Raw genomic sequence first — 576,716 nt, forward strand, 5'->3', positions numbered from 1 at the left:
TCGAGGAATTCCTTGGCTAGGACAGAAGCTGAAGGTAATCCTTTCAACGGAATAAAGTGGGCCATCTTGGAAAATAAATCCACCACAACCAGAATAGTATTGTATCCATTACAAGGGGGCAGGTCCGTGATAAAATCTAGTGACAAGGTGTGCCAAGGTGCTGGTGGAATGTCTAAAGGCTGAAGAAGACCGGCGGGTTTTGTCTTTTGGCCTTTGTTTTGGGCGCAAACTCCACAGGACATCACAAAAGATTTAATATCCTTTCGCCAGGAAGGCCACCAGAATTGTCGTTTAATTTTTTCCTCAGTTTTGGCAATGCCAGGATGTCCTTCCATCAGGGTATCATGATGACAGGAAATAACCAGTTCTTGCAATTCCTTTTCTGGCAGAAATAAGCGTCCTTGGAAGTAAGGTAGGCCATCGTTGACCGAAAAGTAAGACCCCCTTTGGATCCAATCCTGCAAGGCTGTAGAGTCCAGGAGTTGTTTTACCCGTGCTTGAATGTCTTAAAGGGTTTGTAAAGAGGTTATCCCCAAAATTCTTTGTTCGGGAATTATCGGCACAGGTTCTGAGTTTGTGTCTATTTCTCCCATTCCTATTCGAGATAGCGCGTCCGCTTTGCCATTCTTATAGCCGAGGCGGTGAGTGATTACAAAATCGAACTCAGAAAAGAACAAAGCCCATCGGAGCTGACGTGACGATTGAGCCTTGGCAGTTTTTAAATATTGTAAGTTTCGGTGATCAGTGATCACGGTGATGGTATGCCTGGCGCCAAGAAGATAATGCCGCCAAGCCTTAAAGGCGGACTTAATGGCTAATAATTCCTTGTCGGTGATTGCATAATTTACCTCAGGCGGCGAGAACTTTCTGGACCAAAATGCTACGGGGTGCAGTTGGTTGGTTTCAGGGTCTCTCTGAGACAGGACAGCTCCCATGGCTAAGGTGGACGCGTCGGTTTCGACTACATAAGGGAGATCGGGACGAGGGTGCTTCAAAATAGGTGCGGACGTGAATTTAGCTTTCAATTCCTGAAAGGCCTGTTCGGCTTCCTCGGTCCATTCGAAGTGTTTATTTTTTTGCAAGAGTGCAGTGATGGGTTGTACCCCACGTGAAAATTCCGGGATAAATCTGCGATAAAAATTAGCAAAACCAAGCATGCTTTGGACACCTTTCACCGAACTAGGTGATGGCCATTTGAGGATGGCATCCACTTTTCGTGAGTCCATTCGGACCCCTTTAGGTGTCAGGATGAATCCAAGAAACTCAACCTCGGTGGTATGGAAAACGCACTTTTCCAGCTTTGCAAACAGTTTGTGCTGGCGCAATTTCTCAAGGATGGCTCTGACATGCTTTCTGTGATCAGATTCTGAAGAGGAGTACACAAGAATGTCATCGATATATACGACAACACAAACATCGATGAGTTCCCGAAGGACATCGTTCATGAAGAATTGGAAGGCAGCAGGCGCATTGCACAACCCGAAAGGCATCACCTGGTATTCGAATAATCCATATTTTGTACGGAAGGCCGTTTTCCATTCGTCGCCTTCTTTTACTCGCACCAGATGATAAGCCCCCCGGAGATCTAACTTGGTGTATACGCAAGCGTCCTTCACCTGGTCAAGGAGTTCAGGGATCAGAGGCAGAGGGTAACGGTTTTTAACAGTTATCTGGTTCAATGCGCGGTAGTCGATACAAGTTCTAAGGTCGCCTTCTTTTTTGGGCACGAAGAACAAAGCCGAGGATGCCGGAGACTTTGACGGGCGAATGAAACCATTGGCTAGGTATTGATCTAAATATTGTCTCAAATGCAGATTCTCAGGTTCAGTAAGGGCATAAATCCTGCTACAAGGGGGTTGTGCACCGGGCACCAGATCGATTTGGCAATCGTACGATCTGTGGGGAGGTAACGTGTTGGCCTGTTCCTTTTGGAAGACGTCCTGAAAGTCTTGGTATTCCGGAGGTAGTTGCATGGAGACAGAGGTTACAGACGCTAGACTAATCTTCAGATTTTCTGGGTAGCAGGTTTGTGCACAATCCGGGAAGGTTATTCTCTTCGCTCGCCAATCAATTCAAGGATTATGTGTCTCTAACCAAGGGATTCTGAGAATAACCTGAAACTGTGGAGCCTTGATTACATCAAACACAACTGCCTCTCGATGGCCGTCCGGACCTATAAGTGTCACCTCAGCAGTGGAATGTGTTACCGGTCCAGAGGCAATTTCGGTTCCATCGACTGTGGTGATGACATCGTTGCTGGTTTTAGGATGCAGAGGGAGGTTAATCCTAGAGACCAATTCACGATCCACATAATTTCCTATAGCCCCACTATCGATGTATGCCTTTATTGCATGCAACCGCTTAGGCTGTTCCGGATCTACGAGGACCATTGGCACAATGAAATGCGAGGTCTGAGAGTTAGTTTTCAAGCTCGGCAAGCGGACCTCTATGCTTGGCGGGCGTGGTCGTTTCCCGAAACAGAGTCTTCATGGTTTTTATCAGCGGCTCCTACCACCTTCTTGGGCGGTTTTGCCGGGCAATCTCGTAGAAAGTGTCCAGAGGACCCACAATAAAGACATAATTGCATCTGCCGTCTTCTTTCACATTCTTTTTCAATTTGCATAGGCTCAGAGACATCAGCACCCTTGGGGTTAGCGTGGGTCTTGACCAACACCCGGGTCTCAAACTTGGACCAATCTGCTTTTCTGTTTTGAAGTCTGTGATCCAATTGGACCACTAAGTCTATATATTCTGTGCATTCTTGGGGCGGATTTACAACTTGGGCCAGGACATCTTTAAGTTCTCCGCGTAGACCTCGATAAAATAACGTGATTCTTTTATCCTCTGGCCACCCAGTTTCCACAATTAGTCTATTAAAGGTTGCAATATAGGATAGGAGGTCCTGATTGCCCTGTCGCAGGGATAGGAGTTCGTCATCCAGAGCCTGCCCCTGAGAGTGTCGAGCAAATAACCTTTCCATGCTTGCTTGAAATCCTTGGAAATCACGGAGAATCGGTTCATCTTGAGTAACCAGTGGAACTGACCAATCGGCAGCACAGCCGCTGAGATATGACAATACAAAGGCTACCTTGGTCTGGTCATTAGGGAAGGCCCCAGGTCTGCACAGGAAGTGCAAACGACACTGATTCATGAATACGGCGAATCGTTTGGGGTCCCCAGCAAAGCGTTCGGCTGGGGCCAGCGGCATGTCTCCAGGTAGATTAATCTGCACAGGGTTACTGGGAACCACAGGAGCGGGGTTCCCCCCGGAACCGGGTAGAGGAGTGTGTCCAGCTTGACCTTGCAAAAACTGTCTAGCCAGGTCATCAGTTCTTTCCTTTGATACAATCACTTCCCTCCTGAGAGCATTAGTCTCTTGACGAGCGGCGTGTACTTCGGCTCGTAATTCCCCCAGTAGTTGGGCCAACCGATCAGTCTCAGAAGTTTCCATAGCGCCTGGGTGGGAATTTGTAGGAAGGCTTCACGTTCTGTAATGCTCACCTGACTCCCACGGAGGCGCTGGTCTAGTCTGGGTTGCTGTGACCTCTTCGAGCGTGATGCGCCGAACTCGGAACACCAACTGAACAGGACCCTCAAATCTTGCTTGTCTGGCCCGTAGGAATATCCTTCTGCAGATGAGAAAGGGGATTAACAGTCTGCAGAATAGTGTGCTTGCTCCCCCCTTACCCCCTTCGTTCTTCTCTAACTTCCTCCGAAATCCCCAGTTGAAGCTCACCTTATGGTTTGAAAGGATGAACTCTCCATCCTGCTTCTGGTGCAGGGGCGCGTGTTTGTCCAGTTACTTCACTGGTTTTCAGAATGGCGCTGGCAAAATCCACTTGACTTTTCCGAGCGGAACGCCGTAAGTATGAAGATTACAAAAGTTCAAGTGTTGAGCCTCCTTTTCTGTTGCCTTCCTAACCTGTGATCTGTCCTTTATTTCAGGTGCAGAATGAAGGCGATGCGTTGAGGGATTGAATTGCCGATGGTAAACTCAGGTGAGTTAGCGATGGGAGTGAACCCTCTTAATGTCTTTATATTCCTCCAGTAATGTCTTTTGTCCTTTCCCCATAGGGGCCGGGGTGCGGCACCTGCCAACGAAGCGACGCCGACCCGAAATGAGGAATGGTCCACCAACAGAAGACCGGTAAGTGTTATGGCGGAAAATTAGGCTTTCCTCATATGTTCCTTCTGCTCACCTTTTGTCTCTTCTTCTCTCCCCTAGGCGCAGAGATGTGGCGACCGGAGCAGACAGTTGCGGTGGAGCCAGAAGAACTCCCGAGGACAGGTGAGTGAAGCGCGGCGCTGCAGCGAGCAATGCGGTGCTTTTAAATGAAAGTCTTTTCTCAGGAACGCTGACGTGAAGGTTCCGGATGCAGGTAAGAAGTTTGATAAAATTCTTGGTTTTCACCTTTCTCTTCTCTTCTTTCCTTACAGGTGTTCCAGGATCTAGGCGGGCGTGGCTGGAGACCAGATGCAGGAGCAGACACGGTGAGCGTTCAGCTGCTTGGATGCAGAACAACGCGAAGCGTGAGCTACTGTCTGGGTGTGGCTTAAATAGAAAAGTAGTTCAAGGTAAGTATCCTTCCCTGGCCACGCCCGAGTGGCAAAATAGTCCCAATGAAAAAATAGTCCCTTTCAGGTTTCAGGGAGGCCTGAATCTTGCAGCATGGTCTGCATCAGGTAAGTGCACCAAACACTTTCCTTTATGAGCCTGGCGCCTATGGCGCCAGGACTGATGTCCAACATAAGCCTGGTGCCAAAGGCGCCTGGACAGAGTCCAAAGAGCCCCTGTAAGGGGCCGCTGGGCTTTTACCCGGGGGCGTGATGCCTGCTCCCAGGGGTGCTGGGCCTGGCCTGGTGCTCCGGGGGTAGGCATCATGACAATGATGACATAGACGCGTTAGACAGGAAGCACACGTGCAATAGGCACAATGGGGACACTCACACACCAATCCACACGAAGAACATACGCATACAGTTCTATGAGCTAGAGGACAGTGACACACATCCTGTCTGCACGTTTATTATTTTTCATATAGGCCGCTATTGCACCGCAGAAACGCAAGATGCCAGAAGAGCTTGTGTATATGCTTGCAGATGCTACTCGCTATTTTACTCCATGGGTGGACAGGAGTACTCAAGGGACCTGATCACTCCTTACATGCTTTAAACTAGAGCAATCATATTGGAAGAATAACCAGAATTTAGGTAGGCCTCGGATCAATCCAGCACACTAAACTCCTTTTGCAGAGATCTCGACGCTGCAAGCTTCTGAGTGAGCAGAATCGCTCTGGTAGGGACCGCCAAGGCCACAATGTTGCAAGTGACATTCCTCACTCACTATGCCACAATGAGCCCGGCTATAGGGTAGGATACCGCAAGCTAAAATACAAATCAAATCAAAGTAATTCAACTTCCCTGGCTGTCTCCTCGCATGTGATACGGCAGACCTGACATGATGCCAAGACCTGGAAGCTGGGAAGATGCAGCAGTCTCACGTCGGAGCCTGAACCTTGCCACATAATTGCAACAATCCACCTACAATATGCGCTGGGAGTGGACTGCTCTCATGGCCCTAGCTAAGACCCCATTGTTACACACTGTCACACCTTGTTGATACACATCATACGAAAGCAGGTGTCTCGCGGGCTGGGAACAATGATGATCCCAGGCTTGGGGGCCCGCAGCCTGACCAATGAGGACCCTGGGGGACAGGTGCTGGCGGCCGGAATCTCCAGCCAATCATCAGGGGTTCCAATGTAACATTTCTCAGGTAGCAATTTTTAGGGATGAACCAAGTGTTCGACCTGACAGCGTGCCCACCAATAACAAGGCACCCTATACGCCTCCATACTGGACCTACCACTCTGGGAGACAACCTAGCATGGCATTAGGTTTGGGGAAGGATTTTGGTAAGTGACGATGATTGTGACGTCACAAGTGTACAAAAGGGGCCTACGAGCCTGAAATTGTTGAGATGTACTAGGATGGAACTTGATGCCTTGTATGTTGTCCCTGCTCGTTTGACATAATAAAACGGCAGTAATTCTTTGCTCCTTGTGTGGACCTTGACTTCTTTGGGACATTGGAAGGAGTTAGGGCCTTCCGTGAACTGGAGATCCGCAGACCCTAGGTACGGCTCTGCCGACCTCAGAATTTATGCCGACCTCATGAGTTAGAGAAAATGACGGGAGGAAACACATTGGCTATAGGGGACATTAAGGGTCTCCTGATCGCCATACTTGGTGAAAGAGCTGATGACGTTTGGTCAAGGGCAGGATATGCTGGTGTTACTACAGTTAACACTGCTCACGATGGAGCACTGTTTAATAACTGTAGAGCACCGGTCTAGACAGTACTTAGAGTACTGTATCCAAACACGTCCGATATGGGAGCTATAATGACGAAAAAGATGCAAGAAGGGGATGATCCACTTGTTTACATTAAAAATTTCAAAGAGCAGTGGAGCTTGGAGACACGCAAAGCTTGGGGAAAATCTATACCTGTGTTCTATCATATATTGTGCCAGGGGCTGCCAGACCCTGTACAGAAGCAGCTCAAGAAGTTAGTGGGTATGGAAGCCAAACCATGGTCGGAGATTCAACTGACCATCGCGTATTATTGTAGACTCTTGTTATGTTATGTTCTGTTAGCTGAACTTGTTAAACGCATGTTCGGCATTGGCATCATGGTGCTGGAGGCAAGAAGCAGAATGAATCAAACTGCAGAGTTTTAAAACAGTAACGTTTTCAGTTTTCGCTGGAGGCCAAGATGATCAGCAGTACTCCTCAGCAAAAGTGGAAGTTTGCTCCAGGCAATAGCTGCCACAATGGAGAAGGCACAATCCCCTGACTGGGTCAGCCTAAACTACGGAACAACTATAAGGAGGGCTGATTGGGAACGTAGAGTCCGAGTGGGGGAGTAGTGCACAAATATGGGTTGCAGGTACTCTGCTCCAATACCGTAGAAGGCCCGATGAACCATGCACATAGATTTGAACATAACACGGGCCTCAACGGGGAGCCAATGCAATTGCCTCAGTAGAGGGGACATGTGAGTACCAAAAGAAGGGCATAGAATGGATCTTGCCGCTGCATTTTGGAGAAATTGTAACCACTTAATTAGGTAAAGAGGCTGCCCCAAATAAAGCGAGTTACAATAATCCAAACCGCTCAATGCTAGGGCAGCCACCACCGGGCCTTAGCAAGCCATCGGGATAAAAGGAAGAACCTTCCGTAGGACCCAGAGTTTAAAGTGGCCAGTTTTACATACTGCCGCCACCTGCTCCTCCATGGCCAAGGAGGCAGAAAGTTTAACCCCCAGATTTCTGAACGACAACACGGGCGTAGGAAGGGGCCCAAGTGAGGGAGGCCAAAAGTCAGCAGTCCGAAACAACTTAGGGGAGGTGGTCCCAACAACCAAAACCTCTGTTTTACTAGCATTGAGCTTTAGCCAGTTAGATGACATCCAAACTACCCAGTTCCTTCAGACATTTCCTCAGTCGAGCAGCCGTCTCAAACTGAGTCAGGTCCAACCGGACTAGAATCTGGGTGTCGTCCGCATAGGAGTAATAGCAGAAACCATGCGATTGAAGAAGAAGGAGAAGGAGTCGGATATAGAGATTAAACAAAATCGGGGAGAGTGCCAATCCTTGAGGGTCCCGGAGACAAGGGAGACAGGAGGAGAGCGGAAAGGGGGGAGAGAGACCGACTGAGACCGGTCAGCAAGAAAGGCTGTGAACCAGTTAAGGACTCGGCTGGACAGATCAGCGGCGGACAGACAGGAGACCAGGGTGAGGTGATCGACTGTGTCAAAAGCCGCCGACAAATCAAGAAGCAAGACAGCTCCGACACCACCCTGGTCCACCAGGCGTACCAGGTCATCAAGCACCGAATTCAGGACAGATTCAGTGCCCCGCCCCGGCCAGAAACCAGATTGGAATATGTCAAAGTACCGAGAGGACTCTAGAAAATTGGACAGCAGAGGGGAGACCAGATCTTCCATTACTTTCATCTTGCATGGCAGAAGAAAAATAGACCGATAATTGTAGGGCTGTCACAACCTGTGGTGAGGCCCGGGGCAAAACGTTTGGTGAGGCCCCCTTATACTTTTTTGTACTGGGCCAGCGTTGCCGCCGCAAACAGGAGATGCAAGAAATCTCCCATTGCGTTTGTGTGGAGCAACCCAAATATGGTTCATTATTATGACAACAAATCAACTACAGCAAAGTTATGTTTCTGTACTGAAGACAAGTTCCCTCCAGAATAACAATTTTGCCATATGCATAAATATATATAGGATGGCATGACGGTGGGTGGTGCGTGACGCCAGCTTTAGGGAGGGGTGCCATGCCCCTTTGTGTGCATTAAAACACACATCATACACAGTAACAGGTAGATGATGTTCAGTGGCAGCTGATGAATTTTTGAACTGGAGAAGCTTAAATGTGTGCACCAATTATGTGGGACTGACAGAGCACAGTGAGGGAGCCCAAACAAGGGGTGCTTGAGAAGGTTTCCAGCCCTCAAAATGTTTTCAAGCAAATTAAAATTGTTTATAAATTAGGGTGAAAAGCCATTGGTTTTGTATGGTAGTCCACGGACAAACCCAGTAGATGTAAGTCATGAAACATGAACAGGAGCATTTTCGATTGCATTTAATGCTGCTTTTGCCCACATCATGTGCCAGTATGAAAACATGTATATGTTGGCTGTTCGCATACATGTCCATGCAGGCTGAATCAATATGGTTTATTTATTTATTTGCCATTTGCAAAGCGCGCCGAACCCAAAGGCATCTGGGCCAGCATTCCCATATAAGGACTCACAGCCAGTAAAAAAAAAACATGCCATGGAACGTATATACAGACCAGCTGTGCACCATGAGTGTTATTGCTGGCTAGACTGGCCAATATTCAATGTAGGCCAGTGTATCCACCTGATAACACTTATGTTTTCTTTACCTAGGCTTGGCTGAAGATGAGTTGGGGCACATTTCAAGATGTCGGTTGGGGGGCCCCATTGCTTAGAGCGGAAAACAGTCTCAGGCCACCGTTGGGTGCATACATTATAATGGAGACAAAGAAAAACAACAAGGAGTTAATAGCCACTAATTATCACAAGACGGCCAGCCAGCAGGGAGCTGAAACACTATATGCCCACTGAAAATCTTAAAATGCCCCTTTGTCAGATGTTGGCTGATGTGGGGGAACCAGTGTTAAAAGGCAATGTGGAGATAACAATTCTGTGTACCTCAGGGAAGTGACCTCTGAAAGGGCTCCAGCAAACGCAGCTGTAAACGAGCATTTGAAAGTGCTAGTTTAAAGCCCCAGAACGAAAGGAATATAGAAAGGAATATATTGCCATGTTAGAAGACTGCTGACTGGCAACATGGGGGCATTTGCTGGGGTCCCCCGGAGCAACTTTCAACTGAAAGAGCTGAAAGGCCTGGCGAGACAGCCAGCTAGCAGGGAGCTGAAACACTAAATGCCCACTGAAAATCTTTAAGTCCTACTTTGTCAGCAAGTGGGTGATGAGGAGGAACTGGTGTCAAATGGCAACAAGGTGATAACACTTCTATGTACCCAAGGGAAGTGAAGGCCGGAAGGGCTCCATCAATTGCAGCTTGATGGAGCACACGTAGATATGCTGTTTGTTTCGTTTTCCACCATAGGAATGCCTAAAGTGAGACTTCTAGGCTCTGAGTATGTGGCTGATGCACATAATTGTACATATTATGAGAAAAGTGAATCTAATGATCTTACAGTCGATAAACTGAAAGAGGTGTTAAACGTGAGCAAAATCGAATAGATACCAACCCAATGTATTCGAAAAACAGAAGGCCACATTAGCGTTATTATAGCTCTCAACTCGCTTTTGCAGGGTGTCGCCCTCCTTACAGTCATCTGCCTCACTAGCCAAGCCCTCTATACGCCCATTCACTTCATTGGGCTCTCACCCCGTCCAACAAAAAGAAATCTGGTGTTTTCACCCACCTTGGGAAGGTTGAGTGCTATGTAACTATCAGCTGGAAGTTTGGGACAACGAATATGCATATCTATCTTTGTGTTGCATTCTGGGACTTATAGTTTACACGCTGATGATGCTGACCACACACACACACACGGGTTGCCATTGATTCACCCAGGGCTCAAGTTGTGGGTACACAGGGGTGGACGGAGTCCACCCACTTTTTTAAGAGGGTGGACTCAGCCCCCCCCATCTAAAATGAGAAACATTGAATGTCCTCTTCGAATTTAAGTTACCAGGTTTGCAGGCCGGACTCTTCACTACTGCATTGTATAACCTGATGAAAAATAACTAACAACTAAAGGAGAAATGTCCTATTTCAGTACTGCAAACTCCAGGGAAAACATTTGTATTGGTTTTGGAGTTTAAAACGTGCACCTTTTAACATTTTCAAAAACACTATTAGATGAAAATATCCTCTCTTTTTTGTTGTTGTGTGTGTTGATTTTGCAAAAGGCAAATTCATTCGTCCTGTGCAATTTGAGTGGTTGTGCAAAGCCAATTTAATGAAATGTGCCTATTTCACCTTCATACGTTAATTTATGGTGACACATCCCATTCCGTTTGTTGATGAGTCTCCGCTCTTTAATTTTTAGCACTTGACCCTCATTCACAAAATTCCGATACCTTACCTGCTGCTGCAGCCTATAGGCCCCTGCAGGCGCTGCTGTGATCATCCAAGGACCCCTGGACCAGGCCACAACGAAATCCAACACAAGTGCTGCGCAAGCGCTGGAGTCCAGGCACTGAAGTAATTTCACGTAACTACTATCTCTGACTCCAACGCCTGCGTCGTCTACAAAATGCAAGGTTTGCAAACCACGTGGAATGATGCTGGGACCGGGCGCCGGAAAACTGTTACATTGTACAGTGCCGCCGGCGCCACCTTCCCAGTGCCCACTATATCCCCCGTGGGCCATGGCCTTCCCCACCCCACCCCCCCATGCTGTGTGCATGTGTAACTTTTTTTTAAATCCTTTTTTTTTCAATCCTAATGACACCTTGCAGCTCCCAAGATGAAATCTCATCCAGGCGGCTGCGAGGCCCCCCCTGAAAGCGAGGCCTGGGGCAGTTTGCCCCCCCCCCCGCACTTCCCTCGTGATGGCCCTGGATAATTGGCTAACACTTCAGGGTCCAGGGAGGGTTTTTTTTAACAGGGGGATAACAAGGGCATGTTTAAGGGAGGGCGGGATAACACCTGTGGCAAAGGAATGATTAACGGCAGAGGAGATATGAGCAATCATATCACCAGACAATTCCTTTAAAAGTGCCAGAGGTATGGCGTCCGCTGGGGAGGATGATCTAAGGTGCTGAATAGCTAATAGAATGTCAGCATCTGAAAAATGAGGGAAAGTGGACCACGTCCCTAAAGCAGGAAGAGGTTGAATGTGTGCCTTTCCAATAGGTGACGCCTTGGCCTCAGCTTTTATATTATCTCTGAGGGTAGATATGTTTTCCACAAAAAAAGAGAGAGAGCATCACATAGGTCCTGTGAAGGTGGCACCTAAGGGCGACCTGCCTCTGGGACAGAGAGTGAGTGGACCAAATCAAATAGGGCCTTAGGTTTGTTCATGGCCACCTCCACCGTGTGGCTGAAATAGACTTTGTTAGAATAGAAGATAATTTTGGCTTTGGCAGAGTAGGAGGTGCGCCATTTCCTTTCAGCCTGTCTACACTGTAATTTGCAAGATCTAAGCTTCTTAGTGAACCAGGGTTCAGGGGGGCACCTTTTTTGTTTGCATATTTTTTCAGGAGCTAGCAAGTTAGCCGTTCCTATAAAGGAGGCTTCCAGGGTGGCCTGGGAGCAATTAGCCCCCTGCCCACAGTGTGCTTGCAACGAAGAAACTACTTCATGATTAGCCACCTCACGCCAGTTGCGTTTGGAGATTGCGGGCTTAGGCAGGAAGGAGGAGGGTGTCTTCAAGGGGATCAAAAAGGGGACAAGGAGGTGGTCAGACCAGGCCACCGGGATAGGAGGGGCCATGTCAATAGCTGGCTCCCAAGCAAAGATAAGATCCAAAATGTAGCCTTGGTAGTGGGTAGGTTCAGTTACCCTCTGGAGGAGCCCATGGTCAGACATAAGGGCCATGAAATGTACAACTTGCCTAGCAGTAGCCAAATTAATGGGCAGGTTGAAGTCACCGATGACCATCAAATTAGGGTGGGTATTTTGTAACTCCAGCACCAATGCAGGAAATAGAGTGCAAAAAGCACTGTCAGTTCCTGGAGGATGATATACCAACATAATAGAAAAAGTATCATTAGGGGATGCTAGATTATGAATCAAAATGCATTACATTTTAAGGGAGTGCTTCAGGACCGTGCTAGATACTTTGTATTTAGTTTCATGGATCAGAGCCACTCCCCCAACATGGTGGGTGGCTACACGATCCAGATGGACCAGGCCGTAGTTAGCTGAAAGTGCCTGAACAATAGAAGGGCCTGACGTCTCTCGTAACCAAGTCTCTGTAAGAAAGAGAAACTCAAAGTTGTTACTGGATAAGAGATCGTAGCAGTCCATAGAATGGGCAATTAACGAGCGGGTATTAAGAAGGCTACATTGCAGTGCTGTTAGTTGTTTGGTCTTAGAAGTAGCAGAGGGTTGTAGAAAAGCACTAGGCCATTTTGTGTCAGGAGGTGCCAGTAATATCAATGTATCACGTTCCAACTTGCTTGCTACCTTGGTAATGCCGCTTACATGCAGTGTATCCTGCACATCCCGTGCACAGACGGGCACAGACGGGCTTGCCTTAAGTGTGCCTTAGACGCGCTGACAGTGTGCACACTGCGTGGGCAAATATAACGGCACATAAATGCTGGGATCGCTCTGAGAGGGAAGCTAGTAACGCCCCCTCAGAAATAATAGAAAGTGGACTGTTCCGCCCAAGCACCTACAGAGAATATCAACTTCAGTAAACCAAAAAAGGGAATACAGTCAGTAAACAGTGTAAAAGATAAGTATTAAGTGACAACAATAATAGGTTAAAACAATCAGGATTACAATGTTAGAAACCGCATAAATGTCAGGCAGAAGGCTTTATAGTGGCAATCCCTAAGGAAAACCTCACCTCTGCTGCCGGTGCAGCCGAGTGTGACGGCACGTAAATGCCGGGATCGCCCTGAGAGTGAGGCTAGTAACACCCCCTCAGAAATAATAGAAAGCAGACTGTTACGCCCGAGCACCTACAGCGAATATCAACTTCAGTAACCCAAAAAAGGGAATACGATCACTAAACAGTGTAAAAAATAAGCATTAAGTGACAACAATAGTAGGTTAAAACAATCAGGATTAAAATGTTAGAAACCACATAAATGCCAGGCAGAAGGCTTTATAGTGGCAGTCCCTAAGGAAAACCTCACCATTGCTGCCGGTGCGGCCGAGTGTTCTGGCACGTAAATGGCGAGCTCGCCCTGAAAGTGAGGTTAGTAATGCCCCCTCAGAAATAATAGAAAGCAGACTGTCCGGCCGAGCACCTACACAGAATATCAACTTCAGTAAAGCAAGAACTTCCTCTTGCAGGAAAAGAATCGCAAGAAAGATGATGCTAGGAAAGGCAAAGAGGCAAAGTTAGTACAGAAGAAATTGTCCAAATATGCCATTGAAGGGAAAATGTTGACTAATGTAGACGGATCGAATTCACACCGGACCGCGAATATGCCGCAGGTGAATAACCAAAGGCAGTTTGATCAGGACCGTAATGGATTGGCTCCGTGAGGAAGGGGAGGATTTTGAGGAAGAGGTTTTCAGAATAATCAAGGGAATTGGCAGAATAATCAGGGAAGCTTCCAGACAAATCAAGGTGGGTTCTAAAATACGCAGAATGACAGTCAAAATATGCAGGATGGGCCGATTAGGAGACCTCCTACATGTTGTATATGTGGTTTGACAGGGCACTTTGCTGATATGTGTAGAAGTCAAGGGTTCATGCAAAACGGCCAATTTTTAAGAGTGGAGACTTCAAACCCACCTGCGTATTCACAGCAGAGTGGAGACAGGTTGCAGCGTCAACGTTGCAGCAGCAACAAGCCCTGAGAGTGCAGCAAGGCTTGCAAACACAGCAGGGAGCAGTCAATCCCCCACAAGGGCAGTCGCAGCATTCGCCGATGCAGATTCAGCAGAGTACAAGCACATGACAGCTAATGACTCCTAGAGTAGGGGGTGTCACTGTCGATGGGGGGAATTGTTTTACAGGTAATGGAATGAGGCTGTACCCGCAGTCGGACAGCTCACTGGGAGACCTGATGTGTTCAATGCTATCCGTGACACCAAATCCTCATGAGGAATCAAGGGTAGATGTCAGTATAGGAGGCAAATCTTTTTCTCTTTTAATAGACACGGGTGCAATGCGCTAATTTATACAAGAGGGAAAATTTTCGATGTGTGAAAATGCCATGTATACTCAAGGTTTTACAGGTGCTACAAGTAGAGTTCCTTTCACTGAAGAGTTTCTATAGGAGAATGTGACTTGTCGGTGCCATTGCTATATTCAAGGCAGACACCTGTCAACATATTGGGTCGAGATCTAATGACCAAGTTGAATATGACAATTTCGTTTACTGATGAAGGCATAGTGTGTTCAACACCAGGAATGCATTATTTAAACGTGAGCAAATTTATTATAGCATTTGCAGGACAAATGGCCATACGGACAACACCTTTAGAACCAGAGGTTTTCCATTATGGAGTACGCATTCTGTTGACATGGCTACCAGGCCTAGTAGACAGAACTATGAGAATACTTGATGAATTTTTGTTTAGACCAAAAATACCTATGCTTGAAGAAGAGGGACAAGTTTTTCCCTTAGAGCTACAAGCTACACATAGTGCGAGGTGAAATGGCTTTGCTTGATGGGAATGATGATACGGGCAGAGGATGGTGTGCAGTAATTGCCATCGGGAAAGGTTACAGAATAACTGATGTCACTGATGAGGATCTATTTGGAGATCATCCATCTGATGACGAAGTAATATTTGACATGAGCATTACTTATTGGGTGAGAGCAATCAAACGAGAAGTTTCTCAGAAAATGATGTTGGCACAAAAACGTCCTGAGTATTTTGATGAAGATATGGCAAAAGTGCCAGTTTCATTGTGGACCACATGCCCCTATGACGTAGGCATGTTGAAGGGGGTTGGAGAAGTAAAGATAAAATTGAAACCAGGAGCAATTTTACCTCATCCGTGCGAGTATCCCATGTCTCTAGATGCAGAAGAAGGTATTATTAAGACAATTTCCACCTTGATGGATCAGGGTATCTTAGTGATGTCAGAGTCACCATGTAATACTGCAGTGTACCCTATCAAGAAATCTAAGGGTGGGGGTCATGGAGACTAATTCAAGATTTAAGGCAGATAAGCCAGATTGTAGAGGCCGGGTTCCCTCTAGTTCCTAATCCTGCTACAATCATATGCAATATACCTGTTGAAGCATGATATTTCACTATGATTGATTTGAAAAATGTGTTTTTCTCAATCCCAATGGACAAAGTCTCGCAGGATCTGACGTCATTTGCATTCAGACAGGCTAAGTTAAAACGCAAGAGATTACCTCAAGGGTATTGTGAGTCTCCATCGATTTTCAATAGAGTCCTCCAGATGGACTTAAGCAATATTGATTTAGAAAGTGTTGTGTTGCAATACATTTATTTATTTATTTAAGATTTGTATAGCGCAGAACCACTGACCTTGGGGTTTGAGGGCGCTAACATACAACAAAAGACGGAAACTAACAGGCCACAAGGGCGAAAATCCGAAGGTGGAGTGCTAATGCTAGGGCCATAACAGTGTTTAATTAAACAGGCAGGTCTTCAGGCCTTTTCTGAAAACTCTAACAGAGCTTTCATCTCTCAACTGACTGAGAAGATTATTCCAAGCCGTAGGTGCCACAGAGTAGAAGGCACCAACCTTAGCCTGCGACAATCTACAGGCCGGGACAATAAACTGGGGGTGACTATTTGATCTAAGACTGTATTTACTTGTCTTAAGCCTCAATTCCTCATTAAGGTAGATAGGTCCAGAGTTTTTCATACAATTGAATGAAATGGACTCGAGCCGAAAGAGAAATCTTTCCTTAATAGGGAGCCAGTGTAGCTCCATTCTCGCCTTAGATATATGGTCTGATCGCTTCATGTACAGAACAACCCTAACAGCGTTGTACTGCACCACTTGCAATCGCTTCAGTTCGCAATTAGGAAGGCCAATCAGGAGACTACAGCAGTAATCTATCCTTGAACTAATCAAAGCTCTCACTAGGGTTTCCCTACTTGTCTGTGAGAGAAAGGGACGGGCATGGGAGAGCAGTTTAATATAGTAGGCAGATGAAGCCACCAGACTGCTGACCTGCACCTTCATGTTAAGATCGTAGTCAAGATAAACCCCTAGTGTCTTAACCTTTCTCTTGATTGTTATGGCACAGTCATCAAACACAAGTTGGGAGTACTGGTCTTCCAGTTTTTGGATTTTAGGGTCAGTACCCACAAGCACAAGCTCAGTTTTACTTGTGTTGAGGGCCAGTCCATTGGAGCACATCCAACTTTGGATGAGAAGATAAATCCTGTTAAAGTTTATTTCATCATCCAAAAAGACACCCGTGATAGGGATGATACATTGGTTGTCATCAGCATAGTTTGTAAATTCTATGTCATTGATATCCAGGAGGTCCAGAAAAGGCACCATAAAGATGTTATAAAAATAGGAGAAAGACGAGCTCCTTGTGGGACTCCCTGAGTCAACTCCTTGGTGTTAGCTTCTGCCAAATTGCTATTCACTATTCATTGGCGATCTTTTAGAAAGGCGGCTACCCACTCAGGTGCTGACGCTGAGAAACCCGCTACCTCCCTCAACCTGGAGACCAACACTGTATGGTCTACCAGGTAGAAGGCGGCAGATAGGTCCAACAGCATCAGCATGCTGGTGCTGCCTTGGTCCATATGGCGGAGGAGCCTGGTGTCATGATCTCTGCTTCCAAAAGGTCAGGGTTTTCCCAACTCCCTTGGAAGCAGATCCATAACCCAGGTTCCGAGTGCCAACCAGTCCCAATTGGGACCTTTTGGACCCAGTCCTGGCGCCAGTGGCACCAGGCTCATAAATATGCCCAGTCCCAGCGCTGGAAGCGCCGGGCTCATAATGCTTGGGTGGACTTACCTGCAGCAGACCATGCTGCTTACTTGCCTGCCAGTTGAGCCTCTGATTCTCTTCTGTTTGGAACTACTTTTCCTGTTGGGTGGGGCAGGAGCCACTCCCTAGGTTCAGAACACTGGAACTCTTCTGGAAAGCAGGAACTCTTTTCTTACCTGGGCGTGGCTGTGGAAGGAGACACCTAAGCACTACAGGAGGCTATTTAAACCACACCCGATGGATGAATCTTGCTTTGCGTTATTCTGCATCCTCTGCAGCAGAACGCTCATCGTGTCTTCTGCATCTGATCCTGGGCCTAAGGAAAAAGGCTTACCATCCTGAATCCAGTCTTCAGCAACACCTATAAAGACAAGAAAGAACAGGTTAGCATTACAGTCTTCAGTGACAGCGCTTCACTTACCTGGTCCATCGGCTGTCACCAACGCCTCGCGCTGCATTGCGGCATCTGAAAGACAAAAGCTTACCAACTCTTCGCACGCTCCGGAGGCCTTCGGCGCTGCATCCCGCATCTGAAAGACAAAACAAGGTGCGTTTAAAGACATTGGGGAACTTTAATACTCACGTGCCATTACTCCTTTCCACATCTAACCCAGTGGGTATTCCGGCACCCTGCAGCCGCTCCGAACTTGTACCTGCAAAATAAAAAGACAGTTAGAGCGCATCGTGAAGCAGGCAACAAGCGCTTACTTACGTGCTTTCAGGCGCTTCTATTCATCACACGGGCTCCATCTTCAACTCACTTCAGCCCGTCATCCGCCATCGCCGGAACCCTGCAAAACAAGAGACATCATTACTAAAGACTTTTAAAGACATTAGAATTACTCGAAACTTACCGTTCGTGCAGTAAACGACGGACAGCAGTCCTCTGAAGTCAAGAGGCCTGCTCCCCTTATCCAGTGAAGAAACTGGTTACAGCACCCTGCCCCGAGGCAGATGGAGAGCACGGCGTTCACTTACCTAAGGTGAGAGCGTTAACCTTTGGGGTTCTACAGGAGAAGAGAAAGGGAAGAAGAGAGAGACATTCAATAACCCAGTTCATTAATCCCATATTTTCTATCTGCAGACATCTTACCCTTCGAGTCAGACATACAGTGCACAGAGGTCCAGCCCAAAGAGCCAGCCGTGTGTTACACATCACCTTTGAAGATACGGTATACGCCCAGTCAAGACCGGCGCCTCTACGGGAATCAGTTGAGCGTTACAGAACGCAAAGCCTACCGCAAAACTCCCGTCCAGGCGCTATGGAAACCTCGGATACCGACCAGCTAGCCCAGTTACTTGGGGAACTAAGGGCAGAAGTGCATGCAGCCCGTCAGGAAACGAACACTCTAAGAAGGGAACTGATTATTTCCAAGGAGCGAACAGATGGTCTCGCTAGACAATTGCTACAGTCACAAGCCGGACAGACCCCGTTACCCGCATCTGGGGGAAATCTTCCTTCTACATCCTCTATGAATCCAGTGCAGATCAACCTACCTGGGAATGTACCTCTGGCTCCGCCCGAACGATTTTCTGGTGACCCAAAGAGGTTTGCAGTATTTATCAATCAGTGCCGGTTGCATTTCTTATGCCGGCCAGCAGCCTTTCCAACTGATCAAGCTAAAGTAGCTTTCGTGCTTTCGTACCTTAGTGGCAGACTGGTCGATCCCTCTAGTAAATCAAGATGATCCGGTCCTCATTGATTTTCAAGCTTTTCAGCTCAGTATGGAAAAACTGTTCGCAAGACATTCACAGGGGCAGGCCTTGGACAATGAGCTTCTTTCGTTGCGACAAGGTAATCAAGACCTTTTGGCTTATATTGCGTCTTTCAACAGACTGATAGTGGAAACTCAATGGCCTGAGGACAAAAGGATTACACTGTTTTATAGAGGTCTACGTGAAGAGCTCAAAGATGTGTTAGCCCAAGTAGTGAATCCCCCACAAGATTGTTCGGACTATATAGACTTAGTCGTTCAAATAGATCACAGACTGCAGAACAGGAAGGCCGATCGTTCCAAGTGTGATGCTTGAGTATTTTCCAAACCGCCAACTCTTCCAAAGGAGTAGACTCCGGGGAACCCATGCAAATAGGGGGCCTGAAAGGTCCTCTAACACAAAAGGAGCGGGAAAGGAGAAAACAGTTGCAATTATGCCTCTATTGTGGAAACTCAGGGCACTTTCTTCGAGACTGTCCGGTGAAACCTGCCAAGAAGGCAGTAGGAGCTGCAGTTACCAAAGTTACAAACTCTGAGCAGGGAAACGACCTCGCCCGACAAGAATAGAGGTCCTCTTGCAGAGCGTGAAAACCAGTTCCGTGACCTCGCATTTCGTGATACCTATGGTCCTCATTAGCCCTGATAATCCGGATCGATTACATGCAATTGAAGCTTACGTCGACAGCGGTGCCATCGGCAATTATGTGGATCATGAAATGGTTTTGAGCACGAATCTAACTCTTTGTCCCAAGGCTGTAAAGGACGTCATTACTACGGTGGATGGAACGGAGATAGCCTCCGGACCAGTAACGCATACCACTCAAGAAGTGACGCTAGTAAGTCAAGATGGACACCATGAGAAGATTGTGTTCGATGTGATCAAGGCTCCTCAGTTTCAGATTATTCTAGGAATACCTTGGTTAGAGAAACACAATCCTCTGATCGATTGGCGAGCAAGAACGGTCCAGTTTCCAGAATGTGTCTCTACTTGTCACCCTCCACCTGGTGTTGCACTGGCAGCAATTTCTTCAGAGACTCCCCAGTTACCTCCCGAATACCTAGAATACCAAGATGTTTTCCGGAAGGATCAGGCTAACTCTCTACCTCCTCATAGGTCTTATGACTGCCAGATAGACCTGATACCTGGATCTACTCCTCCTTGTAGTATAATGTTTGCCCTCACCGAGCCTGAGAACCTTCACCTTCGACAATACCTGGATCAATACCTGGCAAATGGGTTTATTCGTCCTTCCAAGTCCCCTGCTTCTTCAGCTTTGTTCTTCGTTCCAAAAAAGGAAGGAGACCTTAGAACTTGTATAGATTATCGCTCCCTGAACCAGATCACCGTCAAGAATAGATATCCGTTACCTTTGATCCCTGAACTCCTGGACCAAGTCAGAAAAGCATGCATATATACAAAGCTGGATCTTAGAGGAGCCTACCACTTGGTACGAGTAAAAGAGGGCGATGAATGGAAGACGGCCTTCCGCACCAAATATGGGCTATTTGAATATCAGGTCATGCCCTTCGGACTTTGCAATGCCCCGGGCGCCTTTCAATATTTTATGAACGATGTCCTCAGAGAGCTCATAGATGTGTGTTTTGTTGTTTACATTGACGACATCCTCGTTTATTCTTCATCGGAATCTGAACATCGGAAACACGTGAAAATGGTCCTCGAAAGATTGCGTCAACACAAACTTTTCGCTAAGTTGGAAAAATGTGTTTTCAACGTGACTGAAGTTGAATTCTTGGGATTTATATTATCACCTAATGGAGTGCGTATGGATTCAAAGAAGGTCGATGCAGTTCTCAAATGGCCATCACCATCCTCCGTAAAAGGTGTGCAAAGCATGTTAGGCTTTGCTAACTTTTACCGCAGGTTTATCCCCGAATTTTCTCGAATAGTCCAGCCCATCACTGCCTTGTTAAAGAAAAACAAACGTTTTGAATGGTCTACCGAGGCGGAACAAGCTTTCCAGGATTTGAAGACTAAATTTATCTCTGCACCAATCTTAAAACACCCTCGCCCCGAACTCCCCTACATCGTGGAAACTGATGCTTCAAGCCTTGCCATGGGGCAGTTCTATCACAAAAGGACCCGGTAACCAATCAGTTGCATCCCGTGGCATTTTGGTCCCGCAAATTCTCGCCTCCTGAAATCAATTACACGATTACTGACAAGGAACTTCTGGCTATCAAGTCTGCCTTTAAGGCTTGGCGGCATTATCTGCTGGGGGCCCGACACACCGTTACTGTGATTACGGATCACCGAAACCTGCAATATTTGAAAACCGCAAAAGCCCAATCCTCTAGACAACTCCGTTGGGCATTATTCTTTGCCGAGTTTGACTTCATAATTACCTATCGACCTGGTACAAAAAACGGTAAAGCTGATGCCCTTTCTCGGATGGGAGTGGAAGAACACTTGATCAACCCTAAACCTGTACCAATCATTCCCGAACAAAGATTTCTGGGTGTAATCGCCACACAATCCATAGAGGAAGTTAAGGATAAAGCCAGGCAACTTGTAACTCCAGCAGACATACAGAATTGGCATCTGCAGGGAAAGGACTTTGCAGTAAAGGACAACTTATTGCATTTCCAAGAACGATTATACCTGCCCAGCACAGATTTACAGAAAAAAGTAATCTCTTGTTATCACGATTCTTTAATGGAAGGACATCCCGGTATGGCCAAGACCTCAGAAAAGATCAAGCGCTACTTCTGGTGGCCGTCTTGGAAAAAAGATATCAGAGACTTTATAATGTCCTGTGGAGTATGCGCCCAAAACAAGAGTCAAAAGGAAAGACCAGCAGGCCTCTTACGCCCTATTGACATCCCACCTCGCCCTTGACATACGCTTTCTATGGACTTCATCACCGATCTACCTCCATGCTCCGGATACAATACGATTCTAGTAATCGTGGACTTATTCTCCAAGATGGCGCATTTCATTCCGCTCAAAGGCTTGCCAACAGCAGCAACTCTGGCCCGAGAATTTCTCGAAAACATCGTCCGACTGCACGGTTTTCCTTCGGTTCTAATTTCGGATCGAGGTAGTCAATTTATTTCTCATTTTTGGCGAAGTTGCTGTCGGTCGGCTCAAATTGATGTGAGACTATCGACCAGTCACCACCCTCAGACCGACGGACAAACCGAGAGGACCAATCAAACTCTGGAACAGTATTTACGCTGCATGCTGCAACAAACTGAAAAAACTTGGAAAGACATCCTTTGGATAGCCGAATATGCCTACAATAACTCTGTCCATTCGGGAACTGGGAAAACCCCGTTTTTTCTTTTATACGGCAGTCACCCTCGAACCTCGGAGTTGGATCCCCTCCAAGATCTTGAAACACCAGCAGTAGACTACCTGCATTCTACAATCACCCAAGCCTTTAAGGAAGCTGTTTCTCACCTTCAAAGGGCTAAAGAACAATACAAGAAAGGAGCAGATCAACATCGGAAGGAAGCCCCTCAATATCAAGTAGGGGATCAAGTCTGGTTATCCACCAAATATCTACCTCTAAAAGGGCCACGCACATTCAACCCAAGATACCTTGGTCCCTATTCCATCACTACCATAGTAAACCCAGTAGCGGTCAAGTTGGACTTGCCCCCGCACATGAAGATACATCCGGTCTTCCACGTCTCTCTATTAAAACCCGTGCAACCTCAAACCCGACTAACTAAATCTCCAAAACCCATCCAATTGATGGAAAACTCGAGTTTGAAGTCAAAAGCATTCTGGACTCCAAGATCTCCAAATCTAAACTATTTTACCTAATTGACTGGAAAGGCTACGGCCCCCAAGAGAGATCCTGGGAACCTGCTGAATATGTCCACGCTCCTCGCCTAATCAAAAGATTTCACCGAACATTTCCTGACAAGCCAAAACCCCCGGAGAAGCCCGGTTTGGGAGGGGCCTTGAGGGGGGGTACTGTCATGATCTCTGCTTCCAAAAGGTCAGGGATTTCCCAACTCCCTTGGAAGCAGATCCATAACCCAGGTTCTGAGTGCCAACCAGTCCCAATTGGGACCTTTTGGACCCAGTCCTGGCGCCAGTGGCACCAGGCTCATAAATATGCCCAGTCCCAGCGCTGGAAGCGCCGGGCTCATAATGGTTGGGTGGACTTACCTGCAGCAGACCATGCTGCTTACTTGCCTGCCAGTTGAGCCTCTGATCCTCTTCTGTTTGGAACTACTTTTCCTGTTGGGTGGGGCAGGAGCCACTCCCTAGGTTCAGAACACTGGAACTCTTCTGGAAAGCAGGAACTCTTTTCTTACCTAGGCGTGGCTGTGGAAGGAGACACCTAAGCACTACAGGAGGCTATTTAAACCACACCCGATGGATGAATCTTGCTTTGCGTTATTCTGCATCCTCTGCAGCAGAACGCTCATCGTGTCTTCTGCATCTGATCCTGGGCCTAAGGAAAAAGGCTTACCATCCTGAATCCAGTCTTCAGCAACACCTATAAAGACAAGAAAGAACAGGTTAGCATTACGGTCTTCAGTGACAGCGCTTCACTTACCTGGTCCATCGGCTGTCACCAACGCCTCGCGCTGCATTCCGGCATCTGAAAGACAAAAGCTTACCAACTCTTCGCACGCTCCGGAGGCCTTCGGCGCTGCATCCCGCATCTGAAAGACAAAACAAGGTGCGTTTAAAGACATTGGGGAACTTTAATACTCACGTGCCATTACTCCTTTCCACATCTAACCCAGTGGGTATTCCGGCACCCTGCAGCCGCTCCGAACTTGTACCTGCAAAATAAAAAGACAGTTAGAGCGCATCGTGAAGCAGGCAACAAGCGCTTACTTACGTGCTTCCAGGCGCTTCTATTCATCACACTGGCTCCATCTTCAACTCACTTCAGCCCGTCATCCGCCATCGCCGGAACCTTGCAAAACAAGAGACATCATTACTAAAGACTTTTAAAGACATTAGAATTACTCGAAACTTACCGTTCGTGCAGTAAACGACGGACAGCAGTCCTCTGAAGTCAAGAGGCCTGCTCCCCTTATCCAGTGAAGAAACTGGTTACAGCACCCTGCCCCAAGGCAGATGGAGAGCACGGCGTTCACTTACCTAAGGTGAGAGCGTTAACCTTTGGGGTTCTACAGGAGAAGAGAAAGGGAAGAAGAGAGAGACATTCAATAACCCAGTTCATTAATCCCATATTTTCTATCTGCAGACATCTTACCCTTCGAGTCAGACATACAGTGCACAGAGGTCCAGCCCAAAGAGCCAGCCGTGTGTTACACATCACCTTTGAAGATACGGTATACGCCCAGTCAAGACCGGTGCCTCTACGGGAATCAGGTGAGCATTACACCTGGGTTTTAAATCCAGCAGAGCGGACTCAGTACTGTGCTTTTCACGAAAGCCGGATTGTCTCTTATTCAGAATATTAGCATTTCTCAGATGAGCCAATAATTGTGTGTATGCGACTCTATCAAGAATCTTCAATAGAAATGGGAAATTAGAGATTGGTTGATAATTAAGTGGGTCATCGGGAGGAAGGTCTTTTTTTTCACTAAGGGAGTCACGCATGATTGTTTGATGCAAGTAGGCACAGTGCATTCTCTTAATGAGGCATTAACAAACCTACAGAGAATAGGAATAAACGAAGTGGCGCAAGCTTTAATCCTTAAGGCGGGGCAGACATCTCCCTTACAGTTGGATGGTTTAAGGTTTTGTTTTATCGCTGTAAGTTCTGCCTCCGTAATAGGTTTAAAGGAGAAGAGTTCTTCTTCTTTCCAACATTTAGATGGTATAATAATGTCCTTATGACCTTTGTGCGATGGGGTTGCTCTCGTGCTTAAAATATCTCTGTTAATTTTGTTAAGCTTCCCATCCATAGCCTCCTGTACCTGATTACACCATTTGGTATCTTTCATCATGGTGTCCTGCATGGTGTTCTTTTTTGTTTCCAGTTCTTTAAACACTTTAAATAGCTCCTTAGGTTTTGATTGGGCTTTAGCAATTCGGTCATCAAGGTAAACTCTTTTTGCTGTGATCACAGCTTTTTTGTACACACTCACATGTCTATTATAGGTTTCCTTATCAGCGCTGCATAAAGACTTTTTCCAAGTATAGAGAGCTTTGGTTTTAGTGCTTTTTAGTTCTTGCAAGTCGCAAGTAAACCACCAGTTGGTTTCCCTTTGCACTATTTTTTGTTTGAAATAGGAGCCAGGGTGTTGACTGCCTCCTGGAGGGTATCCTGGTAAGCAACAGTAATATCCTCGACAGAGGATTCATCCCTAATCAAACCATTCAAAAGAGATCCATGGATCACGAGCTGCTGGAGTCAGCTTTTTAAAGTTTCTACAAGGCTTATTGCTATGGGGAAGTTTCTTATTATGGATACATTTTTCAGATATCATCTTAACATGAATAATAAAGTGGTACCACCATGGACAGGGACTCACATCTATACTAGCTGAAATGTTGTTATGACAGCTCAGCCAGTCAAGAGAGGGACCCTTCTCATGTGTAGGCACGTCAATAAATTGGTAGAAACCTACGTTTGACAGAGCTCTGTCTAATACCTTGGCTTGAGGGTCAGCATTATCACCTAGCCAGTACATAGATGAAATTTTAGTTTGCAGCCCATCAGAGGAAGAGTGCAGACGTGATTCTGTCCAGCTGATGATTATACTTGCTAACAAAGGATATAAGGTTGACGAAGACAAGCTACAGTATTGTCAACAGGAGGTGTTGTACATAGGCCAATTGATTTCACATGGAGGAAAGAAGGTTACTCCTGAGAGAGCTGAGGCTATTTTGAAGACTGCGAAGCCGCACACGATAAAACACATGCAAAGATTTCTGGGCCTATGTAATTATGTCAGAGCATTGGTCTTGGACTACAGTTCATATATAAGGCCTTTATTACAGGCTTTAAAGAAAGCACAGGCAACGGAAGAGAAAATTGTGTGGACTGAGGAAATGGAAGAAGGGTTTGATGAGTTGGAAAAAGCAATTTGCACAGCTCCAGTTTTAAGGATTCTTAATTATGCTGAGGAATTCTTTTTGTTTTCGCATATGGATGGCACTGTTATGACAGCAGTCCTTACATAGAGAACTACATTGGGATACAAGCCCCTTGCATATTACAGTGGTATTTTAGACCCAGTGATGAGAGGTCATTTTCGGTGCGAACAATCTTTGGCAGCCACCACGTCTGCCATAGAAAAAACTATAAGCACAGTAATGGGTTGTTCCATGACGTTATTTGTTGAACATGCACTGTTTGCCATTTTAGAGAAACCAAAAAGCATGTTGACTTCTCAAAGGGCTTCTGCCTATGAAGTAGTCATATCGAATCCAGTGATCAAAATAGTTTGATGCAGAATAGTGAACCCTGCCATGTTTGAAGTTGAACCACCGGCAGAGGACGAGCATGCACATGACTGTTCAAACTATGAAGAGTTCCATGACGAAATACCTAGGATAAAAGAAAATGCTTTAGCAGGAGGAGAAATTGTTTTTATTGACGGTTCTTCAAGGATCGATAAGAATGATGGACAGAGATACACTGGTGCCACTGTAGTAAAGCACACGGCCAATGGGGAGTTTCAGAAGATAGTAAGTGCTCAACTACCATCTCATTATTTAGCACATGCTGCAGAGTTAGTGGCGCTGATTGTCATGCTCCAGAGTCATGCAGACCAGGAAGCAACAGTGTATAGTGACTCCGCCTATGTGACGTCAAAGGTGCATGCAGGGTTAGCACATTGGAAAAGGAGGAGCTACCTCCAAGCGGATGGCACGCCAGTCCAGCATGCCACCTTATTGGATAGGCTTATTAAGGCACTGCAACCCCCAGTAGCCATCGCACTTGTTAAATGTGCAGCAAAAAATAAAAGGGCAGACTTTATCTCACGCGGAAACCAAGCAGCAGATGATGAAGCAAAATTTGCTGCATGTTCAGAAAATGTTATGTCATTTGATACGCCTGATGTAAATGAGAAAATGGTTCTAATGATGAACGTGTCTGAGGGATATAGTAATTTGTCAAAGACACAATTAATAGAGGTCCAGGGGGAAGTACCTCAAGATGAGAAGGATTTGTGGACGCGGAGAGGGTGTTCTTTAAACCCCTCTGAAGCACTGTGGCAACAAGACAGCACTGGTAAACCAGTGATGCCTGTAGCCTTATTAGGGGTGGTGCTGGAACAGCTACACTACCCTGCTCACACAACTAGAGGGAACCTCGCTGCAACTATTGCAGAGGATTGGTTTGTACCAAATATGTTAGAACATGTTGCGTTCTATGTAGTGAACTGCATCGTTTGTCAAAAATTCATAGCTGGGCATACTCTGCACACAGTTAGGGGAGTGATTCCAAGACCCACTGGTCGCTTTCAGCATTTGCATATTGACTATGTCGACATGCCACAGGTATACAATGGATATAGATATATGATTGTAGTAGTTTGTCCGTTTTCACGATGGATTGAGGCTGGTCCGTGTACACACCCAGACTCTACCTGTGCAGCTAAATTCTTAGTCCGAGAAATGTTTCCTAGATGGGGAGTATGTGAAGTAATGAGGTCAGACAATGGTCCACATTTTGTGAATCAGACATTTGAGCAGATCAGTTTGTTGCTTGGTATGAAGCACAAGTTTTCTTTGGCCAATCATCCACAAGGAAATGGGATCTGTGAACGGTTCAATGGCTTGCTTAAAGAAAGGATAGCAAAGTTGAAGCTTACCTTGAAGAAAGGGTGGTTGCATTGCCTACCACTGCCATTACATGTATTGAGGAACCAATTAGGTTCGGACCACCATCATAAGCCCCCATAAGATAGTGACAGAGAAACGGATGAGGACACCCCACATGCCTCCATCCAGAGTTAGAAGTAATGCTCAGCCTACATATGAACTGTTAGGAATGGAGCTACATGATTATCTTGTGTGTATGACTTTAAGTAACTTTGTCATTTAAGGTCAGCTACGGTGAAAAGGGTGTGGGGCAGTAAAGAAAACAGAAGGAGATGCTTCAACAAGTAGCATTCAAGAATTACGTCTTCCCAAACTAGTCCCCAGGGATGCGGTCCTAATCAGCAATTTCACAAGAAAGTGGCACGAGCCCAGATTTGAACGCCCCTTTCATTGTGGAAGACATCACGCTGTCTGCAGTCAGAGTGCAAGGCAGACATGCTTGGACTTTTCTAGGTGGCATAAAAATCTAGGCTGGAGAGACCCCTGGGACAGATCGAGAGGTTGCTGGTCACACAGAACTTTTGTTTCAAGCTGAAAGAAATTCATCATGTCATCTGGTCTAAGACAGACTTGAGGAATCGACTGAGAACTGGTGTATGTCATTGAACTTATCTAGACTTACTGAAGTCGATTTATTCTTGCTGGAGAGGCATCCACATTTCGTCTGGTTGAAGACTGGTTCAAGGGATACATTGAGAGTTTTTTTTTGGTATCCAGTAAGCAGACAGCTGTTCGAGGATAAGTTGCCGAGCCAGGATAGCAGCTTCAAGAAGCAGTACATAATGCTGCTGTAGTAAAGTTACTTTTTTCCTTCTTTATGCAGTAAAGATGGGAAGTGTTAGTAGCAACATCATTATGCTGGATGCAGAGAGACATCGACGTTGTCCGCAAAGTCTATGCTGCACAATATCCTATCTGTGTATTATTTATGCTTGCATTTTGTTCATAATTATACTGCTTTTACTCACAGTATGTATATATCGTACTACATTGATGTACATGGAGCTAAGACTCCTGTGAATCTTCCTGAGCAGAAGGAAGGTGCAATCCTGGCATCTAGTAGGCAGCCAAGACCCTATGTAGTTATTCCTGTCCCAAAGAAAGATGAGAAATTGCCTGAAATTGAGATAAATGTCACTAACAATCATTCACTTGCAAGAAGTGTGTTAGAGACTCTTTTTGTACGCAAGCGACAGGCTTGGCAAGACAGGCAAGAGAAATGGTTGATAGAAGGTGAACCTAGACAGGTAATGCATGCAATTACACCTGGTCCTGTGATAAATGACCCACAGGTGATTCCTAAAAGAAAGTCACACATGGAGATTCTGCAAGACATTTTCATGCCTAAAAAGTATGCTGAGAGGATGAAACTTTCTGAACTTTCTCCTACTCAGATAACACATGTAGATGTACCAATTCCACTGATAAATGTACCTATGATTAACCCAAATATAAGGAGTTATGCTTCATGAAATGATTATGGAAGGTCACATGAGAAGAATGAGGCCTAAAAGAAGCACCAAGAAGGATGATTTCAAACTAAATGATTACCTGGATAGTACGGCTCACCTAAGAAATAACATATGGTATCAACATATGATGAAAGTGGGAAGAAGGGTTCAAAGGCGGAATCCTTTGTGTGTGCACTCCTGCCTTACAGTATGGGAAAATCCAAGATCTTCATATCAATCGAATAGATGTCCAGACAGCTCATTGTCTTTCACACATAGCACTTTGCAAAACAGGAGGCCAGTTCATGGGCCGAGATGCTTACCTCAAATGGGCAACTGAATGGACAGATGCAGACGAAGATGACTACATCCAGGATACAAAGACAAGAAACAGAGCCCATACTAAGAATCATGTGATCAGGTACGAGAAACCTGGAGTGAAAGGAGCGGAATTAGATGGGAGGTAAACCAAAAACTGGAGAGTCCAGGACAATCTACAGAAGAAATTCTTAGATGGAAGAACAGAGGCCAAATGCAGTTCTGGGGATCAGTCTTATCACCAGACAGATGGGAAGAAGGAGTGGTAATTTGCAGAGCCTGGGTGGTCATTGGTTGTTACAAACCTGCCATTGACATTGTACAGAATGGCTGTAAGCCATTATGGCCAGAACTTGCTAAGCTACTGACTTGGGTCGAAGACAGAGGAGGGCCCTTGCATATAGTGTCTCTGGAATGATCAAAGCTGTGCTTCAGAAATAATGGCACAAGAAAAGTTGGAAAGGATCAGAACTGTGGTTGAATCTTTGATGTACCAGGAATGGTACATGGAACAGCAGTAATCATGGATCACTATTGGGCTTGTGGATCCAGGGCATACATAAGGCTACCCAAGGATTGGGGAAGACGATGCTCATTAGTGAATGTCCATGTTCCAGCGTTAGTGATTCCAAAAAGTGATCTGAATCTTGACAGTTTTCCAAAAGCAGATGCTCACCTGAGGAAGAAGAGATCTGTGGAGCTGATGAAGAGGATGAAGAGAGAGAACTATTTTTCAGCAAAATCTATCAAAGCTTTTGATGCTTTTTCTTATGAGCACAGGCTGTTCAGCCAGACCTCATCAGTATTTACCTTAATTTTCATGCCGAGAATCCAGGTTGGAGCAAATATCAAGTGGCTGGAGATCACAAGATGGGAATTGCTACAGACAATCAACACTACCATAAAGGGATTCAATGCTATCAGAGAAGAGTTGAGAGCCATACGACATAATGACTCTTCAGAACAGATTTGTCTTGGATATGATTACAGCTATGGATGGAGGTGTTTGTGCAAAAATTGGAGAATCATGTTGCACATGTATACCTTCTCATGATGACGAGAACGGAACCTTGACAGAGGCCATAGACATTCTGACAAAGCTCCATGGTCAGATGATAGACGAAGTTGAAGACGTTGCTGATGACAGCTGGTTTGGATCACTCTTTTCTTGGGTTCCACAATTGATGGCAGACATTTTCTAATTTCTTGGAGCCCTAATAGTAATGATATTACTTGGATTCTGTGTGATTAAGATAATAAACTCGCAATTAAAGAAGACAACAAAGAAAGCAATAGGGATGAAAAACATGATTGATGTCGAACCAGGATGGAAAGCCAAAGACCTGACTGATGAGGAAATCAGAGATTTTGTAGAGGCTAGTATTCATGCACATGAGGGGATGAAGTTCCTGTTTCCAAAGAATCATAAGAAGTATGTGGGAAGATGATATATTGCAGTCCAAGTGGACAATGCATGCTCATGACGTTGAACAAGGATGAGCATGTGAAAACAGCAGCATGCCAGAAGGGTGGTATAAAGATATGGATCCCAAAGGAGCTTTTGTTCAAACATGAATGCCTGGATGTGAAGGATGAAGCGAGAGTGGTCAATAAATCACCCAGAGGGGGGAATGTAGAGGAGGAGCTAAGTACCCCCACCTCAACCATTCCGCCCCTATTGCCTGTATGTTGGAAACCAGAGTATGTGACATACACATAGCAGTTGAAATGTCAAAGGCCAAAAAGAATCCTAGAGGCAAGATCCCCATGGAGGAAACCATACCTCCATATGAGCAAAAGTGATAGTTTAAATGAGATTCCTGAAGAAGCAGAGCAAATAAACGGTAAAGAAGAGTGGTGACGTCACCAACCATCACCAAGTAAACCTCACACAGAGCTGAACTGACGTACCTAGAAGAGATGCAGAGCCCAGAGAATGAAGATATTCTATTAGGCATTAAGAAAGTATCAAGGATAAGTGACATCTTGGGAACAAGGTGAAGAAGCTTATGCCACAGAACAATGAAGACAACAAGCTATGTTACAGGTGTACAGATGCAAAAGAAACACAAGTAGATGAAATAATCTTGAGGCTAGCTTTATAGTGAATAGATTGCAGCAAGCACCAATATATATATATAGATATATATATATACATATATATATATATATATATATATATATATATATATATATATATATATATATATATGGACAAGTAAAGGATGGATGTTTCCACTATGCATTATAGCAGTGCTGGTCTTTAGCAAAACGTCAGAGAAAGCCTCATTTCAAAGTGTCGCAGTTGAAAAGCAAATTGACTTACAAAGTAAAACTCAGCAGACAAGGATGGATGAGACAAAGAAGCCAAGGTCTCATTAAAAATGGAGTAAACTGACATTGGATACAAATTGTGTGAAAGAACAGAACTCCTGTTCAGAAGGCATGAACAAAACAAGGAAGACGTCAGAGGTCTATTAAAAAATAGTATTTTAAAATGCTCTAGAAGCTTGATTCCATGGTCTCCAGTTACATGGAAGGATGAAGTTGAACGAACAAGATGTTCACAGCTACGCACAAGGGCACAGCATGCTTTCACTCCCTGAATTTCTCAGCAAGCTCACCAGCACCTGGATGGCCAGCCAGCATGCTGCTAAACATAGGTGGAAAAGTACTGACGGGGGTTCAAGTGCCAAACAATTGTAGAGGACTGCCTAATTAAGGGTCCTTTAGTTGTGTAAACCAATGGGACGTTGTGCATTTAGTGATGTTCCTAGTGGTCACTGCCCCACCTGATGTTAAGTAACCAATCACATATTCACCCTTTTTTAGACTAGAATTGATTGTATACTTAGATGTTCACTCACAGCCAATCACCCATACTCATAGGTTTTTGTAGTTTGCCACGTAGGATGACGTTAGTGAACATGCAGGTTAACGTCATTGATGACGAGTTTTGTGTATAAAATCTCAATTTTTTCTAGAATGTATTGAGTAAGAGGATCGAGCAAATTTGTTGATGTTCGTGGTGTTCTGTTTTAGATAATTGATATTAAAACAGTTTTCCTTTTGCCAACTACCTGAGATATCTTGATTATTGATGTATGAATAAAAATCTGCATCCCCGTCCATCTCCAGGGTAATTGCTACTCATCTTGAAGGGCTGGGTTATCAGCTCAATAGCATGTAAGTTCTGTTATTAAACTTGAAACTTGTAGCAAAGAAACAAGTAGAGGAGCTGCTCAGATATTTCAAATCCAGAACTGGGCATGTGGGCCTTATGCTTTGGATCTTCCTTTCACCACTTATAACTGCCATATTTAGAAAAAGGGTGATGCCTTCTTTGCATGGGCATGGCTCGTAAACTAGTGCTGGATGACAGAGCAGTTCAATAGTCTCAATTTACACCCAAATTATAGTTATCAAGCTGTGCTTCCTTCACACAGATAGGGCCTCATGCCGAGTTTGCCGGTCTGTAAATAAGGGTGCCGATAAGCTCACCGGCACCCTTGCTTCCGGACCGGCAAACTACGATTTTGCCTGCTGGAGCTGTTATGCCTGACAGGTCTGACCCTGCCGGTCACAGCGGTCACGGTAGGCAAAGCTATCACGGAAGCACCGACACCGGTGCTTCCGTGTCCCTACTCCGATAGAGTCCTATGGGAATGGGAATTTAAAAAAATTCCCGGCACCTGAGTTCCCGGGCGCCGGACTTGTAATAGCCCAGTGCACCCGGGAAGTCAGGCGCTCGTAATTTTGTACAGGTCCGGCAGCAACCCGCCGGTAGCACCAGCAGGGTTACCGTCGGACTCGTATTAAGGCCCATAGTATAATTTATCGTGTATGTCGATAGTCTTTTTCGGAGCACCATAGTCATACTTTTTGGCCCTTTGGTAAATGGATTGCAAGGGTTACACAGTTCTATTGGACATTGTTCCGGTCCAGGGTGACAGGGTCTTGAATATGTGTTTTAACATTATTATATCAGAATAGATGGTACAGAGAGCAAGCACATTGCATGGGTCTTCGTGAGCTGCAGGCTGTGTGAGCTTCAGACGTTGTGCCTAGGCTGCTGATTTTAGACGCTGGAAGTATTTAGATGAGGCAAAAAGCTCACCTCACAATAGCCACGTGATGACCGGCCCACCGGCAGTTTTTTGTCTGGGGCATTCTTTATGGGGCCAAAACAAATTCCTACCCATACACGTAAAATGCATTGAACAACTGCAAAGGGCAAATTGGCTTGCCCGTGTCTGTTATAGTGAATTAACGAAATTGTAGTGTGTTTCGGTTCATAAAATCTAGTCACCATATCTTTGTTGCTCAACAGTGCCGTGAAACCATTTAGTGGTGTTTGGGCACTTGCTAAACATCAACACATGATGGTGTTGTTCCATTGAAATAGCTGATGCACCGAGGTGTCAGCTGGTGTGTTTTATATTGCTGCTGTATAGTGTAAGAATTATGCTCAGTGCTCTTGGGACAGTTCCACAAAGCCAGCTACCACCCAATGGGAAAATTCCCCACTGACATACACACTCTGGTGTTGGTGAATGCTACAAGTCCGGGTTCCCCTCTCAGACCCTCAAGGTTGCCAAACTAGGCAGTTCGTAAATTCGGTTACCCTGACAGCCGCACAAAAAAAAACATTCAAATTGCGATTTCGGCGCTGTAGAAATAACTCGTAAGATGAAATAGCGCAGCCTCGCATCACTGACGGGCGTTACTCCACTCCTCTGCTCTGCGTGCGGCTCGCGACCGCCGCCTCGAAACCCGGCGCCTTTCCAAAGTCAGCCTGAATCCGCGAGCCCGGAAGAAAGAGCCGCGCGAGCAACTGTCAACTGCCGCGCGAGAAGAAAGACCCGGGGAACAATCGCCTCGCGACGCCGCCCGCCTCCCCTCAAAATAAACAAACCGCCGGGGCGGGTGGGTGTGTGTGTGGAAAACATGGGTTAGAAACGCGCGCCTCCTGCCGAGGCAGCCGCTCAGAGTCCCGGCGACGATCACTCGCCGCCTCCAGGTGACGGACACCCCCCACCCGGAGTCCGGAGATGGGTCAGCCCGACACTCGCCTCGTCCCGCCACATAGTCCTGTCTCTGATACGTGTTTTTTTTTTAAGCGCGAGCTCAGCTGCCATGGGTTTTCTTTTGGTCTTTCCTTTATGGGAGGGGAGTAAGAAGGAAGGCGGGGAGTTGCTGTGGCGTTGAGAGGAAGGGGAGGAAGATGGATACACGGATAAGATCGTCCGGGGAGATGAGAGCGGGAGATGGGTTGAGGGACTGGAAGGAGGAAGCAGAGAGAGAGAGAGAGATCCTTGCAGCCTGCTCGGTGCTGTGTGTGTGTGTGTGAGTGCGTGTGTGCACTGCCTGCTTAGTACCATGTGCCTCAGCTGGGGGGCACAGGACGCGAAGCTATATAAGGGCAATATTCAAGTATGCCCAGCCCATAACTAGGAGTTTTGGGTTTCTAGAAACACTTCCAGGAGGCAGCCTGTGCTGATGCTTTTTAGATAAAGCTATATATTAAGCACATATCTATATACATACATATACATACATTTATATTATACACATACACACACATATTTAATCAGAACTCTACAAGGGGGTGGATACCCCCTCCCACCCAACAGGCACCATTCCGCCATCAGGGAGGCAGCGACCCCAGCCTCTCTCCAGGCTCAGCCTCGGACGGAAGACACTCATTGCGGCTGCCGTGGGGGTCGTGATGATCCTGGTCCTGGTCATTCTGATCCCTGTATTGGTCAACTCGGTGGGCACTGATGGGCACTACGAGATGCTGGGCACCTGCCGGATGGTCTGTGACCCCTACCTGGCCAAGACCACCTCGGCCACCAGTGCCAGTCTGCGGGAGGATGCAGAGACACCTGGAGACAACAGTGGGGCAGCGCCACCACCACCTTCAACCTTGGTGCAGGGGCCTCAAGGGAAGCCTGGCCGGCCGGGGAAGCCGGGGCCCCCTGGACCACCAGGTGAACCGGGACCCCCAGGACCGATGGGCCCACCAGGCGAGAGGGGCGAGCTAGGCAAAGTGGGACCCCCAGGTCTCCCAGGAGCCGGCAGCAACGGCGCCATCAGCACTGCCACCTACACAACTGTGCCCAGGGTGGCTTTCTACGCCGGCTTGAAGAACCCACACGAAGGCTACGAGATTCTCAAGTTTGATGATATAGTCACGAACTTAGGCAACAACTACGACGCGGCCACCGGGAAGTTCACCTGCAACGTCCCCGGGACTTACTTCTTCACCTACCACATCCTGATGCGAGGGGGTGATGGCACAAGCATGTGGGCGGACCTCTGCAAGAATGGGCAGGTAAGGCACGGCAGTGGGCACCTGTTATGCCATCCATAATGCACACTTCTGTAAAGTATCCTATGTCGGAAGAGTTGGACTCAAATTCCAACATTAAAGACAATGTAATTGATCCGATACAGATGGTAAAGAATTGACCTGCCCAAAGATTGGCAAAAGGTTATTAAAGAGGTGGGTCCGGACCAAGTTAATCATTCATTTAATATGATGTCTTTAAGAATGTGGTTAGTTACTGGGGTGAAATCCTTGTTTCTTAGCCTGCTCCCTGCAGCTAAAACGGTTATTTTATAAATGTTAATTCTTGGGAAAATAGTACTTGAAATTGGTGCTGCGAGTGGGTGCGCGTTCTCCTATGGTATAAGTACCCGATAGCTGAAACAAGATTTGATTCAGTGATTTCAGCAACGCCACTAAATCTCAGTCCGATTGCCACTGTCTAAGCGCGGGATCGGGATTCGAAGCTGTGTTGCATAGCGTTGTCTTGCTTGCAAGACAAACTCGTTGCCCCTGAGGTACCCTTTCTCCCATTTCCCTTACATGACATCCATATAAAGTATGCAAAAAGCAAACCATGTTGGGTTGGAAACGTTTAAAATCCGAATGCAGGGGTCTCAGATGGAGGGGCCGGGTCTACTGCCAAGCGCCGCTCTTTGCCACATGTGGTAAACAGGGTCTGAACTAGCGCCTCTATTGGGAGTCTGCTCAGAAAACCATCCCCGAATCAGGAGTTTCTAATATTGGTGAGAAAGAAGAATTTAAGGGCATATCATGTAGCAGGATTACTAATGTTTCTGCGCCATAGGTGGAATGTCTTGTGGAGTAAAAGTGGGAGATTCTGCTGGGGCCGAATCAGACATTTCCCCCTTTTCTCAGCATTTGCATAACTGGGTTTGCAGGACTGTCAGTAAGGACTGCCGAATGAGTTTCAGATTGTCTGGATAATAACACCTGCGGAAGTGTTGATAATGAGCTGAAACATGCAGCAAATTGGCTTATGATAATAATAATATCCTGTTTTTCAATAGCACTTCATATCATGCTGGAGTTGTCATGCCTCTAAAGGCTGTAATAATAGCTATTATTACCCAACTTAATTCTACTCCTGGTCAGTATTGTCTTTATAAACATATTATGAAATATGTACAAGAATGGAGATTTTGGAATTAAAAACCACATATTAAATGAACTAATAGCTAGCTAATATAGATAATGGAAACAGCCATAGCAAAATATCATTAGGAATGTGAAAGGGGTTAAATATTGTTTATTTATGTAGAAAAAAGGACACATTAAATCTTGTGTGAGAGCTTTGAGGCTTTCACTTGGGTGCATTGTATCCAAAGGTGGCTGGACGAGCACACAGAGTGAGGCGCTTGCTTGGCTCTGCATCCTTTCAGGGGCACTCGTCTACCTGGCAGATCACTTAATTTCCCGTTGGCCAGCTTGCATCTATCACTCTCAATATTTTACTGAGCCCCAGCCTCTCTTGGAGCACACCCCAAAAAGAAGTCTCTTGGTGCTTGATAGTATCCAGCTGGAAGCTACACATCAACCTCAGAATAAGAAAGGCTGAGGCAGTCCTCCAAAGACCCAAACAAGTTACCTGTGGCCATCTCACGGGACTCAATCCACTGAACTATCCCAGCGCTGAGTATTGTAGCAGTGCCAGTGAAGGATGAATGAATGACTGCATCTGTATAGTGCAGCCCTTCGAGCTGAATCGTCTCAAGGCTCTCTCTGGGGGATGAGTGGGTGTGATGAAGGGATCAGAAAAGATGGGTGTCTGTTTTTTTCTCAAGGCAAGATGGCTTCATTGTGGATTGTTTTAGGGGGCGCTTCTCCCTCACCCTGTTTTCCACATCGTTTATAAGCTGCTCTACACTGTCACTCAAGGTGTCATGGTATAGTGAGGACCAGCAAGGACAAGGCTGCACAGGATCCTGGAGGTTGTGAACGAGATTTCAGAAGTACTCTCCCGGACATGAGCTTTAATAAATGTGTTTATAACGGCAAAAGAAATTTTAAAAGGGAACATGTTCTTACCATAACGTGCTCCGAACAGGCCCTGTGCCCTCAAGGTCACTACAGGGGTAGGTGGCGCAATAGAGATGAGTATTGACTTACAAGATTCAAGAGAAAGATATTTGGGGGGATCATCTTCCCCGTCGTTGCCGCCAAGAATTGGAACACCCTACCTCTGACACTGAGATCTGAACAATCCAACTGAACTTTCAGGAAACATCTTAAAACTGTACTCTTCTCCCCGAAGATGCCAATTGTATGAACTGTTTTCATGCACTTGTCTAGCTATATGTCATCGCATTTGCTACTACTGTCTGTAACCCGTGCCCTGATGCCCCTGGGTTTAGAGTGCTTAATAAATGCAAAGATAAATAAATAAACCTGGGTAGATTCAGCATAGGATGGCAACCCATCTGCCCTATATGTAGGGGTCAGCATACTCTTTCTACTTCCCTTTGAGGTCTTCATTTGCATTTTGCTATTTCAAAGCATGAACCACATACTCCACGAAGCTGCCAAAGAACTTTGCAAAGTTTCGCTAGATGCATTGTCGAGATCCGCAGGGGAACTTTTTCATAAAGTTATGGTGCTGATATGTCCCAACCACAAAAAGAGTCGTATGGCTGGAGAACATTAGTGCCATGGCTTATGGCACTAGATCACTTCTCAGTGCTGAGCAGATGCGTTGCAATTGAAGTGTTAGGTGCCGCTGAGTTGAACAAGAGCTCAGGGAGACTCACATGAAGGATTGTGAAAGAAAACAAATAGAAATTGCCATTGGCTTCTCTGATTGAGTGTTCACAGTGTTTTTCTGAGGTTGGTGAAAAGTTCAGCGAAGCTCACAGGTTCCCATGGGTCTAGACCAATGAAAGCATTGCTTTGTAGGAGATAGCCAAAAGTACTCCCAAATAAAAACGTTACCATGGGTCTAGACCAGGCATCGGGGACCTTTGGCTTGCTAGGTGTTTTGTACAAAGACTCCTATCAGCCCTAGCCAACATATCTAATGGTGGGGGATCATGGGAGTTGTAGTCCAAAACATCTGGAGAGCCACAGATTGCGGGCCCCTGGTCTACATCAGTAAAAGCAGTACTTCATAGAAATATGGTAAACTTAGAGCCAAGTATACTAGTTAACATGGGGCTAGTAAAAAAGTATGCATATTAAGGTGGGTCTAGAGTCTAGACCAACGGAAGCGTCACTTCATAGAGATTAGGTAAAAGCACACCCAAGAATATAGTTTAACATGAGTCTAGACCAATCTAAGCCCCGCTTCATAGGAGTTAGTCGAAAGTACACCCAAGTACAGAAGTTACTGTGGGTCCAGACCAAGGAAAGCAGCATTTCTTTAGAGATTAGGTAAACATACACCCAGTTATAGAGGTTAAGGTGGGATTAGCAAAATGTACACCCAAGTACACACATTAACATGGGACTAGACCAAGGAAAGCAACACATAATACAGGTTAGCTAAAAGCACACCCAAGCAGAGAGGTTAACGTGGGGCTAGCAACAAGTGCCCCAAGGTGCACATGGGAATAGACGGGTGAAGGCGGTGCTTTATAGAGCTTAGCTGAAAGTGTGGACAAGTCTACATGTTATCATGGGTCTAGACCACTGGCATTCAAACTGCGGGGCTGGACCCCGGGGCGGCATTGGTGTCCAAGGGGCGCCAGAGACTCTTCCAATAGAGAGTACGGTTACTGCTTTTAAAGAACATATAAACAGAAATGGCATCTGGGGCGACCCAGCAACAACATTTTTACTCAAGGAGGAGCTCAACAGAAAAAAAGTTTGAATGCCCCTGGTCTAGACCAATGTAAGCAGTGCTTAATAGAAATTAGCCTAAAGTACACCCAAGTATATCGGTTAGCATGGGTCTAGACGCTAGACCAATGTCAGCAGCGCTATCTAGATGTTGGCAAAAGACCATCAAGTACACGTTAATGCAAGTATAGACTGACGACAAGCCTAGGCGCTCAGAGGCTTCTATGGCTGTGATTTGGCGCAGTATATAAAAAAGAACTTAACATAACCTGCAGCACTTTGTAGAGTTTAGCTAAAACTACGACCAAGTAGCTAGGTTAACGTGATTCTAGATCGATGAATCACTGACATTTCTAGCAGTTTACCTAAAATGACGACCAAGTATAGAGGTTCATGTGGTTCTGGAGCGATGACCTGTAGTTCTTTGCAGCCATTGGCTAGAAGTAAGACCTATAATACAGGGTAAAATGGATCTAGTCCTTTTAGCTTTAGTGCAGTCCCATTTCTACATCCATTGCGTGCTGTCATGGATCATGGGTCTAGGCGGCGGTAATTCAGTTACCTCCATTTTTCCCACACCACCAAATTACGAGTTTTAGCGGAATTACCACCGGTGGAATAATGAGTGGTAATGCTGCCGATTTCTGGAGGAAAAGTGGAGGATGTGTCTGCAGTATGATGCTGGAGATGAATGCTCCACTTTTCCTCCAGAAATCGGCAGAATTACCACTCATTATTCTACCAGTGGTAATTTGACGTAATTAAGGCGGGGACGCCGCTATGGTGTAAGTAAACACTTTTAGCTTTATTGTCTTCAGTTCAGCACCTCCAGGGGAAGACAGATGGCATAGATAGGACGCTGGACACCACACTCCCACACCCCTTCCAGTCACCTCAATCACTAACTGCCAACCGTCAACTCAGCACCAACATTCCACCAAGAACCACGATCACCTCACACAGATAGGCGCAAGCGCGCCATTACGACACATCCTCCTCCCTTACACACGCCAACACAACAAATGCATGGAACATTGACCTGCAATGAACCACACACCATGACAACATTAACACTCCAGCACTATCACTATGTGGCCAACTAAGCAATAGACCTGAAGCACACGGGAAGAGAAGACAACCTTCCCTGAACTAACCCCGGACCTCACCCAACCGACCAGAACATGGCATCACAATATAACAACTGCAACACTGTATGAATTGGCTGTGGTGGTGGTAGTGTGCAGCAGGGTTCCCGGTTTTGACGTGGTAGGACGTGCTAGGTGTGCTCGTGGTGAGCTGGTTTGTGCTTAGGCGTGACAGGCCTAAGGCCCTGGGGGGCAGACTATTTGTAATCCTGTGGTAAATCAACAGGACCAAGTGGTGGTAACTGTAAATCCGTTTGGTGGTATTTCAGAGGATTTACATCTGAAATACCTGCAAAGTGGTAATGATGCCCAAGGTCCTTTGGCTGTAGGTACCCAGTAATTTGTAATCGAGGGGGGGCAACAAGCATTGTGGGTATAGTGCGTGCGACTGCTAAATAGCCGAGCACATTATGCTGCGGGATCCGGTATTAGGAGATGACATGCGCCATCCATTGGCTATGTTGGGCAGTAGTCCACACAGCTGATGTATAGTCGTGCACATCACGGGATCCGCGTATTACGGAGATGGCACGCACCATGGACCGGTTATGATGGCAAGTAGTATACGCGGCGGCTCTATAGCCGAGCACATTGCGTTACGGAATCCGCGTATTACGGAGATGACACGCGCCACTCATTGGTTACGATGGCAAGAGTTTTGCGGGAGGCTGGAGCCCAGAGTGGCACGTGAAAGATCACTTGCCTCGGTGCTGGCGCGCTCATTGAAAAGGTGCACAAACAGCAGATGGCACCGAATGCCCGTGGGCTGGGGAAGGAAAAACACGAGGGGAAACAGCTGCGTGCATGCGCGCACTCTGCGGAAACTGCTGAAAAAGCGGCGCTTTGCAGTCACAGTTCTGTTTTTATTCTCAACCTCGTGCGGCTGCCGTCTTTTATTTTCAAGTTACCATCCTCGCCAGGAGAGAATTAGGAGTGCTGCCAACAAGCTCCATTAAAAAATAAAAAGTTCTCAGTTGTATGTGTTTTGTGCATAGCGCTCACACTGCTTTCCGACTGCTTCGCAGAGCTGGAGCAAGAGGAGGCTGGCGTGCATCGAGCTGGCAATGGGTGACGTTAAGTCAGCATTGGACCAACTGCTTGGTGAACAAGGGAATGTGCAGCCTCTTTCAATATTTTACAAATGTGTATATCATGGTGCAGGTTCAATAAAGTGAGTTCCACAGAGTGGACAGTGCAACCGTCTCCTCCGAAAATATGTGTTCCCCATCCTGCAGAAAGACGATGAAAAGTCACTCGTTGACTTCAAGCGTTTCTATTTTCAACACGTTTCTCATATTCCTGTGCTTTGGCTACTAAATTGAATGCTATGAAATCAGGGTTAGTAGCCGCACACCCGCCTTCACGAATGTGCACCACAGCTGTGGGATGCTCGACAAATCACATTATCGTGATGGACCGCTTTGCATACCTGCCAAATGTAGTAGCGTTTAGAAATAGGTTGGACGGCAGTTGTAGGCGCTATTTTAAACGCGTCCTTGTTCAGGACTGTGGAGTCCCTTTGGTGCGACCTGTTTTTCAGTGTGCTGTGTTCTACAGCTCGCCTCACGCTCTACCCCGTCTCCCGTGTCTTTCTTCCTTTCTCTAATAAGGGCACTCGTGTCCTCGATTGTTCTCACGTGCCCCTCTTGCACCGTCCCTCACTTCATGTAGCCCAGTAGGGCCCCCACTTCCCGGGCGCTCTTCCGACCCCCTCTCACTGCATAGAGTACAGTCTGTAATGCCCTGTTGTCGTCAGCTGTAATATACGCCTCTCCGCTACTATCTCCCTCCCCCCTCATCTTTTTCCGATGTGCATCTCGCTTGTTTTGCCCTACTACTCCCACACACCCTCGCATCTTCCACTTGCATTTCCGTCTATCCCTTTTTTCACACCCCACCGCACCTCACACCTTTACTTGTTCCTCAGACATGCTTACTGCACCCAAAGCACCCGCAGCACCTTCACCCAAAGCTGTCTTTGTTGTTCTTTGCATGCTGGGACATGTCGTTTTGATAGGGCGGTGGTAAAGGTGGGACTCCTTTCACCTCGCTTTCGCCCATTGCATTTTCCTATCGCGATTTCTTTCTCACTCTCGTGAATTCTTGCTGCGCGCCTCTCGGTTTGTTCTTTTCTCCCCCTACTCTTCGGCTCCCATCCCCGTACCCCTTACTCCTCTACTTCCTCGCACCCCCAACCACTCGGTCTTCTCTGCCCTTCCTCCTTCTCCACTTCTGTCCCTCCCTCGCACACTTCCCCACCCTGTTTAATAAATGGCGTCTCTCTCTGCCCACCTCGCTCTAATCCCTCGGGTCCTTCCTTCTCTTGTATTCTTCGCCGCCGGGGACCCCCTCCGTCGAGCCCTTCTATGCTCGGCTGTAGTTAGTAACTTTATAACAAGAGGCTGGCACAGGAGGGGGCACTGGCACGCGGACGCTGGGCCCTTGATAACCCCGGCCGTCCCTCTTGCAGACCGTCCGCCTTCTTATGTGGAACAAGCACTGCAATTGCCCGCTCCCAGCCTCATTAGAAGCTTCCAGACCCCTGCCGAGCGTCGGGCGCAGAGACACCCTCTAAAGTGTCGCTCCCCAACTGTGGCTGCGGCCTGCTCCAGGCACCACAAGACAACAGACACGTTAGTAACACTAACAGTATCAGGGGGTTATCTATCTAGCGCTAAGTGCAATCATTCCTCATACGAGTCCACTCACTTTAGCGACCTCCCAAGGATTGGCGGAGTCCTCTCTGGCGGATTTAGGCTTGTGCACTATCCACGTGTCCTAACAATGTTCTTAGTATCTCTACTTCTCCCTGCATCCCCACTTCTCCATACGACACCCATGTGCGTAAGAGACACTAACATTAGGGGTTTGGGGGGTGATTTGTGGGGTGGCACACATATTTTTTCTAGTGGAGGAACACTACAATTTCTGGAATTCTGGAATTGTTCTTTGTGAAGTCAATGCACACTCCCCCACTTTACCACCCAATAGCAGTTACAGCTAAACTGAAATCTGATTAAACTCAATTGTCTGTCAACCTACTCTGTTCCCTGCCAGGGTCACAGTTCCACACATTTTTTGGTACACTTCTAACACTGCGAACATGCCCGAACCCGTTAGACATACTTGGGGGGAGGCGGGAATTTTCCTTAAAGTAATTCAACAATATGCCAGCACGGAAATTCAAGTCCAACTCCATTGCTTCTAACCGCGACCAAGTGAGGGCCGCCTGCCAAATCGTTCTCTGTGCTACTGCATGACCTTTGTAAAATTATCAGCTGCTTTGGCGATGATATGTACTATCCAGCCAGCCCTTTCACTCCCTATTACCTCACCCATAGATATGGAGCTCCCCAATGTGACGCCCACGTCTTCCTGAAGACTTGGGCGTCAAACATGGCACATCAATGAGATTTGTGATGGCATATTTGATGTCATGGGTGTTAGTCCTTGCAGTGCACACTGGTGGCGCGAGTTATGATTGCTTAGCTTACCATAACTGGTGAATTTCTGGGGTTTTCTGTTTTACCTGTAACCTTAATGTCCCTGTAACAACGTTTTGCCATTGAATTTAATAGGGTTTTGCTAGTGAAACTTAACCATAACGTCCTTTTAACAATGTTTCTGTTAGAGAATTTCATAGGTTTTTAGTAGGGCGCTGTAACCAGAACATTGCTTTTGCATAGTGTTTTCTGTAAAGATGATACCTGTTTGGCACTGCAACGGAACCTTAATGTCCCAGTAACAACGGTGTGTTACTGATTCCTTGACTGCCCTCATGATAAACGTGTGGAAGGGCCAAATTGTGTGGTGTAGGTATCCAGTTGTGCTACCCCTTCCTTTTCCGCATAGTGTTGGTCTATCTTAGCAATTACAGATGTACATGGTAAATGTTGGTGAGTGTTTCAGTAGTTTCGCTTTTTGTGTTAACATTGCTTGGTGAATCTGTGCCGCACAGTACTGGCAGAGATGACTACAGATGAGCAATATGGACGTTTCCTAGGGTGACTGCACCTGGTCGGCGTATGTGCAATCACACTGCAAGTATCCGTAGGTCTCCATTAGTGTCTGCATGTCTGTATCTTCTAATGCACTTTTAAGTAGTTGAGGAAGCGCATGTGTTTCCATTCCACACCTAGACCCATGCATAGGCCATCCATTGTGTGCTGGTAACACCATCCCTGTCGCCAGCCCTACGTATTCATACAGTAGGCTACAGCATTCCAAGTACTACTGCCGACTACGTGGGTGGCTCTGCAAACCTACCAATGCGTGGCTAAAGCACGCCTGACTGCATGATGCCCACTGGTAAACAAGGAACAGCAACCTGCAGTGTAACGTGGGCGTGTTAAATGTCGCATTTATTTGATCGATGTGCTGCTTGCCTTTCCAAGACCCGTGAAGCAGATACATCGTGTCTGCACTGAGCAGTGTGACGGAAAGTGTCAAGAGGTCACCTGCTGGTCGTACAGTTGAAGAAAACATGTAACTGCAGGTGGGACAGTTTGTAGTCACTCTGCAAAATGGCAAAGGTGGTGCAGCTTGGTCACGCACATACTAGTGCATGTAAAGGCAAGTAAGCAAACAGTGCAATATGCAAAGCGCAAACAATCTTAGTGGTGCTTAGAAAAGTATTGTACCTGCATGGGTCACAAAGAATAAATGCCTTCCTCCTCCACCTAATGAAGCAGTTTTCCACGTTGTTGTAAACATTCTTGTATTACAGAATGTGTGCATCTCCGTGAATGCTACTCCTAAAACTAATGGTGTAGCATGAAGTGTTTGTACGGCATGTAACGACAACTGAAGTGAAAGCACAAGTAAACCAGTGGGCAGTCTACCACCCTTTCAACAGTTACGTAGGGTAATTTCATGTACAACATTTGCCACATCTGCTGTGGGCAACAAAAGGGGCACTCCTGTAGGGCAGCAGAGCATGAAAACATCCTTGCAGACCATATGCCGTGCTACAGACCCTTACCCGACAAAGGGCATTTTATTATGCATGTACTGCAATGCGCTACTCTACAGAGAAAAGGTACTTGTAAGTACGTTGGAAGGGTGCGACCGGGAGCATAACAATGACTGGTTCCTATGTAGATGAGCGTCACCCAATAATTCCTTCTCTCGGCACGTCCCCTATGGTATCCATGCAGGTACTGCCCTTTCTGTACCGGGCCTTTCCTGCCGTTCCTTCTGTGGCGTGTGTCAGAACACCATAATAAATGGAAATGAACTTGGAAAGGAAAAAAGGGAAATAAAAAAAGTACCTTTCAGAGATGAACAATAGAATTGCCAATGAACAGATGCAGGGCAGGAGGCGTGGCACTGTGCAAAACACTGTAGTTCAATCGGTTGGAAAGGGAGTCGCTGTAGAAAGGGTCTAGGCCAATTTTACCGAAAATAAATGGTCGCAATGACCAAAAGTTCTAAAAATGCTACCACCAAAGGTTCGAACACCAAAAGTTTGAACCTTTGGTAGTAGCATTGTAAAAAAAAAACGAGGGCTGCGGGGTTGTCCCCCGCATCGCCCCGCTCACTATACTTCATGGTATAGTGAGCGGGGGATGCGAAGGACACCCCCCGCAGCCTTCTGTTTAAAAAAAAAAAACAGGGGCAGCGGGGGTGTCCCCCGCAACCCCCCGCTCACTATACTTTATGGTATTGTGAGCGGGAGCTGTGGGGGATACCCCCGCAGCCTTTCGTTACAAAACAAAGAAAAAGAAAAGAAAAGGATCCTGGAGCGCCGGTTCCCGATCACGAAAGTGAAAGGGAACTGGCGCTGCAAGAACCCAGCGTGAAGATGAAGCTAAGAGGGGTTTGTTTATGTTGGGGGTGTGGGTGTGCTGAGGGTGTGCTGGGGGTGTGGGTGGGAGGTGTTATGGGTGTGTTGTGTGTGTATGTGAGTTTGTATGTGTGTTCGCATGAGAAAGGTGCAAACTTTTGGTAGTTCGCACCTTTCTCATGCAAATGTTTTGCCCGCTGTACTTTCAGCTGCGGGAAAATCACTGCAAATCGTAGAAAGTGGTTTCTTTGCCTGTTGCACAGCATTTTGAAGAGTGGGAGTGCGCAACACTTACTACAAAAATGTTTCCACTACTTTCAAGAAGGTCACCAAGGCAATTTTGATGGGCTGTGCAGATATCGGGATGGCAGGCATAGCAAGATGAACATTATAGCTGGGGAAAACTGTTCGTGCTGTGAAACGCTATTTTCCCATGTGTGAAGTACGCCATTGGCACATGTCGTACAAATGCACAAATATACTTCTTCGCAATGTACCACGCTATCTTCATTTGCGTACCAAATAAAACATGACGCAGCCACAACGGTGTCTGAATAATGCGATAGAAAGTTATGCAAAAGATCGAAATCAAACGCATGACCAGGGCAAGTGCCACCTTCATCGCAAACGGCAGTGAAACGCGTGTAACGTGCTGTGCAATTTTCCCTCCACAATGAACAACAATAATGTCGGCATGATTGCGTGCCATCAAAGTGTCACAAAGACAAACCAAAATCAGTCACTTCATTGTAGGTACTCCATAGCACTACACATCCACATGATAGATTCCAAAATGAGCAGCCACTGCAGTGTTTTACATTCACTTTAATCAATGTATTTCAAACTCCCATACAACCTGCATGCTGTGGCTCCTCAAACACACAGCCATAACCGTACCCTTGGCATTTCTGTCCACAAATACACAGTGTACCACAGTCTGTGAGTACGCACCACACCCAAAATCCTTATTGACCAATCCCGTTGCCTCTATAGGCCCATTTCTATACCCGTCATCTGCAAAAGGGGCGTATCTAACAATTGCCACCCTGCAACTATCATATATTCACAGACTTTTCATGCTGTGCACGCGCTGGAGTGGGGGAATAACTTTCAACCAGGGTAGGGGACGTCGTTAGTTGTGGTTGCTCTTACAAGAACCTTTTTTTAAAAAAGTTGATTCCATAGAAACACCTTTTGGTACGGTTTTTATTAGTAGTTCTGTGTTTTCTACATCAGCTCACATTCTTACAATAGGGTCTTCACTGCAGGATGTAAATTGTGAAAGAAAATGTCATTGCCACTGGTCGACAAAGACATGCCATTTCCTTTGAAAAGGTGTGTATAGGGAGAACAAATGTTGTCATTCTCACAGGAGAACATCCCAGCAGCACTCAGGAAGTCACACTTGCTTCTGTTAATGGTACCCTGTCCGACCTCTGGCTGGCGACAGGAATCATTGCAATAGTTCCACACTATTCTCGGGGGTATACATGAGAAAAGCACCTTGGCAGTGGGAAAAATGCACTGCACTGCTTTCATCATGTTCTTCAGTTGACGGTACACACGGGAACAAGGCATGGAACCCAAAAAGAAGGCTCAAAAGTGCATGACAACAACATGTACAGGTCCAGAAGTGGCCATGCGTGGACATTCTACAAGCACTCCGCTGAAACAGCATGCTTCTACACTGCGCCACAAAGCCTCCACTCCCTCCAAATGGAAATTTCCAAAAAAGCCTTCTTGGATGGCATGCACAACCAGATCTTCTACAAAGGCATCACCTACGAGGAAGACTGTGCGTCCTGCCATGTTTGGCAGCCGCACTACACAAAGTAATGGAAGAAATGATTATCGCCCTTTCCTGTGACGTACACCCTGAGCACCTGATTGGCCAAAGGCCATATTCCCATTTCCATTGGCCACCATGGTGAGAAGTGCAGAATGTGGCATGTGCCTTTCCCTAATTACTGCGAGGGCTGCACCCCGGTGAATCAGGAGGAGTCCTTCACCCTATTGGTGCTCTTTCCTGTGACATACACCCTCAGCACCTGATTGGCCAAAGGCCATAGTCCCATTTCCAATGGCCAGCATGGTGAGAAGCGCAGAATGTGGAACGTGCCTTTCTCCAAGTACTGCCAGGGCCGCACCCCAGTAAAGTAGGAGGAGTCTTTCTTCCTATTGGCGGGCTTTCCTGTGACCCACACCATGAGCACCACCGTATAGGACAATCGCTACAGTCCCATTTCCATAGGCCTGCATGGTGAGAAGCACCAAATGTGGCACGTGTGGGTCCCCAAGTATGGCGAGGGCTGGGCCTGAGTGAAGCAGGAGTCCCTCATCCTATTGCCGCGCACCCTAAGCATCTGATTTGACAATCCCCACAGTCCCATTTCCATGGCCGCCACCCGCAAAATTCCTGGATGTGGCTTTCGTGCTGCGTGCGGGCGTGGGGATATAACTTGCAACCAGGGTAGGGGGAGTTCGTGGTAAGGGGCAGCTCTTAAAAGAGCCTTTTTTTTAGATGCTTCTGCAGAAACACCTTTTTTCTGTTTTTCTTAGCTTTTGTGTTTTTGTGTGATCACATTAGTACAGTGAACTCTTCACCGCATCCTGTAGACAGGTAGATAAAACTGCATTGCCAATGGGTGACAACATAATGCCATTTTTTTGGAAAAACTCAGCATTTCCACAACTAATGAGGTAATTGTTGCAGAAGAACATTCCACGAGTGGACAAAAACGTGTACATGCTTCTGTTGATAATACACCTTCCTGCATCTGGCTCGGAACAACATCCATGAGCAGTGGCCCATACTCTTCGTGGTATTATGGATCAGAAAAGCACCATGGCGGTGGGAAAAAGCGTCTTTACGACATCCAGCAATCTCCTCAGTCTACGGAACAAATCTAAGCAAGCCAGGTAACCCATATGCATGCCGCCGTAGTGGATGACGATAACATCTACTGCTGCAAAAGTGACCAGGTCTTTGCAAAGTGCATGCATATCGGCGAAATTGCACTCATACAGAGCGTTCAACAATGCATCCACTCCTTCCAAACCAAAATTTCTGTCAAAGTGTCTTTCCAGGGCACAGTTGTGCAGATCTATGACAAAGAGATCACCTGCAGTCAACAAAATGTGTTTCGCCATGACAATATCAAGCTGGGTAGGGGATTCGGTCTTCCATCGTAGATGTATAAAGGTTTTTTTTTAATGCGCGTGCAAGCAACTTTTCTTGTTTTTTCTCGTTATATGCATTTCTGTTTGCCTCTCCTCACAATTTTACCACACTCTGGTCAATGATTCTTGCACAGTGTAAAAGAAAACGGCATTGCCAATGGTACTCAAATAAATGCCATTTCTATGGAACCACTGCATATTTTGTGACCTTATGCTCTCATAGTGGGTGGAGAACATGCCAGCAATCTGCATACATTCATGCATAATTCTGTTTATAGCACACCTTCTGACCTCTGGCTGGGGACACATTACACCATCCTGGACCCATACTCATCTTGGTGTTATGCATGAGAAAATGACCTTGGCAGTAGGAAAAATCTGCATCACTGCGGTCAGCAACCTCTTCAGGTGGCGGATTAAAACATCCACACGACATGCAACCCAAATGTAGACTTCCATAGTGCACCACGACAAAGTCAACGTTTATGACGGACGCCACATATCTGCAAAGGCGAACCATCCCGCAGAAACTGCAGTCACCCTGACAGGCCCAGACAGCGTCCACTCCTTCCAACCCGAAATTACCAGCAACGCCTCTTTAGACACAACACCTGTGCAGATGGTGCACAAAGGTATCACTGACGATAAGCACTCTGCATCTCTCCATCTTGACCACCCTCACAAAACAGTATTGGGATGAAATGGTACCGCCCCTTTCTGTGAACAACACCCTAAACACCTAATTGCCTATTTCTCACAATTCCATTTCCACCCTGCTCATAATGGCAGGATGTGGCACATGTGCGTTCCCATCTACAATGAGGGCCATGGCCCAGAAAAGCACACACAATACTTCTTCCCTTTGCACAGGCATTTTTGCAGCACTCCCCCATTGGGTGCTGTCAAATTTACAAACATGCATGCAGCAATCACATACAAAACCTCTGCATTGCACACTGTCATTTCTATACACCACTCCATATTAACCGTTAAACACTCTCAGTACACGTTCCGTTTCATTGCAAAACCCCTCCACCAGAAACGTCTGCTAAAGAATGCCCAATTGCAGCATCCGCAAAGATCCTAAGACGCACCAGCACACCTTTGGCCATGCACACAACAGTGCAGCCCTTTCCACACCCACCAGAACACTATGGATCCAAGGAAGCAACCATGTGGGCACCTAACAATATGCTCAAAAGTGACTTAAGTAGCAGCACTTCTACCCAACTCCCCCACATCATAAAACACCCCATCACAAAAATGTGTCACACTTAGCAGAATCCACAAACCTACCACAGCGTGCACCACCCCTACCCACTGCCATTCACAAAGTATTATGTCACAGGCAACCTATGCACAACAGCTTCACAACATTGGGCCTACTTCAATAAATCTGCACACAGCAGAGTAACCAAACACATATAAACTGCACTTCAACCATACCCTCTTCCATACTCAAATTACATAAACACTACAACCTGTGGCCACACTACACAACTTCACACTGAACCATCTGCTTCTGTACACCAAATACTGTAGCATGTTGCAACTATCACCACAACCATGGAACGCGCAATACACGCCTTGCAGCTCACTTGTGCTGCTGTAGCACGTCTACAATGTGTTCCACACCCATTCTCCAAAGATAACCACCTTGTGCCTGATGCACTGTCAAACCTGCATTGCTGCAGTGGGTGTGCTCCTTGCACAAATTCCCCGCACCGTAATGCAACCATGCATGTCAGCATGTCACCAACTACCACTATGCACATATGCACCACTGGCACCAGCACTCCTAACCAACCTCCACACCACAATGGATATGCACAGCTTTACAATCAACAGTTACCATAATGTATAAACATTACACTGTCTCCGGCACCCCTATGCCCTTTCATTCACATACTATTGTCTTATCCACTTCCACTCAGAAAGTATTGTGTCACTGCCAACCTAACCACAAACTGATTACAACATTGCCCATACTTCAAGCCTTCTGCACAGAGCACACTATCCAAACACATATAAGCTGACCTTCAACCATACACTCTACCATAATGACAGTATGCAAACACTGCACCCAGTGCCCACACTGCAGCATCTCCAACCACACATGAAAAACTTTACCATGTGCTAACAGTCACATGACCTGCGAAACAAAACATACACATGGCAGCTCACTTCTGCTGCTCTATTGCATCTGAAATATGCTCCACACCCATTCTGTACAAGTCACCACCCTCTAACTGATGCAGAGTCAAAAATGAATTACTGCCATGGGTGTGCTCAAGCCTACTGCCTTCGGCCATGCACCCAATAGTCTAGGCCTTGCACACACACACCGCAATGTAATGCCACCATATATGTCACCATGTCACCAAGTACGACAATCCACATACACAGCACTGCCACCAGCACTCCTACCCACCCTGTGCACCGCCATGGAGCTGTTCAACAAAAAAGTGCAACCGTTACCGTAATGTAGAAAGAAACCACCTGTGTCATGTACCCCTGTGCTCTTTCATTCACATACTACAGCCGTAACCAATTCCATTCACAAAGTACTCTGTCACTGCCAACCTACCCACATATTGTTCGCAACATTGGCCCTACTCCAACCTTTCTCCACACACCACACTATGGAAGCACCACCCTCTACCGAATGCAGAGTAAGACATGCATTGCTGCAGTGGGTGTGATGAAGGCCTAGGCTCTTGAGTGCATGCCCTACGGCCTACTGCCATGCACCCAATAGTCTAATCCTTCAACAGACCCACCAAAACTTCATGCACCCATGCATGCCACCATGTGCCCATCTACCGCTATCCACCCGCAGAACACAGCCAACCGCGCTCCCACCCAACCTATGTCATGTGCAATTCCCTCCCCTTCTGAAAATCACCTGCCACCACTCACCACGGAAAAAGGTCACTTCAAACAGGTCACGTCAGAAGCTATCAGGGCATCATGACAGCTGCCTCCAATCACCACACAAAGTAGTCGCCTGTCTACGTACCCGCAAATTGGCGCAATACGAGTACTGCAGCCACTCCTCTGTCTTCTTCCACCGATTTACCTATGTCACATGAACCACTTCTCACACCACCACTCTTCCCCTCCCTTCTTGCCACCAACACATGGCGTACGGTATATTTTACAGACCCTTCCGCTGTCGCACTGTCCACCATGGCGGCATTTGCCAAAAAATGTTGATGCAGAGCACGCTTCCCTCTAGCCAACCACCGGCCGCATCCAAAGTTCTCTGACAGCAAGCTGTACCGCAAGCCAATGAGTCTTCGGTCCACGGAGCAAACAGGGAAATGGGTCTGCAGGACGGACCCAGATATCACACATTTTTGCCTTTAATGGTTTAAACAAAGGTGAAGAAAATGCCCATTCCCAAGCCCATTCTCCTCTGTCAATCTCTACTCTTCACCTTCAGCACTTGGAGAATGAGTGATGACAATTTAAAGTGCTATACAAGCAACCAACATAATATAACATAACAAGGCAGATGTGGTTTGGAAGGTTTCTGCAGCAGGGCATCAGAGGATGTTCTCGCACTGGGACAGATAGCAAATGGCAAGACGGCAAGGGGCTGGCTGTCTAGTACTGCCAAGAGGCCGCCAGACTCTACAACATCCAAGACCACTTTACATAACATAGCTCTTTTTTCATAAAGCGCTCACACAAAACGGAATGGCGTCTTGGCGCCTGGATAATAGGTGCAACTACTACCTAGCTGGTGCTCATTGTGGTGATCCAAGAAGTAGAAAACCCAACGAAAAAATGTCTGCTGAGATTTGAATGTACAAACAGGCACACACACACACAAACACACCCACTCTCACACTCGCCCTCACACTCACCCACCCACTCTGGGTGAGTCTTATCACAGCACACATCCGGAACTGGCTTGTGCGTTACAAGGTTGATCTCTGCAGAAGGTACTCTAACCAAAGCGCTAATCTGTCTTCCTGTAAAAAATGTGTTGGAGAGCAAGTATGGCTTAAATACACGGAGAGTTCTCTTTGCTGGCTCCAGTGCCATGTATGTTTTTCATTCCAGTGGTGCTGCTTTTATGTTTTTGACACATTTGGCAGCTCAGAGCTTGCATTATACTTGAGCTAAGTGAGTTGTGTCACACACAAAAAAACAGAAACATGCTGTACAAGCAGGGTTGTGTTATGGATGTATGCAGTGCTTTAAGTGGGATGAGAAATTGAGGGTGACCTGTAACCAGGGGGCTCAGCTTAAATGATGGGCATAGCCTGAAGTGTCCCCAGCACAGGACAATAAAAAAAGTATTTCTTCGCTGTCGGGTTTCATTTTTTTTATTGTCCTGTGTGTCGCATTGCTCTGTGCATTTTCATAGGTGCTCAATTTCTTTTGTTTCATTCAATAGATTGCTTGACAAATAAAGCCTGTCAGGCAGTCTATTGAATGAAACAAAAAAAATCCAACATCTCTGAAATAGCACAGTGCAATGTGATACTGGCTTGTCACCTGCAGGGCCCGTGTTAGAATCCACAACATGGGACAATTTAAAAAAACATGTGGCTGGCCTCACAATAAAAAATGTGTATTTCAGTGCTGTTGGGTTGCTCGTGGGGTGGTGGGAGATGAGGCAACCCCGTTAGTTCCCTGGCTCTATTAACATTTTGGGAGACTGCTGGGGCACAGTCCTGGCTCACTTAAAGCCATGGAGGTAAGTTTGTTTTCTCAGCAATTTGTATAGTACGCTGCCCCATATTTGCTGAACCGATAAATAAAAATAGCTTGAGAAGCAGGATGCACAGAACACATGAAAATAAGAAGTCGTTTTGGGCTGAGTTTTCAGGTGATCGTGGCCAACACGCCTCCTAACATGATTGATAATCCCCAATACTATCAGAACATCTGACAGGTGTTTGCTGAGTTTGGTGCTCGGCGGTGGACGGGGGACTCAAATACTGTAGTTTAATTACTAACCTAGTCACTGTTCATGGGGTGGTGAGCTGCTGTGCCTGCAGCAGATGGAGACACTCGTGATTCGGTGGCACTCACCGGTTACTTCGGGCTGCCTATAGTAGGGGCGCAACTATTCTAGAATTCGTTGGGGGTGGGCTACCCCGTCATATGTTGGGAGAGCGGCTAATTTCAGAAACTATGGGGGAGGGGCAACATTACCTGTGTGGGCCATTCTCCCCAAAGCATGTTTCTGGGACCAAGTCAAGTTAGTAGGAAATTGTGCAATTACAGGCACACCAGGCCATTTACACTGGCTTTAAACATGATAAGATTGTAGGACAAAAATGCACATTTCTATTAGTACTTACACAGTAATGCCATGACTTGCGATGGATCAAAGTATTTGCCCAGGAACACACACTTTAGTTAGACAGTGAAGCTAGCCATTGAACTCAGCAATTTAGGAAGCTTAAAACACACTTTGCAAGCTCTAGTTAGTATAACTATTTGTTTTGGCTTTCAAGAACCACAATAACACAATCTCATAGAGTTTACTTGCAAAGTACTCAAATCACCCGAACAAAGCAACCTTACAATATGTTAAGCCTAGCATGAACGTGTTAAGCCAAAATATTATCTCTGTAGCTGTATTTGCCCCACCCTGAATGGAGGGACTACAAGTCCTCGAATTATATGATATGCCATTTATAACGCTCCTGTACACAAGTGTTTCTAAACATCCTACTAGGCCTTGTGTCATTTGGATTGTGCAAGTGCGACAAAAGAAGTGCAATTGGAAGGAGAGGATGAAGTGCAAGGAGAGGAAAGGGGGGAGTGCAATTCGGGCAGCATGTCTCTGAATAAGTGCAGCCAGGGCAGCGTGGCTCTGGGCAAATTGAAGGAGGCAGAGGGGCTATATTTGTTACAGTTACAGCCCCTAAGTGCGCAGGAGGCCAAGAGGCAGTGCAAATGAAGATTGGTCACGGAGCAGCCTGGTACCAAGAGAGATTCTGAGGGAACCAAGCAACCAGTCGGTGCAGCAGACAGGTAAATTAGCAAGGGAGGGAGAGAGAAAAGGCAGAGGAGAAAAGGAGGGTCTTGAGCTGCTTCTGGAACTTCAGGTGGTCGGGCTGAAGTCTGAGCGGGCAGGGAGGCCGTTCCAGAGAGTGGCGCCTGCAGAGGAGAGAGATCTACCCCCCACTCTCTGCCTGGAGAAGCATCTGACCCTCAGAGAGTTGGAGGTAACTGAGCGAAGGGCTCTAGAAGTAAGGTATTTTGGAAGAGAGAGTTGGATGTAGCGCGGGCCAAGCCCCAGAAATCCTTGTGGATGATGCAGAGGGTCTTGAACTTGATCCGTTTAGCCACCGGGAACCAGTCGAGAGATTTCCGGGCTGGAGAGATACAGTCCCTGGGCTTGAGGCCAAGGATACGCCTTGCTGTCTTGTTCTGGATTAGTTTCGGGGGCGAAGAGTTGAGGTAGGCAGATTGAGAAAGAGGCTGTTGAAGTAGGACAACCTGGTGAGAGACAGGACACTCGAGACAGTGAGCTTCTTGGGGAAGGTGAGGAAAGGTAGAATACCTCTGAAGAGGTGCAGCTGGAAGTGGGCCTTTTTGACAAAGTCTGTGATGAAAGGAGAGAAGGACAGAGTGGAGTTGAAGGTGACAGCAACATTTTTTGTCTCACAGGAAGCGAAGGTAGAGGGCCCAAGGAGAAGGCCAAAGTGAGAGAGGGAAAGCGGGAGCAGCGGTCCCAATGAGAAGGATCTCCGTCTTACTGGCATTAAGGCAAAGATCATTGGAGGCGCACCAATCCTGAATCACGGATAGACAGGAATGCGCGAGGGAGGAGAGGAGGCTGAGGGAAGCCTGAAAAAGGCCGGTTAGAGAGCAGGTCTTCATGGGTGTTCAGTAGAGCAGTTTTCCATGCCTTTGGCTGCTCTGAAGCCAGACTGATGGTCATGGAGGCAGCCAACAGATTCAGTGTGGAGGGTAAGCTGGGTTATGGCCAGATTTTCCAGGAGTTTGCCCAGAACAGGAGTGATAGAAATCAGGCGATAGTTTGCCAGACATGAAGGATCGGCAGAGGGCTTTTTTAGGAGAGGGTGCACAAGGGAGTGCTTGAGGAGAGAGGGGAAGAATCCAGTGGCGAAAGAGTGATTGCAGAAATCAGCCAAGGCTACAGCGAGGGTGACAATGTGGTCCTTGATGGGTCTGGAGGAGCAGGAGAGCACCTGTTTGGATGACACTTTCATAGATCAGACTTGTCTAGAGACATCCTCAGGTGTTGTCAGAGTGAAGGAGGAAAAATAAAGAGGCGGCCAAAGAGGCCCTGAGAGAGGAAGAAAAGGAGAGGAAGAGAAAAGCGAGGACAGGGTGTCGCGAGTTTTAGTGGTGAAGTGTGAGGCCAGAGCCGTACAGAGGGCCTGGGAGGGAACAGCAGAGGTGGAGACTGCAGTAGGATTGGCCAGCTCCTTGTATACTTTTAAGAGTTTTGCCATGTTGCTAGAGGCCGCAGAGACGCAGACTTGGATATGACCCTCTTCTTGGAGAAGACAGAGAGTCTGTATTACCTTTGGAGCAGGCGGCAGGCAAGTTTGTCAGAGGATGCGCCCAAAGCCCTCCACTTCCTCTCATCCACCCTGCACTTGTGTTTCAGGGCGGCAAGGTCAGAGACATACCTAGAGCTGCACTTGGTGGTAAGCCTCAGACGGATTCTCATGACAGGGGCAAGGATGTCCAGGGTGTTGGAGATGGAAAAGATGCAGGTTAGTGAGTTCTGTGTTAGAGGGTGCGTCAGGAGAAGGAGGAGCAGAGAAAGTAGAGGTAAAGGCATCCACTGACACACGCTTCATGTGTCGAATGGCCGAGAAGGAAGGTCGCAGTGCTGTGGTAGGGTTTGCGTGAGGGGGAAGACATTTCAAGTGAGAGGAGAGCAGAAAGTGGTCAGTCCAAGAGAGAAGAGTGGGGATAGTGCTAGAGAGGGGGATGTCTGAGAAGATGAGAACATCTTAGGTGTAGCAGAGTGTTAAAAGTAACCATAACCCTCCGCTTCACGTTGGAAACCAGCCACTTAAGACTGCTGTGAAGAGGAGTGGTCTTCTGTCCCCTTTTGCCCTTCCAAGCACTTCCCTGGCATGCAAGTGTTGACACCCATCAGAGAGCACAGTTGCTGCTAACAATGAAATGTTTCACAAAAGTAATGCCCAGGCGTTAGTTAACAACGCAGCCCCCCATGCACCACTTATCATCTGTGTCCTCTCCTGCCTGCCAGAAGCTCTGTAGGCGAGCGAGGCCTGTCTGGCATGTGGGGGGATATATCGCCCTCTTCCCTGCCTCCCAGTTCCTACGCCCCTGGCTACATACCACTCACTTCCTTCTCAAATCTTTGAGCATAGTGTACATTTCCTTGTTCCTGCCTTGCCCAACCCCCTGACAAATCGAGCTTATTCTGCCCAATGATTGCCCTTGTTCGGAGATAGATTGGTGCCTGCTTTGCCAGTCGCTAATATACAGGCAGGCATGTGGAATTTCCTACATCGCACAATTGGTACGGGTTAAAAAAGACTTTCAGAATTGGGCAGCGCCTGGTGCATGGGCTCTTCTTTGTTGTATAGCGTGCTTGCCACTTTTCAGGCACTTCTAAGTGCATTCAGTAGGCTGGTGTTGGGGAATGCACTCCCCTCACATCAGCCCCAATGTGAAATATACTGGGTATCAGAGCAATACTCAACCTGTTTCCCAGTACTCCAAATTTCAACAGATAAGGGAACCGAGGTGCAGGAATATTACATGCTTTACCCAGAATCTCACAGTCCCGCCAAATGGTGCTCATAGGGTTATAAATCCGGGCTATGCGGCCAATAATGGAGCCCCCACATCGCATTGTCTCTGTGTCCCTTTTCATATCCGCACTGTTGGAGACGGGGACAACGCCCTCTAGCTCCCCACCATCAGTGTAGGTGTGGTGTGAACAGGGTGGGCGAAAAGGGGCTAATGAGAGGCATGGGTGGCTGTCAACTTCTTTAAGCGTGTTAAGCCGATTATGACTTCAGTTTTATTAACCTCATCAATAATGGACGACTACAAGTACCATAATACAACGTGATTTGAGCCTAAGAAGCTTCTATAGAGTTTACACGTTCTATACAATAGCATCACGTGTTCTTAGTCATTGCTTGCTACAGACACGCTACAGGAAAACAAGCAGGCTGTGTCATCGCATCAACAAAGCAGACATCATTATTCAAGTCTATGCAGCTAGGGCGAGCATATTTGTTCTTAGTATTTAAGGGGTTAATAGCCAGTGTAAAAATTGATTATTTTGCAAATCAGTTTGTATAATTTCTAGAAAGAGTTCACAGGTTGTGTTGCTAACAGGAGTTGTGTGGGGGGTTTCATATGAACTAGCGCCTGTCACAGTTGTGATCACATTGAAGGCATTTTGAAGCACTTGTTACAGACAGGACTCACACCTGGGTGCGTTCCAGACCTGTGACAAAGTATATGCCAGGGCAGTGCGAGGCTCTGCTTAAGCCTGCAGAGGTGTTGGGTCTTTGGGATGTCAAAACTCCCAGCAGCAACGAGCATTAGACAGATAGTGTAGTACTCCTTCTCGCAACTAGAGGGCACGTCTGTGCAGCATACACAATACATGCCATTTAATGCAAAAGAAAAGCTCCCAAAGTGCCGCCGCACTGGGCTCAGAACAGCTTCCCTAAGCCTTGACAAAAACGGTGTGGTCCAGGGGCGCAATGAAACAGGTGGGGTGGGTTTGTGGGGGGGGAGGGCAGGGCTAACCCTTCAAATCAAATGTTGACAGAGGCGCCAACTTCAGAGATGGTGGGGGAGGTGGTCGAAGTGTATGAGAAAAAGTAGTGGAACTATGTATCCTGTCCTGCTAAGTGATATCTCTCAAGATGGGCCTCTGGCCCCTGCTTGTACTGGAAGTGTGGGATACAGAGCCTCTGATAACAGTTTATCTCTGATCATTATTTCTCCTTACACTGCCGCGAAAACGCAGTTCATTTGTTCCTCCCGGTGTGACGAGCCTCCGCTTCACACCGACTTAACTGTCTGCATGCGGGACACAACATCACCCTCTCTCAGGCAAACAGAAAACCCTTTACTCACAGGTGGCTTCACATCACTTCTATGAGTCTTACAGGTCTTGTGATGCCTCGCTTGGGCCCCATTGACACCTCCACAAGCTGCCCCGTCTCTATCAAGGCCACATTTCCCTTCATCGATCCCCCCCTTGGGCACCTTCCACAGTGTTCTCCTTATCCTCGCACTCTTACTCCCTCTTTCGGTAGAGCCTGAATTGTGCCACGTTTCGTGTAATCACTCGTATCGGGGACGGGCAGTCACCATTGACCCTTTGATCTGCATGATGACGCAGGGATCAGGATCAAACCTGGACTCAGACTTCCGTTCTTGCTTCCGATGCATGAGAACCTTGTCTCCCGTGTGCAGTGTCGACCACTTTGCTCCCCTTTTCTCGTCTGCGTACCTTTTCATCTCCTGTTTCTTTGCTGCATCCTCATTCTGGAGTGTCTTCAGGTCTGGTTCTCGGAAATCCCCAGTGTGGGGTAATCTCGTCTTCACCTTCCTCGGAAAATCCAGCTCCGACGGGCATTTTCTCGTTGTTCAATGTGGTGAGTTGCGATAATCTCGGAGCATGCTAAACAGTGCCTGGTTCAGCGACCTTCGACTCAATGAATTTCGTTGCAGCACCTTTCTCAAACTTCACATAAACTGTTCTATCATCGCGTTGGCTTGTGGCCACAGGGTTGTCATCTTTCTGTCACGTATGCCCATGTGACTCATGAATCGGGAAACTCCCCACCGCTGAACATAGACCTGTTGTCTGACTTGAGCACCTCAGGAATGCCCCACGCTGAGAATATGACGTCTAGCTCAGGCATGACGGTGCTGGCTGCTGTGGATGAGATCAATTGTACCGTGGGAATCGAGTGAATTCACTCTTGACCATCATCCAGTATTTCCCTCCACCGAATGGCCCAAAGAAGTCAGGCAGCTCAGGCATCCTGAGTGACTCTAGATTACTGGGCTTCGACATGCACTGGTACAGTTGGCATCCTTTCACGGTGTCACATTGTGTCTCTTATTTGACGCTTGGTTGCCACTATGCCACGATGCCCTTCATGGGCCAGGTGCACTACTTGCTTTCAGAGGTCTGTGGGTACAATGATCTGCCTTCCATGCATCACAAGACCCTGCGCAGTGACCGATAACTCATCTTTCACTTGCTTAAAGGCCAGCATTTCTTGACACAGACCCTCTTGGTCTCTTTGTGTGTGTTCTAAATCACAGTCGCTCCATCTTCATGACATAATGGGTTCTTTCACTTTCTGCACCATCCAGTCACTCATGGTTTGGTCTTTCCTGAGTGGCTCCAGTGGTCCCCGCTGAGCGAGGAAGTTTATGTATTCCTCCATCATGAACGACTCACGATCATGTTTCAGAAGCGGATGCCTTGACATGAAATCCGCTGGATTGTATTACTTGCCCGGTTTGTGCATGATGGTGAAATGTAAGTCTTGCAATCTTATTCCCCATCTTTCAATCTTCAGGGGCATTTTGCACTGCAGGATTCTGTAGATTGTGACCAGTGCCTGATGGTTGGTCACCACAGTGAATGGTTTTCCCAGGGGGAACATTTGGAAGTGCTTAAAGGCCCAGACGACTGCCAGCCCCTCCTTTTCTGGATGAGAATATTTCTTTTCGGCGTCCGTCAGACTCTTGGATGCATAGGCGACGATGGCCCTTGGACTGTCTCTGCAAGGCCTATGCTGTGCTAGGTTGACACCCAAGCCGACCAGGCTTGCATCTACCGTCAGCTCAGTGCACTGCCGGGTCAAAGTAGGCCATGCACTCAGCTGACCCAATGCCTTTCTTGATTTGGCTAAAGGCCCTCACACAGGCTTGGTCCCACTGGAAAATGTTCCCTTGCTTGGTGAATTCTCTCAGCAGTGCTCTAGTGGTGACAAAGTCTCTGAAATACCTGCTGCAGTAGCTCGCCATCCCCAGAAAGGATCTTATGCCACTCACACCTTGTGGGGGCGAAATGTTTTCGATTGCTGCAACTTTTCACTAGTCAGGGCTCATTCCCTTTTACGAGAACATGTGTCCAAAGAACTTGAGGTTTCTTTTGTGGAATGCACACTTCTCGATATTCAGCATCAGCCCTGCCTAGTAGAGACCTAGGCATACCTGGTGTAGTGCCTCGTCATGTTGTTTGCGGTCTGCTCCGAAAACCAGGATGTCGTTGCTATAGTTGAATCAGTTGTTTATGTGCTGAATGACCTTCTCGATGCTCTCCTCTTTGAACAGGCCTTTGTGTGTTGCAAACGTGGTTATCTACCATGGCTGCTCATCTAGCTGGATCTGATGATACCTCTTGTAGAAGTAGAGTTTCTTGAATATCTTGGCTCTGTTTAGCATGCCAATCATGTCGTCCAGATGCATGCAGGGGAGCCTTTTTCATTGAATTTCCTTGTTAGCCTGGTGCATGTCCACACAGAGCCTGATCTTTTCAAAAGATCCTTGCTTGGGTACCGCCACCACATGCGAGACCCATGGGGTGGGGCCCCCAGCTTGTACTATGATGTCTTCCTTCAGCAGACTCTGGATCTCTTTCTCTACTTGCAGATGCAGGTAGATAGGTATCCACAGGGAGTGTTGCGCCATGGGAGTTATCGACTCGTCTATGTGTAGGGTGACAGGGTCTTCTTTCAAACACCCAAGTCCTTTGAATAACTCTTTTAATTGTTGCACCACGGACACTTTGTACTGCATGGAGTATGTCACGGCTCCAATCTTCATTTCAAGGGCCGTTGGTCGACCTAGTAGATTATTTCCCAGCACTTCCCCTTGAGGAACGTGCAATTCTGCCATGGCTCTTCTGCCTTTGTAGTTCAGGAGCGTCGAGAACTTCACATGATTCTGAATTGGACCTCGAGTGGCCCACTGGAATATCTACTGCTCGGATGGTTCTAACTCTGGTGGGTGTGCCATCTTGCAAATCTCAGATATACACGTGATGTTTAGCGTGGCCCCCGCAATGACAAACGTGCCAGGTGCTAACCCACTTGGATGTCGACATCTCTGTCTGGGGCAGTCACTATGTCACTCATGTTTGCATATTCATGTGGGTCTCTCTCTCGCTCTGGCGGAGGGGATGGCGACTGTCCAGTAATTTGTCGAACATGACTGACCTGGTCTCTTCTCGCATTGGTGTCTCTTCTGGGGCCCGGGGTGCGCAAATGATACTCCTATCTCGCCCCACCGATACCACTTCCTTGCACCCTATTAGGCGGCGCATTGCAAACCCTCGGCGCGTGGTTTTCACGTCCACAATTGGTGCACCTCTGTCCAAACGCAGGGCACTGTGTTCCTTTTTCATGGGGAAAAGGCAGACCACACCTGCAACACTTTCTAGCAGTGCCATACCTTCTTATCAGGGCGTAACTTCTACTGCCACTTCTCCCGCCTTGACTGACGTAGTATGCTTGCTCTTTCACCTGTCCTTTTCCTGTCTCTTTCTGGTGACTTGTGAGTCTGCTCTTGCTGGAGAATGGTGGCCAGAGGGAGCGGTTCCTGAAGTAGTTTCTTTCTGAATGCAGACGACAAACACCCTCTGATGATCCTTAGCCGAAAGGCCTCCACATTCGAGAATTTTTGAAAGTCACAGTGGGCCACCAACTTGTGCAGTCGAGTTGCGAAGGCATCCATGGACTCACGGGTCACTTGACAGGCTGTGTTGAAAGTGTGTCTCTCGAGGTCAATGTTGTGCTGGAGGTCGAAGTACATGCACAATGCCTCTTTAAGTCATTCATATGTCTTGACCTCTATCATGCGGGAATGTGGGTATGAGATCTTCGACTTGGTTCCCAACAAGATTGATAAGTAGTGTTCTGGCAAACTTGTCGGGGGCCTTTTCATCATACGCAGTCATGTAGTTCTCAAACCTTCCTAGCTATCTCTCCCATCTTTGTCCTAGGGTTTGTTGAACGCCCATGCCAAATGAGCCTGGTCACCGGAAGGCAGCAGCACTGGGCCCTTCAACCTCAGATGTGTCACTTGCCTGCCTCTGACTGTCTCTCTCCATCCCCAGGCATCGTCCTGCAGGCAGGTGCTTCTCTGCTGCTCACTATTGCTGAAGTGGGCAAGGTGTTCACTAGGGTTTAGGCCTTCTTGTATCTTGACGCCTGATTTCTCTCTCGTCTCTTTTTTTTTTTATCACCAGTTATTCTGTCCTGCTATGTGATATCTCTCAAGATGGGCCCCAGGCCCCTGCGTGAGCTGTGTTGTAAATGAGGGACAGGAAGGAGCCTTTGATAACAGCAAGATTTGTATTTATATGTGCCAAGCTGGGTGGATAGGCTGGTGGGATTTGAGCGTTTGCTGCCAGCACACTTTCAATTAATCAACCTGCGTTAGAATTTAAGGGTGATCATTAGCGCACAGAGTTCTAGCTTCGAATCCACCAGTTAACCCGATCTGCCTTTGATAACAGGTTATCTCTGATCTTTATTTCTTTTCACACTGCCATGAAAACACTGCAAATTGCCTATGTGCATGCACACGTCTCATTGGTTCCTCCGGGTGTGACGAGCCTCCACGTCACCCCTAGTTAACTGTCTGCATGCGGGACATGCGGGACACAACACTATGTTTCCTGCTGACCTGCCCCCCACAAACCCATCGCCGCGCCCCCTCCTGCACTCAATCCAACCCCCCAAACAAGCACAGCTGCTGTTTAAGGGAATGTTCAGTGCACTGCACTGAAGTGCAAGTTCAAACTTCCTACACTTTTATTTTAAAAGTAAACCATTCTTTCTAAAATAAAAGTATAGGAAGAGTAACACTTTAAAAAAAAGGAAAGGTGCACTGCTCCCAACCACTCCCGCCACTGCGACCACTGGGAGGGGAACACCTATTTGTTTGGGGGCATATAACTTCTTTACGCATTCTAATGAGACTATTCTAGTGTCTGCAATGTTACAAGCAGTTAACTCTCTCCTTTAAGTCTGAAATCATCCACTTAAGGACTTCTGTGAGAATGAGTGGTCTCCTGTACCACATCAAGATTTCAATTGCCTAAAAATGTATGCATATGAATGCAGGTGCTGACAGTGAAATGCTTTACCATAGTAATTGCAGGGCCTTTGTTGACAGTGTCCTGTTCTGTCCGGCTACGTCTCTGTAGGTCAGCCAGATAGGATTAACACAGTTTCAGGGAGGCAGAGGGGCTGAAGCCCGATCAGCTTGATGGTGTTGTGCCAATGGAGTCGGCCACATGTGGCTGCTCATTTTACGAAATGAACATATTCTGGATTTCCGGACAAGACCAACGGTCTCCCATGATGGATTTGGGTGCAGTTTATGAAAATACTACTGTTGCACTTTTTAAGTGTCTGCATTTTTGCACCTGTTTGCACATGCACGTCATAACTCTCTGATGGGGCTCTGATCATAGCTATTCTGTGCAAGCAGATCGCTCTCTGCAGACAGAGAGATGTCTTTTAATCTCTGCCACGACTCTTCGTGAACCAGACAACGAATTGCCGTGCAGTGCCCATCCACCACGCGTTCACCCGATGTCATGGTCTGCATCCCGTGGCACGCCAGATGTTTTGGACTACGAAACCCATGATCCCTTACAATTGGCATTCAGGGTAGGCGGTGATGGGAGTTGCTGTCCACAACATCTGCAAAGCTAAAGTGTGCAGACCACACTGCCTATGTTCACAATCTGAGAAAAAAGTTCTTGTGGCCAGATTACGATGGTAGTTTGTGATAGGGAGGGGCAGCAGTTCCCACGCCGTGAGCCCAGACTATTGGTAGGCCCCCAACCCCTTCAGTCTGTTTTCACAGGTACGTCTCTAACTACATTCACAGGACCGTTTTTTTGTTAAAACAGTACTGTAGCATTTAGGTATCTCTCAGCAAGTGTTCATGGCCCTGCTTCAAAGGCAGAAGTAGAGAAAACAAGGAAGCCCTTAGAGTAAAAAGGCCAGCGGAGGTAGAGTCCAGTGCAGGTAGAGGCCAGCCAGGGGCACAACAAAGCCTACATTTCGGGATGGGGGCTAAGTCTTGATGGGAGGGACCACTTCAGAAAATAGGCGGGGCAACCTCGGAGGCTCCGCCCCCACTGTTCTACCCCCCCATGGTCTAGTGTGGGGACCAAATAGTATAAATAGTACTTATTAGAGCGCAATATGCAGAGAGGTGATGGAAGTCTTTCTTGAAAGTAGCAGCTTTAAAGTTTCACTGCATTTGTTCAAGTACATTTTTCTGTTCTGAACAAACACAGTTAAACTTTAACGCCGCCAATTTCAGGGAAAGGCTTCCTTCACCTCTCTGCCTAACAAAATGCAAGTGTGAACATTCATGGGTGCACCTAGGTTAAAATTTAGGCAGGGACTAACACTTTAAATGTTGGGAGAGGCACTAACTTCAGAGGCAGTGGAGGAGTGACAAACGTACTTGTGTAGGGCATCTAACTCCATTACACATTGTAATGAGAATATTCTAGTGAAGCTTCAATATTACAATCAGTTAACTCTCTCTTTTAAGCCTGAAAACACCCACTTCTTGCAGATCCTGAAGGTCCTAAAAAATGTGAAAATGGCAGATGGCGTGCAATGAAAGACTCAATATCATAGCATAACAGGACATTGCAGAGTGTGGGGCAGTACTCTGGATGGCCCAAGCAACTTCAGTGGCTGGGAGCAACAGGGAAGAACATGTAATGTTGGTTCTACCACAGTTAGTCTGCTATTCTTTTTTTTTCTCAACTTTATTTAATAATTTTTCCAAAAGTCACAATTGAAAAACATACCAGTGAGAACAAGGTATAAGCAATTCCATACATATCACTTCCCTAAAATACATACAACAATCAATTCATCATCGCCATAAAATTTCCACCCCATATTCTACACTAAACAAAGCACAACACCAAACAGGACAAGACAAACACCCCCCACCTAACTCCTCATCAATGTTACACTCAAAGAATAAATCCTACACCTTATCCAAACAAATTATTAAACGATCCCCACATTGCCTCATAAGCAGTCTCCCGAAAACACCTAGAAGCCTGAGTCTTCTCATACCATGAAAGTGTACACATGTCTGATAACCAGTTCTCATACCCACACCTTCATTATATGTCTTACCGCCATTAGTAAAGCTCTGTCAATCCAGTCCGATGAATCCCATATTTCCCCACTCCTATTATCAATTGAGAGGAAGATGACCAACACAAAAGTTCGAGGAAATTATATACCCGCCACCAAATCAATCCGATCCAAGACGTCCTTCCAAAAATCTAACACTCTATTACACTCCCAAAGCATATGCAGATAAGTCCCTCTTGAGTGATTACATCCCCAACACAAGTCTGTATCCATTAATCCCCTCCCATTCATCCTCACAGGCGTCACAGGCGTCCAATAAATACGTCCTAAAATTTGTTGATGAATATATCTCAGGTTCAGATCTACCTTGGCTCTCACCGTCACCTTCCATAGGTTCTCCCACAATTCCTCAGACAGCTCAGTTCCCAATTCTGACACCCACTCCATTCGTAATCTATCCCAAGAATTCTGCATACATTTCTGTAGAGGTATCAATTTTATATATGTAGAGACCGAACCTGGAGGAGTAGTAAATAATTCACAAATTCGAGGTCTACAACTCAGTGATCCACACAACATCTGTAGTCTCTCTGCCAATAATTGTTCCAAAAGCCTATATCTCTCCATCTCCCTATAACTCAATCCATAGCGATTAGCTAAATCCTCAAATGAAACCATCCTACCCTCCCTCCACACATCTTCTATCTTCAATATGCCCCTATTGGCCCAAGCCCTCCAATTAAGCATTTTATTCTCAATCTGTAAACCTGGATTCAGCCAAATAGATGCCAAATCATAAAAGAACAATGACTGTCCACACCCTTGAATCCAAAAAACCAAAGCAGATTTCGAGGCCACCAATGTTTCCAATCTTGACCCAGAATTAGGTAGCCTCCCATACGAATAAAGACATTCTAAGGAAAAGGGATGCAATTTCTCCCTCTCCATCAAAAGCCAATAAGGATCCGAGCACCTTCTATCCCTAAAATAATAAGCCTTTTTTTAGTAAGAATACCTTATAATAATTCTCCAACACTGGATAGCCAAAACCCCCATCTTTGACTCCACGTATCATGATAAAACGAGGAATTCTCGGCCTATTGCCCTTTCCCCACAAAAAATCCATAAAAAGCCTATCAATACTCTTAAGTACCTTCTTAGTAAACTTAAGAGGAAGAGATTGAATATAATATAAGACCTTTGTCAGTAACATCATTTTTATGGCATTAACCTTAGCCCATAAACTCAAAGTCAATTTATCCCACCTCTGTATATCCTTTATCAGTACTTCCTTCAGCTTGTCCACATTGTATTCCACCATTCTCCTAATGTCACGCACTAGATAAATACCTAAATATTTCACCGGAAAATCAGCCCACTGACAATTCCAATCCAATAATCTCCTATTTAGTGGGTTCAATTTAAGCGGGAAAACCACTGTTTTTCCCCAGTTTACCTTGTAACCAGACAATTCCCCGACTTCCTGTATCATATTTCTTAGCAGAGCCCCTCCCCCATCCGGATTTGTTAAAACCACTGTCAGGTCATCCACATACGCCAATACTTTCACCTCTCCATCCTTCATCTTCCAGCCACAAATATTCTGTTCCTGTCTAAGATATGCCAACAACGGTTCAAGAACTAAGTTGAATAAGAAGGGTGAAAGCGGACAACCCTGTCTGGTACCCTTAAACAACCGAAAAGCCTGAGATAAAAAGTCATTAAACCTTTTTTAGCCGAAATATTGTGCTGCAGAGCACCTATGGCATTCAAGAATTGCGGACCAAAGCCCTTCCGAAGTAATGTATAATTTAGAAACGACCAATTCACACAGTCAAATGCTTTCTCAGCATCAAAAAAAATAAATAGTATTTCTTCCGTCTTTGTGCGAGATAAACCTATTATATTCAATAGTGTCCTAATATTGTCATATCCGTACCTATTATCCATACACCCCACTTGTGAACAACCTATCAATTCTCCTTTGTATTTTTGTAACCTGGTAGCCATGACCTTTGCAAATATTTTTACATCTACGTTCAACAAAGAAATAGGCCGGTAATTAGCACATTTGGAAGAATCTGTCCCTTGCTTAGGAATTAGAGTAATAATTGCCTCCTGCATTGAAGGACATAATACCCCATCCGAAAGGAATTGGTTAAATAACACACACAGTTTGGGCACCAAAACCGAACTAAAAGATTTATAAAACTCAACAGGTAACCTGTCTGAACCCGGAGACTTACCCATATTGAGTTGACGGAAAGTTTCCCCTACTTCCATTTCAGAGATCTGAGCATCAAGTGCCTCCCTACCTTCCTCTGATAAGTAGGGAATATCTATCTTGGCAAAAAACTCAGCAAGTTTATCTTCCTCAACTTATGACGCGTCCAAATAAAGGGAAACATAAAAAAACCTGAAACACTCACAGATATCAACACTTTTGACCTTCACCCCCCTACCACATCCTCAATCTTCTGTATAAACAATCTCTCCGACAGACTCTTCAGTTTTCTAGCTAGTAGCCGTCCTCCCCTGTCACCCTCCGCCCAAAACCTCTGCTTCATAAAATATAAACCTTTCTCAGCCTGTTCATCCATTGTTTTACCCAGCTTATCCTTTATACATTCCATCTTCAATCTATCCGCCCTTTTACCAGATAAAGCATACTTCTGCTGTAATACCTTAAATTCTAATTCCAGACCTTTAACCCTCATCTCACCATCCATCCTAACTCTAGCCGTCCAATTAATCAACTCTCCTCGAATAGTTGCTTTGAAAGCATCCCACACCACCAGACAGTCCGCTGAATCCATATTGTTCTCAAAAAATCTATAATGGAGACATGAATAGCCTCACATATTTTCTCCTCTTGCAGTATGAATGTTTTAAGCCTCCATTTGACACCAGTAGGTCTGAGCAAACTCCAACTCATATTCAGTTTTACAAACGAATGGTCAGAAAGACACCTCTCCCCAATTTCCACATCAAAGATTTCACCTACCAATCTATCTGAAACCAATAAATAGTCCAAACTTGAATAGGAATTATGGACCTAAGAATAGAAGGAGAATCCCTTTTCTGCAGGATGTAGTGACCTCCAACTGTCCACTAAAACGAAGGTGTCAATAAAATCACGAAAGGCACAACTCAGCCTATGGCCAGTAAATCTTCATGCCGATAATCTATCCAGAGTGGCATCTAGAACACAGTTAAAATCACCTCCAATGATAATGCAGTCACCATTCATATTTTTCAGCGAATCCGTCAATTCCCTAAAAAAACGAACACCACAAGAGCATGGACTATACACCGAACCCAACGTTATTACTCTCCCTTCATATTTAACATCAGCTAAAATATACCGACCATCATTATCCATAAGTGGATTCTCTACCACCATACCCAATCTTTTCCTAATTAGTGAACCTACTCCTCTCGAACTCCCTGAATAACAATTTAATAGAACTTTCATGGATTTAGAGGCACCATAAAAATTATCTGGAAGCATTGTCAAGTGTGTTTCCTGTAAAAAAATTACATCAGCTTTTTCACGTCGCAACCTAATCATTATATTTTTCCCCTTCTTGGGGCAATTCAACCCTTTAACATTCCATGTCACAAACCTCAAGGACCCCATCTAGATCAATAAAAGAAAGAACTAAACTGAGTGTGGACCATCCAAATCATCCATCAGAATGCCAAGACTTGCATATGTAACCTCCCGACAGCTTGAAGTTAGAGATTCAAAGTAGTAACTGTGTAGAACATTAAAGACACCCACCCACATATAAGACACACTAAATACAGACACACAACATATAACAGCAACAAAACATTTTAATTGAAAATTGTCCATTAACCAGGACCAAACAATAATGTCCAAAAGTACTAAACTCTACCTCTAAACTGTAACCCTAGAGTCCTATGCCCAGTCATATATACATTAACATCAATACAATCCTTCTTATAATTTTCAAAACCCAAAAAAACCCAAAAAATCTATGTATATTCTCTAACACTACCGACGTTATCTCCTTATATCATCTATTAATCTGACACATATATCCTAAAATATCTTACACTCATTATCCCAAAGGCCACTATACATATCCCTGCCTTATCCTTCCCCCGTCCACAACACAATCTTATCACACCCAAATCAATTTGTTAACACATGCGACTATATAAATAGAAGATTCTTGACCATTGCAGTAAAGTAAATAATTATAATGTTCCCTCACTCCAGCACAATGAGCGACATTTTCCATAACCCAATGTCTGCCTGACAAATCAAGTGTTACAGGACTGGGGGAGGGTCAGTGAGGCAATAATGCAACTCCATGTGACAGTATTGGAGCCACCAGCAGAGGAGCACCAGGGTACACCAGTTTGTGCCCACGCTTATTAAAACTGTCCTATCGTAAGGGTGTGAACATAATCAGTTATAAGCACTCCAATTTTTGCAGTTGAAGTCAGGGTGTGATTACATTATTTGCCCGAGATCACACACTTACGCTAAACAGCGAAGCAGGGATTTTAACCCACTCTGCAATTTGGAAATGGCCACCTTCTTCCACACTTTACTTGGAACAAATATTTAAGTTTTGGATGTCAAGAACTACAATAATACTGTCCTATAGAGTTTACTTGCAAAATAAACAAATTGCATAGTAAATCATCATGACAACATGTAAATATTTATAGCAGCATGTTGGGCCAAAATAATATCAGTGTACCTTTATCAAAATATATATTTACCCACTACATTGTCAGTGCTCTAAGACACACAATAAAATAAGTTGTGTCATAAACTCACTTAGGGTTGGAGATTCGTCACAAACCTCCAGCATGTTGTTATGTATGGTCTTAAGAACATTCAACTAAGGACATCAAAGCAAAAGTTACTTCTTAGCATATCAAGCTATTAGATGTTATGGGTTTGAACACATTTTCAAAGGGTGCATTTTGTTGCTCACTTTAACTGTCACAGATTTGCAAGGTGACTGGTGGTCTTTCAGTTGGAAATTCACCATCATGCATAAGTAAGGCTATGCTGCTGATGACAAAAGAAACGTGTTGTCGAGTTCATCAGGGACGCAGCCTGCGTGTCTCAGGGGGGCTGTGACTTTGGGAAACGGGCAGTGCTTGATCATCCGACCTGAGCAGATAGTAGATTTGCCTTGGAAGAAACAAAATACACCCAGAAGCATGTTCCTTTGAACTGTTAAAGGGCATGGAAGCACTGCCCCTCAGCTAACATTTCAGGAAGGCGGGCTTCAGCCCGGTCCGCTCAATGATGATGCGCGTCTGAGTCCAGCACAGTTAGTGGCCGGCTCAGGTAGAGGCCAGTGCGGTTAGAGGCCAGTGCAGGCAGAGGCCAGTGCAGGCACAGGCCAGTACAGGCAGAGGCCAGTCTGATCAGAGGCCATCGCGTGCAGAGACCACACTAGGTAGAGGCCAGCGCAGGTAGAGGCCAGCGCAGGAAGAGTCCAGTGCATGTAGAGGCCAGTGCAGGCAGAGGCCAGTTAGTATGGATGAGCTGCAGTCCTTGAATCAGGATGTCCAATTACAGGTATGCCTTCATTGAACAGTTCATGTGCTTCTGTATCGGTCTTGGCGATCATACGAGCTAGGGGCAAGCGGATATCAATTTTACGAACATCAGCATACCCAGAGCCCTTTGTAAACTGTACTAGCTCTGTGACAGAGCCATCTTTGTGCTGTATAGGGCGAGCCAGTGCTATTTCTAAGAAATCTTCTGAGAATGAATGGCTTAATTGCAGCTTAACTGCAACTATGAATGAACTCCCTGTGTAATAAAAATGTCTTGCCCTCACATCTGTTATTTGCAGTTAAGGCATGTTATAAATAGGCATTGGCAAATCTGAAGGTTTTGGGCTGTGCATAGGCTTAAGACAGGCTCGGACAGGCCTATAAGGTAATAGGGCAATGCCCGCACCAAAAGCACAAAATGCTAGTGTTGGCCAGTTTTTGTAGTCCATGTGGGCCAGTTTGATAAGTTACTCACCATGCGGCTAGTAGTTTTGACCAGTGTTACTGAATATATACTCTTTATGCAAAATTTGCATCACATTTAATCAAAAACCACCCCCTTGGGTACTACTCAAACAGTCTGTCGCAAAAGAAATTAATCGGCATTTGCAACTGAGGTCCACTTTTCCATTGGTGCCCGAGGCATTTTTATGCCCCAGTCCGATCCAGGCATTTACCAGGTACTGACCCAGGTGCTTACACCATCTTCCAGCTGTTGCCATCTATGGACAGGTGGTACAATAATGGCAGTGCCTGACAAATGCCTACCCTGTGCCAACATAAAAGCCACAACTGTTGACTTTGCTAATACTTGTCTGAATTCGCCTGTAGTGACACACAGTTCTCCCCGCCCACATCTGTGTCCACTCGCTTTCCCCTATGCACAGTCAGCAACACAAAAGGAGTGGGGTGAGTGGGGTATATTGCCCTGCAACATTAGATACCGCTCTCAGGGGGTTGTTATTGGTGGGGGAGTGGCATTTTTGAACTATATACCAGCATTTACTATGTGAGTCTAGTAGAGAAGGAAAGGAGAGCACAGAGGGTAAAAGGGGCAATGAGAAGTAAGGAAAAGGGCAGAGGGAGGGAAGGAGCCATGGCCACTCAGAGTGTCCAGGCAGTGAGAGGGAGGGAGGTGCAGTCCAAAGGGGGACACACAAATTAACACTTAAGATGTGTACAAAAAAGTCATAGATCATTAATGGATCCAGCAGGAACCACCTGTAAATGGTTTCTACTGCATCCAATCAAAGACAAATGAGTTTATTATTTGGCAATCAGATAACCTATACAAGTGCTAGAAAATAAAACAGGCACCCTTTTTATGCAACATTATAATGAATCAGATATTTTATTTTTTATTTTTGCATTTATTTCAGTGCACAAAACCCTGAGGCATCTAGGTGCTAGTTACAGAAAGTGCATGGTACATTTTAATGAAGTGCAAGAACACGCATATGGATTACAGATAATTGGTGTGTGTATACAAATGGGAAAGCCTCACCTCATGGTACTGGGGGTTACATCAAGCGTGCAGACAAGCATGCAAGACAAAATAGGTATGTGTACACAGACTGGGAAAGCCTCACCTCATGCTACGGGGGGCTACATCAGGCATGCAGACAAGCATGCGAGACAAAATAGGTATGTGTACACAGACTGGGAAAGCCTCACCTCATGCTACGGGGGGCTACATCAGGTATGCAGACAAGCATGTGAGACAAAATAGGTATGTGTACACACACTGGGAAAGCCTCACCTCATGCTACGGGGGGCTACATCAGGCATGCAGACAAGCATGTGAGACAAAATAGGTATGTGTACACATACTGGGAAAGCCTCACCTCGTGGAACGGGTGGGTACATCAGGTGTGCAGACAAATATACTCTCTCCCTCTCCCCTGACAACCCCTCTATCCCCTGTTTCACTCCCCACGTTCCACCGCTGCCCCCTCCACCATCCCCCCTTGCTCCTGGCCCAACCCTCCCACCTAGGCACTCAACCTTTGCTTCATTAAGCACAGCCCACACAATCCTGGCCTCATTTTCCCCCAGAAGCTGTCTCCAGAGCTATGGTGCTTTCTAGGCTGGACTACTGCAACAACCTCTTTCTAAATCTGCCTGCCTCTACTCTCTGACAACTACAACATATCCAGGACAGGACTGCAATACTTGTCCTTGGCTTCAAGCCCAGGGATCGTATCTCTCCAGCTCTGAAATCTCTTCACTGGCTCCCTGTGGCGGCAAGGATCAAGTTCAAGACCCTTTACATCGTCCACAAGGCTTTCAGGGGCTTAGGACCATACTACCTCCAACTCTCTCTTCCTAAACATCTCCCTTCTCAAGCTCTCTGCTCATCCACTTCCGACTCTCTGAAGGTCAGATGCATTTCCAAGCAGAGAGTTGGGGAAGATCTCTCTCTTCGGGTGGGTCCTCCCTCTGGAACAGCCTCCCTGCCTCGCTCAAACTTGAGCAGAATCACCTCCGGTTCCGCTAGCAACTCAAGACCTTCCTTTTCACATCTGCTTTCTCGCTTCCTCTCCCCAGCTGATGTCCTGACTGCTCCACGCACTTGTCACCTTGCTACCCTCTGAACTTGGGCCAGCTCCTGCATATCCAGTTGCTCTCGCACTGCCTCTGGGCTCCCCAGCACTTAAGGTCTGTTTCTGCAACCCTACAGTTCTTTCTCTCTGCACTTATGAGCCATTCGCTGGCTGCACTTATTGAGTTACCAGCACTTCTCTCCCAGTCCATTGGCACTTCTCCCCTTCCACTTCCCTGCACTTGCAAGGACTGAATGACACAAGGCCTAGTAACATTGTTGTTTTGTCCTCCCTTTGTTTGCCCCTCCTTGTCTTATCACACTGAAAAACACTTGTGTACAGGCATGTTATAAATGCCATATTATATCATATCATATAAAAACTCCACACTATGCAGACACACCCCACCGCACCCACATTCCTTTGGCAGCCCCTGGCTCGGCTCGGGCACAGAAGACTTTCTTCTCACAGCCACCACCAGCTGGACACCTCCCTCCTCTGCCCCTCCTCTGCCCCTGCGAACCCCTTCGTCCCCATTCTGCTACGCTCTGACCCCATCCCCCATGCCCAACCCTGTCCATCAACACAACCACTCCCTCATTCTCCCTCCCCGTCTTCTTACCCCAACCATTCCCCTCTAGTCCCACCCACATCATCTCCTTCCTTAACACCCCCTTTCAAGACATTGCCCCCCTCACTCCCTCTATTGCGTCTTCCTCCCAGGCTACTCCCTGATAATCCACAACAGAGACAGCAGAGCAGTTAGTATAGCCATTGTCCACAAACCTCACCTCACACCCCTACAGGTCAAGAAACTACCCTGCAATGATGACTTTGAATCCTTGCTAGTTAAATTCTAATCCTCTCCTGCTTCCTCCTCCTTTACAGAACCTTCACAGGCTCACTGAGTGTCATACTGCTCTCTCACCAGACCCTCACTGTTCTTGGTGATCTAAACCTCTGGTTTGATGCCCCCTCCAGCCAAATGACTCGTCCTCTCATTGACAACATGGAAGCCCTCAATCTGACCAAATTCATATTACGACCCACACACATTGCAGGTCACACCTTAGATGTAGTTTTTACCTCATCCAATCTGATCTCTCCCCCCATTCCCTCATCTGGGCTGATCACTCTGCTATCTTCTTTGCAGCCCTGAATCCCACGCCCCCTTTCCCTCCTTGCCCGCCGCCCTCTGCCACCTCCACAAGGAGCCTTCTCTGGAACAAGGTAACCATCTGCCCTGATCTTTCCTCCACCCTACTCTCCTCCTTTCCCAATCTCTGTCTCCAGGGAGCAAACCCCTCCCCCAGAACCTTTCGACCAATGGCTCTCAGACTCTAGGTCCCTTTTAACCCTCACAAAACCCCTGTCCCACCACACAGGTCCTACCCCCAGGTGGTTCAGCCCATGCCTCAAATTCCTCAAAATTCTCAACTATTGCCTCGAATGACACTAGCAGACCAACACTTCCACCAATACCTACAGATTCGAAATAAAAAAAGCCAAACATGCCTTCTACACCTCCTGCATCACCAATGTAAACAACCATTGTAAAGAACTCATCAAGATCATCTCTGAGTTGAAGACCCCCCTGTGCTGTTCTTCTCTGCCCCCGTCTCCCAGGCACTGTGTGATACCATTTCCAACCATTACTTCAACATAGCCCTTGAAAGGAACCTTGCCATCCATGCTAAACTACCAACCCCTTCTGTCCCTATACTGAAAGCCCCCTGTAGAGGAGGAACCAAGTACCCCTACTCCAACTGCCCCACCTCTATTACCTATAGAGTGGAAACCACAGTATGAGACGTACACGGAACAGTTGAACAGACAAAGAGCAGAGCGGGGACTCTGTGCAGTACTAGTGAGAGTACCTATAGCTAAGAAGATCTTGGAGGCAAGGTACCCATTGAGAAAACCGTACCAATATACAAGACAATATGATGGCCATTTAAATGGGATTCCTGAAGAAGCAGAGAAGATGAATGGCAAAGATGAATGGTGACGTCACAACTGAGCTGAACTGACACACGTAGAAGAGATGCAGAGACCAGAGAATGCAGGTATTCTGTAAGGTATCAAGAAAGTATCAAGGACAAGTGACACCTTGGGATTAAGGTGACGAAGCTTATGCCACAGAAAATGATGAAGATATTAAGCTAGTTTAAATGTGTACAGATGCAACAGAAACGCAAGCAGCAAAGTAATCTTTAAAGCTAGCTTCAAGCTTTATAGTAAATAAATTGCGGCAAGCGCCAATATATATAGATGCATATGGATGAGTAAAAGATGGATGTTTCCACTACACATTATAAGCAGTGCTGAACATTAAACAAGAAGGCCTCATTTCAGGGTGGCGGAGTTAAAAAGCTAATTGAATTTACAAGTGAATTTCAGCAGAAGGAATTGGATGAGCCAAGAAGTCAAGGTCTTATCAGAACTGACATTGGGTACAAATTGTGTGAAAGAACAGAGACTCCTTTTCAGAAGGCTTGAGCAAAACAAACAACATCAGAGGACTATTAGAAAATAATATTAAATACACGAAAAGGCTCAATTTCATGGTGTTCAGTCACGTGGAAGAAGGAAGTTGGCCGATCGAGGTGATCTCACCTACGCAGGAGGACAGGATGTGCCTGAACTCCTTAAAATTCTCAGAGCACAGTACAAACTCAAGGCCAAACTTCAAAGCACTAATTGACACAGGACCATCAAGGTGATGATGGATTGATAGATTAATTGGTGGGAAGCTAGTGTTAAGACAAACCCACCAGCACCTGGACGTTCTGTCTGCATGCTGCTAGATGTAGATGGAAAAGTACTGACGGGGGTTAGAAGCCAACCAATTTTAGAGGACCGTGTAATCGAGGGTTCTGTAGTTTGTGTAGGCAATGAAACATTGTGTATTTAGTGATGTTCATAGTGGCCGTTTTAAGGAGATGGCTTAGTTGCCCCACCTAATGTTAAGTACCCTATCACTCTCCTTCACGGTTCTATATTGATATGGAACTTATACTTAAATATTCACTTAGAGCCAATCACTCCCTCCGATAGGTTTTGTAGTTTACCACGTAGGATGATGTTGGTAATGACGCAGGTCAGCATGTCACTGATGACGATTTTGCATAATAAAACCACAGTTTTTACCAAAGATAAGTTGAGTAAAAGGATCGAGCGAATGCTGATGTTCGTTGTACTCCCTGTTTTAGATACTTGATATTAAAATAGACTTCCTTTTGCCAAATTACCCGAGTCGTCTTGAAAATCTGTATCCCCATACATCTCCAGGGTATTGCTACTCATCTTAAAGGGCTGGGCAACCCAGTCCACCCCGCCCCAACTCGCACACTCTTCAGCTCCTTCTCTGCAATCTCCCATCCCGAGTTCTCATAGCTTCTCTCCAATAGCCGGCCCTCAGGTTCCCCGGGAGGCCCCTGCCCTCCTCAAAAGCATCCTCTCCTCCACCTGCGCAATCGCCCAGATCTATCATCCACCACTCACTAACAGCAGGGATCTTCCCAACAGCATACAAAACCTCTCACGTCAATCCACTACTGATCCTCCTTTACTTCGCAGCAGCCTTCGACACAATTAATCACTCCACCCTCATGAACAGACTCTTTGGCCTAGACATAAAGGACTCCTCCCTCAGATGGGTCTCCTCTTTCCTCTTACACCACTCCCAAATTGTCTCTCTCCATCCTTTCTCCTCTGCCCTGTCCCCCACAGAGCCCCCAGGGAGCCTCACTCTCCCGTTTCTTTCAACCTCTACCTTTTGCCCCTCCCCAAGCTCACCCTTTCCCAAAATCTCACTTGTCACAACTATGCTGACCACACTCAGATCATCCTCAAGATTCCCAACTACCCCGCCTCACCCCACCCAGACCTGGCATCCTGCCTCTCAGACATTGACCTCTGGATTTTGAATAATCGCCCGTTCCTCAAAATCCTCATCTTTGGCAAAACAGCTCTTTCCCTAACCTGTCCCTTGGTCACATTCATTAGGAGCTGTGCCCACTGCATCACCCTCTGTCAAAAACCTAGGATGCCCTTTTAGCTCCGACCCAACCTTCTCCTGTCATATCAACACAGTCTCCAGATCGTGTACCTTCCACCTCTGTATCCTCAAGCAGATTTGTCATTATCTCTCCTACCCCTGTAGAGTTTACTGAATCATGGCCATCATCCTCTTGTGCCTAGACTACTGTAACTCCCTCTACCTAGGTGTGCCTACATACCAAATCAGGAAGCTCCAACAGATTCAAAACTCAGCAGCAAGGCTCCTCCTTACACTTTCCCCCCACACTCAGGACACTCCACTGGCTGCCCATCAGCCGAGCGGCATCCTTCAAAGCTATGTGCATTAACCACTGTGCAATTCACAAGAAAGTCCCAGAATTCCTCCCAAACAAGCTCACTACCGCCCCCACCAGAATCCTCAGATCAGCCTCCCCACACCTCCTGGTAGTACCTCCCTTCAAGTTCCCCAGATTAGGAGGTGCCTGTTTCTCTGTCCTCACCCCCACTTTCTGGAACCCACCCCCCCCCCCCACGCTCCACCTCATAGAGGATCACCTGGCCTTCAGGAAAGCCCTCAAAACATGGCTGTTCCCCCCGACTTCGTGATCCCACGCCTCCCTGCACCCACTCCCACTCCCCACCTCTCGCACTCATGTTTCATCCTGCAATCCCCCCCACACCCACCGCACACTCCCCCACCTGCCCTTCTGTCCGCTACTGGCTTTTTCTTTCCTTTCAACTTCTTTGCTCTGCCAGCCAACCTTCCTGTGGGATGCCAAGCACACATGGAGGACTCATGTAGTCACTCCGGCAACTTGCACCTGGAAAGAATCCTGACAGTGGGCCAGGTGTTGAGCTCATGAGATTGGAGGGTGGATAATGCATTGCATTTAAAATGCCCCTCATGAAAACCATGCTGATCATCCCATAGGAGGACAATCAGGCACCTCGAAACCCTTGCTCATAGTTGGCACTGCATGCAACTCTAAAGCACAGGATGGCGGGCCAGGCCACCACTTGTAATCATGAAATGTGAACCCTGGTTTCGCACTAGAAGGAACTAGGGATGGCAATCGCTCACTCTACGAAACTTTCAGAGGGTGGCAAGTATACATTCATCTAGCACATAGACAGCTTGGGAAACGTCGCACTGCCCCATGTACATAGCTGAAGAAAGCTATGTCTGTCCTATAGCACTGCCAATGCCAATACTCTCAGCATTTGCAAGGCATTCACCATTTGCCAGCTATCAACATTAAATGCCAAAGTACGACCATCATTTGCTGTTATTGTATCAAAAGCCCAGATCCTCACACCATTGTTTTGTTTTTCCATCATTATACCATTGCCAGATATTGTCCTAAACTGCCCAAGCAATCACATACGCACATCCTTGCCCATGTATTGTGAAGCTGAGGTTGGTTATTTAAAAAATGCCTATCGCAGCTACAGCACACCTTCATGCTCTATAGTCTATACTGTAGAACATGCCCTCCCCTGACCTCTCCTGGAGAGCATTTACTCCGGAGCGTTTTCTGCTGTTTGCATATATTTTCAATGCACTACGTTGCATGCAGAAGGACACAAAACCCAGCATGCTTGGGATGCAGTGTTCAGTCCAGTTGCTCTCCTCTGTTGCTTCCATTTGCATGCCAACAGTTGGCAACTGGTGCTGTGGTGCCAATCATCCAAAACAAAACAAAGTTTTACTGACACCGCTAGGCTCAACGTAATCAACTGACAGTCATATCAGACCCAATCCAAGTTTTTAAGCTTTTGCAAAACTCCAAGAGATTCTTGGTGGCCTATTGCTAGGCTGCAACAACATCTAAGAGAGGGGTTGTTAAACTGAAAGATGAATGACCCCATGCTTTTAATTTGGGAAGCAACAAATACTGTCTGAAAATGCCCCCTGGGAAAATGTCATCAGGTAGGCGATTTGTTTCCCTGCACTCCTACAAGCCTTCCCCACATATTCTAGGATGGGGATTCATGGCACATCTAACTCCAGCCCTAGAATATGTGGAGAAAGCGCATGATTTTCGTGGGAGTGCAAATTTGGGGAAATGTCACTGCCTGGCAAAACTTTCCCATGCAACTTTATCACTGGATACCCTTAGAAGGGTATGGTGGGCTGGACTCAATGGCCATGATGGTAAAAGGTGGTTCCAGTTTATCGAGCAGGTCCTGTGCCATGAAAGCCTTTATACATCGGCACAGTGCTTTAAACTGAACCCTCACCAGAAATATGAGCCAATGCAATGCAGGCAAAAATGGAGAGACCCAGTCCCACCTTCATATTCAAAGATAAATCAGTGAATTAAACAATTGCGTCTTCTTCAGCCAGGCTGCCGTTTGTAAGTTAGAATCCCAGCTTGGCCAACTCAGCCTTTTGTCCTCCTGAGGTTGGCAAATTGGCGTGTTCCAAAGAGCCTGGGGATGTAGCTCAGTACACTGTTCCAAAGAGCCTGGGCTATAAGTAAAAATGTTCTGTCGTCTCTCGCGGATGTAGCTCGTTAGAGTCTTCCAAAGAACAGAGGCTGTTAGTCTTAATCTTCTGTCACTTCACGTGGATGTAGGTTGGGAGATTGTTCCAAAGAACCAGGGCCGCTACTCATAATCTTCTGTTACCTCTCATGGATGTAGCTCGGGAGAGTGTTCCAAAGAGCCTGGCCTGCTAGTGAAAATCTTCTGTCTCTTGCAGATGTAGCTCAGGAGAGTGTTCCAAAGAGGCTACAACTCATAATCTTCTGTCGCTTCACATGGAGGTAGCTCGGTAGAGTCTTTCAAAGAACAGAGGCTGTCAGTCATAATCTACTGTCACTTTACATGGATGTAGGTTGGGAGAGTGTTCCAAAGAGGCTAGGCCGCTACTCATAATCTTTTTTCACCTCTCATGGATGTAGCTCGGTAGAGTGTTCCAAAGAGCCTGGGCTGCTGGTGGACATCTTCTGTCTCTTGCGGATGTAGCTCAGGAGAGTGTTCCAAAGAGGCTGCAACTCATAATCCTCTGTCGCCTCTAGTGGGCGTACCTCGGTAGAGTGTTCCAAAGAGCCTGGGCTGCTAGTGAAAATATTCTGTCGCCTCTTGCGGATGTAGTTCAGGAGAGTGTTCCAAAGACCCGGGGCGGCTACTCATAATCGTCTATCGCCTCTAGAGGATGTAGCTCGGTAGAGTGTTCCAAAGAGCCTGGGCTGCTAGTGAAAATCTTCTGTCGCCTCTTGCAGATGTAGTTCAGGAGAGTGTTCCAAAGAGCTGGAGCTGCTACTCATAATCGGCTGTCGCCTCTAGTGGATGTAGCTCGGTAGAGTGTTCCAAAGAGCCTGGCTGCTAGTGAAAATCTTCTGTCGCCTCTTGCGGATGTAGTTCAGGAGAGTGTTCCAAAGAGCTGGAGCTGCTACTCATAATCGGCTGTCGCCTCTAGTGGATGTAGCTCGGTAGAGTGTTCCAAAGAGCCTGGCTGCTAGTGAAAATATTCTGTCGCCTCTAGTAGATGTAGCTTGTTAGAGTATTCCAAAGAGCCTGGGCCGGTAATGAAAATCTTCTGTCCCCTCTTGTGGATGTAGCTCAGGAGAATGTGCCTAAGAGCCAGGGCTGCAACTCGTAATCTTCTTTCGCTTCACGTGGATTTAGCTCATTAGAGTATTCTGTCACTTCACATGGATGTAGCTCGGTAGAGTGTTCCAAAGAGCCTGGGCTGTTGGTGAAAATCTTCTGTCACCTCTTGCAGATGTAGCTCGGGAGAGTGTTCCAAAGAGCCAGAACCACTACTCATAATCTTCTGTCACTTCATGTGGATGTAGCTCAGGAGAGTGTTCCAAAGAGCCGGAGCTGCTACTCATAATGTTCTGTCACCTCGTGTGGATGTAGCACGGTAGAGTGTTGCAAACATCCTGAGCTGCTGGTGAACATCTTCTGTTGCCTCTTGCAAATGTAGCTTTGTCAAGTGTTCCAAAGAACACTGCTTGTTAAAATCTTCTGTCGCCTTTTGTGGATGTAGCTCAGTAGAGTGTTCCAAAGACCAGAGCTGCTCGTGGATGTAGCTCAGGAGAGTGCTCCAAAGAACACTGCTAGTGAAAATCGTCTGTCGCCTTTTGTGGATGTAGCTCGGTAGAGTGTTCCAAAGAGCCTGGGCTGCGGGAGAACATCGTATGTCTCCTTTCGCGGATGTAGCTTGGTCGATTGTTCCATAGAGCCATAGACGCTTGTGGAAGTAGCTCAGGAGAGTGCTCCAAAGAACACTGCCAGTGAAAATCTTCTGTCACCTCTCATGGATGTATCTCGGTCGAGTGTAGCAAAGAGCCTGGGCTGCTGGTGGACATCTTCTGTCTCCTCTTGCGGATGTAGCTCGGTACAGTGTTCCAAAGAACCGGGACTGCTATTGAACCTATTCTGTCGCACCTTATGCAGTATCTGGATGTGAGAACATTTAGCAGTTGGTCAGCAGAATAAGGGTCTCTGGTAGGATGGTAATGTTGGAGGGTTGACCCGGGTTTCCTTATTCAACGTCCTTGACAAACAAGCACTGGTTTCTCGCAAGGTGGCCGCTTTGGACATGTAAATTAGCATGCTTTAATATTACTTTAGAGTACAAAGATCAGTATTGATGTAGGATGTGGAGTGGGAGAAACAGTTTGCAGTGATAGTCCAGGTGTATTCATATGTATAATAACCAGCATTAATCTGGAGCCAGGGATATTGAGTGTGCGGTGTGCAATGCCCAGCTAACAGTTTACGGCACAACACCAAACAGTCCTTTGGAAACAGATTTTAAGTGTGCAGTACAGACAGTCTGCATAGCAGAGAGCCATGGTGTATCCATTTGCAAAATAACCTAGTCCAGAAGTTCACGTGTAGAATGACAGCACGTGAAATACAGGATCTTGAGGTTAAAACATAGCTATACACTGCCCTCGGGTATCCTGTGTGAAACAGTAGTGTTTATGAACTATTGACCTCAAAGCACCGAGAGATGGTTCAGTCCGTGGTTGACACTTCACAAGTGATCTCATTCAATCCCCTGCTAAAGGATACCCAGCAATTCGTGTACCCTTCTGCAATCTAATCCTGCTCAGCCAGGGCCATCATGTGTAGATATGACAGCAGTAGAGATGTCTAGTGTCTAGTTAATGCAAAAACAAAGAGGTTATGGCTGCAAGGTTTAGAATGAATCTTAACCTCTGGTATTGCTCTGGGAAACCCTTCAGACCATTGTTCTTCGCCTGCCAAGCCGTTACAGAAGGGGAAAGACCATATGCAAATCAGGTTTGGTCCCACCCCAAAAGGGGCAGTCCAGCCCGAACTGCTAGGTCACATCCCTTCTGCACGAGACCACAAGCTTCCCCAGACATGTTTCGGAGGAGTAGCTTGGGTCTCTAGGCCCAGCAGGCACCAGACCCGCGCCTGGGCATACCTGTCCCACTCAGGGTGACAGAACAAAAACAAAGAGGTGATGGCTGGAAGGTTTAGAATGAATCTTAACCTCTGGCATTGCTCTGGGCAACCCCCAGACCCTTGCTCTCCGCCTGCCAAGCCATTACAGAAAGGGAAAGACCATATGCAAATCAGGTTTGGTCCCACCCCAAAAGGGGCAGTCCAGCCCAAACTGCTAAATCATATCCCTTCTGCACGAGACCACAAGCATCCCCAGACATGTTTTGGCCTTTTTGGGCCTCATCAGTGAGGAGTAGCTTGGGTCTCTAGGCCCAGCAAGCCAGGACCCCCGTTTGGGCATAGTGTCCAGTTAACACAGGCTGGTGCTTCTACGCTCAATTAACACTGTACAGGGGCATCATGTGTAAAATCTATAACATACAAGACAGTGCCTATAGATGTAGCACAGCGGCCGGAGTATCCATCCGTAGAGTAACCTTGGATAGGGGCATAATATGGGAAGCAGAGTGCATGTGAAATATCAACTGTCCAGGTAACATATAGAGTAACATTGCTGATGGCATCACATGTAAACTCTGGAGTATGAAAGATAGGGATTTCCTCAATAGCACCGTTATAGGTGTACCCATCCATGGAGTAACATTATGATAATAATAATAATTTGGCATTCATATAGCGCTATGAACCCTCAGGTATCTGAGCGCTGCTTATTACTACCCACGTGTATGGTGCTCATTTATCGACCTTGGAAGGATGAAAGGCTGAGTTTGGCCCCGCTGGGATTCGAACCGTTAGCAAGCTCTGCACGGATGTCAAAGCAAGCGCTCTACTCACTGTGCCTTTTGACTGGCTAGCATCATGTGTGCATGCTTACAGACAATATGTGATATAGTAACTTTCCAGGTAACACATAGACATGCTTATCCATTCACAGAGTAACATTGCTCAGTGATATCATTTCTTTACATAGAGTGTGTGATATATTGACAGCCCAGCTAGTATACAGCGTCAGGTGTGTCCATCCATAAAGTGACATTGGCCAGGGGGGTTATGTGTGAAGCCGAGAATAAGAGATATATTGACTGTCCAGGAAGCATAAAGAGTAACATTGCCAGCGGCACCATCTGTATGCTTACAGAGAGTATGTGATATAGTAACTGTCTAGGTAACACATAGACATGCTTATCCATTCATATAATAACATTGTTCAGTGGGATCAGGTGTTTACGTAGTGTATGTGATATATCTACTGTGCAGGTTGCACAGCAATAGTTGCAACCATCTACAAGGTAGCATTGCCTAAGGGAGTTATGCACGAAGCAGGGAGTATGTGATATATTGACTTTCCAGGTACCATATAGAGTAACATTGATGGGGCATCACATGTAAAATCTGGAGTATGTAATATGGATTTCCTAATTAGCGCAACGGCCGGTGTAGCCATCCGTAGAGTAACATTGCCCAGGGGCATAATGCACAAACCAGAGTGTATGTGATATATCAGCTGTCCAGGTAGCATATAGAGTAACATTGTTGAGGGTGTCACTTGCAAAATCTGGAGTATGTAAGACAGGGATTTTGCCAATAGCACAATGATAGCTGTATCCACCCAGAGAGTAACATTGCCCACAGGCATCAGATGTGCATTCACAGAAGGTATGTGATATAGTAACTATTCAGGTAACACGTAAACATGTTTACATATCCACAGAGTAACATTACTGAAGGCATCACATGTAAAATGTACATCTGAGACAGTGATTACCCACATAATAGAGCAACTGCTGCATCCATCCGTAAAAGTAACATTGCCCAGGGTCATAACCGCAAAACACAGAGCATATAGGTAATATGTAGAGTAACATTGCTGGAGGCATCACATTTAACATCTAGTATATGTAAGATATGTGTTTGTCTTGTTACGCAGTAGTAGTAGGTGTATCCATCCATTGAGTATCATTGCCCGTGAGCATAGTGTGTGTGTTTACTGGAGAGTGTGTAATATAGTAACTGTCTACGTAAACACATAGACATTCTTATCCATTCGTAGAGAGACATTGCTCAGTGACATCATGTGTGTACATAGAGTTTTAGATGTATGACTGCCCAGATAGCACTGCGGCAGGTGTGTCCATCTACATAGTAACATTGCCAAGGGGCGTTTTGCATGAAGCAGAGTATGTGCTAAATTGACTGTCAAAGTACCACATAGACAGGTGTATCCATCCATAGAGTAGCATTGCCCAGGGACATTTTGTGTGTGTGTGAGCGCGCACAGAGGTTATACAATTTAATAGACATGTATACTGCCTGACCCCATTACAGTTGTTGCTGTCTTGCATTTCTAGGTAAAAGACAGACAGATTTATCCACGCAGAGAGTAACATTGCCGAAGGATGTCATGTGTGAAGCAGATACTTTGTGATATATTGATTGACCAGGTGACTCAGGGACAGGTTTATCCAGCCGTAGAGTAACACCCTCTGCCACTATTCAGTTCTTCAGCAATCAAGCAGGACCCTCCTCTGTGCTGTAAGGGATGCTCTTTGTAACCTCCACAAAGAGAAACATAATATTTACCTACCGCCCCTGGACACAGAGACTCTAGAGGGTCTCCGGCTTTACTATCACATTCTCATTAATATGGCTCCTCTGTGGTTGCTTTTAGAATACATGTAGAATTTGACACAACCATAACTGACAAACATCAATGTTGCTGTTTTCCACAACTGTCCTTGATGGCATTGCTCTCAGCTGGTCTCCAACTTTGCCTTTGCTCCCTTAATACTGTGGCTCCAATGTATCCACCTACGGTCTTTTTCAAATGTCAAGTTTTTACTTTGCACCTTGGCTTTAAGATGATGGGAGAGATGTTTCTGTTGGGGCAAGGGAGATCACATCGCTCTGGTTATGTTATGTGATGCTGGGAGAGATAACTCTGGCTGTGTAAGTGGAATGATCCCACTCTGGTTACTGTGTCTGCCATTACGCCAAGAGGCCCGAATGCTGTAACATAATATGAAACAACCTGGTGGGCCCTCCTTTTTTCCAGCATCTTAAGAATTGGAGGCCTTAGAGAAGGAATTCGGTTCAGCACCCCTCTAATCCACAGGGTGACGCACCCACTGCATCCTGCATGGTAGGCCAACCGTTGTTTCACATGGACAGTACCTCTCTATTCTTCAGTAAAGGTACCCCAATATTCCCCGCCGTCATCACTGTTTCACTCGCCACTGACAGTCCTCTATTCTTCAGGATTCGCATCCCTCCATTCCCCAACGTCAGCAAGACTTCATTCCCCAGGTTCAGCACCCCCCTGTTTCCCATTGTGAACATCCCTGTAATCCCTACCTTCAGCAACACCGTGTTTCCCAGGCTCAATATCCTTCTCTTCCCCAATGTCCCCAATCCTGTAATCACCAGCATCAGCAACCCCCTATTCCCCAGCGTCAACGCCCTTCTATTCCCCAATATCCACCATTCTGTTATCCCCTGAATCAGCAACACTCCATTCCCCCGGGTCAACACCCCTCTATTCCACAATATCACCAATCATGTAATCCCCAGCATTAGCAACACTCTATTCCCCAGGGTAAACGCACTTCTATTACCCAATGTCTGCCATTCAGTAATCCCCAGAGTCAGCTACACTCCATTCTCCAGGGTCATTGCCCGTCTATTCCCCAATGTCTGTAATTCCGTAATCCATAGTATCAGCAACACTCTATTCCCGAGGGTCCGCACTCTTCTATTTCCAAAATAGCACCAATCCTGTAATCAGCAACACTCTATTCTCCAGGATCGATGTCCTTCTATTCCCATTGTCTGCCATTTTGTAATCCCCAGCATCAGCAACACTCTATTCCCCAAGGCCAATGCCCATCTATTCCCCAATGTCCGCAATTTTGTAATCCACAGCATCAGCAACAATCTATTCTCGAGGGACTACACCTCTCTATTTGCAATGTCACCAATCCTGTAATCACCAGCATCATCAACAGTCTATTCCCTAGTCCGCAGGGCCAACACCCTTCTATTCCCCCAATGTCAGCAATTCTGCAATCCCCAACATCAGGAACACTTTATTCCTGAGGGTCAACACCCCTCTATTTCCCAATGTCAGCAATCCTGCAATCCTCAACATCATCAACACTCTATTCCCCAGAGTCAACACCCTGGGGAATACCCAATGTCAGCAATTCCGTAATCCTCAGCACCAGCAGCACTTTATTCCCGAGTGTCAACACCCCCCCCATTCCCCAATGTCATGTATCTGAAATCCCCAGCATCAGCAACATTCCATTCCCGCATGTCAACACCCCTCTAACCCCAATGTCAGCAATCCGAAATCCCCAGCATCAGTAACATTCCATTCCCGCAGGTCAACACCCCTCTATTCCCACAATGTCTGCAATGCTACAATCCCCAGCATCAGCAACACTTATTCCATAGGATCAACACACTTCTATTCCCCAATGTTAGCAATCCTGCAATCCCCAGCATCAGCAACATTCTATTCCCCAGGATCAACATCCTTCTATTCCCCAATGTCAGCAATTCCATAATCCCCAGCATCAGCAGCACTCTATTCCCCAGTGTCAGCAACTCTGCAATCCCTAACATCAGCAACATTCTATTTCACAGGGTCTACACCATTCTATTCCCTAATGTCACTAATTATGTAATCCCAGCATCAGCAGCACTCTATTCTCCAATGTCAGCAATCCTGCAATCCCTAGAATCAGCAACACTTTATTCCCAAGGGTTAACACGCCTCTATTCCCCAATGTCAGCAATCCTGCAATCCCCAGTATCAGCCACACTTTATTCCTGAGGGTTAACACCCCTTTTCCCCCCAATTTCAGCAATCAGAAATCCCCAGCATCAGCAACACTCTATTCCGGAGGGTCAACTCCCTTCTATTCCCCAATGTTAGCAATTCCATAATCCCCAGCATCAACACCCTTCAATTCCCTAATGCCAGCAACTCTGCAATCCTTAGCATCAGCAACATTCTATTTCACAGGTTCAACACCATCATATTCCCTAATGTCAGCAATTCTGTAATCCCCAGCATCAACAGCGCTCTATTCCCCAATGTAAGCAATCCTGCAATCCCTACAATCAGCAACACTTTATTCCCGAGGTTTAACACACCTACCTCTATTCCCCAATGTTAGCAATCCAATAATCCCCAGCATCAGCAACACTCTATTGCCCAGTAACAGCACCAATCCTTTAAACGGTGTCAGTACTCCACGACCTTAACCTGGCACTCTCAATTCTGTGTTAATCTCTCAAGTCACACCCTCTCAGGCATATTTATTATTTTATCATAACAATGCCACACATTTCAGTAATAAGACCGTCCACCGTGTAACCTCAATGACCTGTTGGCCCCAGGGGTGGACTGGGAACCAAAATAGGCCCTGGAAATAATGTTCTAAGTGGCCCCATATTACACATTTCCCGCAAGTCCAACCGGTTTCCTATGGAAAATGTGGAAATACCACAGAAAAGAGGTCCAGGGTGCCGAGGCCTACCGGGAAATCTCCAGAGCTCCCTATAGATCAGTCCACCCCTGGTTGGCCCCCTCATGCCCCTTCAAACCCCCACTTGTAGTTCTCTGTTTTTCTTCATCCATTGTTCTGCCACCTTCTCCCAGGAACTGAATTCCATGCCATCAAGTTTGATTATCGTGGAGCTGCATTAACCATAGAAAGGGCCTGCGGAAGTGTGTGTGTGCTGTGTGAAAGTCATCGCATGCACAGTAATCCAAGCGCTTCTACTCTTCGCAACTCCAGTCGGTTGCCCAAGTCCTGCAAGCTCTCTGTTGACCTTCAACTCATGCACACAAGTCATTTCAAGGCCAAGCCCTGGGGTCATGTGGTTTTCGGCTACCTCCTGTTTGAGACGCTGGGGTAGATTTCTGGGATAAATATCCAGCGGTTTTGACCCCAGAAGGGATCCCCTTTTGAATGCCTGACAAGTGCCTTTCTTTGCCTGGATGACCTGTCTAGGGGAGGCTGAGGCCTGAGTCTGTGCTTAGCCTGTCACCCGAACACTTAGAAAGGTGAAAGGGGACCTGAATTCTTTATGTCCTAGAGAGTGCGTTCACTCAACCAAAAGTTCATGCCTCCTAGAACCCTTAGGGCCTCACTTAGGGAAATGGGGGAAGTTTGCCGGCAGCTCCCACCTTTCCTGACCTTTTGCGAGCCGTGACGCACACTATGTACAGTGTATGTATTAGAGAGCGAGAGCTGACTGCACAGGGTTATAGGTCAAATGCTCGAATGCATTTGATCGAATGACAATAAACTCGAGTCAATTTGACCGAAAAAAAGGGTTGAACGTTTTTTTTTATTTTTTTGTGGGGGGTGCCCCCCCAAAGTCCCCTTTGATCAAATGCATTCGAACATTTGAGTGGACACCACTGCACAGGCTAGTGAAAGGAATGTATGGGGGTTGAGTGCAATGGGGTGAAAGGTGACAGCAAAAAAGACGAAAAGGCAAAAGGGAACTCAGTACCTTCTGTTCCCGAGGGCACATTTAAAATGTCTCTGTTTTTTTATTTGATTTCATTTGCTACGGTTCCTCTTTTTGCTGGTCACCAACTCGGTTAAACAACAGTTTAGTGTTTCCCATCAGAAATCCTGTTATGTTGGCACACCAGCCTGCACATAACTGGCAAGCCTGTGCACAGGATAAGGACTGGCCACCTCACAAATACCAGAGATTTGGACTACATCATGCCCTCCACATGCCAGGCTAACAGTGCCCACCACAGAGCACTCCTCTGAAAGAAGCACACACAAAGCACCAACCAGGAAAGCACCAATCAGGACGAGCATACGCTCCTATTTAAACCCCACGAACAAACCTACACAGGTGAGAGGGTACGACGTTCATTTATCGCCTGTTTTTCTTTTCGCTGCACTTTTTGCCGATATTGTTTTGTCGACACAAAATATCGAAAAATATGGGGGGATATAAGGGGTAGGCTGGGGTGGTGTATAGAGAATAAATAATAGGGGAAGAGGGATTGGGGGCGGGAACCCCCCATAAAAAAGATTAATCGATGATTTCTTTCTGCAAAAGATTTTCAGCCAAAAAAGCAGCGAAAAAATAACGGGATGAATGGACATAGAACCGGTGAGATAAGGAAGGCTGATAGGACTCCGACCCCAGCCAGGGCCCAGGCTATTCCCTTCCCCAATCCGACAGCCTATGCTTTGACATCCTTGCCTCCGCCCAGTTTATCATCAATCACTGGAGACAAGCCTCTTTTCCATGAGGTAATGTAAATGTCAGGTGGACTTTATGAATCCCACACATCAAAGCTAAACACAGTGGCGGCTGGTGCATTTTTTTACTTGAGGGGCATAAATATTTGTCCCTGATATGGCCGAGCGACCGAGCATAGCAAGGGAGTCCACACCTCTCAAAGGAGGTTTAGGGGATTCTCCCCCCAAGACTTCTTTTTTAAATGATAGGTGAAAATTAGTGCATTTTAGAGCACACTTTTTAGAAAAATTGGGTAAATAACCAAACAGTTTGCAATTGGGTTGTGTAGGGTAACTCATGAAAAAAATGCAATAGATGCAAGCCACCAACAGTGCACAGGAGCATTTCTACAACACATTTTCATGCCTTGTTCCACAATATGTGCCAGTATAAAAAATGTTACAAGGGCTGTACCCATACATTTCAATGCTGACTGCAGCATTTTACCATATTATTCCCATATAAGAACATACTCATGTTTGCTTTGTGCATAATGCCAGTAATGATACTATATGGAAACATGTCCACTTGTTCTTCCAATATATGGCAGTATCCCCACATAAGAATATACTCCAGTTGGCTTTACCATTAAAATGCATGCCAAAGTATGAAACCATGTCCAAATGTTATCAAGTAATATTATCCCCACCAATAATATCGCCATATATATGGTCGTCCGGAACGGCCATAGGTGATATTATAAGTGGGGATCATTTTTGGGGTAAATGGGAGCCGGGGGCTGCAGGGGTGTCCCCCGCTACATTTGAAATAATATGGGGGCTGCAGGGGTTTACCCCGCAGACTTACTGGGTTAATATTTCCACAGAAATATGGTGCCATTCTTGTATGACAATATTTTTGCTGGGATATTAACACATGGAACTGTCCAAACTGGCTGTACTAAAATGTCGGTCAAGGTACATAATAATAATTATCATGCTTGCTTTATCAAAGATACCAATACAAAATGTCATACCGCAATAAGAAATGGCTAGACTAAGTGCATAAAAGTGACGGTCTTGCTTCATAGTAACACTTATCATGCTTACTTTACCAAAGATGTCCAATACAAAATGCCATACCGCAGTACACAATGACTGAACTTGCTGCATTGAAATGCCAGTCTAGCTACATAATACCACTTATGCTTGTTTTACCAAAGGTGCCTAATACAAAATGTCATGCCACAGTAAGCATAATACAACTGATCCTTCTTGCTTTATCAAAGATACCCAATAAAAAATGTCATGACTCAGTAAGAAATGGCTAGACAGACTGCCTAAAATGCAAGTCTAGCTACATAATAACACTTGTCATGCTTGCTTTATGAACCATGCACAGTAAAGCATGCCATGCCTGCTCCATAGTGTGCCAGCGACTTGCAGTCAGACATAATCACAATAATGATACATTTGATTATGTGTGATTGCGAGGTGCTTGAGGGGGCACTGGGGTAAGGCATGCTTTTTTTTACTGGCCATCTATCATAGATGCCCAGTAAAACAATGACATGCCTGTCCCCTGGGTCCCGAGCTCCTCACACATGCACACAATCAACGTGGTTATGTGTGTACAGACACTGGGAGACCAGGGGGCAGGGGTGTTTTTTTACTGGACATCTATCATAGATGTCCATAAAAAAATACCATGCATGTCCCTTGGGCCTCATAGCGCCAAACACACACACACACACACACACACACACACACAATCAAGGTGATTATGTGTGTATGCAAGGTCCTGGGGGGTCAGGAGGGCAGGTATGGTATTTTTAACTAGACAGCTACACACACACTCACACACACACACAACATCAAAGTGATTATGTGTGTATGCAAGGTGCAGGGGGTCAGGGGGACAGGTATGGTAAAATAATACCATCCCTGTCCCCTGGGCCCCACAGCACCTCTGACAGAGAGCTGATTTTGGCTGGTGGGCAGGGGATTTGTGGAACAAAGGCATTTTTAAAATGCCTTTGTTGTACAAACCTCCTACCCCCACTCGCCAAAATCATCTCGGACCAGCACAAACACACACTTTCACAACATGCACACAGCAAGCACTTGCTGTCTCATTCACAATCACAAGCACAAGCACCCACTCATAATACAAGCATACATGCATCCATACCCATATTTAAATAATAAACATACACACATTTGCACAACATACACACTCAACCTACATACAGCAAGCACTCTTTCATTCACACGAACAGCCATCATGCACTCACTCAAAACACAGGCATACACATATCCATACCCATATTTAAATAACAAACATACAAATACACACTTTTACAGAACATAAACACAGCAAGCACTCTCTGTTTCATTCACAAGAACATCCATCATGCACTCACTCAAAACACAAGTATACATGCATCAATACACATATTAAAATAAATAAATCAACTTACAAATGCACACATTTAGACAACATATGCACTACAAGCACCCTTTCATTCACACGAGCACCCATCATGCACTCACTCATAACACAAGCATACACACATCCATAATATCTAAATACTAAATAAACATACAAACATACACATTTACACACTGAAAGTACTTACACCAGCATCCATCATCATATATTCACCTAACAACACGCATCTATACACAGAATTTAAAAACATGAACATAAACAAACTTACCTTCTACCGCAGGTCTGGAGGTTCCAGTACTCCAGCCCCCTGCAAGCATGAATAGGAATCAGGAAGTTTCCTAGTCCCTGCACATGCATGCAAGGGGCATGAGTGTGGGTCCGGAGAGGCCCCCCACTAGCCTGCTCTGTCTGAATGTGCGAGGCAGCATGGGAGCGCCCCCCTGCACATACAGACGTTCAGTTCCCCAGCCAGCATTTCAAATGAGCAATGCAAGGCTGAGGTAGTAAACACCCCGAGCCTTGCATGGTATTACCCAATTTGATCAATTTTCATTGATCGAATGGTAAATCTGGTGGCCGAATTTGGGCAGTACCATTTGATCGATTAAAATCAATCAGATTGAATAATCAATACCGCACCTGGGGAACCAGGGTTGCAAGGGTGTATTGAGTATTGGAGGCAGGGGACCGGGGAAAAAAAGAGAAAAAGGGACCTGGTAGCATCGGATTTGACCCGCCTAAGAGAGACGGAACTGACACCGCAGGGTCACAACCAAGCAGACTTACAAAATTTAAGTGGGAGGAGTGGAGGGATGCATTGGTGGGGCATATATTTGCCGGGTTTAGCCGCAGCAAAATAGGTTTTGCTGTGAAATTGACTACCGTCAATTCCCCTGTGAACAATTCTGCCACAGCCAAATCACGTACATCCCCTTGCATGGCTCATTGAGCTGCGCGGCTGGGGAAATGTAACTGTGAAAGGGAAACACTGCTTCCCTTTCACAGTTAAGAGCACTCCCTCAGCTGAAAAAAACAGCTGCGGGTGTGCTCGTATTTTACTAGGCTAGCTCCTCCATAATGAATGAGAGGGGGCTGAGAGCTGGTGGGTCAACGCCCCCTTGCCATTATGGACGAGCCACCTCTGGCTAAACATTGCCCAGCAGCGTCATGTGTAAAGTCGAGAGAATGTGATATATTGACTGCTCAGGTAACACAGCAACAGGGCTATCAGTAGATCAATACTGCCCTGGGGTATCACATGTGTGCTAGAGATTATGAGGTATCAGCTATCAGGTAACACATAGACCGGTTTTTCGAGCCATATGGTAAGCATACACGGGGCATCATGTATAAAATCAACAGTATGTGGTATATTGACTGCCATGGAAACACATAAGAGCTTATTGTCGTGGGAGCGTAACGGAAGAAAAATGCGTAATAGCTTTTCCGCATGTTCCTTACTTTACTCACCATTTTCAAACATTTGTATGGCGGCAAGGAGGGGCAGAGCACAACTTGGGTTTCCACCGCCTCTCTTCCTCTCCACTATACAAATGCTGCAGCATTTGCGTCGCCATGGATTTTCATTCCAACGAAAAAGCTGGCGATACTTATGGGGTCCACCAGCTTTATGCACCAGCATAAAGCAGGCAGTCCACATATGGTTCGATTTTAAACAATGCTTGCATGTCAGACAGCGTTTATTTTTAATTGTGAACACTGCTTACCATGCGTGCATGTTAAGAAATGTTCACAATGATAATTAAACGTTGTCATACATGTGAGCTTGTTGCACAGCATTTAATTGTAACTGTAAACACTGCCTGGCATGCAAATATGGCAAGCAGCTCTCACAATCAAAAGTAAATGGTAGCATGCCAGGCAGCATTTACTCACTTTACACTGCCGAGTGAAAGTGTGAAGGGCAAAAGGCAGTGAACACACTTGTACGCCACCTTTTGCCCTTTGCATTTGCACCCAGCAGTGCAAATGACCAACATTTGGTGGCAGGGCCTTGCTTACGTTAAAGTGTAAAAGTAACCATTCCTTGCCACCAAATCACTAATTTTATCAAAATGGGCTCCATAGACAGGCATTGCACTGCAAAGAGTACAACTGGACAGGGATGTCACGTGTATACCAGAGATAATGCCATAAACGGACGGTCCGTGTTAACACACACAGATTTATCCATCCAAATAGTACCCAAGCCCAGGGCATAATCGAGAGTTCAAGAAACACAACCGTTTAATCCATCCTTACAGCAGCATTGACCATCATTCGTGAATCTGTCAGTTTATGAAATAGCATTTGTTAAATAGTGACGGGGCTTTTATACTGCACCGAATCACCAACGAAGTGGTCTCAAAGAGCCTATCCTTGTCGTTCAGAATATACGGAGACAGGGTTGTCCACCAATAGCCTAACACTGCCTGGTGGACATCATGTGTAAAATAAAATATGCTATACATGGACTGTCTCCCTCATGAATGCCATCGGGAGTTGTGACAATCTATAGTACATATATTCAGACCTGAGGCCGAACAAAACCCATGTTTTTATCCCTAGCTGAAAATGCTATGCTGAGATGGAAGATGCATTTGCTTTCGAAGCCCCAGAGCCTTCTTCGTCAGACAGTGGTCACATGATAAATGAGCAACAAAGAAAATCACACGCAGAGATGAACATATCGTTTACCTCGAAGCAAAAGTGATTCCCCCACTTTAGAGGCAAGGATGCACGCAGGTGTAAGAGAACCGTCCAGCTCACACACTCACAGATCTATCAATCTACCAACTACTAGTACTCAGAAAACGACTTCCCCCAGGGGGGCAGGAACGCAGTCCGCACTCACTTGAGTAGGTTTGCATCTCTCGAGGAGCCGTCGGATGGATAATGAAGTTGTTTTCTTTTGGCTGCGAGGTGAGCCATCTGTTGGATGATTGCTTGTGTTAGGGAAGCGCAGTGTTCTAATAGTGTGCCTAGCTGTTGCAGACAAGATTGGAGGCCCGCTCTTATGTCCTAGCCAGGCTGTCGCTTGGCACCATCTTCGCCTGTGGTCAGGGGGGCACCTTGGCCACTAAGCGTTTCCGCCACACCCATCGCTTTCCCGCCCTTTCTCCCTCCCCGCTGGGGATGGGCCCCGTCACTCGAGGCATCATCGCTCTTCACGCCCTGCAAGTACCAGGGGACAGTTCACCTCCACAGATGCAGAACCCGCTATACAAACACATAAACTTGTCCACGGCGCAGTAGCCAAGTGTTCATTTGAGAAAAGGGGGAGGGGAGAAGGGTGGTGGTTTGGGGCTATTTATTATGAGGTGATTTATTATTTATACTGTGCTTTTACCCAAAGCACTTTTCTGGTGGATAACACACAGCGCAATTAAAATGGCTCATTATGCAGGACTGTAAGCAAAGAGAAACGGTAAGTCTTAGGTTGGAATTCAGCTTGAGGTGGGGGGGGGGGGCACAGTAAGCATATTTTAGAATAGTAAGCCCTGGGAGTCATTTAGAGTTATTGAGCCAATCCCTTTCTCAAACGAACATGAAGCAACTGGCCACCCATCCTAATGATTTTCCCTTGGCTATCTGGAATACCCTTGTACAGTCGATGCTTCCTGTTGATTCTGTGCGTTTATCTGCCTATATCTGTATTGCTTTTCGGTTCTTCATTATTTAGCTTTTGCACAAAGCTTTCCAATGAGCTCAGGCAGAGATCAGTTCCTACTAAGGTGCTGAAGATTAGGGCCGGCCTTAGCGGTGGCAGCGTCCTGAACAGCAAAACAAACATTCCGTGCCCATCCCTCTCCCCGTGCACCCTGGCAGTGTGGGGGGCATTTTTCAATAGACACAGATGCAAAGGCATCAGCACCCTATTGTTATTAAATGGGCCCCCGCTCCAGAGAGTCTCCCCTGAGCTGGTGTGGCGGGCGCTAATGGGCCCTGGGCGGTCACCCAGTCGGCCCTGCGCTAAGGCTGGGCCTGCTGAAGACAGTGCAGATTTGATATTGCACTGTTGCTGTACAGCCCATCCTATCCGCTCCAACCCCCTCTCATTCACCATCAGCATGCTTCTTTTCACCTTACTGCATCCATGGCATCCCTTATATGCCAAGTGATTGTGTGCGCTCAGCTTTATGGGGCATTTTGAGACATCTAAACTTGCTGCAATTTCAGGTGAGTGGGGGAGGGGTCATTTCATTTTGTCTTTGGCCTTGGGTTGTGCACAATGTTTGAGAGGAGTCTGAGGCTTTTGGGAGATACTGGTGTAGACTTCTGGGCAAAAAGACCCAGACCTCTGACCCCTACCTAGATCCCCTGAAGATCATCTCAGCACCTGAGAAAGTTAGAGTGAGGTTTGAGATGATGCTCAGCCGGCCAGCCAACAGATTATGGACAGTGAAAGGGGTGGGGCGCCTGTGACCTTGATAGCGCAAGCAGACATTTGTCTGACCCAAACGTTCCTTCATCCCATAACCCTTAGCACTAAGCGTGTGGTAGCACGTGGAGTTTCCAGACTGTCATCTTCTCTTACCTGCTCCAATTCCAAGGTCCTTGTTGCACACAGGTTACAATGCATCTATGTGTGTTTGTGTGTGAGCAAATACGTGTGGGCTTGTATGTTTGTGTGTGTTTGAGAGAGAGAGAGAGAAACACAGCATCTGGCATTTGCAATGTGAGAAATCGAAAGTTACACAACACCAGGATGTTTAGCCTTTTATAGCCTTTTCATGTGTTGCTGTGAATTTTACTGTTTGGTCAGTGCTCAAGTGGAAGTATTTTACTCCTTATTTTTTAAAGTTGAGAGTACACTGATTTTTTCAGGAGTACAAAAAGTCCATCGCAAATGGGAATATTTTTATAAACGAGTAAAAATAGGTTTTAACTGTAAAACAGAAATGTTTTTGCAATACATATTTTGATGCACCTAGTTATTCATACACATTAAGATACATTTGAGCTCATCTGATCAGGCAGTAATAACAATAGTTTCTTCCTGTGGCACTGCGTGTACCATCAGTGCAAACATATCCATGGAACCGTGTGGCTGAAAGTAGGGGGACAAACTTCTATGTGTTGGTTCCTTATTTCCTTGGGAGTATTTTATTCTCACTATTTTCCTTTTTTGGGAGTATTTGACTATTTTTAGGGAGTACAAGCAGCTGATACACCCCTTATCTGTAGGGCTGTGTCTGGTGAATTGTATGCCTTTTCAATGGCTTGCCATGCCGTGTTACTATTTGCTATATGACGTTTCAAATTTCACTGCTCCCCCAAAAACTTGCCAATCGATTCTATGACTCTTCCATGCACTGACATGCTCGATTGGATGTTCCAACACACAGTATGCATACCAACTAAGCCACCCAAAAATGGCAATTGACCACCCAAGCCAACAGAAATCCAACATCAGAACTCGACTCCTCTACAAAATGTTACATATCACACCCAAAGCCAATGCATCGTCACACTGTGGGCATGTGAATCTCCCCTTTCGGACACCAAAGCCTTTATGCTCCTGACAAAAAACACCTAGAAACTGGGCCTCATGCAGAATTCATGGCACTTCTAGTCCACACACATGAAAACAACAGCAATGCTATCTTGTGTTTTCCTCTCATTCCCCACTAACGGAACCCACCCCTCTCTTTCAGATCCATGAGAGTTCCGGGAGACTATGCAAATGGCAGGCAGCAGAACATGGTATACATCCTAATAACATGAAACACACATATAGTTTAATAATCATTTTTTTTAATTGTGAATTAGTCCAAAATCTGAACTTTACACAAAAAATATAAATCAGTCATTCAATCTACTAAGTATTTATAGTCATTACTACTTCAGATACACAAAATAATCATACATAGAATAATAAGAGATGTAGTAACCATAATACAAACAGTGCTAATAATGCTAAAAATATACCAAAGGATACTAAAAGGTACACGATACATCCATCCCCAGTAATGATGATAATAACAATGACAGAGAACAGAGAATGATACAGAGAATGATACTAATAATCTTCTTTTTCTTAATTTTGAACCCCTCCAAGCTCTTTTGCATAGGTCAGCTTAGGTAACATACTTTTGACATGAAGCCATACCCTATATAGCGCCAGCTGAATTCAAAAGGAATCTGAGTTTAAACAATAATCCCAAAAGGATTCTCCCATGATAGATTCATAATTATGCACCAGTCCACCCAGCATACACATGTACGTTGGGCCCAAACGAGGACACTGGGGGGGTAATTCATGGATTATTTGTGCCGAAAAAAACGGGATTTGTGCGCCATTCTGCCCGCAAATCCCTGTTTAACAAATGGGGATTTGTGTGCAGAATGGCGCACAAATCCCTTTTTATTCGGCGCAAATAATTCATGAATTACCCCCTGGGTCAGGACATGTCTAGTTGTTTCCAAGTTAACCACTATCGCACAGATTGGACAACACCTATCTTTAGGCAAAATTCCCAAACGAGGGCCCATTACCATGAGTACCTGTAGTTGGTTGGTGCGCAACCTTAACATAAATTGGGGCACCTCAGGATCAGGGAAGAGCATCAGATAGTGTTGGGTCTTCCTATATCTGTGGTTAACATGCGAAACAGCCTCATACCCTTTCAGGGAGGCCAAATGTACATAATTCTGATTCCAGTGCCATCTACTCATTTTGTGCATAAAAGATGTTTTCAAATGTACAAAGGGCAACATTCTCTTACTAGCATAAGACCAGTCTATATCCAGGAATAAGGTCTCATTTAATTGCTTATAATTGAGACCACAAGGAACCTTTTCAGCTTCAAAATTGTTACCCACCAATGTGAGCAGTTTACAAGCCGGTGCAGTGAGAGCATTCAAATAGAAAACTCCTCGGGCACGCAGCGCCATACCTCTGAGAGAGGTTAAGCCCAGTTCCAATCGAAAGAATTGAATAGAACAAGACAGGCCCATGCCTAGCACTTCTTGCCAATATTGACCATCTAGGATATTTAACCAATTCAGGTCCTGCATTGCCAGCGCCTCTAGGCCGTACAGGATGGCTGGGACAAAGCATTGTTGATAAAGATTTATAATACCAGCCATACTGTACCCTGCTGTCCTCTTGGCAAATTTACAGGCCTGTAGCGTGAGGAGTTTGGCTCTCCTCTTTTATAGTTTATGAATTCTCTAAAAATCCCTACAGAATGATATGTTTAATGTTCCAATGTACACAATCCTTACTCCTTATAATTATTTGTGTAGTCATGTGTATAGTTTAACAAACATTATGAAGACGAATGGAGGGTCCATTTGGAAGACTCTTATTCAAGTGCTGCTCTGAAAGCGCATCCTCCCACCACTGGCAACATGAGATAGCATTTCACCAAATTGGAGAGCAGGGAAGGCTCTATTCCCTCTCACACCCACCACCTGTTGCAACCCTAACTGCAACAACCACCCAAGCAAGAATGATCTGCACCTTGTTGCTACCCATAAAACACAAAACCACAATCCTAATTGGCTGATGCATCCTCATCCCAGACAGAATTATTCTCCCTCTCTTGTTCTTCTCATGCCTGGCCTCAGAGGGCACTCTCATGTTCCTTTCTCCATCCCAAATACTCCTCGCTCATCACTCTTTGGCCCTTTGTCAACAGACTCAGTAGAGCCTCGTTCCTGTTAATTAAAGACACAGGGCTTCATTACGAGGCTTGCGCTGATGGAATGAAGGGGGCCGGTACGGGACCAGCCCCCTTCATCCCGTCAGGGCTAATTACAAGCTTCCCATCGCGGACCCGGATCGGATGCCTGGTAAAACCAGGCGTCCTTTCCGGGTCCTGCGAGGGGAAGAGGGAAGTAACAACAGGACACTTATAATGTGCCTGTTGTTACCTCCATCCCCATTCCCATTGAGCCCTATGGGGGTTCAAATGGGAATGGGGAATGGTTCCTGCAAGGAGGACTTACCGGGTCCTCCTATGTCGGAATGACCCGGTAAATCCCCATTGCAGGAACCCGGAAAAGGAGCCCGGTTTGGAGGCAGCCATGGAGCCAATAGCTCCATGGCTACCTCCAAACTCGTAATGAGGCCCACTGTCCCTTCTTTGCAGGGCGTCTTATTGTACTCCAGTAGTAACTAGGTTACTACTGCTTCCCTATTTCCAGTTTTGCACGTTTGCCTGTGTTTCCGGAGCTGCTCTGAGCCAGCCCTTGCTCTTTCGCTCCTTGTTCCAGCCTTATTGCCTTTTGTCTTGCCCTGTGGTGCCTGCTCCCCCTGCCTTGCCCTCCTCCTGGTTTCCTATTTGGTCTGCCTTCTGCCCTCTCTGCCTCATTGCCAGCAGTCCCCTTCTGGATTCTGAGACGAGTGCCTTCCTCTGCCATTTCTCCTGCCTCCTGGAATTGAGGACATTTGGGTAAATTGCTTCCTTGGATTTCCTGCTGCCATTGTGCCTTGCCTGTCATTGTGCACACTGTCCCAGCACCACTGGTGGAAAATACAGGGAAGGCATTCACGTGGTATGGGAAGTGGGGTTGACAACACTAGGTATCACTTCCCTGGGGTTTGTCGGGCTGATTACACGCGCAACAAGACCGTCCCGCCAAAAAGACATCAGCACTATGGATCATCACGCAAGAACAGTTACCTGACGTCTGCGAGAAGCTCTGCTTCACCGGCAGGGTTTAAGGAAAAAACAAACCTTGATACCTTTCAACTTATATCTCAACAACCTGACCTGACATGTTTCTTGACCAAACATGTATTTGTAGTCCAGTCAGGCTCCTAACACCCCTTCCTCCCCACCTATTTTCTGCACATGGCACATAGAACATCGACTTGCATAGGCAGACAGTACTTGGCTTTCACATAACCCCCTTTGGAGTAATGAACAAGCATACATTCCAAAAGTAGCATGATGAGACCAGCAACGGAAAAGTAGTCCACTTAATACACAAACTCTTCATTAACACATGGTAATGAAATGACACAAACAGAACATGGGCATGGCAGCACGATGAAACACACAGGTCCCACATGATATACGAAAACTGAAGGCCTGGTAGGCAAAGTATGGAATGGAAAAACAAGCGAACTCAGAGTATTTCCCACAGACTGGCCCTTTTCTCTAACCCTACCCATTTGGGTTTTGAAATGTGTTTAGCTTCACACGTGTACCCTGCAACCTACTAGATGCTTAGTTCAAATAAGCGTTTTATAGTTTACTGTTTTCAAGGTTTGAATGTCAGCAAACCAATATGCACAGCCCTTTTGATATAATTACCACATGTGTCTTTCGCAATGCTAACAATGGCCGAAATGCAGTGAGGTTACTTAGCTGAGGCCCTGGAGCCCCGTGAGGCAACCTGGCGATGAGTAGAGCTGCGTTAAATCGGTTTGGGGGTGTTTGATCGTGTGAGAATTGATCACGGTAAACTGTTAGAACATAACAGCCCTAATGCGATCCATTCTCAAATGATCAAACTCCACCACCCAACTCCCCCCCTTCCCTACTTACCTGTTTGCTCGCCGCCTCCTCCACTTTAACCCTGCGGCGTCAGATCCGTCCCTCCAACGCGGGTCAGATCCGATGCCACAGGGTCACTTTTTCTTTCTTTTTTTTTCTCCCGGTGCCCGACCTCCAATATTGAGGAAGCGGGGGACACCCTTGCAACCCCCCAAGGCTAATACATACTGATCATAGGGAGCGAGGGACACCCCTGGAACCCCTGCTCCACATGTTCCGTATGTATTAGCCAAATTGTTTTTATTCGGTCGAATAGTACAGGCCAAATTCCGTCAAATGTACCATTCGGCCAAATAAAAACCAACAAATATGCTAATACCATTAAATCAGGAAAGTCCAGACTTCACCGCCATCCAGCCCGGATCTTTGGCGCCACTGTGATTTCCTATGCGATGAGCAGGTAATGAAACCCTTGTGCTTCCTGCCATGTCTGCTCGTGCCGTGAACTGCAATAATCCGATCCTGGAATGGGCGGATGGTGGCTTTATGAGTGTAGCGGCTGTGCTGCGCGCATATTCATGAGCATCCCGCAGGGGTTCCTGCGAAGTGTAGTTTGCGGCCCAAGGGAGCCGCAACGCCAAGTCTTGTTGGCCTTACCCTGATGGCTGTGGCCACAGGCTGGATCACCTCCCCCCATCTGGCATGCATATCTTTGACAGTGCAACCTACAAGACAGAAATACTCACCCTCCAAAGAATATGCCTAGAATGTCTCATTCTGCCTATGATATGATATATGATATGATAAGGCATTTATAATGCGCCTATACACAAGTGTTTCAAGACGCGAAAGAAGAACTAGATCCAAATGGAACAAGAGGAAATGCATCACTTCTCATGAGAGAGGTTTCCAGAAAATCGTGACAGTGCAAGCCTACACTATATGCACCATGTCCTGAGTCAGTGGTCCCTATATACGGTTCTCGGCCTCCAAAATGGGAGATTGGGCACTGAAGAAAAGACGATGGACCTTTCTCCTGATGCCACATCCAATCCCTGTCACTCCAATCACGTGAAACGGCAGTCTCCGCCTTGAGTAAAACCTGTATCCGACCAAATGACACCACCCCTCCAGCGGGACTTCACACTGACCACATGATGTTCATCCACTGCACTGTTCCAAAATAATTGTTATTTGGAGGGGTCGAGCAGACCCTAACCAAAGGCCTCTCTACCACCAATTCTCCACCTCCAAAGTTCTCTTCTCCTCATTCAAGCATACAATAGTATCCCTACACACCAGAATCTTGTCTTAATCATCTGCCCTCCTTGGACTGGTTTGCATATTCCTGAAAGAGTTTTAGCCTAGCTTCTTCAATGTCCATATCACACTCTTCAGATCATCACCAGACCGCAAACGTCAGCACCGAATGGCTAAAGCATGCTGCACTGTTCTCCACTGGCAATGAACCCACAGAACTCTTCCTAGGCACTCACAGGCAAGCCCACATCTTCATTATTCTTTCTAATGCCCAATATTTCCCCCAAGCTAAATTCCCCAGACCACTCTCTCGTCAGAAGCGAGGTAGGAAGCAAGAGGTCTGGTTTAGGGGAAATCCCTAGACCAAGAAACCGAGAAGTGCAGAAATCTAACAAAACCACTGCTTTGTTCATGAGATCTCATAAAACAGGGATAACAAGGACATCACAGGATTTCCAATGCTCTCAACTGGTTACAGTTTTGTCCACAGGTTTTATGTAACCGAGATGTCCCAAATAAAGGATACATTTCTAAAACCTCCGATGAGATGGGAGTGAGTGAATAGTATGGATAGATATGTATTCTATATGGGATGGATGATCTAATTTATCCGGCCATATCGGGTAGCTTCGCCTCAAACCACCTACAACATGTTGGAAGTGAAATTATGTCATGCTAATGTGTTGTGAATGGCTGCTGCAACAAGGTGTGAGTGAGCATTAAGGGGGCTAGGGATTGGCCAGTGTGGGCTTTCTCAGCCTTGGTGCCTTGGAAGGTTACCAGCACATGAGCACAATAGGGGTGGTGGTGAAAAGGGCCCCAGGCTGCCGCCTGTTCCAATAGGGTTACCACTTTCAGACTCCCCTGGCCGTGAGCAAGGACATTCTAGCTTTTGACTTCATACTGTGTTGTATATTTTGTCCCAATAAACTGGATGGGACATTCTCTGAATAGGCATTCTCTGCCACTGCAGATCACGTGTGTAGGGACTGCATTTCGGATTATCCTGCTGAGTCATGTGGGAGGATTTTAGCTGGTTTTACTATATATGTTACTACCTCCCTAGGCCTCTGGAGGCTTGTTCAGGCTGTTTTCTCCTCTGTGTCAGGTGTTCGCTGATGTGAACCCGACAGTTGCAACATTTGTTTCTTTTTTTAATTCAGATAGAGTTATGTCTCTCTCCTGAGATTTGCTTGTTGTCTGTACTTTTCCAATGCTGGCTCAAACCTGCCTTTTCATGATGGCCTTGGCATTGTGCACATGATGTCTGAGTTGTCCTGGCCTGATTATTTTCGCTGGCTAAGCAAGACTGGATCTTTCTCCGCACAGTGTTAAGGCTTCTTAATGACTCCCATTCATCTAACATGTCTGCGTCCTCCATCTTGGTTTACATGGCCACTCAGTTTAGTTGTGTTTTCCATCAAGCAAGCAGTTATAAGTATTCTTGTGTGATTGGCATTTCCACATAAGAGAGATAGCTTGTATGTGATCTCTATGTTAGTGATTGTAAGCATGTTTTTCGTGTCTAAAGCAGTTTGGCCTAAGTGTCTGCGTAGCTTTGTGCAGGAATGCATGTGTGCTTAATGTTTTACGCATCTGCGTGTGTTTGAGTTCAGCCATGTCGCCCCATCACCTGCAGGTTCATTGCTTCAGTGATGTCAACCAGTTATCGTCTGTGTTGATGTTGAAATGATTGGCTATTAGAAGTTCTCAATGGAAGAGCTGATTAGACTCAATTTTGAGAGAGGTGGGCAAAGTACTCAACTATTTCATGCTTTTGACCCAGAAGTGGTCCTCTGACATCTTCAAGTCACAGGTTGCTGAGAAGCAACCTAATGTTGACTTTGAACCATTACCACCTGACACGCCATCTTTTATCCTTAAAAAGGTTTACACAGATGCAGGAAATGTGCATTGCAAAAAGCATTACCCACAAAGCCTGATATCTTTCCAGACTGTTCAAACAAGGTCCCCTTTCACTGTTACCTGAACATTATGTGCAATGAAGAAAGCTTGGGTATGTTAGGTTGCTTGCGCATAGCACTTTAGTTAAAGCAAGAGTTCCTGCAAGTGAGATTTATAAATAGTATTTTATTGGTTTTAAACCAAAGTAAATTTCAATTGTTTAGAGGGTGCCAACATACTCCATTTGGAGGCATGTGCAATTGTTTCACCCATACCGTGGCTTTCTCAAGGCACAGTTACAGTAATAATGTGTGCGATACAATATTGTGTGTGTGACTCAATTAGTGAGCTTCTGCACACATATTACACATAATACATACATCCAGTACTTTGAACTGTCTGTCTCATAGTAAACATGCATACATTCTTTCACATAAATGTACATTCTAGTCTGAGCAACTGATATTCAATGGCTAAGCTTAATAGCTCTACAGAATTCATGTTGGAATCTGTACTTTGTTCCACTATTAAGACTTTATAGTTTTCATATCTTATGGTGCTGCTTAGTGCTACTTTCACAATGATCCCCATATTGCATCTTTTGCTTCAAATTCTTGAGTTCTTCAGAGTTAGGGATTCTCATGGGCTATTTATTTTATCTTCTCAGTACTAATTCAAAATGTTCCTTTGCATAGTACATCTTGAATTCAACAGTAAGGTGCGTGCTGGGGTCATCCTCTTAGTATAGCTTTGAAGTATTCCTCATTTGGATATGTCGTCTGTAAACTTCATATTCCATGTTAGGGCTGGCTTCTTTCAGGATGCCGGTGCTCCGCTTGTTGCTTGATAAAGCTCTGCTGCGCCCTAAAATATGGAGCCGCCGGTCCTGCACAGCAAAAGATTTGCCTTTGCTGTGTAGGAACGGTGGCGCCACATTACCAGTGCAGCAGAGCGTTATTAAGCGCTTCATGATGTTGAAAGCGAGTCCATGCTTATGAGCATGCCGACTGCACGGGAACTTATGCAAGATATACATGAAGCATAAGTTAATATAGCACCTGGAACAGCAATAATAATTGTAATTACAAACCGCAATACTACAGTAATGTGAAGATTATTTCATTCGTTAAGAGCCTTGATGAAGAGCATAAGGCTAGAAACATGTGTTGCGCGGATTGAATCTCAGTCATCCAAGTTGTTTATTTCAGTTTTGGATCATTTGGGGGACAACCTCATTGTCTTGGTTTCTCTGCGACACCATATACCGGGAAATACTAGCGACTAATGCGTTCCCCATTGCGTGTGCTTCCACTAAAGATGACTTTCTTCATATGCCTCTTTGGCATTGCACCAAACCCCTGACAAAGAAAATTCTGGCAGCTGGGTTGGAAATATTTCTTCCCAGAACTTCTTTACCCTGCTCCTATGTATCACCAGGACTTAAATGTTGTAATGAGGTCTTATAGTACTCAATTGTTCTTATGCACTTTTCAATGCTCATTCCTAAAACACTAAATTGTCCTCAGGAGTTCTACTTGTTTTTACCACATATTGTATTCACCAAATGTTTTTATTGCACGTTGTTTACTGTATTTTTGCTACAAAGTGTGGGCAGGAGGTGAGGGGGCCCCCAGCCTTCTCACCATCCGACATTGCCTTACCCCAAATCTCCCTCCCCCCTGCACTTTGTGGAAAAACAGTCGGTGAAACAACTACAGTTAAAACATCTGCTGTGAAATGTCTGCAGTAAAAAAGCACTGGATGCTGTTCCCAAACATTGTTTCACGCACTTTCTTACGCACTTCTCTTTATTCCTTTCCACACACTTTAGTAATCTAAATGTTTCCCCAAACCCGTGAACGATGGATGGAATTTCCTTTTCCACTTCCATTTGGGGGCACTTGGAAAGCCTTATAAAAGCACAATAAACCAAAGCATACATAAATAACCCCGCCGCTCCATCAACCACTATTCGGCTCTTCGACAACCCTGGCCTTGCGACCCCCACGGTATGTCAGTCACTGACCGGTCTGATGCTTCAGTGAAAAGCTACCGGTGACCCCCCCACCCCCCCGCTGAATGCAAGAAACTCTTGGCCTTCTGTCCTTTCCCATCTCCGAGTACTTCTACCCACGCCTGTGTTCCTATTGTTCTTACTAACAATTCTTACACTGATTCTTACCTTTGTCAGTTTTCTCTGCTTCCACTTTTTGCTCTTTGCCTCTATTTTACAGCCAGTTTGCCTCTGTGCCATGTCTTTCCATGAAAAGGTGCAATTCAATTCTACTTTTTCACCCGTGCTCCAGTGTCTCTTAACTGCTAGGTCTCTTCCTGTCGACCTTGCTCACTTTTCTGTGTCTTTTTTTCTTTGATTTGTTCAATTGTTTGTACACTATTCACGCAGTTGTTTTGAGACTAACCTCCAGTTGTTTCGGGACACATGTTTTGCTTTTGGCCAATCAGTGAAGTTACTTTTCCATTTTTCATTTTTTGTGTTATTTTAAATTGTTGCACTGTGCTTTGGGGGGGGTGTGAAGGGGGGTGGCGGAAAACACTTGCAAAACATTATACCCTTAATCGTGGACACCAGACCAAACCAACCACATATTTGTTGAAATTTAAGGATGACAGCATTTATGCACTATAGGTCATAACTGTTGTGGGTGAAATGTGTTGCAAAGCGATATACCACACAGTCATTTTTTAGATGCGTTATTTGCCAGAACTGTCAGTAATTGTTCTCATTAATAAGACCATCTGTTTAACACCAGTCCACATTACCCACCAATATTGCTTGTAAACAAGACTTCCCAATCCTGTGGTGAGTCTTAAGGTTTGTGCCAGTCAATTACACTTTACACACCTCTCTCCTGTCAACACCGCTTGGTATGGTTTTGTGGCAGTGATTGTACAGGATATCAGTCATTTTGGTTTGCTCAACTTTGCCCCATTTAACATGGCCGCCAGTATTTGCCCGTTATTAAGATGTTGACATAATTCCATGTCTATGCCTGCACTGTTGTGCGGGTTTCCAGTTTTCCCTTCTCTTCCGCTCTCTGCCATTCCTGCTCCACTTCTCTTCTCATTGTTTTGTTAGCAGAGCGCATGCCTTCAGGAGCCCCCGCACTATATCTATACTGCCCCATGTCTCTACGTCAGTGCTTTCGCACCATTATGCATTTGCATCAGTGCACGTGCATATTTCTTTCTATATACTGGGTCATTATCCCATACCTCCCTTATTTTTACTATACACCTTACCCTTCTTTTATTTCCCCTTTTTAATATCCCTCTTCCACTTTTTTACTTAGTATGTTTGTTCCCTGAAACACAAGCAAAACCGGTGTAAATATGCATATGCACCTTTTTTTTTAAAAGGAGGAGGAGCCCTCTGTAGTACCCTCCTTTTTTTGTACTATGCCCCTAGCCCTTTTCTACACCTGTTTTGCATGTTCCCTGAAAACTGAGCAACACTGGTGTCAATATACCAATGCAAATATGCAAATGCATAACAATGCACATGCACCGAAATAAAGACATGTTACTATGTGTACATTCTAGCACAGGTGCTAATGGCGATAATTGCCTGCATGGTGGGCAGTCCCAACAGCTGACAAGATTGCACTTCTCATGCTAAGCCCCATTGCTGGACCCATGCCCTTAACTCTGGCTGTCAGCTCGTGCTGGGCATGAACGGTTTCCATGCCATTGCTTACCCAAAGTCTCAGCAGCACCAATGTCTCAGGTACAGTTGAGAGAGGAAAGGGGCCAGTGCTTGTCAGCTAAGCATATCATGGTGTAATCACCTTTTTGGAAAATGCCCAGTGTTACTAGAAGATTATGCATTTTCTGCCAACCGAACCCCATCACTAGCCTCTTCCTACATGTTTCAGCTTATCCAGCCCTGCCCTAAGGTTGGCCGTCCATGTATTCTTACCAGTCCACACTTGTATCCCTCTTCTGTTCTCCATGGATCTTCCTCACCATTGGAAAAATTGAACCCACAAAAACATTCTCCTTGTGTCGCAAAACAGCACACCCCCCATACTGGTCTGCCTTCTTATCACAACTTTCTGAAACCCTTCTGGCTCCATACATTAATCTCTACGCATTGAACATTCGCGCTAAAACTCTCCAGGATATACCTTCTCTCCCATCCACCAAACCCAATGATCAGGAACAATTTGCACAAAAATAATCCAAAGCATTGGACCTCAATACCCTACCTCTTGCTCCCCAGGCTGGTGTATCACCCCATCAGTACCTTCATAGCATCTCTTCAGCTGGATTTGCAAGTTGCGCCACTTGGCCAGACTTTCCTCTGTCCATTCAAACCTCATACCCCCACAAATCACCCAAACTCATTCAAGCAATCGATGCTCAATGCCACCTATCATGGCTGCTCCATAACTGCGCTTGTCATTTCAATAGTGAAAAAAGCTACCCGTAGAGCTCTCATCCCCTCTCATCGCCTAGTCTCCCTCCTTCAATTCCTTTTCAAAACAGGAGCGCGGTCAACCGCTGCCTCACCCGTAATAAACTTTGCAACCTTTTGCAGCCAGGCCTCCCAATGGAGCACTCCACTGAGACAGCTCACACAATCCTGTAACTCCAAAACCATTCACCACAAGTCCCTAATCTCATCATTCTGGACCTCCATACTCATTTAGATACATATGTCTCCAAAACCACTCACCAGAAGTACCTAGTCTCCTTCTTCACCTCCAAGCTCCCTTAGATACATACGTCTCCAAAACCAGTCACCACAATTACCTAGTCTCATCCTTCTTGACCTCCAAGCTCCCTTAGATACAGACGACTCCAAAACCACTCCCCACAAGTACCTAGTTTCCCCCAGCTTGACATCTAAACTCTGGTACATAGAGATGTCTCCAAAACCACTCACCAGAAGTACCTAGTCTCATTCTTGACCTCCAAGTTGCCTTAGACATGGATGTCTCCAAAGCCACTCACCACAATTACCTAGTCACCTCCTTCTTGACCTCCAAGCTCCCTTAGATACAGATGTCTCCAAAACCACTCACCACAAGTAGCTAGTCTCCTCCAGCTTGACCTCCAAACTCTGTTCGATACATATGACTCCAGAACCACTCACCAGAATGACCTAATCTCATCCTTTTTTTACCTTCATGCTCCCAGATCGGGGTGCTGTTGCGCATGACGCGGATGGCTGCCTGAAGTAGAGAGCTCCGACCCTAAAAATATCCGTGCCGCTATAAATCCTTCCAGGGGACACCCTATCACCAGGAATATCGAGGAGTTGACGGAAGGGTTACAGATAAGGAATATACAAGTTTGGTCAAAATCCGTATCCGAGTATTTGCTGAAATATCCAGCTCGACCTCCTAAGTGGGAATACAAAGGGGAAGGAGCTGAGCGGGAGCTCTACAGGAAAAATACGTTGGCGCGGAGGCGGCGTCTGCCGGAAGGCCATGTGGGGTCGCTGTGTCCACCAGATCACGGCGGTATCTGCTAAGAGTATATAACCACTTATCCGGTGAGGGGGCGGGTGAACACCTACCTGCAGGGTGTGACTGATTTATCCAACATAGTACCGCCGGATAACACAGACGAAGGTGACGCTCTTCACAAGTATCCGGTGACCTGATGAGCCTTCCCATTCACACACAAGACTCCTGCTTTTTTCTTTCTTTTCTCCTTTTTTTTACCATTCGGAGAGGAACTGGTCCCAAGGTAGGCGGGAGCACGTTGCCTCTAATGGGACAGTGAAAACAGACGCAATCGGGGAGCGGGCGGAGAGCGAACTGCTGTGGGGTGGACCACGACAGCGCCGCCTCGCACCGCACCGGTGAGAGGAGCAGCTGCTACGGCTCCCCGCAGTACAGCAGGAACGGTTCACAATATACGATGCCAGAGCTGAACGGTTCTTCTGCCCGGGGGACTGCTGGGCGGAGATGCAAGGCAACCCCAGATCGGTAAATAAACTTTGTAAGCAAGGGGGAGAGTGCTCCGAATGAATAAACAGGTCGAGATTTGAATATACATGTTAATCCTGTTGTCAGTGGCTGACGGCGCTCTGTCATTTTGCGGGGATATCCCTGAGGGCCTCCTACGCCATGATTGCTGGCCCCACTTGTGGAGGGAAGGTCCCAACATGCACAGAAGGGAGGCTGAAGATGGCAGGTACTCGCTCCCTCCCTCATTAATCGTTACCCCCAAGGGTAAGGGAAAGGGAAAACCAGCCAAGTCGGGTACGCCGGGCTAGCGTGATTACACTGAACCCTACAGACTATTAACCTGGGAATGCTCCTTTAGAAAAACGAATCCTCATCCCACAAGTTGGGGCCTATAGAATCTAAGACTATATGCGATGAGCAGATACTGGGCAAAGCAGATGACGTAACCTGGAAAATAAGTTGTGTGCAAACAGTGTCACTCATACTAAGACATACTTATTCAATCTGTATAAAGACAGTACCAGACTGTGCTCTGCAGCATTGGAACCTTGACAGTATATGCGGCAGCAGAACTTCCGACCCTACCACCACCCTGCGTGATCCATCTCGCTAGGAGGGAAGGAACCTCCCAAAAAACAAAGAACTCCATCCCCAGTTTTGAACATATGGAGCTTGAACGACGGCCCATGACATTGCTGATCCTCTCTGTTGCGTTTGGGGGACCTTATTGCTCAGCTGACAGAGAGCCTGTAGGGTAGCTCTGGCCATAACCCTACAGAGCTACATTAGACGTAACGCCACCAAAGTTAACGGTAGCTGGCCCGAACTGGGGATCAAACAGTGAGTAAAGCACTCCAATCAATCACTGTAGTTAAAGACACTGGTCTTGTTGTGTGGATACCGGAACGGCATAGGCCCAAACTATTACGGAAACGTGGAAGGACACAGTCCACTCGTCAGTGGGCAGTCTCACCATATGGGCCGCCACGAGTAGAAGGGTGCAGGTGCCAAAAACACAGGCCCAATGGACTCTTTTGCCAGTTCCCAGCCCCATATATACGCCATAATGCCACCACTGATCAATGATAGTCAGGCAAAAAACCATTCTGATGCAAGAGAAGATCGTTTGATGACCACTGTTCAAACCGGCTTTTTAGCAGTAAATGTCAAACTGGATGATATAGTGGCCACAATTGGTGCCCTCAAAGCAAGAGTTGACAAGGAGAGTGCCCGCATCACGGACGCCGAGAACAGAATTAGTACAAATGAAGAAACGATAACTCAGCACAGCTGAGACATTGCACTACTCAAGAACGACCTACACAGAACCCAGAACAAACATGAGGATCTAGAATTGAGGTCCAGAAGAAATAACATCCGGATTGTTGGAATTCTGTAAAGGCCCAATGGAGGGCAAGGAGGAAACGCTCCTGAAAACCCTCTTGGGTGCAGAATCCTTCTCTGAACACTTTCTTGTTGAAAGAGCCCACCAGACTTTGGCACCGCTTCCCAAACCGGGCGCACCACCCTGCACGATCATTGCCCACCTCCTCAACTATAGGAATAGAGACAGGATCTTGAGGCTGTCCAGAGAGAAAGGCACCTTGTTCTACGAGGAGAACAGGGTACACATTTACCCAGATTTGTCAGCGAACATTCAGACACAGAGAAGATCATACGAACCAGTCAAGAGGCTACTCAGACTGCGCCACATCCCATACGCCCTCATCTTCCCGGCAAAGATGAGAATTCAACATGGAGGAAGGGCACATTCCTTTGAAAATCCAGCCAATGCCATGGCCTACATGGAGGCATCCATTCGCCAGCCCCCCAGAGACCGAGCAGTGGACCAAAATGTACGACCATGACCGGCCGAGGAAAGACAAGACCCCGCTGATTGAGAGATGTCCACAGACATATCCTTTGCAATGATTATAACCCTCAGTAATGAAGGGTGGCTCCGAACGATGACTGAATGTTGAGGGTCGTGAGCCTCTGTTGAAGGCGGCCATGTAGCTGCAACAGGTGACCCTCACGAGAATTCCACGAGTTTTAAGGGGATGCCCTTTGGGATGTTTTTGAAGCTCAGGGGGCGGCGTTGTCAAGTTGGGGTCGATGACGCGGTGTGGGCGGAGGAACAGATGGGGGGCTGAGTTCTATTATGTTATTGTATGAGGCGGGTGGAGGGCAGTTGGGATGTTGGTACCAAGTTGAAACAGTACACTTTGGAAAAATCTGTGATCAAACAGTTGCATGCATCACTTATGTTGGAAAAGTAGAGATAACCACAAATGACCGCAGATCACATACATGGCACAGAGTAAGGCAACTCCATAAGGGCTGAGAGTCAAACTCCTTACATGGAATGTCAGAGGGCTTAACAACCCTGCTAAGTCAAGGAGGGTTGGAGCGTATGTGGCCAGGCATCATCCACACATTATTATGCTACAAGAAACGCACGCACTCCAGAAAGTTAACTCTGCCCTCCTGTGGGACTGGGGCAAACAGAGATATTATACAGAATATTCTACCGAGGCAAGAGGGGTTCTCACACTAATACATCTCTCTGTTTCCAATTCATTAAGAGCAAAATTGACACACAAGGCCGATATGTTATTGTGTGGGGCAGCATCGCCGGCAAGGAAATGGTATTGATAAATACATATGGCCCAAATATTGATGAACCTGAATTTTATACTACTGTTTCGAATGAGATAGGCACGTTGGACAGTGAATATGTACTGTGGGTGGGGGATTTTAAAACCATTCTAGATATCTCCTTAGACCAGTCTAAAAGTAAACATAGACCACCCACCAGAACAGCCACTACAGTACATCAGATTTTGACACAGATGTCCCTGCTGGATGCGTGAGGACACTGCACCCGCTGGAAAGTCAATATACATTTTACTCCTCTGTACACGATACGTCACGCATGGATGACTGGCTTGTTTCCAGGCACCTTTCCAGTATGATTGACAATTGCGAGATACACCCTCGCACACTGTCGGACCATTCTCTACTATCCCTAGATAGTAGATCTAGAGCTACGATATAGTGTCACCCACGAAAAAAAAGACTTTTTTTTTTTGATGGAGATCAATAGTCTACTACAGGAATACAATAAATGAATGTGAGGAGCAATATGTAATGACTCTACCGAGCACGAATCATCCCAAAGATATATGGACTCCGTGTAGGTTATATCTATGTGCTCTGGTGTCGGATGAAGATAGCCCATCAAGGCCCTGATGTAAGTCTGATGCTGTATAATGTGTGTTGTATTATATGATTAAGATACTCATCTCTGCTGAACCTGATTGCAAATTTGTTCTTAAGTGTTGCTGCAATGTCGTGAAGCACAATCAATAAATAAAGTGTTTTTTAAAAAAAACAAGCATTGGCAAAGCCAACCGTTTTGGATTTTGCCTAGGTACTCGCACCAATTTGCACCTGCTACCATCAATGGACAGTCAATACCACTATGGCTCGGCCTCGCAAGTGCCTTTCCCATGCCTACACAAAAGCCCAAACTGTTGGCTTTGCCAATGGTTGTTTAAATGACATTTGATCTATCAACTTGAGAGGGATGAAAGGTTTAGTTGGCCTTGCTGCTGGGCTTCAACTTGAGAATAGCAGGCTTCTCCCATATCAGAAACCAATGTTTTACCAATGTAGTGAAGCTTGTGCGCATACAGCTCATCGGCCAATCACAGTGCCACAAAGTTAACATATGTCACAGACTTATCTTACTAAATATAATAATAACTGTAATAATATATGAGTGCAGGCTGTGCACATATCTACGAAAGCAAGCGCGTAGCTCACAGAACGAGCTTCCCGAGAGATGGGAGGAGCTAAACTGCTTCCCCAAAGCATTGTTTTGAAAGTATCCTGTGATATTGTAGCCTCATAAAATATTCTTCTTTTCTGGAACCTTCACAGTTTCTAAAATTATATTGAAAATGACAAAATGCTAGATCTCTCTAGTTACCCCGTGTCACGTATTAATAGCTCATAAAAGCCTTTTAATAAACAATGCCCACCATTAAGTTAAAACATAAACAATGCTTTGGCTAAAATTCACATTTCTAGAAACCTAGACAGTTCTGCAGTTTCAGAATATGAATTTCCTTAAAAATCGCATAGATTTTAAACAAATCAGCATGTTATAATATAGAATTGAGCGTTTCATGCAATGCATGTGTTGTTTTTGATCATGCCGTTTCCTCTCTACATTGAACTGGGTGCCTCCAAGTGGCACGGATGTTTTTAATTGTCAAAGACAGCGCCTCTTTTACCAAGGGCTGCAGAGGCACTGTCAGAGATAGCACAGAGCAGTTGCTATCTCTATCTACCCCAAATGACATCCCTTGTGCCAAGTAAACCTAGAAAAGATGTGTCAGTGCTTCCAGAATCAGAAGTTTTTTTTCAAGATCAAAACAAGGTGCCAGTTTATTGTTGGAAAAGGTTTCCGAAGTAAATATTTGGGGAAGATCAACCAAGGCAGGCTTCTTGCCAGGTACAACTAAAAGTGGCTTAACAAAAGCTCGTGGTGTGAGATTCTTCACCTGCTTTGGAGGTATTAATCCTTTGGTGAATTACTAATAAAGAAATATAAACAGTCCAGAGATCAAGAGGGCTTTCCTGCTCTCCCTCTCTCTCGGACTACCCACTTCCCTTCCAGAGACTGATCAAGTCAATAGCCAAAAAGGCAAGACAAGTCTTTTGCAAGTTTTGGTGAGGTACCCCAGATATGCCAGAGGGACACTGGTAGTCTTCGGACTTGGAGGGCCCAACTCCCCCCACCCTAGGATACACAGAGGACTCAGTCAACGGCAAGTTCTAACTGCGGTTTATTACAGGCAAAACCAACAGGGATCAGCACAGGAGCAGAGAATATACATGCACATCTCGCTCTTCCTCGGCTCGCAGGCCGGTTTTACTTCCAAATGTCATCAGCATTACGTCACAACCTGGGCCCCTCTCCAGAAAACCTAAGTGATTGGGTGTTAAGTATTATACTACCTATATAGGACATTATAGATGTTACTCTACTGGTCCTCCCATGTCAAGTATCTAGCCTGTTCCAACCCCAAGTCACTAACTATAACATTGTTGCAGTGTTGTGGACATACCATTGGTTCTTGCCCATTGCTACCCACCCCTATGGTACTAAACTGTGATTGGTTAGAGCTGACGTCCCCAGAACTGGGATCCGCAAAGGTTCTCAACTCACTGTGTACCTCTTCAAGGTAATACGAATGACTGTGTCTGCATTGTAACTTGTGTGTATCACCTTTGCTTATGAGAGTGTTCTTCTGATCAGCGCAACACGTGTTACATATTGTTGCATATTTGTTACGGTCCATGTCTGGCTGCCTGGGACCAGCTCTCCTTTCCCACATCTGATCGCTGTCCATTGTCTGTTTCGGCCGCATCACGTGTTCAGAGACAACGAATTTGAACTTTGCAGCTCTGAATTAATGAGGATTTATTAGTATTTTCTGCAGCTAGTTCTTTTGTCGTCTGGGGCTGTGGGTTTTGACTCATACGTCGTGTTCTCACACGTTGTGTTCTCTGTCCAGCCTGAATCCATTCGGCTTGTCTCTTGCTGAGAGGCCTGAGGCCTACTGTAAATTTCCTGAACCTTATAATGCCGTTCCTACAGTGTCCATGCTATGCTACATTTCCATAGGTTAGTCACACTTGGCTCTGTCAGGTCCCATAGATGCTCCTGCAGTTCTGTAGGGTTATTCGCACTTAAGCATCTGTAAGCTCTGCTCAGGATCTCTTGTTTTGTGGTTTCTGTGTTGCTGCATTTGGCTAATGGCAAAAATAATAAATCAGTGACAGTATGTATATGCATCTGTCCTCTAACTATAGAACTGTATGCTTGTGTTCTTTATGTATTCGAGTGCGTGTTTGGGGCCCGAAGTGCGGATGGCACGTGTGCCTCATGTCTAACACTACTATGTCGTGGTATCTCTAATGACGTCAGCAACATGGCTTCTTGGGGTTTCATCCAAGCTGTCCATTCAGGTGTCTCTGATCATAGCCTGTTGCTCCTCATTCACGCATTGGTAGGTCTGTATGTCCCTTGGTCGGTATGGCTGGCTGAGAGGATACCTTTCAACCTACTTGTCAATCATGGGTCTGTTGGGAATTGGTCCAAAATAAAATGGGCGGTTGCAGTTTTCTGGCCTTCTTCTGTGTCATGGATTTAGTAGTAGGGGGAGGGGTGTCAGGCTACCCCATCCCTCTTCAGTCCCCCCTCTGGTTGACCTGTCAACCACATCCTTATATGACAGTCCTTTTGCTCTTGGCAACCATATCTTCATTAGAGATACAGAGCATGTCCTTTCTGGCGTGCCACCAACCTTATGGCTCTGAGCTCTTCTTTTATTGCATTGAACCCATTCACAGTGAAATTGATTGTCACCATCAGCTCCCAGCGGGTGATCTGTAACCACTTTGCATTTGTATACATCCTTACATATGGTAGTATCGATGCAAAGAACATTTGTGTCCTGCTGAACAGCCTGTGTTCTGCTGGAACTGGAACTTCATCTAGTGCTTTTCCTGATGCTCCTGAGAATTAATGTCCTCCTCTCTTTACTCTGATCAATTCTGCTGGCTTCTCTGCCTTCTCTGCCTTGGCTGTTGATGCCACTTCGATTGACCTCATCTTTCTTTTGCTGTTGTCTATTTCCGAGAACTCATTGAGCTTCACATCCTTCTTTGACACGACCAACAAATGCATGTTGATGTTTAACAATTAGCAAACTCCTCTGCAGTTGGGTGGCAGCTTCTCGATCTGCAAGCCCAGTAGTAGTTCATCAGTGCTGCCATTTCTGCTTTCATAGCTGCATGTTGTTCAATACTCTTGCATCCAAAATTTTCGCCAACTTCAACTTCGCCATTGTTCTGGTAGCACTGTGCTGGTGGATTCAGAGGTATTATCAGCATCGGACCTGCTTCATTTTCCAAGCCTGTCTGTAGCTAGCCACTTGCATCCCGTTCTTTCAGGCACTTGTCATTTTCTTCATGTACCTCGTTCTCTTGAGGCTGTCCTAGTATCAGTGCTTTTCTTCCCACCACTCCATCTGTCCATCCATCCTTTGTGTACACTTGGCCATACACTATTATCTGCAGTCTTTCCCAGCAACCTGGCTCTCCTCCTATCTCCTTCATGCTTGTCCATGGGCCTGGTAGTTCCTTCAAGGTGATAGTCTTTGTTTCTCCTTTGTCAGGTCCATCAGTTATGTACTGTATACCTTCATCTAGCTGCCAATAATTGTTCATCGTGTCTAAAGTCTTAATGTAATTGTCTTCCTACGGGAACGTTGCTTTAGACATCCATCTCAGCGTTGCTGTCTTCCCTTAAAACCTCCCTCAAGTTGTCACCATCGAGAGATACATTAGGCGGATGTATACAAATTGACCTTTTCACAATTGATTGTGGGAGAATTGTCCTTTTCACACTTGATGGTGAAATGAAGGTCAATTAGGATATATATGGGGGAGGCAACCCCCCACGACCACCCACTCAATCCAAAAACCCCTGCAACCCCTTACCCAATCACATTATATTATTTATTACCCCAAACCCACCCACACATATATATAAAAGTAAAATAAAGGTAAAGGTCAATTGTGCAGAAGGTCAATTAGGACCACTTTTATTAGGTCAATTAGGACAAAAGATCAATTGTAAAAGTTCAATTTGGGTAATACCACATTAGGCATTGTGCTCTTGCTGCTGGTATTTCTGTTGCTATGAATGTTCTGGAGGAAGTCATTGTATAGGGGATTAAGAAGCAGACATAACAGATCTCCCCGGTGGTTTCCTTACCTACTTTTGTTATGTGTTGGTACCACATGCTATTAGACACTCGAGCAGAGTCAGTGAGATACATGTCACCCCCTTTCATGTCTGTGTCAATATTGCGCTTACCTCTCCTTACCTTATTAACAGTGTTCTCCTGTCCAACTGACATGGTCGTTCCACCTGCTCAGGTTAGGGGAATGCTAATAGAGGGTACAGTGGTAGCACTAGCAACGCAGGTAATTTTCCAAAATACAAATATGATAACACTGCTAGGAATAAGTAAGAGCAACAGAACCATCACATTTTTTAATATGTCATTCATTTTCACTTACGCTGCTTGATCCTTGCAGCTTGAAGATACAGTTGCTGCCTGAAATGCGTGAAGAAATGCAATACTGTGTTAGTGGTGTAAGTACTTCTTAAGCCCTGTGGACCAGATAATCACTGATAGCAAAGGCAAACACTTCTTCCCACAATTTTCTCACAGATGGGTCTCTCAGTGTGGCAAGTACTAGGGGTTCACCGTGCTCAAGCTGAGGGTATGTTTGGGCCAAATACTCTATAAAGGTAAGATATTATACTCTGGAGGATTGTGCTTGGAATCTTCTGTGCCGCCTCACAGTATGGACAAATTCGTTTGAGAAAGTATCTGGGTGATGGGCAGAGGGCAACATGGATACGAATAAACAGCAACAGTTACATCGGCTTTCACGTCGATTGTGTGCGGTAAGGGAAAATAACAAACAGACAGTGTTCCCTAATCTATGTCCGCAAGGAGTATGGTCTCCACTTCTGTTGCACATGAGCGTGTGACCATTGGATGCCCTACTATCTGTCGTGTAAATGCCTAATGCACTTGTAGCTGCTGAACGTTGGCCCTGTCGGTCACGGTGACCTAGTTGCCAGGCGAGGCTGCTGCTTTGTAGGGCTTAACGTCTGCCAAGTGGTTCCAGACCGGCTTCCCTTCAAGTTTGACAGCACGGTCAGCCACTTTCTCCATGTCATGCGGACCCATGAACCTTGGCGCATTCCAGCGCTGTACAAAGTTCCTGAGGTGGACAATGTCCCCCACTATCACAGGGATTTTAAATCCAGAGTCTTGTGGTGCGCTGTTGCTCTCCTCGCTGTCTTCTGGGCCTGCCCGGTGTTGTTGTATCTGGCGAGAGATAAAAGAAGCGCTAGCCACCAAAGAAGTAACATAATCATTAATATCCTGCCCTAACACTTCTGCACTATTTTCACAATCCTTCAATGCTCTTGTAGGAGGAGCCAGGGGGAGATGCATGCGCTGTCCAGTGACCGCCTCATGATGTATTAAATGGTGGTCGGACTCCGGCTCATTGTGCAATGCAAATAGTACGAGTGGTAAGCAGTGCAATCAATTTCATTTTGTGCTCTGCTGCATCTTGGCTATACACTCCTTCAAGAGGCCATTCAGGTGTTCACACATCTCATTTGCTTGCGGGTGGTACATACAGGAAAAGTTGTGTTGTATGCCCAACAATGCTGTGATGTGTTGAAACATTTCATTGACGAAGTGAGGCCCATTGTCAGACTGCAGGACCTTACAAACGCCCCATCTTGGGAACACTTCCCTGACCAGAAACCTAGCCACTCTAAGGGCGTCAGCATGCAAATAGGGTCCTGCCTCAATCCACCTGGGGAAAGGGCATACAACCACTATCATGTAGTGATATCCTTGGCAGACTTGGATCATGTCTACATATTCCACATGTAAATGCTGGAATGGGCCTACTGGCCTCGTTATGGCTCCTCTCACAACTATGTATGCCCTGCTGTAAACTGCTGTCAAATGAAACACTTGCTCAAAAATTCAGCCACGTGTTCTGCCAAATTAGGACAGAACCATGTTTCTCCAATGTGTGTAGCAATTACCTCCTTCCCTGTGTATGTTGAAAGTGCAATTGTGTCAGTGCAGTGTTCAATAATGCTAGTGGCATCACCACTTTCCTAGGGTTTTCCTGCTGCCATAGGGCATCTGTTGGAGACATTGAGCATTCCCTCCTTGTCCTCAGCTCCTTCTCTTCGTTGGGTGCAGTTCCCTGCAACTCCATGATCTGTGCTTCTGGCAATACATAGTACCCCTCCTTCAGTAAATACAGGCGGAGGCTGAATAGATTGTCACTTCCTTCTCTAAGCTGTGTTCCAGTGCTAGTATTAGGGCCACTAATTCTGCTGCTCGTGCTGAGTAACTGGATGGTAGTCGTACACTGGCTACTACTTCACTTGTCCCATCCTCCTTCAGTCTTGCTACTGCAGTTGGAGTATGCCTGGCCCCATCTGTCTGGTTAATTGTTGATGACCCATCAGTGTAGAGCACTTCTCCCCCTCAAGTGCATCCTCCTCTACCTTGCTAGTGTCACTCAACATCTCTATGTTCGCTGTACATTCGTGTGCATAGTCTCCTACATGTAGAACATCTGCTGGGTTGACAATCCTGCATCTCACTCTCTTCAGTCCTACATTTGATAGTATCACCTCGTACCCTGATGCCCTTTGTGTAGAAAGAGTGCTCTTTGGTTCCTGCAGTATTGCAAAGAGGGGATGCTCCACGTAAAGAGTGATGGTGCACCCCATGGTTATTACTGCTGATTTCTCCACTGCAAATGCGGCAGCGTCAAAGCTTTTTCACACTGATAGTGTCCTCTCATTACTGGGTCGAGTTGCCCACTGTAGTAAGCTAGTGGCTTGTGTCCCATGCTTGTCTTTTGTGTCAGTACTGCCTTCATCACTACAACGTCAGTGTGAGAGAATAGGAACAATTCCTTTTTTTAGTCTGGGCTCCCTAGCACTGGTGCTGGGCTTATTGCTTCTTTCAGTTCCTCGAATTCCTCAGTCATCTGTGCAGTTCATGTCAGTGTCTTGGTTCCTTTCTGTGCTTCCTTCAATGCGACCAGCAGTGGCCTTGTGTATGTGTCGCCGCCCCTATGTGAGGTTCATCTGCAGGGTTGGGTGTGATCAACAGGATGGGGCACATCAAATACATCTGTGGGCTGTCCTATTGAGCATACAGGGACATCCCATTCCTTGTAAAGGGGAGGTTCCCCACCATGGCAACTCCTCCAAGTTGTCTGATGGGAACTATCACCATTGAGTCTGCATAATTGTTCTGAATCTGTGCTAACTGCTGTGTATTACCTCGGATCTGTGATGCTTGTACATACTGTGGCACCAGTGCTGGCATTTGTGGTACCTGCATTTGTGCTTGTGGGGCTTGTACATGTGCTTGTGGCATCTTTTGATATGTGCCCTGCATCTGTCCCTGTTGTTGTTTTTCCTGTGCATAGTAAGCGCCCTGTTCCCCTTGATAGGGCCTCTGGCCGTGCGCCCCCCAGTTTTGTTGCATCCCCCTATACCTGCACACTCTTGAAATGTGTCCTACCTGCCCACAGGCCCAACAATGTGGTGGCTCTCTCCCTTGCCTTTGGAAACCCTGGAGTCATCCCCTGTGCTCTGCTGCACCTGTTGCCCATGTCCTTGAAACCCCCTGGAAAGCCCCCATTGGTTGTGATGCATCTGTGGTCCAAAGCCATGCCCTCTCTGTTGGCCCCCTTCCTCTGAACCCTTGCTGGGGACCGACCCGCCTCATGAACCCTCCCCCCCATGGGCAGTGCAAACTGCTGTGGCTGTGGCTGCTTCAGATGCTGTGCCTGTGGGGTGAGACTGGTTATGACCGCCCCTTGAATCGCATACCTGGATAGTTTTCTCAGTACTATTTTCACTTCATCTATATTCCTGTCCTCTGACTTCTTCTTAATCTTCTCCTGCCATAGCCTACAATGATGAACTATCGTGAGCTGTATTTCTGGCCACCCTTTCGCCTCCATCCCCACCAATTTCTTTAAACTCTTGTGAACAGGTTCTGGTAGCCCCTGTACTAGTACGTGATAAAATATTGTTACTGTTTTGTCCCAAGGCTTTCGAGTTTCAAGGCATCAGAACTCTTGAATCTCCTGAATGTACTGCACAGGATCTTCATCTTCCCTCATCTTCTGTGATGTAATCACCCCAATGTCTGACATGTCTGGGTATTGTGTCTTCAGTGCTTGCCATAGGGCTGCCTTGCAGTTTTCACACAGCGAACCATTGTGTGCTGTGTTTTGTGTCATCACCCCCAGGAACCCCACCCTTTTCCATACGTCATCAGCAGCATCTCGTAAGATCGACACTAATAGTCCCTTTGCATCTCTCACAGCTAACCTATGTTTTGCTGTCATTTTCTCCATCTCATAGATCCATTTCCCAGCCCCTGCACTCAACGATGGTAAACTACACTTCACATTCTCCTTGTCTGTATGCTTCCATGGTACATACTGGGGTTCTCCCCCTCTTTCTCTAATAAGGGCATCTGTGTGAACCCTGCCTCCTCCTCATGCTTCCTTCTAGTCAGCCTGACTTGTCGGTCCCCTCGCTCGCTCTCAATGCCTGCGCATACATCTATTGGCTCTAGTATGGGTTTTCTGGTGCTGTTGTCACATCTCCTTGTTAACAGTCCCCTTGAACAAGCCATTTCTGTTTCCCCTTTCTTTCGTTCTGAGTGGTCTCTAAGCCTATCAATATATGTACTGGTGCCCTGTTGGGTGTGCAAGTTGGGTGCCAGTCGTGGCTGCTCATTGGAGCCACCCCTCCTCCCGCTGTGTGCGTCCTAAACTCCCATGATACTCGCTTGTCTGTCCCCTTCCCCGTTGACTGAGATGGGAACTGCTCCCCCCTCTCGTCTCCACTGTACCTGTCCTCATTCTCAGACCCTGTGTCCATGTTACTCAAAAATAGTCTGCGATACTCAGCCTCCTCAATGTCGAATCTCTGTTAGGCCTTGTGCTGAGGCAGATGTTCCTCAAGTTGTACCTGCTTCCTCCCCCCCAGTCCTGCTCCTTCCCTGCCTATTGTACTCCTGTCTCATGAGCTTGTGCTGTCTGGTTCTGTCTGTCTGTCCTCCTCTCCCCTCAAGTCTGCCACCTCCCCTGTCTAGGGCTCCTTGTGTCTTCAATGCTCTTATTGCTCGCTCGTCCTCCTCCCTGCCGCTCGCTCCCTTACCAATCTATCCAACTGTAACTTCCTCTGTTCCCACTCAGCTAACTTGCATTTTTCCCGCTCTGCTACTGCTCTTCACCTTTCGATCTCTTCCACTTCCCTTGTCCTTCTATCCCGCTGCTCTTGCTCCGCTCTCTTCCTTTCCTTGAGGTCTCTTTCAATCCTCTACTCCCGTTCCCTTTCCATGTGTTCCTTCTCCTCCTCCTTCCTTTGTTCCCTATCCTCCCTCCCCAGATTTTCTTCTCTCCTTTCTCTGTCCTCTCAATCTAATCTTTCCTCCTGGTCCTTCTCCTATCCTCCTCATTCATGATCTCTAACCAGTCTGATGCTTTGCTGCTTCTCTTCAGACCCTCCATTACCTTAGTCGCCCCTTCTGCCTCCCCATCTGTTTTCCCTTCCAACTTCAGGAGTATCTGTCATCCTATCTACTCATTTGTGTCCTTGCTCCCGAGCCCCTCCTTCGCACCCTTCTGTGCCTCGCTGGTTGTCTCTCGCTCGAAAGCCTGCTGCCCTTAATTCTCGCATTGGGTACATTGCTTGCTCATCGTCTGTGTCATCGAATGCTACACTTGGAGGAACATGGAGAGGCGCAGAGGGATTAGTCCCTGGCTCCTTTACCTCCTGCTGGCTCAGCATCCACTGACACCTCGCTGCATCCCCCTGACCCACCTGAAACATGCGCCACAACCCGAATATGGCCATGCCCTTTGTTAACTGCTTCCCCCTATAGGTACTCTGTATGTGTGCCAGTAGTGATTGCTGCACGTCTTCGGAGAAACTTCCACAAGGTGGCCATGGTTTAGTTAACTTCCCCTCGGTACTTTTGGACCATTCTATGCTATACTTGCAAGTCTTCTACCGATAAGGTGGGAGTGTCTTACACAGGTACTGAATGGGCGTATCCCGTCCGCACTTCCCCTGATACATTTTCAGTACCTTTACCTGACCTCAAGTTGAGGGTTTCGATAGTCAGCTGTTTAGGGAAAAAGGCTTAATATACTGGTAATACTTTCCAGTTTCTACTAGCCTCTCTGGCTCCACAACTTATTAGGCGTGCTCCACGCACCACACCTCCTTCACAATCACTGCCCCGCCAGACACACCCACAACAATCCTGCATATGTGCCTTCCATGCACTGCGACTGGTTCACCTCGTCTGCCAATTCCAACTTTCCAATACTAGCTCCTCACTGTCTCATGCTCTTCGTGTCCTATGTGCAAACCAACGTGTGATGTCACCAATCTTATCAAGATAGTTGCAGAAAATCAAATACTTCACGCAAATCATAGTACCCTGTTACTCCCAAACCACCCCAAAACCCCACAGCTGTCTTCCCGCCTCCAGGCAGAGTGTACCAAACCAATATTGTCTTGTGATCGAACTGCACCCGCTGTGTCGCCTGGCGTGCAAAACATCTCACTCCAGGAGACTTAACCAGTCGACTCACCTTCTGCAATCTAGGCCAACTCCCTTGCTAACCCTTACAGGGATACCGTCATCTATGACACGAGCTAAAATGCCCAACCCACAGGAATACCACTATTTACTTATCTTCTGTCATCCGTGCCCTCAAGTCAATTTTCTATGTTATTCACCAGAACCTTTTACCTCTAAACCCGAATGTGCCCCAAACATAGAGGTAGGACTTCTGCCTCCGCTCCTGTCACTACTAACTTTGCCAATACTAAACAATACTTTAAAACAATACTCAACGATACTAAACCATACTTCACAATACTCAATACCCTCCCTCACACTCACATTTGCCATTCGACTCCTTGGTCTGCTGGCGCTGCTCAGCTGCCGACTCCTCCTCAAGGTGCCCACTTCACCATCCTGGTCTGCTTGCACTACTCACTGATTTTGGACAGGATGATTTCCAAAGGGCTCCTGGCGGCCTTTTCACAGGCATGCTTTTTCTCGTCTTCTCGAAATATGCAAGGGTCCTGCAGCCTCTCAGGTTCGGTGGCAGAGGAGACGACCTGGTGCTGGGCTGGCGCAGCCAACCATCGCCTCTGCTACCAACTTGTTGGGGAGGACCCCCAGGTATGCCAGAGGGACACTGAAAGTCTGCAGACTTGGAGGGCCCAACTCCCTCCCCCAGGATACACAGAGGACTCAGTCAACGGTAAGCTCCAACTGCGGTTTATTACAGGCAAAACCAACAGGGATCAGCACAGGAGCAAAGAATATCCATGCACATCTCGCTTTTCCTCAGCTCGCAGGCAGGTTTTACTTCAAAATCTCATCAGAATTATGTCACAACCTGGTCCCCACTCCAGAAAACCTATTGGGCCAAGTGATTGGGTATTCAGTATTCTACCACCTATATAGGACATTTTAGATGTTACTCTACTGGCCCTCCCATGTCAGGTGGCTGGCCTATTCTATCCCCAAGTCACTAACTACAACATTGTTGCAGTTTTGTGGACTTACCATTGGTTCGTGCTCGTTGCTACCCACCCCTAGGGTACTAAACTGTGATTGGCTAGAGCTGACATCCCCAGATCTGGCATCCGCTCACTGTGTACCTCTTCAAGGTAATATGAATGATTATGTGTCTGCATTGTAACTTGTGTGTGCCACATTTGCTTATGAGAGTGCTCTCCTGATCAGCGCAACACGTGTTACATATTTTGCATATTTGTTGCAGTCTGTGTCTGGCTGCCTGGGACCAGCTCTCCTTTTCCACCGCTGATCGCTGTCCATTGTCAGCTTCGGCTGCGTCAGATGTTCAGAGGGTACTCATTTGAGCTGTGCCGCTCTGAATTATGAGGATTTATTAGTATTTTCTGCAGCTGGTCCTTTTGTCGTCCGGGGATTGGAATGTCACCTGTATCTCTTGACCTTGGCTGTGGGTTCTATCTCACACATCTTGCTCTCTGTCCAGCCTGAATCTGCTCAGCTTGTCTCTTGCTCAGAGGCCTGAAGCCTACTGTACATTTCCTAAACCTTATAATGTGGTTCCTACAGTGTCCCTGCTATACTACATTTCCATAGGTTAGTCACACTTGGCTCTGTCAGGTCCCATAGGTGCTCCTGCAGCTCTATAGGGTTATTCGGGTGTAAGCATCTGCAAGCTCTGCTCAGGATCTCTTGTCTTGTGGTTTCTGCGTTGCTGCGTTTGGCTAATGGCAAAAATAATAAAGCAGTGACGGTATAGACTTGTATCTGTCCTCTAACTATAGAACTGTTCGCTTGTGTAGTTCATGTATTCGAGTGCGATTTTGCACCCCGAAGTGCGGATGGCATGCGTGCTTCATGTGTAACGCTACTATGTCGTGGTGTCTCTAATGACGTCAGCAACATGGCTTCTTGGGGTTTAGTCCAAGCTGTCCATACTGGTGTCTTTTGATCATAGCCTGTGACTCCTCGTTCATGCATGGGTAGGTCTGTATGTCCCTTGGTCGGTATGGCTGGCTGAGAGGATACCTTTCAATATACTTGTCAATAATGGGTCTGTTGGGAATTCATCCGAAATAGAATGGGTGAGTGCTGTGTTTTCTGGCCTTCTTCCTTGTCATGAATTTAGTAGGAGGGGTAGGGGGTGGAAGGCTTCCCCATCCCTCTTCACAAATGTCTCTGTTTGACTCTGGTCCACCATCCACTGAAGAACCCTGACCTTTTTCTTTGGGTTGTGGGTGTCCAGGGATTGCCTGGTTGCTCTGGGGCCCTCTTTTTCTGGCTGTGTGGCACCTAACACAGCCATAGAGCTCATTTGAACTGGTCCAGGCAGCTGGCACATTTCTTTAGCAGCAAATACAGCTCCCAGGGCTTCTAGGTCAGTGGGCCCATTGGTCAGGCCTCTGGCCTCCTCTCTACTCTCAGGGCTTTGTCCCAGCCATCACCGCCAACCTGGAGGATCTGACATAGGTTGCCTGCCGCGCAATGATGTTGCACCAACTGGTTGCTTCGCCTTCTATTTGTCTGCCCAGGGCCTGTCTGGCCCACTCAAACCTGTCCTATTCATCAGGGATAAGGGAGTCACCTCGTCTCCACCCTCTCCCTCGTGTTTAATGTAAGTATCCCTCCCTCTAGCTGTAATGTGCTTCTCCAGCTGCCTCCTAGGGCTTGACCGTGGCCAGCAATGTCAACCTTCCCTCTAGGTCTAGGTCCCTTCACAGATGGCAACTGTCGTCCACCATCAACTTGCTCTTAGGTGGAAAACCTCCATCTCCAGCTCCGAATTGCAGAAAATTTCGAAAGAAATGCTGAATTCGAGTTTGAGGCGCATTCAGCATTGTAAAAAATAAGGCATTGCTAAAATGTCAAATAAGGGGATTGTGGGCTGCAGGGGTGTCCCCCACTCCCCTTGATCGACATTATGGGAATTCATGAGTTGCCGGAGTGTCCTCTGCTGCCATAAAAAGGAAAGTGGGGGAAAATTAAAGCTTAACAAAAACAGGCCCTGCGTCAGAAGTTCTTCACAACGGGGAGGAGGAAATCACGTTGCCGGGAAATTGCTATGGGAGTGGCATGAGGCTGTAAATTTCGAATTCAACATTTTCGGAGCCTAAATAATCACATAGATCCGCCCCAGCACTACATCCTCCACCTTCCTCCTTCTTTAGAGGGCTGTCTTTATACCCCGATAAACCGATAAACCCTCCACTGAGGTGGAGTCTAGGGAAATGTGTCACCTGGATGCTGTGGGCTGCCTTTGTTTTGGATTGGCTAATGTGCTAAGGGTCTGTGAGGGTCTGTGAGGGTCTGGCCCTAAGGTTATTTGAAGGCTAGCCACCATTTCAGATTGTCAACTGCGTCTGACTATGTGAAAGCCGCCCTCCTCTTGGAGGCTGCGGTGAGAGGCTCTGAATCCTTTGTTGCAGCCACTGGTTTGTTCGCCTGCACAACCTAAGACATAAGACAGTAAGTTCTCAGGAAAAACTTTCTGCTCCGGAAAGCTTTTGTTGCAGGAGAAATGACACTTTGTGTCTCCCACAGCATTTGTTGTAATAGTCAGACAATGGGAGGGAGAGAATGTATCTGTGCACGCCGCGGACGCCACGTCTTCCTTCATTGTTCGTGTAGCAACAGCAGCGTCAGTCTCTCGGAGCGTGCTGGTATGAGGAAATTAAAACACAGCTTGTGACTGCATATTTCTCCGCAGCACTGCCAGAGGAAACAATGTATGAGAATGACAATCAGGAATCGTACTTTGACTGCGCACGACAGCTGAAGGCAACCTTGAATCCTTACAATGTCTTTATTTCTGAGCCCCGCAGTTTGGGTCCCTTAAAGGGGCAGGCCCGCTGTTTGATCCCAAGTGACTGACTTTGGGTTGCTGGAAGGGACAACCTCTCTGGAATCAGGGGAAGGATAGATAGTGATTTCAGTTGATCCTTGGAGAAGGGGAGGTTTCTCCCCATAGACATCAATGTGGTCCCCTGTAAACTTGGGAAAATGTATAGCTCACTACGGGAATGTAGCATGGGTGCTCTGGGGAGCCCCCAGTTATTTCCTCCGGGTCAACATCCACTAGCTCGGAGTGGCACCCTGCTACCCGTTCCCAGTCCCAGGGTCAAACAGGGTACCCCAGCACCGTATTTTCACATATAGCTTTTTATTGCAAGGTAACTTAAAGTAGATTTAAAAACAGAACTACCACATAAACGAACAGGTGAGAAAGTGGAAGGAGAAGTAAAAATGGGCCAAGGGAAGAACAAAGAGAGACAAAGGAAGGATTAAAAAACAAAGTAAAGACTCCAAAAACTAGAAAGTCCACTGATGAAAAAGACACGAATCCCATTCCTCCCTTTCCAGGAATTGAACACCCCCACCTCCTGTGTTGGAACACTCTCTTACCCTGTGATGCCATTGGATCAGAAACTCTCTCCACCACCCCCTAGGGCTTTTGGAGACGACCAATGTTGAACAATGGGAGTGATGAGCCGAGACTTTCACACCATTCCAGCTGAAGACCCATATGATGCTGGAAAGCCTGGCAATGGGATCATAGTATGGTAGGCCCTGTTCAATACCTGAATATATGAACCCAGGCACTTCCCCATAGTATTCACAATGAATGTATGACACAAATGTACATGGATTTTCTTTTTTTAAATTGTGTATCCTATCCAGTTAAATGTTCTTGTTATTGTTTGTAATTCATTTAATGTTATAATGCAAAGAAAGGCTGTAACATTTTTCGGACTGTCTCCTGGTTTGTGCCATTTTGTCGCTCTGAAGGCCATCTATGCTATGTTTCCAGACTACCCACCGGAAACCCAGTCAGGCACAGTAATGCATTACCAGATGGTCACAAAGTGGTACAAGAACACACCTTTCCATTACAGAACATAACCTTTGCATGGTTAAAAGGTCTTTACAAAAAAAAAAATGTTTCTGTCATCCTGCAGTACACAATACTTAAAGCAACGTAAAAGTCGGTTTCACATCAAAACAAATTGGAAATAAATAAAATTCAAACAGATCATATAATTCAGGGACGGGCAATGTTGAGGGCGCTCCAGTACACACAATCAGGCATTGCATATCATCCCAGCTTTGTTACCTTGTAAGATTAGAGCCAGAAGAGACATTGAAGAAATGGAATGATGAAATATTTATCACTTTAGTTTTCCCAATCCCAAACAATATATGGGATAAAGTGCCCCATGGTACCAATTTAACCCTCACATAGATAATTGCAGGAGGTGATAAGGACCAACACATCAAAGTATTTTTATTTTTTATTTTTTTATTTTATTGTGAGTTAGTTTAATACAATTAAACTTTTTACACATTTCCCTTTGTCAACTCTCGTCTTTGTACTTATCACTGTCCAGTTTTCTCATTCGCTCTCTGTAGCAAGCTCATCTACTGTTCTTTTAGTTGCACGTTCATTGTTTTTTCTAGCAGGTTTACTCCTGCACAAGTTAATCTTGTGTTTTTCCCATGTAAAAATTCCCCCCACCAGTCTTCCGTTGATCTTGTCATGTACTGTCTTAGATACTTGCTCAGAACTTCATCTCGGTCCTTGTTTATTGCCTTACACTCCAACAGTATATGTTTCACTGTTTCTGATGTGTCTCTGATGTTACAAAATCTACATTGCCCGTTGTTGACTCCATGACGTCCTCTGGTGTGTAAGAAGCCATTTGTCGGATACACGTCCATCCTTATTTGTAGGAGCTTCTCTCGATGAAACTTGCTAGGAAATCGCATCAGATAATCAGGCATCATATCTCTTTTTCCAGGGGAGTTTTCTACATTCGCTAATGATTGGTAGGATAGTTTCATTTCTCTAGTCTTTATACAGTCAATATTTTTTAATGTACCTTTTACTTTCTCAGAGTTCGCAGTTAGCTCTGCTAGGTTCGAGTCAATCTGTACAAGGTAGTTACACCATTTCTCTTTCCAATGATTTAGAATGTTTCCACTTTTTCCTTTCCCAGTCGTTGCAAGATTTTTGTAGCCTATTACTGGGTCATCTATTATTATTTTTCTTAGCAGAGCCCTGATTTGCAACGTATTACTGAGTATAGGGATTGCAAGTCTAACTCATCTCTTATGGCAGATACTGGAAGGCATTTTGGCAACTTTAGGGTAGGTTTCCGAACCTGCCTTCTAATTTGTCCCACGTCCTCCATGATAAGTTGAGGCCCGCTTCTCCTCCATATGTTAATATAGGGAGGACTTTCTGTACATAGAACGCTCTCAGCAGTATCAATGAGAATTTGCCACATCGTTTGTTCATAATTATTCCTGGTGAGTATAACATCTTTACTTTTATCATAAGATCTTTTTCCCAGTTGTCTTCTGCAATCGATTTGTTGAATAGTATGCCCAGGTATTTCAGTCCGATCTTCCATTTCAATTCTTTCGCACTTGATCTTCTACATTAAAGTATTATTTCAAGATAATTATGCACTTTATTTTTTTTTTAAACTTAACTTCAGAAAGTCTTAATAAACGTCTATGTCAGTCCATTAGTACTGTCTTGTCATAGGATCAACATCTCAAAGTGGCAAGTGAATTATACAAATTTCAAATTCACAAAAAATGAACACATAAAGAGAGAGAATAACACAATCACCAAGGAAAAAATGACCATGTTCGGTTTGCGTCATCTACCATACAGCTCTAGTAATTATTCCTATATAGATGCAGAATTGTATTATTTTAAATGCAGAAACATTTAGCTGCACTAGGGTAAACAATCCCTTAGTACCACCTACTTATTGTAGCCTACCAATAGCCAACATGTATCATTCCGGTAAATCACTTCTTTACATTATGGGAACTTCTTCGGCGGAAACAAAGGAGGATGTTAGCTGCAATATGCAGTAATGTCAACAGTCTTATGCCCTAATAACTCAAGATTCAGACCATCCATGGACCAAAATACCTTCTGATATTAGGGACGCATACACAACTTGAACCTATACTACTGCCTGCAATATAATACCAAGAAACAAACAACAGCCTACTTAGTGCTGTTTTAGTAAGCCTTTAATTCATTATTGTTTGTAATCTATTCGGCGTACTTTTCATATATTTGGCACCATCCTAAAATAAATTAGTTTCGGCGTTGAGGCCACTTGCTTCTAGCCAATCCCTATAACAAAAAAACACAGCATATTAGCTATGTATTTAGGATATAAACAGAGCACAGCCTGGCAGCAAGAAATATAATCACTTAGACATTCTTAGGTTATAAGGAAAATACTTCCTCTTCATATAACTCGACAGGTTAAATCATTCTCTTTGACCTGGTGCGCAAAAGAGGCGGTATATGCCAACAAATGCCATTACACAAATGGTTTAATAAAAACATTACAGCCCGAGTGGAACAAGCAGTTACATGAAACTGGACTTTAAGGCTAATTTTGTGGTATCCAATAAGTGATATTTGCAAGAGAAAAGTTTGATGGCTGGACGGTTTTGAATTTATCAAAACCTCTGCCATTGCTCGTTTTGTGGAAAGACCCTATGAAAATGATGCTTAGTCCCACCACAAATGAGGCAATGTTCTGGAGGGTTGCCCAGGGCAGCGCCTACGGTCATGATCCATTCATAACCTTCCGGCTACCAAGCTTAAGGTTTGCAAATGCCACCCGAGTTGAGACTGGTATGTCCAGTCATGGGCTCTGAGCTTGCCATGTCTAGAGATCCAAGCTAGGCCTCACTGACAATGTCCAATATGACTGAAACATTTCTGGGGCTGCTTGTGGTCTTGTGAAGGAGAGATGTGACCTAGCACTTTGGGGTGGACTGCCCCATTTGGGCTAGGACTAAGCCTGATTTGTATATGATCTTTTGGTTTCTGCAATGTCATGGCCGGATGAAGGATGACGGAGAGGATGGTTGCCCAGATCAGTGCCAGAGGCTATGATTCATTTATAACCTTCCAGCCATTACCCATCAGTTTTGTAAAATAAGTGATGCCGTACAGATAGATGGCAACTACCATGTACTAATCTCCAGCACTGCACTAAATAAAAATAATAACTTAAATGTTTCCTTATCAACTAACGACTGTGAATTGTCACACACAGTTCATAAGAAATAGATCTTGAAAGCAGGACATGCCTTTAATTACATGCTCTAGTGACAGCTGGAGTTCTGCTTAGTGTTGGTTCGTATTGTGATGTCACATCCAACTGTAATAAGTTATTACGGTCCAAAATGTCATTTTCCTATTACAGTGGAATAGTGATGCCACAGACTGTAGTAATACATGGGAGGGATAAAGCACCACCTACTGTAATTATAAGGACATTGCAGGTCACCAAGTTTGGTGGCCAAATAAAGTGAGGAGGCCGAAGGCTGAGTTGCTTTGCAAGGTCACATAACTCAGAGGTGGCCTGCAATATCATGTGCAGCAGGGACACTTTATTCCTCATGGCACGTGTTCACACACCATCATCCTTTCATACTTAAATCGCTTAATCGAAAAAATACAAGAAATAGTCAAAAGGATGATACGTTGAATACAAATAGAATCTGATGAACAGGAAAATTGAGGCAAGGCGGATGAATCACAGTAAGATTTATTTATGATTTAGCTAGCCGGCGCCCCGCACTGCGACCGCTTCCATCCATCTCATATCTAACTCCTTTCTTCCTTGAACTTTATTTGAACATCCTCTGTACTCTGGATTTTTTGCTTTATAGCTCTTTCCTGGAGTGGCTTCAGTCTTGTCTTTGGATCGCAGTGCATTAACCTGGCCTTGTTCCTCTTGTTCCTGTACTACCTTGGTAGTGTGGCGTTGCATGCTCTGTACAGCTTCTTCTTTCTTGTCTTTCATCTCCTTGGAGCATAATTGACTATGCTCCACCCGCTTAGCAATGGCTATAGTCTCCGGTAGTGATGGATTGCCAACCATCCACAGTCTGTCTTGAATTATATTATCTTTTGAGAGAATAATTATATGATCTCGTATTAATTCATCAAGGGTGATGCCATTGCCGAATTGACAGGTCCACGATAAGACCCTCAATGCTGAAACATATCCTTCAATACTCTCGTTTCTTTTTGCACTCTGGTGTAAAATTTATATCTATTTATAGCCACATTAGTTTCCGGAGCATAGTACTTGTCCAATTGTCTTATGGCCCTGTCATGGTCGTCAGCATCTCCAGCTTCATCTCTCGTCAATTCTGGAAGTTCCCTATACTTCTTCTGACCCTCTAATCCAAGGGCATGCAACAAAAGCAGCTTCTTCTTGCGGGATGTGAGTTCTTCATGTTCCACAGCCTGAATATAGTTTAACCAATACTCCTTCCACTCTGACCAGACAACTGCTGGTTGTCCTGGAGTCGGAAAAAAGTTTGCTGGAGGCTGAATGTTTATGCTTTGCATTTTTTGCAGTTTTTCACTTTTATTTTTTAGCTGTCAAGAAAAAATTTTGAGATGCTTTTAGAAGGAATTTGGATTCCTATGACACTCTCCTGTGGTCGTTAGTCTCAAATGAATATGGGAATGGCTGGACTCATACTTCTTGAGGGTATCTGTGTGCTCCAATGGTTAATTCCAATGTGGTGAAGAGAGAGAACAAAAAAAATCATTTTTTTTTTTCAATACTGGGACGAGGATGAAGATGCCTAATCTTCACCCTCCCCAGACTTCCTGGTCCTGAGTGCGATCACGTGACCGCGTGCTATCGGAGGGTCCTTTTCTTTATACATGTGACGCTACGCGCGTGTATTTGCTTGCTGGGAAGCTCAAACTCACCAGTTGTGAATGATGCAGTATGAAAGGAGCCGCTCGTAGCTCCCCAATGTCACCGGGCACCTCTTGTAGGCCCCTCTGCTATCAGCACGAACAACGCAGGCCGCGTTTGTTCGGAGATCCAGCTCTCCCTCCTTGACCCAACGTGAGTTCGCCGGGCGCCGGATCCTCGTTGCCAAATTAAGTATCCACGGAGGCAAGGCGGATGAATCACAGTAAGATTTATTTATGATTTAGCTAGCCGGCGCCCTGCACTGCGACCGCCTCCATCCATCTCACATCTAACTCCTATCCCCAACCGTTCCGAACTCCCCCGGCACTTCCAACACAAACACTCCAAGGGTGACGAACGCGGGGTTCCAACAAAGAATACTACAAAAACACCCAGATGTAGGACTTGTAATGTGTTACAAACAGCCATATAAAGCAGCTTAATACACAAAACATTCAAAAGCCAGGTTTGTGGATTGGAATAAGTGGTATCTGCATGCAAATAGATTGACTCTTTCTTTTGGCAAACTCAGCAATACACTAAATAAATATGCCACAATTTGCATCTCCGTATTTATCAATTAATCGTTCTGACTTCACCAAAAATGAATTCAAAAGCAAGGCATCTTGAATGTGCTGGCTCTGGCAGCAGCCATTGTGATGTCACAACTCCAAGGTAATAAGAGTAGAGATGTATTTCTTATTAGCACCTAGGCTAGCAGCAGGAGCAGCCAATCAGTTTGCTGATCGCAGGCTGAATCTCATGATCCAAGCCTTTGTTTCTAGCAAGCTGTAAACTGGTGGCACCCACCCTGCCAGCTTTTCCCCACCTATGCTTCCTGCTGCTGTCCGTCTCCACCTCCCTCAACTACCACACCTGCCCGCAGGTGCCACTGTCGTATCTCGCCAGCATTACATGCCGCCATTGAAGTGGAAGAGGGTCTCTGCATGAAGCCCCACTTTCCATTTTCGTGGCTGCCATCTTGTGCAAAGATTTGGTTGAATCAATGGGTCACAGCGAGCCCACGAACCGCTGATTTAACCAGATACATTGTTAGTGCCCCAAAATGTTAACCCGGAATGCTAACAGACGTAATAACTGGGTCCCTGTTCCAACATCCTGGGGACCCTTTGCTTGGGCCTATTAACTTGGACCCTGGGCCGTTATCACCCGGTACAGACTGTGGACCCGGTTATTATTGCTATATTACATACAAGGTTCTATATATATTTTGCAAGTTACCACGTATTATGAGTAAAATATGAACAGGTTTCTATACAGCATTACAAGCATCCATGTATCATAGTTTCCGTTTATTACCACAAAGAGGCAGATGTACGGTGTGTGCATCAGTTATATTTAAACAAAGGCACTAGGGACCTCTCAGCGTTTGCAGGGATGTCATTTCACCAAAATGCCATGGGTAGTGGAAGTGACATCACATGATCCTTGACCCCCGATGACATCACAGGAAGTGATGTCGTTTCACCCCACCCCAAAGTGACATCACGGAAAGTGATGCAACACGACCGTTTACCCCTTGACAAAACAGGAAGTGACATCACATAGCATTGTTTCTAAGTACACTATGAAAAATATGGTTACAATATCACTGTAACTTGATATACATTTCATACAAGAATTGATCACCATAGGTATCGGCAGAACAAAGCATGCTATAACTACAACTTGCGAAAAGCACAATACACAGTCCAAAATGGATGCTTATTCTACTCTAAATGCTTTTTAGGCATTGCTGTGCTACCTCCCTCGCACCAACCAATTGCTACAAGTAGGAAAATTATTGCTTTAAAAAATGACACTCAAATTCACAGTTGTCACGAACAGCTCCTGTGCCACTTCTTAATTGGTGTAGGGCAGAACGGCCCATTAATTGAGCAGTTCCTTCCGGAAGGTGATGCTTCCTGGTTTCTGTTGCTGAGTTCATCCATCGCTCTCATTCTCTGTACACAAGGATAATGTTATTGTTAAAGGTTTTTATACCGCGCACAGGTGCCACTTGCGTGGTCTCTTGGCACTCTGGCCATTCTGTGAAAATTAAAAGAAGGAGGGTAGGTTAGTGGGAGGAGCGGGAGAAAGAGCAAGGGAGCTGTGATGTGCTGTTGGCAGCTTCAGTTCAGATTTACCATACACTGAGCTTGGGTGCGAGATTCGGGGATGCCTGGGGATGACCCTCCCTTTCACATTTTGTGGCTAAGCAGGCGAATGCTGAGCTGCCCAGTATTTTCTTCCGGTACCATTTGTGTTCAAAACAGATGTCATTATAGGATCTCAGGGTTCTAGCTGGTTTGTAGATGGAGAATTTCTTTTGGATAAAGTGTGCTCCCTAGCCGTGTATTGCTCTGTGCGTTATGCACTGGACAGGGCTTTGAAGAAGATTCTTTTTGACCAGGAGCCAATGTAGCATCCTGAGCGCTGGGGTGATGTGATCTCTTCTACTGAGTTTAAGGAGGTGCCTATTTGTTGTAGTTTCTTCATTAGGTTAGGTATTCTGGCATTCCTGTGGTTTATGCTGTTAGCATAAGCAGTCCTGGACATAATGAGGGATATGATGGCCAGTGTTTTGTGCATGAAGGAGAGGAATGGTAGGATCTTTTTTATCATTTGTAGGATTATTGCATTCACTTGGGGTTCAAGTGTTCACACATTGTCAATGAGGATTCCAATGTTTTTTACAGCAGACCATGCCAGGGCAGTTTTTAGGCTGTATGTTGCCCTGGGCGAATCATTGTATTCCCCCTCACCCATACGTGGGTGGCTCACTGCTCTATGTCTAACTCTGTGCTGCCGCACAACATCACAGGACACCTTTCCTGTATGTATTTCCTTGCCTTCGTCTCTCACTCCCTTTTTTTGGAGTACCCATCATCTGCACTTTCTTACATTCTGCAGAGTTCTCTTCATAACTGCCTACATTTTAAAATGCAAAACCTGGAGATTGACGTAACGCAACACCCTGCCCATATCCACTTGCTAGACCCTGCGCACCTACCGAGACCACGAGTTTAAGAAAAGCAAACACTGTGGTGCAATGCCAGATATGGGTGGGATTTGCTCATGATACTGTGTCTCCGCCCACACCTTCATGTGATTGGCCAGAAGCAGTCTGTTTGTGGTCATTCACATGGAGGCGTGGGTGGAGTTGCTGGGATTTCCAAAAATCCTGAAGACTTCACGCTCTTCCCCGGAGACCAGTAGAAGAGCACGGTAACCCTGAGTCTCCGAGCTAAACCCGAAGACTAGTCAGGTATGGTTCTCTTACACTTCCCCTGTTTCTTTTTCTGCCATCCAGCTTCTCTTCCTTTTGTTTTTGTTATATCCCTTGAATTTCTTTGCTGTGACCCCCTTCTGCTTTCTTTCCTATGTGACACTTGTTTTGATCTCTCTCCCCCTCTCTCAATATTTGTCTTTTTTCCACCCCGTTCTCATGTTCCCTTTATCCCTTTCTTTTTCCGTATTCTCGTTTACTCTCAGTTTTCATGTCCTTTGCCTTTCCTTTTCTTCTCTAACCTCATCCTTCCTGTCTTTTAGTCCTCTTTGTGTCACTAACCTCCTCTTCCCCCTGAACTACCTGTCACCTCCCCCTCCCGCTTCTCACTTTGGTCTTTTAGTCTCACTTGATTAATCTGCCACATTTGGCTTTTTCCGAGCCACCTCGGTTCTCCATCTCAGTTGCAGCAAGTTCCCCCAATCTTTCCTGAAAAACAGTAATGCCCCTTCCAACTTAAGGTACAATATGTCTTACAAGGGGTGCTAATGTTTGGGATGGCAGATGAACAAAGGCTATGCTCTCAGCATGTGGGAGCAACATGGGGGCGGCGGGGAGGACATAGCAAGAGACAGGCCAGAGTAGGCTTCTGCCCATTGCCGCTGCCTGATTAGGATGTTAAGTAGTTAAAAGCCATCAGTCCAGTTCCTATCTTTGCAGTGCCACTTTGCACTATGTGTCCTGGGCAGCTGCCTGCTTTGCCCGCCCCTAAGTCTCGCCATGGATCCTCCCCTTTCTATTCTTGGGCCTGCCCCGCTCAAGCTCCCACTAGCTTTCACATATAATTTCAATCATTTATCCTACTATTTACATTTATTACATTTGTATTTTACCTACAACTGATGATTGGCAGTCGGATGGTCAGTGTACGCTGGCCACAGTGGATAGAAAATGGTGTGTATAAGGACGACAGGACTTAAGGCATGTTCTGTGCTTGTGGACACAGTAGAATGAGTGTGTGGGGTGCACGAGGACTACAGGGGATCAGGGATGCTTTGTCTGTTGGGCACAGTGAGCAGCATATGCCACCGACGATAGACTCTGTGTCTATGGGTGTGCGCAGGGGGTTAACATGGAATACTGTTCTGGGTACGAGGGTCAAGGCAAGAGAGCAAGCTTTGTGTTTGCTTGAGAATCCCAGTGGATAGGGTAAGCTGTGCCAGAGGGTCTCAGTGAATAGAGGATGCTGCGTGAAACAAGACTACAAAGGAAATAGAATGGTGTGTGTGTCTGAGAACCACCGAAGATGCTGTGACTTAAGTTCACATAGGACATAATATACTGTGTGAGGCTCAGTGAGAACATAGTTTGCCGCTTTTGAGGGTCACTTTGGACCGAGTTTGCCATGGCTGAGGGTCTCTTTGAAGAGAATATGCTGTTTATAAGGGCCATGTTGGGCAGAGTTTGCTGTCTGTAAGCTTCACAGTAAATTAAGTGTGGTGCCTGTGTGCGCAAGGCCTAAAGCCGAAAGGGCTGGGTCTAAGGACCACAGTGAACACAGAATGCTGGAGGGCTGTGAAACACAGTGAATAGTGTATGTGGTGTCTCTGGGCTAGAGTGGATAGGGTATGAATTGTCAGAGGACCACATCTGAGACTCTACGCTGTTTATCTGTGGATTGCAGCCAATAAAATAGTTGGCGTTGGATGACCAAAATGGATGGAACATCCAGTGTGTGTCACTGGGGGTTACAGTGGAAATGGTGTGCTGGGCCCCAATAGCTCAATTAGCAAAGCATTGTCTTTGAGATCCACAGTGGGTGGAGTATGCTGCATGGATCAGGCACACAGTGCCTAGAGTCTTTTGCATGAATCGAAATTAGGATTTGTTGACCAGGAGCAAAAAGCAGCTCGTGGGTGTCTGGCATCACCCTGTGCAGAAGGAGCCAAGTACCCCCCACCTGAATCGACCCGCCCCTTTTACCTGTATGCTGGAAACCACAGTATGTGACGTATACAGAACAGCTGAAGCGACAAAGAGCAGAATATGGACTCAGTCCAGTGCCAGCGAAAGGGCCAGTCCCTAAGTGAATCTGGGAGCCAAGGTACCCATTGACAAAAACCTTATCTGCATACAAAGAAATATGATGGCCATCTGAATGAGAACCCTGAAGAAGCAGAACCAATAAACGACGAGGATGAATGCTAATATTATTAGCCATTGTCAAGTATATGTTATATGGCGCTGAAGATGAAGTACATAAAAAGATGCAGTGATCAGAGAATGCGGATATTCTATAAGGCATCAAAAACGCAATAAGGATAACATCTTGGGCTCAAGGTGAAGAAACGTATGCCACAGAAACAGATGAAGATATTAAATCATTTTACACGTGTTCAGATGCAAAAGAAACGCAAGCAGCAAAGTAATCGTGAAGCTAGCTCTAAGCTTATAGTAAAAATAGATTGCGGCAAGCACAAAAGTATACATACATAGGAATGAGAGAATCATGGATGTTTCCACTAAACATATTAAAGCAGGTTGGGCATTAGCAAAAAGGTGTCGCAGTTAAAAAAACAGACATTGAGTTACAGAAGCGGAGCTCAGAAAGGCGAGGTTGGAGGAGCCCCAAGAAGCCAAGGTCTTATCAAACTGGAGTAAACCGACTTTGGATACAAAATCGTGTGAAAGAACAAACCTCCTGTCCAGAAGGAATGAACATAACAAGGAAGAGGTCAGAGGTCTATTGGAATAAAATATTAAATACACGAAAAGGCTTAATTTTATGGTCTCTAGTCACATGGAAGCATGAAGTTGGACGAACAAGATGATCACACCTACGCATGGAGGCACATTTTGCTACCCACTCCCTAATTTTCTCAGAGCTAAGAACACTCTCAAGGAGGAAGTTCAAAGGCCTAATTGACAGTAGACCACTGAGGTGATGATAGATGTATATGCTAATTGGTGGGAAGCTAAAGTTAAGGCAACCTCACCAGCATCTGGACGGCCAGCCTGCAGGCTGCTACAGTAGGTGAAAAAGTACTGAAGATGGATAGAGTGCCAACCAATTGTAGAGGACCTGCGTATTCAGGGGTCCTATAGTGTGTAAATCAATAGGACATTGTGTATTTAGTGACGTTCATAGTGGTCATTTTTAGAGGAGGGCTTAGTTTTCCACCTGATGCTAAGTAACCTATCACATAGTTACACTTTTTAGACTAGTATGGATCATATACTTAGATAATCACATAGAGCCAATACTCCCTCCGATAGGTTTTGTAGTTTGCCACGTAGGATGACATTGGTAATAACATAGGTCAACGTCATTGATGACACATTTTGCTTATAAAAGTACTGTTTTTTCTTCGATGTTGTGAGTTTGAAGATCGAGCATCTGCATTGATGTTCGTTATGCTCCCTGTTTTAGAAAATTGATATTACAAGTCTTTCTTTTTTAAACTTCCTGAGTCGGCTCTATTATTTGATGTATGAGTAAGATCGGCATCCGCATCCATCTCGAGGGTACCTGCTGATCATCAAAGGGGCTGGACTATCCAGTTCAACCCGTTGGGCAGGAGGTACATCTGGGGTAGCAGGAGACCACCCATAGCATACAACATTCTAGCAAATGCGCAAGATGCAAAATCTAACTTTCCGTACATTAAATATTATACAATATCCTTTAAATGTCTCTCGGGTGTGTTCTTTATTCACCTTCAGACATATTCCAAAATGTCCACAGTTAATATCACATATGGCACCAGTTACCTCGGCAGTCAAAGGAAGCTTGTGATACCGGTTAGTTTCAAGCTAACCAGGCTCTGCTGGGTTATAACTAGGTGTTAAATAGCTTTCAGCTGCTGGCAATTTCGAGCGCTGCTGTTGTGGCTATGTGCTTGAGAAACACAATTGGTGGATTACATAGAAGTCTGAAGGCAACAGTGGACAGGACCATGGTGTGTGACTGCTGGGCACTGCAATCAGTAAGGGCTTTGGTGTTTGAGGGCTGCAAGAGATAGAGTGTGCGTGCCTGATGATCACAGTAGGTGGGCTATGCTGTTTCCGAAGGACATAGTGAAGTGTGCTACGTATGATATGATATATGATATGATATGGTATTTATAACGTGCCTATACACAAGTGTTTCTAGACGCCACAAGACAAGGAAGGGGGAGACAGAGGGAAGACAGAACAAACAATCCTATTAGGCCTTGTGTCATTCGAATCATGCAAGTGTGACAAAAAAAGTGCAAGGGGGAAAGGGAGAGGGGGAATTGTAGGAGACAGGACACAATGATGCTGCGTAAGTGCAGCCTGGGCAGCACAGCTCTGGGTAAGTGCATGGAAGGCAGGGGCAGTAGGCAGACAGTTACAGCCCCTAAGTACATGGTCAGCCCAGAGGCAGTGCAGGAAGACTGGTCATGGAGGGGCCTGGTACCCTGTGAGACTCTGAGGGTACCCGGCAACCAGTCAGGGTAGGCAGACACAAAGGTTATTAAGGAAAAGAGAGAGAGAAGGCAGAGTAGAAAAGGACAGTCATGAGCAGCTTCTGGAAGTTCAAGTGGTCCGGCTCAAGTTTGAGAGGGGCTGGGAGGCCGTTCCAGTGGTAGAAAATCTGCCCCCTCACTCTCTGCTTTGAGAAGCGTCTGACCATCAGAGAGTTTGAGGTAACTGAGCGAAGGGCTCTAGACGAAAGGTATTTAGGCAGAGAGAGTTGGATATAGTGCCGACGCTGCCCCCAGAAAGCCTTGTGGACGATGCAAAGGGTCATGAATTTGATCCTTGCAGCCACAAGGAACCAGTGCAGAGATTTAAGGGCTGGAGAGAAGCGGTCCCTGGGCTATCGGCCAAGGATAAGTCTTGCATTCCTGTTCTGGATTAGTTGAAGGGTGCAAAGAGTAGAGTTAGGCAGATTGTGAAAGAAGCTGTTGCAGTAGTCCAGCCTGCAGAGAACCAGAGCTATGGAGATAGTGAGCTTCTGGGTGAAGATGAGAAAAGGTAAAATACCGCTGAGGAAGTGCAGCTGGAAGTGGGCCTTCTTGGCACGGTCTGTTATGTGGGGAGTGAACGATAGAGTGGAGTGAAAGATGACCTCAAGGTTTTAGCCTCCAAGGAGGGCGTGGGTAGAGGACCCAAGGAAGGTGGCCACATTGCGAGAAGGAAAGCGGGAGCAAGAGTCCCAATGAGAAGTATCTTAGTCTTACTGGCATTGAGGCAGAGGTCATTGAAGGGGCACCATTCCTGAATCGTGGATAGACAGTCAGGAATGAGCGAGGAAGGAGAGGAGGCTGAGGGAAGCCTGAAAGAGAGCTATGTGTCATCTGCATAACACTGGAAGTTAGAAGAGAAGGTGGAAATCTGATGAGCCAAAGGGGCCAAATAGACATTGAAGAGCCAGGGTGAGAGGATCAAGCCCTGGGGAACATCAAAAGTGCAGAGAGCGGTGGTGGAGAGAAAGGACCCAAGTTGGCCCTGGGATGGTCGTTCCAAAAGGAAGAAGGTCAGCCACACCAAAGCCTGATCTGTGATGCCCAGGTTCTCGTGGAGTCAATTAATTAGGATGGCACGATTGACCATATCAAAGGCAGACAAAGGTCAAGGAGAATGAGAACAGTGGGAGAGCTGGAGTCAAGGCTAGAGAGCAGATCTTCACAGGTGTTATCTTCACAGGTGTTCGGAAGAACAGTTTCATGCCTCTGGCTGCTCTGAAGCCAGACTGATGGTCATGGAGACAACCAACATATTTGGTGTGGAGAGTTAGCTGGGAGATGGACAGCTTTTCCAGTAGTTTGCCCAGGAAAGGAGTGATGGAGATCAGGCGATAGTTTTCAGGACAGGAGGGATCGGCAGAAGACTTTTTTAGAAGGGTGTGCACAAGGGAGTACTTAGGGAGAGAGGTGGAAAGATCCAGTGGCGAAAGAGTGATTACAGAAATTGACCAAGACAGGAGTGAGGGAAGCAATGTGGTCCTTGATAGTTCTGGAAGAGCAGGGGATCACCTGTTTGGAGGACACTTTCATAGATCGGGCTTGTCTAGAAACACCTTCAGGTGTTACCGGAGAGAGGGAGGTAAGGAGGAGAGGAGGGAGAGAGGTGGCCACAGAGGGCCTGAGAGAAGTAGAGAGAGAGAGAGAGAGAGAGAGAGAGAGAGAGACAGAGAGAGAGAGAGAGAGAGAGAGAGAGAAAGAGAGAGAGAGGAAGGGGATAGTGAGGACAGGATGTCCTAGTTTTCAGTGTTTCAGTCAGAGCTGAGCAGAGTCCGGGGATGGAACAGGGGAGGTGGAGACTGCAGTAGGATTGGCCAGCATCTTGCAGATTTTAAAGAGGTCAGCCATGCTGTTAGAGGTTGCCGAAACATGAGCTCGAATATGAACCCTCTTCCCTGGAGAAGACAGAGAGTCGGTATTGCCTTTAGAGCAGGTAGGAAGCCAGTTTGTCAGAGGGTGTGCCCAATGCCCTCCACTTCCGCTCATCTACCCTGCACTTACTTTCAGGGCAGCCGATAAGAATTATACCATGAGTTGCACTTGGAGGTAGTCTTCAGACTGATCCTCATGGCAGGGACAAGGATGTCCAGAGTTTTGGAGATAGAAAGATGCAGGTTGGAGAGGGCTGTATCAGAGTGAGAGTCACCCGCAGGCGTAGGAGGAGAAGAGACAGTGTAGGCAAAGATGGCCACTGACACTCACTTCATGGGCCGAATGACTAAGAAGGAAGGTGGCAGGGCTGGGGTGGGCTTTGCCTGGGAGACAGGAATATTCTGGTGGGAGGAGAGCAGAAAGTGGTCAGTCCAAGAGAGAGGAGTAGTGAGAGGGTTGGAGATGTGGATGTCTGAGGAGATTAGAACATCCAACGTGTGTCCGGCAGAGTGTGTAGGACCAGAGGGTATAATGGAAAGGGAGAGCGAGTCGCAGAGGTTGCGGAAGAGTTCAGAGGAGGAGTCAGAGGCATCCAGGTGGGTGTTGAGATCTCCAAGGAGGAAAAGTTGAGACGAAGGGACAAGAAGAGAAGAGGTAAGGTCCACCCATTGTAAGAGGAAGACTATGACCTGGCCAGGTGGCCTGTAGATGGTGGCCACAGTTACAGAGAGGCCAGAAGAGATATAGAGCCTGCAGACCAGGCATTCAAAAGAGGAATAGGCCTGCGTGGGAATGACAGATGCAGGGACCCTCTCAATTAACATCAAGGCCACTCCACCTCCAGGCCGATTGGTTCTGGGCCGGGAAAGGATCTTGTAGTCCTCAGGGAGGATACTGTCAAAACATGTGATAGAGCTGGCCGTGAACCATGTCTCGGTGAGAGCGAGGACATCAAGGTCTTGGTGGAGGTGGCAGATGTCAGAGTAGTGTTTGACAGCAGATTGAGAATTGAGAGTAGCCACGTGGAGCTGGTTGCTACTTTTGAAAAACTTTCGAGGTGGGGTACCGGAGTGAGGTAGACCTGTCAGAGGTGGCAGAGGGGTCCGGGAGTAGGCAGAGGCAGTAGACGGAGGTGGCATAGTGGCCAGAGAGGATGAGGAGGGGGTGCCAGAGAGGAGGCAGAGGGGGAGGAAGGTGGTGGCAGGAAGTGGAGGAAGGAGGAAGGTGGTGTCAAAGGTGCCAGAGAGGAGTTAGAAGGAGTAACAGGGGAATGGAGGGAAGTTGATAAGGTGCGGGAGACACCTATCAAGAAGGAGGAGATTGGGATGAGAGCCCTGGATCCTGATGGTACCATTTTGATAGACATTAATGATGGCTAAGGAGGAGTGGAAGGAGGCCAAGAGGACCTCCCATTTGGTTCCACCATTAATGGGAGAGGAGGAGAAAAAAGAGAGAACAAGGACCATATGAGGAGTCCATAAAACAGGAGAGGCAATGACAAAGAGGATATTGGTGAGAGTCTGTCTGGAGGAAGTGCTGATGTACGTATCAGTTATGTGCAGACCTCGGTTGGAGACCAGGATATCTTTCTTGAACTTTTCCTTGCAGGCTTAGTGAGAGGGATAGGATAGGAGTTAGAATAGCAGTTTGAGAAGATTGGGGACATTGAGAGCACCATAGAGGGTGTGAGGAGGAAAGAGGCGAGAGTGAGAGAGAGAAGAGAGAAGAAACGAAGCACAGCCCAGAGATGTGCAACGCAGGATGCAAAGGAGGGGAGGGTTAACAGAGTAGGACTCACACCAGAAGCACAAGCCAGTAACAAACCACAAGGGGAACGCACGGAACAGCGTGGTCGGAAAACAGGGGTCGGGGGGACAATAGAGATTGCCACAGAAAACAACAGACTGCCACAAAATACCAGTACGATAACCGCTGGAGGGGTAAGACTAATGGCTGCGCAGAGACAGAGCAAGTTAAGCCAGGTGTTAGGTTAAAGAAAGCGCAATGCAAAACACCCAGATTCGACTTTCCTAGAAAGAGGGAAAATTGGCTCATTATTTAAACACAACACCAATGCAAAACACCCAGGTTCGACTTTCCTAGAGGAGGGGAAGGCCCCAGGGTTTATAACAACAGCTCATCTGGTGCTAGATATGGATCCAACAACAACAGTGATTACCTAGAAGTAATAGGAGAGGTGGGACAGTTAGTTGGGGAGCAGTAATGGCTGTTCCCTCTGCCCCCCTTTGTTACCTTGACAATCGCTGCTGGTTGACCGCTGTCCTGCATGCACCCATGCTGAATACCAGCAAACACCCTCTGGAGCTGCAACTGTGGGAGCTGCCCTTTGCCTCTGGGGCCTTTAGCCGCACAATTCTGCAACAGGCAGTGGGGCTGCCCTGTAGTCTAGACTTACGGATGGCACCTGAACCAATCAACGGATGGGGGAGGGCTGGGAGGCGGGCTGGGGAGGAGGGAAGGGAAGAAGGGCTCTCAGAGGCAACTGCCTCAGTAACGCTGCACACAGCGAAAAGTTAACAAATCCCCAAGCACAGATGAGAATGCCAGGGTGAGCCATAGTGAAGGGCTAGGAACACTCACCCCTCGATGCAGGCTGTGGTAAGAATCCGCGCCAAAACACTGTAACACTAACAACACCGGAGCCCAGGTGATGGGCACAGAACCAATCACGAGTCGAGGCAGGCATTGGAGGAGGGAAGGGAAGGGAAGAAGGGCTCTCAAAGGTAACTGCCTTAGTAATGCCACACACAGCGAAAAGTTAACAAATCTCCAAGTACAGATGAGAAGGCTAGGGGGAGCCATAGTGAAGGGCTAGGAACACTCACCCCTCAATGCAGGCTGTGGTAAGAATCCGCGCCAAAACACTGTAACACTAACAACACCGGAGCCCAGGTGATGGGCACAGAACCAATCACAGGTCGGATGAGGGCTGAGAGGCGGACAGGGGAGAAGGGAAGGAAAGAAGCGCTTTCAGAGGCAACTGCCTCGGTAACGTCGTACATGGCGAAAAGTTAACAAATCCCCAAGTACAGATGAGAAGGCAAGGGGGAGCAGAGTAAAGGTCTATGGACACTCACCCCTCGATTCAGGCCGCAGGGTCGGTATGGACCTTGGAGTTGCATGGAGACGGTATGCCACATTGCATAGAGTAGGCAATGGCTTGGGGCCATAGTGGATAGCACAGGTTGCGTCTGAGAGCCACCGTACATAAAGTATACTCTGAAGGCTACAATGGACAGATTATGCTGTTTTCGAGGCATGCAGTGCATCCAATATGCTGTATGGGTGAGCACCCCAGTGTGTAGAGTGTTCTGTGTTGGTGGGCCACAGTAACCAGAGTATGCAATATCTGGGGTTAGAGCCGATCGGATATCCTGTGCATCGGGGTCAGTTTGGACAGTGTCAGCAGTCCACACTGAATCGTGTGCTTTATGTGTCCCCATATTCCACTATAGAAAGTGTTTACTGAGTCTAAGAACTACAACTGACATATTATTCTGTGTCCCAGGACCACACTGGATATAGTATGCTTTGTAGCTGAAGACCACAGTGGAAATAGTGCACAGTGTCTGATGGTCACAGTAAGTAAAGTATGCTGCTTCTGAGGGCCACCATAGATATTAGCACCTGGCTGGGGGTAATGTATGTAACTCCCAGACAATTCAAGGAAAGGGATTGGAATGCCTTCCGAGCCGCTAATCAGTGGGATACCTCCATCTTGCCTCCGGGACCCCAGCCTCTATTGCACCAGCACTTGACACTTTCCTCGCCCTTCCCATTTCTCCATTCACTTACCTCCATTACACATCTTGCAGCCGCCATACTTGCCCGCTTTCCCTGCCACACCACCTTTCCCCCTCTGCCAACAATGGCCACCATGGAACTGGAGACGGGACTAGGAGTAATGATATATTTATTTATTTATGTATTTATTTATTGTTTAATTGTTAGGCGCTTATACAATAATGATATACTGTTTCAATCGCCGACAAGGCAGAGAAGGAAGGTGGGAAATGCAAATACAACACAATATTAAGAGCAGAGGGGGAAGAGTGGGAGGGATGAACCTACTATGCCTTGTGAGTATTCAGAACATGCAAGTGCAAAAGGGAGAAGGAAGACGGGGTATGTGCTGGGGAGTCTGAGCCCGAAAGTGAGCCATGGACTAAGTGCTAGAAATGTTGAGTGCTACACGGCCTGGGCCGTGGGAGGTGTAAGTGTGAGTCTCCATGTCAGAGGATATGCAGATGCAAAGTGCTGTGGATATACAGGAGCTGGGGAGAGTTGGTGTGGGAGATCAAGGCCCCGAAGATGCATAAGGGCCAAGGACACCAATACTGCACCTGTGAGATTAGCAGATTAGCGAATGAGGGAAGGAGGAGTAAAAGAGGAAAGTCTTAAGAAGCTTCTGGAATTTGAGAAGATCCTGCTCAAGGTGCAGCAAGAGTGGGAGGCTATTCCAAATGAAGGGAGCCCGCAGAGGAAAGAGAGCGACCACCTGCCCTCTGTTTAGCAAAACGCTTTACACACAGGGAGTTGGTGTCAGAGCAGTGAAGTGGTCTGGAGGGAGAGTATTTAGTGAGATAAAGTTGAAGATAGTGTGGTCCCCAGGCCCAGGCAGCCTTGTGGATGATGCAGAGGGATTTGAATTTAATCAGTGCAGCAACCGTGAGCCAGAGAAGGATTTTTAGTGCAGGAGAAATACAATCCCTGAGCTTAGGGCCACGGATAAGTCTTGCTGCCCTATTCTGGATAAACTGAAGGGGTCACAGAGTGGAAGAAGGCAGATTCAGGAGGAGGCTGTTACAGTAGTCAAGTCTAGAGAGAACCAGACCTTGAGTCACATTGAGCCTCTGAGAAAGACTCAATGACATAACATTAGAAAGTGCCTGAAGAATGGCAGCGTGACTTAGATTTTGCATGATGCGTTGCCTCAGGGAGTGACGTCAGATCCACTCACGTGAACTCACGTGACTCATGCCAGATGAACACTGCCAGGGTTTTAAAATCGGGCTGTGTTGTAAAATGACAGTAGAAGTAAGACCGCCCGATGCCACCTCACAATGCCAAAGCAAGAGATGTCCTCCAGTCTGAATGTGCTTTCTTTGCCCACACATGTGTATTTTATATCGGAAGCTGATGAATGAACGTGCAGATATGCATTCCGAGCTCTGGAAGGAACACTCATTGCAAATGTCGACATTGTGTGTCAGGTACAACATATGTACCCTGACAAGGGGAGACTTTAATGCTTGTATGGAACATTGGAAAGCAAGCCCTAAGGTGCTTCTTTATCCCGCACAAGCCTGCAGAACACAATATTTCACAGTCACACACCAACCGACAAACACCGCTTTACCATCAATATAGTGCAGTTAGCGGTTAGAATAGATTGGCGAAACGATTTTGTGCCACTGGAATGCCTTATGTACTAATTAAACATTCACCAGTCCAGATAGCGAAAGCGTCGCAGATGCAGTGCGAAAATTAACTAAATTACCTGTGCGGTTATTGCAAAGTGGTTTTAATAAATGGTACACAAATAATTATCGAGTTTTGCTGCAAGCAGAGGAACCGAATCAGCACAGTAGATTGTGAACTTGTTAACGGGTAAACGATTAACCATCTAAGTGCAGCATTAATCTACTACTACTGGGTGCTTGGTGTGCATTACCATTGATGGGCGAATAAAGGGATCATCACTGTTGATGATATTTGTACACTTGGAGAACTATTTCAGAGGTGTGAAAAATAGAAACTCTCATGGAAAGCATGAGCATTTCTTTTCAGGGCAGATTGATTCAGGCAGGAATCTGCATTGTACTTTCTCGTGCGACCGGACTGCTACAGGGAAGGCCAAGCAAAGAGGAATCCGCTGGTAGGACAGCCACTGCCAGGCTATTATGCAAGTCTATGTAAAAAGGATGAGCATACTTGTCCTTGGCACTTAAGGGGTTAAGCTCGCCCTGCTGGGAATCCAAGTTGCGCTCAGGTAAGGTGGCAACGCCTCAGTGCAAATTTGGTTCTATGTGATTTCCTCGGAGATTTTTTCATTGAAGAAGAATTCATTCATTTTTATTTTGTAGGACATTTTACCGCACATATATGCGGGGGAGACCCCTGCATGACCCCACCCCCTCTACCTTTTTTATTACCCTAACCCACTCACCCACATACGTTTGTGGTAACATTTGTTGAGACAAATTCGATGATTTCTCCCTCGATGGAAAAACCTGCAGTGGAATCTACCTATCCTTCAAATTCCGCCGGTGGGGTCAATCTGCTGCCGCAAAGCAATATCCAGGTATGGGCAGGTTTACTAGGCTGAAGCAGCCCTCTTGTAGAATGTGTTCCTTTTGTCTCTTTGCGAGCACCCTTGCATGTGGACGATAATGTTTCTGCATTAGGCCCATCATGTTTATTTAAGAGCCCCCCCTATCTATTATGGAGCTCCAGTAAGGCGCATAGTTTTCATGCCAGCCCATTCTGTTCATTGTATTTCCACTTTCAGCATTGTTCACCCTTACCCCAAAAGTTGGCAAGGCACTTCACATCTATAATATTAAGCATGCAGTATTACTGCTTTCTCCTGCTAACAGTGCGTGCATGGTAGCGGGCCAACACAACATTCCGGGAGCCCAAAAGCAACTGGCAGAGGACTCCACATCGCCCAAAGTCCCCCTGCTGAGCAACATTGCAGTCGGTATTTGGATAAACTGATTAGAAACATCTGAGATTATTATGTCAATTTTATGTTACGTTAATGGGCATTTGTATAGCGCCTTTCACCATTGGTATGGTCTCAAAACGCTGTAGGTTCAATGCCCTCGGGGACCAGAGTCCAGGTCAGTGGAGATCGTCGCAGCAGTAAATAGTGCGTGTGTCTGCTCTGTATGTGTGCAGCGAGAGCACATTTTTCGTGGTGGATAGCTGCATTCTAATGCTGGAAGTAGTGTGCAGGGCATGTGAGACAGTATAAATCACAAGAAGTAAAACAGATGAAATTAAAACACCAGTAAAAATACAAAATAAACTTGGAGAGTAAAACGGAGGAGCCGAGAAGAAACCAATTGAACAAAAACATCTGTAACATGCTGTCCAGTCATACTTTCGAAAAAATAGTTTTGAGATACAAAAGTTCTGAATACAAAGTTTCGAATAAAAAAGTTTCGAATGCATTTTTTTTCATTTTATGGGTTTTATTTTAGTTTCGTGTAAAAAAAAGCTTGTTTTAAAAAGAAAACAGGGGGGGCGGGGGGAACCCCACATTTAAAAAAAAGCCTTTGAAGCTTTTTTTTCCAATGCTTTTGTGTCGGAACTTTTGTATGTCGAAACTTTAACTTTCCAAACTATCACTATGAACCCTGTAACACCCATTCCCACTCAGGGTTGGGATGATCGAGGGTTGGTGGTAATTGAATTCAACGGGTTTACTATGTCGGAAATGAACAAATAGTCATGTTCTGAACATGGTAGCACCTCTGGTGATAGGCTGTAGGGGCTATCGTTAAAAGCTACAGGCAACCTTTGGCTCTCCAGTTGTTTTGGACTACAACGCCCATCAGCATCAGCCAGCATAGTGAATGGTGAAGGATCATTGGACGTCCCAGGAAGAAGGAGCAACTGCTGGCAATGTGCGGCTTACCATGCAGAAGTTGCAAAACTCCAGACTCCAAGGTTCCTGAAGCATGTCATTCTAATCTCAGGGGTGGACAATGAGGGATTTTCTCCAATGCTTCTTTTCAGACATGTCCAGTGCTCAGGTTTACCCATTGCCCCACCCTATGCAATGATGTCAGTGATTTTAAGAAGGTGCCAGTTTTTGTCGTAAAACAGAAGGCCTTGCTCATTCACCTACCCCTTGCCCTCAGTACGACAGAGAAACAAAATGCATATATTTTTATTATTGTTAATATTGTGGTATTTATTGAGCGCAGACCTAGCTCCGAGAAGCAAAAGAGCGCCTTACAGAGGTACACAGCAGTACAGATGCACACTGGAGCGCTTTACAGAGGTATACAGCAGCACAGATGCACAACGGAGCGCTTTACAGAGGTATACAGCAGTACACATGCACAACGGAGCGCTTTACAGAGGTATACAGTAGCACAGATGCACAACGGAGCGCTTTACAGAGGTATACAGCAGTACACATGCACAACGGAGCGCTTTACAGAGGTATATAGCAGCACAGATGCACAACGGAGCGCTTTTCAGACGTATCAACAGAATAGGTATACAGCGGGGGTAGGATACAGAGGGGCACAGAGGAGGGGTACAGCTGTACAGTTCACAGGGAGGAGTGGGGCGGACGGCGTCCTAGCGAGTCAGGGGGCGCGGGGCGGAGTGGACATGATAGACTAGATGAAAGGGAGCTTACAAATTATCTGTCAATATTTCTACAGGTGAACACCAGGCAATGTAAGTAGAAGTCCATTATTAGCTTGCAGGCGATTTGAGCAGCCACAATAGGTATCGCCAATCTCAACAAGCATATTGCATGTATCTGTGCTTCAAGCGCATTAGGGGTGAAAAAACACTACAGCATGATTCGCTGGATTCCCCACGATGCCCTTCTTTTGAAAAGCTACATTAATATTGGTTGTGTAAAAATCAACTCTTTTTATTTTCAAATCGTTTTCTCAGCAAGAAATACACTTTAAAAAGTACATACAGGGTCCATTGGTTAAAACGCAGATTAATGTGTACTAAAAAAAGGCATACATTTGAACTCATGCATATATTTATTGGTCCCCATACACACACATAATTCTCTTAAACATATTTGCAAATGTATATTGGTAGCTGAGATGGAAGAGTCAACCTTGCGAAAATCACTACTTTCAGCAGGAACCAAATCAGTCAAACAGCAACATGTTTCTGTCCCTCATACTTGGTACTGAACATTTGTCAGGATGATCTCATTGATTTCAATGATCAGGTTTCACTTGCTAGACGCAGCTGTGTCCATTGTTGGTATTCGCAGACATTTTTAAAAATTGCTCAATTCACCTTTTAGACAAGTACCTGAGGTTCCGAAATATAAATATTTCTTATGCAAAAAAAATGATTTCAATTAAAGATTATTACTTCGTTTTTGCAGATGGAGATTAATAACTCACTGTCATACGTTTTTTTTCTCCATAAGAAAGTGCTTCCGTAAAAGCACCTTTAGTAAACTAAATGTTATTGTATCTGAAGTCTTTAGAAAAGTAGAAATTTGCAAACAGACATGATTATGATAAAAGGAAAATATAGAATAATTTCCTCTTCTTCATTTTTAGCCACTACTCAGCTATTTTCCACATACGGTATGTGTATTTTGTCCACTTCTGTGCCAGGCAACAAGACAATAAAGGACAAACACATGATCACGCACATGCAGAGTCGCCCAATGTTGGCAAAAGCCCAACTGTCTACCAGTAGTAATGTATACATATCCCATACCGATCTAGTACTCTTTCTCATTTTCTCTCTCTCTGGACTCTATTCCTCTCTCCTCACACTGTCTCTCTCGCTCTTTCTCTCTCTCTCTGTCTATGGGTTCACCTTCTGTCTCACTCTGTGCCTGTACGACTGTGTCTCTTTCGGTCTGTGGGTAAGAGTCATGTGGTGGTGGGCACCCTCTCTGTTCTCTCTGTTTCTATATCCCTCTGTCAGGGCCGTTGTGTTTATTCTCTCTCTCTCTCTCTCTCTCTCTCTCTCTCTCTGCCATTTCTGTCTGTCTCTCTTTCTCTGTGCTCCCTCGATCACTGTGTAGCTCTCTTCCTCTGGCTCTCTCTGTTTCACTCTGTGTCTGTGTGACAGTGTCCCTTTCTCTGTGTGTGTGAATCGTGTGTTTTAAGGTGTGCTGTCTCTTTGCTCTCTCTGCCCTTTCTCTCCTTATGAGTGAGGTCTGATGGTATGTTCTCTTCCTGTCACTGGTTCTCTTTCAGTGTGGCCTCTCTATCTCACTTTCACTGTCAATGATGTCTGGCTCTCACTCTCTCAACCTCTTCCTCTGTGAGTGTAATCATCTGGGCTCTGTTCTCTCTTTCTCTCCCTCTCTCTCTCTGTCAGTTCAGTCCGACACAAGTTCCTGCTCTCTCTTTGTCAACAGAATCTGTTTTTCTCTCTCTGGCTATCAGTCTATCTGTGTGTCTCTCTCACTATGACTGTGTATTGACTCCACTCTCTCCCCACTATCAATCTTGCTCCCTCTGTGTCTTTCTTTGTCCTTCTCGCTCCTTCTCCCTCGCTATATCTCACCCTCTGTATTTTTCTTTCTCGTCCCTTCACTCTCTGCCTCACTTTCTCCATATCTCTACCCCATCTGTCAGTGTGCTGAGTCTTGCAGATGTCACATGTCCCAAGGAACACACAAGTACTGACACCAGTGAAGAGGAAGTGCCAAGTGTCATCCACACTCCAGCCACCCCCCTTCGTAGTACCCAGTACTTTCACGCCAAACTATGTGACGTATGATGAACAAATAAACCAGCAGATAGCAGCTGTTGGGCTCTGCCCAGTGCCTATTAGAGTAACAGCACCTATTGAAGTACCGACACTTAAGAAAACATGGACAGTAAGGTACCCACTGAGAAAACCATATCTACAGTCAAGACAGAATGACGGTTGTCAGAATGGAATACCTGAAGAAGCCAAGAAGATAATAAAGGAAGACGAATGGTGACGTCATAAGAAATCGGACTGACGCACATATAGAAGATATAATGACCTGAGAATACTGACAAAGAGACAAAATACCATGAATAAGTGACATCTTGAGCCTAAAACGAAGAAATTGATGTCAAAATGCAGAAACTTATGCCATATGCACGATGAAGATATTCAGTTAGTTTAAACGTGTACAGATGCAAGAAACCATAATAAGCAACGAAATCGTGAAGCTTGCTTATGCTTAGTAGTAAAATAGATTGTGGCAAGCGCCAACATATACATATATATACCTCAAAAGCACTTTATATATGAGTGTAAATCCACTACGCACATGAGCAGAATTGAGCAAAGTTTACTAAAGATCTCAAGAGGAGAGTGTTGCAGCAAACAAATCGAGAATTAAAACGGAGCGAAACCCAGCTGAAGGTAACCATGCCAAGAAGCCAAGGTTGTGTCTGGTTGGAAAAGGCCGACAGTGGATACGTGGATACAATTAAAGAAAAAAGAACAGAGTATCCTGTTCAGAAAGGTCAAGGTAAGCCACAGATGGTAGAAGACTGGCAGAATTAAATCAAATACACGAAAATACATGAAGAAGAGGTTGATTTCACGGTGTCCTAGCCACGTTACAAGGCAGGCAAGAAAGGACGGGACTTTCACACCTACGCATGGATCCCTGCTATACCCGTACTCCTTACATTTCTCAGACCAAGAAGCAGACTCAAGGCCAAACTACAAAACAGTAATTGACACATGACCACTGAGGTGATGATTGATTATAACATAATTGGAGGGAAGCTGGGGTGCAGACGAACTCCCTGCACATGGCTGGTCTTTCTGCATGCTGCTAGACGTAAGTGGAAAAGTGTGAATGGGGTTGATGCCAACCCAATCATAGTGTACCATGTAATCTAAGGTCCTAAAGAGAGTGGAGCCAATGGAACGTCATACTTTTAGTGACGTTAATAGTGGCCATTTTGAAGGAAGGGCTTAGTTGCCCCACCTGACATTGATTGTCCAATCCCCTCTCACCGTTACCATATACAGATATAGTACCTATGCTAACATGACCTTCTTATAATCAATCACATTGCATGTTAGGTTTTTAAGAATTGTGCGTCAGTGATGATGAGTGTTTGCTATAAATACTGTGTTTTTTCAGAAATTAAGTTGGAGTTGGAAGAGATAGAGAAGATCGAGCGATTGCTGATGATCATTGTACTCTCTGATTTTTGTACTTGTCATTAAAATGACTACCTTTGCCAAACTATTGAGTTGTCATAATTATTTGATGCATGAGTACGAATCTGCATCCCCATCTATCTCGAGGGTACTGCTACTCATCTTAAAGGCTGTTTGGAGATCCCCAGTCAAGGGGGGCTGACTGGAGACCATCCAGTTCACCAGAATAAGCTTAAAGGGGTGTATTAAACAAAAAGTAGAACATAAGACTATTGCATGGAAACTGGTCCAGGGTGGCTGTAACATACAGCTTCTTGGGAGTCATAGTGTCTGGACTAATGATTGTAAACGTAGGACAGGAAACAAAAAAGCTATTCAGATAGTTCAAGGCAGGAAGTTCTCCTGCTAAGGTCACTCTAGCATTCAGTCTTCATCACTTTTTATGTGGATCACAAGGCAAATCTGCCTTTTTCAAGGCCACTCTGCCTCTTTCAGACCCCCACCCCTTTCCAAGTGTCCCAAAAGTCCTCCCGTGCCCTCTCCTTCTCTCTATCATTTATTCCCCTGTTTCGGGGCCAAGGGACTCTACCCTCCCTCTCTGTCTTTTACTCTGACATATGGTGCCCCACTCACCCTTCCACACCTAGGGATATGGTGCCCTGCTCACTAGTCAGCACCTAGGGGTTCTATGTTTGTTCGTGGAAATTTGCACGAGACCCATTTGTTCACAATTCTTTTTTATACATTTCCTTGCAAGTAAAATATGGAGGGAGACCCCCTGCAACTCCCCCACGCCCTCCCACCACAATTAAATAGCTAAACCTAACCCGCCATATATACTTATGAGAAAATGTGTTTAAAAATTGCGAACAAGTGGGCCTCAAGCAAATGGGCCTGCGTACAAATGGGCAAGAACGCACCTAGGGATAAAGTGCCTTTCTCGCTCCCTCTCTCTTTCTCTCTATCCCTCTCTTCTCTCTCTCTCTCTCTCTCTCTCTCTTCCTCTCTCTCTCTCTCTCTCTTCCTCTCTCTCTCTCTCTCTCTCTCTCTCTCTCTGTCTCTCTCTTTTCAATATAACACACCCCTCTTATGGGTTTCACAAGGCTCTCCTCTTCTCAATGGAGCCCACTCCTCTTCTGGGGACCCCAGTGCTCACTGCTTCCTCTCAGTACCAAATCCCTATTCTGGGGTTCTGGGGGCGTGTCTCCACCTCCCTGGAGCATACTCAACTTTGGGGTTCAGATGGTGCCTCTCCCTCTCAATGGAGGAGACCCCACTTCTGGGGTTCAGGGGGTTACACTCACTGGAGTACACCACTCTCCTTAGGTTCAGGGGTCTCTTCTTCCCCTCCTCACTGGAGCCGACCCCACTTCTGGGGTTCACGGAGCTCTTCTCCTCCACACTGGAGTACTTCCCCTCTTCTGTGGTTAAGGAGACCCCTCTCCTCCTTGCGGAAGCAGACCACACTTTTGGAGCTCAGAGGGCTCTTTTCCCCCCTCACTGGAGCACACCCCTCTTCTGAGGTTTGGGTGACACCACTCCCGGAACTGGAAGAGATTTCACTTTTGGAGTTTAGGGGGTTCTTCTGCCCCTTACTGGAGCACATCCTTCTTCTGATATTAAAGAGCCTCCTCTCTCCCTTACTGGAGCAGTCCAAAACCTTTGGGGACCGGGGGGATCTTCTCCCCCTCACTGCAGCACACCTCTTTTCTATGGTTTACGGGACTCTGCTCTCCCACACGTGAGTAGACCCCTCTTCTGAGGTTCAAGGAGCTCTTCTCCTACTCACTGGAGCAGACCCCCCCCTTCTGGGTTCAGGGGGCTCTCCTTTTGCTCTCAGGAACATACCTCTATTCTGGGTTGATGGGGCTCCTCTGATCTAGTGCTCCGTTGCTCTCCCAATTCCACAGCAAACTCCTCTACTCAGCTCCAAGCCTCTGTTATGTTATACAGCCCTCACCATTCTCCCATTAGCTGAGGAAAACCTTTCAATTGATTGGATACTTACCTCCCAATTCTAAGCCACTGGAAGGAAGTCTTCAAACGACTTTCCATCACACTGGATGGGTAACCCCTAAACCATGGAACTGGGGAACAACAATATAGCACAAAAAAACCCCATAGGGGGAAAAAGTTCACATGGAAGAGTACTGTATTAATTTGAGTACCCAATTATGGAAATAGAGGCGAAGAAGAGAAGGAGGCCCAATCATAATAAATTCACATTTTCATTTTTAATTTTTTACCATTATAAAATTACATAATATATAAACATCAGAACGACAATGAAAAAAATGAATTAATTTTTAGTATAAAATAGTTATCAAATCTAATACATTAAACCATTCGATCGCAATTTAATTACCACAATTCATGACCCAGTATTACTCAAGGTGGAGCATCACAGTCTCATTTATAAATTTCATTCAAGTAACGGAGATGCTGTGGAAAAAGCGAATAGTTAACAATAGAATAAAGTGCTAAATGCAACCAAGTGCTAAATGCCGAATTGTTAACAATGGAATAAAGTGCTAAATGCAAAAGAGTGCTAGGTGCCTACTGTACATACATGATCTTCAAATATCATAACAGTTTCGGCGAAATCAACCTATCTGGCTCAATTGATCGAGCCAGTAGTCGCCTTCTTCAGGGCGCACTAAATAATGTAATTGTAAACCTGGAACATACTAATGCTGAATTTTTGGCTATCACACAGTAGTTCTCATAGGTAAAACTTTATACAATTCAAAAGGGCTTGATTGTAGATCTTGAAGTCTGTTGGGGACGTTAACCCTTGCTAAAACACATTAAAACAAACAAATAGGAAAAACAAGGAAACTTGGTATTAAAATACAAAATGTAATGAATGAGCCTCCTGATATTCGCCACCTCTAGCCATAGAAAAAAAACCTGGAGATATATATATATTCACCTAAGTAAGTCCAAATATGATGCCGAAAATTATATTTGTTTCGGATCCACCACCCAAGCAGGACTGAAGATGAAAGTCAATTTACATCTAAAAAGACAAGGTAGTGAAGCTTTGTGAGATATCACAAGATTATCTCAAACTTCAAATGCTAGACCCCAGTAACCCCTTTCTCCGTATGGAGCAGATCACTATATTACCCCTTCTATTACCAACCTTAAAATGTTGAATGTTTCAAACTCTAATCATGTCACCAATAGACTGAATTATAGATGAAAATAGAAAATATTCCAAATCGGTGGGCCTTAGACGGTGTAGGGTCAAACCAAAAGGGAAGGCCAAAAGGTGCAGAACCATGGATGAAGAACCCTAAAGGAAAAATATAGGACAAATTTGCATTTTAGTAATTGCAAATAATTAAGTGCACAAGTTAAAAGTGCATTTTAAGATGAAAAAAAAAGGATGCATCAGAATTAAGTAGATTCTGACAGATGGATAACCTCAAGACCTCTAAGAAACTAAGATGTTAAAATTAATGTCATCGGAGGAAAAGAACTGCTGCTTAAGTCAGGCAAAGGCCACTTGCACAAACCTGTCCATATTTGTCAAACTACAGCCAACAATTCCTAACCTCACGTGCGCCCACTTCTAACCTGTATAGTAATATCGAAGTTCTCACCTGGAACAGCCTTCTCACTCGTCTCAAAGGCAGCCGACGTGAAATCGTGCCGTCCGATGTAACCTCCGCGGCTAAGTGTTATAAATACTCGCGGAACTGAAGACAGAAAAAGAACTACATGTGAGCCCTATGTCCCATCGATACTGAAAAGAGACTGAGTTCGGCTCGCAAAGAAGTAAAACAACCAGTGTATGTAGAATAACAAAATTCTCACCCGGATCAGCCTTCTCGCTCGTCTCAAACGCAGCCGACGTGAATGCGCACCATCCGATGTAACATCCGCGGCTGTGTTTGTAAATACACGCGGAACTAAAAACAGAAATGGGACTACATGTGAGCCCTTTATCCCATCGATACTGAAAAGGGACTCAGTGCGGCTCGCAAAGGAGAAAACCAACGAATGTGAGAAAACCAACGAATGTATGCTAACAAATGTTGCGTACTTAGAATGAGCCAATGGTATTGCATATAAGGCTATGTTCGAACGACCGGCGTACAGGCACGCCATTGGGAATTATAACCGCGGCTATGTTCATAGATACGTACGGAAAAAAACGTAATGAAAGTAAAACTACGTACATAAGCTCTGTGTCCCATCAATACTAAGAAGGGACTAAATTCAAATCACAGGGACAATGAATATATTAAATAATCACAAACGAGATAGGACAAGAAAAAACCAACAGGGCTCTAATAAAGAAATCTTTATTTATATGTGTGTTAAGGTATACAATGGAGCCATTCTTCTTGGCGATTTAGTCCTGTCTCGTAGCTAGAAGTGTTGTACATCCACCATTGCTCCCTTTGCGCCAAACGGGCTGCTATATTATTGGCATCAGTACCATAGACTTTTTCCAATACGCACCATTTTAAACTGTTCGGGTCATGGTTGTTTTCAAAAAAGTGAGAAACTAAAGGGGCAGACACAATTTTGTTTCAAATTTTGGATTTATGTTCACCAATTCTAGTTTTGATGGGCCTGGATGTTCTGCCAATGTACGTTAGGGCACAGGGACAAATTATTACGTAAATCACGTTTTTAGTGTTACAAGTAGTATGATGGTTAAGATTCCAATTCTTTCCATTAATCCTTACAGAGGTTCCGGTAATTGAAGAAGCACATTGGTTACAAAAACCGCATGGAAAATGACCTTGGATGGGCTTAACGCCCCACAGTCCTGTCACCGTATTCGATTTAGGTCCAATACTCGACCTGTCAGCTTTAGTAAGCCGATTTTTAAGGTTCTTGCCTTTCTTAAATGCAAAAATAGGTTTCGCAAGTTCTGGATTGTTTAATAACTACTTGAATGAAATTTATAAATGAGACTGTGATGCTCCACCTTGAGTAATACTGGGTCATGAATTGTGGTAATTAAATTGCGATCGAATGGTTTAATGTATTAGATTTGATAACTATTTTATACTAAAAATTAATTCATTTTTTTCATTGTCGTTCTGATGTTTATATATTATGTAATTTTATAATGTTAAAAAATTAAAAATTAAAATGTGAATTTATTATGATTGGGCCTCCTTCTCTTCTTCGCCTCTATTTCCATAATTGGGTACTCAAATTAATACAGTACTCTTCCATGTGAACTTTTTCCCCCTATGGGGTTTTTTTTGTGCTTCAAACGACTTTCCACCATCTTGGATCTCTTTTAGTTGGCTTCCAATTGCTGGAGCTGGTTAGCTGCTATGCTCCTGCTTTATCTCCTGGACTTACCCCTGCACACAAGTTCGTGTTGTGGGTTCCTGATGTTGAAAGGCCTCTCACAAGGGACAGGAAAACCACTAGTAAGTCCCCACCTGTGCAAAATCATCTTTTCCTTTGGAAAAGGCAAATTAAGTATTTCTCTTAAATACTGCATCTGCAATGGAGGGATAAAACCATTTTCCTTCACAAGTGCTGCTGCTGGAGGAGGAGGGCTGACATAAGTAAGGTTTAGGGAGGAACCACACCTGTCACCACATGGTCTCTCTGGATACGCTAGTGTTTCCTCTTAAAGTATGTATCCCTGAATCCCTGAAAGAACTCCAGAATCTGCTCCTGGTTTTGGATCTCTAAACCTGATTTATGTTGGGAGATGTAGTCCTGAATCCCCGGATTCTTTGGGAACTGGTATTCTCTTATTAGTTGCTGTTTCAGGGGATTTGGGAATTGTTCCGGGCTGGTCCTCTCAGCCCTACTCTCAGGTGGATCGGAGACTGGATGCAATGTTTGTTCTATGACTTTGTCACACATAACCCCCCTCTTTCTGTCTGATTCTCTATCATTCCCTCACACTCTGTTGTTTCTCACTCCCGCTCTTCCTATGCCTACCTCTGCTTCTGCCAGTGCTTCTGTGTGAGACACTCTCAAAGCCCCCCTCGATGCCTACACCTATCCCTGAAGACATACTCAGAAGCGAGGGAAGAAGGGGTTGAGCAGGCTGTCAGGAGAGCCTAGTCTATGGGGTGCAAGATAACGAGCCTCCCTGAATTTTAGGAAAGGGGGGGTCAGAGAGGGGAAGCCAGGGCTCAGCTTAAGGATTTCAATGAGTATGTGGCTATGTTTTGGCATGAACATACCAAATCTCAATTGCACAGACCTCTTTAGAGAATGTTCTATATAGAATTTTGAGATATATCAGGGTAAAAATTAAGATTTAATAAGCAGGAGCTAAAAGCAACTAATGGGTATCAAGGATTAACCAGTGCCCAAGAGCTACCACTGGAGAACAAGGAGCTAGTACATAGCGTTCCACAAATCTAACTTCGACATACAATTGTGTGCATTATTTGAGCCCTTGTGCTTCACATGTGCCCTAATGTTTATTTATAGATTGTCCCAAACTCACAGATTCACACAGATGTGCTTGTTCAGCATCTGTAGACCTGAGGAGCCAAAAGTAGGTCCTGATATCTGTCAGTTTCAAGCTAACCAGGCTCTTCTAGGCTGCAGGCAGGAGCGAAATAGCTCACAGCTCCCCTCAGTTTCGCACTTGTATATCTTATTTCACAGTATTCCTGATATTGTTTGCTATGATTCTTTCCTGTATCTGGTTTAACACTATTAACGTGTGTGATCACCAGTTTAGTTTACGTTCACTTTCCATACCAAAAAAAGAGACCTTACATGAAAGGCATGTCCTCAATTTGGATCACATTTCTCTTTCCTTCTCTGGATCAGCAATGCTCTTAAACACCCGGTTTCAGGGCGATGCAGGGTTTACAAGTGACGGAGGAGGCTGTGGTGGCTAGGGGCTAAGGGTGCCTTGCGGTGCAGTCAGACGAGAATCACACCCATGCACACAGAACTGATGGTGTTTAATGGGTCCTGCCATGGCACTATGTAACTGAATGTCCTCCCACCATCGCTGCACCGCTGTTCATCACTTGATGCCCAGCGGTTGAGATGAGGACAGCGCCCAAACCCCCCCCCCCCCCCCTGCTCCAGTCTCACCATCTCTGAGCAGCTGGTAACGCCTAGAACTTTGGACTTTGGTTAATGTAAGGTAATGCCATAAAGCCAACCTTCTGGTGTGAGGTCACTGGGGAGGAGTGGTCCACCCAGGGGTAATGAAGGTCTGGAAAAGATTTGGGGCTATGCTAATGTCAGGACTGTCGGGACTCAGGGCTAGCTAGCCTTTTGGTTGTAGCCCCTAAGATTCTATCCGGGGCTACAACCAAAAGACCCGGGGCTATAGCCCCCTAAGCCACCCCCTAGCAACGCCTCTGGGTCAACCCATTTCTTTGAGGCTCCAGCACTGTAATAACACTGCCAAGTGGCCAACCAGTTTATGGGGTGCACATGCAGCTTGTCTCAAAGCACTTGATAAGAAGCGCTCACCTATCTTCTCTCCTTTCGAAGCTTAGAGGGAAGCAAGTCTCCAAACTCACCTTAATTATTGCACACTCCTTTCTCACCTGAATGCATTAGCATACTTTGCAAGACATCTAAAATATGTGCTAGACACAAATGAAAATAGTCAACACCTTATATGCTAGGAAGAAAAGAATGACTTCCAAATGGGATGACACATGCCAAGCGTGAAAGAGTGAGACAGACGTATACACAAATAAGTGATGCACAAGCTGTGACTATGACGCCATTGTGTGAGCATAAAATATCACCAGATGTTACTATACAACTCCACCTCGACACTACTATCACACTTCAAACTTTACTTTCACTTTCGCTGAGCCCTTTTTTGTACATTTATGCATGTCAGCATTCAATCCCTTGTAACATTTTTGCTACAAGTGATATACTTGCCAAATTTGCATCCTTTTCTTTTCACATGTAGGCGGTCATGACGCCACCAAGGATTCGTGTTTTGCTGTAAGGAGGTGTGAGAAAATAACAAAAAAGTGACATTTTGTGTTTTTTCAGAAAATGCCAATGAAATGATTTACAAGAAGCCTATTTTGTTTCTTGTAGGAGCTAGGTCCAAAAGATTTGCAGTTCCCAATTTGGCATTTTCCAAGCTTTCAAGAGAAGGCTGAGTGGGAACAAAAAACATATTTTTTATAAGGTTACCATCAGTTTTGTGAGACATAGATGATTTTTTCCTTTTTTTTAATAGGACATGCTTGCACAGAACGGAAGAGGAGGGTAGGAAAGCTCGATGGGAACGCAGAAAGGCATACATTTATGAAATAAAGACAAAATTCCAAGTTCAAGAAGGGGTCACTTGCGCAGGTCAGGCAGCAACTCTGTACCTAAAATTTGCATTGTTTGGGAAAGAACTGGAAAAGTGACAGGAAAAAAAGTATGTGCTGGACATGTTTGCACTTGTAAGGAAATGGCGTCCATGAATATTGAGAAAAGCAATGCACCGCTACATTCCCACGACTCTTCTAGTTAGGAAATCACACATTTATTGTAATGTTTCACAAAACAAGCAATATCACGAGCAAAAAACAGAGCCATGGTACTCAAGATTTTTATGCTGATGGCCTAAACAGGCGTACCATTTGAAAATAAGGAACACGAATGTGGTGAAGAATGGCAAGCATACATTTTTTGAAAGAGCACAGGCAGACCTTTTGATGGATAGGTGACTTGTGCAGGTTACAAATGCGTACAGTGCCTAAAGAAGCAACTAAATGTAGGTCACATTTGTGAAATTAAAGGGTTATGTAACAAAGTGCAGAAGCAAATGTACGAAAATGTTTCCAAAACTAAGAGAAAACAATAAATGTCCTACCTTCCCACATTCCCACCGGTGTCCCGATAAAATCGGTACCTTGCATGTGTGGGTGCACTTACCTGGTGCAGAGGGAAAAGGCTAAACCACTAGTCCACTAAAGGCTCTGAGAAGATCACATTTTTACTATATTTGGTTTTATAGACAATGCACAGATTTGGGACTGGGGTGTCCCATCCACCGAGGAAAACCAGAAACGACATGCATTTCAGAAAAGAAGACGCCGTGGAAATCGAAAGAGGTCTGACTTGCATGAATCGCCCTAGAATTTATTACCCACAAAGACCGCCAAAGCCCAAAATGTAGGGAAAAAAGCCACAATTCTGGCATATTTGCCATCAGGAAAACACCGAAACACACCAGTAACAACACGTGTCCTACCTTCCCATGTTACCACATGTGTCCTGATGAAAACGGTACCTCACATGTGTGGGTGCACCTACCTGGGCACAAAGGGAAAAGGCTAAACCGCTAGTACACCAAAGGCCCTGGGAAGAACACATTTTACTGTATTTGATCTTTTGGACGGCCCCCAGATTTGGGCGTGGGGTATCGCAGCCACTAAGGAAAACAGGGAACCCAATGCATTTCTGAAAAGAAGACACCCCTGGAAATCCAAAGAGGTTTGAATTGCATGAATCGCCCTAGAATATATTACCCACAAGGCCCAGCAAGTCCAAAATGTAGGAGAAAAAACACAATTTTGAGACAATTGCCACCAGGAAACCACCAAAACACTCCAGCAACACCAAATGTCCCACCTTCCCAGGTTCCCAACAGATGTTCCAACAGAAATGGTAACTCACATGTGTGGGAGCACCGACTTGGGCATAAAAGGAAAAGTCTAAACCACTGGTACAACAAAGGCCCTGGGAAGACCACATTTTTACTGTATTTGGGCTTGTGGACAACCCACAGATCAGGGTCTGGGGTATTGCAGCCACCAAGGAAAACAGGAAACCTCATGCATTTCTGAAAAGAAGACACCTGTGGGAATGCAACAAGATCTCACTTGTGTGAATCACGTGGCAATTTATTCCTCACAAGGCCTGGCAAAGTCCAAAATGTAGGGAAAAAAGCCACAATGTTGGCCAATTTGCCTTCGGAAAACCACAGAAACACGTCAGCAAAAACATATGCCCTACCTTCCCATTTTCCCACAGGTGTCATGACAAAAACAGTACCTCACAATTGTGAGTGCACTGACCTGGGCGCAAAGGGAAAACGCTAAACCACTGGTCGACCAAACGCCATGGGAAGACCACATTTGTACTGTATTTGACCTTGTGGTCAACCCACAGATTTGGGCCTTGTGTGTCGCAGCCACCAAGGAAAACAGGGAACCCTGTGCATTTTTGAAAATAAGACACCCGTGGGAATCCAAAAAGGTGTGACTTGTGTGAATCACCCTAGAATTGATTGCCCACAAAGCCTGGTAAACTCCAAAATGCACAGAAAAAGCTAAATTTAGAGACGTTTCCCACCAGGAAACCACTGAAACACACCAGCAACACCACATGTCCTACCTTCACAGGTTTCCACAGGTGACCAACAAAAACGGTACCTCACATGTGTGGGCACAGTGACCTGGGCGCAAAGGGAATAGGCTAAACCACTGGTACACCAAAGCCCTGAGATTTGGGTCTGAGGTGTCGCAGTCACCAAGGAAAATGGGGAACCCCATGCATTTCTGAAAAGAAGACACCCCTGGGAATCCAATGAGGTCTCACATGTGGGAAACTTGTGGCAATGTATTACCCACATGGCTTGGCAAATTCCAAAATGTAGGGAAAACAACACAATTTTGACATATTTGCCACCAGGAATCCACTGAAACACGACGGAAACAGCACATGTGCTACCTTCGCACATTCCCAGAGGTGACCTGACGAAAATGGTACCTCACATGCATGGGTGAACTTACCTGGGTGGAAAAACAAAATGGTTGACCATCCCCAAGTCCAGCGGCAGTCCTAGGGAGCCCTGGCAGGGTCCTCATCCCTCCCCGGAGTGAAAAGCTGTAATGCAGCCCAGCCAGATCTCGAGGACGACTGTGGGGTGCTGGCTCTGGCCTTGGGCATCTGTCTCCCATGTGGGTCTACTGTCAACAAGTCTATCTGCAGTCCTACGGAGGCCCGGCAGGGTCACCATCCCTCCCCAGAGGGAAAAGCTGTAACACAACAGGGCCAGAGCTCCAGACGGCTGGGGGTGCTGGCTCTGGCTTTGGGTGTCTTTCACCCAAGTGGGTCCACCGTCCAACAGTATAGCGGCGGCCCCCAGGGAGCCCCGGCAGGGTCACCATCCCTCCCCGGAGGGAAAAGCTGTAACACAGCCCAACCAGAGCTCTAGGACAGCTGGGGTGGTGTCCACAGCCATGGGTGTCTGTCTCCAATGTGGGTCAATCATCCCCACCCCAAGTCCATTTGCGGTCCCAAGGAGCCCCGGCAGGGTCCCCATCCCTCACTTGAGGGAAAAACTATAATGCAGCCCAGCCAGAGCTCGAGAATGACTGGGGGTGCTGCCCCTGGCCTTGGGCGCCTGTCTCCAATGTGGGTTGACCGCCCCCAAGCCTAGCAGCAGTCCCAGGGAGCCCCAGCAGGGTCTCCATCCCACCCAGAGAGAAAAGCAGTAAGGCAGTGCATTCAGAGCTCCATGACGTTCAGGGGTGATGTCCGGGCCATGGGCACCTGTCTTCCATGTGGGTAGATCGTCCCCAAGTCCAGCAGCTGTCCCAGGGAGCCCCGGGAGGGTCCCCATCCCTCACTGGAAGGAAAAGCTGTAAGAGTTGCAGGGCGTCTGGAGGTGCTGCTCCTATCCTTGAGCACCTGTATACAATGTGGGTTGACCATCTCCAAGCCCAGCAGTGGTCCCAGAGAGCAGCAGCAAGGTCCCCATGCCCAGAGGGAAAAGCTGTAACACAGTACAGCCAGAGCTCCAGGACAGTCGGGGGTGATGTCCCCGGCCTTGGCCGCCTTCCTCCAATGTGGGCCAACCGTCAACAAGTCCATCTGAAGTCCCAGGGAGCCCCGGCAGGGTCCCCATCCCTCTCCGGAGGGAAAAGCTGTAATGCAGCCCAGCCAGAGGTCCAGGACAGCCGGGGGTGCTGCCCCTGGCCTTGGGCGCCTGTCTCCCATGTGGGTTGACCACCTCCATGCCCAGCGGCAGTCTCAGGGAGCCCCAGTTAGGTGCACATCCCTCCCTAGAGTGAAAAGCTATAGCGCTGAGCAGCCAGTTCTCCAGGATGGCCGGAGATGCTGCTCCTGGCCTTGGGCGCCTTTCTACAATGTGGGTCGACCATTCACAAGTCCAGCAGCGGTCCAAGGGAGCTCCGGCAGAGTCCTCATCCCTCCCTAGAGAGAAACGCTGTAACATAGCCCAGCCAGAGCTCTAAGACAGATGGGGGTGATGTCCCCAGCCTTAGGTGCCTGTCTCCCATGTGGGTTGACCATCCGTCCCCAAGTCCACCTGCAATCCCATGCAGGCCTGACAGGGCCCCCAACCCTCCCCATATGGAAAAACTGCAAAGTGGCACAGCAAGAGTTGCAGGATGGCCGGGGGTTCTGCCCCTGGCATTGGACGCATATCTCCCATGTGGGATGACCATACCCACGCCCAGTGGCAGTGCCAGGGAGCCCCAACATGGTCCACATCCCTCCCTGGAGGGAAAAGCTGTAACGCAGCACAGCCTGAACTCTAGAATGGGTAGGGGTGAAGTCCCGGTCCATGGGTGAGGTCTCCAATATGAGGCGACTGTCCCCAAGTCCAGCAATGGTCACAGGGAGCCCCAGTGGTGTCCCCATCCCTCCCTGGAGGGAAAACCTGGAACGCAGCCAGGCCAGAGCTCCGGGATGGATGGGGTGATGTCCCCAGATATGGGCGCCTGTCTCTCATGTGGGATGACCATCCCCAAGTCCCTTGGTGGTTCCAGGGAGCCCTGGCAGGGTACCCATCCCTCATTGGAGTTAAAATGCTCAACGCAGCTCAGCAAGAGCTCCAGGACAGTCAGGGGTGATTTATCTGGCCTTGGCCACGTGTCTTCCATGCGGGTCAACCGTCCCCAAGTCCAGGAATGGTCCAAGGTATCTGCAGCAGTGTCTACATCCCTCACTGGAGTGAAAAGCTGTAATGCAACCCAACCAGAGGTCCAGGACGAGAGGTGCTGCCCCTGGCCTTGGGAGCCTGTCTCTGATGTGGGTCAACTGTCTCCAAGTCCAGTGGAAGTCCCAAGGGACCCCAGCAGGGTCAACATTCCTCCCCAGAGGGAAAAGCTGTAACGCAGCACCGCCAGAGCTGCAGGACGGCCGGGGGTAATGTCCCTAGCCTTGGATGCTTGTCTCCCATGTGGGTCAACCACCCCTAAATCCAGCGGTCATGGGGTGTCCCTGCAGGGTGTAATGTGGCATGGCCAGGGCTCCAGGATTGCAGGAGGTGCTGCCCTTGGCCGTGGGTGCCTGTTTCCCATGCGGGTCACCGGTGCCCAAGTCCAGCGGCAGCTCCAGGGAGCCCCAGTGCGGTCCCCGTCCCTACCTGGAGGGAAAAGCTCCAACCCAGCCTAGCCAGAGCTCTAGGATGGCTGGGGGTGATGCCCCATGTGGGTTGACTGCCCCCCAGCCCAGCGGCGGTACCAGGGAGCCCCACTGGGGTCCCTGTCCCTATGCAGAGGGAAAGCTGTAACACAGATCGACCAGAGCTCCAAGACGGCAGGGGTGCAGCCCCCGGCCTTGAGTTCCTGTGTCCCATGTGGGTCGACCGTCCCCAAGCCCAGTGGCAGTTCCGGGGAGAGCCCCGGCCGGGTCCCCATACCTCCCCAGGGGGAAAACCTGTAATATAGCACAGCCATAGCTCTAGAACGGCCGGGGGTGCTGCCAGCAGCCTTGGGCGCCTGTCTCCCATGTGGGTCAACCATTCCCAAGCCCAGCAGCAATCCCAGGGAGCCCTGGCATGGTGCCCATCCCTCCCTGGAGTAATGCAGCCCAGCCAGAGCTCTAGGAGGGCTGGGGGAGCTGCCCCCAGCCTTGGGCATGATGGGTGTTGTCAGTGGACGGAGTCGTCAAGGCTGGCCATGGCCACACCCTCGCCTCTGTGTCTCACAAACAACACAAGCATTTTTAAAAGGGCAATTAATTTTGTGCTATGCCAAATGTGTACCGGTCCAGTCCACATAGGATGGACACCCATAAGTATGGAGGAAAAGCGAAAGGATGTAACAGTATTCTGAAATATTGCCATAGTAAATTTTGTAGGCATCCACCCCTACATGGAATATTTCAAAAATGTTCATGGCAGATTCATATTTAAAAAGAAATACTGTACAAATAGATGATGGAGAGATACATTTCGTACATGTACACTACTATATGGATGAAAACTCACATTGACGTCAGTCCTGACTTTGATGTTAATTTTCACATGTGTATGCATAGGAGATGTAAATTACATACATGTACGAAATGTAAAACTCCTTTGCACCTCCTGTAAGTACAAAGTCTCACATCAAAAGCATACCTCACTTTAACCTGAGTTTTCAGACAAATAGTAGGCATACATGACATGGGCACAATGAAAGTACATCTTCCAAAGGAACTGGACATGTACATATAGGAGATGTACATTTCTAACATTTACGCTGCAATACATATGAAAATGATTTAAGTTGTAAGATGTATCTATATTTAAGCATGTGCAGAAATAATGTACATCCTCTATATTGACTGTACATGTATGTGTGGGAGATGTTCATTTCATACATTAATGCCACTGTACATATGAAAACTCATATCAAAGTCAAGACTTACTTTGATATATGTTTTCATATGCTTATGAGAAGTATAGGAGATGTAAATTGCATACATGTATGAAATGTAAAACTCCTCTATGGATCCTATATGTATATAAAATCACATCAAAGTCAGACCTCACTTTAATGTGAGTGTTCATACTTCTAGGAGTTGTTTAAAATATGCACAGAATAAGTGCACATCTAGCACATGAGCCGGACATGTATGTGTAGGAGAAGTACATTTCATACATGTAAACTACTATATGTTTGAAAACTCACATTAACGGATGCATTGAATGGTGTGAGGTTTCACAGCTATATGTGACCTATAGGAGATGTAAATTGTGTAAATGTATCAAATGTAAAACACCTGTAAGCTTCATATGTAGAAAGTGAAACCTCACTTTAATGTGAGTTTTCATTTGTATGGGGCATGAGCACTTCATATGACTTTACAACAAGTACTCATATGCTACCTATATGCCACTCACAGGTCAGACCTCTAGGCTCCAAAAACACACATGCCATACACTCTTATGCCACACACTCTTATGCTACACACTCTTACGCCACACACCAAAAACTCTTACACCACACACCATACACTCTTATTCTACATGCCGAACACTCCCATGCCACATGCTCTTATTTATGTCACATGCCACACACTCTTAGTGCAAACAGTCCTAGGCGGCACACCACATACTCTTAAGCCACACACTCTTATGCCACATGCCAAAGACTCATATGCTGCATATTCTTACACCACGCAACAGAAACCCATATAACACACACTTTTACATCACATAGACCACTCACTGTTACACCATAAACTATTACACCAAATACTCTTGCGCCGCACACTCACATTACACACAACATTCAATCACATAACTGGCCCTCACAAGACATATGCTCACACAACATACACTGATGCACCATCACCCATATGTCATCCACCCGACATTCATATTCATACCCCAGACACCCATGTCACATACTCACATACCTAACACTCATTTGCCATAAATGCATATGCCGCACACCATACATTGTAATTATATGTGATACATTCATATACACAATATGCTAATATGCCATACACTTATCTGCATAAACAAAACCATCATATACTCACATGTCATACATTCATATGCCATACAGTCATACACCAGTCTTACTTCATACACACATACAACAAATACACCATACACACATATACAACTTCTGCCATTCACTCACATGACATGTGGCATACACTCATACACCCTATGCAGTTGAGTCATACACCATAAATTCATATGCTATACACCCAGACATGACACATAGGACATAGTTGTAGGGCATACGCTGAGATGCCTTACGCTCTATTCTAAATGCTCACATGCTGCACACTCATATGACATACACTTACACAACATACACGCATTTGCTGTACGCCATTCATTCCACAAAACAATTTGTAATAAAATAGAACAAAACTGTGCACTAGCACCTTGAAGCATCTCATGTGCTCGATGGAATTACCTATAATGATCTCAGACCCGAATAACCAGACAGACTCAAAGAATATGGCAAAATACTACTTTATTGTCATTTTGAATAAAGTAGGGCAATCTGGCGAACAACAAACTGTAGTCTGCACACTCAAACTTTAATTTTAATTACACAAAGGTTTTTTACCTCAATGTACATCATCTATGATGTTTATGATGTCACCAGAGCTGTCAATTCCACGAAGGTCTCTTCCAAACAGGTTGCCCCTTGCTCATCCAGAACCATCAAGGACAACATTTCCTTTCTCACCCCTGCTCTCACTGATTTTTGTAACCACTCCTTTGCTCCTGGTTCTTTTCCATCCTCCCTCAAGAACTCCCTTGTGCACCCCTCCTTAAAAAACTGACAGCAGACCTGTGCTCGATGCACCCCTGCACGGCCCATGGGACTGGGGGTTTCCAAACAGCACTTTAAGATGAGTAGCAGCACCCTTGAGATGGATGTGGATGCAGATTTGTATTCTTGCACCAAATCAATGACAACTTACTAGTTTGGAAAAGGGAGTCCCTTTAATGACAAGTACAAAAAACGGGGAGTTCATGAATATCAGCAATCGCTCGATCTTCCTTCTCACTTTAACTCCAACTAACTTCATAAAAAACATGACATTTATACCAAAAACTTGTCATCACTGACGTGTAACTCTCAAAACTTAGCATGCAACTTGATTGGTTCTAGGAAGGTAACTTTAATATAGGCACTATATCTGTAAATGGTAATGGGGAGAGGGAATTGGATAAACAATGTCAGGTGGGGCAACTAAGCCCTTCCTTCAAAATGGCTACTGTAAACGTCACTAAAAGTATGATGTCTCATTGGTTCTACTAACTATAGGACCCCAGATTACATGGTCCACTATGATTGGGTTGGCATCAACCACACTCATACTTTTCCACTTTCTTAGCAGTGTGCAGAATAGCCGGCCAGGTGCAGGGAGTTTGTCTGCTACCCCAACTTCCCTTCAATTATTGCTACAATCAATCATCACTGCAATAGTCATGTGTCAATTATTTCTTTGTGGTTGGCCTCGAGTCTGCTTCTTGGTCTGGGAAAGTTAAGGTGTCTGTGCATGGCAAAGGTCCGTACATAGGTGTGAAAGTTTTATCCCTTCCTGCTGGTCTGGTCACGTGATTCTGATACCGTGAAATCGTCTTATTCTTCATAGAATTTCATGTATTTGATTTCATTCTGCCAGTTGTCTGTCATCTGTGGCTTATCTTGACCTTTCTGCACAGGATACTCTGTTCTTCTTCTCATTAATTGTATCCACTGTTAGTCTATTTCAGCCGATACGATCTTGGCTTCTTGGCATGATTACCTTTGTCTGAGTTTCTCTCTGTCTTTAATTCTCCATTTGTTTGCTGCAAAACTCTCTTCTTGAGACCTTTAGTAACCTTTGGTTGATTCTGCTCTTGTGCATAGTGGAAGTATACTTATATAAAGTTCTCCTTGAGGTAGATATATGTATAGGTGGCGCTTGCCGCAATCTATCTTACTACTAAGCATAAGCAAGCCTCATGATTTCTGTGCTTCTTGCGCTTACTTTGCATATGTACATATTTAAACTAACTGAGTACATCAAACCTTTCTGAAAAAAGTTTTTTTTTCTATTTCTCTCTCTCTCTCTCTCTCTCTCTCTCTCTATATATATATATATGTATATATATATATATATATATATATAATGTGTGTGTGTGTGTGTATGCATAGCGTGTGTATGTGTGTACATATATATTCCTCTGCCTGGTGAAGTAATTTGAAAAATATGAATGCTTGTAAATAATTGACTTTGTTAGCCTAAGTAAGGTATCATCTCTTTTTTGGAGCAATACTTTTTAGATTACCATTGGTTAACATGGTACAAGAAAACCCTTTTGCAATTAATAATAAATGACATAGGACATAAGCATTCATTGTGTGTGATGGACTGCAATGTCTGTGGTCCAATGTCACGTGGCTCTGCTTACGATACCAGCGGATATGGAGTTAGAGAAGGATATGCTGGAGAACATTTCCATAAGGCGCTGTAGTAAGTTCAGGGATACCTTGATCAAAATGAAGAGGTGGGGTCCAAGCTATATCCATGGTAATAAGCTAATGTCATGTATGATCAGCCAGAATATGTCCTGATGCTGAGGCATGTGGCACCTTATCGAATGCATGCATATTTGCAGACTGAGTGAAATACACATATGCAAATTGATTCATTACAGTACATTTGATAATATGTTTCTCCAGCATTGGATCTTTCATGGATTCACATGCTTAAAATATTCCCCGTGTCAGGCTGGGAACCCTCGGTGTATTTATAAAGACGCTTTCCATAGGAAAAATTTTGACACTTCTGTGTCCTATCTACTTCATTTTGGGCCGCTTACACCTGCCCCAATAGGACGTAGTGGTATAAATAGCCCCGCAGCTCCCTTCAGATTTCAACCGTCTCCAAAGTAGTGGGATCACCTTGTGTTATGTTCTATTTTACAAGGTTGATTTTGTTTTTCTTTCCCAATGTCTGGGAAGGCGTTGTTCCGTCCGTGTGCTACATGCGGACTGAAAAAAGGTTTATGAAGGAGATGGGCACATGGATTGCCTGTATTTTCTTCATCCTCATCATTTTGCAGACAGTTGTGAGATTTGTAAAGGCTTCTCACAGAAGACCCTGAGAGACCGCAATAGACGTCTGGTGACATGGCTGAATGGCGGGGCAGGAGCGTACCCTTCCTCAGAGGTAGGCTCTACACATAGTTTGGCCTTGAGATCTAAATCTCCGGTAGCTCCCCGCCGCTCTGTATCTGCAGAGCCGCCGGCGAAGAAGCCACGTTCGATGGAGAAGCGTCCCTCTGAGAAACATTCTACGAGGGAATCGTCATCAAAAGAAAAAGCTTCATCTTCTTCCTCCTCGTCAAAAAAGGACAGAAAAGCTCTGTTAAAGACCTCCTCAGGAGACCATCACAGGTCATGCTCGAGTCGAGATTCGTCGAAGCATAAATCAAGCTCAAAAAAGGCGGGAACGCCTCAGGAGCCTGCACCACAACCACCGCTGTCGTCGACGGAAGTTCGGTCGTCGACGCCTTCATTACCTTCAGCGCAGATTATTCCTACAGTCACTTTGTCGATTCAGACGACGACGATTGAGAAGTTGGCATCACCGACGGTGGACCCTCCGGAGGGCTGGCAACTGGAGGTGTACGATCTGATCTTACCAGAGGCCCTGTTACAACAAGAAGCAGCCATCTCAATATGATCTGAGGAAGACGACCATGACCAGATGCTTGGTCCAAAGGATCTGGGACTACAAAGTGTCAATTTGTTGACGGTCCCAGTTACATCGTCTTTACTGAATCCCCAGGCGGTGTTGTCCTTGGAAGTGTTGTCCACATTACAGACTCTATTGAGCCGGTTGGACACGAAGTTGCCTCACATTGGTTCACCAGCAATGGTAACTACTACGCCGGATGACGACGAACTAGGTCTGGCCCCGTGGTCAACGACCAGGGTGCCAGCATCCCGTCCAGTTAGCGAGGATCCTCCACGCTCACACCCGGAGGAAGGAGAGTTACCAGATTCCGAGTCAGAACATAGAGAGTCTTTTCCGGACATATCATCGTCCCCTTCAAGAGATCTGACATGGGAATCGGAGGCAGAGGTGGAAGTACCAAGAAGTCTGGCGCAACCATCACCACCGGATGACGTCGGTTCCTTCCACGCAATGATGGGAAAGGCATGTATTGAGTTTGGCTTGACCCCGGAGGAGGAAAAGAAAGACTCCTTCTTGTTTGATCATATGGGGAAGAGGAGGAAGTCTGTATTCTCGGTCCCCATTCTAGACCACATCTGGCAAGAAGGGTTACGAACCATGCACCATCCGTTTTCAGAGCCTGCGGTTAAATGTAGGCTGGAAAAGAAGTTTAAAGCTCCGGAGTCTACTCCAAAATGTTTGTCTGCACAGCCCTCCCCGGAATCTGTAGTATCGGCAGCTGCTGCAAGAAAGGCGAGGTCACAGCATAAATGCACAACTCCCCCGGACAACGAGGCCAGGAGGCAGGATGCCTTTGGCAAGAAAGTTTTGTCGATAGGAGCAACAAAGGTAAAGGCAGCTAACTCACTGGCTATTATGGCGAGATATGACAGGGAGATGTGGCACCGTTTAGCCCCCATCCTGGAACATCTACCGGATGAGCACGGAAAATCTGCTATGTTGCTGGTGCATGAGGGGGAAGAGGCGTTAAACCACTTAATTAACATCACCGTAGACCTGGCGGAATCAGGTTTCAAACAAATAAACAACAGAGTGGTTTTGAGAAGACAAGCCTGGTTTAAGTGTACAAACTTTAGGCCAGAGGTACAGTACAAAGTGCTCGATATGCCGTGTGAAGGGGAGCAATTGTTTGGGGAGAAGGTGGACGAGGCCTTAAAAGGCATGAAAGAAGACTCGGACACAGCACGCTCTCTTGGACCCCTAGAGATTGGCAGAACTTTTCCATCTTTTCGTCCCTTCCGAGTAGCAACAGGAAATTCCTGATTTGTGTCATCCAGGGACCGGGGTTTCGGCAGGCCAACGTGATCCTCTCAAAGCTATAGGCGAGCTGCCCAGGCGACTCAAAGAGGCCGAGACTATCAGGCTTCGAGAAGAAGAGGATGTTATTCATCGTCCACAAAAGACAAGCAGTCAAAGACCCAACAATCACGAGCTTCAGGACGTCCTGGGAGGCAGAGTGTCTCGCCGCATGGACCAGTGGGAGAACAAAACATCGGACCGTTGGGTGTTAGACACAGTGAAACTAGGCCACTATTTGCAGTTCAAAAACGTGCCACTGCACATTCCACCTGTGTTTTCGCGCAACCCCATCTTCAAATATCACAACAAGAAGTGGTGCTTATGCTGCAAAAAGGGGCTATAGAATTGGTCCCAGTGGCCGAGAGGGGTCAGGGAGTTTACTCCCGTTACTTTGATGTCAAAAAACCCAACGGCAAGTGGCGACCCATTCTAGATCTCCGAGATCTCAACAAGACACTGAAAAGCCTGAAGTTCAAAATGCTTACGCTTCAGGGGGTTATCTGATCTCTACAGCCGGGGGATTTTCTAGCGTTATTAGACCTACAAGATGCATATTTTCATATACCAATGCGTCGACGACACAGAAGATTTCTGAGGTTCATAGTTGTACGAACCCACTATCAGTTCAAAGTACTCCCATTCGGACTAAAGTCATCTCCCAGGACGTTCACAAAGTGCTTGGCTCCAGTAGCAGCTTGGCTACGAAGAAAAGGTCATCATGTTTACCCTTATCTGGCCGATTGGTTGGTAAGGGGGTTATCGCCGATAATAGCACAAGCAAGTCTAAAAGCCACCATGCAACTTCTGCAGCGGTTAGGCTTTGCAATCAATTTCGAGAAGTCCTCCTTGACTCCCTCAAGGAACTTGGTGTTTTTGGGTGCGGAGTTCCAGACACAGTCAGGACTGGTAAAACCATCCTTGGAGAGAATTCACAAACTCAGGCACAAGGCAAAGGAGTGGGAAGCCAACACCAGAGTGTCGGTAAGAAAATACATGTCACTACTAGAGGCCATGGCGTCGTGTATCCCATTAGTAAACAACTGTCGTCTCTTCATGAGACCAATACAAGAATTTCTGGCAGACCAATGGTCCCAAAGTCGGGGATTATGGTCAGACAAATTGACTATCACCAACAAGCTTCTACAAGCGCTTCAGTGATGGCAACTCTTAGACAATCTAGTGAGAGGGATGCCCCTGCAGGAACTGGAGTTTTATATGATGGTGGTGACGGATGCATCTCTGACAGGATGGGGAGCCCATCTGGAGTCCCTGCAAGTGCAAGGTCAGTGGTCCCCGGAAGAGTCAACTCTTCATATAAAAGGGCATGGAATTGAGGGCGGTAAGTTGGGCCTAAAATCATTTTTACCACGCATAAAGGGATCGGTCATAAGAATATTGATGGACAATACAACAACAATGTTCTACCTAAGGAAGCAGGGAGGTACTCGTTCCAGATCTATCTCGACCGAAGCTCAAGAAATATGGCATTGGGCTCTCGAACAGAAGATGAATATTTTAGCTTACCACCTGCCAGGAGTAAAAAATGTACAGGCGGACTCTCTCAGCAGAGAGATGAATCAACTGCACCAGTGGGAGTTGAACGACCAACAACTGGCGAATATCTTCAGGAAATGGGGCCATCCTTCCCTGGATCTCTTTGCAACGAGAGAGAACAAGAAGTGCATACAGTATGCGAGCAGATGGCCACAACCCGACTCACTGGGGGAAGCATTCTCCTTCCCGTGGACGGGCAAGTTTGTTTATGCGTTCCCTCCGTTTCCACTCATCTGGCGAACTCTACAATGGATTCACAAATACCCATGTCGTGTGATCCTAGTGGCCCCCTATTGGGCAAGACAGTCGTGGTTCTCCGACCTACTCTAGCTGTCGATAACACAATCAGTGAGGTTCCAGAAGATTCCGAACCTTCTATCTCAGGACAAGGGAGCAGTTTGGCATAACGACCCGGACGGCCTCAGCCTGACTGCCTGGCTCCTGACTTCTCCGAATTTGGGGCTCTGACCATTTCATTGGACTGTTGTCGAATTTTACAAGCAGCACGGGCTCCGTCCACGAATACTTCGTATGCATGTAAGTGGAGGAGATTCTGTATGTGGTGCAAGAATCAACCAGGATTAGAACCCCTGAACATCGCGGCAGAGCAACTTCTTCCATACTTGCTGCACTTAGCAGAAAGGGGTTTATCTTTTTCTTCGATAAAGGTTCATCTGGCGACCATTTCGAGATTCACTCATAAAAGACATTCAACACCACTGTTTAGTGATTGATTAGTTAAACATTTTCAATAAGGCTTATTTCTAACTTTTCCTCCAACCAAAAAGTTTCCTCCGAACTGTAATCTCAACCTGGTACTGGCAGGACTAATAAAGGCGCCTATCGAACCTATATCGTCGTCATCTTTAAAATTCTTATCGTGGAAATTAGTCTTTTTGGTGGCTATTACTTCGACAAGACGACTTTCGGAACTACAGGCGTTAGTTATTGATCCTCCATACTTGAGGATTTTCAAAGACAAAAGGGTATTGGCAACCAACCCTCATTTCATACCAAAAGTCCCAACTATATTCCACAAGCATTCTTCTATGGTACTGCCGACATTCTTTGCAACACCCTCATCTTTCGCGGAAAAAGCTCTCCAAACATTGGATGTAAAAAGAGCTCTAACGTTTTACCTCAATCATACTCAAGATTTTAGAGGTACAAGACAACTATTTGTGGCTGTTGGCCCTTCGGCAAAGGGAAAAGCAATCTCAAAGCAAGGACTTGCCCGCTGGGTATCGTTGACGATCGCTTTTTGCTACTCGAAAGCAGGGAAGCCTCTGGAAAAGCGTCCAAAGGCCCATTCAACGAGATCCACTTTGTCATCGGCGGCATTGTGGTCCGGAATCCCGCTGGGGGATATCTGTCAAGCGGCATCCTGGTCGGTGCCGCAGACATTTACCCCGCATTATTGCCTCGAGCAGCAACATGCAGAGGATATGCAGATGGGACGAGCAGTCCTACGACACCTGTTTCAGTAAGGTAAGCCCCATAGAGGGGTGTATCCTTCTATCAATGTATCTTAATTGGTTTTTACTGTTAATGTACCATGACTGCAAGTTTTTTCCATTGCTAAATGCATGTGTGGCTATGATGATATTGGTTTGCATTGCACACTTCCAGTTTAGGAGTACTGCTATACAATCTATTCCAAGCATGTGAATCCATGAAAGATCCAATGCTGGAGAAGGCAGTAGTTTCTTACCTGTAACTCCATTTCTTCAGCATTGTTATCTTTCATGGATTCACATGCGCCCACCGGCCTCCCCTAAATGCAAACCTTATATACCCCATACTACTTTGGGGGTTAAAATCTGAAGGGAGCCGCGGGGGCGGGGCTATTTATACCACTATGTCCTATTGGGGAAGGCGTAAGCGGCCCAAAACGACGTAGATAGGACACAGAAATGTTGAAATATACCGAGGGGTCCCATTCTCACGATGGGGAATATTATAAGCATGTGAATCCATGAAAGATACCAATGCTGGGGAAATGGAGTTACAGGTAAGAAACTACTCCCATCCCCCTTGATCCAATTGTCCTTGTGGCGAGGAATAGTGTGACCCAAGCTGCCATATGGGTATCATATGCTGATCTTGAAGCATATGGCCTGGTATGGAGCCTGCCCTAGATGTGTGCTCCTGTCCAGCTCCAAGTATGTTAGGGCTTGCAAAACGTGGCGTGTGCAGAGCGTGCTGGGAGGGGGTCGTACTCCGGGCTGTACGCAGCAGCAGGTGCGTGTGAGCGCGCACTCACTGCCATTCTTCACCCCCTCTTCCAAATCCCTTTCTGCATGTTCCTCCCTGGGTCCCCTGCGTTTCTCTTTCCCCGCTCCAGGCCCAGCATTTCCCTTCATCTTCACTGTGCCCTCCGTGTAAGCTCATTCCTCTGTGTACCATGCATTTCTCACCGTCCTCTCAATGCCCCACACGTATCTCCTCGTTCCTGCAGCCAGCCAACACCCTCCTCCCTTTATCTGTGTTCTCTCCTTTGCTTCCACTCCTTCTCCTCTCCTTGACCCGCACTGTGGACAAGGTGCACATCTCCGCATCCTCACTGCCCTGTCTATTGGGAGGGGGGTGAGGGTGGGGTGGAGCTGTAGACACCCACGCAGAGCTGTGCTGTGCATGGGGCGCAGCTGCATAATCATCCTTACCCTTTTATATGCATAGGATCTTGATTGTTAAAGATGGCGGTATATGCTTCCTCATTAGAAGTTGGGCGGTGCAGGTTAAATGCAGCAGTATTAACATGTACTGCCGCATTACCGCACCGCCCCACTATGTGATGGGCGAAAAGTTGGAGAATTCACCTCACGCTATGAACACATTTTCGGCGGAATTACTGTGGCGGAATTACCGCCTGCGGTAATTCTGTCGAAAAAGCCCCATAGGGGCCACTGGACCAGGTGGCAGTAAGCATAATTCCGCTGGGCAGCATTCTGGCAGATCTAGTGCTGGAATACCTTCCAACTCGTAATGACCCCCATTGAGTTTCAGAGAAAGCTTTTCAGCTCCCTTCCTGAATTAGGCGTCTCGCAGAGGTTGCTGTGAATGTACTGATAAGCGACTTGTTTAGATTTAAAGAACGTTATCCCAGTACCATGTATATCACACTGGGATATGCAGAGGGCCTTGAGACTGTTCTGGCATGCTTCAGTGCAACAGTGGAGGACTTTAAGTGCAGTGGAGATGCGATTTCTCGGTCCCAGTCAAAGCAGGAGTCGCATTGCGGCGTGCGCATCTCGCTGAACTTAACATAGTAGGAGCATTGGTGAACCCAGGTGAGTTCAAAAGTGTGTTGGTGTTGTGAAGGCAGCAGATTACTGTGGTCCTAGCAGTGTGTGCCCTTTGGGGAAACAGCAAACATTTGAAGATTTGTTGGAGAGTTCCAAAATTGAAAAATGCCGTTTTAAAAACAGAGTTAAACTGGAGTAAGTAAAAGAGCAGTAGTGTGTCCTGGAGTATGAGCATTCTTGCATTCTTTTTGCTGTTTGTGCAGGCTTTGTAGAGTTGCAGAGGGTATCAAGGAGGTTGGCCAGGGCAGTGGGGGGGCAAATGGGATAGGTTAACACAATCTCGGTTTGGCCATAGTTGAGTTTAAAGAGACTGAATGACATCCATCCGGTTAGCCATCGTCCACAAAGAGGGATGGGGGGCGGGAGGGGTTGTATTATTCGTTTTTATAAATTGGGTGTCATCCACATAACTGTGCAGGTAAGTCTAATTTAGTGGCTAATCGGAGAAAAAGGTCTTAATTGCCCCAGCGAGGATTGGGAGAAGGAGGAAGTCCAGGCAAGGGAGCTTGTTGTGGTGTGTTGGTAGGAAGGAAGGCGTAAGCAGCAGCTAAGGGTAGCACCAAAGAAGTTAGCCAAAGAGTACAGCGACTTCATTGGCCGGTTTCTTCAGTAAACAGCAGATAGATCTAGTAAAAAGAGTACAGACACTTCATTGGCCTGATTATTGATATGGATATTGATATTTTATTTGTATCGCGCTCGTACACAAGTGTTTCAGAGCGCGACAAGGCAAGGGAGGGGGACAAGGGAGAAACAAAAACAACGATGTTACTAGGCCCAGTGACATTGAGAGTGAGCAAGTGCATGGAAGAGGAAGAAGGGGAAAATGCAGGGGGAGGCGTGCTGAGTAAAGAAAAAAATCAAAATAAATAAAACAAAATAAATAAATATTAAGAGCAAAAAGTAGTGGTAGTGCAGTCAGCAGGTGGCAAGTGCTAGGTTTAAGGCAACAGACAGGGTGTGTTAGATAAGTGCAGAAAGCAGGGGGGAGGGACTGTAGGGTTACAGATACAGAATCTGGTGCTGGGAGGCAGTGCGGGTGGGTGGCAGGATGAACAAGTACCTGGGCCCGAAAGTCAGAGGGTGATCAGGTGCACAATGCTGAGACAGAACAGATCAGCAGGGGAGAGGAGGAGAGAAGGCAGAAGCAAAGAGGAAGGTCTTGAGTTGCTTCCGGGAAGCAGGGTTGGTTTTCCACAAGTTTAGGAGTGGCAAGGAGGCTGTTCCGGAGGGAGGTCCCGGCCGAAGACAGAGATCTACCCCCAGCTCATTTCTTTGAAAAATGACTGACCCTGATGGAGTTAGAGGTGGAGGAGCGAAGAGCTCAGGAGGGAAGGTATTTACAGAGAGAGCTGAAGGTATTTTGGGCCCAGGCCCCAGAAAGCCTTGTGGACAATGCAAAGGGTCTTGAAGTTAATCCTTGCAGTCACTGGGAGCCAATGGAGAGATGTCATGGCTGGAGAGATACGATCCCAGGGCTTGAGGCCAAGGACAAGTCTCATAGTCCGGTTCTGGATAAGTTGCGAAGGGCGCAGAGTAGAAGCAGGTAGATTTAGAAAGAGGCTGTTGCAATAGTCCAACCTAGAGAGAACCAGGGCTCAAGAGACAGTGAGTATCTGGGGGGAAGGAGAGAAAAGGCAGAATACCTCTGAGGAGGTGCAGGAGGACGTTTGAGTTTTTTGAGACATCAGAGATATGGGCAGAGAAGGAAAGCGTGGAGTCAAAGATGACCCGAGGTTCTTAGCCTCGTAAATCGGGGTAAGAGGAGGGCTAATGGAGGCTTGCCAACGAGTGATAGGAAAGGACGGGGGAGGCGTGCCAATGAGGAGGATGTTTGTCTTGCTGGCATTTAGGCAGAGGCACACCAATCCTGAATGGCAGCTAGCCAGTTGGAGATGAGAGAAGGAGCAGAGGTGGCCGTGGGCAGCCTGAAAATTAGTTGAGTGTCTTCCACATAGCACTGGAAATTGGAGAAGAAAATGGCAATGCGGTGGGCAAGAGTTGCCAGGTATCGGTTAAAACGCCAGGGTGAGAGGTTAGACCCTTGGGTAACACCACAGGTAGAAAGGGTGCTAGATGAATGGAAGGACCAAAGTTGGACCTAGGAGGGTCTATCAGAGAGGAAAGAGGTCAGCCAGGCCAGAGCCTGACCGGTGATACCCAGGTTGTTACTGAGATGGTTGAGCAGGATGGTATGGTTGACCGTGTCGAAGGCAGAGGACAGATCAAGTAGGATGAGGACAGTGGGGATGTTAGAATCAAGGTTGGAGAACAGATGTTCACAGATGTTCAGGAGAGCAGTTTCCATTCTTCTTGCCGCTCGAAAGTCAGACTGATGGTCATGGAGACAACCAACAGAATTGAAGTTAAGGTTAAGTTGCGAGATGGGCAGCTTTTCTAGTAGTTTGCGCAGAAAAGGAGTGATGGAGATTGGGCGATAGTTAGCTGGGCAAGAAGGGTCGGCTGTGTGTATTTTGAGAAGAGGGCACACAAGAGAGTCCTATAGAGGGGAGGGGATGGCTCCTGAGGTAGTGGTTACAGAAATCAGCCCGGGCAGGAGCAAGGGTGTCAATGTGGTCCATGATGGTTTTGGAAGATCAGGGAAGAACCTGTTTTGACAAGAGTTTCAGAGATCAGACTTGTCTAGAGACTTCACAGGGGGAGAAAAGAGGAAAGGACAAGAAAGTGGGAGGGGTGGCTGTAGGAGGGCCAGAGTTTACAGAGGGAGATGGGAGGGGAGGGGGTTGGGACGAGAGAGTGGACAGGATGTCCTGAGTCTTTTAGATGAAGTGCGAGGCGAGAGCTGTGCAAAGGGCCTCGGAGGTGACAGGAGAGGTAGAGACTGCAGCAGGATTGGCCAGGCTCCTTGTAGATTTTAAAGAGTTTGGCCGAGTTGTTTGATGCCGCAGAGACACAGGCTTGCATGTGGGCTCTCTTCTTGGTGTGGACAGAGAGTCAGTAATGCCTTTGGAGCAGGCGACAGGCCAGTTTGTCAGAGGATGAACATGAAGCCCTCCATTTACTCTCAGCCACCCTACAAATGCGTTTAAGTGTAGCTAGGTCAGAGTCATACCAAGATTTGCACTTGGCCTTGGGCTTCAAACAGATCTTCATGACAGGGGAAAGAGCATCACGAGTATCAGAAATGGAAAAGTAGAGCATAGATAGGGCTGTGTCAGTATGTGAGTCAGTCAGTGGTTGAGGGGGGGAGAGAAGGTGGCGGCGAAAGCCTCAACTGACACACGCTTCATGGGCCAGATGTCCGATAAGGTAGGTGGCATTGTTGGAGTTGGCTTGGCCTGGGGGGTAGAAAGGGAGAGATGGGAGGAGAAGAGAGAGTGATCGCTCCAGGAGAGAGCAGTGGTCAGCGGGATGGAAGGGGTGGGTTAGAGGAAATCAAGACATCAAGAGTATGCCCTGCAGAGTGAGTCGGGCCAGAGGGAAGGTAGAAAGGGAGAGGGAATCAGAGGTCACGGAAGAGTACAGAGGAGGGATGGGGAGAGTCTAGATGGATATTGAGGTCCCAAGAAGGAGGAGTTGAGTGGAAGAGGCCAGGAGGGAGGAGAAGAGGTCCGCCTACTCAGAGAGGAAGGAGGAGATCTGACCAGGTGGCCGGTAGAGAGTAGCCACGGTAAGGGAGTGGCTGGGAGAGAGAACGCCTGCAGACAAGGCATTCGAAAGTGGAGTAAGTCTGTGTGGGAATGATAGAGGCAGGAATCCGTTCCAGAAAGATCAAGGCTACACCCCCACCGGCACGTGTAGATCTGGGTGCAGAGAGGATCTTGTAGTCATCAGGGAGGAGAGTGTCAAAGCTTGTGATGGATCAAGTTCTTCCAGGAGGTGGCAGATGTCAGAGGAGTGTTTGACAACAGAGCGAGAGTTGAGAGTGGCAAGATGAAGAAGGTTGCCAGCCTTAAAGGCCTTCCGAGGAGGGGTACAGATCAGAGGTACGCCCTGCACAGGTGAGGAAGGAGCCCGAGGTGGGACAGGAGATGAAGGAGCAGAGGGCAAGGTAGCTGAGGGGTGAGGAGGGGACAGCAGGAGATGAAAGTAAATTGATGAGGCGAGGGAAGCGCATATCAAAGAGGAGGAGATTGGCCTGAGGGCCTTGGACAATGATGGTGCCAATAAGGCAGACATTAAGGATGACATTAGAGAGGTCAAAGGGGGCCAAAATGGCTTCCCATAGGGCACCACCATTAATGGGGGAGGAGGACAGAGGACATAGCACAGAGATCATGTGAAGAGTCCATAGATCTGGCGAAGGAACGACAAAGGGGATGTCGGTGAGGGTCTGTCTGGCAGAAGCACTGGAATAGGTATCAGCAATGGAGAGGTCAGAGTTGGCGGCCAAGATGCCATTTTTAAACTTCTTTCTACCAGTCTTAGTGAGAAGGGAAGGATAGCTGATGGAGAAGCAGTTGGAGAAGATAGGAGAATTAAAAAGCGCCATGGGTGTGTAGAGAGGGCAGGAAGATTAGAACAGTCACAGCGGTACGGAACAGTCACTGGGCCAGCAGGTTACAAAGAAGCATAAAATTCAAGCAAAACGGGCACCACAAGTCTACAAAAGAACACTGCTAGATTAAACTCAAAAGCAAAGAATGCAGATGCACAGCTAAGTTTGACTTTCAACAGAATGCACAAGCACAGCTTAGTTTGATTTTTAACAGAATGCCCAAGCACAGCTAAGTTTGACTTTTAATAGAATGCACAAGTACAGCTAAATTTGACTTTCAACAGAATGCAAAGCACAGCTAAGTTTGAAAAGCACATTTCGATTTTGGATACTGGTGGTGGGTGTAGAAGCATAATGTCATTGAGAGCATTAATATGGCAGAACAAACTGAGAAGGAAAGTGAAGACAGTGAAGGTGAGGGTGGTCAGAAAGGAGGAACTAACCCATAGTACAGTAGGTGTGAATGTCAAGGCAGTCCAGAAGTAATTGGAGAATGAGGTGGTATCATCTTGACAGTGCAGGTGCAGGGGTGCAGAAAAGACCCAAGTATCATTCTGGTAGCGGACAGGGGGCAGACAGGGGCCTTCGTTTTGGGCCTTAGTTGGTGTGCCAGTTCCCGCCTCCCAGTTGTGCTGATTGGGCTATCAAGGCTCAGGCAACCAATGAGGGGAGGGAGTGCAGACCAGGCAAAGGAGCCTTCTCCCATAAGGAATGTTGCAGCCATCTTGGAAGGGCCGCTAAACAGTGCATCCCAAATTGCACAACAAAGGCTGAAAATGCTAAAAGCCTCAATATGGGTGTATGGAATGGAAAAGGTTGCTTTTTAAGCTATCAGCAGCCCACCAGCAGCATAAATCGATTTTTAAAAGCAAACATGATGAAAATCACGCACAGGCGTGATGCACATGGCAAAAATACAGGGCTTGCCCTTGCAAAAGCGTGCTCACTTCCGATGATGTTGTAGGCAGGAGGAGGGCTGCCGAATCCCATGCAACAGGATCCAAACAGTAGAGAAGGCAGAAAGTAAACAGCAGATAGATGTAGTAAAAAGAGGACTGCAACTTAATTGGCCTGTTTCTTTAGTAAACAGCAGATAGATGTAGTAAAAAGAGGAATGCAACTTAATTGGCCTGTTTCTTTAGTAAACAGCAGATCGATGTAGTAAAAAGAGTACAGCAACTTAATTGGCTGATTTCTTTAGATACAGCACATTTCTTTAGATACAGCAGACAGATGTAGTAAAAAGAATATAGCAACTTAATTTGCCTGTTTCTTTAGTAAACAACGGATACGTACAGTAAAAAGAGAGCAGCAACATAATTAGCAGGTTTCTTTGGTATACAGCAGATAGGTGTAATAAAAAGAAGACAACTAATTAATTGACCCATTTCTTTAGGTCATCACGGATGGAGGCTAGTACAGCTTCAATGCTGTAGTTTGGTAAAAAAAAATCTTGTAATTGGTTAAGAAGATTTTTGGATTTGATCAATTGAAACAGCTGGGTGAGAACAGAATAATAATTGCAAAAAGGGGGTTGGAGATGTGTTTGTACGTTTCAGGGTCTGCTCCGTCTATGGTAAGGGTCCTAAATAGATGTTTGGTGCAAGCGTTTTTGAATGAAGATTTCACTGGGCCTCATTACAAACTTGCCGATAAAAAATCGGAATTACTGGCATGCCGGTGCTACCTGTCCATGTGGCACTGATGCCAGAATCAATGGCTGATTCTGTGTCAGCGTGCACGAGCATTCGGGCATGCCAGAGACGGTAGCACTGGCATACTGGTAACACCATCAAATGGCCCCAAAACCCCCCATACCAGCAGCCTCGTTGATGCTGACTCCGATACCGGCTGCGCGCTCACAGACCTACCAGCACCGCTGGTACCGGTACCGGTATCACCGTGACCAGAAATAACGTGATCGCCGGAACAGGAAATGTACCGGCGGCCATTAACAAAATACAATTCATGGCAATCCTCAGTGCACAGGAGTCAGAGCCAAATCCAGAGCACTGAAAAACTTCCCCAGACATCTTCTCAAGGCAAGCAGCTGCATTGAGGCGCAAGCCGAGATTCAGCGATGCTGAACTGAACATGTTGATGGACACGCTGGTGGAGAACTCAGAGGAATTCTTCTGCAGTGACCTACGCCAGCAAACCCAATTAAGGAAGAAGGCCATCTAGGAGGAGGTTGCCCAAAAGGTGTCACCGGTGGGGACAACCCCCAGAACAGTTATGGACTACCGCAAGAGGTGGGACGATCTACGTCTCCAGGTGCAGAACCTCCTTGCCGCACAGCACGCAGAGGTCATGGCCACAGGAGGGTGACCTGCATCACCAATCAAACTCCAGGCCTGGGAAGAAACCTGCAGCAGCATAATGCACCTGCAGGCTATCGAGGGAGTTGGAGATGTGGAGGCTGGAGATGTCACATCTGATGAGGCTGGTGAGTCCCCGTAAGCCCAATGTCATATCACAATTCTTGTAGCCTCAATGCTAACTGACCAACATGGCAACATGTAGGCCAACATGTCAAGTATGTCATAGCCACGGCCAGTATAGCCCTGCTGGCAGTCCACCCACCGCCAACCTGGTTGCACACATCCACATCAAACCTGCCTGCAACCCACAGCCAAACACCAGTCACACATCACAGAGGTCCCCGGTATTGCCCCCACAAGTATCACCTCCGGGCACTCAGACACACATTCCCATGACACTGCACAACTGCTGTTGTCACCGCGATGATACCACATGCCCAAAGTCACTTCAGTGTCATGGACCCCCACCACAAGCAGATGACAAGACACATTCATCAAAGATACATGTGGCCCACTTGTCCCACCCACCATGTCCCATCCTGCTAAATCACCATCAATATAGCAACTGCCATAGGCAGCAGACACATGTGTAACACATCTGTGTCACAATCAGACAACCCCACGTCATACACCTTGTGTGGCACACCCATTACACCCAAAACGGAAAACACCAGTACCCCAGGCAAAACCACTGCACACACCATGTACGCACAACACTCATGCACCCACACAGCATCCCCGACACGTGCATGTGTGCACCATGCCATGGCCAACACCATTTCCATGACAATGCACATACAACTGAAAGTACAAGTACTTATGTCTGTCTGATGAATCCACACCTATCACTGATGTCTTGCGTTTCTGACCCACACAGGCACATCATCTGGCAATGAGGCCAAACAGTCAACCACATCAAGGAACACCAGGGCACACCGCCGCTGTCCAACCACCACCTCCACCCAGGATTAAAGTGCAACCGCCAGCAGACAGGAGCGGGCAACTACTCCTGCCACCCAGCCACCACCCGAACAGGAGGCACCTGTGGCCCAGCCACCATCCCAACAGAAGGCACCTGTGGCCCAGCCCCACCCGAACAATAGGCACCTGTGGTACAGCCACCACCCCAACAGGAGGCACCCATGGCCCAGCCACCACCCCAACTGAAGAAAACTGCACCCCTTATGCAAGGGGTCTACCAGACAACATTGGGGAAGACGGTGGGTCAGAAAATCTATCCAGCATTCACAGCTATGAAGATGCTGAGGGATTCAGTCCCATTGGCCCAATTTGCCTCCAACCCAGACACCCACCACCCTATGCTATGTTAGGGATGTAGAGAGGCACCTGTCTAGGATGGAGGCAAGACAGGAAGCGATAGGCAGAATGGTGCAACAACACCTCCATGAGGCGCAGCTCATCCGTGAGACACTCCTAGCCACCTCCAGGAGGTCCGCACAAGTGCAGGGCCGAGCCGCAGCAGCCAAATACCATCTGGCACAGCGCGTGAGGGAGGGGAACAGGGTTATGTCATCCCTGGTGGAATCCATTTTGGTATTGGTGAAGGCACTTGCCGACCAACGGCACATGCCCTTGCTACTGGCACCATCCACCAGTCCGCTCCTGCAAGTTTCCTACCAAGCAGTCAAAGGTGCAGATCCGAGCGGCTGACTCGCCTGCAGAAGGGCGTACCCCTCAGCCTAAGAGGGGACGTAAATAGGACACCAATGGGTGTGTGTGGAGGGATAGTTGGGGAGGGGATGTAGGGAGGGATAGTTGGGAAGGGGTTTTGGGGAGGGATAGTTGGGTGGCATGGTAGAGGGAGTTAAGGCCCTTTTCACTTGTAAATATTTATAATCACAATATATTTGGTGTTGTCAAAAGAATCTATGACTGGACATTGATCTTTCAGTGTGAGTGCATGTATTCAAGTACAGTGCCCAGTGCCCAGTGTGCTCAATGTCCTGTGCCGTGTGTAACAGGTGCTCAAAAGTAGTGATCCATAAGTTCCCCACATGTGGCGCGTCCATCCCTGCCCTAGCGGTGTTGACTAGTAGCCTCATCATCATCAGTGTGCTCGTTATCCTCTGGTGGCTGCATGTCCATGTCGGGGGGGTGGGGTGGCATCAGGGGGACGTTGCGCCTGATGCACATGTTGTTTAACATGGCACATGCAAGCACAATCTTTCCAACCTTCTCAGGGCTGCACATCAGCGCGCCACCAGATCTGCTGAGGCAGCGGAACCTGGCCTTCAACAGGCCGAAAGTCTGCTCAATGGTGCAGCGAGTATGTACATGGGCCCGGTTGTACGCCTGTTCATGCATGTTGTGTGGTTGTCTGACGGGGGTCAATAACCATGGCTTCAGGGGATACCCAGCATCACCTGCACGGGAGCAACAGAAAGTGTACATGTCAATTTCCTGGTAATATCAAGTTTGAACAGGCTGTATAGTGTACATTTGAGACAAATAACATGCTCAGGCACAATTGAGTTTAGCTCTCATTCGTTATCCTTCGTGTACCAGATAGGGCACTTGGTCAGTATGCATGTGGGGGAGTGTTGTGAAGTTGCATTCACATGGACCATCCATACACCACATGAGCTACATCACTTCTTGTGCAAGTGACATACCTGGAATTTTATGTTATGATTTAGTGGTACAAAGGGTATGCAGTCTTCATGACAAATTCTCTATACAGACTTTGTGTCGTGACTCACACATATGGGTGTAATGTGTGAGTGTGGTGAGGATCAGTACATTTAAAATGGCTGAGGAGGGTATTTAGGGGTGGAATGCGCTGGTTGGGGGTGACCACTCTAATCATCATAGATTTGGGATGATATATTTTTCAGAGATTTAAAGTTTTGTGTTGGGGGTGTTAGCCTATGCAGCCGGTGTCTATCATGTGTTGAGCGTTCGGTTGACTGCGTTTTTGCTTGTTTTTGTAGTCACAATGTTGTGGTGCATTCTGGTACATGTAGTTACTAGGATGTTGGGTTACGGAATAGAGACACGTATGTATGCACTTTATATTTATCATACATGGTGGCACGCCTGTCGAGGCCTTCCACTCTGGCATGGTACTATGGTGCTGCCCGTTGACTTACACCTACACACTTGCACATTTCATGCACTTACAATACAGAGTACCTTCCCGTGCACTTCAATGTTTGCAGTTTACTGGTCTGACAATTGTGAGTATGATTTGAACTTGCTATTACTGCTTGTCTACATTCCCAATTTTACACCTTATACGTCCTCTGTGCACCTTCACAGGAGTTTGCTAATTGACTCAGAAAATTGTGGGAGGAGTAATGATGGCCAAATGCATGCATGCAGTGTGCACATCCACTGAACAGTCATACTCAAAAATGAGTCAACACAGCACATTCCCTTGGAGTTAGCCTCACTCAGCTGCCAGGTGTGCTATGCTGGTTACTGCCCCCCCCCCAATTCAACACAGCACATGCCTTTGGAGTTAGCCTCACCCAGCTGCCAGGTATGCTGTGCTGGTTACTGCCCCCACCACCCCCCAATTCAACACAGCACATGTCTTTGGAGTTAGCCTCACCCAGCTGCCAGGTATGCTATGCTGGTTACTGGCCCCCCAGCCCCAATTCAACACAGCTCATGCCCTTGCAGTAGGACTCACTGAGCAGCTATCTATGATATCCAGCATGTCATGGCATGTACCGAGGCAGCGTGGAGTTCCGCAGCACCATGGAGTCATGTGTTGAGCCAGGAAATCTTGCACAGAAATGGGTGATGAGGTGGCGGGCATCACATACCATCTGTACATTGAGTGAATGGTACAGCTTCCTGTTGCAGTACACTACCTTCACAGCATGCCTTGCCACCAGCTCCACATGTGTGCATTCCACCGCACCAATGACATTAGACATGCCTGCAAGTGCATGAATGCTATTTTTGTGGCATTCACCTCTTCAGCAGTCCGGGGTAAGATGATGTGGTCCTGTACGTGACACAGGAGTGCACCAAGCACCTGGATGAGCACACAGGAGAAACAGGGTTGGGAGATTCCATGCAGCTGCCCAACTGTGTGCTGATGTGTGCCTATGGCAAGAAAGCGTAGCACAGACACTACCTTCAGCAAGGGGGTGGGGCATGGCTGTACGGATGTTTATGAGGCTCACCGGGTCATCATGTTTCAAGTCCACTATAGTGGTGATGGTGTCTCTGTCTAGCCGGTACAGGGTGTGAATCTGAATGGGGTGAGGTTGCATGGTGTGGCCCTTAGGCAGGGGATTGGTGGCTGCCTGTGGGGTACAACCTGCTGCACTTTGGGTATTTGCTGGGCTATGATGGCCCTCCTTCTCCTCATGCGCCTCTGTCTCACTACCTCTTCAATCAACAGCTCGGCAGGCATGGCCTCCAGGCCCTGTACTGATACAGCTACTGCTAGCATTGTGGTTTTGGAAGGGGTGTGGGATGTAGGAGTGGTCCTTTTGTGCGGTGCCACAGCCCATAGGGAGAACCTGTGTCTGCACACCAGATTGCACTTAACGCCTGGTCTGAGATGTCGATGTTTCCGTGATTGCGTGCCTGTGCAGCTCGGGATGTGCACTATCTCAGGCACGGCTGCCGCAGATATCGGCAACTGTGTTGCCGGATGCGGTGGGTCACTTTCGATGCCTGTGTAACTGGCGTCGCGACTCAGACTACGCCGGTCCGGAAAAAAGTGCCCATATGGATATACCGGCACCGCTATTTCCAGACCTGCATACTTGTAATGAGGCAAACTGTCAGGTGTCTTGATTAGTTCCATGCGAGGTGTGGCAATATGCTACAATACTCAATTGGGGGCGGGGGGGTTAAATTAGAATTAGAAGTATTTCTTGTTTTTCAATTTTATTTTTAAGAGTTTCATTTTTCTTGTGACAATCTGGCAGGTTAGAAGCACAATGAAAGGAGACTAGGTATTACATTTTTCATACCTCATTGAGGCGACAAAAGGGTCAGGAAGAATGGAAGAATGCAGATGATTTATTGGAAACAATTATCTGTTTATCAGCACTAGTTAGTCTGGGATGGCAGTAAGAAAACACAGTCACCAATTGGAGTCCACCACCGTCTTAATGCACTTATGAGTGCCCCCAAAGTCCCTTTCTGTGGCCAGGGCTGGACTGCCCCACCGGGACATCCCCCGGTGGGCCTCTGGTCATAGGGCCTCTTTGGCGACGTGGAAGGATACAATAAAGCGTGCGCATCCGTGAATCAACCTAGGTGGTTTCATTGAATTGGCTGCCTGCTGGCTGCCACCACCGACGGCACTCTGACGCTGGCGCTGCGAATGCGGATTTCTTTTTTCTTCCCAGCTGGCTGTGTGCCTGCCTGCGCATGAGGGCCTGGGCAGGTCGGGGTCGGGAACGAAATGGCACGTGCCTTCAGGTTAGGGTGACCAGACGTTCGGGTTTTCCCGGGACAGTCTGGGGAAATCACCCTCCGTCCTGGGGTCCCGTGAGTTTTTTCATTTTTGAAACCCTGTCCGGGGTTTGCATGTCTGGGGTGCTACAGTAATTAAAACCGTAAATATTTTCCACCACACTTTCAGAATTGTGAAGTTAGAGGTTTGGCTTGAACCCCCAACCTCTCATGTACAAGTCAAAACACTTACTGACTGTGCCACAGAGACTGGCTTGGAAATTATTGTACGGCAAACCATGTAATATCAATTAGAGCTCACGCTCGTTTTGAATTAACATGCCACGATTCACAGACAAAACTGCACAAATGAGATTATATACAGTTTTTAGAAAGGAGAAGTGCTGGAAATATGTTTGGGGGTGGTTGTGGGGGCGTGTTGGGGAAGGGGCGGTAATTGGTGGGCTGAGGTGGGGTAGTCCCTCTTTTATGTTGTTGGCGTCCCGGTTTTTTGTTTTGAAAATCTGGTTACCCTAATTCAGGTGCAGTGCCAAGTGTTGGGTGTGCGGTGGCGCGGCTCTGAGGCCTTCGGCTGGCATGTCATTGATGTAGAAGGTAAGATAGACCAACGCTTTATTATTCTACATTACTGAGTTTCCATCAATCAAACCAAGGGGAAAACTGAGCAGAGGAATTCAGAGTGAACTATAACAAACTCCATTAACTTTTGACAAAGACTGCAAATTATTCACAACATGGGGTGAGAAGAAATGAAGGGCTCTTTTCCAATCAATAAGAAAGCAGGATGAAATATTCCCGCCTTCTTCTGCATCCTGGGCCTGCGCCTCGACTCTTCTCCCTGCAGCCCAGTGAGCGCTAGCTGAGGGTGGAGTTGGTCTTAGCTTAGCGAGTAGGTCAGAGCACATGATATGGCTTTTAATACGTGCCTATACACAAGTGTTTCAAGGCGCGAAATAAACACCCACACTATCAGGCCTAGGCCAGTCGATTCCAAGTGGGGCCCCCACTCACACTCTGAGCATCCCTGGAGTGGTCTGCTTACACGTTGCCCGGATCAAGAAAACACACTAATCATCCGGATCGGAGGTGCATCCAATTTGTAATTCACTCTCTCGCTGGCGGCTGATACTCTGGGATTCAACCTTAAGTGACATCTCAGGCCTCCAGACGTGTGCACGCTACAGCAAAACGCCAGTACTGCCTGCAGGTGAACAGTCTGCAGCTCCATATGGAGCATGGGAAATTAACAGCAAGATGGAAATGGCTGAAGCAACAGAGAGGCTGATCGAGCTGGGGAAGGGGGGGAAGGAAAAAATGAAATTTACAGACGAAGAAGAGGGGAAGGAAAAAAATGAAATTTACAGACTAAAGCAGAGGGGTAATAAATTAATGGCGCACGAAAACAATCCCAGCTTTTCAATTCCACGGGCAACTATTTGCTCAGAATCTGTCTTTCTTTGTAACTTCGGGTCATTCCTATGTAATTTATTACCTACTATGAAGAGTGATAACACAAAGAAGTGTAAAACGCATAATTATCGCACAGGCAGACTCGAGAGCTATACTTTAAATACAGGTCTACTGTGGTGTGTCTCTCTGCGTTCCTGTTTCCAGCAGGGAGGGCTAGTGGGAGGAAGGTGGACCTTCTTATTATCCCTTTAGGTTTGGGATGTGGTTGTACACACAGAGTGCGCGAGTGTAAACATAGCAACTAGGTTTGTGGTATTGATCATGCATGGTGTTTTTACTGTGTCAATGGAAATTAAATTATTATGCATTTGTATTTTCGGACAGGACTGTCTTAGTGGATGGAACTGTTGGAAACCAGTTTTAGCCGGCTCCCTGAATACAGGTTGCTGTAGTTAAGAAAAGAACAGTGCACAAGTGCCACACACACGTACACGTGCTTGTGAGCCAGTCTCTGTTCGTTTTGTAACCTCCCATGTGAGCCAACCATATAGAAGGCCAGTTAGGGAGGTGCACTGTCAAGTGATGCTTAGAGTTCTGCTAAGTGGAGAAAAGATGCATTGGAACCCCAGAATAATGTATTCTTCACACAAAGATGTTGTGGAATGAGCTAATGGGCACGAGTTGCCTGTAATGCGGACTATGCTACATGCAACAATTCTGTACTTAAAAGTTGCCCAACCCTATCGAAGCATGGTTCTCGCACCTAGAAACACTTGTATACAGGTGTGTTATAAATGACCTATCATATCATGTCATTGAAGGTGCAATGTATGTCCCCAGCACTTAATTCAGACCCACAGAGAGCGTGAGAGAACATCAGCAGGCTGACATTGAGCTTCCGGAGGTAACTATGGAACACTGCACCTGGAGGGACAGGTTATATGGCACTGAGGCAGAAGACAGACTAAGCATTAGATAGGGTTGGAACTCAGCTGGGGCTGAAGGCAAGAAGACAATGTTGAATCAAGATAACTGTGCTCTACAAAAACATTCCACACCCAGTCTTTGCGGGTGTGTTCAGGACTTTGAATGGGGACGCTAGCATTTGGGAAGCCAGCGTGCAAATCCTGGAGAGTGTATTTAAAATCCACAGGTATAGCCCAATAGACCGCTGCTCATCTCAGAAGAGAGAGGTTTTCTTCCTCCCTGCTCACAATGCTGCACCCCTCCTTCCACAGTTTCTTCATATTCTCCTCTTCACTCCATACCCAATTGCTCGCAAGCTATGTGTCCTTTTCAGAGGCATAGCTAGGATTTCCTAACTAGTGGGGCCTGCAGCTAATGTAGTTGGGCCCACCACAGTAATATTAAGATCTGCAAATGCCCACACAGTGCTGATGAGTGGGCATTTACAGATTCTGGGGGGCCTTGCCTGCTCAGGCCTTACCCCGTCTACAGATCTGGTCCAATTGACTGTAACCTTAAGTTTCTTCAATTCATCAGCTCCAACACAGTTGCTGATTGGCTCAGCCTGCTGCTCGTACCCTATCAATAATATGTGTAAGAATTTTCTTTATATGGGCTAAAAATGCTGTGGATAGCTTACTTCCGATGTAAGTATGCATCGTTTTTGCTGTGCTTTCATTTTTCCTTTTTCAAATGTGAGATGCTTCGGAATAGTGTCCCTAAGTTTACAGAATACAATGTTTCGCTCTTGTTTCAAAATGTTCCTTGCACGTGGTGTTTTGGGATTTTGTGTCCGAGTTCCTACAAATCAGCGGTTCATGTCATACTTTTTCAATTCTCTTTCCTCAAATGTGAAACACTTTGGAATTCTGTACCAGAGGTCCCAGAATTCAACATTTCACACTTGCTTCAATTCTCCTTCTTTGAACGTGCGACTCTTTGGGATTTTATACCACATTAACCGTGAATGCAGCATTTATTTGTGGGTTATCCTCTGAACGCACAGGGTTTCTGCTGTTTCTGTTTTTCCCCTTCAAGCTCTGGCCAAGGCTTTCCCGTCTGCTTATCCTCTGATTCCAAGGATACCTCAGCAAGTTATCATCTCATCTTGGCCTCTGGGGGCATCTCTCATGAAGGCCTGGTAGGCAAGCTCTCGTATACTTCTTTCAGCGTTTGGTTACGTATCAGACTTCTTAGTTTACCTTTTGGACGTGTGTTGCATCTGTCCTCGCTCCCATTTATGCAGCTTAATGGCAGGTCTGCAGAGTCTTGGTGTGCATACCTGCCTCTGTGACCATTCAACGCTGATGTCACACCTCGAATTTGGCAGCATCTCCCAGCTTACACCCATGGACATTCCCTAGTATGGGTAGCCAACCACCTCCTCTCTGATCAATCTAATAGCCACCCAGTGCCGTGTGCGGGTCTGCAGCTGTTTGCTTTGAAGGTAGAATGTTACAAGAGATATTGAGTATTTATTATTAGCTGTTTTACACTTCTAGAGTTTTCGCAGATTTCTCGTGAAAATTTAATATTTATTATTAGCTGTTTTACAGTTCTAGAATTTTCACAGATTTCTATTGAATATTTATTATTTATTATCAGCTGTTTTACAGTTCTAGAATTTTCACAGATTTCTATTGAATATTTATTATTTATTATTAGCTGTTTTACAGTTCTAGAGTTTTCACAGATTTCTGTTACTTAATAAAAACATTTGTTACAATCCATGATTTATTTGACATGTTTCTTATGTTTATTGAGACTGATATTGCACTGGTGGTTTGTCCATCTATCATTGAAGGTCTACTTTTTGAGATCATGAACTTATTTAAAACATGCATTTTTTTAATCCATATATGATTTAAACATGGTTTAAATGCACTAATTTAGACTAATTTTATTCAACATCTTCTTGGGACATACTCGCAATCTCGTGATAGGAGGGTTGGGCTCACGCGCTGTGCTCGCTCCTTCGGCGAAATATGGGGCCACTTTGAAAAGAAATTCCAGGGCCACTTTTGGTTCCCATTCCAGCCCTGTCTCTGGCATATAGTGTGCCAGGACACATGGCTTAGCAAAGCATTTCATAAAGAAGACATACTCATCCTTTCAACATTTCACCTATCCTTCCCCACCAGCATTAACATTTTCCGTTGCACTTGAAGTCAAAAGAATTTTTAGAAAGTGATCAGGATTTGGAACTCCTCCTTCTTGGGCATGAAAATTAACCACAACTTGAGTGTTTTCATCGAGCCTGTGTTTAGTCTGTCCATCTAACTTTTATAGTGTTGCTTCAACTAAGTCTTCCTCCGTTTTGATTCCTTCCTTACTGATAAATGTTGCCATAGCAACCCATGACCATGTTTGTTGAATGACTTAGGCTTGGCCTTGATAATGGCTACAACTTTCTGTGATTCTCACAGTTTCATTTGGCAGCCATTAGTCTACCAGCTTTTCTCATGCTCATAAAGGATTCGTCTCAAACGGAATTTTAAAATCGATGCTTCCTTCCAATATATATATTATTTAATTCATTATCCAGGTTATTAAATCGCCTGATGCTGAAGAGCACTATTGATGTGTGTACCGTTTAATTACTTTCTAGCCTGGTTGTGTATGTTCTTATCAATCGTCTACATAATAGCGCCTAAGAACATTTGCTTGGCTTGCTTCCTACAACAGCCCTTAACTGACAGGCTGTTATGCAAGTCAATGCAAACAGGATGAGCATACTCGTCCTTGGCACTTAAGGGGTTAATAGGTAACCATCTTATCTTGTATTGTTTTAACTTGTAAAACGTCCACTGCACCATTTCACAACTTAAAAAAAATCGATTGGGATCCTGGACAGTGTTCACGGGTGCTCATGGCAATACCCCAATTTGTGGTGGGCAGTATGGTGGGCTTTACTGCCCAATAACAGTGCAGGAGGCTTCGTTAAGGCTAATGCGCTGAGGGCTCGCTGTCCATACACACAGAGGCAAAGGGGTGCTGATAAACCCTGCCAGGGGTCCCAGGGTTATGACAGACACTGGGAAGGACCAGAGGATCTGGCTGGATGGTTTACAATTGCGTTTGTAATTTCTATCATTTGTTGCGTATTAGTGTTTGTGCATTCTGTAACAATTGTACGAGTTTGGCAGCACTGGCAACCAACCAGTGGCCAGCATGCAAAATAGAAGACACACATCATTGGTTTTAATCTGGGCAAGCTTTTCCAAGCACTAAGAGCATTTTGAGAAGCACAGTGGTGTGTATTCTCTCCAAAATAAGCTATTAATAAAGCACATTATTTAATTATATTTAATTATACTAAAATTGAAAGCTGGCTCCTTTTAAAATTGCATGATGTTCGTTCCTAATGATCGCTTCCAATATATATTATAGTCATAATAAGACTGCGACCCTTGCCTTACTGATCATCTTACTTATCATCTTATCAAAATCTACAATAACCATATAAATGCCACTATTGGAAAGGGTACGATTGGATCGACACATTCTGCATATACCCGTACCTGTACCAACTACAGATGGATGTGTGATTTTTTTCTGAACATTTGCTACACACAGCTAAAGCAGTCCAGTCTTTTTGCCATTTTCTAATGTGTGAAAAATGCTTTCTAAAGCAGGACCTAGTGAATTTTAAAATATGTATGTTTCTGTCTGTGGTAAAAATGTCTTGGTCTGTAGGGATTATAATATCAGAGGAGGCAGGACACGAGCTTTCCCATCCCTGACCACCCCAAACCCCTGACCAACTCAAACATTTCACCACCTTTGTGTTCTGGCAGGAAGCACTCCCTACAATTCCCCAGTGACCCTATTCAGTCTGATTTCAACCCTATTCACTATCGTCATGCCAGTTGGTGCAGCCCAGGTTAGCAGGACGAAGGGGTATGCCGCTGTTCCCCCACCCCTCCCAGCCTCCCTTATGTGTCACTTACTTCCTCGGCTTACTAACAGATGCTCTCTAGTTGAAATCATAAGATTGTGCTAAGCATTCATTTTTGTGCAGAGATTTGGTGCTACACAATTCATAGAAATGTGCTAAGTAAAGTAATCATTGTCGGCATTGTAGAGGGGCGGCTATCTGAAGAATATCGTATTATTAAAATTCACTTATCCTTTCAGCTCTAAAGAGGTGAAAATATTACGTTATCACAGAGTCTATGGATTAAAACAGAACAATTGATTGATTGATTGATTGATTTGTTTATTTATAGAGCGCCTTACACCAAGGCACTGTACAATGGAACAACTGATACAGAGAACAACAACAAACATTGGGAGCAAAAATTACATCATGAATCATTTGACAAAACAGTGCAAAGAGCAATTAACTGAGGGGCAGGGGAAGATGAGTGGGAGTAGGATTGGTGAGGGGGGTCAAGAGAAGGATAGAACAAGTGAAAAATGGAAGGGAGAGAGAGTGAAATAGGAGTGGGGAGAGAGGAGTTAGAAGAGGGGAAGAAGGGGGGAGGAAGAGAGGACAGGGGAGGCCTTCAAGGTGGAGAATGGAGGAGAAGGGATTTAAGGGAAGTGCAAAATGAGGGGAGGGTCGTGGAAGAGCGGATTGAGTGGGGGAGTGAGTTCCAGTGAAGAGGAGCAAGGAGTTGGAAGGAGCAAAACCGGGAGGAAGCATAGGGGAAGGAGGTACAGTGAGGAGGAAATGGTCAGCAGAACGAAGTGAGAGAGAGGGGGAGTAAAAGGTGAGAAGGGAAGAGAGATAAGGAGGAGCAAGACCATGTAGGGATTTGAAAACAAGGCAGAGAAAGCAAAATTTTAGCTGTAAGTGAAAAGATAGTCAGCGAAGGTGAGAGAGCGAGGAGGAGATGGAGTCACGGGAGGTAAGGAGACAAAGGGTACGAACAGCGGAGTGGTAAATGGATTTAAGGAGGGCAAGCTGAGATGCAGGAAGTCCAAAGATTAAGGAGGAGCAGTAGAAGAGTCAGGAAAAGATGAGAGAGGAGATAAGGAGGTTGGTCGCATGGAATTTGAGGGAGGGACGGATTTTGCGAATGTTGTAGAGGTGGTATCGGCAGGAGCGGGAGGTAAGTGAAATGTGTTGTGAAAAGGTGAGAGAGGAGTCAAATAGAATGCCTAGGTTACGAGCATGGGAGGAGATAGGGAGGTTGGAGGGAGGAAAGTGGATGAAAGGGGGAGGAGAGGGAGGAGGAAGTGTGTTAGAAGGGAAGAAAAGGACTTCAGTTTTATCAGTATTAAGAGAGAGGAAGCGGGAGGACATCCAGTTCTTGATGGCTGTGAGACAGGAGGAGAGTTTAAGATGGAGGTCAGGTGTGAAGGAGGAGAAAGAGAGAAAGAGTTGAGTATCATGGGCATAGAAGTGATGGGAGATATCAAAGGAGGAGATAACAGGGGCAATGAGGGAGGTGTAAAGAGAGAAGAGGAAAGGACCAAGTACAGAGCCTTGAGGAACACCGTATATGAGAGGGAAGGAAGGAGAGGTCTGGCCCCCCCATGAGACGGTAAAAGAACGAGAAGAGAGGTAGGAAGATAACCATTTCAGAACAGGGCCTTTGAATCCGAAGGAGGAGAGAGTGTGTAGCAGGAGTGGGTGATCGACAGTGTCAAAAGCTGCAGAGAGATCAAGGAGAATAAGGATGGAAGATTGCTTGGCATGCCGAGCAGAGAGGAGAGAATTGAGAATAGAGGTGAGAGCAGTTTCAGTGGAGTGTTTGGGTCGGAAGCCAGATTGGAAGGGAGGAAGGAGAGCAGAAGAAGAGACGAAAGAAGAGAGTTGAGAGAAGGCGAGACGCTCAAGGAGTTTAGAAAGGAAAGGTAGAAGGGAGATAGGTCTGTAGTTAGTGGTGAGGAGTGGATCAGCAGAGAGTTTCTTTAGGATAGGAATAATCGCTGCATGTTTGAAAGCTGAGGGAAAGGTAGATGAAGAGAGGCAGGAGTTGAAGAAAGTGGTGAGGTAATGGACAAGAAGAGGGTAGATCTTGGGGATGAGAACGGTGGGGGGAGAGGGTCAGAGGGGGCGGATGTGGGGTGGGCTTTGGCAAGAAGGGAGGAGACATCCGAAGTAGAAACAGATGAGAAGACAGACATAGTGGAAGAGGGAGGAGAGGGGGGAGGAGAAGAGAGGGAGCTAGAGGGATGGTTAATTTTTTGGCGGAGTGAGATGATTTTGGAGGAAAAGAAGTTAGCAAAGTCAGAGGGAGAAAGCGTGGAGTTGGATGAGGGATTGGGAGTGGGAGGAGAGAGAAGGAGGGTAAGAGTTTGAAAGATCCGACGAGGGTGAGAGGCTTGAGACTGGAGAAGGTTAGAGTAGTAAGAGGACTTGGTGGTTGCAAGACAAGAGTTATAAAGTGCGTGGTAAGAGAAGAGGTTTGATTAGAAAGTGAGGGAGTTTTGAGCCAGAGTCTCTCTAATCGCCTGAGAAGGCGTCGCATAGAGCGGAGATGGGAGGTAAGCCAGGGTTGAGAAGGTTTCCGAGTAGGGCGAAAGAGACAAAGGGGGTAAAGTTGGTCAAGGGCAGTGGAGATAGAAGATGAAAGGGAAGAGAGAGCATTGTCAGCAGAGAGTAATGTAAAGTCTTGGTAAGATGGGAGAGAAGAAGAGCAGGTGTCAAAGAAGAGGGTTGCGTCAAAGTCACGGAGGTCACGACGTGAGTAGATTGGGGGAGAGGGATTAGTATTAGAAGGTGGTGAGAGAGGGGAAAGGGAGAAAGAGAGTAAGGCATGGTCAGAGAGATAAACAGGGAGAGAAGAGACGGGAGGAGGGGTAGGAGGAGTTAAAGATGAGGTCAAGAGTGGAACCAGAGGAGTGAGTAGAGGGTGAAGGAAGGAGGGAGAGGAGGTAGGAATCAAGGATGGAGAGGAGAAGATTGTGGGGGAGAAGGCAGATGGATATTAAAGTCGCCAAGTACCACTAGAGGAGAGGTAGGGGAGAAATAAGTGAGAGGAGGTGATCCAGATCTTCAAGGAAGGAAGAGAGAGAGGACCAGGGGGTCGATAGATGACCAAGAAGGAAATAGGGTGTGGACAAAAGAAGGACTTGTAGAGGAATTCAAAAGTAGGGAAAGAGGGGAGAGTTGGAGATGAAGAGGAGGAAATTAATTTAGGGTGGAATAGGAGACCAACGCCGCCACCACGACTAGAGGTACAAGGGGTATGGATGAAAGAGGAAGACGAGGTCGTTAAGGAAGCAGGGACAGAGGTGTTATGAGGTGGAATCCATGTTTCAGTTAGACAGAGGAAATGAAGATTGAGGCGAAAGAATAGATCAAGGGTAGCTGCGGTTTTGTTGCAGATGGATCTGGCGTTCCAGAGAGCAGTGTTTATGAGGGCAGAGTGGTTGGCTGTGGGGGGAGTAGAGAAGGTTAGGGCGGTGAGAGAAAAAAGGAGATGGCTAGGGAAGTGGGGGGGAGTAAAGTGGAGAGGACTAGGCATCAGGAGGAACGAGTAGAATAGGAGGGAGAGGAGGAGATGGTAGGGTGGGGGGAGGGGGGGGAGTGAGGTGGGAAGGAGATATGAAGGATCGCATACCAAGGACTTAGATACAGACAGGTAGGTAGGAGCAGTAATAGTAGGAACGGGAATGTAGAGGGTAGAGGGTAGAGGGTAGAGACCAGCATGTTCTTTATATAAAGGGGGGGGAAGGATCAGGAGTGAGGAGAATTGGGAGGAATAAACAATTGGAGGAGACCAGGTGAGGATGGCGTTGACAGTGGTTTCAAGTCAGAGGTGAGAGGGAGCCAGAAGGAACCAAACGAGTCAGAGGGTGCAGGATCTCGAGTCTGTGGATGGAGGAGTCCAGTGGTGCCTGAGGCAGGACAAAGTAGTTACTCAAAGTTATCACCACACCACCGCTGCAGAGCACACCAGGACCCTATGGGGTGAAGGGGAGGGCCGGTTTGAGAGCGGACTGCGCCGGAGCTGTAGAGGGGCTGGAGAACCTGCCCACCTTATGTGCAAAGAACAATTGCTGGAGAACCTGTCCACCTTATGTGCAAAGGACCAAGATGCTTTAAAGGAGTATGCTTACGAGAGCCTGAAAAGGATTGTATTGTTTTGAGTAGTACAGTCTTCATCCCGCCCTCCACCGGCCCCCTGCACAGTGATTGGCGATCTCTTTCCATGAAAATGGCAGCCTCCAAACATCGACGCAGGAGAGGCTCTTTCCCCTCTGTAACCTTGCCATAGCGGGTCTTGCTGCTGCCAATTTCCCCTGGTAACTGTCCCCATGCCCCTTCCTCGTAGGTCCTCCATTTTTTCCAATATTTTTTATTTATTTTCTCTGAATTCCTCCTTCCCCTGCATGCACCCTACCCAATCCCCCTCCCCTGTCTTCATCCATCCCTCCATCTGCCTTCTGAACAGTGATTGGCGGTTTGCTACATCTTGACAGAGGAATCCAGGGCAACCAGTAGGCTAAGAGCCATAAGCAAAGGGCAGCTCCTATTGGAGCAGCTCCACTCCATGTTTGCTGTGTTCGTCTGGGATGCCGGACTCAGACAACCGACAGCAATGGATTAGGTAAGTGTGGTGTGGGCAGGAAGTACAGCCATTACTGAACTCCAGTAAAACCCCACCAATCTTGATTACCTTTTACCACCTAGCCTAATTGTAGAAGGTAGCCATTTTGGCACTCAGTCTAAGTGTGTAAGAAAGCTATACACTAGTTGGAGTCTAAATTATGCACGGTAGCCATACTTTACATCCTAACTGTAGGCACAGCCTTGTTTTAGTCCCCTGCTGCGCTCTGAGATGTGCCTGCGCTGCACCCTATAGTTAGCCATTGTGTTCCAGACCATAGGTCATTTGGGTTGAATGTTGCCATGCCCTATAACTCACCATCGTAAGGTGACACAGGTGGGAAGCACAACCATTACTGTGCTCCTAAAACACAGCTCCTTTTACACTTCTACTACTATGTAAACAGTGCTAACATAGTTAGCATCTGTGTTGAATTGACCTGCCCTCCATAGTCAGTCATTGTGATGCACTTCATAGTTAGCCATTGTACTGAGTTGTGGAAAGAAATGAGTTGCATCTACATGTATATTAGGCGGTAGACGTCATGCAGGATTTAGATGTATTTTGCGAGAAACTAAATGTGTTGCACCTGGAGGTATTTTGGGGCAGGAAATGTGTTACAATAGACACATTGGGAAGATTAGCAATGCGTCCCATTTGGACAGATTTGTGAAGATTAGCCATACCTCACACTGAAATAGAATTGTGAAATATTAGCCATGTGTCACGTTTAGATAGAATTGTGACGAGTAGGCGAGCGTCACATTTAGATAGAATTGTGAAGATTGGACATGCATACCATTTAAATAGATTTATGAAGATTAGCCATGCTTCACACTCAAATAGAACTGTGAAGATTAGCCATGCGCCACATTTAGACAGAATTGTGAAGATTAGCCATGCGTCACATTTAGCCGGTCAAACATAATTTTATTCGGTTTTGACCTTCAAGTTCCAAAAAAACTGTTAATACATAAAAAGCCCAAATACATGTGTAAAAACATCAGATACGAATCAGCGGAGTGTTCCGTGCAGAGCTTACAATGTATGCATCATAAAAGTGGACGGATACACAACATTACAAATCAACAGGTGAAATCAGCAGCATATTTCATACAAGACTCCCAAGTTTAGCAGCCCATACGGGGAGAAATGCACAAAACGAAAGTACCGAAATTAGAAATAAAGCGTAAACAGATCTCCATGAGACAGCACATAGTTAGTGCACATCTGCTGAACAGCTGTAATATTGAAGCAATAATGACCAGGGAGACCATTGCTCACAGCCTTGGTCACTTATTCATCATTGGCTGTATTACCACAGCCACTCTTCAAGGTCTTATTTCTCAACGGCCATGAACTGTAGATAAAACGAGCAGTTCCAAAACCCACATAAAGGAGCAGACATTCTCTTAAATACCTTATAGCAGGTATAACGTGGCAACTACCTGCATTATTCAAGATAGGTTGCAGGTACATACATCTCAGATAATGGGTTTTATTTCAAATTAATAGAAAGTGCAACATATTCTCTATATAGGATCCGCACATTGGGCAGAGGTTAGATTGCGTCCCCTGCCATATACAGGCTACTGGCAAAAACCCAAGCCTGAATCGGACATAAAGAGATGTGTCCAATGGCGAAAGAATGGTATCCAGATAAACCTTAAACCCTAATTCCGCTGTAGTTTCAAGGTGTTCCACACCGAATTTCAACTTTGTGGGATCAACTATCAGATCTTCATACATTAACATGTTTGCCTTAGTTTTCAGGGTGTTCAAATCCCATACCTGGGGTGCCTGGGGCTTATTCCACAAATCTGGCATGTTCAGTTGGTGAAGACGTGCCTTTACATGTACAAGTCACTTTAAACGTTGTCCCCCTTCAGGGTTCATAACGTGAGACAGAGTCTTCCTTTATCTCTCTAACCCCTCTCCCTTCCCTACCCTTGCCCAAAACAGTATCGGTTTTAATGAAATCTGAGCCAATACCCTACTGTTATCAAGTTCTAGGTGGACCAAAGCTGATGGAGCCATGCATCACATTTAGATAGCATTGTGAAGATTAGACCTGCATCACTTTTAGATAGATTTGTGAAGATTATCCATGTGTCACATTTAAATTGAATTGTGAAGATTAGCCATGCGTCACATTTAGATAGATTTGTGAAGAATAGCAGATAAGAGTTGTGAAGATTAGCCATGCGTCACATTTAGATAGATTTGTGAAGAATAGCAGATAAGAGTTGCGAAGATTAGCCATGCGTCACATTTAGATAGATTTTTGAAGATTAGCCAGCTAGCAGAACATTAAGAGTACCCAATGTACTAACCACCCTGCTCCTGCTCCCCTCTTACGCACCTCCCAAGTACTAAACACGCCCACGGGTTAGCCAAACTACACATAAACACACACCCAACATAACTAACACTCGCACACAATAACAATCCCAGGCACTGGACCTTACCCCAATTGACACAGCAGGTCTGTTCTCACAACCATAACCATAAATACCAGCCAGTTTAAACAAAAAAGAACACAAACACACACCCAACATAACAGACATCGACATACAACAAACAGCCCAGGCACTTGGCCCCACCCTTACGGATACACAACCAGTGTGCTCCACTACAGCCTTAAATACCAGCCAATCTACACATAAAACACACAGACACATGCCCAACATAACAAACATTCTTATCCAACAAACAGCCCAGGCACTGGGCCCCACCCTTACGGATACACAACCAGTGTGCTCCACTACAGCCTTAAATACCAGCCAATCTACACATAAAACACACAGACACATGCCCAACATAACAAACATTCTTATCCAACAAACAGCCCAGGCACTGGGCCCCACCCTTACGGATACACAACCAGTGTGCTCCACTACAGCCTTAAATACCAGCCAATCTACACATAAAACACACAGACACATGCCCAACATAACAAACATTCTTATCCAACAAACAGCCCAGGCACTGGGCCCCACCCTTACGGATACACAACCAGTGTGCTCCACTACAGCCTTAAATACCAGCCAATCTACACATAAAACACACAGACACATGCCCAACATAACAAACATTCTTATCCAACAAACAGCCCAGGCACTGGGCCCCACCCTTACGGATACACAACCAGTGTGCTCCACTACAGCCTTAAATACCAGCCAATCTACACATAAAACACACAGACACATGCCCAACATAACAAACATTCTTATCCAACAAACAGCCCAGGCACTGGGCCCCACCCTTACGGATACACAACCAGTGTGCTCCACTACAGCCTTAAATACCAGCCAATCTACACATAAAACACACAGACACATGCCCAACATAACAGACATTCTTATCCAACAAACAGCCCATGCATTGGGCCTCAACCTTACGGATACAACAGGCCAGATCACAGAATCAACCCATCTGCAATCCAACGCACACAGGCTTCAGTTTCTCCTGGTTCTGTACTTATCCTATACCTCTACCCTCACAACCAACGCCATCCTCTTTCTTGCAGAGCCACGTGGGCACTTAGAGACTGCCCCTGGGTTGTAGCAGTGCACAGTATAAGTCAACATAACATAACATCTGTCTCCACTTGGAAAGGTTGAGAGGTATCAGGATGTTTTAATATGGGAGCTCATGTAAACGCTTGTTTCATACCCTCATTTTGGCGTTGCAGGAAAAAAGTGGCGGTAATTCCATTACTACCAACCAAGAGTTGGAGGTAAATCAGGCCCCCACTGACAAAAAACAGTAAGTATTACCGGCACCAGTATTGTCGGTGGTGGTAATACTGGTAATTCCCCCCATGGAGTCGAATCGGACTCCATGGAATGGGGAATTACCACCGTTGTCAGCACCTGTAAATTCTGGGATATCAGGTTCAGCTAACGGTAGGTCCATTTGCCGGTACCCTGCCTGAATTACTGGCAGAATGCCGGCAAACTAGTTTGGCAAAATCCTTTCATGCCTGCTCATCCCATTCAAATGGAACCCCCTTTTTCAATAGCCTTGTGATCGGGGTGATTGTATCAGAAAAGGAAAAAATAGTCCTTTGGTAGAAGTTGGCAAACCCCAAGAAGGATTCCATATCTTTCACTTTTTGCGGAACCGGCCACTCCATCACTGCACTTTTTTTTGTTGGATCCATCACGATACCCACTGGTGTTAAGACACACCACAAAAAGGATATGGTAGTTGTCTGAAACATACACTTTTCCAACTTGATATACAAGTGATGTTCTCTCAGTCTTTGTAAAACTGCCTGTACATGTTCTTGATGGATTTACACAGGATCTGAGTATATGATAATGTCATCAATATACACAATGAAGAATACATCCAGAAAGCCCTGCCAAACCTCCTGCATAAAAAATGGAAATGCTGCTGGTGCGTTGCACAAACCAAAAGGCATCACTAAATACTCAGAATTAACTTGGTGCGAAAATCAGTCTTCTCCTCATCCCCCTCCTTCACCCACACCAAAGGATAAGCACTGCTCAAATCCAACTTTGTGTACACTTCAGCGGGTCTGATTTAATCCAATAATACTGCAATCAAAGGTAAAAGAAATCTATTCTTCACAGTCTCCTTGTTTAAAGCTCTGTAATCGATGCATGCTTTTAGCGAACTTTCCTTCGTTGGAATAAAAAACAAAGGAGAGGATGCAGGGGAGGGAGGGAGATGGCCTGATAAACCCTATTTCCAACATTTGATCCACATACTCTCTCAAGTGTTGATTTTCAGATTCGATAAAAGCATAAATGCAACTACATAGCAAATTTGCTGATGGCTCTAAATCGAATGCGCAGTCATAAGGTCTGTGTGGCAGAAGGGTTTCTGCGTACGTTTTATCAAATACGTCTGAATATTCTTGACATCATGTATGCATTTCCATGTTAGTGACTCATACTTGATGTGTGTAACTTGTGTCTGTCAACAACTGAGACACAGGCCTCCCCACATCTTCAATTTGTTTCTCACACTCTTTAGCCAAAAATGACTCTGATCTTGCCTGCCAATCTATTGTGGGGTTATGTTCAACCAACCAGGGTATACCCAATATGATTCGGAACTGTGGGTCTGCTATCAAATCAAACACAATGCTTTCTTCATGATTGGGGAAGAAACTCATAACCACTGTATGAGTCTGAGTGGTCACTGGTCCCGATGTTAACAAATACCCATCCATGGAATGTACCGGTTCAATGATTTTCTTTGGCTGTAATAGAATCATCAATCTGTGGGCCTAATCTACATCACTGAAATTGCTGGTCGCCCCTGAGTCAACCATGGCTGATGCAGTCACTGTGAATTCCTCAAACATTAACGTCACCAATATAGAAATATGTGGTTCTGCTCGAAGGGGGAGGTGGGTGTGGTATACGTCGGGGCTTGTACCCTTCCTCCTGAGACAGCGGCCCTCATTCTGAGTATGGTGGTAGTCATGGCGCTATTTGCGCCATGACTGCCTCCCATACCAGTACCGACTACGGTTTGGTTCAATGGGGACTTACCGGTCCATTCCAACCTTGGAGGGACCGGTAATGGGGAGGGCGCAAATAACAGGCCGGCGTATGCCAAGTCCGTTATTTGCGCCCAAGTCCCTTAACGGGTCCCGTCCTTAACACCTGGTCAGACCAGGCGTTGAGGAAGGGACCCACTAAGGGACCTCGTAGTAGGGCGGTAAGGGATTAACGGCACCAGTCTCCTTACCGGTGCCTGGTATCCCTTACCGCCCTACTCGGAATGAGGGCAAGTATCTGGCCATCGCTCGCACCACTTTTCCTCAACCCGATCTCTATGGATTTCCTAAATCGAAAACTACTTCCCTTAGGGTGTTGGGACAATGCCGTATGAAATGACCGGAAGGTCCACAATACAAACATTCATAATTGGTTCTCCATCTGCGCTTTTCTACCTGACCGTATGCTTCCGATTTGCATCGGTTCGCCCTCAGTAACCTTATGCGCTCTGACCTTGTCTAATCTCACAAAAGGGGTAGTCCTTTCCTTCTTTCTCATTTTCTCTCCAAAAAATAGTAATCCAATCTTAACGCTAAATCTATTAATTTGGTACAGGACTGTGGATTGTGGTTGAGGATCAACATGGGAGACTGCATCCTTCATATCATCTCCTCAACCCACGATAAAATAGCACCTGTGTTTTTTTCTACTGACCATTCAGCCTCAATCACTAAACGATTAAACTACGTGACATGTGTGATCGAATCCCTAGAACCTTGTTTCAACGTCAGTAGTTCCTTGTCTAATGCTAAAGAAATAGCCCTTATACAGAATAGTCTACAAAATTCTCCTTTAAACCTTCCCCAATTATATAACATAGAATTGTGCTTATTAACCAAAGGGATCGCCAAGCCCCTGCATCACTCACTAAACATGATATAATAAATGCAGTTCAAGTCTGTGTTTACAGAGAACATGCAATTGGCGCTGTGTCATAAACATTTAAAATGTACGTGCTTCCCCTAGAACCCTTTCAGCCTCTGCTAAAGGGACTTGTCCAGATCGAGCTACTACCACTATCAGTGCTGCCCTTGCCCTAGACACCTCTGCCGCTCCCCCATTTCTGATTGTAAGGGGGTGGCCTGTGCCTCAATATCTGTACTTGAATGCGTAAAGCAGTAGTCTTTGCTTTAGCAGGATCAATCAAACTCTCTCTGTACATCCTGTAAAACTTTCATCATATCCGTCAAGATGGAGGCTGTGGTGTCCATGCTGCCTGGGTGGTTGATAAACCGTGGGCTTGTGATTCTGTTTTCAGTGCAATCCACACTCTCAACCTAACCACGGAAGCCACATGTACAAGCCCACCGCCTTGATTGGCACGAGATGCCTGCTTTATATAGTCAGGCCACCACAAAACAACCAATTGGGGGAAGAGGGTTAAGAAGAAGTTGTGGATAGGTACTGGGAAGTAGTAACCCTGCAAAGAGGGTTAGGGAAACAATGGATAGGAATAGGGGTTGCTGGTGAAGAAATACTGTAACCAGTGGTCGAAGTGAGCGGGAGCAATCGGGAGCGGTGCTCCTCTACTTTTTTAAATGAACTTTTACAGCTCCTATACTTTTATTTTAAAAAGAAACCATTCCGGAATGGTTTCGTTTTAAAATAAAAGTGTAGGAAGAATTTGAAACTTGCCCTTTCAGTGCACTGCACTGAACGTTCCCTTAAACAGCAGGTGCAAGTGATTGGCGGTGTGTATTGTGTGTAGGAGGGGACATGATGATGGGGCTTGTGGGGAGAGGGTGCAGGCCAGCAGGGAACATAGTTCCACTACTTCTTTTCGTACACTTCGACCACTGACTGTAACACTTCAGTCCTAAACCTTGCTCCTCTTTCTATGCAATATACCACCTAGACATAACTCTCACGCTAGCATACACACCTAATACTCTTGACGCTACACATGCGTTGCGTAACGCATTTTACAGGACACCAATGTACATCCTGTGACCTTGTGCTAATTAGTACACCCTAAAACTCTGACACAGCACATGTTCTATATAACATCATGGTACACAACTCATATACTGCATAACATATTTGCCAGGATTCGTTCTCTTGATATCCAGTGATGTTACCGAATTCAGAATAACAAACAATATTTATGACTAAACTGAAATATCAAAAAAACTGCAACAAGTTTAGAAAAATGTATAGGGGGTGGGGTAAGGAGATACAAGGGTGGAGAGGGGGTTGGGGTTGGGTTATAAGCCTGGGGAAATGGGGGGCTTGTGGGGGACCCCCCCAAACAAATGTTTCATTAAAAATGTTTTAGTTATTTGTAAATTCGGTAACATCACATGGAACCTGTTCTCTTATGCACTAGTCCATGACATGACATCGGTCATCTGCTGAAACGGAAACAAACAAACAGAAAACACTGTAGTCAGTCTGCCCTCCACTCATGATAAATCCCACCATTCTCTGCTTCACACAGCACTTATCTGATGCCTCTGGACACGTGTACAAGCCCATAGGCCGTAGCTGACGGGCAGAAGGGAGACACAGCTTCCAAGCCCACTAAGCTCGTCTGAAGTCACTGCCACACCCCGGCTAGGAATTGCAGTCTGCAAAGGCATTCCTTCATGCCATCTTTCACTGCCACGACCCTATCCAGCCACTTTTCCCACTGAATGTAGCTCGAAACACATGCTTTCTGCCGCGTGTTAGCAACCAATCACAATCCCTGATGAAGGGTTTGCAGACCCTTTTCACCGCTTGCATACCGTACGACCCAGTGCACGGCCTGCTGGGTAATGTGGTCCTGTGCCGGAGCCGGAGTTTCCCTCTCCTCCACACGTCACTGACGCGGGCACCCTTAATCCTGATACCACTGATAGTTCTTCTTTGGGCAGAATGGTTGCCATGGATCTCAGATGGGAGCCTACTCTGCTTCAGCAGGATGCAGTGGGTGCTGGCTATTAGGCCCAACTCAAGGATTTCTTCCATGCCTGAATGGCTAGCCACTACTCCAGTGCTGCCCTCCTCATTGGTGCGCCACACGCTCTGCTCTTCTCCCAACCTGTGTTAAACCACTTCTGATCTTTGTCTCACTCCTAACCCATACTTGTTCACCCAACATCTCTGTTATTAAACTCACTGTCTCCCCTGCCTCCCTCTACCTCCTGTCAATCAACATTTGCCTCTGATTTCTCTCTGCCCTTATTTACCCTCCTTTCGCCTGCCGGTATCGCTGAAACACTTCCTCCAACTCTTTAACTACCTTCTCCTTAACTCCACTTCCATTTCAACTTTATCTCCTCCCACCTCCTGAAGCTGTGCAACCTCCTCCTTGAATTCTCAAACCACTCCCTTCTTAACTCCACCTCCTTCCAACTTTTGATATTGTTTGATCCCTTTCTCCTTGGCTCCACCTGCTTCTACCTCTTGGTCCCCTATCTCCTCCATAACTCCACTATATTCCTCCTGTTCTCCTACCCTTCCCCCAACAATCCTCTCACCACATTTCTAATATTCCCAACCTCTTCTGACAAGACTCTCCGCTCCTCCATAAATTCAGCCACCTGCTATGACAACCATTCACATTCCTTCTTAACTTTACTAAACCGAACCAATAACTCTCCTCACTCTCTTCCTTCTCCACTCTAGAATCTCACCATCTCTCCTACAGTCTCCTCCTTGCTCCACTCCAGTCTCTCTTTCTTCACTCCAGCTCTCTTCACATACCATCCTGCTCTCCTCCAAATGAGCTTTGCTGTGAGTACTTTCATATTACCTTAAACCCTCCCTTGGGTTGAATCTCCAGGTGATGGATTGCAGCTGTGGCTTTAGAGGAGGGACCCACTCAGATTGACTGAGGGCACTTCCTTCCTGCAAGACCAAGGATGTTGGCTTAATGAAAAAGAGGCTATAAGAAGTGAGGCGGCCATTTTGGGTTTTATTAGGGTTCCCTGCCTCTCTCTGTATGTCTGATCTCTGCAGCCCCAGATTTCTGACTGTTCCTAGAAGGATCTCCCCTCCTAATGCTGTCCTTTTGGCACTTTTCCGTTTTCCTCAGGTCAGTGTAAGTATATTGATTTAGCGTTAGACAGCACATTGCCGTCAGGTTGCATCGCTGTTTCTAGCTGCTGCAGTACGTGGAACGCTTGCTGCTTTGATATATTCTGTTTGGATTACAGAGTTCTTTTGAAGCCTGGGAGTTTGTTGGTCTACAGCGGGGACTACAGGGCATATGCCCATTGATCTGTTGTGAGTACTTTTGCACATGTTGGTGGCTGTCTCATTTTCTTTATTTGGACCCTACGTTTGTGAAGCCACGTGAAGCCCGTGAGCCTGTAGCCCACAAGCGATGACTGCGGTCCGCGGGGCATCCATCCTTTGAGCCGCTTGTGGGTCACTTGTTACACGTTTTTCTGCTGGCTATTCTTCTCTGTCGTAACACACAGGTTGAGAAGCCTAAGATCCTGGACACTCGCAGCGGTGACTGTGGGGCTCTGGCATATACATTTGCACTTTGGACTGCTTGTTCGCGACTTTGTACTCAGGAGTCTGAGTAAGTCACTAAGTAGGGAGACAGAAGCATGATTGTAACAGAAAGGAATAAGTAAATGGAGCCAGGACTATCTTAGAAGGTATGGTGATTTGATCAATGGATGCTGTGCCTGTAGAAATATGGGAGAAGGAGGTGACCCCACAAGTGGATGGTGCTATAGCTAATGAAGAACTATTGAACTTTGTGACTGCTTTTGAGAGTCCAAGCTGCACATACCAGCTGGTGCACCCCAGAATGTGTCCACCTAAAACAATAAGTGTCCCATTTACCAGTGCAAAAGCAAAGCAGGTGTTTAAGATCACGTGTTTTCTCCAAAAAAGGTTGCACTGGATGCAGAAATTGTTCTAAATGAATTAGCCACAGAGTTTAATTCCTCTCTATGATGTTTGGGCTTTAAACAAATTGACAGGGTTAGTTCCCCAATTCAATCATGTGAACATATGTGTGACATGAGGAGCCATATAAATGCTGCTACACAGGCTGCTCAACTTGTGTGCATGCTGAGGAGGAAAGTATGCATAGGGCTGGGCAGGAGCCATTGGATAATGGTACTACAGAATGTCCTGGTGATGATACTGCTGGGTTAAGTGGCAGTAATATGGTATCCAGTGTGCATAACATTGGGGTGATCCCTGCTGATGTACATCCTATGGCCACCGATTCATATGACCTTACCTCGACTCCAAACTGTGAGCCACAGCTGGAAGTGAGGGAGGGAAATATGGATCATTCCATGATGCCCATGCTATTATGGCCAGTGTTTCCTCTACGGCCATGTTTTCTGTGTTTGAAAACCTTTTAACTGCACTGGTGCACAATAGGGAAAGCTTGGAAAACAAGCTTGACCTTCAATCCTTGCTATTACATAAATGTTTAAACAAGGGAAGGAAAATATTAAAAGATCAAGGTTCGAATAGAGAGGTATTATATGGAAGTGTGGTGAGTGATTATGATGCTGGGCAGGCAGGCAGGAGGCAGACCATACAGCATGAAAAGGTCAGTGATAAATTAAGAGCAGAACCGACATAGGTGATTGGAGAAATTGAAGTGGAGGCAAATATTAATCTAATGGGGCAAGGTAATAGATTAGATGGCACAGAGAGCAGAAAGCGGAAAAAAAACTGGCAATCTATTAGGCAGTGATGTATGGTAAGCGGACAAATCCAGTAGATAGTACTGAGGGTGCTGGGTCTGTAGAAAATCTAATACATTTAATTGAACAGGATTTAAAGGGAACTAGCCCAAAACTAGATTGTGTGAAGACTGTGAAGTCCAAGAATCAGCAAGGGATGGGGGCAGTAACTGAGAGCAAAGAGACAGTGCCACTAGTAGTGTGACTGAGAAACATATTTTAGAATTACTACCCAATAATTTGCAAACCACGCGAGAGAGATATAATAGTGACATACATACCTATGTGTTACAACAGCAAAAAGATGTGGCTATGCTACGACTGCAATTCGGTGAGTCAAAGAGAAGAACTCGTAAAAAGAAGAAACAGAGGCTGCGCCTAGGTATTCAAGACACATTGTGAGAGGATTTAGGTAGATGGTATCAAGCCTCTGTAGAACTGGCTGATTTTCAGCCTAACGATGCTACTGTTCAAAATCTGGTCGATGATCAAATTCAAACTGAACTGACAGTAATGACAGTAGATATACAGCCAAAAGATGCAACCTCTGAAATGCAGAAAGGTTTCCTGACCCAACCCAATCCTCGATTTTATTGTGCGGTTGATCGTGTGGAAAAGGTTTGTTCAGGTAGGATTGTAGCTTTCACACCCCGGCTGGGGGGCGGACATGGTGTTTAACGGCCCGCCAGCCCGAGCTTTGGTAGGCCCGAGCTGTGGGCTGTTAAACACCATGTCTGCCCCCCAGCCGGGGCCTGAAAGCTATTGGCACCCTGGGTTTTCCCAGGGTGTGGATAGTTTTCCTTTTTTTTTATTCCGTTGGGAGATGTGCTCAGCACGAGCACATCTCCTGGTGCAATGAAAAAAAATGGGCAAAAAAATTGCCGCCGCCATTAAAATGCAAAAGGGACTAGGTCCCTTTTCAGATGACAGCAGCCATGGAAAAAAGGTTCCAAAATGGCCACCGTAGTCTGAAAAAGGGACCTAGTCCCTTTTCAAGTTTCACAGCGGCCATTTTTATTGACATTTTTTTTTTCACCGGAGGCTATGAATGCACAATTGCGCACAGGAAAGGCAGATTGTGATTGGTCAATCTGCCGTTCCCGGGTGCAAATGGTGGACATAATATGGCGCTGCATTTAAAGGTTTTTTAATTTATTAATCAACACCCTCCACTCAATAAAGCTGCAGTCCTTTGCATCTTCCATAGCATAGTACCGCTTTGAGTGATTTCCTCGGAAGTTATAAGAATTGTTGACCAGTTTGAAGAAGTGGTATTGACACCATCTAAAATTTGGTTCTGTTGTGAGGCCATATTGGATTATGTATTGCAACGCGAGGATGACATATTTAAACAAGGGTATCATTGTTCCCTGCTAAATCTCTTGGAAAGCAAACGAAGTACACATCTGCTTACACAGCATCCAAGTGACGCACAAAGGATGCTTAACACCCAAGATATAGGGGGAAGAAAACCGTAGGCTAGACAAAAACAAGTTGCGATTGGCTCAGGGCCTCGTAACAAGGAATGTCATGTTGCAAATGAAAGAGTTGAAGGATATTGGCAATGACTTCCTAAGGTTTTTCAGGCCCATTTTTTAAATATGTCCTGACAACAATAGAATGTTGAGTTCATGGAACACTAGGGGTGTCATGCATCTGTCAGTAGAGGAAGGTTTGTTCGAATAAATTGAACGGTGTAGCTTAGTATTGTTACAGGAGACACAGAAATCCTTGAAATAGATGGATTATCTACTATACAGGCGTTGGCGGTGAAAGGACCAAAAGGTAGATCTAAGCGGGGCCTCAGTACGCCATCCAGGGACCGTGAGGGAAATTAAGGGGAACACACCAACAGTGCTTGCAGGTTGGATGACATGTGAGCAGGGTAAACCTAGGGAGATAATAACCATCAATATACATGACCCCCTAATGCACCCATATATAAACAAAATAGCTCACCAGTTAAGAAACTGATGGGCAATATGGACAATAGCATACCTTTAGCCGTGGCTGGGGATTTTAATGCGAATATTCCTATTGACGTGGAAGGTTTTGTGGATAATAAGATGTCTGATCACTGGCGTAGTGGGCGTCCTCGCAGATCCCGCTGTGCAGGGGGCCCCGCTGCCACATGTCCTGGGAGGGGGGCCACTTGGACTTCATAAATAAATAGTTTCTTTTTGAGGTCGCTCTGCCTTTATGAAGACATTATTTCCGATTTACGAACGGAAATAATGTCTTCATGAAGGCATAGCGACCTCAAAAAGAATCTATTTCTTTTGGAAGTTCGATGCCCCCTTGCCCCACACCCTATGACATGGAAGCCTGCAGACTGGAAGCCTCCATGGAGTGGGGGAGCCCTATGACTTCAAAAAGAAAGAATTTCTTTTTTAAGTCACTCTGCCTTCATAAACAAATTATTTCCATTCGGAAATTATTTCTTTATGAGGACAGAGTAACTTCAAAAAGAGACTCTTTCTTTTTGCAGTCATAGTCCCCACCCCATTACATGGAGGCCTCCAGCTCCTCCGCAATGACAGGAACAAGCTTCCTGCTGCATGGAGCTGAAGGCTTTGTTCCCTGGACCAACTGATTCAAAAAAGTAAGAAAATGTATTTTGTTCAAATGTGTGTGCATGTACGTGTGTGTATGTATATAATGTAATCAGTGTGAATGCATGATGTATGGGTGGCTGCCTGGGTGTGCGTGTGTGAGTGTTTGGTGAAAGGGTGCACATGTAAATGTATGGGTGACTGTGTGTGGGAATGTATGGTGAATGGTGTGTGTGATTTTGTTTGCCTGGATAACTTATTGATAATCTTCGTTACTCCTAGCCCTACTCTTCCTTGTCCCAGTACTTGTGTATGAGGCACTTTGCCTCTTACACAAGTGCTGGGATGAGGTACAGCGACATGGGGGTAATGCCTGGCTTAGTTACCTGTAATCATTGTTACTCCTAGTCCAACTCTTCCTCGTCCCAGTGCTTACCTATGAGGCAAGGTACCTCATACGTAAGCACTGGCACAAGAAAGAGGGATGTGGTAGTCTAGGTCGGCCCAGAGTGTGGTGCTACGCTCGCAGGGGGGACCCCAAGCATGGCTCACAGGGGGGCCCCAGATTTTGTCCTACACCACTGCGTCTAATCCCATAGATTTGGACGATTGTTCCTGACAGTGCATTGCATGAGCTGAAATGCTGTACTCCCATCAGTTACTTATGTTAAATGGACGGTGTGCTGGTGATGAACAGAAAGCTTCCACACGTATAAGTAATAAGAACGCCGGTAAGATGATGCTTTTGTAAACGATGCAGCACTTGACCTAGTGAGAAATCTATAGTAAATCGGGAAGAAAGTGATCATCTCCTTCTTTGTGTATTGTCACACTGGATGGTGAGTGTGGGTGATTATGATTTGAATGGGGATATATATATTAACAAGGGAGCCAATTGCATACAGTGGAATGCAAGGAATTTAAATAAGGTGCTTACAGTGGCTGAAAAGGATCAACTCGAGTATATCAGCAACTGGAATGGAATGGATAAGGATGAAGCCACCCTTATCCATGATTATAGAATATTAGGTTAATAACATCAAAGATGAAATCATGACAAAGCAAAATTATACGAATATTAGCGAAAGATGGAATAGGGATGGTTTTAAAAGGACACGCTATGATATCAAAATACAAGCAGCCAAACGACAAGTGCGCCATGACATAGCCTCTATATTGAAATATATGCACTTGTGAGTATGCCCTTTAGGGATTGCAGGGGAAATTAAAAGACTGAAAGCCAACTACTGTAGATGGCTATGGGATTACACCCGAGCATGTGCTATGGGAGTTTGGATGCAGTTGACTAACCATGCAAGATGAAATAATAAAATAGGTGTATGGTCAGTTATTAAGGGTGAAGAAAAGAAGGCCCTACCAATCAATAGTGCATGTGATAAGGATTGCTGTGTACACACAGGGAATACGTTAGGGGCTGAGCTACCCATAGATGCTAAAAAGACTAATATTGTAGTGGCCTGGACCTGTAAATGCTCAGTGGGTGATATTGTTGAATTAATTGGAAAAATGAATTCCTAGCGAGCTGCCGGCCCGAACGGCACCTGTAATGCCTTTATTACAAAGACTCCATGGCCAAGGGGCACTAGCTCTGCACATTTTAGTTGTGGGCATCGGCAGACAGGGGGTAGTACCGCCTTCTTGGAAGGAGAGCAATATTCTTCTAGTATATAAAAAAGCAGGCTGGAAGAACACTTCCAATTACCGCCTTTTGGTGATGTTAGACATACCTGGCAAATTGTTTGCTTGAGTACTGTTGGGCAAGTTTAATCAATGGATGAACCTTAAGATAAATCTCCTGCTTAATCAGACAGGTGTCAGAGGTAAAACTAGCCCCGTCCATAGCCTGCTTACATTGGTATCAGCGGTGGAATATGGTTTGCAGAACTGCCAGTGTATACAGCTTTCATTGACTTCAGTGTAGCGTTCGACACTATTGTGAGAAATCATTTATGGCAGAAATTGTTGTCATGCAAAATACTGCACTGCATTTTGTCGATGATTATGAAGTTGCACCCTGATGCCAGGGTCAGAGTCCGATTGGATGGGCAAGGAAGAGTATCAGAATGGATATCGACTAAGGGTGTGGGGGGGGGGAAGCAGGGCTGTACTTTAACCCCAGCCCTCTTCAGTGTATATCTTGCAGATCTGATTGGTGTCCTAGCCATCTCAGCTGCATGTCCTGTTAAGTTTGGAACTTTAAAAATAGGATTTTTGGATGAATATGCAGATGACCTGCTGCTACTCCTGGACTTTACCCCAGGATGCTCCAACTCTTGATTAATTCTCTGGGTAATTATGCATTTGGAAATATCGAGAAAACAAAAATGATGGCATTCGTAATGCAAAGGAATTCAGCTTCTAAATTGGCTTGGAAATTGAATTATAAGCACATTGAACAAGTAAAATGCTTTAACTATGTGGGCCTTATGATTGACGATAAATTGAAATGGTCACTACACTGGGAATATACATAGGCTAAATGTATGAGCACACCAGAGCGCAGAGTCAATTTATTGATAAACAAGGTGGTTACTCCATAAAGGCAGTACTTTGCTATATCACTCTAAAATTGTGTCCTGTATGCTATACGGTGCTGAAGTGTGGGGACAAAGTTATAAGAACGTATTGGTAAAACTAGAAGGTAAAATCCTGTGTCTCTTGCTAAGAATGCCTAAAATTATCCTTACAATATCTGCGCTTGAAGTTTGATCTGATGAGGTCATCCTTAGAGCTAGAATACAAATCGGCTACGTGCTTTGAGAAGCTAATGAAATCGGACAATGATAAAATGATGGTGCAAGTTTACAAAGCTTTTCTGTGGGTGCGTGATTGTGAATCATTTGGATGTCTGCGGAAGTTGTTGGGAAGGTATAAGAAAGGGTATCCTTGCCAGGTATCCAATTTAAATTGGCTGTCAAACTGCTCTTTAAAGAGAGCTGTGAAGTGCAGGCTATACGATTTTAGCTTTGACGCTGTAGTGGTCCCTTTATCAATTACATGTTAGAATGGAGTTTACTACCTAAATATATAGACACTTTCCCGAAACAGCCTCACAGTAAGGCAGTACCTCTTGATTACATTTTGTATTGCACCCTCCTTGGAGATTGAGGGTGCACAATTGGGAATCCCTAGGCAAGAATGTCTTTGTAGATTATGTGGGGAGGCTGCTATCGAATCCATGGAACATCTAATATGTGTGTGTTAGCCTGGATAATATCAGAAATAAGTTCATGAAAGCCCATGATAATAGGATGTCTTTTCATGAACCTATGATTTATGGCAATTTTTACTTGATGGAAATTATGTCAGTTTGATGAACCATATGGTAAGATTGTATTGTGTATGTATGGAAATTTTACATAAACTTTCGCTGGTGATTTTGTATTGAATGGAAGATTACTTTTCCCCTGTGATTTCAATGGATGCTATACATTTGGTTTTATGGGGAATTATTTAATGTAAGGTGCTGCGTGTTAGGATTTGTGATGTGTATATACAAAGCGGATTTTGACTGCAAGTATATTAAAAAAATAAACAAAATATCAAAATATATATCTCAAGTCCTTTGAAGAGGGAAAGAGCCAGGAATTTCTGTTTCTTCCCTTTGTTTTTAAGAGGGAGAGGGGGTGCACTTTCTCACCTCTTAAGGATAAGGGCTGTGGAATCCCCGGGGCTCTCTTCCCTGGGGGTTAAAATCCACTTCTGGGAATTGACCCTCTCCCCCCAGTTCGCCTGTCCTTGTAATGGTGAGTGTAGTTTGCGGGTACAGTCAGGGTGTTCTATTAACACAACAGGAGGATAATGGGAGAGGTAAGCATCACCTTCTAGATCTCTACAAAGCTCCTGGGCAATCTGGGTGAGGAGGACTTCCGGTTCTTCTATTAGCTTCTTGGGGCCAAGCTGGGTGCATCCCATGGCGATCTCTTCCCGGTATCCCTTATTGCCTTATCTTAATCGGGTCCAGCTTTTGAAATGGACCAAGGCGGGAATTTTAGTATTAGTAGGTTTGCCTTCCTTTCTTTCCCCTACTGACCTGGCTAACTGGGAATGGAGTTCTCTAACGTGGAGCAGTGGCTATACAGTGACCCAGGTGACCGTCTCCTGCTGTGAGGAGGAGGTGCTTCCAACATAACCAGAGGGTTTTAGGGTCACCCTATTAGTCAGCCCTGAATCCCAGCAGGAAACATTGTCATAGTATTCAGTCCAAGGCAGCCATTCCTGTCTTTTGGTTTGCAGGAACCTTGTCTTTAGAGAATAAAGCATTAGCTCAGCTCACCAAACAAAATCTTGAAAGAATGAGAAGTCTCCTCAACACATAGAAACCTGACTGGATGGCTGCTAACCTCATCTCAAAGCACTCTGAAAGAATGATTCAAAATCTCAGCTGACATAACCAGCATTAGCGGCGCAACCTCAGGTCAAATAACTATGATAGGCTATCCAATATGCCATGAAACGACTCATAGAAGGAAACAGGAAGTTCAACCACATGCTCCCATCCTAAGGAAGCAGCACTAGCTTTCCATCCACGCTAGAATACTCTTTAAGATTGTCTGGAATACCTATAAGGCCACCACCACTTACCTTACCTAGCTGCAAAACTGTAGCTCAGGTGAGTTGTGTTCCCCCAGGAGCCAGGCAATCCCTAGGCTCAAGACAAATCTGGAATGCAAGGAAAAAGCAGGAAACAGGAAAGCTCTGGCCACTCCCCTGCCTATTGGAACACCATCCCAGTGGTAATGTGGTCCGTGCCAGTGCTCCTGCAGTCAGGAAAGAACTTTAGACCTTACTATTCAGTCAAAAACTAGGTGCCACCTCTGTGCATGAAGTTCAAGGTAACATATACAAATATAAATAAAAATACAGAACCACCTCAATTTCCAGACCTTTTATGAGATGAAGCACACCCACAGCTCAATGACCCTTGACACAATGGCGTATAATGTCAGTTCCGAGGCCACTGACTCGATGAAGCACGTCAGGCCCAATAAAGCACAACATTAACTCCCAGAATCCTGTCCCGACGAAAGAGAACATCAGCTCCTTGTTATGATGAGGCATAACCTCAGCTCACAGATCCCAGTGAAGATGAAAACCCACACTGGTTCACAGAACCTCCACCAGATTAAGAACCAGTGCAGCTCAAAGGAACTCTACAAGAATGAGGAACCATCACAAACACAGAATGCGTACCAGATGAAAAAATGAACCTCACTTTACAGAACTATGAGTGAATAAACGAACGCTTAAACTCCCAGAATCTGACAGAAAATGTGAGAGGTTAAGGAAGCAGCACAAGCACAGAATCCTTTCCATTTTTATTTGTTTATGTATTGGGTATTTATAATGCACTTATACACAAATGTTTCAAGGTGCATCAAGACTTGGGTGGGGTGGCGCAGGGAGAAAAAAACACCAATAACCTTCCTACTAGGTCTTGAGACATTTGTGCAAGTGCTGTAACAAGAAAGATGGGGGATGGAGGGGAGGAGGAGAAGGGAGGGAGAAGACAGACAATAACATTCCTACAAGGTCGTCAGTCAATTCGGACCTTGCAAGTGCTGTAACAGAAGATGGGGAGGGGAAGGGAGGAGAAGGTTGGAGAGGAAAGGAAGTAAGACAAAAAGTAACATTCCTACTAGGTCGTGAGGCATTTCGGATTGTGTAAGTGCCATAACAAGAAAGATAGGGGTGGGCGGGTGGGGAGAGGGTTGGAGGTGGATATGTAATAAGACAAACAATAACGTTCTTACTAGGTCGTGAGACAATTCGGATAATTGAAGTGCCGTTCCAAGAACAATGGGGACGGGAGGAGAAAGATGGGATACAGGGGGGAGAAGAGAAACAATAACGTTCCTACAAGATCATGAGACAATTCGGATCATGCAAGTGCCGTAGCACGAAAGAAAGGGAAGGGAGGAGGTGAAGGTTGGTGGGGATAGGAAACCCTAGAAAACAACTTCACTTTACAGAACTCTGAGTAGATAAAGGGTCGACTAAGTTCCCAGAACTCTTACCAGTTGGAGAACAACCATAGCAGACAACTTTAGCTCAGAGGAACTATGGAAGAATGAGGCTGCACCTCAAGCACAGAATCCTTACCAGATGAAAGACAACCCCCAGAGAATACAATAGGCTCACAGAACTCTGTGATGTTGTAAGGCAACCTGAGCTCCCAGAAATGTTACCAAGTGAAGAACCAACCCCAGGAACACCCTCAAGTTATAGAACTCTGAGTGGGTAAAGGACAACTTAAACTTGTAGCACCATTACTAGTGGAAGGAGACTACGGGGACCAACCTTTGGTTGCTAGAGGACGAGGAAGCACCTAAAGCATAAAATCCTTACCAGATAAAAACCAACCATAAGAGTACAGACTCAGTCCACAGAACTTTGAGATAATGATAGACAACCTCAGTTACCACCCTTACCAGGTGAAGAACAACCATAGAAAACAACCACAGCTCACAGGAGCACTGAGAGTAAGGGGAACCATGTAAACATAGAATCCTTACTGGATGAAAAACAAACTACAGGGAATATTCTCAGCTCACTGATCTCTGAGATGATGAATGATCATCTCAGCTCCCAGTAGCTTTACTGGGGGAAAACAACCATAGGAACAACCTCAGCTCACAAGCTCTCTAAGAGGAGTAGGAACCACCTCAACACAGAAAATCCTTACTGGATGCAAAACAAATGCCAGGGAATATCGCCAGCTCACAGACCTCTGAGAGGATGGATGACAACCTCGGTTCTCAGAATCTTTACCAAGGGAAAATCAATCATAGGAATAAGCTCGGATCGCAAGCCCTCGAAGAGGAATATGAATCACCTCAACGAACAGAACCTTAGTGGAAGAAAAACAAATGACAGGGAATAGCCTCAGCTCTTAGACCTCTGAGAGGATGCATGTCCACCTCGGTTCCCAGAATCTTCACCAGGGGAAAAACAACCATAGGAACAACCTCAACTCACAAGCCTTCTACAAGGAATAGGAGCCACCACAACAGACAGAATTCTTGCTGGATGAAAAGCAAATGCCAAAGACTAGCCTCAGCTCTCAGACCTCTGAGAAGATGAAGTTTCACCTCAGCTCCCAGAACCCTCAACAGTTGAAGATTTAACCTCGGAAGCAAATCCAGAACACAGGAACGCTGAAGGGACGAGGACCTCTGATGAATACCAAATTATGATGCATGGAAAGCGTTCAATCATTCACAACCACTGGGAATCCTTCTGGGCAGCTTTCCAGTCCACATTTTATTAGCCATTAAAGAAAGGGACCAATCATATGCAAATGAGTCCTTGCACAGCCACCGAGCAAGAGCTTTGCAGCCCAAACTGCTGCCGAGGACCACCTCTGCTCATGGACACACAAGAGGATGAAAGACAGCATTGATTACCAGACACCCAGAGGCACGAAGCACACGCAAATCCCTGAAAGCATGAAAGGATGAAGAGCGTTGTCTTTTTTCCAAGAGAGCATATTGCTTGTAATATTGGAAAGCCATTTGTACACAAATACTGCCTGGGGAAATAACACCACAAGCTTAGAGGGCAGGGAGGAGGTGGGGGCCTCCGGGAGAGAACATTTTTAAATAATATGAGTTAGTGGCGGGTGATGGAGAGAAGAGTAAGTAGAATCAAGGGAGCAGGAGACAACAACATTCATACTTTGGAGAATTAAATCAAGAATATCACATGGTAAAATGTGTTTCAGGGCCAGGGGTTTTTCCCGTGGCCATGCGTGAGAAAGCTGTCCAGTCCTGTTTTTTCCATTAGGATTCTGGGACTTGTAGTTTTTTTCTTTCCCAATTGAAATTTAGGGGAACTACAAGTCCTAGAATTCCAGGCCCTCTCACACAATTGGAAACTTGAGAGCTGTGATAGTGCGAGGTGGAAGCAAAAGAGGAAACAAGGTTAAGACCCAAGGGAGATGGTCATATTTATTTTCCTGCCAACACAACCTTGTTTTGGTGGCTGTGTGGGCCCTAGGAAATGTGTAGGAAAGTATTTATCTTTCTCTCTCCTGGACCTTGACACAGCAAAGCACATCCCCGTTTCTACTGGCCAGGCTGGTGTCAGCTTCACAGCACTGCATGGGGAGGGTAGGGCATGGGCCACGCTGCCTCTTTCTGATTGGTCTGGCAACCATCCTTTGCTAAGTGCTCTTGCATCGTGCGTGCCGGGAAAGTGGAGTATAGCTTTGAGCCTCATAGTAGATTACTCCAGAACCACCCCAGCCTCGTCTGGAGGTGAAACTCAAGATGAAACACCCCACCAGCCAATCAGACAACCATGGCCCTTCAGCATGAGTTCAGACCAGTGGCTCCCCCTGGTGCCCCGTTCGCCCACGATCTTCCCACTGGCACCCTATTAGCCGCCCCCACCTGGCACCAAAAGCTGACTCCTACTGGATCAGACTTCCACGAGGACGCCCTACACAAGGTGATTAAGCACTTAGAAGTTGCTGAAAATGTCATCTTGCACTCTACAAAGCACTCCAATGAATATAACTAAATAAGGACATTAAAAGAAGTGGAAGGGGTGCGTTTGGTTGTGTTTTTCAACTCACAATGGTGCAGAAATGCCGAGGTTTTCATGCCTAATATCGATTGTCCCATCTGCTTCATTAACTGCATTCCCAAAGGTCCAAAGGAGTGTCGACGTCTGCAAGGTCAGGGCAGGCAGCAGCATGCACACAGTCTGTTGTCCTCTCTCTGCCACCAATATCTGGGCATATGGACAGGAGGCTGCCAGCCGTGCCTTAGGAGCAATGGCCTCACCAACTCCTGATAACAATAAAGTGGCAAATTCTTCCCACTTCGGAGTGCAGCAACACCAGCTATTAATATTGCCCTATGTCGGGGTACTCAATTTAGGGGCCTCAGAAGATGAAGTCCTGAGAAGGCCCTGGCAGGATTCGAGCTTGTGAAGTGCAGGCGAGCCCCCATTGTAGAGTTCATCGTTTAACTCTTTATCCATCCTCAGGAAGCTGCTCATAATATGATCCCAAAGACAGAGAGTTTCTTTGAATGGAGCAATTTACAGACCAGCTTACTCGCACATACAGCAGCATACACCCTGTACCTAATTCATACAGCCCCTCATCCTCTCACTAACACTTAACACAGCTGCTCTCTGGTACTCTGACATAATGCTGCCCACTAACACACACCTCTCCCCCCATCTCTCCATCACCCGACTAGTCCAGCCAAGGCTGCCCTCTCTACTTACCGCACTGCCCATCCAGGTGCTCAAACCCTCCTGCACCCTAGGCTTTCCAGGCTCAGGGCATGCACCAAGCCCTATCTATACCTCAGCTTCCCCGTTCCCACAGACAGGAGAAATCTCTGATTATGCTCCCGGACTCCACCCGCATCTCCACACATCTCCACACCCAAGTACCTGCACGACCTGCAGGCACCAGCTCTCCAGCCACCCCCCAGGTTCCCCTCAACCATCTCTCCTACACTCACAAACCACCCAGAATCAAACTCACACTCACCAGCTCCTCCGCAGCCACCCACTGTAGCCGCCCGACGAGATCCCCCAACCCCACTTCCACCCACAAAAGGAACAGTCCCAACCCTGCCCTCAAATGTGCTCTCATCAACGCTCGCTCTCTCCCTGCCCACGCCCTCGAGATCAACAACCTCCTCACCACCCTAGATCTTGACCTTCTTGCCATCATGGAAACCTGGCTCCACGAGGCATCAGGCTCAGCCATCTCTCTTGCCCTCTCCCAGGGATACTGCATCCTGCGACAGGACTGTAAGCTATCTAAAGGCGGAGGCGTAGCTCTCATTTCCAAGGAGGCACTCCCCATTAGTCTATGCAACCAACCCTGGGAAAGTAACACCAAACTCCTCTCTGCCAAACTGCCCCTATCCCCCAAGTGCACCATAAACATACTTGTCACCTACAGACCACCTGGTACAGCCCCTGACTTCCAAGGACACCTCCTCCATGTTCTAGGAAACAACCTAAAAAGCACAACTAAAACATTCTTAGTTAGAGACTTCAACTTGGGTCTCCACGACCCCAGGGACAAAGTAGCCTCAGCCCTAGCTAAGGAGCTCACTGACCTAGGGTTCTCCCAAAGAGTCACAGACCAAACTTGTAAAGGCTGCACCCTTGATTGGGTTGCAGACCACAACTGTTCATCCGCCATCACCACCATCTGGGTTTACCCGTGGACGGATCACAATTGCATCCAATTCACTGTTCCCACTAAACCCACCTCCAAAGTACTCCTCCAGCCAAGGTCAGAAGTTCCAAAAAATTAACAAAACACAACCTCCTCCCATTCCTGGACGTCCCGGAACTCAAACCGCCCTTCATAAGCAACCCCAACTCTATTGCCGACATCCACTCTCCCACTCTCACCAAAGCCATTGATGCAATAGCCCCTTTGGAAGACAAAAGGGAAAGAAAATCCATGCATACCAATTCTTGGTTCACGGAAGAACTATTAGCCCTTCGCTCCAGCAAACGCCTTGCCCTAGCCAAGTGGCAGTCCAAGACCAATGATTCCACTATGGAAGAATTTAAAAGACTCTCATCGGTATACAGAAAAGCTATATTCAAAGCCAAATCTGAATCCTTCAACCTAGGGATCACCTCAGCCAACTCTAAATCCAAGGAAATGGTCTCCATTTTCAAAGATCTCATCAAGCCCTCCACCAGTCCAGTCAAGATCATTAAAAACGAAGCTTGATGCTCAAGCATACAGGCAGCCCACCTAAACAAAATCAAACTTCTCCAAGATAAAATTAAATCACAACGCAAAGAACTACCCCAGCCAGACCGGCAGACCATGCCCATCACTTCTCCTCATAATCCTTCCACCCCTCTCTTCTCCTTCAGAGACATCACAGAATTGGAAGTCTCAGATCTCCTACAGCACCTCAGACCCTCCACATGTAAAGGGGACTTTTGCCCTCCTGCCATCAGTAAAGACTGCGCTGACACCCTGACCCCGATCAATTAGGCTTTTATAAATGCCTCCTTCCCCACACAGCCTAAAAGAAGCATGGGTCACCCCCTTCTAAAGAAAACCTCCCTAGATCCCTCAAGCCACAACAACTACGGTCCTATCACCACTGTCTCTTTCCTCCTTAAGATCTTAGATAAAGCAGCCCAGTGACAGATCCAACATTACTTGAAATCCAACGCTATCTAGGTAAAAGGCAATCAGGTTTCTGCAAAGGCCATGGCACAGAAACTGCGCTCTTGGACCTAAAAAACCAAATCACTGATATAATGGACAATGGCAAACTGGCCCTCCTGTTACTCTTGGATCTCTCGGCTGTGTTTGATTTCGTTAATCATAACATCCTTACCACCCACCTCTCCAATGCAGCTCGCTGCACCAAACAGGCCTCTTCTTGGATAACATCCTTCATATAAGGCTAAGCCATGAAGGTCTACTCTGACCAGGCTAACCTGGCTCCCTCCAGCATCCACTGCAGAGTTCCCCAAGGATCCTGCACTGCGCCCACCCTCTACAACCTATTTACTAAGCCACTCTTCGACAAACTTGAGTCCCTCGGCATAGCTTACACAAACTATTCTGACAATACGCAAGTACTCCTTCCTCTCACTGAATCCTATTACCAAGATGCAGCAGCCCTCCTTCAAATTTACGCAACCATCCAAGCCTGGATGGCAGCCAATAGACTGTGCCTAAATGGCGACAAAACAGAGATCATCCTCCTAGGCCCTAAAGAAATACTGCCCAAGCTCGACCAAAAATACGGTAACTTTACCATTGACAACATCATCATTCCTGTCTTCTACTCTGTGAAGACCCTTGGAGTCTTCTTTGACTCCACCCTCTCAATGACTCAACAGGTTAGTGGCATTGCCTCCACCTCCGCCCATACCACCAAACTAATAAATGCATAAAAACTTTCCTTACTAGCCAAAACTGCCTATCCATCGCCCGAGCCACTATTGGAGCCAATTTGGATTATTGCAATGCTCTCCTTGCAGGCATTTCGCCCAAAATTCTAAACAGGCTCCAAATAGTCCAAAACAGCGTGCTTAGATCAGCCCTCAGTATCCCCAAAAGAGACCACATCATGCAGGCTAGACGGACTGCCGACTGGCTCCCAGTTAAGAAGAGGATCCATTTTAAGACCCTCAATTTAACGCAGAAATGCCTCAGCCTCACTGCCCCACCCTACCTATCTGAAACTATCACCACAGATAAGTCAATACGCAAACCAATTGCGCATACCTCCCATCAAAAGAGCAAATGCAGGAGGTACCGGTTTTCCACATTTAGCACTCAAACTTCGGAATACCCTACCGAATGCACTCAGAGCCGAAACCTCCCTCACAGCCTTCCACAAAACTCTGAAAAATGACACTGTTCAACAATCTCTCCCCCTGATTCCCCCCACTACCCTGCCAACCCTTACTCAGCTTGTGTTCCTGCCCTTTTGCCATTGTTTGTCATGTAACTAAGTAGTTTTTCTTCTGTAACCAGTAACTATCTCTTTAACTGTGCCACGATGCCCTTGGGGCTGCTGCGCGCTTTATAAATGCTGATAAATAAATAAATAAAAGTATCATCAACCCACACAAACTCACATTCACGTTCAACCCCAGTGCATCCCCTTTGAGTGGATGGTTTGACAGGAAATCGGCCTGGGCATTAGACTTGCTTGGAATATAGCAGATGTCACATTGGCAGGGCTGAATTTTAGTGCCAAGTCTTTCCAGTCTAGAAAAACTATTTTTAACTCTACATGATTTCAGGACACCTACTACAGTCTTCTGTTCTGTGTTAAGGATGATGCGGTTTCCCCCATACAAACCTATGGAAAGGATTGACTGCCCAACATCACGTCAATGCCTTCTGGTCAATAATGGAACATAGTCGTTCTGTTTAGTACCCCCATATGCACTTGCATCTACACAGATGGTACATTCTTTTTTTTTTTTACATTAAAGTACTTCAACACTGGTTCATTAACAGTTTCCTTCTTGATCTCTTTAAAACATTCATCAGTATGACTGTTCCATGGAAAGAGTTGCTCTATCATTAATAAAATTGTAAGATTCTTGGTTTTCTTCGCAAAGATACTCACATATTTAGAATAAAACTCAACTAACCCCATGTAGGACATTAGCTGTTCTCTGTTCACATGACGCGGAGCATGAGTAATAAATAACATTAACACATTTTTTAGGCCTGACCCCCAACACCACTCAATGTATGCCTGAAGTATTCTACTTCTTTTACAGCAGAATGACACTTCTCTTTCTGTAAAGTCAAGACAGTTTTTCCAAAGACACTAAGTATATCAGCGAAGACCTTGAAATGTTCATTGAGAATGTTAGTAATGTAATGTAAATTGGTCTTATACAGCGCTCTTCTGCCAATCATGTTGGCCTCGCTGCGCATTGCTCTGTAAGAAAGGAAGCCAGCGTTAGTTTATTGGATAACAGGACGGCAGGTGCAGAAACCTGTGGTATTGATGGTTGCAGGTTGAAAGTACCCATTACCTGTGCGCCTATATGAACATCTCTGTGTTGTTTGTGGTTGGTACGGACCAGGCAGGTTAGCCGTATGGGCATTCCCCAGATAGTGGAGTGCAGAAATGACAGAATAGTTGTTGATAGGAGATGGAGAGGTTCTGAGTATGTTAAGTGCACTAGAGCTTGTTGGTCATCTGAAGGAGTGTGGGAAGTGTAAGGATGCAAGATTTTAGTGGTGAGGAGTTAGTTGAGGGATTGAAGGTGGTGGGGGAAGGGAGTTCAAGTGTTGCTTCCTGGCTCTTGGTTGTAAATTTCACTGAGATTTAGGTGCGGACCAGTGTCACACAGCAAAGTATCGATCAATGAAATTGGTTTCCCACAGAAAGGAGTCTACGTTTCTAGCACACAGTTGTTAGTCAGTTACTATTATCTTTAATTTCATTCACAGTGGTTGGTCAAAAATCCAAGTCCTGAGCTGTTTCCTGAAAGTCAGATAGTTCTCTTCCAGGCTGAGAAGTTTGGGTGGGGTGCTGAGGTTGAAAACTAATACTAGTGCAGAACTGCTGGACCTAATTATTTTTGTTTGTTTATTTATTTATTTATTTATTTATTTATTTATTTATTTATTGTGGAATAGCCAAAATGTGGCTTTTAACACATTTCAACATACAGTACACCAAAATAAAACAGATAAAATCCACCAGCACTTTACATGCTCTAAATACCACAAAAGAGACAACAAATATCATAAAAAAGAAAATAAAAAAAGAAAATAAGATAAAGAAAAAATAAAAAGAGAACAAGAATTCAAATCTGCGCTGACAATTCAATCTGTTACTAACTTCAATCCCGTTAGATATCTTCCCACCTCGATTGATAGAGCCATCTCATTACCAGAAGATAATCTTGCCCAAAAATCCTCGGCATTAAGATAAGACTCGTCATAAACAAATCTACTTAAATGTCTGGCCCTAATACTCCAGGTGCCAGGACAATTAGATAATAAATAGTCTGGACTTCTCTACTAGGGCACCTATCACAGATAGATAAAGTCCCCCCTTCCTTATCTCTAGTGGCTAGTAATTCTAGAGTAGGGAGTAAGTTTAAGCGAAATCTCAAAAAAGTTGATCTAAACCGAGGGTTAGGGGACTTCTTTAAATAAGCCGGCACAAATGATAAGCATTTATCCAGCACTGTCAAAGAGGCTGATCTTTTGGTTTTTTGCATATCATCAATCGGTATATCCAATCACCCAATTTCATTTTTTCTTTCACTTTTAATGGGTTCTGCAGAAGCAACTCAACATCACAGTCACAGTCAGACAATAGTTCCAAACACTTTTGCCCCAATCTACACAGAAAATCATTGTTCACTTGTTGGAGCTCTATAGCTGTTTCCTCAAATAAGGAATTCTTTGGAGGGTCTAAGATTAATCTGTAGAGAGTCAAACACTTCCATTCTAGCCACGATCTGAGTGACGAAAGACCAAGTTCATAGCGCAGGCAAACAATGGGAACACAGTCTGGCAGACCCAAAGTACGTTTCCAAATCCTAGATTCTATTACATCCCAATCTATCTCCAAAGCTACAGCGCTATAGTCCAACCCATATAAAATGATGGGAACTACCTTCCCTATATAGAATCGTACAAGGGGAAGGATTGAAAATTTGCCAAACTTGGAATTGATTTTTTTCATCTGAGCACCTATTTTCACTAATTTTAGATCAATAGATGACAACAGATTACTCTTTGTTGGAAAAGATCTTAATACGGCTCCCGAATAAGTTAATTCTCAGACAACCTCTACCGGAGACTGATCCAACTTCCAAGCAAAATTCTTCACTATTTTATTTGGTCTCTTGAATAGAAGAATCTTAGATTTTGAGGGGTTTATATTTAATGTATTGCTCCTTGCTGGACCTAATTGTTCTGGAGGAAGAGTAGTGTTGAAACATACTTCTGACGAAGGAAGACCTCATCCGCCTCTCTGTGGTTTGAATGATGGGCGATGCACAAGATTTTGAAATGAACCCTTATTTTGAGCAGTACCCAGCAGAGAATGCGTAATGCTGGCATAATATGCCTTCCTTGAGTTTTCATCTTTATTCTGGTTAGGCTCAAATAGGCTCAAATTGAAAGTGTTTTTTAATTATTTTGACCCTCTCCTTACTTCTCACAAAACCTACAGCTTCTCCATAATTGTTTTGCAACACCTTCAAATTTGCTTCTGGCATTTCAATGTGTTGTGCAATATCAATAGTGTTATCTAAATGTGAATTGTTTCCTGTCCATGGGCTTTCATTGATTTTGCTGTTAAAGGTGTGCATCAATATCTGTTCTTGCACACGGCTCAGCATTTATATTCTGAAAATCACGCGTTGCAGCACGAAATCTCAAATCAGCCACATATTCATCTATAGACTCATGACTAATTTGATTCCTGAAATAAAACATGAATCTTTCCTTAACAAGATTGGTCTTCTCTTTCAATCTGATCTCCACTGGCTACCAGTAAAGAAATCCATTAACTTCAAAGCCCCCTGCATTACCCATAAATCACTACATGGACAAGGAGCTGAATTCCTCCAAGGCAAAAGACACTATGAGTAAAAGAAATTCCGAGGAACTGCCTTCTCCTATCTGATAGCCAAACTATGGCCTTCAATACTGAGGGAATAAGAAGGATGCAAGGCCACCTAACATTCAGGGATTTACTGAAAACCTGGCTATTCAACTGACCGAGATAAACATAGAGGCATGTCTCTACAAACGATACACCTGCAACAAAGCAAATGCCGGACAATACAGAGTGAATAACCCACAATACAACTACTACACTTAGAGATCAAAGAAGCCAACTAACCACCCCCTTCTCTTTTCCACATCTCCACAACTCTCACGTACTGCACACACCCAGGGGGGTAGTGAAACAACCCACCAAAAACACATAAACCACACACCGCTCTCTAATCCTATTACAAACCCAATACCTGCAGACAACAAACAACCCAGACACTGGATACCGCCCTTCCAGACACAACAAACCCAGTGCACATAACAAAGCACACCTAGAAAGCTCACACGTACAGACACCACTTTCACCGGGTTCTGCACGCATCAACAGATGAACAAAACCTCTATCCTATCCCTCTCTCCCACCCTAAACAACCCTACCCACTTTTCTTACAGAGCAACCTGAGCACCTGGAGGCCATGCAAATGGGAGCGGTGTGTGGTATAAATCAACATAACATTACATTGCAAAAGTGCACAGCTGACATCATCAACATTCAGGTTAGCTCCACATTCTCCTAGTGGAAGGTGCGCAAGTAACCACATTCCTTCTGGCTCTAAACAGTTAACATAGCCATTTCCTTAGCAGGCAAAAATGTACTTCCATCTTGCACCTGCATATATACCTCATATATGCCTCAATTTACAATTCCCAAGACAGTTGTGCAATGCCAGAGGTTGGCAAGAACATTGGAGGCTGACTAACAGATTGCACTACAGTCAAGCATAGCAGGTGGGAAGCAGTGCCAGAGGAAAAAATACTTTGAGCCACGAAACATCCTTACACCCAGCCGCAACAAGAATAGAATGGGATTTGAGGCCACATCATTAGAGATTCCAAGGGCCTGAGATAGCGCGTACGTTACCCTGCCCCTATATTTTCAGTGAAATGCTGCCACTGGCCCAGCCCTTAGAAAAGGCTGCACTAGCTCAGCCTGGCTCATGTAAGCCCTTCACTGAACCAGGGTGTCTCTAAGAGAAGTACTAGACTCCAGTCTAGCTCTGAGGAATTGGAACCCTTCAGAAGTGCAATGACATGTTGATTCAACTTAAATGTTTAATTGACATGCTTTCGTTTTGAGGGTGCAGCAGGGAAATTGCATATTTTTAGCAAATGATGATGAAAAAATTAAGGCTGACCTTGTCCCTCTTGCCCACATGAACACCACCTTCTCTCCTCATTTCCTGTGTTATGCTGATGACACACAGATCTCCTTTAAACTCCCCCTCCTCTTCCTCCTCTCCTTCCTCTTTCATTCACGATTGTCTGGCTGTTATTCATGCATGGTGTGCTGCTAATGATCTCTACCTTAACGCAAGTAAGACTGAGATCCTTCTATCGGGACTCCTACTCCCTCCTTCCTTCCCTCCTACTCTTTGGCTGTCCTCCTTGGGCCCCCCTCCCCTCACCCTGAAGTGAGGCTACAAACCTGGCTGTATTCTTTGACTCCTCTCTCTCCTTTTCATCTCATATTGCGAACCTTGCCAAGAAGGCCCACTATCAGCTGCACCTCCTCAGAGGCATTCTCCCCTTCCTCTCCTTGCCCCAGAAACTCAATGTCTCCAGAGCTCTGGTCCTCTCTAGGCTGGACTACTGCCACATCCTCTTCCGTAATCTGCCTCTTTCCACACTCCTCACTCTTCAAATAATACAGAATAGGACTGTAGGTGTTATCCTTGCCCTTAAGTCCAGGGGCCTCATCTCTCCAGCCCCAAAATCTCTCCAATGGCTCCCATGGTTGCAAGGATCAAATTCAAGGACCTTTAATGCATCACCCACAAGGCTTTCTGGGGCCAGGAACTTTGCTACATCCAACCCCCTTTCCCTAACACCTCCCTGCTAGAGCCCTTTGGTTTTCTAGCTCAATTTCTCTGCCGATCAGACGTTTCCCCAAGCAGAGAGTGGGGGTTAGATCTCTCTCTTCGTCAGGAGCTTCCCTTTGGAACTCCCTCCCAGCCCCTCTCTGACTTGAGCCGGACCCTCTTACGTTCCGGAAGCTTATCAAGACCTTCCTTTTCTCCTCCTCCTTCCCCCTCCCTCTCCCCTGCTAGTCTCCTCCTGCTGCTGCAACTGGTTGCCTGTGTTCCCTTATGAGTCTTACTTGGGTCAGGCTCTCCTTTGACTAGTTTTCCCCGGCACCCGTTCCTACAAGCACTTGCCCTTGGTCACCCTTCCCCGACTAGCCTTCTCAGCCTGGTCCACCCCTGTCCTCACACTTGACCCCTACCTCCAGGGTCCCCCTTGCACTTTCCATCTTGGACACCCTTTGCACTTGCCTAGCCCTGGGCTCCCTCCACCCAGCACTTCAACCTCTCCACCCCCTCCCTCTTCCACCCCTCTTCCTGATCTTCCCCTTCCCACACACTTCTTGTTACTGCACTTGCACGATCCACATGTCACAAGGCCTCTCTTTGTCTTGTGGTGCCTGGAAAAACTTGCTGTTTTATAGGTGCCGTACGAATGGCCAATAAATAAAATAAATAAATAATGAGGTGCACTTGAGAGTTATGCACATGCTTTGCCTGGCCCTGAGAGAGGCCATACCCTTGCCCAGCTTGTCTACAAGATAAGCCATACTCACACCCAATCTGGCTCTGAGAGAGTATTACCCTTGCATGGCCAGCCTGGCTCTGAGAACTCTGACACTAGCCACACCCTATTCTGTCCTGTTGCTGTGGTATTCTGTACCCTTACATGACCTTACTCTGAGAGATACGGTACCCTCATCCTGTCTGGACTTCAGTGAGTGGCCGTTTCCTTGCGCAACCTGTGTCCGAGGGTTCTATGTGAAAATGGCCAGAGGAAAATATAGTAATGTGAAAATGTAGTCAGCAAAAAGTCGTTTAAAAAAAATGTAGTCATTCAAAACAAGCAATGCAAAGTGTGAAAATGTTCCCAAGGTCTCCAAAAAATACACAAAAGCACAAGGCTGCAACCCTTAATATGACCAAACCTCTAACAAAACCTCCACAATCACCCTAACTCCATTCCTAAACCTTCCCCTAACTCAAATTATAACTCTTATCCTACCTTGAACACTCACAGAACACTAACCCTTCAGCACACAAATGCATTTTATTTGCAAATGAAAATGAAATAGAAAATGAACCGACAGTGAACCTGTCTCCAACCCCTTGGGCAGCTTGCCACAAATTACATAGCCCTTGCCCTAACCCAAACCCTTGCTGTAATAATGACCTTACCCTAACTGCACCTCTAACTCTTACCCTAATGCTTACTTTATCCTAAACACTGGGTGTATACTAACCGCTATCAAATGCTAACATCACCCGCCCTTTCCAACCTTCCTATCCTTTTCTTTAACACTTACCCAAACCCTTGCCCCAACACTTACCCTGACACTTAATCTACCCTAACCACTAACCAAACCCCAACATAGTTACTCTAATCCTAACCCCTATCTGGGATGGACTGGCCTATAGGGAACTCTGGAGATTTCCTGGTAGGCCTCTGCACCCTGGGCCTCTTTTGTGTGGTAATCTATTTTATTTCCAGCGGTTTGGCTTTCTGAAAATGTATAATGTGGAGCCACTTTAAACATTATTTCCAGGGCCTCTTTAGATTCCCAGTCCACCCCTGACCCCTATCCTTACCCTACCCCTATCCTAACTCTAAACCAGGCAGTCACAAGGCCACTGAACCCTCCTTAGCCCTAACAATTACCCTATTAGCACTACATTTTTGGCTACTTTTCAGATGCATTTTTGACTACTTTTTGCTTGGAGTCTTTTTCACTGCAGAGGTATTTTCACCACAGCTTTTTTGTTGGCTAAATGTTTACTGGATATCTCTCTGGGAGATGCTGTAATCTTGCCCAGGCTAGAAGACACTGCTAGGCCTTGTACCCACAAACCCTGTATTGCAGAGAAGGTGTGCCCTCACACAGCCTAGCTCTTTAGAGAGGATTTCTCCTCACACAGCCTGGCTCTGAGTGAGGACAAACCCTCCCCTTAGCCAGTCTTTTACAAAGTATCACCATTGCCCAGCCTGGACCGAGTTGAGGGGTCTTTTCCTTGCCCAGCCTCTCTGTGTAAGGCCTTACTCTCAACCAGTCTGATCTGACCTTGTCTGTACTCTCACTAAGTCTGATCCGAGAGAAGGCATGCCTTGCCCTGAATGGGGCTGCACCCTCACACAACCTGGTTCTGAGAAAAAACTACTTTTACACAGCCGGTCTCTGAGCGAGGCTGCACCCTCACGCAGACTGTCACTGACACAGTACCCTAGCCCAGTCTGGCTAGCACTGAACGCCCCTACACAACCTTGCTCTGAGAGTGGCCCTTGTGCCTCCCAGCTTGCCTCAGACAGAGGCCTTACCACCATGCTGGTGTCCAGAGAGGTCTTGTCGTAGCTTCCATCAGCTTTGACAGCGCAAGCAGGCCTGATAACTGGCAACCTGTCTCTATCACGGCTCTGTCACAGAGGCTGTAGCCTTGCCTAGCCCAGACTGAGCTTGCACGTCGCTATCTTGCCCGCCCTGGTGTGAGTGGGGCAGTGCAACAACCACACAGAGACGTAGAGCCATATAACGACGTAATGACCAGGCTCTTAAGAACAAATTCTGGACAATCCTTTGACAAAAAATCAAACACGTCTACCTGTTATCCCTTCGTGTACTCCCCAGGTCATATCAACCTATTACTTTTAGCAAATAGGTACTAAGTCACAACAAAACACCATCACTGCAAAAAAATATCATTCACAGTGTTATTTCATATAAATCACAATTCATCGTATTACTATCTAAAAGAAAATTTTAAATTTAAAAAATTCCTAAAAACCTTTTATAATATTTCTCATAAAAAACAATTAACATACATAAAACAACCTGTGTTGTGCTCAACCCTGTGACATCCTGCCTATACAAAGCTAAATCATGTACAGTACTTTAAAGGACATCACTCTGCCTCAAGAAACACAATGGTCAGTAGCTCATGGGTTCCCTTTAGCTAAGGAATACCACATGTAAAGTATACCATCTGTTCAGTACAATCCTAACCCATTCAGTGCTACCCTGGGGTGAGTTCCAACTCAATTTACAATATTTTTCATGTAGTGTCATTAACTCACAGTACCCTTAATTGCCCAACATGTTTCGTTCTCCACAATTTAGTTCGACACAATGCTTCAGAACTTCATCAGGGGGACCATCTGTACCCTTAAACCATGAGTGGGGCAGTGCCCTCGCCCATCCTTGCTGGCTGTGAGGCCGTAGCCAGAAATGCCATATCCGATTCCTCGCCCAACATGGCCAGTGCTTAGTGGTCCAGCAGACGGCAGCTGCAGATGAGAGAACAGTTGAAGAAAGAAGCAGGCGCTGTTGTTTGAGGTCGCGCCCACGCACCATGTCATTTGCCTGTTTGAGGAGGGAGATTTGCCAGCTCTGCACAAACACATTTCCATATGTTGCGACCTGCCAAGCTCCTGAAATGTCACCTCTGCTTCACGCGTTCTGGCAGGCTTTCTTTATGTGGCACTAACGCGGAATGTGACTTCCTGCGACATCGCCAGTCCCATTCTCTGCTCGCTGCCTCTGGCTCCCAGCGCCTCGCCTTCTTGCCGTACTGCGCATCGTCTCCTGTCTCCCTTGCGCCTCGCATTCAGCTCACCCCCACCCTGACCCCTCTGATCAGTGCTCCGGGTAAGATTTACACGTGGGAGTATTTTAAATGGAAATAACATGATTCCTGAAATGTAAGTCAAATTCCTAATGAGAGTATTTTGTGAGAGTAAAAATATGTTTCAACTAGAAAACAGAAATGTTTTTGTAATAATGATTTCTTTGCACCTAGTTATCCATGCACTTTAAAAGATACAGGTTCAGGCAGCTATGATAGTAGTTTCTTCCTTTGGAACCACGTGCACTACTGGTCCAAACATATCCATGTAGCTGTGTGGGTGGAAGAGGGGCACTCTTTTCTATTTTCTATTGGGAGCATTTTTACTCACTATTTATACGTTTTGGGAGAATTTTCATATTTTTAGAGCAAAGGTGCGCGATACCGGTAGGCCTGCCTCCGATGCACACTTCTTCCCCTCTCCCTGGCGTCTTTCTCTCAGTGTCCTCGTTCTCTTATCTAATGTCGCTCTTCTTTATTTGGGATTCTCTTCCACATAACATGTTTAGCCACTTTCTTCCCCCTCCCTGCTTTCCTTTTCTGATAGTCCTTGTATCCCCCCGCCTTCTGCAGTCTCTTCTTCCCATCTTCTCTTCGTGATCTCTTACTTTTGGAGATGCCTGTCACTTCAGGCTGGTTGTCTCTCTGTACCTATCTATCCTGTCTCTTCTACTTCCTCTCATTTTGACAGTCTCCCTTTTCTATGTTTAATTGCCATTGGGTGGGACAGTGCAACACAGCCAGCGAATGCTGCACGTAGTTAATAAAAAGGCCCTATTCAGGGACAAATTATGAAAGGATATTTTTTGGGTTCTAGGTGATTTGATCGAGATTTTTTTTCATCTGATTCAAATTCGTCACATTGTTTTTTTCTTTTATTCAATTTGGCCGTAAATATATGAGGGGGAGACCCCCCACAGCCCCCTGACTACCCCCTATATTTATTAGCAAGACTACCCATCCACCCACATATATTTGCGTCCAAATTCGGCCAAAATAATTGCCGGATTCCAAATCGACAAATTCTACTGTCACCAAACCTCCCATTCCCTATTTGTAAACATCTGCTGCCCTATCGCCTTGCACAGTATAACACTCCCGGAAACAACGTATAGTGCATACACTGTCTTACATCAGCGGGCTGCAACCTTGGCTCTCCAGATGTTTTGGGTTACAGCTGCCATCAGGCTAATCAGCATAGTCAATGCTGAGGGCTCAAGGGGATGGAAGTCCAAAAGAAGCAAATGGTGGGCAACAGGTTTCAGACCCCTGTCCCATGTTTCACTCACCACATAAAATAATCCCTACATCCCATCTCTCTGGACATCACTGCCTGCTTCTCTTTAAAGGGACCCAAGGTTCCCACCAGGACTCAGGGCCCTCCTCTATATCTTTAACTATAATGAGCGTTTCCTTGTTAATCAACCAACCCCAAGGCCAACTTATCTGATAATTAATCAAACAGTAACTTGCAACACACAGACATTTCCTGTCGTGGTGCTTTTCCGGTAACCATAAATATCCCCCTCTGCTGTGTTTTCCATCCACGTTGGTTCTCGCCTTGCTTCTCACCTTGGAATATTCCTCAATCACTGTCATTATTTATACCACGTGCAACTGCTCCACTCAAAATATGCATTGTCATAGTCAAGAGCTGTGGCTGTTGTATAGGCATTTGTAGCTACAGTCCCCTGACTTCTCCTGTTGAACATGTGAGAGTGCACTCTCTGAATTACCCTAGCACCTTTTCATAGCCGGTCTGATACCACCGCACTGGACCGCCAATTGGCCAAACCTAATAGACTGAACACCTCCTGTCGATACTACATTGGGGTGTAGACTTTAGTCTCTGTTTGCCTTAAACACATACCCTCGAGTCACCCAAGGTACCTCCTTCTTGTCCCCATTAGTCAGTGCAGGCTTAATGTCACCTTCTAAACCCTTATAGGTACCAATAGGATAAATGCCAAGTCCAGTTTTACAACTGTTATCCTCTCAATCCCTGTGTCCGCCACTCTATTGATCTCCACCAAGAGCACCACTATCAGATCCGGCCCGAGTCTCTTTTTTTCTCAAACTCATACAACAGCGGCGGAAGCTGTGTTCATCTCACACATGCCTGACCACGGAATTACTTCCCTGTCATGGCTTTGCCACAGATACATCCTTATCATGTGTGCTCTCTTTTTTGGTACAATACCCATCCACACTACCAGGTGTGCTGGCAAAGGCAAACATCCTTAATGTCCGGAAATTAGACTTTGTGACCTGTCAACCAATCACAATGCAGACTATCTGGGCAGTAATCACTGGTAGGTGCACACTTCTTGATGCAAGGCAGCAGGTCACTCATCACTCCAGGTGCCTGCCACTCCCCCTAATCCCCTGTTTAATATTGGACTTACCTTGTTCCCTTTCTAACTTGCCTCCAGAGCCATACACGGGTCCTTTGTGTTGCCCACTATTACATCCACATACTGCGAAAAAGACAACAAAGTATTGTCTGAAAGTTGCCAAAGTATATTGCTCAGCGGCCACCTCAGAGTGGCATGTTTACCTTTGTCCCATGTGGTTTTTCATCTAAATGCTTAGCACTCTAACCGCGGCTCCGTTGAAAATAGTATTATAGCCTGGCACTGCTTCTATGTGGTTTCATCAACCACATTTACTTCGATGACAGTTTGGTCGAATCTTGTAGGTCTATCTTTTTTTATCTTGTTTTTATAAAGGGGCTTCAACTTCATGCCCATAGACCACCCCCCCCACACACACAGTGCCCACACTCCTCCTACACTTTAGGCTCATTAAACATATATTTGACATAGCAACAAGTTGTTGCTAAATGCGTCATTTTTTGCCACCACCTCCTTCATGACTCTGAGGAGCTGCATTGATATTTTTAATACTAATTTTTGAATAAATAAGAAATTTCAAACTTCATTTTGTGGTCACTGGTGATTTTTCGATGACTGGCAGCTGTATATCTGCCGCTATGTGGCAATACTGGTATTTATTTGCTTACGCCCTCATGTGATCTCACCTTCGGGGCTGTCGAACAATTAGAGCAAATAATTGCCAATATGGCCCGGAGTTGGTCATAATGCTTATGTAACATGGGGTTACTCATAGAATGCTCCAAAAATTTGGTGAAACACTCCAGCATCCATCTCAGAATCATCTCTTTGCTGATATTTTGAAACATGATGTTTAATAGATACAAATGTTTGTGTGTTTCTTCAAAAACACACATAGAGTGTGTTCCTTTTAGTATAGCTTTTGCACAGCCCCCTGCCCCTGCCCTTTCCTGCACCATCCTAATCAGGAAGTTACTGCTTTTAGAAACCTCTTACAGTATGATGAGGAGTTAGGCTCTTAACGGCACCCACTAGGGAAGCCCACTGCCGGTGGCAACCCATCGGCTAAAGGCCCCAAGGAAAAGGGCAGCTCCTGAAGAAGCAGCTCCGGACCGTGTTTGCCCTTGTTCACCTGCGAAGCCAGTAGCCATCTTTTATAAATATAGACATCTGTAACATATTTCTATGTTTATAAAAGACTTAAAACGTATGCAATTGAAGCCATCTCCTATGAAGCTTTGAGCACGGACAAAACCTGAGCCGTCTTTGTCCACTGACAAAGCTTTCTATAAGATGGCCTGAACTGTGCTACATATTTATATGTTTATAAAAGATGGCTTGAAAAGCACACAAAGTTTAAAATGTAAATATGCTACATATTTCTATGTTTATAAAAGATGGCTTGAAAAGTACACAATTCAAGGTATTGTTTATAAAGCTTTGCCAATGGACAAAGACTCCTCGGGCTCCATGATCTGTGCTTTGCTCTGCAGAGCAGATTAGATCACTGAGCTTGAGGCGTGTTTGACCCTCCGTGAACTTGGGGGCTGTGTGATCTAATCTGCAGATTGGATCACAGAGCCCTCAGGTGTGCTGAGGGTCACTGACCTGGGGAGCGGGTGGGGAAACCAAGGGACCATAACTTCCTCTAGTAACCCCTCACACAAGGGGTCACAAGAGGAAGTGCCGGCCAGCCACAGCGTTGCTGAAACTGCAACTTCCAGTTTCAGTGATGGTGTGGCTGGCTGGCACTTCTGTCAGTCACAGCTTTCCTGATTTTAAAATGGCATGCACATCTCCTGTCACGGCTTCGACTGTGGCAGGATAATGTGCCCCGGCTCAGCCCCACTTTTTGGAGACTGCTGAGACCCGGCCCTGGCTGGCTCCAGCCCACTTAAAGTACTGCCTTCAACACAGAAACTGCACCTTTTAAGAGCATTGCCGTCATCTACAATCCGGGTCCCTGTTCATTCTTCTTTTACTGACTCCCAGCAATGCCCTTTATCTGATTTTATTTCTCCAGGGCCATGTAGGTAGGCTCAAGAGCAAAACCACTGCCAAGGAGCTACATGAGAGGAAACATATGAGAGAAGTTAACCACATTTTTTATTTCAGGGACCACTAAAAGGCATACTCGTCTTTCACCATATGGGGGATTAGCAACCCTGATATCACCACCTTGGCTCAGTTTATTAGACCCAGCTTTTCTAGTAGCTCTGACAGGCGGGAGCGTGCGAGAGGAGAGTTAGGGGTCTGCTGACTCACCATTCCAAACAGGTGCCCTAAAGATGTCCTGATTTGGCCTTCGATGTGAAAAGAAGATGCCTCACGGGCGTCCGATTGGAGTGGTCACCTGGGTCCAGGCACAACAATGGCGACGAGGTATAGAAGACCCCCGCGGCGATGCATCTGCGCTGCGGGTCAGAGCTGCACAGATAAATGAATGTTCCCCCGGAGCCAAGAGGCATGATGCGGCATCCGCTACAGGAGAGAAGCGGTGGCGGGTGGCGCAGCCAAGCGTGAAGAAAGGAGGGAACCCGTGAGTGGGCTGGTGTTGGATGGCTGTCCCGCCGTCCGCTCTTCCCCGGCCCTGACGGCCGCAAGCGGAGAGGTGAAAGTGCTCCATGATCGGAGCTGTCAAAAAGGAAGGTGCTTGCTCTGTGAGCGAGCCGACGGTGAAGGAGGCAACTGCTCGGGTGGGTGCCTTGCCCAGACCCCACCCCAGAGGCAGCTGTTTCAGCCTGCGGCTCGTCGCCCGAGCTCCCAGTGTGATCCTCGGCCAACCGGGGGTGTATGCTCTGTGCTCATGTCATCCGAGCTCTACCACTAATCTCCCCTGGCAGCCCCGGCCACTACACAAAAAGGCATTTTTTTCTGCAGCCTGAAGCTCTCGCTCGTGAGCGAGAGCTTCAGGCTTCAGAAAAAAATGCCTTTTAGCCATAATGGTGGCGCCGCACCTGCGAGGCATCCCTTTAATCAAGTGATACACGTGGGCCGGCGCCACCATTATGGAGAAAACGTGAGGCCGCTGGAAGCAGAGGCCTTGCATTCTAAATACTGGAGCTCCGGCGGATCGCGGGAGTTTCAGTCTTTAGGAAAAAGGCCTCTGCTTCCAGTGGCCTCACCCTTTCAGGCATAATGGTGACGCTGACCCTCCCCAGCTGGCGAGGGGCAGCGCCACCATTAAGGCTGAATAGGCGAGGCGCTGTCCCCTGCTAGGCAAGCCTATACAAAATAAATGCAGAGATCAGCACCCTCTCCTCCATTGGGGAGAGGGTGCTAATCTCTACAAAAGGCTGCCTGGCAGGGGTGCCAGTAGCCCATTGAGCCGGGGCTCGTCGAGGGGCGTGGCCTAACGGGCCCTGAAGACCCCCGTTGTTAGGCCACGCCCCCTCGATGAGCCCCGGCTCGATTTGTAGTGCCACGTAAGGCACTGGGCTCTACTTAACAAACACAATGAAGTTGTGCGGCTGTGCGCACCACCTCGAGGTCCCGGGCCCAGTGGCAGTGAATTGCCCGCACTCCGAGTTCAGAGCCCAAAAGAAAACTAAAATGCAGTACCCCAACGTGAATCGCGGGCCGATCCGGCGTTGAAGATGAAAATGCTCTGTGTCAGGTGGGGCTAAGGGAAAAAAAAAGGTGAACAGTGTGTGCAGACAATCAAAGAAAGTTCACGCCTCGACGTGCCATGCAGGCGCTAGCCCTGTGCTCCAGGGCCAAGTGATAGTGACATTTGCAAATAAAATAGGAAAAGCATTGGCAGAGGGAAGGTGTGTGCTCTGCTACAGACTTTTGGGGAAATTGAAACGAAGAACTTGTCTGCATAGAAGGAGGCCCAGCACACGCCCAACTCAGCAACATCTGGGGGTTGCAGCCACATGTGAGTGTTTGTGCGCGTTCCTATGCCAACAGTACTCCTGCCTGAGGGAGCTGAATAAGGAATGTGCCCCTGACACCCTGCCACCTGCCCCACCATCCATGGACTAGGCCGATGTGGCCCCTGGTGCCCCCACGTGCGGCTTTGCGGCCCTTGAACTGTGAGTTTGACTGTCCAGAACTGATGCTTGTGCAACTATGAACTGGTCTCCTGCAGCTCTGATAATGCTTAAAGTGGACTCAGCAATGCACATTTTGATGCTATGCGCCTGCTTGACATGTATTTGCTCAAAGGGGACCCTTTTAAAATGTTTATGTGAAGCTGTGCTCCTGCATTGTGTCGGCCTGCTCTATATGGTGCCAGTAGCTGACAATGGTGTCATTCAGTGGCTGAAGTTACACTCACCCCAGGTTAATAAAGGGTCTCCTAATAGATGGCAGAACTACCAACGTGCCACCAGCAGTCCACCAACCCTGACGTCGGCTCTCAATGTGTACATAATGCCCAGTTAATGCCTTCTGTTTGTAACTGCCTAAATCTAAGTGTATGAGGTTATTGATTGCCCTCCCAATTTCAAGAATTGCCGTTTATGACTGTTACTGGCCCTCATTAGGACTCTGGAGGAAAACCATGGTGCTATTAGCACCATGGTCGATGCCGGAGTCCGCCATGGAAAAGGGGGAATTACCACCCCAATCCACGGTTGGCAGGGCGGTAATTCCCCATGCCACCATGACCCTTCCCCATTCCCATTTTTGCCCCATAGGGCATAATGGGAATGGGCAAGGCGGTAAGTACGGTACAGCAAATTGCGGTACCGTACTTACCTCGAGAGTCCCTTTGCGGGCCCCTACTTTAACGGCTGGTCTAGACCAGCCGTTAAGGTCGGGTCCCGCAAAGGTACCTCGTAGTAAGGCGTTAAGGGTTTAACGGCGCCGACACCTTTTACGGCGCCGTTAACCCCTTAACGCCTGGGTCCTAATGAGGCCCACTGTATTTTGTGTTCAGTGATGCTTGTCAGTGTTTCATTTGTTGGGGAAAAGGAGAATGTGGTGTGGTGCCACTTTAAGGACAAGGAGCCCCTGTGAAGGGCTCGTGTTCACATGTCAAGGACCATGTGACCATACCAATAAAAGGGGCGAGCAGTTTCCGGCTCAACAGTCGATACCAACGGACTCCTGCCTGCTCTGTTGTTCTTCCTGCATCGCAATGCTGGCACAGCCTGCCCTGCAGGGCCCTTTCAACAGGACAGTGCCCCTGCAGGGCAACACTGCCCCTGAGGCACCCATGTCAGCATAGCCCCTGCTGGGCAACTCTGCATCTGTTTGCCGGTGCCCCTGCTGGGCAACTCCAGCGCTGTACGTCGTGACTGCCTGGGTGCCCCCAGGCAATGGTCCGACCGTGTGCCCAGGGTCCAACAGGGTGGTCCCTGTAACTGAAGTGGTTGGCTGGGTGTTCCCCCAGCACCTATGTGCCTGGGCCCTGTGCCCTGCGCCCTGGGTCCAGGACACAACAGTGCAGTCACTGACCTCAACAAATGCATACATTGACATCACAAATCCAGGTCCATGTCCCCCATGACATCAATTTGTTGTTGCCCATCCCTAGGCCTGACCTCCTCCCTGTACCTCAACTACACAAGACAGCGGCAGCTGGTGTGCGCCTTAGAGATGACATTGAAGTTTTGAATGTGGACACACTTGGCCTCATTACGACCCTGGTGGTACGGGGTTAACGGCGCCGTAAAAGGTGCCGGTGCTGTTAACCCTGTACCGCCTCATTACGAGGTCCCCTCGCGGGACCCGGTAAGTAACGCCTGGTCAAACCAGGTGTGCTTACCGGGTCACGCGAGGGGAAGAGGGAGCAAACAACAGTCCAACTCGTAATGGCCCGTTGTTTGCTCTCTGTCCCATTCCCATTCAGCGCTATGGGGGCTGAAATGGGAATGGGGAAGGACCGGGTCCTTGGAGGGAGGAATTACCGGGCCTTCCAAACTCAGAATGGCCCGGTAATTCCTCATTCCGTGGACCCGGACGCGATTTGGCGGCATGGCTACCGCCGAGGTCGTAATGAGGGTCTGTCTAGACCAGAGGAACACGCCACAGCATCCTTTGTCATAGATCACAAATATGAATCCCAGGCGTTCATTTGAAGGGGAACGCCTTGCATGTTAACTTTCTCCGCCATTGCTTTTCATTGTCTAGCTTGAAGCTGCCCCAGGCTTCCCATCATGACTTGTCATGCACTGTTGGGTGGCAGCTCATCTCCTTCCTCGGTTCTTCAGCAGCCCGTCTGCCTTTCCTTCTTATTGGTGGTCCTCCTCTCCTCCTCTCCTCTGCCCTCATTGGTTGTTATGCTCTGTTCCTCCCAAGTTCCCTACTCCTCACTCTTCACTGTGTCCTTATTGCTGACAGATGCCAAGCAAATTCGCCTTCCTGTTTTGATGGCTCTGACTTCCCTTTTAGGGTAAAGGACCCCCGTCTTCTCTAGTGTGGGGTCTAACCAATTTAGGGAACAACAATAGGATCGGTCCTGCGATATGTGCTTGTAGCGATGGGTCCAGACTGCCTGTCGCAGTTCAAAAGGCTGACTCCATCCCTTTGCCCCTCCAAGGTTGGTAAACTGAGCACCATTACATTGGATCATAATAACAGCTATTGTTACAGTGCTTAGAAGTGAGGGGATTCGGCGTGAAGCGCAGTATAGAAAAACAATAATAATAATGGAAGCGCCCTTTGTTTCTCCTGCTTTGTCACCCTAGGCAATCACTGGCCTCTAAGCTGCATCCCACCAAGGCTGCCTCTCCATGCCACCGCCTTCTTTGCTGTCCTTCTTAGGCCCAGAGCTCATGGCTGCCTTCATTTGCTAATCCTGTGTCCTGATTGGCCACCCACCGTCACTCCTCTGGCTTCTGCGCATAGTGCTGGGTGGAGACCAACGTACACCTTTCTACCATTACCTGGGAGGACCTCCTCCCAGCCCTGGGCCCCCTTCTGTCACTTGGGGCTGTTTTTATTGTCCATAACTTGTGACCTCATGGGACCTCTATTAGGACAAATTATCCTACCAACATCAAAAGACCAGCCCAAAAGCAAAGCTACCCTTAACTTTCAGTGCATCGAAAATATGAAAATAAATCAGAATGGGAACGTATGATAGCGGGTCAAGAAAGAGCATTAACAATAGAAGTTGTAAACATTTTAAGTGTGTTAGGATTTTTGTGATGAAATGAAGTTTATTTTGTGAATGTTCATTTTTTAAATTTTTTTTTTTATTATTGAATATAGTTGAATTTACATCAACTTTTTCAATTTATACATAGAAAAATATCGTAATCATAAACAGTAAAAGATAATTCAAATTCACAATAGAAAAAAAAATCATCCAGTTAAATTCATGAATTGACAAAATTGACAAAATATTTTCATGATGAAATAAAATATTTACAGACAAATTCATCATTATAAGGATAGACAATGTAACACCAATTTTATTCCATATTCAAGGCCTTTAAAAAGTTAATGGTTGCAATTCTTATGCTCATGCATTCAGTTGCTGCCAAGGCGGCCCATCTATTTCTCGGGTCAATTTTTGCAAAATACGCAAAATGATTCACAAAATGAGAACTTCTCAAACTCGTGAGGGCCGGGCAGTCCAATATTATATGTTGCAAAGTTTCGACAATCGCGGCATTTTTACAAAACCTGCACCAATTGAGATCTGAGGGAATTTGCTTCCTTCTTGCTTTAACCTCACGAGTAGGCCAGATGTTGAGTCGCAACCGTAAGGTAGCAGTTCTAATAGCAGCAGATGGAGTCAAACGTAAATAGGATGCAGTGTCTCTGTATCGTTTAGGGCCAAATATTGCAGAATCAAAATCTTTGTACGTTAAGCATTGAGCTCTAGTGTCAATCCAGTCCATCATATACACTTTCTTCTTTGCTTGTTCCGGATGGAACACGAGAAGATCAAGTGATATATCAGCATTCACCATAGTTCTTAAAATACTTGTGGACCAGTTTTTTGGAAATGTTTCTGATGAGTTGAGTAAATAACTAGAAATGGATGATAATGTAGAATTATCACATATGGATAGCAAGCATTTACGAAATAAGGCACATAGTCGCCAATTATGTAAGGCCATTAATGAAATTAAGCCTAATTCATAGCGCAACAACACACCGGGAATACATTGTGGTAGATGTAAAATTGCACGCCAGAACTTGGCTTCTAATAAATTGAGGAAACCTGTGGGAATGATTTGCATTTCAAGACCATAAAGGATAGTTGCTACAACATTCTGGTTCCAATATGTAATGGCAGCCTTGATTGAAAATTTACCATATTTTGAGACAATCAACCGTGTTTGACAAATCGCCATAGTTAACTTCTGTTTAATTTTTTTCAATTGCGATTCTAATGCAGGACAACCATCAAAAATAAGACCCAAATAAACATAATTTGGAACCATCTTTATGGGGATACCCTCGATTTGCCATTCTAGCAAGTGCTTGCGTGAACCTTTCATTTTATATCGATGTATTGTCGTTTTAGAAATTTGGATATTTCTTTTTTTTTTTTACTTTGGATGAGAATTTGTGAAAAGTCAAAATTCGGCTGTTAAACAATAAACAATAATAATTAACAAAAATCAGAATATAGGAAATGAGTGGGGGGGTTGCTGGTTCTCCAGAGTTTGCTGGTGAGAAGGGCGTGGCCTGCGTGTTTTGGAGAATGCAGTGGAAAGAGTGGAGTTTGGTGCTTGTGCATTAGATGTGCATCCCTCTGCTAGGCATAGCCTGCTGGCCAACAGGGAAGTGACAACAGCAAGAAAGTATTCACCCACCATGTGTATAGGGTCCACCAATCCATGCAAAAGCAGCCTTCACCAGATGCAACACGTATTTACCCAACATGTGTATAGGGTCCACCAATCCATGCAAATGCAGCCTTCACCAGATGCAACACGCATTTACCCAGCATGTGTATAGGGTCCACCAATCCATGCAAACGCAGCCTTCACCAGATGCAACACGCATTTACCCAGCATGTGTATAGGGTCCACCAATCCATGCAAACGCAGCCTTCACCAGATGCACCACGTATTTACCCAGCATGTGTATAGGGTCCACCAATCCATGCAAACACAGCCTTCACCAGATGCAACAAGTATTTACCCAGCATGTGTATAGGGTACACCAATCCATGCAAATGCAGCCTTCACCAGATGCAACACGTATTTACCCAGCATGTGTATAGGGTCCACCAATTCATGCAAACGGAGCCTTCACCAGATGCAACAAGTATTTACCCAGCATGTGTATAGGGTCCACCAATCCATGCAAAGGGAGCCTGAACCAGATGCAACAAGTATTTACCCAGCATGTGTATAGGGTCCACCAATCCATGCAAAGGGAGCCTGAACCAGATGCAACAAGTATTTACCCAGCATGTGTATAGGGTCCACGAATCCATGCAAATGCAGCCTTCACCAGATGCAACACGTATTTACCCAACATTTGCATAGGGTCCACCAATCCATGCAAACAGAGCCTTCACCAGATGCACCACGTATTTACCCAGCATGTGTATAGGGTCCACCAATCCATGCAAACGCAGGCTTCACCAGATGCAACAAGTATTTACCCAGCATGTGTATAGGGTCCACCAATCCATGCAAATGCAGCCTTCATCAGATGCAAGAAGTATTTACCCACCATGTGTATAGGGTCCACCAATCCATGCAAACGCAGCCTTCACCAGATGCAACAAGTATTTACCCAGCATGTGTATAGGGTCCACCAATCCATGCAAACGCAGCCTTCACCAGATGCAACAAGTATTTACCCACCATGTGTATAGGGTCCACCAATCCATGCAAACGCAGCCTTCACCAGATGCAACAAGTATTTACTGAGCATGTGTGGTCCACCAATCCATGTAAACGCAGCCTTCACCAGATGCAACAAGTATTTACCCAGCATGTGTATAGGGTCCACCAATCCATGCAAACTGAGCCTTCATCAGATGCAACAAGTATTTACCCAGCATGTGTATAGGGTCCACCAATCCATGCAAATGCAGCCTTCACCAGATGCAACACGTATTTACCCAGCATGTGTATAGGGTCTACCAATCCATGCAAACAGAGCCTTCACCAGATGCAACAAGTATTTACCCACCATGTGTATAGGGTCCACCAATCCATGCAAACGCAGCCTTCACCAGATGCAACAAGTATTTACTGAGCATGTGTGGTCCACCAATCCATGCAAACGCAGCCTTCACCAGATGCAACAAGTATTTACCCACCATGTGTATAGGTCCACCAATCCATGCAAACACAGCCTTCACCAGATGCAACAAGTATTTACCCAGCATGTGTATAGGGTCCACCAATCCATGCAAACGCAGCCTTCACCAGATGCAACAAGTATTTACCCACCATGTGTATAGGGTCCTTCCAAACCATGCAAACACAGCCTTCACCAGATGCAACAAGTATTTACCCAGCATGTGTATAGGGTCCACCAATCCATGCAAATGCAGCCTTCACCAGATGCAACAAGTATTTACCCACCATGTGTATAGGGTCCACCAATCCATGCAAACGCAGCCTTCACCAGATGCAACAACTGACATCTTCGAAACTGCACAATGCACTTGATTGATACTTACTGAGATTTAATTTATTGTAGGGCAAAAATCATGTAATCACGGTATGATGTGAATAGTTGATTTTGTGGTGAAAATCTGTATGGTATGTTATTTTATCTGCTGAATCTGTGATTAATATTTTAAATGTTTGTTATGGACATTTTTATTCTTGCCTTTTAGGACATGGTGGAATTGTCATGGATGAAATACGTATTGAATTTTACCATTTTGCAGCTGTATGACTTGGTGTGTTTTTGTATTTTTTTCCGTTTTGCATTTTGTGAAGAAAAGTTTATGTCGTATAAACCAACAGCACAATTAATAAATAAAAAAAGGGTGAAGATAAAACAGAGAGGATGGTTCAAATAGAGTGAGGGCAGGTTCAAAGAACTGTTTGTAATATCTGGGTGCCTGTCCATCAGCCAAAGTAGAGCATAGATCATGAATGACGAAATTAGGATGGTAAATTCTATCTAAGGAATCAGAGGAGTTTGTCATACTACTATCCCGCAGCTGACACTCCGGCTCCCCCCTCGACCCTTGTCCCACCTCTCTCCTCAAAGAAATCTTTACTTCCACTTGTACAGGAGAACTGGCGAGGTCCATTCTTAATGACTCCCTCACCTCGGGCAACTTCCCAGAACCCTTCAAAACTGCACATATAAAACCTCTTCTCAAAAAAGCATCTCTCGATCCTCTCCAACCAATCAACTACAGGCCCATTTCCAACATGCGATTCTTGGCAAAACTCATCGACTGCACTGCGTACTCACAGGTAAATGGTTTTGTGTTATCGAACAATCTCCTATACCCTGCGCAATCAGGTTTCCATCCGAGACACGGAACAGAAGGCACACTGATCTCTAGCTAGGATGACCTCAAAGTCACGGCAGACTCATAAGGATGTGCAGCACTTGTTCTTCTTGACCTCTCTGCAGCGTGTGACACCATTAACCACATGATTGTCCTTGACAGACTGCACTCCTTAGAAATACCAGATTCCGCACTCACCTGGATCACCTCGATTCTCACTAATAGGCAGCAAATCACCCTTCTCCCCCCTTTCCTCTCCTCTGCACGCCCAGTAAACACTGGAATACCGCAAGGCGGCCTGCCTCTCTCCCTTTCTCTCCAACCTTTACTTGACCCCCCTGCCCAGGATCATCCGCTCATACAAACTCACCTGCTCTAACTATGTGAATGACACACAAATCATTTTGAGAATTCCTAAATAGGCCACCTACCCTCTCTGACTTGGCAGCATATTTCACAGACATTGACCGCTGGATGATGACTAATCATCTCCTTCTGAACACAGGTAAGACAGAGATCATGGTATGCAGCAGAACTGCTCTACTCCCCCACACCGACTCTCTGGCCATCCTCACTCGCCCCCCCCGACCACCACCACTGTCAAAAACCTCAGCTGCACAATGGACTTGGACCTAACTCTGTCTCACCACATCAATAACGCATCCAAATGCAGTCAGTTCCACCTTAGGCTTCTGAAGCGCCTCTTCCCTTACCTCACCTACCCCAATAGACTGGAAGCAATAATGTCCATTGTCATGTCCAAACTTGACTATGCAAACGGCCTCTGCCTAGGTGCACCGGCCTACCAACTACACATCAAAGAGTCCAAAACTCGGCTACCAGACTGCTTCTCGCATTGGGACGAAGGGACCACATCTCAACTGCCCTCCACACCCTACACTGGCTCAAAATTGGACTCAGGACCACCTTCAAATTTCTATGTACACAAAGCAGGCCCCCAATTCTTACAAGAAAAGATTACGCCTTACCACCTAACTTGCACCCTAAGACCAAGCACTGCCCACCTCCTAGTGGTCTACACCTCCAATTCCTCAAGGAAAGGGGGTATGCCTACTCAACCCTGGCCTCTACTTTGTGAAACTCACTGCCTCCCCCATTAGACACAATGAAGACTACATGGCTTTCTGGAAGGCACTGAAAACCTGACTCCTCGCCTAAAAACACATAAGGGAATGCCATAAATCAGTCAACTTACCACCACAAGTACTAAACCGGCATGGTACCCCACTCAATACGGACCCTTTTCATAGACTCTCATGCCAGGCAATATCTACCCCCATTACCTGGAATCTTGCCCCAGACTTGAACCCCAAACCGTGACCTTCGCGGAATTGATTCATTATCTTCACCTGCAGGAATTTCGTATGCTCTGAGGCCTAGAGTTATCCATCTCCAATAATCTGGACCGACTGTGCTAGACTCACAACCCAAGCACTAATGGCACTCATGAGTTTGATCAGGGCCATGCAATCATGCACTAAGCCATCAGTCCTAGAGGGCACATGCCTGCTAATCCTACTCATCTGGAAATCTAAGAGCAGAACTAGATTCTGGGGGGCCCTCTAGCACTTATTTTGTTTATTTTGAGGTATTGGCTTAGCAGGGAAAGTGTTTCTGCAGTTTGATTGTGCATGTTTGTTTGGCGGGTGTGTAGACAAGGTAGTGTATGGATTGCCTGTGAAGCAAATGTGCCTGAGTGAAAGGAGGGTTATTGAGTAGTGGTTTGAAGGGAGGAGTGGTAGTTTTCGAGAAGGGAGTGATAGTGTGAAGGAGGAACTATTAGTGGTGTGGAGGGAGTAGTATTGTGGAGGCAGTAGAAGTGGTGTGGAGGAGGAGTGTGGACGAGATAGTAGAGGTATGGAGGAGTGAGTGGTATTGTGGAGGTGGTAGTAGTAGTGTGGAGAAGGGAGTAGAAGCATGAGGAGGGAATAGTGTAGAAGAGGAAGTAGTGGAGTGGAAGAGGGAGAAAATATTTTGAGGAGGGAATAGTAATGTTGAGGAGGGAGTAGTATTGAGGAGGTGGTACTAGTAATGTGGAGGAGGGAGTAGTAGTGTGGACGATAGTGTGGAGGAGATAGTAGTGGTGTGGAGGAGGGAGTAGTGTTGTGGATGCAGGAGTAGTGACGTGGAAGAGGGAGTTGTAGCATGGAAAAAGGAGTAGTAGAGTAGTGGAATGAGGAGTAATAACAAACACCCTGACATCCAGAACTGGCACTCCGCTATGAGCCGCAAGGGCTTCAGATCCCAGTTGACCACCAACATCAAGTCCCTTGGATGGTTCTACATTGACAGACACCTCTCCTTCAAGGAGCAGACAGCAAGAAAGACATAAATGGCTTGCTACCAACTTTGCATCCTGCAAAAAAATCACGCCCTTCATCCCAGCAAATAACTGCAGATCTGCTGTCCAAGTCTTGGTACTCTCTCGCCTGGATGGTGGCAATACCATTCTGGAAGGCCTTCCAGTGACCACCCTGGCAACCCTGAAATTGCCTCTACATGCTGCAGCACATCTAACTTATCAAAGGAATCTGCACAATCGACTACATCAACTCGGCCTTCATCAAGCTACACTGCCTCCGGCTACAAGCGCGTATCATCTTCGAATCCTGTTGCATCCTGTACAAAACCGTTGCCCCCAAGTCCCCAGACTACCTCGCTGAGAAGCTCAGCATCTCTGGAATACTTTGATCCACGAGAAGTAAGTATATGTGCAGAATTGAACTCCGCTGGTGCAAGAAGGAAAGAACCAGAAGACAGGCCTTCTCTCTACACCCCCTATACTTTCGTGCCTCCACCAGAGCTCAAGACCCTCCTCGTCAAGGAATGGCTCCTCCATAACACTTAGGTCCACAGTCCCTACACTCTCCACCTAACCTGAGACTTTGTGATCGGCTCCCCGTTTCTTCCCCTGGTTGATTATAGATCCCTTTCTGATTGTCTTCCCCCCCACCACCTGTTGTTAGCACCCTGCTGCATTGTATCTCTGCCTTACTACCATGTACTTCCCCCTATGGATTTTAAAGCATTCTGTTGCTTCCCTAAGTTAGGTGTGTGCTCAATAAATACAATAATGTTATTAATTATTATAATAAGAATAACTGCTGCCACATCCCCCCAGTGATCCCCTGCCTCAAAGGCCTGGATCCCAGAATGCCAGGCCCCCTTTCACAGGGCTTGCAGCCACGTTGGGCTTATCCCCACACTGGTGCGTGATGCCTCACTTTCCCTTGTTCCCAGCTCTTGGAGTCAAGTCTCCAGCACAGCCAAAGGCCCGGCAGGCAAGGGAGCTCCTTCTGGACAGTGAGTCCCCATAGCACACCTGAGAGGTACCCTTTGTCTATGTGTGTCAAACAGGTAACATTTAAGCGTGGCAATAAATGGGGGAGCCCGGGTATGTGGCTTATGAAAATTCTGGAGTAGCTCATTAGGAAATGGTGCACGGCTCCTAGCCTAATAAGAAGACACCTTTGATATGATATGATATTTTATTTATAGCGCACCTATACCCAAGTGTTTCAAGGGCATCAGAGTGCAGCAGAGTGTGCAAATCTTGTTAGATGGGCCTCGTGACATTCCAAGTCTCTAACCCAACTTCCTGCCCTGCCAACATGACGACTGGATGGCTACTTGGGAGAACCCTCCCTCACTCCCAGTGTAGCTATGTCCTGTTGAGATTTTGAAAAGTGCTTACGCAGGAGACCATTTCCATCTGTCATTAGAGAGGCAACTACCACCTCTTGTATTGTATTGTGCTTGTCATTTGTATAGTGCCAATGTTACTATTGTTATAGTTTCAATGTGCTGTTAGTGAAATGCCCTCGGAGGACCGAAGTCCAGAATGTTGGAGGTCTTGGGGCACGATTATGATGCGTGTGTGCATTTGGCCGAAAAAGGCTTACCTAGGCTGGCCAGGCTCCGGTAGAAAAGCAACCCATGTAGTCAGGCATGCGGATGGGTCCCAAGAAAAATGGGGTTGGCGTCAGTTGTACATGGGTCACAGGACTCTCCAGTACCCAGACACCCATGCCCGGGCCCCATGGTTGCTGGGTGGCAGTGAGGAATGCGGTAGGTGCTTTATCCAGAGAGCAGAAAAACTCTTTACACACCTGGCTCCTATCTCCTTAGTAGAGGTAGGAGCTGGTTATGGGGCACAGAAACTTAGAAGGTGGAATGGAGTGGCACTGAGTGACCAGCATGAAAGAACCTAGACATAAATACTTAAAGCGAGGCAGAATGTGGGGTCAAGTGCCAAGCAAAGAGTATTGCAAACAGATTGAAGTTTTTTTTAAGTACTCCCTTGAGAAGGGAATCTCTTTGACTCACACATTTAAGATTAGAACAACGCTGCTTTCTTGTGTATCATTCACAGCCCAGCCACTGCAGCCCACTGCCTTTTTGGCATCCTCCTGTCTGTCAGCTCTGCCTTCTTATGCTCCTGTACATAATCAAGGTTACTATACACCACAGATGCAGGACGGCGGGTACCAGGCAGAAGCTCTAGTAGCAGGCAAGTGTCTTTTTTAGGAGGTCAGACACTGCGGATGGCAAGCAGTGGCAGTGCAGAGAGCGGGCATCCATCACCCAGGGGAGTCTAGCTATGGGTGCCAACTGGCACATTTGAAATGCAGGAGAGAAGACTCAGAGCGAGAAACGCGGCCACGCCCCCCCCCTCCCCACGTATCCCCCCCACACACACACCGCTCACTGACCCAAGGTGCATTCAGGACGCTTCCTCCTACTTTACGGAACAGAAGAAAAACAATCACTCCACGAGAGGACAAAGGCGAGAAAAGAGTGCGGAGGAACAGGCATAGGGTACACGGGGGACTAGGCCCAATGGGAAAAGCAATGGGTGATTTCACTTCCATGGCGCTTGCTGGCCGGCCCTCTCCCTTCAATCATGCTCGCCTGCTCCTCGCCCTTGCGCCTCCTCTGTCGCTGCTGCTTGCTTTCTGTTTGTCATCACTACCTGGCTCCAGGGCTTTAAGTGGGGTAAGAAATCGAGGGGTGGCCCTCATTTGGGGGCGTGGCTTGTGGGATGGGCGTGGCCTTTGAAACGTTAACAACCCATAGTAAGGTACGGAAACATTGTATATATGTATGTGCGTACCTTACTGTGGTTTGTGTAGTATGCAAGCCATATTTTATAAACCTAGAACTATGTAACATAGTTCTAGGTTTATAAAATATGGCTTGCATACTACACAAACCACAGTAAGGTACGCACACAAATATGTAGTATTTATATATTTGTGTGCGTACCTTATGGTTTGTGTACTTTCCAAGCCATCTTTGTTAAACATTTCTTTGTTTGTAAAAGATGGCTTGAAAAGTGCACAATTTAATCCATCTTTTTATAAAGTTTTGCCGACGTACAAAACCTGAGGCGTCTTTGTTTGTCGGCAAAGCTTTATAAAAGATGGCTTGAATTGTGCACTTTTCAAGCCATCTTTTATAAACCTCGAAATATGTCGAGGACTCCCCAATTTCACTTAGGGTTAAAGAAGCCTCTGCGACCTCACAGTAATTTCCTCTGGTGACCTCTCGAGCGAGAGGTCACCATAGGAAGTTACAGTGACTGACAGAAGTGCCAGCCAGCCACAGCGATTCTGTGGCTGGCTGACACTTCTGTCAGCTTGCCTGACTTAATGGCGGGTGCATCTATAATGCATCCCGCCAATGTTGTGGTGGGACTGGGGACCCAGGCAGGGCATTGGCTCAACCCCACTTTTGGGAGACTTCTGGGGCCCGGCCCCGGCAGGCCCCGGCCCACTTAAAGCACTGCCTGGCCCTGACCTTCCTGTTGATCACTGATGCCGGTGACTGGCTTCTGTTTGTCCTCCCTGCCTGCTCCTCACCCTTGTGTTTCCTTTGCTGTTGCTTTCTGTCTGTCACCGCTATATATCCACCCCTCTCTTGTTTTTATCACGGCCTATTAATCATTTGTCATCACCTGCAGTGTCTTTCTCACCAGTGTCGTCCCCTAGCACTTCTATTTGGGATCACTACAAGCCCCTCACTCTATGGCTGATCTTAACTGCATGGACATTTCTCTCTTGTTTGGGCCAACAGGAGCCCATTCCAAACGGGAGATACTTGTCTCGCCCTGGTATTTTTTGTGTGTGCATTTTTGGGGCACGTAGTTCTGTTTTTCGCATTATGAAAGCACACCTACAAGTCCCAGAATGCAAAGTAACAACCTGCCCTACTTACAGAATTAAATGGATCGTGTTGGCTCGCAAGCATGTATTTGTCATATCATATCCACGGGCTGTCGCTCTCCTGTTTATCATCGCTATTTTCCAGTTGGGCATCACTTTCTGCCTGGCACTGTCCTGTTAATCATAATTTACTGCTCTTCTGTCTTCTATTCGCTGATGCCGCCCGACCTTGTCCATCTTTTCTTCCTCCATGGCCATGCTTCTCTTAATTCACTTTACCATCGCCGCCCGCTCCCCGGTGATTTCACAGGCAGCCATGTTTGGAGCGAATGGTTATGCACCGCCAGTGGTATTAAACTGAACAATCTAAACCAGAAATGGGTGCTACCCAGCAGCTCCACTGGTTCTAGCCCGCAGCCTAGTGCCTGGCTGGAGCTCCCGCGCTCCTGTTCGTCATCTCGACCCCGCCCCTGAGTTGCTGTCGCTTCCACGTGCCACTCTCTGTGGCGACAGCAAGGTGATTTCCCACTGCTTCCGCTGGTGGCGAGCGCTTCCGCTATGTTCAGCAGACTCTATTCACCAGCGCAGCGCGTTATTTACCTCTGTTTTATCAACCCACCTGTTGGGCAGTTATTGCCAGCTTTGCGCGTGTCGCTGAAGCCCGACAATCTTTGTGAAGTCTGCAGGGATTTGTTTCCTCCCCTTTTGTTGTGTGGGCAGTGGCAATTGGTGGTCACGTTAGTCATGGGAATCTACTGCCATTCTCTTAGGGGCGGTGAGTGGGGTTGGTGCTTGTACACACAGTTTGAAGGGGTTGGTATACACTCACAACCCATTAATTGGATGGGCAAGAGCGACCCTCTCATCTTTTTGGGCGTACTATGCTGTTAGTCTGTTATTCAGTTATCAATGTATTCATAGGTGATTTGCACAGCACCTTGTTGGGGGGCAGATGAATATGTCATCCGTTGGTACTGCTCTTCCCCCGCACCAATATCTCAACTGTGAGAGACGTTCCTCACTGAGACAGCCTTCCGGCCTTATCCCCCACAGGTACAGCAGGGCTTGAGGACAATGTGAGAGGACGATGGCAACAGCATTCAAACTAACATTGCAACAGTAAAATAGCATGCATTAGACAAAAAGCAAACATGCACTCAACATGAAGAACACGTAAAATAGTAAATGTATGCATGTGCACTGCTACCACCCAGGCCCGGTCTACAGGTGCTCACGTGGCTCTGCAAGAAAAGATACCGGGATATGTTAGTGAGGATAGAATGATAGGATAGGTTCAGAACCAGGAGAAACTGGGGCCTGTGTGTGTTGTCTTGCGTGCAAGTTGGTTGTGCGTCCCGGCTTGTTGTAACCGTAAGGGTAAGACTCTGTGCCTTGGATGTGTACTAGTGTTTTTGCTGGATGTGTGAGCAGTGGAGGATGTGGAAAAAATAAACTAGTGGTACTCTGGCTGCATCCAAAAAGGAGGGAGTGGGATGGCCAGACAGATCGGGGGGCATTGGGGTTGGGGGGTGGAGGGGAGGTGAGACCCGGATCACAAACTTTGGCTGAGCAGTGAAGCAGGGACTTTAATCCACTTTTCAAATTTGACCACCTACCTTAAAAGCTTTACTCTGTACAAATAGTTTGGATTTCAAGGCCTACAGTAATAATGACATATAGAGTTTACGTACAAAAAAAAACAAAGTGCACAATAAAGCCACATGACTACATGTGGATCCTTTTAGCAGCATGTTAAACCAAAATAATATCATTGTGGCTTTAATTTTCACAGCCCGAATGGTAAACTATAAGTCCCAGAAGGCACGCTAATGTCAACCTGAAAAATCTATTTACGCCCACTGTCCTTTCACTGATTTAATGCATGCAATAAAACAAGTTGTGTAATAAACTTAGATAGATATGGAGATGCTTTGTCACAAACCTCCAGCTCATCGTTATTCATGATGTTGAAAACATTTGATTAGTGACAAAGCAACTTCATTTTTTTACATGTCAAGATAGCATCATGGATATAAACACATCTTTAAATGGATGCTTTGTGTTGCTCACTTTAACTATCACACATTGATTTATATTAGACTTCCATCTGTGTGTGTGAGTCATGTGAAGTTAGGGTGGAAGAATAATCGTGCACACTGGTTTGTTGTATCCATAAGGTGGAGTTCAGTGTTGTGGTTGTTTGTCGTATGCATAAGAAAGTTGTATTGATTTATATTTCAGTGTGTTTGTGTGTGGTCTGGCTGGTGTTTTATGGATTGTGTGCACTGATATGTTCAGTCTGAGGGTAGGTCCAGTGTCTGTGAAAAGCTGAGGGCAAATGTTAGTTAATGCTTGGTGTGTCTATGTGTATTATGGTTAGCCCATAGTCGTGCATAGTGGTTGTGGAATTATGTTGGAGGAGCAGGGTAGGAAGGCTTAGTTAATACCTTGGTTATTCTCAACTGAACCCGCCAGTATGTCCTCAGCGCTAATCCACTTGCCGCTCAGTGGTGCCCCCCTACACTTCCAGCTGAGGTCCTCTGGCAATCCCCATTACCTCTCCAAGCTCAAAGGGTTACCTTCCCCCACTAGTTTTTCTGAGTGCAACAGATTGGCTGCGTCAATATGTCTCTAGTTGTTCAGCAAGAATCATTGAGTATAATTGAGTTTCAGCGTTTTGTAAAGATTGGCAGCTAAAGTGACACATGGCTTGTCTTCACAAACCTTCTGAAAGTGATGTGTGACTGATCTACCCTAACTATCTGGGGGAATGCATGGTTAGTCTACATAGTTCAATTTAATGGGACTCATAGCAAGTCTTTCCAGATTGTCTAGATGTTGCACATTGGGTGTCTTTCACAGATCTGCCTAATGTAAGGTATCGCTATTCTTCGCTCATCTCTCTAGGTGTGGCGCATGACTGCGAGGGGGGTTGAGCATTTTACGGTGCTCCTTGCTTTCCCTGCTGTTGTCCCTTTTCTCTGCTATTGTCCATTTGTGCTGGTCATTGGTAGATGAGTAGCCATGTTTTTAGTCATTTCCTGAAGGTGAGGTGGTCTTCTGTGGTTCTGATTTCCTTAGGCATTGTGTTCCATAGGTTAGCGATTAGGCATGAGAATGCAGTTCCTCAGAATTTCCTTTTATCGTATTGTTTTGTCTCTATTTGGAAAGGTTACTTGATCTTAGGTCTATTATTGGTTGAGAGCGGCTGATAATGGCCTTGAACAGTGAAGCAGCTTTGACTGCATAGGATTTGTGGGCATTGCAGAGGGCATCGAACTTAATGTGTTTTTTTACTGATAGCCAATGCAGGCTTCTCAGAGCTGTTTTGATATGGTCTCTTCTGTTTAATCTCAGGGGTAGCCTTGCTGCAGTGTACTGTGTGCGTTGATGTTTTTTGATGAGCCTTTCAGGCATTCCTAGGTAGAAGCTGTTTGCGTAATCGATTATTACTAATATCAGGCATATGATTGTTAGGGCTCTATGTGGAAAAGAGAGGTGCGGGAGCATCCCCCCATGGAGCTAAGGAGATAGAAGCACATCTTTGTGATAGCATTGACTTGCAGATCTAGGGATAGTCTGTTGTCCATGAGCATTGCTAGATTATTGATTACACATTTAGACATGACGAATATTAACATAGCATCCACAGATATGAAGAACACTAACATGACCAATGTATAAGGTAAATGCACCATGAACAACACACAAATATAGCTCAATAATATGGAAATGAAAGTGTAATTGGGCAGCCGTGTTTCCAAAGATGGAAGCCGCAGCTTGTCTTTGAATGGGCACAGGCATCAAGACCTCGAAAAACTCAAAAGGCTAAATCCACAAAAACACACATCCATACAGATTTCAGACAGTAGCTGGCAACTAGTGCCAAGGTTAGAGTGAAACAAGGGAGGATTGGAACAGCAGAACGAAGGCACGAGATATCAATTCCCAAGACGTAAGCAGTATACCTCCAGATTAATTGAAGTTTTATAAAAGCACAATCAGTCTTTGTTTGCCAGGTGCAGCAAAACAGTAAGCCAAAACACTCCATGAAGAATAACTTAGTGTCCCTAGCGGTAAAAGAAAACAAAACACACACGTTGATAATAGCTGAAATCTCTAAATAAAGGGTAAATCTATTCCAAACATGGTCCCATTGCACATGACCCATAATTGAAGAACACTGACCCTTACAAGTGAACATAGATAAAAAATCTACAATACTCCCTAAATACACAAAATGCCAAGTACAAGGGGATTGCCCGGTCTCATGGCCTGAGAATGAGGGATAGTAACTTTTAATTGGAGGAAGAAGAGTCCATGGGCCTCTCGCCCCCTAGTCTATGTCTGGGTCATATCTTGACCGGTCAAGTGTACAAGGTTGGTTAGCAGAGAGTCAACCTATTAGAATTCTTAGTGTTCTGCCACCCATGTTGTATTATGCCAACCAACCACTTGTATAGATGATGTAGTTTAACCTTTATCAATATGGGGGTGGTTCCAGGTGGAGCCATCGGATATTTGTAAGCCAATGAAATGTTTAACCCCTTTCGAATCTATAAATAGCAAAGCCCACTAACCTATCCCCATTCCCCATAAGGTGTGTAGGCTGGGAACATGTTATGACATGTTTCTATTAGATAAGCAATTGTTCTTGATTAACATTTTGAGAGCAGCGAGATTTGAATACTTGTATGCTGCCCCGGCTTTGTGGTCATGATAACAAAGCTGGATTTTGCCTTGCACTTTACTACTCCATCATTCAGTCTGGTTTGGGCTGACTTCGATTCCACGCCGTATATTTGGGATTTGAAACCGCCTTAACAACCTTTTGTGACTAAAGACCCTTCACGGCATTGGAATCAGAAAAGGGAACAAGGGGTCAAAGGGTGTAGGGAGGGTGAGTAGGAAAAATGTGTGTAGTCAGGAGCTACAGTTCTGCGGCTCGCCAGCCGTGATAAACCCCCAATGCATGACATGCTGCTATTTTCCTTAGTGCCAAAATTAGGATCTGTCAGAAGTGATTTTTGTATGTGTGCTTTGCACAAAAAGACACACTCATGCTTGATTTAAGAGACTAAAGTGCTGTTCCTATTATACTGTAAAATTATTATGATTAGTTCTTTAATTCGCATGCAAAATCGAGCCAGGGCTCATAAACGTGTGTGGCCGAAAAGGGACAACATTTACCTCAAATGAATGCCGCCTGTTAGGTCATACCCCTTTTCAGCCACACCGCCATAAGAGCCCCGGCTCTGTTTTGCAAAAGGGGCATGGACTAACTGATCGCATTCGGGTCAGGTAAGTGTTGCCTCTTAATTGCCAGGAGCCCCTTTGCATCGATCCTCACCCGCACGCCTGCGGCGCGAGGGTGATGATCACTGCATCAAGGGGTGCCCGACGGGGTCAATGATTCAACACAGAAATAAAAGGCAAGGCTTTTTTTCTAAAGTCTGAAGCTCTTGCTTATACAAGAGAGATTCAGGCTTTAGGAAAAAGGCCTTGGCTTCTGGTGGCCTGGTGGGCTGTGCTTACTAAGGGTCTTTAGGGAGCACCGGCCGAGTCCCAACTCAGACACAATTTTCGAAAACTACTGGGGCTCTGCCCTGGCTAGCCCCAGTCACCTTAAAACTTTGGTTGTTGTTATTATTATTATTATTATTATTATTATTATTATTATTATTATTATTATTATTATTATCATTATTATTAATAATAACAATAATAGTAATAATAATAATAGTACAATGCTACCTTTCAGGTCAATAGCAAACATATATACATTTTGTGTACTGTACATTTTAACAGACTGACTTTATCTTTTTGTAACTTATAATTTATTCAGTGATGTCACTTCCTGTGAAATCATCAGGGTCAACAGTCAAGTGACATAACTTCCTGGACCCCTCTCATTTTGATGATTTCCCATCACAGCCTGGACCTCAGCAATACATTTGAGAAATTTCAGACCTTTATTTATTTATTTATTTTTCAATTTGTATAGCGCGTTTCAGACCTTTATTTATTTATTTTTCGATTTGTATAGCGCGCCGAACCCTAAGGCATCTGGGTGCTGTTTTTGACAATGGTTAGTAAAGTAGTTACATGATTACACAAGTGCATGATATTGATACATAGTTACATAGTTGCATAATTACAGTGTGGTATGCTAGGAATGACAAGCGTGTTTCATGTCTGACATCGTTGCTAATAACGCACAATGATGAATTTGGCCAGGGTGACATAATTTGGTTAAGTCAAGAAGCCGGGACTGTTTCCCAGTTCTGCAGTTCCAAATGCTGCCAGAAGAATACAGCTACACCATCCAATCTTTAATGATATGATATGATATGGCATTTGTAACGCGCCTATACACAAGTGTTTCAAGGCGCGACGAGGCAGGGAGGGGGGAACAAGGGGAAGACAGACAACGATCCTACTAGGCCAGGTGTCATTCAGACCGCGCATGTGACATGTTCTGCTGGTCGTGGTTTTTTGGCTTATTTTACTTCCATGCCATATTGAAGTTGCAGTTTCCTATATAAATGCAGAACTAAAACTAGCAGATTCATAGGCTGGTGTGGCTTCAGCGGTCATTGCTGGTGCAATATTGCACACTTTGAACTGAAGGCTGATGGTTAGAAGTTTTTCAATGAATCATAACCATGGGCATTGACTATCCTTTTTCAGTGTGCCAAGCCACTCCAGAAGGGGTAAAGCCATATACAAATAAGGCTTGGTCCCACCCCAAAAGGGGCAGGCCCGCTTGAACTGCTCGATCACATCCCTTAAGCACCAGACCAAAGGCGTGTTCAGCCTCAGAAATGGGTCACCACAGGAACCAAACTTCACCTCAATAATAAGGCCTAACCCGGCCAAAGCATGTATGGGTATGCTTGTGTTTCTGTGCTTAGAAGTTCAGGCGGGTATCTTTCCATCAGTGGTAGTTCCAATACTCATTTGCATATGGCTGGCCCCTTTTGCAACGGGGCAAACAGGCTAAAAAACGGTTGTGTGGAGGTTTTCCCTGCACACTGCCAGTGGTTAAGATCAATTCAAAACCTCCCACTTTCACATTTGCTTCTTATAGTTTGACTCCCTAAATTAGAGAGAGTATACCCATATGTGGGTCCCTTGCTTGCCGCACCATAGGAAACCCAGATTCACCTCACTGATGAGGCCCAACAGGCCGCAACATGGCCGCGTTCCCTGATGTTTCCGTGCAGAGGGCATGTGTCCTAGCCGTTCGGCTGGTCTGCTGCCATTGGTGGCAGTTTTACTACTGGTTTGCAATCGGGTCGATGCCTTCTGCGATGACGCAGTGGAAAAACGGTTCTGTGCAAGGTTGCACAGAGCCAGTGGAGTAACTTTGCTGAAAATTTTGGGGGGACATGACATCTGAAGAAAAGGTGCCTCAGCCAAATGAATGGGGACAAAATGGTGTGCCATGAAAGTTGGGGGGGACAAACACCCCCGTCCCCCCGCCCCTATAATTACGCCCATGCACAGAGCAACGGCAGTGGTTAAGATGAATTCAACATCTTGCACCTATGAAACAACCAGAAGACTTTCGAGAGGGAATGTAAGCCTAACAGTGCTTTCATTATCACCGAGACATGTCGATGCATTCATAGTTGACTTGCAAGGCACCAGACGGGGGAACACAGCCACTTCTCAGTGCTGTCTTCACTCTTTCATCCAGCCCTGGCTGGCGTTTGTCAATAGTTATAGTTTTGTTTTCTCCTTACCCATATGCCCACAAATCATTAAGTGAAAAGCAGTGTTTACTAAAAAGCAGAACGGACACCTATTAGCTCTTCCCTGCCACTAGCTACTTACCACGTAAGGTAGTTGGGGAGAAGGAGAGAGCTGTTCCCCCACACTGGCTTTCCCCACTTTGCCTCTTTGCAAGCTTTCACCCACACTGCATTCTTAGTTCACTCGAAGTACAGTTCTAAAGGGACCGGAATGCCAAGAGAAAATGAGTCTGGATTGGCTGGACCGCTCACACGTGACACTGGACAGCTTACGTTGCATCTAGAAAGTGAGGTCATGGTGCAGAGCACAGACAGCTAGCTAGTACCCTCACTATGCCCCAAGTCAGACGAGAAAGGTGCCGCCGGGACTGTTTGTTTCTCTGCCCTTTGGTGCTTTTAGTGTTGCCTCTGCAGTAAAAATGCAGGTCTACAAGCGACAGAAAATAAAGACGGCAGTTTGGGATGTTCTGTTGACACCTTCGTGTCATGTCTGTATTCCCTCCTGTGAGAATTATGACTAAGCGTGCACATTCCTTCTGTGCATTATGTAAATAAAGGGTTTGGTTCACACAAAAAAGAATACTTTTTTACGCAAACACCTTGGTAAATGTTTCTTCCACCCATATAAACAATCAGCTCTGGTGGGGGTTTTGCTTTAAAATGTATATGACCCGTCAGTGTTAACTGAACCTTAGCACTTATCATGGGGATTTACACTCCAAAAGGTCACTGATGATGAACTTGCATTCAAGACACTTTGCCTTAATGTCTGCCTTTTGCCTAACAAAAGGTATGTAAATGACAGCTTGGTAAAAACAAAGACAGACTGCAAATGTAAACGGGAGCACAGCAGGGATCGTTGAGAAGACACCCTCTTGAAGCTGCTTCCAAGCCAAGCCCCTGGAGCACCAGTGCTTTATTTATTTGTGGGGGCGGGCTTGGGCCCTGCAGGCCAATATAACCTGCCATCTATGTTTGCACCCGATTATGGAGCACAGTTAGCTATCAGGGTGTGTTTTGACCAAGAAAACGTTTCCCCTTGATGAAAGGTTGCGCGCAGCACTGTGCCCTTTCCACAAAGGGAAGCACAGACCAAACTATGATGTGTGCCATTGTTCTGTCAGGGGTGCCTTAGGAGTGGACTCCTTCTCTCTTTCCTTATCTGCAGGGCCGACTTCAGGCTCAGGCCACCTGGGTGACTGGCCGAGATGTCACATTAGCCCACCTGCCACGCCAACTCAGGGGCGTTTCCAAGGGCTGCCGTGAGCTGGCGTGGTGGGTGAAGGCATGGCGGTTGCCCTATTGTAACGAAATGCACCTCGCTCTCCTGCTGGCGCTGGGCGTGCCAGCAGTAGAGCAGGGTGCTTTTTATTACAATAGGGCGACAATGCTAAACCAGAATGGGGCAGCCTTTGAAAGGCAGCCCCATGCTCGTTTGACAGCCGCGCTCTATTGAAGTGATTAACTCCCCTGCATGGGAGCGCGGAGTTAAGCACTTAATTAAATAGAGCGCCACTGCTGGTTTTGCAGAGGCTCTCTATTTAACAGAGTAGCAACAAACGTGCCTCCCCCATGTGCTGGGGCTCGGTGGGGGGGCTCCCGTGAAGGGCGCCACATTTTGTTGACTCGCCCCGGGTCGGCCCTGCATAGTTGTGTATGTGATGAGGTCCGGAACACCGGCTTGAAGACGGATTGAAAAGTAATATTGAGAGCGTGGGGTGAGGCGAGCGACTGCTTGGAGAAAACTGCAGAGCCAAGCTTTTGGGGAGCAGCCAGCAGCTACCTCCGAAAGCAGGTGTTCTCTCTCGGATTCTACCCGGTGGGTGATAAAGGGATGTGATTGGCTCACTACCCGCTCCGGTTGCTAAAAAACAGTCACACAAGATGCTGCTTTGAGGTCAAGCCTCGGAGCAGCGAGATCCACTACGGGGCAATACAGTTCACATATTGTCTGTGGCTGTGGGGTGATACCATACCTCAGATCGTATTCGTTTCCGATTGGCTAAGTGTGTAGCATTGGCTTAAGGTCCTGAGGGACATCAGAGCTGAGAACAAAGTGAAGATGCAAGTATGACAATTGGGAGGTGGAGAGGGTTGGCTTCAGGACAGGTACTCAATGTCTGCAAGTGAATGTGTCTAAAGAGAAGAGTGTTGTGAACCTCGCAAGACCATATAGCGTTCTATCCTTCTCATACTGGGACCTCACTGGAATATTCTGGAAATACGTTTGGGGTATAAACCTTTACTTTGCCACTCCATTCCCCCAAACAGCAAGTATTTCCACAGCTAGTCAACAATGTTTATTTCTGGTTAAAAGCATCTACAACAACATATATTGTACTACACAAAGTACAATACAAACCTATGCAACACAGACATGCAAATACATGATGAAATTAGATTTGAATAAAATACAGATACATGACCAGAGGCGTTGCTAGGGTGTGGGGGGCTAAGGGAGCTATAGCCCCTGATCTTTTGGTTGTAGCCCCGGATAGAATCTCAGGAGCTACAACCAAACGGTTAGCTAGCCCCCAGTCCCGTCAGTTCCATCATCAGCCTAGCCCCAGGTCTTTTTCAGACCTAGCAACACCCCTGTACATGACAGTTCTGGCTTTTAGAATGCATGATTGCATTTTTCTTTCTCAGGTTCACTTTTTGGGTTCAGGAAACATCAGCATGTGTGTGTTATAGATCTGCAGATTAGCGAAATGGTGTAAAGATAAAACAGGCTGTGGACAAATCCATTGCAACTGAGAAAAGACGAGACAAGCCACAAGTATTGTCAAAGCAAACTGTTTTGGCTTTTGTGTAGCCATGGGACAGGCCTTTTCCAGGCACTCTCATAATGGTACTATATATTTATTTATTTATATAGCGCCAAGACAATCAAGCCCATGGGCATCATTGCGCTCACAACAACAAACAACACATAAACATACATTCATTTAAAAGATCCATACGCCAGATCAGAGACAGAGGTCAAAGTGCAAATCAAGTGCTTATGCAAATAGGCAGGTCTTCGGAGACATTTTAACAAAGCTAGGGACCTACAGCCCCTCAGATCTGGAGGAAAAGCATTCCCCAATTCAGGAGTTGCCGTAAAGAAAGCTCCCTTGCTCAGAGTATCCAATTTTGTTCCTAGAACAAACAGAAGGTTCGTGAAATTAGATCTGAAGGTCCTGCAAACTGACAGTCAGGAGATGCTTTTTGAGAGGTAACTTGGGCTATTACCAAAAAGGCATTTATGCGTTAGTGTCAAAACTCGAGACAGAATACAGCCTTCCACTGGTAACCAGTGCAGTCCCCTACTGGCTTGCGATATACGTGCTCCCTCCTTCCTAGATCCTCAATTATGCGACCCGCGCTGTTCAGATTCAGGTGCAGCTTTGAGATCTCTCCCTTGGTGATCCCTTGAGGTAGACTACTGCAACAGTCCAGTTCAGCACCAATCAATACTCTGGCTTTCACAGTGCAGCTCCTGTTATATAGGAAAAGGTGTAGCTGTCCCAGCAGTTTGATATAGTAGGGAGATGTGCAGGCTATATTGTTCACCTGCGCTTTCAGGTTCAGCTCAGAGTCAAGAATAATGCCCATGGTTTTTACGTTTTTCAGCACTGAAATCGTGCACCCAGCCACGGTTCAGCTGTCATAATTAGCAGTTTAGTTATCTGTTGGCTGTTCCTGCTGGCATCAGCTCGTTTTTTGAGTCATTCAGGGTCATACTGTTGGTCATCATTCAATCCTGAATAAGGGAGTAAACTTCATTGGTGAGTTCTGTGTCCTAACCATAGTCTCCCGAAATGGGGATCAGGCACTGTGTGTCATCAGCGTAGTTGGTGTAAATGCTCCGCCTCTTATGCAGCAGTTCAAATGGCATAGTGAAGATATTATACAATGTGGGCGATAAACAGGATCCCTGCGGAACACCATAGAGGAGTTTAACCACATCAGCTACTGCGGTACTACTGAATACCCTAGCTGATCAGTCGGATGGAAAGAACTCTACCCACTTTCCTGCTGACGGCGTGAAGTCAGCCGATTGTATTAACCTTTCAACCAGAATAGTATGGTCGGCCAGATCGAATGTACCTGATAGGTCCAGTGACATTAACAACACAATGCTGCCCCGATGCAATACTTGCATTACATTTGCCTTTAAATATAAAAAGGATGTTTCTGTCTGTGTGCCTGCCTGGAACCAGATTGCCGCATGCCCAAGATGTTGTTCTTCATTAGATGTTCCTGAATCTGCAAATTGGCAGCTCGATCTAGGATTTTTTGTAGAAAAGGCACATTAGTAATAGGGCGATAGTCGCGGTGCTGGGGTCCAGAGGTGGCTTTTTTTAACAGGGGAGTAATCCACACCTGTTTCATCATGGATGGCACCTGACCCTCCGCAAAGGAGATGTTAATAAACTTGGTGATGTTTGGTATCAACGCTGGCACACATGTTTTCACCACGATTACCGGACAATCATCACCTTTGCAAGTAGTTGGTTTCAGCTGTGATACAAAACTAGTTACCTCAGTTTCTGACACTGGTCTGAACGTGAACGTTCCCGATGAGTTGCCTGAAAAGAGACCTTAACTGACCTCAGACGGTTGCTTGCAGCCTTGGGAGTCGGTGCCAGATACCAACTTCAGCTTGTCTCTGGTGTTTTCCCTGGGCTTATGCACCTTGCTAACCTTAGCATCCTGAATGGCTACACACCAGGATCTATCTTTGCTTAGTTTCTCCTCTGATTGAGCTGGATTCTCCAATTCCTTTAGGATTGTCAAGATTTCTCAAGAATCCAATTGGCATTCTGAATGCGTGCGTCAAATGCAGTCTTTTCTTGCTTCAATAATGGCCTGCATGTGGTATTTTGCAGTTGCAGCGTACACTACCTTATTTGCCTAGGTCTTTCAGTTGGTCCAGATGTTATAGGCCTTACGCTTAGCTTTCTTCAAGCCATGTAGCTCTGCAGTGTACCAGAGGTTAGCATTATTTATCGGTAGTTTTCAGATTTTTAATGGGGCAATTTGATCGACTGCTCCAGTCAAGGTTGATTGATATACTGATACCAGGTAATACACAGTCCTATCGTTGTCCAAATTATGGGTCACTTGCGTAATAAGAGCAGTCATTGCCTCTGCTGTAAGCATTCGCGTATTACACGATACGATTGTGGGTCTGTTTGGTTTCTTTTCCCTCACCCGCAGAGGTCCCTGAACCTCATAGATGAGGTATACCTTCCCTTCAAATGGACTGATTCATTATTTGCCTTAGTTTGACCAGTAGCATTTGGTTAATTATTTTAATGCCTGTGCACGCAATATGTGCCCCTATTGTGCAAATGGGTTTATAGTGATAATTTCGAATTACATTATGTCGAAAGTCATAATGTGGAAAAAAAAAGTCAACATTTTATTTTTCGAATGTCTATTTTTGTTCGTTTTTTGTTCGAAATGGGGGGGTTCCCCTCAACCCCCCTTTTTTGTAATTTTTTTTTGTTTTACCCCTTTTTTTTACTTGCGGAACCCAACAAAAACATGTAAATAAAAAAATAAAACATTCGGAAAAAAGATTTCGACATTTTTTTTCCCGACATTATGACTTTCGACATAATGTTTTTGACTTTTTCACTGCACACCGTGCAACTGCATAAAGACCTTTTAAAACTGGATGTGCTAATGCATTACAGTATTGTCACTTGAAGGACACATTCATTTTGGCTGGGTACAATAGTGCCATTATTGGCACTATAGGAAGTTGTGGACATGCTGGCTGTGCCAATATAGGCTAGTATTTATTTATTTATTTTTCAATTTATAAAGTGCTTAAACCCAAGAACAACAAGGTGCTGTTACATAACCGGTTGCATGCAGTAGGAAACAAACAAAAGAGTTAATGCAATTGGGGGGTCCCAAACAACAGGGTTAGGTGAACAGCTAGGTTTTCAGGGCTCTTCGGAAGGCCCAGTACGATACCTCTGCTCTCAGAGCAGGCGGGAATGAGTTCTAATGGTTGGCGGCCACTGTAGGGAAACCTGAGCCTCCTCCTTTGGCTCGTTTGAGTGTCAGTTGGGCCAGCCGGTTTGTGCATAGGCTGATCCGAGTGGCATGGTGGATGTAGCCTTCCAGATGTTTTGTGATAAGTAGGGAGACGCTCTGGCACCACATAATTGGTGGCATAGCTTTTCCCTGATGCCTGTTCTGGATGAGCCACCACTGGCTGCCGCTGGCATAAAATTTGACCTTATGGAATTGTTCTCCTTTTCCCGTTATTATGATTATTATAAATATAGAGCTGACTGGTCTGAGGATTCATAGAGGGCGCACTTTGTGACTATGTTCAAAACCTTCTTTGCATGAAGCGACCATGGCCTTTGACAGAGACTTAGTCAATGAGATCTCAGCTACATGGGCCACTTCGGATATGTACCTTGAACGCTTATATTTCCAAAGAAGCCATTAAACTAAAAAAGTTTCAAATAAATGCAGTGGAGACAGCTGGAGAATGAGCGGATCACGGAGGGGGTGGAGTGGTCAAGGGTGTCACCCCGATGTAAAGGGGAGACACAAAACAGTTAAACAGCAAAAGGGAAAGAGATCTTAGGCAGAGTGAATGGCCTGTGTGGCGGGAAGAGGCAGAAGAGCACGCCAATGTGGAAGTGAACCGGAAGGCTATCAGAATGGCAACCTCCATGCAAAGAGAATGCAGGTGTGGGGGGACAATGAAGGTGGACGCAGCCTCTATGATAAGATGACCCCAATCCAGTTGGGAATCAGTGAGCTCAATCTTGGGGAAATTGAATGAAACACCACAGGATAATTCTGGTGTTAGCGCCCTGCTCGCTAATACTCGAACAGGCCTATATGAAGTCAGAGAAGCCTACGCCAGGGAGATTCCTACATCAGAAATAAATAGCAACGAGATGCTGACAAGATGAAAAAAAGCAGCATTAAAAAGCTATTGCCTGAATGGCACACAGTCAATAGGGACCACCGAGGATGGGTACGATGAAGACAGAGGACCTGTCAAGAGATCACATTAATAAAATATTATTTGGGGTGCTATCCAATTGAGAAAATCATAATTATATCAGTTTAGATTACAAATATATGCCAAGTATATGCCAAGTATAGATTATATTGAAATGGCAGTGTTAGATGAACCAGCTGCTGTGGAGGAGGTTATTGCCACACCCAGAGATGCTTCAGGCATTTGAGCTAGAGGAATGGAGGGGGTCACATTAGACTTTCTCTAGCTACCATCACCTCTCTCAGCTCTGCCAGTGGTCGAAGTGGGTGGGAGAAGTTGGGAGCGGTGCTCCTTTACTGTTTTTTATTACGTTTTACTGTTCCTATACTTTTATTTTAAAACAAAACAGTAGGAAGATGTTGAAACTTGCACTTTCAGCGTACTGCGCTGCACTGAACATTGCCTTAAACAGCAGGCACATGTGTTTGGGGGTTTGGAAAGCGTGTGGGAGGGGCACAGCGATGGGGTTTAGGGGGAGCAGGGGCAGGCCAGCAGGGAACATAGTTCCACGACTTCTTTTCGTACACTTCGACTACTCTGAGCGCTTCTTCCCCCTTCAGTCAAGATCTGAAAAACCCAGAACTAAAGGCTTTCAATGGATCCAAACCACTAGCAGCTCCTCTGGCAAACCCTTGTTCCAGCTTCCCATGCTACTGCAGAAGTAGAAAAGCCATGTGCAAATCAGGTTGGGCCCCACCCCAAAAGGGGCCATTCAGTCTGAACTGCTTGGTCACAGCACTTCTGTATGTAGCCACAAGTGACGCTGGACATCTTTCGGCCTCATTGGGTGTCGCTAATGCGGTGTAGAGGATCCGGAACGTGGCCATAGTGGTTATTTGCAAATGGCTCCCTATCCCACCTTTCCCGCTTGGTGGTTGATTGGGCTAGGCATAGGGTCTCAGGGGCAATCATATGTCTGTATGCGCATGGTTCTTAATAAACATTCCTCAAATAACGAGCAACACCAGGCCGTTTGGATAATGCTTCAGGCTCCCAGTAAAGTGGAAGACGTTTGAGAATGTCCCTTTCACCTCCGATTTCATTTGTTCCAATAAAGTGCCGGCATGTTGACTGGCAACAGAGACAAATCTGGCATTTCATATCGTGGGTAAAGAACTGAAGGACATGCATTTAACAAAGTGAAACTAGGGTTGAACAGGATGGAATTTCCAAACTCAATTGCAGGCATGCCTCACTTCTAGGGTTCCAACTTTCATAGCGGTGCCAGCCCCTATTGCCCCCCCCTTTCCTTTTGGGGGGGTTCAGACCATAGACCTTACTACCCAAATAATAGACCGACAATTGTTACACATTTGGAAACAAAAAAGGTCACATTTTATTGGAGCATACATAATACCGGGGCAGTCCCAGCCCTAAACACAACATGGTTCACGACCACACACTTATAAAGGTGGCACAAAAGCAGGGCAATGTTATGGTTCTGAATGTTCTGGTGTCCCCTTGCCCCCACGGCTTTAGCAAGGCACCGTACATACGCTCCAGTACTTCCTCCTCGGGCTACTGAATCTTGCAGGTGAGGAATCTCAAGTGTTGCTAAGGGACTCACTGCCCATCGTCCGAATTTGGCTTGAGTACGGCCATCAGGAAATCTGCCCATGGTATGAACTGCTGTGTCACTCTCCGCCCCGGCTAGGACTGCCCCGAACTCCGCCTATGACAGAAATGGAACAATTAATACATGGTAAAGGAAAAAACAAGCAAAACAGCATTTACCAACTTGCACCTCGAAATACGCAATAAACAAAATTTTACATATTTACACATCTTGATTAATTTACATCTTTAACATTACAATGCTGCCTACACCTATTACAATCAACCCAGACAATTTAAGAGCTAGTGCAGACAGCACTCTACCCATAATCAACAGTACCCATTGACCTACCACCTCGAGATCTGCTGTACGCAAATTAAATGGCTGCACCCACTCTTTTACCTTGGTCTGCGACACATGACAAAGTACCCCTGCAGGGTCCTTACCTGTTCTAAACTAGCCAGAAGGGTGAGGGTGGGTGGGACTTCAGGCAGGGGAGGGACTGGAAAGAGACTGAGCTCCAGTCCCCCGCCTTATGTGCCATCCCCAGGGCGCGCCGGCTGTACCAGCCCTGGGGACAGCCGTTCCTCCCAGAGGAAAGGTGGGAGTTACCTGCAGAGGGGAGGCGGTGGTCAGAAGGGCATGCCACTATGCAGGCTTTTCCTTCTAGCACCCCCTTCGGGGGCTTGGACATCCCCTGAGTTTCTGACTTAAAATCCTAGGGATTTGCTTCAAAAGGGTGCAGTGATCAGGCTGGTGTTGGACAATCCACAGGACAGAGTGAGCTGGGTGGTTTTGATGAAGCCTTCTGAGCTGGCTGGTCTTACTCTACTAGGCCTAAGTGATGCTCTACTAACCAGGGAGCAATTAGTGTGTGTGTGGGGCTCTAATGGCTGGCATTGACGTGCACCCTTGTTATGGATGAAAGTTTGCCGAGCCCGCCCAGGCTGTGATGCCAGCATTGCTTTAGTCTCTGGTATGAAGGATACAACTTTTGAACCTTGAAAATCTCACCACAGGCACCGTTGGTGTTGCTAACAGGTTGTGATGCACACTGAGTACTGCCAGCCCAGACAGCTTTACACACCTATGCCCCCTGGACTCTGCCCCTACCAACCACCCACTTTTGAAAAGCATATCCCTATTCTTTACAGCACAGAACCAAATATGTTCCATTTCCCAATCTCCCGCCGACCACGATGAACACAAGACTCTCCTGCCACCTCCGCCGAATGGGCCAATCATGCTGCAACAGAGGACTGATTGTGGCACCTTTGGCATTGTAGAGAGCAACTCTTTCCCGGTACAGTCCAGGGAAATCACCCCTCGTCCCGGGGTCCCAGGAGTTTTTTCTATTTCTGGGGATTGGGAGGCTGGCTGGCTACGCTCCCTGTTTTTGCCGGGACCCAATTTCGAAATCCCGAAATCGGGTTTCTGGGAAACTCTTCCTGCATGTAAATGGGGGCGTTTTCACACCCCCATTTCCTCCTCCTTCCCCTGCCCGGTGCTCTCCTCCAATGAGAGGAGTGTGCCTGTGAGCACACACTCTCTCCGCCCATCGGAACAGACCAGTGACATAGAAGTAGGGCTTCCGTTTTATCGTAGTCCTACGTCTATGGCTATGGCTGGTCTCGGTTTAAAAAATAAATAAATCTGGTCACCCTACCCTGAGCTATCCTCCCAATGACTTGAGAAAAACAATGCAGATAAAGAATGTCCTGCCAAGGAATGGATGCAGAGCTCATGGGTGGCGCAGGAGCCAGCCAGGGAGAGATGAAATGATGGCCTTGGAGAAGGGAAAGCAAGTAGGAGAAGGGGGGCATGCAACAGAAAGAGGGGAGAAGGAAATGAGGAGGTTAAAAAAAGAAAAGTGCAGAGAAATAGGGTGAGTGAAAGAAAATGAAACGGATCGAACTGAGAAGGGATTTGAAAGAGAAGAGAATTGGAAGGTGAAAGGGGAATGAAGAAGAAAAACAGAAAGGAAAAAAGAAGGAAAAAGACCGTGGGAGGAGGAAAAAGAGGGAGAGCTGGAGAGGGAAAATAAATTGAGAGTATTGCCAAAGCCAACTGTTTTGTCTTTTGTGTAGGCATGGGTTAGGCATTTTCCAGGCACCTCCATGATATTACAACCGCCCAGAAGGTGGTAACAGCTGGAAAATGGTGCTAATATTGGACATAGGATGGAAAGGCCTGGAAAAAGCCTATATTATACACAAGCCACAACTGCCGGCTTTGCAAATGTTTTTTTTAACAGAACTAATAAGGAAACACATACTGTTTATGAATTAAGTGGCTGGAGACACTCTTGGCTAAGACATATTTATTGCACCAGTCACACATTTAGAACTGCCAATAAGTCATTAACTCTTAGAAGACTGTTTAGAAAGAACATTGGCAGGCCAACGTTTTATGCTACGTCTTGAAAAAAGCTAGTTCAAAGAGATCCTAGAAGAATCTTTTTTGGGTGAATAGGGGTCATTAATGGGTGGGAATGGCCATAGGGATTAGCATAGCAATGGACAGTTGATGGGTAGTGTCCATGCTCAGACCCCATCTCCCTCCCAGGTGTACTCCAATGTAATAGGTTCAGTTTATAAGCACCACCTAATAGCCAAAAATAAAAATAAACAAATAATGGGAAAGAAAAAGCAAACTAGTAAAAGTAGTATAATTTTGGTATTGAATTTACAGGCCAAATAGAAGCATCAACTATTGTTTTTCTACATCTCCACATCTACATTGAAAATAATACTTTACACACAAGAACGCATAGGAAAACAGCGGCAGTCAATTCAATTTTACATGCCACAAGCTGTCACAAAAAGGGAGTGATTAACAATGTACCTATAGGAGAATTCCATTGTGCTAGGCGTAATTGCAGCACAGATCATGCATTCCAATTAGAATGTGAACTGCTCAGACAAAGATTCAAGAAACGAGGGTATTCGGCAAAATGTATAGACAAAGCTTGGTCTCAGACAAATTCTCTGAATAGAAATACCTTACTGAACAAAGAACAGTCACAGAAGGGGGGATATCCAGATGAGATTAGTTTCATTATCAGGTATTCGATAAATTGTAGTCATCTTTATGTACTACTTTACAAACATTGGCATCTCCTCAAGTTGGATACAGATTTGGCTCAATATATTACATCACGTCCAAAAATAATCTACACGAAATCACAGACGTTGAAAAATTAAGCCCTTAATTTCTTGCATCTAAACCTGCAAAATGATGGCCTCTCACTGGCTAAGTAGCCAGAGGACAGGGTTCCACAAATGTAGAAACTGCAACTTCTGTAAATTTGCGCTTTCACCCACAAGAACTTTTGATTGTCACAGTGGTTTGGAAATTGAGATAAAAGACTTCATAAACTGTAAAACGAAATATGTTGTTTATGCAGTGGTATGTGTATGCAAGAAAGTTTATGTTGGAAGCACCATTCATGAGCTAAGAGTTAGAATACGAGAACATTTGGCCAATTTGAATAGTCAAGACCCGAAACTTCCCTTTGCCACTCATTGGCAAACTTATCACCAAAGTGAGAACAGTAGAGACATTCTGTTTGTGGGTGAACAACAGGCTCAAGTACATATCAGAGGAGGTGATCGACAATTGCATCTTCGCCAGCTGGAGGCATGGATGATCTGCAAATTGAGATGCATTAAACTCGGACTAAATAAGGAACATGAACTAAGTGTATTCTAATAAAATATCTTGATCATATTTCTGGTAGCTTATCTTTCTCTGTGTGCACCCCTGGTGGGAAACAAAAGGACCATGCATTCAAGTATATTGAATAATTATTTATGGAGTTTTAGAACCACGTCAATATTTACAAATGTACACTGTTTGTGAGGACTGCCGACATGAGGGGAGCAGTAGATATTGTATCATACCTTAGTGCAACCTTGGGGATGAATTAACTAACTACAATCACTCCATTCTGAGTTAGCACATACATCTTTAAACAAAAAGTGCAATATATCAGGCAGTGTGCATGCATTACCAGATGGAACTTTCATGGGATACAGCCAGGCACTTTTCAATATCACGAGAATTCCAAGTGTTGGAGGAATGTCTTGTATTATGTGAATCTTTAATGTTTGATTTTGTATTGGCACACATTAAAAGTGTTCTACATTGAAGATTGAAATTGCTTGCATGATTACATTCAGTGTACAGTGCGTATTTCCGGAACTACTGTATTGTTATAGTAAAAGTAGTAGTAGTAGTTTGTCATTTATATAGCACCTTTATCCCATAAGTATGGCCTCAATGTGCTTGTAGGTGAATGCACTCGGGGACCAGAGTCCAAGTATGTAGATTGTTGTACTGAGTAGAATGCGGGTGCGTATTGTGAGAAACCTGAAGGTGTCTCACCTGCTAGTCCACAGGGATCTGTCATCCAGGTGGCCAGGACACGGCAATTCCTTTTGGATCCAGTTCCTGGGGGTGGACCAGTGCGGGAGGATCACCTGGATGAGGGGTCTTCGGGGAGTGGAAGTGGGGCACTGGGTGGTGAGATGCGGTAGCCCCTTCCCTGTAACACCTTTTCCCCATCCTACCAGGTAGGATACCTAGAACCTCGGCACCCCGCCCCTTTCCTGACACAAACACTTTCTCACAGACAGTTGACTGCGAGCGACAACGGACTAACACCAGAGCCATATACCTGACATGTCCCAATGCAATGGTCTGGCAAGGTCAGGCAATTACTGATCATTACACACCTGACTTTCATCACACTTCCCCACAAGGATAAAAGACGGAGCACGAAAGCACACTCTGAGCGAGGAAAAGCACACGATCAGACAGCAGTTCTTTTTTTTTTTTTAACTTTGTTTATTGAGGGGAAAAATTCACAACAAGACAGTTCTCATGAACAGTACAGTATAGCATATGTATAGTATCGACAGTGGCATATATCAGTAGCAGTAAGACAGGTATCATCACCTAAGGCGACGGGGTAGGTGTTACATCGGAATCGGACATCAAATCACATAAATACAAACGTAGTAGGGACCATATATCTTTAGGACGACAGGGTGTCGGGACAGATAAAACAAAGAGTTCCTCGTCATCATTCACCACAAGTCTTTCAGGAAATTGGATCGGGTAGGCCCTGCATTGAATTTCCAGCATTTAAGGATGCAGCATTTGGCAATTATACATGAGATGTTAAATAGTCTCCTCGTGGTCTCCTTCACCTTCCCAATGTCACCAAGCAGGTATTTTAGGGGGGATAGGGTGGCTGGGATCGCCGTTATCTCCTCGAGGAGCTCGGCCACTTCACGCCAAAAGTTCGCGATAACAGGGCACGACCAGTACATATGATATGCCCCAGCATCAGGAGCACCGCATTTCAAACATGTCCCTGTGCAACCCTCCACAAACTTAGCCAGTCTAGACGGGGAGTAATGTAGCTGGTTCAGTATTTTAAACTGGACCAGTCGGAGTCCAGAGTTCATGGAGACCGATTTGGTGAGTTGACAATATTGGGCCCATCGTACATCATCTATCTGAGTACCCACATCCCGCTCCCAGGTTTCTGTGATAGTGTTTCGTGAGGGGGAGTGTGATTGAACCAGGGTGTATAGTGACGAGATTCCCCTGCCATGACCGTCCGTCGTCACCATGGCTCTGATACACTCATGTGCCTGGGGTTCCACCGGGAAGGAGGGCCATTTGGCGGCAAAAGCGGTTCTCATACGATAGTATTGGAGGCGTTTAAGCTGACCACCTCCAACCGCCCTCATGAAATCTGCAAGTTCACAGAACGTGCCATCAGGGAACATATCACGCAACCTGAAGAGTCTATTCGGGTCCCAGGTCCGCTGAAGGGCCCTGTCGAAGGTCGGGGAAACACTGGAGAAATTCCACAGGGGTATATCTGAGTCATAGGGGACTTCCAGGCCAATCCTTTTATAGATCCTGGACCACGCCCGTGTAGTGACGTATACCGGGTCAAAGGGGCAGTTGTTGCTATAGGTGGGGCTCAAAAGGACCGAACGTATATCAGTGGGCGGACTGCGTGCTTCTCGAGAAGAATGTGTGGGGCACTGTCCCCGGGGTCAAACCAATGTTTTACAAATTGTGCCTGAGCTGCTATGCAATACAATTCAAAATCAGGGGCCGCAATACCACCCTGTGAAAATGGCTCCACCATTTTTTCCCACCCCAACCTAGCAGTTTTACCATTCCAAATAAAGGAAGATGCCAGTGACCTAAGTTTAACAAAAAAGGGTTTACCGGGCCATATCGGGATGTTATTGAAGAGGTACAGGAGTTTGGGTAATACAACCATTTTAAGTAGGGCCACTCGGCCGTATAGGGACAGAGGGAGGTTAGCCCACAGGTGGAGCTTGGTCAAAAGGGTCAGAAGCAGATCGCCATGATTGTGTGAGTGCAGCAGCTGTCTATCTCTAGCCACCATTATGCCCAGGTATCTCATCAGTGTGGGGGCAGGCCTAAACCCTGTGATGCAAGATAGGTCACCCGTATTAGGGGTCAAAGGAAAGATTTCGGATTTGGGGACATTGATTTTGTATCCCGAGTATTCCGAGAACTTGTGTATGTCAGCCATAATGTGTTGCACATTCTCATGTGGGTCCCGGACATACAACAGGGTATTGTCCGCATACAGGGATATGATCTGGGGAGGGCCAGTCATCCTGAGTCCTCTATGCGAGTGGTGTTGCCGAATGTATTCCGCCATTGGTTCAATAGTGAGGGCAAACAGAATAGGGGAAAATGGGCAACCCTGCCTGGTCCCCCTGTGCAGATGGAAAGAAGGGGACAGGGTGTTGTTGGTTAGGACCTTGGCGGATGGTTGAGTATATAGCAGCCGAACGCATTTGATAAAATACGGGCCGAGTCCAAACCTCTCAAGTACAAGGAAAAGGTATGTCCAGGAGACGGAATCAAAGGCCTTTTCGGCATCGAGGGCCACTACGGCCGCCTTAGCCTCCGGGTCTATTTGTGCCAGCACATTGAACAGCCGTCGAAGGTTTAAAGCCGTGGATCTAGTTGGTATGAAGCCGGCCTCATCAGGGTGGACCAGGATCGGTATATATGGAAGGAGCCTGGTGGCCAGTATTTTAGCGAAGATTTTCGCATTGTATTGATTAGGGAGAGGGGCCTGTAAGAGGCCATTTCCTGAGCTGGTCTACGTGGCTTCAAAAGGACCGTAATAATTGCCTCACGCACCGAGCCTGGAAGGACACCACAATTCATGGCCTCCTCCCATACTTTCAGTAACAGCGGGGCCAGTTCACCTTGGAATTCCTTGTACAGTTCGGCAGGCAGACCATCCGAACCAGGGGCCCGGCCACCAGATAAAGATTTTATGGCCTCGTTTAGTTCTTCAATACTCACGGGTTGATCTAAAATGTTTTGTGTGGTTCCAGTGAGTGTTGGGAGATCGAGGGAATCAAGATATCTGAAAGTGTCATCCCTAGTTTTAACATCGTGATCAGAGTACAAAATGGAGTAAAAATCAGCGAAAGTAGCGTTGATATCGCATTCCTTATGGACCGTGATCCCAGCTGGATTCTGAACACTAGCGATTGGGTTAGGGTGCCTATCTGTTTTAAGCATGTTGGCAGGAAATCTCCCCGCCCTATTGCTCTCCCTGTATCTGCAGGCCGGGGCAGCCATGTATAGAACTTCCCTATTGGCTAGTTTGTGAAAGTCCTTGAGGGAAGCGTGTATCCTAGACAGGGTTTCTTTGTTCAATGTGGCACTATATTATGTCTGTAGTGTATCTATCGCGGCTTCAGTCGCACCCAGTTCCCTCCTCACCGCTCTCAGCATACCTGTAGATTTGCCCAATATAGTGCCCTGGACCCAAACCTTAAATGCCTCCCACAAGGTAGCATAGGTGCTCACAGAGCCCTCATTCAACTCCAAAAAGTCCTTGATTTCAGTATGTAAAGCCTCACAGATATTGGGGTCCCTAAGGATTGTAGAGGGCATCCTCCACCTTCTAGCCGGAGGTGGGGATCACCCAGGCTGATGTTCAGTGTTACTGGCGAGTGGTCTGAGAGCGTGCAGGGGTGTATTGCACAGTCATCGATCTCAGCGGAGAGGGACGAGCTAATAAGCCAATAATCTACACAGGAGTGGGAGTCGTGGACAGATGAATAGAACGTGAATTTCTTCTCAAGTGGATACAACGTGCGCCATGCATCAATTATGTTGGTCTGTTCCATTATCTGTTTAACGGCAAGAGCCACTTTGGACGGAGCCCTGGGGGACGTGGATGAGCGGTCCAAGGAGTGATCAAGGATCATATTGAAATCCCCACCCCATATTATTTGCACCTCAGTCGATGTGGATAGCATGTCAAGGATTGCGCGATAAAATAGCGGGTCATCGATATTAGGGCCATATGTATTTATCAACAGGATTTGTCGTGCCGCCACCTCCCCCCATACCAACATGTACCTACCCAAAGGATCTATCTTACTGGCAAGCTAACTGAAGCACATCTTAGAGTGTATAAGCGTCAGGACTCCCCTGGATTGCGTTGAATATTCTGTGAAGTACCTATGAGGGCCCCACCGTGGAAGGAATTTATTGTTGATGCTCCCCATCGCATGTGTCTCCTGTATCAGAAGGATATGGGGATCATGGTGTGTAATGTATGCAGCAATTTTCCTTGCCTTGACTGGGTTGTTGAGACCCCGAATGTTCCAAGAGAGCAGTCGAATGTTCAATCCACCTTTAGCCTGCGCCATAACTGTCTATCAAAGAGGGCATTTGCCAAGCAAGACGCCACTGTCTTAAGTTTGGAAGAGTCTCGCTGAAGAACAGTCCCCTGATTTTAACTTTATAACATCCCCAACCATGCCCTGCAGAACACCAGGACAAACTCTTACCCGTTTCCCCTTCCAACCCCCCACCTGCATCATCAACCGCAGCCCGATGATGTATCCCATCAACCATAACTTGGGAAGTCTCCTGGGGGTGTGAGCTGTACTCATGCGACCGAACACCATATGGGGGGGCTCACGGCCCTGCATCAATATATGGTGGACAGGGCCACCTCGCCGTCGACAGGTTATCGAACTTGTGGTAAGGTAGTGTAGAGCAAGTCCCTTCAGCCAGCGTGGTCCTCCTGTTCCAGCACACACCGGGCCGGCAGGTTGCGGTTAGCCGTGGGCCGGTTATGCCTTCGTCGCGTTCACGGTATAAGTTTGCAGTCCGATATCTCAGGATTGATCTGGCGTTCCTTCGTGAAAATCAGTGGAGTGATACCGCAGGCTCTCCACCGCCAAATGCAGGTGTTTATTGGTGTGTAGGCGGCCCCGAACAGGATTAATTTATAATAGGATATGTTACGGGCCGGAGCTCTCCCCTCAGGCGGCCATCTTCGTCGTGCTCAAGAGCGCCCCCCCGATCAGACAGCAGTTCTAAGAGACCATAGAGGGTTTCAAGGAGAGAAGTGCCCTTAACCTTTACTTTTGTGAACCTTGGAAATAGAAAGCCTAAGACCTGGAGCTAAAGCTGAACAAACCTACACTGTGCATCAAAGGTATCCGGGGCTCGTCCACATTGATAAACAAGGTAGGGAGGAGCAATTGCCGCCATGGTACTGTCCTTGGTTCCTACAACAAAGCAGCACAAGTAAAGACAGCACAGCCGGTGAGTCGGAGAGACTGATACCAAACCAGCTTGTGTTGGAACCAAGGTTGCAAGCTGCAACATTGTATAAAGAAATCCAAAGAGGACAGTGTGTGAAACGCATGTGATGAGTGACGAAAATATATTTTGAAAGCAAAGGAGTGAATGAACTTTGGGAATCCAAATGAAATACCATATACAGAGTAGTTCGGCACCACCTGGATAATCATTTGCAGGTCTCTGTTAGGTATCCAAGTGAATGGCAACTGTATTGTAAAACAGAAGTTTGTATCGAAGAAAGTCTTCGATAAACCAAGGTGAACTACAATTGGTCCGAGCCCGGCTGAGTGTGACTAATTGAAAAGGGGAAGGATTTGTGCCCGGCTGAAGGAGATCTGGGGTAAACCGTGAGTCACCCGACAAAACAAATACTCTCTGAACTTTGCAAAGAGTGGGATCTGAGCCTGGAAGAGGGGGATCCCTAGTAACGATCGTAAAATAACCGGGATATGAGCCTGGCTGAGGTGGGTCCAGGGTGAAGCACTGAGTTGAATACTTGTAAGAAGAAAAGAACTGTGTATCTTATTGTATCTTATTTCTGTACATCAGGCCCTCTGAATCAAGATACTTTGATGAGAAAAGAGACTTGGGCACAGATGGCCCTGTTGCTGGAAGTAGAACGGTATCCTTGTGTCGAATAAGCAAGAGTGTGTGCTTTGCTCGATTGAACCACCTTGCCCCATGCTGAAAATGTGGGGAAGGGAGGCCAACAGCCCAAACATCTTGACATATGATTTTGTCAACACGTCTTTCTTTTTCATGAACATTACCCCACACTATTTGTAAATTAGCGGTAAGGAAAGGCAATAGGTTTTTTTTAGAGCTGCCCTTTTATTTTAACAAGACTCCAATAGGACTGCAATATTATTTTTTGATGGTCGTAGCTTGCTCCCATCTGTAGTTTTAGGTTTAGGTAGGTGTTAATCACACCCTTGTGAGAGTTCAATAAACACCCTTGAACTATGGTCACTTGTGTCTGTCTTACTGTTGATGCCATGCCTTCCTTGCAGTATTAGGCTGAAATAGGGGTTAGGTGGCTGGCCGTGTGCCACTAAACAACCCAAGACGGTAGGCATATGGATGGTTGCTGGGGGAGCCCAGGAGATTTCAAGAGTGTAAGAGATTTGCTATGAGACCAGCTTGACCGAAATGTTCATATTTCAAAGCTGCATTCTATTGCTGGAGATTCGTTATGTGTCCAGCTAGACCGAATTTGGTCATAGGTTGGAGCTGCAGTCTGATGGCTGGTGTGCTTTGTGTATTAGAGTTGGGTATGGATGCAAGTGTGTGTGGGTTGGTTGCTGTGTCTGTGGCTGGTGTCCTCCTACTGGTGTTTGACTACCTATCTTGATGCCTCACTCAGCGCTTTGCTTTTGGTGTTGCTGAGTGAATCCGAGTCGTCCCAACCGTTTTGAGAGTTATACTTTAACTTGCAGTGGGAAATATTCAGAATGTAAACGAAAATGTGACAGAGGCGTATGGTGCCGTGAAGAGACAGGGAGGGGGAAGGGAAGAAACCTCAGGTTGCTGCAGGCAATAACCAAGTTTTGAGGGCCTTTCTGAAGGAGCAGTAGTCTTCATTGCAGTAAATGTCTAATGGAATGAAGTTCCAGATGGTGGGGGCTTGGACGTAGAAGGCTGATCCTCTCATTCTGGTGGAGGGGCTTGACGTGTGAGTTTTTGAAGGCCTCCTGTGAGAAGTCAGAAGAGAATGGTTAATTATGGACCCTGGAAAGCTGCCAGCAAAGGTGGTAGTTAGGATGTTCTTATGGAATTAGGGGGGGACACAGATCTCCAGGGGAGCCGGAGGGGCAGCTTTGTGCTGGAAGTTTCAGGAACTCAGGGTGGGAAATAGGAGGGAAAGAGGAGAGGACCGGCAGAGTGCGCAGAGCAGGGGTGCATCTAGGTAGAGGAGGAGAAGATGGGGGATGGCCAAAGCTAGTTTCAAGATGATGGAACAGTGTCCATAAATAACGACCAGGATTTCCTGTTTGACTCGTACTATTGTACATAAGCACTGATATAGATCTGTTGTACCTATATCTGCCTTACTTTCAGTTTGGGTTGCGCAACGCGATAGAGGTGACATCACCCCCTTTGGCCATCGTTCTAATTCCAGTAGTTTCGAGGTAACTACTAGTCCCTCTAAATTGCAGCAGCCTGAAATTGGACTACAATTCCATAGACTGCTTTTTGTATGCTTTTTCAATACTATTTTTGTAGCACCAGCACCTCTCACACATGGCATACCTCGATTTAGTTCCTGTCTAGCAATAACGATGTTGTGAAAGTGGTCAGACAGTGCATCGCAGAGTGATTGGGAATGAGGTTGGAGGGGAGTAGAACAGCAGAAGTAAATAAAGACCAGAGGAAGAAATCCATGAAAAAGCAGACAGTAGACAAAGCTGTATAGCGATGAAGGGAGAAGATATCCACTCTTAGGCAGACAAGAGGTGAACGTGGAGATAAGACAAGAGCTAGGAAAAGCAGGGAAAACCATAAAATGAAGAGGTTGAGAAAGTGGAAGTAAAAAGATATGGGCAGCTGGGAGAAACATTAAGTCAGAAAAATAGATTATGCAGCATCAACATCCAGGAGGGTTCCCTTTACTTAGGCAATTAACAAAACATGAGATCATGAAAATGAATTGCTGTGTCTGATATTGTTGTGCACGTATTACATCTATGTTAAAGTCAATAAAACGGTATGTAAACTACAATAATTTAAGGAGGCCTTGAAGTACAGAAGTGCATTGAGCAAGGCGTTGGGGGCACAGTCTAGTGCTCCACCTTGGGCACCATATATTCCAGAGACTGCCCTAATTCAAGGTGATAATGCACATTATCTAGTGGGCCAAAGCCAATATGTGAGGCACTAGTTCAGTGGTCTTGCGGTGGCTCTAATGAGCCATATTGATTGAGCAGTTATGTATGCAGCTGTGTTGATTATGACCATAATGGTTTGCAACAAATGCTGCGGACTGCAGTCTGGTTTTGGCTGAGGCTTCCGAAGTCTCCTGGAGATCAGGAACCGTACCCCTCCTTTCTCTGGAGAAGAAGGTCTGGTAAGGATTCTTTGATTGATGGCATATAGAAATGTTTTGTAATAAATATTTCTTTGCAACAAGTTACTCATGTGGATTATCGAGATACATGTCCACCTCGTCAGATCAGGAAGTTCCAATAGTAGAGTTTCTTCGCATGGCACGATAATCATATTATAATTGTTCTTTTATAACTCGCTTAATACCAGAGTGTGTTTTCTAAGTTCAGGATTGGGATTCAAACCTGTGTTGCGCTGCATTGTCTTGCTTCCAAGACAGACACGTTGCCCCTGAGCTGTCCTTCCTCCCCACTACTAGTCCAGGGATATCCATGGAGCTGTGTGGATGAAAGCAGGGGTACATGCTCCAATGTTCCCATTTCCTCTTATTATTGGGAGTATTTTTACTCGCTCTTTTTATTTTGGGGAGTATATGCCAATTTTTATGGAGTAAAAGGGCACCCTTTATCTGTAGATGCTGGTTATGTTATGTTGCGTTATGCTGTTTGCTTTGTTACATTATGTCATTCAATTATGGGTTTATTTATGAGGGTTTTTTTAACAGACAGTGCAGACATGGAAGTGTAAAAGCAAGGCGCAATGCTTGTAGACCTCCCTTTCCTCTCCAGTCCATTTTAGGGTGCTGCAAGGTGAAAAATAAAGCAGGCATCAAGTGGCGTTTACATCTCTCTCATGCGTTCCTCCTCTGTCTTGGAAGTGCTGTTTGTCTTATGCCTGCCGGAGGGGGAACAATCTTTGTAGTCCACGGTCTTCACCTACCCCACAAAGCACCCTCATGTTCCCCGATGTCCCCCGTTAATCTCCCTCACACACTTAATTTCCACTCTTGGGAAATGTGGTGTGCTTTTGCAGCCTCTGGTCCATAACAAATGGTTTCTTTCACATTTCCAGCACATGTTGGACTGTCTTGCCCTGTAATGTAAAATAAACCATTTTGGGCAGTGGGTCAACCCTCATTCTTTTTCAGTGTGAGCAGGGACACTTACACCTAAAATGCATATTTTTTTCTTTCTTTTTCTAGTGCATTGAAAGTTATTTTTAGCCAACTCACTTTGAAAACACAACTATAATTGAACATGCCCCACTGCTTTATGGGGGCCTGCTGGGCTCCATAAGATCAATTGGACATGTTCTAAGACTTTGTGGGATAGGGCAGCTGGCCCTTCTTTACAGGGTCATGTCATGAGGGAAACTCAAACCTGTTCAGATTTATTCTCCAGGAAGCTAGAGGGTCCTTGACCCCCCGCACCTCCCAAAAAAGAAATTCGGATGGTTCCATTTTCATGCCAACTAGTTTGCCCGTGGCTAGTTATAAAGAGAGATTATTGGGCCTCTGATTGATATAACATTGTGATTGTTTGATCATCCGATTGATTTTGTGTCTGGGGTTTGAATGGGGGAAACATGCAGTGTGTTCTCCAATTGGTGGGACACCATCCGTCTGTAGAGGAGTTTGGGGGACGGGGGGTTGGCCCCACACTGCTGAGTTAAGGGTGGAGGAAATGCCTTGGATCACTTCATAGGAACAGTACAACTGCCAGTGTTAGATACTGTCTGTTGGCCATAAACGCACAGGAATTATGACTTTGTGTGCATACAACTCAAAGGATTAAGTGACTCTGATGCAGGAACTGGCTTGTGAAGGGGCAGGGCCTCCTAGTCCTTGTCCCACAATTTCTCTGTGTGTGTTTTCACTTTGTTTTCTGACACTGAGGTCTAGCCTTCCACTTTCTTGGAATCCATCGTTTTGGCCCTATAGTTTCAGCCAATGTCCGGATCCAAAACAAGAGATCAAAACATCTTGGTATAATCATTGGTAGTGATCTCACTCTCAACAAACAGCTAGAAGCTTTAACTAAATCCTCTGCCTTTCCTGTTTGGAACATCAGAAATGCTCTACCTTATCTCACTCTTGCACATCAGGTCATGGTGATGAAGGCTTGTATCTGCTCAAGGCTTCATTAAAATAACAGCGTCTACCTGGGTCTTCCTTCCTCATCTTTAAGGAGGCTGCAGAGAATCCAGAGTGCAGCTGCCAGAATACTTAGGAGGCTTAAGAGATCTGTCCACTTTACACGAGCTTTACACACAGTGCACTGCCTCTCTGTTCAAGAGCCTATGTATGGCATTTAAAGGTCTACATTCTCCCTGTACATCTCCATTGTCATTCAGATTTAAGTGAGACACACCTAGGCATGCCTTGAGATAAGCCAATGAAAGATTTGTGCAACCTAAGTCCCTTTTCATTGTAAAAGGAATCAGGGATGCCCTGCCTTTTCAATACAGACACCCTTTAATCTTCTTTAAAATTGATTTTCTTGATGAATGACTATGTTCCCCAGTTTTTGCATATTGATTCCACAGTTTTACAGCATCTGGACCGCTGCAGAGGTTAATGCAGCATTTGATCCTGCAGTTACTCTGTCCCAAAAAAGTTCTGAGGTCAGGTCCTCCTCGTGAGACACAAAATTCCTAAAAAGTACTGAGCGTTGGTTCCATGTCCCTTCACAGTCCATCAACAGGTGCCTTAATGACTGTTTTGTTGGATTAATGCAGATAGTGCATTACTGCTTTGCCTTGTCACCTTGCTTTCGTTTATCCAACACTTCTCCGCAGTGAACCAGGTTAAATCTCATTCTAAGGAAGTTTTTTCGGAGCAGTTTATTTGGGAATTTTTTGAGAAAGCTTGGGAGGCAGCCAAGTTTCTTTCCCCCCCTGAAAAAGGGGGTTTCAGCAGAAACCAATCTTACCTTCTCAGCTGTCTCTATCTATTATTACAATATTTAACAACAGGAGGTCTCTGGCATTTATCGCTGCATGAAAATCAGAGGCAGCTTTAATGTTATTTGTTGTTATGTTGTGTTATTTCATGTTATGTGACAACCTGCTGCCCTTCCATCTGCATGGTGTCCAGGTGCCCTGGTAGATCTGAAAGGGGCAGAGTCGGCTGGGCTGAGTGAGCAGAGAAGGGTAAAATGCAAGACAGCTTTGCTGTTGCAGGTGTTGTGACAGCCAAGTGGAGAAGGGCTGAAACAGGTGTTACTGGCCCATACCCAAATTATGAGCACAGGGTGAAGCCTGAGGGTACAGGATGATAACACCTGTCCTGGGGCTCTCAACCAGGGCTCCAATGACATTATAATCATGCAGGAGTGCAGCGCTCTGACAAGACAAGTCTTGCCAGAGCACTGCCTTGTCCCCAGACACAGGGGCTTGCCCACAACACTCGCCGATCTGCTCTGAAGCTGCATTCTCACGCAGACGTGCAACCCACACTTCAACGAGCAGTCTGTTTTCAGACAGCAGTCTGCTCATTGAAGCACAAGTTGCATGTGTGTGAGATAGGTCAGCTACAGAACAGGATCTATCCTGAAGCCAAGTTATCACATGGACAAGCAACCCACATTACAACAAGCAGACGCTTTCAGTGACCTCTGCACAGTAAACTAAATACATAAACATCCAAAGCGTCACACACTTTTATCAGCTGTCAAAACTGGTATACATGTCTTGCAATGTGCACACATTTATTTCTTAGCGTGAGTACTGAGACCAATCAAAACTGCAGAGACCAACTTCCATTATTTGCTCAAAAAGGTTTCTTACTGAATCACTATGTTTCAAATTTAAAATTGTGGACATTCTTATGTTCGAATAATGCACTTTGCTTTTATGCAAATCGCCAGGATTGGATTCTATGAAGGGATACTGACCATGCCTGGGGCCACGCATCTCATCCCTGCCCTCTCCTCTCCATGGCCCCGCCTTTCCCAATATGAGAGGGTTCCCCCAGTAAACCTTTTCCATTTCCAGTTCTGTTTATAATATGGTAAAATCATGAAACAAGGTGAAAAAAACAGCTGGCGAAGGAACTTGCATTCAGTATTGTCCCAGAATGTTAGCTTAGGAAGGCAATGAGCCCACTTAAATCAGTGGATGTGCGACCAGTGGGCTGGCATATAGTAAAGAAAGCAGTAAGCACAGAGGATATGCCTGTTCCAGGTAATCTTTAAAGCTAGGAAAAAGTTCAAATTAGCTTATTTTTCATGTAGCCCATATGATATGGTATAATGGGTTATTTATAAGAGATTTCGAAGTGCAGACCCAGGGATCGAACCTGCGTTGCTCCATGTCGTCTTTCGTCCAAGACGAGCACGCTGCCCCTGAGCTATCCTCCCGCCCATACTGATCAGTTTCTCCAAAGCGTACTATCGCCAACAGGTGACACCTTGGCGCTGCTGCTGGGGAGATGTAGGGTAAGAAAAAAAACACACACACAGACAGGCTCAGAGAATGTAAATGAAAAAAAGGATGGTCACGCTGAAATCGGTGCCAATATAAAGATTTGGGATATTTCTGAAAAAGCTTGAACTGTTGGAGTTGCTGTAAAAATAAAGGCAAATAATAGTTCAGCGGTGCAACCAGGAAGCTGCAGCTGCAAGATCTGCACCACCCTGACTGGGGAGTCCTTGGAAGATGTGAGTGATGGGGAGGGGGGGTCACACCTGAGTTGTATCCTGGATATAGGGCCCTTTCCGGTTCAAAGTGCAGTGCAGAGGATCTCAAAGTCACTTCTGATTGGCCCTGGGATCTAGAGGAGGATAGGACATGATGTCCACACACAGCTTCCATGGCATTCAGTCCACCATGCTGTAGAGAGGCGGCAGCCAAGCTAGCTGAGTACAGACTGTTGGCATAGGACATCCTAGGTGCCACCAGCATCTCGACTGTTGCAGTCTCTCCCTGGCACGTGAGAAAAGGGAAACTCTGTTTTAGAGCATGAAGATTCTGAGCTGAGAGGCCATGGAGAGTTCTTCCTCAAAGAAACATCCCCTTCGAGGAATGACTGATCTCAGAAGGATGGAAGGAGGAACGCCATACATCTGGACCAAGCCCAACCATCAAGTGCTGCAGTTTCAACATATTGCAATCCACCCATTGGTTCATTGCAAAAAGGCAACTGAACTGAGTGCTGTCAGTGGGGTCTAAACACCCATGTCGTGTGTGCTGCATGATTGACATTAGTGGAAGGCATTATATATTGGTGCTATTTGCATGGGTGTACATTGGTCAAGATTTTGTTATGGCCGATGTACATCCATGCTAGTAGAACCACATAATATTCTTGCACCATGCCTTAAAGATTTGCCTACTAATGTATATTAATTGTTCTTTTCATCTTTATCGCTGTTATTGATAGCTTTATATTTTGTTGTACGGTGTACTACGTGTGTTGCCTTTTATGGCAATTGCTGAAATAAAGCACGAACGACGATTATTCAGTAACAGTTGCTACAACGACCAGCAAAGTGGAACTCCACCTGCAGGTGTATGAAAGGTTGATTAAAATGGTGGGAAACACACCTCAGGGACTCTTATTTCTTAATACTAGGCAGCTAATTTCTTTCTCCGACCTGAGGTCGGGCAGAACTCAAAGTATTACAAAGCTGGTGCCTGGAAGGTCTCAAGCCTGTTTGGAGGTTATCTACTAACTTGTGTTGTTAACTTGTCGTTGTGTGACTACCACTCTTTCCGGTAGTTTAGTTGGTGGCCTGTAAGCCACAGGCTCCTTGGCATCCGAGGTAGCTTTTTTTTGGCCTGGTGGAACTATTCCGTAAAGGAGAAAAATGTTAGTCGTCTGTACGGCAAGGTATCAGTGGTCAGCCTACAGGACACAGACTGGAATCCTGGCATGGCTGACCCAGTCCTGCATTCTTCCAATGCCAATACACTGAGCACTGTTCCTTGGGTCTATAACACCTATTACTACTACTATTCCAGCACTTAGAAGCAAGAGGAACCCAGGATGGAATGCTATGTTAAAAGCATTAGATTATGAATGATGCTGCTTGAAAGTGGATTGGCCGTTGAGTTAATGGCTTCGAACAGTTTCATACAGGGCTGGAAATGGACAAAATGTATTGGGGGAACTCCCCCCACACCCTTCGTAGGCAGAGCAGGAGGGGTGGTGGATTGTCAGTGGTGTCGCGGAACTGGGGGAAGGAGCTCATTTTCAAATGATGTGCGTGCCCTGAATATAGGATGCTGGCCGCTTTGCATAAAAAGAAAGTGCATTTTGGAAACAGGCCTGTGCTAGCAATTCAAATGTTCATTACCTGCACATCCACTCTTCCTCGTCCCAGTACTTACTTCATGAGGCCCCTGCCTCCGACACAGGACCTTCTTCTATTTCTTTAAATTCCTATAACTCCTCCCCCACATCCACGTCACTCAGTTTAATTTTTCCTGCCTCCGGCAGGTTGGACTTTTTCTTCCCGGTGCAGGGCACTGGGGAGCACCGATTGCTGGCCCCCTGGGGGGGGGCTGTGTGGTGGGGCCCTCGGCTCCATCAGGTGCGGCGCTGCTCCTGGGCCACCTGCGGGGCTTGGGGTCACAGTTGAGCGGGATTGCCTCGCTCGGTTCTTTCCTGGGCTCCGGACCGCAGCGTGAGCATTGTGTCCCGGGTCCTGCATGGCCCGGGGGAAGGTAAGGAGAGGGGATGACTGGGCTTGATGTTTTTCCCCTCTCCTCCTGTTTTGGCCATCTTGATTCGACAGGCCTTTTCCTTGTGCTCTGTGTACACATCTTTATTGGAAATGATGGCGAGCACTTGGCAGTATGGGCTAGCCTTCCTTTTTGTTGTGTGGCCTCTCTGCTTCTTGTCGTGGGGTAACAGTGGCAGAGAGTCTTTGAAAGTGCGGGGGCTCTGTTCGGTCGCAGGCATGTCACATACCACCCGCTCCTCAGACACACACAGCACAGGATGCACTGGATGTTAGCTGCATTCTCAAGGGGAAGGTAAGGAGAGGGGAGGACTGTGCTTGATATTTTTCCCCTCTCCTGCTGGTGTGGCCATCTTGACTCCTTCAACATGCCGTTTCCTCATGCCTTGTGTACACATCTTTGTTGGAAATGATGGCAAGCACTTGGCAGTATGGGCTAAGTCTTCCCTTTTGTTCTGAGGCTTCTCTGCTTCTTGTCGTGGGGTGACTGTGGCAGAGAGTATTTGAAAGTGCGGGGGCTCTGTTCTGTCGCAGGCATGTCACATACCACCCGCTCCTCAGACACACACAGCCCAGGATGCACCGGATGTTAGCTGCATTCTCTGGTGGAAGGTAAGGAGAGGGGAGGACTGTGCTTGATATTTTTCCTCTCTCCTGCTGGTATGGCCATCTTGACTCCTTCAACATGCCGTTTCCTCGTGCTCTGTATACACATCTTTATTGGAAATAATGGCAAGCACTTGGCAGTATGGCCTAGCCTTCCCTTTTTGTTGTGAGGCCTCTCTGCTTCTTGTCGTGGGGTGACAGTGGCAGAGAGTCTTTGAAAGTGTGGGGGCTCTGTTCTGTCACAGGCATGTCACATACTACACGCTCCTCAGACACACGCAGCCCAGGATGCACCGGATGTTGGCTGCATTCTTTGCGTGCAGCCTGTGAAAACGGCGCAGATTTGGACGCGTCTGCAAGCGGCCTGAAGGGTACCGGCCTGGCATAAGTCTACACTTCGGGTTTGAGTCTCTGCGGTGCTGACTCAGCATTTCATCCTTCCTAGACCGACGCATTGGAACGATTTGGAGCTTAGGGCTACCAGCTACTGGATACAGGGCTCAAGCCACCTCTCAGTAATGGGGCGAGTTAGTGGTGTGTTTGGGTCTGTGCTAGCTATGGACGCAGACTCCTTGTCCTGTCCTCTTCCTCTGAACTGCAAGAGGGAAGGTCAAAGGAGATGATTTTCTTTTCCCTTGTCCGCCATGGAATTATAGAAAATGCATAATGGAAGTAATGGCCATTCAGAGGGTTCCCAGTGTCTCTACTTTTAGGGCCTAGGTTCTCCGGTGCCGACGTGTTGCTTTCACGCCTCCTCTCAGACTTGTGGGAAGTGATATGGCACATGGTGGCACATGTCTGTGCTTAGAGGGGTTCTCAAAGCCCCTGGTGCCGGTGGAGGGGGATGTCACTTCAGTGGGTTTTTCCAGTGTAGGAATACCCCAGGTGGGGGATTGCCTTTGATGTCTCCTATCTGGGATGGATTGCTTTGCCCTGCTTTGTGACAGTACTCTGCCCTTTTGACGCCAGCCTGGTGGCTCCTCTGTTGGCTGGGGGGGCCCTGGTCTGCTGGATTTCTGGGCTGTCCTGTATCTCCTTTTGATAAGTCAGATCTTTTTGTGGGCTGACAAGCATTCTGTTATATTGTGGCGCAGGCATGCTTCAACGTCTTGTGATTTTCCTCTGGTGCAAGTGCAGTGACTGGCGGTTTTCCCTGGCTCCTCGTCTCTATCTTCTCTGAGGGGTATGGGACCGGTGGGGTTCGGCTTCCTGGGTAATGGGCTCCTTCCGGAGGGGGGTATCAGTTGCAGTTCCTGTCTCCTCCTGTCCAGGTTTGCATGGTTAGGACTTTGGTACCCAGCACACGGTCCAAGTAGTTGGCCATGGGATCCGTTCTCTCCAAACGATTGTTGTGGGTTACCGTCTTGCCCGTTCCTCTCCCTGTTCAGGGTCAAGTTTTCTACTTGCGGGTGTTCCTGGTCCCTATGCTTTCTAGGATGTGTCAACTGCTTATGGGTCTCAAGACCCTGCACTGCTTGTCCGGACATCTGGGGAGAGCGTACTCTAGATGTTGTGCAGGGGGGGCGCTTGCTGGCTGGTCTGGGCTGGGTTCTCAGAAGGCAGTGTGTCTCGGCTCGCCTGTTGCTGAAGTTATGGGGCACGTGGCGTCTTGCGTTTTTTCAGTTCGTTGAGCCCATCTTCGGTTATGTCCCCTGGTGTCTTATACTCTCTGCCACTGGTTTCCGACGTCTCGGCTTTTGTAGTTGTGTTTTCAGTGCCCCCAGCGCTGCAAGTCTCCCTGCTGTGGTGGCGGGGGGTTTCAGGTCTACAGGCTGAGGTGTGCATGGTCCATCCTCCTGTGGCCTCTCTTACTACCGACGCCAGCAGAAAGGCTGTACATTGGGGGTCCTCCCAGCTCAAGGGTTGTGAGATCTGGGGAGAGCCGGCGATCATCCAATTGGCAAGAGTTGTGCCATTGTCCAAGCTCTGGTGTACTACAAGGAGTTGCTGGACGGTCGGCGGTTTTGATCCGATCGGACAATACGACGGCCTTGGCATATGTCAACTGCAAAAGGAGTTCCGGCTGTTCCTTGAATGCTCTGGCAGCGCTGATAGGCATCTGGGAGAAATCTCATCTGGTGTCTCTGGTGGCCTCACGTATCAGAAGGGTGGACAATGTTCAAGCGGATCTTCTCAGACGCCGGTTTTCACGCCTCTGCGGAACTGGTCCTGTTGGCCCAGGTCTTTGCGGTGACCTGTGTCAGATTAGGGTCCCCGGTTCTAGACCTGTTTGCATCCCCGGCCTCAGCAGAAGTTCCCCTCATCTGCTCTCGGTTTCAGGCCGGGGGGATTGGGGGATGGACGCCCTCTCTGTACAGTGGCTTTGGGGTTTTCCTTTATGCCTTTCCGCCTATTCCCCTTCTGTCCCGGGTGGTTTGGCGCATCAGAGTGTCCAGGGTGACTGTGTTGTTGTTAGCTCAGTTCTGGTCCCGCCGGAACTGGCTTCCCTCTCTGTTGGAGCTTCGGTCCTAGGAACCTTGGCTGATTCCGAGGTGGCCGTGTCCCCTTCAAGGGGATCTGCGGTTGGAAGTTCACTGGATGCAATGGGCAATGTGGCTATTGCTCAGTCTAGGTTGATATCTCAGGGGTTCTCAGATCCTGTAGTTGAGTACATAATGGATGCTCTTAGAACCTCCACTCTGAAGGTGTTCGGCAGGTATTGGGGCCATTTCCGAGACTGGTATGGGTGGTCTGGGATCCCTCCCCTGCGTTCTGGCCTCTCTGCTATCCTTCGATTCCTCCAGAAGGACTTTTGACAGGGGCCTGGAAGTTTTTTTTCCCAGGCTTCGCTCTCAGTGGGCCTCCAAGAAATTGCTTTTGGAGGACTCTGATGGTCACTTAGATGGGGAGGTGTTGGTGGGGAAGTTGCTCCAGGGTTTTTCTTCTTCCCGTCCTTGTGCTGATAAAGGGCTTCCCCCTTGGGATCTCCCTCTTGTATTACGGTTCCTTCAAGGGCCTCCTTTTGAGCCCTTTTCCGAGATTGATATCAAACATCTTACACTGAAATCTGCTTTTCTTATTGCCTTCGCTTCTGCCCGTAGGCTTGGGGGGATTGGGGCTCTCTTATGTCACCCTCCTTTCCTGAGGGTGCTGCCAGACTCGGTGCTGCTGAGGTGTGGTCCGAAGTGCCTCCCTTAAATTGTATATCGATTTTCACACCTCTCAGGATCTGGTTCTCCCTGACTTCTTTCATGATCCGAGAATGCATGAGGAGGTCGCTTGGCTTAACATTATGTCCGACGGGACGTGTTGGAGTATTTGGCTAGGTTTGCTTTTTTCCACCAATCTGATAGTCTTCTGATTGCTTGTGGTCCGGCTGGGGCTGGGGAAAACTCATCTGTGGTTTCCATGGTCCGATGGTTCTGGGTTGTGATCTCAGGGCCTATGGGGCTTTTGGCCTGCCTGTGCCTGCGCACGATAAGGGGCGGTCCGCCAGGGGTTTGGCGGCTTCCTGGGCCGATGCAAGGAGGGTTTTTCCTCTGCAAGAGATTTGTATGGCTGCCGCCTTGGCTGGGCTAGGGATTTTCATCAACCGCTATGGGTTGAGTTTCTCCCACTCGGGGGGGTTGGTTCCTTCGTGGTTGGAGTCTTGTCTGTGGGGATGTGAATTAAGAGTTATTGCGGGTGTGTTTGCTGCACTGTTTTATCTCTGTGTCTCATTGGGACCTTTTCCCCATTGCTGCTTTGGTATACCTCATGAAGTAAGTACTAGGACGAGGAGTAGTGGACGTGGAGGTAATGCTCTGATTACTTACTGGTAATCTTCATTACTCCTAGTCCTACTCTTCTTCGTCACAGTACTGACGACCCTCCTCACCCTCCCTGCAGGGAAGGTCCCATGCTCTGGCTTGGTAATATGAAACTGAGTGACGTGGATGTGGGGAGGAGTTATAGGAATTTAAAGAAATAGAAGAAGGTCCTGTGTCCTCATGAAGTAAGTACTGTGACGAGGAAGCGTAGGACTAGGATTAATGAAGATTACCGGTAAGTAATTAGAGCATTCCTTCTGACCATGCAATGCACAGTTGGTATGGTGCCCATTTCCTCTGTCAGAATAGTCACCCTGACATTTAAATGTGTGCAGAGCTTGAGACATGTATACAGCTTTGGATGGTTTCATTGTTTGAGCTTGGGTTGTCAAGCAAATTATGACTTTCAAGTGCAATCTGTGCAGTCGTTGCAGATCATGACTGAGCTGAATGCTTAGAAAAAATGGACCTCATTACAAGTTTGTCGGTATACTGCCGGTGATTCTGCGGTCCCGGTGGTGCCGTTTCCAGCTGCCGTAACCACTGAATCACCGGCACATCATAACATCGCAGGAGCACGCATTTTGGCATGCCGGAAATGGTGCCACCGGCATGACGGAAACACTGTTGTTGCACTTTTTCCGGTGTTCCTGTCATCAAAATTGCCGGTGGCACTGTTACCAGCGTTTATACTACAGAAACACTGGCAACGGAAACACTGTGACCAGAAACAACGGCTTCACAGGAACTGGAAGCTCGCTGGCAGCAATGTTGAATAACACAATCCATATAAAATAACCCCCTTCCTGGTGCCATCTGGTCATTGTTACACCAGCATCATGTCTGCAGCATCAAAGTCACGTCTCCCAGATGTCCGCCAGAGGAAACCACGCTTCACAGAGCAAGAACTGTCAGTGCTGACACAATTGTTGCCAATGCTGAGGAGCTATTTAGAACAGACCACAGGGGGTCAAGCCAAATGTGGAAACTGCAATAGGGGAGGAGGTGGCACCCCTTGCACCTGCCCCTGTGGCTCCCACCCCCTGCACTAGACCCCTCCCATCCCAGTACCCTCACCCCTCCCAATGACCTGTAGACACCATGCACAGGCCTCATGTCACACGCTGTTTTTGTTTAAACTGCATGTAGCAAGGCCATAGGATGACACAGAGGTGACTAATGGCATGCCCATCTCACACCCACAGTCACATCATCTGACAGTGATCAGAGTGGCCCAAGCATCTCATGGATAGCCACACAGAGAGGGAAAGTGACGCCACACCACACCGCTGCCAATCCAACACCAGCACTGGAGACGCAAGGTACATGACCAGTGAGTCTGCAACCTGCATCTACTCCTGCTGTCCCTACAGAGGCACAGCCTGCAGGCCCTGCAGCTACTCCCGCTGCCCCTACAGAGGCTCAACCTACAGGCCCCGCAGCTACTCCTGCTGCCCCTACAGAGATGCCACCAGGCAGTCCATTCCCCCTCACAGGCCTCTCATGTACATAGGAGGATCCACGGAAGACGATACTGGGCAGAAGGCCATGGAGATGACCATGGGGACATCAGCGCACACCCCCTACCACTGCCCCTCATACAGCCCCTCCGGCATCCACAGTCTGCCTCCATCACCCATGCCAAGCATCAGAGATATGGATGCCCACCTATTGAAGAATGGCATGACTACATGGTGGGACTGGTGCGCCAGCCCCTGGAGGAGGCCAGGTTGATGCGGGAGGAGAGATAATTTATCTGGAAGAGCGTGGAGGCCACCGGCCCGCGCAGTGCATGAGGCCTGGGCCAGTCATCATGCGCAACGATCCTGCTTGCACAGAGGGTCCGGGAGGGGAACAAGGCCATCTCTGCACTGGCTGAGACCCTCACTTTTTCCCTGCTGGCAGCACTAGAGTGCAGGGACATGACAGGATCCGACCCACGCTCATCATTCACCACACCTGTCAGCTCACAACAGAGCAGCCCGAGGCGCCAGTCCATGTGTCTGTCAGGCTCTCCACAAAAGGGCAGGTCAGGTGCAAAGAAGCCACTGAAGTGACCCATGCACAGACTTCAAATTACACTGTTGCTTACTAGGGGGTGTTGTTGGGATGGTGTGTTCGGGAAGGAGTGTACGGGAGGGTCAGTTGGAGAAGGTCAGTTGGAGATTGTCAGTTGGGGGGCATTAGTGGGGGGCAGTTGGGGGGATAGTGGAGAGGGGCAGTTGGGGAGGTTTAGTTGGGGGTCAGAGGGGGGATGGTGTGTGGGGGATGGTGGGCCACACGTTTCTTGTTGATTGTTAATGCACAAATACACATGGTACTGCATATGAATTCACGTCCGGACATTCAATTTGTGTGGTTGAGTGCTTCATTTGTGCCCAGATACACATGCAGTTTGTGCCATGGGTTGTGTGCAGGTGCAGTGTGCTCAGAAGTAGTTCTGTATGAGTTCCTGGTGGTCTGTATACCCATCCATGTCATCCCTGTTGTGGCATTGCCCAATGTCTGCAGCTGCATCCACTTTGCTGTCATCTTCATCGTCCGCCGTAGGCATGCCCATGTCTGGGGGCAGGGGAATGTTGCGCCTGATGCACATATTGTGCAACATGGCACGGGCCAAGGGAATGCTGCGCCTGATGCACATATTCTGCAACATGGCACAGGCCAGGACTATCTTGCCCACTTTCACTGGCCTGTACATCAGTGCCTCACAGCAGCGTTGAAGGCAACAAAACCATGCCTTCAACAGTACAAAGGTCTGCTCAATTGTCGCCCTTGTTCTGATATGCGCACGGTTGTACGCTGTTTCCTGGTGGCTCTTTGGGTATCTCACAGGGGTCATCAACCATGGTAGCAAGGGGTAGCGGGAATCACCTGCATGGAAAGGGACACAGGGAGGGATATGTAATTGTGGTGACTGGGCAATCCGTGCATGGTGGAATGTGGTTGTGTGACACATGCATCTGGGTTTTTGCGCTTGTGGCCCATCAATTACCTTGCTGCACCCTGTGACAGGTAATGCTGGTCGGACATATGCAGGATCTAACTCACAGGGATGGGTTGGTGGTGGTAGGTGGGGCATAGTGAGTAGATGCTGTGAATTGTGATATGGGAGTGATGCATTCTGGTACCTGTGGTGCATTACATGTGCCTTTCCATCCGTGCCCTAATTGTGCTGGTGTGTCCTTCCATATACTCATGTGATACATTCCAGTCGTGGGCACTGACTTTTGCATGCAGATTGGGTGCCTCCATTTGCATGGTGCCTGTGGGCCATGCACTGGTGACAGTGGACACCCCCCCCAGAACCCAATAGCCAGGTCCGCTGTCCACCATAGCGCACCATGTATCCAGGCAGTGTGCTATTGCGCAGGATCATGGAGTAATGTATTGATCCCATAAAGTGTGCGCAGCAATGTGTAATTGCCATGGCTGCATCACAGACGACCTGCACATTAATTAAGTGGTACAGCTTTCTGTTCTGATTCACCTCCTCTGTGGCGTGTCCAGCCACTAGCTCAATTTGTGTGCAGTCCAGTGCACCCAATACATTTGGCATGACCGCAAGGGCATGGAAGCGGACCATGGTCATGTTCACCTGGACTTGTGCCATTGATAGTGAGATGTCCTGAGACACATGACGCAGGAGCGCATCCAGGACCTGCACAATCACTTTTGAAAATCCTGGCTGTGAGATCCCATGCACCTACTCGACTGTGTGCGGAAATGAGCCTGTGGCCAGGAAATGCAGCACAAACACCACCGTCAACAGAGGCATATGGCAGTCCGGATGCCAATGGTGCTCTGGATGTCATCCTTGACGAGGAACACTGTTACAAGGATGGTCTCCTTGTTCAGGCGGTAAAGTGTGTGGATCTGCCTGTGAGTCAGGGACCAGGGTGTGGCCCTTGTGCGGGGTATGATTACAAGCCTCTGCGGCATTACTTACTGCTCATTATTCCTCTGAATCCTCTTCCTTTGCCTGTCAGCCTGTGGCCACTGTTGCACCTCCTGTTCATAGAGCTACATTCCTGTGCATGCAGCATCTCCATGTCCATGACTGCTGCTGCGAGTGGCAACGTGGTTGTGTTGGAAGGCGTGCGTGGTGTGGGTGTGGTCCTTTTTCGGCAGTCTGTGTGCTCATTGTGTGCACCTGGGTCAACTGAGTGCACCTGTGGCCTATTCCTGCACGCCTGTGACTGGTTACCGCTTGCTCCGCGCTGCTGGTATTTCTGGCATGGTTTTCCCAGTGACACCAGCATTTTTGTGATTGTAATACTGCCTTATTTTCATGGTTCCGGCGTTTCCAGCACTGGTTCGGGTGGGGCGGGGCTGCAGTTTACGTTGCCTGTGCTACCGGCAACTGTAGCAGGGTGTACGCTGTTACCGGCAACGCTGTTGCTGGCATCCTTTCTCATAGTGTGGTGGTCTGGAATGTGTGGCGGTAATCGGAATTACCGGCATGTTGTTTCCAGACCGCCACACTTGTAATGAGGGCCAGTGTGTCTCTATGCGTGCAGCTGAGCGGCGATATGCAACAAATGCTGTTAACAACCCCCCCACCCCACCCAAGTTGAAGAAGCTCCCTATCGTTTAAGTTTTCTGACCTCTGTGTGTGAGACTCACAGCCGTTTCTGCTCAGGAGACTCATGAGTCAGGGGCATAGAGCTTCCTCAACTTGTGGGACTTTGGGCCTTGTTTCTTCACAGAACAGAGCTCCAGCAAGACATTTTGCAGGAGCGCTGATCAGTCATATTCTGGCCCAATTCCATCCCTGGTTTCAAAGGACATGCACATACGTGACTTACAGTGAACTTGGCAGGCCTTGACTAGAGTTTTAGTATTAAATATTCAAATACGTATTGTGCCGTGGGTATCAAGAATTGGGTCCTTGGAGGTGAAAAGGAAAATGGGAAGTGGGTGATGAAAGGAGGGGACAGAAGGTGGATATATCCTAGAGGAGGGAATGTACGTATAGAGGAAGGTGGGAAGTACTTGTTTTTGCCTGGATGTGTGGGATCTCACACAGCCAGATGGTCGGGCAGGAGATGTAGGTGAGACCACAGTGTGACAATAGTGAGCCAGTAGTTAAACTACTGCAGTAAGAAGTATGCTCATAAAGAGAGCATGCTTTGGATTCACAAAATGGCTGCCAAACTCTGATCCAAGCTCTTCAGACTATGAGGGCTGGTCTCAGAGCCCACTAATAATAATCTTTGTTCCCTGGATGAAATAAATGCCATTCCTTGAGTTTAAGGCATAGTGAGACAATCTCAACTGAATAGTCCTTTTTTATGGGAGTATTTTATCCAAAATTTTAAAATATGGAACATCCAACATGGAGCTCAGAATTGACAAATTCTAAATTGCCCGCGCCACACCCTGCAATGGTGTGTTGGCAGGAAAGGAAGTGGGACAGAATAAAACAAGTTTGTCTTGCCTGAGTGCCGTGCCCTCTCGAGGCCCAAACCCAGCTAGCCCAGCAGCCCCCAAAAGCTTCTCCCAAGTGGAGGCGCTCATTCTGTACTCCTAGACGAGTGCTAGTTGATTACGAGCGTCCAGGGCGGGATTAAACACTGTGGTGGCCCCGAGGCAGTTGAAAAGTCGGGCCCCCCTTAGAAATTGGCTCCTAACATGTTTTTAATTTTCTGCACTGCTTTATTTTGAGCCGTTGTCACAGGGCTCCTAAAAGGAGTAGGGCCCATAGGCCGATGCCTACTTGGCCTAATGGATAATCCGGCATTGTGAGCTCCACGCTGACACAGGCCTCTCACATCCTCTGGAAATCTGTCCACATGGATATGTGTGCCTTGTAATTTACAGACATTGTTTGTTAGGGCACCTAACAAATACCTCCCCTCTTGAGCTCTTCGCTCCTCTACCTCTAACTCCCTCTGGGTTAATCGTTTTTCAAATAAACGAGCTGGGGGTAGATCTCTATCTTCGCTGGGGCCTCCCTCTGGAACAGCCTCCCTGCCACTCTAAAACTTGAGGAGACCCATCTCCGGTTTCGGAAGCACCTCAAGACCTTCCTCTTTGCATCTGCCTTCTCTCCCCCTCACCCCTGCTGACCTGTTCTCTCTTGGCACTGTGCACCTGGCCACCCTCTTTCCCCTGGACCCAGGTACCTTCTCACCCTGCCGCCCTCCAGCACTGCCTCCTGGCCGCCCCTTGCACTGGTGGACTGTATCTGTACCCATACAGCCCCCCACCCATTTTCTTCTTTTCTGCACTTATCAGACTTACCCAGTCTGCTGCCATAAACACAGAACTTGTTTATTGCCTCCATTCTATTTATTTTTTTATTTATTATTATTTATTTATCTGCTCTGCACTTTCCACTCTCCCCCTTCCATGCACCTTTTCACTTTTCCGCTTTCCATTCACTTGCACGTTCTCAATGTCACTGGGCCTAGTAAGATCGTTGTTGTTTTGTGTTCTCCCCTGTTTCTGTTTCCCCTCCCTTGCCTAGTCGCGATCTGAAACACCTGTGTACGAGCGCAATGAAATATCATATCATATCATAGGGTAATTCTTGTGACAATTGAAACCACCAGAGATCCCAATTTGCATTACTTGATCAGAAAGGTTCATACTGAATCACTATCACAGACATATTTCAAACGTAAAATGTGGGGATCCTTCTGTTCCCAAAATGCTCTTTACTTTTCTGAAAATCACCCGATTGAGTTCCATGAAGAGCTAGGGTGCTGCTCAACTAGTGCTGGGGCTCAGAACCACACCCCCGCCGACATACCCCCCCCACTCACACAAAGGGGCGAGACACGTGGAGGGAGTTTCCCAAGAATTTGTTCCCCATTTGCAGCATTCTGAGTGGGTAAGATTTAAAGGTGTGGTAGAGGTAAAGGGACTACGAGTGGAACGTTGCTGGGTGTGGGGCAAAGGTGGAGTATGGCCCCCATAAAAGGGGAAAATGGGGCGGGAGGACCAGAAGTTACACGACTCTGATTCATACAAAAGGGGTCCGAAATAAGTGAAGTGGGTGGTTTATTATAGAACCCTCCCAGCAGACCCTCAATCCAGCCTCACCTCTGGAGTGTGCAGTGGACTGACTAAATCTGATCCCTGGGAAGGAGTCAGCCGCAGGGCACAAAGAATATGATACGCAGTGGCGTAGATAGGATAGGGCATGAGTGGGCAAGGCCCACCCAAAACCTGTAAATGCCCACTCAGCAGCACAGTGAGTGCATTTACAGATGTTAATGTCACTGCAGTGGGCCTAACTGTAATAGCTTCAGGCCCCACTTGTCAGACAATCCTAGCTATGCCTCTGAGGATACATACAGTTGGTGTGCATGTTATATATCATATATAAGATATATAACTATATGACCCTGCTCAACTATCTCCGTGATAACCTGGGTATCACCGATCAGGCTCTGGCCTGGCTGACCTCTTTCCTCTCTGATCGATTTTCCCAGGTCCAACTGGGATCCTTCCTATCATCTAGCTCCCTCTCTACCTGTAGTGTTCCCCAGGGGTCTAACCTCTCGTCATAGCTTTTCAATCAATATCTGGCAACTCTCACCCACTGCATTGCCATTTTCTGCTCAAATTTCCAGTGCTACGCTGACGACACGCAACTCATTTTCAGGCTACCCTAGGCAACCTCCTCTCCTTTTCTCATCTCTGATGGTTTAACTGCCATTTCAGAATGGTGTGCCACCAGATATCTTTGTCTATATGCCAACAAGACTGAGATCCTCCTGTTACGCTCACCTGGTATCCACGGGGACGCCCTTATGCCCTGGTTGCCGGATTCACCCTGGACCTCCCCGATTCTGGACGAAAACACAGGAGGACTGGACTTAGGAACAGATTTTGTTTCGTCCCACTAGCCTCCTGGACACGACCTGTTGGCTCCCTCCTCACCTTGTTATGATGTCGGGCGTGCTCTCCGTCCTGCCTTCTGTGCAGGGGCGCGTAGTTTTCTGTGGGTTGCAGCGACCGAGTTAACTTCACTGGTGCTAACCCATTCAAGTGTCTTTTAGGAGGTAAGTCTGGTTATAGTAGTCTTAAAATGTCCTCGCTTTCCTTTCTTGCTATTAATGTCTTTTATTTGTTTGTTTCCCCTTAGGTGCACGGAGGTTCGGTGGGTGCGCTACTTGGATCAGGCTCCTGCCAGGATGATGGACGCAGCAGCATATAATGGATGGTAGGTTAAACGCAAAGTGCGGCGCGGTAATGTCTTTTATTGCTAACCTGTATTCTTTATTCCTTTTCAGATCGCGATGGTCTTTCTAGTCGTGTGAAGATTTCCGGAGCGGAACCGGTCAAGAAATGCCCAGCCAGGTGAGGATTTTGTGATTACTGCCTTGAATGCCATGATTAACCTGTTTTAACGTTGTCCTTCTTTCTCTCTCCCTCCAGGTGCTTCATTCCGGTGAGTGTGTGGTGTCCTGATGATGCTGCCGACTGGATGGAAGACCGCGAGCAGCAGCAATCGACGGATGGAAAGTTGCAGGTAAGCAGAGACTGCTAATGATGTTCTTTTGTCTCCTCTGCAGGTCCGCTATTCAAGGATCGCCGGGTGCTGGTCTCTGAACACGATGAGCGTCACGCTGCTGGCTGCAGAATAACGCGAAGCACGTTCTGTAGCTTGGGTGTGGTTTACATAGCCCTCTGTAAAGTAGTCCAGGTAAAGTACTCTGGGCTAACATACCCTAAAACACTGCACCGCACAGTCTGGTTCTTAGGAACTAGACTGTGTGGGTGCCTCCATGTTGGCTGCAGGCTTTCACAGAAAAAGTAGTCCCTTCAAGTCAATGTCCCAGTCAGAACATGAGCCTGGCACCAAAGGCGCCAGGACTGACTCCAGGAGAGTCTATGATGATAATCAAAGCCCTAGGGGCTCCAAGTGAACCCTGAGTCCTAACCCTACCTGGCATGTGACCATGCCAGTGGGGTTTTGGGTCACGGATCGTGACACCTCATCGGAACACCTTCACCATCCTTTCCACTTACTCTCTGGCCAGCCTCCCCTGGCTCTCCTCCAGGGGTGTTGCTAGGTCTGAAAAAGATCTGGGGCTATGCTAATTTTGGGAATGTCAGGACTGGGGACTAGCTAGCCTTTTTGGTTGTAACCCCACAGCTTCTATCTGGGGCTACAACCAAAAGACCCAGGGCTATAGCCCCGTCAGCCCCCCCTTAGCAAAGCCTCTGCCCTCCTCCTACCCCTAACTGCGAGGCTAAGAATCCTAGTCATCTTTGACTCCACACTTTCCTTCTCCTCCCACATTTCTGACGTCTCTAACAAGTCAAACTTCCTACTGCACCTCCTCAGAGGTATTCTGCCTTTCCTCTCCTACCCCCAAAAGCTCACTGTTTCTCAAGCTATGGTTCTCTCTAGGTTGGACTATTGCAACAGCCTCTTTCTAAATCTACCTTCTTCTACTCTTCGCCCTTTACAACTAATCCAGAACAGGACTGCAAGACTTGTCCTTGGCCCCAAGCCCTGGGATAGTATCTCTCCAGCTCTGAAATCCCTTCATTGGCTCCCAGTGGATGCAAAGATTACATTCAAAACCCTCTGCATTGTCCACAAGGCTTTCTGGGGCCTGGGTTCAAAATACCTTCAACTATCCCTCCGTAAATACCTCCCTTCTCGAGCTCTTCGCTCCTCTAACTCTCTCCGGGTCAGTCGTTTTTCTAAGAAATGAGCCGGAGGTAAATATCTGTCTTCAGCTGGGGCCTCCCTTTGGAACAGCCTCCCTGCCAATCTTAAACTTGAGGAGAACCATCTCCGGTTTCGGAAGCACATCAAGACCTTCCTCTTTGCTTCTGCCTTAGGCCCCCTTGTCCACTGCTGATCTGTTTCTCCCTCTGCCCTGTGCACCTGGCCACTCATTGTCCTCCGGGCCCAGCACTTGCCACTTGCTGGCTGCACTACCACTATCTATTGCCTTTATCATTTATTGCCTTTGTTATTATTTTTGTACTTATTTATTTTTTATTATTTATTTGTTTCCCCTCTGCTCCACACATTCATTCTCCCCTCTTCCATGCACTTTTCCCCTTTACCCTTGCCATGCACTTGCCCGTTCTCAATGTCACTGGGCCTAGTAAGATCATTGTTTTTGTTCTTCCCATTTCCCCTCCCTTGCCTTGTCACACTCTGAAACACTTGTGTACGAGCACGATATGAATAAAATATCAATTCAACTCAATGTTACAATTGTTGTGCTTCTTTAAAATCACCTATCCAGACCACAGTTGCACACCTCAACAACATCTCTACCGGCCAACCTAATTCTACGACTCACAGAGATTATAACAGCAAAGGGTGAAGAGAGAGCATGTGCGAACCAAGTAGAGAGTGCATTCAATTAGGTGGCTTAGACTCCTACTCTGCACAACAGGTCCATTTCCATTCCTCTCCCCTTGTCACAGCAGCATTTCCTCTGAATACTTGCTCATGAAAGGTCGTACAAATTGGCACCTCCACGTCGTTTCTGTACTTTTCCAAAACATGTTGCTGTCATACTTAATTTCAACAAATTGTAAAATGCAATGTATTCAGGCTGTGTGCAAGTTCTCCCTTTCTTCTTGAGGAACAGTCTGTTTCTGTTGTTCCTGGGCTGCCTACGGAAGGAAATCATGCTGTCCCAAAATCCTGATGTTGCCTAATAAAGTTAACACCCTTTCACAAATACTTGTAATGTAATGACAAGGGTTCAGTGTGTTGTTACTGCACATTTTCTCACTGCAGATTTTTTTCTGCACGCCTTTTACTGGTTTGTGTTGCTTCAAAATGCAGGTGGAGACCACTAGCGTAAAGAGGGCCCCCACAGCCCTCGCGGCGCGGGGGGGGGGGGGCACCAGTACATGTCCTGGGAGGGGGTCCCACTTGAAAACAAATCTTTTTTTTTCTTTTTGATTTCACTCTGCATTCATAAAAAAATTATTTCTGTATCAGAAATAATTTCTTTATGGAGGCAGAGTGACTACACAAAGAAACTTTCTTTTTGAAGTCCGAGGGATTCCCCCCCACCACCCCATGCCATGGAAGACCCTAGGCTGGAGGCCTCCATGTTATGGGTTGAGGGGGGCCCTATGACTTCAAAAAGAAAGTTTATTTTTGAAGTCACTCTGCATTCATAAAGAGATTATTTCCGTTATGGTTCAGTCCTTAACGGAAATAATTTATTTATGAAGTCAGAGTGACTTCAAAAAGACAATGGGCCTCATTACATGGTAGGCGGTAAACCATGGTGCTACTAGCACCATGGTTGCCGCCTTTACCATACCGGTACCACCATGGAGAAAAGGGGAATTACCACCCCATTCCAAGGTTGGCGGGGCGGTAATTCCCCCTTTCTCCATGGCCCTTCCCCATTCCAATTTTTGTCCCATAAGGCTCAATGGGAATGGGGAAGGGGCTAATTACGGTACCGCAAATTGCGGTACTCTAATTAGCACCATGATCCGTTTGCGGGTCCCAACTTTAATGGCTGGTCTACACCAGCCGTTAAGGTTGAGTCCCGCAAAGGGACCTCGTAGTAAGGCGGTAAGCGTTTACCGGTACCGGTGCCCTTACTGGTACCGGTCAACCCTTACCATCTACCGTGTAATGAGGCCCAATTTCTTCTTGAAGTAATAGGGCTTACCTCAACCCCATGACGTGTGCGTGTTTGAGTGTACGGTGAAAGGGTGCACATTTAAATGTGTGGATGGCTGGGTCTACATGTGTGTATATGGTGAATGGTGTGTGTGCTTGCGTTCAGGGGTGCAACAAAACCTACATTTCAGGGGGTTAACCCTTCAAGTGGTGGGAGAGGCGCCAACTTCACGGGCGGTGGGGGAAGGGAAAACTTATTTGTGTGGGGGCATCTAATTTCTTTACGCATTTTAATGAGACTTTTCTAGTGCAGCTTCAATGTTGCAAGCAGTTAAATCACTCCCCTAACATGCAAGTACTAAACCCACATCACGATTTCAATTGCCTAAAAATTTTGGCTTTTGAATGCAGGTATTAACAGTGAAATGCTTTATGTTAATAATTGCTGGGCTGCTGCTAAGAGCAAACCCAGGTGCCGTTTAACATCTGTGTCCTGTTCTGTCCAGCATCTGCTCTGAAGGTCAGCCAGGTCGATTCAACATGGGCCAAGATTTCAGGGGAGGGGGGTGCTGAATCCCAGTCAACTCAATGGTGTTGCACCACTACTTGTGTTTAATGACTTGATTACTTATTGGTAATCTTCATTACCCCTAGCAGTATTCTTCCTCGTCCCAGTACTTGTGTATGAGGCACGCTGCCTCATACACAAGAACTGGGATGACGTAGAGGTACGTGGAGGGAATGCCTGACTTAGCTACAAGTAATCTTCATTACTCCTAGATCCACTCTTCCTCATCCCAGTACTTACCAATGAGGCAAGGAGCCTCATACGTAAGCTCTGGGACAAGGAATGTTAATGTTAAAGGTCATTTGTACCGCGCACTATCACCACCGGAGTGGTCCCCTGGTGCTCTGGCGGCTCTGAAAGAGGGAGGGAGGGTGGGTTAGTGGGTGGAGGCTGGAAAAGTGCAAGATTGCAGTGATGTGCTGTTGGCAGCCTCAGCCCGGTGGTTCCGTCGGCTGGGCCTGGGGTGTATGCGGCCGGTAGTCGTCGTGTGCTGATGTGCGAGTCTATGTGTGTTTTTGTTTTGGAAGAGGGACCTGGAGGTAATTCTGGGCCAAGGACCTGATTTTGGAGGTTGGGGTAGGGGTGGGAGGGAGAGGGGATGTGAGAGGGGGCGGGCGGGATTGTGTGACAAATCATAATGGCTAAGCAGGCATGATATGTGGTATTAGTGGCTAGAGAGGCATTTTGGTGCAGCCTGTCTAGTCATTCCTCAGTTTGGTATGACTTTTATAACTGGGCATTTCTGATAAAGCAGTCCTGCTAAGTGTAATTACCTGGCTAGACTGGCATTTGTGTGCTGCCAGACTAGCCGTTTCTTACTGCGGCATTGTATATTTGTCTGGGCATGATACAAAATGATATGATACAAGTAATTTATAACGCGCCTGTACACAAGTGTTTCTAGACGTGACAAGACAAGGGAGGGAAGATAGAGGGAGGACAAGACAAACGATCTTACTAGGCGTGTGTCATTCAGATCGTGCAGATGCGAGAACGAGAAGTGCAAGGGGAAAGGGGGGTGCAAGGTAGAGGGGAGGGAAATACAGGGCAGCAATGCTCTGAGTAAGTGCAGCCAGGGCAGCGTGGCTCGGGGTAGTGCAAGGAGAACAAGGGACTGTAGGGTTACAGTTACAGCCCCTAAGTGCATGGTAGGCCCATAGGCATAGCAGGGGTGACTGATCAAGAAAGAGTCTGGACTCAGTGAGACTCTGAGGGTAGCCAAGCAACCAGTCGGTACAGCAGGCAGGTAGGCCAGCAGGGGAGGGAGAGAGAGAAAGCAGAGGAGAAGAGGAATGTTTTGAGCTGCTTCCGGATCTTCAAGTGGTCCGGCTAAAGTCTGAGAGGGGCAGGGAGGTCTTTCCAGAGGGAGGCACTTGCAGAGGAGAGAGATCTACCCTCTTCCCCCACTCTCTGCCTATAGAAACATCTAACCCTTAGAGAGTTGGAGGTAGCTGAGCTAAAGACTTGGGAACAAAGGTATTTTGAAAGAGAGTGTTGGATGTAGTGTGGGCCCAGAAAGCTTTGTGGACAATGCAAAGGGTCTTGAACTTGATCCTTGCAGCAACCGGGAGCCAGTGGCGAGATTTCAGTACTTGAGAGATACGATCCCTGGGCTTGAGGCCAAGGTTAAGTCTTGCAGTCCTGTTCTGGATTCATAGCACAGGGCGGAGAGTAGAGGAAGGCAGGTTGAGAAAGAGGCTGTTCCATTAGTCCAGCCTAGAGAAAGTCAGGGCTCTGGAGACAGTGAGCTTCTGGGGGAAAGTGAGAAAGGGAAGAGTCCCTTTGAGGAGGAGCAGCTGTTAGTGGGACTTCTTGGCAACATCTGAGATGTGAGGGGGGAGAAGGGGAGTCAAAGATGACAGCATTTTTGCCTCACATGTAGGCGAAGGAAGAGGGCCCAAGTCAGGCGGCCAGAGTGCGAGAGGGAAAGCAGGGGCAGGGGTCCCAATGAGAAGGATATCCATCTTACTAGCATTAAGGGAGAGATTATTGGATGTGCACCGAACCTGGATAGACAGTCAGGAATCAAAGAGAGAAGAGAGGAGTCTGAGGGGAGCCTGAAGGAAAGCTGAGTGTCATCCCCATAAGAGGAGAGGTAGAGATCAGGTGGGCCAAAGGGGCCAAGGAGAGATTGAAAATCTAGAGTGAGAGGATGGAGCCCTGGGGAACGCCACAGGTATAGAGAGATGTGGTGGAGAGAAAGGGACCAAGTTGCACCTGGGAGGGGCGGTCCAAGAGGGAGGAGGTCAGCCACTCAAGGGCCTGATCCCTGATGCCCAGGCTCTCATGGAGTCAATTGATCAGGATGGCATGGTTGACTGTGTCAAAAGCAGAGGAAATATCAAGGAGGATGAGGACAGAAGGAATGCTGCAATCAAGGTTAGAGAGCAGGTCTTCATGGGTGTTCAGGAGAGCAGTTTCCGTGCCTCTGGCAGCTCTGAAGCCAGCCTGATGGTCATGGAGACAACAAACAGATTCAGTGTGGATGGTAAGAAGGGAGATGGCCAGTTTTTTCTAACAGTTTGAGCAGAAAAGGTGTGATGGAGATTGGGCGATAGTTTGCCGGGTAGCCAGGAAAGGCAGACGGCTTCTTGAGGAGTGGGTGCACAAGGGAGTGCTTAAGGGAGAGGGGAACGTTCCAGTGGTGAAAAAGTGATTACAGAAATCGTCCAAGGTTGGAGCAAGGGTGTCAATATGGTCCTTGATGGTTCTAGAGGAGCAGGGGAGCACCTGTTTGGACAACACTTTCATAGATCAGACTTGTCTAGAAACCTCATCAGGTATTGTCAGCGAGAAAGGAGAAAGAGAAGTAGAGAGGGCCAAAGGGGGCCGAGAGAGGAAGAGGGAGAGGAAGAGGGGATGGAGGGCAGGGTGTCCTGAGCTTTAGCAGAGAAGTGAGAGAACAGAGCCATACAGAGGGTCTGGGAGGGAACAGGAGAGGTAAAGACCGCAACAGGATGGACCAGTTACTTGCAGATTTTAAAGAGTTTGGCCCTGTTGTTAGAGGCCACAGAGACGCGGGATTGAATGTGTGTGTTGGCATTTTTATTTTATTTTATTTATTTATTACATTTGGTAATACGCCCAAACCCAGGGATGTTATGGCATAGTATACATGAAGACTTATCAATTTATTTGTTACAGGAATGCATGTTATATGTTACAACAATACTTTATGGACTTTTAATAAGCATTGAAAACAAGATGAAACAAGAAGCAAAAGGGAACCAGGAGTATGAATAATACTTTATGAGCTTAGTGATGACATTGAGGACAGGGTGAAGCAATTGGCATGGGGAGCCGGGAGTGTGATACTGGAGTTGGACCATAAGCCTGGGGAATGTGTAGTGGAGCAAGTCCCTACATGGTGCGGCTGAGAGGTTAGAATCTATTAAAGAACCAGGTTTTTAGTAATTTCTTAAAGTGAATGTGTGAAGGTTCATTGCTTATGTTGGTGGATAGAGAGTTCCAGATTCTGGGCGCTGCTACTGGGAAGCTGAAAATTGCCTATTCTAGCGTGCTTGAAGCGGGGGATGTGAAAGAGTGTGTTGGAATCGGATCTGAGGGTTCTGGTTGCTACTTTGCACGTGAGACATTGATTGGAGTATGTGGGGCATTATGTGAGACACACTTGTGTGTGATGGTGTTTTGTGGAGTATTCTGGCTTGGATAGGGAGCCAGTGTGCTTCTCTCCTGTGTTGCTATATGTGTTCAATTTTGGTGATTCCCAAGGCTGCTCTAAGGGCTTTGTTCTGTAGGAGTTGCATTTTAGCCAAGTTTTCTTAGTGGTGCCTAGTAGTAGGATGTTGCAGTAATCTAACTTGGACGTAATAAGGGCTCTTGCTAAGGTAATACAATTTGGACGAGTCAGGAAAGGCCGACTGAGGGCCATGAGTTTCGCATTGTATGCTGTGGATGAGGCCAGTGTGTAAATGTGTTTGCACATAGTGAGTTAGGAATCTAGGTACACGCCTAGGGTTTTGACTTGTTTTAAGATGGTGATGGGGGTGCTATCTATGACGATGGATGTGTTCTCTTGGGGTAGATTCCTCAAACGTGCGGGCGCACCTACAATGAGGATCTCTGTTTTTTCTCCGTTGAGGCAGAGGCTGTTTGTCGCCATCCATTTCTGGATGATGGAGTAGATGTTATTTACTAGGATGGTGTCCTGTTCTAAGTTGCCTGAGATTGGGTTAAGTATTTGCGTATTGTCCGCAAAGTTGGTGTAAATTACTCCCATGGCATCAAGTGCCCCAAAGAGGAGTTTAGAATAGGCGTTGTACAGTGTCAGGGAGAGGCAGGATCCTTGTGGGACACCTAGAGGGACTGTTATGGGTTCTGCTGCTTCCTCTCCAATGACTACTCTGGAGGTGCGGTCTGACAAAAATGATTTGATCCAGGAGGTAGCATCATTGGAGAAATTGACATTTTGCGAGAGTGTTAACGCTAGTTTGTCATGGTCCACCAGGTCAAAAGCGACAGATATATCAAGTAGTAATAGGATGCACAGGTTTCCTGAGTCTCTGATGGTATCCATCTGGTTTTTCAGATCCAGTAAGGCCGTCTCTGTGCTGTTCCTGGGACGGAAGCCAGATTGTCTGTCTCCTAGTAGGTGGTTGCTCTCTAAGTGGTTTGTAGGTGGTTATAGGCAATTTTGTCTATGATTTTGAGGAGGAAAGGAAAAGTGGCGATGGGTCTACATTTGGTTGGGATGGCTGGGTCTAATGTGAGTTTTTTGAGGAGGGGCATGACGCATGCTTCTTTTATTTTAGTGGGGATAGAGTTGGAGGTGAAGGAGGCATTTATGAACGTGGTGATAATGGGGGTCAGGGTAGGGGCACAATCCTTAACTAGCTTAGCTGGGAAGCTGTCGCCTTTACAGTTTGAGGGTTTGAGCCAGGCTATGGTTGAGAGTACTTGGGCTGGGGTGACTCTGGTGAAGTGGAACTGGGGTACTGTGTCGTAATTGTCTGTTTTTACCAATGGGATATGTTCAGCAGTGTGAGCCAGTATCTTTCTTTGCATGATGATTTTGTCTTGCAGTGAGGTGATTTTGGAGGCCAGGGTTTTTTGAATAGTGGTGCACAAGGCTTTGCTCCCTATAGTTGGGCTTGATGGTAGGACAAGTGTTTCTAGTTCCCTGATGATAGTGAATAGTTCTTTACTATTTGAGGCGGCATGGGCGATACGAGAGTTAAGGGAGTTAACCTTGTGGGAAATTACTGCGAGTTTGTAGGTTTTGACTAGGGATTGGAGTTCTTTATTGGATTCACTAGTAGAGTTTTTTTCCGCAAAGGTGCTCTAGCGCTCTTTTATTTCTTCTGAGTTCAATGAGTTCCACATTGAACCAAGGATTGCTGCGTTTGGCTCTTGGCAGTTTCAACCTGCGTGGGGCTACTTCATCGATAGCAGTTGTCAGTCCTGTGTTAATGTAGTGATAAGGTGTCCAGGCTGGGGTCTACTAGTGGCTGTGAATTGAGTAGCTTTTTAAGGATGGGGTGATTTTTGGTGCAACCAGCCTAGGTATGTCTAAATGTGGCCTGGCATGCTTTACTGTAATGTTATTACGTGTCTACATTGTGCAGCCAGTTGGGCATGTTTTCATTCTGGCATGGCATTTTTAATAGCAACACATTAATGTTCATGTGCACTGTTGGTGACTTGCCTGTATTGGATTGGTGTTACCCTACAAAACCATTGCAAAAACTCTGGCTTTTTAGTCAATTTTTCTCAGAAAGTGTGCTGTATATTGCATTAAAACACATATTTATGTCTTTCTCTTAGGGCAGTGTGCGGCATGCCCCTTCAACAGGACATTCACGCGTATTACGCAAGCGTGATAATCTAGGCCGGCCCAGAGTGTGGCGCGACCCGTGATTTGTTGCTGAGTTGGAAGGGCCCTCAGCATGGATCGCAGGGGGGCCCCCACATTTTGTGTTATGCCACTGTTGGAGACTCCTAGGCCCCTCACTCCCCACACTCTCCCAATCCCATATTCACTTACCACCCACCGGCATTTTGCAGCAAATATATGGTTAAGAAATTGTGTAAAAATTTTGCCGTGACTTTTCTGCAGTAACAAAAATGAAATGCCATGTAAATTGATCTTGTGTCGTGCAACGTCTCCCATTTTGGGGGCCTTCAGACGCATGCTAATAATAATATGAACTGTTCCTGTTGGGAATAGGGTGCCCCATATGTTTCCCTACACATTATGGGCAGCAGCAGAAGAGACTCACTTTCACCTCACATACTCTCAGCCACCCATCGCCCCATCGCCAAGGTAGTCGGATTAGGTCAAGTCTCTAGTAGGCTTCCAATCAAGCAAGGTTTTCTCAGTCGCTAGTTTTGCTTGCTGGGATGCAATGGGGATACACAGGGAAAAGGTGGCTTAAGGGTCAATGGGGGTCATTACAAGTTTGGAGGAAGCAATACAATGCCGCTATTAGCAGCATGACTACCTCCTTACCGGCTACCAGGTCCGGGTTCCTCGAATGAGGAATTACTGGGCCATTCCAACCTTGGAGGACCCGGTAATTCCTCATTCAAGGAACAGGTCCCGGTACATCCCATTCCCACTTGAGCCCCCATAGGGCTCATGGGAATGGGGAGGGTGTTAACAACGGGCCTGTTGTTGGCACCCAGGTCTGCTCACGGGACCCGCTATGGCCGCCTGGTAAAACCAGGCAACCTTAACGGGTTCCTGCGAGCAGACTCGTAATGAGGCGTTAAGGGGTTGATGCCGCCAGCACCTTTACCAGCGCCATTAACCCCTTAACGCCTCACTCAAGATTCAAAATTCGATGGTGTCCAACGGCCTGGCCCTGAATAGTGCCAAAACTGAGCTCCTCCTTGTAGGCTCTCCAAGCAAATTAGATAAATTAGGAGCAGAATATAAGAATGTCAACCTGGACAATTGAGGTATTAAAACTCTGTCCAAGGTTAAGACCCTGGGCGTATGTCTGGACAGATATTTAAACATGAAGGCGCAGGTTAATAGCATCGTCTCGTCAGCCTCTTACTTCCTTAAACTTTTCCACCATCTTCGCCCGTTCATCTCTGAAAAAAATTCAGAAACTCTGGATAGAGCCATTATTGGCTCAAAATTAGATTATGGCTGCAGTCTCTTGGTGGGTATCCCCCAGACGGAGATCCATCGCCTTCAGGTAATTCAAAATGGGGCAGTAAGAGTAGTGAAGGGCCTGAAAAAAAGAGATCATATCTCTGAGGCCAGAAGGAGCCCCCACTGGTTGCCGGTGGGAGAAAGAATTTGGTTCAGGCTCCCCCTGATCACTCAAAAATGTATTGTAGGCCTAATGCCATCATATCTGAAGGAAGCCATAATCGTAAAGGACAAGGGAATGTCACTGAGATCAGACAACTCAAATATACTCATTGTTCCCAGGCACAAGACTAACAAGACAAGGCAAGGGTCCTTTGAAATAGCGGCCCCCACTGCCTGGAATGCCCTCCCAACCTCAATAAGAACGCTGGTCTCAACAGAACTCTTTAAAGAAAAAGCTGAAAACATTGCTCTTTGTGTAGAGCCGTGTCAGTAGTAACATCAGTCAGCTTATAGTTCTGCTGCATGTGTAGTTTTGTTCTGTGTTTGTGAGTCTGCGCCCATCAGCCTTTGGGTACCAGGTGCGCATTCCAAATCATTTAACATAACATAGCATAACACTCGCAATGACCCCCATGAGTCATTCACTGCTGAATAACAAGTCTGGTGTTGTGTAGGTAGGAGGCCTACTCTGAAAGGAGCACAAGATAGGTATCAACAACACACAGTTGTTCTTTGGTAGATGGGCAGAAACGAAAACAAAGAAAATAGTACTTAGGTGTAGCGGGAGTGTGACACACTGAATCACAACATTCTTGTAAAGCGAGTTGAGCTGCAGAGCTAGGATGGGCTTTGGAACAGGGGTGGGCCTCAGGACAGGGACGGGGCTGCAAAGCACTCATGTCTCTCAGGGCAGTCTCTGGCCTTATAGCATAGGCGGGCTTCCAAGCAGTGATGGACCATGGGCAGGGATAGGCCTTAGAGCAAAGATGGGCTTCAGAGCAGGAATGGGCCTCAGGGCAGGGATGGACTACAAAGTAGTGATGACCTACAGGGTAGGCAGTGGCCTTATAGCATGTGTGGGGATCCAAGCAAGGACGGGCCCCAGGGCAGGGATGGGCTTTAGGACAGGGACTGGCCTTGGGGATGGGCCTGAGGGAAGGGATGGGTCTCAGGGCATTAAGATGAATGTCGTGCGTGTCTCAAGAAAGCGCTTTGCTGCTTGTTTTATAATGCATTGTGTGTTCAAACATATCTTACAGTCAAAAGGTCTTCCAAGCACAATATGTCTCTTTATTCTTAAAGGCGTCTCATGGATGAAATACCAACTACAGCATTACGAGTATGGTGTGGGAAAAAATTGGTGGTAACGTAATTACCATCACTTTTCTGCACCGCCATACTATGAGTATGGCCCTGTATTGGGAGGTTTACCTTCTGCATCGTGCGGGAGGTAAATCCTCACAATCAATGCTGAAAAATTGGCAAAATCGGCAGCATTAGCACAGCGGAAATACCACTACAGTAATTCCACCAAAAAAGACCCATAGATTCCAAAGGACTCTAGAAAAATGGGGATTAACTCTGCCACCACCATTTGACATCCAGCGGTAATTCCGCCAGACCAAGTAGCGGTAAGAGATTAACAGTTGGTGGCATCTGGGTGGATTTACCACCCAGGATCCCACCAAACTCATTAGGAGGCGCCTAATCTCGGGAGGCAACTAAGCATTTAGCCCTCGTCCTACCGCCTCGGCCATATTCTCACCTCCATCGACCGCGCTGCTCAACTGCAGTCCATAGTGTCCAAATGCTGTATTATGGATACTTACAGGCTGAGCCTAGCTCAGAAACAGCAAAGCTCCATGAGGTAGAGGCGGTGCAATGCTACAGCAGAAGAGGGGTGTTCAGAGGTAGTGGTGAACAGGTTGGGGTCCCCCATAGACAGTGATCGGCCAGGTTCTGTTTCAAGAGCCGAGTCTTCAACTCTTTTCTGAAGTGCAGGAGTGAGGATGTTTGTGGCAGATTGGCCAGACTGTCCTAACCGGTGTGTACAATGTAAGTCCCTGGCTCTGCAAATGTCACACGTTAGCCTTCATAAATATGCAGTGGTGTGGACAGTGCTAAAGCTGCCAGCCCCAGCGCTTCCAGTGTTTAATGTGTAAAGTCTCTGCATTGCCTGGGTCTCAACCCCCGGCTCCTCTCCCTTTTTCCCTTTCGCCTAGCTGCCCTGTGTCTCTGTGGGCTAAGAGCTGACAGATCTATTGGACAGGAAAGTAAACACAGCATTGATCTAGTCCAAGAGAGCGGCCTTCCTCAGGAGAGACCCAACAGCAATAAAAACATCACTTTGACAAGACGAGGCAACATTTCCCAAAGGAACTAAAACTACTGCATTTCATAAAGGAGGGGGTTTGTAAATAAGCCCGACCTAACCACGCAGCAGAGGGAAGGGGCGACAAGAACCAGAAACACAACTGCGAGAAGCACAATATAGTGAAACACTGTGCAGCAAGCAAAACAACGCATCGCCCCATGTACCAGCCTAACACGAAGAGTACACAAAGACCAGGACTATGTGAAACACAGCACATCACAAGACCCGCATGTGCCGACGCAGCACAGACCGCCATCTTAATGCCCTGAAACCCATCCCTGAGGTTAGTCCATGGTCGAACGCCTATCCCTGCACCACGGGCTTACCACTGCTTGGGGGCCCATCCCTGCTGTTGTGTCTAAGCCTGTGCCACGAGTCGCCTCAATCAAACGCACACTCGCACTCACACAGAGAGACGCAGAGTCATGTCTGCTGTTCATGAGGTCCCAGCGACAACTGCCGTCTGGAACGCCTTTATTCACTAAAACGCACGCGCGGCCTAGAACGAGGCTCGCGCATGCGTGCATTTACTTTGCAACGTAACATCTCTCCTTTTCTTTAAATAGAAACAAAAACACAGAACCACATAACTTTGAACCCGACCCAACGTGGGTCACCGATTTGGGCAGGCTGCCGGCTCAGTCTCCTGAGTCCATGACATAGTCCTTGAAGCGCACGGGTGGTTGGTGTCCATGTCTCGCTGGCTACTGTCTGCTACTCCCTTGGATTGGCAGCGGTGTAGAGCCTATGGGTGGTATGTCCGCTGGCACGTCGGCTTCAGGGGTCTCCACCCTTCCTTCTTGTCTGGAGGCATCCTCCTGCACTCCTTCCCGGTAGGGTACTTCCACTTTCTTGAAGAAGGCCTTGTTGCGAGTTACTGTCCCTCTTTCGCTGGCTGCTGTTACCATCGTCCCTTTTACATGGGTGACTGTCCAGGGTTGTGGCGCATACGTGAGTGACAACTTCCCTTCCGGTCGACGATTCCTGACAAGTACGGAGTCCCCTACGGTTACCTCTTTAACCAGCAGGCCTCTCCTCATGCTCTCCTTCTCATTCTGGTTGCTCTTTCCTGTCGAACCCTGTAGTCGTCAATCACACCTGGCTCGCGTCCCGCTATCTCCGGTATGAGCACCCTGGGGCAGCATCCAAACATGGCCTGGGCCGGAGCGATCCCGGTTGACTGGTGGGGAGTCGTTCTATATTCCCGTAGGAACTCAAACATGTCCTTCTTCAGCTCGCCTCCTCCATTTGCCAAGATGCGGAATACTTTGTTCAATGTTCTCATGAATCTTTCCGCTTCCCCATTTGACCGGGGCCAGAGTGGCGTGGCTTTTCTGTGCTGTATCCCCCTCTCCTTCATGTATTGTGCAAACTGATTTCTTGTGAACGGTGGCCCATTGTCGGAGCACAAAACTGTTGGGAATCCGTGAGTTGCGAACATCTTTTCAAGTGCCAAGATGGTGTGGTTACTTGCCGTTGAGTACACTAGCTCAACTTCAGGATACCTTGACCACTGGTCGACTACAGCCAAGAAGTACATGCCCCTCCCCGTCGAGCCAAAGTCTGCATGAACTGTGCCCCAGGGACTCTCACTCCTGTCCATTGACTTTATGGGCGGCGCCCTTTCTGCTGGGCTCACTGCTTGACATGGCAGGCACCTCCGCACGTGTCCCTCCACCTGGTTTTCTAAGTCGGGGAACCACACCTTAGGTCTCAGTCGTGCTTTCATCTTGGTGACACCCTGGTGACCAGTATGCGCTAGCTCGAGGACTCGGGGGACCACGAGTGCGGGAGCACAATCTGTCGTCCTTGCAGCAGTAGGCCGTCATCAGAGATAGAAAGTTCATTTCGTATCTTCCCTAGAGCCGGTAGATCTCTCTGTGCTTTGTCTTCTCGCCTTGTGTTGCTATTGAGCACATCCTTCCATTCTCTGCTCCGTACGGCAGATTGTATGATCTTGAAAACTTCGTCATTTGTGGACTCTTTGGCTACGACTTCCCTTGACAGTGCAACTGGCATAGCTCCTTCGGAAGTGTTGTGAACGAACTCCTGACATTCCACTAGTTCACCCCGACCTTGCCCCCTTTCGCTGTTCGGGTGGCGGGACAGGTAGTCAGCCAGGTTGTTGTGCTCGGTCTGTACACCAGTTTCACTCCATACTCGATGAGAGCAAGCATCCACCGTTCGATGCGTGGTGGGGGTTTCGACGACACACCTGCCAGAATTGGTATGAGTGGCTCATGGTCTGTCACCACCACTACTGGCTTCCCCAGGATATAGATCCGAAAATGTTGGCACCCCCACAAGATCGCTAGTGCCTCCCTTTCGATCTGTGAATATCGTCTTTCGGTGTCTGTCAGGGTCTTACTCGCATAGGCGTTAGGGCGCATGTTTCCTATGGCATCTGCTTGCATGAGTACGGCTCCTAACCCCACCGGGCTGGCATCCACTACTTTCTCTGACTCAGCGGTAGGGTCCAAAATGGTGTCCTGGTCTGAGAGTGCTTTCTTTATGTCTTGAAACGCTTCCTGCTCCCTCTTTTCCCACGTCCATGGTACATCGCTCTTTGTCAGGGCTCGGAGTGGTTCTGACAGTGAGGCGAGACCTTTAATAAACCATCCACAATAATTAAACATTCCGAGCAAGCTGCGCACCTCGGTAGGAGATAGTGGCGCAGCGGCCTCCCGGATGTCTCAGACTTTCTCTGGGTCAGGCGATACCCCATTTGCCTGGAATATGAATCCAAAGAATCCAATGCAATCCCAAAAGAACTCACACTTTCCGCGATGTAGCGTGAGGCCTAGCTCTCTCAACCTCTGCAGAGTCATCTCTAGCCGCTTCATGTGCTCTCCCTGGGATGCTGCAAACACCAAAATGTCATCGCTCATGTTGAGCACCCGATTCAGGCCTACTAGGGCTCCTCTTATGGCAGTCTGAAATACTTCAGCAGCGGAGGACACACCAAACCTGAGGCGTTATGTAACGCGAGTCCGGGTGGAGTTCTAGCTGATGATACCCGGACCGCAGGTCGAGCTTCAAAAAAACTTTGGCCCCCTGCAGCTCTCCCACAATGTCGTCCAGTGTCGGCATGATATGGCGTTCCGGTTTGATGGCAGCGTTCGGGGGCCTCATATCCACACATATGCGGACGGCACCTGGTTGTTTAGGTTTTGGAGCTACGACAATGGGCGAGACCCAGGGAGTTGGCCCCTCAACTCTTTCAATAATGTCCACCTCGATGAGTGACTGTAGTTCCTTCTCTACTTGTGATCTGAGGTGAAAAGGTATTCTTCGGTGTTTGAGCATCGTGGGTCTAATAGTCTCATCAATATGTAAACACACTGGTGCTACCTTGAGTTTACCCACCCCATGGAAAATGTTTGAAAACTGTTCAAGAAGTTGGTCAAGGTCCACCTGGTACACTACCAGTGCAAAATCTACTATATTGAGGGCCTCCGATGCGGGACAGCTGAGCAGCGAGTGCGGACTGACGTCGGTGACGTAGAAACGTGGCTTGATTGCGTTTGTCCCATGTGTCACAAGCGCGATGAATACCCCTTGTATCGGCAATGGTGTGTCGCCCCCAAAAGTCTAGATTCTGGCTTTGGATTTATCTAACGGTGGTGGTCCCGGTATGGCCTTGTAGTGCTCTGTGACCAACACACACACTGAGGCCCCTGTGTCTATCAGTACCGGTGTGGGGGAGGCCTGAATGTCAACAACACATGTGGGTTGCCTCCTTTTCTTGGTTCCAGTGGCCAGGTATGAGATAAAGAAGATCTCCTCGTTGTCTTCCTCCTCTTCTGCAATATTTAGCCTCTGAGCCTCCTGTTCTAGCGTAGCAACACTTTGCTGTCTCCTGAAACTGCCTCCACCTGCTCTTGTGGGCCCTCTGTGTGTTGTCACCGGAGCAGCCGCACGGCACATCCTCGCATAGTGCCCAGGTGTGCTGCACCTCCCACAAACTCTTGTCTTCGCCGGACAGTCTTCCAAGTGGGGTAAGTCGTACCCACAGTACTGGCACACTGCTGCGTTGCCCTGTGTAGAAGATGCTTCCTGGCGCTTTTGGCTCAAGCGTGCTTTGGACGGTGTCGATTTCCCTATGGCGAATGCTTCCTCTCCTTTGCATGGGCGCACTGCAGCGTCCATTTTCGCGCCTCTGCTCTCTGCGAGCTCAAACACCCTGCCATTGTCCAGTATTTGAGTAAATGGCATCCCTGGCTCTCGGAGGATTTGCCTTCTCAGCTTGCTGGAGCTGCACCCCTGTATGACTTGTTCCGAATGATTACCTCCTCATTGTCCCACCTGCAGGTGCTCGTTGACGCAGACGTGCGCAAAACTGGTCCAAGAACTCATCATCGTGTTGTTTCTCGCCACACATTATGAATCTGTCGAAATCTACGTTTGATAGCGGGATGAAATGGTTTTGGAGTGCAATTTTGACAGCGGCATAAGTCACTACCTGAAGTTTCAAAGATTCATATATCCGCAAAACCTCCATGCCTGCCGAGTACAATAATGTTGCAACCTTCGCGTCATCATCATCCTCCCAGTCGCTCTGAAAAACATGTCTAATTTCTTTATCCAAAGGAGCCACTCCACGCCCAACTTGGAGGGTGGTCCGGAAGTGTCAAACTCTTGCATGGGTGCTAGAGATCCATGCTGTCGCTGGGCCACTCTTGCTAGTGTAGACGCATCGCCGTCGCCCATAGTCGCACAGGCACCTCCCTTCTAGCTGGAGGCCGCAAACCTGATCTTCTCGAGCGTAGACATACCTGGGCGTGTAAGTGATGACCTTGTGGTGGACCCCACCTTCAGCGTAGTCCAAATGGCTGCGTTTCAGGGCTTAGCCAGCCTCTCTGCTCCCATGCAATGAAAGAATGATTCCCACGAACCAGAAGCGTGGCCCCCCGGACTAGGGGACCACGAGGGTTCCAAAAATTGAGAATATGGTGTTCTCTGGCACGTGGGCAGTGCACGAGCACCCTCGCAGGCCGCTACTGCTTCAAGAGCCGAAAATCAAAGATGGTCGCCACCTATCATGTCGGGTCCGGACTGAATCGGAGGAAAGATATGTGTTTGATGCATATGCGCGCATCAATATGCTTTCTCGTGGCAGCCGTCCTCGTCGCCAATGTTGTGTCTAAGCCCATGCCTCGGGCCGCCTCAATCACACGCACACTCTCACTCACCTAGAGAGACTGCGAGTCATGTCTGCTGCTCATGAGGTCCCGGCGGCAACTGCTGCCCGGAACGCCTTTATTCACTAAAGCGCATGCACGGTTTAGAACGCGGCTCGCGCATGCGTGCATTCACTTTGCAACGTAACACCTGCCTACTCTGAGAGCCATCCCAGCTCTCAGGCCCATCCTGACACTGTCTACGGGAAATCGTGGAAACCATCACAACATCTCTTTGTCCAATCCTACACACCCCACCAGATTTAGGGACATACGTCTGGGCACAACACAGTAGGTGAAACACAGCCGAATGCCTCATTCAATGGGCCAAAAACCGCACAGTAACAAAATGTGAAATTATGCAGCATAAAAGCATCATCGCCTTGTTGGCCATTTGGGAGATCAAAAGGGTTGCTCTGGTGGATATGGGACGGCCCTGCAAAAAAACCTTTAGCGGCAAGGAAGCAAAATCCCACTAGTTTCTAACACGTTTGTATAAGCTACTTATAGGAATCTTCTGAGTATGTATGCGTGGGAAATGCTACAATATTAGAACTCTTGACCACTAAGAAGGGTGCCACCACCAGGGGGCAACATTGTGAACAGGTCACGTGGCAAGCAAACTCTAAGCCTTCGGTGGCATACAGCCTAGCAGCGGCCACGGTGCAGTCGACTTTATCGTGAATAAAGATGTGCCCGCCCGTGCTAATAAAGCCAACCATATGTGAAAATGGCGGCGCTCAAACTAAAATATTATTTACGACTCTTTTTCCCGGAAGCATATGGCAAATGCGCCCAGAGCACAGCTGAAAGGCAGGTGTTGGGGAAATAAAAACGAGACACCGCCCGGGCGCAATATTTAACCCCCCTCCCGAGACTTTGATGAGCTGCCATTCTGGGCATGTGTACGGAAGGCGAGGGGGGGGGGTGCTGTTCAGAGCCGACAAGATCGCGGAATTAATCGGGAGCATCTTTTGGGGGTGGGGCTCAGGGGGGATACATAAAGTTTGTACTCTTACGATGGTGCTTTTCGTTAGATTTAAAATCTGCACAGAATCTTCTATTTGCGAGCAGCGTGTCTCGTATGCCGATAGGCCGCTGCGCAGTTCAGACTAGACTGCTGCTTCCCGCAGCAAGGCGAGGCGGGTTTGCATAGAAGACCCCTTTTGTAATGGTGTGCGTATGGGCTCAAATTCAATAGAATTCCCGCTGTCACCAGGAACTCTCAGCGGTTATGATTCATTCAAAGCCTTCCACTCATCAGTATCTCCAAAAATGAGCGTGCTAAGTCCAGATGTGAGTCCGTAGCTCCATATACCCAGGGAACCAAGCTGCACTGCACCTAGGTGGCCCTCTAGGTCTAAACATGCCTGGGGTTCAAGCGGGGGGAGGGAGGGGCGTGGCCTAGCTGTTGAAACTGGACGGCTGCCTTTGCAGAACGGACCACGACTGATGTATAATGAGTTAGTCCCAGTGAGTGATGGCGCAGGTGCGCTAGAACACTATGGAACGGAAGTTGGCCTGAGGAATTCCCAGAGCTTTTAATAAAGTCAAAGCTTTTCAGCCATCCCCTTTTGGTCTTCATATAGGAGTCACACCATGTTGTTGATTGGGGTACTTCAAGACGACTGGGAAACAACGTGCAGTTCCTTCTTCTTATGCACCCTCAGACTGGTGAGTTCTTAGAGTGCCTGGAGAACGCACGCAGGGAGTTTACAAAGCACACGCCTAGCTGGTGGGAAGCAATGGAGTGCTGTACGAGAAGGATGCAGCCAGGGGTTACAGTAGGACGCAGGGGTAGCAGAGGGGCAGGGATGGGGAGGGCAGCAGGGCAGGAGGGAACTCCTAAGAGGGGGGAGGAAGCCCCTGAGCAGAGCGATGAGTGACTGGCAAGACGCTCTTTGGAAGTAGGGTATTCAGGTCCTTCCTGAAGTGTATGATGGAGGGGCTAAGTCTTGTCTATGTTGGTAACTTGTTTAGGAGACAGAGTGCACAGCAGTAAAATCCTGTTTCCATTTTCCTTTCCCCTCTTGCGGTTCTTTGTTTCCAGCTTGGTAATGTTGTGTCTTCTGCTGCTGTTCTTTTGGAGATGGTGAGTTTCTCCTCAAAGTAGAGTAGTGTTTGGTTCTGACTGATGTGTATGTGATGCAGGAAGTCTTGAACATGATGTGTGCCTGAATGGGTAGCCAGTGCAGCTCCCTGAGGATGGGGGTGATATGGTGGACTTTTCTTTGTTCTGTGATGAGGCGTGCTGCAGCATGCTGGACGGCTTTCCGACGGGTCAAGGTGGCATCAAGGACTCCTGCAAGTAGTCTGTTATAATTATGATTATTGTAATTGGTTTCGAACCTGCGTTGCGCTTTGTAGTCTTGCTTCCACGACAAACACGTTGCTCCTGAGCTATCCCCCCCTCACATTCGTCCAGGTGGGAGAAGACCAGGGCTTGGACAACTGTTCTGAATCTTGGGGCCGGGAGGAAAAGCTGGACATTACGGAGGACAGCCAGATGGTACCATGCTGCTTGGGTCTCCTTTGCAGTGTTTGCTTTGAGTAGTTGTCACAGTCAATAGTAAAGCTGAGAGATATTGCATAGTGAGATTTGAGGTGTGAATCTGTCGAGCTTCGTGTTAGTCAGCCAACTGAGGACTTGTTCATGGTTGGTGGGGTTTCCTAAGAAAATGAATTTGGCCTTCATAGGGTTGAGCTTCAGGTAGGAACTTGACATCCAGGCTTGGATCAGGCACAGGTAGTGGATCTTTCTCCCCACAGTGTTAAGGCTTCTCATTGCCTCCTATCTATCTACCATGGTTACGTCTTCAATCTTGGTTTACATGGCCACTCAGTTTAGTTGTGTTCTGCATCAAACAAGCAGTTATATGTATTCTTGTGTGATTGGCATTTTAAAAGAAGAGAGTATTTGTTATCTCTATCTTAGCGATTGTAAGCATGTTCTTCGTGTCTAAGAGCAGTTTGGCCTAAGTGTCTGTGTAGCTTCGTGCTTGGATGCATGTGCTTCATGTCTAACACATCTGTGTGTGTGTTTGTTCAGCTGTGTTGCCTCTTCATGATTACTTCGGTGATGTCATCCGATTGTGGTCTGTAGGGCTGCTTCAGTGAGTGGCATCTGTCACCTTGGCAGTATACTGACAGCATACTGGTGGGGTTGGGTAGACGCCAGTAGCGATATGCTCCTATCATGTCTGTCATGCCGGAACAGAATTTTTGGACCCATCTGGATGAGTTGGTCTCTGCTGGAGAGGTGTGAGGCGAACCATTGCTGAGCTGTTCGTCGAAAACCAATGCGCACGGTAAGGATGTTGAGGAGGGCTTCATGGTCAATGGTATCGAAGGCAGCAGTCAAGGAGACTGAATAAACAGAGGTGCCCCTTGTCCAGGATATGTAGAGCATCATCGATAACTTGTATTGTTGTGGTCTCTGTGCTGCATCGTAGTCAGAATTCGGATTGGTAGTCCTGTAGCAGATTGTGCTGAATGATCCTTTTGTGCAACAGGACAGTGGCCCTCTTCTCAGTCACTTTTGCTAAAGAAGGGTAGATGGTGATTTACATATTTTCTGTGTTTCCACAGGTGTAGGAAGGAATGTCGGTGGTGTTGAAACACCAACTATGTTCATCACAATCGTAATTTACTGGTGTCAGAAGAGAGCAGGCTTATTGTCTCAGTCCGTAAAAGTGAGAGGAACCAAGTATGGGACCAAGACCAGGAGCATAATGTTGCCCCAGTGGTGCAGGGGGACTGACTTTTCAGGAGGGTCCAGATTGTCTCAAGGTTTGTTTGTCTCCTGTGGTGAAAATGTTCGGAGCCCCATCGTCACATTATGCATTGGGCCCCCTTTCACTGTCCAGGACCCCATGACTGAGATGGCTATGAGAGGTCCTGGTGAGGGTATAACTGACATGAGAGCCTGTTGGTCCCAGGGTCACTGGCGTAACAGATGCTCCTGCATCCCTTAATGTGCAGGGGGCCTAAGGCAAGAGGGCATGCTGGCTAGTTACACCACATGGGCGGTGGGGCCCCTGCTAAACCAGTAGCACCAACACACCCTAATCCTTTTACTGATGTTGTTGGTTTTCAATGTTTTGGACCCTTTTCTAAGGACATTTGGATATGCTTCACTGGAAAGAAGGATGCACGTACTAATTTCATTAGCAAGAAAGCCAAAACAAGTCAAAACCCAACACTATGGTGAGAGGGTCCCCATGCAGCAGCGTGATGAGAGAGGATCACCAAAGCACAAGGGAAGTAAAACAAAAAGGTGTGCATAGGCATGTATGATTTAATGTGTTGCAGTGAGGGTGTGTTTGTGTGTCTGTACGTGTATGTGTTTTGTGGCTTAGTACAGGGACTGTATCACATTATGGGTGACAATGCAGTCTTATTTAGTATGTGCAATATCATCAACATGCTTTATTAGGGTTTTTTGGATGCAGCTTCATGAAAGTGATTTAGTGTGACCATACTGGTATAGTGTGTGGATGCGTGGATGCAGCATTGTGAAATGTATTTACAGTAACTCAAGCAGTGACCATGCTAGTATAGATTGTGGATGTAGCTTTATGCGTGTTCACAATGACCATACCAGCAAAGATTGTGGTCACACTTCACAAAAGTGATTTAGAGTGATAGTGGCACTTACTACCATAGTTTGCAGAGGCAGCATAATGAATGTGAGTGATACTGTCCATACTGCCATAGTTTCTAGCTATTAGTGTATGACAGATGTGCAGTGTCCCTACTGGCAAAGATTGTGGCCACACTTATGAAAGTGGTTTAGTGTGACCATACTTTCACAGATTGTGGCCACAACTTCATGGATGGTTTACAGTGGGCATATCAGCATAGATTATGGCCACAAATTCATAAAAAGTGATTTACAGTATCCATACCAGCTTAAGCTACAACTTCATGGAATTGGTACAGTGATCATACTTGCATAGATTGTGGGTAAAATGTGATTTCCCCTCGGAATGCTGTCATATTTGCAGTTGCACTGCTGACATATCATTGACACAGCTGCATGAAAGTGAGTTACAATGGCAATGCTGGCATATTTCATTGATATGGATATCATACACATTTTACAAAGCATGGCATATACTGGATGATTTCATGTATTATCCTAGAAAAACAGTTATAAATTACATGGCTTTTAACCCATTTTCTCAGAAAATGTCTGTAAAAATGCACAATTTCATGATACTAATTAATACATTTTCTGTGGGGGAGCACCCCATGAACTTGACAAGCTCCCTTGCTACACTCACACCAATTTGTGCAGGAACTTAATGTATCTGCACTACAAATAGTCACCTGCTGCCACTGACCTTGAATCGTTTACAAAGTTAGTGCCCCTTTCGGTGCCGCCGAATTCCCCAGCACCAAAAGTTGCCAGAGAAAGATGTAACGTTTTATTCAAATGAAAAAAATGTAATAAAAAAAAATGTCTAATGTAAAATTATAGAGACAACAAAAAAATGTTGCCACAAAAATGCTTACAAATGCTTACAAAATCTTTTAACATTGATTTACAGAGCGGAGGGCCAGTGTCATTAATAATGGGTGAGAGCACGTGGAAACACGACCAGATGTCGCAGGGGAGGAAGGAACATGAACCAGGGATCGGGACAGTGAAGCTGGTATAGGAAAGGGATAGTGGAGGATGAAGGGGTGAGGGATAAGTTCTGTAAAAAACATACATCTTTTATATAGTATGGGGTGCCCCTGTGGTAGAAAGATTATTATGTACTTTGCGCATATGTGGTCGCCTAGTATGGCCTATGAGTCAGTGATTGGGACTGCATTGCTTTGAGGATGTTAGGGGGAAGCCCTCAGCAGGGCTTGCAGAGGTCTCCCACTATTTGGTGTTACACCACTGTCCACGTTGAGAGACATACAGCTGCACAAATTAACAGAGCACATTCGAGAGGAAACTCCCAACTGCCACAAAATATTTCTCTATGCGGCATGGAACACAAACAGGAGCAACAGAACACAACATGCAGTAGAGACTATCAGCTCAGCAACAGCCCATGAAGAAATACAGAAAGAGTATTTCCCTATGCAGCATGGAACACAAACAGGAGCAACAGAACACAACATGCAGTAGAGACTATCAGCTCAGCAACAGCCCATGAAGAAATACAGAAAAAGTATTTCCCTATGCGGCATGGAACACAACAGGAGCAACAGAACACAACATGCAGTAGGGACTATCAGCTCATCCACAACCCATGAAGAAAGACAGAAAGAGTATTTCCCTATGCAAAATGGAACACCAACAGAAGCAACAGAGCACAGCATGCAGTAGGGACTATCAGATCAGCCACAACCCATGAAGAAAGACAGAAAGAGTATTTCCCTATGCGGCATGGAACACAAACAGGAGCAACAGACCCCAGCATGCAGTAGGGACTATCAGCCCAGCCACAACCCATGAAGAAATACAGAAAGAGTATTTCCCTATGCGGCATGGAGCACAAACAGGAGCAACAGAACCCAGCATTCAGGAGGGACGATCAGCTCAACCCCAACCCATGCACAGAGAATGTTAGAGCAACGGATGAAGAACATTCACACGTGCACAATGCAACCCTAAACATGACTCCACACTACTGTTCAGGAAACATGCATGTTCAGGAACCACAGATAAGACAAAATAAATGTAACACAAATCCAAGCATACAGTAAGTATGTTCCTGTCTGAAAAACAGAACAGACCAAAGTCATCCAACCCTCCTCACAACGTGGTCCAAACTTTCACAACTAAACCAAACACAGAGCAACTGAGCACCAGGGGCGGAAGCGGTTAGTGTACACTACTCAAGACGATGGAGAACAAGATGTCACATTGGAGATCAGAACAGTGCAGGATACGCCCAACACAACATAGCCCGATTGTGTACTTGACAGCTCAACCCAACGCCGCAAAAGTGAACATTTCCTTTGATTAAAAAAACATAACACTGTTGATGGGTCGGTATACACCTCAACATGTCACAACACATGCAAGGGCAATGCAGAGCAGAATAGGCCAGCTTTGCACTCAACAGCACAAGTATGCACACATGAAAACTGCACCATAGGGACTGCAACCGTGCACACCTCAACATGTCACAACACATGCACGCGCAATGCAGAGCAGAATATGCCGGCTTTGCACTCAACAGCACAACTATGCACACATGAAAACTGCACCAAAGGATACACCCTGTCTCCACCACCAGGCCAACCAGATCACCCTACACCAACATGCTCTCAGTGCCTTTAGTAAAAAAAGTAAAAGCGGGCAGATCCAGCTTCCCTTAACTTGCGCCCTCGCACTGGAATGCCCTACCACACACTATCCGTGGAGAGGCCTCCCTCACCACCTTCCGCAAAATGCTGAAGACTACCCTGTTCACATAAGGCTAGACATACTAGCACGATTACCCCATGTGTATTGTATCATATGATCAAAAGCAATATCTGTAACAACAGTATGTCATCCTGCAACATTTACAATGTGTCAACAACCGCTATCTTACCTGTACCATGTAACTAAGTCATTGCAAGTAACAGCGCCTCAATGCCCCTGAGCTGTTTGTGTGCTACATAAATGTAAATAAATAAATAAATAAATGAACACTGCATCATAGGTACTTCAGCCCTGCACACCTCAACATGTTACACCACATACAAGCACAATGCAGAGCAGAATAGGCCGCCTTTGCACGCAACAGCACAACAATGCACACATGAACACTGCATCATAGGTACTTCAGCCCTGCACACCTCAACATGTTACACCACATACAAGCACAATGCAGAGCAGAATAGGCCGCCTTTGCACTGAACAGCACAACAATGCACACATGAACACTGCATCAAGGGGATTGCAATCCTGCACACCTCAACATGTCACAACACATGCACGCGCAATGCAGAGCAGAATATGCCGGCTTTGCACTCAACAGCACAACTATGCACACATGAAAACTGCACCATAGGGACTGCAACTGTGCACACCTCAACATGTCACAACACATACAAGCCCAATACAGAGCAGAATAGGCCACCTTTGCACGCAACAGCACAACAATGCACACATGAACACTGCATCATAGGTACTTCAGCCCTGCACACCTCAACATGTTACACCACATACAAGCACAATGCAGAGCAGAATAGGCCGCCTTTGCACTGAACAGCACAACAATGCACACATGAACACTGCATCAAGGGGATTGCAATCCTGCACACCTCAACATGTCACAACACATACAAGCCCAATACAGAGCAGAATAGGCCACCTTTGCACAAAACAGCACAACAATGCACACATGAACACTTTATCATGGGGACTGCAACCCTGCACACCTCAACATGTCACAACACATGCAAGCGCAATGCAGAGCAGATTAGGGCGCCTTTGCACCCAACAGCACAATAATGCACACATGAACACTGCACCATAGGACTGCAGCCCTGCACACCTCAACATGTCACAACACATGCATGCACAATGCAGTAGCGGAAAATACAAATACTTCATGCGCACTACCTGAGCTTCACAACACTCACGTCAAGCAACTAACAACTACGGAGGTGAAACAAAAACCACTGTGGGCTACATGTCTCTCTTTTTAAGTGGATTTGTCTGAGCTCAAGGCTTAACTGCGCCAGAGTCGATGATCTATTCAAGAAAGAGCAAACACTACCAAAAGAGACCAGAGATTAAAAGCCTCAGGTCCAGGCAAAGAAAGATATTAAAATAGTTTAAAAAAGAATGTGGAGAAAAGAAAAAAGATCTCAATAGAAAGTGTAATAACTTAGACCTTTAAATAAATTGTGTTCTATTCCCCCATTTGTTTCTAGCAGCTATTGAATTATTGGAGCAATGTTATACATACCACAACCAAACACAAGCCACGATACAAGAAATAAATAAATGCACTCTGTTTCTCTCTGTCTCTCTCTCTCTGTCTCTCTCTCTCTCTCTTAATGGAAGGTGGAAGGAGTGAGCACTGTTTTGCTGTCATTTACACATATCCTCATGCCTCATACTTCCGAGGCATGACGGGAGCAGTGAGGCGTGTGCATTGAGGTATCAGGGCCTATCAATATTTCTTCCTCAAATATTTTCTCCTCTTTCCCTGAGTGCTTTTCCTCAAGCGTTTCTCCTCGTTTTGCAATATTTTACATTAGGTTGTTTTCACCGAAAGTTTTTTTTTAAAATGATTTAAAAATAATTTGAGAACCCCTCTTTTCTAAGCTGCGTTTATTTTTAATGAGAAGCAGTGAGGGCGCGACTTATCCCTATCGTATCCATTCTAATTCCCTACGTCCCCAAAGCCTGGGGAACTAATTTAAGATCAGAAAGTAACTCTACCCCTCCCCTAAGCTTACTCTAAACCTAGAAATAGCCCTAAACCTGTCTATAAATCCCTGCCTCTTGGAGGAAAAGGGGTTTTGAAGACAAGCCTCTTCATACGCTCCAGTTCAGTGCCAGTCCTCAACCTTGGACACGGTGTATGTTGTACAAAGACAGGTCAGTGAACTGCTTTGTATGAGGATTGCCTGGGGTGGGCAGTGGTCTCATCAGATACATCTGACCCCCAAGTCTCTATTTGTTCTTCTCTTACCTCAATCAGGTAAGTTCCCACTTTTTTGGTCTCGGGGTATCAGAACTCAAAGGGAACTAAATCAGGGAACATATATATATTATGAGTCTGATTACCCCTCTTTCCATTGCCCAGCAGTTCGAGTGACAAAGTATTTACAAACTAAACAAATACAGTTTGATGTTGTATCTCAAATACATCATAGAACCCAACACAGAAACATTTTTTAGGCCATCTTCAGGACACAATTTCTTCCAAAAAGTCGGTAATGACTCTATACCCCACTTGGTATTCAACACGGTTATCTTTATTGGTGCAACGCCTATTTCGTGCAAAGATGAAAAGCGAACACGCTTGTTAATCAGGCAGTCAACAAAACCTTCTACTGGAGTCCACGGAATGAAACAGCTTCCTGCCAAATCTTGACATCACTCTAAATGGTCCTTATTTCCGTAGTTAGTTCATACTCGATGTTATGGGTGGACAATGGGCACCTTGTAGGGCTCCAGAACGGAGAAAGGTATCAGCATATGCAGTATTTTTCAGTATTTTTGTCATGATGAAATGTACCACTCTGAATGTTCCGTTGGTAAGATCACATATGCCCCTTTTGTTGATCTGATTTCGCCATGAAACCAGGTCGGCTGTGAAAAATCAACTTCCGGGACACCAGTGGTCCAAGGATGAATATCGGTTTCAAAATCATAAATGAATCCCACACCTCTAGTACAGCAGAAGGGATCCGATTAAATTGAAATACAAGTTAATTATAAGACTTATTTGTCCAATTTTGGTAACATGGACGGAACGGCAGGCTTATCTCCGCAAGGTCGTGGATCGTTGGTTAGTTGCAACACAGCGAAAATATAATTATTACCCAATGATAAAAGGGACTGTACAGTCAAGGTTGTATACATATATCTACTTTATTATTACTACAACAGACAGTTCTAGCACACTACAATTACAACCCACACTGTAAAGGAACACAGAGGACAGACAGTTTCACAAAGTAAAGGGATGCACTCTGGATACTGACAGGAGGGTAGATGGTAAAGCAATTAGTCTTACAGTTCAAGGTTATTTGGTTTCAACACCAAAGTGGCAAAGGGTTGTAACTGTTTCTAGGGGCCTGCAGAGAAGGACCAGGGGGGTAGAAGCACAATGTACCTGGTGCTGAAGAAGTTCTGGGTGCTTGACAGAGTCGAGGTGGTTCCAGGGCCCTTTGCATTCCGTGAAACAGAGTTAAAGGTGGAAGACAGCTGCGGGTACCAGCTAGCAGGCTGTTCGGCAAGCGAGTCTGGGGGCACGTCTGGAAGCTGTCCGGCGCTGTGGCTCGGGACCAAGAATCCTTGTCCCTGTGCTGATTGCCGGATCTGGAATGCTGATCGAGGCGTCTCGAACGGCTCTGGTGACTGCGGTGTGTCAACAGTCACTGTTGCAGCCGGATATGGTTTGAGGACTCGACTGCCTCAATATTGTCCTTAAAAAGATGGACGCTGGATGATGCTTGTGTGGCACTCCTCCTAGAAGGCAACAGCCTTTTCCTTTGTCCAGAGACTCTCTGGCACTTCTCACAAGGGATGCTTGCTGTCAGAACATAGCAGGGCACGCTGTGCTCTGGTTGGGCACGGGTTCCTTAGGTGCTGGATGGGTCCTCTGGGTCCGGTATGTCCCTCTGTTCCCTGGGAGATGTTTAGGGGAGGGATCTTCCTTCCCTCTTGGAACTCCTGGCCTTCCTTCACTGGCGGAAGATATAAGGTAGACTATACCTTCAGCTGAGGTCAAAATGATTCCTTCTTCTTACTCCTTGTGAAGTCTTCAGATGATCTGATCAGTGAGGGGCTCAGCCCTCTTTTAAGGCCAAATGGGGCCCAAGGATTGGTGTAGGCTAAGCCTAACTTAAGTGAGCCTAGCCTGGATCTCAACCAACAATCGTCAGTAATGCTTCAGGTCAGAACCAGGGCGCTTGGCTTGGCAACAGACAGGGGAAGGATGACAACATATAATTCCAAGCCCCACCCATCTTCCTGTCTGCTGTGCATCAAAGTGTCTCCCTAATTACCTGAGCCCTTTGCAGCACTTGATAACAAAATGGGCCTCCTATGAAGTAGGGAGTTACAGGCAGACTTTCGTCTCCTACAATTCACATACGTCCCTGCTCTGAAAGGAGTGGTTCCAGGCAGGACATTCACTGCCCTCCTTTACCTAGGAGGGGTGTTAGTACCAGGTTGACACATTGCATTACAAAGAGGTGTTGGTGTCTGGTCTCCATTGTCACCTCCTGCATCCAGGCCTTCCCTGAGCCCTGCTAATTAACATTCTTCAGTAATCACCGCCACCAGCAAGGTTTGACAATGGAGATGCAAATCCATGGGGCCTCAAAATTCTAATCAGGCTGCCCACGGCCAAAGGCTTTTGATGGACCTACGGCAGTCAGGTGTCACCTACACATGACAAGGGAGAGCAGCGCTGGTAAGCTGTGTCATCCGAGAGGACATTTTTCTGCTGTGCAGTGAGCGTGGAAAATATGTACGGGAATGGCCCCACATATTTTCAGAGGTTGATCTCCCATCATTCATTCTTTAAACATGCAAAAAAAGCCCAGGTGAGCGCAGTCTTCCCATGCGGATGGTCGAATCCCAGTGGCCCCAATGAAATAAAGCATATTATTGCAAGCCGCCATACAAGGATATAAACTGAGCCAAACCAATATAACCCACTCAGAGAAACAACAGTCTACTTCCATCACTAACCCTACTAAAAACATTTGTCGCCTACAAATTCACCCTCAACCACCAAACTAAACCACCAAACTAAACACACAAATACTTCTACCACAACACAAACGTGAAATCACCAGAAATGTCACACACTCTGCAGCACCCAACTCAACCCAACACACTACAGAAATCTAAACCACAGAAATGCAAACAACCCCATGCACACTCGCACACCAAAACACCACCAAAACCACATCAACTAAAAGCAAACCCAGCTCAGTGACCATTTTCTCCGAACTGAAGCTACCAACCACACTGCAAAGCTCTCTTGCGCTCTCCCTCTCCATTGCAGCCACTAATCCTCCTGAGCCCTCCTTCTTTTTCAGATCTCCCACAGCGCATGTAGACCATGAAAATGTCAGTGGTGCGCGGTACAAATGACAATAGCATTATATGTCTGGGATAAGGGTGCTGAAGAACCTTCAACAGCAACAGCCCGTATGCCAATAAATGCTCACAGATTTCTCCCAGAAGAGCACAACCTCAGTCCAAGCAGGGTGCATTTTTCCACAGTGCTACAGCCATCCCAATAAAGTTCCTAGGAGGCCTCAAGCACTTCAGTGGAACTGGGACCAGGGCGCTACTCTCAGCAGAGGCACAGACCAAAGCCACCCTCTTCCAGCATGTTTACCTATTTAATATTATGGCTGTTCGTGGCCACAAGGATGAGGAAGGGTATTTACCTTCTCCTGGCCATTGTCTCAGTTCTGAACATCCCATTTATTCCCTACATGACCTGGCATGATGCCCATGGTAACACATTGTGCAGATAGGGCCGGGAGGATAGCTCAGGGGAATTGTGCTCACCTTGGAAGCAAGACGACGTGGAGCAACACAGGTTCGATCTCTGGGTTTGCGCTTAGAAACCTCTGGGTATTAAGTGCGTTATAAATAACCAGTTATAATTAATTATAGGAGGGGTTCCACTTTGCCTATGTCTGCTTGCACAGGAAACTATCCAGCGGTTAAGTGCTCTTTGTCCTTACAACCTGGGAGACTGAAGCATAGCTTTTGTCCAATGGCAGAATCGTTGACATCACTTCGCCCTTGACCCGAGGGATTCAGACCCATCAATCCAAGAACATTGTTCTGTCTTTATAATTCCAGACAACATAATTCATGGCCGTTGAGTCAATCAAGACGACTAATCAACATAAGGCCCAAACCTCCATCTTGACAATGCCCACCGGGATTGCAAGCATTTGTGTTGGCAACGCAATAATCCGCCTAAGTAAATGTCCGGTGCAATAAGTTATCGGATCATCTCATTTCTGCCTGTAGAAGTTTTCAAGGTGCTTGGTTTGTTGTCAGGAATTCACTTGCTCTCCCTATACCTAACTCCCTACACTAAAATGTGAACTCCTTAGTTCTTAAATTCATTATCACGCGTAGGAGAAGCACCAGCCATTTCAAGTGGCTGGCAATGGGGGCTGAGTCTGAAAATGAAAGCCTGTGTTCCATCCCACACCCTGGCGCCTCTCCTATGGTCCCCATTTCTTTTTCAGCTCTGCACTTCCGTGACCACCAAGCCCAGCTGGACTCTTTTCCCGCCTAGGATTCCCTTCCCCTCCCACGGTTGACCCTACACGTACCTGCCTCCGCCCTGCCTCTGGCTTGCTCCTTGTGATTCGTGGCATCATTCCTCCTTGTAACGTCACCTGGGTGTCATGAAAATAGTAAAGGGACACAGCACAAGCCCCTTTTACTATTTCCAAGGGTTCTGTAAGACAAATCGGCACACGTGGTATGTGAAAAGCTGGCTTTCCTTACAAAAACAGCCATTTACACCCCATATTTTGCCCGGGGTGCAAATAGGGTGTTAATAGCCGGGGGTGCCATTTTACCAAGTTGGTCATGGCCTTAAGCCTGTGCTGAAGGCTCTCACTTGGATCTGGCCTATCACCTATGGTTATCAAGCAATTACTGGCCTAGTAAAACCATTCCCTGCTCATTAACAGTATATTAGCACATGGATTGAATTGTAGACCTCCTCTTGGTCAAGCATCTCTAGCGTAGGCCACATTCTAAACTTAAAGCAGCCTTAAGTTATTCACTGCCTTTCCTTTTCAGTTGCACAGCTCCATGCGCTAATATCATTATAGTCCTGAGGAGTAGTCATGATCGCTCTGAGTAATGACCCTTGCCCAATGTATAGCACCCAGCTTCGCCGCAGGCAGTAACGCGCGGTCAAATCATTATTCTGAAATTCTGGCCTCTCCTTCGGTCCATAATGCTTAAGAAAAACCCCATCTCTATATGTTTATGATACATTCTTAACTTTGTGAACTCTGGAATCTGATCCCAAGTTGATTCAGTTATTTAGGATGGTATTGAAACAGGAATCATTGAAAGAATGATGCACACTGCCCTGGGTCTTCATCGCAAAGGATTCGTCATTGAAGAGCATGTCACCTGGGAAGTTTGCGCAAGTCAACATCCCTGCAAAACAACTGTTGTATCTTTACTGGACGGATCCAGAGGTGGACAGTGAACCAAAAGTGACGCTGGAAATTCTTTTCAAAGTGGCCCGACATTTGACCATGCGAAGAAACATAGTCAACGCGCCGGACTGCTCTAAACGGGGCTTGGAGGGTTGCCTTCAAGAATAACTTGGAAAATATGGGTCCGAATAAAATTTGTTCATATGCAAAAAAACTGATATAACCTCTATTTCACAGTGGGGGAAAATTTGCTAGAAGTTTAATAACAAAAGCTTTACTTACAAGTTCTTTGGAGATGAGGAGAGATATGATATGATGTGATATTTTATTTGTATCGCGCTCGTACACAAGGGTTTCAGAGCGCAACTAGGCAAGGGAGGGGAACAAGGGAGAACACACCACAACATAAAAACGATCTTACTAGGCCCAGTGACATTGAGAACGTGCAAGTGCATGGGAAAGGGAAAAGGGAAAAAGTGCATGGAAGGTGGAGAGTGGAAAGTGCAGAAGCAGAGGAGCGCAGATAAATAAAATAAATAGAAAATTGAGGCAAACTGTGGTAGTGCAGCCAGCAAGTGGAAAGTGCTGTGTTTAAGGCAGCAGACTGGGTAAGTCTGAATAAGTGCAGAAAAAGAAGAAAAATGGGGGTGGTGGGGCTGTATGGGTACAGATACAGTCCCCAGTGCAAGGGGTGTCCAGGAAGCAGTGCAGGAAGGTGGCAGGGTGAGCAGGTACCTGGGCCCAAGGGACAGAGGGTGGCCAGGTGCACAGTGCCAAGAGAGCAGATCAGCAGGGGAGAAGGGGAGCGAAGGCAGAAGCAAAGAGGAAGGTTTTGAGGTGCTTCCGGAACCGGAGATGGTTTTCCTCAAGTTTTAGAGTGGCAGGGAGGCTGTTTCAGAGGGAGGCCCCAGTCGAAGATAGAGATCTACCCCCAGCTTGTTTCTTTGAAAAACGACTTACCCTGAGGGAGTTAGAGGTAGAGGAGCGAAGAGCTCGAGAGGGGAGGTATTTGCGGAGGGATAGCTGAAGGTATTTTGGACCCAGGCCCCAGAAAGCCTTGTGGACAATGCAGAGGGTTTTGAATTTAATCTTTGCATCCACTGGGAGCCAATGGAGAGATTTCACAGCTGGAGAGATACGATCCCAGGGCTTGAGGCCAAGGACAAGTCTCGCAGTCCTGTTCTAGATAAATTGTAGAGGGCGGAGAGTAGAGGCAGGTAGATTTAGAAAGAGGCTGTTACAATAGTACAAGCTAGAGAGAACCAGAGCTTGGGATACCATGAGCTTCTGGGGGAAGGAGAGGAAAGGCAGAATACCTCTGAGGAGGTGCAGTCAGAAGTTTGACTTTTTAGAGACATCAGAGATATAGGCCGAGAAGGAAAGTGTGGAGTCAAAGCTGACGCCAAGGTTCTTAGCCTCGCAGGTAGGGGTAGGAGGAGGGCCAAGGGAGGCCGGCCAGAGAGTGAGGGAAAATAGAGTGAGTGAGGATAGAAGGAAGGTGGTTGAATGGCTGGGAAAGAGGGTGAAAAGTGCAGAAATAATTGGTGATGTAGCACTCAAGACTACCCAGAGGTCACTTCTAAGTCCTCAAGGGAAGGGAGTGCAGAGGGGAGTGGGAGTGAGGGCATCCCTGCAAGAGTGTTCACAGGCGTTGCTTGATAATGCAAATGGAGGACATACTCCTAGTCCCAGTCCTAACCTTCAGAGGGACGGCAGAGAGACCCCCTTCTGTGTTACTCACAGTGGCCACAGGCAGCATTAGAGAACCAAGATGATGGCTTTGAGTAACCATCACATAAATATGACGTGGCAAATCCCAGACAGGATGTGCACATTAACTGACAGTTAAGCAGTGCAGGTTTCAGGATACAGGTATAGGCCCGTCCTGCTATACAACAGTAGGTAAAGCAGCACAGCCCTGCAAAAAGAAGGGAAGTCAGAGGTCTTCTGTTGCAAACCTCAGCTACTGCAGGAACAGAGTGGCAGGTTTTAAGTCCTGCATCAAATAAGCGAAGCAGAATCCCAACGCTTGGTTCTGGTATCTCAAGAGTTACTATCCCACAAATGTTGTATAGGTAGCCCACATGGTTGCATTTTAAGGCAAGTACACACATTCTCCCTGTATGGATTTATGTTATGGTATGTTAATATACTTTAGTACTGCACCTAATCACCACCTTAGTAATATCAGAGGACGGTAGGCTTGTCCATGGAGTGGTGTATTGTGCCGTCCACCCTCCCCCAGGCCAGGGATATCAAGACCTTAGAATGTATACGATCTGCCCGCAAATGTTTTGTTTTGTTCATGGGCAGACTGCCCGCAGTAAAATTGCTCGGGCCCCCATTTTGCCTGTTCATTGAAAACCGGGGCGCAAGCAATTTTTGTCCCCCGCCTCTATTGTTAATGATGCAGAGGACACCCCGGTACCCCATTTTGACGTAGGTATCTGAACATGAGCAGCATGGGACACCCACGCAAACCTCGCTCCAAATGTTCAGGTAAGTAGGTCAAAAGGGAAGAAGGTAAAAACGTACACCCATAATTAGGTCAAAAAGACCTAACGATCAAACGTAAATGAACAAATTGGGTAATACCAGTCCTTAGGGAGGAATGCAGTGGGGGTAGGATGTTTTCAGGTGGCATCGGTGTGTGTCAGTCCTGTTAGGTGGATCATGGTTCTGCAAAAGTGAGGAGGCGGATATGCCGTAAAGGTTTGTGCTAATTAGGTTATGTTAACAGGTTAGATTTCGAGAACTGTATGGTAATAGTGTAATGTTGTATATGTGAAGGGCTCAAGGGTGTGCACTGGCAATCCTGGACGTTTGTTGGCTTTTTTGCCTGGACATCTCTGTGCTTTGTACCTAAGGTCTAACTCCAGAATGTTCATTCTGTGACTGCCAAGCCTGAGTTAAGTGTGGCATAGTCAAAGATAGAGTGTGTATAAAGGTGAATGTTGTTGGTAACAGAATGGAGTGGTCCAATTAAAAAGGCTTGGCATCCTGATGCGAAAAAGGTTATTAAGTGTTTACTCCATGTCAAATTATGCTAGACTTTATTTTAGTTCATGGTGGATTTATAGAGCGCACTACAGCCCAAAGGCATCGAGGCGCTATGAGGGAACGAAGGAAGGCTTGATTCAGGGTAACATGAATGCGGCGCAAAAGTTACTTGATGCATTATGTTTGGTTACATTTACAGGGAAAAAAAGAGTGTCATACAGATCATGGAAAGTACATGAAGAACTGTCAAACAAAAATCCTGGTTTTGATGGCTTTCCTGAAGGCTGATTGCTAGTCAATCAGTCGTAGCTCAGGGGGGAGGGAGTTCCAGAAGGTGGCAGCCATATTAGAGAAGCTAGTGCCACCCGCAACGCACTCTTCAAGTAAGAGTTGACGTTATTCTGTTGGAGTCCGCAGTTCTGGAGGGCCTGGATGTGACCTTGGGAATTGAACCAGAGTCAGGTTTGCAGGCCGGACACTTCACCACTGTACCATATAACCTGATGAAAAAAACAACAAACAACTAAAGATGAAATGTCTAATTTCGGTGCTGCAAGTTTCAGGGAAAACATTTGTATTGGTTCTTGGAGTTTAAAACATGCACACCTTTTAACGTTTTCAAAAACACTATTAGAAGAAAATACATTCTCTTGGTTGTGTGATGATTTTATGAAAGGCAAATGCCATTTGTCCTGTACAATTTGGGTGGTTATACAAAGCCAATTAAATCGAATGTGTATATTTCACCTTGATATGCAAATTTCTGGCGACGTCGCATCCCATTGCGTTTGTTGATGAGTCCCCCCACTTGAATTTTTAGGACTTCACCCCTGCCTGAAACATTTGCAAAATGATCATTCTTTGTGTCCCCTATATGCTATTGATACTGTGCCAAGACCCCAGCACAGTAGTCTCAGAGCAAGAAAGGCTTGTGCCTCTTTGCAAAATGTTTAAGGACACAGACACGTCTTTGGCTCTGCAGTGGTCAGGCTTGGAGGCCTAAGGCCTCCCTTAGTGCCAGGGTGATTGGGCACCTGGGCATGTCGAAGCCATGCCCAGGAAAAGCTCTTCTACGCAGTCCCCTATCTCCTGCACTGCCACAAACAGACTGCTTCTAGAGACTGGAAAACTGAAAGGAAATATGGGCACTTTTAAATGAAGGTGTTTGGTAACACTGGCTAACATGAGAGCCAAGGCCCCTGATCATTTTTTTATACTGGAGAAGTAGTGTGCAGAGGTCTCATCTTTTAACTCCATATTTCACGGGGACCTTTTTTACACACTGCTATCAGCATATTTCCTGCATTGTGCTGTGGCATTGTTGCTTCATGCCAGCGAATCCAGAACTAATACTCCTTATTTAATTAGATAACTGCCAGCTCTGAATGGTGTAATCTCCCCCCATTCTTTCTAATAACTTCCCTCAAGTTTCTTCTTAACTCCCTTCATTTATTAACCACTTCTCCATCAAAAGCACGAGGATGGTTTGTTCTAGAGCCATTCGGATTGGGTCAACTAATTGCCAAATTCCTCAAGAATGTTTTATGATTTTTATTTATTTAGTCTATATATATAGTGCAAAGGACAAAGCTCATGGGTACAGAGGCGCTAAACAAGACATAGGTACATAAAATAGAGGTAAGAGAAACAAGGGATGAAACTGTTATTTTACTAGTTCAAGAATTTAGCAAAAGAATTGCTGTCTTCAGGTCCTTCTTGAAAACAGAAAAAGATGAGCATGCTTGCAGATTGGGGGGAAGCTCATTCCAGAGACTGGGGGCTGCATGAGGGAACAACTGTCTTGTCAACAGGAACGTTTGGAACATCGCGTCACCAGAAGGAAGGTGTTGTTAGAACGCAAGCTCCTGTGTGCAGGCAGCCAGTGGAGATGTTGGGCTAGATATTCTGGGCCCAAGCCATAAAGGCATTGGTGCGGTATGCAGTGCACACGGTACTTAATGTGGCTGTTCACTGCTTACCAGTGCGGGGCCCTTCCGGCTATGGAGACACGGGGCCTCATTACGACCCTGGCGGTAGCGGGTTAACGGGGCCGGTAGAGCTGACAGACCTGTTAACCCCCTACCGCCTCATTACAAGGTCCGCTCGCGGGACCCGCTAAGGACGCCTGGTAAAACCAGGCGTCCTTAGCGGGTCCCGTGAGCAGACCAGGATGCTTACAACGTGCCCGTCATTAACGGGCCCGTTTTTGGCATCATCCCCATTCCCATTGAGCCCTATGGGGGCTGAAATGGGGATGTATTTCCCCATTCAGGGAACCCGGTACCCGGAATAGGGGTAGCCAAGCCGCAAAAAGCAGCATGGTTACCTCCAGGGTCGTAATGAAGCCCATGATCTGCCCTCCCCAACCCCATTACAGCATGCATAGTATTATTCTGAATCACCTGAAGTCGGAAAGGTTCTCCTTTGGTTGCCCCAGTAGAAGGCTAGCACAATAACCAAGCTTGGCCCCTACGATGGCACGCGCAATCATAGCACAGTTGCTGATGCTCAAGAAGGGCGAAGCTAGGACAGCAATTTAAGGTAGTTCGAGGTATAGGAGACTAGGCTGTTCGGTTTGGGTCTATTTGACCTAAAACATTTGACCTAATCACATTTGATAACATTTATTTGACCTTTTATTCGGTCTAAAATGAAGGGGGGTGCTCCGCAACCCCCCTGCTTCCCCTCAACCTAATCTATACCTTTACCCACCCCAACATATATATTTAATTAAATGTGACCAAAGAGGTCCAAAAAAATCAATCAAATGTTTTAGGTGAAATGTTTTTAGATCAATTATGCTAATGCCGGCTGCTCACGTGTGCCTCCCATGACAGATTTTGTTCAAGAATGATCAACGCCATCACAAGACAACATTGAAGTGTGTGAGCTCAGGGTCTCTGCCAATTGTGTTATTTAATTCACGCAATTCTTTTTATTTACCCCATGCAGTAAATATCCAAACCCATTCTTAGGTGGTATTTTTAAAATTTGAGGTATTTGAAATGCCACTTGTTTTTCCCATTACCACCATCACCATAATGAAGCCTGAAGTGATTTCCTTACTGGTCGATGGCACTGCACCTGCAAGCAGAAACTTAAATAATGCACGCATGGTACCAGTACAAGCTGCCCTAATGCTGTGCCTTTCTCTCCTCCCAGGTAAGGGCGAGCGCCATTGCCCAGGACGCCGACCAAAACTATGACTACGCCAGCAACAGCGTCATCCTGCACTTGGACCCTGGCGACGAGGTCTACGTCAAGCTTGATGGCGGCAAAGCGCACGGCGGAAACAATAACAAGTACAGCACTTTCTCTGGGTTCGTCATCTATTCAGACTGAGCCTGTGCGCCGTGGCCAGAGTGCCACAGTCTGTCTCCCTGTTCTCCACCTTCTGGTTACATCTAATTTCCCAGCAGAGGAGCTTTCGGATTCATCAGCACTTCTGTCCAGTAACCACCCAGGGTATGAGGGGACGGCATGCACTGCCTGCTAGTATATTTCCAGCTGCAGGAGACAGCGTGGAGACACGTGGACCTCTTGTGGTAAGGCCACGCAGTCCCTTTTTCTCTTGCAGTGCCCTACTTCCTGCTGTATTGGCACAGACACCACTATGCTAGATTGGCATATTGGTCCACCCAGTGATGCGTGCGGTGCGATGCAGCCTTTGTTCTGTGATGGAAAAGCACTTTTTGACAAAAGAAAATGAACAAAACAAATACATTAAATACAACAATGACTGATGAAAGAGACAAGGACCATTGATTACTGGAGTTGTGCCCTGAGAAAACCACCATCAATCTCCACTGCCGGTGTTTGTGTGTGTGTGTGTGTACGTGTGTGTGCGTGTGTCAGAAAGAGGGAGAGGAGAGGGAGCGAGCAAGGCCATGGCAAAACATGCTTACCAAGATTGACTGCAGTGGTACCGGATGCCCAATCATGTGTGTCTCTCCTTACATCTGTGGGCGATTCATGTGTCCTATTTGTCAGACTCTGGAGGGATGTCAGCGTCAGTCTTTAATAGTGTCCAACTGTGCATTGTGTCTCATTCTGACTACCAGCATATCTAGTCAGATACATACAGATATATACATTCAAATGCAACCTAGGTGTTGCCTGGTAGTTGCAGTGTGTGTCCTGTGTTAGGGCGGGAGCAAGAGGGCGAGTGTGAACTTTCTGATATTTAAGCAGAGGGTGGGTGCCTGTCCACCCTCAAGCTCATTCGTCCACTCGTGAAGAATTGCACTTTCTATCTTTTTTCCTTGCAACCTTGCTCGTGCCCCTTAATTTCGGAAAGTACTTTTAGTTGGAAATTGATCTGCTGGTGTTCGGCCATTGGACTACTCTACAGGAACCGCAGCCAGAGCCGATGCGCACCCAAGCATGGTCCTGTCTTCTGTTCGTAGCTGGCAACGAAACCACAAAGACTGATGCCTACTGTGAGAAGAAACTTGTCAGTACTTAGGCCAGCACATACTCTGTACGTCTAAGTCTGCTGTACAATGATGGCAACCCCAACCCTCTTGTAGGTGCCAGGCCACATAGTCACATGAACTGCCAGCGTGAAAAGGTTCACCTTATCAATGTGTGTACATATAGATTGTACAGTGTTTATCGGTGTATATTTTTATGGGAATGAGAAATGCATATATATGGAAAGTACAGGTACCTATGCTACTGCTGGGTATGGATGAAATAAATGTATTGCATTGTTGATGTCTGGATATTTAAAGGCTCCTCTTACAACCTATGGTACTAGAGATACTGCAGGCAAGAGAGCACGAGATCTGTCTCCAAACGCATCTGTTCCGTACCAATAAGCCATAACGATTGTGACCGCACACTTTACAATAGGCCGTAACATAATACAATAGCAATGTGGTGTGCTCTTTCCTTTTGTCAAGCTGTCCGGCTTTTGGCTCCCCCTAAGGAGGCTTTAGTTTAATCAATTCTTCTATCATTCTCAGAATCTCTCTCTCTCTCTCGCTCTCTCTCTCTCTCTCTCTCTCTCTCTCAATCTCCATATCATTAGATGGCTTCTATATCCCTAAACCCTCGGACTCCCCTCTTCAGTCTCCCTTTCACTTGGCTCTTCCTCAATTAGCATATCATGAAACACAACCTCTGACTCCTATCATGAGATGATGTCATGACCCGAAACCATTAGAGTTAATTCCTTATCTATCTCCTGTTCCAGGTGGCTCTTTCTCAATAATCCAACTATGAGCCACAATGCACTACCCTGTATCATGAGACAACTCTTAAATCTGCTAACCAGGGGCTCTTCCTGTCTCATGAAACCCTCAAGTCATGGTAGCCGGGGACTTCTCGCCTGCTCTACCTCGGTATCGTGCAATTTCCTTTTGCGTTTGAAACATCATGAGACTTCACTTTTCACTCCATATCATTATCATCACACTGTATTCCTAAACAAGGACACCATGGGCCTCATTAGCACCCTGGCAGTCCCGTAATGAACAGTACCGGTACGGGACCGGCACCGTTCATTAAGGGCAGCCCTATGACGAGGACCGCTGCGGGACCCGCTAAGGAACGCCTGGTCAGACCAGGCGTCCTTAGTGGGTCCCGCTAGCAGTCCAGGATGCTAACAACGGGCCTGTCATTAACTGACCCGTTGTTAGCATCCTCCCCATTCCAATTGAGCCCTATGGGTCTCGAATGGGAATGGGGAATGTTTTTTTCCAGAGGCCAGAAAAGGGCAATAACCGGGTCCACCAAGGTCGGCATGACCCGGTTATTGCCCTTTTCTGGTCCCCGGAAAAAAATCATCACCGGCGGCAGCCGTGCCCTTTATAAGGGCACGGCTACCACCAGGGTCCTAATGGGGCCCAATGTTTTGTTTTATCTCCAGAGATGTAGTAAATGTCTCTGGCAAAATATCATGATCCTGTACTCCAGTCCATATGATAAAGTAACTATTATATTGCCATATCATGAGACTTTCTCTCCGCCCCAAATGTGTTTCATCCCCTTCACACTAAAATGTACCTTTCTCTACCTCTGTGCGTGATATAACCTCTATATCCATGTCACAATGGCCCGGCTAAAATTCGACATCAGTTCAACATTCTCCACCCCCATACACAGGATTTCGCCCATATCACGATACTTCAGTCTACCTCAATACCTTGACACCTCCCACTTTATCTGCATCTATCACAAGACTCCACCACTGTCACTTTCATGTCCCAAGATTTGATCCAGAAATCTACATCAAGATGCTTTGTATCTGGATTTGTATCACAAGAACCCTCCCCCACCCCCTTGTCGAGAAACCCGTATACATACATGTCATGAAAGCGTTCCCTAAGCTCTGCAACATGTGTCCGATGATTTGAAAAGGAGTAGAATGTTCTTAATACGTAGTCTCCCGATTTCAAGATAGGTGATGAGCCCTTGATTAATGGGTAAAAGCAGAGACTCGTAAAATGTGGCCAATGGGACATTGCAAGATTTGTTTGAGAGGTCACTCGACAGATGAGGAGGGGCACCTCGCGCAATGGCTTTTGTAGAATGGTCTATGGATGGTACGAAGGTTGGCATGCAGGGAGGGCAATAAGTCGATGGGGAGATAATGGCTTGAGTTTGTCTGGAAACTTGTTAGGTTCTATGGCATTCAAGCATTTGTAAGTGAAGCATGTGAGGAACTTAAAGTAGGTCCTAGTTTGCCCACTTAGCCGGTGTTACTTTATGGGGTGAGTGGATCCCGGTTGGCTTTTAATAGGCTCCTGTTAAGCTGTTCGTCTGTTTTATGCACCCTTTAGAGACACTGGCATGCTGACAATCCTGAGCACAGGGAATTGGGGCTGTCCAGACTGGAGTTTATTAGGGCGGTTCCATGTAATAATGTCCCTGCAAAAATGTCTCCTGTCAAAAATGTCACCGTTTTTTGCAGAGACATTATTACATTGAACATGTGGCCCCCAAATGTTTATTTTGTTCAACAAGGGGAGCAGGGGACATCCACGCAACCTGTACGCATACATAATGTCACCATATATAATGTCACCAATGGCTTTCTTCAGCTACATTATGCATGGGGACATTATGTATGGGGACATTATGTATGGGGACATTATGCATGGGGACATTATGTATGGGGACATTATTACCTGATACCATTAGGGCGCAATCACTATAAGTGTTGTTTTTTTGAGGGCTGAAAGATAGATGATTTGACCACTGTGCCAAGCTGTGGGTTACGCTCGAGAATGCTGTCCTGGGTGACTCATGGGCTTCTGATGTCACAGAAGGTGGGAATTGTGCATAGGGTTTTTTAATTTCCTGAGCATGTGATCAGGGTTAGGGCAATATACGCCTTGGCACTGTTGGGTTTGACATGGTTGTACCACCATCCATATTTGGATGGCCTCTAGTCCATCTGACACGGTTAAAAGATGCTCTTGGTGGCCCGCGCGCTGAAGGTTTCACTGCGCATCCTCTCTAGGGTCGTGACATTATATGTGGTCGGAGCATAGGCAAATCATCACTGGTTTCTGTATTTGGTCAACAGAAGATGTGAGAAATGAGACTCCTGCAGGACTCTAAAGGTCACTGGTTTCGGGTTGAAACGCAAGGGACTGCGACACTTACGGAAACGTGCAGAGACGTTGGCCATAAAGCAGAGGATTTGGGGCAGGATCCATTGGTCCACCAAATCTAAGTATGGCCTGGGATCAAGGAGCATGGAGCATTCGCAGATCTAGGGATCCTTTAGCCTTTCATGCTGTGGATGTTGTGCCAAGTTTAGCTATGTGCTATCTCAGTTTTGTGTGAGACATTTGTCAAGTATTTGTATGAGTGCAATGCATTTTGAAGTTTGTAGCAACATTTTCGAGGAACCTGGAGGTCCTCGGTAGACGGTCAAACAGGGCAGTAGCTGTGCAGCTCTGGTGATTGAAGCGAGGACTGTTCTGGAAGGGGAGAGATGGGGGGAAGTATAGATGTATTGGGCAAATTCCTTTTGAAAGAAACTGCTGTTGAAGGGTGCAGCTTGAGAGGCCCAGGTGGCTGTGTGGGAAGCAGGGTTCTCCCAAGGCAAGCAAGGGCCGAGATCTTTGAGGAGGAGGAGGAGGACGAGGACGAGGAGGAGCAAGAAGAGGAGGAGGAGGAGGATATTCTCAGGGTTGATAAATGCAAACATGGAGCTGTCAGCAGTAGGCAAATCTTGACCAGTTTGTTCGTTGGGGCAGTGTTTTCCCCAGGATAATATCCACCCTCGCTTTCCTGTTTGCTGAAGTTGGCCACAGTGTCACATAGTTCTTGAGTTCAAAGAAGCATTGAGGAGGACTATTGGGCAATTACAGTGCTCTGCACATCTTCAAATAGTTTTCGAGTGCTTTGAATGGCCTCTTGGGACTTCTCAGAGAAGGTTTTTATTTGCTGTGAATATGGCTTTGTGGCACTGTCTGTATATGTTGACGAGCAAGATCACTTAGAGTGCCTGTGATTTGAAATAAAGCGGTTCCAAGTTACATCACATTTGCTTTATTTGGGTGAGCCTGGCAGTCTAGTGAAGGTCATTAGAGGGGCGCTTAATATGAACTACACATTCTCCATTCCCAAGTACACTGCGGTCTCCTAAATCTCATGTAAGTTATGGCTACGTTACATTTTTCTGAGCAGATAGCTCTCAGGTTAAACGCTTGTCTCTGGCATAGGGAAATCCTGCATGCTGCAAGTTTAAATTCTGGCAGGGCTAGCCAGACCCTTTATCTTTCTGAGGTCAATGAATTGGGTACTAATGACATCGATCTTTCCAGCGCTGAGAAGCAGTAGAACTCCAGCATGAAGTGCTATATAAAAAAATAAAAAAACTGATCATGTGAGCTGAATAATAGCCATATTGCCTGACTACCTCAATACTCGTCACAGCTTATTGCGGATTATTGGTGTATACCTAGACTTCATCAATAAACACTGAGATGTAAAACTCGGCTGAGAGAGAAACTAGGGAAGACTGACTCTCCCATTCCAATAAACTGCTAATGTGAGGGTCCATATAATGTGAGCGTCTATATTTTGGGTGACAAGAAGCATTCTCTCACAGTCATACCCAACGTGCTCATATTTTATAGAAATGGCGCAGAATACAAACCCGGCCTGCTTATTTTGGCTATCAGGTTGATGTACCTCACCTGTACACATTCCGCAAACTGATGGCCAATGGAAAATGTCATACTCCTTTTCATTACATTGTACACGTGTGACTCCATATACAGGGGAGTCTTCCCCTTTTTCCATCATATTAAGTTATTGTTGCTCAATTTACTTTTCAGGAGGCCCTTCCTCTTATGTTTGCTTGTCATAAAGCGCCTTCTCCTCTGCTATTCCTTCAGGCGTAGACGCCTTCTGAGCGTCCACTGCATATCACTGCATTGATTTCAGAATAACGCCCCTTCTCCTCCCATACTACACGGCACTGCCACCTGACTCCTCACCTCTCAAGACTGCTCCATCTGCTTCCTTTGCCAGGGGGCCGATCCGCCTTCCCACTTTCTGATTTCCCTTCTTATCATGTCCATTTGTCCCTTTTGCCCCTTATTTAGCGGTTCATCAACTCGATCAGGTTCATAGGCAGGGATGGCCATGACACCTTGAGAAAGTGATGCATTCCAGAGGAGGAATGTTCTGCCCAGAAGAAGAATTGCTGGACTCCAATGTTTGGAAAATGGAATCCGTGATTACAGGGGGCGCACGCTTAAGCTGGGAAGTTGAGAGTATTGTGTTATTGTTCATAGTTGGCCAATACAATGGGATGCAAATAGCTTCTGATAATGTGTTACGTCTGCTCATCGAACAGAATTCTCTGCAAATGAACTTCCTTAGATGGTTTCCCAAGTGACTTTCTACTGAAACCTACCATACGTGAACACAGACCAAAAAACACCTTCTAGCTCTAACAGGGCCCTGCTGTCTACCTATCATGACAAGGTGTGAACATTCCAAGACATGTTGCCTTGACCCAGCATGTAATAAAATGTGTCTTTGATTTATCCCTCTGGCGTAATTGTCCTTTTCATGTCACCTGACGGCATTTTTATTCCTCCATGTATTTCGTGTATTTTCCTATTGTAAAGTTCCTTTTCTTCACAAGACTCTTTCTGCCCCTTGATTGGCTAGGGATGTGTCACTTCCAACTCATAGCGTCCCTTGGCTGCTGAGCTCTCGCTTATCATGTCTGCTGGGCCTGCTTCACCTCACTTTATGACCTGTCATGGCAGCACCTACACCTTGGCCTCTCTTTCCTTTGCCTTCATATCAGCTCCCACACCTTGGAAACAGAACACTAATGTCAAGGATGCAATGCTTTGTTTGAAGAAGAGCTGTGTTGAGTTTGGGGAGATAATGTTGTAGAGACGAGCATAACATAGGGGTACCTGCTCACCTGAACATACGTCTCATTGCATTATCCTGAATGAGAAATCTCAGTGAGTTTGGGGTGGGTGTAGGGTATATGGGTTTAAAATGGGGATTAGATGGGGTGATGAGGGGGAAAGGGGTTTTGGTGGTGCAGAAAGGGGATCTATGGGGCTGGCCCACAAAAAAGAAAACTTGGGCCTCTTTACAACTGAGCCGGTCCGGTAACAACAGTGCCAGTAAGCCTACAGGCACCGTTGTTATCGGACTGGCACAGTACGACTCTGCGGGCGGGTGCCGTCCTGCCCGCCAGGGTCAGACCTGACAGGCGGAACCACACCCGCCCGCAGACTTTCACGGAAGCACCGGCACCGTTCTTAACATGCCGGTTCTTCCGGGGTCCCCATTCCCATTGAATCCTATGGGGCGCAATGGGAATGGAGACTAACAGAATTACCGGCGCCTGACTTCCCGTCTGCCGGGTTGTAATACCCCGGTGTTACCGGGAAGTCAGATGCCGGTAATATTTTCCGGGTTTGGCGGCAAGCCACCGGTATCACCGGCAGGCTTACCGCCAGACCCATAATGAGGCCCATTGTCATAACATGTGGTAAGATGTCCCAGAATACACCAGATCCAAAGCAGGAGGTGGTCATGGAACAATCCTTATGTGTTGTCCCAAGATTGGCATCTAACAGATATGTTCCCCAGAGAATATCGGCTCCAGTCTCCAGTCCATATGATCCTAAGGAATTAGTTGCTGCCTTGGCGGTACTAAGTATTGCACTGCAACACCCACAGCAATATTCATTCATCTGATTATATTTATTTATTTATTTCATTTATAGAGTGCACAAAACCCAAGGGCGTTGAAGCGCTGTTGCAGGTACCCATTACATGTGGCCAAATGGCAATTGACAGTTACATGCCAGAAGGAATAAGCAGTTACAGATGGAGGTGAATCACAGTCGTAGATTGCTGGCACACCATAATAATCAAGGAGGAGGGGGAGTCATGTTGAAAAGGATTGCCTTACATTTCCTTGAATTTAGCACACTGTCCCCGTAAATTGCACAGAGTGGACCACATGCATTTGCGCTTCTGTGCAAGCGGTCCCCTCTATGTCATGTTGATCCTTTTACTCAATGGTCCTATTACATATAACATGGTAAACCAGACAGGCCCAGGTTTTCTTGTTAACAACGTCAACATCAACTTCTCCGGAGCTGGGGTGAGGACAGGTGCTCCGTGGCACAGTAAGTTGTGCATTTGTAAAAGTTTTATTCTCACGCTGCAGCGTGTGTGTGCGGTTCGCTCGCAGCGGCACCTCCCTGACTGCATGGTCCCTTGCAACTCCCTATCGCGTGTGCCTCGCAGCCCTCCCTTGTCCAGCTTCCTGCACCCACACGCCCCTATGCTCTTCCTCGTTGACTGCCATGTTGTGCATTGTTTTGCTCTGTGTTCTGTTGGATTCTTCCCTCCTCTAGGTTTACATTTGTCGACTGCTCTGCTCTTTGTATACTGTTTTGTGTTTTTTCCTCACTGACTGCCCTGTTTTGCATTGTATTGCTTTGTGTTCTGCTGCATTCTTCCTTCTTCTAGGTTTACTTTTGTGACTGCTTTGTTCTTTTGTATATTTTTCTGTGTTCTGCTGCGCTCCACCCTCCTCTAGGTACTTTTTTTAATGACTGCTCAGTTCCTGATGCCCTGGTAACCTGATTTGCTTACCGGACTGCCTTGTTTTCTGCTTGCTCTTCCATCTGAGTTATTGGGCCTCATTCCGAGTATGGAGGTAGCCATGCCGCTAAAAGCCCCCATACCGGTACCGGATACCGGGTCCGGGTTCCTTGAATGGGGAAATACCGGGTCATTCCGACCTTGGAGGGCCTAGTATTTCCCCATTCAAGGAACCCAGACCCGGTACATCCCCATTCCTATTTGAGCCCCCATAGAGCTCAATGGGAATAGGGAGGATGCTAAAAATGGGCCTGTTAATGACGGGCCTGTTGTTAGCATCCTGGTCTGCTTGCGGGACCCGCTAAGGGCGCCTGGTTTTACCAGGCGCCCTTAGCGGGTCTCGCGAGCAGACCTTGTACTGAGGTGGTAGGAGGTTAACAGCGCCAGAAGCTGTACGTTGGGTCGTAATGAGGCCCATTGTTTACTTCGTCAATTGTCCACTATTGTCTTGTCCCTTTCTGTCTCGTCTGCTTGCACCCCTACATATATACTCCCCTAGTGTCTCCCCTGCCTTTCCCCTCCGCCCCTCTTCCTCTCTCCTCTTCCCCCACCTACTCTATGGTGCTCTCTGTTTCCCCTATCTTTTCAAACTGCTTCTCTATCGACTATCCTGCTCTCCTCACTAAGTGCCTGATCACGACCTGGGCGGTAACGCTAACGCTATTAGCGCGGGGGCTATTAGCGCGACCGCCATAGCTCCCGACGCTAATAGCGCGGGATCATGAGTTGGGCGGACTTGGAAGTCCCCATTCCCCATTGAGCCCATTCGGGAATGCCCCATTCCCCATTGGGCTCAATGGGGAAAATTCGCGCTCTTACCGCCGGCGGATTTCCCGCCGCCGGTAATAGCGCAAATTTTCGGCAGATTTCCCCCCAGCCAAGAGCTGGGGCGAAATCCGCCGAAGCCCTGATTCGGCGGACCCTTAAATCCGGCGGTAATAGCGCTACCGCCGGATTTAAGGGTTACTGCCGAGGTCGTGATCAGGCCCTAAGTCTGGTAGGAAGAAGTTCAAAAAAGATATCTTAGTCTCCAACCCAGGCCTCCCTATTGCTGGCACCCATACCAGTTCTTCCTCAAGACAGACCCACACTGACATCCTCTTTGCCGTTCCCTTGCCAGATCTATGAACTCTTCATATGGTCTCTGTGCTCTCTCCTTTCTCTTCTTCTCCCATTAATGGTGGCACCCGGTGGGAGGCCCTCTTGGCCCCCTTCCACTCCTCTAAGGTCATCATTAATGTTAACCTGAATGGCACCGTCTTGGTCCAAGGTTCCAAGGCCAACCTTCTCCTCTTTGATAGATGCTTCCCGCGCCTCATTAATTTCCTTTCTTCTCCTGCTGTCCCTTCTCTCCCTTCTTTGGCTTTCTTGCCTTCCCCCTCTGCCTCCTCTTTGGCTACCTTGCCCTCTCCTCCTTCCTCTTCTGCCCCTCCTCGGGCTCCTTTTACACCTCTGCAGGGCGTACCTCTGATTTGTACCCCTCCCTAGGAAGTCTTTCAAGGTTGGCAACCTTCTCCATATCCCCACTCTCAACTCTCGATTAGCTGTCAAACACTCCTCTGACATCTGCTGCCTCCTGGAAGAACTTGATCTTGATGTCCTCTGTCTCACCAAGACCTTGGTTCACTGCCAGCTCTGTCGCAAGCTTTGAAACTCTCCTCCCTGATGCCTACAAGATCCTCTCTGCGCCCAGATTCAACCGTCCCGGAGGGGGTTTAGCCTTGATCTTCCCTACTCCTCTTTCAAATGTATTTATTATTATTATTATTATTATTATTATTATTATTATTATTATTATTATTATTAAATGCCTTGTCTGCAGGCTCTCTCTCCTGGCCACTTTATTACCATGGGTACTATCTATCGGCCACCTGGTCAGATCACCTGCTTTGTGTCTGAGTGGGCAGACCTCTCCTCCTACCTCCTGGCCTCGACCACTCAAGTCCTCCTTCTTGGAGACTTTAACATCCACCTGGATGCTTCCTGTCCCTCCTCTGGACTCTTTTGCCACCTATGCGCCTCTCTCTCTCTTTCTATTCTCCCCTCTGGCCCGACTCATTCTGCAGGGTACACTCTGGGTGTTCTGATCTCCTCAGACCTCACGCTCTCTATCCCCCTCACACTACTCTCTCCTGGAGTGATCACTTTCTCCTTTCCTCCCATCTCTCCCTCTCTACCCCTCAGGCCAAGCCAACTCCAGCACTGCCACCTACCTTCTTGGTCATCCGACCCATGAAGCGTGTGGCAGTTGAGGCTTTCGCTGCCACTTTCTCTCCCCCTCCACCTCCTCTGGCTGACTCACATCCTGGCACAGCCCTTTCCATGCTCCACTCTTCTATCTCTTATACTCTTGATGTTCTTGGCCCTGTCATGAGGTTCCGCTTGAAGCCCTAAGCCAAGTGCAACTCCTGATATGACTCTGCCCTTGTCACCCATAAACGCAAGAGCAGGGTGGCTGAGAGGAAATGGCTAGCTTCTTGTACATCCTCTGACAAACTGGCCTACCACCTTCTCCAAAGGCAATACCGGCTCTCTGTCTGCACTAGGAAGAGAGCCCACATCCAAGCCCACGTCTCTGCAGCGTCTAACAACTCAACCAAACTCTTTAAAATCTGCAAGGAGCCGGCCAATCCTGCTGCAGTCACTACCTCTCATGTCCCCTCCCAGGCCCTCTGCATGACCCTGGCTTCTCATTTCATCTCGAAAACCCAGGGCATCCTGTCCACCCTCTCGTCCTCTGATCCTCCTCCCTCTACTCTCTCCTCTACCTCCGGCCCCTCTGTGGCCACCTCTCCTCCCTTTTCTCTTCCTTTCCACTGTTCTCCCCAAATGAGGTTTCTAGACAAGTCCGATCTATGAAAGTCTCATTAAAACAGGTTCTTCCCTGTTCTTCCAAAACCAGCAAGGACCACATTGACACCCTCGCTCCTGCTCTGGCTGACTTCTGAAACCACTCCTTTGCCAATGGAGCCTTCCCCTCCCCTCTGAAGCACTCTCTTGTGCACCTCTTCTCAAGAAAATCTCAGCCGACCCCTCCTGCCCGGCTATCGGCCATTGTCCATGACTCCTTTCCTGGGCAAACTCCTGGAAAAGCTGGCCATCTCCCAGCTTAATCTTAACACTGTATCTGTTGGTTGTTTCAATGACTATCAGTCTGGCTTCAGAGCAGCCAGAAGCATGGAAACTGCTCTCCCGAACATCCGTGAAGACCTGCTCTCTAACCTTGATTTTAATCTCCCCTCTGTCCTCATCTTACTCGATCTCTCTTCTGCCTTTGACAAGGTCAACCATGCCATCCTGCTCAATCGTCTCCGTGATAACCTGGGTATCACCGATCAGGCCCTGGCCTATCTTACCTCGTTCCTCTCTGATCGACCCTCCCAGGTCCAACTTGGGTCCTTCCTTTCCTCTATCTCACATTCTAGCTGTGGTGTTACCCAGGGGTCTAACCTCTCTACCTGGATGTTCAACCCATACCTGGCAACTCTTGCCCCCACTGCATTGCCACTCTCTGCTCCAACTTGCAGTCCTATGCGGATGACACCCAGCGCGTTGTTTTCAAGCTCCCCTCTGCCACCTCTTCTACTTTTCTCATCTTTGACTGTCTGTCTGCTATCCAGGATTGGTGTGCTGCCCAGCGATCTTTGCCTTAATGCCAGTAAGAAGTAGATGCTCCTCATCGGCACACCTGCACCCTCCTGTCCTGTCACTCTCTGGCCAGCCTCCCTTGGCCCTCTTCCTGCTCCCACCTGTGAAGCTAAGAACCCCGGGGTCATCTTCGACTCCACACTCTCCTTTTCTCCTCACATCTCTGAAATCCCTAAGAAGTCAAACTACCAACTGCACCTCCTCAGAGGTATTCTTCCTTTCCTCTCCTTCCCACAGAAGCTCACTGTCTCTAGAGCTCTGGTTCTCTCTAGGCTGCACTACTACAATAGCCTCTTTCTAAATCTGCCTGCTTCTACTCTCCACCCTCTGCAACTCATCCAGAACAGGACTGCGAGACTTGTCCTTGGCCTCAAGCCCAGGGATCGTATCTCTCCAGCCCTGAAATCTCTGCATTGGCTCCCAGTGGCTGCAAGGATTACGTTCAAGACCCTCTGCATTGTCTACAATGCCTTCTGGGGCCTGGGTCCTCAATACCTCCAACTCTCTCTTCGTAAATACCTTCCTACTCGAGCTCTTCGCTCCTCCACCTCCAACTCCCTCAAGGTCAGTCGCTTCTCCAAACAACGAGTTGGTGGTAGATCTCTTTCCTCCGGTGGGGCCTCCCACTGGAACAGCCTCCCTGCCTCTCTGAAACTTGCGGAGAACCATCTCTGGTTCCAGAAGCACCTCAAGACCTTCCTCTTTGCTTCTGCCTTCTCTCTTCGTCTCCCCTGCTGATTTCCTGTCTGAAACTGCAGTGGTCACCTGGCTACCCTCTGATTTGGGGGCCAGGCCCCTGCAGCCCAGTTGCACACCCGCACTGCCTCCCAGTAACCATTGCACTTGGGTCTGTATCTGTAACCCTACAGTCCCCTTACCTGCACTTTGGAAGCCTGATGTCTTCACTTACCCTTGCACTTGCCACCTGCTGGCCGCACTTCTTGTTATTGTTTTGATCGCATGTACAGCACTGCCCCCTCCCCTTTCCCCTGGCACTCCCCCCCCCTCCCCTGCCCTTGCGCGATCTCAATGTCACTTGGCCTAGTAAGATTGTTGTCTCTTTCCTCCCTCTGTTCCCCTTTCCTTGCGTCATCGCACCATGAAACACTTGTGCATCGGCGCGTTACAAAAGCCATAACATATCATATTTGCACCATTAAATACATGGACCATACATGCATGGTGGGGGGCATTTATATGGATTCCCAAGGAACCTGAATGCTTTTAGCAATGCAAAACATGTGGATATTAGGGGAAACCATGGCTTCTCCTTCTACATCAAAATCCCATGTGCGTGGGGATGCTCATGTATTTGAGAAGCGGAGAGGATGTGGCTGCCGGATCACACACTTCCATCCTCCCGCCGCCCCGCACCATCAATGAATCCAAACGGGTTTGACTGTCGTTGCAGATGGGACTCCAGTGCAAAGATGATCCCTGTGTAGCTCCGCCTGACATATGTTAATGTTAATGGATATTTGTACCACGCACTATCACCACTGGGGTGGTCCCCTGGCGCATACCGTGAGATGACACCCCCTGCTGCAGTCCGCGGACCGAGATCTCAACCTCTTCTGTGTGAACTGTCAGGGGCGCCATATCGCACATGCTGTAGTTTCTTTAGGTTTTGGAAGGCAGAATCATGTGTTTTGCATTTTTTGTGAATTACCTTTTTACGCAGGTATGTTTGGGCTCTCTTCCTACAGCGAATGCTTGCTCGTTCCTCCGCTTGCAGAGTTACCCAGTGACCAGCAGGGAAATCCGCACCTGAAGGTAATCACCAGTGCTGCTGCGGTCCTCTGTGCTTCTCGTTAATGCCTCGGCTCCAGCTCCTGCTCTGATTGGTTCTATGTGGTTTCATCGGCCACATTTAGCTCAACCACCTTTTGTCGACTCCTGTTGGTCCTATGAATGTTTTCTTTACCTCTCCTCTCCCCCTCCACCACGACCTACCTCAACCCACTCCCACTCCACACCCCCAGTAACATATACAGACTCATCGTCTGGGATTCAACAATGCATCTAGTGACCATATGGTGGACCATGACTGATTGCCCAGTTGTTAAAAAAAGTGAACGTGCAAGCGTGGCTTTTTGTTTTGAAACTGACACACAATTACCAAGCATTAAAGCTCCGTTTTGTGGTGGTCTTGGCAGCATAGATCACTAAACCTCCCATGCATTTAGGTCTCTGGCTGTAGACCTCAGAGCCGTCTCCTGAGACCCAGAACTCTTCCCCCTGTTACCAGCCTGTGCCTCCCGACCCTTCCTCTTCTGCCTAGATGTAGCAGTGCTAGGAGTCATTTCTTAGTCACATTCCTTTCATGGCGTCCAAAAGGGACAGAGTCACCTCTTACAGTACAGCACAAGGACCGAGACCTAAGTAGTTCCAAGCTCGCTGTCTAGTTGAGTCCGGCATCTAGTCTACTGTGATACTAAGGGCTCCTATTCATGGAATGTTTAGTGTGGTGCAAAGTGACTTTGCACCGCCAACGAACACCCTGATTCACAGAGCAAAGTGTATTTTTGCAGTGCAAAGTGAATCAGGGTGTTTGTTGGCAGTGCAAAGTGGCTTTGCGCCACGCAAAAAATTTGATGAATTCCAGTGTAAAGTCAGTGCAAAGTCACTGTGCACTGCAAAAATACACTTTGCACTGCTCTGTAAATCAGGGTGTTTGCTGTCGGTGCAAAGTGACTTTGCACCAGTGAATCGGGCCCTAAGGGAATTCCTTCCAGAGACGTGGCTGGAGTGCAGCTTGTCACCCATGGAGTCCCAGGGTTCCACAGGATCTGTTGGGTCCCAGGGTTCCACAGGATGTGTTCCGCCCGCCCTGTGTCACCCATGGAGTCCCAGGGAGCCACAGGATCGGTTCCGCCCGCCCTGTGTCACCCATGGAGGCCCAGGGATCCACAGGATCTGTTCCGCCCGCCCTGTGTCCCCCATGGAGGCCCAGGGATCCACAGGATCTGTTCCGCCCACCCTGTGTCACCCATGGAGTCCCAGGGATCCACAGGATCTGTTCCGCCCGCCCTGCTCCCAGGAGTCAAACAGAGAGTAGCACCATCACCTCTGCTCCCCACTTGGCCTGACATCAGTTTGCTGCTCTGCCTTTTGCAAAGCGTTGCCAATTCCTGCACCTCTTTTTTAGGATTGGCTGTTTCCGACAGTAGAGATTGTGGCTCTATTGTTGCCCACACAATAAGCCAGGGATCAGTGGGAGGGCCGGCTGGAGATCCCTTGGGCCAGAGTATTTAAACCAGCAGCAGGGAGGACATCTTTATACCCCACAATAGGCCCAATTTCCCCTGTATTGCTTTCATGACATTTTATTCACTGTACACTGGCAATTATTTTGACCTAGTTTCGTATTTTACATTTGTCAAAACAAAAGGGATGATGGCTGCAAGGTTTAGGATGAATCTTAATCTCTGGCATTGCTCTGGGCAACCAATCAGACCATCCTTCCTTGCCTGCCAAGCCATTGCAAAAGGGAAAGACCAGATGCAAATCAGGCTTGGTCCCGCCCCAAAAGGGGCAGTCCAGCCCGAACTGCTAGGTCACATCCGTTCTGCACTGAATAGTTTCACTATCGCTTGCTGACGTCCTATTAGGGTCGGTTTTTGGAGGTAGAGCACAGCAGATCGTGATTTATGGTAACAATCTGACTGATATTAGTCTGACTTTAGCAGAGGGACCACACCTCGGGCTATCCCTGTTAGATAGGCGCTACAACATCGTCCCCTAGGGTGAGATTTCTCAAGGGACTGCTTGCTCCTTCCCTGAGGGACAGGGACAGTTTAGCATAGGTGCTTTGGTCACAGTGGCAAATTGCATCATTTGTCCATTTATTTATTTTATTGTCCATTTATAATGCGCTTAATAGCAGCAAGTGGTTTCTAAGCGCTGGATTGAGATTCAAACCTGTGTTACTCTGCATTGCCTGTATGTGATTAGAGTTTCCCAGAGCAATGCCAGAGGTCAAGATTAATTCTAAACCTTCCAGCCATCACCTCTTTTGTTTTGCTGTATTTTACATATGTTGCACAATGCCCCATCACTTCCCAGTTTTAAAGTGGTAGTCATTTATTGGCCTGAGCGAAACATGGTGGAGGATGAGTGGCTCGGCGATCTTAAGTGCTGGTTTTGCCTGGCACTGCAAGCATTACCGCTGTTGGCAGCCTGGCAAAACCTGTCTAGTGTGTTCAGGTGTCATGTACGTGCGCTGAACCTAAATAACGACGTGCAAACATCATCACAGGTGTTCACACAGGACGAAAAAAACATTACAATATGGCTGCCATGAGAAAGATATGTGTGGGCTTGGGCAAGAGACTAGTTCCTTTCCCTGTCAATAGGAATTGGAAGGAACCGCCTCAGGTGGCCCGGGAGACTCAAAAAGGGAGGTGAAGGAGCTGAGAAGGGTCAAGCGGCCACCTTGAGCTGACACACAACTCCAGATAGCCAGGAAGATCCTGGGACTCTTTGACAGTACCAGGGATTACTTCCGCAAGGCCAACAGTCCTGAATGGCTTCCTGGAACTCAGCGCTCCACGCCGGGAGCTAATATTTGATTAAACTCACAATAAATCTCCCGATCCATGACAGGGATAGTCATCAATTGCTGATGAATGGAAAAGTACTGGGCACGCCAGGGAGGTGTAGGCAGACAGCGGGTACGATTCTTTCAGGATTCATAGGATAATAATACCTTTATCCTACAGGACTCTGGGAGCATTAGCACCAATCGGGTTGTGGCACCAGGTGTCTTCTCATACACCTGCTGGTGATTTTGGTGACCACTGCAATCCAGGCTGTCTCGAGAGTCATACAAATCTGCACAGGTGGTAGGTGGGTTCTGGATATGGGCATCCAAGAAGTGGCTGGAGCACATTGAACGTATGCCCAGTATTCCTCCTGCTCTGGAGCCCCTTGTAGGCCGTGCCGAGGGGATCCTGTGTACAATGAATGGGGAGACCACACAGCACCAACAGACATGACTACTTGATAGGCGGTAATCGTCCTGTCCTGGAATGGGTGGGGCTTCTTTATTTTGCACCAGCTATCGTGCACCCTCATGGTCAAGATTAAAGGTGGTCCCCTGCTAGGCCCTCTAGGCTGAACTGGCATCCACGACCATCTCTGATTGTTGGCTGGGGTCCATAAAGGTGTACTATAAGGTTTTCCTTGTATTTTGGAAGGGGGAAGTAGCTAATAACGGTACCACAATTTGTCGTATCGTTATTAGCTCTCTGGTTCCTTAGCGGCTCCCGCTAGGCGCCCATTGCGGGACCTGCTAAGGGACCTCGGAATAGGGCGCAAAGGGATTACCGGCAACAATGTCCTTAACAGTGCCCGGTATCCCTTTGCGCCCACCTCAGAATGAGGCCCATTGTCTCCCCATTACCAAGCACAGTAATTCCTCCTGAGGGCACAGTGACCCTGATAGTGTTGACAAGTTCAGAACGACGAACCCGCAGACATTACCCAAACCTCAGAAGCCTCTCACCTCGTATGGCGAAGAGGCGGCATGGCTGATGTCATGTGTCTTAAGAGGATCAACCGAAAGTCCTCTGTCTTGGAAAAAGAATCCAAAGCATTGAAGTTTGTGCTGCATGAATTTCCATTTTGGGCAACTGAGGGTCCACCCAGGTTGTTGGATCCTTTGGAAGACCGCCACAGTCAGTCGTAGCGGTGCTCTCTTTCCGACTCAGAGCATATCAAGACATCATCGCCGACATTTACGACCCTGAGAAGTCCCGCCCGCCCGTCTTTTATGGTATGTTGAAACATCTCTGCCACGGACAAGACTTCGAAGCTGTGCCTTTTACCACAAAACTAGCCTATATGTGACAGAAATGTTGTAATCAGTTGGGAATCTCCATGCAGGGGAACCTGCTTCCCGAGCTGTTCACTCTCCACTGTCTCAGTAATTTAGATGCTTTTGCCTGCACCCCCCCATTCCAGATGACCAGGTTGCCCACCCACTGTGTCCTCATGGGGGCCTCACGGGCAGGCTCGGACCTTTTCTTTGCACCGTTGTCCCACTGAGGCTGTGGAGTGGGTGATCCCTTCTTCTTGACATTGCTCCGCGAGGCGTTCTACACCCTTGTCATCAACTGCTGATGTGGGCACTCGGTAAGTATTAGCAACTTCTTCATTACTTGTCCAACCGTTGCCTGTTTTGCCACACAGATCCCGCAACGTTCTCCCTCCCGACTTCCCTTCCACATTCCTTACTGGCACTCACAATCCCAACAGAATAACAACAATTTTCTCCAAGAGTACACCTACAGGCTCATTTTGGTGAGGGTGTGATGTAAGGTAAATGCATAAAAGTCTTACGTACAGGCTATGCATGTCGCATACACCACCCCCCCATTTTCTTTCATTTGAATGGCGCCGAGGAGGTGCAGATGTCAACATGCGTTTCTGCCGCCTCTCTTCCTCTCCATCACACAAACGCTCTAGCATTTGCGCCGGCATTGATTTTGACACCGGTACAAATACTGGAGATCCGTATTGTGACGTGCCAGTCACAAATGACGCATGCGCCAGCCTCGTTTGGGCTGCGCGCATGCGTGTTAGAATAAATCACGCCCGTGCGGGCAGTTGCCGCCAGGACGCGGAAGGGCACACAGCGCGTCCCGTGTCTTCCTGTATGCCTGCGTGTATGCAAGCGTGAGTGAAGTGCGGCCTGAGGCACGGGAGCACACATAACATCTGGCGACGAAGCGGGATGCAAGCGGAGCGTTTATTGACACAACGCTGCGTGTCAATCTTCGTAACGTTACACCGTTGCGTGTCACGAACCCAGCGCGAGCAGAGAGGATGTGTTTTCACACATGGTATGAGGCAGTAGTGGCCTGAAAAGGTGCTCGTGCGCTGCTCATACTGTTAAGAAAGTACACCAAAACAATTTTTGGAACTTCGGCAGTCTTCATCATCCAAGAGGACTGCACCTGAACCAGTGGCCACCACACAAGGGGTGACTGGAAGGAAACACAAGCATAGGGGAATGCCCTCAACAACTGGAAGGTTCCACGGTTGTGCAGTGACCCAAGGTACGTCTACTGTCCATCCAAGTCGGGTTTGCGGCCTCTGAACCAATAGGAGGTGCCTGTGCGACCTGTGAACATGGCGGAAAGTGACGGTGAAGCAGAAACAGCAAGAGCGGTAGTAAGGAGACAACAGGGGGCTTTGTTACCCATGCAAGAATTTGACACGTCAGGCCCCCCCTCGAAATTGGGCCCAAGATGGTGTTGTGGATAAAAAAATTGGACATGTACTTTACTGCAACTGGGGAAACCGACGACGACGCAAAGAGGGCCACTCTCCTGTACTCTGCGGGCATGGTCGTTCTGCGCATTTATGAGTCCCTTAACCTGCAGGTAGTCACCTATGACGCTGTCAAGACTGCCTTAGAGAATCATTTCATTCCGTTGTCCAACGTAGACTACGAGAGATTTCTGTTTTGTGGTGAAAAACAGCGGGAAGAGGAGTCACTTCACCAGTTCTGCGCTCGCCTGCGACAAATGGCCAAAACTTGTCGATGGGACAATGAAGAGTCGATGATCAGAAATCAGGTCATTCAAGGCTGTGGCTCAGGCAAGCTATGTAGGCAAGTGTTGAGGGAGCCTGGTTGGACTCTGCAACAGATCTTGGACAGTGGAAGGACCTATGAACTGGCAGAATCGAGGGGTGCTAAAATGGATGCGGCGGTGCATCCGGGAAAGTCAGAAGAAGCGTTTGCAGTTGGAAAACAGTTGACGTCGAAAGCCAAGTGGGGCCAGAAATGCCAGGAAGCTGGTCCGCTGCAAGGGGCGGCGTCTATTTGCCAATACTGCGTATATGACTTGCCGCACTCTGAAGAGTGTCCCGCCAAATCAAGATCCTGTGGCAGATGCAACGGACCCAGACACTATGCCCGGATGTGTCGCGCTCCCGCTCCAGTGACTGTACGGAGGGGCCCAGTCAGGGCACTTGGTGGTGGTTCAAGGCGGCAGAGGAGCATTGCAGCAGTAGAACAGGAGATGCAGAGGCTTAATATGGCCGAGGAGGAGGAAGATGAAGAAGATGAAGTGTTCTTCATTTCGATCATAGCCACAGGGTTGAGGAAAAAGAGACAGCCCAAATGTGTCGTGGATATTCAGGGGGTACCGACACAAGTGCTGATAGACACGGGGGCCTCAGTGTGCGTGCTTGCCTCCGATCATTACCAGTCAATCCCGGGACCACCGGCGCTGGATGCTTCGACGGCGAAAATGTTCACGTTTGGCGGAGATACACCACTCCCCATCAAGGGCGTTTTCATGCGCCTGTCTCCAAGGGCGGCAAGACCATAAAAGCCTGATTTTTTGTCACGGACGTGAGCCCTCACTCTCTGCTCAGCTGTGCGGCATCAGAGGCCCTGGACCTAGTGCATTTTGCGTGGGAGGTCTACCAAGTGGATATCGAGCAGCTGCTGGACAGATTCTCAAGCATTTTTAAAGGAGTGGGAAAGTTGAACGCTCCCCCGGTACGTCTGCACATTGACGACATCATCAGGCCTACGGCTCTCAAGCATCGACGGATCCCATTTCACCTCCGAGAGAAGGTGGAGGAGGAGCTCCGCTCACTTGTTCAAATGGACATTATTGAATGGGTGGAAGGCCCGACGCCCTGGGTTTCACCCTTCGTGGTTGCCCCCAAGCCAAAACAGCCCGGAGCGGTGCGCATCTGCGTAGATATGCGCCTCCCCAATGCCGCCATTAAGAGGGAGAGACACATTACGCCCACTCTTGATGATATCATAGGAGAACTGCAGGGCGCAAGAGTTTTCTCGAAGTTAGATCTACGGGCGGGCTATCATCAGCTTGAGCTCCACCCAGACTGAAGATTTATCACAACCTTTTCGACGCATGAGGGTCTCTATCAGTTTAAGCGCCTGAGCTTTGGCATTTCATCTGCTGCCAAAGTCTTCCAGAACAGCATCAGGGGGGCACTGGCAGGTCTCAAAGGCGTTTTGAATATGAGTGATGACATTTTAGTGTTTGCCGAATCTGAGACAGAGCACATGAAGAGACTGGAGTGTACACTGAAGAGGTTGGACGATTTGGGACTTACACTACACTGTGAAAAATGTGACTTTTTCAAAGATAGGATCGGGTTTTTTGGTTTCATCTTTCACACCAGCGGTGTGTCGCCCGATCTGGCTAAGATCAAGGACATTCGAGAGGCCGCAGCACCCCAATCCCCCCCGGAGGTGAGGAGCTTCTTGGGGATGATAAATTACTGTGGGCGCTTCATTAAGGGTTTGGCCTCCTTGTCGGAACCCCTCAGGGCGTTGACCAGGAATGATGCCGTATGGATGTGGGAAAGGAAAGAACAGGAGGCATTTCAGGTCCTCAAGAATGCCCTATCCGATGGGGACACCATGGCGTACTTTAACCCTTCGGTGGAATCTGAGATTGTTGTTGATGCCAGTCCCGTGGGTGTTGGGGCGGTGCTGCTGCAGCCAGACAAGAGAGGGGACATGCGACCCATCGCTTATGCGAGCAAGGTGCTTTCGGACACGGAGAAGCTATACTCACAAATTGAAAGAGAGGCATTGGCCATTCTATGGGGCTGTCGCCATTTTCGTCTTTACATCCTGGGTAAGCATGTTGTGGTCGTGACCGACCATAAGCCTTTGCTGCCCGTCCTGGCGGGCGTGTCATCGAAGCCGCCGCCCAGAATTGAGCGATGGATGTGGGCCCTGATGGAATACGGGGTTCGACTCGTGTACAGACCGAGGATCAATAACACGGCGGACTATATATTACGACACCCCAGCACTGGGAGTGTGGAAAAGAACGAGGAGGTGTCTGACTGTCAAGGACTACTCTGTCATGTGGTGGAGGGCGCGTTACCTGTGGCGCTGTCGAGACTCGCCATAGCGACTGAATCGTCCAAGGATGAGGTGTTCCACATCATCAAGGCGGCAGTGAGAAGTGGTGACTGGAGAGAGGTAATGCGGAATAACTCCAGGCGGCAGGCAGATGCCCAAAAGGACCTTCAGGCACTCTGGAGGGTAAGGGATTAGCTGTCCATTTCTGATGACGGATTACTGCTGAGAGGGAGGCAAATCGTGATCCCACAGGCACTAAGGAATCGTGTCCTGGAGTTAGCGCACATTGGACATCAAGGGATTGTTAAGACCAAAGCGAGGCTCCGACCCAAGGTATGGTTTCCTGATCTGGAAGGGATGGTCGAACGTTTTGTGAGAAGGTGTTTGCCATGTCAAGCAGCAACTCCAGGGGACAAGGCTCCACCAATCAGCTCCATGGAACAGAGCGAAAAGCCCTGGGGAACTGTCCATATGGATTTTGGATCGACAGGTCGGGGCATGTATTACTTAGTGGTGGTAGACCAATGGTCAAGGTATCCTGAAGTGGAGGTGGTGGAATCCACAGCAACAGAGTATACCACTAGAGCCCTAGACAAAATGTTTGCGACACACGGTTCCCGGAAATAGTATGCTCCGACATTGGACCTCCATTTACCGGCAGTCAGTTCGCCCAATACCTCAAGGAAAGGTGCATCCATCACCGCAGAGTATCACCTCTGTGGCCTCGTGCTAATGGGGAAGCCGAAAGGCTAATCCGTACGTTGAACAAAGTGCTAAGGATATCCGCTAATGGGGGGTGAGAAACTCCCGAAGAAGCTCGTGGAATTCCTAAGAGAGTACCGGACCACCCCCCACCAGTCAACAGGGGTTGCTCCCGCTGAAGCGCTGTTTGGACGCTGCCCCCGTGGCATGATACTAGAAATGGAGGGCCAAGGACCAGAGGTCATCGACAACAAGAAAGTAAGAGAGGAGCGCGCAGTACGCAATCAGAGAGAGAGGAGGTCATTACGACCCAGGCGGTAAGTACACCAACTTTACCACCATGGTGTAAACTCTGTTTACACCATGGTGGATGGCGGATTTACCACCCCATTCCAAGGTGAGTGGGGCGGTAAATCCCCATTTCCCATTTACCCTTCCCCATTCCCATTTTTGCCCCATAGGGCATAATGGGAGTGGGGAAGGCGCTAATTACGGCACCGTAAATTACGGTGCCGTAATTAGCACCAAGGCGGTTTAGCGCCCTGGATTTCAACGCCTGCTAAAAGCAGCTGTTAAAATTGGAATCAGGCGTTAAGGGTTAACAACGGCGTTAACCCTTAACGCCTGGGTCGTAATGACCTCCAGAGTGAGAGAAGAGGTCCACAAGACAAAGAAGTGTGTGTAGGTCATTCAGTGTTAGTCCGGAACCGTCACCCAGAGGGCAAACTGTCTTTGCCATATGAGTCTCACCCGTGGACGGTCACGCACGTGAAAGGGACCATGGTGACGGCGGTCTGTGAACATGGCACTGTCACCCGTAACAGGTCTTTTTTCAAAAAAGTGGATACTTCATCGGAGACCCTTCATCCGGGGGAGAGCCCCTACTGCGAAGCGATCCCAGAGGGTCCAGCCGAGGATGCCCTGAGGGTTGCCGTCCCATATGGAGACAGTCCCAGCGGGACTACGCCAAGTACCTCGAGGTATCCAGTGCGAAGAGACCGCAGACCGCCTGCTCACCTCAAGGACTATGTCCTGGACTCGGGAGACTGAGCCGAGGTCACAGCAGACTTCTAACTGGTTGGGTTAATCGTTTTGTGTTCGCAGTTTGCACTGTTGTTGTAGCATAATGTTATGTTGTGTTTTTCGTTAAAGAAAAAAAGAGATGTGACGTGCCAGTCACGAATGACGCATGCGCGTGCCTCGTTTGGGCTGTGCGCATGTGTGTTAGAATAATTCACGCCCGTGCGGGCAGTTGCCGCTGGGACGCGGAAGGGCACACAGCGCGTCCTGTGTCTTCCTGTGTGCCTGCGTGTATGCAAGCGTGAGTGAGGTGCGGCCCGAGGCACGGGCGCACACGTAACGCGTATGGGGTCCGCCAGATTAATGCGCCACCATTGTAAATACTACCTCTAATGCGTACATGGCAGACGGCATGGCAAGCAGTGCTCACAATCAAAAGTAAATACGGCCTGCCATGCGAGCATGCCAGGCAGCGTTTACCCACTTTACAAGGGCAAAAGTGGAGCGTGTATGCTGCCTTTTGCCCTTTACATTTGCACCCCGCAGTGTAGATAAAAAAATATGCCGGTGGGGACCCACTGACGATAAAGTGTAAATGTAATGGATCCCCGCCACCAAATTACTAATTTTCCCAAAATGAGCTCCCTAGAATTCAAAGATATTTTGAAAGATGGAGGAGTGTGTTTGTCTTGTTGATGATGTGTTCTTATCATCCTTGTGCAATATTTTTCCAGCCTATTATCTTAGCTAACATCAATAACATTGTTGTAATTTTTATTGTTCAATAAATTATTTCACCAAAAAAAGACAATTGGCCTCATTACAAGTTGTGCGGAATGCGTTTAACGGCGCCGGTAATGGCACCATTAAAAGCATTCCGCACTGTTACGAGGTTCTCCCATAGGACCCGATGTGGACGTCTGGGTCCCGCGAGGGAACCAGGGAGCTAACAAAGTGCCCTCTTGTAATGGGCCCGTTGTTAGCTCCCTCCCCATTCCCATTGAGCCCTATGGGGGCCCGAATGGTAATGGGAAAGGTGCGGGTCTGGGTTTCCCGAATGGGGAAATACAGGGCCCTCCATACTCAGAATGGCCCGGTATTTCTCCATTCAGGGAACCCGGACACGGTTTTGGAGGCAGCCGGTACTGGACCGGCACACTTCATTAGGGGAGCACCGATTACGAGGTTCCCTTTGCGGGACCCGGAACAGACGTCTGGTAAAACCAGACGTCCTTTCCGGGTCCCATTTGGGGAAGAGGGAGCTAATAACCGGCCATTCGTAATGTGCCCGTTATTACCTCCCTCCCCATTCCCATTGAGCCCTATGGGGGATCAAATGGGAATGGGGAACGGTTCCTTCAAGGAGGAATTACCGGGTCCACCAATGTTGGAATGACCCGGTAATTCCCCATTGAAGGAACTCAGTATTGGAGCCGGTTGGGAGGCAGCTACCTCCAACCTTGTAATGAGGCCCAATGGGCCTCATTACGAGGTTGGCGGAATGGGTTTACCGGTACTAGTAATGGTGCCGGTGCCAGTAAACCCATTCCGCCCTATTACAATGTTCCCTTGCGGGACCCACTCAGAACATCTGGTCAGAGCAGACATCCTTTGCGGGACCCGCAAGGGGACCAAGGAGCTAATAACGGATCCGTTATTAACGGGCCCGTTATTAGCTCCGTCCCCATTCCCATTGAGTCCTATGGGGGCTCAAATGGGAATGGGGATTGCTTTTGTGAATGAGGAATTACCGGGTCCTCCAAGGTTGGAATGACCTGGTAATTCTTCATTCACAGAACCCGGACCTGGGTCCTCATTCCGAGTAGGGCCGTAAGGGTTAATGGTCACCGGTAACGAGACTGGTGCTGTTAAACCCTTACTGCCCTACTACGAGTTCCCTTTGCGGGACCCGCAAAGGGACTCCGGGGTCAATAACGGTACCGTAATTTACGGTACCGTTATTGCCGCCTTCCCCCTTCCCATTGAGCCCTATGGGGGCTCAAATGGGAATGGGGAATGGCCCTGGTGAATGGGGAATTACCGGTCCTTCCGACCTCGGAATGGACTGATAATTACTCCATTCACCAGGCCGGAGTTTGGACGAGTTCGGAGGCAGTCATGCCGCAAATAGCAGCGTGGTTACCTCCAAACTCAGAATGAGGCCCCTGGACACGATTTTGGAGGCAGCCATGGCGCTAATAGCACCATGGCTACCTCCAACTCGTAATGAGGCCCAATATGTTTATGCTTAAGTGATAGTAAAAAAAACCAGTAGGTGAGTTTTGGAAGACACGCAAGGGCAATCTGATTTCTTATCTATTGTAAATTCTTTTGTGATCAAAGGAGCATTGATCATCCTGAGATACAAATACATAAGTAACTAAATAAATAAATAAAATAGCACAAACATTTTAAAAGAAGGGCAAACCCCGAGACCACGCAGACTCTTTCTGACAAGTGGAGATATTGGGGGTCATTACGAGTCGGGCGATAGGAGATACCGGGCACCGGTAAGGAGACCACACGTCCCTTATGGATCCCGTTAGGGGACCAGGCTGCTAATTATGGGCCTGCCATTAGCAGGCCCGTAAATAGCGCCTTCCCCATTCCCATTGAGCCCTATGGGGGCTCAATGGCTCAAATGGGAATGGGGAATGGTTGGTGCAATGGAGACTTACCGTTCCCGCCAGGGTCAGACTAGACTGGTAAGTCCCCATTGCACCACACCAGACTCAGTCCCGTTATTGGAGGCAGTCATGGCGCAAATAGCTGTTAGAAGTAGAGAGCAAATACAGGGGAAGACCAATTAGTTCGCCATTGCAATACTCAAGTTTGCTGTGTAATGAGTCAGGTGAGGACAAATCTTTCCTATTCTCACGAGGCTCACCAGGGCTGCAGTGGCTGTGGTAGTGATGAACTGTTGGAGTCGAAGGTCCCTGTTGAGAGGAACCCCAAAGTTGCGCAGCCTACGTGATGCAGATGTCAGGAAGTTAGGAGTAAGGAGATGGGAGTGTTGGTTTAGCACTGGAAACAAGGAAACATTTAGCTTTGTTCTCACATGGGTCTAACATCAGGCAGTGTAGTGTAGAGGAGCAGTTACATGCCTCTGTAGGAAGTCCCGCCCCTTACCACCTATATGTTGGAAGTCTGAGATCGTGCCGTGTTTGACACCAGCAGTTGTGTCAATACCGCAGCGTATATTCGACAGAAGATACCCATTGAGAGAACCCTATTGAATGCACGCCCGAAGAGACGACAATCTGAGGGAGGAACTTCCAGAAGGAATTTGAAAAAGAGCAAAGGGAGGAGCTCGTGACATTATCAAAGACATGTGCGATGTCTCGAGATACTGGTTGAAGAAGATGCATGGATCCTATAAGAAACTAATAACGAAGTAAAGAATCGAGTGAACTCTTAAAATATGAAAAAGGGAAGACCACCAGGGGGCGCACAGGCAATGGCTGCCTGAGTGCACAGCTCCGGCCGAAGCCTGGGAATCCGAGGGGATTGAGCCCCCCCCGAGACCCCTCAGCAGGCCCAACTTGGTGGATCGATTCGGCGCCCCCCTGGGCCCCCAACGAGCGAAAGAGCGGGGCTTGAGCTCCCCAGGGAGCCGGAGATCGCAACCCGTGGCTCCCGGGCGGGTGACGCAGCAAGGCCTGAGCGGCCTCGGAGCCGCAAGAGAAGCGGTCCCTCCCGGGGCACGCACCGCCTCGCCGCCCGGCCAGCCTTCTCTCCCCCTGAGACTAGACCCCCCCGGGGTGCGGGGAGTGACCCGGTCGGGGTCCGGGCCCCCGCGACTTCGGAGAGGTGGCCGCGGAGCGTGGGACAGCACCCTCCGCCCCTCCCCCCACACCCCGAGCCAGAGCACAACACGCCGGGATCTCCCGTGCGGACAGGAGGCGAGTGCACGCCCGGCACCCGGGGCTCTGGAACGGCGCCACCAGGGACCCGGCACCCCCCCCGGGAGTGAGAGGAAGGAGCGGAGCTGGCCCCCCCCTCGGGAATCCTCTTCGCGGGCGTTCACAGCCCGCCGGAGTCTAGAGCAGTAGAGTCAGCGGAATCGCAGAGGGCCCAGGACTCGCACCCCACGGGTGAGCGGACAACGGGTTGAGGGCCCCCCTGCAACCCCGCTCGAGCGGAGAGGGGCCCCAGGAGCACGAGGGCAAACGTTTTGGAATTCCAGCTGGGGGCTCCAGTCCCTCCCCCCCCTCGGGACACAGAGGCAGCGCAACCGGACGCGGGGGGGGGGGCACCTGGGTGCGAGGCCCCCGCCTGCTGTTGGTGGGGCGTGTGCCCACCCAGAGGCCCCCCCCCCAAGACGAGGCCTGGAGCGTGAGCCGCGGCGCCCTCCCCCCCAGCTCTGCGGGGAAGGCCCTTTTGGCCCGGACAGTGGGGCCCCCTTGAGTCACCACCTCCCCTCCACAGGGAGACCAGAAGAGGCCCCTGCCTACCACAAGGAGCTTGGACAGGGTGAGAGGCCCCCACCTGGGAACAGGTGGGGCATGTGCCCGCCCCCCCGGACTTTGACACCCCCTTTGGGGCATCTGAGGATCGTACAACCCAAGCAAGGAGGGACCTTGCCTTGCTTTCCCCCCCCAGCACGGGCCCAGTCGGAACACCCCGGGAAGACAGCAGAGGACTGGCCCAGAGGGGACCCTCCACCCCCCGCCGGGGCCGCGGGGATCTGGACGGCAGGGCACAGGAAAGCACCACATGAGCTGGAGGGAAGCCTTACAGAGATACCGCTTCCAAGAGGTTGTAAGAAGTGACAAAGGCGCGAACCGCAAAAGGATCATGGCCCAATCTGAGGACGCAGCACCCTCGTCGGCGGCAATGGAAAGGGGCTTCGCCTCGATCTTGCAGGAAATCAGGGACATGCACTCCGACATTGCCCAGAAATTTGAGGAAATGGACCAAAGGGTGGAGAAGATCGAGGACAGACTGCTACAGGTCGAGTCCAACCAATCGTCAACAGCAGTCCAAGACGTACAATACAGCATGAGGCTGGAGGCCCTGGAGAAGAGGGACGAGGAAAGGGCCCGGCAGATGGATGATTTTGAAAACAGGGAGAGGAGGAACAACCTCAGAATCTTTGGGGTGCCCGAATTGGAAGGGGAAACGGAGAAGGACGTCACCCGAGCGATGCGAGATATCATCACCCTCCTGTTTGCGGAGGAGATGACAACTGAGCTCACATTCGACAGGGTGCACAGGGCGGGGGGCAGGGCCGGGGCCCCCCGGTCGATTCTGGTCCGGTTCCACTATTACTCGGAGAAGACGAAGGTGCTGGAGGAGGCCAGAAAGGCTAGGGAAATCACCTATAACAACGCCCAGGTCTCCATATACCAAGACCTCTCTGCCTATACGATGTTAGGCGTAGAATGTGCCGCCCTCTTACACAGGTGCTTAAGGAAAAGGGAGTGCGCTACAGATGGGGCTACCCTTTCTCCCTGACTTTTGAATACATGGGCCAACGATCGACCCTGATCACGGAAGAAGACATAAGGGGAGCCATACAAGAGTATACAGTAGATACGAACCCCCAGGGGGTCCGTCGGGGCTGGTGCATGGCAGACCCAGTGGCTCTGGTCCGTCAGGTGAGAGGAGAAGGCACACCGGTGCGAGGAAATTCAGGAAAATGAACACCCCCTCCCCATCAAAGGACGGAGAACGTAATGACTCCGAGGACTGAGTACGGGGTCACCCTGGTGTGCCCTGGTCAGAGGGACGCAGACTCAGAGGATTCACTACTAACAACGTCCCTACGATCAGCAAGTAGGTGGGGGACATAGAGGGGTCACAGCCGCGGGGGGGTCTCTGGGGGCTCAAGGAGATGAGCTTCTTACGCAGATTCCCTGGCCGAGGTGGGCAGGCTGGTGGTTCGGCCAAAAGCCAGCGATGGCAGAACTACTTGGCTGGACGCCGGGGCGGAGGGTGGGGGGGAACACGGGAGTTGGGGCCGTTCAGTTATCATTCAGGGAGGGGGGGCAGTTGGGGTTTTGTTCTAAGCCAGTGGTCTTCAAACTTTTTTGGCCAGGGCCCCCCTGAGCAAAATTTGGGCAGGTCGGGACCCCCCAGAAATGCCAAATGGACAGTATATATTGCGCGCCGTCACCTGCTCCCATCAAAGTTGCTGGGCTCCCTCATCCCACTCCTACCCAGTCGCTGGTCTCTCCCCACCCCATCACACACCCAGGGCTCTCCCCGCTCTGCTCCCATCACTATCCCATGGTTCCCGCCCATTGTGCTCCCACCATAGTCCCTCGGTTCCCCCATCCGTTCCCAACACAGTCTGAGGGCCAGTGGCGGCTGGTGAATCTTTTTTAAGTGGAGGGGCATTAAGGGGAGGTTTGGGGGGGTTTCCCCCTGTGAATTTTTTTTTAAATAATAGGTTAAAATGTTGCATTGTAGAGCATACTTTTAACAAAAAATGGGTAAATAGCCAAACAGTTTGCAATTGTTGCTGGGAGTCCAGGGGGCAGGCATTGATATTTTATTTCTATCGCGCTCGTACACAAGTGTTTCAGAGCGTGACAAGGCAAGGGAGGGGAACAGAGGAGAATAAAACAGCGATCTTACTAGGCCCAGTGACATTGAGAACGCGCAAGTGTGAGGGGAAAAGTGCATGGAAGGGGGAGAAGTGGAAAGTGCGAAGCAGAGGAGAAACAGATAAATAACAATAAATAAATAATAAAGGCAACAAACAGTGGTAGTGCAGCCAGCAATTTGCAAGTGCTACGTTTAAGGCAGCAGACAGGGTAGGTCTGATAAGTGCAGGAAGAAAGATGGTTCTCCTCAAGTTTTAGAGTGGCAGGGCGCTGTTCCAGAGGGAGGCCCCAGCCGAAGACGGAGATCTACCCCCAGCTCGTTTCTTTGATAAACGACTGACCCTGAGGGACTTGGAGGTAGAGGAGTGAAGAGCTCGAGAGGGGAGGTATTTGCGGAGGAATAGCTGAAGGTATTTTGGACCGAGGCCCCAGAAAGCCTTGTGGACAAGGCAGAGGTTTTTGAATGATAGATGTCCGGTAAAAAGATACCATCCCTGTCCCCTGGGCCCCACTGGTCCTAACACAATGAACATGATTATGTGTATATGCAAGGCGCTGCACATTCATACAGCAATCACTCTATCATTCACATGAGCATCCATCACCATACACTCACTCATAACGCATCCATACACATGTTTAAATAAAAACAATGAACATAAACGTACCTTCTGCATTGGCCTGTGTGTGGGTGCTGCTCCAGCTGCTCTGTCCGTATGTGCGAGGAGGCGCAGGAGCTCCCCCTCGGACATACAGACATGCAGTGCCCCAGCCAGCATTTCCAATGAGCTATGCAATGCTGGCGAAGCAAAACGCCCCAGCACTTGCATGGCTCAGTGAGCATGTGCGGCTGGGGAACTAAACTGAACTGTCAAAGGGAAACAGTGTTTCCCTTTGACAGTTCAGCCAGCCCAGGAGCACTCCATTAGCTGGATAAAGCAGCTGAGGGAGTGCTCACTGTTTCACTGGGCTGGCTCCTTAGCTCCTCCATAATGGGTGAGGGGCCACTATGCAGTTAGTAATGTTGACCATTGTTGCTGAATATATCACAATTTACTTACATTTTAACACAAAGCACCCCTTTGGGTACTATTGAAACAGTGGGCTTCATAACTACTCTGGCGGTAGCTGTGCCGGTGAAACCGGCACGGCTGCCACTGGAGTTGCATCCGGGTCTGGCACCCGCGAATGGGCAATTACTAGGTCATGTCGAGTTAGGCGGACATGATAATTGCCCTTTCGAAGGTGCCGGTAGATCCCCATTCCCATTTGAGCCCCATATGGCTCAAATGGGAAGGGGGAGCTCGGATGCACCGGCACCGTTAATAACGGTGCTGGTGCATCCGACGAGCTGAGGTCAGACCTGGCGGGGGCTGTCAAGCACCCACGAGCACAACTCTTACTATGGCGGAACGGTAGCAACGGTGCCGGTAGCTTACCAGCACCGTTGTTACTGGTCCGCCATAGTAGTAATGAGGCCCAGTCTGTGACTAAAGGAATGAATATCCATTTACAACTGTGGGCCACTTTTTCATTGTTGCCTGAGACACTGAGACAGTTTCATGCTTCAGCCCGCCCATGTGGGCCACCCCTGCCCATTTCTTCCAATCTAAAAAAAAAAAAAAAAAAAATCTTTTTTCATGCTGAGCTCTCAGGGCCCCCCTGGGATGCACCCGCGGACCCCTAGGGGGTCGCGACCCACAGTTTGAATACCACTGTTCTAAGCCCACTCGGGGGGATGGGGAGGGGGGAGAAGGGGAACATAGAGCTGATCTAACGGAGCACGCGGGGAAGAGCCCCGGGAAGATGTTGACCGACAGAGAGGAACATAGAGATCCTGGCTGACAGTCTGCCCGCCCTGGGTGTGGGCTCACTTAATGTACGTGGCTTAAATACCCCCACTAAGAGATCCCTGGTCTGTAGGGAATTTAGAAGGGCTCACCTAGATTTCCTCTTCGTGCAAGAGACTCACTGGCCGCGGGGGAAGGAGCCCAAATTGCGGGGAGGGGGAATTGGGGAGGTTTACAGTGCATCCCACAAGTGCAAAAAGAGAGGGGTTGCCATCTTAGTAGCGAAGAATGTGGGCTTCGAGAATGAAGCCACGCTGAAAGACCCAGGGGGCCACTACCTGCTGGTGCGGGGGTCCCTGCAGGGGGCCCCACTAACCCTAGCTGTCATTTACAGGCCAAACGAAGGCCAAGGCCAGTTTTGGGAGGAGGTAGTGGACAAACTCAAGTACTTCGTTCATGGCACGGTGTTGGTGGGGTGGGACTTCAAGATGGTCCTAGACCCTTCCCTGGACAGGAAACGTGCAGGTCCGCAGTCCTCCAGGGCAGCAGACGAGACCATGGCGTGTAATTTCCAAAGAGTCAACCTAGAATTGGGTCTGATGGACACGATCCCCGTCCCCAGAACAGACTCCCCCTCTTTCACATATTACTCAGCCATCCACACGTTGTTCTCCAGGATAGACTACATCTTGGTGGATGAGACCCTACACCCATTCATTTCGGGCCACAGGGTTGACCCCGTCCCCTGGTCTGATCACGATTTGGTCCGAGTCATTATAGCAAGGGGAGGGCTAAGCGAACGCAGGGGGAGATGGAAGTGCAACGTCTCCCTGTTAAAGGGCGAAGTCCTAGCCCAGGAGGTCCTCGGGGCCATCACAGAATTTTTCGAACTCAATGACAACGGGGAAGTAGGTTTACACACCCTTTGGGACGCCTTTAAGGCGACCCTATGGGGAGTCTTGATCAGAATGGGAGTCAGAAAAAAAGGGAAAGGGAGGCCCAGGAAAGGTATCTTAGGGAGAAAATCGCCCTACTCCAACCTGGGGGTCTCCCCACGGTTTCCCTAGACCGCGACCAGGTGGCCGCCCTGGACGATTATAGACTCCAACTGAAGGATCTCCTCCTCCACAAGACAGAGAGGAGTCTTCAACTGGTCAAACAGAAGTACTACGAAAAAGGGGACAGGGCGGATAGGATTCTGGCTTGGAAACTGAGGGAGGTGCAGAGAAGCAGATTAGTGAAAGCGGTAAAGAGCGAGGTGGGAGAGGTAGGCTACGATACACCCCACATTGGCGAGGCCTTCCGCCGATACTATGGGAAACTATACTTGTCTGAATATAACGGGGATGGGGCGGAGATTGAGGGGTTCCTGAACTCGATCCAGATCCCGGCCTTGACCAGGGAGATGGCGGAGGGGTTGAAGGGCCCGGTGACCGAGGACGAGGTGGAGCGCATGATTAGTGGGATGAAGGTGGGCACTTCCCTGGGCAAAGACGGTTACTCGGTCTTCTTCTACAAAAGGTTTCGTTCGACCCTTTCCCCCCACCTGGTAAAAGTGTTTAGCGCGGTGCTGGCAGGGGGGTCCCTACCGGACTCCATGATGGAGGCAATTATTGTGTTGCTCCCCAAGGACGGCAGGGACCCCAGGGAATGCTCCTCCTACGGACCTATCTCCCTGTTGAATGTCGATGTAAAGATTCTGGCCAAGGTGATTGGGGGGCGTTTGGAGGGGATCTTGCCGAAGCTGGTCCATGGAGACCAGGTGGGGTTCATTAGGGGAAGACAGGGCTCAGATAAGATCTGGAAAACTATAGACTTGTTGCACTATGCCCAGGTGTCAGATTTGGACGCGAGCGTCCTGTCCCTAGATTCGGAAAAGGCGTTCGACAGGGTGGAGTGGAGATTCATGGAACTTACCCTCCAGAAAATGGGCTTTGGGCCACAGATCAGGGATTGGTTGCGGCTTTATACAAGGCCCCAAAGGCCAGAGTTCAAGTGAATTGCAGGTTGTCGGAGCCCTTCCCCCTTTCGCGGGGGACAAGGCAGGGATGCCCACTCTCCCCTTTAATTTATGTCTTCTCCATGGAACCCCTGGCTGTAGCAGTCAGAGCACACTCAGAGATCAAGGGGATTAGGAGGGAGGAGGTGGAATTTAAGCTCTCCTTGTTTGCGGACGATATACTGGCTTATCTGGTTGACCCGAGATCCTCGCTCCCCCCCCTGTCCCTGATGACCGCGTTCGGGCGCTTCTCAAGTCTCAAGATTAATGCGTCCAAATCAGTCCTGCTCCCTATGAGAACCCGGGTCCAGGGCTTGGACCCTCTGGACAGCTTGGAGGGGATAACGGTGGGGAAGGCCTCCATTCAATACCTGGGAGTCCTCCTCACCTGGGACTTATCCAATCTTGCCCCTGCCATCTACGACCCCGTTGTGTCAAGGGTTACCGCAGATTTAAGGAGGTGGAGGTCAATGATTCTGTCGTGGTACGGCTGCATGACAGCAGTGATGAACATTCTCCCGCGATTATTATATCTCTTCACCGCCCTCCCAACTGTTGTCCCCGACCGGACCTTCAGGGTCCTCCAGAACGCGGTGCGTGAGTTCATATGGCAGGGCAAGACCCTGAGGACCACAAAGAAGGTCTTGACCTTACAGAGGGAAGAGGGAGGGTTCGGGTTGCAAGACTTTCAACTTTACTTCCGGGGCCCCCAGCTGAGCGTCCTCCTGGAAGATATGAAAGAGGGGATGGGCACTTACTGGTCCTATTTGGAGGATATGGACGCGCACCCACTTAAGATTCGGGACCTCCTTTGGGCCCCTAGCAAGTTCATCCCGAACAGACTTAAATCTCATCCAACCTTAGGTGTTCTCTGGACAATCTGGAGGGAAAGCCCCCAGACGGCACACCTAACATCGTGGCCGTCACCGATGTCATCGCTCTGGGGTCACCCCCTCAAACTGGGAAGCAGGGGGTTCCGCAACACCCAGTCATGGTCCGACTTGGGGATGGAGTGGGCAGGGCAAATGTTTAAGGAAGGGGAATTCCGACCATATGAGGAACTGAGAGACGCCCTCGGTCAGGGGTCCCTCTCCATATTTGAATACATCCGCTTGAAGGGAATCCTATGTGACCAGGCCTGGGGCCAGAACTTGAAAAGACAGCTGACCCCCTTCGAGAAACTCCTGGACTCAGCGACCTCCAGGAAGGGAGCGGTATCAGGGATGTATAGACTACTGAACACTGTTAACCTGGGGGAGAGAAGGAGGTTTCCGCACTTTTTGGAATGACTTGGCGGGGGAGGAGATCTCGGAAGACGCCTGGTCAAGGATATTTAAAATAGCTTTCCATGGGAACTTATTCACAGCGGACATGGAACACAACTTCAAGAACCTACAGGGGTGGCATAGAGACCCTGTGAAGTTGTCTAAAATGTTCACGGGAGTGTCCCCCGCATGCCCAAGGGGTTGTGACCAGGTCGGTACGAGAGGGCACATGTGGTGGCATTGCCCGAAAGCTCAGGCATATTGGGAGAAGGTGAGGGGCTGGATCGCCGAAGTTTTTGAAGAACTTCTCCCCCAGAACCCTCTGACAATGCTGCTGGGTCTCCCCCCGGAGGATACGGACACACCCCGATACCCAAGAATGTGGGAAACAATGTTGAGGGCGGGAAGGGTTTCACTGGCCCAGAAATGGAAGAGCCCGAAGACCCCTTCGAAGGAGGACTGGCTAAAAAAGGTTAAAAACATGTTCCTGATGGATAAATTGACGGCAATGATGAACAATGACTTGGGTTCATTCCAATCAAATTGGTACGGCGTACAGCAGACATGGGGTTGGTATGTGCACTGATCCTCAGGGGGGGATTAAGGAGTGAACAGGGCCCACAGCCCAGGGGACGATGGTCGATATTCAGCCATTCACGTAGTCAACGCTCACGCTCTTTCTCGAGCTCCAGACTTTCGGAGCTTTCAACGCGGCTCCCTAGTAAGATGATTCTACGGGGTCTAAGTTTATGGGGGGTGGGTTCGTTTAGGGAGGGTGAGGGGGGGTTACTGGGCCAGTTATTTGCAAAAACAAATTCGAAAATGTCTTGTGCCTTTTTGTTATATTATGAAAATGCTAATAAAACAAAGTTTCAAAAAAATATGAAAAAGAAGATTACACTTGCATGAAGTGCTGCAGAGAATCAACCATTCAATAATTGTACAGATGCTGAAACGCAAGGTAGATTAAGTTATCATAGAAGCTGGCGATATGTAGTAAATAGAATTCAGGCGGGGATGCCAATGTACACTAGCTGGACACCGGTGTCATGAATTTAGTAAGCCAGGACTCATGAAGAGAAAAGGCAAGGATTGTGTTTTAGCAAGAATAAGCTGAAATCGTAGAACTGCATGGCGAGGCTGTCTGGCCTGGTATCAAAACTAAAGCAGCCAAGGTTGGTTATCTGTTCTTGAAAGGAGTGAACTTTCGAAGGATGAATCATCTCCTGTTAAGGTGCAAAGAAAGAACACCAAGAGTGCCAAGTTTTATTAATTTAAGACATTTAAAAACCTGCAAAATGGACCAAATCGTGGTCTCCTGTTACGTGAGCCAAGGATGAAAAAAAGTTGGAAAAGGGTTTTTTCCTGGATATTTTGCTCTTGTCAATTTCAAGAAATAAGTTTTCCACACAGTTTAATGCGTTTTTTGGTGTTTATTTGTGAAAGGGTTTGTTTGTTTTTAGTTTAGGTACACATTTCTTAAGTTACATCTGGGGCTCTTATGTCCCCATGCGGTCAGCCGACACGTGTTTCGACATGTAGGTCCTTAACAAGGCTGATACATATTCAAAATCATGGAAGGTGACAATGTGACATTAATGTGATATAATATATTGAGGTATGTGCAAGGTGCATGGTGTTGGGTGAGGGTTGGTGTATTTAGAGTTACATCATACATTTAATACATATTTCAATAGGTTTCAAAATCGGAATCGATTGAGCAGGCGGAAGGAAGAGAGAAGGAAAAAACAGAGAAAGTAAGTAAGGGATCTGGATTGGTTTAGGTATTAGTCATATTTGGGGATTGAATTGAAAATAAAGTTGAACTTGGAGTCCTAGAACAGCGATAGTGAGTGCCTGCTCTCTCATGTATTCGCAGAGACAAGGATACTTTGCAAGGCCAAGTTCAAAGACAATCTTCCTGGCAGAAGGCATGGACGATGAGAGATGTTGGGCTAATTGGGTGAGGAGGTAGAGTCAGGTCCTTGCACCTGGGTCTGGGCTTATGTGCTGCTAAGTGAACCAAATGTGCCAGACATGGCACAAGCGTGCCAACCAATTGTAGAGGTCCATATAATGAAGGACCTTATAGTTTGAAGACCAATTGAAAACTGTGTACTTAATAAGCTTGAAGATAACATCTTTTAGAGGTAGGAATATATTGTCCACTTGACAGTGGACAGCCAATCATAATCCAAGTGCCTATGTAATGTGTACTTAGATGTTCCCCTTAAGCCAATTACAATCCCTAGTAGGTCTTTCATTATTTGCCACATAGTACAACATCACCTCTGATATATTTTTAGTATAAAATTTATGTTTTGTGAAAAAATCAAGAGAGACTGAGGGAACGTCCATTGATGTTCGTTGTACAAGACAAGGAAGACAAGAGTGAGCAGTCAAAATTGTGGACAGAGATAGACAAGGAGATCGCAAGATGGAAAGGAGAGAAGGATAAGACTGATGAGATAGCAGATATTACTTAAGATAGATGGGAAAAGCATTGAGGAAGTTAGGCAAAGAGAAGATAAGGACGAACAAGAAAGAAAAGATTAAGAACGAGAGAAGAGATTGAAAGAAGATGAACACACAAAAGCTAAAACAAGGAGTGATGAGAGTAGATATATCAGGAAGAGCAAGCGAAAAAAGAAGAACAGACAGAAGAACAAAGAATGTACGACAATAGACAAAGAGAAATAGAAGAAAGGGATAGACACGAAAAAAAGAGAGAGGTGGAAGAAGCACAAAGATTAAGGGATAAAAGATTACAGAGGCAAAGGGAAGAAGAGGAAAGAAGGGAAGGAGTAAGGAGAGGAGTAGAATGAAGGCAAGAGGAAGAAATAATTAGAAGAGACATCAGAAAGCGTAGAGAGGTAGACGAAGAAATAGAACAGAAAAGAAGACACCAAGGTCTCAATGCAAGTCTCATATGTAAAGAACAAATGAGGCTGAGCGCAGAAATATGATGGGACAGAGTGGAAGAGATTCTTCCAATAAAGGAAGTAACACCACATAATCTAGAGTAGCATTGGAAGAAGAAAGATTTAATGCAGAAAGTATTGGAGAAAGGATCGATAAGGTCTGTCAACAGTTAAGGTGAGATGATGAGAATGGAACTCGAGGGAATAGTGATCGATCCCCAGTATTTCAATCACAAAGTGAGGAAGGAAACCTGTTCAGTAACAAACGCCGGGCATTGTCTTTAAGTAGACTGAATCTGGATAAGGGTGAAGGGCATGATAGTCACACTAGTTGGGGACAAGACATGTCAGATGAGGAAAGAGAGTCCGGCCTTGGGGCAGAAGGAGGAATCGCGTGTGCACCTGAAGGAAGCCTGCCGATTGATAAGGAAGTAATATGGTTGTATCTAGAACAACCTAAGGATAGAACACCAGATCCTATAGGGTATTCTGAACGTCCCAGAGGATGCTCACATAGTGAGAAGGGAGTTTTGCCACAATATGTGAACCGGTTAAGTTCATTCCCCATAAGGAGACGGACAGGGATGATTATCCCTGCCATGGATAGGCTAATAGTGGGATCTGACTATGGGACAGGGTTTACACAGTTTCCCTTGTTGGAAAAAGGGGAAGCAAGACTGCAATATATTCCATGGCCACAGATGGACAAGGATAACTTAAGGTGCAAGCTCCCTAATTTGACTTCGGGCGCTGGGAAATGGATATATGAATTAGAAAAAATGACAAGAGGAAATATTCTGGCCATACGGGAAGTAAAAGGTCTCATGGCAGCTATTCTTGGGGAGTGGGCTGATGATATATGGAGAAGAATGGGATGTTCAAGTGTGACTGCACAAAACACGGCGCATGATGGAGCACCATTTTTTAATTGTTGTAGAGCAGATGTTTGGAGGGAATTCATGTGCAGTATCCCGACACATCAGATATGGGTGCAGTTATGACACGTAAGATGAAGGAAGGTGAAGACCCTATTGCTTATGTTCCAGATATTCAGGAGAAATGGCAGCTTGAAACTCGCGAGCTGTGGGAAAAGACAGTGGCAATATTTTATCGCATTTTAAGTCAGGGGTTGTCAGAGCCAGTATAGAGACAGATGAAAAAACAAGTAGCGATGGAAGCGAAGCGATGGGCTGAGATACAGCTGACAATAGTAAACCATTGTCAGCTATTACAAGAGAAGAATAAGAAGAAGTATAAGAATAGGAAAATCGAGGAAGCTAAATTAGTTCAGAAGAAAATGTCAACATTTGCCATAGAAGGGGTGGTGTTGACAAACGGAGAAGGACTGGGAATGCAGGAAGCAATGGGTACATCGCAGGTGAGAAAACTGTGCCTAATGGATCAAGGTGGATATGGATTCACAGCACGAGGCAGAAGTATGGGTTACAGAGGAAGAGGAGGCAGATTTCAAAATAATCAAAGTGGGTTTCAAGGTACACAAAATGAGAACCAGAATGTTCAAGGAGGATATAACCAAATAGGGAATAATAGGAGAGTGCATTTCCAGAGGATCCTCGACTTGCAATCGGATACTGTAATGTTTTCTGTTACACAGGGTATCTTTTCTTGTGTTTTTTTTATTTTTTTTTAAATGCTTTTTGCTCCTTTATGTCATGGCCACAGGGCAAGAACCACTAGCTCCACTACATAAAGGGTCGAGTTTAGATCGCACTTTCTTGGAATCCACTTTTATTCTGGTGCACGTGCTATTTTCTCCCCTGCATGGCCTCCACGGTCCTCCAGGCCGGGCGCGGCCATAGGAGTGCAATGGGCTGCATGCGCAGCATCTTCTGGGAGTGGCAGGGTGGGGCCACAAATCAGAAAAAATGGGCGTGGCTGGGCCAGGCTATTTAAGCCTGCTCCGCCCGCATGCAAGCGATTCACGTTAGTCTGCTTATAGCAGCGTAACGCTCACCGCCGCCTGAAGCGCATCTTACCTGATTCCAGCAATAGCCATCACCTGAAGCGCATCCTTAACTGATTCCAGCAGGAACCGCAGTCGGACCGCATCCTTACCTGATTCCAGAAGCAACCGCAGTCAGAGCGCATCCTTACCTGATTCCAGCAGCAACCGCAGTCAGAGCGCATCCTTACCTGATTCCAGAAGCAACCGCAGTCGGAGCGCATCCTTACCTGATTCCAGCAACATCCGCAGTCGGAACGCATCCTTACCTGATCCCGGCTCCCAGCCTCAACACTTACTCTGGAGTCCATCTTCGGCCAGCATCATCGAGGATCCAGGCATCCTTCACCAGCCGGCAGATCTTCGGATAACAGCATTCCAGTGTCACTTCGCCAGGCCATCCCTGCTAGAGAAAAGGACAAACAAGGTTAGAAAAACTATAAAGACATTACACTAAGGTCGCGCTCAAACCAATCCTCACGCTTGACCTAAGAACCAAACTTACCACCTTTTGGGACATCGTGACCTCCCTTTTTCTCCATTGGGGCTCGTTTCTCGCACCGCAACTACCGCTGGTCCTCATATCACCTATTGGGGAAAAGGAAAGACATTACAAGAAGATACAGACAATAATCAAGGAAAAAGACATTACAAAAGGATACAGACAATAATCATAATCGAAGGACACTTACCTTTGAAGTGGTTCAGCCACAGCCGGTCTGGGCTGTCACGCACATGGACCAGTGAGAAGAAACTTGGTCTATCTAAAAGTGCCCCTAAAGTGAGAAGCGGGATGGAGAGCTCGCCATCATAATTAAACAGGTGAGACTAAATGGGAAGGTGCATGCTCACCATATTCTGGGAAGAAGGGTTCGAGGGAGACCACAGCCATATCACAACATTCTCACAGCCTCTTGTATACTCGCAGGGGCAGTACTAACAACCAGCGCAGTCCACAGCACAGGAGCAAGGGAAGAAGCCTGACCAAGCAGAGCCAGTTCCAGGGAGGGCTGCAACCGTGCTCCAACGTCCCTGCAGAGACCAGGTGAGCGTAACACTTTATTAGTTTCTGCAATTTGTTGCAGCTAGCTTTTTGCCCGTGATTCATTTATCTTAGATTATCCTTACTCTGGTTAATGTAATCTTTATGTTCTATGTTGTTTTGTTTTGTATGTGCCCTCACACCTCCGGCTCTATTGGTGCGTGTTATAAATGCAATAAATTAAAGTAAAAAAAGTAAAGATACAGCATTATGCAAACACAGAACAAGTATTGACTCCCAGAATAGGCGGTGTCACTCTGGTAGGAAGAAATCATCCTTTCACAGGTACGGGGATGAGCCTGTATCCACAATAGGACAGATCACTGGGTGACTTGATGTGTTCAGTACTATCAGTGACACCAAAACCCCAAGAGGAACCAAGGGTCGATGTGGCGATAGGAGGCAAATCCTTTTCTTTTCTTGTAGACACTGGGGCAACTTGTTCTTGTATATGAGAAGGAAAATATCCAATGTCAGGTATTGGCATGAATGCTCAAGGTTTCTCTGGAGCTACAAGTCAAGTTCCCTTTGCTGATAAATTACGAGTCTCCACAGGAGAATGTGACATGTCTGTTGCCTTGTTATATTCATGACAGACACTTGTTAAAATTTTGTTAAGAGATTTAATGACGAAACCTAATATGACAATTTAATTTACTGATCAAGGAATAGTGGGCACCACTCCAGGAATATACTATTTAAATGTAGGAGAGTTTATAATGGCGCTCACAGGGAAAATAGCTTTGTGGGGCATTCTGGTAGATGCCAATATTTTTCGATATCGAGCAAGCATTTTACTGGCATGGTTACCTGGCTTGGTGGGAAAGATTGTGAGATACCTGATGAGTTTCTCTTTAGACCACATATACCTATGGATGTGGAAGGTGGACAGACTATTCCTATAGAATTGGAAGCAGCCATAGTACGAAAAGAAATGGCAATGCTTGAAGGAATAGACGATGAGGATAGACCTTGGAGAACAGTGATAGCTCTTGAGGATGGGTATAGATTGACTGACATAACTGATGACGATATGTTCTGGATGACCGAACAGAGGACGCAGTGGTGGTCTTCATGAGCATTACATACTGGATAAGGATACAGAAAAGGGAAGTCCCACAGTGAATGGCGATGGTGAGCAACGTCCAGCATTTTTTCAGGAAGATTTGGAAAAGTGCCAATGCCTTATGGAGCACAGGCCCTTATGACATAGGTTTATTGAAGGGGATAGGAGAGGTTAAAATAAAGCTTAAGCCAGGAGCAATTTTACATCGAGGAAAACAGTACCCCATGGGGGTCATTACGACCCAGGTGCTAATTGCGCCAACTTTACCACCATGGTGTAAACTACGTTTACACCATGGTGGATGGCGGATTTACCGCCCCATTCCAAGGTGAGTGGGGCGGTAAATCCCCATTTCCCATTTTCCCTTCCCCATTCCCATTTTTGCCCCATAGGGCATAATGGCAGTGGGGAAGGCGCTAATTACGCCACCGTAAATTATGGTGGCGTAATTAGCATCATGGCAGGTTAGCGCCATGGATTTTAACGGCTGCTAAGAGCAGCCGTTAAAATCAGAATAGGCGTTAAGGGTTAACGACGGCGTTAACCCTTAACGCTTGGGTCGTAATGAGGCCCCATGTCTCGATAAGCTGATGAGGGTATATTGCAGACTATTTCAGCACTAATGAATCAGGGAATTCTGGTGCCATCAGAATCATTGTGTAATACTGTGGTGTACCCGATTCAAATATTTAAAGGAGGGTTGTGGATATTTATACAAGATATGAGACCGATTAATCAGATTGTAGATGCAGAGTTTCCTTTAGTTCCTAATCCGGCAACGATATTGTGCAGTGTCCCGTAGAAGCTTGATATTTTACCATGATCGATATGAAAACTGTGTTTTACTCAATCCCATTGCACAAGGACTCACAAGACTTAACTTCATTTACGTTTCACCAAAAAAGACTAAAACATGCTTGTTTGCCACAAGGGTACTAGGAGTCCCCATCTATCTAAAACAGAGTCCTACAGATGGATTTAGCCAATATTGATCTCTAAAGTGCAGTGAGACAATACGTAGATGGCATATTGATTTGTAGTACCACAGAAGATGAGTGTAGACAGGATTCTATTCAGTTGATGACTGTTCTAGCAGACAAGGGATATAAGGTAAACAAGGAGAAATTATAATACTATCAAGAAGAAGTGTTATAGATAGATCATTTGATCTTGCATGAAGGTAAAAAAGTGACCCCTGAAAGAGCTGTGGTGATTATGAAACCCTCAAAACCAAACCCAGTGAAGCAGATGCAACCATTTTTGGGTTTATGCAACTATGTTAGAGCCTGGGTGTTTGATTATAGCACATACACAAGACCACTTCTGCAAGCATCAAGTGGGTAAAACAAAAATATAATGGACTGAAGAAATGGAGGAAGGATTTGAGGGGTTGAAAAACACAATTTGTACAGCCCCTGTTTTAGGAATTCCCAATTATGCTGAGGAATTTTATTTGTTTTCATACACAAATGGGACAGTTATGACAGCAGTACTTACACAGCGAACCACATTGGGGTAAAGCCCTTTGGCATATTACAGTGGGATTCTAGACCCAGTTATGAGAGCACACTTCCCTTGCAAACAATCAAATGGCAGCTGCTGCGTTTGAGATCGAAAAGTCCACAAGTATTGTCATGTGCTTCTCTATCACCCTTTTCATGGAGCATGCTCTATTTGCCATTTTAGAGAAACCCAAGGTCACATTGACATCCTAAAGAGCTTCCGCTTATGAGGTAATGATTTCTAACCCAGTGATTAAAATTGTAAGATTTAAAATAGTGAATCATGCCACGTTTATAGCTCAGCCAGTAGAAGAAGGGGATCGTGTGCATGACTGTGCTAATTATGTTGAATTTAATGATGATATACCCCATGTGAAGAAGAATGCTTTAGCACGAGGGGAGATTCTTTTTTTGATGTTCTTTGAAAATTGATCAGACTAGTGGGGAAATTCATTCAGGCGCCGCAGTGATAAGATGGTGAATTTGAAGTAGTAGAGAGTACAAGACTACCGTCGCACTTTTCAGCAGAAGCAGCAGAAATATGTAGCGCTTATTGTCACATTCGAGAAACATAAAAGCCAGGAAGTGACTCTCTACAGTGACTCCACCTACGTGACGTTGACCGTACATGCAGGGTTGGAACATTGGAAAAGGAGGGGCTACATCCATGCAGATGGCACCCCAGTGCAGTATGCAACCTTATTAGATAGGCTCATTAAGGCACTACAACTCCCAGTGGCCATAGAGGACGTCAAATGTGCAGTGCATACTAAGCAAACAGACTTTATCTCTTGCGGGAACAAAGCCACCGACGAAGAAGCCAAAAGGGTTGCATATTCCCCAGAAATTTCAGGTTTTGATACTGAGAGTGTTCACGAAAAAGTAATGACAACCATGTTAGTGCAAAAGGGGTTTAATAAGTTGTCAATAAACCAACTAATAAAGTTTCAAGGAAGTGCACCACAGGAAGAGCATGAATTATGGAAGCAAAGGGGGTGTTCTTTATCCCCCACTGAAGTATTATGGTGACAAGACAGCACTGGAAAGCCAGTGATGCCAGTAACTTTATTAAAGGTATCTCTTGAACAGCTGCATTACACTGTGCATGTAACTAGAGAGAGTCTTGCTGCTATGATGCAGAAGACTGGTTCATTACTAATTTGTTGGAACACGTTGCACTATTTATGGTGAACTGCATCGTGTGTCAGAAGTTTACTGCTGGGTATAAACTGAAAACAATCAGAGTGTTAATACCTCAACCGAATGGTCCGTTTCAGCATTTACATATCGACTATGTCGATATGCTGCAGGTCTGTAATGGATATAGATATCTATTACTGGTTGTGTTGTGGGGTGAAATAGCCCTGAATGCCATCATGAAAGGCCAGAGTCAGTATGAGGGCTCCCCAAAATGAAAGGCCTGCCTTGAATTAACATGGACATAAGCCTCTGCGCTTCCAAACAGAAAAGGACTGAAATTAAGCATCAAAACATGGAAATACATAAACATGTTAATTGCTTTACATAAGGGAAAGACATGAGACAACATTTGCAAAACGTCTTGGTGAGCTGAAGTAATATTGTCAGAAACAGCAGTGTCCAGAATGTTAAATGAAAATACCAAGATTGTGTGCAAGCCTGTGCAGCAGAATGGAGCCTTTTACTGTGACAGAATCAAATGCATGTAAAATCTGTTTATCCCTTTCAGTTAAAGATATGCGCCTCAAAATGTGTGCAAGAGTTGTAATAGATGAACTGGAGTTCTGCCCATCAGGAGCCCATCACAGAGGAAACAATCATTTACAGAATCTACAAGGAGATGTGAATGGCAGCAGAATGAAGGCTTCATGGCTGAAACTTCACAGTGACATTGCAATTGTGCCTTTAAAATAAAACTCTAAACATACAGATGTACAACTAAAGTCTCTAAATATATAATTATGTTGCCCTCCTGTAACTACTGTGTGCAGGAAACTACTTTTGCAAGGGTTTACATGTTAAAATTGTGTGCATTTCCAAGGGTTAGTTAAACGTAAAATGCTTTCAGCAGAGTCAGGCCCAAATCTTGGTTTCTGGTTTCGTTTCTCTGCTGTGGGTCTTCAAAAGTGAAACTAGATTTCAAAGCCATTGTCATGGGGATGGAAGCCTGGTTCCCCTTCAAACATGAGGCTATTCTGTTAATCATATAAACTAAAGGCTGGTAGAGATAATTTTTGTGGTGGCACAAGATAAAGAATTGCCCTGCTCTCCAGTTTATATGCAACCCACTTACGCTGCAATAAAACTGGCCGTAGCTGGCCATTAGGCCTTGGCTAATCTAAACACAGGAACCCCCCTTAACATCACAGCTACTTACAGATCCTTCTCCAGCATTGGATCTTTCATAGATTCAGATGCTTGAATATTCCCGTCGTCAGACCTCAGTGTTTTAAATAATTATTAAAACATTTAGGGGGTAATTCATAGAATTCAGTGCACAAGTGGCGCATGCGGCTGGCGCACAGTGTGTGCGTGCGAATCCCTGTGCCAGCGGCGGGCGCTAAAATACATTTCCGCGCACAGCGTATTCATGGATTCCAGCCACCAAAACCAGCCGTGGCGCACAGTGGCGCAGCGAGCCTGCAGCAGCGCCAGTTACGCCCCCAAGAACGCCCCTTGCGCAGGGAAAAGCCATCAAAATCCCCAATCCAGCGCAAAGGGCTGCGCTAACCCTGTACCAGCTTGGCAAGCGGGGTACGTGTATCACTGGGGTGCGCGGGAAGTTTCTCACGTGATTTCAGCTGGGTACGTGTATTACTGGGGTGCGCGGGAAGTTTCACATGCGATTGGCCCTGTGCGAGTGGGGTACGTGTATTACTGGGGTGCGCAGGAAGTTTCACATGCAAATTCAGCAGGGTATGTGTATTTCAGGGGTGCGCGGGAAGTTTCACACGCGATTCCATCAGGGTACGTGTATTTCAGGGGTGCGCGGAAAGTTCCACACGCAATTCCATCAGGGTACATGTATATCAGGGGTGCGCGGGAAGTTTCACACGCAATTTCAGCTGGGTAAGTGTATTTCAGGGGTGCGCGGGGAGTTCCACACGCGAATGTCCTGGGTACGTGTATTTCGGGCTGTGCGGGAAGTTACACATGCAAATTCAGCAGGGTACGTGTATTTCAGGGGTGCGCGGGAAGTTCCACACGCGATTCCATCAGGGTACGTGTATATCAGGGGTGCACGGGAAGTTCCACACGCGAATGTCCTGTGTACGTGTATTTCGGGGTGCGCAGGAAGTTTCACACGCGAATTCAGCAGGGTACTTGTATTTCAGGGGTGCGCGGGAAGTTCCACACGCAAATGTCCTGGGTACGTGTATTTCGGGGTGCACGGGAAGTTTCACACACGATTTCAGCAGGGTACGTGTATTTCAGGGGTTCCGTGGAGTACTACACGTGAATTGGCCGTGTGGGTCCTCCCAGGTGTTCGCTCTACAACCTCCACGGCCCCTGCAGGCAGCCCACACCACGGGGGACTACCCTGCACCCCTGCTCATGTCCCGCAGGCAGCCCATCCACCATGGGCATGCCCCCCAGCCAAGCCACATGTCACCTTGCACTACTGATCAACAATGCATGTCTCCCAGCACCCCCACCCCCCAGCAGTGCAGGGCACCCTCCACCAGGCCCCCACTCCTGTCTCCCTGCACCCCCACCCCCCACCAGTCAGGGGCACCCTCCACCAGGCCCCCACTCCTGTCTCCCAGCACTCCCACCCCCCAGCAGTGCGAGGCACCTGCCAGCAGGCCCCCACTCATGTCCCACTCATGTCCCCCTGCACCCCCACCCCCCAGCATTGCGAGGCACCTGCCAGCAGGCCCCCACTCATGTCCCACTCATGTCCCCCTGCACCCCCACCCCCCAGCATTACGAGGCACCTGCCAGCAGGCCCCGACTCCTGTCTCCCAGCATCCCCACCCCCAAGCAGTCAGGGGCACCCTCCACCAGGCCCCACACATGTCTCCTAGCACCCCCACCCCCCAGCATTGCGAGGCACCTGCCAGAAGGCCCCCACTCCTGTCTCCCAGCACCCCCACCCCCCAGCAGTGCAGGGCACCCTCCACCAGGCCCCCACTCCTGTCTCCCAGCACCCCCACCCCCCACCAGTCAGGGGCACCCTCCACCAGGCCCCCACACATGTCTCCCAGCACCCCCACCCCCCAGCATTGCAAAGCACCTGCCAGCAGGCCCCCACTCCTGTCTCCCAGCACCCCCACTCCCCAGCAGTGCAGGGCACCCTCCACCAGGCCCCCACTCCTGTCTCCCTGCACCCCCACCCCCACCAGTCAGGGGCACCCTCCACCAGGCCCCCACTCCTGTCTCCCAGCACCCCCACCCCCCAGCAGTGCAGGGCAGCCTCCACCAGGCCCCCACTCCTGTCTCCCAGCACCCTCACCCCCCAGCAGTGCAGGGCACCCTCCACCGGGCCCCCACTCCTGTCTCTCTGCACCCCCACCAGTCAGGGGCACCCTCCACCAGGCCCCCACTCTTGTCTCCCTGCACCCCCACCCCCCCACCAGTCAGGGGCACCCTCCACCAGGCCCCCACACATGTCTCCCAGCACCCCCACCCCCCCAGCATTGCGAGGCACCTGCCAGCAGGCCCCCACTCATGTCCCACTCATGTCCCCCTGCACCCCTAGCCCCCAGCATTGTGAGGCACCTGCCAGCAGGCCCCCACTCATGTCCCACTCATGTCCCCTTGCACCCCCAAACCCCAGCATTGCGAGGCACCTGCCAGCAGGCCCCCACTCATGTCCCACTCATGTCCCCCTGCACCCCCACCCCCCAGCATTGCGAGGCACCTGCCAGCAGGCCCCCACTCATGTCCCACTCATGTCCCCCTGCACCCCCACCCCCCAGCATTGAGAGGCACCTGCCAGCAGGCCCCCACTCATGTCCCACTCATGTCCCCCTGCACCCCCACCCCCCAGCATTGCGAGGCACCTGCCAGCAGGCCCCCACTCCTGTCTCCCAGCATCCCCACCCCTCAGCAGTCAGGGGCACCCTCCACCAGGCCCCCACACATGTCTCCCAGCACCCCCACCCCCCAGCATTGTGAGGCACCTGCCAGCAGGCCCCCACTCCTGTCTCCCAGCACCCCCACGCCCCAGCAGTGCAGGGCACCCTCCACCAGGCCCCCACTCCTGTCTCCCAGCACCCCCACCCCCCACCAGTCAGGGGCACCCTCCACCAGGCACCCACACATGTCTCCCAGCACCCCCACCCCCCAGCATTGCGAGGCACCTGCCAGCAGGCCCCCACTCCTGTCTCCCAGCATCCCCACCCCCCAGCAGTGCAGGGCACCCTCCGCCAGGCCCCCACTCCTGTCTCCCTGCACCCCCACCCCCACCAGTCAGGGGCACCCTCCACCAGTCCACCACTCCTGTCTCCCAGCACCCCCACCCCCCAGCAGTGCAGGGCACCCTCCACCAGGCCCCCACTCCTGTCTCCCAGCACCCCCACCCCCCACCAGTCAGGAGCACTCTCCACCAGGCCCCCACACATGTCTCCCAGCACTCCCACCCCCCAGCATTGTGCACCACCTGCCAGCAGGCCCCCACTCATGTCCCACTCATGTCCCCCTGCACCCCCACCCCCCAGCATTGCGAGGCACCTGCCAGCAGGCCCCCACTCATGTCCCACTCATGTCCCCCTGCACCCCCACCCCCCAGCATTGCGAGGCACCTGCCAGCAGGCCCACACTCCTGTCTCCCAGCACCCCCACCCCCCAGCAGTGCAGGGCACCCTCCACCAGGCCCTGACACATGTCCCCCAGCCAACACGTCATCACAATCTAGATCCCTGGCCCTTATGGGCAGCCTCCACATGCCAAACACCCACCCAAGTATTGCATCCACCGACTCAGAATTGCCAATTACATGATGCAACCCCAATGGCAAGTATGTAAATGAACACATGTCCCTCACATACACACAATGGGTGTAAGTGAATGTCAAAACCCATATCATGACATGCATGAAACCAATGATAAGATACTACACATTGAAGTTTGATGGAAAAAACGTATTAAAAGCAACATAAATGGGATTAAAAATAAACAAACGACAATGGGAATTAAAATCAAAAAAGCAGCATGTCCTAAAATAATGAAAAACCACAAATCATAATCCAAAGGAAAGGTGTCCAAAGTCACAGTTCAAAAAAGTACATCCAAGGGAAAAACAAAACCAAAAACCATTGCTCCATGGGTAAATAAAAAAGAAAATCCATAATCCAACAGTCAACTATATACAGATAAACAATCCAGGGTCCATGATCCCAACTGAAGAAATGAAACCTATCTAAAAATACTACGTAATAAAAAAACTATATACAAAAATGTTGCCCATTGTCCAAAAGGTCCAAAATCAAGAAAAAAGCAAAGGAAACCTAACACTAACTACATAACTATTTACAAGGGCAGCGGGCTAGTCCAACGGCTCACTGGATGTTGTCATGGGCCAGGGCATCATCGAACTCCTGTTCAATGGCTTGGAGGCGGGCATGTTCCCTGGCCCCGAGGTCTCGCAGGGATAAAGCAGAGTCCAGCTCCAATTCCCTGCGAAGATCCTCGAGGCACTCAGCCCGCCACAGCGCCCTCCGCATGGAGTTCTCCGCCCTGACCATTGTGAGCCGTTCCTCCTCTGCCCGCTGCCGCTCCACACCTATCTGCTGGCCCAACCGCTCCCACACGGAAGCCACTCCCATTCCAGGGTTCTCCTGCCCTCCGGCCGATACCTGCACCCCTGAGAGGGTCGCCAAAGTGCCCGACACATGTATGAGACCCCCGACCACGACCTCTCCCAACTGGGCCACGTTGGCACGGTGCTCTTCGTGATGACGTGCGTGCTCACCCCGGGAAGCACGCACCTCATCACGAATGACACCCGTGCGCAACGCGACACCAATCAGGACCTTCTCCATACGGCCAGGGGTCCCCTCGTCCGCAGGTGGAGGGGAGTCAGATGACATGGACATCCCCCCTACCCGCGGTTGGGCCTGGGATGGGGCATCCCTGCTGGTGCATGGTGGTGCAGTCACAATGTCAGGGACAGTGACATGCACAGGCACCTCCACGGCGACCTGTGCTGCCTCCTGCCCCTGCCCCTGGACTGCACCACTTACACCAGCAGGGATGCCCCCACCAGTCCCCATGTGCGGCTCAGTAGCAGCCTCCTCCTCCTCTGTGGAAACCACCAACCTGGATGGCTCCACACTGTCTTCCGCCGTTGCAAGCCCCTGTGGGGGCTCACCCACCCCTTCCGCTGCAGCCGTGGGGGCATCCCCGCCGCTTGGCTCCACAGCGCCGTCTCCGCCCTCTTCTTCACTTTGCGCTGCGTAGAGGGAGACATAGAACACAAGCATCAGGGTACTGTACGATGGTCCCCTAGACAGGAAGCAATAGCAGATGAGTGGCACTGTCAAAGATCACTTCCATCATGTTCCTCCACAACACATGGGTCAGTGCAGGCAAAACACATGCAGTAACAGGCATGGCGCATGCTATGGACATAAGCAAACATGTCTCTTGAAACATACAATGTTGTTTTTGAACTCACATGCATCATGGGTCATGCCTATCACATTCACACACTTCACCGTACTTTCATCCATCTGGACTCATACACCCCAGACACAGTGGATGCAAGGATCGCTAGGCTGCATCAGTGGATCTGAACATTGACACAGACATGTGTCATGCATCCATGGCATTCACAAGTCACAGACACGCAGGTCAGACACACAGACATGGAAACCATACATGTACATGGCATCATCACCCATCCCTCACCCCCACCCATGTCCAGGAACAGAGACTGGCTACCCTCTCATGTTTCCATTCCGCATAGGGCTCCCCATGTAGCATTTAAACACATACACCAACCGTGTGCTTCACACATTACTGGTCTCACATGCATGACCATGATGTCCCTGCACACACACACGCGTACATGGCCTATGTCACACATACAGGCAAGTATCAGACAACCAGCACACTACAACATGCCCTTTCTCACACAGCAATGCCTGGCCACTTACCGCTCGACTCCAGACGGGTCTGCCTCTCAAGGACCTGGACATGGAGCGCTGGGGATATGCGTTTCAGGACCCTCATCTGATCTTCTGACAAGTGGCCCCGGCGCCCCTTAGCATCCTCTGCCTTTAAGAGGCGCCGGGCCTTGTTGAGGGTCCTGGACCTGAAGTCCTCCCAGCGCTTCTTGACATGTTGGAAGTCGCGGACTGCCACCCCCTGCGCGTTGATGACAGTCGCGATGTCCGTCCAGATCCTGTCCCGTCCATCCTTGTCGGCGCGTGATGATCCGAAGAGGGCATCATAATGCCCCAGGACATGCTCCACCAGGACACCAACTTCCTTCTGACTGAAGCTGGTGGCCCTCTGCCCCTTTGGCTGGTGGTCGCCAGTGGTCTCGGATGGTGTTTGCCCCGACATGGCGACCCCCGAGGCAGGCGTGGGTGGGCAACTGGGTCCTGGGGCTAGGCTGTGGAGCGATGGTATCCCAGTCGGGAGTCTTCTGTTCCAGCAGGGGTGGACACAGCAACTGGACCCCTGCATATGGCTGATGTACAGGCACCAAATGGCAGGGCACGGTGGCAGCAGGCAGGCAGCAGCAGATGGCTCGTGGGAGGCTGCTCGGGGATCTGGGGGGCAGTAATTCAGCCTTTTGGGCAGGAGCGTGGTCTTCCGTGTGCTTACGCGTGGCCAGCTTGATACGGAGTGATTTGGCACGTGAAAGTTCTGCACGTCAGCGTGTAATTCGAGGAAAGGCCCTTAGCGCGTAAGCGCATCTGCATGCATATGCAATTTCATTGGACAGAAGACCCTTGAAGCGCAAGCGCCTCTGTGACGTGACGCGCGCAGGCGTGCATGGGCGTTTCAGCGCGCGTGAAAAATTGCACGTCCGCGTGTAATCCGAGGAAAGGGCCCATGCGTGTAAGTGACGTGACGCACGCGGGTGTTTCCCTCAGCACGGGTTAAAGGTGAGCGGGGCCAGCAGTTCGCTGTACGTGCCTTTCGTGGAGACTGACGTGTGTTGCTGCTTCCTGTTGTTTCGCGCGCCATCACAACTTCACAGCTATCAAGGACGTATCTCTTCTTTTGGCTGGGGTATTGGCTACGCGTGTTTTTCTGCATCGCGCTAGTCAGACGGTGAGTCGCACACGCTATTTTTCCCACTGCGGGTGCCCCTGTATATCGCACCCATTTTCGTGTCCCACGCGTACGCGTTATTCGTGTTACTGGGTGCCACCGCATACTGCGGGAGGTTGATTCCATGCACGTAGGCTGCAGGGTTGCATGCACGGTTTTACTGCAGTTTTGGGGTGCATGAGCGTTGCGTGACCCGTCACTACATCACCGGGGTCACATACAGCCTTGCAGGTGCAGGGGGGCTGTTAACATCTTGCTTCCCACCCCCTTCACCCCAATTGACCAGGTCAATTGTGGTGTACACCTCCCATTGGCACTACTCCATCTGTGCCGGCACTACTACTTCTGTGCCATGGTTGGGAGGACACCAAAGGTGAGGGGCGCCTCAGCTGGGTGTACTCCTTGTGGCGGGTGTGGTCGGGGACGTGGGCGTGGTGACCAGGGAGTAGGGGGACTCCAGGGTGTCCAGGGCGGCCAGAGAGGGGGAAGAGGCAGGGGTGCGCCACTTGAGCACAATGTTGTGCCATGTGTCGGTGCAGTCATGCCACCACCCCCTGTGGTTCCGGGGGATGCAGCTTCTGCATCTGGCACTGGCGCCCGTGTGACCCGGCAGTCCGTTCCATCGACTGCCACGGGCCCAAGGGTAGTGGTAGCTGCAGGTGCAGCTGTGGACACCGCCACCCAGGCTCAGGGTCTGCCAGCGCAGGCTGCGTTGGCACTTGAGGAGCCCTTGGTAGATTTCCAACAGGCCAGGAGGGAAACCATAGGGGCAGGCAGGGCTGCTCAGACTAAGACACGTGTCCCTGGGGCAGTTATGTCATCTGCTGCCCCGAACAGCCGGGTGTTGGCAAGTGCAGGGGCAGATGCACCCAACAACACCCCGGTTGTGAGTCTGCCAACCAGGACCGTTGCAGTCAATGACCCTGCCACAGCTGATGTTGCTGCGCAGGGTCCATTAGAAGGCACCCAGATGCCACTGACACAAGTCAGGCCTTTGGTCGTCCCTCCACCTGCCACTCCCTTGGCTCAATCCACCGAACCCACTGGCCATAATGGTCAGGGCGGCATTAGCCAGCCAGGGTCTGTGCCACAGTCCAAGAGGAGGAAGGTTGCACCTGCAGCACAGGCTGGTGCCCCATACACAGCCACGACCTCCTGCACGCCGAGGAAGAAGCCTTTCTGCAAGCAGGAACTGGACTTTCTCGTGGGCTACGTGCGGGGCCACAGCCGTGACATGCTAGTGGGTGCCAATAGTCAGACTACGGCTGCCCAACGTGACACCCACTGGAAGCATGTTGCGGAACATGTCAGTTCATTCGGCCATGAGGTGCACATGGCGCAAGAGTGCAAAAAGCGCTGGAATGACATCAAACGCAGCACTAAGGCTAAGCGTGCCTCTAATTACAACTTGACTCTGGTGACTGGCGGTGGGCCTGCACCAGAGGAGGAAGTGCTCACTCCGCATGAGGCACTCGTTGCAGAGTTCATACCACCTGAATTGGTCGAAGGAGTGGGAGAGATGCTGGACTTTGATGCCCAGTCCAGTGAGTGTTGATGCGTGTTTGTTGAGGACGTGTGTGTTTCACTTGTGGGATGTGTTGTGCATGATTGCCACAACATGTGACGTGTACATGGTTCTGATGTGTAAGTAATGCAATGCTTCCGTGATGCATGTCTGCTCTGCTGGATGGTGGACATGTGGAGCAGACGGGGACTGTCCGCATCACCACTATTGCACCCTACTGACATGCTGATTACAAGTATGCCCCTCCGGTCCATGTTCCAGCTCACTGGCCATTCTGCATGTGGCGTGGGGTGACCTTCCTCTCAGCCCAGGCACAATGTCATTGCATGACTGACGTGCATGTCTCCTCTGCCTGCATGCAGGGACTCCATGTAGGCATGCTCCCTTGCCCCTCCTCTGCCACTCTGCACCCCAGTTCCACCTTTGCACTGGTCTGCTTCAATCCTGCCAATGTGTACTTTCCTGTTCATGCGTCCTGTGTAGATGCTAACTTCCAGCGTACAATCTGCCAGACATATGCCGTGTGGTACAGTCTTAGTACTTGATGCAGGGTATCTCACTTGTACTGTGCATAGGTCAGATGTCCCGCAGAGACATGAGTGCCCATTCATGCTCCATGTGCATTGCACGCATGCCCCTATGTGTCCTTGACTGGATGATCACTGTAATACAAGTCCTGGGTGACATACATTGCATGGAATCTCATCAGCCTTCCCATGTCAACTGTGGGTCAGTACTGCGTTGCACACATGATTAGGGTCTGACAATCTGTGTGGCTCACAGGCCTCAGCCTGTTCAATGGCCAATGACTCTGTCCAACTGTTGTTGTGTCTTCTTCACACGTGGGCGGCCACCAGAGTTTTCATCATGTGTCCTGCTTACTGTCCCATCATCATTTGCAGTGTTGTCACTTGAATCACATTAAGCTGTTGATGCCAGTCAACACTGCCTGTCAATACACAGGTGTATGGTCAGCCTTTTGATACCATGCTAGGCATCCCTGCTTTTGTACTTGGGTGGAGGGGTGCTTGGCTTCTAGATATGGTACACATTGAATGCACAATGCACGTGATGCCTGAATTTGACCTTGCACTGCCTTCACATTTCCTGACACACACCATGGAGTCCTTGTACATGTAGGTAGTGAGTGGTGTACACATTTTCTGCACTGCATAGACCCACTTCCATGGAAACTGCCACCTTTCAACAGGTCTGATCACAGAAGCAATTCAAAGTTGACGCAGCATGCATGCCAGGTTATATGTTGTGTGTCACATGTCTGCCTGATGCGTTTGTTGTCGGTGTGTGTGTGTGTTGTGTGCTTCTGACATGTGTAGTGACCTTTTTTCTCTCTATTTTTCAGGTGATGACGCAATGGGGGCAGAGGATGGTGTTGTCATGCCAGACACAGGGTTGTTACCACCACATCAACCCTGCACAAGTGGGGGTCGTGGGGTGGTAGGCCACGAAAACCCCCAAGTGCTACAGTCCATCTTGTCTCTGGCTGCCTATGAGTCCAGCCTTGATGACGACTCTGACGTACATGTTGAGTTGGATGAGCATCAAGTCCATGTGTCAGGGGTGAGTGATTCTGATGTGGACACTCCTCTGTCCGCGACACCTGCACTGAGGGATCACACAGTCTTGGTTCCTCCGCCCGTGGTGGATCGGGACGCAGGGTCACCCTCCTCACCAGTCACTGATGTGCCTGGGACATCACGTCGACGGGGGCATGTAGTCGTGCAGCCGCGGGCGGTGCCAACACAGCGAGGACCCCCGGTCCTTGGGTCCCGTAGGGGTCAAGCCCGGCAACGCGGTCGCCGCGCGCAACCGCAGTATACTGAGTGGGAGCAAGACATGACTGCCAATTCAGAACGGCAGGGGGCCTCAATGGAGAACATCGCTGAGAGCATGGAGCGTGTGGCCCGATCTGTGCTCCCCCTGCTAGGCAGGTGCTTCTCCAGCAGCAGGCGGCACGGTGCACGGCCCGCTCGCTCAGGCTGGGCATGGCGGCCTCAGACAGGGTACGCCAGGCTTAAATGTCATCTCTGCGTCAAGCAATTGCTGCTCATGCAGAGGCGCACATGGATGCCCTGAAGGAGGAGTATGCTTCCCTCAAATCCACTCTGGGTGTCCTTATGATGTCCCAGAGGCAGCAGGCAGAGGAGAGGTTTGCACAGCTTGAGCGTACCATCTCGGCTGAGCTACAGGCTTCCCGGGAGGTGCAGCGGTTGTCCAGCCAGGCCTTGCAGGAGGAACTCCGTGTTACACGTGCTACCTTGCAAGAGGAAGCACGTGTATCACGTGAGGTTCTGCATGCAGACCTACGTCACATCGCCACACAGAACCAGGCTCACCCGTCCGGCAGACTTGCTGCCGACGAGGGGCAAGCTGCGGCTAGGAGTGGCCAGGCTACTGTGCCATGTCCTCCTTTCCAGGATGAGCCAGACTCGGACGACCATCTATCTACCACATAGGTCAGGCTGTGCAGGCGTTGAGCCCATGGAGGTTTTTTTTTTGGCTCAGCATCATCGCATGTGGGTGTTGAGCAGCACCCTGTACCTCCCCCCTCCTGGGTGCCTCCCCTCCCCCCCGGGTCGTATGTGGCCATTTTTGATTTTTATTTTAGTTTAGTTAGTTAAGTTTCTGTTTGATAGTTAGTTTAATTAGGTAATGTAGGTTTTTCATAGTTAGTGTAATTAGTTAATATAGTTTAAAATTGCTTGTCTATTGTGCTTTCATGTGACGGTGCAGTGCTTTGTGGCTTTTGAAGGCATCCACTGTCTGTTCCAGCTGGGCCCTTCAGGCTTGTCTTGTGTATGTGTTTGCTGCTTGGGGTCCTTGACTCACATATGCCACTCCTGCCTCCCTTATCCATGGGCTCGCAAGGATGGTTCGGTGTGACAGCCTATTACATAAGGGCTTTGGACTGTCATATCTGTGGCATGTCTGGTGCTGTGTGACTTGTGTTGACACCCCTAGTGGGGATGATTGCGGTGTTATTGTCCACTGTTCAGCTTTTGCTAGATGGGGTGTTTCATGATTGATGTGTACATTCATTGCTATGCATTGTGTAGTATGTTTCTTATCTTTACTGTACACGTGTTTGTTGCAATTCATGCCGTAGATAGTGTGTTCCACACTTTGGATGTGAAAGACGGACTGATGGTGTGATTTCTGATGTAAGTCTCTGACATGGTCCAGTAATGAGATGCCTGAAGAGACACACACAGATGACTTTAAAGCATTAATCATGTGTTTCATGCCCTACTGAGGGGGATGAGCCTCCAGACCACCTTTGCCAGCAGACATAGCCCATTGGACATCTGAATTCTGGACACGTTTGTTGGTGCCCACATGCACATGTGTGCAAAAGCAGAGGCACAGGGATTGCAGACCTACATCCTAGAATTGCTGACCAAGGAACTCCAGGCAAGGTGAGCAGCACAGGGGGGCCACAACACAGCAAAGCTTGCACCAGGCGAGTTGCATATGCAGGCTTAGTAACAGCACTGAGGGTGAGCTTGGACGAATATTGGTGTTGAAGCACACAATGCAGCTCAGATGTGTTGGTGGACTGATGGCTGTTGATTATAAGGTTGTCTGGGACACCTACAGGGGCAGTGGCACATACCCTCCGTTACACCAAGGTCCATTGAGGCACTTGTATCAACCATGTAGCCTTCCGAGACATGGAAAGGGGCAGCTCACAGGGACATACAGCAAGGGACATACTCGGGTGCAGTGCATTTCATTTCCATGTACATTTTGATACATGCACTGCCTACTTTGTTTCGGTCATGGTGGAACACAACTTGTTCTGAAGTCATGCCTTGCTATATGGGTCTGTCTGCTTACCCAGGGAACATTGCATGTTGTGTGAATTGTGACACATTGGTGTTCCATTTGCCACGCACCCACCGGCGGCTGACTTGCTGCATTGACTGTGTATGACCCATCACAGGGGTAATGTAACATATGGGTACGAAGCATCTACACCAGATTGTCTGTTTGTAGAGTAGTTTGTTGCTATGGGGCATGTTTGGTGGTGTGTTTTTGTGTTATGGGCACGGACAGATTATTAACTGTGGCTCTCTTTGCAGCATTGCAGTGCTCCTGTAACCGGACCTGAGAGTGCGCAGGTAGGAGGCCAGCACTCAAAACCAGAGCTAAGTGTCTTGTTGTTTTTCTTTCAAACTGCTCTGCATAGGCTTGCTGGCGGGTGCACTAATGCATGGATGAATGTGTAATTCAATTTGGTATGTTTGTTTTCCCCTAATCACCCGGAGTCCTATCCAATTTTGAAACCTGTACACTCTACACGGTGTTCCTGCTTCCCGTACCTATCCAAGCAACGTTCCCTAACCCTCTTTCCCCGCTGGGGTTGCGGATGCCTGTGTAAGCCCCAAACTTGCAGGCGCCAAAACCCTAGAGGGGGTATTTGGTTCGTGCCACTCCTAAGCCTGGACTACAGAAGGCCATGACAATGATGTCCAAGTTTCTTCGGATTGTGTATGTGTTCATGCAGGTAGTACATTTTCGTGCATTCCCTACTTTCATTTATTCACTTTCATTTATTCATTTATTTTTTATTTATTCCCTACTATTATTTATTATTATTATTATTATGTGTCATTCCTCCTCCCCTCTCCTGCCACTCATTCCAGTTATCCAGTGTGCCAACACCTGTCCCGACTGCATATCCCTGACCCTCCTTCCCCACCAGGGTCTCAGAGGCCTGTGTGAGATTGACCTTGCAGGCTCCCGGGACACAGTGGGGGTGGTTGTTTTTCGTGCCACTCCTGCGCCTGTACACGGGACCTGTGATGGTACACATCCGTTCATGGTGCATCATTCTATGTTATGTACTACACATGGTTCACATCCTGTTGTGTAAAAATGAAAGGGGTACCTGTTTTAACGTCCCTAGTTCTACAGGTCAATTAATCAGAAATATACAAGAGACAGAACTAGTAGACAGGGTTAAGGATGACGAAGTGCACAAACAATTTTTAACTTGGTTTAAATTCCCAAGATTTTTTATTTATTTTATTCCAGCATAAATGCTATATCTAAAAGGATATTAAACATTACTTACAACACTATGGCCCATTCGTTTTACCATTCATTCACATTAATACAATTCTCATCAATCTTTCATTCCACAATTCATTTTTTAGAAAAATGGTTTATAAAAAACAGTTGACATCTGCTATAACTCGATGTGATTATAATTCATTATAAACTATGCCCACACATTTGGGGTATCATAACAGTCTGTGTTCTCTTATTTACACAGATCCACGTCGACACATGTTTCAGTTGCTCTCTGCGAGCATCACCATTGGTACTCACTCTGTACGGCAACCTTCTTCAGGACAAAACAACCCATTTTTCAAGCACAAATATTGGCATGGGCCACACCATCTCCTATCCAATGGAGTCAGGAGGGGCAGGATGTAGTATTCAATTTCAATACAGCATAGTTAGAATCTCGGGATGTAGTATTCAATTTCCATACATCATGGTTGGAATCTGGAGGATAAGTGTCCTCTGATTCAAAAAAATGGAAACAGCCGTGGATTGCAATGTTGATTTATATTTACTGGAGCAAGTGGTTTATATTGCCCAGGCTTCCCTTCTTTCCACAGACTTGTTTTCGGTTCACAGGCACGTGAGTCTGACTCTCACCGTCCGGGGTTTTTTGTCTACCGGGTGCACCGCAGCAGCATGCTGCGGTGCACCCGGTAGACAAAAACCCCCGGACGGCGAGAGTCAGACTCACGTGCCTGTGAACCGAAAACAAGAAAAAAACCCCCGGACGAATATTGCAATCCACGGCTGTTTCCATTTTTTTGAATCAGCGGACACTTATCCTCCAGATTCCAACCATGATGTATGGAAATTGAATACTACATCCCGAGATTCTAACTACGCTGTATTGAAATTGAATACTACATGCTGCCCCTCCTGACTCCATTGGATAGGAGATGGTGTGGCCCATGCCAAAATTGTGGTATCCTATGTACATGTTGTGTTATGCTGATCTATGCCTGTTCATGTGTTGTGTTTACCTTTCGGGTGTAAGGGGATAGCTGTGGTTTGTCATGCTGGGGTGTACACATGGTGAATGTTCACATGTGATGTGTAGAGGACACTTATGGTCACTTGATTGCACATGCATATGTTGAGTGCATGTCCTTACTGACCCACACACTTGCACTATGATGCACTACATGTACAACCACCCTTGGATATCCACGTGTACACTCTGTTTGCCTTCTGGTGCCCACTGCGTCCCTGCAGCACATGTTCTGTGACCAATTATGGATCCTGTACATGCCTAATTTGCTTTTTGATGTGGTTTGTCGCTTAGATGTGATGCTCAGGGTGTGCATCACACACAATAACTGTTCACTGTGCTGTGCGCTGAGCAGTGTGTTGCAGGAGTTGGACACAGCACACAGAAGCTGCAGTGTTGATTTTGCAATGCACAATGTGCATGTAGACAGGCATTCATTGTTATGTTACGTCTACAACTTTTGTAATGCATTTGGGAATGACTTATTTTGGGTGGGAGGTTGTTGGTCATTTCATCTGATTCCATGTCAGGCATCATTGTCTGATGCCACTGTACATTTTTGACATGGCAATGTGTACCTTATTGGTACTGTGTTGGTGTATGGGTATTGCTTGCCATGTCATGTTGTGGTTTGGGAGGGTTTGAGTGACATAACAGTGATGGTCTTGGCCTATTTTGCAGGTGTGTGTGATTCACACCTTGCATGTCAGGGTCATCCGCTTCTCAAAGCAACTAGCTGGGGGTAGATCTCTCTCCGCGGCAGGGGCCTCCCTCTGGAACAGCCTTGCTGTCTCACTGGAACTTGAGGAGAACCATCTCTGGTTCCGGAAGCACCTCAAGACCTTCCTCTTTGCTTCTGCTTTCTCTCTCCCTCTCCCTTGCAATATTCTTCACTGGAACTGCACTGGATCTGCAAATGGGCCACTCTCACCAACCTCGGTCCCTGGCCCAGCCACTCTCCACTTGCACTGCCTCCCTGGCAACCCCCGCACTGCAGGACTGTCTCTGTATCCCTACAGCCCCCCCTTCCCAGCACTTTTCTTCACTTACCTTTGCAGTTGCCACCAGCTGGCCTATTTATTTGTTTTTCTAGTCTACTTACCCTGTACTGCACTCCCCCCCTCCCCTTCCCCTTGCACTTTTCCCTTCCCCCTACCCCTGCACTTGCGCAATCTAAATGACACCTGGCCTAGTAGTATCGTTGTCTGTCTTCCCTTGTTCCCCCCTCCCTGCCTCGTCGCACCTTGAAACACTTGTGTATAGGCACGTTACAAATGCCATATCATGTCATGTCATATGTGTGCCTTTTGGTCACACAGGATAGCTTGTGTTTAAGTAGCTAGGGATGCAGACAATGTGGCACTTCCATGGCAACTATCTCAGGGTGGTAGGGTTGTGACAGTTGACTGTCTCTTTGTCATCATCGATTGTCACCTGGTATGTGCCAGGCCTGTTTGCACTCCGCAGGGGTGGGAGTTTAGGTGAAAAATGTGACCACAAGCTGGGTCCGGGCTTCCTCGCCACGTGCCCTGTCCCCTCCCATGGGCAGCGCCTGTGCCTGTGGTTGGGGATGTGGGGGCACCACGATGTCCACCGGTACGCCGTGCCGTGTTGCAACATTGTGCAGGACACATGCTGCCACAATGATCCTACACACTACTGGGGGTGCATAGAGTAGCTGCTCGCCAGAGCGGTCAAGGGAGCGGAAACGTGACTTGAGCACTCCGAATGTGCGCTCCACTATGGCCCTGGTTGCAATATGGGCGGCGTTGTATCTTACCTGGGGTGGTGTGGTGGGGTTCCGGATTGGCGTCATCATGTGGTTGCTCAGAGGGTAGGCACTGTCCCCTGGGGAGGTGTAAATGGTTGTGATTATTGGGGTTTGTGTATTTGTGTGTGTGTGCGTGACATGCATGCATGTGCAAGGGCATTTGTACTCACCTAGGAGCCAGGTGTCGCCATGCTGCCCAGCTTCCAGGGCCCGGCTCAGGGCGGACATTCTGTATATGAAACTGTCATGGGTGGAGCCAGGGTAGTTTGCATAGACAGAGGTGATGATTCCCTTTGCATTGCATACCACCTGTACATTGATGGAATGCCAGTGCTTGCGGTTTCGGTAGATGTGCTCAGTGGCCCTAGGTGGACGTAGGGCCACATGGGTGCAATCTACGGCACCAAGCACTTTGGGGAAGTGTGCCACCCTGAAAAAATCCAGGACAACGGCCTGCCTTTCTTTTGGGTGTTCTGGGCATGTATATGTGCCTGCGGACTGAGGGGCGCGCTGTCATGATTGCCAGTACCTGGTGTAGGCAGCGTGACTGCGTGGCCTGTGAGACCCTCCCACCACTATGGCAGTAGTCCGCTGAAATGACCCAGTGGCCAAGAAATGCAGGAAATTGAGCACCTTCTCCCAGGGGCTCAATGCTTGGGAGGAAAGGGTGGGGGATGTAAGGTCATCTTCCCACTCCCTGACCAGGTCTAGGATGATATGGGGTGGAAACCTATACCTGCCGTAGACCTGGTCGTCAGGCATCCCAAAAAGGCTTGTCTGTGGTGCGAAAATGCGTGCCCTGGCTATTCTCCTCCTCCTGCGGTGTCCCACGATCAGTGCTGCGACAAATGGGGCATTCATCATAGCTGTATATACCTGTTTGTTGTTTGCGCCCACTTTTATACTGTGAGTGGGGACGCTTCCGCCTGCCTTCGTGTGGCGGACGCGTTGACGCCTGTGTGCGTCTTTTGCCGTGCGCGGGTTTCCCGTATTCGAATCCATGAATACGGGTTGTTCGCGTGCGTGTGGGCGTTCCGTGTAGTTCCCTGCAGTACTTCCCCAGTTACGCCTTCTTTTTCACGCGTTATTCCCCATTCTGCATGTTATGCCCACTGTTCCGCCCACTTTGGTTGTGTGCGCCGCGCTATGTGCGCTTTTGCTGTGCGCGTAGCGCACGCCGTGTGTGCCCGCGTGCGCCATGGCAGGATTTGGCGCATGGACAGCGGGAAACACGCGCATCGTCTTCCTTGAATCGCATGCGTGCACGTGCGCTGGGTTTCTCACACTTGCGCCACCTTGCGCCTGCTTGCGCTGGGATTTCCGGCGCACGTTTGCTCCATGAATCGACCCCCATATATATATATACATTATTTCCATAGAAATGATTGCCAATTATGGTCTAAGAGAATTCAGTTGTGTAGTCCCTCCACCTGACTTTGGTCCTTTATGGCCCTAACCAATGAGGTGACAGGATTTAAGCTCTGCCCCAGTCAGCCATCTTCAGATTTTTCACTGCAGTCTAACAGACAGAGGGAATCCTCCAGCTCTCTGAGCTTTCAAAATCTTTTCTCTTTGTTAGATTTTATTTATATCTCAAAATATACCCTTTTGTGATCTCCAGGAGACTCTTCACCACCGGACCATTTGGTCTTGTTTCATACCATTATTGGCAACGCTGCAGACCTATTCAACTTACAAGTCACATCAGAAGAGAAGAAATCAGTACTTTATGAGCAGAGGGACAAACGTAGAAGAACAGTCACTACAATTCCTCTTCTTGATATCATATGGGGCTCTGGATCTAAGATATTGGCTATGCCTTTATCCACTCTTGCTCTGGTTTCAAGACCTGAAAGAAATACAAAGCCCCTGACACAGCACCACTTTGTCTAACGGGACATACTAAGCCACACTCTGTCATCACGGTGGCAGCCAGAAAGAAGTTGATCAATCCTTCATCGCCCTTATCAACCCCTCCCGACAAGGATTGACATAAGTTAGAGGCCATGGGCAGGAAGGTATCCTCGTCAGCCTCTCTCACCATCAGAGTAGGCAATGCACTAGCCATGACAACGCGGTTTGACCATGAGCTATGGCTACATATGTCTAAACTGGCCAAACATTTACCAGCGGATCGACAGGAAGAAGCCAGAACAATCATAGCAGACGGGGAGGCTACCTCATATCATATGATTGATGCAGCAGCAGACGTGGTGGAATCAGGCTTCAGACAAATGGCCCACGGTACTATACTGAGGAGACAAGCCTGGATGAAAGCTACAAACTTCCGACCGGAGGTTCAAGCACAAATATTGGACATGCCCTTCAATGGGCAAGACTTATTTGGTAAGAAGATCGATGACCACCTCAAAGGAATAAAGACAAACATGGACACAGCTCGAGGCATCTGTTCCCTTAAAGACAAGGACAAAGACTGTAGATCTTTTTGTTCCTTTCGAGGCTCATCCTCCAAATAGGCTTTAATCGGCCCTCCTATGGCCATAAGACGCAGGGAAACACCTTCCAGGACAACAGATACCACCAATCCTCTAGCAGGTACTCCCATAGGGGAAGGTGTGGCTCTACCCAGGGCAAGACCCAGAGCAAGCAGAATGGACAGATTGTGTCTTCCCCCTCAACGTCACACCGCGGTGGGGGGAAGAGTAAGCCGATTCTTCCAACGTTGGCAGTCAATGACATCGGACAAGTGGGTGTTGCAGTGATCCACGAGGGTCACACCATAGAATTTCTGGATCAACCTCCATCCTTTACTCCCACCCTCGCAAAGTACATATTTTAAGACATGTCATGTCCGAAATTCACAAACTGCTTCTAAAAGCAGCCATCGAACCAGTCCCAGACCAACAAAAGGGAAGAGGCTTCTACTCCCGTTTCACTCTGATCAAAAAGAAAAAAGTCAGTGGAGACCGATACTGGATCTAAGAGCGCTCAACAAATTCATCAAGCACATCAAATTCAAGATGATATACCTGCAACGCGTCCTACCTTGGCTAAACTGGCATGACTTCCTGGCCAGTCTAGACTTGGAAGATGCATACTTCCAAATTCCCATTCACCCTGCCGACAGACAGTTCCTCAAGTTCACAGTAGGGGAGTTACACTTTCAATTCCGTGCTCTCCCTTTCGGGCTAAAGTCAGCATCAAGAGTTTTTACCAAGTGTCTGGCACCTGTAGCGGCAAAACTCAGAAGGACAGGAACGGAAGTCTTCCCATATTTGGACGACTGGTTGATAAGGGCAAGCTCATTCAAACTCACGCGCTTGGCGGTTTAGAGAACAATAAACCTCTTAAAAGGGTTAGGTTTTTCAATAAATGAAACAAAATCCTACCCAGTGCCCAGCAAGACAGTTCTCTTCCTGGGTGCGGACTTCGACACCAGCATTCCCAGGCTAAGACCATCGGCTGACAGAATAGCAGTTATTCTCCACTTGACCTCATGGTTCCAAGACAGAGTGGCAACCACGATACGCTCTTTCAAATCTCTCCTGAGCATGATGTCCTCATGTATATTTCTCATACCAATTTGCAGGCTTTGCATGAGATCAATTCAGGAGACCCTGGACTGCCAATGGAATCAAGCACTTGGTTCATGGGAGGATACCGTCCAGCTACCGGAGATCTTACACAAGGCACTTCGATGGTGGAATACACCTCAAAGCCTGTTACAGGGAATGCCATTCCAGGCCGCTACATCTACCCTTCTCCTCAGGACAGATGCATCTCTGTCGGGCTGGGGGGCTCATCTAGCGGACCTCCAAACTAAGGGCACTTGGTGCGCCCAGGAATCCCAACTGCACATCAATGTTTTAGAGCTCAGGGAAATATGGTGGGCACTGAAAGCCTTCCTCCCAGTATTAGCCAGGCAGGTGGTGACCATCCAGACAGACAATACAACCTCCATGCATTACATGAACAAACAAGGAGGCACGAGGCCAGAGATCTTGTCACAAGAAGCTCAAGTGATATGGGCATGGGCCTTGTGCCACAGAGTTCAAATCAAAGCGGAACATCTTCCGGGAGTGGACAAAATCCTAGCGGACAAACAAAGCAGGGATTTCAAGACATCTCACGAGTGAGAACTAGATGAAAAAGAAGTCCAACAAATATTTTCCGAATGGGGTCATCCACAGATCGACCTCTTCGCCACCAAAGCCAACAAGAAATGCCACAAATTCGCCTCCAGGTACCCAGAGCATTGGTCAATAGGAGATACGTTCTCAGTGGATTTGACAGGGAAATTCCTATATGCCTTCGCCCCATCCCTCTCATAGCGAGAGTGCTGCGCAGTCTGAAGGAACAGAACTGCTCAATGATCCTGATAGCGCCGGATTGGGGCCGGCAGATCTGGTACTCAACCCTACAATGCCTCTCTCATTGGCCCCTGATTCATCTCAAAGCTCATCAGGAGCTTTGACGCAACAGAACCGCAAGGTCCTCCACCATGACCCAGCGAGCCTGTCTATCAAGGCCTGGTTCCTGAGCAGCGAAAGCTAATGAATCTGAATCTCCCTGCAGATTGCTGGGATATTATCAAGGTGTCTAGAGCTCCTTCTACTAGGCCCACCTATGTCCGAAAATGGATTAGTTTCTCCAGGTGGTGCGAAACATCATCAGGGAACTCACTCACAGCATTGGTCGAACAAGTGCTACCTTACTTATTGTATTTGGCTACAGCAGGACTTTCTATATCCTCTATCAAGGTTCCTCTATCGGCCATAGCGGCATATACAACAAATCCAGATAAACAGTCATTGCTCACTCAGCCGGTTGTTAAGATCTTCCTGAAAGGGTTGATGAGTACTTGACCCACCTACGCCAACATCGGTCCCAGCCTGGGGTCTAAACAAGGTACTGACAGCTCTCATGGAACCACCATACAAGCCTGTTCATAGATGTGACATACAATTTGGTATCTGGTCATTGCAGCGAATGCAATACCTTCGAATGCCATACCATAACAAAATGCATCAAAAAAAGCATTGAATGCATTTATTTAAAGGTCAAGGGTTTAGTTGAATTCTAATGGGTTTTAAAAGTTAAAAAAGTAGGGTTGGGGTGAACCCCCATTAAAAAAGATGAAAAAAATGCATTTGATGCTTTTTTTGCGATGCATTTTTTTCTATGGTATGGCATTCGATGGTATTGCATTCGATGAAATGACTATAAACCTAAAATTTGTATCCTGGAAAACAGCTTCCTTGATAGCCATCACATCAGCCAGCAGGATCAGTGAGTTGCAAGCTTTATCATCAGAACCTCCTTTACCTTGTTCCATAAGGATCGCGTCATTCTGGGAACAGATCCTAAATTCCTTCCTACGGTCTTGTCGGAGATGACTCTCACGGAGCGCATTGTCCTCCCAACTTTCTTCCAGAATCATACCTCTGATGCAGAGAGAACATTGCATTCACTAGCTGTGGCAAGGGTTCTAAAGTTTTACTTACATAGAACTAAGGAGTTACGCTCCTCTAACAGATTGTTCATTGCTTTTTCTGGCTGCACTTAAGATCAGCATATTTCGAAACAGTGTTTGGCACGTTGGGTTTCTCAATGTATCACCCACTGTCACCAGTCTAAAGGCGACCCCCTCACCAAGCCGCCTTCGGCTCACTCCACCAAAAGGAGAGCAGCATCAGTGGCATTTCACACAGGGATAGCATTGAAGGACATATGCAGAGCAGCTACCTGGAGCACTCAGCACACGTTCACCAAGCATTACTGCCTGACAGAAGATACCAACAAAGAATCTGCAGTTGGCCAGGCAGTGCTCCGCCACATCTTTGCACACGGTAGGATCAGCCTTCTCTTCTGCCTTTCCCTGGGTATTTAACCTTTGTGTTGCTGTATGGCAAAGGCTCACAGAAGTTTCTTGTTTCTGCATATTTATGTATATATGATGAGGGCATTTTTTAACTGCTTGGTATTCTATTCAACCATCTGGATCTATGAAAGATCCAATGCTGGAGAAGCCTTAGTTACTTACCTGGAACTGTATTTCTCCAGCATTGGTATCTTTCATAGATTCACATGCGCCCACCCGCCTCCCCTAGAGGCTGCTCCTACGCTTAGCATCCATTTTACTGTAGCCTCTATGGCTCAAAATCTGAAGATGGCTTACTGGGGCGGAGCTTGAGCCCTGCCACCTCATTGGTTAGGGCCATAAAGGACCAAAGTGAGGTGGAGGGACTACACAAGTGAATGGCTCATAGAACATAATGGGCAATCTACATTCATATTTCTATGGAAATTAGATATATGTATATATATATATATATATATATATATATATTTATAAAAAAACATTTTTTAATAATTATTTAAATGACCGAGGATTCCCTGTCTGACAACGGGAATATTCAAGCATGTGAATCTATGAAAGATACAAATTCTGGAGAAATACAGTTAGAGGTAAGTAACTAAGACATCCCCAGGGTGGGGGCCAGGGTTAAGGAGTGGTTTCACTCCCATTGTACAAAATTGGAGATATGCTGTTGATTTTGGCGACACCCACATACCAAAAGTAATGAAGAATAACTTAATGTGGCCCTCTGTATGAATGTGAGAACCATAAACATTTGAGAAAATATTTCAAATGTGATCCGTATTCTGCCCACCGAGCGCCATATTTTTCATTAATATAGTTCAGGAGAAAAGGTGAAAAAACTCTATCTTCGTACCAGTAGGTCTCACAGACAACTGACAAAGTTTATGTGATTCACTGAAAAATATAGTATTAAAAAAGGGCATTTGTCATTCAGTGAGATTTCCATGTATAAAAACCAGACCCAGACCCCTGTCCAAGTTAGATGATGGATGGGTCTCCTCCCTTGGTTTCTCAGAACACTCCCACATTCTCTGGGCCTATCGGCCCACAGATGGGAGTGATCCTTTGAACACTACCCAATCCATTCAGTGAGAACTATGGCACATCTCTGATGTCACTTGCCTTATAAATAAGTCACTCCGCCTCAAATCAGGGCTTTTCCTACTGAATCCTGAGGTGGGCAGCTGACAACAACTGGAACCATTCTAGCAGAGTGAGGCCTAAATCTTGGAGTGGAGCCAGGAGCTGTAGTAGCTGGATTGGGACCCTTTTGGGGGGGACAGAGAGACTCCTTGACTGACTCCTTGATTGTCCCAGCAGTGATGCTCTGATGCCCTCTGATGCCCATCAAGTATAGACATCCCCAGCCATAGATAGATTAAATAAACCCTATCCTCATCAGCATTGCCACAGAGAGTCCCCCATGGAAAAATCCCCTACCTTATTTGTTTGTACATTCCAGTAATTTCCCATTGAAGAATCTCCAGTTGCTTGTGTAGATCCTTAGTATATTTTTCTCAGTAAATCCATTAATTTCCACATTAATTTCACAGGATTTGGATAGTTGGAATTCAAAACCAACTATCTCTTCCCAGTGCATTGTGAGTTATTATAAAGTGTTCCCCAAAGGATTCATTTCATTCATTTTCATTATTGCTTAGAGCTTGCCTGCCATTTGCAGCCTTAGTAAAAACAAATTCCATTTGCATTTTCTTTTCCACTGAAATTGAGCTTCACCTCCTAAAAAACGTTTTCCCATGCTGTTCCTCTTCCCCTCTGGTGTTTTGAAAACGAATTTCCAATTGCATTCCCTTTCCATGTGCCCCTGTGTAGCATATTCTAAAATCGATTTTCCTCTTGTGTGCTGGCTAGTATGCTCTAAAGCCCTCCTTGTATTCTAAGTATAAGCAGCACAAAGTACCTTCTGTCCTGTCCCTTAGCAGTTGTCCTTACTAGTTAAAAACCCATTTTCCTGGTGCAAAAAAATGAATTGTCCCATTCATCGTTGGCTCCCCATATTGTTTCTGAAAGCCCTACTCAATATCCAATGTTAACCTTGTGTTCCCATTCCTTGCCACTGCCTCCCATTCAAATCTGACAGGCGTAGTGGAGCGGGGTGAGGGTTGCTGGCACTCAAGAATCCTTCATGTGTGCATGCACTTTCCTGTGGGTTGCATTCATATTCAGGGTGTTTTGGACGGTTTTGATGTTAGTGGTGAAAGAAGTAAAAAGTAAATCCATGTGCTATACATGTCTGAGTTGTCTCAGTGTGCCGCTTGACCAAAAAGGACTCTGAAATCTGTGTTGCCACACCTTGGTGGCTGTTGTAATTGTTTATTCTATTTTCCCATTAAATCATAAATAATTAAATATTAATTGATAACACCACGGCCTGGTTCCTAGTCTACTGTGACTCAGGGTGCCTGTGGAGGTTGGGTGTGAGACGGGTTGGAGGCCTCCTTAACAAAAAGAACCTAAGTTGTAAAAATAAAAAGTGTTTTTATTGTGCGCCACATTGATGTAGGGGAAATCGATCCCTGACTTGCTTCTGCTACATAATATATGGTGACAATGTGTCCCTTCTCTAGGTGGATTGAGGCAGGTCGGTGCACACACCCTGATGCCACTTGCGCAGCAAAGTTTTTAGTGCGCAAAGATTTCCCAAGATGGGCTGTGTGAGGTGCTGAGATCTGATAATGGGCCACATTTTGTCAATGAACCATTTGAAGAAATAGGGCTTCTATTGAGTATAAAGCACATGTTTTCTTCTGCTTATCACCCTCAAGTGAACGGGATATGTGAGAGACTCAACTGCCTCCTCAAGGAAAGGATTGCCAAAATCAAATTGACTTTGAAAAAGGGATGGCTGTATTGCCTACCCCTAGCTTTATATACCCTTCAGAATCAGCCAGGGTAAGACCACCACTTCAACCCGCATGAACTAGTTACATGGTGTTGCATAAGACCGCCCCTTACACCTCTATCTAAGTTTAGGAGTGATGCCCAGAGTGTCACGAAAACGTTAGGTGATGAAATGCACGATTATTTGTCATGTATGACCTCTAGCATTTCTTTCATTTCAGATCAAGTCAAGCACCAGGCGGTTGGTCTAAAAACAAAGAAGAAGATAATTTGACAACCAATCCTAGCAAATTATTACCACCACTTAAGTTGTATGTTGGGGACCTAGTATTAATTAGAAATGTTACCAGAAAGTGGCATGAGCCACGTTTCCATGACCCTTTCTGTGTTGAAGAAGTGTCCCCTTCCGCTGTCAAAATACATGGAAGAAGAGCTTAGCTTCAACTCGGTGATGAGAAGATCTATAAAGGAAAGACCTGCCCTCACACTGTTGCTGATTTAGAAGCAAGAAAAGAAGAAGAATTTCAGTCTGTGCAGATTCGATCGATGACAAAGAAGAAGGATGACAAAACAACGAGTGATTAATACAGATTTTATATTGGACTGGAATTCAATGAACGCTCCTTATAGATATTTTAGCAGAGAGTGCAAAGACTTGCGGTGAATTCCAGGAATTTTGAAATAAACCTTTTAGAAATACATATTAAAGCATCAGAAATATGCCTAAATGTCAGTTCTTGATCAGAAATTGGAAACAAGATCAGTATCCAGATTCATTTCATGGAGAGTACTTGTTTTAAGTGATTAAACATATGGTACCTGCCGATAGTGACATTCATCGGCTTGTGATAGCTTTCTTTGTGTTCATACTTCGATCTTATCCTGCCTGCTCTTGTTAGAAGAGACCTTAATATTCACACTTTTTTGCAGGATCCGAAAAATGGCCCAGTGATAAGAAGACTTCTTATTGCAATAATTGAACAGATTTTACAGTTACAGACATAAAGAAATTTGATGATTTGATGCAAAGGATTGAAACTGACCAATTTTGGTCAGTTATCTATGATGGAGAGATTAAGGTTTTTATTGGGGCAGCCTTTTATATTTGGAAGCGAGTAATATGATGTATGCCTTTTGTATGTGTAATATGTATTTGTGTTTGGTTGATTTAACATTTTTTCTTTTGTAGTGTATAAGGTTTTAATTAACCAATAAACACTTTAATTAAATAAATTAAAAAAAAGATTGTATTAAAAGTGATTAAAGACTAAAGTGGCACGGTTCTAGAGCATGAACAAGTACAACAAGTAGTAGGATGGCGTGAGAGATGGATGCCTATGTTCTTATGTATAATATATGCTTGTTTGATTGTTCTCTTTGTCTTTCTGTTCCTCATCTTTCACAGTCTCTATCATGTTAGCACTTCCACTGAACAAGTCCCTATGGCTCTCCCTACTATGAAAACCACTTTCAATTTACTCCATGATTATTACATAACCTTTGGGAGACACAAAAGAGGAACAGAGGAGGATAGTGAAGGGATAAATACCTATTTAGATAACAAAGCACATTGGAGGAATAACATGTGGTACATGATAAAAGTGGGAGAGAAAGCAACTAAGGGGGGTTGCTACGTCTTCTGTCTCATCCTCTATGCCATGAATGCAGTATGCGTTTTCATTACCAGAGAGATTCCAGAGCATGATGCAGATGCCTCAGTCATCTTGCAACACGTACAATGAGAGGACAATTCTAAGGAAGCTGGGCAACTTTTCGGTGGGTATAAAAATGGTTGTTTCCATACCAGGATGACTATATCAAGACCTTACAAATGGAAAAGGAACCTGGATGGAAGAGCAAGATGCTTGTGTTGCCTGCTGTAGGACAGGATGAGGTGAACATTGAAGAGATGGAGAAAATTAACTGTCCTGATGTGACGGCAATAGCTGGATCACCTGGATGTTGGGCACAAACTAAATTTTTGATCTATGGATAAGTGAAATCCAAGAAGGGATGGGAAGAAGGAATGATGTCCGGTGCAGCTCACCTGCTGAAAACAGAGTACATAAAAAACAGGGTGAATGATGGGTGTTTGAAGTCATGGGCTAAACACACCAAACTACTGACATGGGTAGAAGATGAATCAGGTACAGTAGTTGTAATTCCATTGGCTAATGTGACACTGTGTTTCTGAAGACAGAGAAAGAATCATGTGGGATACAACAAAGAATGCAAAACTACAATTGACATTCCAAGGATGGGAGAAGAGACAGCCATCCTAATGGACCGATATTGGGCTTGTGGATCTAGAGCTTGTCTCAGGTTGCCCAAGGATTGGGGCGGAGTATGTTCTTTGGTGCTCATCCATGTTCCAGCATTAGTGATTCCACAAAGTGACCTGAACATTGGTGAATTTCCAAAAGTAGATGCTCATTTGGGAAAAAGAAGATTGCTTGAACTTCTTCGTCGGACAAGAAGAGAGAATTATTTCTCAGCCAAATCATTAACAGCATATGACTCTATTCTTGATGAACACAGGTTGTTCAGTAAGACCACCACAATATGTATGACTGTATAAATACCTGGGATCCAAACAGTAGCAAACACTAAGTGGCTACAGATCACCAGAAGGAAGCTTCTGCAGACAATCAATGCTACCATAAAGGGATTCAACGCTATCAAGGAAGAACTGAAGGCCATACGACTAATGACCCTCCAGAACAGATATGTCCTGATAATGATCACAGCGATGGAAGGAGGAGTTTGCGCCAAAATTGGGCCATCAAGCTGCACGTTCATACCTTCTTATGATGAAGAGAATGGGACCTTGACAGAGGCTATATACCGTTGTTGAAAGACCTGCATAACAAGATCGAAGATGAGACAGATGACATTGAAGATGACAGTTGGTTTGCCTCCCCGTTTCCGTGAATTCTTCAGTGGTTGGTAAATATATTTAAAATCCTTTGAGTTATATTAGTGCTAGTAATGTTCAGATTCTGCGTAATTATAGAGATTGCGCAATGCAAGAAAACAGCACATATGGTGGTAGGAATGAAGATCATGATCGACATTAAATCTGGACTAGGACCCAAGGAGCTGACTGATGAAGTTGTCATAAAATATATAGAGGCCAGTATTGTAGCACCTGAAGGAACAGAGTTCCTGTATCCAAAGAATCATAAGAATTATGTGGGATGATGGGTCTATTTTAATCCGAATGGAAAATGCAACTACATGACCTGGAGTGTAGATGAACATGTCAAATCAGCCGGCATCCTGAGGAGGATGATGAAGATATGGACGCCGAAGAAACACTTCATCAATAGAAAATACCAGAATGTGAACACCATTGAAGAGGTGGTCAAGGACTTGACCAGTGGGGGAAATGTAGAGGAGCAGTTACATGCATCCGCAGGAAATCCCACCCCCTACCTCCTATATGTTGGAAGTCTGAGATTGTGCCATCTTTGACACCACCAGTTGTGCCAATACCACAGTGTATATTCAAAAGACGATACCCATTGAGGCAACCCTATCGAATGTATCTCCAAAGAGACGACAATCGGAGGGAGGATCTCCCTGAAGGAATATGAAAAAGACAAACAGAGGGGCTAGTGATGTCATAACAGACATGTGCAAAGTCTCGAGATACTGACTGAAGAAGATGCATCGATCCTATAAGAAACGAATAACGAAGTAAACAATCGAGTGAACACTTAAAATATGAAAAAGAAGATTAAACATGCAAGAAGTGCTGCAGAGAATCAACCGTTCAATAATTGTACAGATGTTGAAACCGAAGGTAGATTAAGTCATCATAGAAGCTGCCTATAAGTAGTAAATAGAATGCAGGCAGAGACGCTAATGTACAGGAGCCGGACGTCAGTGTCATGAATTTAGTAAGCCAGGACTCATGAAGAGAAAAGGTGAGGATTGTGTCGCTGCAGGAATAAGCTGAAATTGTGGAGCTGCATGACGAGGCTGTCTGGCCTGGTATCAAAACTAAAACAGCCAAGGTCGGTTATCTATTCTTGAAAGAAGTGAACGTGCGAAGGATGAATCATCTCTTGTTAAGGTGCAAAGAAAGAAAACCAAGAGGGCCACGTTTTATTCATTCAAGACATTTAAAAGCCTGCAAAATGGACCAAATCATGGTCTCCTGTAACATGACCCAATGATGAAAATAGAGTTGAACTTGGAGTCCTAGAAAAGCAATAGTGAGTGCATGCACTCTCATGCATTCCCAGAGACAAGGATACTTTCCAAGGCCAAGTCCAAAGACAATCTTCATGGCAGAAGGCATGGGCAATGAGAGATGGGCTAATTGGGTAGAGAGGTAGAGTCTGGTCCACCTCCTTGCACCTGGGTCTGGGCTTATGTGCTGCTAAGTGAACCGAATGTTCCAGACATGGCACAAGCGTGCCAACCAATTGTAGAGGTCCGTATAACTAAGGACCTTATAGTTTGATGACCAATTGAAAACCGTGTACTTAATGATCTTGAAGATGACATGCTTTAGAGGTAGGCATATATTGTCCGCTTGACAGTGGACAGCAATCACAATCCCAGTCGCTATGTAATGTGTACTTAGATGTTCCCCTTAAGCCAATTACAATCCCCAGTAGGTCTTTCATTATTTGCCACATAGTATGACGTCACCTATGATGTATTTTTAGTATAAAATGTGTGTTTTGTGAAAAGATCGAGAGAGACTGAGCAGACGTCTGTTGATGTTCGTTGTAACTCCCTGTTTTAGATAATTGTTAATAAAACAGTATCTTTGCCATCTTCCTGAGTTAGTTCAGTTATTTGACTCACAGTTATTCTGTGAACCCATCCAGTGCATGCACATTACTAATGGGCCCTAAACTCAGTAGGGCCATCCATTCCCAGATCACTGTGAGATAGCTTGTAATGCGTTCAAAGATGGTAGTGGTCAGAAAAGAGTTGGTATTGAAAGCCAAAGGAATGGATTGAGTTTGCCCAGAGAGAAGGTGTAGAGGGTAAAGAGGAGGGGACCGAGCAGTGATCCCTGGAGAATCTCCACAGGGATGGGTGTGGGGAGGAGGGCAGGGAGGTAGGAGGTATCCTCTCAAGGGCAGTGTCTTTTAAGCTGAGGGAGGAGAAGGTTTGAAGGGGAGAGGGGTGATCAAGCATGTTGAAGGCAACAGAGGGGTCAGCCAGGATGAGAGAGGAGAGAAGTTGCCTGAAATCTGAAGACATGGATGAAAAGCATTTCACTGGAGTGTTTTCTTTGAAAACCTGATTGGAGGGAATCGCAGAGTGAGAGATTTCTTAGCCGGCTATTCTTTATGGCTTAGATGCTTTAGTCATCAAGGACTATCAACGGCTTAAAGTGCTGCAAGGAAAATCTGGCAACGCCTTTGAGTCTCTCCCAATCAGTCCTGATGGAAGCATTGAGATTAGAATTGGGTCCCAAATGCCCCCTTTCAAATCGGCCGGGGAGGGTGCTTGTGAATGAATCAGACAACAAACTGGCTCAATATTGGACATTTACAATCGAGCGGGCCCTGACTGGGACTGTGATTTTTTTATCGGTTAAATGTTCAGTTTGTTCATAAATTCAACAATTGGGATTGAAGATTAAATTATGAACAGCTAGCCTCACTAAGAAGCTACTCAAAGTTTGGATAGTACAACACAATTACCGGAGGCCGCAAAAATATTAGATTTTCTGCCCGTCACGTGCTGTTAGGAGATTTATTCTGTTAATGAGGATAAATCAACTACCCACTCTAACAACATGTGTCCAACAATTGCAAATATCTGGTGAGCAAAGAACCAGTCGTATGTGTAAATTGCCCCACATTCAAGAATCAATTCAGCAGGTGATGACTGAATGGAAGGAATTGGGCGCCATTTCTATGAGTAATTTGGCAAAATATGCACATAATTATGACTCGATTGGAAGTAAGGGGTTTGGCAGTATTGCTTAAATTGGGTAAATGCCTCATTGCATATAGCTCTCCCCAAAATCTGGCAGACAATTGAACCTATGTTAAAAACAATATAAGTGATTGGGAACTTATAAATGGTGACGTTTTCAATGTCAGGATTGGTTTATCAGGTTCTGTGGTCATTTTTGAGAAGTGTTGTGATAAATATTTTACAAAGATTGGGCCTCATTCTATGTTTGTCATTCCGGGAACTTCAGTACCGGTAAGCTTGCCGGTACCGTAGTTCCCGGACTGGCAAACTACGAGTTGTGCTTGCGGGTGCCTTTCTGCCCTCCCGGTCGGACCTGGTGAGCAGAACGGCACCCCATGAGCACAGCATGTCGGATGCACCAGCACCGTTCATAAAGGTGCCGGTGCATCCGGCTTCCGCATTTCCATTAATGGGGAAGACTTTTTCCCAGCACCCAGGAATGGGCAAATACCTAGTCCAGCAAGGCCGTAATGACCCAGTAATTTCCCACTTGTGGGCGCCGTAAAAAATAAAATACCAGCAGCAGCCGTGCCTGTATTACAGGCACAGCTACCGCCAGCCTCATAATGAGGCCCATTGTCTTGGTGTAGAAATATGAATTATATGGTATAGGAAATAAGAAGGCTATATTATGATTATGATTTTTAGATATGTATACATATCTATTGATATTGTTTTTATGTGTAAATGAATGATGAATTTTATGCTACATGATTTATGAATGATTTTATAAATATGTTCACATTTTATATGTGAAACATTCCATTGGAACTGAAACACATTAAATATAAGTGAGTGGGCTTTGAGATAGTTCACAATGTAGTTGAAGTTGACTCACTCAGGATTTTGGAGTGGTGAGACAGTTTTGTACAAGGAAATGCTGTTGGGACCAGCTTTGGGTTTCTTCAATATGGGAATGACAGTGGTTATTTTATCTGTCAAGATATCTGTGAAGAGGGATAACCTGAAGCTGGTGGTGAGATGGTGATGGGTGCCAGTTCTTAGCGTAACATGTGTATTTGTAGAGCACACGTTCATCCCCCAGAGGGGTATCTTGGAACTATTGACAGATAACAAATGCTTATTGTTACCCAACTTAATCGTACTCATTTTATGAACCTCAGAAAGATGAAGGGCTGAGTGAACCTGCCGGGATTTGAACCTGGATAGGTTAGTTGAGTGGAGCGTGGGTAGGAATTCCGTGGGTTAGGCGGAAAAGAGGTGGGTTAGTGAGAAGAGGATGAGGGATATTAGGGGTTGGAGAAATGGAGGGAGGAGAGAAAGAGTTAGGAGGGAGTGTGAGTTGTCACATATTTCTGTAATCGTGGGAGAATTCGGATGCACAATCCTTACCTGAGAGAGGATGATGGGGAGCAGATAAGGAGCAGGGTTTTTGTTATGTATAAGCGTGTCCTGGAGGGTCATGGATAGTGTTGGAGAGCCAGAAAAGAGACGATATTAGGCAAGTGTAGTAAATTGATTTGGTGGATCCACGATCAGTAGTGTGTGCAAAGAGAGAGTCACTGTAGGTGGCCAGCAGAGGAGCAGAGCAATTGTTTATGCCAGTGGCGTGGGTGAAGGCACATGGCTAAAGCGGTATTTAGGGGAGCTGTAGGTGGATGCCAAACATGACAAATTAGATTAGAATGGGAATGGCGTTGGGTACAGGAGCAGTAAGAGGGCTGCTTAAAAGGACAGTGGAAGATAGGGATGGGGCGAGAGCATGAATTAGGCAGGGTAAAGGGGGGCATAGAGGATGGGGCTTGACAGATGTCCCATGAGAGAGAGGTAACACCATGCATTGGGACACCTTGCAAAGAGACGGAAGTACTTGTGGAGTGGTAAAACCCTATTGAATCAGGACCGAGATCTGACACTTTAACTGGGGTTGAGTGGACAGGGTTGGGGGGAGGTAGGAGGACTTTGTAGGCCCTGTTGTGTGGATGGTACTCCCAGTGGAATGTGGGGGATCAGGACTTGGCACCCTCACTCTCGGTGGGGGGGTGCTGACCATTTGAGAAGGAGTATTGAAAGGTGAGGGAAGAGGAAACCTCATGTTATTTGATGTTAGTTGCTGGTACAGTGCATGTTGAAAAACACAAGAGGTGACGGCTGAAAGGTTTAGAATTAATCTTAACCTCTGGTATTGCTCTAGGGAACCCTCCAGACCATTGTTCTTCGACCTGCAAAGCCAATACAGAAGGGGAAAGACCATATGCAAATCAGGCTTGGTCCCAGCCCAAAAGGTGCAGTCCAGCCCAAACTGCTAGGTCACATCCCTTTGCATGAGACCACAAGCATCTGCAGGCATTTTCCAGCTTTGTTGAAATGTCAGCCACCCTCATGCACCAAGGGAACACGATGGAGGGAGGGAAGAGAGGCCATGAGATGGAGGGATACGGGAAGAGGGAGGTGTGCAGGAGGAAGAAGAAGGAAACACGATGTTAGGTCATGTTTGTTGCGTGTAGAGGGCCTTTTACATCTTTCAGCAACTTGAACGGCAAGAGGGAAACGAAGAGGGGTGTCATGGGCATCAGAGTGAAGCAGATATTTTATGGGGGAAGGGGAGAAGGGAACATCATAATGATGATCATGACATGCTGCCTTCTTGTACAATGTGTTACAAGGTAAGGCCATTTAGAACAGGGAGAGTTGCCAATAGGGAAAGAGGGGCTTAGTTGTCTGGCCCATCTCGCCTCATTTACTACCCTCATCGTCACACCTTGTCCAATCCCATGCTTCACTTAGTCATCCCCTTTTTCCCACTGGAATCTTCGCAAATTTTCGTTGAACATCACTTAACCACAGATTAGCTCTTTTTTTCAAAATAGATACATTGTGGAAAGACCATGAAATGGCGGTGAGGCAGGGGAGGGGTTAGGGGGTCACGGCTGCCTCTGAACTCTTCTCTTTTCCGTCAGGTTTCTGGGAGGCCTGTGATTTTTGGCATGAGAAATCAGCGCTATAATACTGAAGGGACTAGAGTCATAATTTCAAGTGGAAAAATAAACACTGCGGAATTTGCATGGTTTCTTACTTAAGTAACAAAACCTGTTCACATTCCCAAATTGCAAATGGCCGTCCATTTTCTAAAACAAAGATGGCAGACTTACCTTCAAAGGAACTCAAGTTGAGGGGGACTTTGCCCTGGTGCCTGGAGGCTCTGGGGCACATGTCCTACATGAGTAAAATATACCTATGTCACACAAATCAAAGGAACCCACAGGAACACGCAGCCACGGACCCATAGACTGATACCACTTTTTGCTGGTGCCTCTTTCATCTTCTGCATAAACATCACTTTGGGGTACAACCCCCTGGGTTTAAATTCAGGCTCTAAGAGATGAAAATAAATCTTGGGCATAGAGTGCTCAATCAGGCCACCCTGATAAATTGGCTCCATTATACCTTTGGCATCACAGACCTGGCTCTAGATTGGTTGACTCCTTCCTCTCTGACCATCCCTCCCAAGTTCAATTGAGCCTTTTCCTCTCCACCATCTTACTCTCCACCTGTGGGGTCCCTCGCGGCTCTATCCTCTCACCTGGCCCTTCAACATCTACCCATCTCACCTAGCCTATCTGATATCCACCTTCTCTCCTAACTTTCAATGTTATGCTGATGACACGCATCTTTCTTTCAAACTTCCCTCCTCCTCCTCTTCTTCCTCTCTCATTCCTGACTGATTGTCTGCTATCCTGGGATGGTGCACTGCTAACGGTCTCTGCATTAATGTCTGTAAGGACCTCTGCTCCCTCTTTTCCTCCTACACTCTGGCCACCCTCTGTGGGCCCAATCCCCTCACCCTCATGTGAAACAAAAATCCTTGGTGTCGTCCTCGACTCCTCCTCCTCCTTCTCCCCCCACATCTTGGACATAGCCAAGAAGTCCCATTTTCAGCTTCACCTCCTCAAAGGCATTCTTCCCGTCCTCAACTTCCCCCAGAACCTCAATGTCTCCAGAGCTCTGGTTCTCTCCAGGCTGGACTACTGCAACAGGCTCTTCCCCAATCTTCCTAACTCTTCCCTTTGCCCCCTTCAACTAATCCAGAATTGGACTGCAAGATTTATCCTTGGCCTCAAGCCCAGGGGCCACATCTCTGCCACCCTTAACTCTCTCCATTGGCTCCCAGCTGCTGTGAGGATCAAATTCAAGACCATCTGCATAATCCACAAGGCTTTCTGGTTCCTGTGACCATTCTATATCCAACTCTCTCTTCCTAAATACCTTCCCACCAGAGGCCTTTGCTCATCTGGCTCTAACTCTCTGCAAATCAGATGCTTTGCCAAGCAGAGAGTGGGGGTAGATCTCTCTATTCCGCAGGTGCCTCCTTCGGGAATGGCCTCTCTGCCCCTCTTAGACTTGAACCAGATCTCTTTAAGTTCCAGAAGCTGCTCTTCCTCTTCTCTTCTTCTTCCTCCCAACTCCTCCACCGATAAAAGGCCCGCTGCCTGAGACTGGTGGCCTGGCTCCTTCAGAGTCTCACAGGGCCCCAGGCCCTTCCCTTCTGGTCTATCGCTGCACTTACTCACCTGTCCGCACCCCCTCCGACTCTTATCCTGCACTGGTCCTCACAGCCCTCCCATGCCCACACTTAGTTGATTGTCTTGCACACTTGCAGCTCCCCAGTCCCTTTGATTGCACTTAGTTTTGGGCCCTCCCTTCCTTCTCTTATTCTCCATGGCCCTGTCCACCTGCCCTTGCGGGCACTCTCCTTCTCTTGGGCCCTTCGACCCAGCTCCTGCACTTCACCTCCTCCATTCCCCCTTGCACTTTTCTCTACTGCACTTTCACGATCTGAATGTCACATGGCCTATTATCACTACTCTCCTACCCCCCCCCCCCACTTTGCTGTGCCTTGAAACACTTGTGTATAGGCGCATTACAAATGAACAATAAATAAAATAAATGAATAAATAGTGCTTCTTGTGTACTTTTCACCAAAGCGCTGTACACACATTCTACGCAATGCTAAAAAGTGCCAGATATGATTAAAAACAATCCCAAGGAAATCGTACAAAAGAGAAAGTCGAAAGGCAAAAGAGTAAGCTCAAAATGAAGGTCAGACAAATGTGATGATTTATTTGACGATATAATAAAACCTCTATATCCCCTGCTGGTACAAAGGGAGGACTGGAGGTCTTCCGAGAGCTGTCAAAAACTAGAGGGAATAAGAGGGAAGGCAGAGATGAGAAGGAAGGCAAGGGTAGGGATGTTAAAAGCAGGAAAAGGTGGTACTAGCAAGGAGATAACCAGGGAAAATCATGGCTAGGCCCACAGTGCAAGGCCACACTGTGTCCCAGCAAAGTTCCAACGGGACCCAACTGGTGCATCCCAACATGACCTCCAATGTCCACATAGTGCCCTTCGATCCCACTGGTGTAAATGATGCAGCAATCCTGTAAAATGATCCGGTTCCCACACATACAGAGGCACTGTCGTGGGCAGCAATGTGCAGGGAATAACAGCCAAGTGTCGGGCAGGGAGCCCTCCGAAACACAAGGGGCCCCACTGCAGCATGAAAGTACATGAAGTAAGGAACAAGGGGAGCGGGTCATGCCAGAAGTGTGAGATATATTTATGGGATCACTGGTAATGTGGGGAGTACCCCCCAATCAACAGAGCCACACAAATACACCTTGATATTCTATCTAGCCCTGTCTATGACTCATCTAGAACCAATGACTCTCCCCCTTCAGCAATATTAAGCCAAGAACCAGGCCGGTGTACAGAAAGAATATATATATATATTTATTAAATAATAGGTTCAATTAATATTTACACACACACCACTTTCTCTGTGGCACAAAACAAAGCTTCAGTACAAAGACTTGCTCTATGGGAATCAACGTTATGGAGCAAAAACACGTAAATTGTACCCCATGTGTGTTTTCACGTTTGGGTCTCATGGAAATAGAACACAGGTCAAAGAAACAGTTCAAACCTTCTATCACACACACAAGATCTTAGCATCACCACTAGACAGTACCTTGGAACATTACAAGAGCATGGTGAGCATTAGCATTCCTGGGAATGTTTGAGATTTAAACCAACTGCAAGCTTTTTTTATTTTCAAAAGCAATTTCACACATGCAGCGCTTTGTAAATTTAAGTTCCCTGCACATTTGAACATGATGGCAGTTTTGAAAGCCCTACAGACTATTGATAATACTTTGGATTGATAGAATCCTTCTTCCTTCGCCCCTATTCAATGCGGAATCTTGTCTACCAGTAGTCACTTGCTCGCTCTCTGTAGAGAGTGTATATTTCAATTAGGGACCTCAATTTATTTAGTTTAGCAAGACACCTCTCTGCCCCAGCACAAAAAGTGATGACATGCAGTGTACATTTATCACCCCTCTGCTTTAAGGACAAATCTGAGGAAAGGTGAACAATTAGGAAGTTTGTTTTTAGACAAGAACACCCCTTCCCTTGAGGGTGTTGTAGGGTTGGGAATGAAATTTGGAACAACAACAACTCACTTCAAATGAATAATTCTTATTCACACTGTGAGCAGTTTTGTTAACTTCAAATGTTAACAAAATCACTGCATGTTATTTAGCTATAGTGGAATGAATTGAATTATTATTTTGTAAAATGCTAATGGTCTACTCCCACAAACAAATCTCCACACTTGGTTCAGTTAGACACATTACTTACATAGAGTGACTATGGGGCCGGTGTTCAGGGAAGACACCCGTATTTCTGGACCCTCTCTTGGGGAAAGCCGAGATTTGGTCAGATACCTCAATCATGTATAGCCACCAGGATTCATCCCTCTGTTTGGCTCTCCTTGCAAAGATCCCAGCATCTGTCTCTGCTGCCCAGATTTCCTTCAGTTCTACCATCTGTAATCCCACCCTAGATAGTGTCAGGAACCTTCCATTCAAGGTTAAATTCTGCAACCCTCTTTCAGTATTCACCCAGATGATTTCAGGCAGCTCTTCCCTCTCTGGCTTGTGCATCCACTTTTTAACCTCAAAACCATACCTCTGAAAAAATTTAAATGAAGAAGTGCTACTTTATTAGACCTGAATTTTGATTGGACCCCTACCGTCTTCCCCAGCTCCTTTTTATGGAAAAGCTCCTGGAATTATGTATTGAAATGCTGGGAGGGATGTATCCACCCAATGGAGTTTGCAATTTACCCTTTTCAATTTTTCACCTAAAAAGTCTCTAAAGCAAATGTTTGTATTTTACAAATAAACATAACAATATATGCATATTTATATTTTGTTAATAATGCTGCACTTATGAAACAGTTCCCATGTTTGCACAAGGTTGCATGTTCAAACAGCAGTCTTTTAGGGTTTATACAAAAATGATAATAGTTATGAATGTGACATTTTCTACCCAGATATCTAATTTATTAAGTTATCACATCCCCAAACTTCTGCTTTGTGACATTTTCTGGGGAGGTAAAATGCATTTTAGGTTGTAACTCTTGTCCCCAAGGATAAATTATTATAAGGGTTACTTCAGTGCATAGGCCTGTTCAACATCTTTTTAGTGATACTTGAACCATTAAGATGTGACGTATGATTCTTGAGCAAATGAGCAAACTATGATCATCCATTTAAACTAATGGGAATCTTCAAACATATATGAAGATACTGTGCCTCATTATAGGTTTAGTGGTCCGGAAACAAGGGTGCCCGTAAGCCTACCGGCACCCTTGTTTCCGGACCGGCAAACAATGAGTCTGCCTGCCGGAGCCACTGTGCCGGACATGTCTGACCCTGCCGGGCACAGCGGTCACAATAGGCAGGCAGCCACGGAAGTACCGGCAACGTAAGCCTCTGTGTCCCCACTTCCATAGAGTCCCATGAGACTCTATGGGAATGGAGATATACATTTTACCAGCGCCTGACTTCCTGGGACACTGGACTTGGAATCTCCCCGTGGCACTGGGAAGTGAAGAGCCAGACAAACTTTAGTCCGGCGGCAATCCGCCAGTAGCACCGGAATGGTTACTGACTTTCTGTTCACAGTTACATTTAATTTCTCCTCTGAACAGGGCATCTACTCCATTATTGACTTTTGCCTGATATAAAGTCATCACCCTTTCTTCTCCTAAGACCAATGGTGATCTTGTTGCTCATTTTAGAGACCAGGCCACAATAACATTCCTTTCTGGTCACTGCTTGAGTGTTCTGAATAGAAACAGAGCCCTTCTCAGGAAATAGAAACTTAAAAGCATGCCTCTAGAAACAGACACTTATGTTTGTTTAGGTTGCATTTTCTTGGGCATGTGATGCCTTCTCTTTATTTTTTTATAAAATTGTGTCTTGCCACCACTTGTTCATTTTCTCATCATGATATGTTCATTTTGGCAAGGGAAATTTTAACTCAATGTGCTTATTATTTCAACTGCAAAATTCTCCCACTTCCATGATCTTTGTTTGCATATGCCATGCTTTCCGTGTAGAATAAGCCTTTAATTTGTCCTTTCTTTGCTTTATCAATCACATGCAAGACCCAATCAGTAAGTGGATTTCTCTTTATTTGAAAGAACCTTATGATATGTGGCAGATGTGCATGAATATTTAAGAGAGGAGTAAAAGGAATTGTAACTTTTATTGATTTAAAACTGCATTCCCCAGATGATATTACGCAGCATTTAAGAAACAACATTGAATAGAGAGTGAGACAACATTGCACATAAATTAAAAGACATTGGGCCTCATTCCGAGTACGGCGCTAACCAATGGCGCTATTAACGCCTTGGTTGACGCCGTACCCGGACCGGCAGCGCCTTAGTGGATGGCGGAATTACCGCCCCATTCCAAGGTTGGCGGGGCGGTAATTCCCCAATCCCCATTTACCCTTCCCCATTCCCATTCTTGCCCCATAGGGCATAATGGGAGTGGGGAAGGCGTTAATTACGCCACCGTAAATTACGGTGGTGTAATTAACATCAAGGTCCCTTAGCGCCATGGATTTCAACACCTGCTAAAAGCAGGTGTTAAAACCTCCATGGCGCAAAGGGAACTCGGAGTATGGCGGTAAGGGATTACCGCCACCGCTCTCGTTAGCGGTGGCCGCTATCCCTTACCGCCATACTCGGAATGAGGCCCATTGATCACATTTAACTTTTACTATTGGGAGAACATACATTGTTAACATTTCTGCTGAATATTACTTAAACTACTCAACTGTTATATATATTTTAGTTTCCATCCGGGGTTTCTCTCTGAACTTCATCCTTCATATGGTTCTTCAGCTCTAACTTCAGTGGGCTCCTGAATCACTCTTAAAGCTTGTGTGGATTGGCATCTTTTTAAGTGATTGATGTGGACCCATTTCTCTTCTGTGTGTTCTCCTTTTGGGATGCAGATCTTATAGGCAACAGGTGATATTTTGTCTACAATTTCAAAACTAGCACACCAAGACGGACAACATTTCTGCTCCTTGGTCTGGTTTCTCTGAAAATTGTACAGGTAAACCTTGTCTCCTACCTCATACTTCTTTTTGGTGGTCTTCAAGTCGTAATATGTTTTCATTCCTTCAGCCGACTCCTCTAAGTTGCACTGTGCATAAGCAAAAGTCTGCTGGAGGTGCTTCCTTAGGTTCTCAATGTAGTCATGAGTAGTGGACACGTTAATCGGTGTCTGCTTCTGAGTTCAATAGAGCAGATCCTAAGGTAACATCATTTTCTGCCTGGTCATAAGCTCAAATGGAGACATTTGAGTTGCAGAAGATGGTGTAGACCTAATAGCCATCAGTACAAGCATTAATCAAATGTCCCAACTGGGACTAGAGTCAGCCGCAAACGTTTTCAGGATGCTCACAATCATTTTGTTGTATCTCACAACCCCTCTGCTTGAAGCGGGTGGTAGGTGATGTGTAGTTTTCTTTTTACCCCTAGAATCGCCCACATCTTTGTCATCACTTTGCTGGTAAAATGACTTCCTCGGTCCGACTCAGTCCTTTGCAGGAGGCCAAAACGAGAGAAGATGTGGTTGATCATTAGCGCTGCAGCTGTCTCCATTTTATAATTTGGGGCAGGAAGACATACTACACACTTTGTAAACAAGCATGTTACATTCACCATATAATTGTTTTCTCTAGAAGAGATCGAATCACTAGCCCGATGAAATCGACTTGCCAATCTGACCAAGTAGGGTGCCATTCGGTTTTTTGGATGGGAGCTCTGTGTGGGGAAGGGGGAATTTGGCTGAAATTGTACACACACAAGACACCCATTTAGATATATGTTGAGCACCTGGCCCATGTGTGGCAGGTGTGCTCCCCCATGCAAGATATCCAATGTTGTGTGAAACACCCATGACCGGCAGTCATGCGCATGATTCAACATCAGGCTTCGGATTAGGTAGGTACCACCCACTGGTCACATCCAGAAAGGGATCTCCGTACCAACAAACCATCTTGGATTCTGAACATTTTGGAAAACTTCATCAACACCCAGAGATCCTCTTTACTGGGATAATCTGATTCTGTTAGAGGAAAACTCACAAGGTCTTCAATGTGTTGATAGAATTTTCCAATAATCAGGTTCTTTTTTTGTGCATGGATCAAAACTGCATCCGGGGTATCTTTACTCCACTGCGCAGTCGAGAGTTCACTATTGGCATGAGTTTGAGACCCGGTGAAAGCATTCTGTATCTATTAAATCCCCCGGCAGAACTCCAATTTTAGCCAACTGGTCTGCCAGGTCATTCCCATTCTTATCTGGCCCATCTATTTTGTAATGACATTTTATCTTCTTCCAATAGATGGTCATCCCATTTAAGGTCATCAGATCATCAATCGACTGGATCAGTTTCCCATTGTTAGCACAAAGCATGCCTCGATTCTTCCAGTTAATCAGCTGTTCCACAAACCCATTCTTGACATAATCAGAGTCAGTGATTATGACCAGTATTTGAGTTGGTGGTATACTGCAATGGGGATAGCTTGGTGTACAGCCATCAACTCTGCCACCTGACTATTCACGTCCCAATTTTGTAACCAGCAGAGGGTTCTTGGGCATTCTTCACCCAGGCATTCCCAATGCCTGCCACAAGCTCTTTTTCCCTGTTATTACCAACATGGTAGAAGCACCCATCCACATAAACTGTGGGCATCCCCTGACACGTGTCTTCTTCATAGACCTTGTGTGGGAAGTTAGGTCTTTGGTCCTTAGACTTTCGTCCTCAAGACAGTTTTCTTGAGCACAATCATGCAAGTCTGCCAATCCTTGTGCAAGAAGACTCTTCTTGTTTTGGCCATATCTGACCTCCACAGGAAAGCCTTGCATGGACCGAAATCACAAAGTAATTCTGGAATTACTTACATTAGCCACCCAGATCCTATCACTTTGTAAGTACTGCAAGGGTTGGTGAGGAGTCTGTACGATGATGTGCTCCCCCTGGATGAATGGGTGGTAGTTTTTCAATGCCCACACTATCGCCAGGAGTGCTTTTGCACAGTCGCTGAATTTTTCCTCCATGGAAGACAAGGTTTTGCTCACGTACGAGATCACTTGGTTGACAATGTCATGCTTTTGATACAATACGGCTATCAGGCAGGTATCTGAAAACCCTGTCTCCAAGAAGAACTCTTTATTCTTGTTGGGTTAAGCCAAACCAGGAGCATGGGAAAGGCTCCTTTTCAGTTTATAACTGCCTCGGATTGTTGCTGACCCCACTCCCACTTGACACTGTCCTTTAATAAATGGACCACGGGTGGAGTGACCTCTGTGTAGTCTTCACTGATATTTCAACTATAATTAGTGAGTCAGAGAAGGCTTCTCAATTCTCACAGAGTAGTAGGGTCTTTTCATGTCAATAAGTCTTCCACCTTCTTCGCCTGTGGTGGAGACCCTCAGGGGTGAGTTTGTGCCCTAAGACATTCACTCAGGTCTAACACCACTGTGCCTTCTGAAAGGACAGTTTTTCTCTGGCATTCTGCAACGGGGTCAGAACATAGCAGATTTATACTATATGTTCTTCCATCGTTGAGCTCTTGTTCAAGACATCAACTACATAGGCCAGGTTTCACCTTTCACCCAAATCGGGCATAGCTTTATGCAGGAAGATGTTGAACTAATTTCCAGAGATTATTTATCCAAAGGGTGTTGGGATCCATGTATACTGCTGCCTCCCAAAGTTAAAGGGAAGCTTGTATTGTCTTTCCTACTCACAGATACTGTCCAGTAATCGTTGGTCAGGTCAATAGTGGTGTACACCTTTGACCCTTGGATCTGGTCGAGGTCCTAATCGATGTAGGGAAGTGGCCATCTTGAAATGTGGACCTGTTAGTTCGACTCCCTCAGGTCTGCACATGCTCTCCATTGCCCATTTGGTTTTAACATCCACAGCACCGGGTTGTTAAAGATACTGTGGATCGTACAAATTATCCCACAGGATTCTAAATTCTTAATAATCTCTGTGAGTGTCTACATGGGCGCGAGAGGTAACCAGTATTGTCTAACAAATACTGGAGTCATCTCTGGATCCATGGGTATGGTGGTTGAATGAAAAGATGTGCGTTCACAGTCATATGAGTGTACTGAAAAGATATCCTGGAAGTTCAGGAATGCCTGTTTCAGTTTGTGCCTTTACTCCTTAGTCTCAACGGCATCAGCAAGATTAATCAACGGCTCCTCAACCGTCTGCTTGAAACCTGGAAAGACCATGAGCTTGGCAATTTTAGGGGTATCCTCCAGTTAGGTGGAGAGATCGATTTTTATGGTGTTCACCTGAACATGGGGTTCAATGGATCTGAGGTAGTTGTTGTTAGCTCAAAATACCACTTCAACCTTCCTGATGTTACAGGCTACCCAGGGACGTCATTTCACGAAAATGCCAGGGGTAGCGGAAGTGACATCCCATGACCCTTGACCTCTTATGACATCACAGGATGTGATGTCATTTGACCCCACCCTGAAGTGACATCATGGGAAGCGATGGAACACGACCTTTCAACCCTTGACAAAACAGGAAGTGGCGTCCCATAGCATTGTTTCTAAGTGCACTACGAAAAATATGGTTATGATATCACTGTAAAGTGATACAGACTTCATACAAGAATGGATCCCCATATGTACTGTTAATATCAGTGTGTATAGGCCCATATTACCAAATGACTGTGAATGCAAGCAGATGTCGAAGGCCAAACGATAATGATGTATTATTATATAGAACATATGCTAAAACACTTAATATAGAACAAATATACATACAAAATCACCTACCCTGTGTTAGTACTCATTTATCAACCTCAGCAGGATGAAAGGCTGAGTTGACCTTGCCGGGAGTTGAACCTGCAACCTGTAGCTCTCACATACACATTGCAGCAGTGAGCACTCAAACCACTGAGCTATCTTACCGCTTTAGCTATCACAAAACCAGCCACTCCAAAAACAAAGAGCCACATGCTGCTGGCCACAGCCCATGAGTCTCAATTAAAAAAAATAATAATAATAGTAATCATTTTTAGGGATAGCCAAGTAGACCACAGGTGTAGCAAGGGAGACCTCAGGGGTTGCAGATGCGACCCATGGTGACCCCTAAATGACGTCCATGATGTTACCTCTTCCACCCCAAAAGGCAAAAGGAGTACACCAAAAATTCCCCCCATGACCGATACAAATCTTTTCTGGAGGAATACCGTCGCTGGTGTAGAAACAGTTGTTTGGAATTGGTCTGATGATTTTCTTACCTAAATCAATAGAATAATATTCGGCATCAACCGGTGTTCCAATAAAGGTGTCTGGTCCCAAAGTCATAATAATTGGTCACAAGTTTCCTATTATTCGTGTTCACCCGCCTGGAAGTATTCGCAAATGCACATTTCTTTTTTTACATTAAAAGTTTAATTAAACATTTACTACATTGCTTTAGTCACCGTAACATTGGTGCCAATACCAGTCAGGGTTGTAAAAATTACCATTTCCATTAATAAGGTTATCTCTGATGCTGGCATTTCGCTAGTACAATATTCTGTCCCATCCAACCGGTTTCCAAAGCATGTATTTGAAACATAACTATCGGCACTTTTCCAATAACGAGCAAAGTAAAGCATAATGAAAAGCATAATGAAAATCCGGTAAATCAAAACAAAACAAAACATTTCATGAATAGATCCCTGCATATTGTTTGAGAACATTTGGTGAGGTATAGCTTATGGATCAGGACATTTGTTGGGGTGCAAGTAATTCGGGGCATTGCCCTTCCTACAATAGTGAGAAGGAGGGCATCTCATGCAGTTTGTGATGAATGCTAGTATTATCAGTTATTTACAAATGTGATTAGTGGGGCCCAATCTGTCAGAAACGTGGACATTGCTCTCTGCATTGCTGCGTCAATTTTGGACATGGCAGCTACATACCATATTTTGGCCCACCATTCTTTTATGCCCAGCATATTTTCTGACTTCCAGTGTTGCGCAATTACTAAACATGCCGCTACCAGGAAGATGGTAATTAATATGGAGCTTCTGGTTTGTTAATTTGAAGTAGCCATGTGTGTCTTTGTTTCCCTGGGGTAAAACCAGAGGATCCATCTCCAATTCAAACCCACAAATTTCTTTGAACTGGGTGACTACTTTCTGCCAAAATGTTTGCATTCCCATCACATGTGGAAAAAGGAGCTTGAAGGCACGTCGCATCGCCAGAAGCTAGAGGGGAGGGTCGGGGTAATTTTATGTATACCCTCTGGGGTAAGATACCAGCGGAGCAATAGCTTAAAACTGTTTTCCCTGAGATGAACAGTTTGAGAAGTCTTATTGGCTCTCGTCCAAATATTGAACCTTGTGAGGTCATCTATAGGTTTCCGTACATCTTCCTCCCACCTGGCCATATTTGAGTGTGGGGGTTTGCACCTGGAACCATTTAACATCTTATAAAGAGTTGCCAACTTTGCTCTCGGGTGGTCACCAACAAACAAATCTTCGAAAGTGGTGGTCTCCCGTTTCCCCACGGATGCTACTTGTGGTTGAGTTGCCCAGTGGCGAAGTTGCGAATACTCAAACCGATCCCTCTCCTCTACCATGTTGGCCTGCTCACACTTTTCGAATGTGAGGGGATGATTGTCTCTGTACAGCTGGCCTAGTGTGTGTAGGCCCCCCGCTTTCCAGTGGATAAATCGGCCCCGGTCAAAGCCCGGGGGATATTTCTTGTTATCCCATAGTCCTGTCTTAGATGAGGGAAATGTTGTCACTGAATATTTGCGCGCAGCTTTGTCCCAATATTCCAATGTGGTGCCAGAAGTTAGAAGACCCCGCTTTTCTCTCTCTTGCGGACATTCGGGGAAACCCAACATTCCTTAGGTAAAGGGGTTACCATGACACTCCGTTCGATATTCACCCAATGTTTAGTTTTCTGTGTCTGGGATGCTTTCTGGCACTCTAGGACCGGTGCTAGCTGGGCCGCATATAGATCGATTTCGACATCTGGTACAGCTAGTCCCCCTGCCACTTTGGGAGCCATCAATGTACGTCTGGCTACCCTTGGCTTCTTTTGGGACCATGTAAAGCTGAATATCTGTGATTGTAGATCCTTTTGGGCCATTTTTGGTATTCAGATTGGTAGCGCCTGGAAGACATACAGTAAACGTGGTAGTAGGTTCACCTTGACTGCTGTTATCTTCCCAAACGAGGAGATTTCAAACTTCCCCCATTTTACTAAATCTCATATGGCCCTAGTGAAAAGTGGAATAATGTTAGTCGTGTAAAGGTCTGTATATTTGACAGTCAGATTCACCCCTAGATATTTTAAGGTTTTTGAAGCCCATGAGAAGGGAAAAGTACTCTTTAAGTGGGCAACCACTTCCAATTGTAAGAGCAAAGAAATATCGAGGCTGAGTACCACAAATGAAATACACCAATCACGGGCTGAAAAGATTCACAGATCTTTTATTCCGTACAGTTTACAAAGGAACACAGATAGCTATCTGGCTCTCAACACCCCACAACGTATACCAGCCTGACAATGAGAGGTGAGAGAGTGCTGGACATCTAAACATTCATACTTTTATACAATTTCGAATAATATTCTCCAGCCCCTCTTCATGTTAATAATTCGTAGTCTAGAGTTCGTGCCTAGTTCACATACAGCTTATACAATAACATGCAGAAGGATTACATAAGTTTGCATTTCCATCAAGTTACAACGGTGGTGTATATTCTCGGATCCCACCATAAGCCTTTGTCTATATTCCAACACAATGCAGTTCGGCCTGTGTCTAAGCTTGAGGTTTACTTTACATTGTCCCAATGTGTACACAGGGATGAGTCTTATGTGCGCAGACAATACTCAAATGGCAGTTCATATGGAGCGCAAGGTCTTTTTACCTAGTCTAAACAGTCGGCTCTTGGACAACCTAAACATTAACAGAACTCAAAGGTCAGGAGGCTTGGTTGCAAGTTGAAAACACAGTCCACCATTTTAGAACACAATTGTACGAACAGAAATCAAAATGGCGGATGAATCTTAAAATGGCAGTGAAGTCGATACAAAATCAGAACTTTGCAACACGGTTTTCTTCATAGAGCACTAGGCTTAAGCCAACATTAATCACAAAGGAGGCACTTTATATTGACCGTTTCACACAATAACTCTGTAATATTGAGTATCATGGATTTAGTTACACATAATTTTAAAGCCTGAGACCTGGCAGAATCACCCCAGTAATGAAACGATGTGTGGAAGTGTGGTTCGGGAGTTCTGCATATAAAAGAGGATGTCGTCTGCATAAAACGCAAGCTTATGGTTGTGGATACAATGCAAGCTTATGGTGGTGGCCCACTATTTCCACCGCTTAATGTTTTCCCGGATAAGCACACCATACAGGCTAAGGGTTCCATACAACAGTTGGGACAGCGGATACCCCTGTCGAGTTCCTCAATATAGATGCACTAGATTGGAGAGAATACCATTTACTTTAATCTTTGTAGATGGTAACACAAAGTTTGCTATTACCAGTTTACGGAAACGTGGGCCTAACCCGAACCCCTCCAGGACCTTGGACATGAAGGACCAATCAAGGCGGTCCAACGCTTTCTCAGTGTCAATTGAGAGAAAAGCCATTGCTTGTTTGTGTTTTTGCTCCCAAGCCGAAATATCTATTGTACGCCAGATATTGGCATATGGCTGGCATCCAAGTATGAACCCTGTTTGGTCTGCCATCACCAGTTCTGGTAGAATTAAGGCCAGTCTCCTAGTCAGTACCTTTGAATAGAGTCAGGAGTCATATTTGAGGATTGCGATCGGGACAAAAGATCAGCATAGAGTTGGGTCTTTATCTGGTTTAGCGAGCAGGGTCAGTAGCGATTCCCCCATAGAAGGTGCGATCGACTCCGTCTCAGCGAAGGAGTTAAACAAGGTTGCCATATGGGGGAGAGGACTTCTGAAATATATTTAAAGAAGGTGGCTGTGAAGCCGTCCGGTCCTTGTGCTTTATTGTCCGGGAGGGAGCGAATGGCATATGCTATTTCCTCTGTTGTAATGGGTGCATCTAGAGATTGTCTGTTCGTCTGTAACCTGCGGGAGCTGAGTTTCTCGAATAAAGGTCTCCCGCTGTGGGTTTTCTTATGGGTTCGCCGTGAATAATATGGAGTAGTACTGAGATAGAATATGTATCGTCTCAGATTCTTTAGTATGTAGCAGCTCCCCACTGTCTTGCAGGACTCCGATGATAGTGCTAGTTAGCTGTGTTTGAAGTTTGTAGGCTAGTATCCGGGATGCTTTATTGGAGGTGCTAAAGTAGAAGTGCTTAGTCCGAAGTAATTTATGGGAAATATCGCCCACCCACAATGCTTTCATCTCGGCTCTGGCTACTTGGAGTTGCCGATATGTTTTCCTGGCCCCATCATGCTTGTATTGGGATTCCCATTTGGTCACTTTCTCCTCAGCTTGGACTCTCTGGGTGGATAATAGCTTTTTGCGGGCTGTGGTTATGCTAATCAGTTCTCCCCTTAAAGTGGGTTTGAGAGCCTCCCATACCCCTGAGATGGGCACTTCCCCTGTGAGGTTTTCCTGGAAGTACTGTTTTTCCAGGTTCAAGTCAGCGATGGCTCGCTTGAAGGGGGGCGCTTTTGCCATCTCAACAGAGGACTCTGGGCCGGACCCATCTAGACCACCATCAAGTGCTAAATTAAAGTCACTTCCCATTACTAGCTCCCCTTGCTGAAATTGTGCTATTTGAGGAAACAGGTTTGTATAGAACTGAGCTTGATGTTGATTGGTGCGTACACTGACACCACTGTGAGGTCTCTCCCTGCTATGCGCAAAATTACCCTTATGTATCTGTCCATGACATCTCTTAGCACCTCCACCTGTTCAAAATGTAGAGATTGAATTATTAACATGGCTACTCCGGCTTTCTTAGTTGCTGATGAAGTGAAGTACTGATGCAGCAACCAACATGATCTCATTCTTATTTCATCTCGTCTCAACAGATGGGTCTCTTGGAGCAGGGCAATGTCCGCCTTGAGCTCTATTAATTTGGAGAGGACTCCATTCCTTTTCCTTGGGGAGTTTAGCCTCTGAGCATTTATAGAAACAATTTTTATATCAGACATGGATTAGATCAATCACTGGTACTGCTAGTAATTTGGTCTACCATCCACAGTGTTCTCACTCAGATAGAAGCCAAAGTCTTGTTAAAGCCCCCTTATACCATCTCCCCTCCTGAGGACGTTGTGTAATATTCCAACTCTTGGTCAAGTATACCTCCTAATACATTTCTGGATGTATAACCACACAAATAAAAGAAAAAAGAAGGGAAAAAAGAAAAACAAAAATAGAGTAACCCTGTGTGGTGTCAACACCAGGCAATCTGCTTGAATAAGGGCACTCAATCCTATTGTCTTGTAAGTATAGATGGATGTAAAAGTTTCAGCTTGCTGCAGCCTGTACAGTTATTTTCATTGGTATTCAACTGCTTGGTATCATAGTTTCGGAATGTTCACACATTCAAGGTCTCTGTTGGGCTCCTGAAGGAGCTAAATTGAATTAGATCACTAAGCTCGCCATTCAGTACGAAGCCTCTGTCTCTCTATTCCTTTCTCTTTTGTCCATGCATTCTCTGTTCTTCCTCGACTTTAATTGTGATCATTGAGTTGCTGAGGCTTATGAGCCCTGATCTTCTGGTAGGTGTATGTCCACCTCAGGGATCTTCAGGGTTTCTTCGCCACCTTAAGTGATGTGAATTGGTGTTGGGACCCATCCATTTGGAACATGATCCAGAATGGATAGCCCCATTTGTAGCAAATTCCCTTTTCTGAGAGCCATGTGGTCAGTGGTCTCACTAGCTTACAATGTTGTATTGTTCCTTGAGAAAGGTCTTGAAACAGCTGAAGAGACGAACCCTGGAATAGTAGGTCACCCATTGCTCTAGCATTTTGGAAGATGAGGTCTTTAGTTTTGAAAAAATTGACCTTTTGACTCATCTGGAAGTTGGTGAACACCCTATGTGGGCGGTCCAGTGTAAGGTTGGCCGTTTCTTCTCCGAGTATCTCCTGAAATAGAGCTCTGTCATACCCCTCCAGGTCACAGTCTTGGATATCTCTCGGTACTCCTCTGATGTTCCTGCGAGAGCAATTTTCTGCATCTTTCTGCTTTGCTTCTGCTATGCACCGGTAGGATTCCAACGCTGCCACCCTATGCTCGAGCTGGTCATGCGATTGTGTTTGTTCGCAGAAGGCAGTTTCCAAGTCGTTCAATTTGGACTAATTTTGCTGTACGGTATGAGACAGTTCTTGAAAGGAGTTTTTTAGGTCTTTTGTCATTGACGCCATCTCTTTTTGTAGGGACTGGAACAGGCACAGGATGTCTCCTTTGATGGCGGGTTGGGCTTTCCCCTCTAGCGCTGGCAACCTCTGCTGGTGGCTTTGGGTGTTGGAGCATGTCTCTGATGGAAGCCTCTGTTTTCTCCGTAGCTTTGCCTGCCTTCATCTTGCCCATATATGAATTTTCTTAACAGGGCGCTTGCCAAGGATTATCTGGGTGAGGTGGAGTGGAGGGCTTCACTCTTGCTGTTAGCTCTGATTATGCGGTTTTCTGATCTATATCCTGGGTGGCATTCAGGTAATTTTGCTAGATGTCCTGCACTCTCTGGGTAACCCACTGTGCTATTTTTCTTTATTAGCAGTGTCTGTTCACTATCTTTTCAGTGTTGAGTCCCAAGCCAGCTGAAAGCTTGAGCCCCCAGGGTCTCTTTTCTCAGGGCTCTTTGTGGGTGAGCAGTCTGTGGCTCTGCCATCTAGATTGAGGATGGGGGTTCTCATGTACCATGCTTATCGCTTCTCTACTCCATTGTGTTACAGTCACCTCGTAAACCTAGGGCCCAGGGAAAACTCCTTGCAAGTCATTGCTTAACTCTGGGTTTGCTCCATTCGGAGCACCTTTGACAGTTTCTGTTTGCTCACCCTTCAGTGTTCCCATTAGGTTGGGTGTCTTGGTGGCCTGTTAGTTTGGTCCGGGGCCACTGCCCTTTACCTTTCTTCACCTCCAAATCAGGCTAAGCTGGGCGCGTGGCGTGGCTTTAGGAAAGCGCACGCCTCTACGGTGAGGTATGAAGGATACGGGTAGGGAGCCCTTGTATTTCGCAGTCCAGAGTGTGCCCCGCGTACCTGCTTTGCTGTTCCGTTTTCCTGTTGGCATGGCATGTATCTGGGTTCCCAGCTGTGCTGTTCTACGGGGGTGGGGGGCAGGTGCTTCTCCAGCTTCAGGGCTTAATACCCAAGTGGCTATCTTATGGGGGCCGTGTAATCTCGTCCCTCATTCTGGCTCTGCCAGTGCTTTGATCCTAGTGCTGCGCTTTGTTGAGTTGTGGCAGCCATTTCTTTTCCAGTTGCCGGATGGGCCGCCGAGTGGGTCGGGGCTGACTTCGGGAGGATGTGAAGCTCCCCGGGGCTTCAAATTTCAGTTTCACCAATGCAAGAAGTTCCGATGCAGCTTTCCTGTTAGAATGGTTCTTGACAATGGCTTAGCGCATGCAGCAAGCTGGTACTCATCACAGGGCTGCAGAGCTACGGGGTCAGACCTCCATTAGACTTCAGCCAGGCCACGCCCATTGCAAATGCACATTTTAATTCTTGTACAAACTCCCTAGGAGCCTGATCTTCGGCCGCCTTACGGGTTGTCAATTTTGCAAACTCCATGCAATTGACTTCAATTTTGATCTCAAACATCATTTGCTCATAAAGTTCCAAGTGCTCCCACACCAAATACTTATCATTCCTATGGTATGGGGTCAGGAAGCCCTTTATGGCTTTGATTTGTCTGATTGGGTCTTTAACAAAACCCCTTCTGGGTTGCTGTCTGTCTTTACACTTGAGTCCATTCACCTTCTGACTCAGAGCTACTATTGGACTCTATTCCCTGTCTCCTAAACACTTGCTATCTCTATGAAATTGGGAATACCTCCCAGAATCACAGAGTCTGGACTCCCCTTGCCTGTGCCGCCATGAACTGTCAAGGTCACTTTACCTGTCGTCACTTTTAGGCACAAGATAGAACACAGTCTTTTCTTCAGACCATTGCCAATTGGTACTTTCCCCCCTTCTAGATAGTCGGGGAAATACCCCCATTCACCTGAAAGCGTGCAGGTTTTTAGAATGCCCCTATTAGGTTGAAGCTTTGAATTTTCTTTTTCAGAGAAGCGGGTGAGATGCTCCCTTTGTAAAATCATTTTCTGCAAGTCTAAGTCTCTGATATTCTCATAATATGGTTTTTAGGGTCAGAAGTATTCACCAGATTATTTTTGGTCTCCCAGGACACACTGGTCTGATCACCTTCCCTTCTGTTTGTAAGAGGTAAAAATATTCATCAATACCAGATAAGGACTGGCCTTCTGGATCAGTTTGGCTAGGAATAGGCAGGTCCAGCTGTCTCATGTTTCCCTGTTCTCTATCAGTGTTATGAATGAGGTCAGTTCCAATCTGTACCTGGGAGTTCATAGGTAACTGTCATGAAGTCCTTGATGGGGGGGCATCTGACCTTGGTTATAGGGTTCAGTCCCATACACTGATTTATCAGGGTGTCTCAATGCCTGTTTATATTTCTCTATTTCATTGGTCCTGATTTCCTGTTTATATTCAGAGAGCTGGATTTTTAACTCTGGCATCAGGGCCTGGCTGGCTTTGAGCACACGGCTCTGAACCACCAACCAATCCTTTATTTTCTGTACTTCATCTTGCAGTACTTCATATTCTCTCTGAGAGTCTTGTGTTATGCGTGCATATCTTTCAAGATAACAAGTTCTTTCTCTTGAGTGACTCTACAATGAGCCGCCTATGATAGGTGAGCTTCTGCTTGCCTCAAATGCTCCATAAACTCTATATTCTCTTCCCTAATTATGGTCAGTTGCCGAGAACCTGACTGACTCTTTCCTGCATCCATTTGCAACTGATTAGCTTTTTGTAGTAGGACACGGTTATCCTGGTTCAAGAGGACTTGTTCCTTAATCAGTTGCATTTTCTATTGTTTTAGAGTATTTACATATTGGTGTATGTGATCGAAGTCATTTTGGGAATCAATCCCTTTTATAATTAACTGACTACTTTTACCTTTTAGTTCATTTATGGTCTGTTTAAAGATGGTAGCTGTCACTGCATCTAAACTGTATACATTTAGGGTGCTTCTCATTAGCTAAAAAGAGGAGTTGAACCACGTCTGCTTTTCTTCCATGGACATTTAGTGGAGGAAGTATTTCCTTAAGGCACAGGGGCATTATAGTTATTTTATTCACCTTCCAGGAAGTGTGTACACGGTATGCAGACCGAGTGGTAATGTGTGGTTCAGTCCAGTGATAGAAATGTAAAGAAATACACATATATATTAGTTTACCAAAACATTGTGTGTCATGGGACCTCCTATTACATATAGGCTAGGTAACCTATTTTCTAAATGTTTTTTTTTTGTTGACACCCAATGGGGAGAAATGAGGTAAACCAATTGAAGTTAGAATTAAAAAAGAAAGGCAAAGAACAAGAGAGTTTGGGTTCCACCACTGTGGTTAACTCCCTGGACATGCCCGGGATATGAAATATAACAATTTAAAACATTGGTGTACGTGCGTCATGCAGAAAACTGCCAGACACATGCAATAGCCTGCATTATGGTTACCAATGTTAACAAGGAAACCACACCAGTGATTTATACAAAATACACTGGTGGCTAAAAAAGCATATATAAATATCTCATTTTGCTCTATGATTACGTTTATGTGCGACCAACAAGCAAAGCATTATCTGGCTCAGTTTGGCCCAAACTTGCTCTAATTGGCCTGAACTGGCTTCATTCGCAATCAACTATGCACACTCCAAAATGGCTGACTGCATAGACAGGCGTTTGTAACTAAAATAGAAGATGTCCTATATATAGCATTAGCGCGTCTCCTAGAAACCGCTTTGCTGTACATGAGCGCTATTCAGACCACTGCAGCTCTAGATGCTGGCAGGAGTTACCCGCACTCAAGGTAAGCAAAAATGACATATCTGTTCCCTAGTATGCCATTAAGATTAATATGGTGATGTGGACCACGGAATGACTCTGTGACCCTTCTTGAGAACCATTTAGTTCACCAAATGACGATGGAAAAGGAATATGTTGAAATCCTTGTACTGTAAGTAATGCTGCAGCTGCGCATACTGTACGGCCCGCAGAATTGTCCCCGGGACCGGCAAGCGCATACCTAGAGAATCCATGACCCTTCTTGAGAACCATGTCATTCACTAAATCATGACGGAAAAGTAATATGTTGAAATCATTGTACTGTAAGTAATGCTGCAGCTGCACATACAGTACGGGCCACAGAATTGTCCCCTGGACCGGCAATCGCACGCCTAGAGAATCTGTGGTGAAAGATACAATCTTTGATTGGGTATACCTAATTGTCACCATGGAACGAACTCCAAAAACTAAATGCTGCATGGGATCCCGAGAAACGGGACCCCACGTGCACGCAACTTTAAGATTCAGCCCACACCAGTGGCATATGGGTGTGAAACACGATTTAAGCCAGTAATTTGACAACTGCAACTAATGAAGCGATCACAAGACCGCAACATTGCACTAAATAATCACTGACCATTTGACCTTTTTAGGTGATCAGGCCGAGGATCACTGCATCCGGAACATGTCTCACTGAAAATAGAGATCCGCAATGCACCAGTAAACACCATCCAGATGGATTCCTACCACATCTGGGCAAAAGGTAACTTCCATAATATAGAACACTGATATAACCACTAACTGTGTTATACTGTGGGAACTACATAAGGGATATCAATAAGATGGGAACTACCTAATAAGATGAGAAAACCAATGGGGCTGTGGACACCCATTGGATTCCCCGACAGAGCATGACTAGATCTAGAGAATCTTGCAGAAATCTTATCGCAAATTGCATGTAAAAGAAATATATGCTTGCCAGACCAAGGCCAAAAAAGTTTTTGTAATGCACCAGCCCTGGAAGGTCTGGTACCGGTGGAAGCACACTTAACATGGTGGCTAGGAACCCCTTTTGGCGGTCTATGTCTCATTCAAGATGGCCGCCAGCACGTATTTACGTACGGCGCACCGGTTCCCCGATGCTTTGTATCGAAGTACTTTTGTTTTCTTCCCAGCGCTCTAACTGAGCCCTTTTGCTTCGTTTTAAATACTTCTCTAGCCTATTGTTCTATTTTTCTTCATCGACTTACTTATCACCGCGGTTTGCCTACTTATGGGTAACTTTCTTCATTGAGGTTTGTTTTTTCCCTGTTAATCGTACCTTGAGGTAACACTTGTACTCCTCAGTCTCTGTTTCTATTCTCTTATCGTTTTTTTTGTTTGCTTACCTATTACCTTGTCTTCATTTCTTTCTTTTTCTTTACTTTCTTTTTCGTACCTGTTCTATTATCTTCTGCGTTCCTTGCTATTACATATCTGACGAGCCTTCGGACCGACTGGGTTTTAGGTTCACCGTTCTTGGCGTTCCTCTCCCATCCGGTTCTTGCTTCCTAAGTCATCCTTGCGGATCGTACCCTTTCCAGCTTCTTACCTGCTGTTGAGCGCCTCTCATCCTTCAGCGACTCAGACTGGTGGAATCGAACATTGGACTTTTTTCTCATTGTTTTCTTTAACAACCCTTACAGTCTGAACCTTATTGCTGCAGCATTTGTGGAAGGATTTACAGAATGGACATTTTGAAACCAGAAGTAATACTACTCTGAAAATTTGGTCTGATTCGTTTGAACCCTTCACCTCTACAAGGAAGCGAGATCATCATACATGGTTTTTTCAGCCTTATGGCTTTTTCCCTGGATTTGGGGGCTGACTCCTGGGAGGCTCCTGGGATTTGGTCCTCATCCGGTCACGGTGGCCTCAGGGGAGTCACGTCCGTATTTACATCAAAAGAAGAGTAAGGAGTCCAGAAAGACCAGAAGGAAGAAGACGGAAACTCAAGAAGACTCCACTGGAGATTCAGGTGAGGAAGAGTTGGAAAGAAGGGGAACTGAAGTTGCCGGTTTTGACAGTTTTTAAAAAATGTTTCCATTAGGTTGGATGTGCTAACCACCGCCATATCTGATGGACAAGACGATCTCACCAGACGCACTGAAACTACAGGTCCTGATGAAGATGACTAAAGTCAGCACGTCACTGAAACCAGTCGACCACCTGGAAGGAAAATATCCCTAAAGAAATACGTGATATGGGACTCAATTGACTAATTTGTAGTTGAGAACATAATTTCTCCTTTCTTTCTTTTTTAATTCTAACTTCAATTGGTTTACCTAATTTTTCCCCATTGGGTGTAAAAAAAGAAAGAAAAAATGAAAAAACGTTTAGAAAATAGGGTATGTAGCCTATATTTAATAGGAGGACCCATGACACACACTGTTTTGGTAAACTAATATATATGTATTTTTTTATATTCTGAGTGACAGAATTTGGTTCATATATATAGATTTTTTTATCACTGGACTTAACCATGCATTACCACTGGGTCTGCATACCGTGTACACACTTTCTGGAAGATGAATAAAATAACTATATGGCCCCTGTACCTTAAGGAAATAATTCCTCCACGAAATGTCCATGGAAGAAAAGCAGACATGGTTCAACTCCTCTATTTAACTAATGAGAAGCGCCCTAACTGTATACATTGTAGATGCAGGCACAGCTCCCTTCTCTCCTTTCCTATTAGATAGGCGGCACATCACCTCTGACCTAGGAACAGGGACTGCGCACAGGGAAAGGTTGTTCTTCTTCTTAGGGACTCCGGGAGCATACACATTTTATATGTGAAGAGAAGTAACATTACAAAGAATTGTTTTTTCCTACAAGGTGTTTTTGTGTGATATAACGGATAATTTAACTAATACTCAAGGTCATTCCTTATCCTCAATCAGGTGCACTGATTGTCTTTGTGGTCTGTTTAAAGGCCATAATCTCATCCAACAACACAATAAGCTAACCTGTCTGGTGGTTATAGGTCAAAGGATCGAATCCAAAGGACCGAAATGCAATAGGGTCGCATCAAAAGGACCGAAAACCAAAGGGTCGAATTTGTATTTATTTCTTTTTATTTTTGGGGGTTCCCCTCCCAAACCCCTGTTTTTGGTGTAAAAACCACTTTTTTTTACTATACGAAAACCAATATATAAATATATATGTATATATTATTTTTTTAAATAAATTTTTATTGGGTTTTTTAAGGACAATAGAGAGCTTATACAGCATGAAAACTCTTGGGCAGATGCCCAGCTTAACTTCAAACCACAAACCATGATTCACTGATGTATTCACCCCCCCCAACCCTCCACACCCCATGTCTCGGGCAAAACAATAAATTCGACCCTTTGGTTTTCGGCCCTACTGCCTCGACCCTATTGGATTCGATCCTTTTGGTGTCAAACCTTTGACCGGACACCCTGTCTGGTCATTCAATTGGCATTCAAGGTGGTGTACAGTTTCTACACTCTCTTTACATGTATCTTGCAGTGCAGCAAACTCCCTTTCTCACTCTGTACTGGCCTGTAAGGGGGTTTTTAACCTCCTTCTTGAGTTGCTCAATAAGGTTTTCATACTTGAGCTCTAAAATCTGACTCTGTTGTAATGTATTTTCTGATTGATAGTTACTACGCCATGATGGCCTAAGTGTTTAGGAGAGACTCCTTGAAGAGGTGGGTCTTGAGTTCTTTTCTGACTTGTAGATTGTTGGTGTCGATGTGTTGCTGCAGTTGTGCAGCTACCCCTTTCACAATGATCTTCCCTAGGAAGGGAAGATGGGTGATGGGGCAATAGTTTCCTAGGTTGTCGGGATCCAGAGTGTAAAGGGAGGATTTGTCCTGTTTTTAGGGCCGATTGGAAGATGCCTGAAGTTAGGGAGCTATTGATGATTTCTAGGTAGGGAAGGAGAGCTTCTGTAGGGAGGGTCTTGACGATGGATGCTGGGAGATTGTCATCTGTATACGATGCAGCTTTGAAGGCGGCCATGGTTTTGTTGGGATCCATATCCATACTGTCGCCTCTCCTATACGATTTAGGTGAAAAATATATTCAAATAGGGAAATGAGAACCAGACGGTTTAGGGACAAAGGGTGTGTGTCATGGGTAGGGACAATTGGTGGGAGTAGGAAACCATGAAAGGGAAAGTTAATTAGTAATGTCGGAATTGAATTATGTAGGGTATAGTATGCTTACATACACAACAGTCATAACACAAACTAACACCTCATTTACAAGTTGGCCTGAATCCTCGCAGACTGTGTTTTTACAGACATGCACAACAAGGTCTTATCCCTTCCCTCACCATTGCACTCTGATTCCCAGACGCAGTAAATAACACACATATGCCCCCATATCAGTTAGGCCTTTGAACTACTTAGGTAGGAATGTGTGCAGCCAAAGAAGTGAAGGGTTATGGCTTAGTACCAAGGTCATATTCCTAAGAGCGAAGGAAGAGTTCTTGGGATGCCAAAACATGAACCAAGACTTAAGACATTAGCAACCGCAGAATGATGGTCACTCTATTTGAGCTACCAAATGTGCAGGGAAATGGGCTGTACATTCTTTGCGAACTGGATTGATTAGTGGGACACAAAGTACACTCTCTGGGAGGGGGAACTGATAAAGAGGAAAGCTGAATGACATGATCTATATTTTGTGCTAGGGAGAGCTTGGAATGATGCCCATATAGTGGGGAGAGCATGATGGGGGCACCAATGTGTCTGGGATGATTAAAGGGCTGCTTTGTCTACAAGGGCCAGGCTGACCTCGAAGAGTCCCACTGAGTTCACATTGATAACCTGGTGCATGGCACGTGGTTAGGATAAAAGATAGGGTGGTGCTAATTGCTGTTAACCAATTGCTTTACAGCATTTCATGATGGATGAGGATGCTAACCATGTGTGGTGAAGTTGAGCAAGAAGACAACGCAACCAATTGGAGAATGGGCTAAATGTAATCATTATCATGTACATAGGCTGTAGCCAATGAGGGTGGAGTATTAGCACTGTACATCGATTATTCATTTTGTTCCATTTGTCCTAAATCCTGGATGCACTCAATTTGTACAAATTGCATGGTGCCACCACGTTTCCCGACCGATTAATGGTCTTTGTCAAGGATGGTCTTCCTTAAAATACATTAGTAACGATTGATTGGTATGAAGCAGGGTTCCACCTATAGATCAGCAGATGGTGGAAACAGTGTCCTCATATTTAGATCTGCAATTTACTTCACTTCAATGAAATTACTGGATTGGCTTATTTCCTGATATAAATTTGGAGAAATACCTTAATAGGTTGTTACTGACCAAAGGAATCGAGGTCCCCATTTGTAAAGGTTACATTTCCTTGGGCACATGAGGCCTTCCGTTTATTTTTACATAATGTCATCTTGCCACCACTTGTTCATTTTCTCATCATGGTATGTTCATTTTAGCAAGGGAAATTTTTAATTCTATATGTTTATCATTTCAGCTGCAAAGTGCACCTGATTCCATGATCGCAGTCTCTGTGTTTTCAAATGCTGTGCTTTCCATGTAGAATAAACCTTTTTCTTAGCTCACATGCAAGGCCCAATCAGTAAGTGGATTTCTCTTTATTTGAAACAGCATCATGATATGTGGCAGATTCAAATGAAATACTGCCTTTTCAGTTTGGCATTCATCTCGGCATGTTTTCAATGCCCTGCAATGTGTCGGCCCAAGGTGACTAAAAACAGTATCATTCTTTTCTCACAAAATATATTCCACAGAAGGCAGCCACCACCTACCACCATGACTGTTGTCATTATCCACATCACTATACCAACTCCAGCTCGCTACCCACACAATACTCAGCAGGCTAGTCCCACACTGCGCTGTGGGGTGAAATATAGCCCCTGAATGCCAGAAATGAAGAGGCCAGAGTGATTTGTGAAGTCCCATTGAAGTATAAGGACAGCACAGAAATGGTGATGTAAGACATGAGGCCTATTGAACTAAAGACCGGCCTAAACTTCAAATGAAGGAGACATATGCTGGGAACTTCAAAAGTGCAAAGATATGTGTAGTGCATTTCAGCAAGGAAAAGGAAAGTGTTTTACTAAATCCATGAAAAGCTACACTTTTTACTTAAAGAGACAGATATCTGTGTGTACATTATCTTCATTGTAATACCAGATTGTGCTCAAGTGAAATCAAGCTTATTGCAATTATAAGAAATAATAGAACGTCATTTGTCCTCATCCAAATGACAGTATGCAGAGAGAAGTCCCTACTAGACTTTCAGAGTTTGAACGTGGTTTTTCAATATAACTGTCCTATGCATATGGACAATCCACAAGTGATACTCATTTCTTTTGCAACTGTGATATTAAAGAAGTACATCACATATGGATATAAGGCCCAGGTGCCTTATAAAATGTCATTTAAAATGCATTGTGTGTGAGTTTAAAAGCCATTTCTTACAGAGTTTTTACATGCAGCTGGGCATTTCTCCTGCAAATGAAACTTAACCTCCACGACGTTTTCTCTGCTGGTCCTGGAGAGGGAGGTCTGGTTGTCAACCACCAATCAGGTCCATTGCTCATAAAATATAAAGAAATACACTGCCTAGATTTAAGCCATGGTGGGAATAGATAAAGCCATGCATGTTCTTTCAGCAGAAGTGACCTTGAGGTCCCAACTCCCATAAAATGTATGTTAGTGTAGGTGAAGATAAACATGATCCAGGCTCCGGCTGATCACATGCTTAAGGGGAAATGCAACTTAAGAGAACAAAGGAAATGCATGAGTTTAGTTAATGGATAAATACATATTATTGCATGAAAGGGGCAGCAAATATACCACAACAGTCATTCTAAGCTTTTATTAAAGGTGACAGTAACTCCCTTTGAACCTTGCCAAAACATTTTTGTGAGATAAACATAACAGGAGTTATTAATGAAAAATTAATTTGGGCCTTTCCTTGATTCCGAGAGGTTTGAAAGTTGGTGTGAAGGTGAAGGACAAAATTAACACGGGAACTAGGAAGTGGCATATTTTTCACTGATATGGCTCCTGAGTAAATGAAGAAAACCTGTATTTCTGCATAGGAAGGGCATGCCAACTTCAGATTAGCATCCTCTGATTTGACTTAAAATGTAGTTCTTAAAAATATATCCGTACATGTAAAGATTAGAAAAATTAGGGTACTTGCCATGTTGATAGATTTTCAGAGTTTGAACATGCCAAGCCCACATGTCAGTTTTGGATGACAAAGCTTTCTCCTCCCACAACGTTCTTAACTCACACCCCTCATCTCCTTGTCCTATTAGCACACAGGTGGGAGGTGGGTAGAGAAAACCAACTAATCCCTTTCACAGGAATCACTACAAGTTTGTGATGTCATTTGCCTTGTAAGTAAACCAGTTTGCACCAGAACAGGGCTTTTTCACTTATTCTGGGAGGTAACCTGCTGCTGTACTACTCTTGTGAGAAACAACCGAGCAGAGAGGCCCCAAATCTTGCATTGGAGACAGGGACCAGGAGACATAGAAGCTGACTGTGACCCCTTGGAGGAGCCAGAGGGGACTATCCTTGATTTGTCAAATGGGAAATTATATCGTGCCTCCTATTGCAATGAATGTATGAATATTGGCCTATGCCAAGCTGCTTGTGAGCCACTTGTAAAGAAATCCTTGTTATAAGGTCCTGACCTTAGAATCAATGTAAACCGCCATTTTAGGTCAATCTGCCATTTTAGGTTCTCTCTGTAAAGTCACCCTGTGAGTTAAAATGGTGGACAATGTCATTCCGAAATACAACATGGCCGTCTTGACCTCTGCATACAACTAATATGTAACTTGCCTGCAGGGCACTTGTTGGGGTCGTGAACGGAGACCTTGTCCTTCGCTGACCTGTGTGTGAAGGATTACTCGTGCCAATGAAACTAATCTGTGAGCATATGTAAAGAACAATGTATCCCAATACTGAAATGAGAACACTTGTTTAACTACATTGTATGAATGTTTGAGAAGACTCTATGAGAAATCCTAAAATACACTGTTACCATGTAGACTTGTTGGCGAATGCATTAAAGGCAAACCCTAAGCATATAGATGTGTGAACTCGGCATGAACCCTAGATCAGTAATGTATTAAAGGAATATTAACCCGCAGTAGGGTTGGACATCATGTTCGCAAATGGTATAAAAGTGCGACTAATTCTAATGTGCAGCTCCACTCGCTGAGCACACTGAACCATGCTGGAGTTCACTGTGTTGTACTGAGGGCTGATAGCTATCTGAATGTTTTGTCCTTTGAAACTGTTCAGTATAAATTAAAGATCTTTGTATGTTCCTTTGTAACCTGTGTTCGGTGTATTTCCTTTTGGGGTACTCAGCGTCGATATTTTCACTTTGTTTTCACAGATTGACACCCTTTCTGTCCCAGACATGCCCTGATGTTCCCTGATGCCCACTACAAGTTCTCTCCTGTAAGTAACACTATCCCAAGCCTTAGATTGTGTAGGCCCTACATTTTCAAACATTGTTTTAATTATATTCCCCACAGAAAAATACCCTGTTTGTCTGTGTAGATCCTTAGCATATTTAATTAAAGTAAATCAATTAATTCCCCTATTGAAATAACGGGATGTGTTTTGTTAGCATTCGAAAGAAACAAGCTCTTCCCAAGTTTTCTTTTGGAGCCGGTGTAGACCTAAAGATTTGCCAAAATAATAAATTCCAAAACCCTGTTTCCAAGTGAGGGTGCAAAACGAAATTCCCCATTGACCCTCTTCAGTTTAACTCAAGTGTGAAGCCTTGTATTTCCTTTGCATGTGTAGTGGAAAAACGAAATTGCTGCTTTGTTCCCATTCGGCTCTGAACAAAACCACAAAGCTGTGCATGTTCTTTTTAGGTATGGCAAAACAAATTGGCCCACTGTTTTTCTTTCTCTCATATTGCAACTATGGTAATAAGTGGAAAAAAACATGTTTTTTCCTTGACTCCCTTTTCCAAAGAGTGCATTTTTATCAGAACCCCAAAACGATTTTCCCATTGTGTTCCCACTCTCTGCCACTGGCCTTCAATTTAGAGGGTGCCAAGTATAATTGAGGTTTGGAGGGTGGGGGCTGCTGGGAGAAAAGTATTATAACCAAGTCAGCAATCACGGTGTGTTTTGAATTGTTCTTTTTCTGTATTGGTGAGGGATTTTAAAAGAAAGCTGCAGGAAATTGTGACTGCATATCTCAGTATTATCTCTGTGTTAGTGCAATTATAGAAGTCATTTTTGTTCTTGTGCTGCCACAGCATTGGTGGCTGATGTTAGTCCGTTTATTTGGTTTAAATAAATTAATAAATCTATATTCTTACTATATGGTTCGTAGTCCATTGTGGCACCAGGTATTTGTTGGGATTGGGTCCGAGATGGGTCGGAGGTCTAACCAAACTGAACCTCAACAAAAGAAGAGTGTTTTGTTGTGTGCCACCTTGATTGGGGGGATGGAATTCCCTGAGTTGAGTGTGACCACGTAATAAACTGCGTACAGCGCCACTGCAATACACTGCCATATGGTCAAGCAGAGAAAGTCGTTCTGCAGCACTGCTCAATTGCAGCAGTCCTGTGCCACCATGGTACTCCATAGCTGCGCTACAACCCTGCCATCAGCCACACATCACGCCAACACCATCAATCCTCACTGTGAGTGCCACCTTGCCTTCAGGCCAGATCGCCATGAGCATCTCCAGCAGGCTCAATCTTCCACCTTATGAGGAAGGTGGAAGCCACATGTTGAGTTTACTGTGCATGGGGTGCCCATTGTTATAAAAAAAGGAGTAGCTTAGTCGGTTTTGTTGGAAGTACTTAACATGGAGGTAAGAAGGCCAGAAAAGGATGTCAAATCCCTTTCACTGTCCTTACTGCACGGGTCTGTAACTTTTGGCTCCCCAGATTTTTTGCCCTGAAACTCTTTCGAGCCCTAGCCTGCATAGTCAATGGTGGGGACGCATGGGAGTCGTTGTCCAACACATCGGGAGATCCAAAGGTTGCAGACCCTTACCTTAGGGAGTTTGTTTGTTTATTTATTTGTATAGCGCTCCTGACCCAGGGGTATATGTGCGCTTTGAACATCAAGTTACAGGCAACGTTAAGGAACAATAGTACAGTAGTGAGGCATATGTATAGTTGACAAGAAAGCAGTTAGTACATGGATAATAATAGGCAAACATAATAAAGGATACATTCGTATATTAGGGATGCATGCATACATGGTTGGTTATTTGTTGAGTAACCAGGTGATGACCTTAGTTCTGAAGGGTTGGAAGGTGGGTGTGGACTTGATATCCAGTGGAATGGTGTTCCATAGTTGTGAGGCTAGAGCTGGGAAGCTGGATCCACCAGCTCTTTTGAGGGAGTATTTGGGGACCGTCAGTTGTAATGTATTAGAGGATCTAGTGGTTCTGGTATTCTGTCTTAATGTAAATTTGTTAGTGAGATAGGGAGGGGATAGGTGGTTAAGAGCTTTGTAGGTGAGGTATATGGTTTTTAGGTCTATTTTGTGTTGGATGGAAAGCCATTTGCATGAAGTTCTTGTAACGGAGATATGATCTCTTCTGGGAATATTTAGGGCGGCACGGAGTGCGTTATTTTGTAGAACTTGCAATTTATTGATTACCGTTTTGTTGGCGCCTACATAAAGGCTATTACAGTAATCCAGTTTGGATTGAATGAGTGCTCTGGCTAGAGTGAGGCAGTTGTTGGGGGAGATCAGCTGTCTGCAGGCCCTAATTAGTTTACCAGTGTAGGCAGTGGCTGAGGCAGTCATATTGATTTGTTTGGCTAGGTTGGTATTCGTGTCTAGGTAGAAACCAAGCGTTTTTACACTCTTGGCGATGAGGATGGTGTTACCGTCAATGGTGAAGCTGGTGTAGCTGGGACAGAGTTTCCGGATGGTGTTGGGTGACCCGACAAGGAGCAGTTCGGTCTTGTCATCATTCGGGCAAAGGCCATGTGTGGCCATCCATGCCTGAATGATGGAGAAGACTTCATTGATCCAGTTGGCGTCCAAGTTGTATTTACTGGATAGGGTGAGGAGTATCTGGGTGTCATCTGCGTAATTCGTGTAGGTGACACCCAGATGGTCCAGCTTGTAGAATAGGGGCTTTGTAAATATATTATACAAAGTGGGTGAGACACAAGATCCTTGTGGGACACGGCAAGTAATGGGGATAGGGTCGGCCGCTGCTAGGGGTGAGAAGACCCGCATGGTCCTATTGTCCAGGAAGGATTGGATCCATGTGTTGCCGATGACAAGTGGTTGCACAGGATTTTATGGTCAACCAGGTCAAAGGCAGCAGAGAAGTCGAGGAGAAGAAGAATGGCAGCCTTACCTTTATGTTTGAGTTCATCTATCTGGCACTTGAGATCAACAAGGGCCGTTTCTGTCCCGTGTTGTGGTTGAAAGCCAGATTGGCGAGTTCTTAATAAATGGTTTGTCTCGAGGTAATCCTGGATTTGTAGGTAGGCCACTCTGTCAAGAATTTTTAGTAAAAATGGGAAGGTGGTAATGGGTCTAAAATTTGTGAGTATGTCTGGGTCGAGGGTTGTTTTTTTTAGTAGTGGTAGGACCCAGGATTGTTTCAGATTACTAGGGACCGAGTTATTGACAGGTTTATTAATTTGGTAATGAAGGGGGAGAGATCCCTGGCTGCATCTTTTACGATCTGTGCGGGGCAACTGTCCCCCTTGCAATTCGAGGGTTTCAAAGATGCTTTAATTTTTTGTACCTCCGGTATAGATACCTTTTTGAAAGTAAAGCCTGAGCTAGTGGCAGTAAGTGGAGGAGGGGTGGAACTGGAAGTAGGGCCATGAGTGAGTTGTTGTCGTTTGTTGTCAATTTTGGTTTGGAGCCCTGAAATTTGGTTAGCAAGAGCATTCTGGATCCTTGTGCACCAAGGTTTGTCCTTAGTGCAAGAATCAGTGGGAGAAGTGGGGTTTTCTAATTCCTTTAGGATGTTAAAGAGCTCCTTTGTGCTAGAGCTTGCCTGAGAGATCCTGGAGTTGAGAGATTCTCTCTTTGCGCGAGTAATCTCATTTTTGTAGAGAGTGGAGATATTGGTGAGATTAGTTCTGTTATTTACTGAAGGCACTGATTTCCATAGTGCTTCGAGTTTACTTTTTTGTTGACGGTGAAGTTTGAGCTCGGGGGTGTACCATGTATTCAGGTGCGCTTTTGGTTTCCCTTTGCTCATTTTTAGTGGGGCAATGATGTCGATGGCTTTGGCCATGGAATCATTATAGACGTTGACCAGTTGGTTCAGGTCAGTTGTAGCTAGTAGTGCGTTCAGAGTAGGGGTCACCAAGGGTATTAAGGCTTCCCCTGTGATGTTACTCTTTTTCCTAATTGGACAGGCAGGTGCAATAACCGGCCTTTTATGCTCTAAATTGCTAGTATTAATGTCAAATTGGAGGAAGTGGTGATCAGTCCAGATAAGCTGAACGGGATCTTTCATGGTAATGTTGCAGTTAAGGGCGGTTACCCAGTCAAGGAGTCTGCCCTTCGAGTGGGTGGGTTTGGAGCAGAGTTGTTGGAAGCCATGCTCCTCTAATGCTGTGGCCAAGGCAATGGCTGGGATGTCGAGAGGGTCATTAAACCCAAGATTGAAGTCTCCAAGTATAATCATTTGTGCTGACGGTTTGGAACTTTTGGTAACTAGTGAGGTGATGTCTTCCTCAAATGAGCCAGGTGGGCCCGGGGGTCTGTAAATTAAATGCAGCGTGATAGTGCTCTTGGGGGAAGTTTGTAATTTGACTGTGAGATGCTCACATGATTTAAGTGGAGGAGAGGAGGCTAGTCTAATATCAAGCGAAGACTTAAAGATGATAGCTACACCACCTCCTCGAGCGTTAGGTCTATCTGCTCTGAGGATGGTGTAGTTATCAGGTATAGCTAGGGTGAGAGATGGTCCTGCAGCATCATGCAACCAAGTTTCGGTTACAGCAAGGAAGTCCAGGTTGTTAGTTAGAATAATGTCGGCGACTTCTATGGAATGGGCGACTAGTGATCTAACTTTTGGAAGAGCTCCTTTAGGAATGGGAGGGGTGGAATTGATAGGTGTTACAATGTGATGGTTGGTCTTATTGGGTAGTTTGGCTGGGCGTTTGCTAGTTCTGTGGTGGGTTCTGGCACCAAGTCTAATGTTCCGATCGGTAGGGATGAAGGTAGTGGTTCGAGAGACAGTTAGGTTATCGGTTAGGGAGGTTCTGTAGTCAAGGGTGGGGCATGATGCTCTCGTGTCGATAGGGTTCCGCTTAGAGATATCTGAGTGGCCATAGGTAGGATAGGCGGATTGTGATACCGGGAGGAAGGCCGGTGTGGTAGGCAGGAATGGTGTGGGGCACGTGATAGGGTAATGTCTTGGGCAGGCGGGTCTGGCTAGACCATTTTTGTGGGCTATGTAACTATTGCCAGTGCAGAGTATGTTGCTTTGCATGACACAAAAGGAGAACATGATCGCGGTAAGGCAGAGTAGCATGCTAAGGCTGGGGTGACATGCAGAGGAATGGCGAATAAGGGGCATTGGTGACATAAGGTACATTAGGCACAATACAATTCAGATGTGGACAGGAAGCGACCATAAGGCACAACACAATTCAAATGTGGTCTGGAGGCGACCATAGGGCACAACACAATTCAAATGTGGTCTGGATGCGACCATAGGGCACAACACAATTCAAATGTGGTCTGGAGGCGACCATAGGGCACAACACAATTCAAATGTGGTCAGGGAGCGACCATAGGGCACAACACAATTCCAATGTGGTCAGGATGCGACCATAGGGCACAACACAATTCCAATGTGGTCAGGATGCGACCATAGGGCACAACACAATTCAAATGTGGTCTGGAGGCGACCATAGGGCACAACACAATTCCAATGTGGTCAGGGAGCAACCATAGGGCACAACAAAATTCAAATGTGGTCAGGATGCGACCATGGGGCACAATACAATTCAAATGTGGTCAGGAAGCAACCAGAGGGCACAACACATCTCACATGCACTAAGATCACACATAGACTGGAGTACATCAAAGCACCTGAGTACGAAATCACAATGGGGGGCACACATATACTGAAAAGGGTGCATCAGGGCGCCTAAGTTCGAGATCACAGTACAGGGCCAATATGTACTGAGCTCACACATTGAGTGGGGTGCATCAGGGCACAGGGTCCGAGGTCATATATAGAGCCTGCCAATAGGTTAGGAGAGTAGTGTATCTTTAGGCAGGATAATGATGCACTACAAATGTCAGAAGAGATAACGTTCCGGTGTGATATGTGAGGGGCAGATGGGTTGTGGGCTCAGCGGAACGTTGATGTTGCCAGCGCAATATTACCTTAACAGGTAAGTCAGGAGGTCCAGGGGGTCTGGCAGACGGCAGAGTCGGCAGTGAACAGGCTGAGAAGGATGGAGAGGGCCGGCTTCGCCTGCCGGCGACCAATGGCAGGAGTTGTAGTTGCAATGGCCAATCAGGGAAGGCCAAGACTGCTGCTGTGTGCCTGGTCAGGCACCGATCGGAACTAGCCTAAAATGCGGCGGCCATCTTAGAAGGGGACACCTCGTGTACCACAATACTGGAATCAGGGCAAAAACATGCTCTTATCGATGCAGGAATATATGTATGACCTAATTTACAAAGGAAAGTACTGTATGATTACAGTGTTGGAAATAGTATGGGGGGCCAATATGAAATTCCAGAGATCTGCAAAGATGGCCAGCGCAGGGAGGGGCGCACTCGCTTGGAGTATGTGCATGATGGTGTGGAGTGTAAAGTGGCAGAGTGGAGTGGTAACAGCAACCGCTAAAAAAAGAGTCTTACCAGATGTCACAAAAATGGAGCAAATTCGAGCACATGAAAAAAGGCCTTGGTAATTTGTAAAGATATACTAAAAATGAATGGGGTTGAGGTCAGGATCAGTTCCGGAAGAGAGTGAAGACAAGCTGTGAAGGCAGGTGGGAAGATGAAAAAGTGAGCGGGGAGGTTCTGCGATGAAACTGATAGCCCGTGCAGCATCTGCTAGCTAATAAGTGTGAAGGAAGTGCCAGCTGCGGGCAAGTGTACAGTCTGAGACATGAAACCATTGACGTGTCCAAAAACTTGCTCGTAAAACCAAATTGACAAATGCACAATGCAGCAAGCAGAGAGAAAGATAGTGAGCTAACGACTCTGGGTAAGTCTCTCGTAACTAGGACTAATGTCTGGCAGAGGGACTCCCAGGACCCCCCTTGTTAATTTGCATATTTCAGTAACTTTGGGTCTCACCCTAAATTACTAGGGGAATCCAGACGTGGACCCCTTGCTCACTATTCTTAGAGAGGCACAGATCCACTCTACTGATGAGGTCCAACCAGCCCGAAACACGTGTCTGGGGTTTCTGTTGGTACTCTTGTTCAGAGGAGAATTGCCTAGCATTTCGGTGCTGGACTGCCCCAGGGCAGGACAAAGACCGATATGTTTAGGATATTTCTTCTCTGTGAAAGATAGTGAGCTAAAGACTCTGGGTAAGTCTCTCGTAACCAGGACTAATGTCTGGCAGAGGGACTCCCAGGACCCCCGTTGTTAGCAAGCAGAGAGACTACTAGTTGTAATCCAAAATTTAAGAAGCACCGGCAAAGCCAAAAGGTCTGACTTTGTAAACGTACATGATAGGATTTTTTGTAAACCACTCCACAGATCAAACAGGTCTTACACAATAATTTTCTAGCCTGTCCTGATGGATTGTAAATGGATTTACTACGCCTATGACTAATGCAATGGACACGTGTCCACTAATGACAGTGCAACAAAATGAAACACAAAGTAATGCAGCACACAGGTTGCTCCATGGCATCAAAACAAACACTTAATACAACATTCTAAAACAACATTCAATGAACGTCTTACCAATTTGAACAGTTCTACTGACTTAAAATGGTTGCTGCTACAACAGAGCTTTCACCACGATGCTCTGAATCACAGGCAGCTGACTAGCCCACCTCCAATAGGTATCTTCGAAGCTCTGCCAGAGTGCTAAAGATCTTTCTAGCCAGACCTAAAAAGAGGCTTAACTGCCATGGAGCCATCCTATTTGATCACTGAGAGTGAGCAAACTACACTGCCACTCCCCAGCACGCCACCAGGGACGGCCCATGAGCATTCCTAGTACTAAACTAAAGATCCTGAAAATCGACCACGCATTGAAACAGATATCATGCACGACTTGCTATTATGTTCACTAAAGGCATATGTGTTTCTTCACCAGACAAATGCAGTACAGAATAAATTGAAGTGATTTTTAAAGTATAGACGAACGCGTTTTAGCGACGTGGACCAAGACAAGAACTCAAGCAGATGGAAAACGAAGTTGTTTCATTCCTCATTCTCTACTTATGCCAATTGAGCAACACTCTGGGTTGCTATGAAAATCCATTTCCAAGTTTCAAAACATTTACAGGTTCATTCTTAAAAAGGCACACATTTCACAGAAAGGATCGCGTATGCTTACACTCAGGTGCAACCACCAGTCTTCTCTATGCAATTTTCATTGGTTCTGAGAGGGACGGTCTGTCAGGCATAGATGTTTAGACAGTCCTGGGAAGCTCTTGAAATGGAAAGACAGAAGTGCAGGTACCCTTGTGTTTAGGCACGTTATAAATGCCATATCATATCATATCATATCATACTCACTATCCCAGAGCACCTGATTAATGGTGAGAAGTGCTGGCACTCCTCCATTACAAGTACTGGCTCCTTGTGGAGAATGCCGGCAGTATGTCTTTCAAACAGACGAATCGCAGGTACTTATGACCAGCAAATACCAGCTCATTTAAAGCACTGGTCCTGGGTTTCGGTGGCTTTTTATGGCCCTTCGCAAACACAGTCGTTAATGCGGTATGCCGCCAGCCACATACATGCATGAATGACGCCATTAACATGAATCCAAGTGGATATCACCTGCTTTTTTGCAAAAAACAGCCAGAATCCAAAGGGTCTCCTGCATCTCTGCGTGTAGAGAATCTGGAGATTATTATTATTAGAATTTATTAAGCGTGACATTTGCTAAACAAATGGCATCTTGTCTTCACTCGGGAGGTAGAGGGCACAAGAGGAGAAGGGACTAGAAAAGGAAAGTCTTCAGGGACGTTGCAAACTAAGATGGTTCTCAGTAGCATGAAGTGCCATAGGGAGAGAGTTCCACAACTTGGCCGCAGCCACAGAAAAAGGCCGTCCCCACGTTTGAGAGCTAAGGGCCGTAACAGTACATAAGGACAGAGCTTGAGTTGACGATACTCAGCCCCGGTCTTATGAATAACCTGGTCCACAATGCACAGAGATTTAGACTGAATTCTCTTATCAACTAATAGCCAATACAGTTTACGCAGAGTGGGAGAAATATGCGCCATCCAGAAAACATGCGCCACAGTTCTTGCTGCTGTGTTCTGCAGTAATTGTAACCGGCGTACCAAATACGCGGGCTGAGTGAGATAGAGTGAATTGCAGTAATCCCCCTCACTCATGGCTAACAAATTAACCACCAGGGCATGAAATAGAGAAGGAATGAAGGGTAAAACCTTATGAAGCATCCTCAATTTGCAGTGTTCACTCTGACATACAGAAGCTATCTGATCTTTCATGGAGATGATAGCACTTCCAGACCGAGATCCTTTACTGCCAAAACAGGAGAGGGTGGCCAAGAGCAATTAGCAAGAAATCTGTAGTCCAAAGACAGGAAAGAGAGGGGAAGGAGAAGGAAGGTGGACCAATGACGGTGGCCAAGAGCAATTAGCAAGAAATCTGTAGTCCAAAGACAGGAAAGAGAGGGGAAGGAGAAGGAAGGTGGACCAATGACCAGTACCTCCGTCTTGTCCCCATTCAAATTAAGCCAGTTGTCGCTCATCCAACAACCCACAGCCTCAAACCAACCCCAGAGCTGAGATGCTGTGTTCGGCTGAGCAAGATCCAGACGAGCGATGATTTGGGTGTTATCAGCATATGTGTAGCAATGGAGGTTGTGGGAGTGGATAAGCCCAACCAGAGGCTGGATACACACATTAAAGAGAATGGGAGATAGATTGGAGCCTTGAGGGGCCCCGCAGGTAAGAGGCACTGATTTGGAGTGAAAATGAGGAAGAGAGAGAAATTGAGCACGATCAGACAGGAAACATTTAAACCAAGAAAGCACCTGACCAGAAAGAACTGCACTGGCCAGACGGGCTAACAGGGTGGAGTGGCCAACCGTATCAAAGGCGGCAGACAGATCTAGCAATATCATCGCCCTCACTCCACCCTGATCCGCCATACACGCCAGGTCATCAACCACTGAGACTAGTACAGTTTCTGTGCCTCGACGAGGGTGAAAACCTCACTGAAAAGACTCAAAGAAATTAGTATATTCAAGAAAAGAACTGACTAGTGTAGAAATCAAAGACTCTAAGAGTTTTATTGAAAAAAGCAACAGTGAAATAGGCCGAAAGTTAGATAAGACAGTGGGGTCAGATGGCTTTTTTAACAGAAGGATAACCAGACATGTTTTAATTCGGCAGTAATGATGACAGTAGAGCAGGTGTCATTAACCACATGTGTTACCCCAGGAGAGATGGTAGGCATCACCTCCTTAAGAATATTCAAAGGAATAGGGTCAGAAGGGGATGATGATTTCAATTTGTTAGTAGTAGCCAGTATGTAGTCGGGAGAGAAGGAAGGAAAGGTAAACCAGAGTTTCTTTCGAGGGTCAGTCAAATAGATAGAGACATAAGCTACCTGTTTTCAAACTGGAGCAGGCAAGTTTATCATGAATGTCCACAATCTTTTGATCAAAGAACTACGATAAGGAGTCACACATCCTCTGTAAGGAGCTAATCGCTGATGTAGAGGAGGAAGGGAGTGGACAAAGAGCGCACTAGATCAAATAGTTATTTTGGCTGATCAATTGCAGATTCAATCTTATCCCTAAAAAAAGTGTATTTAGCCGTTGAATTCGCTTTATGGTACGTGACTGTCTCTTGATGGCGTAGTATTTTATCTGACTGACAATCCGAGATCCTCCATTTACATTCTGCTTGTTGGCGCTTGAGTGTCAGAGACTTACGGTCCACATAAAACCAGGGCTCAGAAGTACGCTCTTTTTGCCTACACAGTTACTGTGGCACCACATGGTCGGCCATACTGTTAAAGGCAGAGACCGGAGTAGACATGGATCAGACTTCCGTAGCCTCACAATAGAATTTAATCTGAGCAGCCATATCATAGATTGGGACAGAGGGCCATTTACATTTCCAGACATCTAATCTGGCAAGGACGACTGTAGGAACCATCAGCTGTTTAAAGGAGGGAATAATACAATCGTCAGACCAGGTAACTGGTAATACAGAAAAGACTGTGATCGATGAGTCTAGGGCAAAAATCAACTCAAGTGTCTTGCCGAACTGATGGGTGGTGTCACTTACAAATTGAGACAGGCCTAAATCGTACATATTAGAAATACAGAGTAATGCCAGTTTATTATTGCCATTATTAAATCACCTACAACAATCATGTCTGTAGTAAAGCAGGTGGAGAGGTGTGCTGTTTTTGTACAGCATGAGGCTGGGAGAAGTGCAGGCAGACTTTACGCTGTGCCCCCAGCTTCATGTGCCAAATGGGCCAAAATTAATCAAATTATAATGTTCTGGAAGAGGCCATGAGGCCCCATTACAAATCTGGTGGTCTTGATATAAGGGTTCCAGTAGCAACGTTCCAGCACCCTTTCCAGACTGCCAGACTACGGGTATGCCTGCAGGGGCCGGTGCTCCTGGCAGGTCTGACCTGCCAGGAGCACCGGCCCCTGCTGGGATGGTTTCCACGGAAGCACCATTAGCAACGGTGCCGGTACTTGTGTGTCCCAATCCAGTGGAGTCCGGGAATAGGGACTTACAGTTCAAATTCAATACTGATTCCAACAGCCTAACATTCGGTCGTGCAAGCGTGAATGGGATACGGTTGTTAGCCACACATGGTCATGGCTTGTTGTTGCCTCGGAAAGAGAGGGCCACAGAGCCAGGCGCAGATAGAACCATATACTTGAATGGTATAGGAAATAGACCCAAATCCACCCCTGGCGTGAAAGGCCTGGAAGATGCCTGGGAAGATTTGAATGTGGTGCCCCCAGTAATGAAATGGCTACCCAAGTTTTCCACTCCGATTTAGCACTCAAATCCTAAGATTGAAGAAGAAGAATGAAAAGAAGAAAACCCAAGAGGAACCGAGCAGACGGTGTGTGTGTGTGCGTGTGTGTGTGTGTGTGTGTGTGTGTATGCGCGCACGCGCACCTGTCTTATTTTGAGACCAGAGGTGGACCAGACGGGTGCCTTGTTCTCTTGCAGGACATCAACCCTCAAGTCTCCCTGTGCTCAAGTCTCCCTGTGCTGAGCTGCCAGGCTCTGACCAGTGAGCAGATTCTGACGTGGGAAGAGGACAGCAACGGACAATTGAGCGCAACACAATCCTGCAGTGTAGGTGACCTTGGCCATGCAAGCAACCTTTGGAGGAGCTGCCATCCCTGGCCTCTTTCCATGCTCGCCTGCTGCAAGAGACTATGTAGACCACTGCACCAGCCACAGAAATAACAAGACTTTAGTAACTCTTTGCCAATTTGTTGACAAGAACTGTTTGGGCATCTTCACCTGTTACCTTAGGTGAGCAGAAGCCACTTAAGGTAGCCGACATGCTGCTTAGATCCGCAAGAGTCCTCGCCCGGCACTAAACACAGTCTCCAGAGAGATTCCTTCCACCAATCATAAAAAGGCTCCGACTGGCCTATAGGGCATTTGGCCCATGGCCGAACCAAAAACGCAAAATGCTGGAGTGGGCAATTTTTTGGGGTCAAAGTGGGCCACTTTTTTGGGCCGATGTGGGCCAGTTTGAGTTACTTCACTAGCGGCTAGTAGTTTTGAACAGTGTTGCTGAATAAATATTCTTTCAAATGTCCAATTTGCATCCCATTTTTATCAAAAATCTCCCCCTTGAATACTATTCAAACGGTGGCACAAAAAGGAAAGAATTGCCATTTGCAACTGTGGGCCACTTTTTCATTGGTGCCCGAGACAATTTTATGGCCAGTCTGACCCTATTTATAAGGGCAAATGCTGTGAACGGTTCTTTGGAAAATGAACAATCGGTTCAGAATCGCAGGGCTGATCTGGCGAATATAATCCAGACGGATGGGCTCGGCACACTCTCCCATCCCTTGTAAACAACTGTGAGGATGGTGTGGACATCCAGGAGACGCGAATGCCTGACGGACCTGGGGAGGTAGGCGCTAGACAGGAGTTGAAATAGGCGGGAAGGAAACACAAGCTGCTGCTGAAAGAAATGAAAGCATGTGAATAGCGCACCTAGGAGGCAGAATGAACGACCAGTATGCTCTGGATTGGGTATTTTATGCATCTATCATTTGATCTCCCTGTGTTCATATATTTTCTGTGAATCTATATCAGGGTGCAAGATTTAACCTCGCCACTAGCCACTAGCCACTGGCTACTGATAGTTGACTCTTGGCGAGGAGGAAATCGTGTTCTGTGTGCATGTATAGAATTAAGGAGGCCAGTGCCTTTTTTTATGGCCAGCGAGAAGCTTGGAGCTTGAAATGTTTGCCCCGGATCTATATTATATTTTCTCATTACTATGGTGAATTTCACTTTATGATACTGTAAAGATGATTTATTATTCTAATTGTTCTATTTTTGTATGTGTGTTTTTTTTTTTAGAATTATGAGCCGAGATGTACAAATACTACTTCTATTTAAGCATTTAAATATAATGGCTACTGACCCCCCTTCCCCATTGATGTGAGGTTGATCAATCTAGGAGACTGTTAGCATATCCCCCCTCTAGACCTCTGTGCTCCTCTGGCACCCATTCCTTGTGTGTAAAGCATTTTGCTAAACAGAGAGCAGGTGGTCGATCGCCTTCCTCAGTTGGCTCCCTTCTTTGGAACAGCCTGCCCTCACTCTTCGTCTTGAGCAGAACCTTCTTAAATTCCGGAAGAGCCTTAAGACCTTCCTCTTTACCTCTTTCTTCCCTCCCTCTCTCCCCTGATAACCGCACAGTCGCTTGATTGGTGTGCAGGGCCCTTATGCGTCCTCGGGGCCCTGACCTCCCACTTCTTATCATCTCAGCTGCTGTCCATCCTCTGCACTTGCCTCGGCTCACCCTCTACCCTTGGAAGCTTGCACTTGCCTTTCTTGCCTTTCGTTGCACTTCACCTGCTGCTCACCCACGAGCACCACAGCACCTATCCCATTTTCTCTCCCTTCTGCACTTGCACGTTCTGAACACTCACGAGGCATAGTAGGTTCGGCTTCCCCACCCCATTGTTTTTTCTTATATTTATTAATTTTATGTATTGTGATTTTAATCGTCTATCATCTCCTGTCCCCTCCCTGTTGCCCTGTGGGGGCTTTGAAACAGTATTTGCTTCCTGTATACGTGCCTGAACAAGCGAACAATAAATAAATAGCATAGTTAGTTCGTAATCACAACCGGTCAACAAGTAACGCTGGTAAGCAAACAATGGGCCTCATTACAAGTTTTCCGGTCCGGTAACAACGGTGCTGGTAAGCTACCAGCACCGTTGTTACCGGTCGGCAAACTATGAGTTCGGCGAGCGGGTGCCTTTCAGCCCACCAGGTCTGACCTGCCGGACGGAACGGCACCCGCTTGCAGACCATGTCAGATGCACCGTTCACGAATGGTGCCGGTGCATCCAGCCTCCCCATTCCCATTGAGTCAAATGGGAATGGGGACTAATATTTACCGGCGCCCGTGAATGGGCAATTACAGGGTCCATGGGGGCTGTAATGCCTTGGTAATTGCCCATTCCCGGGCACCGGTAAATTCTTGACTCCGGCGGCAGCCGTGCCGGTATTTACCAGCATGGCTACCGCCAGGGTCGTAATGACCCCCAATGGCACTGTTGCAAACCCACAGTCAACTAGGGAAAATATTTGTAGGCTATGCCCAGAAATTGTACACACAATCAGCACTTTCAGATATGGAATACGCGAGAGACATATTAAAGGATTATTTCTTTAGAGCATTTAGGACGTATATACACACCGTAAAAAAGGGCTCCCATGTTACCTTTTGGAAATATATACTTTTATACGAAACTACGAGAACTCTAGAAAAGCGCCAGGGGCGAGGGGATTACGTCACCGGCATTAAGGGACCGAGGCACCAACACTGATAGCCTCTTATTAAATCCCAATTATCATCCGGTGAAGTGCTCTTTGCACAGCCCATTGTCCCTGCCAAATGCATATAGTTAACAAATGACAAAAGGTCATCGGCAAATGAATGCAGAAAGGCCACGCGACGTCCATTCCCGGCAGTCACCTGCAAAGGTTAGTTCACCTAATGGATGGCTCCGAGGAGTATTAGCCCCAACCTGCAGGGGGGCAGCGTACACAAGGGCTGGGTACTCTAAGAATCTGCAAAATGGAAATACTTTATAAGGTGATTGAACTTAGAGAGTTAGGGCCTCATTCCGAGTACGGCGCTAACCAATGGCGCTATTAACGCCTTGGTTGACGCCGTACCCGGACCGGCAGCGCCTTGGTGGATGGCGGAATTACCGCCCCATTCCAAGGTTGGCGGGGCGGTAATTCCCCAATCCCCATTTACCCTTCCCCATTCCCATTCTTGCCCCATAGGGCATAATGGGAGTGGGGAAGGCGTTAATTACGCCACCGTAAATTACGGTGGCGTAATTAACATCAAGGTCCCTTAGCGCCATGGTTTTTAACACCTGCTAAAAGCAGGTGTTAAAACCTCCATGGCGCAAAGGGAACTCGGAGTATGGCGGTAAGGGATTACCGCCACCGCTCTCGTTAGCGGTGGCCGCTATCCCTTACCGCCATACTCGGAATGAGGCCCTTAGTGTTTGTACCAAGATAAATATACATATACAAGCATGCATTTAACCACGTTATAATCTACCCAGAGATTTACCTGGCACAATCCGAAAACGAATAAATAGAATACTCTGAGATTACTGCACCTCGTAACAGTGCGTGGCATTTTTGTTCGCAATGTCGTTACTGGCACTTTTTTGGCGGGTAACGGAATTAGCACCAACTTTACTGCACCACTGAAATCACAGCTTGGAGGTGAAGCGGAGCGGTTCAATTCCACCACCTACCTGGCGGTAAATCTTCCACTTTGCCTCCAGAAAACAGTGGTTTTAACGCAGTGAAATTACCGCTCAAATTAAATCTGCAAAAAATCCCTGCAAAAGTCCTGTGGGCTCCTAAAAACGTTGATCAACATCGCCTGAAGACCACTCCTAATCCGGCGGTAAATCCACTGGACTGAGTGGCTGTAATAGTAAACAAGTTTGGCGGTAATTCCATAAATCACATATTTACCGCAGTACTCATAATGAGACCCCTTATCTATTAGATAGCAATGAGTGCTGGCATAAACTCTGCCCTGAGGCACGTGCGCAATTTCACAATGGAGGTTGTGCTTCACCTAACTTCTTGGAAGAGGGATTTATAAAATCCCAAACCCAAAAATGTGGAAGTCTTAGTGTTTCCAGTTTTTGAGAAGTCAAAACAGTTCCATGCTTGAAAAGTTGAGGGCTGCTTCCCTAGCAAGCGCTGCAGGCAGGGCTAGACTGCACACTTCTACCTGAAAGGATAGGGTTGCGTAACTTGATAGAAGGAAGGAGGGTGGTCCGAGTTAGCAGGTAGGGGGTCCACGGGCATAAATGGAGGGTCGGCAACATTGACAGGGCACATAGCTACTTTGGTGCACTACTCATGTGATGTAATATAGGTGGTCTTGTCTAGCACCTGTCCGACACAGTTGATGGCCTCGCTGCGCATGGCTCTATAAGAGAAAAGGAGAGTTGGGGGGGGGGGGGGGGGGGTCATTAGTGGGAGAGGCAGATGCCAAGCCTGCGGTGTTGATGGGTCCAGGTTGCAAGTGCCCAGTTCCTGTGTGCCAATCTGCTTACTATGGGTTTGACAGAGGAATTTGGGAGTATGTTATCCGGTATCTTTATAAGAAAACTTTTATGTAGACATGCATATATAATGAAACTTGTATAACGAAAATGATAACGAAAATGTATGTGGGGGTGGGGTGAAGGGTTAAATCTTGTGGGGAAACGGTTGGGGTGGGAAAATGGGGTTTATGGGCCCCCTCAAAAAATAATAAAAATACACTGGTTATGTTTTGTTGTAAAATGTTCCGTATGTATGCATTCCACATAAAACGTGTTGTTTATAAAGACATGTAACCATGTAATCCCTAGGGAAGAACCTAAGATATTATACACTACAGCGCTTTGAGTCTGGTGAGCCGCTGATGCGGGGCAGTGTGATAGGGCCCAAGAGGAGAGCTTAGCCGTGGCTCGATTAGTGTTGACGTGCTAATGGCTAGGCCTTCTGTGGCTGAGTCTATGGGTGTGTGGGGGTTATGTGTATTGTAAGGGACTAGGAGATCCTGGCAGTGAGTCAGTTAGTGAGGGTAAGGGAGTAGTAAGCCTTACAAGGCTAAACATCTTGCAACCCTGGCCTCCTACCCCAGGCTATTTGCAGACATGTCCCAGTTCTTAAGTTCCCAAATGCCACCTGGCAATCCCCTCTCCCGCACCTGCACTTGCTCTCTCTGTTCCTGTCTCTGTCTCAAATGGATGCATTGTATCCCATGAGGAACAAACACAAGCGCCTGCGAGTTGGCACCAGAAGTGTTAGAAAGCAGGTATCAGGATTCTTTCCCTGCAATGCTGGATGAGAAAGCTGGCAGGGCTAAATGCCAGAGCCATACAGAGATAGATGCAGAGAAGGGGGATAACAGCCTTATATGTAGCTGTGGACCAGGCAGTAGGAGAAAGGATTTGACAGTTGACCATCGAGTTGCCAATGGGGACTGGAGGGTGTCTAAAGAACTGCCTTTGGAGGAAAGTAGTGAGAGAGGTTTTGAAGCCTGGAATGGGGTTAACTAAGGACTGACAACTTTGAAGAAGGAAAGCTGAGTAAGGAGCTGAGGGGAAATGAGAGCCGAAGGAAAAGGAGATTGAATACCTGATTGCAAAGGAGTAGAATGAGGAATGGCTGGTTTGGGGTCTACATGGCTTGAGAAAGGGTAAAAGAGTGCAGACACTAGTGAGAAGTGTCTTACAGAAGAAATATGGGGGTGAAGATTCTGAGATAAATGAAGTATAAAGAGGATTAGGATTAGGATGTTACGGAGCAATGCATGCCGTGAATGTCTTAGAAGGAGGTGTGACCCTGCCGCCTGGTGAAAGCAGGGTACTGAGGGCAGCTTGAAAGTCTCATAGAGTGACAAAGATTGCTAAATATAGGGAGAAGGAAAAGGTGGTGAGACGGAATGACCCGGGTTGCCTTTTAGGGTCAGGCGGGGTTGCATGCAAACTAAGGGGTACGACTGCCTCACATAGATAGACAAGGAGGATGCAGGTGAAGGTCTTGAAAGAAAAACTTCCCCAAATGGGGATTACAAAGTCTCTTTTTCTAAGGAATACATTTGATATTTGAGGTGCGAAACAGGCGTATAATGAGCCAGCACGGAGGCTGATGCTTGCTAACAATATAGATAACTCAACGACACTGGTTCTCAAGAATTGAGATAACTAGATGTTGATAATTGGGCATCATCAGAATGTTATAACTGGGCAGTAGCGTTTCCCCAGAGATGTCAGTAATTGGCTGTGAGAAGTGTGAACCGTTGTTACCCGGATGTCACACGGAGGGAGAAGAGGCAGAGCATGGGGCTGGTATTATAAGAACCTCATGTTGCGCATTAGAGAGGACCGGATTGGCCCCCACAAGACTTATTGCTGCAGCACACGAAGCAAGGAGGCTACCAGCCCCACACACTCCCTTTCAATGGAGGCCTTCCTATGACAGGGATGTGTCAGTCGAGAATCCCTTCAAGGGGATTGAGCATTCTGGACACTTAATTGAAGACATGCACCAGGCCAGTGCGAAAATGTTGACATCAGTGCTAAAGTTGTGTATGGAAAAAAACAGTGCTGCAACTTAACGAAGTGGATCCAGGTGGGAGAGGCCTACAAGGCAATAGGGAGCAAAGAGGTCTAAGTGGGCAGGCGTCCTAAGCCAGTTACGCCATAGAGAACAAAAGGTTCGCTTGAATGGCACCCTAACAGGAAGGCGGCACAGTTCAAATGGGAAAGATTTCACTGGGGTTTCAGGGTACCTTATTTGGCAGGAAGAGTGGGAAGGTCAGCGGAGAATTGGCATTGGTTATGGAAAAGGCAAGTCTGGTGAAAGATACATTGGCTGGTCCAGAATTACTGGTCCCTTTGAGGTCCTTCCATTTCAGAACCTGAATATATCCCTGCTGGGGGTGGAGCCAAACAACGCTCAGGGATAAAATGGCCGCATTCACCACTTGTGATGGCTGGAGACACTTAAATGAATGACCGTATAGTGCACTAGGAGAGCACCTGGCTGTACTCAAACATGGATAAGTCAGCCGCAGTGGTTGAAGTGTACAAAAAGAAGTAATGGAACTATGTTCCCTGCTGGCCTGCACCCACTCCCCACAAATTAACAAGGGGGGTCCTGGGAGTCCCTCTGCCAGACATTAGTCCTGGTTATGAGAGCCTTACCCAGATTCTTTAGCTGACTATCTTTCCCAGAGGAGAAATATCCAAAACATATCAGTCTTTGTCCTGCCCTGGGGTGGTCCAGCACCGAAATGCTAGGCAATTGTCCTCTGAACAAAAGCACCAACATCAACCCTAGACACGTGTTTCGGTCTGGTTGGACCTTATCAGTAGGGTGGAGCTGTGCCTCTCTAAGAATAATGAGCAAGGGGTCCACGTCTGGATTCCCCTAGTAACTTAGGGTGACCTAAAGTTACTTAAATTATGCAAATTAACAAGGGAAGTCCCACTGCCAGACATTAGTCCTGGTTACGAGAGCCATACCCAGATTCCTTAGCTCACTATCTTTCACAGAGGAGAAATATCCAAAACATATCAGTCTTGCCACTCCCCACAAACCACATCACCACGCCCGCTCCCACATACAATAGAAACCCCCAAACCCAGGCACCTGCTGTTTAAGGTAACGCTCAGTGCAGTGCACTGAAAGTGCAAGTTTCAGCTTCTTCCTACACTTTTATTTTAAAACGAAACCATTCCGGAACGGTTTCTATTTAAAATAAAAGTATAGGAACAGTAAAACTTAATTTAAAAAAGAAGAGGAGCATCGCTCCCAACCACTCCCGCTCACTTCGACCACTGGTCAGGCGCTTTGATGAAGCAGCATGGGAAAGGATCGAAGATGGACACATGTGACATTAAGTTGCCTTCTGTCTGTTGTCTCTGTACTGACACAAGCCAAGGGTGCAACAGACGACTCAAGACCCAATAGGTTCCAAAAGAAAGCAATGTATTCATGTCACAATGCTGAAGTTGGGGAAAGGCTATTGGTCCAAACAGGTGTGGAGACAACAACATAAGAATGCATCTCCATATATTAGTGGGGCAGGGGGGGTCCAAGGGAAACGAAACAAGTGGGGGGAACATATAAAAGCATAAAGCCTCATTCCAAGTCTGGCGGTAACCCTGCCGGTGCTACTTTACCAGCGCCTGACCTGCTGGTACAACCGGCTCATTCCGGGTCCGGCAACCAGGAAGTCAGGCACAGGTAAGTTTGTAAATCCCCATTCCCGTAGAGTCTTATGGGACTCTATGGGAGTGGGGACACAGGAGCACCAGGACCATTAAGATTCACATTTTTCCAGCGCCTGACTTCTCGTAACTCCAGGGTTGTAATCCCCTGTTATCCGGGAAGTCAGGCGGCAGAAAAATTCACAAGTCCGGCCACAGCCTGCCAGTTTTACCGGCACGGCTACCGCCTGACTCGTAATGAGGCCCTATGTCATACGCTTTCTGTTGAACTTTATTGGGGCTGGGAGAATAGCTCAGGAGCAACGTGTTTGCCTGGGGAGCAAGACAAGTAGAGCAACACAGGTTTGAATCCTGGTTCCTCTTAAGACCGGTATTCAGTGTGTTATAAAAGAATCATTCATTAATCGACATGGTCCGACACAAACAGTTCCAATTTTGGCTGTTATCACCTTCTACAGGAAGTGGTTCTAGGATATGAGCCACCAATGGGGACATCAGTAGGGGAACGTGGATTGGGTTTTCCACACAAAGCAATCACTTTAGGCTGCATATTAGCTCTGGCTCCATCTCTCTGCAGGTCAAACGTTTCTCAAAGCAGACAGTGGGCGGTTGATCCCTTTCCTTGGGTGGTTCCTCCCTCTGGAACGGCTTCCCCGCCCCCCTCAGACTTAAGCCAGATCTTCTTATCTTCTGGAAACATCTCAAAACGTTCCTTTTCTCCTCTTCCTTCTCTCTCCCCCTCCCTCTCTGCCGCTGCGACTGGGGCCTACTCCCTTCAGAGTCATACAGGGACCAGATCACCCCCTACCAGTCACCCCAGCATCCCTTGCCAGCACTTGCCAGGAATCGCCTAGTGGGTGGGAAGACCCTCTCTCCTTCCCAACATTCCCACATTCGTTAATTCTATATTAACAAACTCTCCTGCACCGTCACCCATGCTTATTCCCAAACACTGATGCTCTTCCAATATCTGTACCCCTTGTAAACCTTCAGCTTCCAAATATGGTGGCAATCCCTCCCTAGGAGCCCATGCTCTACACAGGGATGTAATTTCACCAAAATGCCAGGGGTAGCGGAAGTGACATCACACGACCCTTGACCCCCTGATGACATCACAGGAAGTGATGTAATTTGACCCCACCCCAAAGTGATATCGCGGGAAGCGATGGAACACAACCGTTCACCCATTGACAAAACAGGAAGTTGCATCACATAGCATCGTAACCCTACGTAAAATATGGTTACAATATCACTATAATGTGATGTACATTTCATACAAGAATGGATTGCCATATGTATTGTTAAAATCAGTGTGTATAGGCCCATATTACCAAATTACTGTGAATACAAGGAGACGTCCATGACCAAATGATAATGATGTGTTATTATATAGCACTTGCGCTTAAGCGCTTTATATAGAAAAAATATACACCCTATATCACCCAACTTGTGTTGGTACTCATTTATCGACCTCAGAAGGATGAAAGGCTGAGTTGAGGCGTTTAAGAACAGACTTAATCAGTAACTCACCCCCTGAAGTGTGCCTGAAATAAACCTTTAATGAGTCTAGCAATTATTGTATAGAATTCCAGAAAGACACATTATTTGGTATTCCTATTCTTTCTGTTTTAGGGTTAGTGCTGAAAGTGTTAGACTTGTGGCACTCAGGTTCCCATTTTTCTTCTTTTTTTTTTTAAGGGGCCTGATCACGAAAGTCAGCCACTCCAGAACCAAAAAGCCACATGGTGCTGGCCACAGCGCAGGAGCTTGCAATTTAAAAAATAAAAAAACACGTTTTTTTTTTGCTTTTATTTTAGAGGTCGCAAGGGAGACCACAGAGATCGCAAGGGAGACCTCAGAGGTCGCAGTTGCGACTTCTGGCGACCCCTAAATGACGTCCATGGCTCTACATACATGGGGCATACTACTCAGGTGTGCAAGTCATGTATATACTTCCCCCATCCCCGCTAAATCAACCCAATGTTCTGTATAGTTCTCAGGATCAGGTGGGGGTGTAGTAGTAGGGCCATGGGGTGCAAACTGTGTTCTACTCAGACCATGCAGGGCTTATTTGGGTCAATTGTCGGGATACCATGTTCTGTGGTACCGTGAGGTGCATTGGATACCCCAATTGAGACCATTATCACAGGGCTATTAGCCACTACTTTGGCACAGCATCTGAGGCCCAGCTGGCAGGTGCAGACGATGACTAGCACGAACACAGCGGTTCTGCATCGTCATCAATCATAAGGCTCACCAATCTACTTTTATGGCATTGAAACCTTGTTCCCTGTCTGCTGTATCAGTTCCCAGCGGACAATCTGGAGCCATTTGGCGTTAGCAGCTGCTTGGACCCTAGGCAGTAAGAGGGATGCAAATAATGTTTTTGCGCTGCTGAATAGTCTGTACTAATCGAGAAATTCTTTGAGAAGTTTGGATGTCTTGTGGAACAGATAGTTTGCTCTTTTTTTCCTCCGCAATTTGTATTTCATTTCCTTCTCGGGGAGGATGTGGAACTCTGGGGCCCGCAACAGGTTTCTGGTTGGCCCGTCTGAAGTGAGAACTCCCAATGCTGCTGGCCCCCCTTGAAAATGCCCTGTGAGTATTACAAGCAGCGCAGAGTGCAAGATAGCTAGCAAACAGTAGCCACTCCATGATGGTGGCAGGTGCAAGTACACCTGCTGACCACACACCCAATAATAGTCTATGACAGCCACAGTGCATTTCTTGAGGTCTGGAATGAGCAAAGTCTTATTGGAATGTTCATTGGCCCCTACAAAAACAGTTCCTTCATTGTAAAAGCAAAGTCAATATGTTTCTTCTCTGTGCATTTCACAGGTTTCTTCATTGCCTCTATCCACGTCAGCTTTCCTATATGATCAGCCCAGAATGTTGCACAAGCTGTATTTACTCGGGACAGGACATTTTCTTCAAACCCTATCAAGCCTCCAGCCATACAACTCAGTTCGGTTTCTTGCCACTTGTTCGCCACATATTTAAGTCCTTGTACCACCAAATGCAGCCTCGGCGGACACTGGATACTTTTAGGATTACTGTTGCATTGCAGTTTATCTGGATCTGATACTTCAAGCCTTACACTGTGTGCCTGAAATGTGCCTTGTATCCAACATAGCGCTCGATGTATTAGGCATTGAGCCTCTAGAATGGGTACTTCCTGCAGCACTAAGTCCTTGGGGGCCCCTGATGCATGCAGTATCAACGAACAAACATAACAACTCCCATTCACTTTTTCTCTCCCAACGGTGCTCGTGTCCGTGTACCAACTATTGGACAATTCTGGATGGCGCACATCTTCTGTAGCATGCAAGCCAAGCCCATTTCTTTGTCTTTTTATGTGTTTAGAGCTTTTTATATATCCATTAATAATTCTACAACTACCAGTGTCATTGATGCTGCTTGCATCATGAATAACATTGGGGAACAATAAGGACCTGACAATACATTCTAACAATACTGATCCAGTGGGTGCATCTGTAACAGGGACAGAGCTGTTAATGCTGGCATGTAAGTTTGAGTCTTTGGTTTTTTGTATTAGGGAAAGTAAAGACATGAGGCCGCATTACAAGTCCGGCGGTAACCGTGCCAGTAAAACTGGCAGGTTGCTGCCGAACTTGCAATATTTACCGGAGCCTAGCTTGCCGGAATCACCGGGGGATTACAACCCCAGCGTTCTGGGAAGTCAGGCGCCGGTAAATGTAATTCCCCATTACCATTTGAGTCTATGGGACTAAATGGGAATGGGAAACACAGAGGCACTGGAACCGTAAATAACGTCGCCGGTGTCTCAGTTAAGGTCTGCTTACCGTGGTCGATGTGCCCGGCAGGGCAGACCTGCCGGGCGCAGTGACTCTGGCCGGCAGACTCGTAGTGTACCGGTCCGGTAACAACGGTGCCGGTAGGCTTACCGGAATTATTGTTACTGGACCGGCACACTCGTAATGTGGGCCACAGTTGCATTTGTACTAATATTATTATATACATTATTAACAGTGGTGTTTTGATAGACATCCCCCCTTTTTATATATTTATATAAGACCCCCATATAAAAACAGCTCATAAATAAATGCCTACTGCAAACGTAGAAATTGCAAACAACCTTGCAATATAATGCATGGCACAGATCTAGATACACTATTATAACTAATATATATATATATATATATATATATATATATATATATATATATATATATATATATATATATTCGTTCGAGAGCACTGGCATCTTCTTCTGTTGTTCCTGAAAATCAATTACATTATTTAAAGGAGAGAAATGAGCAGAGGAAGAGAAAGAGAGAGCAAGAGAGAAAGAGAGAAACAGAAAGAAAGAGAGGAAAAGAGAGAGAGAGAGAGAGAGAGAGAGAAAGAGGGAGAGAGAGAAAGAGAGAGAGAGAGAGAGAGAGAGAGAGAGAGAGAGAGAGAGAGAGAGAGAGAGAAATATACATAGAGTCTGGGAGGGTGCAAAAGCATGCCCTCTGTGCAAAATGTCATGTTTAGCAGTTGTACTATGGAGGCACTGCCACAAAGTGGCCAAAAAGGAGTTAGCTACTGTGTACGAGAAAACAATTGTTCAGGGCCACTGGACATAGAATTAGGCTACTATAGTCACTGTTGGGTGCTCAGGGGTGCTCTCCGGGTATCCAATAAGTGGATCCAGTAGCCGAGTTCCTTTATTTTCACAGCAAGGGGAGTGGAAAAGAGTGATATAGCCCGTTATACCTGGTGTTGCTCTATCTGCGGACGAAATTCTGCATGTAGACCAGTTCTCCTGAAAGCAATGGTTGAGCGGGTGGGGAATCAGGTGGTGCAGCAGCTGCAGCGCCCAGTGATTCCTCTGATCAGGCTGGCTCAATATGTCGAGAGACAAGTTTAATGGCCTGTGTTAGGGTGGTCAATTAGTCGTTAAATTCTTCTCCTAACACAGATGCTGCCCTAGGTGCGTCTGAAGCTCTCCTATCAGGAGACAAGGGTGTGTGCATGCAATGTCCAGTGACCATCTCGTTGGGTGGTAAATGGTGGTCTTTGCTGGGCTTTGTATGCAAACTGAAAAGTGCCAATGGCAAGAAGTGAACCCAGTTCATCCTTAATATGGTGAAAAACTTGGAGCGCTTACTCTTTAGCAGGCCATTGAGCCTCTCCACAACTCCATTGGCCTGAGGTGGTAAATGGTGCACATTCAATGTTTAATGCCAAGCAATATTGCAATTTCTTCAAGCAATTTGTTGAAAAAGTGGGTGCTGTTATCTGATCTTAAAACATCGCACACACCCCATCGAGGAAAAACCTTGCGCACTAAAAATGTAGCTGCACATTTGGCATCTGGATGTGCACAAGTTCCCGCCTCCGCCCAACGAGAGAAGGGACAGACGACAATGATCAAATATCGGGAACCTTTGCACCTCTCTCCCATATCCATTGAGTCTATATGCAACTCATGGAAGGGTCCAGCAGGGCGGGGCAGAGTAGCTCTTATTGTTCACAGTGTCATTCCTGGGCTTTAACTCTGACATATGGTACACTAAATAATTAAGCTTGCCAAGTGCTCCTGCCAGTTGGGTACAAACCAATCTTCCTGGATGTCTGCAGCGATGTGCTGCTTCGAAACCTGCGATGGATGATGAAGCTGGTTGAATGCTACTATTAGTAACTCATGTTATTATGGAGACCTCCCGTCTCCATAATAAATCAGTGAGGATTGCCAGAACCCTCTTTTTATCCACAGCTGTTTTTCCTCCACAGGTGCACGTCCCTGCAACTCAATAATTTGCACCATTGGTAGTGCATTATAGGGGACAGGGGGCTGCTGTACATTGGGTGTTAACACAGGGTATTCTGCTGGTTGAGGTACCAGAAGATATGCTGCTATTTCGGCTGCTGCATCTGCAGTGGTGTTTCTGAGGGAGACCTTGTTCATGTTATTGGTGTGGGCGGCGCATTTTACGACCGCTACTGCAGATGGTTGTGATTGTGCAAAAATGAGCCTATCTAGTGAAGCGGCATGCTGAACTGAGAACCCGTCAGCCCCCCTGAACCACCTCCTCTTCCAACGTGCGAGACTGGCATGCACTGTTGTAGTGACATACGCTGAATCAGGATAGATGGCCACGTAACACCTCTAGGATGCTTGTAGCGCTTTTATAGGCACTATGAGCTCCGCCGCCTGTGCTGAAAAGTGCATTGGCAATCTCTTTTGCACTAATGTTTCGTACTTGCCATCTGCTAGGCACAGCATGACTGCCCCTGTGTGTCTCAAGCCAGTGCCCTGGTCAAGTGTCGCTGACACATCAATGAAGAGGACCCCCCCTAGAGTGGGCTATCTTTTGCTCTTGGAATGTTATCTTCCTACCCCTCATAAGATACACAGTCATGTTGGGCCATGTCTTCACCTGTGCACATTTCAGTCAGAAACGTAGCAAGGTTTACTGTTTTGCATCTTACAGTGTGAATATTTGGGCTGGATAGAATTATCTCATAGGCAGACTCACTTTGTGTTGTTAGAGTAGACTTTGATCTTTCCAGGATAGCGAACACTACTGCAGTCATAAGTTGGCAGTTGAAGTGAGAGAATATAATACATTCTTGTGTGTAGTCCGGGGTCGTTAGAACTGGGGCAGTAGATATTACCACCTTGAGGGCATCGAAATTGGTGACCATGCCTTCTGTCCATACAATTTTGTTATTGTTCTTTCAAGCCTCATTGAGGCTCCACAAGATGGGCCTGGTGTAGGCTGCATAGACAAGTATCCAGGCCCTACCATAATTACACAAGCATAGGAACGTTTGCATCTACTTCACTGTGGTGGGCCGTGGAGTGGCAGGCACAGATGCGGCGCGATCAGGTATTATCTTCTTTCCATTCACAGATATCAGTTGCCACAAGTACAATACTTCCTGCAGGCAATATTGTAATTTGGCCTTGTCAACCTTGTACCCCTTGAGGGACAAGAGCTGTCGGAGTGTTATCAAGTCTTTCCTGCACTGTTACTGCATACCAGCAGATCATCCACATACTGGATGATTGTGCTGGGCACCTGAATATTTATTAGGTTTGCATGGAGAATTCTGTTAAAAATACTTGGGGACTCACAGTGCCCTTGAGACAGTCTTGTGTGTTCAAATCTCATCCCCCCCATGTGTAAACGCAGTGAGGTATTGTGAGTCGGGGTGCAATGGAATAAAAATAAAGCGTTTTTGAGATCCACCACGGTAAAGTGGGTCGCTTCCTTAGGCATGTTACAAAGTATTGTCGCAGAGTTTGGGACCACAGGAAATTTGGCCTGTACAATGTCATTTAGGGGGTGTAAATCCTGGATCATCCTCCTTTGCCTGTTCTATAAGGTAAATGGATGTGTTACATGGGGAGGTGGATGGTACTATTATTCCCTGGTTGAAAAGGGCAGTGTCAGTGTCCTTAATCCCTTCCTCTGCCTCCCTTGATAGGGGATACTGTCTCATGCAGGGCAGCGCAGCACCCTGTTTCAGTGTTATTCGCACCAGGATCACTCTGTGTGCCAGCCTCACATCATGGGCATTTGTGGTCCAAAGTCTTTCAGGCATTCTAGGTCTCTGTCAATTAAATGGGGCAGGGCTGCAAGCCCATGAGGGGAAATTGTACTTTCTGGTACTGTACCATAATTGCACAGGGAATACAAAGAGCCAATACAATCTCACCATCGTCTGATTTGTCTTCAAACAACTCTGCATCAGCTACCTCCTTGAGAGGGACTGTAGGATCAATACAGAGCACCGTGCGCCACTTGCATCCATCTGGGTCAATCCCTATGACAACAATTCTCTTTGCCGAAACCATCAGACCTTGCACATCTAGCAAAAGTATTGTATTCGCCACTAACTCGGGGGTCATTACAGGCAAAAAATGAAATCAGCCGGCACTCGTCAGAAACCTTTGCCAATTTAGGGGCACTGCCTCAAGAAGCACTGCAATCCCGTACATGAACATGTCTGCGTCCCAGGGAATCCCATGAACCACCACCTCTCCCCCTCTTGCATATATTATAACCATTTCTCTCATTGCACACATTTCTGGAGTTGCTCATACTATCCTGCTGTCTGTGACAGAAATAGTCATGTTCAATTTGCTAAGCAGGTCGCGGACCAGCAAGTTTATCAGGGAATTTTCAGACTACAAAAAGGGAGCCCGCACCACCTTCCCCCCTATTATAATTTCAACCTCTTTAGTGTATGGAACCATGCTGATAGCCCCAGAGAAGTCCAGCATGTCCAGAGTTTCAACTGATAGCAGGAACTTTCCCTAACTGATGCATGATTTAGTGCCACCTGTATCAACCATAAAGATGAAGTGTTTGTTTCCTATCTCAGTGCCCGCCAAGGTTTCCTCGTCAGGGAGGACTGCCATGGATGGTACTGGGCATGCAAGAGCTTTCTGTGAGCTGTCCTAGTCAGGGTATGTGCATGTAATGGGGAAAAAAAGGGTTAACCTCCCATGACTTTGCCTCCCCGGTAAGGTGCAATGGTGCCGCTGGGCACAGCATCACTTACTGGCATGTGTCCTCTGTGTGAAGCATGTGGCTGGGCAGCATGTGGGTTTGGAATTTGTGCACCTGGCGGTGGAGGGGGCAACTGAGTATATGCCTGATGGATCTCAAACAGGATAGAAGTTGGTATTTGGAGTTGTCCTTATGGCTGTGGCTGTGGACAATAATTGCTACATGGGTTATATCCCGCCCCGCCCTGCTTCTACATTCTCTTGTAAAGTGCCCCCATTTCCCGCACCACCAACATTGTGAGGGCCCCATACTACCACCTCGAGGTCCCACACCCCAAAACCTCCCAAACCCCCTTCCCTTTCTGAACCCACCCCTCCACTGCTGCTGACCTCCTTGCTGCCACTCAGGTCTGGGGTATTGCTTCCCCCCTCCCTACTGTCCTTGTGGTCACCTCCTCTGGGCCAAAAACAGCTATTCTTGCATGCACGGCCGCCTGTGTGTTCCCTGTCATTTCTGTCTGCGGTGGTGTGGGCGCTGTCCCTTCTACTGCTATTTTAGCTAACTTTTTCTGTACCTGTTTCACTTCTTCTGCCTTTATCCGCTGCGCTGCTTCCTTTTCACACTCCTTTGTTCTTTACAATAAAGTATTATTATTGTCTGAATCTTCGCCCACCCCTTTGCTGCAATGCCCACTATGTTATCAAGGCTCCCTGGACTCCTTAATGTTGCTTCCTTATTATTCCTCCTAAAAAATGTGTAATTACAAAAGAAATCTCCTTTTCCACACAATCAAACACACCCGTCCTTCATTCGCACAATTCCTGTTTTCTACACACAGACACAACGCTCCCTTACTTGTTATCACGTGTAAGGGTATGCTCCCATATGCGTGTTCACCCAAATTCCTCCGTCACAGGGTCCCAACAATGGCCTGCACTCTCCCCGGAGCCACCCCGCCGCGCTTCAAAGAGCAGACAGGACTTCTGTGAAAACCGCTCGTGTAGACCTCTGGAATGACACATCTAGGATTGGTCTCTGCAGGTGGGCGTGGCCCCTTCGGCGAAGCAGCCTGGAAGGTTCCGTTGGCGCCGGTGTCACTGGGATCACGTCGGGGTCACCAATGAAGGCAAGCCCCTGCACGCTCACACCAGAAAGAATTCAACCCGCTAGGGAAAAAGGCCCAAGACACTGCTTGCAAGGGTAACAAGTATTTATTTCAACAAAATAGAAATGCATCAGCAAAGAATCCTGGTGCCGGCGAACGTTCTGCCAAATTCGGGATGTGCAGCAAGCTAAAAGGATGCCTTGCATCATCAGTGTCATCAATACAAACAGTGAAAACCTGCAAGGCTGGTTGGGGCGACCCTTTACATGGGCGGCCAACTCCATAGGGGATACTAGGCCATTGGTTTCAGCCTTTTGACTGTCTCCGTCCACGTGGGTGCTGCTGGGCTCGTCATCCGCGATAGAACAGGGCCTAACAAGAAATTAGTTACTTTGAAAACAAGGCTGCCCTATCACTGTAATGGTGCACCTAGCAGACACAGAGATGGATCCAGGAGGAGAGCCAAGGTCATACCAACTTGCTTACTTAACTCCCTCCCAGATGCGCCAGCAGCCTTTGAAAGTCCTCCACCCTCACTTTGGGCTATCCTTTTATCCTTCTCTGGCACCTTGCAGCACAAATCACATGAGCCAAATGTGAAGACAAGATAGCCTTGCTGTCTGATCTTTGTGATCGATCGAGGGTCTAACAGGTTTATGGTCAGTGGTCTGGTCCTGGCTCGCACTGAGTTATGTGGGGCTCTTGGGATCAAAGCATAGGAAGGCTGCAACTCTGGGCCGGGGGTTGTTGGGGCTGCGGGCCATGCTCTCTGTATTGTGGAATGGTAACTGCCAAGAGGCGCTCTGCCCCCTTTTCGTGGCCTTGCAGAGCACCTTTTTCCCTGGGAGTGAAGACCTACAGCCTCTGAGACAATGACAGGCTTGTAACTCTCTGAAACGCACTTGTGGTGTGGGTTATTTCGGTTGCGAATTATGCAGGCCTAATGCTAACATATTGGGTGCTTTCGCCACGGTTGGGCCTATAATCCAAAATGGCTGCCAATAACTAAGATGGCATTCACACTCACCTCTACTATATAGTTTCTAATGCATGCACTATGCGATCATGCACTCTCCTGTGTGCACAGACCCCTCGCCCCTACTCTCTCGATGAGCGGTTTACTGTTTGGTTCTCATTTGGAATCGCCTACAGGGGTGGGAAGACCCTCTCTCCTTCCCAACAGAAGCACAGCATAGCATCAAGATGGAGAAAGGAAGATTTCGATCTGTGGACATTCTTTTGAAAATTGGACTTGCAATTATTCACCTAAACCCAACCCCCACACATATTTATGGCAAAATCTGTTAAAATAAATTTGATGAAATCGAATTTGATTAAATCTGCCACTGCAAAACCTCCCTTTCCTGTTTTTAGGGTGGGGGAGCAGCTGCTGCCTATGTCGATCGAATCTGAAATCAAGAAAGGTAGTTCCTGTTTATTATTGATAGACGTTTGTTTGGTTCGAGAGAGAGGCTTGGAATTGACATGGGCTTTAATGCTTTAGTAGGGATAGTAAAGCTTTGGAGATCATGCGTCCAGGGACCATTTGGGTATGGTCGGTTTTGCTGCAAAAGGGAAGCAGAGAGGGGTTAGCAAGCCATCTCAGGTGTACAGCGAATAAGGGTTCTGGTGCTGTAAGTACAACATTTTCTTTTTTGTCCATTCACTAAAGTATTAACTTTTGTGAAATACTTTAATGCTTACTGCAATATATTCTTTTAATTCAGTTTTTTCTTTTACCAATGAATGAATTCATGTATTTGTGTTTTTATTTACATTCTGTTTGTTAAAGGTTACTTGTTAAACGAATAACAATAAATAAAAAATAAAATAAAGTTAAGAATTAGATGATTCACACTATTATGAGATGCAGGTTTGGAGTCCAGACTTGATATTGTACAGGAAATCTGGTTACCAAGCACAGAATACAGTCTCGGGAGGATAGCTCAAGGGCAACATGCTTGCCTTGGAAGCAAGACGACATGGAGCAACACAGGTTCAATCATCGTGTCCGTGCTTAGAAACATATCATATAAATAGATCAGTTTTTAAGGCCATAATGTTGCAGCCACAAGGAAATCTAATGTATTCAGTCTCTCAACAAAGAGCCATTGCACATCCATGGGATAAGGTGAAATTAATTCAGAGCCTTATGGCCAACCAATATTTTACATGCATGTGGTTTTTTGAGACCTGTATTTATTTCACATCAGCGCTAAGGTCTTTCAATCAAAGCGTAAGGCTGGTGTCATGTGAATCCTATATATTAGAAAGATGGGTTGCCTCTTTGGCAGTTGGGGGTAAGAGTTGTATCTCAACAGCTTAAATGACTTGGTGGATGATTTCATGTAGTGCAATGAAGAATAGACAGAGACTAGGGGGGGGAGCAAAATCTGGGCAGGGTTTTTCTGAGCACCAGAAAGATCACCAGATTCAGGGTATTTTCAACAGTTTGAAACGTAAACAGTAAAGTTCAGGTGGATTTAAGTTTAAGGGTTAAAAGAGTTAGGTAGGGGTGGGAAGCAGTAGCAGTGGCAGCTTGTGATGCACAGGGGGGGGCGGATAATAGAGCACCAGCAGGAGGCTGGTGAGCGCACTGGGCACCAGGGAGGAGCAAGAGGGTGTGGCTCCCTCTCCTGGCCACCCCCCCCCCTTGCTCCGCCACTGATGGGAGGTGCTCAGCCTTGACCTTTTGGAAGGTACAGTTAGAGGAGTGCTAGGTCAGGAGACCACCCACTGTGTCAGTGTGGCGTCCAGGCCTGGATGATGAAAAACTGGGGATGTTTAAGAACTGGAGAAGTCAATGGAGAGTGGTCAGCAAGGTATTATGGGAGAAAGGGTGGAGAGTGCTAAGGTGGGCACCGGGGGGAACCCGAAGCGTTTCCCCCGGGGAAGTTTTTGGCGCTGCACACGGCCACCGATTGGCTGTGGGGGCAGAGCGCCTCTCCGGGGTATTTAAGGGGCCAGGGAAGGTTCGGGAGGCAGGTGACGGTTGGACTTGGCGATTGTCAAGTCCTGTTGCCTGCTCCCGAGCCTTCCCTGGTATTAGCTGGGCCCAGAGGTGTGCGAGTAGTAAGGTGAGGAAGGGGATTGTTAGTAGAGTGGGCGGGAAGGTAGTTGTTAGTTAATTAAAATAAAAAAAAATAAAAAAAATATATTGATAGAATCTTGGGGAGCGTGTAGTAGGGGTGCCGTAGATAAGACACCCCTTGCCTGCTTACCGGTGGGTCCTGTTTTGCATGGTGCGCTGCGTTAGGTTCGAGGGGGGTGCTGTGGGGGATTTTCTTGTCGGGCACTTCCCTCCGTCGTTCAAGTGCCGGCGGGGTGGAGAAGAATTAGCTGTTTTCTTTTCCTCTTCTGTGGAATTGCCTTGTTGAGGTAGTTAGGGTGAAGGGGCGCGTGGGCGGGGGTTTCCCAGGCAGTAGCATTGTCGGCTCGAGCTACGCGGTAGCTTCTTCTGGTTGGGGGGAGGCAGTGCGGTCAACTGAAAGGGACCGTCTTGTTTTCCTGCACGCGGTAGCTCTAAGCAGGGAGAGAGGGCACCGCAGTTCCCTTAAAGGGACAGCGTTTAATTTGCCTGTGCAAGTGCGGTGTGGCCTCTGAGCCACCGGGGGGCAGTGTTCTACAGTCTTTCTAGGCCCCAATTTGATTGGGGTCTGGGTTTTTTGTCGGTCTTTTCGTGGTTAGGTCAGGTTTAGGGGAAGGGGTTTTTTGGGGCTAGGGTTTTATGAAAAAGGGGGAGTTAAAATAAAAAACAAAAAAAGAAATTAAAAAAAATACATTTCTTTTTCCCCAGAATAAGTTGCGATATTCACTATATTGGAAGCATAGATGTTGATTAACGCTTGTGGGTGTTAGTGAATTTTTGATAGCCCAATTTTCTTTTGGGGGTTTTCGCAGGATAAGGTTAGTGATCCACGGGTAGGTAGCTGGCTCGGGGGCTTAGTTAGTTAGTTTAACTGTCAAAGGGCATATTTTAGTGCACATCCAGATTATTGGTGCACAATGGTGGGCCAGGGAGCGGGCAAGAAGGGTCTGGTTGATGCTAGGGCTCTGAGGGAGGCCCTGGAAATGATCAGCAGGGCGTCTAAGGCCCAGCTGGAAGGGGCGGTGGTGGAGGTCACAGGTGAGATGGAGCTAGGTGGGGGCAGGCCGCAGCAGAGAGCTGCGGCAGATGGGGCTCTCGCGGCAGTGGTGGCCTGCACCCCCGCGGCGGGGAGAGGGGAGGTTTGGGAATTCAGGGGCAGGAAGATGAGGAGGGAGATAGACAGGAGGGCTTCCGGGGGGAAATGATTTTGGATGGGCAGCTAGTGAGGGAGGTAGTGAATGATAGACCTATGGAATCTAGGAGTGCTCAAAAGGAGGTGGCTCAAGGGAATGAAGGTGGGGGCGGTGATGGGGCGCAGAGGGGTGTGTTAGGGCAGAGGGGAAGAGGGGGTAAATACCTGCAGAAGAGTGCAGGTGGGAGAAGGAGGGAGAGGTCCCCATCAATGGAGGAGGTTAGAGTGAGGCGCGGAACGGCCCCCCGGGTAGGAGGAGTGAGGGCGGAGGGTGCTGCACAGCCCCCACTGTTCAGGTGGAGTTAGAGGGTTTTAGAACGGCCCCTCCTCGGTCAGCGCAAGGAGAGCCTAGAGGGTGCAGCACGGCCCCTAGCGATGAGGATTCCAGGGTGGAGGTCGGAACGCCTCGCCCGAGAGAAGAGGACCAGGCAGGGGTTTCCACGGCCCCGCCGAGAAGACGTCAAAGGAGTGGCAGGGCGGACGCCCCGGGCTCGCAAGAGGAAGATCAACTCGACTCGGGCATGAGCTCGCATCCACAATGGTATTTGAGGGGTGATGAAGTTGGTTTGGAAGATTATGGGGGGCAGTGGGAGGTGGATGGTTATAGGGCGGTAGGGGAAAGGGGAGAGGAGAGAAGAAGTGGGTGGTGGGATCTGGAAAAGCAGGTGCAGGGTGTTCAGGGGGCAAGAGGGCGGGGGAACTGTTGTGAGTCTGCTGACATGTTTTGTCCCCGCAGTAGGAGCCCCTTAAGGAAAGAGATGAGGAGCATCGGTGTGGACGCCAGACCGCAGAAGGCTGGCGTGGAAAGAGGTGAGCGGGAAAGGGAATGGTCTTCTGCATGGCAGAGAGAGGTCACAAGAAGGGGGACCGGAAATGAAGGGTCTGGACTGCAAGGGGTAGGGAAAGAAGTTGGTATACAGGCCATTGGAGCCTTGGGGGTTGAGAAGAGCATGAAGGGGCGGGGGGAGGAGGCAGACGGCAGTCCTCAGCAGCATGTTGGGCGTTTAATAAGGACGGCTGCACAAGGACCCTGTGTAGGTTCAGGCATGAGTGTAGCAAGTGTGGAGGAAAACACCCTCTTACTCAGTGTTTCCAACAGGGCGACAGGGGGAGGGGGAGAGGTTCAGGCAGAGGGGTTGTGGGGAAAAGCTTCTACGCCAATTAAAGTGGGATTGCTGCAGAAATGGGTGCAATTTTATCCAGACAGGGAAGGGGCGAAGATTTTGAGTGAGGGGTTTAGTCAAGGTTTCAGATTGGGGTACAAGGGCCCAAGGGTGCGCCGGTGGGCTGAAAATCTGAAGTCAGCCAAAGAAAATGTTGAAGTGGTAAGGCAAAAATTGAACAAAGAAATAGCGGCGGGAAGGAAGGTAGGGCCATTTGATGACCTGCCAGGTGACTTAGTTATATCCCCATTGGGGGTGGTGCTCAAGAAAGCCCCGGGGGAGTTTCGATTAATACACCATTTATCATGGCCGGAGGGCATGTCAGTCAATGATTTCATTGCCCTGGAAGAATGTGGGGTGGTATATGCAAGTGTTGACCAGGCAGTGGAGCTGGTAAGGAAAGAAGGGCGGGGGGCCTTCATGGCCAAGTGTGACATCAAAGCGGCTTTTAGGTTATTGCCGGTGCACCCGGAGGAGTTTTGGTTGTTAGGTTTGCAGTTTGAGGACTGCATATACATAGACAAAGCCTTGCCAATGGGGCGCGCAATTTCCTGCGTGCTGTTTGAACGATTCAGCTCCTTCTTACAGTGGGATTTTTCATTTAACTCGGGTTGGGAGAGTGTGCTGCACTATCTGGACGATTTTCTGTTCATTAGCGGGGCAGATAGAGAGCGAGAGTGCAAGGGAATGCTAAAGTTGTTTCAGGAGCTAATGGAGGATCTGGGTGTGCCGTTAGCGGAAGACAAAAAAGAAGGGCCTGCAGTGGTGTTGACATTTCTGGGAATAGAACTGGATTCAGTGGCTATGACCTCACGCTTGCCGCACGACAAGGTGAGCAAACTGGTGGTGTTGCTGGAGAGGGCGGTAGGGGCCAAGAAAATGACGCTGGTTGACATGCAGAGATTGGTAGGGCATTTGAATTTTGCATGCAAGGTGGTGGCCCCAGGACGGACGTTTTGTAGGAACATGGCGAGGGCTATGGCAGGAGCAAAGTGCCAACATCATCGGATAAGAGTATCGGGGTCAGTGAGGGAGGACTGCAGAATTTTGCTGCGTTTTTTGGAGAAGTTTAATGGGGTGTCAATGTGGTTGCAGGGAGACCCAGTGACATGGGAAGTACAGATATTTTCGGGCGCAGCAGGAGGTTTCGGAGTATTTTGGGGGGGCAAATGGTGTGCGGAGAAATGGCCTGATCTGTGGTTGAAGGAGGGAAGGAGTATAGCATTCCTTGAATTTTTCCCATTACTGGTGGCATTGGAGTTGTGGGGGAAGGATTTGCAGGATAGGAAAGTGAATTTCAATGTGGACAATGAATGCGTGGTCCATGTGGTAAACAGGCAGTCAGCAAGGGATCAGAGGGTGGCAAGACTCATGAGAGAGTTTGTGCTGCGTTGCATGGAATTGAATGTGGTGTTTAAGGCAACACATGTGCCAGGGAAGGATAATGGCATTGCTGATGCATTATCTCGTTTTCAATGCAGAGATTCCGTGGATTGGCTCCAGATGCGGATCAGGAGGGGCAACAGATTCCGGAGGAGCTGTGGAAGATAGGAAGATGAGAGCGCTGGCTTTGGTGGAGGGTTCATTGTCCGGGGCGTCTAAAGAGTCATACAGGAGGGCCTGGGAGGATTTTATTGGGGGGGAGCGCGTAGTTGGAAGGATAGATGGGATGCGGAAGAGCGGAGGAGGGATGATGTCATGAACTTCCTCCTGAGGTGCATGGACAGGGGCTGGCCAAGAGCAACTATAGCAGGGAAGTTAGCAGGAATTGCTTTCTACTGGAAATGGTTTTGGGGTTCCCAGCCGAGTGGGGGGGAAATGGTGAGTAGGATGTTGGAAGGATGGGCAAGGGAAAGTAAGAGGGACAAGGACAGGAGGAGGCCGATATTGGCTGAATTGCTGCAGAGGTTGGTTAAGGCAGTAGGGTGAGTTTGCTGGTCGATATGGGAGGGGGAGCTTTTTGCGACCTGTTTTACATAGTTATTTTTCGGGGCTTTTCGGGTTTCGGAGTTGGTGGTGGGAAAAAGGGGGTCTGGAGGATTGCAGTGGGAGGATGTGCAAATCACAGAAGGGGGTTTGGACATCAAGATTAATAAGTCTAAAACGGACCAGAATGGGAAGGGTTCCTGGGTTTTGTTGGGTCAGGGGAGCAAGGATTTATGCCCAGTGCAGACATGCAGGTTGTGGAAGGAGTGGTGTGGGGGTAAGACAGGCTTGGTGTTTAAGCATGAGGATGGGTCGCCGGTTTCAGCGGCACAGGTTTTGGGGGTATTGCGGAAGGCTCTGCTAGTGGTAGGAGAAAAGGGAGAGGATTTTGGTACACATTCATTCAGGATGGGCGCAGCATCGGAGGGTAACAGGTTGGGTTTTACGGAGGATAAGGTGAAAAGTTTGGGGGCGTTGGAGGTCTGGGAGATACAAGGGGTATGTCAGGGAGGTTCATAAAGGGGAATTTTGAAGGAAGGTGGCAGAAGTTGGCGGACAACAGCGTGGGGGTTGTATGTATTGTGGTGGTAATTTTGTAATTTCTTTTTTCAGATGCTGTGCGAAAGGAACGGGGAGTTGGCGCAAGTGTGGATTGTCGGCCATTCAATTGTTAAATGGGCTGGGAAAGAAGCAGAGAAAAGGGTTATGGGCAGGCAACTGGGGTGTAGCTACAAGGATGTGGTGGTAAGATGGCACGGGTTAGGGGGCCTGCGCTGGGACCAGTTGCTGCCTATGTTGGCAGGGTTGCTGGAACGCTACGGGGCGCCGGAGGTGTTGATTATTCACGCTGGGGAGAATAACCTGGTAAGGGATACCGGGGTGGCACTGCTAAGGTAAATGAAAAGGGATTTAGTCTGGGTGCGGGAAATGTGGCCTCAAGCAGAGGTGTTATGGACTAAGTTGTTGCCGCGCAGAGTGTGGAGGGGAGCGAGGAGCGAGGGAGCGATAGAGCGGGCTAGAAAGGGGATCAACAGAGAAATGGTGAAGTTTTGTGCCTCTGTGGCGGTGCAGGTGATGGAACATAAGGAAATAGTGTATGTGGGCTTTATGATCTTTAGGGAGGATGGTGTACACTTGTCGATTTATGGGAACAATCACTATTTGGCGGACCTAGGCTCCTAGCTGGGAGATTGGTTAAAGTGTTGGAAATAAAGTAAAGTTGTGGGGTGGGTGGCAGAAAGAACACCTCGGGGGAGGGTTTTTCTGGTGCCGGGGGCATGGCCCCTTTTGATGTGGGGGGAGGGAAGCACAATAGGGGAATGACACAGGAAAGGATGGGGTGGTGCTGTTTGCACAAGCGGGCCACCCCGGGGGAACAGGTATTGAGCCTGGAGGGGCATGGCCCCAGGAAGAAAGCGGGACACCTGGAAAAGGGGTAAGGAGATGGTAGGGTCCAAGGGACAGTTAGGGAGGAAATGGCTTTATTTAATTATTTAATTGTTGGGGGAAATGAAAATGTGTAATTAGTTAATTGGTTGTTTAAATATTTCGTTAGTCTGTAAGGCCATGGAGCCAGGTAAGCGTTTAATTGTAAGCTTTGGCCTGTCACATTAAAGCGACCTTTTCCACTTTTAAATGAGTCTGGGTTTTTGTGCAGTAAGCCAAAAGGTGGGCCCCGGGGGGAACCTAAAGCGTTTCCCCACAGGGAAGTTTTTGGTGCTGCACACGGCCAGCGAGTGGCCGTGGGGGTAGAGCGCCTCTGCGGGGTATTTAAGGGGCCAGGGAAGGCTCGGGAGGCAGGTGACGGTTGGACTTGGCGATTGTCCCGCCCTCCCACCCCTTCATTTTGGTTTAGGTCTGGGGTCTGGTTTATTAAAGGGGAGGAGGACCATTGTATGTTGGTATGGACGGGGTTTTTTACGTCGCAGGGCGAGTTGTTAGGGGGTTTTTGGTGTAGGTTAAGGGGCGATTGGCTGGTAGTTTTGTGTGACAGGTCGGGGCATTAGTGAAGTTGTGATGTAAAATTTCTGTTGCTGATGTGGCAGGTCAGACTGGCTGCAGGTCATAGGAAGGGGGAGATTGGTGTAGAGGGGAGTCTGAGGGGTATTGAAGTGGGTCTGGGCTCCGGGGGCATGGCCCCTTTTGATGTGGGGGGAGGGAAGCACAATGGGGGAATGACATGGGAAAGGATGGGATGGTGCTGTTTGCACAAGCAGGCCACCCCGTGGGAACAGGAATTGAGCCTGGAGGGGCATGGCCCCAGGGAGAAAACGGGACCCCTGGAAAAGGGGTAAGGAGATGGTAGGGTCCAAGGGACGGTTAGGGAGGAAATGGCTGTATTTAATTATTTAATTGTTGGGGGAAATGAAAATGTGTAATTAGTTAATTGGTTGTTTAAATATTTCGTTAGTCTGTAAGGCCATGGAGCCAGGTAAGCGTTTAATTGTAAGCTTTGGCCTGTCACATTAAAGCGACCTTTTCCACTTTTAAATGAGTCTGGGTTTTTGTGCAGTAAGCCAAAAAGAAGTTTCATGTATCAGTTCAGCACATAAAGTATTTTTTATTGTGTACGGGGAGAAGGTCGAACCTGTTAGGGTTTGTAAGTCTGCGAGAGCCTCCAGTAATTTCGGCCTTTTCTTAAAACAAACAAAGATGTCTGTCTGTGCATGCGATGGTGTACCACACTTTGCTTGGCAGCGAAGTGGCACCCAGGAAGTGAAGCATCCTCTTCTACCATGGTAAATTGGGCGCTAATGGTGTGTGCTGTATGTGTGCATTTGTCTGACCCAGGAAGTGATTGGCCATTCAGGGGGTGCGCTGCAGAGCACGAAGGGGCTGCTCCACCCAGGACTCAAGTTGTCAGAACTCCAGGCCCGCCCATCTGCTCCCTGGATGTGTGCATTGGCCAACACGATTTTCTTTGCTGTAGTGTGTTCAAATAGGAGAGAATGTTCTTATATTGTCAGCTTGGATTTATTCGTGATAATTTTTTTGCATTTCAGGCAGGGCAGGGCATTCCGCAATGAGACGAATGTGGGGTTGGGGTTAATTTTCAACTGTTTCAAGTTTAAATGTTTTAAGTTATGGCGTTCAATGGAATTGATAGGTGTGGGAGAAGGCCAGCTTTGCTTTTTGATTGAGTAAGGTGACTTGAAGGACTGGTAGGTTGGCGTACAAGAATGCTGAAGTCTAAAAGTGTGAAAGTGCCCATATGGCCTTAGCGAAAAAAGATGGGCTCTGTTACTCCTCAGTCGCACATGCTTTTTAATAATGACACGGGACACCAGCTTCTAACAACTTGCCTCTTTATTTTCTTAGCTCTATCTAACGGTCCCCATCCTGTTCCATCCCCTTCTCTCTCCCTCCCCCCAGCTTCCCTCTCCTCCTACAGTCCCTCCCTCTTAAAGGGGCTGAATTATTTTCGTCCGTAACACCCCCTCCCCTTGCTTATCGGGGACGTTTGTGGCCTACATCTGTTCGATGAGGTGGGGTGGTCTGCGTGTAGTTCGCTGTGGATGACTGGGTGATTCACAGGTCTCCTCCTTTGAAGCTCTTGGGGGGGGTCCTCAATCTGTTCCATCCTGGGTTCTTCTTCTTCACTCGTGTGTGTGTCCTTATCAGGGTCCTCTTGAAACAGCTTGTGGAAGAAGGAAACGTTTCTCGTTATCTCTCCGTCTTCTCCCAGGGGCGTAATCATTGGCTCTTTGACATCAGTGACCAAGAGCGGCTCAGGGCCGTACCTTGCGTCGGTTTTTCGTTTCTGCTTCTGCCGGACAAGCACTACGGCACTGTAAAGACTGGAGGGCGGTGTCTGTACTTCTGCTCTCTATATGGTAGAGGAGAGGCACAGAGGACCCCAGCCAAGATTCTCTATTTGGTAGCTATGGTCGAGCAATAAAGGCCTAGCTTCTCAGGAGGTGATGCAGGCTGGTTCTTAAGTACAGTGTAGTCCACAAGCCCCCACAAAGGAATGTCCACACACTGTATTAGTTAAAACACAGTCTTTATATAATTAATATTCAAGGTTATGTACACTATCACAATAACTCACTTTGTGCTCACAAAAACAATAATGGTAAATATATACAGTTCTACAGTGGTACCACAAATATTATCCGATCTCATTAAAGTGCATCAACTATACTGTCAAAATGTCACACAGATCAATAAGGAGGAAACCAGCAGTAGAGAGAGGAGGAAAAGCAAGATGGTTGAACAATTGGCAGAATGCTGGCTTCCTACAACTAGACAGAGTTCTGTGTGGTGATCCCCCCACCTGGGCAACCTGTAAAGCAAAGATGTATCACAAACCCAGTCCATATATTGTTCTATGAGTCTTATTTCCCTCTAGAATAGTTCTACAGCCCCAATGTACCTGGAATTGTAGCTTTCGTCAACGGGAAATCGACGGCCCTTCTTGAGTGCCCTCCCTTTAAGGCAGGAGTCACGGGTCGTCGAACGTCCGACAGATAACAGGGTGAACTACGGTGGTGAAGTGGCAGCTTCGTTCCTAGCGGTGCTCGTCGATGAGGGATCGTTGGCGTCCTGCAAGGAAGAGGCGTGCGGGGCACCTCGATGACGATAGTTCTGGACCGCAAAGAGATGATGAAGAACTGTGGCCCAGCAAGGGCGTTGAGTCGTCGGTGTCTCTGTGGTCGTTAGGTGGCGGGAAACCCACCAGCGGATGCTCTTCGGCGCGCTGACGTTCGGGCCTTCTCCAGCAGGATAAATCGAGCAGCGATGCAGACGAGAGCATCCTTGGATCAAATGAAGATCTTAGGCAAAATGGGAGCACAGCGGCTCCAGTCGGCGACAGCGGTCGTCGACAGTGGCGGACAACAGTCCGGGCGCTTCCCTTTGGAATTTCGCGGCAGTCCCCGTCTCCGGTCGGCAGCCGGTCATAGGTCTGTCTACCAGGGACCTTTGGCAAAGATCAGCTGGTGTACGATGGTCCCTCATAGCTCGGGAAGAGGGCGCCTTACCAGGTCCACTCTGGGTCAGTCCTTGGAGGCACAGCAGCTTTCAGATTGATGAAGAAGGGCAACAGCAATTCGTCTCTTCCAGCAGGTCTTCAAGGCCAAGCTTCAGTTTCACTCCAGTTACTCTTCAGCTTCTGAACACAAATTCTAGCAGTGAGAGGCCCCCAGATATACTAGTTGATCTCCCATTCATTCTGCTGGGTCACACTTGGCAACCAATCTGTCAGAAGGGCATTCATGCAGGCAGGCATCCAATCAGGTGCATAGTGCATTCAGGCCATTCACTCCTCTCCAGACACTCAGAACAAGTTATGTGTATTGGGACAAGTACCCAGCCATTCAACACTCCACACTGCATTCATACCAGTTTCGGGCAGGGCTGTCTCAGTCATTGTGTCAAACAGCAGATACTAGACACCCACAACACAGAATGCGTATTCGCCACACACTCCATTCACCCAGGTCCCACGCACAGGGTGTACCCACAACATACAGTCACTGCGAAGGCTCCAGCCAGTCTGGCCTGGACTTCACAACAACACCATGGGCCTCATTACGAGGTATGCCGGTAAGGCAAAAACGATGCAGGTGTGGTAATACCGGCATCGTTTACCGTCCCGTTGCATTCCGACCCGCAAACCCGGTCTTAGCGGCACACTAAACAACGGTGCCGCTAATACCAGCATAGGCGCGTACACGCGCCCCTTCAGGGAGCAAATACCGGCATGCCAGTAATAGGGGGTAATTCCAACCCACGCATACATGCAAATACCGGCATCGTGAAGCCGGTAATCACGGCCTGCCCGATGCCGGCCATACAGGCATCTCAGACCACCCGCAAACAGCAAGAAGGATACAAGGCAGCTGCCACAGGTGCACACAATCCCCACAGGTGGCGTCAGTGGAGGCTGTGCCTGTATAAACTGAGCACACCCACACACCACAACCCCCCCCACAGGTGTAGGCAATGTAGAGTTGCCCAGTAAAAAAGGAGCACACCTACACACCACACCCCTTCCTACACCAAAATGCCAACACTAGCAGTTGCAATCATGGCACTGGAGGGCATGCCTATACTGCTACAACTACAGCAACAACAGCAACAACTACAACAACTACAGCAGCAACAACAACAACTACAGAAGCAACAACAGGCAGCACAAAGGAGATGCAGGAGGAGAAGGAGGGTGAGACAGGCCCAGCAATTACCACCAGCGCAGCCACCAGTGCCTCGTAGGCAGCCTCAATCCCGCGTACCAGACCCAGCCCATTCAACCTAACCCCTGAGCAGATCCACACCCTGTACCGGTTGGACCGTGACACCATCACCACCATAGTGGACATGATACAGAACGACATTGCCAGCCACATAGGAATACGCACTGCCATCCCCCCACTACTAAAGGTGGTGTCTGTGCTACACTTCCTGGCCACAGGCACCTACCAACACACAGTGGGCCAGCTGCATGGCATTTCACAACCACTATTTTCACGCATGCTGAACCAAGTGCTGGATGCCCTCCTGAAGCACGCACGCACCCACATATCCCTACCAGGGGACTGCCCAGGAGATAGCCGAAACCAAAGTAGACTTCCATGCACTTGCAGGCATGCCCAATTGTGTCGGTGCCATCGACTGCACCCATGTGGAATTGGTAGTCCCCCATGCCATAGAGGCGGTGTACCGCAATCACAAGCAATACCACTCCATCAATGTGCAAATGGTATGTGACTCCAGGAAGATCATCACCCATTGCTGCGTCCGATATCCTGGATCAACACATGATGCCATGTAACTGGGTAATTCCACGCTACCCCATCACATGGAGCGGCATGCCGGACCACGTGCCTGGCTGCTTGGTGAGTCCCATGGCAGTGCTTTGGGGTACTGATGTGTGGGGATGCATAAGGGGGGGGGAATACTGCACCTGGGTGGGAATAGCCGATGATTGGAGACTGCATGCAGAGCCAAACACTCCTAACCTGAACCAGTCAAACGGTACATGACACTTCACTGGGCCACATATCACAAATAATGCATATCGATGAGAACAAGTAAGAGGCACAACCAGGCCACCATGGTGATGGCAAGTAATGCATGAATGAACAGGATGGCAAGTGTGGCAATGTGGGCAGTGTGACCATGCATAGTAAATAATGAACAGCATGAATTGGAGTCAAAACATTGTTGCACTACCACAGAATATCTGCCTCAGCATGCATGATTACACCCTGCATCATCTATTGAACGCCATCCAGACTACCACACCTCATGACAGTATAGATTGCACATAGATAACATTTTTTCATGCTTACAGGGACATGTGCATGGCCACACCAAATAGCTGCCGCCATGACTGTGCTCCCTGAATGTGGCAGTTCAGAGTGACACACACCTATTTGGATCTGCTTGCAGGTGATGGAGGATATCCCTTGAGGCCGTGGCTACTCACCCCTGTGCGTAACCTTCAGAACAGCCATGAGGAGGAGTACAATCGTGTGCACACCCGTACCCGTGTTGTGATTGAGCAGACCTTTGGCCCGTTGAAGGGGCGGTTCCGCTGCCTCAGCAGGTCTGGTGGGGCACTCCTATATAGGCCTGAGAAGGTGGCAAAGATCACCATGGCCTGTGTCATGCTGCACAACATGTGCGTCCGGAGAAATGTACCACTGCCACCTGACATTGACATGCATGGGCCGGGTGAGGATGATGAGGATGGAGACGGAGATGAAGTAACCCCCCTGCCAGTACGTGATGCACGGGATGGCAATGCTGTACGCCAAACACTAATTCACGAATACTTCTGAAACACAAGGACTATGAAAGCCTTGTGTCAGTCAGACACTGGGCCAATGTGGACATGCACACTGGGAATGTTGGGAGTTGGGCACTGAACATCGTACCACATTAACTGGATGCACACAAAAATAACAATGTCCAGCCATGGATTTTTCTTATCACAACGTGTGTATTATTTACAACAGCAGAAATGTGCCCACTCCCCCCTCCCAGACTCCCCCAACAAACTCCCAGACTCCCCCAACAAACTCCCTGACCCCCCAACAAACTCCCTGACCCACCCCAACGAACTCCCAGTCCCCCCCAACAAACTCCCTGACCCCCCAACAAACACCAACTCCCCCAATAGACTCCACAAGATGCACCCCTTCACCCCCAACCTTGTGTCCCACTACCATTGTCCCCCCACACTACTTCCGGGACTTCTTCCTGTCCAGAGGCGGCATTTCAGTGTGCCTTGCACTCCTACGTGTGTGGCGCACTGGGCTGGTGTGGACAGATGAAGCTGGTGTGGAGGTAGTAGGTGATTCGCTGGCAGGTTCCATACCTCCTGCAAGCTGTGGCCGCTGCATATGAAGCAGCATTGAGGTCAGCACCTGTGTCACCGCCCCCAGGCAGTCCCTCATTAGCCGAGCCGATGCATTGACAGCGGCTGTGTTTGCTTCGATGGCCGCTGTGGTCCCTGCAATTGCTGTGGCAATACCCCGACTGGTTTCCTCCCCGTCCGCTATGTACTGTCGGAGTAGGTCTAACATGGCCTCCTGTTGGGCCTCCACCATCGACAATCGTGTCTCCAGGGTTCTGGAGGGGGCTGGAGTGGTGGGTTGTGCAGTCACGTGGATGGCATTTTCTGGACTGGACTCCTCAGAGGTGGGCAGGTCACAGTCACGGAGGCAGGGATCAACTTCACTGCAGGTGGGTGACTGCAGGTGTTGGGGCTCGGGGTGGGCACGGGGCTTGGGGTGGCCGGGCATGTCACCTTGGTGTCTCCCTCAGGCTCCACACTGGCATCAAGTTCTTCCCCAGTGGAGGCGGGTGCTTCCAGGGACTCCCCTTGGACAGGTGTGGGTGTGGCCTGCTTGTCTCCAGCGAAGGTGGTGGTTGCCCTCTTCTTACGGTGTGAGGTGGATGCCCTCGCAGTTGTCTCCTGGGTTGCTTCTTCCTCATTAGTGCCTGGGGGGGTAGAAGAGATGCAGGGCATCAGTGATGGTGTGACATGGCAGTGGCGGTGCTGTTCATTATTCATTTGATCATGCTTTCATGTCTTACAGGTGTGTCACGCAGGGGATTCAGAGGGGGCATGTAAGCATTCACTGCATGGCAGGTGGCATGCCGTTAATTTTGGGTTTGTGTGAAGTATCACATGGGCAAGCTCCGGGTGTGTTGGCTGTGTGTTGGTTAAGGGATGGGCACTCAGCATGCATTTCAGTGTGGCAGCGTTTGGCCCGCCATCTGTATTTGGGTATGGTCATGTGGGTGTTGGGACATGCATTGCCTTGCCTAGACTCTCTACCACTTCACTTGTGCTACTTCATGGTCTCCCCTACAGGGATCTGCAGGGTCATTCACCTCCTTCCGCGGTTGATGCCGCACCCGTCTCCATCTCGCATAATCCCTCGAAGGACTCAGGACTGATGAATCTGTTTGGCCGTCTCCTCCCAGAGCATCAATTTGGCAGGGGGGTGGGCATCCCCGCCTGTGGCCATGGCCTCCCTCCGATTGGTGGCCATGATATTGCGTACCCTCAACCGGAGGTCATCCCACCGCTTCCTGCAGTCCCTCACACTGCGCAGGGTGGGACCTACGGCTGATACCCTGCGGGCTACCTCCTGCCAGATTTGCCTCTTTTGTTGCTGCACCTCCGCTTCTTGTCGTGGGATTTTATTGTGTCTGCATGTGCAGCTAGAGTGTCCGCTAATATGGTGAGCTCTGCGTCTGAGTAACGCTGTTTACGCAGCCGGCGGGTGGTCTTCATTTCCACTGTGCTCTCCGAGTATCGGCTGGTGGCTATGGAGGATGGCAATGGATTGTGTTTTTAAAGATGGCCACCGGCCCATCTCCCGTTCCTGCGCAATGACGTAATTTCCGGGTCCGTTTTTTGATGAACACGGTATTACCATGCCGGTATTACCATGCCGGTATTTAGGGGTTGGTATGAGGTGGTACCGCTATGGCTGGCTCCTGCGATGCTGGTATATGGGAGTCGGAGGCCCTTTAGCGGCATGGCGGTATTGCCACTACCGGCATGGGGGGATGCGCGTGCTCGCGCACTCGTAATCACCCGCTATTAGCGGGTTCATACGAGCACGGACCCGCTCATTCCGGCATGCTGGTAATGAACCCGGTTTTACCGGGCAACTCGTAATGAGGCCCCATATATGGAACTTCCACCCAACAGCCGGTCAGGGGGAAGGGACAGAGTCAGGGCTTCCCAGGGCTTTGGGAAAACAAGGTAACAGGCAATAGAAAGCAAAAGGCCACAGGGGCCATCTTGTTTCCTATCAGGAATCAACTGATTCCGATGGCAGGGCATGGGTATCCCAAAATGGAGGATACTCAGAGCACCTGTCAAATTCAGCATGGAGCTGCCACCAGCCCATACCCTGCTCCGTGGGCCACACACAGGTGCCCAAAAACATGCACTAGGGGCACAGGGTTGTACCCCCACCCATGGGTGCCATAAGGGTATCCCATGGGTCTGTACACCAAACCAAAAGAGAGAGCTGCACCGCCACAAGTCCCACGTGAACTCCTGCACGGAAAACCCAACAGAACACACGATAAAAAGCAGTAAAGGACAAGGATACGGAGGCCCTGTCCCTCCGATGCATTTCCAGCATCACAGTCACCCCCCCAGACTGAGGTTAGGGTGCCTTATCTCCCACGAGATAGAAACCCTCATCCAGTCGGTCAACATACCTTCTGGAAAGGCCATCTGCGTTATCGTGACTCTTCCCTGGTCTATGCCCTATGGTGAAGTCTAGCCCTTGCAGGCTAATGGACCACCTGAGCAGTTTTGGGTTTTCACCCTTCATCTGCATAAGCCACTTCAGGGGTTTATGATCTGTTTGAACCTTGAAGATAGACCCTCTAAGGTAGGGCCTAAAACGCCTAAGGCTCCAAACTATGCTAAAACATTCATTTTCAACAGTAGCCCACCTAAGTTCTCTACCCTTGAGTTGTCTACTGATGAATATGATAGGATGTTCCCTTCCTTTGTCATCTAACTGGGACAAGACACCTCCAATTCCGGTGTCGCAGGCATCCGTCTGGACGATAAAGGGTCAGCTGTAGTCATGCGCACACAACACAGGTGCCCTACACAGACTTTCTATCAAGCCATAAAAGGCCCTCTGACAGTCTTCAGTCCAATTAACCGTCCTAGGTTATTTGGGTGAGTTCAGAGCTGTCAGGGGTGCAGCTATGGTTCCATAATCTGCCATGAAACTGCGATAATACCCAGCGAGACCCAAAAAGGCTCTCACTTGGGTTTGAGTAGTGGGAGTCTTCCAGTCATGTACATCCTGAACTTTACTGGGGAGAGGTCGGATTTGACCCCCTCCTACCTCATGACCAAGATATGTGACTCTCCCCTGAGCTATCTGGCACTTGGTGGCCTTGATAGTGAGGTTAGCCCTTTTCAAAGCCTGCAACACCTTATCCAGATGTGTCAAATGCTCTTCCCAGGTGGAACTGTAGACGGCAATGTCGTCTAAGTAAGCCACACAAAAGGCTTCCAGCCCACTGAGCCCATGATTGACCAATCTCTGGAAGGTTTCAGGGGCATTCTTCAACCCAAAAGGCATGACCCTAAACTGGTAGAGTCCCTCAAGTGTTGAGAATGCCGTCTTTTCCTTGGCATGGTCCGTCAGAGCTATTTGCCAATAGCCTGAGGTAAGGTCAAAGGTGCTCACAAATTTGGCAGCACCTATGGTGTCCACGAGCTCATCAGCCCTGGGCAATGGGTGCGCGTCAGTTTTGGTGATGGCATTGACTCCTCGGTAGTCCACACAGAACCTACAATCCTTGGTACCTGCCTGGGAACTTGCCTTGGGGACAAGGACCACTGGACTGGACCAGGGACTGGTTGTGGGTTCAATAACACCCAGATCCAACATCTTGGCAACCTCAGCCTGGATCTGGTTCTTAACTCTATCTGACATACGGTAGCACCTGCTTTTGACAGGCACACTGTCACCAGTGTCAATTTCGTGCCTACACCACGGTCTAAGGCCTGGTGTCAGGGAAAACAAAGAGGTATATTGTCGGAGCAAAGCAATGCAGGCCCTCTGCTGCTCTGCTGTCAGATCTGGAGAGAGGTGTACTCCCTCCACTGAGCCATCCTGAGGGTTGCTATGCAGCAAATCAGGAAGGGGCTCACTCTCATCCTATTCTTGCTCTGAAGCTAGCAAGAGACATGAGACTTCTGCTCGCCTGTGGAAAGGCTTGAGCCTGTTAACATGGAATACCTGAGGGGCTACCCCAGGGACTCCCATGTCAACCAGATAATTGACTTCGCCCATCTTGGAGATGATCCTGAAGGGTCCATTCCATTTGTCTGCCAAAGCTCTAGGCTTGGTAGGCTCCATCACAAGGATTTTGTGTCCGGGAGTCCAATCCACTTGCAAGGCTTTAAGGTCATGCCAGTACTTGTTCAATTCCTGGCTGGCCTTGAGATTTGCTCTTGCCTGACCCATCATCTGTGTCATTCTCCGTCAGAGGCCTAACACATAGCCCCCCACCTGCTTGGCGGGACCTGGAGGGGTAGCTTCCAAACCTTCTCTGATCAAGGCAAGGGCCCCCCCTCACAGGATGTCCAAAGAGTAACTCAAAGGGGCTGAAACAAACACCCTCTTGAGGTACCTCTCTGGAAGCAAACAGCAGGCATGGCAGGAGGAGATGCCATTTCCTCCTCAGGGGCTCTTCCAAAGCACCTAGCATGCCCTTGAGAGTTTTATTAAATCTCTCAACCAGACCATTGGTCTGGGGATGGTAAGAGGTGAAGAACTTGTAGGTTACCCCGCACTCTTTCCACATGGTCTTCATGTAACTGGACATGAAGTTGGATCCTCTGTCAGAGACAACATCTTTAGGGAATCCAACACGGGTGAAAATGCCCAGGAGAACCCTGGCAACCACCTTGGAAGTTACAGTCCAAAGGGGTATAGCCTCAGGATACCTGGTGGCATGATCTACCAAGACCAGGATGAACCGATGTCCACCTGAAGTGGGAGGGTCAATGGGACCGACAATGTCGATGCCCACCCTCTCAAACGGTGTGACAACCACTGGAAATGGTTGCAGTGGGGCAATGACACTGCCTCCAGTCTTGCCAGACAACTGACAAGTTGGGCAGATCCTGCAGTGGGACTCCACTTCTGCTCCCATCCGTGGCCAGTAGAAATGGGCAGAGAGCCTCTGCTTAGTCTTCTTGGTCCCAAGAAGACCAGCCAAGGGCACCTCATGCGCCAACTGCAGCAGGAAGGGCCTGTAAACCTGGGGTACCACCAACCACTTGAGGGCACCAGGTTCAGGCTTAGTGGGCTCACTAGCATGGAGCTAACCCTCCCAATAGATCCGGAATGTCCTAGGCACTTCTGCTTGTGCCTGGGACAGGGCCTGTTTCCTCAGACCCTCGAGAGAGTGGCACTCTCTCTGTCCCTTACAGAAGTCCGCCCGGGAGGGTCCCCCTTCAGCCAACAGGCATTGAAGGTCGGGTTGGTCCTCTGTGCTGAGAACCTCTCCCACAGGAGAGTCTTCTTTCTCTTCTCCCTCAGGAGTTGAGTTTGGGTTTCCACTGGACCCAGTCCGTCCGGAGCATGGATCCCAATGTGTGCTGTAGGAGCAGCAGGAAGAGAAGGAGCCCCCTGCACAGAGGTGGCCTTCTTGTTCTTCCTTCTTCTTGCCTTAGGCCTCACCTTTGGCTCAAGTACCTGACTCAAAGCAAGACCCGGTGTCACCTGTGACCGAGTGACTGCAGCAGCAGTCATGGGGAGACCATCTGAGATAAACCTCAACTCTACTAGATCATTACCTAACAGAATGTTAGCAGGGACATTGTCCTGAACCAGGACACGAAGCTTGGCTGTCTTGTCTCCAATCATGAGTGTGACTAAGGCTACAGGTGATAATTTGGGAGGCCCACCAGCTAACCTGGTGGTTCTCAGAGGAGCACCTACGTAGTCCTCTGGCTTGCACAGGGTCCTGTCCACCACTTTCATGCTTGCCCCAGTGTCTCTCAAGCCAGTAGAAGGCTGGCCATTCAAGCGGACACTTCTCAAAAACCTACGGGTGTTCTGTGGGATAGTCGCCAGTACTTCTGCATACTGGTCCCAGGCCCCAAGGAACACTAAGGACATCTCTACAGGAGCACCAAATGTGATTCCTGTAGAGGAGGGGAGGACAGTGGCCTCCACCTCAGACATGGGGCAAGGGTAGCTCAGGCTGACAGTCTGTACTCCAAGTGCCTTACCTTTACACTTGGAGTCACCCCTTCTGTGATCCAGAGCCCCACAATCCCAATAAGTGCCGGGAGTGCGGGGTATGGTACTGGAACCACTTGGAGCCTGCTTTGCAACAGGTGGACCACTACTCTTATTCCCACCTACAAATGTCTTATCCCCTCTAGATTTCTGGGTTTTAGGAGAGAAAGGTTTTGGTTTACCCGACTGGGACTGCTTTTGGGACTCCTCAGTTTTCGGAGCGGTCCCCTTTTCTTCGTCCTTGTCCTTCCCACTGGAGTCCTAAGGGGACACCCGGCGGGAGACCCACTTGTCAGCCAACCTAGCCAGCTTAAAGGGATCCAAAATGTTCTGGTCAGCAACATACTGACGCAGCTCTGGTGAACAGGCTTCAGAAAAATGCTCAAAAAACAAAAGGTGAGACAATTCAACAAACGTTTTCACTTTGTAACCATCAATCCACCCCATCATGTTCATGTGTGCAGCACTCACCCAGTCAACCAAAGACGCATTCTCTCTTTTCTTAAAATCCCTGAACCTTTTAAGGTATTGGGTAGGTATCTTGCCAAACTTGGCAATCAAAGCAGACTTCATGCACACATACTGACCCCTTTCTTCCACACTCAGTTTCAGAATACAGTCATATCCAGTCTGAGGCACTCTGGTTAAAAAAACAATTAGCCCAATCTCTCTTAGCAACATCATGAATTGCACAAGCCATTTCAAATGCTTCAATCCATTGGAGGATATCAGAACCCTCCACAAACACACCAACCAAATCTTTCATAAACTTGGTGGCTGGGGACTTGACATTCTCACTGGGTTTAGCTGAAGTCTACACTCTAGCTTTCTCTAGCTGGATGCTCTGACATTCAGTCTCCTTTTCTTTGAGTTCAAGATCCCTATTATTGAGTTCCACTTGCTGTGCCAGCTTCTCTTTCTTAAGTTCAGCATCTATTTCCCACTTGCGGTATTCAAAGGCCAATTTCATCCTTAATAACCCAAGCTCCAAGGAATTGCTGGGGTTTGGAACAGAGGCAGCAGGAATGGTGGCATTCCCAGAAACAGATTTAGCAAAAACCCCAGGGGCAGAGTCCTCATTGGTTGCATCCCCCCCTTCAAGAGTTTCACAGTCATTCTGGAAGTCCACCAGGGCAGCTATCAGCTCAGCCCTAGACTTATCCACAAAGTATAATTCTCTGGCTTCACAAGCACTCTGGAAAGCCTCTAAGCTCATCCGAGTCAATTTAACATTTGCAATAGATTCCATTGCTTGTAATGCAGTTATCTTGTACACAACTAAACCTCAATTTAATAAAGTGCACATATCCTTGTAAGTGGCACGGTTATACACTGATTCTTAAAACCATAAGCATCCCACCGCTGCCACCAGTGTAAAGACTGTAGGGGGTGTCTGTACTTCTGCTCTCTATATGGTAGAGGAGAGGCACAGAGGACCCCAGCCAAGATTCTCTATTTGGTAGCTATGGTCGAGCAATCAAGGCCTAGCTTCTCAGGAGGTGATGCAGGCTGGTTCTTAAGTACAGTGTAGTCCCCAAGCCCCCACAAAGGAATGTCCACACACTGTATTAGTTAAAACACAGTCTTTATATAATTAATATTCAAGGTTATGTACACTATCACAATAACTCACTTTGTGCTCAGAAAATTAATAATGGTAAATATATACAGTTCTACAGTGGTACCACAAATATTATCCAATCTCATTAAAGTGCATCAACTATACTGTCAAAATGTCACACAGATCAATAAGGAGGGAACCAGCAGTAGAGAGAGGAAGGAAAGCAAGATGGTTGAACAATTGGCAGAATGCTGGCCTCGTGCCACTAGACACAGTTCTGTGTGGAGATCCCCCCACCTGGGCAAACTGCAAAGCCCAGTCCATATATTGTTCTATGAGTCTTATTTCCCTCTACAATAGTTCTACAGCCCAATGTACCTGGAATCGTAGCGTTCGTCGACGGGAAATCGACAGCCCTTCTTGAGTGCCCTCCCTTCAAGGCAGGAGTCACAGGTCGTCAAACGTCCAACGGAGAACAGGGTGAACTATGGCAGTGAAGTGGCATCTTCGTTCCTAGCGGTGCTCGTCGACGACGGAGCGTTGGCGTCCTGCAAGGAAGAGGCGCGCGGGACACCTCGGTGACAATAGATCTGGACCGCAAAGAGATGATGAAGAACTGTGGCCCAGCAAGGGCGTTGAGTCATCGGCGTCTCTGTGGTTGTTAGGTGGCGGGAAACCCACCGGCGGATGCTCCTTGGCACATCAACGGTCGGGTCTTCTCCAGCGGGATAAAGCGAGCGGCGATGCAGACGATAGAATCCTTGGATCAAAAGAAGATTTTAGGAAAAACGGGAGCACGGCGGCTCCAGTCGGAGACGGTGGTCATCGACAGTGGCGGACAACAGTCCGGGCGCTTCTCTTTGGGATTCCGCGGCAGTCCCCATCTCCGGTCAGAAGCCTGTCATAGGTCTGTCTACCAGGGAGCTTTGGCAAAGATCAGCTGGTGCACAATGGTCCCTCGTAGCTCGGGAAGAGGGCGCTTTACCAGGTCCTCTCTGGGTCAGTCCTTGGAGGCACAGAAGCTTTCAGATTGATGAAGAAGGGCAACAGCAATTCATCTCTTCCAGCGCGGCTTCAAGGTCAAGCTTCAGTTTCACTCCAGTTACTCTTCAGCTTCTGAACACGAATTCTAGCAGTGAGAGGCCCCCAGATATACTAGTTGATCTCCCATTCATTCTACTGGGTCACACTCAGGCAACCAATCGGTCAGAAGGGCATTCATGCAGGCATGCATCCAATCAGGTGCATAGTGCATTCAGGCCATTCACTCCTCTCCAGACACTCAGAACAAGTTAAGTGTATTGGGACAAGTACCCAGCCATTCAACACTCCACACTGCATTCATACCAGTTTCGGGCAGGGTTGTCTCAGTCATTGGGCCTCATTACAACCCTGGCGTTAAGGGTTAACGGTGCCGTAAAAGGGCGCGGCGCCGTTAAACCCTTAATGCCAGATTCATACTTTAACGCCTGCTTTTTGCAGGCGTTAAAGTCCAACCCGCTAAGGGAACTTGGTGCTAATTACGGCACCATAATTTACGGTGCCGTAATTAGCGCCTTCCCCATTCCCATTGAGCCCTATGGGCCAAAAATGGGAATGCGGAAGGGGCCATGGTGAATGGGGATTTACCGCCCCGCCAACCTTGGAATGGGGTGGTAAATCCGCCAACCACCATGGCGGAATCCGGCATGGACCATAGTGCTAATAGCACCATGGTCCAACGCCAGGGTTGTAATGAGGCCCATTGTGTCAAACACCAGATACTAGACACCCACAACACAGAATGCATATTCGTCACACACTCCATTCACCCAGGTCTCACCCACAGGGTTTACCCACAACATACAGTCACTAGGAAGGCTCCGGCCAGTCTGGCCTGGACTTCACAACAACACCATTTATGGAACTTCCACCCAAAAGCCGGTCAGGGGGAAGGGACAGAGTAAGGGCTTCCCAGGACTTTGGGAAAACAAGGTAACAGGCAATAGAAAGCAAGAGACCACAGGGGCCATCTTGTTTCCTATCAGGAATCAACTGATTCCAATGGCAGGGCCTGGGTATCCCAAAATTGAGGATACTCAAAGCACCTGTCAAATTCAGCTTCCACCAGCCCATACCCTGCTCTGTGGGCCCCACACAGGTGCCCAAAAACATACACTACGGGCACAGGGTTGTACCCCCACCTATGGGTGCCATAAGGGTATCCCTTGGGTCTGTACACCAAACCAAAAGAGAGAGCTGCACCACCAGGAGTCCCACATGAACTCCTACGCGGAAAACCCGACAGAACACACAATAAAAAGCAGTAAAGGACAAGGATACGGAGGCCCTGTCCCTCCAATGCATTTCCAGCATCTCACGCACCCACCGGGAGATGGTGTTCTTCCGCCTTTCTCTTCCGATCTGCCCACTCCTTGGCCTTCCTTCTTTTCTCAGCCTCTCGCTCCCTGATCTCTGTGTCCTCTGCTGGAGTGTAGTAGTCCTCAAGTTGTGGCAGCCGATTCCTCGGTTTGCATCTTATCATGAGTTCCGTGGGTGTCCGTCCAGTTGTCTCATGCAGTGTGTTCCGATAGCTCATCAACATTTGAGAGATGGCTTGGGGCATGGACATCAGGTCTGCAGCTGCTTTCTGGCGAGTTCTTTTGATGGTGGCCATGAACCGCACCATGCCGTTGTCCTGTGGCCACAGTGGCCTGATCCTTTGGTGGTGAAACCCGAAGTGTGCCGCAAACTTCCGAAAGTCTTGGGCCTGGAATGGCGGACCGTTGTCTGTTTTGACCATGTTGGGAACTCCCGACTCGCTGAACGGTTCATCTATTACTGCCACTACGTGACGAAACGCTGTGGTTTGGACATGCTTTACCAGGGGAAAGCGAGATTATTCATCCATGGTTACAAGCAAATGGCCTCCTTCTTCTAGGGGCCCGTAGAAGTCCATAGCCAGCCTTTGCCAGGGTCCTTCTGGAAGTGGTACTGTTTGGAGGGAGCAGGGGGATCTGTTTGCCGCTGTCACTTGACATGGTGTACAGTGCTTTAGCGTGTCCTCGACTATTATGTCCATATACGGGAACCACACTTAGCGACTTCCATATGGCCCTCATGAACAATAATGACCAGGGCTTTCCTGAGGCTCTTGGGGGCCACTAGTCACAGTACCGTCGCTTGTTCTGTCGTGGTGAGTTCTCTTTGTATCTTTGCCATTTCCTGCAAATCTCTTTTGTCCACCTCCCCGCTTGCAAAGAGTTCCTTCATCATATGGTACCACCTGTTGTTATTTGTGAGCTGGACTGCCGCCTGGATGATGGGGTCGGTCCTGCTCCTCTCAGCAAAGAGGTCCTTTTTGATGGCAGGGGGAGGGCATTGAGGGACAGATATGCAATGTAGGATTCCACCTCATGCTCCATGACATTTTCCGGGGCACTTTCGGGTGTCGGGACAAATAGTCTGCTGGGTTGGCATCTCCTCCGGGTTTTTGAACAATGGTGTAGTTGTATTCTTGTAATTGAATACCCCACCATTCTATGCGGGGTGGCATCCTGGTCTTGGGGTTCTCGGAGAGGGAGAGGAGTGCCCGGCGGTCCGTGATGCGGACGAATGTCCGTCCAATGATGAAGTGGTGGAAGGTCTCTCGCATTCAGCCTGGGAATATGCTTGCTCGATGGCAGAGAGCGCTCGGCTGGCGTAGGCCACTACTCGCCTGTCAGTTTTGTTGTTTGGGTCTGTTTGGGCGAGTATAGCACCTAGCCCCATGGGACTGGCATCAATGGTGATCTCGGTGTCCCAGCTGGGGTTAAAATATGCCAGTTCTCGCTTTATGGTATCGAACACCCTTTGACAATGTGTGTCCCATTCGAAAGGGAGGTCCTTCTTGAGGATCTGCCTGAGTGGATTGGTGAGTGTTGCATAGTGTAGCAGGTAGCAGGCACAGTATCCCGCCATTCCTAGGAAGGAACGCAGGTCTGTCACGTCCTTCGGAGCTTCAAGAGTCACAATGGCACTGATTTTGTCAGGGTCTGCTCTTGGTCAGAGAATATGTGTCCGAAGAAACACGGGCTGCATTTATTGATGGTGCATTTTGGTCCATTGAGGGTAAGGCAGCTTTGTGTAGGATGTCACATACCTACCTTAGAGCTTAATCGTGCTGGCCCTGGGTGATGCCAAATACTAAAATGTAATTGCTATAGTTGACATTTGTGACAGGTGCAATCAATTGGTGGATTGTTTCCTGATATATTTCAGCTGCCGTTGATATTCTGAATTTGAGGCGCTTGTTTCGGAATAATCCTTCATGTGCTGTGAAGGTAGTTATGGGTCTTGAGAGGGGGTCGATAACCAGTGGGTGGTAGCCTTGGTTCAGATCTACCATGGAGAACCGGGTGGCCTTTTTCAGTCTTACCAGCATATCCTCTATGTTAGGTCCAGGGTGTCCCTCTCTCTGTATTGCAGAGTTGGGAATCCGCATGTCAACGCAGAGATGTAGGCGTCCGTCGGGCTTGGGTACCACCACCAAGGGAGACACCCATTTGATGGGTCTGTTGACTCTCTCAATGATGTAATTCTTGAGGAGGAGTTGTAGTTTGTGCGTCACTCTGGCCTGTGAGTGAAATCCTATTCTGCGTGGGTGGTGTGGTACTGGCAACACTGTTGGGTAGATGTAGAGCCGGATGACGGTGTCATTCAGCATGCCTACGCCCCTGAACAGTTTGGGAAACATCACTTTTATTTTTTATTTTTTTCACTTTGTTTTTATTGAACATTTTTCGTAAAACAAAGAAAATACATTACTTTTAATTCGTCAATGTCCATCTCCCTTTGGGATAGTGTCTGGAGGGCCTGGGCATTTGGCGGGAGGCCTTGTATCATTTCAGATTGGTCGTATTGAATGTTAATAAGCTGCAAAGCAGGGGCCGTCCTGTAGCCGAGGATGCATCTCCCCATTACAGGGCTGTGTATGACGTGGATCATAGCGGGATGCGTCATCCTCTGTGTATCAGGGCACAGCAGAATTGGCCTTTGGATTGTATGGAAATTGAGCCTGGGACGGCTGTAGTGGGTATGGGAATGGGCTCGCCATGGTGTTGTACGTCCTTTTGTTCATGACGTTCACAGTGGCTCCAGTATCAATGAGGAGCTGTGTGTGAAGTCCTCCCATCTGCACGGTCACCTTCAGATCGGTGCGATCATAGGAGGTATCATATATTAACCAGACATATTCTCTGCTGTACCTGTCGTACTTGTAGTAGGGTTCCGTTGTTGATGGGTCTTCCTCTGCTGAATGGTTTTCCTACGGGTCATCCATGGAATATTCTTGTTTGGCAGCCCTTATGAACCCTGGATGGGTTGCATATGTCACGTGTTTCTGTTGAGGTTGGTTCTCCCGCTTTCCCTCTGGGCACAGTAGTGTTTTTTCCCGGCACATGATTTGGAAGTGGTTTTCCTGGCTGCACCTCATGCAAATTTGCCCAATGACTGGGCACTGGTCCTTGTGGGGAAATTAAAAGCTGCACCAATAGCATTGTCTTTCTGGTGGGGCTCGACGGTTGGTATTCCATGGTGCTGTGCCAGGATATCGGGTCTGGCCTTTTGGGGTGGTAGTTATGGCAGCCACTGTGTCTGCTTTCTTTGGGTTTTCTATGGTGGCCGCATGCGCATCAACTCTTTCATACACTCTCGCTAGGTCTGCTATCTCCTTTAGCGGGAGTGAGTTTTTTTAACAGGTTTTTCTGAATTGCAACAATAGGCATCCCTCTATGACTCTCAACCTTATGGCTTCATCATTGTTGAAGTTGGCAAAGTCGCAGTACGTTATTTTCCTCTGTAGTTGGAGTATGAATTGCTCAATTGTCTTGTGAGGCGCGTGCACACACTGGTTGAAGGTATATCTTTCATAGTCTCTGTAGGGGAGGACTACCAGTTGTCCATTAATTGCAGCTGTGTGAAGTTGGTATGTCGACTACACCTGGGGGGAATAGTTTTTATAATTCCTTTCATTTCCTTCCCTACAAGATTCATAAAAATGTCTCATTTGTTGGGAGCATCTAGGTTCCCTGCTGCTCTCATGAATTCTTCCATCCATTCCTGCTTGGCCCTAGTCCTCTTGGGATTCCAGCATGAATGGGTTGGGGCGTCTTAGATAGGTCATTGGATTTGCAGGGTTGGCCCCTGCGGCTGTTTGTGCACCTGCATCTGCTGGTGCGTTTTGCAACATTTCTTAAGCGGGTGAATCTTTTGTGCGTGGGTTGCCTTATCTTGTTGTTTATAAGGTGGGGGTAGGGTGTACCTCTTTTTCGACGAGGGTATGGTATTCTGTATCTGGTGTTGGTGGGTTGTGGTGTCTGCAGAGTTTGCCTCTTGCTGCTGGCATGACTCACAGCCTTCTTTGCAGTGTTCTCCCCCCTCCCTTGTTTTGTGAGGCTGGGGCGCACGTGCTGCAGTGTGCTTCTACTTGTCCCACTGTGATTGGATCTGTTTCTACCCAGGCAGCCAGTTTGTCCAAAATGATTTTGCCAAATGATTGTGGTTGTTGTTCTGACTCGACTGGTCAGAACGTAATGTCCGTTGCTGTGCTCTTAATCCTCATGTTCTGGTGGGATTGTAGGATGGGCTGCGTGGTGCGCGTAATGCGTGACCTCCGTTGCTGTGCTCTTGATTCTCGCGTTCTAGTGGGATCGTAGGACGGGCTGCCTGGTGCATGTAATATGCGGCCTGATGATGTCAGGCATGTCCCTTCTGAGCCTGCCTGCCTTCCCGACACTTTGTTGTGGCCGTAGCTTCCCCTTGCTCCCTTTCTCCTTATCGGGTGAGCGTTGACATCTTTCCACGCTCCTCTTTGGTTCGTGTTGCAGCGTCCTTGCCCTCTCCTTTGTACCGTGCAGGCAGTTACCTTCGCTGGTGTCGAGGGCGTCCCAGCTGACTCTGGCTTGCCTCGCGTAGCTCGGTCTTCGTCCTTTGGCAGCTCCTGCTGCGGCTTCTCTGCTGGCTGTCTCCTTCAGCCCCTCTACCTCCGCAAGCGGTTCACCTGACTGCAGCCTCACATTCACCTATGGGCTGTCTTCTTCAGCCTCTCCTCTGTTATGGGCGGTCCTCCGCACTGCTGACTGCACGTCACACCGTGGGTTGGGCATGGTGGGCAGTGGCGCCTCGTCACCAGTTGTTACTCTTCAGTCGCACATGCTTTTTAATAACGACACGGGACACCAGCTTCTAACATCTTGCCTCTTTATTTTCCTAGCTCTATCTAACGGTCCCCTTCCTGCTCCGTCCCCTTTCCTATCCCTCCCCACAGCTTCCCTCTCCTCGTGCAGTCCCTCCCTCTTAAAGGGGCTGCATTATTTTCGTCCATAACAGGCTGGTGTGCAAGTATAGTGTCTCCTTCGGCCTGAATGATGAAGGGCAATTTCAAGAACTGTGAGGTCAGTGTTGGACTGGCCCACCTGGACACCAGGACTTTCCCCGGTAGGCCTCGGGGTATAGGGCCTCTTTTATTGCTTCGGACCGAACATCCAGGCCAGTCTGAGCCAGCCTGGGTGGTTCGCTAATCACTGACTGGATGGCTGCAGCATTACTTTCATGCCCATACTCGCGACTGCACAGCAATGTGAGGGACACTGCATGGGGGAGAGGTGGTGCATCAACTGCACGTTCCCTGCCTGCTCGCATGATCGCATTTGCATCACATGACATGCTCAGGTGCAGGCTGTGCAACCCGGGCCACTCGTGCCGACTCTGATGCTGCCTGCAGTGCTAAGTGCTCACTGCTAGACGAAACGATGACAGAGCTCAGGCGCACGCACTGCCATTTCAGGTGTGAATTAATACATGTTTTATTTTCGCTAATAATCTTCAATCAGAGCTAGCGTGTTGTTAAGGTGTTTCGGACAAAGCCTCTGGTGCCTTGCTATTGTGGTGTGCTGGGCGTGGGTGGCCTAACTGCTGGTCAGCGTGTGGGTGCACCATAGATATGTTTTTTATTTTCGCTAATCTTCATTCCGAGCTGGCATGTTCAGCTGTTTGTATTTCCAAACCATTTGTGCCTCAGGGGCCCGCCCTTCTGTTTTCGTTTATGAATTTGGTGAATTTTACTTATTTCTCTCAAATCATGTACATGAAACATGTAAAGTAAGTGCAAATGTGCATCTGAGCAAACGTTCCTTTTTTAAATTGTCGCCTATGTCTGCAATAAGGAGAGTAGCGGGGGCATTATCCTCTGCATCTGGTGCATGAAGTGCTGCTGCTTTAAGACATTGTGGGCCTCATTACGAGTGGCCCAGTAAAAGCGGGTTCATTACCGGCATGCCGGAATGAGCGGGTCCGTGCTCGTATAAACCCGCTAACAGCGGGTGATTACGAGTGCGTGAGCATGCGCGTTCCCCCATGCCGGTAGTGGCAATACCGCCATGCCGGTAAAGGGCCACCAACCCCCCTATCCCGGCATTGCGGAGCCCGTCCATAGCGTTACCCCCTCATAACAACCCCTAAATACTGGCACGGTAATACCGGCACGGTATTACCGTGTTCGCAAAAAACGGACCGGAAATTGCGTCATCACGCAGGAACGGGAAATGGGCCGGCGGCCATCTTTAAAAACACAATCCATTGCCATCCTCCACAACCACCAGTGCTTTCGTGTTGTTCTTTGGCAGGATAGAAGCAGGATTTCCAAGGCTACCAAGAAGGCGACCCAATGGAAGAGAAAACAGCGTTTTTCAGACGCTGAACTAAGCATGCTTGCTGACACCCTGGCCCAGCATGCAGACACGATCAGGAGCACTGACATGAAGCATGCAGCCCAAACCAAAAGAAAAGAAGTCTGGCAGGAGGTCACACAGAGGGTGTCGGTAGTGGGAACCACCCCATGGAGTGTGCGTGACTGTAGGAAGTGGTGGGATGACCTCCGCCTCAGGGTGAGGAAGATCCTGGCAGATAACAGGAGGGCGACAGGCGGGGACCCACACTCCCCAGTGAAGTTGAGGGCATGGGAGGAGACCGCCAGTACCTTCATTGACCCTAAATCCATCGAGGGATTTGGAGACCAAGAGGCGGGCGCTGCATCATCCACAGAAGAAGGTGAGTGACCCATCACATCCATGTAGGCTAAACCATGATGTGGCACAAGTGATGTGGAAGTGAGACTAGGCAAGGCAATGCATGTCCCAGGCCCACATCAACATATCCAATCAAGAATATGTGGCACACCCTGCAACACACGCATTCTGAGTGCCAATCCCAATGCCAAAACAAGTGCAACATGACCCAACCGTGCCCCTGGAACTCACCATGCAGACACCATACCAATGCCATGCCACCAGCCATGCATTAATTGCCCACATGCCCCCTCAGAACACCAAATGCCACACCCCAGAATTAATTTCATGCATGAATGTATGAACATATCGCAGCACAATACATCATAGCTGCCATGTGACTCCATCACTGATGACCTGCATCTCTTCTATCCCCCAGGCACCGATGAGGAAGATGGAATGCAGGACGGGGGTGCAAGTTCATCCACTGCACGGCAAGGGACCAGGGCCACCGCAACCCCCCAGCCCAAGAAACTCCCCAGAGCAACAGGCAGTGTGCCACACTGGGCAGTAACCCTGCAGGAGACACCTGCAGCCACAGTACAGCAGCAGCCACCCACAACAGTGGGAGGTGTTTCCATTCCCGCTCCGCAAGCCACCGCAGACGTTGTGGATACAGAAGTGGAGAATGAGGGTGACATCATGTCCGACACACCCACCCCAAGCCCCAATACCAGCCTACCCCACCCTACAGAGGCCGAGAGCATGGACGATCCCTGCCTCCACGACTCAGACCTTGGAGACTCAGACATGGCCCTCTTTGAGGAGGACTGTGCCCTGGATGTGGGCCCCGCGCAGGTGCCATCCTCCACCCTGCCTACCACCACCCTGCCATCCACCACCCTGCCTACCACCACCCTGCCATCCACCACCCTGCCATCCACCACCCTGCCTGTCACCACCCTGCCTACCACCACCCCGTCCACCAGTACTCCTTCAGCCAACGACTCCTTCGAGGCTCGCCTGTCAAGGGTTGAAGCCCGACAGGAGTCGATGCTCGAACTCATGCGTCAACAAATATCCAACGGGAATGAATCCATGAGGGCCATTGCCACAGCCATTTCAGCCAAAACTGCTGCTGTTGAGGCATCGACACGTGCCATGAGGGAGTGTATGGGGGCACTTACACAGGCCCTGCTTGCGAATTTACCTAAAACGCAGTGCCCACACCCTGGGGCAGGGATGGGACTGATCATCGACACCTCCACTGCCACAACCCCTTCCACCTCAGCCCAATCGAGCCCCGTGCGGTTGACACGGAGGAGTGCACAGCGCTTGACCATGGCACCCCCGGATCAAAAAATTGCTAAGAAGTAGATTGGGCAGACAATGACATTTTGAAAATGTACGTTGGTGAAGGGACCAGTGTTTGTTGGACATATGGGGACATTTGGGGTTTGTAGGGTGGGTGCGGGAGTTTACTTGGGTATTTATGGGGTTTGTAGGGTGGGTGAGGGAGTTTACTTGGATATTTTTGGAGCTTGTAGGGTGGGTGAGGATGTTCACTGGGGGTTGAGAGGGGATTTTGTTCACATTATCACGTGTCTTGAAAATACACCTGTTGTGTGCACGAAAATCATTGGCTGGACATACTTATTTTTGTGCATGTACATTTAATCTGTGATGGTGTACAGTGGGGCAATTCTAACAAAACAAGTGTGCATGTCCACATGCAGACAGTGTGTCACAGGCACATTACATTTATGGTCTCTGCGTTTCAAAAGTATTCGTCAATTAGTGCTTGGCGTACAGCATGGCCATCCTGTGCATCACGTACTGGCAGGGGGGCTCCTTCGCCTCCGTCTCCATCCCCTTCATCCTCACCCGGCCCATGCATGTCAATGTCAGGCGGCAGTGGTACATTCCTTCGGACGCACATGTTGTGCAGCATGACACAGGCCATGGTGATCTTCGCCACCTTCTCAGGCCTATATAGAAGTGCCCCACCAGACCTGCTTAGGCAGCGGAACCGCACCTTCAACAGGCCAAAGGTCTGCTCAATCACAACACGGGTACGAGTGTGCACACGATTGTAATCCTCTTCATGGCTGTTCTGCAGGTTCCCCACAGGGCTAAGTAGCCACGGCCTCAAGGGATATCCTCCATCACCTGCAAGCAGATACAAATAGGTGTGTGTCACTCTGAACTGCCACCTTCAGGGAGCACAGTCATGGCAGAAGCTAGTTGGTGTGGGCATGCACATGTCCCTGTAGGTGTACAAAATAGTCACCTAGATGCAATGTATACTGTAATGAGGTGTGGTACACTGGATGGGGTTCAATAGATGATGCAGGGTGTAATCATGCATGCTCTGGCAGATGTGCTGTGGTAGTTCAAAAATGTTTGGCCTCCAAATCATGCTGTATATTCTTTACTATGCATGGTCACACTAGCCACATTGCTACTGTTGCCATCCTATTCAGTCATGCATTGCTTGCCATCACCATGGTGCCCTGGTTGTGCTTCTAACTTGTTGTCATCCATATTCAATATTTGTGATATGTGGCCCAGTGATGTGTTATGCTCCGTTCGGCTAGTTCAGGTGAGGAGTGTTTAGCTCTGCATGCATTCTCCACTCACTGGCTAGTGCCACCCAGGTGCACTATTCCCGCCCCTTTCCCACCCAGGTGCACTATTCCCCCCCTTTCCCACCCAGGTGCACTATTCCCCCCCCTTTCCCACCCGGGTGCAGTAGCCCCCCCCCTTCTGCATCCGCACACATCAGTACCCACAGCATGGCCATGACCCTGTTGTGCAACTCACCGAGCAGTCAGGCACGTGGTCCAGCATGTCGTTCCATGTGACGGGGTAGCGTGGAGTTGCGCAGTACCATGGCATCATGTGTGGATCCTGGAAATCGGGCGCAGCAATGTGTGATGATCTTACTGGAGTCACATACCATTTGCACATTGATGGAGTGGTATTGCTTGCGATTGCGGTACACCGCCTCTATGGCATGGGGGACTACCAACTCCACATGGGTGCAGTCGATGGCACCAACACAATTGGGCATGCCTGCCAGTGCATGGAAGCCTACTTTGGTTTCGGCTATCTCCTGGGCAGTCCGTGGTAGGGATATATGGGTGCTTGTGTGCTTCAGGAGGGCATCCAGCACTTGGTTCAGCATGCGTGAGAATAGTGGTTGTGAAATGCCATGCAGCTGGCCCACTGTGTGTTGGTAGGTGCCTGTGGCCAGGAAGTGTAGCACAGACACCACCTTTAGTAGTGGGGGGATGGCAGTGCGTATTTCTATGTGGCTGGCAATGTCGTTCTGTATCATGTCCACTATGGTGGTGATGGTGTCACGGTCCAACCGGTACAGGGTGTGGATCTGCTCAGGGGTTAGGTTGAATGGGCTGGGTCTGGTGCGAGGGATTGGTGGCTGCCTACGAGGCACTGGTGGCTGCGCTGGTGGTAATTGCTGGGTCTGTCTCACCCTCCTTCTCCTCCTGCATCTCCTCTGTGCTGCCTGTTCTTGATGCTGTAGTTGTTGCTGTTGTTGCTGTTGTTGCTGTAGTTTTAGCAGTATAGGCATGTCCTCCAGCACCATGATTGCAACTGCTAGTGGTAGCATTTTGGTGTAGGTAGGGGTGTGGTGTGTAGGTGTGCTACTTTTGTACTGGGCCACTCTACATTGCCTATACCTGTGGGGGGGGTCGTGGTGTGTGGGTGTGCTCAGTTTATACTGGCACTGCCTCCATTGACTCCACCTTTGGGGATTGTGTGCACCTGTGGCAGCTGCCTTGTATCCTGCTTGCTGTTTGCGGGTGGTCCGCGATGCCTGTATGGCCGGCATTGTGCAGCCTGTGATTACCGGCTTCGCGATGCCGGTATTTGCATGTATGCATGGGTTGGAATTACCCACTATTACTGGCATGCCGGTATTTGCTCCCTGAAGGGAAGCGTGTACGCGCCTATGCTGCTATTAGCGGCACCGTTGTTTAGTGTGCCGCTAATACCGGGTTTGCGGGTCGGAATGCAACGGGACGGTAAACGATGCCGTATTACTACACCGGCATCGTTTTTGCCTTACCGGCATACCTCGTAATGAGGCCCTGTGACTTGTGAAGGACTTTACTGCCCTCCCCCGTCATTTCCTCTTGTCCCCATCTGGAGTCCTCTCATTCTCACTCGATGCCAGTCGTGGATAATGGCATGCCTGGTCTGGCTGGGCCTTACTGGTGGTGGGTGTGTGTGAGCTGCGGAGTGGCGCCATGGGCCAAAGGTGAAGAGGACTGGAACAGTGCTTGGGGTTGCAGCCATTCTGCACTATGCTGCAAACGCTGCTTATCGGGATGAATGTTCTGGTGAGGGGAGCAGAAAGGTGGGAAGGGGGCCCATGGCATAGAGAGTGTGCGGTTTTTGGGAGCGTGGGTTGGGGAATGGTTGGAAAGTCTGTCCTCAGACGAAGGAGGGATCAGCTGCTTGAAGTGGATTGCTGCTAGGGGGCACCCGGGGCAGGTCTGGTCAGAGAAGCTAACTCTTTGCATTCACTGTGTACAGGGAGATGGGTTGTTAATAGTATGGAGCTAGAGCAACCTTCAGGGTTATAGCCAAGTGATTGTTTTCAGGTGGGGCTTATTGTGCCAGGGTCAGGAGAGGGTACATATGTTAAATAAAGGACATCAAATAATATAAAAGCAATATAAATTGAAAATGTGTATATATTTGCCACCCTATGTGAATGTTTGCTTCTGTATATGTCCCGAGTGCCCGGTCCCTTCTATCTCCCTGAATCTGCTCTCTCCCCAGTGCTGGGAATAGCCGCAGATTTAGGAAAAGTGAAGGAAGAGCCGTTCATGGGCGAGAAACTCCAGCGCTGGTCCAACAGGCACAAGAAGAGGCTTAGGGGGCTAAATGCAGGGAGGACAATGGTAGTGCAGAGGAGCGAGTGGTATACATTCAGGAGCAGAGAATTCCAAAACGAGTGATGTGCAGGCTGTTGAGGGGTAGCAGGGAGTGAGCCACAGAGAGTTGGAGGTAGGGGAGAGAGAAGGGTGCAGTGGGGTCAAAGGGGAGCTTATGAATCGAGAGAGGGTCCACAATTGTCGTACTATGGCATTTACAGGCTAGGGGCTAGAGAATGGCAGTAACAGACCTTGAGAGACAGCAGTTGCTGCTGGCAGGTGGGTCGTTTACTGGGTGCATGATAGCGGTGTACAGGGAAATCAGAGTATGTAGAGTGGTGGTGCTGTGGACATAGCCGTACAGTGTACAGTCTGGTCATGGTGTGGGGAAAAGAGGTTTGGGGGCATAATCGCAGCACGAAGAGATGGTGGAGAGCCATAGGTGTCCAGTGAGAGGTAGTGGTATAGGTGTACACATAAGTGCAGCAGGGTCAAAAGAATGGGGTGCAGGCGAAAGAGTGAGAAAGTAGAGGAATCTAGAGAGGTGTAGGAATAGGCACACACTGCCAAACGCTGAGGTGCAAGGAAGAGGCATTAAGGGTAAAGAACAGTGGTGCAAAGAGTGACCCAGAGCAGGATCAAAGAGAGTTATGTGTGGTGATAAGAAGAGAGTGGTGTCTACACTGTGTGGAAGGGAGCAGTGTAGGGGGGCACTTAAGAGTGAGAATGCATGAAACGAGCAAGAATGCAGGGGAAAAGAAGGGTGTATGGCAGAGGCAGAAAGGCAAGCATGGGGTTGATTAGTGCAAGTAAGAAAGGGGAGGAGAGAAAGAGAAGGATGTGGAAAAAAAGGAGAGCAGAGGCAACACACCCACAGGTAGAGGCGGACCAGGGGCAGGGGACTGCGGGGAGATAGTGTAATGCATGCTGAGACAAAGGAGCCAGTAGGAAAAGAGAACAATCTACTGTAGTGACAAACACTGGCCTGTCCTGTCCAGCAATGTTCATAAACAAGACTACCTGGTCAGTATAGCACAGGGCCCTCCAAACTTTAAACATCAGCTGATCTAGCCAGCCTTGCCAAAACATACACACCAATCCACCCAAGCAAGCCAGCCAGGCATTCCTGAAGCAGAGTGTGTCAGGGGCGCAGCCACATGGGCCAACAGACCCCTAGGAAGTCAGCCACCCACCATGCATGGATTTTTGGATGAGCAGAGGCAGAGTCTGGGGACTCATTGGGTGTGTGATGACAGCAGTAGAACCTGAGTACTGGGCTCAGTCCCCAGTCCCTCACTTGAAGAGCCACCTGTGTCCCAGCAAAACAACAAAATGGGAGCAGCCAACACTAAACCAATTGCAATCAACCTAATACCCCACAACCGTATACTGAAGCCTCTCTGGGTAAATGCTAATATGCTCATTTATCTAACCAGCACTATCTATTTTAAAACCTGCAACACATTCTCCTAGCAGCATGAGGGCCAGCATGTCTCCATTCGATTTGGGAGATGCTAGTCCAGTCCTGTTTTTTTCGTTGCATTCTGTGAGTAATTGTCCTATAATTCCCAATCATGAATCCAGAACCATACATCTGAGAATTCAAAAATAAAACCAGAATTGGATTAACATCTTCAAAATGGATTAGGGCATGTTAGCATCCATGTAGTTTTTACATCACTACCCACCTGCAATAAGAACATGTCATAAGTACCCTACTATAATATTATTTTACAGTTCAGCTGCATTGGCCAAATGCATGTTGGCCTGCCAAAGCCAGTCAAAAATGTTGAAAGCAGGTCCTTGAGCAGAATACAAGCTGCCACTTTTCAGAATCCTTTTTTCTGAACTGCCTACCCCTCACAATTCAATATTGTTAGCTAAGAATAAGATATATTTATACATGGAAGGATGTTTATTTAATACGTAGCGTGTTGTGAGCACAGAAGACAATATTCTGTTGCAATGTTACTACACATCTTGAAATAAAGCTACTTGCAAAAAACTAATATATTTAAACACTTTAAGAATTGGTTTCCAACACAAAACAAGTTAAACATTAGTGTGCGTATTTCTACAGTACGCTCTCTGCGTGTATTCTGCATATGTGCCATTCGTGAGGCAAAGAGCATATGTTTTACAGGAGTTGGGTGATGTTGTTTCATGCTTAAGGAATAAGTACTCTATCATATGCTGCTGATCCTGCTGTGCATGTTCATTGTGAGGGAAAGATGTGAGATTGCAGCCTATGATGGCCTGTTCTTTGCTTGAGCAAAACGTGCAGTGTCTGCTGTGGCCCACACTGTGCCTCCTTTATGTGAGGCAAGCTTGCTCTGAGGAGGACCAATTTTGATTTTCCCTATGTGAGAAAATTGTGTATTGTTGTAGCCCAGGCTGTATCTATGAAAGAGAACCTTCCACTGCTGCTGCGTATGCTGATATGTTCTGTGTTTGATGGAAGCATTCTTGGCTGTTGACCATTTTGTACCAGTTCAATGTGAGTGAATCTTGCACTGCTGCTGCTTATGCTGACCTGTTCTGTCTTTGCGTTTTCGTGGGGGATACGCCCAATCCCCTCATAGAAGGGTTGGGCTCATGTGCCGTGCTCGCTCCTTCGCTGAAATATGGGGCCACTTTGAAAACTTTTTCCAGTGCCACTTTTGGTTCCCAGTCCAGCCCTGCGTGAGGTCAGAGTAAAGGTCAGGTTAGGTACTGAGGAAGGGTTTTGAATGTTCGTAGGGGCTTCAGGGCGGCACTGGAGTTTCACAAATACAGCATTTACTGTATGTTAAATGGCAGGAAGGCTGCACATGTTACAATTGAAAGTCTGAGAAAACCTCCACTAAATGAAACCTTTCATCAAAGAGAATTTTCTCCATGCTTCTAACCCCCAAAGAACAGACAAGCACGGCTGAAGGTGTTGTAGCGGAGCAGCTGCGTGCCTCTGCAGGAAACCCCTAGCCCCCCTACGTTGGAAGCTTCAGATCGTGCCGTGTTTGACACCAGCAGTTGTGCCAATACTGCAACGTGAGTTTGAGAGAACATACCCATTGAAACAACCCTACCAAAAGTATCCCAGAATAGATGACAATTTGAGAGTGTTACTCCCTGGAGGAATGTGAGAAGGACTTCAGAAAAGAAGCCTGTGACGTCACAAAAGAGCATGAACGAGGTCTTGGGATACTGCCTGAAGAAGATGTATAGATCTTGAAGAAAATAATGACGAAGTAAAGAATCAAGTGAACTTTTCAATACAAAAAGAAGATTAGACGTGCACAAAGTGCTTTTTAAAATGTATTTATTTTATTTATACCAGACACAAGACAAAGCTCGCAGGCATAGGGGCGCCAACAATACAATACAACAAAAAATTACTCCGCAAAACAAGCAGAGGTCAGGAGGAGGCGGAAACTCTAAGAAGGACAAAAGTTTACCCAAAAAGGTACGTTTTCAGCCTACTTTTAAAAAGCTGCAGACTAGTGCAGGATATAAGATTCAGTGGGAAGGTGTTCCAAATCCGTGGGGCTGCATGAATAAACGATCTGTGTTCCACATAGGAAAGATGGGATCTTGGCGTTTCTAGCAAATGCGGCTTGCCAAATAATTGGAGATTGCCCTGAAATGCAGTTGTGCGTAATGCACATCACACAACAGATAATAGGGATACGAATGGAAAGCCAATGTAATGCTCTCCTCGCCACCGTAACGTGTTCTCTCCTTTGCAGACCTGCTACAATGTGCACTGCATTGTTCTGGATCACCTGCAGATGGGTCATGTCTTGTTTGGAGATTCCTAGCAGTAGACTAGAGCAGTAGTGCACTTTAGCCCCTATAATGGCTTGTGCCACTATGGCACGATTGGCTGATGACAAAAAGGGCTATAGCTGTGCTAGAAGCTTCAGGTGGTAGCAAGCGCTGGATACAAGACTATTGACCTGATTATTCATGGACAGTTCTTGATCGAGAACCACCCCAATTGTCTTAACCTTGTGCTTGGTGTCAATATTGCAACCTGCAATTTTAAAGGAAAGGTATTTTGAATTAAGCTTCATCATAGCATCATAGGTTCTGTCTTGGAACTATTTAGGGCCAGTTTATTAACTAGCATCCACGATTGAAAGGGTTGAAAAGAGTGGGTTCCTCGCGTGAACCCTGTGGGACCCTGCACAGAACCGTGAACTCCTCAGCCCTGGCATCCTCGTAGAAGATTCTTGCTCTACGATCTGTCAGGAATGATTGACCCATTCAATCGCTGGGCCAGAGCAATGCGCTGATGTCCGTAAGGTCTTTGCCAGAATAGAGTAATCTACAAGATCAAACACGGCAGAGATATCAAGAAGCATAAGCATGGTGATCTTGCCCTCTGCCATAGACTGCAATATGTTGGTCTTAAGTTCAAGAAGAGTAGTTTCCGTACTATGAGCTTTTCTAAAGACAGATTGTTCTGGCCCCAAGATGTCATGTGTGACCAAATAGGCTTCGATCTGCAGAGAAGCAACCGTTCAATAATTGTACAGACACTGAAACGCAAGTAAAAGCTGGCTATACATAGTGACTAGAATGCAAGCGAAGCCCCATTGTATAGAAGCTGGACATTGCTATCATGAATTTATTAAGCTAGGACTTACGAAGAGGAAAGGGAAAACTATGTTGCAGCACGAATAAGCTGAATTGTGGAGCTGCATGGGGAGGTTGTTTGGCCTGGAGTCAAGACTGAAGCAGCCATGGTCAGCTTTCTATTCTGTTATGGTGCAAAGGAAGAACACCAAGAGTGCCAAGTTTAATTCATTTAAGACATTTAAAACCTGCAAAATGGACCAAATTGTCTTCTCCTGTTACGTGAACCAAGGATTAAAATAGAGTTCGAACTTGGAGTCCTAGAACACGATAGGAGGTGCCCTCACTCCTGTGAATTCTCAGAGACAGGGATACTTTTCAAGGCCAAGTTCAAAGACAATCTTCATGGCAGAAGGCATGGGCGATGAGAGATACTGGGCTAATTGGGTGGCGAGGTAGTGTCATGCCCCATCTCCTTGCACCTGGGACTGGGCTTACATGATGCTAAGTGAACCGAATGTTCCAGACTGGCACAAGCGTGCCAACCAATTGTAGTGGTCCATATAACGAAAGAACTTATAGTTTGAGAACCGATGAGAAACTGTGTATCTAATGTTTCTGAAGATGACATGTTTTAGAGGTAGGCATATGTAGTCCACCTGACAGTGGGCAACCAATCACAATCCTAGTTCCTATAGAATATATATTTAGATGTTCCCCTTAAGCCAACCCTGGTAGGTTTTTCATTATTTCCACATAGTATGACATCACCTGTGATGTATTTTTAGTGTAAAGTCTATGTTTTGTGAAAAGATTGCTGAGAGAAATCTAGTGTCCATCCATTGATGTGCGTTATAACTCTCTGTTTTAGATAATTGTTAATGAAACAGTACTTTGCCATCTTCCTGAGTTGGTTTCATTATTTGCACTCAGAGTTATTCTGTGTGATCCCATCCATTACATGAGCACGTTCCTAAAGGGTCCAAAGCTCAATGTGTGGGAGTCCATTTCAACATGATGGTTGGGGTCCCCCCTTGGTGAGACTACAAAACAGTCTGAGGCACATGTGGAGTGCCTATATTATAATGGAGACAAAGAAGTACAGTTCAGGGTTTACAGCCAGCCAGCAGGGCGCTGAAACACTAAATGTCCACTGAAAAGCTATCAATCATTCTTTGTCAGCAAGTGGGAGATGTGGATGAACCCAGCTCTATATACCCGCAGGGAAGCGATGGCCAGAAGGGATCCAGCAAACACAGGTAGTAAGGTGAGTGCTGGAAATCACACATTTAAAGCCCCAGAGAGCTAGACTTAGTGGCGTTTGATATTCTAGATCATTCTATTCTTCTTCACATCCTGGATAAGGTTGGTAGATGCTGCTGCAAAGCTATCACATGGATTCACTCTTTCCTATCCTGTAGGGTGTCAGTAGTGCACTGGGGTAGCTCCGGATCCGATCCTGCTCCGATTGGCTGTGGAGTACAACAGGGGTCCTGTCTATCTCTGGCGCTCTTTAATCTCTATATTAAGCCTCTTTGCGACTTGCTGTCAGCTGATGGTGTCCAATTTTCAAATTATGCAGATGACGCACAACTCTTACTCAATCTGGAAGGGGATTGTGACTCTGACTCTACTAACCTTAATATCATCTTTAAAAACGTAAAACAGTGGATGACCATGCACCATATGTGCCTCAACAACTCTAAAACTGAGCTCCTACTCGTTGGTCCACCTCCTGCTAGATCTAAGCTTGACCCTTGCTATGCGAATTTCCTCATCGACACTTGCAAAATCCCAACACGGAACAAGGCCAAAACCGTAGGTACCTGCCTGGACTCCTCTTTGAGTTCTGACACACATGTGAATAACCTAGGTAGCACTACTCAATACCACCTGAAGCTCCTCAGACAGGCCAAATCATTTATTTCCGAGAAGAATTGTGAAACCCTGGACAGAGCATCAATTTTTGCCAGAATCGACTATGGCAATGCTCTCTTAAGGGGTAGGACTAAGGGAAACCTCTGTAAACACCCAAAACCTCAAAATGATGCCATCTGCATAATCAAAAACTTGACTCGCAGAGAGCACATTACTGAACACAGAAAAAACCTCCATGGGTTCCCTGTGAACGCCAGAGTTCAATGAGACATCCTTAGCATGGCCCAGAAGGGCATCCATGGCAAAGCTCCTATATACCTGAAACACAAGCTAACAAATCACCAACCACAAAGACTATTGCGATCAAGCAATGGTCACCTGCTTCTTTGCACTAAGCCAAGCCGTGCCAGAGGAAACAGAACAGCTTTCCCTTACCTAGCAGCTTCTGCCTGCAATCCATTACCCTTGGCTCTACGACTGGAAATTAATATAGTGCCTTTTTGGAAAAAATGTACAATCATGCTGTTTGAATAAACCATCCCGCCTGCTCCCCTGGGTTGTCTGTGCTGTGCTTTATGTTTTGTCTTGTGTCTCTTTGTCGTGCCCTAACGCCTATCAGGTTTTTGGCACGTAATAAATAAATAAATACAAGTAATGTAGAAAGCAATATATTGCAGGGTTATAAGACTGCTGACTGGCAAGATGCAGGCAGTTGCTGTGAGCCCCCCTGTGGCTCGAGGCCCCTTTCAACTTAAACACATGAAAGGCCCTGATGTTGTGCTTGAGAACAAATGACAGTTCATAAGTGGGCGGAGGGGTCATAGAGAGAGATGGTGGGGTTTAAGACTGACCTTCATGGCAATGGTGTAAAATCAGGGTCGGAGTGGGCCATACAATTTTCTCGGACACCAATGAAAAAGTGGGCCACAGTTGAAATCACTATTCATTCATTTTTTGACACTGTTTGAGTAGTACACAAGGGGGAGTTTTTTGATAAAGTGTGAATGCAAATTGTGCATTTTAAAGAATAATTATTCAGCAACACTGGTCGAAAAGACTAGCCGCAGAGTGAATTAACTCATCAAACTGGCCCAAATTGTCCAAAAAAGTAGGCCACTTTCACACAACAAACTGGCCCACACCAGCCTTTTGTGTTTTTGGTTCAGCCATGGGCCTATTGCCCTATAGGCCAGTCTGAGTCTGCGTAAAATGGAACACATTGAAGCATAAAAGCCACCATTGTAATGTAAGGCTAACCCTTTGCTTTGCTGCGGATGCTCAACTACCACAAACATTCAAACAAATATATATATATATATATATATATATATATATATATATATATATATATATATATATATATATATATTTATATATATTCAGAATTCAGTAAAAAATCTTTGTCAAAGGGACGTTATGGTCACAAGTAAAATGGAAAAACCCCTGAAATTCGCCAGTTATGGTAAGCTAAGCAACAATAAATCGTGCCACCACCGTGCACTGCTAAGACTAACACACAGGACATAAAAGATGACATCACAAATATCATTGATGACATCACTGATGACATCACATGTCTAGCCCCTTATTTTTTGTTCACTCACATATCTAGGCCAGGTGGGTTTATTTACTGACAGTCAGAAACTTAAAACTCAAAAGGTATTACATTTATAGATGTTGCTATTCTCACATGTTCTTGCACTACTTTCCTTAGAATTTAATCGCATCTTATGATGTACGTATATAGGGCAAGAAGCAACCCTGAAACACAGCAATCATTTTTGTGCATGAAAACAATCATGTAGGTTATACACAGATGCTAGTGATACTGCCTCTTGTTTGCTTACTTTACTCTCCATATATAAGCCCCATATTTGTATGCATTGTAGTCTATTTATGTTTTGTGTGTATTAGTAAAAATGTGTAGTAAGTGATGCATTACTAGCTACTTAGTACATGTTTCACAGGACGGAAAAGTCTGATACAGAAGCATTCACTGTTTTACTATATAACTTTGGAAAATTACAAAGATTGCACCTCTATGGTGTATGCTGCAGCCAATACCTACATTTCTGTATGAGTAGGTTCCTCTACTAGAAAGAGCACTGCAATGGAATGTTCTTTAGAACACTACATTGCATAATGAAGTATGTAGTTCATTATACATCTCCAGATCATCCCTGATACTTTTTCTGTCAACATTACATTCACAACCCCTTGTATGAAAAGTGAATGCACATGTGATGTCATCAGTGATGTCATCGATGATATTTCTGATGTCATCTTTGATGTCCTGGGTGTTAGTCTTAGCAGTGCACGGTGGTGGCGCGATTTATGGTTGCTTAGCTTACCATAACTGACAAATTTTAGGGGTTTTTCGATTTTACTTGTAACCATAACATCCTTTTAACAATGTTTCTTTACTGAATTTCATAGGTTTTTAGTAGCGCAACTTAACCATAACATTCCTTTAACAAAGTTTTTTTCACTGAATATAGATATAGTTACCATGAATTTGATAGGTTTTTACCAGGATTCCCTTAGTTTATATAGATATACCATGCAACATACTGAACCCCCTGTCCCACCCTAGTGGTTCGGATGTCTGCAGACCGTGCGCATGTCCACGGATGCACTCGGTCAACATCAACACTATCCAAAAACTCAGAGTGATCTTAAATTGTTGTATCATGCAATAAAACACTGAACATGTTCAAAGAGCAGCATATACATAAATAACTTTAAAAAATAAATAATAAGTGTAAACTGTATATGTAGGACACCAACAGTACAATTACATAGCATATGAAATATAATGGAAAATACTAAAAAAAAAATAACATATGCCTCCAACAGAATTACCTCACTCATGCTTTATACAGAAACTGCACAACAAATATCAACAGCACACCTACATAGCAGTAACAGGAAAACTAAAAAAAAAAACTGGTAAGTACACTACATTAATTCCTATAGTTATACACATTCTGTAGTAGGATACACTAAAAAGTAATGTATATTCTTTTTACACAGAAATGTCTAGTACTTTGCAGTGGCTTGAAGAAAATTTTCCCAAGGACGAAATGAGTGAAAACAGTGATACTAATGGTAGACACTGCACTTTTGTAAGTAAGCTTATTAATAGACATTATTTTGTGTGTACCAAACACATTTATTTTTCTTTAACAGAACATACAAAAAATTAGAATAATACTGAAATAATATATCATGTACTAATGGAAGAACAAACAGACACTGTGGAAAATCATCTACAACATTTAGAACAAAAAATGGATCAATTAATGACCGGTTTCATTATTTTAAAAAACGTTGTAGAAAATCATATCATAGAAAAAATAAAATATCACTGTCCCACATGCACCTGTACCCCTTCTCCATGTTCCAGTTAACCATCCCCAAAAAATTCCCATCACCAAAAACATTATGATGAGATCTCAAACCCTTCCTCCCCTACCATCCAACATGTAGAAAACCCTAATTCCCCTGTATATGTTTCAATTTCTGCTTCCCCCTCTCTTGCATAATTTCTATATTTTAGTACAATAATAAAATATTATGTATACTGTTCCTATATTTCTCTGTGTTTTAAAAAAAAAGGCTGTTAGGGTGTCTGCGGACGGCGCAGCTGTCCGCTATGTCCACAACTAACCAAAATGGGGGTGTCCTAAGGACACTATGCCTGTTCGCACTATCTGAAATAAAAATGAAGGTGTCCGTAGGACACATAATCTGTCCTCCTGTCTGCAATTGAGCAAAATAGGGGGTGTCCTAAGAACACTATGCCTGTTCGAACAGTCCGCAATCAAAATGGAGGTGTCCGTAGGATACATAATCTATCTGCCTGTCCGCAATTAAACAAAATGGGGGTGTCCTAAAGACACTATGCCTGTTTGCACTGTCCGAAATCAAAATGGGGGTGTCCGTAGAACACATAATCTGTCCGCATATCTGCTATTAGTCAAAATAGGGTGTCCTAGGAACATCCCCCCTGTTCGTATTGTCCGCAATCAGAGTGTATGTGTCAGTAGAACACATAACCCGTCTGCATGTCCGCAAAGTTATGGCGCACCGTTAATTAGTTTGGGCACCCAAACCCTGTCCTGTGGACACCTGTACTCATGTGCATCCCACCCTCGGGTCCTATGAACATCGCGCCTGTTTGTAACTGTCCACCGCATGTCTGTCGCACTTTTAATTAGTTTCGGGAACCAAACACTGTCCGAAGAGCACCCGCGCTCCTGTGTACAACTGACCCCGTGCATTCAGTGTCCTACGTACACCCGTCCCATTTGCGAGCGTGTCCGTGATGTCATCATGTGACTGCACCCACGCTAAGCGTGGGTCCTTGTTCGCGAACACAGTCCGGGGCCCCGGACACACAAAAAGTGCTTTTTTGAGCAATCCAAAGTATTTTACTGTGGAACTTCACCCTTGCACATGCCCCAGACCATGCACCTGGTGATCTGGATACTTTTCTGAACTTTTTGAACCCTTTTTGTTGTTTGAAGTGTTCGCGAACAGCACGGCTCTCTGTGAAGCGCGCACCAGCACCCCTATAAAACGCCACACCCCAGAACTGCTCCTCGTTGTGTTTCTGGCTACCAGAGAGAGCATTGCTCAATACTGGTGTGCTGTGCTATCTACACTGCATTGGCTTCTGATATTTGCCTGCTGTCCTGTGCGTGCTGTGTCTGTTGTGCCATTCCTCTGCCTGCTGTGCTACATTCCAGATGGCAACCATGGCTTCCACCTATGCAGCTGTCTCAGCTTCAGCACCACCCCACCCCTCCACCACCACCACCTACCCAAGGGCCTGTAGAGGGGAACAGGCATGAGGATGCAGAAATGGATGAGAGGATGATGAGGTTGAGGTAGTGGAAGTCCCTACTGCTCATAGCCCCAGTGAATCTATGGTGTGGAGGTTGTTTGCTACTGTTGTAAGGGTACCAAAGTCTTGTGCAAAAGAGGTGCAATGCACTGAGTGCCAGATGGTGCTCAGTCATGGCAAACCAGGTTTATACAGTTACGGTACTACCACCATGAAGCAACACTTAAGGTCATTCCACACTGGGGCAATTCGGAGGGTTGTCCCCTGTGATAAAAGTAGTAGGTTGAGTTCCTCTACAGCATCCTCCATTTCTGCTCCTGCCACCACAAGAGACACTCCTGTGGGGTAGCGCATCCATCTTGCTGCCTCGCAGGCCATCGCGACACAGTCGACCCTTACCTTTTGAGGGTCACAGTATTGTGTATGTACTGCGACGCAGTACTCTGCAGGGGGGGAGACTCTTTGAAGTGCTTTCAATGCTGCGGTCCGGGAGCATGAGAAGGGCTGCCCACTACCTGATTAAGGCCCACCTTACATCTTCCTCTCTCCACCTGCTGTTTCTTATACCTGTGGTTGGTGCCCCTTCCTTACCCTCCATTCCCTTCCTTTCCTTGTGTGACTTGTTAAAAGAAAAATACAACACATCAAAAAACAAACAAAAAAGGCTCTTTTCAGAGCCACCTTTCACAGTTTAAAAATAGAAGTGGTCATGAAATGCTGCAGGGCCCTGTGCATTTTTAGAAATCAGTGGACAGTCCACGGACATTACATTTTTGGGGTGTTGCGCTATCAAAACCATTGCACTCTTCTCCGGGAAGAAGTGGTGTCTCTGAAAAGATCCTTTTTGTGGGGTTTTTTTGTGTTTCGAAAACTTCATCTGGTCAGCACCTATTGGAAAAAGGATTTCTATACTTCCAAAAAAGATTGCAATGCATTTTGTATATTTCACAGAAAAATCTGATTTCCAGCATCAGTAAAATGGACTCCATCTCTACAAAAAATGTGTGTGCTACGAAATATAATCTTTTCACTGTGAAAAGAGGACATACCAACATCTCTCAAAAAAGGGCAACCAGCATTGTTGACATTACGCCTCGCTTTCTCCATTTGTGGACAAAATGAAGAAGAACGCAGCCACATTTGTCTCTGCGACCAAATCCAGCCACTTAATTCCGTGCACTCCATGCCAGTGCACATCCACATGAGGGAATCCAAGTTGTGCAGCCACTCCACAGTGATCTGCATGAACCTCTAACCAATTTATGCACGAGTCACAAAAATCCAGGCAATCTGCCTTCTGAAAGACACAGCCATAGGTATCTGCTCTCCTCTCAGAAACAGACTTTCTGCCAAAGTTTCTCCTTACACATCACACCCAGTAAACCTTATTGACCAATACCTTGCCCTGCACAGTCTCATTTGCATGCCTGTCAGCCTCAAAATCCCTGTATGTAATATGTGCTGTCTGAGGACAAATCGTACAATCTGAGAGTGGGGAATAAAAATTTAAATAGTGTACCCCACTCTGAAAAGAGCCTTTTTTCAGGAAAGTGCTTATACAAGAACATCTTTCATCTTGTTATTTTTTTTCACTTATTGTCTTCCTGATATCTTCACATTATCCTCTGTCAGCACTCCTTATATTTTGAAATAAGATAGCATTTCCCAATATGGATAAAGAAATGCCATCTGCTTTAAAATAGTCACCATTAAGAAAATCAATATTGTTGTTACAAGACAACATTCCACTTCTAAACAAGAAAGCAGACATCCCTCTGTTCACCAAACACCTTGCACCATTTTGCTGGGAACAGAAATCATTAGAATTCTCCCATAGTACCCTAGGCAATATTTCTGAAAAAATCACCTTGCCATTTGGAACAACCTCCATCACTGCCTGAACCAAGTTTTGAAGAGCACTCAACAAACTAGGAGCACTGGTGTATCCCAAATGGACACCACCCCAAAGCAGTATCACTACATCTGGACTCTTCCACATGCAGGAAGTCTTACAAGCTCCAACCACTGCCTGCATACTGCAACCAGGCACAGTTGACCAGAAAACCTCCACTCCTTCAAAACCAAAACTGGCAGCCTTATGTTTAAATATAGCATACCTCGCCAAACCATTTACAGATAGATCTCCAACAACCAACACCCTCACTTTCTTCACCTCTGCCATCTTTACTGCACACACCTTCTCTTCCTGCAAAGAACAACTTCAACACCTGATTGGCTAATTCCTACAGTCTCCTTTCCATGCTGGATTTTCTGAGAAACCCCGGATGTGGCACGGCCTATCTGCGAACAGCCGCGGAATATGCTGAGCGCATAACACTGGGGCAGCCCTTCTACCCTTTCCACTTCACTCTCTGCACCATTCCCTCATTGGCTACTGTTAAGCAGTCACACAACCACCCACCAATCACATCAATGAACTCTACATCTAACTCCATTATCACAGTTCAGCACTTTAGATGTACTGTTGATCACTCTGAGTATAATTCTGCTGTGATTGCAAATCACCTACAGCAATAACTACTGTAAAACTTTCCAAGATTTCTGCTGGCAGACTCATGCACATCCACATGCATGAACACAAACTACAGGTATGAATATTCTGTGCACAGTACATGTACAACTCTTGTATGAATACATTTGTCCAGGGTACCAGTCACTTACCTGCAAAAAAGCTTACTTTCATTTCTCCCATCTACTATGATCAAGTGTCACTTGCAAAGCTGTGTGCTTTCCAAATTTTCCTTTACCCATATTACTAATTGTAATGTGCAAACTGTTATTCTCTTCATTCATTCTGTCATTTTTGTAACCACTGCCACCTATTTATCCACATTTCAAGCATAATAGCATTTCATGCAGTATAGTGCATAGGATGTACATACAGTTTCCTTTGTGCACATTTTGGGCATTTTACATAAAATCTATCATTTGAACTTGCTTTAGAAATGATAACAATAGTAATCAGACACAGCATATACAGCTTTCTAACAAAGTGTAATTTCATGTTAAATGATGGGAGAAATAACAGTATGAGTGTAAATGGCAAGAGCCATATTCAAATGCATTCACTGTATGGTTTCCTGTTCTGTGTTGTGATATGGGTAAATGAAAACTTGTAAAACACACACCATTGAAAGTGACACTTGATCATAGCAGATGAGCAAAATGACAGCATGACATTTTTACTAGTTATCCAGGGTAAGTTGCAGGTACCCTGCAGTGTAAATACATACATTGATGCTTTTCACCAGAGTGCCTGCCATTTACCCTGTATAACTAGCAAGAAAAGCAATATCTTATTTCTCCTAACATCAAATAACACTGCCTTAAAAAGCCAAGTGTGCTCTGTGTGCTTACTATTGTAATTATTTCTAAGGCAAGTTCAACTGACGGATTCTAAGTAAAATATCCAGAATGCACAATTTACAGAAATCACTATTACTGCAAAAACAAACAAATACATGTCTACATTAAAACACATATTTACTAACTTCTTTCTTTCACAATTGCAGTGAAGACCACGTTCCTGAAAACCAGCAGCATCTGAAGTACAAAACAGAACTCAGAAGAAACATACTCTTTGCATCCAAAAAAGTAAGTGCAATACTGCCATAATGTTCTAACTGTTACTCAAACACTGTAGAATTCTAGTATTGTAAAACAAACAATTGTATTAACCCTGCAGCATTCGATTTAGTATTACTGATTGCACCTCAGCAGGTGCACACTTTGTATTGTCATCTGAACACAAGTTTAGTAACACACAAATACGAGAATAACCTTCCCAACCTGAAGTAACGGCCCATTCCACAATCACACACCTCTACATACATGCCTACCATCATACTCAGACACTCATGCACAAGGCACACATAAATTACACAACATCACAACCCACACTTTCTTTTTTTCTCCAACAAACTCCAAAGAATGCTACCAAGAAGCAACTCTGTAGAAAGCAACACAGAAGTAGAGCAAATCAAAATAAAAGTGTACAAAACAAGCATCCACCTCTAGCAGAATGTATACAAAAAGTACAAACAAAACAGCTAATACAGTCATTAAGAGAAACTAAAGCAGCTTTCCGTAAAGACACTTTGACTGCAGCTACCACTAGTGCTAACACTGCACTTATAAATCTTGATGTAGCCACAAGTAAGCATACCAAAACAATTATTTTACAAAAAATGTTCCGCCACACAGTCCTTCAAGACCTTATAAAAACAGGAGAGAAATCATGCACAACCCTTAAAACCTACCGTAGAAAATTAATCCTGGAAGCTCTCATAGACAGCGCAATCCTTCTCAAAAGGAAATTATTTATTTTAGTTTTCAACAGAATGAAACCACTAACAAAACTAACTACTAAACTACAAAAAAGACTTCTCAATAAACAGAATATCAACAAAGATAGCTTTGCAAACATCTGTGGAGGTGAGTGGAGTTACACCACCAGCACAGAACCATATTTCAATGAAGAAGCATACAAACAAAAGCAAAGAAACCCAATTAGCATATATAGATGTGGACGAGGGTATGAAAAACTTAATAATACCATTATGGAACAAGAGACACTGCTCACAAAAATATCCCCAGGAAACTTAGTATCAACTCTCCATTCCACTGAACCAATATGTCCAGTCTACAAATGGCGCACACATTAATGTGTAACATAGGCAAAGAATCTTTCACATCTTTACGCCACATCCTCAATCAGTATGTGAAAGGCAAAGACAAATTGAAAATAAAACTATTACAAACTATGGACTCCTGTCCAGCGCGAAAATACACAGGACTACAAGAACATTCATTAGCCTGCATTTCTGGACCTATTTGGAAAAGCACCTTCAGGAAAATCTAAATGATAGGAACACACAATCCAACTGTAAGAAATCTTGTTCATAAACTCTACTATGCCAAAAGTCCTGCTTTAGCACTGTCCAATTTAAATAACATTCGTCTGCATTGTACAGCCAAAGAACTACTCAAAGAAATAGACCACATCCAGAAGAATATTTTGCAATTGAAAGCCACTTACAAAATTCAGTATCTTCAGAACAGACTAGCAACAACTTTACAGATAACAACCTTCTACTACACACATTCAAAAAAGAAATACTAAAGTTTAAAAGCACATCTGCTGAAGTACCAAAGTGTGTGTGTGTGTGTGTGTGTGTGTTGCTGCAGAACTTTTGATAAGAATACAACAAAAACTGTAGACATAATGTACCAAATAGAAGACAATGAAGATTCCAAGTGGTTCCAATTAGCTCTCTATTTTATAGCAGAACACAAATACGAAATTACTAACTCCTTAATGTACTGCACTCCAAAACTTGACTACAACCAAATACCTTCACATGCTATCACTAATAACTTGGAATTATTCCCACTAGCAAAACTACTGAAACAACTTAACTTGTATGAGAGCATCATAATTCAAAAAGTGCACCAATTTCAAGCAATAATACGCCTTGAACCAAAAACAGCAAAACTACCTCCCTCTGAATTACTGAAAGGCATTTGTTGCAAAGCAGTTTATTTGCCATTAGATGTCAAAGAAAATGTACACACTCTGGGAGTGCAACTTCCAATAGATCAATCTATGATTATCCTAGTAAATGGCATACTGTGGGATGTATCAACCCACTCATCCAAGCCCTGCAACATCACTGTGCCTTGCTGGCAGCAGAAACATCATAATGGCCGCCGGAAAGCATGCTTCTCACCAGAAATCACCAGAAAATGCGCAGTAAAAATCTAAAAGATAGGCCGCCATCCACTTTTGCCTATCTTAGTGAGCACAGGAGATCACCTGCCAAAACCGCCATTGAGCTATCCACCAAGCAGCCTGAAACCACTTGGAAATAGCAATGCTGATTGCCAAAAGAAATACAGAGCTGTTTGGGAATATGTTTCTTGAGTGTCAAAAATGTGCTAAAATCATGGCTCACAAAACCACCTAAAAGATCCAACCTTCTTGTTGGGTGCTCCACATTACTCTACTGCAAGAATCCACGTCAATACAATATCAGCAGGAATCATATGCTTTCAGAGCAAAATCCCCTTTTAAAGATACTGATGGAAAGACAGCTGTCAAAATGGGTGTAGTACCGTTACTCGCATCTGTCAGGTGCTGGCGGTTTATAATTCTAACAGGAGAACTGGTGTTTCAGAAGTTAAATATGCCAAAGAAGAGAATTCCATCAAAATGCCATATAGAGTGCCACACATTCATTTAATGTGGAAAAAGACTGGATTTAAAGATATGTTGCTTATTTTAAATGTATGAATGTACTTTTTTTTTTACAAGGAACTATGTTGCAATTGACCAGAAGATAATCTGATTTAGTTAAAACTTTAAAGAGGCTTTCTTTTCCTGAGAACCCTTCACACCTTGGGCCTTCCTACCAACAGGGAGGATGTTGCATGGACATGTTAATCACATGGGGAGGGGATTCCTCTGCTGGCAGGAGAAAGGGACAATGGATTCTTTGGGATGAAAAGGAATATGCTGATTTGGGTGTGACTGGTCAACAACTCCTGGCAGGAAACAAGACATGTGACCCTCTGAGTCAGCCAGCTCTGGGGGCGGAGACAAACCATTGTGTGAATTGAATTGAAAGCAAATGTATGTTTTATAAAAATGCTTATAACAAAGTGTAACAAGCTGACAAAAATATGAAATTTTGAGGTTCTTAAAATGAAAAATTCCCTCACGATTTAAGACTAAGCTGGACGCTGTGTGATGTTCTGAGACCAAACCCCGGAATTATTAATATTGCAGCTGCAGTGTTTTTGCTATGAACATAAGAAATTACAGTAATATGCTCAGTGAGGATATGCATGCATGTATCAAATTTGGAACAGAATGAATATTGGGAAACCCACCAAAAGCACGAAATGTTGTCATTTCTGAACCCAAGCTCGTAGAAACATGGGACTTGAACAGAGACATGCCTTAATTAATCTATGATGTGTATATGTATTATGAACAACTTGTGTATCTGGGAAATATGTTTTTGGGAAAAATAGAGTTTCTATGAAAAAGCAAAGGGGAGGGATTTCAGTTAAGCCATAAACACAGCATCACTCTGACTCATTCTGACACGTTGATCCTTTCTCTAGTCAGGGGACAGGGAATTCTCTAACCTATCAAATCCTTAGAGGGTTGGGCATAGAGAATCAGCCTACCCACCCACTTTGGAAACACATAAATAAGGACTGCTAGGACAGATGAGGAACACACTCTTTTCCACTACTCAACTATTCTTGGCGCAGCACCCTGCCGGAAGACTCCAGAATCCAGATAGATCCAGAGACCAGACTCTAGAGCCAAGCTCTAGAACCCTGAAGCAGAGGCCTAACCCAAAAGCTGAACCCTTTTCAGCAGGCCTCAGAATCTTTTGCAACCTGATTCTAACCCCTAAACTTCCCAGGGGCATCTCAAAATCCAACAGCCGGGCTGAGCTGTTTGCGTCTAGCTAAGAACCCTGTGCTAGAACCCAGATCAAGACCCAGAAAGCAGAGCTGTAATCCAGATCCGTCAGATCAAGTTCAAGAGGCCGCAGACCGCCGTGCAGTGCTGAATGCCGACCAGAGTGCCTGAGACCTGTCCGGTGGCGAATGAAGCCAAACCCTTGACCAGATCTTTGACTTTGATTTAAAGAACTTTGACATAAAAATATATAAATAAGGGCTTCGATTGGGCATCCCATACTAAGCATTGATTTGGTTGGAGTGCTGGATTGAAGTCACTTACAGAATGGGGGCTCGTCCGGGATTTATGGATTAGAACTACCACTTGTGCAGCTTAATACAGTGTGCTAACTAATAGGATACACAAATCCTGTTGGGCTACCACGCTGTGTTACGCTGTAAAAGCACCCCTCAAAAAGGGACGCTCTCAGGAACCAGTCTGTTTTGCAAAATAAAATAATAAACTTCTGTTAGTCAGGAAGGAAATCAATTTCCAAAATGGTGACATTGGTAGACATCAAGATAGCTAGAGAGCACCTTTTACATAAGCTATTTGTGAGAGGTGAGTGGACTGAGCAGGACCAGAATGCGTGGTTGCAGGCGATCACACAACAGGTCACTGCAACTGGGTTAGATATCTGGAGAGATCAGGGTCCCTTACATGTGGCCCTGAGTGAACTATAGGCCAAGGAGGAGCACAATAAGATTGCCGGGGTAGCGGCATATTTATATTTATCTATGGGAGCCATACTGGACAAATGTGCTAAAGGCCAAGATATGGCGAGTAGGCAACTGATGGCATTAGAGAAGGCCCAATCTGATCTGGACTCTTCTGAGCAGAGGCTGCAGAGGAGCCAGGAGTCAGAAAACGAAAGTAGGCAGTTTATAATTAAAATAAAAGAGGATATGGGTATCCTGCAACAGGAAAGGGCAGACCAGGATACCGAAATTCTGACCTTGCAGAAGGAGTATCAAGAAGGTTTGGACTCCCTACTGCAGAGCCAGAAAAAGCTGGAGCAACAACTTCACTTCAACAGGGCATGCACAAAGCAGGTAGCCACCCTGCAAAGCCAATTGGATAAAGAAAAAGAGGAGAGCAATAAATTGATTTTGAAAGACCTGGATACCCAGGCAGAGTTTGAGGAAGAGCGCCAGAAAGCTGGTGCCCTTCAAAGGCAGAGGGACAACCTGGTGGCACAGAGGCAGGCTCTTGCTCAGGAAAGGGACACCTTAGGTCAGGACGTCTGCCACTTAAAAGGGAAGCTGGAAGAAAGTCACCTGGCCCTCCAGGGACTGGGTGATCTCCAAAAAGAGCATCAAAATTTGTTGGAGCACATCACAAGGGTGGATGATGCTCTGGCAAGAAAGGACCAGGCCAGTAGGGATGGGACTCAGGAGGTAACCCTCCTGCTGCAAAAACTAGCCCAGTACTCCAGGACAAACCAGGAAGCACAGAGAGAGAATGAGGCTCTCTGCCAGCACAATGATAGGCTCCAGCAACAGGTAGCCATGCAAGAGAGACTGATAGAGTCTAGTAAAACCTTGATCGAGGAACTGAAAGCTCAGGCTCTTGCATGGCAACAGGGAGCAGGGGCTGATAGAGATGAGGTTCGCTGGGAAAGGGAAACACCTGAGCATAACCTCAGGAGCCCTAGTACCTGAGGCCTTCATCTCTCCCAGTCCCTGGACTCTGCCACCCCATGTCCCCTGGCACACATGAGCCCAGGGCTACGAGGGATGGCAGATTACTATCCAGTCAGAAATACGGGACTCATGGACCAGCACCTCCCAGGCATGGATGGACGGGCGTCTGGGTATGGGCACCCAAGTACTGTGAAGTTTAGTCGGGAGCCCCAGGAGAGTAGGCCCACTAAGGGCATCCCGAAAAACCTCTTCCCAGTTAGGTCAGTGGGGGCGGTACCCATCAAATCGTGGGAGCAAGGAGGAATCAGAAGACTCCTCTGAGCGTCCTAGGACACAGGAGACTAGGTTCCCACATTCTGCCAGCCATTCCCAGGCTCGCAGAATCCGGGAAAACCTGGGAGATCAGACGGGCACCTCTGGGAGCAGTGCCTCTGAGTCAGAGGATGAATGGGCCAGGGTTACCCGAACCAAGAAGGCCAATAAGGCAAAAAAGGCCTTGCTGAAGGACCCCTTAAAACAGATTAAGGCAATAAGGAGTGTCATCACGCCTTATCACAAGAACGCCAAGTATTCTGTGTGGGAACACTTAGAGCTCTTTGAGCAAATGATGGAGACTTTCCATTTGAAAGACAGCAGTAGCTGCATTCAGTACGTCAAATGGACATTCTCCCCAGAATACTCCAGTTTCTTTGCGGGGCTGGAGGACCAAAATCATTCAAGATGGTCCACATATGGTGGCCATCTTAAAGCACTTTTCTGTTCATAGAAATCCCCAAGAGGTTCGCAAGGCAGCCTACAATTTGCAATGTGGAGAGGATCAGGCCCGCACAAGAATTTGTGCAGGAGTTGAAGCGTGCCTTTGTGCAGACTACCAAAAGGGTGCGCACGGACAGTAAAGAATTTGTTAACACTTTTTTCCATGCCTTACCCAAATACATCATGAACCAGCTAGTGAGAGATTTTCATGAGAAAAGGTCACTAGACTGGGACATTGAACAGGCCACCCGAATCTATGAGGTGCAGAAGCCCATAGAAAATAAAAATAATGCTCAGAAAAGCCCCAAACCCACCAGCACCCCTGCGCTGCCAAGGTGGCAGAGGTAAAGGTTGCCCCCATTTTAGATTTGGATATAGGGGGGCCTAAAAACCTGTCTGCACAGAATAATTCTAAACCCAGAAGGCCCTCGGGCGAGTCACAGACAGGGAGTCAAGGAGGTAGTCCCACAAATGGGGTCCCTCACTCCCCTGACTGTGTAAGTCCCTGCTACAAGGGAAACCAACCCATCCTGGGTTATGTGTGGACTCCACCAGCCCAAGGGGGGGATCCAACCAAGCACCTAACCAAGGGGACTTCCCTACTAACTTCCCCCAGAAGGGCAGAAATTCACCAAATCCTGGGCAGAACTTTTTCCCCAGGTATCCACAAAATTTCCAACCCCAAAATCATCCATCCTTCTTTCCACACTTCCCTGAGCCCAGACCACCTAATCCGGGAGAGGGGAGGCCAAGGGTGGAGAGGTACCCAAATCTTCCCAACCCGGGGTACTACCAGAGAAGGGATAGCTTCAGAGAGAAGGAGAAGGACACCCCTTGTTTACTAGGGAATGACCTCCCGAGAAGGTTGTCACCCCTAATAGATTGCGTAAACAAGGTCCTCTGGACCCAGACTAGCCGACCCACAAAATTGAAACAGAGTGTTAGTCTAAACAGCACATGCCACATGGGGGAACTCCTCCCAAAGAAAAATGGGTCCCAAGAGATTCAAATCCAGACTGGGCAGATGTGGGGACTGAGCTAGCGCCACCCATCATCCCTTCCCAGAACCAACAACATCAAAATCCCCTGGTTCAAACCCATCCTGGTGACTGCCTCCAAAATGGGGGGGCGGCCCAGAACCGGAACCAGGGGAACCCCAAACTTCTCCTATCTCAAGTTGCCAACTTTTTCTTTCAGATTCCCAAGACTCTCCACAGAATTCTGCCCAAATCTCTTCTCTCTCCATGTCCAAAACCAGAAAATTAGCCCACCAGTTGTCCAAAAATGTGCATTACCTGTGCCCCCTGGCGGAGAAGGAGGGAAGATACTATGCCCCGTTTCAAGTACAGGGGCAGGGTACAATTTTGGCACTGGTGGACACTGGATCCCATGCTACCCTTCTGTCCAGAAAGGCCTTTGATGAACTAAATTCGGGAAGGGGGGAGAATTACCAGATTCCTCTCACCTCTCTTCCTGGACAACTTCAGAACTTTGACGGGAAGGAAATTCCCGTCGAGGGGACTGCGGATCTGGACATTAAAATTGGGCGACACAAGGTGAAACACCCGGTCATAGTAGTGACTCCAGAGGACACCCCTTGTTTACTAGGGAATGACCTCCCGAGAAGGTTGTCACCCCTAATAGATTGCATAAACAAGGTCCTCTGGACCCAGACTAGCCGACCCATAAAATTGAAACAGAGTGTTAGTCTAAACAACACATGCCACATGGTTGAACAAAAATCTGACCAAGTAGAATTTCACTTCCAGAGCAACCAAATTCCAGACGTGACAGTAATAGCAGTAGGACAAAAGACTGGTGATGGGGGGTCCTCTCTATTTCTGAAAATCAACCTTCTTTCCAGTTTAAGGTGGTATTCCACACTGGAAGGAAACACTCTGAAATTCTTTACCAATCCACAATCAGACATTCCCTCTCCAATAGTCCAGAAAGATGTGAAATCAGCACAGAGCCTGGCTGATGTTCAGCAAATTGGAGAGCAGTTGTTCATCCCTGTTCAGTTAAATGATGGAAAGGACTCTGGTCTCGTCCGAGTGTGTGTGAACAACGGTAAGAGCTTCATCAGCGAAGCCATGTTCCGCCAACTCCCAAAAGATCCAGCCATTCCCACATTCAAACTGATAGACAAATGGGAAATGGATCTGGAAGCACCCAATTCCAAACATCTCCTGCAAAGCAGGTGTATGCTCAAAATCTCCATAGGCAACAAGAGCATAGTTCATAATTGTTGGGTTGTGCGAGACATCATTGCCGCCTTTTACTTAGGCAGTGACATTCTCAATCGCTTTGCCATTAGTTTGGACCTAATAAACTTCAAAGCTTGGTCCCGATTAGCGGATAATCCCATGGGCTTTGATGATCCAGAGAAAGCATTTAGGTCAGCTCAATTGCTACCTTATGCAGTTGAAATTCAGATTGGAGAGGAAGTCACCATCCCAGAAAGGACCCGACAATTCTCCCTGGAAGTGAAAGTTAAAAGAGGACAGAAATTGAAAAACCCTGATGCTTATCTTCATTTAAATGCTTCTCTCCAACAGCAAGGGTTGGGGGTAAACCCAACACCACTAGTCAATATAGAACATGACACCATTCCAATAGAGGTGGATAACAGCGACTTAAAGAGTATCACTCTAGCCGCAGGCACCATTATTGGAATGGCGGTTGATGACTGACATTTTTCCATTGATTCAGGAAATGAACTGTTAGGACCAATCCCCAAGGACTGTTTTGACAGTGATGACAACACAACACCAGACAGGATCTTTACCCGGCAAGGGGGGAACTTCCTGGTGTACACTTCCTGCCCTTAAGGTAAGGAAGATGTGACTTGTGACTTCAGGAGGAATGAGGTGATTTTTCAGGTCCATGAGGGCTGCCTTTCCCACCTGAAGCCACCAGTCCAAATCAGCACTTTGACCAGGGACTTCTCCACCCAACTGGAGGAGGCCGCTGAGATAGCGAAACCAGAAGTCTTTCCAGGCTTCAGGCAGATGGTTGAAGAGAGAGTCAACCTAGCTGATGCCTGAGTGACTCTGGAGCAGAAGCAAAAGTTGAAACAAGTTTTCTTGGATTTTCAAGATCTCTTTGCAGTGGACTCATATGATTGTGGTCGCACCGACATCCACACAACAACAATTCCCACGCACCCCAGTATGACTCCAGTGTTTGTGAAACAATATTGCTTGCCTCTCGCATCAATGGAGTCCCTTACTGAAATCATTAAGAACCTTGAGTCCCATGGGATAATCCGACCAGTCCACAGCACCTTCAATAATCCGGTGCTGGGGATATTGAAGCCAAACGGCAAGTGGAGACTCTGCACCGACCTTAGGGAGCTCAACAAACGGATCCATGCTTTCCCAAGGCCTCTTCCCTACATTGACCAAGGGCTGGCCCAGATCCAGAGGTCACAGGTATTCACTGCAATAGACCTGACCAATGGATACTGGACTGTGCCTGTCAGTAGGGAGGACCAATACAAGCTGGCTTGTACCTTTGGGGGCCAGCAGTACATATTGACCCGGACTCCCTTCGGATACCTCAACTCCGGTAATGAGTTCAACATTTTTCTACATAAGGCCATGCCCGATATGGGTGAGAGGGTTAACCTGGCCTATGTAGATGATGTCCTCATCAAAAGCTCAACTGTGGAGGAACACATAGCGGAGATCCATTATGTTCTGACACAGTTGAGGGCCGCCGGAGCAAACCTTTCCTTTCAGAAAGCACAATGGTGTAGAACCCGTGTTAATTTCTTGGGGCATGAGATTACTCCTCAGGGTCTCTGTCCCCAGGAGAAGAAAGTGGAAGCCCTCCAGAAACTGAAAGACCCCACAACTCTGCGGGAACTAAGGAGCCTCCTTGGACTGACTATAGTAGAAAGTTCATTGAGGGCTACACAGCGATCACCAAACCCCTGATTCATCTTTTGAAGGGGGGGGTCAAGTGGGAATGGGGTCCAGAACAATCCGAGGCAGTAAGACAACTCAAAAGAAGCCTCTCACAAGCACCTTGCCTAGCTTACCCTGTCAGAAACAAGGAGTTCTTCTTGGAGACAGGGTTCTCTAATACATGCTTGACTGCAGTATTATACTAAAAGCATGACAAGGTCAATAAAGTAATCTCCTATACGAGTAAAACTTTATCCTCTGTGGAGGAAAAATTCAACGACTGTGAGAAGGCACTCCTGGCAACGGTGTGGGCATTGAAGAATTACTGCCCGTTTATCCAAGGGGAACACATCATAGTGGAGACTCCACACCAGCCTCTGTAATATCTCCAAAGTGACAGAATCTGGGCTGGAAATGTGAGTAATTCCCTAATTACTTCCTGGATTCTGTCAATGCAAGACTTTCCTGTGGAGGTCAGATATGGCCGAAACAAGAAGAGTCCCCTCGCGCAAGGTCTGGCTGACTTGCATGATTGTGCCAGAAAAAACTGTCTCGAGGATGAAAGTCTAAAACTCAAGGACAATATGGAGGCATACCTCAATTCCCCACACAAAGTCTTTGAAGAAGACAAGTGTGATGGAATTCCCACTGTCTATGTGGATGGATGCTCTTACCATGTTGACAACAATGGGGAGAAAGAACTTGTGGCCGGCGTAGGGAATGCATGGGTGAATGAGTCTCCAGAACCCTCCGCTGGGTACAAGATTGGTCCCTGAAGTAGTCAAGTGGCAGAGTTGATGGCTGTGCATCAAGCCATCCTCACTGCTGTCCAACATCAAATCCATGAACTGGTCATATTCACAGATTCAGATTATGTACGGAACGGGTTCGTGTAGCACCTGGTTAACTGGAAAACTAGAGGCATGCTATGTGCTAATAACAAACCCTTGAAACATGGGAATTTAATCCGAAATATTGATGATCTGGTCACCTCGAATGGGATGACCATCTACTGGAATAAGATCAAGTGTCATTCCAAAGTAGAGGGCCCAGACAAAACTGGAAATGACTTAGCTAATCAGCTGGCCAAAACCAGGGCCATCCAAGGGGATCTAATAGCGATTGAGTCCCTGTTGGGGAAAATCCAGGTCACTGCTATCACTAGGTCCCAGACTAATGCTCACAATGATCTCTCAACTGCACAATGGAGTAAGGAGACCCCAGATGCTGATTTGATTATGGCTCAAAATGGGGATCCAATAATTGGTAATTTTTATCAACACATTGAGGACCCTGAGAACTTTCCCCTGACGGATACCGATTACATAGGGAAAGAGGACCTCAGAGTGTTGATGAAATGTCCAAAAATGTTCCGAATCCAAGACAGTTTGTTGGTAAGGAAATCCCAAGCTGGCCATGATCAGTGGGTGGTTCCTACCTCATTCCGAAGCCTGATGTTAACTCACGCCCATGATACGGCCGCAGCCGGTCATAGGGGGTTTCATACAACACTTGAAATCTTAAGAGAGGTTGCATACTGGCCACACATGGGGCAGGACCTCGACCAATACTTGAAGGGGTGTCTTGTGTGTGTACAATTTCAGCCAACATCCCTCACATACCGTGCGCCTCTCCAAAAGAGGGGGATGACACTGCCATGGTCAGATTTACAAGTAGATTTCATTGGGCCCGTGATTCGCTCCTCTAGGGGGAATAAGTACATGTTGACTGTGACATGCTTATTTACTAAATGGGTGGAATGTCTCCCGGCCCCAAACTGCAAGATAGAAACAGCAGCTGCCCTGATGATCAATCACATCTTTTCGCGTTTTGGACTACCCCATTGAGTCAGACAGAGGTAGCCATTTCACCAGCGAAGTAATGACAAAGATGTGGGAGATACTTGGGATTAAAAGGAAGCTACATATTGCTTACCGGCCAACCTCTAGTGGTGCAGTAGAACGTTACAACAAAACCATTGTGAGCATATTAAAAAAATGTGTGGCAGATTCTGGGCCAATTTGGGATATCCGATTACCTCTTGTCCTAATGGACGTCAGGTCTACCCCTTCATCTGCAACTAAAATGTTACCATTCGAGTTGATGACTGGACCCAGGATGGTGCTTCCCCAGCATCTGCTTTACAGGACCCAAGAGCAGACATTGATCAATGCCTCCACAACTCATGAGTACGTTGAAAATGTAAGAAAACACCTTCAACATGCTTTTTCCTATGCTCAGCGGAATCTAGCGAGATCAGCCGACAGCATGAAGACTCACTATGACTTAAAGACTACCAGGAAAGAATATGATGTAGGAGACCAGATGTATCTATACAATTTCCAAAGGAACCAGGCCAAACAGCGGAAATTTCTGCCTACCTGGAAGGGACCTTTTGAAATTGTAGACAAGATCTCACCAGTCGCCTACAAGATCCGCATCCCCAAAGGCAGTTTGGCAGAGGGAGAAAATAATAATAATAATAATAATAATAATTTGGCACTTATATAGCGCTACGAACCCACAGGTATCTGAGCACTGCTTATTATTACCCACGGTGTGTGGTGCTCATTTATTGACCTCGGCAGGATGAAAGGCTGAGTTTGGCCCAGCCGGGATTTGAACCTACGTTAGCAGGCTCTGCACGGAAGTCAAAGCAAGCGCTCTACTCGCTGTGCCACTTGACCGGCATAAGTGGGTCCATATTAATCAGCTAAAGTGTTGCCATCCCAGGCACACTCTGCAGCAACTGGAGGAGTCCTCTGGAACCCCAGAGGGGGCCACTCCAGATCCATAAAATTCCAACCCTAAAATATTCTGCATATAGTTTATAAAATACAATAATAAGAATACAAATCTCTCCTGATTTATAAAATGTATATGCCCACCCCACTACATTAATAGTGGTGGGGAAATGTCTATGAATATGTTTTGGCCTTTTTGCTTTGTCATCCTAGGAGAGAGAAACTATGGAGACTGACAAAGGAGGATGACCCGGGGACAGGGAGAAAAGATCCGAGGGGCCCGGGGTATCGCTCAATACTTCCATCAGGACTGGTGAGGAGAACCAAGCGATCCACCCCTGATGGAGGAAAAGACGATGAACTGTGCCATTTGTGGAATCCAGAGGGATGAGGCTGACATCCCAGTCTTGCGAAGTTCCATTGATGAAAGACCAACGGCCATCGCAAGAGGGGGGCTTGTGGGATGTATCAACCCACTCATCCAAGCCCTGCAACATCACTGTGCCTTGATGGCAGCAGAAACATCATAATGGCCGCCGGAAAGCATGCTGCTCACCAGAAATCACCAGAAAATGTGCAGTAAAAATCTGAAAGATAGGCCGCCATCCACTTTGCCTATCTTAGTGAGCACAGGAGATCACTGGCCAAAACCACCATTGAGCTATCCACCAAGCAGCCTGAAACCACTTGGAAATAGCAATGCTGATTCCTTTCTCCAGTCAGGGGACAGGGAATTCTCTGACCTATCAAATCCTTAGAGGGTTGGGCATAGAGAATCAGCCTACCCACCCACTTTGGAAACACATAAATAAGGACTGCTAGGACAGATGAGGAACACACTCTTTTCCACTACTCGACTATTCTTGGCGCAGCACCTTGCCGGCAGACTCCAGAATCCAGATAGATCCAGAGACCAGACTCTAGAACCAAGCTCTAGAACCCTAAAGCAGAGGCCTAACCCAAAAGCTGAACCCTTTTCAGCAGCCTCAGAATCTTTTGCAACCTGATTCTAACCCCTAAACTTCCCAGGGGCATCTCAAAATCCAACAGCCGGTCTGAGCTGTTTGCGTCTAGCTAAGAACCCTGTGCTAGAACCCAGATCCCGACCCAGAAAGCAGAGCTGTAATCCAGACCTGCCAGATCCAGTTCAAGAGGCCGCAGACCGCTGTGCAGTGCTGAACGCAGACCAGAGTGCCTGAGACCTGTCCGGTGGCAAGTGAAGCAAAACCCTTGACCAGATCTTTGACGAGGCCCACTCCATTCTAAAGCCTAGGAGTGAGTATCTAGTCTAGAACTGTCCATAACCAATCTCTTAGTTTAAAGTAATCCTCTTCCACCCATTTTAACCTGTCCAGAACTGCATTATAGAATCTAGTGTCCATCCTGTTGATCCCAAATCTGTAAAGCACGATCTGTCATTTTGAAATCTTGACTTTATTTCTGAAAATCTACCTCCACAAAAACCTCAGTAGCTTTTGAACCGTACGTCCTAGAACCGAAATGTAACTGTCATTTTGAAGCTAAGATCCTAAGCTTTCTAACGAACGATAATCGCGTTTCACGCACGCGGAAAAGTTGCCACGTTTTACAATTTGGCTCAATTTCATTTTCTGTCAAAATAGCTGTTTCTTGTTTGCCACTGCTGAATTTCGTTTTCAATTTGAGAATCATTCATGAATCATTGCTAGTGTTGACCTGAACCAATCCAAAGTAACTATCACTTATCCTGAATCTCCTTTAGTGAATTAAAATCATTTTAGCATATTTTTCACCTTCATTGCAATCACATTCAAAAGTATTTTGCCATTTTAAAATCATTCCTGTGTCTCTCTAAGCTTGCTGGGCGGACTGGGTTTGAGCTGCATTATTGATTGTATTCCTGAAAGCTGTGTGCCCTCATTTCCATCTCTTCATATTGCATACTGGGGGGAGTGAGTAGTCACAGGGGAAAAAGTGATTATCTTGTCTTTTAATTGAAACCATATCAAGTTTATTTCTGTGTTGCATTTTTCCCAATATTGCATTTACTTGAATCCATATAAAGTATTCTCTGATACAGTATCCTTCCTATTCCTACTCCTTACTGATTAAAGAGATTGTTGAGACTGTAATATTATCCATTGCTGATTACGTTCATATTCATAAGTGTCCTATACCGATATTATTTTATTCATAAAAGTTTGATATATATATTGTTTAATTCTTCAAATAAACCTTTTAATTTGCAAAACAAACCTACTTCTTGGCTCAGTGAGGTCAGGGGGATTCAAAGAGAGGAGCGTTATATGAGGGTTCATCATCCAGATTTAAAGAACTTTGACATAAAATATATAAATAAGGGCTTCCATTGGGCATCCCATACTAAGCATTGACTTGGTTGGAGTGCTGAATTGAAGTCACTTACAATACCTACAAAAAACAAAAGAATTTGGCAGCAACTAGTCGACTTACATAAAGTTAGAGAAGCCCTACAATATCTAAAAGACAACAATGAATAATACAAAGAACTAAACATCGAAGGAAACCTGAGGGAAACCACAGAAATAATTAAAGACTCATTAGGAACTGGCAAATTTCAACTTCTAGATCCTACTACAGAATCCAATACTTTAGACCATTATACAATTCACCAATTGCACTTTAAAGACACCATGATGATGCACTGGAAACTTACCAAATGCAACAAGCCAAAGGATCTCCAATCAGCATATGGGAAAAAAAGTGTAGAAGCGCAAGCCTTTCCTTTATGCTTTCCTACTGGAAAAGGAGGAAGGTACGATGAAAGACCTACACAAACAACAGCATGAGAATACCGCTCTTTACGAATGTATTCTGAAGACACCAGATTCAGACAAAATGTGGAATACATATTCCACCTTCTCTTTGAAAGTGAACTAGCAACTCTATGCTACGGAGTTGCACACACATTGCACACACATTGAAATCAGGTACCAATTTTCAAAATATGTCAGCTAAGCAATTACTACAAAAAGTGCAAGAAAAAGATGAAGTTTTACAATCAAACATTACAAATCATTTAGCAAACATACATGGTACAAAAGAATACTGGTTCCGACGTCATGCAGATGTACGCTGTATGATAAGAAACCTTGGCCCACCCACTTGGTTTGTGACATTAAGTTGTGCAGAATATGCATGGGAAGAGTTGCACTGTTTCCTATGCATAGCAAACAAAAATAAAACAAATATAGATAGGAAAACACCAGGAGAACTCTCCTCTCTAGAACCTGTACATTTATCAAGATATGTCCATCATCGCTTCATTGCTATGCTACACTTCATTTGTAATAAAACAATGGCTCCCCTCGGAGAAGTTCAACACATCTTTTGGAGAAAAGAATACCATGCTAGAGGAGCACCACACATCTACATGCTTTTGTGGATTAAAGATGCTCCTAAAGTTGCTCAGGACAGTGATGCCACTGTTTTACAGTTCATTCAGAAATATGTCAATTGTGAAATCCCTTCACAAATTACACATAGTGACCTACATGCACACATTTTACAATTTCAAAGACACAAATGTGGAAAGTATTGTCATTGCAAATAAAAAAACAAAGGGAAATACTACACCAAGTGCCGCTTTGGTTTCCCTAGACCAGTTTCAACAACAGGTCAAGTGAACAACTTCATGTCTTCAGTTACACATAGTGTCAAAGGTCAATCACTGAAGAACACATATTGCATTAAAAGAACAGAAGAATCAAAATACATCAATGATTACAATGCAGAAATATGCCCTCCTAATATACATTGCAGACAATTCCACTGCAGTTGCATGATATGTTACAGCCTACTTAACCAAAGCAGAAAAAACTGAGCTCAAAGACCTCTGGGATGATATATCATCTGACAAAGCACTGTCACAAAAATTGTACAGCTTAGGCATAAAAATACTCTCCCATAGAGAATGTGGCTGCTACGAAGCCGCAGACTGTTTAACCGGTACTGCCTGGTATGGGCAATCTGAAAACATAGTATGGCTAACAGGAGTACCACTTTGGAAACCATGTGTGTATACCACGTAGCCCAAAACTTCACATATAAAAATAATATTCAACCAGATGAGAAGAAAGGTAGATACAGAGTCGAAAATTGTGAAGGTAGCCTAGTGAAAGTGACCAAACAAAGCTTAATTAATCATATGAAATTGTCATTAAAAACCCCTCAACGTAAAGAACTGTATTACATGTCCCTACTACAACTTTTTAAACCATGGAGAAAAGAAGAAGATTTACTATATACCCATGACTCCTATGAAGATGCTTTCAAAGCAAATGAAAGCACTATCACAGACGAAAACTTTACGCAGTACAAAACAATGTTACACAATGAACAGCAACAAGAAGAAGAACTCCAGGCACAACTAAATGTAGACACTCCTGACAGCAGTCAATCTTCTGTAACAGGAAGCCAAGAACCACTTGGACAGCCACTAATAGCAAATGAGGCAGAATTAGCCATGACTGAAGTAGAAAACACCATGGGGGTCATTCCGAGTCCGACGTTAAGGGAAAAACGAGGCCGGTAAAGGAATAACGACTTCCTTTACCGTTACGGGCCATTCTGACCCGCCACACCGTTATTTACGCCACCGTAAACTACGATGGCGTAAATAGCGGACCAGTGTCGCGTGCCCGACACACCATCGCGGAAATAACGGGAAGGCGTAAACCATCTCCGATTCCAAGCAAAGCAAACACGGAAATAACGACCTCCACAAGGGCGCAAAGTACCTTACCGCCATGGCGTTAATACCGGCATCGCGGGGAAGGTGTTAACAACCCTGATCAGTGTTTGGAAGAGGAACAGGTGCACCCAATCAGCACAGGTGGAGGCAATAGAGTCTGGCACAGCACAAAAGGAGCACACCCACACACCACACCCCCTCCCACACCAAGATGATACCAATTGTAGCAGCATTCCTGGAGCTGGAGGCCCTGCTTGCAAGGCAGCAACTACGACAACAGCAACAACAGCAACCACAGCAACCACAGCCCCCACCACAGAGGATACACAGGAGGAGAAGGAGGGTGAGACAGGGCCAGCATGCCCTACCGGTGCAGCCACCATTACCACGCCGGCAGCCCCCAATTCCCTGCATCAGAGCCACCCCCTTCAACCTCACACCAGAGCAGATCCACACCCTGTACCGGCTTGACTGGGACACCACCATAACCACCATAGTGGCCCTGATACATACCGACATAGTGAGCCTCATAGAAATCAGCACTGCCATCCCCCTTGTACTAAAGGTAGTGTCTGTGCTCCACTTCCTTGCCACAGGCACCTACCAGCATACAGTGGGCACATGCATGGCATTTCACAGCCAATATTTTCCCGGATACTCAACCAAGTGCTGGATGCCCTCCTCAAGCACAGAAGGGACTACATATGCCTCCCCCGGACTCCACAGGAGATATATGATACCAAAGCTGCCTTCCATGCACTTGCAGGCATGCCAAATTGCATAGGTGCCCTCGACTGCACCCACGTAGAATTGGTGGTTCCTCATGCCATGGAGGTGCCGTATCGCAACCGCAAGCAATACCACTCCATCAACGTCCAGATGGTGTGTAATGCCAGTAAAGCCATCACACAATGCAATGCTCGGTACCCTGGATCAACTCATGACTCCTTGGTCCTGCGGAACTCAACACTACCAGGCTACATGGGCCGACATGCCGGACAACGTACCTGGCTGCTTGGTGAGTAACCGCAATGGGCCATGGCAGTGCATTGGGGCTCTGAGTAGGTTGTCAGCATACCACGCTGTGAAAGGGGGTGGGGGAGATGCATACTCCACGCGGGAGGGAAAGTGGGGGGGGATGCATACTCCACCCGGGAGGGAATGTCAACGCTATTGTACGTTGTGCACCTCACAGAACACTGTGCCCCATGACAAGTGGCACGCCACATTACCACCTAACCACACAGCTGTGAATACGAGCCAACACCTAATGGTACCTGACAAACAGTTACCCTGGCCAAAGACCACGACACATGCACCACACATCGGTGGACCTTACACACCGTAAGGTCATCGTGCACCATGCAGTGCAATAGCACCATGTCGCTGACTCCTGCATCTCAACACAAAGGACAGTCATCCATGGGAGTGCATAGAGGTTAGTCTAACAGGGATCCTACTGCGTGTGACTGGTTCGGCACCTCCATAGGATAGCTGCCAATCATCATGATAGGGATCAGTGCTGAATGAAGGGTATGCTACCAACTACTACCAACACACCCTTACAGCAGGTCTTATGCAAGTCATCAATTAATGCAGTCCAACACTGCTGCATGCATAAACGATGCACATGCAACAAGACATGAGTGCGCACCATGACCCATCAGGGAGAAGCTACCCCCTCCATCATTCCATTGGCCAGCACACATGGCCGGACCAGTAATGGGTTGACTGTATCCAGGGACATGTGTGCATGGCCAGTCATCACCCGCTGCAATGTAAGACTAGCACAGTTCTCCACCATGAATGTACTAACACTTACCTTCATTCCACTCTCATGCAGGTGATGCTGGCTACCCTTTGAAACCGTGGCTCATGACCCCGGTCCACAACCCCCAAAACAGGCACGTGGAGGACTATAATAGATCTCATACCCGTACACGGGTGGTCATAGAGTAGGCCTTCGGCCTTCTGAAGGCACGATTCCGTTGCCTCAGCCGGTCAGGTGGGGCCCTCATCTACAGCCACGAGAAGGTGTCCAAGATCACCATGGCATGTGTAATGCTGCACAACATGTGCATCCGTCGGAACGTGCCACTGCCCCCTGACGTGGGACTGCTACCACCAGATGAGGAGGAGGAGGAGGTGGAGGAAGGAATGGCAGAACAGCAACACGGTGCCGATGCACGGGAGGGACGTTCCGTGCGACAAGCATTGATCGAGCAATATTTCTGAATCACAAGTCAGCTGAGGGGGTGAGGATGACAGGGCATTGGGCACTGGGTGTGGGGATACATGTACTACATGCACTGTGAGACATTAAAAGACACATGCACAATAATGAATGTCCACTCTGTATTGTAGGATAGACCAAACTGTGTATTGTATGATGATGTCCAAACGTGTACAACAGATCCTTCACCCTCACCCCCCTCCCCCTCCCCCCCAACTCCCACACACACCCTCAACCCCCTCCCCCTCCCCCAACTCCCACAAACACCCTCAACCCCCTCACCCTCACCCCCAACTCCCACACACACCCTCAACCCCCTCACCCTCCCCCCCAACTCCCACACACACCCTCACCCCCCTCACCCTCCCCCCCAACTCCCACACACACCCTCAACCCCCTCACCCTTCCCCCACAACAACCCCACAATGTTCCCATCAGTGCAGCATTGGCCACATGTGTGTGGCTGCACGGTCAATGGGCACTGCCAGAGCCTGGGGCATCCCTTCCATTCTGGCGCATTGTGCGCAGTGACCTACGGACCGGGCTGGTCTGCGTGGAGGAGCTCTGGGAGGGTGGCACCTCCTGCTGGGGCTGTGGTCTGGGGGGTGCTGCCTCCAGGGCATCAGCAATCCTGCCAAGCATCTCACAGATGCGGTTTGTGCTGGTACTGATGATCTCGCCCAGAGCCTGAAGGTCATTATGAAGCACCGACCCTGATTCCCGGTTGTCCCGGAGAAACTCCTCTATCATGCCCGTGAGGTGCTGGCAGCGCACTGTTTCTGCAGCCGATGTGGGTGATGTGGTCGGCAGGCTTCGTGTTGTTGTGCCTGCAGGACTTTCAGGACTTCCTGCAGGGGGAGTGGGCTCATGACAGACAGGTGTATCCCCTTCACCTGTGAGCCCTGGGCCGTCACTCGACCCAAGGTCGCTATGGGCAACCTGGCTGTACGAGGGAGTGTCTGGGGTCTGTACATAGTCATTGGGCTCCTCCACGTTGTCAATGGTGTTTGGTGATGTGCTGCCTGGCACATCGAGGATGCACATGGCAGCATTCTCCCCTGACGCACTCGATTCCTCATGGTGCAGCGTGGGGCATGTGTCCCGCAGAACTGCAGGCATGTCCAGGGCCGCGGATGGGGGTTGTGTACCCTCCATGGGGGTTGCTGGGGCAGGTGGTGTGGCATGTGCCTTCTTCCTGCTTGCAGGTGTGCGCTGTCCCCTGCCTGTGCCCCGGGAGGTACTTGTCCGGGGGCCTTCCTGGTCCTCACTTTCATGACCGGTGCCTGTGGGGGGCAAGAGAGAGACGGCATGAGCAATGATCTGGGGGTCAGAATTACTTCCAGACAATGGTATTACGATGGGATAGCAGCGTTTTGGTGACATTTGGGTGCTGAGTGGGACTGTGATCTTTGCTTGGATGGGAAAAGCATACTGTCGGCAGGGTCACTCATGTTGGCGGAGTACTGTGGTGACTGACATTGACCAGCTTTTTGTGTGGCATGCCCAATATGGGTGTCAGCCTTGCACCTGACATCATCCTGGGTCCCAGTTGTTACGGCATCATAGGAGGGGGGGGTTTACCCAAACATGATGTGACTGCTTGACCAGCCCTTGGCGATGACTTGCATTAGGGATGCATGTACTGTTTACACTCATGGCACTCACCTGCGTCAGCTGATGAAGGATCACCGCAATCCATATCGCCGACACCTTCGATGGCTTCTGTGCCCATCATCTCTGCACATGTTTCCTCCCAGGGCATCATTTTTATGGGTGAGGCTGGGCCTCCTCCTGTCTCTAGGGCCAGATTGCGGTTTGCTGAGAGGATGGCCCGCACCCTCAGACGGAGGTCATCCCAGCGTTTGCGGCAATGCGTCGTGCTGCGGGGGGTGTTTCCGACAGCGCTCACCCTCTGCGAGACCAGCTCCCATATCTCCTTCTTCCTGAGGATGGTGGGCCTGCGCATGTCGCTGCTGGAAACAATCTCAGCATGTTCATGCAGAGTATCAACGAGTACCTGGAGCTCATCCTGGGAGAATTTCTCCTTCCTGATGCGCGCAGCACCCTTTTTTAATGCTTTTGGCATGATGCTGGTCTCTGGAGTCTATTTTGCCTATCACAATATGCCCACGAGTCCTGTATGGAGAGGATTGCAATGGATTGTGATTTTAAAGATGGCCGCCATGATGCTTCCCGTTCCTGTTTGATGACGTAATTTCCGTCTACGGTTTTTACCGGTGCCCGTAATTTACGGTCATCGTTAATTACGGGCACCGCTATTTACGCACTACGTGGAGGCCGATGGTGTTAGTAACGTCTCGGTTGTTGTCGGTAAGGGGTTTGACGCGCCCTTTACCGGTATGGCGCTAGGGGGTTTACCGGCATGGCGGAAAGCTCGTGCCCGCGAGGTCGGAATATGGTGCTAATTACGCCCTGCTACCAACGCGGATACGGTATTTCCGCCATGCCGGTAAAGTCAGTAATTTAACGCGAACCTCGGAATGAGGCCCCATGTGTTAATATGAGCAATCTGCAGAAGACTTTTCTCTACTGAAATCACAATTAAACAATGAGCAGCGTAGCATTTTCCTAGAAATTAAAAAACAAAGTGAACATGGTTTGCAGCATGAAAGTAAAAATTGTACCTGTCAAGACTACAAACCTATACTGCTATACGTGAGTAGTCAAGCTGGTTCAGGCAAAACATTCTTAATCAAAATCATCAGTAGGTTCCTCCAGCAATTGACAAACAACAAACTGTCAGCTGTTGTAACTGCCCGCACAGGTTTAGCCGCCTACGACATAACTTTACACCGATTACTACTCCTTCCAGTAGAACACCAAAACAAATGAGACTACTACAAACTTTCTCCAGAAGCTGCAATGGAACTATGCAGAGTTTTGAAACAAATGAAAATGCTGCTAATCGATGGGGTGAGCATGGTTTCCAACCTAATGTTAGCCTTGATTCCCCTCATATTACAAGAGGTCCTGAAAACAGACGACGAAGAACTCTTTGGAGGAAAACACATTATTGTTTTCGGCCATCTTCTTCAATTAACACCAGTTAAAGGTGAACTTATTTTTAAAACCTTAGGGCAAAAAACTATGCCATAAAACTCTTGGCAGCATAGGAAATGTCAACCGTTGGCAACATTTCCAATACAAAGAATTAACTGAAAACATGCATCAGTCTGCAGACCTCACGTATGCCAACATTTTAAAAAGTATTAGAGTTGGTGTACTATCTCACGAAGCACAATCTATATTAAATACCAGGCACATCCATGCACTCTATGGCCATAACTCATGTGCTACTGATGTCATGGAACAATTAGCACACAAAAATGTAAACTGTATGTCCTTGATGCCAACTCTTGCAAGCTGTGCTCAATTCAATATAACAATGCTGAAAAAAGAAATGCAATCAATAGTTGAAATTTGCTTCACAGACAAACTGGACGTGCACGGTATGACACTACCCGTGTGTGAACAAGCCACAACACGACTAAATACCTTAGAAAACTCTATCTCTTACATAGCTGGTTTGGAAAAAATATTAAAATTATCTTTAAACTGTAGAGTAATGCTTAAACGTAACCTTGACGTGGAGCAAGGACTAGTTAATGGAGCACTTTGTACAGTTGTTGGCTTTCAAACATACCCACATGACAACAACATTCAGTTTGTTAATATTCACTTTGACAAACTATCAAAAGTTAAAAGGATAGGACGCTCAACAGCCCGATTCCTTCTTTTCAAAGACATGTAGGTACGCAGAGAACCATTTTCTCTATCTCTAGCATACACAGTCACCATTCATAAATCACAAGGTCTTACCCTAGATAAAGCATTGATAGATATTGGTAGCACAGTGTTTAAAGAAGGCATGAGCTATGTAGCACTATCATGCTTACGTACACTTGATGGACTATTTCTAGTCAACTTTGATGCAAGTAAAGTAAACGCTGATATTCCGTGCATTCTAGAATACAATAGACTGCATGCACTAAACAACCCCATCTCAAAACCTATCCTGTTCCTCAAAAAGCAAATGTTTGTAAAAGAAAACTACTTCAGAGTCGAATTATGCAGGATCTCACAGCAAAACCTCCAAAGAAATTAAAAGAAGCTAATACTTCATCAAAGACCACAGCCAAAGAAGGATCGAGTGCACAAACAAAACCAACTACCTCTTCAAAGAAACAACACGCACTCCGAACAAATAACTGGGACACAGAACTGTCTGGTCCATTCAAGTTTTCAAATATAACTGGTGTAAACTGCTATGCAAATGTAGCAATCAATAGTCTATGCCAATCGCCACCAATTGTTGAAAACATTTACTTAAACGGGACATACCAATTGTGTTTGGAAATGTTAGTCCTTCACAGAAATGCAACCAACAATCCTAACAACACTTACAGTGTTTCTGGAATAAGGCAGGAATTGGAATACTGTGCTGGAATGGTCAAATTCACTATAAATACACAAGAAGAGACTGTACTTACTACAAGTACTGGAAAACATAAACATACCTATAAATGAAATCTTCCAGATTTCATACATTTGGAAACATACATGCACTCTCTGCAGCCATGTGGCACAGGAACAAGTCCCTAATGAACGCTTCTTGTATGTATCCATACCTAACTGTGAATCCATTCCATTTCAGCAACTTGTAAAAAATGCAAACCATGGCAGATTATGTACTACCTGCAATTCCGATAATCATTCCACCTTACAAATACAGTCACATAGTGAACACGTAATAATAATGCTTTTACTTTACAATGCCGATGGTACCAAAAACAACTGCAAGCTGACTGGATTCACACATGGACAAGTATCACTTGGTAAGAAAACCTTCACAACAGTAGGTATATTCTACCACACAGGAGCCACAACCAATGCAGGTCACTACACTGCATACATACAAAAGAATTGTGGATGGTTTGAATGTGATACTACCATTTTCTCTAAAGCAGAGATTATCAGCAAATCCTGTAAATGCTTACTTAATATTCTTAAAACCAAAATGTAATCACCAATCTGGGTATGAACATCAAAACATCTCCTCAATAACCTTTAAATCCATAAACTGATAAAATAAGACAAGTATCTAACAGTGAAAATCTATAGTTGTAACACAAATAAGACAGTAGTTAGTAGTTTAAGTGAATTTATACGTAGGTATAAGTCCCTACTGATGATTCTCTGGCCCTATGTGTGAATATCTCATGCACCCATTGTGGTCCAGCCATCCCTAGTTGGCGATGCTGTGCCGTCTACAAAGGGTGTAGAGATCCTTGCCCTCAACTCTCTCACTACTTTTCTCACTCTAACTGATTAGGTGCACATTTCGTGGAGGTCAGTTTTTTGCTTAATGTCACTGCCTCCAGTCTTTGTGTCTTATAGTTAAAAAATGTTTTGGCCAAATGGTCAAAAACAAAAAATAAAATAGAAAAGATATTCTATCAATCAGTAAATTGTTTTTTACTGTGAGATGGTGTTTTTAAAATGCTGTTTTGTTTATTCGAGCCCTTTCCTCAAGCGTATGTAGGGTCTCAGAGTTGTGGTCATCAGCACTACAACTCTTCAATGTGTCAACCGGTTTCAGCGGTGCTAGTTACTAGCCGCCTTCTTCAAGACAGAGAATGATGCATTCTCAGTGACAGTATGATTTTGTCAATGGTCTCCACATCTCGGAGGTCTGGAGAGATACTTCGGGTTGCTCACGGGCATTCCAACTTTTGTCCCGGTCCCTGTGGGGTTAAAAAGATGGACATGGGAGAATAGTGTAAGGGGAGTGTTCTTATTCAATCTTTTGTGTAGAAACTGAACATACTTGGAGAGCAATATGTTACCTGTGATTTGGCTTTGTGCTCTCTAATAATTGTAGTAATCTTGCCGGATACACCTTGGCATATGGTGACTCCTTGCATGTACCATCTACAAGAAAACGTTCCAGTGTAAGGTATTTTGCATCAACTGAATTGCAGATTCCACATAAATTAAGGTAAGCACATTTTTTCTCTACATTATGATGTACTACCTGTAGGGCTGGGATCCTTCCTGACAGGATATGTGGATGCCTATTCCGGGTCCTGGAGTATGCGTAGTGTCCAGTCCTCTTCGTACTCTGATTAGTGTGTGGCTGTGGAATGGAGACCATAAGGAATCAGCTCTAATGTTCTAGTAGTGAACATGCCCACAGGTACCAACAAACGGCTGACAAGAGTAAGAATAGACGCATGGCCCTACTAAGGAAAAGGGTTGAAGTCATTGCCCGTGATATTTATAATGCAAACATGCTTCCTGTGGCTGTGCTACTGTATGATTGCAGCCAAATTGCTGCTTGAAAAACTATAAACAGTTACAATACGCCAACTAGTATCTAACTACAACCAGAAAACATCAATATACAGTTTTCTAAGGAAACCCTGCAACACTTACTATGTATAAAAATACCCTCAACAACTTCAAAACTATCAACAGTTAGAATACGCCAACAGGCATCGAACTGCCCCAAAATTCTGCAACAAGCAAACAGATGAATGAATACTACTAAAATGCAACAAGAAATAAACAATTAGAATATGCCAACTGGTATCTAATTGCAACAATACTACCACCACTTCCAAACCAAAAACCATACACCTATTCAATTCTCTGTTGAAATCAACCACAGAAAGATATTGTACCATCACGTAGAAAGGTTTTTTTTAATCCGGCACAGATTTTCTTCCCACAGACCCAATTATTTCATGAACAAACACAGGAACTGAGCAAATTGCACAGTACACTGATTTGAACCATAGTACTTGTAAAATACTATGAGAGTTGAAAAGTACAGAAATGTCTACTATGAAATGCAATAACTAATTACAAACTACCTACACTAACATGTGATCTTTTCTTTTATCACAGAGATTGAAAAAACGATGTCTGCTCCAATTACCCATGTAATGCAAAAACTGCATACAACCACAAAAAATCAAACAGTAAGTATACAATGATTGGACTCACAAACACAGCAGCATAACACACTAATTCAAGCAAACACCTGACCATAGACCACAATCCAAAATGGTTCCTTGCGTGGCTACAGTCTTGACTGCATGGCCTGGCCAAAACTCTACATACATCCTCAACAAAGCAAACAGTAAGTATTTAATGATTGGACTCACAAACACTGCAACACACCCATGCAAACGAACACCTGACCAATAAATACCGCCCAAAATGCCTAGAGTCTTGAGTACCAACATTCTGAACACAAATCAACAAACCAACTACCACACATCATGTCACTATCCTATAAACACTATTACACTACTGCCAATCAATACACAAACTTTTGAAAACATATCCCCTAAGCAGCCCACATACCACAGTCAAAATGTTTGCTTCCATGGGTGTGTTATGCTGCAGTGGTTGTGGCTAGGGCCTAGAGTCTTTGGTGCAAGGCTCTAGGCCCTGGCCACAACCACCGCTGCATAACACACCCATGCAAGCAAACCCCTGCCAAATGATCACAACCCAAAACATTCTGAAACAATAATTACAGCCAATGCACAAACTCTTCAATACATACCCTCTTCACCCAATGCTCTACAAACTACCCAAAACCAACAACAGAGTATATTAAAATACCCAGTAGTGCGCCTAGTGTTTGGTACATCCGCGGACAACTGCGGTGACCGACACTGCAATCACATCACGGCCTTCTCCCACCTAAATAAATACAGCATTTGACCCATCTCTCACTCCCCCACCCTCTGCAGCCACTCCTACACACCAACACACTCCCCAAAATTAGATTTATGCTCAGTTCCACGCCGCAACATGGCGGACGCATCGAGAGAATGTGATATACCTGACGCTTCACTCCAATCAATCAGCAAGCACGTTGGCTGTCCGCAGACATGACGTAGGGCGATCGGCCAATCAGTGTCCTGTCCAGGGAAGTTTGTCCTAGGAGTGGAGCAAGATATCACACATTTTTCTGGACCTACTTTTTGGTTGTTTTTTAAAAAAGCCTTCATGGATTTCCACCAAATTTACAAAAGCACGCTTTTGGGACCAAGCCACCGCTCCTGCTTCAAATTTGGTGACCATCCATCCAGCAGTTTGGACTGTAGGCGTGACCGAAGTTTTTTCTCTATTCAGTCTATGGGAAAAAAAGAAATGTTGGGTCCCCCCCTATATCTTTGCCCCCCCTTGACCAAAACTCACCAAACTTTGCAAAAAACTTCAGAGTGGGCCATATACTGTTTCCAAAGTTCGGTGAGGATTCGTTCAGGGGGAGCAAAGTTATAAGCCACCCAAAAAGTGCTCTTCCTATGGGTTTAGCAACTTAAACATAACTACATAGCCACTACTGCGGCCATGTAATAAATACATATATATATATATATATATATATATATATATATATATATATATATATATATATATATATATATATATATATATATATATATATATATATATATATATATATATATATATATATATATATATATATATATATATATATATATATATATATATACTGAAACAGAGCCTGGCTTGCGGCTCTGAGGACAAACGAGTTCTGCGAACCCCACGGTGCAGCCCAGAATCCCAAAGGGACAGGACCTGATCCACTGCTTGCAAGACACAGTCAAGTGAAGAAAGACGCTCTGTGAAGACTCGCTGCGCTTTCAAAGGGGCGAGGAAAACACGCTGCGCTCTCAGTAGGCGGGTCAGGGGCCAGCCTAGCTCTTCAGAAAACACTTCACAAGAAACGTATCCACACAAAGGGTGCTTGGCATTTTGAACAAGCTCCCGGGAGATATGATTACAGGAAGGTCAAAGTGGCGCGCAGGAAGAGGGGCTGCTGCAGCATGGATGAGGTGGGAGCCCTGAGCTATTTAAAATGGAGTCGGTTCATGTGAAGGCCCCTGCCGTCAAATACAGTCTGAAACGCCAGCATCAAAGCCGTAAATGTGAACAGATTTAACGGAAGACAAGGAGTGTTGCTAGGCCCGAAAACCAGACAACCATTTTAGAGGGTAATGGAATGTTGTAGCTGCTTAATCATTTCCGCAGTATAAAAGACAAATAACATAACGTGCCCACCATACTGACCACAGTGTGGAAAAGAAACTAATGGTGGGAGAAAAGAGAGTGAAATGGGTAGGATGAGGGTAGGGAGGGGGCTGGGCATTCATGGGGACGAAAACCCTTCATAAAGAAAAAAAAAGAAAATGTTGCCAAAATAGAAATCAAATATTGCGCTCATTTTTTTAGGGAGTTGCAAACGTGTACAGTTTGAATTTCTGACATAAATCCCATGTTTTTTCAATGGTTTACAGGGGACTGACTGGTGCAGCATAAAATAAAACCATCAAATGCATATACTTTAAAAACCTCTCTCCTAACACAACTTACAAAACTCCTCTGAGGGAACTTTTTTGTTCAGATATTCGCCCCCTCTTCTTCTGTCTCTTTCAGTGCATCAAGGGAGCCTAGGTGCCTTTAGGGGTTATGCAAGTAAGCCGCATAACAGTATGTGCTTCCTTTCCCTGATTCTGTGACTGCAGGCCCGTCCTCCACCGCCCCTCAGCATGTTGAACTGGCCGAATGTAGGGCAATTAGGCGGCTACAAATCCTCATCGTAGCAGTTTAAATTGGCTTCTCGTTTGTTCCACTTAAGGGGGTCAGGGAGTGGCAACTTGAAATGAGAAGTTAGACCCTGCTGCTGGCTGGAGGCAAATGTTGCATTTGCGTTTGTTTATTTGAACATCTTATTTATTTATTTTTCATTTGTATAGCGTTAAAAAACTCTCAGGCAGCAGGGCGCTGGAGATAGCCAGTTGTAGCCAGAAGGCAAGGATAGTAGCACACATTGCGATTACGTTCAAGAAGCATAACACATCACATCATATACCAAGATAGTAGGAGGTTTGAGATGAACAGATAAATTAAACAGCCATGTTTTAAGGGCTCTGCGGAAGGCCCAATAGGATTCCTCTGCTTTTAATGCATGTGGGAGGGCATTCCATTGCTTTGCAGCAATGACTGGGAAGCTTGATCCACCTGCTTTGTTTACATGTTTGAATTTGGGTTGAACCAGTTTGTGGGTGTAGGGGGTTCTGGTAGGCTGGCCGAGAAAGTCTGGGCGATTCTTTGCACCAGGTAAGGCAGGGCAGATTTGGTGATACATCTGTGGGTGATGAGATACTTTCGCGAACGGGTAGCCAGTTAGCCCCTCTACAGGCAGCTGAGATGTGTTCTGATTTGGGAATGTTCAGGGCAGTGAGTAAGGTGTTGTTTTGGATAGTCTGGAGTTTCTTTATGTTTTGAGCTGAGGTACCAGCAAATAGTACATTACAATAATCCAACCTGGTGCCCACCACTGCACGGGCGATCGGCAGGCAGCTGTCACTAGAGAGGAATGGTCTGCTGGCATTTAGAAGTTTAGTCGAATGGGCTGCTGAAGAGAAAATGGTGTTTACTTGCCGGACTAGGGAGAGGGTAGTGTCAAAGTATTCTGCCAATGAAGACATTCGCTGGGAGTGGTTTGCAGGGATGGTGCGACAGAGAAATCTGAGGCATCCCTAACCACTCGTCTTTCCTTATCAGCTGGAACACCAGGGGTATAAACATCCGTTTGAAGATGAGGGATTGTTTTGGCACGTCGATTGCTTTAGTGTCCTGGCTCTGCAGGAAACCTGGATGGTTGACCTGCTGGTGATTGATGGATGGGCAATACTCCATAAATCGGCAGTGAAAGGGAATCTAGGTAGGCGTAAGGGTGGTTTGATTTTGGCTGCCAAAAAAACATTGTATCTGATTGAGATCCAATGCGATTCACCAAATATTTTGATTGGTAGACTGTCTGGGATTAACTCGCCTAGGGCACAGGACATTTTACTTGTCAACATATATGATCCCCCATATGCTGTCCCCCATAGTGCCATAATGAAATCTTGGTTGGGGATTTCAACTCTAGGATTCACAGTAATCAAGACTCAGAGAATAGGCTGATGGAAACACATGATACTGGCCCGAGGTGTGAGTCTAGACTCGACCACAGCTGTTCCAGGGATTTCTGTGGGGCAACTCTCCTCTATTCACGGGCTTTGTTATGGTGAATGGGGCACGCCCCTTGGACTGTCCACCACAATTTACGTGGTGCTCGCCTTTTAGCTCTAGCATCATTGTTTACATCTTTGTGGCCAATGTTGCATCTGTTGTAATTGATATGGGCATATAACATCGTTTGGAGAGTAATCATTTTCCTGTCATCCTATCTAGACTTGGTGTGCCCTAGCTATGGCGACCGTAATATAGTGTCTGTAAGCATCAATAGAGCAATGACCAGGGTGAGCTGGAACCCTACTAGAGTTGAGGCATCGTTGGCAACTGCACGCAGGGTCTTCTCGGATTTTCCACCTTTGGGGCTTGCCTCTACCCAGGGGGAAGATGCAGCTCTGTGTCTGGAGATAATCACACAATTTGAGGGCGTATTGCACAGGTCTTTGAGAGTGTCCAAGTGGTCAACAAGGGGACTAATCGGAGGGCCACCTGCACTCTTCAGTCACATGGACACTGCTATAATAAAATAATTTGTGACAGAAAAAGATTGGTCCACAAAGAGCTGCAGAAACTGTCAAAAGAGGTAGCTGATCCAGTGGCCCATGCTGTAGGAACGAAGGAGTTAAATATCTAATACTCAAAGTGGCTTAGATCCCACAAGTATTTAAGAGAATGCTGTAAGTGGTGCAACCTGGTGTTGACTACAATTAACAAGGAAATGAGAAAATTCTGGCAGATTGTCAATGGTCAAGCCTCTTCCTTGTTAGATCTCAATGGCGTCCCTGAGTCTGAATGGATCGCCTATATTACATCTACCCTGGGACATTCCCAGCTGGGACAGTCCTTTGTCCCCAGGGAAATAGGGCACTGGATGTTTGGGAAAAACATACAGGAGGTTGCTGGGTTCATTGGTGCTAACAAGTCCTCCAGAGCTCTGGGCCGAATGGCCTCTGCAACTTAATCATCAAGGCTGACAATCGACTCTGGGCAATGTTTCTCCATCACCTATTTAGCTGTATTGCTATTACCCACGTACTCCCTTGCTCTTGGCATGACAGCATCCTGGTCCCAGGGTATAAGAAGGGTGCCCGAACTGATCCGCGCAATTATCACCTTTTGGCCATGTTGGACGTTTCGTCCAAGGTCTTTGTGCGTATCTTGTTGGATGAGCTGACCACTTGGTCAGAGAATAATAACATCATTACCTGGAACCAGACTGATTTCAGAAAGGGCTGTTCAACATCTGTCAGTATTCTGACACTCTCAACCATTGTCGAAAAGGCACGGATGATTCGCAAGACAACCATATATGCTGCATTTGTGGATTATAGTGATGCTTTCGACATGGTTGACCATGCCAGGCTGTGGGGGAAGTTAGATGGTTGGGGGATTCCATCTGGCTTATTAAAGATGATTATGTTGTTACATGCTGAGAGCCGTGTTAAAATAAGGTTGAAGGGGAATGGGGGAACCTCGGCTTGGATACAAACGGATGTTTGCCTGAAGCATGATTGCCTCTTAGCCCCCACCCTCTTCAACTTATATCTCTCTAGCATGGGGGTTGCTCTGGCTGACCCAAAGTGCCTCCCTCCGAAGCTTAGCGATATGGTGGTACTATGGATGTGGTACGCAGACGACATTGTCATCTTGGACCTCATTCCAGACGGCCTCCAAACCTCATTGGATAACATCAACTCCTACTCAGTCCTGAACTCTCTGAGGGTAAATATTGGCAAAACTAAGATCATGGTTTTTTAAACCTACCACAGATGTGCAGTCAGAGTGGGTTGGAACCTGAAGGGTATTCCTATTGAGGTTGTGAGCCAGTATGTTTATCTGGGCATTGTTCTTGAAGCAAGTCCCAGAGGTATGTCTCATTTGAGTGGACTCAAGGTGCGCTCGGAGGCCGTTTGTTCATTTGTATGATGGGGTGGAGGCTACTCATGGGAATATTGCGCAATTTGTTCACTGCAAAAATGGTCCCTATCCTCTGCTACAGGTTTTGGGTATATTGGGAGCCCTAACTAAGATCGAAATCAAGCTCCTTAGGCGTCTTCTGAGATTACCATCCTATGTCCCAGCTGAGATGATTGCCTTGGAGTTTGATCTCACTATGATCCATGAGCGTATTGTATTAAGCAGCATGATGCTCTATTGGAGACTTGCACACGCCCAGAGTAACACCCTGATGCGGATCCTGTTTAAGACCTTTACTACCAAGGCTGCCCACATGAAGTGTTCAATTCTGGGAACGATATTGAACCTTGTTGATCAGTGACTTGGGAGTTCTTGGGAGGGTGTCTTGCTGCTGGGTGTAAACTAATTTAAGTGTGTTATGAGGGGGACATTGGTGGCACTCAACCGTGAGCAAATGATCATCACTTCAGCTGCCAAGTCAACAGCTGATGGGTTCTACCCCTACATATTGGAAAAACTGTTGGTCTCATTATATATCTGCAAGTTTCTCGGTAATCATATTGTGTGGGACATTCTCCACTGTAAATTTAATGCAGTGAACACATTTGAAATTGTTGGTGGGTGGTCTAAAATTCCTAGGGGGGACAGATGTTGTCGGTTCTATTGTAACGATGAGGTGGAAACAGTACAACATCTCCAGACACACTGTGATGCACTGGTTGAGCTGCATGGAAGGGCCCTTAGGGCGCTAGGGTTGGAAACTTCCCTCCCGCTGGCTCCACTTGTCAAATGAGAAAGTATATCGTGCCTCCTATTACAATGAATATATGTATATTGGCCTACGCCAAGCTGCTAACAAGTCGCTTGCGAAGAAATCCGTGTTGCAAGGTCCTGACCTTAAAATCAATGTAAGCCGCCATTTTAGGTCAATCCGCCATTTTAGGTTCGCTTTGTAAAGTCAGCCTGTGAGTTAAAATGGTGGACGATGTCATTCCGAAATCCAACATGGCCGTCTTGACCTCTGCATGTAGCTAATATGTAACTTGCCTGCAGGCCACTTGTTGAGGTCATGAACTGAGACCTTGTTCTTCGTTGACCTGTGTGTAAAGGATTACTCGTGCAAAGAAACTAATCCACGAGCATATGTTGAGAACAATGTATTCAAATGCTGAACATACAACACTTGTTTAACTACATTGTATTAATGTTTGAGAAAATCTGCATGGGAAATCCTAAAACACACAGTTGCCGTTTAGGTTTGTTGATATATGTTATAAAAGCAAACCAGTTACATGTGGATATGCGAACTAGGCATGAACCCTAGATCAGTAATGTATTAGAAGAATATTAACCCGAAGGAGGATTGGACATCATGTTCGCAAATAGTATAAAAGAGCCATTAATTCTAATGTACAGAGTCTCTCACTGAACACACTGAACCACGCTGGAGTTCGCTGTGTTGCACTGAGGGCCGATAGCTATCTGATTTTGCTCTGTTGTTCGTAACTGGATTCAGTATAAAATAAAGTACTTTGTATGTTCCTTTGTAACCCGTGTTCGGTGTATTACCTTTTGGGGTACTCAGCCTCGATATATTGATTTTGTTTTCACACACTGTGGGATCTTTTCATATCTGTCTCCCATGCGGGACTTATTGTTTTTTTCACCAAAGTTTGGAGAGCGGAGTATGGTATAATTTAAATGCGTGAACAGCAAACGCACCTATGTTTCCATTATTCTCTTGGTGTCTCCAATTGATGGGATTTGCTTTACATGAGAAATGTATTCCAACTGAGATACGAGCTAGGACTCACTTCTCTACAAGCCAAATACCAATGGCAACTTTGCGCTTTATTTCGTAAATACCTAACCTATTCCAAGTTTGATTCTGTACTAACAACACTTGCCAACTACATGCTGACTTCTCAACATCACTTTGTGCAAGAGTGGTATAATTACGTGGTGGAAATAATGGCAGTAGCTGATATTAACCTAGAGACCTTGATCAATGATCCAAACCGAGCCAAAAAGAAGATCTTCCTACAAGATTGGATTAACGCACGCTCTATTTGTTTAACCTATAAACGTTTTGACCAGTACCTCTTTGGTGAAAAGAAAATGGGATGTATTGAACCATACTTGTGCAAGGCCCTGAAACCACAAATACAATCTGCTATATTAAGGCTACGATTGAACTTACGGCCAACCCGTGATCTAATGGCTGAAAGGAAACTGATCAGTCATGATAAAAATGTCTGCCGATTTTGTGTAAATACTCTAAAAAAAAGTAACAATAGAGCATCTGATCACAGAATGCACAGCCCTAATTGTGGAAAGAAATAAATGTTTTGCTAAACACATGGTCACAATTGCAAGCATACCAACGGAATATAGGTGGGCAACAATATTAGTAACACCTAATATGAGCATACGGATTGCAACAATTAACTATCTTAATGCTTTACAACTATCAGATGAGTATAAAAGCAGTTGAATTGTTACCAAGCTATCAAGATGCATTGTTCAATAACCATGCTGTTGTACACTGTTACACATTCTTATTGATACATGGCTACCCATTGATATGTTATTTCTGTTGATAATGGTTATCGCTTCTTTTCACTTTTATGTTCCTAATTACGTCTTTTATCCCTGGTTATCATTTATGCTT

At 46.8% G+C, this 576,716-nt stretch overlaps 1 protein-coding gene across 1 annotated transcript; it reads left to right on the forward strand.

Annotated features, from left to right (window-relative positions):
* The first annotated feature begins 34,176 nt into the window (after positions 1 to 34,176).
* C1QL1 (complement C1q like 1) lies at positions 34,177 to 356,749 on the forward strand. Its single transcript, XM_069634241.1, has 2 exons — positions 34,177 to 35,704; positions 349,894 to 356,749. Exons 1-2 carry the CDS (start codon positions 35,096 to 35,098, stop codon positions 350,071 to 350,073), a joined length of 789 nt encoding a protein of 262 aa, XP_069490342.1. The 5' UTR covers positions 34,177 to 35,095; the 3' UTR covers positions 350,074 to 356,749.
* The last annotated feature ends 219,967 nt before the right edge of the window (positions 356,750 to 576,716 follow it).

This window comes from Ambystoma mexicanum, chromosome 13 (assembly GCF_040938575.1).
Source record: "Ambystoma mexicanum isolate Mex_15411 chromosome 13, UKY_AmexF1_1, whole genome shotgun sequence".
NCBI lineage: Eukaryota > Metazoa > Chordata > Amphibia > Caudata > Ambystomatidae > Ambystoma > Ambystoma mexicanum.

Coding starts and splice junctions, on each gene's coding strand:
- C1QL1 (XM_069634241.1), top strand. CDS start 35,096: ATGATCCTGGTCCTGGTCATTCTGATCCCTGTATTGGTCAACTCGGTG. Junction 35,705..349,893: donor ACCTCTGCAAGAATGGGCAG/GTAAGGCACGGC, acceptor CTCTCCTCCCAG/GTAAGGGCGAGCGCCATTGC.